At 41.3% G+C, this 551668-nt stretch overlaps 2 protein-coding genes and 1 long non-coding RNA gene across 13 annotated transcripts in view; 1 reads left to right on the top strand and 2 right to left on the bottom strand.

The window, feature by feature from the left end:
* Positions 1–25681: 25681 nt before the first annotated feature.
* Positions 25682–118334, top strand: LOC138714800 (polyamine-transporting ATPase 13A3-like). The gene is made up of 21 exons (XM_069846948.1): positions 25682–26390; positions 28567–28793; positions 30506–30710; positions 32423–32504; positions 42680–42805; positions 50283–50413; positions 55067–55252; positions 59076–59264; positions 64421–64633; positions 64862–64945; positions 68561–68611; positions 69656–69809; positions 74677–74804; positions 79120–79237; positions 82162–82325; positions 92165–92389; positions 95976–96182; positions 101140–101363; positions 103549–103700; positions 108122–108306; positions 117351–118334. Exons 1-21 carry the CDS (start codon positions 26115–26117, stop codon positions 117486–117488), a joined length of 3465 nt encoding a protein of 1154 aa, XP_069703049.1. The 5' UTR covers positions 25682–26114; the 3' UTR covers positions 117489–118334.
* Positions 118335–153938: 35604 nt separating this feature from the next.
* Positions 153939–516023, bottom strand: LOC138715629 (uncharacterized). 2 transcript variants are annotated; one of them, XR_011336519.1, is made up of 5 exons: positions 515927–516016; positions 515685–515823; positions 512327–512485; positions 494936–495175; positions 153939–154965 (listed from the first exon to the last, which is right to left on the bottom strand). It is a non-coding gene; the product is annotated as an uncharacterized lncRNA (long non-coding RNA). The 2 variants fall into 2 exon arrangements; XR_011336520.1 differs by lacking the exon at positions 515685–515823 and having other exon boundaries at positions 153941–154965; positions 515927–516023.
* Positions 516024–543074: 27051 nt separating this feature from the next.
* Positions 543075–551668, bottom strand: part of dati (datilografo) — an 811390-nt gene continuing 802796 nt past the window's right edge. For all 10 annotated transcript variants that reach the window (XM_069846946.1, XM_069846942.1, XM_069846937.1 and 7 more), the window contains one exon: positions 543075–551668. This exon is cut by the window's right edge and continues 2414 nt beyond it. The gene's annotated coding sequence lies outside the window, so the exon portion shown is untranslated.

The following is a 551668-nucleotide window of genomic DNA, read 5'->3' as shown; positions in this document are numbered from 1 at the left end:
GCCCGTATGTATATACAGTATTGAACAGTAACAAAGTTTTTTAACCCTTTCAGTCACGAATTATGTTTTTGTTTGGAAAAGTCTCATTGTTTGTTCTTGACTCCTTTTAAGTTTTTGTGAATTGTCCACAGTCTCATTTTTACAGTATGATGTCTAGATATACAGATATGAACTGTCCACCTGAGAGGACTTGCTCTCAGCAACTCATTGTCCTCTGTAGAGGACGCAGTGAATGAAAGGGTTAAAGTTAGTTACATACTGTACTGTATTTTGAATAAAAACTCATTTATTATGTACATGTAAGTAACATCTTTCTACATTACTGATCCGACCTTTGTCCCTTTAAGATTACAGGACCAAAATCACATAAGCGCTCTCATCCTCCATATTATCTGGATTGCCTTCGGCCCGTATAGTCCAGAAAATCGGGACTCTACTGTATAACAATGTTATTTTAAGAAAAATTTTTTCGATATCATGCTGAGGTGAAACGTGTTCTTCAAGATTAAAATTTTCACAGAGTCCAATGTTATATGAGGATTTTGTATTTTTTTTTACTGCATCGTAAATTATATTATAGATTTTTTTGTTTCCCGATTTTGAAGGATTTAAATAATTATTTTAGTTATTGTTTTATAAATATTAATAATTATTTCTACAGTGAAAATGTAGTGTTTTGTAAAACAAATTATTAATATAAAAGTTATTCACTTGATATTACAAACATAAGAACCAATAAAATAAATCGATTAATATTTATATCTGTTCTTCTCTATCATATTTATATTATTTAACTCTATAAATTATTTCTCTATATTCCAGTTAAATTATTAACAGAAAAAAATAATTAGTATAAAAATTGCAAGTCAGAAAAGAGTAAGAATGATTTTTTTTACTCACGAAGTACATTGGGCAGGGTCCAGATTGATATGGTCTTCTTCCAAATGGTTCCCATCAAGTTGTATGCACTTGGGTCAGTATATCTTCCAATCCTGGAAGACATGCTGGAACCTGTCTTTTGACATCTTCGGAACCGCCTCTACTAAGTAAAGTTTGGACTGTATGAAGGATGCCTCACACATTTGATGTTTTGTTGGGCCAAATATTGAACAACATTGTTGTAAATTCGAGGTCGTGCATTACCATGGTGTATACGCTAACCAGGTTAGCATGTTTTCTGTGCGTCAGTGGCTAACCATGACAATATCTTTGAAAAATATTGGAATGCAAGAGGTCAAATGACATTACTGTCAAATGCCTGGCATTAGAAAAAAAACATGTTTTCGTCAGATGTGTTTTGTCAGGGTCTTCAAAATTGTCACGTAATACTGTCCAGTAATCTTGATATGTGGGGCATTCCATGTTGGTAGACCAGTCAAAGAAGGAAATTAGCATTACCATTCGTGCTGACAGAACAACCGTGGCCTTCTTTGGTGTCAGAGAACTGGGTGTTTTCCAGAGTGCTTGCCTGTTTGCTTTCGAGATTGTAGTGGTGAAGCCAACTCTCATCACTAATAATAATTAAATTCAGATAGGCCTCACCATGCTCCACTACCAGATGCTGAAGCTTTCAACACATCTCCACTCATGGAGGCAGTTCCGAAGGCTGTGTCAAAAGATAGGTTCCAACATGTCTTCCTGGACTGGCAGACATGTATGGCTATCTACCACCAATTAGCTTTTAAAATGAACGATGAAAGAGTAATGGAACGGAGAAAAATTCTCTCCAGCGCCGGGATTTGAACCCGGGTTTTCAGCTCTACATGCTGACGCTTTATCCACTAAGCCACACCGGATTCCACCCCGGCACCGGAAGAATCATCTCACTTTTTAAGTTCCAACTCTTGGGTTCCCTCTAGTGGCTGCCCTCTGCACTACGTCATAGATATCTATGAACCTAGGACCGAAGTCCACACATGTGCTGAGGTGCACTCGTAATGAGTGACTAGTTGGCCGGGATCCGACGGAATAAGCGCCATCTTAAATCACGAAGTGATTTACGCATATCATATATATTATTATAATGTACCGAAATACATATGATATTTCCATGTGGACTTCTGTCCTAGGTTCATAGATATCTATGACGTAGTGCAGAGGGCGGCCACTAGAGGGAACCCAAGAGTTGGAACTTAAAAAGTGAGATGATTCTTCCGACGCCGGGGTGGAATCCGGTGTGGCTTAGTGGATAAAGTGTCAGCACGTAGAGCTGAAAACCCAGGTTCAAATCCCGGCGCCGGAGAGAATTTTTCTCCGTTCCATTACTCTTTCATCGTATGATGACGCAGAGTATCTACATGGAAATATCATATGTACTTCGGTACATTATAATAATATATTTTAAAATGAAGCAAAAAAAAAAGTGTTTTGTAACAATAATTTTATTCTTAAGTAAAAGAAATTAATTTACAATAAAGACTTCATGGAAGAAATAGTTTGTTGCAATTAATGATGATAAATCATGAATTTCTCCATTCACTTTTCTTTAAAAAACAAACAAAAAACACCTGGTCCACTGATTTAGTAATTTCCTTTGTGCCATAATGTGCCATCTATTACTTTTCATATAAATTCCCTAGTAAAATTTTGTTATGAAAGAGTTGTAGACTATATATTATAGATAAAGATGCTTCATAGCATGTTATTTTCATAATATACCAAGAAAATTGTTTAATTTTAGATTATAGGCAGATGTTTTATTTCCAGTAGAAAATTCTGAAATGTTTGTTTTTATAGTTTGATGTCATGATGATGAAAATTAAGATGCTTTTTATACATAATTTATCTAGTAGAAAATGGTGATGGGATGTGGAAATTTGGCTCTTAGGTAAATGTGATGTGTGGAAAATGTTTTTATGAAGTGTAAGCACATATATAAACTGCCAGTAGTTTGAATAAGAAATTAGATAAACTGAATTCTATTAGTTTTGTGGAAAATATTAGTGATGCCATTGTACCTTCTTCTGTTCCCACTTTGAGTATCTATTTTAGCCAGCACAACCAAGTAGGATGCACAACACATTTTCTGAGTATGGCTATTGCTTTATTTTTGTTGTTCTTTTTGTTATTGTTAAAGACTAACATCATTGTTTGTTATTCTTCTTCCACTTGTCTGGCTGTAATTAGAGTATGTAGATATAATATAATATCAAGATGAAGTTGCTGTTAATCTTTTATAGAGTAAACTTGGATACAGAGTGATTTGATGCTTACCCGTACATTGTAACAAATGACGTCAGTGTGGCATCTCCTCGAATAATTTATTTTTTCCTTTTAATAAAGATATAAAAAATGCTCTATAAAGGATTAATTATTCAATATTAAATTGTATTAGTAAATTATATCACTGTACAAGAATGGACAAAGTAACCAGCAGGGGTAAATATGCTGTAACAGCTATTGGGCATTCTTTCCAGTACTTTAGAGATGTTATTTATTATTATTAATTATTATTATTATTATTATTATTATTATTATTATTATTATTAACATTTTTTTTTAATTTTTAATTCATGTCTTTCCCAACTTGTGAGGTTGCCAAATGACAAAGAATAATGGACATAAGATTTAAATCTAAGAGCTAGGATTTATATGTAGTAAGAGTTAAAAATGACGCCGAGTATAGTTGAGTCGATGTGTTGCCGGTTAAGAAGGTTTTAAGCCTGGTTGACAAGACTCGAAATGCAAGAAAAGTCACAAGGACTAGACAATGCAGCTTCTAAACCCCCGCTGTTTTGTAAGTGGTGCCTAAGAGGATTAAATACCCTTAGCGCTAACTAATGGAAGTACTGAATGACAAGAATGGCAATTATGAGGGGGGGCGTGGCTTGCATGTTTCTAAACTATAACGACTAAAAATATTAGCTATTACTACATACGAATCCTAGCTCTACTAATAAAACATGATAAGAAATAATGAATTTTATAATATAGTGATCAATATAAAATTTAACTTGGTTAAAAGGTAGGCCTATGAATGTGGTACTAGAAAGGTAGCTCAGGACATGGAATAAAGATGATGTCGTAGGATGTAAATTAATAGCTTCAGTAACTCAATAGCTACTTCTTTAATGATGGTAGTTGGCATTTCAAAGCATTTGCAGAAAGAAAGAAGACTAGTGGTGATGGTTTCTCTTGCACCAACAAACATACCAATAACTTCTGTATCGCTAAGATGGTAGGAATTTTTATAGTACGGAATGGTCGGCTCATAGATTTTTTTTTTTCGTGTCCACTTCATCAGGTTGACTTCTGTGAGACTCAATCCTGATAGTTGAATCTACTATATAATCTTTGGTATTACCAGGTTCAAAGGCAATTATGTCGATTTGACGTACACTGCTGTTTTTCTGCAATCATATGTGATGTATCCACTACTCTGTAGCACTTTAGCAAGTTTTGGTCGGATGATGTGATGTCTAAGGTTGCGAAGAGCATCGCCAAAAGGACAGGATCCCAGGACATGTGCAAGTGTTTCAATCTCACTGTGGCATCGCCTGCAGCGGTTACTGTCTTGGGATCTGCCTGGTATGGTGCGTACTGGGGCCACATTAGCTGTCATCTTGATAGCATACCTCCACTCAGACTTTGAGAGACCTTTGTGATACCTAACCCAGCTGTTGGCTGGAGTGTAGTCTTCATATAGACAGACCCCTTTGCCGTTTTGTGGTAGTAAGCACCATTTCTTGTATTCTTCCTGGCATAAGATTTAAAGCTTATTTTACTAGAGACATTTTCCGCTTTCACATGTTGGAAAGGCTGCTATGAAAGATATAACAGATTCCATTGCTTTGAAATCTGAAAAATGGATTTCAGATTCTCTCTTCAGTGTTGTGAGATTATCTCCATAATCCTTTGCAGCTTCATGATCCAAATATTTTCCCTGACTTGCGAGTTCAACAGTAGTTTGAGGGAAATATTTTACATTAAATTTCTGCGCTTGTGCTAGATCGAGTTTGTGCAGAAGCCTTGCATAAAAGACAACAACCATGATAGTTTGGTTTTATCCTTGAAGTTCCTTGTTTAAGTCATTTAATTTAACTGTCACGTCAGTTAGAAATGGAAAGATTCAACAACCATCTGAAGTCATATTTCGAGAATTGAAGATCGACTTAAGAAGTAGTGGCGATCGACTGCACTCGATCACAATCGATAGGTTGAGCACCCCTGAATTGTAGACCAACTTAGAAAACGGTCAGTGTCTTCAAACCTAAATTATATTAAATGCCCATCGTCATACATCAGGTATCGCATACAAAATTTCAGCATCAACTGCTAAAATGAAAACAGGCTTTACAGTGAAATCAGTGCTATAACTAAAAGACTATTTTCCTTTAGTATAAAACAGACTCAGAGTTAATCATATTTCTCCTAATTTAATTTTAACACAGTTTCTGACAGGTCACGGTAAATTTGGTTATTACTTTGAGATATTTAAAATTGAGATTGACAATATCCTTATCTGCATATGTAAGGATTCCACACAGACTGTAAAACATATTCTGTTTGTTTGTCTCACATATAAGAGACAATGACTGAATTTTAAGATTCATATTTGTAGTTGTGGCAATTCATTTTCCGTATGCATCAATATGTTTAAGAATAATTAATGTTGTTATAGACAATTTATAACTTATATTCACAATCATATTTCATTTTTAATGATTTTGTTAAAATTTTAAGTTTATTTTGCCCTTGTTGTGAAATAGGGTTTCCATAATGCCTGGAGATTCAATAAATAGTAGTGCATTATGTTGTATTAATCATTCTCTCATCCTGTCGTTGGTCAGCAGTGATAAGCTATTAGAGACGTGGAAATATCACAATTGCGGTAAATGCGATAAAAATGAGAAGTGTGCCTTTTGCTGATTTTTTTTTACTTTTCGTTACATTTCATCAAAATTACAACCCTTTCAAGCCAGTTCAATATTGCGAATTAATGCTATAAATGGGTAATACCACGATAAATTAAATTTTCAGCAAAATACGAGCTATTTCGAAGAATGCATATTTTTTTTAATTACAATTTGAATACATTTTTCAAATTTTGTTTCATTCTTTAGGATACAGTCAGGAACTTCGGTTTTGTAGCCCTGTGTACCGTGAACCATGCATGTGCAGTATTGCTCTTTGCTTTTGTTTGCTACAGAATACATGGACCAGAGAGCATAACTCCTACTTTGACATGCATGGACATGGATATTGTTTGCAGGGAGGGGTAAAGGGAGGCACTAGCTGTTTGTAATATTTAGATTGTTGATTTTTAAATTACAACATTTGCCATTGAATTTAAACATGAACATTATATAAAATCCATGGCGCTACAGCCCATGAAGGGCCAAGACCGACCAGCCGGCTGCTGGCCTCACGTCCAGATGCCGAAGCAGAATGGAGGTATTGTGTGGTTAGCACAATGATCCCCCCAGCCATTATAGCTGGTTTGCGAAACCAGATTTTCTATACCTATTGTAGCTCCCCAAGTACATCACGATGCTGGGTGGGCACCAGTCCCATACACTGGCCGAAATTTCATGAAAAAATTTCTTTCCCCATGGGGATTCGAACCAGCACGCATTCTATAACGCGAGTCCAAAGCCTTAGACCACAACACCACGGCGTGGGACTCTACATATATATATATATATATATATATATATTGTTATAGCAAAATGTGTCAACATATAACTATGCACTTTTTTTTTTCTTTGGCAACGTAAATGAAACTATAGTTAATTAACTGAACATTGTAACATTGATCAGATATGTCCATTACCATTTAGATTACATATCTTATTTTCTACCTCTGATTGAGGTTCTGACTGATATGTACATCTATTAACTGGGAGTACATCTCACTTGACGATACATATTATGTCAGAGGAAAATCAATTGTTGCATACATCTCAAGTCTGATTAGTGAAGTATGTTACTAATCAATTAGTGATGTGTGTAATGGAGGGAGGAAAGGAACTAGTTCCAACCAGTGTTCGGACTGCTGTCTAAACATACATAATATTTTCATTTACCTCTCTCAAATGCATAAAATAGCAAAGCAGGTTTCAGCTAATAAAGCTATTTCTTCGAATAATTAATGCTATAATATATTTTTTAAAAACATTTTTGCTACAAATACAAAAATTTATTATTATAATTTCACACTTTTAGCTGTAATGCTGGGAGTGAAGTATGTGAAGCTGTTATATCGGGCTTTACTGCAGTCTTACTTCTGTTCAGATTTCATAGCAAATATTTTGTAGAATTGCCTGGAACAGTTTCGACAAAACAATGAAATTCTCTTGCAAATAAATTTTTTTCTGGAGCATTATATTTAACTGGATTAACGAATCTTCATAAAATAATAAATATTTTCACCGTCTGTGTAGCTAGAATGGAGAGGATATTAATGTATTCTGACCAATGCATGCTACTGTAGGCAACCAATATATTAACATTTGATTGTGAGCTACATAGGTATATATTGACATCTTGGCTGTAAGATACATTTTTTATAATATATTCAACTGGAAGGGATTAAAAACTGACTGAAAGTGTTGACATTTTTATAGGTTATTATTAATTATTATCTTATTGTGACTCATCTGGGAAGTTTGTCCATCTCTGTTATACATATTTATATTTTTGATGGCCCAGTTCAAAAGGGAAACTACTCAAAATTTAAAGTTTTGAGAAATCTGAATTTTAAAGCTTCATGTTGCTGTGAAAAATCCAATTAAGACACTCTAATTTGAAACTTATAATATATATAAAACATCATTAAAAGAATTTGGAGTCATTTCAACGACCCTGTTGGCCTCGGTAGTGTAGTTGATATAGCGCTGGTCTTCAATGCTTCAGGTTGTGGATTCGATCCTGGCTCAGGTCGATGGCATTTAAGTGTGTTTGAATGCTACAGCATCATGTTAGTAGATTTACTGGCATGTAAAAACTCCTGCGAGACAAAATTCCAGCACACCGGCGATGCTGATATAACCTTTTCAGTTGCAAGGGTCGTTAAATAAACCATATTTTTTTAATTTTTCAAAGCAACAAAGTTTCAAAATGCAGGTTTCTCAGGACTTTAAATTTTGAGCTGTTTTCCTTTTGAACTGAGCCATTGTTTTATCTTGCTGTTCAGACAAAATTTAAATAGAACAACTAAATACAGTTGAACCTCACCTCATCATAGGGAGATTTTTTTATTTTTTGATGATGTCATAGATGTAAAAATATCCAGCTTTTCAGAGCTATATGTCGACTCTGCCACCAACCTGTCTGTTGGTAAAATACCCAGAAACCTCGCATCACCTTCAACCACCACAAAAATTTTTAATTTTTCGAGAAAATCATTGCTATGCTACAAGCTCATGTGTAAGATATAAATTTAGAATTCAACATCCAATCTCTATAATAAGAAATATGTGTATTAGAGTGTTATGAAGTAGGAGAGGTGCTCACACGCACGCAATGTTTGACAACAAAGTCTTCTTGCACTCCAGTACTTTCGCACCAATCTCTTTTAAGATCAGCAAATGTTTGAACTACCGGTATCCAAAATTCTATTTTTAATGTGATCGCAATCAGATGGGGTTAGCTAAAATTTCTGTTAAGCCTTTCATTTTTCCCCATTTAGATTAAGCGATATTTCAGACACCTGGGTTCGGATTTGTGAGATTATACTGTAATAAAATTTTAGACAACTTAAGTAAGAGGAAGAACATGAAAAGGAAAGAAATTATACTTATATAAAATTGACCATTATAACACATAAATCTTACTCATATTGTGGTTCAGCTGTATTTACTTGCATATTATGTAATTGTTTAAAAGGGTCCAAGTGGTCTCTTCATGAATCTGTCCACGCATATTGTGTTAGAAGAAAGACATTTTTTAAAGATTAGTTTATAATAGTAGTTTAATAGGAATTACTAGTGGTATATAAGGATAAATAAATCCTTATCTTGTGCCTATTAGTTATCGGCATTTAGTCATTACCCAAGGAACTGTTTTGCTTTCTCAAGTGATTGTATGGAAAGAGATCTCTACAATATGCAGTCTACTGCTTACATTTATAGAATGTTTTCGAGTTCATGTGACTATAGAGTTTGCGTTTAGGTTCAGTATTTTAGTAATATTTGATGCATGAAATTGTTTTATATGTTTTCATGATACAGTCATTGCCAGTGCTAGATTTAAATAAGAGGAAAATGTGGCTGCTATGTATATGACAATTACTATTTTGTATAGAAGTTCCTATTATCATATTGTAATTGGGCCTGTCTTTTACCAAAGTACTAAAATGTAATAGCATAATTTACCATAATATTCACAGCTTATTATGTATTATCTCAATTAAGATTATTCCTGATGTAAACGTCATACGTCTGGTTGGAAAAGAACGTGTGTTTGTGTAGTATGAACACATCTCTAGAGTCAGGGAGAGTAACAGTAAAATTCAGGGCAGACCAGAAAAAAAGAAAAAAGTAATATTGGTATATAAATTTGTGCAGTTTCCTTGTTTCTGGTAGTGGAGTAACTACTTGCCATTAAATGCAAGTTTGGCGATTTCAAACCTTGGCGGCAAGGGTGGCGAAAAATCTTGGTTTGGCCTTATTTAGCAAAGAGATGAAGCTAGATGTCTCATGTCATATATTTAGGACAGAAAAAAAACCAGATCCCTGAATGACAACCAAATCCACAGTTTTTGGCGTGTGAAATAAGTAATGGGAACGTTTAGAGCGAGCATCTTATCTTTGCCGCAGTTTGTGGGCGAGAAAGCTGACAACTGTGATTGGCAGATTGCTGACATGACTTGTGTTTAGGAGGTAGTACCACTCTCAGCCGAAGTGGCATCTGTTGCCACTGACTGGGCACTATGCTTAAGGACACACCCAGAAACGTAAAGTGCGAGTATCTTGCCTTTGTCTCAGTCAGTGGGCAATAAGACTGACAACTGTGATCCCCAGTGACGTGTATTTGGGTGGTAACATTCTCAGCTGCACTGGCAACAAATGCTCACTGACTGGGCATTATACTCAAAGACACACGCCAAAAATGCTGGCACTGGCTGTAAACAGGCATAATACAAAATTGACCTAAAAATTAGTTTTAGGCATGTAAAGAAATAAAAAATGAGCGAGTTTATCAAAGGTAACAAAGCGAATGTAATACAAAATATGCTGCATGTATATTTTCTCACTAAAATTTTAATTAAAACTTGCCATTTCATTGCAAAAATGGTACAGTATGGTATTGACATTAGTTTTATAACAAGAAACCTCAGTAACCCTCTGCCAATAAAGAAACAACGTTGATTTTAAACTTTGGCATTATATAAACACATGCGAATAAGTCATTATTTATTTTTAATTAAGGTCGAAAGTACAATATAACATCACTGAGACAACCCAAAAAAAGCTTTGCAAAAGTAATTTTTTACAAGAAAATAATAAATGCCTATTTTCTATTAAAGTTTAAGATAGAATCCTGTAAAGGAAATATCACAAGAATCCTAGTCCCAATTTTTTTTTATAAAAGGAAACAATAAATATCAACTTCTATAAAATTGTATGAAGATGTATAGAAAAACTTGGCAAGAATCAGTCTTTAAAATATTTTTTATTAGGTTGATGCATAATTCCGTAGCGATTTTTCATAAGTTTATTAAACACATGAGAGAGAAGTTAATCATCAACAATATGAGGCTATCAAGTGTAAAACTAGCCTTATCCAAAATTAAAAAAAAAAAAAATGAGTTACATATGGGATGTTGTACTTCTTGCAGCTACTGATATAGTCGGTTTGTGCAAATCTTGTCTAATTCCTCTTCCATAGAGCTCAGAAAATTACTATCAAATGCAAAACTGTCCGTATCTATAACGGTTTTTTCTGTTTTCTGACATATCACTTTACCTGGATAAGGCAAGTTTTGCATTTGATAGCCTCATTTATTCTCCTTCACTATTTGCAACAGTCTGCCAATGCTGGAGTAATTTTTCGATTCCACACCTATAGAAATCGCGTGGTTTTGAGTTAAAGAAATCATCAAGCCATATTCAGAGCACATTTTCATCCGGAAAGGAAGTTCCTTGAAGGTTGTTCAATAGAGAGCGGAAAAGGTGAAAATCTTAGGGTGCAAGAGCATGTGAATAAGGAGGGTGCGGAATGATATCTCAACCCAACTCCTGGATAGTGTTTTGTGTCAGGTTAGCAGAGTGCGGGCCAGCATTATCATGGAGTAGCATCACTTCACGCAGTCTTGTTGATCGTTTTTCTTGGATTGCCTCGGGGAAGCAATTCATAATACAGCACACCCTCGCAGTTCCACCAGATGCATAACATTATCTTTTGTGGATGTGCGCTGGCTTTTGTACGGGGAGTTGTTTTGTTCAGGCTCAACCATTCCTTTCTTTTCCTATTTTAGCATAAAGACAGCATTTCTCGTCACGAGTAACGATACTGGATAGGAATGTTCGATGTTGTTCACGAGCCAATCGTTGACGAGCAAGCAAAGATGCACATATGGCCACCTACTGATTTTTGTGGGTTTGGCTTAGAGCATGCGGTACCCATACACCTGAAATTTTAACCCTGCCCAATTGTCACACGATGGTGGAATGGTCACAGTTCATCACATTTGCCAGTTCTTGGGTACACTGACGTGGATCATTGTAAATTAATGTGTTTAAACGGTCTTCATCAAACCCTGAAGGTCTTCCTGAACATGGAATGTCACTAATGTCAAAACGACCCTCCTTAAAACGAGAAAACCATTTTCTTGCCATGCTCTCTCCGATAGCATCGTCCCCATACATGGAGCAAATGTTTCTGGCTGCCTCCGTTGCTTTCACCCCTCTATTGAACTCAAAAAGAAGAATATGTCGGAAATGTTCCACTTTCTCCACTTGACACTTTTCTAGCGTCCACGGCTCCACTCACTATCTGCAAAAATGAAAACTTTAATATGTAAACTCAAGCACAACAATTGAACTTCAAACAAAAAATAATAATCGATAAGTAAACCCGTAGCACCAACCTGCGAAACAAAAATGCTACGAACCTATGCACCAACCCAATAATAAAAGCAATGAATATCTGTTTCTATAAAAGTAGTTCTATAATAGAACGAAAATTACATGTCTTCAAATATCCAACAATCACTTACTGAGTGCATTAATTCAGAATCTGCTATTATAAATGCATCACATGTTACTTTTTAAATACCTAAAACGTAACAAATCAACTTAGAAATTATAATATAGCTTTTTCGAGAATTTTCTTTCCTCGCAATTACCTTAAGAATAATTTTCTTCAGGTTCTCCTCATGTGTATTTGGGCCGTCCTTATTTTTCTTCTCTAGCACCCACTCTGTCATTTGTAGGTATTCAAATCATTTTCTGTTTAACAAGGCCATACCAGGTTAATTATCTGCTATCAGTTTCCTCGACAACACTGTTAAATGACCCAATGATAATACTGTCAAGGTTAGAATATTTACGGTAAATACTTAATTAGCCTGTGAACAATAGAAGGTGTTAAAGTGAACGTTTCGAGTTAGTCCCATTATCCTCTTTTTCTTAATCTGGCACTAACAATTATGAAAATGTTGAAAATCCCTTCCCAGGGACCATTACAAAGAGTTATGTAGGGAGTTAATATGCCTTCTCCTATGTTAAAAGAAATCTGATAATATAATATATATTACTATTATTATTTGTTTATAGAATGTCTATATATAATGAACGAAACTTAACTTCTGTACTGCTAGAAATAAAAATGTGATTTGTATCGAAAGTGACTGTAAGGATGAATGCACTCATAGCTAAATATAGGTAGTAAGAGATACAAATAGAAGTGCTAAAGGTAGATTATTATTATTAGGATTTGTTTGGAAGTTGTCTTAAAATGAGCAAACATGGAGAAGAAAATTATATTAAATTTTTCTGTAAGAAGGAACGTAATTTTTACAATTTCCTTCCAACTTTTACTTATAATGTTTGCACATCATTGGACAGCATCCAGATAAAACCTAATAACAGTTAGTAATCCAAGTTAAGGGGAAGTGGATATCCTGTCATATGCTTTGCTTATCAGTCTTATGAGAATCGTACATACATAAATGGGTAACTTTTAGTCAATTTTATGTGCTCAATTCGATGTTAATTTTAAGATAAAGAGAGGCTTTGTTCTATTTAGTGTCCCATGGGTTAGGCGTAGTTACAATACACGACATGTTAATCAATGGACATACAATTTTGATTTACTTATTGACCACTGGAAAGAGGAAAAAAAAATCATGGGACTCTCTGTGTTCGAACTTCAGACATACATAATGTAGTAACATCATTATAACACAACAGGAAAGTTGTTCTTGTTTTGACAGCCCAGTTCAAAAGGGAAACAACTCAGAATTTCAAGTTTTGAAAAACACCGATCAAAATACCCCTCATTTCTCGTGAAAAACAACAACTGAATAGACTACAGGGGACTATAGTGGACTTTATGTTGTCAGCAAACAGCTGGATACATTAAGAAGATTGATTGATTGATTGATTGATTGATTGATTGATTGATTGATTGATTGATTGATTGAAAAACGTGAATTTTAAACTTCATTTTGCTGTGAAAAATCCAATTAACACACTCTAATTTGAAACTTAAAGTATAGGGGAGACTGTTGTACCTTTAAACACTTTTCACATTTTATTTTTTTTTAATTTTGGGAAATGAAATTTTTTAAATGAAAAAATGGTTGAAATAATTACTGAAGATTCCTTTACAACTTCCTGTATGTATTTGCCTGTTTTACAGATCTATTAAGGATGGAAAAAATAAAATGAAGAGATATGTAATGTGTTCAAAGGTACAACAGGATCATGTACCTTGGAACATACCCTCTTGTAAGTTGGAACACATGGAATATAGGTGGGAATATAGTGTAAAAACTGACAATCATATTTAAAATGTATTTGCCATCATAAAACAGAGCAGGCTTCTCTGATTTAGATTTTATTTCCTGGAGGAGCAATAACTGCTTCAACAGCTTTCTTCAAGGCATCTGAATCAATTGTGGACCTCTTTAATTGCAAACTTACTTCGTGACATGACCTTAAAATAAAAGAAAACCAAAAACCGATAGTATCGTGTAATTTGGAACATGTTCCATGGTACAAGATGTTTTGTGTTTAAAGGTACAAGAGGGTGCACGTTTAAACAAATATGGCTCCGAAAACTAACAGAGTCAAATAAATCACGGAAATTAAAATATGTTATTACTCACCAGATGATAGGGAACACACCGTACTTGAAAGATATTAACAAATACAATCTGGTTTTGTGTTAGAAAACATACATCAATGAACGAAATGTTTACTTTTGGTACTAAAAAAACTTCTTTTGTCTACGGAACTCACACTTTGCAATAAATCAAACTGAAACTACGACCAGAGCTACTTAGCGGCTTTCTCTACAATCTACTTCATTTTGAGTCCTCTAAGTAGCAGCAAAAATTAAAAAACAAAAAATTTTCAGAGGTACACTATTCTAAAGGTACAACAGTCTCCCCTATATAAAATATCATTAACAGAATTTGGAGTAATTTCGACGATCCTTCGATTTTTCACAGCAACAAGAAGCTTCAAAACGCAGATTTCGCAAAACTTTAAATTTTGAGTTGTTTCTCTTTTGAACTGGGCTATCGATTTAGTCTTATTAATATAATATGCATTACCTTTATTTATAGCAGGTGTCATGTCTTTCTGTGATATTCTTTTTACTTATGCGTAGTGATTTTATAACGAAATTAAGTCGTATTAATTGTAACATATATTTGTACATTGTTGCTAGATACGCTAGTGGTGGAGTTGGTATCTTAGTGATACTTATGCCTTGATATTTCATATTTTGACCTTCATTGTAGCCACATTTGTCCGCAACATTGGTTTATTGTATTATATGTGAGCATTGATTCTATGCGAATGACTTCAGTGTTAGATGTAGCACATTAGACAATAACAACATTCGATGTTAGCAACATGGACTAACAACTAAGAAACTGATTTTGACGAAAATACTGTCAAATTGGTTAGGTTCGAGTTGATCTTAAGTAACATAATAATTGGACAAATTTTCATACAACTTTTCTTTGGTCAAAAAATTGCGTTCTATAACAGGAAAGAAAAGGAAATGTATATTGTAAACTATGTAAGTTAATATCTTCTTGCTTTAAAGAAATCTTGAAAAGACCTTGTACTGTGATCTCTGTAGTCTAGATTGTCAATCATGTAAAATCAAAATTAGGTTACGCGAAATAACTGGGTTGAAAGCATAGTCACTTTATCTAAGGGAGTTATTGCTTTGGAATTCACATTCATGTCCAGTAAATGAGGTCGCTGCATCTCTGTGTGTTGATGGTGGAAACAACTGAAGCTCGGTATGGTTTGACTAATGTAAGAATGTAAATAGTTCTTTATTTAATTACTCTTCTGAAATAAGTTGAATTTTAGAGAAGATGTGGAGATGTGATGTGGAGTCTCTGTTTTAGGCAAAAAGTTGGATATTTGTTGTAGTAGTGATTTTTTAAAATACAATTTAAATTTACAAAAGTTTTAATAATTCATATAATTTTGAACTAAATGATATTAAACGTTGTACGAAGGCTATTACAGCTTGATATCTGTACACATTTTTAAAGATCTAGTTAATACAGTTATGAAAATTGAAATTCGCACCTCATTGTATCTTTAAGAGGATGCGCTACTGAATTTTCTAATTTCTACATTTTAAGAGATAATGTATTGAAATTTTAACAGCATATTATGATCATGATTATGAATTAATCAGGGAAATTTCAATGATCTAAGTCAAGAAATAACTCTCTTAAAAATAAAATTTGAAAATAACTGTTTATTTTTGGAAACCGTTTTTTGGAATCTAAAACAAGAGTTTTCTATGTTTTTTATAGTGCATATTATAGCTGAAACACAGGTTGTGGTAATGGAGCATTGGAATTTAGCATATGAAGAGTAAAATAAAAAAAAACATGACATTTCTTCAAAAACTGTCATTTTTTAGTAGCGCATCCCCTTAAGCAAGAAACTGACTGAACTTTATTGGTCACCTGATAATTGAAGGGTTAGAATGAGATAGTCCAAAGTCACACTTGTAACAAAAATGGTTTTTTGTGTGTGTTCATTTCTTACATGTATGGAGAAGCTACTAGTAAAATATTGTAAAAATTACTCAGCAAATGATGTACTTGTACAAGAGCGCAGCCATTCGGCTACCCAGTCATTCACAGAATAGGAGTGGTAAGCACAATAAGCCTCAGGCTGCAGTGTAAGCCTTCGGGTCCCTCCTCTGTACAAGAGAGAAAAAATAATTATATGCCGAAGAAATTACAATACCACAACTAATAGCATTGAACTCTAAACCTTTAATACATTCTCCTGTAAATTTTGTCAGTGTGGCTTAAGATTATAATCATTCTCATCCTTTCAATTATATACTGTTATGTCAGAACTTCAGATGAAAATAATCATTCACCCAGGATATGATTTGCAGCCCATTTGTACAAAAGAGAAATTTTCGAATTCCAAAATGAACTGTTGAATGACAAAAATCGTCAGCATGGTTGGAGAAGACACTCAGAAAGTAAGAAATTGGGTAATATCAGTTGATATACCATATACCAGAATACACAATATTGAATGAAAGTGCTCATGCATTAGATAGAACAGAAACTTATTATAAGAGTCTTGACCATTTTGTTATTAATACCAAATTAATTGACATAGATAAGCTTTGAAAGTGTTTTTGTTACATTTATTTTAGTTGGTTTCAGCGAAAATTTTTTGTGCAAAAACTGTTTTCGAAACATTATTTCATTGAATAAAAGGTTCGAGTAGAGTCCCATGAGTTGGCTAGTAAGTGGTCAGAGGTATGATACTATTATTATTAAATGGCCTAAATATTTTGGTTTTGTAATTTTTTTACATGTGTGTGCCAAATATGGTAATGCTTATTTATAGTTCAATTTTGGGGAAAATTACAGTTTGTAATTTTTTTATTGAGGTGTTTCTGTGACGATAATAATACCTTACAGGAATTTAATTGTTTTTCTACCCAAAAATTCATCCCTTTCCACTCATCCATTCTACATAATTATACAATAATTCTACTTCATGAAACCATTTCGATAGTGACTTGTACAATATCCTTGTTACATATCATAACTGCTGTATGCTCGCAGCTTTTTCTCATAGGAAGGCAACTGGTTAGGATAGTTGTATGCAGAGGCGTAGCGTCAATGTAAGCTAAAAAGCTCAGCTTCCACAGTTAATAATAATTTCATAATAAACCTGCAGTCTATGGACAAAATTATTTATTAATTTTAATAGAATTTATAATTACGCGTTAAATATTGTGATGCGGCAGCTCAGGATGATTTGTGATGCAGCAGTAAACAAGAAGCCTGCACACACTAGCTTCCAAGCAGACTGGTTTCTCACACTCATTCTTCTGTGTAACCCACCCCGCAGATTTTCCATCCCTTTCTAACTAAACTATCCTGGTCGCAAGGCTATCAAGAAGCTAGCTTTAACATTGAAAGTAAGTAGTTTCCGAGTTATCCCTTTTCATCAGTTGTGTTCAGTTGAAGTGTTAGTGTGCATTGTGGCTGATATACTAAATAATGAGTGAAATATCAGTTCCTGACACCAATTTACTTGAATTTTTTAGGACAATTCTATTATCAAGACTGACTTACGAATAAAAGTGTGATCTAAAAAACAAATGACCGACTCCCTAGCTGTCAATGAAGGATACAACCAAAAGACAGATGCATACATACGTAATGATACTAATACTGTATCTATTGACCGTTCATATTGTGATTCCTCTAACTATGACAGGGAGTGAGCTAATGTTATACGTATACGTGTCTATTTGTTAGAGATATGTGTAAACCGTGAAATCATATTTTACTACGTACCATTTGAGGTCATGCCTTATTGGTGTTACTTAAGATGTTCCAACCAATCTTCGACTGCTGACTTGACATTGACTACTATTTATTTTAAGACTATATTTTTGTAATACGTTTTCTCATATTGCATGAAAGACAACTTGAATTAGCTTCCCCTGCTCAAAATTTCATGCTACGCCACTGGTTATATGAGTGTATTATTTTGTTAATTGGTGACTTTCCCTTTTCCTTACTGAACTGCCTTACAGGAAAACTGTATTGGTTGAGTTTATTACTAAGACTTTCAGGTGAAATTGATTTAGATTACGGTGAAGTGATTTGTGACTTAAGCAAATATACGATATTTAAGATGAAGTAAGAAAAGGTTGGATTGTGTAAATGGATAGGTCTACTGAGAATCTGTTGACAAATTAATTTTCCCTTGAAAACTAAAGCAAATAAACCTTCAGAGGTTATGAGAGGTTTTCTTTGTATGAGACGATAGTAATGTTTCATAATTCTAAACATTTATAATGAGGGGAGGGAGATTAGGAATAGGCCTACTCCTAAAAAAAACTTGCAAGTTCCCCTTGGCTGATAGACTTTACGAGAGCTATTGAGTGCAAAACTATCCTATTAAATACTTATATTGGCCGTTTCATTGTTTTCTATTTGTTATTACAAGTTAATAAAGATTACTATTAAATCTTAACGTAAAATTATATTTTGAAATTAGATTTTTTTTAATTGGAATCTAGAGGGAAAATAGAACGCATGTCTGGGACCTTTAGTTGAAACAGGTTGGCTACACTGGTTATTATTATTATTATTATGATTATTATCAAGGCGACTTTAGGCTACATGCAACTCCTGATCACAATATAAATGTGATCAGGGATGCAACTTGCAAATCGGCGACTATAGTGATGATCACAATTCGTGATATAAGCTGTTCCAAAGAGAGTTACACTGCTCCATTGATAACTTCAACGTTCCACATGGTTCCAACAGATAAACAGTTCAGTTTCTAAACAGTTTTCCTCTTCTTTGTTGTCTGCAAAGGCCATGTGTAGCGCTATCATTGACCTCCAAAAAGTAGATATAATATCCAAAGCTCGGAAGTTGGGGACTTGTGTCTTTGAACGTGGCTAAGCGACCGGACTTCAATGTCAACAAACTCCCGCTTCCAGCACGGAGGTACTGTCAGGTCTGCTATAAAAGTGGTTCCTGGCTGGAACAACATAATGATAATATTATGATAGGTTGAAACATCTAATTTTATAGCATATATATAAATAAACATGCAAAATACATCAAATTTACAGTTCTGCTCTGTACATTTCATTACAGTGTATGACTACATGCATTCGAAGATTTTCGAACCCATAAATTCTTCGTCTGTTAGTTAAACATGATTTGAAACGAAGGAAACTTATTTCCACGTCACATGAAGTGACGGGAGCAAACTTTAATTTTTTTATTTTATTTATTTTAACTAGCTACCTAGTGAGTACAAATTGCATTTATAAAATAAAAATGTTTCTAGCCGCTACCGTAAGAGTCAGGCTCGTGTACGGTGTGGTCTTAGTGAATAATATAACATAAAATTTACAAGGACAGTTTACTAAATACAGTAATTAACTTAATTCAAACCAATAAGTACAACACAAGAGCAAGAATAAAGAAGAAAGGGAAAACGAGAGAAAAATACACATTTAATATAAATTGACAATCCGACAGAAGCCAGTGATATTCGATAAAAACATGAATATAGTCGATAGAAATAAAAGGTAAAAAAAGTACATTTGTTACTATTATATATCATGGATAATTTTACAAAATTCTTTTTTTTAAAATTTCAATTTTAAAAAATTTCAAATTTGGAAAATGGTTTGAAATTTTATTATAAAATCTTGGGCCTAAATAAAATACTGAATATTTCACTGTCACTGTTTCCTGTTCGATTTTCAGCAGATCTCGTATCTGAGAAAGATAAGTATATCCTAAATTTTTCTCGCAAATAGTTTTCAATTAGTGTATCACTACTAGGGAAGGTCCCTCTACGACTTGATCCATGGCTACGGACAAATTCTCCATCAATTTAAAGGACTGCAATGTCTTTCAATGAATGCCCGTTTCCAGCTCTAGTTTATGTGTGGTACAACTTACAAGATATAAACTCTGCATTAGAAGAAAATAATGTATCTCCTCAGAATTCCTCCACGAAATTCTGTACCTAAAATTTAAGAAATGCATTTTCAAACTTCCATAACACCCATTCGAATAACACGTATTTTCTATTTCCTCAAACAGACCGTTTACCTCTTAATGTCATTGGCTTCGACGTGACACAGTTTATTCTTTCGTCTTCTTGCCATTCGATGTGACCACTTTCTTAGTACAAACGACTGTCCCTGAGCACTTGCAGCGTGAACTTTGTGTACGTTATGCCTGAAACCTTACTCAAGCACACGACACACAAGTCCCCAAGATCCGAGCTTTGATAATATCCATGTTCCACGTGGCCTTCGTGCAGCAGTAGCCTATGTAGGATCGCGCAATTTAATTCTGCGAATCAAATTCCCTAATAAATCTCCTAATTATTAACTGTCCATTGATGGAGAATATGTTCATGGTGCCCTGACAGTGTTAATTATTAATATACCGCGAAAAATATCATCGGCTAATGTCATTATCAAACTCTCCTAGGGTTATATGCGTTATTTTTACAAAAAATGATTTATTTTGAATTGTAGTTATTTACTGTACCCTTAATAGTAACCTACGAAAACTATCTTTCATTGTCATAATACACTGAACAGGTGATTTAAAGACGATTCAAGGGCTTTGAAACATGTTCCCGAAGCAGATGAGAGGTTGAAACAGTTGGCACTGATGTTGTAAACATATTCTTATGAAACTGTTATTTTGGAACAGTTTCGTTCATGAAACAGTTACAGTCAAAACTGTTTCTTAAAAAGAACAGTTTATCCCATCTCTAGTATGAGAACACGTGCAACAAAAGTAGTTACAGTACTCGAGGCAGTACCTTCTCATACTTCGTACTACAGTTTGCTGCAGTCTAGTATATACAGTCACGACGCTAGAAGTGATGACACTAGGAACAATAGACTGTGCCCGTACTATTTCGCATTGTCTGTGATGATGCGATAGTAGCGATCCTAGTGGTTAGCAACTATCTATGGATGCATATACCCTATGTATTGAGCTTCGTGACTATTATATAGGTCTCGCAAGCAGGGAATACCGACGGAAGGAATGCGAATGAAATAATGCGATAAGGAAGAGCGGGCGACAGGAAAGGTCACGAGATAGCTTGAATGGAATTGAAGAGTACAGTCGGAAGAGAAATGACATCGATAGAATCAGTCTTGCGTTGTGATAGTTCCACTACGACTTTAGTTTGTTCCATTGCATGTGAATACATGTCTGATATCGCACGGTATTATTTCATTCGTAAATATATGTTGCGCGTTTAATTAACTTCAAATTTTTTCTTGCTACATTCTTTACTTCCACAGTGATTCCTCATTTTTTAATCTTCTTGGAAGAGAGAGTAATTCCATAGACCCGCTCCTCTCGCCCTCTCGGCGTGCCTACATACACCTGTCAAAACAGACAGCAACGCCACCATTGCTTTTCGGTAATAGTTTCTTGCACGAGCTATACTAGATTGTGCTTCGTACAGTGCCAAAGTGTGTGCTTAATGTATAAACGACGAGATATGGAAGAAGCAATCTGGCACATTTCCTGTGAGTCATGAACTCATGACTTACGAATGTGCTGACAAACAAAGACATCGACCTGTACAGTTCTATGATATCTAAACCGTATCGCTTTCACACAAACAAGCAATTTGAATTGGGACTAGCTAAAGAAGAGTGACTGTCGTAAATGAAGTTATTTAATAAACAAATGTATGCGACTCAAAGTTTCAAGATCAGCCATGAAAACCTCTAAAAATATTAAAGAAAATAACTAATTTCACAAAAATATTTCTTCAAATATAATAAACTAGAATTTCACAGTTTCTTTCTTTTTTAGATGTAGGCCTATTCGCATTAAAATGGCAAGAAGACATTTTATTAAATTATATGCTTAAATGTTCATGAGCTGTTATACATAATTGCGTCAATTCTATATCGATGAATGAATTGTTATTGTGAGTAATGTACACACAATGCAACGGTATATACAGATCTAATTTATTTATTTATTTTTATTTTATTTATTTATTTATTCTGGTGTAGTTAAGGCCATCAGGCCTTCTCTTCCACAACACCAGGAATACAAATACAATAACAGAAATAAAAAGGAAAAAAAAAAACACTATAAACGAAGTAAAGTCACACAAAAATATACACAGGTTGCAGTCACACAAACTTTAAATGAGTGATTAAGTATAATTAATTGTATCCTAATTAACTAACATAAACAAGAAACTTGCGATTTTAATCTGGAGTAAAAAAAAAACACAAATCGACACTTCTAGCAATATCTAAAAAGCATTAAACAAGACAAAATTTTCCAATTTAATTTTGAATTGTGATAAAGTCCGGCAGTCCCTGACATCATTAGGTAGCGAATTCCAGAGACGAGGTATTTCTACAGTGTACGAGGATGAGTATAGAGACGTTCTATGATGAGGGATAGAAAGAAGTGCTTGATGTCGGTTTCGAAGAGTTGTAAGAAATTGAAAGCGCGATAAGAGATAATTCGGAGTAGAAGTATGCATGATTCTAAATAGAAGAGACAGTGAATGCATTGATCTTCGTTCCTTCAGACGCACCCATGAAAGTAACTGGAGGGAAGGTGTTATATGGTCAAATTTACGAGTATTGCAGATGAATCGTATGCACACATTATGAACACGTTGTAGTCTCTCAGCTAAGAGTGAACTTACATTAGTTAGTAAGGAATCGCAATAATCAAAATGGGGCATTACAAGCGTCTGAATAAGATTCTTTTTTAGACTAAGTGGTAGAAATTCTTTCATATGAAACAAAGAGTGAAGTTGAGAAAATATTTTTTTGCAAGTGTGTGTTACTTGGGTGTTCCAATTTAGATCGCTATCCATAAAAATGCCAAGATTTTTAACTGTTTCACTGTATTTAACAATAATCCCATTCAATGTTATATGTGGTATAGTACCACTATCAAGAGTACTTCGTAGACGATTATGTACCATTACGATTGCTTGCGATTTCTCTGGATTTAACCTTAATCCAAATTTGTGTGACCACAGTGAAATCGAATTTAAGTCTTCGTTTATTTTATTTACTGCGTCACTAGTCTCATCAGGGTGGAAATGCAAATAAATTTGCAAGTCGTCAGCATACATATGGTATTTGCAGTGTTTTATCATTTTAGTCACGTCATTAATATAAATCATGAAGAGTAAAGGTCCGAGAACTGATCCTTGTTGAATTCCAGATTTCACGACACACCATCTTGAAGAATAATCGCATGCAATGACACATTGTTGACGTTCGCGAAGGTAGGATTCAAACCAAGTAACAGAAAGATGCAGAAGTCTTAATTTACATAATAGAAGGTCCGTGTCAACTGTATCAAATGCCTTACTGAAGTCAAGTAATGTCAGTAATGTTAATTTACGTTCATCTGTGGCTTCACGTATATCCTCATTCACTTTTAGTAGTGCTGTAGTCGTACTATGTCCATTTCTGAACCCGGATTGGTATTCGTCCAGTAAGGCATGTTCGGTTAGATAGTTCATTAGTTGTTTGTGAACAATACGTTCCAGAGCTTTTGATAGGGCAGGTAGGATACTAATTGGACGGAAATCATTTGCACATAATGGGGTTTTAATTTTAGGGATCGGACGGATAAAGGCTTTCTTCCAGAGGTTCGGGTAGGTAGAAGTTATGATCTAATGTCACGATATTGAAAATTTACTTCAAACTTTAAATCGTTCTAAATATTATACCTCTTATTATTTGAGGTAGAAAAAAAAAAAAAGTAACTATTGGGCGAACAATGGGGTTTTTCATTTGTTAGGTCTACAAGTATACTTTTTGCATTTATATCATTACCATTTTGTTAAAACTGAATCATAAATGATTTTATTAGTACTGGTATTGCCATAAGAATTTTGAAGCAAAAAGTAACAAATGGAAAACCTTGCCCAATAGGATTGTTTTTTTCTACTTATATATTTTTAATTGGTTATTTTACGACGCTTTATCAACTGCTGTGGTTATCTAGCATCTGAATGAAATGAAAGTGATAATGCCAGCGAAGTCAGTCCGGGGCCCAACGCCGAAAGTTACCCAGCATTTGCTCTTAGTGGGTTAAGGGAAAACCTCAACCAGGTAACTTGTGCCAACCAGGATTTGAACCCGGGCCCGCTCGTTTCATGATCAGACAGGCGAACCGTTACTCCACAGTGGTGAACTAGTCATTTTATTGAGCCAAAAAAAAAATAGAATAAAACTGCTCACAACTTTAATAATTAGAAGCATATTATGTTATTACTAGCGAAAGATAATCTGCCAGATTAAATAAATAAATAAATAATAATAATAATAATAATAATAATAATAATAATAATAATAATTATTATTATTATTATTAATTTCTGGCCCTACACTTATGACTGAAACCTTTGTTTCGCAAAGTTCTTGAAATAGATACTTAGGTCTTTGTCGCAGTTTAAACAATAAGAAATTCGACTCACTGCCTAGCAGTGACCTATGACATTAGCTCGACATTTATGACGTCCTTTTCATTAGCGCCGCGTAATTAGAATCTCAGTGACAATGTAGATTATAGAATCAAACGCATGCTGCAAGAGTGTCATATATAGCGAGAGCTTATACGAATGCTATAATACAATAAAACATTGCCGACAGTGTCGTTGTCATTATTTTTTAACAATTTAATTGAAAATATGTATTGAAGTATATACTTAATGTCAAATTAAAATGAACGGGAACGGACAATAACCATTTCTTAGACGGAACGGAAAGGCTTCTGAAATTCATGACGTTCCGGTGTATTTCGAGTTCTGCAAGAATTGCACATCGGCAAAATTTTTAGTAATCTGAATATTGTCCTGTCGGAAAATTTAATTCTCTCGAGGCCATCTTTTGGAGTGCTCCTAGTCCAAAGTGGACTAGTGATCTATCAAGTAAAGGCTTTGCTTTATCGTGACACCACTGGTCATCCCGTTACGCCCCACCTCACATTTTTTAAATTAAATTTATCCTCCGAGGAAAACGTCTGAATTCAGTAAGCCTATTTTGCTTCAACAATGACAATATGAAAGAGGGGACGAGCAGTTGTAATTATATCCAATTAACCTTGCTCAGTCTGACTACATTTCCGTCCAAGAGGATATTAACATATATTTGTAATAAAACATACCACTGTTACCAAAACAACTTTGCAAAAGTATGCATCCATGTCTTTGACATTTAAATTAATAATTATTAAACCCTTATTGATTATTCAACTACCGAATTTTTCATTATCAATATTTCTTACTTTGGTGTTAGCTAACTAAATAGGATCCACTAAGTAACAGGCCTATTTTTATTGTATAAGATTATATTATCACATTGGTTACGGTACCAGTAGCTAGTTTGGTGCTCTTATCATAAATATAGGACACTTACGTCATGCACGGTATGCTTGATCCTTAGCGTAACACTTTCGCGCGATCAGCTGTTTCTTGATACGCCTACCCTACATAGACGTCAGTTCGAGCAGCTTTAACGACAGTGACGGGAAAGTACAAGTGAAAGAATGAGAGCAGAAGAAAGGACCGAAAAAATAAATACAACCGGTTGTATATATTGTTAGTGATATGCCGTTCCATTTCGCCATAATTTTATATAATTACTTATCATTGACCCAATGCGGAGTATTCCGTCATTCAATTTGATACAAAACTGCAGTATTTTCGTGTGTATACATTGGGATAACTCAACCAAGGACACCAACAAAGACAACATTAAACATGATTGAAAGATGACATACGTTGTTACAGAACATTTGCGTATTTTTCAGTATTAAATCAACTAAAATCATAGAGTGATTGAATTTTATTTATGCCATAAATTATTTATAGGCTAGGTTAGATAAGACAATGTCCAGTGTTGTTCAGTGCTAAATGACATTTGGAAAAATAATGCCTACTATAACAGGTTTCAGTCAATATAGTGGTTATGCGCCTATTGGATATGAAAACAGTCAAGAAATAGAATGTGAAGAAAAACTGACATGCTATGCTTACAAGTCCAGTCTCTGTAAAAAGTTTTTCTTTCATTTATTTGCAATCTTATTTGTTGGCATTCCATATCTGATATTGCGTTGGTACTGTCAATATGAAGCCTATACAAAATATAAAAAATGCGCGTTGGATGAGGCACAGATATTGCTGATAAAGGTAAGTAATTTTTGTGATGTTTCTTTTGTATATTAGTGATGTCACCTGATTGTAACATTTTGTATCTCATGCGCTAAAATGTAGGAGTAGGCCTACTGTATCACATTGGGGTAAAGGTGGAATGAGATATTTGTATATTATTGTCATTTAATTGTTAGGTAATGCTAATATTGTTGGCAAACAATTATTATTATTTATTTGTTTTTCTTTTTGCTTGCGGAGGATGATTTTGAGGAAAATTGCTGTATACAGGGTGATTCAGAACTTATGAAGTGTAGGATGCGAGATAGGACACACATTGCTTAATGAAAAATGTTTGTTTTAGTACCCTCTATCTACCATATTCTTCTGTAACATAAGTTCTGAATCACTCTGTATACTGTATTGGTAGGCCTAATGAATGTTTCAGTCCTTTCTTCCCCTATACAAGTAGGACTAATTTAATACTGTTCATACTTAAAAGCCGAAAAGTGTCAATATTCTCATTATGTTTATTTTAAAAGTATGTAGTGAAGGCCTGAAGAAGACAGGATATAGTTACCCCGGTATTATTATTATTATTATTATTATTATTATTATTATTATTATTATTATTATTATTATTATATTTCCCACCCATGAGACATTTCTAAATACGCGTCTGATTCTATTGTTTCATAATTTCAATAATTACAACTCAAATATGAAATTATTTTCGTTACAATATAGAGTGCAATGGCCACCATAAGAAACGAGACTGTAGAGCAAGTCAAACCTAAATTACTGGTATTGTTATCGAGCCACGAGGTTGGTTTTTGACGGGTAATATTGGATTTTCCCAGTTACTTGTTTCTTCTAACGCCCAGTGCACTGTGCGTGAGCTTTCCTTGTTAATTGTTTATACTAACTTAATCCAGCGATATAATTCTGCTGGTACTTTACATTGTCATTCTTCGTTAGTAAATCAGCTTAACTGTATTGAGAAAGGTACATTTTCAACCATAGTTAGATAGGCATATTCAATGCAATAACGCATTTTCCTTGCTGAAACGTATGCACTAAAGAAAAAGTACGAGTTGCGTTCACTCTTTCAACAACGTTTCAAATCAATGGATGTTAACCTGAACATATGTTTCAATTTAACTTAGTGTTTATTTGTATTTTATAACACAGTTGATGTACAACGATTTTTATGCTTCATTTTCGAAAGGTAATACAACAAATTTCGGAAACATAATATGATTTCGACTGTGACCTAACATAACCTATCAAAACCTAACCTCACCTAATCTTAACTAACCCTATCTAAGCAAAGCAAAACTAAGCTAATGTAACCTAATCTAAGCTAACATAACGTTACCAGGTTAGGTTAGTTAGCATAATTTAGCTTAGTTTTGCGTGGGTTAGTTAATGTTAAGTTAGGTTAGTTTAGGTTATCATCCAGTCTGCTGTCAAAAAATCTGAAAGTTAGAATTTATAAAACAGTTATATTACCGGTTGTTCTTTATAGTTGTGAAACTTGGACTCTCACTTTGAGAGAGGAACATAGGCTAAGGGTGTTTGAGAATAAGGGGCTTAGGAAAATATTTGGGGCTAAGAGAGATGAAGTTACAGGAGAATGGAGAAAGTTACACAACACAGAACTGGACGCATTGTATTCTTCACCTGACATAATTAGGAACATTAAATCCAGACATTTGAGATGGGCAGGGCATGTAGCACGTATGGGCGAATCCAGAAATGCATATATAGTATTAGTTGGGAGGCCGGAGGGAAAAAGACCTTTGGGGAGGCCGAGACGTAGATGGGAAGATATTAAAATGGATTTGAGGGAGGTGGGATATGATGATAGAGAATGGATTAATCTTGCTCAGGATAGGGACGAATGGTGGGCTTATGTGAGGGCAGCAATGAACCTCCGGGTTCCTTAAAAGCCAGTAAGTAAGTAAGTAGGTTAGTTTAGGTTGTGATAGATTATGTTAGGTTACAGTCGAAATCTTATGTTTCCGAAATTTTTTTTTGTATTACCGTTCGAAAATCGAGCATAAAATCGCTGTTTGTGAAAAAAAAAAAAAAAAAAAAAATGAAATAAAATAAAATTCGAAAATCGTGGAGTGGTCGTGCTACAGAATTACCCACGTAATTTGTATGATTTCTATCATTTACTCATCCTAATAAGTATATATTGGATTTGCAGGATTCTCATGGACAGTATTCAATACAACGTATTTATACGTCACTGTGTAGCTGGCCTGGATCAGGACAAGTGAGACAGATTCGATACTTTCACTATCATCTGCTGAAATTCGTTTGGGATGATGGAGCTAGAAGCTTCACAAGACTGCACGGCCTTGATAATGGAGGAACGAACCTTACTTATCTCCATGAGTCTTGTGGTTTCACAGAAAGACAGCAACAACAGATGTAAGAGCGCTTTAATTGCACATTTCCTTAAATAGAAATAATTTGATGTTACAGTGAAGTTTTTTGAAAGTGCTAGTAAAGGTTCATCATCATCATATCTGCACTACAGCCACACATGGGCCTTGGCGTCCTCAACAAATCTTTTCCATGTTTGTCTTTCCTGTGCCTTCCTCCTCCAATTTCTCATTCCCAATGCCACCAAGTCATCTGTCACGCCATCAAACCATCTGAGCTTAGGTCTTCCCTTTTTCCTTATCCCTCCAGTTTCATTAAAAAGCAGCTTTTTTGCTATTTCGTCTTCGCTCATTCTCATGAGATGACCAAGTCATCTTATCCTTTCTGCTTTTATAATTGCCTCTATATCCAGTTCTTCATATAACTCATATAATTCCCGGTTAAACCTTCTTCTCCATATTCCTCCCTCATTAATCGCTCCATATATTCTTCTTAAGATCTTTCTTTCGAAAGTTCCCAGAGAATTTCCCTCTCTTTTTGTCAGGGTCCAGTCTCCGCTCTATAAATCAACACCGGTCTTATCATTGTTTTATAAATTTTAGTTTTAATCGTACAAGGAACATTCTTTGCTTTTAATATATTTGCTAATCCAAAATAGCTCTTATTGGCTGCTATTAATCTAGCTCCTATTTCACTATCCATGGTATTGTTTTCTGTTATTACTGATCCCAAATATTTAAAAGACTTGACCCTCTCAAACGTAAATTCCTGTATCTTACGCTCATTTGGTATTGATATTCTAGAATAACTTACCCACTAAACATATATTTTGTTTTCTCTTGATTGATAGCTAATCCCATGTGTCCAGCCTTTTCATTCAGTCTCTCAAATTCATTACTCAGACTTTTGATGTTTCTACTAATGATAACTACGTCATCAGCAAATGCCAAGGTCTGGCATGTTCTATAGAAAATAGTATTAGTTGTTTGTACTCCAGCAGCCCTTATTACCTTCTCTAGGGCGACGTTAAATAACAGGCAAGCTAAAGGATCTCCTTGCCTTAATCCCTTATTTATTTCAAATGCTTCCGACAATTCTGCATTTATTTTGACTCTACATTTGTTACTCTCCATTGTTGCCATTATTAATCTTATCAATTTCTCTGGAACTTGAAATTCGAGCAATGCCTTAAACATTTCGTTTCTATTGATACTATCGTAAGATGCTTTAAAGTCCAGGAACAAAAAGTGAAAGTACTTGGTGGCTACCTACAACGAAAAATTCTTAATTGGATTTATTGCACTATTATATACCAATGATTATGTATAGAATGGTTGTATGGTGGTCCCAGACGTTTATTTCTGAGGCGAGGACCTTTGTTGAACCATACACAACTACTTGCATGTTTAGGCATTATAGGAGCGATGAAGACATATTATGTAGATGCTTTTTCAGATGGCATTGTCTGGTCAGAGCAGATGACTGTATTAGACCATTCCCATTGTGAATAGAATATCGCATTTGCCCTTCTTCTTCTTCTTCTTCTTCTTCTTCTTCTTCTTCTTCTTCTTCTTCTAAAAAAGATCATTCTTTTCTGAGGAATTGAATCTGCATACCTTAAGTTCAGGTGACATAAAATCACTAAATCACTGAAGCTGATGCTATAAAATTAAATATAGCTTGCAAAAATATTCCACTGCAGCGTACTGAATAACTTTAATTTAAAATATACTAGCTGATGATATTTAATTTTTCAGGATCCAGTTATATGGAGAAAATGTGATCTCAATTGATGTAAAATCTTACTGGTGCCTCTTTATAGAAGAGGTGTTCAATCCATTCTACATATTCCAAGTGTTCAGTGTGATATTATGGTCGCTGGATGAATATTTCTATTATGCAGGTTGCATTGTGTTCCTGTCTGCAGTTTCCATCATCACATCACTTCTGCAGACGCGAAGGGTAACTTTATGCCTTTATTCTCTATTTTTACCATAAAGAAATGTATAAGCCATACTGTCTACCATCTTAAAGAATAAACTGACGTAAAATTAGCCTGTTTCGAGATTTTAGCCATACCAGTACACAATATTTCAAACTGTTTAATCCTTTGGAACAGATGTTTAGTCACTATCACTATTTTTTATATCGTGTCTTTTAATTATCAATTGTCTGCAGGCATTTTATAGCCTATCTCTGGCTTTATTGGTTCTTTTCCTTCTACTGGTATTTAAAGTGTATCTTGTTATGTAACAGTTTTTCATATGATTATAATTTCTGGAACGTTATTCGTTGTGGATAAATATATGAGTAATAGAGAGACAAAAATGTGTAGATTAATTAAATAGAAGAAGTTTTTGTTATTGTAGCAATACATACAAATTTAATTTGCAATTTGTTGTCACTAACCTCAAATTTAAAGTTGTAGTTATACTGTCACTTTAATGCAATAAAAACTCTGATTGAACTACTCCATTGTGTGTAATTTAATTTATGTCTGTATTAAAATATTTGATACTTGTTTTCCTACCATACTGTTTTGTCAGCTGATATTTCAGCAAATCCGTAGAAGAAATGTAGTGATTTAAAACATGTGAGACTAGTGTCGTTTTTGATAACTTTGGTAGTATAGTATGGGCAAAAGATCTTTCTGCTATTAGAATATGTGTGATCCCAAAACTCGCTCAATCCATTTGGCTATTTTTAAGATTTATACATATGAAGGGGTGAGATTGAGATAGTCTAAAGCCACACTTTTAACAAAAATGTTTTTTTTTTTTTTTGTGCAAGTTCATTTCTTACACATATGATGAAGCTACTATTAAAGTATTACAAAAATTACTTAACAAATGACGTAAGTATACGTCGAAGAAATTATAATATTCCACATAATAACATTGGACCACAGTCTAGTATATACAGTCACGAAGCTCAATACGTAGTAAATATGCATCCATAGATAGTTGCTAACCACTAGGATCGCTAATATCGCCTCATTACAGACAATGTGAAATAGTACCGGCACAGTCTATTGTTTCTAGCACCCTCACAACTCAAGCTTCGTGACTGTATATACTAGACTGTGATTGGACTCTAAACCTTCAACACGCTTTCCTGTAAAATTTTGTCTGTGTGGCTTAAGACTATATCATTCTCACCCCTTCATATGTATAATTATGTTTGAGACTTCTATCATTATATTTTAAGAGTGTTTTCTTCCAAAATAACGCTAATTCCTGTCTATTTTTTAATTGTTTTTTTTTTACGATGCTATATCATCTCAGGTTATTTAGCGCCTGAATGAAATGAAGGTGATAATGCCAGTGAAATGAGTCCGGAGTCCAGCACCGAAAGTTACCCAACATTTGCTCGTATTGGGTTAAGGAAAAATCCTGGAAAAAAACTTCAATCAGGTAACTTGCCCTGACTGGGATTCGAATCCGGGCCACCTGGTTTCGCAGTCAGACGCGCTAACCGTTACTCCACAGGTGTGGACCAGTCCATGTCTAAAACTTTGTGTTATTGTGCATGTCACTTGAAAACTAGCTCAGTCCGTAGACCAGTGGATAGAAAAACTAGCCCTGTCCTTTCATAAAAATGGACTGAACGCGTTTTGGGATCACACTCTTCAATTTAATTAATTACTTCATGTGAGACACTGTGATTTGTTTCAGCAAAGTGTGGCATTGAGGGATTTAGTTGCAGCCTCCAATGTTAATACAGTTACTGTATGTCGACGAGATAAAGGTTCTTTAGGTAAGTGTTATTAATTGTAATATCAAAATAGAAGTTCTCAATCTTTATTGTCATCACAAGCCGTACCCGTGCGCTCCGCTGCACCTGTTAGAAATAAATATAAAGTAATTACATAATTAAAATAGGGCGTTTGATCCAGGGAACATTCGTGTTTGATAGAAGGATAAATCGTTTAATATGTTACTTAATTTAAATTGTATTTAAATAATTAAAATGCGGTCATTTTGGTTCAGAGAGCACTCAGAAGTTACTGTAATAACATTATAGCATTATATCCATCTAGAGAAACTACACTTTCCAATGGTGAAATAATAATTAATTATACAAATCGGTTAAGTTAGCTTTCGATATTACTTCATACAAACACAGAAACATTCTCTGTAGGCTATATTTCATAGCTTTCGATTGTTGTTGTCCAAGACCCCTTATAGACGTAGTCATTTGTTTTCATTTCATTACACCACCTTAGATGGCATTGTATTTTAATTTTAAACTCATTTATCTCATTAAATATCAGTCCTATCAAAATTTTGGAAGGAATAAAACTTATCGGAAATCATTTTTAAAGAAACTTTTGTTATGTAACATATTTAAAAAAAATCAATAATAAGCGAGATATTTCGATTTATTTAATTCAGGCCCCCTTATAACCCTCCTTTTAAATAACGTATTTTGAATGTCATATAGCCTAAAATCTAAGTTACAACGAACTTAATGTATATTCCAATTTTCATATAAATCGGTTCAGCCATTATCGCGTGAAAAGGTAACAAACATCCAGACAGATAGACAGACAGACATACAAACAAAAATTTCAAAAAAGCGATTTTCGGTTTCAGGGTGGTTATATGTTAGGACCAATTATTATTTTTGGAAAATCGAAAATTATCAGAAAAATTTCGGCTACAGATTTATTATTAGTATAGATTATCAGTCATAATGACTGTCTCCATCAGTGGCAACTAATGAGATTAGTTCTGATTCAACTCGAGATGTTCCAAGTCTATCCAACATTTTATTGAACTTAAATCTTATCCTTAATAGTTATTATCTTATGACATTATTTGTGGCAATTTTCTTACGACAATGTGCGAAGGGAAACTGAGAAGTTTCACCCCTGCACAGATGGCACTGGATTTCATGAGCACCAATATTTTCGTTATTTTAGAGTCAGGTTAAACCTGAGAACAATAAGGGTCCAGTCTGGTACACTGATGGTTCCGAAACCAAGTCAGGAACTGGTGCTGGATTATTCAGAAATGGCACCAAGCTTTCTTTTAGCTTGGGTCAATATGCCACAGTCTTTCAGGCTAAGATTTTTGCACTCGAATTCGAATTGGTTAAGTCGAATACGTAGGGAATATGCATTCATAGATAGTTGCTAACCACTAGGATCGCTACTATCGTCTCATCACATACAATGTGAAACAGTACCGGCACAGTCTATTGTTTCTAGTACGCTCATCAACTCAACCTTCGTGACTGTATATACTAGACTGTGCTACAGCTAAAATGCTGTTAATGAGAAGATGAAACAAATGAAATGTTATAAAACACAAAACACGGACCACAGTATAAAGAAGATACAGTAAGGTCAACTAGCCCATTTCGTGGGAACAAATTCTGAGTGCGCATGTCACGAAACTGGGTGTATTGTCTGGAACCTCCACCAGATGGTTCTCCATCTACGACAGGCTGGCATAATTTAATATTAACTGAAAAGATTTATTACTCCTCATCTTTTAACATTTGAAAGACATGAGGCAAAGGAATGGCAACATAATCATAATAATAATTACTTCCGTATGTAAACATCATGAAAATATTCACTAATTGATGCTAATTTTAAAGTTACTGGTAGATGCTCATGTCGGTAACGTAATATTGAATCATTAGCTACATAGATCATGACATTAGTTTCGATGAAGTTACGTCAACAATGGATATAATAAAATTTTGTTGACTAGCTAATAACATTTACTGGAAGCAAATTTAATTAATTAATTAATTTTACTGGAAGCAAGTAAAGCGATCGGTTTGGAAGTAAATCCCGAAAAGACAAAGTAGCCTATATGATTATGTCTCGTGACCAGAATATTGTACGAAATGGAAATATAAAAATTGGAGATTTATCCTTCGAAGGGGTGGAAAAATTCAAATATCTTGGAGCAACAGTAACAAATATAAATGACACTTGGGAGGAAATTAAACGCAGAATAAATATGGGAAATGCGTGTTATTATTCGGTTGAGAAGCTTTTATCATCTAGTCTGCTGTCAAAAAATCTGAAAGTTAGAATTTATAAAACAGTTATATTACCGGTTGTTCTGTATGGTTGTGAAACTTGGACTCTCACTCTGAGAGAGGAACATAGGTTAAGGGTGTTTGAGAATAAGGTGCTTATGAAAATATTTGGGGCTAAGCGGGATGAAGTTACAGGGGTAATTATAGACGAGATGTCGCTGAGTCAATGATTCAATTGAATGAACGACTCCTGTTGCTAGGCGACTCGCTCAGAATTAAATAGTTTACTTAAAGCAACGATTCTTGTTGCCAGGTGACGCTCAGAATTAAATAGTTCACTTTAGTGAACGATTCTTTGGTGACTGCTGTAATCAAAGATGATTTGCTTATTGTTTATTACACGCACATGATGTAAATAGTGGGGTATCGGGGCTGCAAGCCCCGATGATGATCCGACGTGTAGCACATGATGTAAAAAGCGGGGTATCGGGGCTGCAAGCCCCAATGATGATCCGACGTGTAGCACATGATGAAAAAAGCGGGGTATCGGGGCTGCAAGCCCCAATGATGATCCGACGTGTAGCACATGATGAAAAAAGCGGGGTATCGGGTGGAGGTTGGGGTTTTGGATGGCTCGCAAGCAACAAGTTATACTAAATATGTTTAGGATTAGTGTAAAACTGTCATATGTCTCATATAGTGGGCGGGACATAAGTAACATTCACCTAATTGAACACTTCTTTAACTGAACACTTCTCACAATCATTGTTCTCATTGTAATACGAAGCTAGGTAACACGCTCAGAATTAAACTACCAATAGTTCATATAAATGAGTGATTCCTTGGTGACCGCTGTATATTTCACTAGGTATACTATTCACTATTAACTGAAGACTTCCTACAATTATTGTTCGTATTATAATACGTAACACTGTATAGTTCGCCAAGTTTTCCTTTCAATAATTGAACACTTCCTAAAAAATACATTGTTCGTATGACACTATCACTCATTGCTGAGGAATGTAGTCTTTAGGTTTTAATCCTTCTATTCCGTACCCTGGATATGTGTCGTGGATACGCTGTAGAAACTGCGGAAACATTTCACTGGGTGTAGTCATTCCTTTCAGTTTCTGTTATTCATAATATAGGAACTCAAACACGTATAAATGATCATTTTCACTTTCCCTGCCTTCTCTTTTTAAAACCGATTTCAGCGTTTTCCACATTCGTTCCACTTTTTGGGTGTGCACAGAACGATCATCTTCACGTACAAATTCTATCGAGTGATTCACAACTTCATGGATATATCCTTCATCTTTCAAATCACTGTAAGACTTCCAACCATCCGTCATAATTTTAGTATGTGGTTTGATGAATGACTTAATTATGGGTATCAAGGTATTTTTATCTCTTTTTTCCACTTTCAATACAAACGATTCTTTCGTCTCTCTATCGATACCTCCAAAAACCCATACGCTATTTTTCTCGTTTTTGAGAAGTCTGCCCCTTTTATATTTTCTGGTGTAGACATGTGTTTCATCTAATTCCACGATGTGTCCTTCTCCTCCTATGGGTTTGGTAGTTTGTGTAATTATAACATAACATATTTCTCTGCAGAAACAGAAATAATCTAGTGCAGTACTGAAGTGAACTTCTGCCTCTGAAGCAGCTATCTGAAGAGTTGTTTGAAGCAACCACATATAAATAAGAACCAAGCTTTGACGTATAGTAATTTTTGTGTTTTCGAACCATGTGTTGTGGGTTATAGACGTTTCCTGTTTACACTTTTTACATTTCAAACAGAATGAATAGTTTGAGTATTTTGCCCTTCTCTGCCAATTAACACTATCACTTGATTTGCAACTCACACATTTCTTTGCACTTTCGTCAGGTATTAGTTTATACGACATGGCGAAATCAATCTCTTCTTCTTCACTGCTCAAATTACTGAAAAGTTTTCTCAAATTACAATTATTTTTACTTTCCATGGCTAATGCAATAAATTAGTATTACTGTCGTTACGTCGTAGTATCTTGAAAATGGCGCTTGAACCAACAATGCTTGTTTATCAGGTTGCTTTGGAAATGTGACGTCATAGATAATGTACGTCAATGTTGTCCTCTTTATGCATATTTTTCCAGCTTTTCTTTTGCTATAAACAAGTAAATTATTGTTTTTTAAACGTCAGGAATAATTTAGATTACGTAAATTTGCTTTATCTGTTTTATTTATTTTCTTTAATCCTACCCTAAACATAAGAGACCTATTTTAAACTTCATTTCACAACATAGCTATTTAGCCGAGTGTGTTAAAGCAAGGTATTATGGTGTCAAAGGTCCCAGGAACGAATCCCATCCAAACCGCCAAGGTAATTAAGAGAAAACAGAAGAAGGGGAGACGTGCAGGAAAAAGCCTTAAAATTATTTTAATTCAATTCAAAAGAATTGAAGGTTATTTCCAAGAAGTCGTCGCTGAACGATTCACATTATTTCCAGTTTAGTTGAATCAACTCCTCTAGTGAACAATATAAATCTTTAAAAATTTATTTCTCTTTTTGTCTACTAGGTGTCTCTCTCCCTTCTCCTCTTCCACTCTTTTCGCTTCTTTTATACTTCACTCTACTCTACATCGTTTTTACTCCAATTCTACCATCTAATTCTGCGTATCTCTAACTACATTACAACATCATATAAATGCAACTTTTTACTTACCTTGTTTTAGACGAGATTCGAACCTGGAACTTCCTGGTCTATAGCACCGCCCCTTAGCATTCTCGGCTAATCGGCCAAGTTAAGAAACAACAAATTCGATGAACCTTATATGTTACGATAGTGTCTTTTGAAAATTGAAATACATATTTTAGAATTTATTGTTGTATCTAAATTATTTCCGATGTGGCAGAAGGATGAATATACATATTTAGACCAAAATTTTATGTAAATTGTATCAATTATAAGCCAATATTGAATAAATAATTCTCGTGACGTCATTACTATAGCAACCTCATAAACATGCATTGTTGGTAGAGGCGCCATTTTCAAACCATGGCTTTTAATTTACGCAAGTTATATGACTCTTGTAGAGATATTGAAAGTTGCATAGATTTCTGTGTCGTCCACAAATTATTGCCCAACAAAGAAAGTAAGAAGTGTATTGATTGTGGAGCCGAAGGAAAAGTGGTGTGGCAGAAGAGAAGTAAGAATAAAAATGTGCCGTATTGCTTGAAGTGTAGTAGGCCTAGTTGTCACAAAGAAAGTGCGATAGCAGTCAAGACCTGGTTTGAACGTACTAAACTGACTCTAGCCCAGAGTTTAACGTTAATTTATCTGTGGCTACTCCATATAAAGATCTTTGACGCTGCAATCGAAGCCGAAGTGAGTGCCAATACTGTTGTGGACTACTATAGATTTTGCAGGGAAGTTTGCTATGTTATCATTACTAACAGTCAACGGAAGATTGGTGGTGTAGGGCATGTAGTTGAGGTGGACGAATCACACTTATTTGTTAGAAAATATAACAGAGGACGACTCACAAAACACGAAAAGGAACATATTTGGATTTTTGGTGGCATAGACCGAGACACCAAACAGTGTTTTGCCTTGAGGGTAAATAGAAGGGATAAAGAAACACTTTGTTCCTTAATCAAAAACTTCATTTTACCAGGGACCAAAATATGCACTGATGGCTGGAAAAGTTACAAGGATTTAGAAAAAGAAGGTTACTTGCACGGTATTGTCAACCACAGTGTCGAATTTATAAATAGTGAGGATTCCACAGTGTATACACAGACTGTAGAAAGGATGTGGGGGACTCTAAAATCAGAAGTGAAGCGTAAGGGTCGTGAAAGTGAACATGATGATCTATATATGTTTGAGTTTCTGTACAGACAAATGCAGAGAAGAAATGGACAAAGTGAAGCTGGGGCAATATTTTTACATTTCTTTGAAGATATTGGCAAAGTGTACCCTGGATATGGTTTAGAAACGCTAAGTCCAAAAAGTTATGGAGAGTTTGAAAGTGGTCCAAGGTGAACTGTTTACACAATAAAGAAGAATAAATATCAGCCGTATTGTTTTAATGTGCAGTTGTCGTAAAAAGAAAGTTCGGTAGAAGTGAAGATCCGGTTTGGACATATAAAATTAACTCTTGTCCAGAGTGAACTGTGCGCACAATTTCAGCTGCAAGGACTATTTGTGTATATAGGCTATTTCTTATAATTTTGCGTTTAGTTGCGACTATGCTGATTTGTTAGTAATGCTACACTATTATCTTCCCTACTGTCATTAGTGTACTATTTATATTAGTTTGCGTTTAGTTGCGATTGCGCTATTTTGTTATTAAGGGGGGGAACCTTCCAAACTCCTATCTCCTCTACTCCCTTGCTGCGAAAATGGGGTATTTTTGAGTAGCGAATTAACATAATTACTATATTCAACTGCAGAACGATCAATAGTGGCAGCCATCTTGGAAATGTTGTGTAACAGTAGACAATGGAATCATTCACAGAAGTGAACTATAAATGATGTGAATCGTTCAGTGCATCCATCTTGTTGTGTAACAATAGAAGTGAACTATAAACGATGTGAATCGTTCAGCGACGACTTCTTGTAAATAACCGAATTGAATCAAGAACTAATTCAATTGAATCATTGACTCAGCGACATCTCGTCCATAATTACTGTTACAGGAGAATGGAGAAAGTTACACAACGCAGAACTGCACGCATTGTATTCTTCACCTGACATAATTAGGAACATTAAATCCAGACGTTTGAGATGGGCAGGGCATGTAGCACGTATGGGCGAATCCAGAAATGCATATAGAGTGTTAGTTGGGAGACCGGAGGGAAAAAGACCTTTAGGGAGGCCGAGACGTAGATGGGAGGATAATATTAAAATGGATTTGAGGGAGGTGGGATATGATGATAGAGACTGGATTAATCTTGCTCAGGATAGGGATCAGTGGCGGGCTTATGTGAGGGCGGCAATGAACCTTCGGGTTCCTTAAAAGCCATTTGTAAGTAAGTAAGTAAGCTAATAACATTATATGGAAAGAAATGCAATGGATATGAAGAAACAGAATAAAACAGTAAGCACTTCGCTAATAGTATGTTTTACTTCAATGATAAACACTGCAATTTTATATGTATTTTGAAAAGAAAAAGTGAATTTTCATTAGACCTACATAATAAGACACAAATATCACTACAGAACAAAGGAATAATTACAACAGTTAATACAAAGTTTCATCTGAAAGTTTAGCATGTCTGAACAGCTGATCACTAAAATCAGCTGTTAGCGCTGCTGATACTAGTGACATTGTTTGATTCATTGAGAACTAGACCTCCCTAAGCTTGATTTTAATACCAACAACAACAAAGGTGCCGACAAGAGTTGTCTCCACTGTGCACGGACTACAAAAACAGAAATAAAAGACAAGAAGTGTACATAAAAATAGCAAAGATTATAATTGTTGTACAGGAGTGATGCACAATTCTGGAGAAACTGAAAATTATCCTCATCCATTCTCAAGTAATTTATATAACTTTTTAAGTTCCTGCATTGTACTTAATTTTTTTCTCAGTGAGTTTTGATGGATAGTACTTTTCTTGTCACGTCTTGCAAACCATCCTTTAACCCATATACGTTTCCTTTTCTGTTTCTTTTTTCGGCAATATGCATATTATAATATTTTGAACTAACTGAAGCTAAACATGCATAGTATACTGTTCATAATTCTTTTTTGCATATCTGTGATCAAAAAAGATTTTATTTTATTTAGGCCTAACTATAAATGGAGGCTGATGATTTTTTGTTTCTTAATTTTAGGTTATCTTTGATAAAATATTTTATCATATTTTTTTGTCAAAGAACTTTGTTAGGGTATTACCAACCTTACTATTATTATAATATATACAGTCTTCCAGCATTCTTTAGTACCTTGTTCTTATAAATCCTTTCATTCTGAAATACGTATCTTTCTTGTGCAACTTAAATTAGAGTTAGTTTTCAGCATTGGAGATAAGCATTAATATACTGTCTTTATTATTTTACGTTACGTCAAGGTTGCTATACATAATTTATATTCCACAGCGTGCCAAATTTTGGAACAAAGTGACCTTTCCGAAACAGGTTGAATTCCTAAGTTTCAAGAAGGTTGGGACTTGCTTCATGTAGATCACCGTTACACTTAAATAGTTTTGTTGGTTAGAGATAATTACTCAATCACGTTGCAAAATCTAAAACCATAAATGTTTATAGTAATTTACTCCTTATTATTCATGTGCGGGTTATCCATTTTGCAGATTAACCATATATGATTCTGGCTGAATAATTTACTTTTAAAAAATAAAAGAAAACTTATAGTCATACTTCCAGAGCTCTCCTTAGACATAAATATGTAAGACTTCAAAGCAAAGAGTGACAATTTTGTGTTGTAGAAGTGCTTTGGAGGACCACAAACTGAATCTGCTTTTAATTTTAAACATGATCTTTGCAAATATCTGCAGGAAAAGTAGGATTTTTGGATTATCTGTACCCATTCTTCCAGTCATTAGCCCAGATAATCGGGAGTAGGCTACACTATATATGTTTTAGACTGTACGTTATGTGCTACCTCTACTTGTTGAACTGATGTACCTGAATGTTGACAGGTGTTCACTATGTATAGGGGTAGTTTGCCTGCATTGATCTGTGCCTGCCTTGTTGTTGGTTTTTGTGTCCCAAGTCGAATGACTTTGGGCTAATGGGCTAACAAGCCCTTTACACTTTGGTGCTGCTCAATGACTCAGCAGTGGCGATTCCTCCATGAAGGATATGAGGATGATCCTACAGTTTAATTTCGTGCCTCTGAGGATAGAAAATATATGTTAACTCCTGCAAAAACATTTTAATTACAGATTTTGATTTTCAGTGCGTCCTGATGTATTAATTTCCTTTAAGCTTCCATTTTCTATCGTGAGTTGTCGACAATGCACAGCTCAGGAATAATTTCCGAGGAACCATCGAAATATCTTACAGCAAACGGTATTTCTAACAGTGAAGTTAGTGGACAGGGAAGGGTGCGGAGGGCAGGGTATGGCTTGAGTTTAACCTCGTTTGAGGATATGACTGCGTATCCTAATACTACAACCCTTCTTTCTGGGTGATGGAGACCCTGACAGAGACTACAATAAGAATTTTCAAGTACCTACCCTTATAGCCTCCTTAAATGTAGTTCATTGGTCATTTTAAAAGAATAGAATAAGCGAAATAATAAATAATTTAAAATAATAAACAGTAATATAAAAAATAAAATGAATAAAAACAAAATTACATAAAAATAAATAAAATAAGCTATAATAAATACAAGAATTAACAGGACTTTCAGATGACAGGACAGCCGAAAGAATATCTGAAGTTGTATTTGATCATTTAGAAGAATTTAACTGCAGCTAGAAATTAATTGCACAAACGTATGACGAACATCGGTAAATACTGGGCAGCACACTGGCTTAGGTGCCATCTTCGCAACTGAAAGGGGAGGAGAAACGAACTTCACTACTAATAAATTGTCAGTTCCAGAATGGTGAGTCAAAGACTAACATAGGTCTACTTGTAATCTTGTATTGATTTTGCATGCTCTATTATTATTATATTATTATTATTAATATTAGTTTCTGTCTTGATCATCAGTCGTCAATCTCATATCCTACATACAAAAAAATATCACGAGTCGCCACTGTGACTCAGTTTACTACTTGCAAGTCATTGTGCGAATTTGTACCATTGTTTCCAAAAATGTCTGGCGAACATGCAGAGGGCACCATTTGTATGTGTTGGCTACATTGAGAATTAGCTTTGATTAATCCAACGTGTATAAGTGGCAATAAATTGAAATAAGGTACTGTACTTATTTTATCTTATGTGGTTGCATTGTTTTGTTTGTTGCAGAAGATATAGCTGCCAGTAGTCTGGTACCTGGTGATATAATTGTGATACCCCCACATGGCTGTACAATGGCTTGTGATGCTGTGCTCCTTTCCGGGAACTGCATTGTAAACGAGAGCATGCTCACAGGTAATTACAATGTAACGAGAATTTTAGAGATAATTTACTTTTATGTTTGTCAGTGTCTGACAAAGCTATCTGACATTGATCTCAGATTTAAATGATGATAGCAACAGTGTAGCTCAGGCAGTAGCACGTTTGCTTACTGCTGCAGAGCTGCGATCAAGTATGGGTTGGGCTGAATACCTTGTTAGGTTTTCCTCAAACTTCCTGGAAAATCCTTGGTCTGATTTTGTCGATTACCAATTCACTGTCACCGATTCCATCAACACTAAATAACGTAGTATTGATATAACAGTCTTAAATAACCCATTAATATGATAGTGAAGATAATAATAATAATAATAATAATAATAATAATAATAATAATAATAATAATAACTACAATAACAATAAACTCGAGAATTGATGTGGAGCTGTTGAATCATGCTGTTAAAATGACAACCAATTACACAATATGGCCAACATGACAGAATATTACATGTAGACTTTGTAATATGATTTATGGCCGCTGCGAGTTATTTTCCCTGGACCAAAATTGCTTCTCTTTCATTTCACGTGGTCACTAGTAGCAAGCATAATTGGTGCTGCAGTACTACATGTATCCTCCAGTTGTTTCAGTACTTAGAAATAATGGCTTTTAGGGAACCCGGAAGTTCATTGCCGCCCTCACATAAGTGTGCCATTGGTCCCTATCCTGAGCAAGATTAATTCAGTCTCTACCATCACATCCCACCTCCCTTAAATCTATTTTAATATTATTCTCCCATATATGCCTTGGCCTCCCCAAGGTCTTTTCCCCTCAGGTCTTCCAACTAACACTCTATATGCATTTCTAGATTCACCCATACATGCTACATGCCCTGTCCATCTCAAATGTCTGGATTTAATGTTCCTAATGTTAGGTGAAGAATACAATGCGTGCAGTTCTGCATTGCGTAACTTTCTCCATTCTCGTGTAACTTCATCTCTCTTAGCCCGAAATATTTTCCTAAGCACCTTATTCTCGAGCACCCTTAACCTCTCTTCCTTTCTCAAAGTGAGAGTCCAAGTTTCACAATGATACAGAATAACCAGTAATATAACTGTTTTATAAATTCTAACTTTCAGCTTTTTCGAGAGTAGACTGATGATAAAAGCTTCTCAAATGAATAATAACAGACATTTCCCACATTTATTCTGCGTTTAATTTCCTCTCGAGTGTCATTTATATTTGTTACTGTTGCTTCAAGGTACTTGAATTTTCTAGCTTTTCAAAGAATAAATTTTTTTCAGTTTTTATATTTGCATTTCGTACTATGTTGTGGTCACAGGACATAATCATATACTTTGTTTTTTCGGAGTTTACTTCCAAACCTATCTCCTTACTTTCTCCTTACTTGCTGCAAGTAAAATTCCTGTTTTTTTCCCTAATCATTTGTGGATTTTCTCCTAAAATATTCACATCATCCGCATAAATAAGCAGCTGATGTGACCTGTTCAATTCCAATTTGCCTATTTTCCTGGATTTTCCTAATGGCATATTCTAGAGCAGAGTTAAAAAGTAAAGGTGTAATAACAATAGTTTTCTGTAGTGACCATAATTTTAACAGCCAAAAATGGGACGGGTTGTTATGGACCAATTGCTCTTCTCCCACCCAATTTCGAAGTACAGTAGAACCTCAAATGCTGGGTTTGCAGTGAAAGACTTGCCTTTGGGCAGGACACTAGTTGTGAATGCATATAGAACCTCACTAATTCGAATTACTGAGGGGAAAATCCAGTCTGAATTAGTGAAAGTCCGAATCATAGAGAATTTACTGGAACAGCATTATTTGTTGACGAGAATCCACTGAAACACCATAACTAGTCTCTATTTACCCAAGTATTTCAAGCAGGTGGTGAAAAACACCAACAGTATAAAGAAAAAGTCTTCACTCTTAATTTTATCAGAATTTTATAGGTAATACAGACAGAAGATTTTTTTACCTAGGTTGTAATAGATGTAACTTTCTAGTTTCTTTCGTAAAGATGAAATATAACATAGAAGTAAGGTAAACACATTATGACGATTCCAAGGAAAAAAAAAAACACTGCGGTTGTGGTGGTATGTTTATCATGATGATAACACACAGCCTTTATGCAGCATTGAGCCAATTGCACACGAAGTGATAAGAAGGCCATTCTCAATTAGCCGACAATCATATTTTATCTATCTTTTATGTTACGCATGACGATAACTAGAACATGGATTCTTAACATGTAAAGTTTACCTTCCCTTGGAAGGTACAAAGGGGAGGTGTTGATTAACATCTATGAAATATTTGCAATTGCTTTTCTTTGTTTAGAATTTAGATTTTAAAACATATAGTATAACACTTTGTTCTATTATATAAATCATTTCAATTGAAGTGGTTGCAACAGTAGATTATCTAATTACATAGTTTGAATGACTACATTATTGGATTTATTTAAGAATATGGTTGGTTGATTTCTAATGTGGATTTGCGTCTAGCAATGAAGTCATTAGCGATCTAGCTTTTCAGTATTCGCATATGATGTTTTCTTCTACTGTGAGGGCTCTACAGGATACGAGGCATTGACCATCCATGATTCCTTCTTCGTAACATACAGTAAAACCCCGATAAGACGCTGTTCAAGGGACTGGGTGTAAACCGCGTATTAACTGGGACCGCATATTAGGCGGGTATACTAATTTTGACTTACATACAGTATCTATTAGCATTAGCATTTTTATTTATTGAAATACATGATTCATGAAAGGTAATACAGTATTACTCCATTATGTAGTTACTGTATTGTACGTCAAAGACATTTACAATATATACTGTGCTTAATTCTTTCGAAAAAAAAAGTCATTTATAGTTGTTTGCCGTATGCGTGTTCTCCAAGTCCTCATGTTTACCATACTTCAGTTTCCTGCGATTATATCCTCCCGATGACATCGCAGCTGTAGTGATTGAGTCGCGATTTTTTATTATCGTTCTTAATATCGATAATGGGATTGCCTAATGAATCAGAGAGTTGTTTCTGAGTAAGAGTACTGTTCTTATCGTACTTTCGTAAGATTTCCAGTTTTTCCGACACAGAAAGCGCTTTTCGTTTAACACTCATTGCAATCACATTCACAGACACTTCAATACACTAAAGGACAACAGACTGCCCAGCAAAAATTTCCAGAATTTTATTACGGCTGAGTGAGGAATGCTGTTTGAGAGAGAGGGTTAGCAACAGGGTGAGGTATTGTAACTATGTAGGCTTTAACCACGCAGATAAGGTGTTGAATAAGAGGGTGGAGTATACTAAGGAATGAAGTATGAAGGTTTAAATGCGCAGGTAAAGGGTCGAATACCAATACTTTTCAAGTTAATGGCACCAGTGATTTCAATGACCAAGATGTTTCATTGCTGTTACAGTACATTGCTGAAAATTACATCGAAAATATTCCACATAAACAGCGTATTATGCGGGACTTGAGTGCAAAAAACGGGGTGTTTTATAAAGGCGTTATATATGGAATGTGCAGGGACCGGCCAAAAAAAGCGTTGAAGCAAGTAAAGCGATTGGGTTGGAAGTAAATCCTGAAAAGACTAAGTATATGATAATGTCTCGTGACCAGAATATAGTATGAAATGGAACTATAAAAATTGGAGATTTATCCTTCGAAGAGGTGGAAAAATTCAGATATCTTGGAGCAACAGTAACAAACATAAATGATACTCGGGAGGAAATTAAACGCAGAATAAATATGGGAAATGCCTGTTATTATTCGGTTGAGAAGCTTTTGTCATCAAGTCTTCTGTCAAAAAATCTGAAAGTTAGAATTTATAAAACAGTTATATTACCGGTTGTTCTGTAAGGTTGTGAAACTTGGACTCTCGCTTTGAGAGAGGAACAGAGATTGAGTGTTTGAGAATAAGGTTCTTAGGAAAATATTTGGGGCTAAGAGGGATGAAATTACAGGAGAATGGAGAAAGTTACACAACACAGAGCTGCATGCATTGTATACTTCACCTGACATAATTAGGACCATAAAATCCAGACGTTTGAGATGGGCAGGACATGTAGCACGTATGGGCGAATCCAGAAATGCATATGGAGTGTTAGTTGGGAGGCCGGAGGGTAAAAGACCTTTGGGGAGGCTGAGACATAGATGGGAAGATAATATTAAAGTGGATTTGAGGGAGGTGGGATATGATGGTAGAGACTGGATTAATCTTGCTCAGGATAGGAACCAATGGCGGGCTTAAGTGAGGGCGGCAATGAACCTCTGGGTTCCTAAAAAGCCAGTAAGTAAGTATTACACTGGATAGCGTAATAAGCGGGCGCATCTTATCGAGGTTTTACTGTAATACGAAGTTGATAATATGTAGTCGATATAAATGTTTCACTAGGTAATCGTGTCCGTCAACAGTCTGAAAGTGGCCACTGCAGAAGTGGTTACTGCAGATTCTGTGAATGTTCTGGTGTGAGTTTTCTACGTATTATTAATTAGGGCGTAAAATGAAACTGTATCCGTCTTTTTATAATAGAGTTTATAGGTCTGAATGTATACTTTGGTGTGGGCTTTAGAAATTTTTTTTTACTAAAAGGCCAGCAGTTTCGTTCCCTGGAAGTTACCCATCATCTGCTCTTAATGGGTTGAGGGAAAACACAGGAAAAAATCTAAACCAGGTTTTGTCCCAATCTGAATTTGAACCCAGACCTTCTTGTTTCACTGTCAGGCACGTTAACCATTACTCCACAGCGGTGGACGAATTTCTGACATGAATGTCTGTGTTCGAGCTACATGAGAGAGAAATTGTAACATTTTGACATGAAAGGTTTACTCTGACATCATTCATGGTACCATGGAAACAAGTGTAAGATGAACTTCGTGCCTCGTGGTTTTCCATACAGTCTGTCTTGCTGTATTCTCTTTATGTGTCCTGCCCGCCTTGCTCTATTATGTAATTATTGGATAGGGTGTACTCATCCTGCCTGTGGCAGGATTTATTTAATCCTTAAATCCATCCTTACCTAACCTAAAAATTACATAGGTACCAAAATAAAGATGTTTCACGCAATCCAAGGTATTTCATAAATTCCTGTCACTTTTTATTGCTGCCACAGTAATACATACGCTTTGGTAATGAGTAGCTAATCACTATAGAATGCGCAGAGGATATGTACATATCAAATTCGATATGCAGTGCAGATAATGGTGGGTGGCAGAGTAAGTGATATAGAGGCACATGATGTTGAATAGGCCGGATACTGGAAGTTGCAATATCACATTTCCTCCAGTTGCAGTCAGCTGTTTCCACTGATGATAATAATGCCGTTATCAAATTTCGAAGAAAAGTTGCTGATAAACGAAAATGTAGTACAAAAACTTGAAATGTTTCTTTCATTTAATTCAAGAAGATCTTGTCTGGTTCATGACTTAATAAAACATGAATAAACTAGACAAGGTATGTTTTGTAGGTTGTATTCTAAACCACTTATTTCACGATACATTTATTTAATATCTTTGAGTGACCTGGGAAATATTTGATTTCTTGCTTAACAAATGAGTAGGAAGGCTTACAAAATAACAACCAATTTTAAAGACCCAATTACTGTCAGAGATTGATTTATCATATTATATTGCATTAAGGATATGTTACATTCCTCCCAATGCCTACTTTCTTGTGCAATCGGTCATTCAGATCTCAGAATGCTCTTCCATAGGAATTGCTGAATCAGTTGTAACAGAATTCCAAGCCATACATGCATATTCAAGTTTCGATATCACTAGTGAGAAATAAAGTGAATCATGCACAGAAAAAGAGCAACAGATATTATTAGACCTAGATCTTAATTGCATGGCTGTAATTCAGTTATACATACATGCTTATGAAATAATAATAATAATAATAATAATAATAATAATAATAATAATAATAATAATAATAATACATTACATTTATTATCAATAGTAAAGTGATAATGAGCAGTGATTAACCAATAAAAGTTTACCACAAGGATGACTATAATAATACAATAAGCGGTCATAATAATAATAATAATAATAATAATAATAATAATAATAATAATAATAATACTTACTTACTTACTTACAAATGGCTTTTAAGGAACCCGAAGGTTCATTGCCGCCCTCACATAAGCCCGCCAGTGGTCCTATTCCGAGGCTTATCATAGGGATACGTAACAAGCTGTTTTTTACGGTGATGGGTTGTTAGCCCTTCGCCCAACCCCCAAGCTGGAGGACCACCCCTTATTGGCTGTCCACGACTGCTTATTTAATATATTCGCAGCTACCCTCCATATCTGGAGGCCGTCTCCTCTATCCGCAACCTGAGGACGCGCCATGCCGTGGTGATAGGGACCCACAATACATGGAATAATAATAATAATAATAATTTATTTATTTATTTATTTACTAGAACTTCCTCAAATTAGAGGCTGCCATTAGACAAAGCATACAAAACAATACAAGAACAAATAGATGATGAAAGATAACAGGGTAAGGAAAAAAGTAAACACGTACACAAACAAACAAACAAACAAACAATGGCAGTTTACATCTAATAAAAAAAAGTTACAAGTAAAGAAGCAATGAAAGCTAATAAGAGAAAGAAAAATGATAATGGTGCGTCAGTTTTTTCAGTACACTGAATTAGAGTCCATATAGGTGATTCCGTAAAAGTTTGACTGACTTTAATTATGAGGAGGGCCAGTTCATTCAGAAAAGATTTGTGCAGTCCTAGGGTCTTACAGAATTGAGAAGAGAAGTTAGTAACTCTGATATCGTGAAGTTGGTATTTATCTTTATAATACGGGATGGTTGGAACGTAGATTGCTCGTTTCTCCTCATGTACGTCTTCAGGCTGTCCTTTATACGTTTCAAACCTGATGGTGGGGTCGATTATCATACCCTGAGACAGGATAATAGATAATAATAGATTTATTTATTTATTTATTGATATTTATGTGCTGGACAACAGCCATTTGCCAAAAAAAAATAATAATAATGCATTATATTTATTATCAGTAGTAAAGTCATAATGAGCAGTGATTAACCAGTAATAGGATGACTATAATAATACAACAATAAGTGGTAAAAATAATAATAATAATAATAATAATAATAATAATAATAATAGTAATCATCCAAACAAGTATAATGCCCAAGGCCTGTTACTGTCTTAGTGAGTCATTCTCGGTCCACTTTTTTTTTTGGATGGCGCAAAGATCTCTTCTCCTGGGGACCGTATTGAAGCATAATAATAATAATAATAATAATAATAATAATAATAATAATAATAATAATAATAACAATAACAATAACGATAACAATAGCAGTAATGATATAGATTGTTCTAAATAGGTTAAGTGCAATATGTATGTTTTCCATTACCAGTATTTTATGAAATCACATTACTGTGTAAAAATTATAAGCTATCACTGTTAAAAAAATGTTAACAGTTTTCTTTTGCTTCAGGTGAAAGTGTTCCAGTCACGAAGACCCCTCCTCCTCATTCAGATGAGTTCTACGATCCTGTTGCACACAAGAGACACACGCTGTTCAGTGGCACCCAAGTTATACAGACACGATTCTATGAGAGCAACAGGGTAAGTGCTCTAAATGTGCGTGTGTCCAGTGCCTAGACGTCTGGCAACGAAGCCATTAGCCTTCTTGCACTCCATTACTTTTGCAACAAGGTATCTTCTTTCTCCACAGCTGCACATCTTTTAAGATGTTCCATATACATTTCTTCATTGCTGTTGCATAGAATACGGGAAGGTGTATTGAATATAATTATTCTGTGTAGTTGTTAAAACAAAACCATTAAGTGCTATTGAGCTTGTGGAATATCGTGCCCAGTGGCATCAGAGACCGTCAGAATTTAACAGTATTAAGAAACAAACTTATTAAGCATTTTCTTACTGCGTAGAGTGCAGTGCAGTAAACTGAATATTCTAACTTGCTGAAAATGTTTCGAAATTGTTACTATTTTATTTCTCTTGCTATTTGTACAATCAGTTAATTATTTTTAGATATTTATGCCCGGTTGCAGAAACACCGATCAAAATATGATTGGCAATCAAGGAGGGTTTGATTGGCCATCAGTTCTATTTCTGTTGCAGAAAGAACAATCAGTGTTTGATCGGAGATCAGTCTTCCATCAGATTTGATCAACAGATTTTTGCTGGTCAAGTCACTGATCATCGATCAAGTAGGCTATTTATGTTGTTCTGTTTGTAATGCAGTTACTGTAATTATATAGTAAATAGTTATAGCGTAACAATATTGTTTTCGACATAATGGATTCTTCTGATGAAGAAATTTTAGAATGAAAAAAAAAATATATTATTAAGAAGAAGGCGTTTCCGTGATGGACATGAATTGTCTTTATGTATAATGACAGAGAATTTGAGCAAAGATTTAGGTTAAGTAAGGATTCGTGTGTTTTGTTACTTTCAGAAATTGAAACAAATAGGCCTATATGCAGACAGACAAATCGAAACCTTTCACTTTCTCCTATGATCCAAGTTCTAATAATGCTGAGATTTCATGCTGTTGGAATTTTTCAGATGGTCTTGGGTTATCTTGTTAGGGTCCACAAATCAACTATTTGCCGAGTAGTTAGGAATGTTATGTATGAAATTGCTTTGTTATGGCAGGGTCTCATAAATCCCCAAACTTCAAACAGGGAACGATTTGAAATCCAGAGAGAATTTTCAGCCATGTCAGGATTTCCAAGAGTAGCCTAATATTGGTTGTATAGACTGCTCACATCCCCGTCCAATCACCTGGTTGAAATGATGCCGAACTTTATCGAAATAGAAAAGGTTTCTTTTCTGTGAATATACAGGCAATATGTAGTCTACACCATCATTGAAATTCTGGAATGTTGTAGCCCGTTGGCAGGGTTCTACACATGACAACACAATATTTTTAATGAGTAGGTTACGAGCTCCATTTGTAAACAGAGAGATGGGAAATGGAATTATTTTAGGTTATGGAGGCTATGCATATTCCAATTTCTTGTCGACTCTCCTAGCAAATCCCACAACAGAAGCCCCCTCACGTTTTTTTTTTCTTTTTGCTTCATTTTTTTTTTTTTTTACTATATTGTAGTCTATATACAAATAGAATCCGCCTGTTTCCTTTCTACAAAAAGCAACAAACCAGCAAAACATTCACTTGTTTTTCTAGTCACCGCCCACTTGATGCATTCGTTTCGCGACTTTTAAAGAGCATCAAATTGGCTGTGGTTGCTAAATAGCGCTGTTGTCAAATGTATTTCTTTCCCAAATCAGCAATTAGTAAATTGAGACAAGTTGATTGGAGATTCACGTTTGTGCAACGCAACGAACAATCAAATAAATCAGACATCAACTGACTGGCGATCAGGGACTGATTTGATTTGCGTTTCTGCAACCGGGCCTTAGTCATTTTCTTTAATCACTAATATATTAAGCAGTTAGTGGTATTGTATTAGTACTTTTTGTGAGCAGTGTGACTTATCTTTCTACTTGTATTTTTTTACTCTTAATTTTTTTTGCATTTGTGTTTTTTGTGTTTGTATTTGCAATTTTATTTCTGTTTCTTAATTACTTTGAACACCGATCAAAATATCCCTCACATCTCGTGAAAAACAACAACTGAATAGAATACAGTGGACTATAGTGGATTTTATGTTGTCAGCAAACAGCTGAATACATTAAGAAGATTGATTGATTTCTTAATTACTTCTCTCTGTATTTGTTTTTTTGTACAGTAGAATCCCTCTTATCTGGCACCAAAGGGACCAGGCTAGTTCCGGATACGAGATTTTGTCAGATAATTGAATAAATACCGGTATATACAAAAAAAGTTCGTATTTCATGGTGCCAAATGTTGAAACTGCAGCCATGTGAAGCTTATTTCTCCATCACTAAACTTGCTCATAACTGAATAAACACAAAAACTGTATGGATTTTCCTTATTAAAACACATCACACAACACAAATAAATAATACACTAATTTTAGGTTTGAATATTTACTGAAAACAAAAGTTCGTGTGAACTTCCGAATGTGGCAACACTGATGGCCCGAACATAATTAAATAAACATAAAGGCTGTGTGGATTTTCCTTATTAAAACACATCACACAACACAAATAAATAATACACTAATTTTAGGTTTGAATATTTACTGAAAACAAAAGTTCGTGTGAACTTCTGAATGTGGCAACACTGATGGCCCGAACATAATTAAATAAACATGAAAGCTGTGTGGATTTTCCTTATTAAAACACATCACACAACACAAATAAATAATACACTAATTTTAAGTTTGAATATTTACTGAAAACAAAAGTTCGTGTGAACTTCCGAATGTGGCAACACTGATGGCCCGAACATAATTAAATAAACATAAAAACTGTGTGGATTTTCCTTATTAAAACACATCACACAACACAAATAAATAATACACTAATTTTAGGTTTGAATATTTACTGAAAACAAAAGTTCGTGTGAACTTCCGAATGTGGCAACACTGATGGCCCGAACATAATTAAATAAACATAAAAACTGTATGGATTTTCCTTATTAAAACACATCACACAACACAAATAAATAATACACTAATTTTAGGTTTGAATATTTACTGAAAACAAAAGTTCGTGTGAACTTCCGAATGTGGCAACACTGATGGCCCGAACATAATTAAATAAACATAAAGGCTGTGTGGATTTTCCTTATTAAAACACATCACACAACACAAATAAATAATACACTAATTTTAGGTTTGAATATTTACTGAAAACAAAAGTTCGTGTGAACTTCCGAATGTGGCAACACTGATGGCCCGAACATAATTAAATAAACATAAAAGCTGTGTGGATTTTCCTTGTTAAAACACATCACACAACACAAATAAATAATACACTAATTTTAAGTTTGAATATTTACTGAAAACAAAAGTTCGTGTGAACTTCCGAATGTGGCAACACTGATGGCCCGAACATAATTAAATAAACATAAAAACTGTGTGGATTTTCCTTATTAAAACACATCACACAACACAAATAAATAATACACTAATTTTAGGTTTGAATATTTACTGAAAACAAAAGTTCGTGTGAACTTCCGAATGTGGCAACACTGATGGCCCGAACATAATTAAATAAACATAAAAACTGTGTGGATTTTCCTTATTAAAACACATCACACAACACAAATAATACACTAATTTTAGGTTCGAATATTCACTAAAAATGAAAGTTCGTGCGAACTTCCTAATGTGGCAAAACTAACATTCTAGACTGTGGCAGATTTAAACATTTTTTTTGGACCCAGCAGAAAAGTGCCGTTGTTTTGGTATTGCCGGTTATTTGGGTGCCGGTTACGAGGGATTTTACTGTATATACATATTTGTATTCTGGTGGTGTGGTAGAGAAAGCCTGATGACCTTAACTCCACTAAACTAAATAAATAAAATAAATAAATAAGTAAGTGAGTAAGTGAGAAAATAAGTAAATATCTTGCTCTCCAGTATTTATCACACACATTGGGTTTAGAGAAAAGAGCTGGACATCACTGACGATGATTCTGATCCATTTCTTCCTGAAACCTGTACAGTGGGACAAAGTGGTGAAGAAATAATTCCAATTTTGTTAAAGTGTTTTGGCAAACAGTCATGTCCTAGAGTAATCAAAAGGACGCAACTGCACATTTTCTTGAATACTCAGAAATTATGTTTTGTTGCACATTGAGACAGTCTCATCTTTTATTATTTGAAATTTCGTTTAAATGGTATGATATTACATCTTGAGTTGATTAAGTTTTTATATGTTGAAAATGATAAAGTTTTATGGGGATATGTGAAATACTGGGTTATCATTCCTTCTCTTCCTACTAATCTAGATGACATGAAAAATCGCATCAGAGCAGCTGTTGAAAGTGTTGAAGGAGATATTACTACGCATTTGGCAAGAGTTCGACTACCACCTTGAGATATATCATGTGTTGCAGGATGTATTATATATACCGAACATTTGTAAGCTAGTGAAGGAAACTTTAGGAATGTATTTCAAAAACCGTGTAAGGTGATTTTCGATATCTTAAACAATTTTGGTTCTGTAACTTGCTGAAGTTATCTCTTTCTTTTGTAGTCACCATTTCATTTTTATATGTAAAATTCGGTTTTGTCAGACTATACCATGCTTGTTGAACTTTAATGTTTAGAAGTGGAAAAGCCTGATAAATTTTATTTTCTATCTTTTCCCATTTAGGTAACTGCTGTTGTTGTGCGAACAGGATTTGCAACAGCAAAAGGGGAATTGGTTCGTTCTATTCTATTCCCAAAGCCAATGTCAGGATTTAAATTTTACCAAGACTCCGTCCGTTTCATCATCTTCCTGTTCTTCACAGCAGCAGTGGGTATGGCGTACTGTATTCATCTGTATCTGCATCGACATGTAAGCATATAATATTTCAAGGAAATTAATTGGGGTATTATATTTTGGATTTAAATTCTTAAACTCTGACTAGCTAATGCTATTCTTCAAAACCAACATTTTCAAATCTAGTAACAATCTTGGTTGTGGCTCTAAATCTCTCAAGATCATAGCGACTTAAGCCAATGATAGTTATATGTTTCACACTTATTTATGTTTTTTCAAAGGCATATTGGTTCCGTTAAGTTCAATGTTAATTGAAAAATGAGTTCTATTCAGTCAATACTTAACATATTGACTGAATAGAACTCATTTTTCAATTAATATTTATGTTTTTTTTCCGAACTCCTGGAAAAATTCCTGTACTTTCTGTGTTAATTTATTTCGGTTATGCATTTTTCGTTTATATGTTTTTACGCTTATACTACTGTATTTAAATCTCTAAGAGATACGAAACATCATTTATATGTTCTAAATCAATTTTGCTCGAAAATAGGTTTCCCGTGAAAATGTAGGAACACGAAAATACAGTACTCATTCAGTGTTAAGATGCAGCCCATTTTGAAATTCATGGAAATTCGAAGCTGTCCATGCTTTCCTCCACTGATCTTGTGTCTTTTAACATGACTATTACACTCTTACTACGTCATACTACTTTTGGCCAATAAAACGGTACGAAAGGACGTATTTCAACCAATCATGGCTGCTTATCGTACAATTTTATTGCGTCCCTAGCATTTGTTTAATTTTATCTCGTCCCTAGCATTTGTTTAATTTTATTGCGTCCCTAGCATTTGTTTCTTTGTTTGCCAACATTTGAAACTGCGCTGGTCTGGACGTCAAAAAAAATAATATATATAATTACAAACCACTCCAGTCGATGCACAGCAGTTTCAAATATGACTCGCATTGGCATTCAAGAACAAGAATTAATAAAAATCACTGATCATACGTATGCATCTTCTGAAATCCGATTTACAAATAAATGAAGAGCACTATTCGTAAATCTTGAATAAGTTGCATACACCATGTAGGCCTAAATCAACGAGTTCCACTTCTATTACACACACTTCCAATATAACATCAATTGAACCACCAACCACATTCAAATTTGAAAATTGTGCATTCAATAATTATTCCTTTTAAAATTATTCATGTTTATTTTTTATGTCATCGTCGTTAATTAAAACTTTTCTAATACTTGTGTATATTAGTTAGGTTATGTTATAGCTTCTGCTATATGATATTATGGATAGTCACGTATCAGAGATTGTTTAATATTAAGATTTATTGAAAATCATCTGTCAAGTGACGTTGATTACTGGGATTCGGATAATTGAAGTGGAATGAAACTGTCTTAATAAAAATGAAACTGAATCAACAAAGCCTTCTTGACTAGTAACATTGCCATCGTGTATAGATCTCTACGAGAAGGCATTGTTCACTACTGCCATCTAGCATGCATCTAGCGTAATATTTGTAATGTTGAGATGGTATAAAAAAACATTTAAAGACAGTTGTATTTTCGTAAGTCAATTAATATTTTATTGTATTGGAGTACTTTGTTACTTCTAATCTTTATATACTTTCTTCTAATCGTGTAATAGTCAATTAAATCCCACTCGAGTTTTGATTTTCTCTAGATAAATCAAAACGTCTAGTGAGATTACTGTTGAAAAATTTTGTGACACTCCATGATGCAACTGAACAAATTATGGAATAATTATCACAATTTGGGGGCATGGTTTATTCCTTAGGAGCAAGCAGTAAAAAATAACTAATTTTTTTTTTTGTAAAATAATAGAAATAAATGAAGATGACACTAGACTAGACGGCAATTCGGAAGGCGGGCGGCTACTAGATGCGTCGTAGCCTGTATGGCATGTGACGTCACAAGCTTGAACAGGAGAACCAATCAGAATCAGTCAGTAACAAGTGCTTCTCGAGTTACTTTGTTCACGTGTGAGTGTTTTAAAACATCGAATAAGTAAAACTAACATATACTGTGTATGTGTAAGATAAATAAATGGAAGGAGATACTATAAAAAGACAAGTACTGCACAGGCAGGCGTGGGAAATAGTGTTTAAGGTATATAATTATTTTAAAAACATTAACGAGCAGAACTCTGCTGGGCATCATGGTGCTGGCCGCAACGTTGCCAACGTGCAGGGACGACTGCAGAAGCATGTGGTGTGGGTTTGTGAACCGTGCAAAAAATTGTTAGTGAAGGAAACAAATCTTTTAATGTGAGCGGAACTGCCACGGTTTCGTTCTTCTGGAAAATATCCTCGTCGTGAAAAAACATCCTCTGAATTAGATGATTTTAATAAAAGTGTGCTGCAACGTACAGTTAGATATGTACCTTCGAGAATCCGACTCTGAAGAATCTGACGGGACTGATGAGAGAATCAGCGACTTCGATTAAAACCAGGTACTGAATATTCATTAAATCCTAATTTATATTAAATGTGACCGAAATGTGACAATATAACATGGTACTCGTACTTATTGTTTTAGGATATTTAACTAGCTAAAATAATTTGCTCCTAGAAATAGACCTAAATACAATTTCTCCTTAAATAGTGTTATCATTTTTTCTAGTAATACACCGTATACATTTCGAATTAAAACTGTGCAATAACATAATAATAATAATAATAATAATAATAATAATAATAATAATAATAATAATAATACTAATACTAATAATAATAATATAATACCGCACATAAAAATCTTAAAACTTGGTATAAGCATTATTAATAGAATGTAAGATTTGATAATGTTCTGATAAAAGGTTTGTCATGCTTGCAGTAATCAACGGCTAAGGTCATTATTGTCTTTTTAAAATTGAAATTCTCTCCTCAGCTACTTGTATTGCGCGCGCGCGTGAAGTACAATGTGGCAATGCTGTACATTGCCTTTCTCTCACTATCTGTCTCTCTCGACGCAAACGCTAGCAGCCGACCGCCTTCCCAACTGGCGTCTAGTCTAGAAGAATAAGATAAGTCAATGTCGTAAAATTTTCTGGGTTGGAGTTTGAAATGTAATACTTACATCAGTCTAAGCAGTCAAGATTTCCTACAAATAATCTTACATTCATAATCATAATCTTTATTAGCCATTAAACAATACAATTATAATAGGCTTCATCAGTATTAAATTACAGGCTATGTGCTATAAATATAAGTATATTGTATTGTAGACTCAAAGATGACTTAACTGTGAAGTTATACATTTCTCTTGTGAAAATTTTACTAAATTGACTTAACTTGTTCTCTCCATATAGTCTTCAAAGCTGTTTCACATGTTATTATTATGAAATGTCATTTCAGTTACTTATATATTTTTCTCAGTTATACATTTTCTTCTTCAGATCCCCATAAAAACGTATAGATGAAATTTTACTGTAAATTACTAACATAAGAATGTGATGAAAAAGTAATGAATAAGGACCATCCCCTCAAGTGTAAAGCCATCACAAAAATTGATGCAGATGAATATTCTAAGCTAGGGAAATATTACGGGATGCAAGATGGCAAATGGAGGGCATCAAAAAGCCAAGAACATTAGTAAACAACAACAACAGAATGTGGTGAAATTTTAGGTTATGCAGTTACATTGGTTTTGTCTAATTTTGCTACATTATTTCTCAAAACTAACACAGCTGTATACAAAAAATATTGCTTAAATACAAGAAAATGTTAGATATAAAACTCGGAGGATCCTGGCTGATCTAGGACTTTGCATATCTGTCTTGTTTATGTTATGGTGGAGTCACATGTGTGAACATTTGACCATGGAAACCATCACAGCTGAGTAATTATAACTTTGGGATTTCAGGCTTCTGTTGAAACTATTCTTCTGCGAACTTTGGATATTATAACAATTGTGGTACCTCCTGCACTACCGGCCGCTATGACTGCTGGCACAGTGTACTCGCAAAACAGACTCAAGAAGCAAGGAATTTTCTGCATTTCTCCACCACGAATCAATGTCAGTGGAAAAGTGAAACTCGTCTGCTTTGATAAGGTTTGTTAATTTTTAATTTTTTAAAGCAGTTAATAAATTCTTATAGTTTTACAAATGATTACCCCATACTTCTTCCCAAAAAATGTTTTCCAAATAACTATATTTCCCAATACACTTGTTTCCTAAACCTAATTTTCCAAAGCATTTTCTCCCACTATCCTTACTTCCCAATATATTTGGTTCCCAAAATTTCCCAATACGATTTTTATAGCAGATTTCCCAGTACAGGGTTTCAAGATTTACGAAATAAGATAGTAATTGTGGTATCCTTCTATTTACATCTTTCTGACAATTTTATAGTACAAAATTGTGTCCTAATAAAATAGTGATTGTCATATGTTTGTATTAGCATCTTTCTGACAATTTTATAGCAAAAGTGCCAGTGCAATATAGGTTTCAGATGAATTGTTTTTAAGAACGAGATTTATTAGAATACTGTACTACCTTGCAGGTAATGTGTAAGTCCACCATTTTTATACCTATTACATACTTACTGGCTTTTAAGGAACCTGGAGGTTCTTTGCCGCCCTAACATAAGCCCGCCATTGATCCCTATCCTGAGCAAGATTAATCCAGTCTCTATCATCATATCCCACCTCCCTCAAATCCATTTTAATATTGTCTTCCCATCTACGTCTCGGTCTCCCCAAAGGTCTTTTTCCCTCCGGCCTCCCAACTAACACTCTATATGCATTTCTGGATTCGCCCATACGTGCTACATGCCCTGCCCATCTCAAACGTCTGGATTTAATGTTCCTAATTAAGCCAGGTGAAGAATACAATGCGTGCAGTTCTGTGTTGTGTAACTTTCTCCATTTCCTGTAACTTCATCCCTCTTAGCCCCAAATATTTTTCTAAGCACCTTATTCTCAAACACCCTTAACCTATGTTCCTCTCTCAAAGTAAGAGTCCAAGTTTCACAACCATAAAGAACAACCGGTAATATAACTGTTTTATAAATTCTAACTTTCAAATTTTTTGACAGCAGACTGGATGATAATTCCAAGTACCAAATCTCAAAACCTTATTCCTTTGCTGTGGTCGTACCAGAGAATCAGTCTCATTCCGAGGCTTATTTGAAAGTTTCGTAACAAGCTGTTTTTTACGGTGATGGGTTGTTAGCCCTTCACCCAACCCCAAGCTGGAGGACCACCCCACGACTGCTTATTCAATATATTCACAGCTACCCTCCATATCTGGAGGCCGTCTCCTCGATCCACAACATATGGACGCACCATGCTGTGGTGATAGGGACCTTTTATTATTATTATTATTATTATTATTATTATTATTATTATTATTATTATTATTATGTTTTTATTTATTACAAGGGCATTCTTAGCATTAAATATTAAATACACGGTATTTATTTCTGTGTAACAATGAATTAGTATTTATTTCCGTGTAGCAATGAATTTATAAGTAATAAACTGACTCTAAGATTTCTGACTTGAAAGAACGAATTTCAAAGAAGCAAACGATCACGTAAAGAGATTTGTTATAGAAAGTGGACACTATGAACACTGTAAGCCTAACGACTTCTTTTGTAAAGACAATAGAATTAACGAAAGAAGTTTTTCAGGAAAGTGTTGTTATACAAATTCAAAATCAGGACAACATTGAAAGTACTTGCTTATGTTATTAAGAAGGCAATCTGTGAATCAAGCTGCATTTTTTTTTGGATAGACTCCAAAAAAACTTCATAGCATTTGGATAGCTGGAAGAAAATAAATGAAGCAATAAAATATTCATGAATCTTCAGTCGACTAGGAAGCTGGAATTCGAAGAAGTACTAGATAGGTAACTATAACTATGCCGAGGTCAAAGCAAGAAGAAACGACTTTCATTGTTATACGCACAGTAATGAAATTTGATTAGAAATAAATTCTATATAACTATTTTGTATATAAATAAAGTTATATTTAGAGCAGGGATGTCGAAACGCCTGAATTACGTGCTCATACTACAAGCAATACAAATCCAACAAGGTTCACTTATCAGCTAAATAAAGTACAGTCATCGCTCTTAAGGAAATGTTTTGCGGGTTCTTGAGAGCACGCAGTGTAGGCGTTTTGACATCCCTGATTTAGAGTTACGTATTTATAATATGCATGGTAAAGATATTATTCAAACATTATAAGACATATAAGTGTGTTATTTTTTTTAACTCAAAAATTGTGTGGGGCCCATTTTAAAACTTTTCTAGGGGCCTCAAGCCTCTAATTACGCCACTGTCCATGGAATAAAAAATTTGGTTATTGTCATTTATAGTACAAATTGGATTGCAGTACAGTGTGAAAGGTCCCTTTTTTTTTTAGTAAATATTTCATTTTTGCTATTTTCCACTATTTATTAATATAGTGATGATGATGATATTGATAATGGTTAATATATATTATTTGTTGTGTAATAACAGATTAGTAATCCTGGATATTAAAATTCCTATCTTGCTTTTATGTTAAAAATGTGTTCATTTACTCACTGTTCACGTGTAATCCTTGTTTGGAGTGCACAGATGTGTAATAATTACGCGATAGGTTACACAAACATAATTACGTTAATTCCCGCAGTTGTTTTGAATAATTATAACACTAGATCACCGCAGATGTGCATGTACCACCTCTGTAAATGATTGTCAAGGGATACACTGGAGACTGTAATCATTGGTGCATGGGTCATGCCTGTTATTTCAGAGTTTGTTATTGTTATTTCACGTGGTCTAGATAAAACACTGGCGATGTCGTCATACTTTCTGGAACTGCAGGCCATGTTATTGTGATTGCTACTCTGTTGTAGTGATTCATTGTGTGCTGCTCCCTTAAATATTATAGGGCTATGTTACTTGTTCATTATACATTATCCACTTATAGGGTGTATAGATATTCAGTATGCTACTTGCTTCAATAGTATGAAGTAGGTGGTACTTTTTCACTGCTGTATCTGGGTACATATTGTAGAGACATTTATAAAATATTGTTATAATATGACTATAATAGGGATTAAAATTCTTCGTATTTATTACTGGAGAATAAAACATTATTATCTGTAGATTTTCAGAATTTATTTAATGAAACATCTGTGAGACAGATTTTCTTTTGAACTTTCGTTCTACCATTGTTTTGGTATCATCTCGTCGCCTCTAAATGCTCTCTGTGGTTGAAGATAGACGTTAAATGTAGAATTATTAATTACTTACTTACATAATGGTTTTTAAGGAACCCGCAAGTTCATTGCTGTCCTCACATAAGCCCACCATCAGTCCCTATCCTGTGCAAGATTAATCCAGTCTCTATCATCATATCCCATCTCCCTCAAATCCATTTTAATATTATCCTCCCATTTACGTCTCGGCCTTCCTAAAGGTCTTTTTCCCTCTGGTCTCCCAACTAACACTTTATATGCATTTCTGGATTCGCCCATACGTGCTACATGCCCTCCCCATCTCAAACATCTAGATTTAATGTTCCTATTTATGTCAGGTGAAGAATACAATGCGTGCAGTTCTGCGTTGTGTAACTTTCTCCATTCTCCTGTAACTTCATCCCTCTTAGCCCCAAATATTTTCCTAAGAACCTTATTCTCAAACATTCTTAATCTCTGTTCCTCTCTCAAGTGAGAGTCCAAGTTTCACAACCATACAGAACAACCGGTAATGTAACTGTTTAATAAATTCTAACTTTCAGATTTTTTGACAGCAGACTAGATGACAAAAGCTTCTCAATCGAATAATAACACTCATTTCCCATATTTATTCTGCATTTAATTTCCTCCCGAGTGTCATTTATAATTGTTACTGTTGCTCCAAGATATTTGAATTTTTTCACCTCTTCGAAGGATAAAATCTCCAATTTTTATGTTTCCATATCATAGAATATTCTGGTCACGAGACATAATCATACACTTTGTCTTTTCGTAATTTAATACCAAACCTATCGCTTTACTTGCTTCAAGTAAAATTCCCGTGTTTTCCCTAATTGTTAGAAGTATTAATTATCTGTCAGAATTTAATAAACTTCGATTAATCCTGAGGGCAGCTTTGAAATGGAACCTCAACTTTGTTGGCACAGGAGTTACATTAAATGATTATATTGGAGGTTTTATGTATTAAATGTAACCTTCTCTGCACTGATATAATTAATATTTAACGCAAATATGTTATTCTCGTTATGTGCTGTATGTTCATTTCGTTCTTCCTTCCACCTGGTATTTAGGCGACATCAGTGGCGGCTTGTGGTTTGAAAATATGGTGGTGTACAATGGATATCGGAGAGGAGTTAAACATACTTTACTTTAAAGTTAAAACCGTGTAGGCCTATACCTGAGGGCGTATACATACAAAGCTAATTTATATGCAATTAATAAGTAAAATGACTAAATACAAGCATACCTATTTATACAGAAAGTCCAAAAGTGGAAGGGGTCGTGGATGGAGCTCTCTATATTGCGATTTACCCTCATGAAAAACATTTGAGCACAGAATCGTCATCAGAATGCTACCAAGTACCAAGTGCAACGTTTTCGTTCATAAAATTCAAATGCAGCTTTTGTAGGCTGTCGGGAGATAGCAGCACTTATTGTCAGAACGACAACTCTTAGAACTTTAAAGCAAAATACAAGCTCCTTTATGTATTGTGCCGTTTGTGTGCATGTAGATTGAGAAAGTAATATGCGAAATATGCGACTGTTCGTTGCACAAGCCGAATGAATACATTTTTCATGCTCATTACTTCGGAATAATGTCTAGTTGAAACAGATACTTTCCCAGTGAATTTAGTTTCTTCTGCACTGACGTTGGTGTCCATGTCAGGGAGTGCGACAAACCGTTCTCAATGAGGAAAGCAGTAGACCACGCCTCTAACCCCCCTGTCCCCACACTAGCCAAACATCTCTATAAACTACCTTCCCTAGGTTTTCAACATCTTTGCAAACCAAGAGGCTCGGAGGCTCCTGCAGACGTACAAAACAAGACGCCAGCTGCAGATAGTCATGAATGAAAATTGTAAAATAAAATTATATTTTTAATAGTAACAAAGCCGGGAGATTAGGAACATTACTGGGGGGGGGTGTACAAACCTGCAACCCCCTTGAGAAGCCGCCACTGGGCGACATTCATTCTTTGATGCACTGTAATATACTTAAGTAAAATATATGTGCAGACAGGAACGTTGACCGAAGAAGGATTGGACCTGTGGGGAGTGCTGCCAACACAGAATTCAAAATTCAGTCCTCAACCTCTTCAAGATCCATCAGTATTGCCTGTGACATCACCTTTCATAGCTGGCATGGCCACATGCCATTCCCTTACACGTATCAATGGAGAAATGATTGGCGACCCACTGGACATGAAGATGTTTGAAGCCACACAATGGGTAATTCAAATATGTAGATAAGTTTTCAATCTCCAAATCTCTCATAAAAGCAATTAGAAAGAAAATACTCTATGAAACAAGTTGTGCGCGTCAATCACGAATCATCCTGTACATAAAGATTATATTCTTTTTTCCTTGTTCTTCTGCCTTCATAATTATTGCAACTAGTTATACTAAAAACACAGAACGTCTTTCTGTTGTTTGAAGCAGTAATATTTGTGTACACAGGAGCTGGAAGAACCTGGGCAGGATACAAATCGATTTGATATGCTGTGTCCAACTGTAGTGATGCCGAGAACAAGAGAACTTGGCGTAAGTATCCATGGTCCCTGAATTCTCAAATTTACAACACATTTTTAATTTATCAGTAATTCTAAAATTGATATTAGTCTGGGTGATGTAAGAAAGAGTAAACTTGAATATGTTTTTCGTAATTGAGTCAAAGGACCTCGAGAGATAACTATTGGAGAGAGATCGAAATTTTCTGATATGCCATTGATGGAATTATTTTGGTAAAATACAGTAAAACCCCATTTTAACGTTCTCTTTTTAAGGAACAATCTGTTAAGTACCAGCCAATTACCATAAGAATAATGTAATTAATTCCTGCCGACTTTTCAAGTGGACTTTGTGTTAATGAAACCCGAAATATCGATTTCACTTTCAATAAATAATCAATAGTAATGAGCCACTGGCGTGGCTCAGTCAGTTAAGGCGCTTGCCTGCCGATCTGAAGTTGCACTTGGGCGCGGGTTCGATCCCCGCTTGGGCTGATTACCTGGTTGGATTTTTTCCGATGTTTTCCCCAACTGTAAGGTGAATGCCAGGTAATCTATGGCGAATCCTCGACCTCATCTCGCTGAATACCTTCTCGCTATCACCAATTTCATCGACGCTAAATAACCTCGTAGTTGATACAGCGCCGTTAAATAACCAACTAAAAAAAACGTCAATAGTACTGGCATATTCGATAGCTTATTTCAATTGATAATAATGCGGCACCACGCGGCACATTATTCTTTATTGTTCTTTGTGGTCTTCTTTTGCATTTTACAAACAGGTTGCTTTGCTTGCTTTGTTGTAGTGAATTGCGTGAATCCTGTTTTTAAGTTTTTTTGTTAGTGTATGCTGTTTATGCACCATTACAATGGCGACTAAACAGAAGAAATTAACTATCAGACAGAAAGTGAAAATAATATGGGATGTCGAGGCTAATCCTCAAATAACACTATCACATATAGCAAAAAGAAAATGCATGATTAGCCAACTACTTCATTATGGGGAATAATGAAGAGCGAAAAAAAAATTTCATTGCCTAGTTTCAGTGGTTCAGTTTCAACCAAAAGGAAAAATATTCGTGCCTCACCATTAGAAGAGTTAGAAAATATTACAATGAAATGTATTGTAAATAATAATTGTAGACCTAGGCCTAATTAAATGATTATAATGTTTGCTATACAGGCTGGGCGAGAAGTCCTTTTACATGTTATTAGTATTGTCAATTGTTGAGCAGATTCAATCTTTATTTATTATTAATATTATTATTGTTGTCAATTAATGTTTTTTTTATTGGGTTATTTTACGACGCTGTATCAACATCTAGGTTATTTAGCGTCTGAATGATATGAAGGTGATAATGCCGGTGAAATGAGTCCGGGGTCCAGCACCGAAAGTTACCTAGCATTTGCTCGTATTGGGTTGAGGGAAAACCCCGGAAAAAACCTCAACCAGGTAATTTGCCCCGACTGGGATTCGAACCTGGGCCACCTGGTTTTGCGGCCAGACGCGCTAACCGTTACTCCACAGGTGTGGACTCAATGTTACCAATACTATTGTTGAGCAGATTCACCCTTTATTTAGTATTAATATTATTATTGTTGTCAATGTTACCGGTACTATTGTTGAGCAGATTCAATCTTTATTTATTATTAATATTATTAAATTTACTACTGTTGAGCAGATTCACTCTTTATTTATTATTAATATTATTGTTATTTTACACATTATTGAGATACGCATTTCCTGGCATAAACTGAGACCTGCGCATGTCACTTCACTTCGGTAGTAGGAGAAGGAAAAACGTGATCCACTCCATTTAGTCGAGAGAGTTAAACAATGGTGGATACAAGTGTTTTCAGTGTTGAAGAGGGTTTGGTGGCTTCTGTGTGGGTTCACGAACGTCAGAACACAAAGAAGACAATGACAGACATTTTGAGGGACTTCGCTGTGCGTGTTGGAAAACTGCCGCCATCACGATCAACGTTATTTGCATGAGAGAAGAAAACATTTTGCTGTGAGTGTCCACACACGACTGAATGAACTGTTTCCAAACCACTGCATTGGACGTGGATTACGAGACCTTCCTGCACTATTGCCATGGCCTCCATGAAGTCCGGACCTCATCACACCGGGCAATGCACTCTGGGACGTAATGAAAGAAGAGGTTCGTAAACAACGATCAACTGAAAGACGGAGTTCACTTAGCATTCCATCCCCGTTATGCTGCAGCAGATAACACAAGAACATGACGATGCATCAATCTTTGCATTGAACATGGAGGAAAGCACACAGATGTTGTTGATTAATGAACTTCTGCACAATGTTATTCATAAAATTAAATATACACATGTTTTTTGTATTCATAACAATGTTTATCTACATATCTAACTGTACTATGCTAATAACATGTAAAGGTCGACGTGGTTGGCGAGTTGGTATAGCGCTGGCATTCTATGTCCAAGGTTGCGGGTTCGATCCTGGGTCAGGTCGATGGCATTTAAGTGTGCTTATTAAATGCAACAGGCTCATGTCAATAGATTTACTGGCATGTAAAAGAACTCCTGTGGGACAAAATTCTGGTACATCCGGCGACGCTGATATAACCTCTGCAGTTGCGAGCGTCGTTAAATGAAACATAACATTTGGGTTGGGGACAACTTGCCACAGAAAATTGGCCACAGAGGCAACTTGGTATCAAAGACAATTCGCCACATAATTGAAATTCGTATCAAAGACAATTAGCCACACATTAAAATTCAAGGCAATACTCAAATTCGCAACAATTTAGAATATGTTTCTATGGTAACACAAGACAAATCCAGAAGCTGTAAACTAATTCGGAACTATGGCGGAAGAAATTCGCTTCACAAAATCAGAAAGAGGCTCTAACAAATTAATATATAAAGCGCATCCTTCCTTGTATCACGTGCTGGAGCAACTGCAGTTGGAAGTGGAAGAAGTGAACAGATGCGTAGAGAGATGGAAGGTGGTCATTCTCCTACCAAAAAGAAGCGGAAGTACATCGACATGGACAGACGAATATCACGTATAGTTGAAGAATACCCGGGGTACAAGGCAGAAGGCACCGTCATCCGGTACTTGAGAGCTGTAGGCCACAACCTAGCAGGACATTTTTGAAGCCAAATTTACATGTACATAGCAATACTTAGTGGAATTTACAATTATTAATCTCTATATCCATTCGCACATTATAGAGCTTCTGGAAGTCATGGATTTATCTTTGTACCTCAGTGTGACAAATTGTCTATCTATGGCAAATTGTCTATTTGTGGCAAATTGTCTATCTGTGGCAAATTGTTTGTGGCGAATTGTCCTTATTACCAATTTTCTGTGGCCAATTGTCCCAGTTACCAATTTTCTGTGGCCATTGTCCAGAACCGATGACATTTAACATGTAAAGGGACTTCTCGCCCACCCTGTACAACACATATGTTAGTACTAATTATTTTAGACTTTCCTTCCCATTTTATGTAAACTTCCTTTTAAGAAAAACCCATATTTAAGAAAAAAAAAAGTAATGCCTCAGAGATTCGTTAAAAAGGGGTTCTACTCTAAGTGAGATGCATTGAATATTCCTCAGTTACATTGAAAATGTTTTATTTCACAAGATTCTCTTCTTATTTTCAGGTACATGAGTTAAAGAAATTTGAAAATGATTTTGAAACAGGTGATGCTAATGTAAGTAAAAATGTTATTGCCTATTCTTCTTTGATACTGTTCCAGAATACTGGATGAATGTATATTAAATTATATGTAGAAAAAAAATGTTTATCCATGACCATAACGAAAAACATGCCTTTACTAAATACTTTTGCGTTTGTAAAGTAGGCTTTTATTCAACATTACTTTATCCCACTAGTGAGATAAAGACTTTACCTCACTGTTTGAACTTTATCTCACAGTTCATTAGTATTTTCCTGGGCACACATGTATACTTTTCCATTCAACTATTATTACTCAAGAAGTTAATATATTAGTTACTAGATGTCACTACCTCTACTTCTTTATTACCATTTCTTAAATATACATACACTCAATCTCCTTCTCTTTTCTCTATCTACTACGTCGTAATTTGTGCATTGCATCCATATATAGGCCTAATATGTATTTTTTTTTTTTAAGTTTGTAATAACTTACCTTTTGGGATGCGAGGAGACTTGAACCTGCGAAGTTGGGTTTATAGGATTTTAAAACAACATGCGTTAGCCAACTGAGCTAAACAGACACGATGATTAATTACTTTTTAATATTCCTCTTAAGTTTACAGAAGTAAAATGTGAAATTATTTTAATCACATTAGTCCCGTGAACACTTCTAAATAATCCCTGAAACTTCAAAAAGATGAAAATACACGTTTAAAATGAAAATAATATATATTAAAATTTAATTAATTATAATTTGTTATTTATCCAACGCCTTAGATACCATTCTTCACTAATCATGGCCTCCTACATCATGACCTACCTAGTACACGTATCGATTCTAAAATCCATGCCATGATATGTGATTATATGAAGACTTATTTTCAACATATTTTCTTTTATAAAACATAATTTTTCGTTATGGTCATGGATAAAATTACGTATGGTACTTGTGAGCGTGATCTTTATTGCACTCGTGTAATTTAAGCACTCGGCTGTCGCCTTGTGCTTAAATCTTTCCACTTGCGCAATAAAGATGCACTTACCTCACAAGTACTATAAATAACTATTATTGTTGCAGTTTTCATACCAGATTGGAATAATTCGCCAATTTCCATTTGGTTCAGCCGCTCAGTGCATGTCTGTGATAGCTCGTACACTGGGAGCACCCTACATGTCCCTGTATACTAAAGGAGCACCAGAAAAAATCCGGAGTCTGTGTAAAAAGGAAACAGGTTAGTAATATTTTGGAATTAAGATAACTTTTTTCATTGATGTATCTTTATCTTGAATGTCTGCTTATTTGTAGCGGCAAATATCACAAGCAGTTCAGACATCTTGAGCATGTATCTTATAAGATTCTGAAAAAATTTTTTTCTTCTTTCAATCATCGACTTTGTTATAAAACTGTACCTTTGTGTTATAATCTTGCCACTGTTTCATAGGTTTTGTTATCTCGGCTTTTGTTGCTGTGTAACTAACAAGAGATAAAATACTGTTGTATTTCTTGTTTTAATTATGGATGTAGTATATAAATGCATACTATACTGCCTTCATATGAACTGTTAGTGCTTTAACAACATTAAAATCATATCTGTAAGATTTGTTTTAACTTTGAGGTCTTTAAATTCTTTGAACCTTACCCATTGATTCTATTTACCAGAGGTCTGCATCGGACATTTTCGCTCGATCGCCAAGTAGTTCATAGCATAATCCGATAGGTAGTACACATGCATGATAGGTAAAATTGTCACGAGCAATAAATCCTCGAACGGTATAAGCCGAGTGTTAGACATTCGTTCTTGTTACAGTGATGAACTGTGTAGTAACATCATAGATGTTTATCATTTCAAAACTTGGCAATGTTTAACTAACCTCTCCATAGTACAACTACAAAACTTGCTTTAAAATGTAATATAAATGTTGTAGGTAAATGGTTTTTTTTTTTTTTTTTTTTTTTTTTTTTTTTTTTTTTTTTTTTCCCACACAGGAGTGATTTTGTTTTTGTCACATCTAATAGATGTTATTGGATGTAAATGTAATTATTATAAACGGAGAACACAATCACGGTAATGCAAGAACCGTATCAAGTTTTCTAGTAATAATAATAATAGTAATAATAATAATAATAATAATAATAATAATTAGTGTATCAGTCTTTGCGTCTGTAACAGTTGTGCAGCATGATTATTCGTTCTATTATATTTTCTCTGACGTTATCTCTGTACTAATATTGTTACTAATCTACTGCTATATCAATAATATTTTGTAAAACGTTTCTACATTGTCGCAGTATATAGGCGGAACACTATATATGGACCTATCATATTATATATGTGGTAAATCAAATATTGGTAAAGGTATCTCCGTAACACGCCATAAAGGCACTTGGGGGGCATGGAGGTAGAGCCCCATGCTTTCCATGACCTCGGCACTAGAATGAGGTGGTGTGGTTGGCACCACGCTCTGACCGGCTTTTACCCCCGGGAAAGACCCGGTACTCAATTTTATAGGAGGCTGAGTGAACCTCAGGGCCGTTCTGAAAGTTTGGCAACGAGAAAAAATCCTGTCACCACCTGGGATCGAACCCCAGACCTTCCAGTCCGTAGCCAGCTGCTCTACCAACTGAGCTACCCGGCCGTAAAATCAAATATTGAATAATTATTAATTAGCAATAATAACTGTATATCGAAGTTTTTCATACTATTTTATTTATAACTTCATGTTCCTGTTTTGGTACGTTCCATTGACTGTTCCATTAAACGTTTGTCATAAACGCAGAAAATAAAGCCTTATTTTTACCGTGTGAGCAAAACATATGTGTATCTTATCTGTCACCTTCCATACAAGATAAACATGTCAGTTAGATGACCTTGTACTGTGCTTCTGTTTATTACGAGCATATCATGACCGATCGTATCTCACTCGAGGGTGCGACACTTGACCGAGTTCAAGCGAGCGATTTAACTCCAATGCAGCGCTCTGCTATTTACATATGTGGTGCAACAAACAATAGTTATTTAGCATAAAAGTGTTAAAAATAGCATTTTATTTTGTGAGAAAGGATTTTTTCTCACGTCTTCTCCATCAGTAAAGTTTGAAAGGCATTAATTAAAAAAATGTGGTTTTTTGTCCGTAAAGGTCGATGCAGGCCTGTATTTTAATGCATATTTAAATTTTAGAATCCGAATTTAGTCATTTGGTAAAGTCCAACAATTTCTTTTGTACATATTCTTTAAATTATATTGCGTCTAATTTTCATAGTGGTCAGGTTATTACCAGTATATGCACTATATCGAAAAGGAAATAAATTGGTAGAAACTTAGTTGGTTTCTAATGGCAGACACTGAAGATTTGCTTCATTCGTCTTCTGGCATCTCAATAAAGTGGCAGTTTCGTTACTCATTTTGCACTACTGAGGGGACAGGTACAGCTTAAGGTCTACTGTGGACGCAAGTAACTTTGTCATCTTTGGTAGAAAGTTTTCCCGACACAGAAATTGTACCTTAATTATCTGAACTTGTAAGTAAAATCTTGAAGAGATGACCCTTTCTTAAGTGCTCCTCATATACCTAGTGTAGAAATGTCACCAGCAACATGACGAAGACTTGCCTGACCATGAAATGAGCAGGCTCGGGTTCAAATCCTGATTGGGACAAGTTATCTGATTGAGATTTTTTTCGTTATTTTCCCTCAACCGAATAAGAGCAAATGCTGGGTAACTTTCAGCATTGGACCCTGGACTCATTTCACTGGCGTTATCACCTTCATCTCATTCAGATGCTATATAACCATAGCAGTTGAAGAAGTGTTGTAAAATAACCAATAAAAAAACATGGCGAAGGTCTTACTTCAAATTATTGTGACTTTCGACATGAGCATTACCTTTTAGTTTATTTACAGTGAGAATTATTTACATTAAGGTTACCAGATTTTTTTTTTTTACAATTTCCGGGGACAGATATCGATATATGATGAAACTACTTTTAGGATTTTAGAGAACAAGGTGCCGGTGCAGGTGTTATGTGCTGTCTCTTCTCACTTTATAGATCTCTTGGGTATGGAACAACAAGTTTTAATGGTGAAATCATTGCAATAAATGAAAGTCTCAGGAATCTTCTATGCCACATCAATAAATTTAAAAATGCAGTTATATTGTCAGACTCCAAAGCAGCTATTCTATCAATAGTCTCTAAACACACACCTTCAGCTCAAACAGCAGAAATAACTAAAATGCTCTCTCAATTAATATCACTCAATAAAAGAATTGTATTCCAATGGATACCATCCCACTGTGGATTCCTGGGAAACGAGAATGCGGATGCTTTAGCAAAGAAGGGCGGCACTGCTACTTACAGACCTGTTACTAAATCTACGTATTACTCTGTGAAAAGATTTATTAAATCTACATACTTAGACTTCAACAAACAAAATTTGATAACACAATCCCAAGGGAAAAAATGGAACTCTCTGCATCAAAATCCACAGTTAATTCCCGATTTACCACGAAAATCGTCTGTAGCTGCATTTAGATTGGCAACAGGCCATGATTGTTTGGCCAAACACCTGCATAGAATTGGAATATATCAGTCCCCTAACTGTCCATTGTGCAACTCAAACCAAGAAATGGATTCGGAACACCTCAAAATCTGTGTTTCAGTGGCTGGCCATGATAATATCTTTGAAAAATATTGGAGTGCAAGAGGTCAAATGACTTTATTGTCAAACGCCTGGCATTAGAAAGCAACAACAACTTTTAGTATTTCTGTTAACTAGAGTTTGACATTCACCTACATTATTTTTACGCACTGTAAGGAATTAAAATAATCATTCCGAAATATTTACAGAAAACCTCCATTGATTGTGGAGATTCTCCACAGGTTTAGAATTCGTGTCACTCCAAATGTGATTGTTGTGACATACAACAACAAACTAACTTCAATTATTATTTCCATGGTAACAAGAACTGCTGAAACATAAATGCAGCCATAATGTGAGTGATGAGCTCTGCCTTTTATATGTAGCATTTCTGGACACTACTTTATTAAGGAAAAAAAAAAAAAAAACGTTAATTTTCATGTCCTCTGTGACATCAGAAGATTGGGAATAATTATTCTGTTACACCTTCTATACATGTTGATTTATCTTCTTAAAAACATTAACTGAAAGAGACTGCTCACTCACTGATATTCGTCCAAACTAAACATGAAATGTTTCATACCTGCTGTGAGGTTTAGGATTTTATGCCACACCACCTCCAGGTGATAGATAATATACTACTGGGTGTTCAGTTCAAAATGTGTCTTGGCTCGCTGTATGCCGTCATGTGGCTAGCTGATGAGCCTAGAGAATTCAATCTTCCTACACTTCCGCAGCTCAGGTGTATAATCTAAGAGGCAGAGAAGTTGGCTAGCAAGTACGGCGTTCATTCTGAAGAGTACGTGCCGATACGTACGGTAACGCCGGTAGTGGCAGGAATGTGAACTGTTTGGAAATACGTACTGTCGGGATATGGGGAGAGGGTTAAGACGATTACTTACGTATTTGTTGACATTAACTTCGACGGTCAACATGGACACGGAGCATTTGATTTGTGTTGTGGAATGTTGCCGTACGCAACCGATGATAACAAATACCCTGCGTACGACTTGCCGGCGCAAAACACAGTTGGAAAGAGGTTATGGTAGCACACATACCGGACAGACCGCCATCTGTTGCTACGACGTTCAAGTTATACCGTACTCGTTCTCAAGTTCAGATTGAAGAACGCCTTAAATAGTAGGCAACTTCTCTAACATAAACTGAAACTCACTTCAAATCGGTGATCCAACAACAGTGACGTCATGACACATTTTGAAATGAACACCCAGTATACCTTTTCTTTGGTTCAGTTTTTGCAACACAATAGTTGGAGAACTGTTGAAAATGTGTGAGCTCTACTTGATTTATATCTGTCTCATGTGGCAGTAATAAGCAAATTGCAGGACGTTTGAGTAATTTTCTTGATCTAATGCATACACCTAAAAACCTTGAATGCACTCTTTAAAACTTTTAGGTATTAAATGTGCATGTGTTAATAATAGATGTTATTGACTCTTCCAGTGCCTGAAAACTTTGATTCTCTTCTTATGGATTACACACTGAATGGTTATCGTGTAATTGCTCTTGCTTATAAGAATCTGGATCCCAAATTCAGTTGGAAACAGTCACAAAGAATCAACAGAGATCAGGTATCTGAGTTGAGTGATTCTTAGAAATGTGCATGCATAATATATTCATTTCCTTGTTTTATTTCGTGGGACTTCTGGTATTTTCTTCCTTAATTTTATATATTTAAAATATCTATACAGTCATATAGTCTTACTTACTTACTTATGTACTTACTTACTGGCTTTTAAGGAACCCGGAGGTTCATTGCCGCCCTCACATAAGCCCGCCATTGGTCCCTATCCTGAGCAAGATTAATCCAGTCTCTACCATCATATCCCACCTCTCTCAAATCCATTTTAATAGTCATATATAGTCTACTTGTATAAATACAGGTTTTATCTTATATGAATCAAAGAATTGAAGCTTTTTTATCCAATTCGCCCAAAGTATTGCATTTAAGTACAGTAGTGGCAAAAAAAACCGGACCGACCCTTGTAGCTGATTTCAGAGCCTTGTCCACAGTGACAGCACGATAGACTGGTAACTAAGACTTTCGTGGTTCGAATCCTGCTTGGGAAGGAAATTTTCTTTTGTCCCTTATTCAAATTTATTACCAATACTTTCGATTGTAGCGATATTTTACTACTTACTTAACTTATTATTCCCAGAAAATGAATTTTACCAGCTTATTTTCTAATGGCTTTCGAAATGGGCTACGTCAGCAGTCGAAACTACAATAATTTCAGTAGATTACTCGCTATCTTATGAATGTGGGCGTGGCATGCACAGTGGCTCATTTCGGGGACTTTGATTATTCCGTCGGTCTGGTTTTTTATGCCACTACTGTACACATCAGACCTCTGAATTCTTTATTTAAACCATGTTCAACTGTAATAGATGTGGAATAGTGTATGAGTTAGATATAATACTTGCTGTGATTGCGTTATTGTTCTGTAAGCAAATGCCACCAAACATCGACTTGGTAGGCAGTTGTTTGTTATGAAAACAAAAGCAACTTTGTACTTTCCCCAAACTTATGTCTCGTTCAAAATCTCATGACACGTAAAACATGTATTTCCAACTACTAGTTCCGTGTCTCAAAATACCCAACTCCTCTATTATCTGGTCGATCTGGTCGGCAAGTTGGTATAGTGCTGGCCTTCTATGCCCAAGGTTGCGGGTTCGATCCCGGGACAGGTCGATGGAATTTAAGTGTGCTTAAATGCGACAGGCTCAAGTCAGTAGATTTACTGGCATGTAAAAGAACTCCTGTGGGACAAAATTCCGGCACATCCGGCGATGCTGATATAACCTCTGCAGTTGCAAGCATCGTTAAATAAAACATAACAACATCTATTATCTGTATTATTGTGATCCAAGAGGTTTCAGATACTCTATACATTAAATACTGGTATAAGTTTATATTTTTATAGTCGTCATGGTTTCTGTCATTAGTTTCCTTTGAATTTTTATAATGTGTGTTGATGATAGTGATGATGATGTAAATATTGTCATTAAAGGTTATGAAAATAGCCTCAATTTTTATATACAGTAACTTATCATATTATCTTTGACGATCACAACATTAGAAACGTTTTAGGCTGCATTATGATGCTCATTTATAACAAAATAAAGTAAGGTCAAGTAGGGGCTATTATGATACAAAAAATCAATCTTTTGCTATAATTTTTATATCAAAGCATATACAAATTGAAAAAAAATTAAGTCATGCGCTTCTTTAGACATATAGGACGGATTTGAGGTTAAATTTATTTTTTATTTGTAATTTTGGAAGCAAATAAAGAGATAGGTTTGGAAGTAGATCCCGAAAAGACAAAGTATATGATTATGTCTCGTGACGAGAATATTGTACGAAATGGAAGTATAAAAATTGGAAATTTATTTTTTGATGAGGTGGAGAAGTTCAAATATCTTGGAGCAACAGTAACAATTTAAATGATACTCAGGAGGAAATTAAACACAGAATAAATATGGGAAATGCCTGTTATTATTCGATTGAGAAGCTTTTATCATCCAGTCTGGTGTCAAAAAATCTGAAAGTTAGAATTTATAAAACAGTTATATTACCGGTTGTTCTTTATGGTTGTGAAACTTCGACTCTCACTTTGAGAGAGGAACATAGGTTAAGGGTGTCTGAGAATAAGGTGCTTAGGAAAATATTTGGGGCTAAGAGGGATGAAGTTACAGGAGAATGGAGAAAGTTACATAACACAGAACTGCACGCATTGTATTCTTCACCTGGCATAATTAGGAAAATTAAACCCAGACGTTTGAGATGGGCAGGGCATGTAGCACGTATGGGCGAATTCAGAAATGCATATAGAGTGTTAGTTGGGAGGCCGGAGGGAAAAAGACCTTTAGGGAGACCGAGACGTAGATGGGAAGATAATATTAAAATGGATTTGAGGGAGGTGGGATATGATGATAGAGTATGGATTAATCTTGCTCAGGATAGGGACCGATGGCGGGCTTATGTGAGGGCGGCAATGTACCTCTGGGTTTCTTAAAAGCCAGTAAATAAGTAAGTAATGGATAAAATTAAAACAAATCCAGTGTTTCATAATAGCCTTCTGTTTGGGTTATAGTGATACACATAGGGCTATTCTGATACAGTGCTATGAATCTGGCCATATTGTACAGAGCAATGAAGTAAGGCTATTGTGATACACTAGATGCTTAATGCATCACCTGTAAAAGTTTGGTTGAAATCACATTAAGATTGACTTAAGATTTAGCAACTTCTGTCATGACCTCTTTTTCCCATCAAAATTTAGAGAATTTACTAAACTTTAACATCTTACTGACAATGCTAGAAAATTGCTACATTTTCAAATAGTTTTTTATGTGTAAGGAAAAAGATTGAGAAAATTGTAATACAGTTTGTATTGCTAAAAGAAATTAAAATACGTCTTTGAATAATGGTGAATGTATTTTCCAAAGTGGTGTTAATTTTTAGCCGTAAGAATAATGACTATTATGCTAAAATTGTTAGGTAAATAAGTAAAAATATGTTTATGCTCGACCATGCCGAAATGTAGTAATTATACACCTGGTAGCAGTCCTTTAATGCATGTCATTAAAGTACACCTATTCAGTAAAGTTCAGGTTTTCGATTATTCTCGGATATGCAATCGAAAGACAACTAGCAAAACGTCACGGAGGCTGGAAATCAAATACTGTCGCAGAAAGTTATGTTACTATAATAATTAGCGTTAATTGTAAATAATATTCAAATAAATTCAATTTGTCATCTCGTTTTTCAATATCGAATTCAATTTCAAGGTTATATCAAGTTTAACGTTTATCTTACTAGATTATATCAAGGTCGTCGACATTCGTTGCCCGGAAAAAATCAATACTTTCGCGTCTGCGCACATCTCACAATTTACGAGATTGCACAAGGTCAGTTCGCTCCCCAGTCACATAAGAATAACATGAATACTTATGAATAATTTCAAGTTAGAAATATGGTCGAGCATAAAAAGTCGTATGAAACTTGCCTATAATGGTAATTAAGATGCTCGTATGAAAATTATGAAACTCGCTTGCGCTTGTTTCATAAACATCCTCGCATCTTAATTACTATCATTATAGACTTGTTGCATAATGTACTATTACATGTGTAATTTTTTAACTTATATTGTATTGTAGGTTCCAACATGTTAAGTCAAACATCCCTCAAGGGCTGAGAAATTATGAAATACTCCGCAAGAGGTTATGAATTATTTTAAGTTAGAAAATTGATCAATCTGGTCATTTTCTTTCATAGTAAACATAATATAACAGCCTTTCTGGCTTATCATAATAGCCCTTCTCTTTCATACTTTAATTACTGCTACACTGATAAACATTCACAGTTTTTCTTTAGAGATAAATAAAGCTGACATTGTTCTGAGTAAAAAAAAAAAAATAAAAATGATTGTATCTTTATTCATTTAAGAGCAATAACAGAAGTAAACGAGTGTCACAGTAAAGATTTTTGAAGCAACAAAACTGTCTTTTCTTTTAATACATTTATGAGGCTGATAATGATTTTTTAAAATTATGTTCAATATTGCTCCTCATTGTATTTCCATAATCGTAGTTTTAAACATGTTCAAGTTGAGCCTTTGATACATTTTAAAATCTGTATCAAATTAGCCCGACTTTTTTTTTTACTGTATCATATTAGTCCTACTTGACCTTCATTTAAAATTTTGTTTGTAAAATAGTTCAAAGCATTGGTATGGTGTAGTAGATAATTGTTGCTATGAATTTGTGCAGTAACTGAGATGTTACAAGTATAAAAAACTGTATGTAGGAAAGCTGAGTAACATATTTTCTGCTTTCTATGTACAAAACGGAATTTAAGATATTCGTAAACTTTCTTCACAGTTGGAGAACGACTTGGAGTTGTTGGGCTTACTGATAATGCAGAACACACTGAAGCCAGAGACTCTACCAGCGATTGATCAGTTACAAAAGGCCAAGATTCGATGTGTGATGGTTACAGGTTAGGTTATTTGGTATTACCACAGTCTAGTATATACAGTCATGAAGCTCAATACGTAGTAAATATGCATCCATAGATAGTTGCTAACCGCTAGGCTCGGTACTATCACCTGATTACAGACAATGCAAAATAGTACCTGCACAGTCTATTGTTCGTAGTACTCTCATAAACTCAAGCTTCGTGACTATATATACTAGACTGTGGTATTACTTTCATTCTGTGTTAATTTTTACTTTATTAAACGAGGTATAAAGAGAAAGTATTCTGATTTTGAAAAAACCGAATTTCGATATTTTCACTAAGCACACATGGTTTATGACATGATGTCTGTCTTGTACAGTAATTCCTCTTAACTATTGGATGAATATTGTTCATATTCAGTATCTACGAGTAATTTTATCTTGGAATAATGCTTATTATGTACAGTCCTTTACTAAAAAGTTGATGAATCTACAATACATAGAAAACCAACTCTAGAGATTTTTTCCTTAATAATTTCGTTCCTTATTTAAGATGAAGTGATGAATGAAATGGTAAGACAGCATTTAAAAAAAAAAAACATAATGTTAGTAAAATTATTTTAATAATTAAAGGGCAGATTACTATTAGTACCTAAAAATTAGTTTTGCAACATAATATAGTTCAAAATCAATAAATATTTCCTCTATCTCAGGTAGAAACCTCATTGTTATTGTTAAAGTCTGGTTAACATTAACTCCGAATTCTGTTCACTACTTCTTTCACAGTGAACATAAATAAAAGGAAGATTTTAGTACACTTCCCACAGGTAAAATTTTTGGCGTGTGTTTACACAAAAAACAGTCTCTTCATTTCAAATGCCATATCTTTAGCAAAGACTCTTTGAAATCCAAAGCAGTGTAAACCAAATGCTTACCTTACATATTCTTGGACACAACTAATGATACATAACTCAATTCAGTGTCATTTTTAACATTTAGATCATAAAAATCCACTCCTATTAATAATTATATTCATTCATTATTCATTCATTCATAGTTTTCTGCCCAAGAGCAGGTCTTTCACTGCAAATCCAGCGCTCTCCAATGTTTTCTATTTTCTGCCTTCCTCTTAATCTCCACATATGATTCATGTACCGGTACCTTTATGTCTATCATCTGATATCTTCTTCCACCCCCGAAGTCTTCTCCCATTCACCATTTCTTTCAGTGCATCCTTCAGTAGGCAGTTTCTTCTCAGCCATTGACCCAAGCAATTCCTTTTTTCCTTCCTGATCAGTTTCAGCATAATTCTTTCTTCACCCATTCTTTCCAACACGACTTCATTTCTTATTCTGTCTGTCCATTTCATGCGCTCCATTTTTCTGCATATCCACATTTCAAATGCTGCTATTATCTGTGGATTTCGAACTGGCCGTTCAAGGTCAAACGTACAAACCACGCAAGAGCCACTGAACTGAAAACTGTGACTGAAGCACTGGTAATCCCGGCTGTCCCAACTGACTTTGGTTGAGGAGAATGGTCCAGGATTGGGATAAGCACACGTGGCAAATGCAGTTCATTGCTTGACTTTGGTCCGCCAGTTCGAAATGCACAGATAATAGTCACTTTTCTTCACTTCGACATAATGTCCACGCTGGGGCCCCCTGGTATCTTTAAAGATGCGAAAGAGGAAGTGGTGTGCAGAAAGCAACGAGAAACTACCGCATTTATTTTTCCTAAGACTGCTAATGGCTTCATTGCCAGATGCAAGGCACTAGACAACATTTTTCCTAAGAAAAAACTGCAAATATGGCATGCTGAGTCTTTCTACGGTAAAAGATTCCAGAATAATTATATATTCAATAAAAAATTATTGCGAAAAATTTATTAAAGGACACTCACTCACTCAAATTGTGAAAAATTAACGAAATCCTTGCCTTTGTGAAAATATAAGGAAAAAGAGACTTGTTCCCATGTGACTTTCTAACAATTCTCCAAACCAGGTGGCCCGGGTTCGAATCCCGATCGGGGCAAGTTACCTGGTTGAGGTTTTTTCCGGGGTTTTCCCTCAACCCAATATGAGCAAATGCTGAGTAACTTTCGGTGCTGGACCCCGGACTCATTTCACCGGCATTATCACTTTCATATCATTCAGACGCTAAATAACCTAGATGTTGATACAGCGTCATAAAATAACCCAATAAAAAAAAACAATTCTCCATCATCGTCATCGTCGCCGTCGTCGTCATCATCGTCATCATCATCATTATCATCATCATCATCATTCATTCATTACGAGTGTAATGTAAATCCCCATCACCTATGCTGCACTCTAGATAGTCTCTGATGAACTAAGTGATCTGTGCTTCTCGGCACTAGGACATCTGTGAGTTCATTCATAGAACAGAGTGAATAACTGCAAGTTAAGGGCCCTGGCATTGGACAAAAAAAATCTGTAAAAGAATCTTATTTATGTATGCAGAATATATAGTAACATGTGGGACGCACTTTATTGATGATCAGGAGAGACAGAAACAATGCAAAAAGTTTGTATAAACATTTATGTAATAAATGTAATTGTGACAACGTATGCAAAATTGTGAGGTCCACATTACAATGAATGTAATTGCTGACATGAAATATTCATAAACATACATTATTTAATGGCTTTTAAATAAACTAAACTAAATCTTGTAACTACCATTCCGAACATGGATTCCTGTATGAAAATTGTTCATATTGGTCACTTCTATTACTCCTAAATGTTTGCAACAAGTCACAGAATCACTATTCAAGAAAATACACTATAAACAAGACATTGGTAAAGTGATATAAAACAGAATTGTTGCAAAATGCATAAAACATGTTATTAGAAAGTACAGTACTTTATGTAAAATTCTCATGATGCTGCTTTGTTTTCTCTCTTCACACTTGGACTGAATTGGAATATATATGAACTTGCAGGAGACAATATTCTGACGGCTGTAAGTGTTGCCCGTAACTGTGGCATGGTGGCTTCAAGTGAGCAAGTGATCCAGATAACTGTTGAAGATGACTCACAGCAAGGACGGATACATCGAGAACTAGTTGGCGTTCCTCACTCACAAGGAGTTATCAGTCCCAGTTCTGTAAGTTGTAATTAAATAAAATGGTTACATAATGTAGAAGATTAAGGAAAATGAAGAGTTACAAAAGAAAATAATGAAAGTAGAAGAAGCACATAGGAAGGATGTTAGAAAAATTTTAATCGGTTAATTTAAGCCCACATTATAAGCAAAAATGTCACTTGCCATCGAGCTAAAGTAGGTCACTTGCCATCGAGCGAAAGTAGGTCACTTGCCATAGAGGGAAAGTAGGTCACTTGCCATCGAGCGAAAGGCGAAAGTAGGTCACTTGCCATCGAGGGAAAGTAGGTCACTTGCCATCGAGCCAAAGTAGGTCACTTGCCATCCAGCGAAAGTAGGTCACTTGCCATCCAGCGAAAGTAGGTCACTTGCCATCGAGGGAAAGTAGGGCACTTGCCATCGAGGGAAAGTAGGTCACCTACCATCAAGCGAAAGTAGGTCACTTGCCATCAAGAGAAAGTAGGTCACTTGCCATCGAGGGAAAGTAGGTCACTTGCCATCGAGCGAAAGTAGGTCACTTGCCATCGAGCGAAAGTAGGCCACTTGTCATCGAACGAAAGTAGGTCACTTGCCGTCGAGCGAAAGTAGGTCACTTGCCATCGAGGGAAAGTAGGTCACTTGCAATCGAGGGAATGTAGGTCACTTGCCATCGAGCGAAAGTAGGTCACTTGCCATCGAGCGAAAGTAGGTCACTTGCCATCTAGGGGAAGTAGGTCATTTGCCATTCAGCGAAAGTAGGTCACTTGCCATCGAGCGAAAGTAGGTCACTTGCCATCCAGCGAAAGTAGTTCACTTGCCATCGAGCGAAAATAGGTCACTTGCAATTGAGGGAATGTAGGTCACTTGCCATCGAGCGAAAGTAGGTCAATTGCCATCGAGCGAAACTAGGCCACTTGCCATCGAGCGAAAGTAGGTTACTTGCCATCGAGCGAAAGTAGGTTACTTGCCATCGAACGAAAGTAGGTCACTTGCTATCCAGCGAAAGTAGGTCACTTGCCATCGAGCGAAAGTAGGTCACTTGCCATCCAGCGAAAGTAGGTCACTTGCCACCCAGCGAAAGTAGGTCACTTGCAATCGAGGGAATGTAGGTCACTTGCCATCGAGCGAAAGTAGGCCACTTGTCATCGAACGAAAGTAGGTCACTTGCCATCGATCGAAAGTAGGTCACTTGCCATCGAGGGGAAGTAGGTCATTTGCCATCCAGCGAAAATAGGTCACTTGCCATCGAGCTAAAGTAGGTCACTTGCCATCCAGCGAAAGTTGATCACTTGCCATCGAGCGCAAATAGGTCACTTTCCATCCAGCGAAAGTAGGTCACTTTCCACAGAGCGAAAGTAGGTCACTTGCCATCGAGCGATAGTAGGTCACTTGCAATCGAGGGAATGTAGGTCACTTGCCATCGAGCGAAAGTAGGTCACTTGCCATCGAGCGAAAGTAGGTCACTTGCCATCGAGCGAAAGTAGGTCACTTGCCATCGAGGGAAAGTAGGTCACTTGCCATCGAGCGAAACTAGGTCACTTGCCATCGAGGGAAAGTAGGTCACTTGCTATCGAGCGAAAGTAGGTCACTTGCCATCGAGGAAAAGTAGGTCACTTGCCATCGAGCGAAAATAGGTTACTTGCCTTCGAGGGAAAGTAGGTCACTTGCCATCGAACGAAACTGGGTCACTTGCCATCGAGGGAAAGTAGGTCACTTGCAATCGGGCGAAAGTGGGTCACTTGCCATCGAGCGAAAGTAGGTCACTTGCCATAGAGGGAAAGTAGGTCACTTGTCATCGAGCGAAAGTAGGTCACTTGCCATAGAGGGAAAGTAGGTCACTTGCCATCGAGCGAAAGGCGAAAGTAGGTCACTTGCCATCGAGGTAAAGTAGGTCACTTGCCATCGAGGTAAAGTAGGTCACTTGCCATCGAGCCAAAGTAGGTCACTTGCCATCCAGCGAAAGTAGGTCACTTGCCATCGAGGGAAAGTAGGGCACTTGCCATCGAGGGAAAGTAGGTCCTTTTGCCATCGAGGGAAAGTAGGTCACTTACCATCCAGCAAAAGTAGGTCACTTGCCATCGAGAGAAAGTAGGTCACTTGCCATCGAGGGAAAGTAGGTCACTTGCCATCGAGCGAAAGTAGGTCACTTGCCATCGAGCGAAAGTAGGTCACTTGCCATCGAGCGAAAGTAGGCCACTTGCCATCGAGCGAAAGTAGCTCACTTGCCATCGAGCGAAACTAGGTCACTTGCCATAGAGGGAAAGTAGGTCACTTGCCATCGAGCGAAACTAGGTCACTTGCAATCGAGCGAAAGTAGCTCACTTGCCATCGAGCGAAACATGGTCACTTGCAATCGAGCGAAAGTAGCTCACTTGCCATCGAGCGAAACTAGGTCACTTGCCATCGAGCGAAAGTAGGTTACTTGCCATCGAGCGAAAGTAGCTCACTTGCCATCGAGCGAAAGTAGCTTAGTTGCCATCGAGCGAAAGTAGCTCACTTGCCATCGAGCGAAACTAGGTCACTTGCAATCGAGCGAAAATAGGTTACTTGCCATCGAGCGAAAGTAGCTCACTTGCCATCGAGGGAAGGTAGGTCACTTGCCATCGAGCGAAAGTAGCTCACTTGCCATCGAGCGAAACTAGGTCACTTGCAATCGAGCGAAAGTAGCTCACTTGCCATCGAGCGAAACTAGGTCACTTGCCATCGAGCGAAAGTACGTTACTTGCCATCGAACGAAAGTAGGTCACTCGCCATCCAGCGAAAGTAGGTCACTTGCCATCGAGCGAAAGTAGGTCACTTGCCATCCAGCGAAAGTAGGTCACTTGCCATCCAGCGAAAGTAGATCACTTGCCATCCAGCGAAAGTAGGTCACTTGCAATCAAGGGAATTTAGGTCACGTACCATCGAGCGAAAGTAGGCCACTTGTCATCGAACGAAAGTAGGTCACTTGCCATCGAGCGAAAGTAGGTCACTTGCCATCGAGGGGAAGTAGGTCACTTGCCATCGAGGGAAAGTAGGTCACTTGCCATCGAGGGAAAGTAGATCATTTGCCATTCAGCGAAGGTAGGTCACTTGCCATCGAGCGAAAGTAGGTCACTTGCCATCCAGCGAAAGTAGATCACTTGCCATCGAGCGAAAATAGGTCACTTGCCATCCAGCGAAAGTAGGTCACTTGCCATCGAGCGAAAGTAGCTCACTTGCCATCGAGCGAAACTAGGCCACTTGCCATCGAGCGAAAGTAGGTTACTTGCCATCGAGCGAATGTAGGTTACTTGCCGTCGAACGAAAGTAGGTCACTTGCTATCCAGCGAAAGTAGGTCACTTGCCATCGAGCGAAAGTAGGTCACTTGCCATCGAGGGAATGTAGGTCACTTGCCATCGAGCGAAAGTAGGTCACTTGCCATCGAGCAAAAGTAGGTCACTTGCCATCTAGGGGAAGTAGGGCATTTGCCATTCAGCGAAGGTAGGTCACTTGCCATCGAGGGAAAGTAGGTCACTTGCCATCGAGGGAAAGTAGATCATTTGCCATTCAGCGAAGGTAGGTCACTTGCCATCGAGCGAAAGTAGGTCACTTGCCATCGAGCGAAAGTAGCTCACTTGCCATCGAGCGAAACTAGGCCACTTGCCATCGAGCGAAAGTAGGTTACTTGCCATCGAGCGAATGTAGGTTACTTGCCGTCGAACGAAAGTAGGTCACTTGCTATCCAGCGAAAGTAGGTCACTTGCCATCGAGCGAAAGTAGGTCACTTGCCATCGAGGGGAAGTAGGTCATTTGCCATCCAGCGAAAGTAGGTCACTTGCCATCGAGCGAAAGTAGGTCACTTGCCATCCAGCGAAAGTAGATCACTTGCCATCGAGCGAAAATAGGTCACTTGCCGTCCAGCGAAAGTAGGTCACTTTCCATAGAGCGAATGTAGGTCACTTGCCATCGAGAGAAAGTAGGTCACTTGCCATCCAGAGAAAGTAGGTCACTTGCAATCGAGGGAATGTAGGTCACTTGCCATCGAGCGAAAGTAGGTCACTTGCCATCGAGCGAAAGTGGGTCACTTGCCATCGAGGGAAAGTAGGTCACTTGCCATCGAGGGAAAGTAGGTCACTTGCCATCGAGGGAAAGTAGGTCACTTGCCATCGAGCGAAAGTAGGTTACTTGCCATCGAGGGAAAGTAGGTCACTTGCCATCGAGCGAAACTAGGTCACTTGCCATCGAGGGAAAGTAGGTCACTTGCCATCGAGGGAAAGTAGGTCACTTGCCATCGAGGGAAAGTAGGTCACTTGCCATCGAGGGAAAGTAGGTCACTTGCCATCGAGGGAAAGTAGGTCACTTGCCATCGAGCGAAACTAGGTCACTTGCCATCGATTGAAAGTAGGTCACTTGCCATCGAGGGAAAGTAGGTCACTTGCCATCGAGCGAAAGTAGGTTACTTGCCATCGAGGGAAAGTAGGTCACTTGCCATCGAGCGAAACTAGGTCACTTGCCATCGAGGGAAAGTAGGTCACTTGCCATCGAGGGAAAGTAGGTCACTTGCCATCGAGGGAAAGTAGGTCACTTGCCATCGAGCGAAAGTAGGTCACTTGCCATCGAGGAAAGTAGGTCACTTGCCATCGAGGAAAGTAGGTCACTTGCCATCGAGGGAAAGTAGGTCACTTGCCATCGAGCGAAACTAGGTCACTTGCCATCGAGGGAAAGTAGGTCACTTGCCATCGAGGGAAAGTAGGTCACTTGCCATCGAGCGAAAGTAGGTTACTTGCCATCGAGGGAAAGTAGGTCACTTGCCATCGAGCGAAACTAGGTCACTTGCCATCGAGGGAAAGTAGGTCACTTGCAATCGAGCGAAAGTGGGTCACTTGCCATCGAGCGTAAGTAGGTCACTTGCCATAGAGGGAAAGTAGGTCACTTGCCATCGAGGGAAAGTAGGTCACTTGCCATCGAGCGAAACTAGGTCACTTGCCACCTAGAGAAAGTAGGTCACTTGCCATCGAGGGAAGGTAGGTCACTTGCCATCGAGCGAAACTAGGTCACTTGCCATCGAGCGAAAGTAGGTCACTTGCCATCGAGGGAAAGTAGGTCACTTGCCATCGAGCGAAACTAGGTCACTTGCCATCGAGGGAAAGTAGGTCACTTGCCATCGAGCTAAAGTAGGTCACTTGCCCTAACTGACTCAAGCTATATCTTTTTAGTATTTTGACATTTTTAAAATATTCCTTTCCAGTCATAGGGATCATTATTAAGTTTACAAGTCGAACTCGGGGAAATAATGCCCTCACTGGGTTCAATCTGCGGCCTGTTGAAGTAGGTGCTTACCGTTCATTTGCCGATTGGGCTTCTGGACTCGGATGCATTGTGTCTTATCAGAAGATAGAGAGCGTTGTCGTCAAGTTACAATGCAACTCTGGTATCCACTCCAGAAACTTCGTCCTGAAATCCTTGCCTTTGAATCACATAGTACTCTGGTTGCACTGTCCGCCATGCTTTGCCATAAGGATATACATTGCAGATACAGGCTAACGGTAATTAATTTATTCCACGCTTTCTGATAAATTTCACACTCTTTACCGCATTTATAATAATTCCTATGGTTATTATCTTATTTTTGGTGCAAAAACATCTTAAACATCTGAAGCTGTTAAAATTCTGCAAGATGACTACACCACCCTTTTATTCTATAATATGGGACACAATTTGTAGGCAGATTTAATAAATTTTCGGTTTAACGAAATTTCACTATAACGAAAATAATTATAGTACCTCCACAAGTTCGTTATACTGACATTTCACTGTATTGTAAAATTCAATAAACACCGAATCACATGTTTTGATGAAGTATCTTGTTTGCCTACTGACTGCAACATTCATATTAACAGCTCACAGTCTTTTAAATGACTTCGTCACAAGGACAGTATGCCTGCAGGATGTCGTGACCACGTACAGAAACAAGAAGCTTGTAACCAAACATAGATAGACATTACAATGACTGCAAGCATTAAAGCAAATGTCCAATATGCATGATTGAAAACTGCCATTTATATGAGTAGTTATTATTCTGCTTACAATAATTCGGAAGACAGATACATATCACCCAGACGGTCAGCGCATCTGGCTGCGAAACCAGGTGGCCCAGATTCGAATCCCGGTTGGGGCAAGTTACCTGGTTGAGGTTTTTTCCGGGGTTTTCCCTCAATCCAATACGAGCAAATGCTGGGTAACTTTCTGTGTTGGACCCCCGGACTCATTTCACCGGCATTATCACCTTCATATCATTCAGATGCTAAATAACCTAGATGTTGATACAGCGTCGTAAAATAACCCAATAAAATAAAAAAAAATATCACCCAGTCTAGTATATACAGTCACGAAGCTTGAGTTGTTGAGGGTATTATTGCTGGTGACTGGTAAATCTGGCCCTGTAGCGTATTTCACCCACTCCACTTCTAACAGTCCGCACGCTGTCAACAAACACGTGACAAATAGAGGTAGAGAGTAGTGAAGAGACTGCCCTGCTACCGCTACTGTTGATAAAGAAAACATTTTACTCACCGGTGAATCATAATGGTGTTGCCTCAATTATATTAGCCTCAGAAACCGTTTTAGCTGTATTTGATAACAGCCATCCCATTAACTGAACACGTTAACCTGTTCAAATATTTTATTTACTATTACATATTACTTGCGTATTTTCTGTTACGAAAAAGGGCGCTGTTTAAAAAAAACACCCCTATACGAACAGTTGGATACACTTAGATAAATCATACGAGAAGTGCCGAAATTCAAACATTAACCAAAATGACATATTACAAGAAAGGGACGAATTCACATTGCATATTTCTGACAACAAAATCAGAAGGGAAATGAGTTTCGAAAAGATTTCTAAAACCCTTGGTAAATTACTACGTACATTAGTTTGCCGAAATTAACTATTTCATCAAACATTTGTGACGGATGGTAATTAAAACAGTATTGGAAACTTGGACTGCAGTGTCCTAAATGTAATACATCAAATACGCTCAGGGACAAAAAAAAACCGGACACTTCTATATTTGCTTGTATTTTGTTGCCAATTATTTCAAAATGAAACAAAACCCATTTAAACAAAATAATGTTTCATTTAGCACCTTATACGACAACATTTTAAAAAAAATCTCTGATGAGAAAATTTACAAAAAATTACAAAGGGTGTATAACTATGGCATCGTTTGGCCTAACTGATTTTTCATTTTATGGTGCCTTAAACATTAAAAACTCTTTTTAGTAACGGGTGTTACCCCCCTCTGCATCCATACGTCTTGGCATGCTCTCAATTTGGTTAGCAATGTCTTCTTGAGGAATAAGTTCCCATTCTTCTCCAAGTGCTCGCCTCAACTCTTGTAACGATTCTGGTCTCGGTCGTCTATTCTTAACACGCCGTCCCAGCATGTCCCATACGTGTTCAATTGGGTTCATGTCTGGACTCCTTGCTGGCCATGGAAGAACATGGATTCCCACTTCTTGGAGATAATCTCCGACCGCATGGGCAATATGCGGCCGTGCATTATCATGCATTAAAACAAAATTATCGCCTACAAATTGGCCAAATGGCACAACATGATCAGCCAAACATTCATTTATATACCTATCAGCTGTTAGTCTTCCATTTTCAACAAAAACCAACTCTGTACGAGCATCCGTACACACTCCTGCCCAAACCATCACTCCACCACCTCCATACGGCACATTTTCGGAAATGCAACACTGTGAAAATCGTTCTCCCCCCCTTCTCCAAACTCTTTCACGTCCATCAGGTGAGCACAGATTGAAACGGGACTCATCGGTGAACAGAACACAGCTCCACTGTCTATTTCTCCAATCCCTTGCATCATTTGCAAAATGCAGTCGTTCAACTCGATGCATCCTGAGAAGTCTGGGACCAGTTGCAGGTCTACTTGATATCAGTCCACTTGCTTTCAACCTCCTTCTAACTGTTTTGGCCGAAATTGGGCGTCCACGCATGTTAACAAATTGCTGGGCTACACTAGTAGCTGGCAGGTTGCGCTCCCTAAGAACTCTCAACACCATGTACCTGTCTTCATTTGGATTTGTAGCTCTTGGACGACCCGAACCTGGTCTTCTGATATATTCTAGGGTCTCTCTATACCGTTTTATGGCATCATGGGTTGTGCTTCTAGCCATATTCATAACATTTGCAATGTAACGTACACTGCATCCATCATCGTAAAGGGCTACAGCTCGAGCCACATCTTCAGGTCGCATCTTGTTTTAAGACAAATGTTACAACCCCACTTAAACTCAGAAAATGTAAAAATAAAGAAATAACGAATGATAACGATAATGAAGCACAAAATGGTTGAGACAAAATTGTTATAGCTGAGACTCCGAAAGCAAAATTGGAATATTTGGTTGTAATGGCTTGTTTATAAAACAAAAAAACAATCAACAATGTATACACGTCTCCATAACAACAGATGGCTAATATTGTATGAGAAGGTAATGTTTTGCAAAATACCAGCAAATATTAAAGTGTCCGGTTTTTTTTGTCCCTGAGTGTAGCAAATACACATTAAAGCGATCTGAGGGTATTCTGAAAATGACTATAACTACAGCTAACAATAGGAACATTAGGAACAATGGACTGTGCCTGTACTATTTCGCATTGTCTGTGATAAGGCGATAGTAGCGATCCTAGTGATTAGCAACTATCTATGGATGCATATTTCCTACGTATTGAGCTTCGTGACGGTATATACTACACTGTGTACGTATGTTGAAGAGTTTTGTATGCATAGGAAATGACAATAAGGTAACTGGAAGAGGATGCAGTTTCCTTATGGCCTTGACAAATGGAAGCCCGTGAATTAAATAATGTCTGTGTTTTTGAAGTGGATGGCTGGCATTCTGAAATAGCTGGATTACTTTGTTTCCTGAAACGACCATCAAGTCTTTATTTTATAACCTTCCTTCTTTATTTGGCACTTGACAAGATGTTAGAGATTATATTTGTATACCATACCCCAAAGATTTAAATAGAACTATAAATGATTGGAAGGACCTACCTGCAGCGGTCTTTGAGGGCTGTCCTTCCTTCAGAAGATTCTAGAATAACTTAAAAAGTTGTGTATAAAGTGCAAATTAAAATTAAGGTGACATTTAACATTTAATTTTTTAAGGTGACATGTATTTATTTAGCCTGACGAGTTACTTCCTTGGTTTGAATTGTAAATTATTTAAAAATAGCGTGTAAGAGGGCCTTAGACTAGAAATGTTTAGCTTAAATGTAGCTCTGTTTATAAGTATGCATAAGGGTGTAATTATTTGACTTATTTGAACTGTTGTATCAGTGAAGCGAGGTGAGTCAGTGAAGTTATGGTTTTACAGTGCAGTGAACAGTTCCGATCAGCGATAATTTATAGCGTCAATGAAATGTGTTCTATAGTGTCAGTGAAATGTGTTACAGAGTGTCAGTGAAATGTGTGCTAAAGTGTCAGTGAAATGCGTCATAGTGCCACTACAGTGAGTGAGATGAGAGTAAAGTGAAAGACTATTGAAACTTATGTAGGGCCTATACATAAATTATGTAGGTTGTATTGTAGAATTAGGTATTTTATTTATGTTTTATTATTATTATGTTAAATTGTATTGTGTATTCATATTGTATTGTGTATAAAATTGTACCGGTATTGTGTATTGTAATTTTATTGTGTATTGTTTATATTGTGTATACCACTGCCACCGGGTGCTTGCCCACTTGCAGTGTAAATAAATACATACTGCTGATTGTGGTAGTGGTGGTATGATTATGATGATGAAGATTATTATTATTGTTGTTGTTATTATTATTATTATTATTATTATTACTATTCCTTATTTGTAGGACTGTGTAATACCGTTACTGCCAACTGCTGGCTGGCATTTGGCTGTTGATGGGAAGACTTGGGCAGCACTGAGGAGTCACCACACCGAACTCTTGCCCCAGATCGTGACCAGAGGCACAGTTTTTGCGCGCATGGCTCCAGATCAGAAGACGCAACTTGTAGAAATGCTGCAGAGCCTGGATTACATCGTAGCCATGTGCGGTGATGGAGCCAATGATTGCGGGGTGAGTAAATCTACAGGAAATAAAATAATCCATGGTTTCCTCTTAGATTTTAGCATTCTCATATAAATATATCTGCAGTGCTTGGGAAAAGTGACATAAGTCAGTTTCCACAAACCTTTTTTGATAATTTATTGACAACTTACGGAACATATGCTCGCTTGGAAAAAAATACATAAGTATTTCTCCCATTACAATAATTCATACAGAAAAAAATCAAATCGACATAAACCAGTGTAAGTTGTCAATAAATTACCAAAAAAGGGTCCACACCTGTGGAGTAACGGTTAGCGAGTCTAGCCGCGAAACCAGGTGGCCCGGGTTCGATTCCCGGTCGGGACAAGTTACCTGGTTGAGGTTTTTCCGGGATTTTCCCTCAACCCAATATGAGCAAATGCTGGGTAACTTTTGGTGTTGGACCCCGGATTCATTTCACCGGCATTATCACCTTCATCTCATTCAGATGCTAAATAACCTAAGCTGTTGGTAAAGCGTCGTAAAATAACCTACCAAAAAAGGTTTGTGGAAACTGACTTATGTCACTTTTCCCAAGCACTGCAGATATATCCTACGGCTTATTAACTCAACCTCTCCTCTGTTGTTTTATATTTCATCTTCCAGATAAATGACAGAATGGCATGTGTGTATGTATACAATGCCTACCCACTTCACTTGCGTGATTCAGGTTCTATTTATGCAATAGATTACGTAAAACAATTTATATCTTTGTTATACGTACTTCGGTCATATTTACCAATTAATATTTTAGTCTCATTTATTTAGCTTTATTTCAATCCATTCTCCAGTATGGAATTTTAGGGTGGGGAAATGCTTGTAATTCTAATCTCACTCCACTAATACTTATTCAGAAAATAATTGTTAAAATATGCCTTAATAAACCAATTGATTACTCATCCGAGCTTTTGTTTACAGATTTTAATGTTTTGAAAATTAAACAGATTTATTATATTGCCTTATTAATCTTCATACATAAAAATCGTAATAAATTCAAATTGTATCATCATAAATATGGAACTAAAAGATCCGATTTTACACGACTAGAGGAACCAAAGTGTTTCACAAGCACAGCTCTGAGCCATGGTACCTACTTTGGTCCAAGGTTATACAATAAAATAATTGATAAATACCCAAATTTTGAAAATTTTAGTATCAGAAATTTAAAAAATAGCATTAGGAATTTAATTTTTAAAGAATATATATTGATTTAATATGTATATGTATTTGTATGACTTAAATTGTTAAAATTGAAATTGTATTTTTAAATTAAATTTATTCCTGTAAATTTTTTTTTCTTGACTTAGTTTGTGTCAAAAAATTATCTTTGTGTTTATCTTTGTGTCTAGATTTCTCCCTGAGCACGAGTTTTTTACTCTTTCAGGGAAGAACTAAGATTGTATTTCTGTCAATGTTATTTTATTAACAATAAACAACATATTGCGGATAAATGGCAGGACTGTGACCCATTTTCAAGTTGCACACTCCTTTGGTGGGCCACGCTATGCATGATGTGCATCTGTGGAGAGTTATGTCGTGTACTAGAGTGAGTGTACGAGAATCATTTCAAAAGTCATGGCAACTATATTATATCTTCCGAATAACCGAAAATGTGATTAGTTCAGTATATAGCCTACGTTTGAATACCCGTTGTACACTGTACAAGGTGATACTGCCAGATTGCGTCTGTGTTCATTGGTGGCTAGTTGACAGCACACGCAAAAGTTAGTATGCTAGAGGCTGTGCCCTAGAGTAAAGTGTAACAGCAGTCATACGTGAAAATTGCAGTTCTTTGTGGCAGAAATGCTCGTCAGTGTAATTCTGAGCTACGAGAAGCAATTGAAGAGGCTGCTGTTTGGGAAGCGGTTTGGAAACAGGGAGGACATCCTAAGAGCTTTTCGATGAGAGGTGATGCACATAAATGAATTGCACACAGTCGATAGTATTTAATACTTACATCATCATTGACAAAGATGTGTGGGAGCCTTGAGGGGGATTATTTTGAAGGGTGTTATCTGTGAGTAATGTACTTTATTTCCTTTTGTGCATAATAAAACAATGATTTCTATTTATGCATCTTTGAATTTTCCTTACCCATTGCCCCCTGTACCCGGATCCAATTTGGTACTAGCATTGCGAAGCACGTTCCAATGACCTTCTATCGCATATAGTGAATTTTTATTCCTGCAGCTTCATTGGCTGATATAATATAGTTGCCGTGACTTAAAAAATGATCCTCTCCTCGTATGTGTAAGTGTTCGTGTAAGTGTAATGTATGGAATGAGTGGTGATGGTGAAGATGAGGAAGGGAAAAGTGGAAACTCAATGCCAGCACGTAACCTACTCCTGTCGAATAGCACCAAGGAGGTCGCCATGCTTAATGTCCCCATCCGACGGACGAATCACTATTAACAGCAGGGGCGGCTCTACAATAAGAACTGCAGAGCTGCAGAACTGCCATTTAAATGCACCTGAAAAAATTAAAAATGTAAAACGTGCTTTTATGTAATCTAGTTCATTGTTTCATTTATTTTTCCAATTCATTCTCCTTCGATTCGAGATTTTACTCTCTGTAGGAGCCTGGAACTGCTCGAGAATTTTAGCTGTCGTGTACTTTTCGGATCTGTGATCGGCAGTTCCTGAAGTTCGACGTAGGATAGTCGGCAGCAGAAAACTGGTTTTCTTCACCGTCCCATAAGACTGCATTAGAGCTGCAACCGAAGCAGCTCTCTCCGAATATACAAAAGAACCGTCAACACCCTCATCTCTTTATGACCTGCGTTCTAGGCTTCCAGACTACTGTATATCATTACAGTTCCAGTGTGTTATAGTACTGTGGGTGCTGTGATGTAATTAATCAGTGTGTCTAAGGAAATATTTTATATTAAAAATGAATGAAATGAAAATCTAATCGACCAACTCTTTTCGAAATTAAAAGAGAAATTGCATGTTAACTGAAGAAATTAGGACGTCCTACACAAAATTTAAATATTGAAATTTCTGGAAAAAGTCGAGGAAATCATGTAGCCTACCAATCATTTTAATACCGAAATGTGTAATGGAAACGATTGGTTGTTTGCTGCGCTCATGAAAACGCTTTCTGTATTCTGTTTAGAGGAGAAAAGACATGGACAAACACCGGAGTGAAGGATTTAGTTAATTTGACTTAAAAAACTAGAAAAGCATGTGGGGCACATCTCCACTACGTGACTAGTTGTACCAGGTGGGAGAGGTGTAGCACACGGATGTTTGGAGTACAATTTCGGGTGCACAGTGAACTTCGAGAAGGGGCTGTAATTACACGCGTTATCCGATTTAGGTGCAATAAACAGCATGCGTTTGCTAAATACACTATTTTTCATGCAGAACTGCCAACCTTTGTAACCGTGGGCCGCTACTGATTAACAGTGACATATGCCTTCTCTTCATATGCACTGCGGTGAGATTTGGGATTTAACCCAGGCATATTGGTGCACAATCTTGTGATTAGAAAATGAGAAAATTGTCTGAAATCTCCACTGGCCAGTGATAATCTTTGTAACTTCTTGTTAATTTTCATTAACACTTTGTACAGGCTCTCAAAGCAGCTCACATTGGAATCTCGCTATCAGAAGCTGAAGCATCTGTAGCAGCCCCGTTCACATCCAGAGTTGCCAACATCACCTGTGTGCTGAAGCTGATACAGGAGGGTAGATGTGCCCTCGTTACAAGCTTCGGGGTCTTCAAATACATGGCTCTCTACAGTCTGATACAGTTCGTAACAGTCCTCATACTCTACACGGTAAGTGATGTGTTTATTAAAAATGCAATGCTGTCAGTATACAAACTAGTGGTTTCATTCCGCTATCACTTGAAGCACATTGTTATGTGCAGCCTATTTACTCTGTAGCAGTGTTTAGAGAATGTGTAATAAGTGATTTGCTGAACATGGACTGGTGTCAGTGCAATGTCACTTTTAGTGTAATACCACTTGAAGTATAGTTCAGATCAGCTTACTTAATACCCTAAGGCTGAAACCTAACCATTTTTCCCCCATTACTACATATGCTAGTGAATTATGGTGATTTTCTAGCTTGAAGGTTGAATTTTCTTTTGCCAACTTCGTTTCGAATTTCAATACTGAGAAATACTACAACTGATAGTGATTTTCTAACTATTATATTGACACCAGGAACAGCTGTTTTCGATAGTGTAAATTCTGAAAATTCAAATCGTTCTAGATTTCTGAACCAATTACTGGAAGCTAGTGAAATTCGAACATACTAATAATTAATTAATATCAGTATTATATGAATACATAACAGTTATTTTATGTGTTGTGGTTCATTCAAGATCATAATCAGATACTTACTTACAAATGGCTTTTAAGGAACCCGAAGGTTCATTGCCGCCCTCACATAAGCCCGCCATCGGTCCCTATCCTGTGCAAGATTAATCCAGTCTCTATCATCATATCCCACCTCCCTCAAATCCATTTTAATATTATCCTCCCATTTACGTCACGGCCTCCCCAAAGGTCTTTTTCCCTCCAGTCTCCCAACTAACACTCTATATGCATTTCTGGATTCGCCCATACGTGCTACATGTCCTGCCCATCTCAAACGTCTGGATTTAATGTTCCTAATTATGCCAGGTAAAGAATACAATGCGTGCAGTTCTGCGTTGTGTAGCTTTCTCCATTCTCCTGTAACTTCATCCCGCTTAGCCCCAAATATTTTCCTAAGCACCTTATTCTCAAACACCCTGAACCTATGTTCCTCTCTCAAAGTGAGAGTCCAAGTTTCACAACCATACAGAACAACTGGTAATATAACTATTTTATAAATTCTAACTTTCAGATTTTTTGACAGCAGACTAGATGATAAAAGCTTCTCAACCGAATAATAACACGCATTTCCCATATTTATTCTGCGTTTAATTTCCTCCCGAGTGTCATTTATATTTGTTATTGTTGCTCCAAGATATTTGAATTTTTCCACCCCTTCGAAAGTATTCCGAGGCTTATTGTAGGGATTCGTAACAAGCTGTTTTTTTTTTACGGTGATGGGTTGTTAGCCCTTCGCCCAACCCCCAAGCTGGAGGACCACCCCTTATCGGCTGTCCACGACTGCTTATTCAATAAATTCGCAGCTACCCTCCATATCTGGAGGCTGTCTCCTCTATCCGCATCATAATCATAATCCGATAAGTGTAAATAAATATAACATGGTGTGATAGATGTACTTGGGTGATCGATACGAAATTCGCATGGAGACAGCAATTATAACTAGAATAGCAAAGTTATTAGGAGTAAGTAAGTATTTTTAAGCATACATTTCGAAGTGGCATTCTGTTTTCGGAGTTCGTACTAATCATTTCATGTGATGAAACAAAATACATTTTGAGGTTACGTCTCGTGAATCATAAACTGTTTAGTCAAAGCAATGAATTTCATGTTGTCAGGCAAAATACATGTTAATATTAAATCGTATTAATCTACTAATTTACAACATAATGTGCGAGAGGTTCTGGAGAAAAATATAGGCCTACTTTTTCACAAATTATTGAACCATTCAGAAAATGCCTCCCAACATGGAAGATGAGATGTGGTAAATAAGTAAATAAGCTAGACGTCGTTATTGTTAATAGTATATTATTATTATTATTATTATTATTATTATTATTATTATTATTATTATTATTATTATATTCATTTCAGTGCGCAGTTATTTTAAGTGATTCAACTTTGGCTATATAAGCAATAGCAACAAGTAATTCTCCATCTCCAGTAAAGTGTTAGAAATAAAAAAAATATTATCAGATTATTGTTCAAACAAAATAAAATAAATCCATCTTGAATGGATAGCCTCTCATTGCGGCATCCACAGTAATGATAATGCTGATTTTTTTTTAGCAAAAAAGAGCACCAAAATTTTACAGAAACCAAGTCAAACTTTACCCTATCATTCTGCAAAAACTTCTAGAAAGAACTGTTAAAGCAGTTCAAAATTCAAAGTAATGACAAATCATGGGCAGCTATATTGCAAAATAAATACTTAATTCTCGACCATACAAAGACTTGATGTTGTAGCAACATTTAGATTGTTAACAGGTCACGACTACTTGGCTGCACACCCTTATAACATTGGAATCTTCAACCCTTCAAATTGTATCCTGTGTTGTGAAGACAATAAATTCCACAATGAATAAGTATCACCTTTCGAATTGTTTAGCTCTCAAGACATCACCTACAAGAACGCTGATTGGACTTCATCGGGAAGCAATTGGGCATTAGATTACTTCTTCTTCTTCTTCTTCTTCTTCTTATTATTATTATTATTATTATTATTATTATTATTATTATTATTATTATTATTAAAAAAAAGGATTTATGCCTATATGCCTATTTTAATCCTTAACCTGAAGACACAAGATTTTAGGTTACATATCCATTTTATGGCATTGTGAGTATAATATGCGAAGTCTATAGTGCCTATAATTGCCTATTTCACTAGTAAATGCCTATTTGCTTATAAATACCTAAAATTTGCCTAAATATCCGTATTATATATTATACTTGAATTTATTGATCATTCTATCGATATTTTTTATAATCTGTAATTTGTTTCTTTTTTATCCAGCATAGGGCAGTGATATAGAACTATCGATAAATCTGTGTGCTACGTTTTACTGCCACCAGAGTGCGGAGAAATCTTATAATTTAAAATCAACCAATAAGAAAAAAATATATTTCGAAAGTTGCATGAATCATTGGTGGTAGTTGACTAGAGTAGTTGTTTTAAACTGTTGGAGTTGATCTAAATGAGGAGTTGGAAAGTAATGGTGTATCATTAATGTTTAGGTGAGGGGTTTGGACTTTTTCCATTGCTGGTTATCACAATCAAAAAATTAAGACAAACGTTTCGAAGGGTGGTTCTCCCTTCGTCTTCAAGTGGAAGGAAGGAGAGAAAGGAAAAAAGCTACTGTTGGGATTGTTATGTACAGCTATTCTGTATGACTGATCGATTGATTCCTGGCTTCGGTGGAGATTCTAATTAAGAAAAACCCGAAGTCATTTGCAGTATGTTGGCACTAAACACATTTTTTTTAGTTCCCCGCCCCCTCCTTTTGTGTGTCTTTCATCAATTTTTTAGCCACTTCACGCCCATCTTTTTTATTCCGTTTGGTTTAGTGCCAACATACTGCAAATGACTTCGGGTTTTTCTTAATTAGAATCTCCACCGAAGCCAGGAATCAATCGATCAGTCATACAGAATAGCTGTATGTAACGATCCCAACAGTAGGTTTTTTCCTTTCTCTCCTTCCTTCCACCTGAAGACGAAGGGAGAATCACCCTTCGAAACGTTGTGTCTTAATTTTTTGATTGTGACAACCAGCAATGGAAAAAGTCCAAACCCCTCACCTAAACATTGTTGGAGTTGAGTTTTCTGCTGTAGTACGTGGAGATATGCCAAAGCAAAAGTCATTAGGAGCACTGATAGGAAAAGACATTGACATTACTGTGTTCCCACTGGTTTGGTCCTCAGCTGAGATTGGATCACTGAAGTATTGCCCCATCACTTGATGTGAAGTGGAAGGAAGTTTCTCCCAATTTAAGAACCTACAGACAATAAACATCAGTTCTCATTACAACATTTTGAGGAATATTTAGTTATTCACTGGCATAATGACATTGCTATAAAAACTAGTGCGTAATGCTACGCTATGATCGTGTTAGCCATTAATTGTTAGTGCCTTTTTAAATACCTGTTTTAGAATTTTGAATGCCTATTTTGCCTGCCTATTTCAACTGTTTTTAGTGCCTAAAAATCCGCAGCTTGATCATCATTATTATTATTATTATTATTATTATTATTATTATTATTATTACTAAAGTTGTATAGAAAGTAATGGCAACAGTTCGATATTTCTAACATGGCTTTATTCACAGGGGTACAACATTTATGTATCATCTATATAGTCGCCGCCCTTATTTGTTACCTTGCGCCAAAAGTTTGGAAGGCGTCGTACCTCATCAGCGTGTCCATCTTTGTTGATGTTCCATATTGACTGCCCTATAGCATGGATAAGTTCATCTCTGGTATTGTACCGGGTCCCTCGCAGTGGTTCTTTCACTTTGGTGAAAGGATCGTAATCGCATGGATCATATTGGGTGAGTACAGTGGATGTTCCAGTAGTCCGCATTTTCCGTCTGCCTTGAAGGTACAGCATGGTGCAGTATTACCCCATCAATGTCATATGCCACAATGAACATCACTTTCACATCCCTGCCTTCCTGGAACGCTTTAGCTCATCGTGCCACTGTGCGATATGGCAACGCTGCATCGGCATATGCTTCATGTAATCCCTGAAAAAATTCTTGTGTACTACGACCTCGTGTCACTTCAATTTTGATCCAGGAACGTTGCTCTAGTTTTGTAAACGTGGTCTTAGGGTGCTCGCACTATCCCTATGAAAGTCAGCGTTCTACACACTGCAGTAGATTGACGGAGTACTGTCGCCGCTGGCTGCACTAACTCATCTAACAGTCCTTGTTCATGTCCACACAGCTGGCAACTCTCGAACGCACCATCGTCACGTGACAGCAGTGTTGCCATTACTTTTTATCCAACCTATGTATTATTATTATTGTTAAAATTTAAAATCATGTATAGTTATTATGATTGTCTGTGGTTGTACTGGGTCGCATAGAACTGTAAGGTCCATCATATGGATACAGAATTTCTTTTCATTTCCAGCGTGCAAGTATTCTTGGAAATATGCAGTTCCTGTACATAGATCTCGTAATTACAACGAGTATTGCTGTGGTAATGGGACGAACTGGACCTGCTTCAAGATTGGTTTCTAAACGACCAATGGGGAGCTTGGTTTGTGCTGGCAACATCATTCCACTAATGATGCAAGTTCTGCTGACAGTGGCTGTTCAGATAGCTGCTTTGTATTTCTTAATGCGACAAGACTGGTAAGAAACAGTATCGATGTATTTTGAAGTTTTTATTTTAACTCTTTCATTTAAATCGTGGAGTTTTACATAATACACTTATGTAAATGGAGACATTCCTGTATACCTAACATTAATTAACAAATTGCATCCTTGCTCTAACAGGCTTCTGTGATTCCAAACGTAACTTTAGCTCTTTGAAAGGACCAATTGAAAAGTAAGATCCCAAAACTTGTTCAGTCCATTTGATCATTTTGAGACCTCTACCATTATACAATAACAAGAAAGAAGAAAGAAAGTTAGCTTCCCTTATGAAAAGGTTGCCAGATTTGACAAAGCGTATTACATATAATTTGGAAACAGACCTAAAAGGTAAAATGATATCCATTTGAAACGATGAGATAATCGAATATACAAAATGTCAGAAAAATTTACACCTAAGTAGCGTTTGTGCTCATTTACAGTTAAGAAAGGGGGTGGGGGGAGGAATATCATCAGATAGGTTAGAATGATTTGAATGCCATATACCGCGAGAAAAATAATAGTACGGATTTACGTATTGGCATTGATATCTAAACCAATCAACAGCCATCGGTTAAGATAACTTGAGATTTCCATTATCACTCCCATACAAGTGATTTCTCAATATCTGAACCGATCCTTTGAGGCCACTAATGGCTATTTCCTTCACAATGCTGTGTGTTAGCCCCAGGTTTTTACATTTGTTGGCAAAGAAGGAGGGTATGGTACCTCGTGCCCCCACCATCAGACCTATTACATCAATGTGGGACAGGCTATATTTATCTTTATAGAACGGGATTGTTGGTTCATAGATCCGTTTCTTTTCACTGTCCACTTCATGCGGTTGATCTGCATGTGTCTCAATTCTGATGGTGGGATCGAGAATGTATGCCGAGTTGTTCTTAATGGCAATGATATCAATTCGCCGAACACTTCCTTGTGTGGCTAGTCCCTGCACCTCTTGATGGACTGTAAACTCTACTTCCTTCAATGCCTCGGCCAGCATAGAACGGACAGCATGGTGACAGATGTTACGAAGGGCCTCACTATAGGGGCAGAAGCCAAGGATATGGGGAAGAGTTTCAATCTCGCTGAGACAGCGCCTACAGCGGGTACCATCCCGACTTCTACCTGGTACAACTCGGACCGGAGCGACATAGCCTACCATTTTAAGGGCGTCTATCCATTCCGAAAGGGTTAGACCTTTGTGATTTCTTATCCAGCTGTTTGCTGGGGGGAACTCTTTGTTAAGAATCACTCCTTTACCCTTTTGTTGCAGTGTACACCAATACAGTAACAAATATATACAATAACAAATATTACACACAAACCGAAGGCCTACCCATGGGATCACCCATTTCCAGCATACTAGCAGAAATATTCTTACACCACATAGAACAAACATACATACTAAACAAAGACAACAACAAACACGCAGACAACATCATATATTGGCACAGATACGTAGATGACATACTAATACTATACAAAGGAAACAAAAGACAGATCCAAAACCTACATCAACACATAAACAAAATACACCCAAAGCTACACTATACATTAGAAATTGAAATAAGTTTTTTTTTTTTGCTTTGTTCTACTCTTTGTGTGTGTGTGTGTGTGTGTGTGTGTGTGTGCGCGCGTGCGTGCGTATGTGTGTGTCTCCCCCCCTAAAGAAAGACAAAAAATACCGTATTTTCTCGAATACCCTGCACACTTTTTTTTTTCCGAAATATACAAGTAGAAAATACGGGTGCGCGACTTATTTGAAATGAAGTTGGCAGCATTGCCTGATTTTTCTCCCGCACAACTCCTAAGGTGGTAGAGCATGCCATTATCTTTCCGCGCAGGTATTTCAGTTGTTGACATTGTTAAATGGCATTTGGATTAGCAGTACGTGTCAGAATCAAGTTCAGGAGTTGTAAGTCCATAGTTTAAGCGTCTTACATTTTCAATTACGAGAATGAGTACCACTCTTGATCACAATAAGGATCAGCTGGTTCAGTAATTCAATTTGTTGGAGTTGTAATATTTATTTTCATCATATAATACAGTATATTAAGTAATCAACAGATATTATTTCCGACAGTATATTAACTAATCGACAAATTTTATTTCCGACAGTATAATAAACTAATTGACAAATATTATTTCCGACACAAACAAGAAATTCTCTGTATTTCAGGTTTGAACCTATTAAAGATGAGGGTAAGCATGAAGAGATAGTCGTCTGCTGGGAGAACACGTCACTCTTCTGTGTGAGTTCATTCCAGTACCTCATTCTAGCGGCTGTCTACTCTAAAGGAAGACCTCATCGCAAACCCTTCTACACTAACTGTAAGTATAAGAAAACATGAATACTTGCTTTATCTTGTTTTGCTTATTGAGCATCACCCCTAGGGATTCCCACGATTATTTTCTGTATATAGCATTCACCAAATCGATCCCTTAATTTTTTTTACGAGGAGCGTCCATAAAGTAACTTTCCCACTCGTCCCACAGCTAGCAAACCACATGTTGCGCGAAGCGACTGCGTGTACGTGATAGAGTAATGTCCTGGCATGGCACATGCGCTAGCGGAACTTCCCGAGTGCAGCTTCGTTGCATTGGTTGAAGATGGACACTCCTATTCCAGCTCAAGCCGCGTGTGAAGTGCGATCAGTGATTAAGTTTTTGAAAGAACAGGGCATAGCGCCGATTGAAATTTATCGTCAGCTGTGCCAGGTCTATGGGCCTAACATCATGAGCAAGCAGATGGTGCGTTGCTCCACAAGGTCGTCTGTGATGATGGTTGGTCTCCCACTGCGCTCCTTGTCGTGCACATTTTGGCGTCCTGCTGAAAATTGTCTACAGCAGCGACGCACAATCTGTTTGCTCATGACTGGCACAGCTGACGATAAATTTCAATCGGCGCTATGCCCTGTGCATTCAAAAACTTTATCACAGATCGCACTTCACACGCGGCAGGAGCTGGAATAGGAGCGTCCATCTTCAACCAATGAAACGAAGCTACTGAGAGCACTCGGGAAGTTCCGCTAGTGCATGCGCCATGCCAGGACATTACTCTATCATGTACATGCAGTCGCTTCGCGCAACATATGGTTTGCTAGCTGTGGGATGAGTGGGAAAGTTACTTTATGGACGCGCCTCGTATTTTATGACGCTTTATCAACATCTAAGGTTATTTAGCGTCTGAATGAGATGAAGGTGATAATGCCAGTGAAATGAGTCCGGGGTCCAGCACCGAAAGTTACCCAGCATTTGCTCATATTGGGTTGAGGGAAAATCCGGAAAAAACCTCAACCAGGTAACTTACCCCGACCGGGAATCGAACCTGGGCCACCTGGTTTCGCGGCCAGACGTGCTGACCGTTTCTCCACAGGTTTGGACTCAATCCCTTAAACTGTACTTGCGAAATTTCATCATTGCTACTGCACCATTGATTTTGGGATAGAAAATAACAATGAAATATGTCTAAAATAGAAATTACATACAGGTGATCATATAAAATACGGTAAGTAGAAGCATCTTAAGCTTAAATTACTCCAGGTTTAGTGTAAGAGTGGCCTCTATGTAACGACATCTCCTAGCAAATTACCCTTTGCTCTTGATACAGGCAGAAGTGCCAAGGTTATACCATAAGATACCAAGGGGATCACTTGAAATGTGTCATAACATGCCAGTAAATTGCATTGTTCAAGCTATATCCTGTGTTATTTTTATATTTCTAAACTTTACAGTTACTTTAGGACAGCATGCTGAAATTCGTCAGAACCAACTGCCAGACCCTGTACAACGAATTAGAAATGTTGGTACTGCTACAATCAATTGAAATTAGCACACAAGCACTATATTAGATTTTGTAGAAAATGAAAGCTGTACTATAATAATTTATTTAATATTAGGTAGGTACCTAATAGTTTGTGTTATGTTCTTAATGTGTATTTCATAGTTGAATAATATCGTTTACGTTACTTAAGTGGGTGATGGGTGAAATTTCTATTTTCTACATTTTTCAAGCTACGTTCTTCATTTATTGTACACATAATCACGGTGTGATAGATAATGTTGTGGTGAGTTTCGTTTCTGTGAGTCAATTAGTTTCTGAGTTATTAACAGAAATATTCTGAAAAATCTGCATATTTCAAAATGAAATGTGTCGCTCAGTTTTTAAGTAAAATGTTCGAAATTTTTTTAGAAAAACATCACATATCTCTTTTTCTTATCTTTACTGCAAAAGGGGGGGAAATTTTTTATAACCACTGCAAAAGTACATTCTATTATCCATGTGCTAAAAAGGATAAATGTTCATCTTCCCTCTTGCTTAAAAAAGTCCCTTGTGCAGACGCTTGTATTTCCCTATTTTGACTATGCTGACATTTTACTGACTGACCTTTCCAGCGACAACAAAACAAAACTTCGTGCTTATAATTTGTGTGTACGTTTTGTAAGCAATGTTCGTAAATATGATCATATTACTCCATCCCTGGAAACAATAGGTTGGCTTAAACTAGATAAAAATAGAAATTTACATTCACTTCTCCTTCTCTTCGAAATCTTGAACTCTTCTATTCCTTCGTACCTGTCGTCTCGCTTCACTTACCTTTCTTCCCACCACAATCTGAACACACACTCTCGCCAGGAAACAATACTAGCAATACCATCCCATCGCACCTCCTCATACTCATCCTCTTTCACAATAGCCCTGCCAAGACTCTGGAATTCGTTACCTGCTAGCATCAGGGACTGTCGAAATAAAATTCAATTCAAACGCAAACTTACTAGGCACTTGATCAAATTGAGACTCGTTCAGACATGGTTTCTTATAAATAGTTCTCTTAATCTATCACAAAATATCTCAATATATGGTAATTTCATCACTATAGAATTTTGTTATTCCAGGTTTAATTTGTAATTCAGTAAATACAAAAATATTCTTTGTTCTTAACTTCTATGATAAAATGTCTAGCTTTCATTAATCAGGTAATCTTGTCGTACTTTAATTTTTATTGTAATTGTAATTGTAAATTTAATATTAATTGTAATTTTATTCTTCATATTATAGTTGTAATCCCCTGGTAGAGGGGCAGAGAAGGCCTGATGGCCTTATCTCTACCAGGTTAAATAAATAAATACTAAATACTACTAAATAAATACCTAAAAATATAAATTTTCCATTGCCACTACAAATATTTCATTTTTTATTTAAAAAAGTATTCATTAATCATAAAACCCATGCGTTATTTTGTTAACCATAGTGTGTAGAATATGCAGTAAAAATTTCATGTTCCTAGCATTAAAATAGTAGTAGTAGTAATAGTAATTTATTTACCATAAAGATCTTTACAAATCATGGCTTCGTCAATCTTATTTCTAAGTCTTAATCTAGTTTCTGATTATACTATAGATATATTTATGAATTTCTAGCTTTGTTATTGCAAGACATCTGCTGACATGATTTAAGAAGGACTGTATCTAAGATAGTATAATAATAATAATAATAATAATAATAATAATAATAATAATAATAATAATAATAATAATACCAACAATAACAACAACAATAATAATAATAATCATAATCATAATCATAATAATGTTAACAGCAATAACGACCTATATGCCTTCACAATTACACATTAGTAGGCACTTTCATGCAAGGTCTAAAGACATAAATTCCTCTACAGTATATGGCATATGATGCAGCAGCAACCTGCTGACCATGCTTTTAAACTTCTTTTGTTTACTACTTATTATGGAGCTTGGAATTTTATTATACATATTTATGCCGCTATGTAAAATACTTTTAAGACTTGTGGTAATTCTATGAGTGGAAAGATGGATATGACTTGATGTTCTCGTTTGATACATGTGGTAGTCTGAATTCAATTTGAATTTTGCTTTGTTTTTATGAATGAAAGACACTGTTTCTAGAATGTATATACAAGGCACTGGAAGAATTTTGAGTTCCCTAAAAATTTCTTTACTTTGCGACCTTATAGGTGCTTGTTTCATTATTTTGATAATTTTCTTCTGTAGCTTAAAAAGTTCCGTTATTTTGCTTGTTGCGCCCCATAATGGTATGCCATACTGAATCTGGGAATGTATATAGCCAAAATACATAGATCTGAGAACTTCATTAGAGGTTGTTTTGTTTAAAATTCTGAAAGCATATATATAACCTGACAAAATGTGCTGAAAAGAAAATGTGAGAAAACAGTTTGTAAAATTTGCGTGGAATTGAAGTTCAAGGGTGCAGCCATTTTATATATTGCATAATTTTTATGCTGTCGAGTGCCACAGAGCATTGAAACATGCTCAGCATATAAATAAGAGCTTGCCGATTCATTTTTTTACAAGAAAACGTAAATGCTGTTTTTGACTGAAAATGACCAAAATTTCACCTTTAACCCCCTTAAGCAAAATAAAATGCCACATGTAATATCAACATAAAGATAGCCCGCCGTTGACATAAGACAGCTGATAAGCATGCAAAATGAATCATTGTTTACTCCCGCTGTAGTCCAGGAGTAAAAGGTTAGTAGAATCCACAGACTTGCATTCTGCTGTGAATTTATAATCTCTAATGATGAGGGAAACTAATACCCTGATGAAACTTGTAACAACACCAACCTCTTCGGCTGACTGGAATTTGAATTCGGTCTGTAATGTGGAAAAGATGATGTTGGTGAAGTGGTTTGGTTGATATGTATGTATTGTAGCTTACAGTTTGTGATATTTTATTGTTTTCTTTTTAGTACTGTTCCTGCTGACATTGGTTGCACTAACTGCATTCACAACTCTGCTTACGGTTTATCCTGTGGAACCTTTAGCCAAGTTCTTTGAATTGGTGCCAATTTCAAAGAAGCATGACCGCATGGACTTCAGACCGTGGCTGCTTGCATTCCCAGCTGTTCATCTAGTAATTTCTTCAATAATTGAGGTGAGTGAACTTGATATTTATAGTCCTGTCGCTCTTATTTCCGGCAGCCAATCACGTTGCAGGTCGGCTACATTTAAACGTGTTCGTCTTGCCATTCGCTATTGATGATGTAATGAATTTCCTAAGGCTCGATAAATACTTAATATAATCGTCAGCCATTTTGGCTCTTTCGTTGGCGTTCTCAGAAATCACACGAGGACGTTATTTGCCGCTCAATTATTTGCTCAATTACAGTGCGTTTGATTTATTATCATAGGAGCTACGACATGATAATGTTTAACAGTGAAGCAAATAGATTCCTCATCTGGTAGCTCGGCAACGAAGGAACAAAAATGGCGAACGATATTACCTACCTAGACTTTATAGAGCCTTCACTTCCTAAGACGTAAGCAAAGGGGAGGAGTCACACCGGAAATAACAGCGACACGACTATAGTTCATTCATCCACAGTGTTCTACCCAAGGTCAGGTCTTTCACTGCAAACCCAGCATTCTCTAATTATTCCTATTTTCTGCCTTCCTCTTAGTCTCCGCATATGATCCAATATCTTAATGTCGTATACCATCTGATATCTTCTTCTATCGCGAACTCTTCTCCCTTTCACCATTCCTTCCAGTGCATCCTTCAATAGGCAGTTTCTTCTCAGCCAGTGACCGAACCTATTCCTTTTTCTCTTCCTGATTAGTTTCAGCATCATTCTTTCTTCACCCACTCTTTCCAAGACAACTTCATTTCTTATTCTGTCTGTCCATTTCACACGTTCCATTCTTCTCCATACCCACATTTTAAATGTTTCTAGTTGCTTCTCTTCACTTCGTCGTAATGTTCATGTTTCTGTTCCATACAGTGCCACACAAAGCACGTCACTAGTCTCTTCCTTAGTTCTTCTTGCTGCAGAGGTCCGCATTTTTTCTATTAAAAGCTTCCTTTGGCATTACTGTCCTCCTTTTGACTTCCTGGCAGCAGCTCATGTTACTGCTTATAGTACAGCCCAAGTGATATTTAGTTCTAGGTTAAATGTTTCTTTAGAACACAAATGAAATCTGTATATTATCACGGTGCTGCAAACATAAAATTAAGACTGTAAATGCATTTTTAATCAGTTAATTTTGCGTGTAATTACACAAATGAAGCTTTTTTCGAAAACATGACAAAGGGATATCTTTTTTGGCTTATTCTTCGCGTTGATGTCTTACCACTCATACATCTTAATTCCCAATACTGTTACCATAAATGGGATTCAAACTTCAGACACAAATTATTATTTTTTTTCAGCTAAACTGTTATTCGAATACCAAAATGACATTCTACTTTTTAGTTACTTACAACCTAAAGATTCTGTTCTTAAAATCAATGTAGTCATACTCCTTTCACTCTGTATAAAGACAGTAGAATCAATGGCTACTTATTACTTATGGCTTTTAAGGAACCTGCAGGTTCATTGCTGCCCTCACATAAGCCCGCCATCGATCCTTATCCTGAACAAGATTAATCCAGTCCCTACCATCATATCCCACTCCCTCAAATCCATTTTAATATTGTCCTCCCATCTACGTCTCGACCTCTCCAAAGGTGTTTTTCCCTCAGGCCTTCCATCTAACACTCTTTATGCATTTGTGGATTCATCCATACGCACTGTGTGTAATTTAGAGAGTCTAGCTGGCCAAAAACCATTTTTCGAAAACTAATCACTCAGTTTTCATAAAATTTGGTATGTACCTTCAATTATCGGAGTGAATAAGTTTTCAGTAACGAAAATGAAAATAGCAACTAATTTTGAAAATAAAATTAGCAGTATTGTAAAAAAAATTTAAATTTGAATTAAAAAAATAAATTAAAGTTCATAACGTGGAATGCGCTTAAAATTGAAAGAGTAAGAAGGAATATTGCTACATGTCATACTCGTTCAGAAGTCAGATGCATCCCCATCAGAATCTTTATCCATGCTGCTAGTGTCTCCTTCAGCAGCACCAAGTAATGGAGGCTCGGAGAGTAACTGCAGCACTTCTCTTGAAATTGACCGCGATTTTCTCTCCTTAATTTCCTTAAGCTGATGATATAAGGGTCGAAAGAAATAAGTAGCCTGAGCAAAAGATACTGTAGATATTTGTTTCTTTTCTTGATTTCTTCTTGTGAAGACTTCTCTGAAAAGTCTATTATTATCTTTGTTCCTCGTTTCCTGGGCTTCCTCAGATAGTTTACCAGTAGGTATAATAGTGTCCTGTGACCTTCTGTCCATGAACCAAGAATTTGTGAAGGGTTGTACTGTTATTGCAAGTTATCTTGAACCTTACATCCCCTAAGTCTGTCTTTCGACCTGCTAGGTACGGCATGTACTTATCAATGTAACGGCACGGCAAGGATGCCCCTCCCTCGGGTAATGTGACTCTTTTCAGAAAACGTTGGTTCTTTCTCTTTATGGCTCTCTACTGTAAAAGAACTTGGTTCACTACAGACATCATCATCATCTCACGACACTCCAGTTTTGAGAGGAGAACATGGCTTCATAGCAGGATATAATTAACCTGTAATGAGTAAGTATTTAAATATAATCGTGTGTACACTCCTCTCTCATCCGGGCTGGGGACTGGCAATGGCGGAGTTACTACAGCTACTTCTATACATTATATAGGCCTGCATGACTTACACCTTCAGCTAATATGTACATATTATATAACAATATTTTACAGGCTTATTATTTGAATTTACATTAATTTACAATTATACACAATCTATATCCCTATCATTACTACCATCGTCTTCAACGCTTGGTCCAAAATTAATTATTATTTCGTCAATGGCATCATCCATTCGGAATTATCTTCTTAATCGTAGGTACTACTTTCTGAACAAGAGAGAATTCTTCGATTGTATCCCAAATGACATGTTGATCGAAGTTGTCCATTTCAACTTTACACAAGTCCTAATTCTGAAATGAAATAATATGTTTTGCAGAACTATAACAAAATAATAACTTACAACAGTAATTCATTATGTCGCTCACAGTACACAACTATTATAACAATAATTTCTAAACATTACATACCTATTCTTTCTCGGAGTAGTGTGAGGTTCATTTGGTTGTAATTCAATATTCTTCTTAATTCTCGTCACGGAATTAATACTTTTTCTAGAGTATTTAGCCGCTCTCTCATATTTCTTATCAAGAGGTTCCAGCAAACATTTGTTTAATTTTTCTTCTTCGCAACACTTAATTATATTTGCGATAATTTCTCTTTCTCCGCTGTGGATAACAGCATTAGTTTTTCTCTGCGATGGTGTGATTTCACCACAATTACTACCCTGTGGTTGCTGCTCCATGTTAACACTACTGGTACGCAGTGAAGGAAACAGTTCTATGTTTCTTGACAAGAGATTATGATGCGGAGCATGCGCAAACAACTTAGTTGGCTCCACCCACGTCACGTGCTTCCTTCCCTCTGCCCCTCTGTCCCCGCTCAGGAAGTTCAAGATAACTTGCATTAACAATAGGCATATAATACAATTTGTGCAAGAATAAATACCGGGTGGACGAGACGAAATGCCATCGAAGCTACAGAAAACTAGTTGCTGGAGTGTCACTACCTGCTCCCAGGTTTATGGACCTGTTATTCTCCGTCTAGATCCCGTGCAAAGTACATATGAATTAGTTCATAAGGTCTAATTGAATGATTAACAAAAATCTAGCAATAATTCATAATTTTTTAATCATTCTTGTATGCAGTAATAATGAGTCCACCAATTTACTCAGATGTATGCCACAATCAAGACAATATTTTCGGACTACCAGATCCCGTGCAACAAAATATTGCAGAAAGCAGTTTTCAGTTTTGTGCTGAGTGCCGAGTGTGTAAGTTGTGTCATGAGGTACAGTACAGAACGCACTTTTTTTGTAATACTTTCGCAAAAAAGTCTTCGTGGAGAAGTAAATGTTCCATCCTCAATTTCTGGATTCCCCTGTACTGGATAAAACAACAAAATACCAGCTAGTAAAGAAGTTCAAAGAGACAAGATCTGTACAAAATAAGAAGCTTCGTGTGAATAAACGTATATTAACAGAGGACAAATTGAATGAAATAGGTTTTCGGTTAGAGCAAAGCCCTCACAAATCTTTGCGCCGTTTAGCACAACAAGTAGGGATAACTAAAACATCTGTTCAACTCGTCACTAAACTATTAATGTTAAAACCATACAACACCCGCGTAGTGCACAAGCTTTTGGCTCCTGGAGACGCAGCTAGGATTCATTTTTGTAATTGGTACCGTCCTAGAATGAGGTAAACTTTTACGTTTTTATCGTACCGCATGTTACTTTCACTATGGCGGTAAGGTTTTCTTGTTTTCATTGTACCGCATATTACTATTGCGCTTTGACAGTAGGAAGGCCACTCCTATAGCATGTGGAGGACGCTAGACTTTCGGTTAAGCGGTGGTGTTTCTTCTTGTCCACTTGATATAATTTCCTTGTCTCCCTTGCATACATGCCAAATGTCCGTTTATCAATATTGCAAACCTGCAAGAAAAGGTTTTCAATATTACATATGTAGACGACTTATTAGATTTTCATCTATTCCTGTAAGATATGCGAAAGCGGAAACCTCCTTGAAAAATCTTTTGCTGTATTTCCATCATTTTATTGCGACTGCTTTGCAAAGTAGATCACTTGCCATCGAGCGAAAGAGGTCACTTGCCATCTGGCGAAAGTAGGTCACGTGCCACCGAGCGAAATTAGGTCACTTGCCACTGAGGGAAAATAGGTCACTTGCCACCGAGCGAACGTAGGTCACTTGCCATCTGGCGAAAGCAGGTCACTTGCCATCGAGCGAAAGTAGGTCACTTGCCATCTGGCGAAAGTAGGTCACTTGCCATCTGGCGAAAGAAGGTCACTTGCCACCGAGCGAAAGTAGGTCATTTGCCACCGAGGGAAAGTAGGTCACTTGCCACCGAGCGAAAGTAGGTCACTTGCAATCTGGCGAAAGTAGGTCACTTGTCACCGAGCGAAAGTAGGTCACTTGCCATCGAGCGAAAGTAGGTCACCTGCCATCGAGCGAAAGTAGGTCACTTGCCATCGAGCTAAAGTAGGTCACTTGGCATCGATCCAAAGTAGGTCACTTGCCGTCGAGGGAAAGTAGGTCACTTGCCATCGAGGGAAAGTAGGTCACTTGCCAACTGGCGAAAGTAGGTCACTTGCCACCGAGCGACAGTAGGTCATTTGCCACCGAGGGAAAGTAGGTCACTTGCCACCGAGCGAAAGTAGGTCACTTGCGATCTGGCGAAAGTAGGTCACTTACCATCGAGTGAAAGTAGGTCACTTGCCATCGAGTGAAAGTAGGTCACTTGCCTTCGAGCTAAAGTAGGTCACTTGCCATCGAGGGAAAGTAGGTCACTTGCCACCGAGGGAAATTAGGTCACTTGCCATTGAGGGAAAGTAGGTCACCTGCCATCGAGGGAAAGTTGGTCATCGAGGGAAAGTAGGTCACTTGTCTTTGAGGGAAAGTAGGTCACTTGCCATCGAGGGAAAGTAGGTCACTTGCCACCGGACGAAATTAGGTCACTTGCCACCGAGGGAAAGTAGGTCACTTAAAGTCGAAGGAAAGTAGGTTACTTGCCACCTAGCGAAAGTAGGTCACTTGCCACCGAGGAAAAGTAGGTCACTTGCCACCGAGCGAAAGTAGGTCACTTGCCATCGAGCGAAAGTAGGTCACTTGCCACCGGACGAAATTAGGTCACTTGCCACCGAGGGAAAGTAGGTCACTTAAAGTCGAAGGAAAGTAGGTCACTTGCCACCTAGCGAAAGTAGGTCACTTGCCATCGAGGGAAAGTAGGTCACTTGCCACCGAGGGAAAGTAGGTCACTTGCCATCGAGGGAAAGTAGGTCACCTGCCATCGAGGGAAAGTTGGTCATCGAGGGAAAGTAGGTCACTTGTCTTTGAGGGAAAGTAGGTCACTTGCCATCGAGGGAAAGTAGGTCACTTGCAATCGAGCCAAAGTAGGTCACTTGCCACCGAGCGAAAGTAGGTTACTTGCCATCGAGGGAAAGTAGGTCACTTGCCACCGAGCCAAAGTAGGTCACTTGCCACCGAGGGAAAGTAGGTCACTTGCCATCCATCCAAAGTAGGTCACTCGTCATCGAGAGAAAGTAGGTCACTTACCACCGAGCGAAAGTAGGTCACTTGCCACCGAGGGAAAGTAGGTCACTTGCCACCGAGCGAAAGTAGGTCACTCGTAATCTGGCGAAAGTAGGTCACTTGCCACCGAGCGAAAGTAGGTCACTTGCCACCGAGGGAAAGTAGGTCACTTGCCACCGAGAGAAAGTAGGTCACTTGCCATCTGGCGAAAGTAGGTCACTTGCCACCGAGCGAAAGTAGGTCACTTGCCATCTGGCGAAAGTAGGTCACTTGCCACCGAGCGAAAATAGGTCACTCGCCATCGAGCGAAATTAGGTCACTTGCCATCGAGCTAAAGTAGGTCACTTGCCATCGATCCAAAGTAGGTCACTTGCCACCGAGGGAAAGTAAGTCACTTGCCACCGAGGGAAAGTAAGTCACTTGCCACCGGACGAAATTAGGTCACTTGCTACCGAACGAAATTAGGTTACTTGCCACCGAGGGAAAGTAGGTCACTTACCATCGAAGGAAAGTAGGTCACTTACCATCGAGGGAAAGTAGGTCACTTGCCACCGAGCGAAAGTAGGTCACTTGCCACCGAGAGAAAGTAGGTCACTTGCCATCTGGCGAAAGTAGGTCACTTCCCATCGATCGAAAGTAGGTCACTTGCCATCTGGCGAAAGTAGGTCACTTGCCACCGAACGAAATTAGGTTACTTGCTACCGAACGAAATTAGGTTACTTGCCACCGAGGGAAAGTAGGTCACTTACCATCGAAGGAAAGTAGGTCACTTACCATCGAGGGAAAGTAGGTCACTTACCACCGAGGGAAAGTAGGTCACTTGCCACCGAGAGAAAGTAGGTCACTTGCCATCTGGCGAAAGTAGGTCACTTCCCATCGATCGAAAGTAGGTCACTTGCCATCTGGCGAAAGTAGGTCACTTGCCACCGAGGGAAAGTAGGTCACTTGCCAACGAGCGAAAGTAGGTCACTTGCCACCGAGTGAAAGTAGGTCACTTGCCACCGAGCGAAAGTAGGTCACTTGCCATCGAGCGAAAGTAGGTCACTTGCCATCGAGCGAAAGTAGGTCACTTGCCATCGAGCGAAATTAGGTCACTTGCCATCGAGCTAAAGTAGGTCACTTGCCATCGATCCAAAGTAGGTCACTTGCCACCGAGGGAAAGTAAGTCACTTGCCACCGAGGGAAAGTAAGTCACTTGCCACCGGACGAAATTAGGTCACTTGCTACCGAACGAAATTAGGTTACTTGCCACCGAGGGAAAGTAGGTCACTTGCCACCGAGCTAAAGTAGGTCACTTGCCACCGAGGGAAAGTAGGTCACTTGCCACCGAGCTAAAGTAGGTCACTTGCGACCTAGCGAAAGTAGGTCACTTGCCATCGAGGGAAAGTAGGTCACTTGCCACCGAGGGAAAGTAGGTCACTTGCCATCGAGGGAAAGTAGGTCACTTGCCATCTGGCGAAAGTAGGTCACTTGCCACCGAGCGACAGTAGGTCATTTGCCACCGAGGGAAAGTAAGTCACTTGCCACCGAGCGAAAGTAGGTCACTTGCGATCTGGCGAAAGTAGGTCGCTTGCCATCGAGTGAAAGTAGGTCACTTGCCATCCATCCAAAGTAGGTCACTCGCCATCGAGGGAAAGTAGGTCACTTGCCACCGAGGGAAAGTAGGTCACTTGCCACCGAGCGAAAGTAGGTCACTTGCCACCGAGCTAAAGTAGGTCACTTGCGACCTAGCGAAAGTAGGTCACTTGCCATCGAGGGAAAGTAGGTCACTTGCCACCGAGGGAAAGTTGGTCACTTGCCATCTGGCGAAAGTAGGTCACTTGCCACCGAGCGACAGTAGGTCATTTGCCACCGAGGGAAAGTAAGTCACTTGCCACCGAGCGAAAGTAGGTCACTTGCGATCTGGCGAAAGTAGGTCACTTACCATCGAGTGAAAGTAGGTCACTTGCCATCGAGTGAAAGTAGGTCACTTGCCTTCGAGCTAAAGTAGGTCACTTGGCATCGATCCAAAGTAGGTCACTTGCCACCGGGGGAAAGTAGGTCACTTGCCACCGAGGGAAAGTAGGTCACTTGCCATCGAGCGAAAGTAGGTCACTTGCCACCGGACGAAATTAGGTCACTTTCCATCGAGGGAAAGTAGGTCACTTGCCACCGAGGGAAAGTAGGTCACTTACACACCGAGCGAAAGTAGGTCACTTGCGATCTGGCGAAAATTTTTAATGGTAATAATGTCACCAAACATTCTTAAGTTTTGTAGTTCTTAATATTGAATACACAGCTGTACTCGGAAAACTATACATCAGAGAATCAGACCTGTAAATTATTTTTATACGTTATCAAAAAATTACACAAATGAAGATCGACATATTGGCATTATGATGTGAAAGAATCTGACCCATCTGAAATCTAAGTATGTCAGCAATCCTGTAGGTCATGGCCTCCGTGTAATAGGTTATTGTTTATTGTAGTGTGTGTTTTGTTTTATTCTGAAATGCAATTAATTAGTTCTCAAAACTGACGAAAGCTGGATTTTGGAAAATAGGAAACTGATGTAGGAAAATTGACATTTCACTGAAAACTACTATTTTTCTGAAAAACTTTGGGTTCCAAGCTTCAAAATGAGAGGTCATTTATTAAAATCCGTTCAGCCGTTTTCCCGTAATCTTCATTACCAGTTCAAATTATATATATATAGATATTCTCAGGTGAACCTGTTTGTAAGGAGCACATTTTTAATACGTTTCATTCACTTTATTATTAATTAGCCTGCTTTATATTCAATAATAGTATTAAATTTGATTTAATTGTATTATTTTAAACATGATGGCAAATATACGCGAACACTTAATTTAAAAAATCAGTGCTGAGTGTTGCATATTTTTTTAGGATGTGCCTGAGGACCGTATGTATGTTTCAGACATGTGTTGCAGACACGAGGTGGTTGAAAGGGTTTCTTCATTGTTTGACAAGAAAGAAAAGCCCCAAGAACAGGTACAAAAGAATTGATCTGGATTTGTCTGCCAACAACTCTTGGTTGTTTGAAGTGAATTCCTGAAGGTGCCATTATTTCAGTTTTGTTAATATTTCTTTCTTGGATATGTGTGTGCCGAGGTATGTATATTTAAATTTCCCAGTCTTTGGTATTTGAACTACATTTGGGAGCTACTATTAATAAGCTTTTGTGATACTGGGAAGTTTTTATGTACCTGATGAAATGTATTTGTTTGTTGAAATGTAGCTTGGAAATTTCATTTATTTACATGAAATGATGTGTTTCAATCAGAAATAGGAAGGAAGATGTTCGTGTGGTACTAGATAAGCTACCTCACTAAGCTCATGATATGCTTTGATCTTTTCAAATCGTTTAAATGTGGATGTTTAAATGAATAAATGCGATTTGTTTTTGTTAATAAAAAATATGTGCAGCCTACAAATGTTAGTCATTACGTTTTAGTTTCTTACTTTATGTACAACAGATAGAGATCTTATGGTGCTACAAAAAATACATTTTGAGATTTTGACGGAATAAATGTTTCCAGCATCTTTGATATTGGAAAGTGGTTTCATTCTTTGTAAACTGTTGCTTCTTCTTTTCATATTTATGTCTTCTTTAGCATAAACTTGGCCCCTACTTCCCATTTCTAGATTACAAGAAAGAAATTACTCTCATAAACTTTTCTATAGGTGTCCTAACTTTGAATTCTTTTTGACATTCACTGCACATGTTCCCATCATGCTTCTTATTGGTTTTATATCTTCTCGTATACTATGTTCAAAGAGAAAGAAAGAATTTTATTGTATTTAAAATCTCTGACTTGTTCTACAGGAGTGTGTGCTATTAAGATTTATGCCTGTGTTGGTCATTTTCCTGTAAATGCTCGTATTTTAGTTTTTTTTTTTTATATTTCAAGTTTATAATTTTTTGTTATTAAATATAATATTTGTGATCTTGTAAGGAGTAGGCTGCATCCGATTGTAGTAGATTCTTCTTAACAATCTCTGTTCTTTGGTTTGCCTTTGTTGTCAAAATTCATATTATAGAGTAACACGAACATTGCATTTTTATTTGTGTTGTTAAAGAGCATTCTGTTGATTTTATTAATCAAATGGAAACATTTCTGGTTCATGAAATATAACAACATAAATCGTCAAATACTGTAACTAATTTTTTACAATATTTGTTATTTGTTTGTGACTGTATTGATTGCCGCTGTCATTAACTCTACAAAGAAACACATCTTTCATGATATTGCAGTTAATTACTATAAAAATAATGTTGTTATTTATGTTAGATTTTTCCAAGTTAAATTCCAGTGATATGTGCCTTGAATTTAAACTTGTATCCTTATAAATTCGGGCACTGTTGTTTTTATAATGCGACTGCATTTGTCTCTGAAGCATGCAGATGAGAAAAATAAGGCTACAAATAGACTGATGTTGGATTAAGGTTGTTCAAGATCATGAAATCATGAAGTCTTGAAATTATCCATCGAATTCTTTCATAATAGTTGTAAATAGCCACTCCCCTTTGAAGTCTTCCTTAATCATTTCGAAGTCTTGTGACTAATGCAATAGTTAATGCTAAATCAGTGTCTTTTAACTTCTTCAATCTCTATTCTTAAAAACTGTAAGCAATGCATACATTGCTTAGAATTTAGATAACAACTGTGAAAGATTTTAGGGGAATCTGTTGATAAAAGTACATGCCATATTTACTCGCGTAACAGACGCACTTTTCTCCATAATTTTTGGATTAAAAATCCAGGGTGCGTATTATATGCGAGAAAAAATTTTAGGGGGAAAAAATCATAACCAGTGGCGTAGCATGAAATTTTGAGCAGGGGAAGCTAACTCAAGTTGTTTTTCTTGTACATATGAGGAAACGTATTACAAAAATATAGTCTTAAAATAAATAGTAGTCAATGTCAAGTCAGCAGTCCGAAGATTGGTTGGAACCTCGTAAGTAACACCAATAAGGCATAACCTCAAATGGTACATAGTAAAATATGATTTCATATCTCCAACAAATAGACACGGTCATTTGTTTTTTAAATCGCACTTTTGTTCGTAAGTCAGTCTTGATAATAGAATAATTGTCCTAAAAATTCAAGTAAATCGGTGTCAGGAACTGTTATTTCACTCATTATTTATTATATCAGCCACAGTGCACACTAACACTTCAACTGAACACAACTCACGAAAGGGATAACTCGGAAACTACATTATTTTCAATGTAAAAGCTAGCTTCTTGCGAGCCTTGCGACCAGGGTAGTTCAGTTAGAAAGGGATGGAAAATCTGCGGGGTGGGTTACACAGAAGGAGTGAAAGAAACCAGTTTGCTTGGAAGCTGGTGTGCGCAGGCTTCTTGTTTACTGCTGCATCACAAATCATCCTGAGCTGCCGCATCACAATATTTAACGCATTAAATATAAATTCTATTAAAATTAATAAATAATTTTGTTCATAAAATGCAGGTTTATTATGAAATTATTATTAATTGGGGAAGCTTAGCTTTTTAGCTTACATTGATGCTATGCCACTATCATAATTACATGACATTCCACGTGAGAATCACAGCTATTTTCTACATCGGACATTCAAATAATATTGAAAATGATCGATTGTACAGCTTCAAGAGCAGTAATTGAAGTGAGTAACATACGATATGAATAAAATATGTAGCACAGTGTAACCTAAAACTAAATACAAATAAAGCAAAAACTAGGTATACGTTTTGAGGGTAGCACTACCACTATTCTTATCTTACAGTCAAAACTGTTATGCATACATTATGTGGGAATTTTTTTTCCCTACATGTTACTGTCAAAAATTATTCGATGGCGTCTATTACGCGAGTATATACAGTAGTTACAAAGATTTTAACACACTTTTATGTGATTCTGATATAGGTTATGCTGTAAATGTAGGTCTAGAGGTTATAAAATACCAGTAGTTAAAAAAAAATTGTCAGAACATGAAGATAAACATAATTGATTTTCAGATTTGTCTACTCTTTACCAGAATACTTATTACTTATCTAAGATTATATTAGTTATAAAATATTATGCTTTCTTTCTTCCACAAAATATTATTTCTTCAGTATTTTACGATAAAAAGTTTTGCATGATATAAATAATGTTTTAACATTTTTAAGACAAAAGACTTTTTAGAAAGGTTTATATCCTTTTAACTACAATTGCTCTATTGTGATAATCGCTAAAAAGATTAAATATAATTATATACATTGTACCTAGATTAGTACATGGTTCTGTTGTTGAATTCAAGGATTTCCAACTTGTATACAGAATGTTCTGGATTTAAGGCAATGTATCTATGAAATTCTAAAAGCTACAATTTTCATCTGATCAACTTGAAATTTTGACCGTGCCAGCACATTATTATATTGATATTACTCACCAAATGTTGTTTAGCTGCGTCAAATAGTTTTTGAGATATTAATTTCTTTATTTAAGATTTATCGTTTTTTATATATTATTAAAATGCTCCTTATACCAAATGGAATATCACATAATACTTAAAAATTTATTTTCGACTCAAGAGACTAATATAAACAAAATGATGAGTGGGCTTTCTTTAATTTAAATTAGTTTCGTAAAGAAAAAAATATTTTCTGTTATTTAATTTTTAATTTTGATGCGTATGAAATATAAACAATATTTTATAACAGCGGAACCAATGACTATTTCTCAAGAATTTCGCATAAGTTCTTTACTCATATATGTCTAAAGTTTTCCTGAAAATTTGAAGCGGATCGTTAAAAAATTGTTGTATGCAGAGTATTTTGAAAAGTTCAAAATACTGAAAAAATAAAAGCTGAGAAAAATAAAATTTAAAATTATACTAAGAATATCTGTACAATACCTCAATCCAGTAGATTTAAAAGTCCCTAGTACCATATGTGGGATATCATATCATATTTTGCTAGAAGTAAAAATATTAACTATGTGCTGTCATAGGCCTACTTGTTGAATATTTTACTTTCCTGTTATTTAGTTATCATTGATGAGAATAATTTTTACTTAAACATAAAAAAGCTAGCCTCACTTTTTAAAACTGTTTTTAAAGTGTATGGGCCCTATTCATAGACACTCTTAGTGCGGGCTTCTGGTGGATGATCAGCGAACAAACGTTTTTCGTATTCATAAAACAGTGTTAGCGATATATGATATGTATCCATAACAAAACTTGCAACACTTGTGCAACTTCTATCGCTTGTGCATACTACGCATATACATACACATTCTGCGCATAATGGAAGATAGGGCCGTTTAACGGTAAGCATGACTAGCCGCTCCTGGAGCGAACTACGATCGAGATGGGACCGGCCCTATGGATTAGAACAGAGTTCGTCTGTATAGCCATACTCGTATCGAGCAAATCGTCCTTGGCAAATCTCCGATCGAGAAACTTGAATCGAGCACTAACTACTCCCCATACTCGGACCGAGCACATAATGCTCGAAAAACTGGAATCGAGCAAATTCTCGGCAAATTCGGATGGAGCACATCCTGCTCGAGAAACTAGAATCGAGCACTACCTGCTCGCCATACTCGGATCGAGACCATGCTTGCCATACTCGTATTTAGCACACCATGCTCGAGAAACTCGAATGCCATGCGCGAGGGGTTCGGATCGAGTGCGCCATGCTCGAGGGACTCGGATCGAGTACGCCATGCTCGAAGAACCCGGACCGAGCACACCATGTTCGAGAAACTCGAATCGAGTATGCCACGCTCGAGTAACTGGGATCGAGTACACCATGCTCGAGGAACTCGGACCGAGCGCATCGTGCTCGATAAACTCGAATCGATGTTGCCATGCTCGAGGGCCTCGGATCGAGTACGCCATGCTCGAGTGACTCGGATCGAGTATGCCATGCTCGAGGAACTCGGACCGAAGCGCATTAAGTTCGAGAGACTCGAATCGAGTATGCCATGCTCGAGGGACTCGGATCGAGTATGCCATGCTCGAGAAACTCGAATCGAGTGCGCCATGCTCGATGGACTCGGGTCGAGCATATCGTGCATGAGACTAGAATCGAGCACAGCCTGCTCGAAATACTCTGCTCGAGCGCATGCTCGAGAGACGTGGATTGAGCACATCATGCTCGAGAAACTCGAATAGAGCACACCATGCTCGAGAAACTCCCCAATACCAAATGTGGGATCCTCTGTTGCTTTCTGCATATTTTGATAGTTTATGCTGATGTAAAAATAATAACTGTGCTGTCATACTCGTTGAATATTTTACTTCAACATAAAAAAGCTAGCCCCTCTTTTTGAAATTATTTTTGAAGAGTATGTGTTCCAAATTTGGAGACAGATGAGCGTTTTGAAGTTATAAAAACGTTCTTTTGAAATTTGGGTTATACTGCACTTCGTTATAACTGTCCAGCACACTGAAATGAAAATTATGAAACATAAAAACAAAAAAAAAGTACTTTTCTTAATTTTTCACCATTATTTCACCGGTACAGACATTATCTGTTCTGGGGCTCGCATGGACTAACTCCATTATCATGATGCAGCGATATTTTCGTACTAGACATCACAATGGTGTGTAGCTGATTACTTATTACGTATTACAGATTCACCTAATTCGATCATGGTAGTGAGAAAAATACTATAATTCTTGGATCAGTGAAAGCTCTAACTTGCTCATGCAATTAACTTCGTAACTATTAAACTTTTAATATAGGCATGCTGAATTTATAGATGCCGAATGAACCCTTGCAATTGAGCAACACAGATTGTAACACACACGAACTTTACTGCGTATTCCAGGCATATTCGTAAATATAAACTGAAACCAGACAGTTGCTTCATTTTCTTAGAACTAAGAGGTATAGAAAGGCTGATGTTTGAAATGCGATAACAAGGGCTAGCAAGGCCAGCACACTGAGTTACAAAGCAAAGAACAAATATCAAAATCAGTGGCTATTTACTTTACTAACGGTTTGTCTTGGAGTACACACAGTAAAGCTGTTAATATATTTGTCTGCTTCTAATGCGTGATTACGAAATTATATTGTATACAGGTTGGAAATCTTTAAGTTGGAGTGAGTGTAGCTTGAATCTGTTAAGGATATCAGAGTTATTCTGGCAGTATACAATAGCTAGCATTATAGTATTAACTTTGGCAATAATTGTGCACATTTTAAAACTATTACACCTGTATCAGTGTAGTGATGGGCACTATTCAATGCATATCAGCAGCTAAAATTTACTATTGAATGAATTCATTCAATAGTTTCATTCATTTTCGGTGAAATTATTTACGTAAATAAGGTACATATTATGCAGAATCATAGCATGCATTTGTCTTTTATTTTATCACTATTAAAGTTAAAGAATTTCACTATATGATAACATGATCACTAATTTCTGTTAATTTAATAGTACTTTGTAGATTACAGGTTCTTCTGGATTTATAATTTCAATAGTTGCTTCTACTACAGAATGATTGAATTATTTTCAAGTGGTCACGTAAATTTGATGTATTTGTATTATACATATTTAAAGCCTCTTTTGCAAAGCAGGCATAATTCTGAATTTTCTTGCCTTTTTCTAGAAGTCTCGCCAAACGGGTTATCTACTTCTTTTATTCATGCTAATAACACGATATGCAGATGAATCACTTGCATCTATAATGAGGATATGCTTTTGGGTAACCGAATGATTTCTTAAATTGTAGTTCATGAAAAAATTACTTTCTAATAATTCGATGGTCCCCATCACTATATTAGATTATTAAATTGTAAAATATATGTGATATTCTATTTATTATCAGAAGTTACCACTGCATTGTATTATTGCCATATGCCTAGTCAAAGATATATTTATTTTTATTACAATATTTAAAATATATTCTTCCCATAAATAAGAAAACTTTTCATCTACGTGTGCATAATACCAGGACAATAGATTTGATATTTTCACGGTAGATGAATTATTGTGGTGTAGTTTTTGGTGATTTTATAGTTGGTAGTTTCAGAAGTGGAACATTCCCAGTGTTTTGAAACTACCGCTTTTCGACGTATTTTTAAATGTCCAAAAACTGTGCCCCCCACTTCACCCCTCCCAAGAAATCTGTTGTTACAGCAGACTATAATCTGTCATTTTTTTTCTTTTAATATTGAATAATCTCGACTGGGATATTTGTCTTTACCTTTCTGTTAAATTTCCTTTCTTAGCTTTCCCACTCCATAAATTAATGAAATACCTATATGCTGTGCCTGTTCTTCATTCCATTATTATTATTATTATTATTATTATTATTATTATTATTATTATTATGTTTTGATTAACGTACCTTCAGTCTTGTGTGTTGTGGAGACCTTCCATTGTTATTTGTCCAGATTTTAACTTCTTTTATTCATTTCTTACATAGTTGAAATAAGGCATTTCTATGTTTAACCTTTCTTTTAGTTCGTCTTAGTCAAGGTTAGGAATTTTTTTGTATCTAAACTCTGCCTCTGAAGCTATATTTCTTCCTGCCTCCATTGCACTTTGAGTACGTTTGTAAATTACCGAACCAACGATCCAGCAAAAATGTTTTCAACGAATGAAAAACTATGATTGTTATAAGATGCATTAATTCTATTTTTGTCCTGTCTCCATTATAATGGTTTTCTTCTTATAGTTTAGTGCAGTGTTATGTTAATCACAGATAAGGTTCATCTTGAATACTTCGAAGTTATACTACATGTTATGTAACGAATAAAATAATACTATTAAGATAGAGATTAATAAATTCACTGTCATAATAATTGTAAGCCAAGGGAATTTCATAGTATTTTTAGGTTATGTAGAAGGAATTTATGTACAAATTTAATGTTACCTGAGATTTTATTTGGATTCAGAGATTTCTGTATTCATTTCATACATAAGTCCAATCAGTCGCTCATTTATTGTTGTCTGAGTCATTATCATTATACGAGGCTGAAGAATGGCGAAGATTATGTCTACATTGCTACTAGGATCTTATCTACACAGTAGTTAAGTCTATCAGAGTCCTGCATGTTTTGTTTGCGCAATTGTTTTACAGTGAAGTCAGGTCACTTTATTGTTACCCTTGCAACAGAACTAAACTGAAACAAAAACAAAATTATTTTTTCATGCTAATAATGTAGTGTCAGCAGCAAATATGGCACATTTCAGATACATGGACCTCAAACATGGAGGTGATTCTTGTGATGTGATGTTGAAAAAATTGTCTCGCTGTCTTTCAGCCTTGTTAATAACTTAGATTATGTTATTAAGTCATTTTGTTATTAGAAGAGTTGGGATTTTTAGGGATAATTGTCTTAGGAAAAAGGAGGGGAAAAGGTGCTAAAATAAGATGAAAAAGTGCAGCTTCACTCAACTGTTTTGGCAAAAAATGCTCTTTCTCCTATTTTATCTAATTGAAATTAATTTCGGAATATGTATTATATGTCTTTCTCTTGTTGGTGACCATATTGAGGTCTTGAATTCAAGTTACATAGGCCACCTTTATATGACAGTCCTCAGGTTTTTCCACTGCATTCTGCGTACTGCTACAGAAATGTGTTAGTGTAGTGGCACTGATGTGTGATTAGAATAGACAGTTGGAAATAATAATGAATATGTTAGGTTAGGTTTGATGAGTGCAAGTTAGAGTAGTGCTTAGTGCGAATAGTGCCAGAGAGGGGAAGATAGTAACCATCCAAATTTAACTTGTACCATTCTTTTGCCCTCTCTTACCTACTCCACATAAATGTATTAACCTGGAAGTGATCACTAGAGCTGAAGTGACACCAGGGGTTGTGGGTCAGCATTTCTCTCTCACTCACTAGCTTCTACGAATTTATGGTTATAACTTCTGAAGCTTCAATTTGAAGGCAGTGAAAGAGCAGTCATTGTTAGACCTCGGAGTTTTAGACACTTTTTTTATGTAGTAAACTTTATTGTACATAAATAAATACATTATAGTTGAGAATAACAAGAACAGAGAAAGGAAAAACAAAAATAAAATAAAATAACTTGACACTTGGCAATCCCAAAAGTACTGTATAGCCTCATATCACTATGACGTTTTCTTAAGAGACTTAAAAACTAACTTTTAGGCATCTAAAATAGGTCCTGAATTCATCAAAATAGGCGCTAAAAACGTAGATTTAGGCACCTAAAAATACAATTTCAAGCATCTAAAAATACCATTTTATGCAGCTAAAATGTAATTTCTATCCACACAGACTACAGTAACTATAAAAATGCAATTAAATAGCGAGTATTAAGCATTACAGTAGCTATACAGTGACAAAAACAGAAAAAAAAATATTGCTGTTAGAAACTTTATTTCTGTTAAGTCTTAAATTATAATTATCAATACTGGTACGTAATTTTTAATGAATTCAACGGCCTAATTGCTCTAAGACTGCTAATACATATGTGCTCAAATTACAATTAAATTAATTAGTTTATCAGTGAGTTTGCAATTAACACATTCATAATTGACATTGCAGTACATAACAATGTTTTTCTCTAATTGCCTTTTCTTAGGATTATTTTATAAGCGAAAAAAATTCTTCTCGATGATACCGAAGCAGTGGATGCATATTTAAATCTAGCAATATTTGTCATGTTGATTTCTTTAGGGAGAACTACATCCTCCCGGTTCGTCACATTCCTACTGTCTGTTCAAGTGCTCAACAAAACCAGACACCTTCCAGGAATTTCTTTATTCCTACAACCAAACTACAGAGTGATTTATATAGAACTGACACATTTTTTTCTTTAATTATTCCGTTGGAAATTCATTCAGTGACCCAATTTTAGCACCAAATTAAGCAGAATGTTCTGGAGTTTCGATTCCTTGTCACTAGATGCGCAGATGTTTATGTTTTATTCCTATTGTTGGCAGCCTAAAGCCATATAGGGTTACGGTTGTTCATCAGCTACAGGAACCGGATAAGGATAAAAGATTGAATTATTGTCGTTGGTTTCAGACGTTCATTGTGCAAAATCCTGCCATATTGTCCATCACATGGTTCACAGATGAAGCATGGTTCCATTTACCCGGTTATGTGAACTATCCACATGTCATCCATGAAGCACCTATGCACCTGGTTAAAATCGGAGTTTGGTGCGCAATATCTGCACAGAGAATATTGGGGCCAATTTTTTTAACCAGACTGTGAACACTGCAGAGTACCGACTGATTTTCATGGAGTTTGTTGAGCAACTGGACGATGTAGAGCTGAGTCAAGGATATTTTCAGCAAGATGGCGCTACATGCCATACATCAAATGAATCCATGGAACTAATTGCAAGTTTCTTTGACGACCGAATAATTTCCAGGAACCTGTGGCCACCGAGATCTCCGGATTTGACAACGCCGGGCTTCTTTCTATGGGGTTACTTAAAAGACAGGGTTTACGCCACACGTCCCCGGACATTGGACGATCTGAAGCACAACATCACACAGGAGATTCAAGCTATTGACAACAGAGTCCTCCAACGAGTGGCCAGATAACATGGAACGTGTTGAGTTGTCCGTTATGCAGGATGGAGGACATTTTCAACATTTGCTATAGAGGTAAATAATCTCCCAAAATTCCTCTACATTTTAGGTATAATAAGTTGTCGCTAGCACAATTAGTTTTGAAACAATTAATGAAAGAAATGTGTCAGTTCTATATAAATCACTCTGTATTACAGGATATTTGGACTAAACCCATCTCATGACATTCAAAACTTTCTCTTGAAATTATGTTTTCATAATTTCCGTCTTTTTTTTTTTCAGTACACATTTTGTCAACAAATAAATGCAACTATGACTCATTTGTAGACCTATTAAAAAAAATATAAGTGTAAATTATTGTAGAAACTAAAAATTGACGCTGAAAATACTACATTTACCATTAACATCACAAGCCATGATTACAAAACGTGCATATATAAAATTTTAAAATAACACCACCGCCAAATTGACACTAACATCGAAATCTTGGAAATTTTAAAACTAATCTCCTTAAAAATAAAACCACTTTGACGGAACTGTAACTGTATTTCACGCCTGTTGATCTGGAATTGCGCACTGGTGTGAATTCGATTTCTGCTTGGGTTTTTTCTGAGATTTTTACTAACTGTAAGGCGAATGTTAGGTAATCATCGACCTCATTTCGCCAAATACCATCTCGCTATCACCAATTTCATCTATGCTAAATAACCTAATAGTTGATACAGCGTCTTTAACTAAACAATATAAAAAAACAATTTCAATGATGATGGGAGGTGTAAGAAAAAAGGCTTTTCCATTCTGGTCAAGTCAGACCTATCCAAACTCTCTCTCTCTCCTCTCCTAATTGAATAATGTTGTGGCTGCCATATTGCTTAACATCATCACAATCTGCAGTACACAAATACTTACATTTTATGCTGAAATATGTTGCTTGAATGTTGATGTTCTCTTACTTCGATTGCTATGTTGCTTGGCACTAATTCTGAGCGTAGTTAACATTTCTTTTCTGTGTTAGTAACTGTCATATGAAGGTGTTCTAGTTTCATTAAGAATTATTTGCAGTTTGAGTCCAAAAGAACTCAATTTGATTTTGTGCGAGATCGTGCGTATTTGCTTGGTTTCTGCACAAAACCAATCCACGGAAAGTGTAAAATTCCACATTCAGTATTCCCAACCTAACACACATAACAATTTCCCTCTTCTTACCGCTTAAGTGACATATTGATTTTACTGCTTTAGGCTTTTAACATATTATTTTTAGAGACGTTCAGTATAGTAATAATTATAAATTGGAAACTTACCACTGCAATTTCACCTAAATTGCACTGTTAATTATTGTTTTTAAATGTTTGCAAAAATTAAGTAATCTCTACAACTCCACTAAAGTTACTGCATTCGTGATGCAAGTAACATTAAGGAAGCCATGAAAAAATCAACAAGATTCCAGATGCCGATGTTATTACTGCAATATGTTATATAAATAATATTGTTAAAATATTAAAATGAAAAATAAATCATTACATAACCTTACCGTTTGTTTTTAGTTCGCATTTATAGAATGGGGGAAAAAAAAGACAGACGTATATCACTGCCTGCTGGAGTATAGTAATCACAGAAAACATTTTAAAGCAACAATGTTGAAGGTAGATAGTTTTGTTTTGCAAATTTGTCGTCATTGAACAGAAACCAAGATGGAGATTTCATTGCAACTAATTAGAAATTCGTCTTTCAGGTATGTAATAAACGATCGTCGCACAAAATAATGTACGATACAAGAGTGGAATGTTTTCTTTCAATTCTCGGAAATTAAAAAAGCTCAACTACGTTTCGCTTTTTCAAACTTTTCCTCGAACGTGAAAACTTCAACATACCGCTCTTGTAATGCATATTACTATTCCATGTTGTTGTTTCGTTCCGCATGACCTGATTTTTCCTGAAGCCAGTACTGCAGCCCTGTATTTAGTGCTATGCCCATGGGCCTGAAAAAAGTGTGCTCCCCCTATAACTAACTTATGCAGATCTTAGACATTTAGCAGTCAAACAGTAGGCCCTGGGTCTACGCATAAATACAGGCCTGTTTGTAACATTTACGTATATAAATAATTGTTCGTTATTTAAGTTGTAATAATCATAAATGTACATTTGCGTTCATGTTACCACTTCCTGTTGATGATGTTTTATCTTATGTCTTTCATTTATGAAGTATTTTTAGCTCTGAATTTTATGTTCACTAACAACCAGTAATGAAATAAATGACAGTAGTTCATAGTTGTAAGAATTACGGATTATTTTATTGTGTGCTTTTCCTTCCAGTAGTTAATATCATCTTGTTTCATATAGATATGGAAATTTTTTACTGCTTTTTCAGTTAATGAGAAATTAGTGAAGTTATTATTTTTATGCTCGACCATGCCCAAATGTAGTAATTATACACCTGATAGCAGTCCTTTAATGCATGTCATTAAAGTACACCTATTCATTAAAGTTCAGCTTTTCGATTATTCCCGGATGTGCAATCGAAAGACAACTAGGGAAATGTCACGGAGGCTGGAAATCCAATACTGTCGCAGAAGGTTATGTTCTGTTACTATAATAATTAGCGTTAATTGTAAATAATATTCAAATAAATTCAATTTGTCATCTCGGTTTTCAATTCTAAATCAATTTCCAGGTTATATCAAGACTAATGTTCTCTAGGTTATATCAAGGTCAATGATATTCGTGCCTCGGAAAAAATCAATACTTTCGCGTCTGCGCACATCTCACAATTCAGGTCAATTCCGTTCGTTACTTAGGCCTACAGAACCATAACATGAAACTTATGAATAATTTCAAGTTATAAATATGGTCGAGCATAAAAAGTCGTATGAAACTTGCCTATAATGGTAATTAAGACGCTCGTATGAAAATTATGCGCTCATTTCATAAACAAACATACTTGCGTCTTAATTACTACCATTATAGACTCGTTGCATAATGTACTATTCTGAAACTTTTTTTTATTTTAATATACTAATCATAATATAAAGATTTATTTTACAAAAATTTTAAGTCAGTTTTGATTGTGCTGCAAATTGTATTTTTTTTTTTGTACGGAGGAGGGACCCAAAGGCTTACACTGCAGCCTGAGGCTTATTGTGCTTATCACTCGTATTCTTGTGAATGATTGGGTAACCAAACGGCCGCACTCTTGTACAAGTACAGCACGCCGCACTGTGAACTTAACCCAGGCTATTGTATGGATGATGATATGTGAATTAATGATGGCGAAATGAGTCCGAAGTCCAACGCCGAAAATTACCCAGCAATTCTGCTTCGAGTGGTTGAGGGAAAACACTGGAAGAAATCCCAACCGGGATTTAAACCTTGGCCCGCTCAAAATGAATGCACAGAATAAAATTAGCGCACATCCGTCTGAGAAAGCTCGTGTTCGGGCCGGTTCCTTTAAATAACACTTTTGTACAGTTTATAACAGAAATTCAATAAAATTACACAATTTAATCCAGTAACTACAGAACAAGAGTTACTGTGATAACAAGAGATGCTGGATAACTTTCGGTGTTTGACAATCACCATCTGATATGGAAAACAACGAGAAAGTAACTTATCTATAATCCATTTCCCATAAGAAGATGCTTCTTCATCATCATCATCATCATCATCATCATCATCATCATCTTCCTAACAGAAAATAGTCCTAGAAGGACTGTTTTGGTCTAATAAATTAGATTAAAATAAATTAAAATAAAATAAATTATATTAAATTGAATAAAATTAAAATAAATTAATATGAAGTGAATTAAATTTAAAAAAATTAAAAAAAATATCAGAAAAGGAGTTAAAGACAAAAATTAATTAAAGAAAAAATATCGAAAAATTGAAAGGAAATAAAACCCCCTCCCCCCCCCAAAAAAACAAAAAATTATCAAAACATTTTTTTCAAAAATTTTTAAAACTTTCAAAAACTAAAAAAAAATTGAAAGGCAGAATTTAAAAGAAATACAAAAAACTAAAAAAATTAATAATGAAATTGAAAAAAAAAGAATTGAATTCAAATAAAATAAATTAAATTAAAATAATTTAAAATAAAGTAATATAAATTACATTAACATGAAGTAAATTAAATTTTATTAAATTAGATAAATTAAATTATAATAATATGAATTAATATAAAATAACAAATTAAATTCAGTTGAATTAAAATAAAATAAATGAACACAAATTAAAATAAAAAATTGAAAAAAAAAATTACATTTAATAATAATATATTTATTAAACACACTGTGTATATTAGTACAATTAAGTACATTTGAGTAAAGTTAGCATCGTTTGCATAGTGGGATAGTGTCAATGTTCTTTCTTTGCATTCGATGATATGGTATGTATCGCAGGGTCCTCCACATATGGTGCACTGACATCCGTCGGTGGGGCTGTGATATCCCTTGGTTAGGCATATTCGGTGATGTAGTCCATGGGCTGCTACTCTCGTGTATAGATGGCGAAGGTGGTAGTTGGCTTCCTTCCATTTGCTGTTTGTCATCGCTGGGGTGCTGAAGAGTCTATGGTTAATGTCCTTTTTGTCGCCTGTCTTCCAGGAATCTGATGCTTTGTGGTGTTGGTACCAGGCTGTGAGTTGCCATCAGGTCCTCTATGAAGTAGGTTGTGTCTGCTGAGATATATGCTATTCTGCTTTGCGTGTATTTTGAGATGCAGAGCATTCTTTTCAGGTAGGCTGCTTTGACTCTCTCCAGCCGTTTGAGGTTGGAGTACGTGAGGTGGTTCTATATGAGTTGTATTCCGTATGTGGCAATGGGTGCAATCTTTATGTTGAAAAGCCTCAGAGCTGTCGTGACGGATAGTAGGCTCAGTTTCTTTATCTCGAAGGTCGCTTTCATTGCCCTTACTGCTCTGTCTTCGATATGCTTGGAAAAGGCGTGGCCTGTCACTTGTAGTGTAAGTCCTAGGTACTTGTAGCTTTTGACTATTTCCAGTTCTTGTCCTCCGCAAGTGAATCTATCGGTGTTTGCCAAGGGTCCTCCTCTTCTGAATTTCATGACTTTCGTCTTGTCCCTGTTTATGACTAGGTCATTTTCCTGAGACCACTCTTCCAGTTTGTTGATGGCTTCTTGCCATATAGCCACATCCTCACTTCTTCTGTTTGTATCCTTTGTATCACATTGTGGGTAAGTACGTTAAACATAATGGGGCTTATAGGGTCTCCCTGCAGTACTCCGTTCGTTTGCTGGATTCCTTTGGATTGCGTTAGTCCATCGTGAATTCTGATTGTGTTCTCACGGAGGATGCTTGCTATGAGCTTGAAGATGTGACTTTCTGCGCTGAGTACTGGTTGCAGTTTTGCCAGGATTTTACTTCTGTTTACTCCGTCGAAAGCTTGATTATAGTGAACAAAAGCTGCAAATAAATAAAATTAAATAAAAAGAAATAAAATTGAATAAAATTATATATAAATAAATAAATATATTAAATAAAATTAAATACAAATAAATAAATAAATAAATAAAATTAAATAAAAATGAATACATAAATAATATTAAATATTAATAAATAAATCAATTAATTAAATGAAATGAAATTAAATTAAATATTAATAAATCAATAAAATTAAATAAAATTAAATATAAATAAATAAATAAATTAGATATTAATAAACTAAAGAAATTAAATAAAATTAAATAAAGATAAATAAATTAAATTAAATATAAATAAATAGATAAATAAAATTAAATATAAATAAATAAAACATCAAATTAAATATAAATAAATAAATTAAATTACATAAAATTAAATATAAATAAATTATGTAACTATTTAAATAAATGAAATATAAATAAATAAAATTAATTACATACATATAAATATAAATATATATATATATATATATATATATATATATATATATAAAATTAAAAAATTTAATATAAATAAATGGAATAAAATTAAATATAAATAAATAAATAAATGAAATAAAATTAAATATAATTAAATAAATAAATAAAATTAATAAAATTAAACTCAAAGTCCGGGTTCCAAACTCCGGGCTCCAGCTCCAAAACTAGGGGTCCCAAACTCCGGGTTCATGTCCCAAACTCCTGGTTCCGGGTACCAAACTTCGGGTTCCGGGAACCAAACTTCGGGTTCCGGGAACCAAACTTCGGGTTCCGGGTCCCAAACTCCGGGTTACAAATTCCGGGCTCCGGCTCCAAAACTACGGGTCTCAATCGCCGTATCCCAAATTCCAGACCCGAACAATGGGTCACAAACTCCGGGTTCCGGTTTCCAAACACGTATGTATTCCATCCATAATTGGATCACATTTAATCCACGTATTTGGATCACATATGTAATCCATTCATAATTGGATTACGTATGTTTCCACACAGATTTGGATTACACATGTAATCCATCCATAGTTGGATTACACATGTAATCCATCCATAGTTGGATTACACATGTAATCCATCCATAGTTGGATTACACATGTAATCCATCCATAATTGGATTACATATGTAATTCACACATTAGGATTACGTATGTAATCCATCTATACTTGGATTACACATGTAATCCATCCATAATTGGATTACATATGTAATCCACTCAGATTTGGATTACGTATGTAATCCATCCATAATGGGATCACATATGTAATCCATCCATATTTGGATTACATATGTAATCCACACAGATTTGAATGTCATATGTAATCCATCCATAATTGGATTACACATGTTTTCCACAGATTTGGATTACATACGTAATCCATCAATAATTGGATCACATTTAATCCACGTATTTGGATCACATATGTAATCCATCCATAATTGGATTACGTATGTAATCCACTCAGATTTGGATTACGTATGTAATCCATCCATAATGGGATCACATATGTAATCCATCCATATTTGGATTACATATGTAATCCACACAGATTTGAATGTCATATGTAATCCATCCATAATTGGATTACACATGTATTCCATACAGATTTGAATTACATACGTAATCCATCCATAATTGGATCACATTTAATCCACGTATTTGGATCACATATGTAATCCATCCATAATTGGATTACGTATGTTTCCACACAGATTTGGATTACACATGTAATCCATCCATAGTTGGATTACACATGTAATCCATCCATAATTGGATTACATATGTAATTCACACAGATTAAGATTACGTATGTAATCCATCTATAATTGGATTACATATGTAATCCACTCAGATTTGGATTACGTATGTAATCCATCCATAATGGGATCACATATGTAATCCATCCATATTTGGATTACATATGTAATCCACACAGATTTGGATGTCATGTAATCCATCCATAATTGGATTACACATGTTTTCCACACAGATTTGGATTACATACGTAATCCATCTATAATTGGATTACATATGTAATCCATCCATAATTGGATTACACATGTATTCCATACAGATTTTAATTACATACGTAATCCATCCATAATTGGATCACATATGTAATCCATGTATTTGGATCACATATGTAATCCATCCATAATTGGATTACGTATATAATCCACATAGATTTGGATTACGTATGTAATCCTAAACTCCGGGTAGGGATCCAAACTACGGGTTCCGGTTCCGATACACCGGGCAGGGTTCCAAAACTCCGGGTTCCGTTCCAAAACTTCGGGTTCCGGATCCCCAACTCCGGGTTTTGGGTTCAAAAACACCGTGTTCCCGTTCCTAAACTCCAGGTAGGGTTCTAAAATTCCGGGTTCCGGTTCCCAAACTCCGGGATCCAGTCCCCAAACTTCGGGTACGGTTCCCAAACTCCGGGCAGGATTCCAAAATTCCGGGGTCGCTGGCCCCAAACTCCGGGTTCCGGCTCCCATACTCCGGTAGGGTTCCAAACTCCAAGTTCCAATTCCCAAACTCCGGGTAAGGTTTTCAAAACTCCGGGTCCCAAACAACGGCCCGAAACTGGGTTCCGGTTCCCAAACTCCGGGTTGCGGTCCCCAAACTCCTGGTTCCGGTTCCCAAGCTCCGGGTTCCGGATTCCAAACTCCGGGTTCCGATTCCCTAACTCCGGGTTCCGGGTCCCAAGCTACGGGTTCCAGGTCCAGGTAGGTTTCCAAACTCCTGACAGGGTTCCAAAACTCCGGGTTCCGGGTCCCAAACTCCGGGCTCTAGGTCCCAAACTCAGGATTCCAGTTCCCAAACTCCGGGATCCGGTTGAATATAAATAAATAAATAAATTAGATATTAATAAACTAAACAGATTAAGTAAAATTAAATAAAGATAAATAAATCAATAAAATTAAAGTATAAATAAATAGATAAATAAAATTAAATACAAATAAATAGATAAATAAAATTAAATATAAATAAATAAAAAATAAAATAAAATATAAATAAATTATGTAACTAAATAATTAAATAAAATGAAATATAATTAAATAAAATTAATTACATACACATAAATAAGTATATATATAAAATTAATATAAAGAAATAAATAGAATAAAATTACATATATAAATAAATAAGTAAATGAATAAAATTAAATATAAATAAATCAATAAATAACATAACATTAAATATAAATAAATAAATAAATAAAATAAAAATTAAATATAAAAATAAAATTAAATGTAAATAAATAAATAAATGAAATAAAATTAAATATACATAAATAAATAAATTAAATAAATAACATTAAATCAAATATAATAAATATATAACTAAATCAATTAAATAAAATTAAATATAAGTAAATAAAGAAATATAATAAAATGTAAATAAATAAATAAAATATAATTAAATGTAAATAAATAAAGAAATAAATGAAATTAAATGTAAATTTATAAATAAATAACTCAATAAAGTGAAATAATATAATAATACAAATAAATAAATTAATTAAATACAATATAGGCCTAAATAAATAAATCAATCAATAATTAAAATTAAATAGAATTAAATTTAAATAAATAAACTCCGTGTTCCGGTTCAAAACTCCGGGTTCCTGATACAAAACTCGGCTTCTGGGACCAAAACTCCGGGTTCCGTGTCCCAAACTCCGGGTTCCGGGTCAGAAACTCAAGGTTCCTGGTTCCAAACTCCGGTTCCCAAACTCCCTGTTCCGAGTCCCAAAATCCGGGTTCCAATACCAAAATCCGGATTGCAAATTCAAAACTCCGGGTTCCGGTCAAATTCCGGGGTCCTTGTCCCAAATTACGGGTTCCGGTCCCAAACTCCGGGTTCCGGGTCCTAAACTCCGGTTTCCGGCTTCCAATATCCGGTCTCCTAGTTCCGGTTCCCAAACTCCGGGTTCCGGTTCCCAAACTCCGGGTTCAAAACTCCGAGCTCCGGGTCCCAAATTCCGGTTTAAAAACTAAGGGTTTCTGGTTCCAAACTCCGGGTCCCTATTCCGGGTACCGGATTCCAAACTCCGGCTTCAGTGTCCCAAACTCCGGGTAAAAACTTCGGGTTGCGGGCTTCCAAACTCTGGGTTCGGGTCATAAACTCAGAGATCCGAACTCCCGAATCCGGGTCATAATGTCCGGGTTCCGGTTCCAAAAACTCAGGGGTTCCGGGTCCCAAACTCGGGTTCCGGGATCCAAACTCCGGGTTCGGGATCCCAAACTCCGGGGAAAAATTCCGAGCTCCGGGTCCCAAATTCCGGGTTAAAATTAAATGAATTTAAAAAAATTAATTAAGCAAATGAAGGAAATATACAATAAAGTTTTTATATCGTAAGTTTAAAAATATTCGAAAAAATAAAATAAATTAAAATAACAAAATAAAGTGAATCAAATTAATGTAAATCAATTAAATTGAATATAAATAAATAATATTACATATAAATAAATAAATTAGTTAAATAAATAAAATCAAGTATAAATAAATAAATAAATAAATTAATTAAATAAAATTAAATATAAATAAGTGTATAAATAAATAAAATTAAATATAAAGAAATAAATAAAATTACATAAAATTAAATATGAATAAATAACGAAATAAGTAAAGAAAATAATAGTAAATATAAATAAATTAAGTAATAAAATAAAAATTAAATATAAATAAATAAAATAAGATTAAATATAAATAAATTAATTAAATAAAATTAAATATAAATTATTAAATAAAATAAAATAAAATATAAATAAATAAATAAATAACTGAAATTAAAAATAAATAAATTATTTGATAAATTATTTAAATAAAATTAAATACAAATAAAAAATACATAGAATAAAATATAAATAAATAAATAAATATAATTAAATAAAATTAATTGCAAATAAATAAATTAATTAAATAAAAATAAATATAAATAAATGAATAAAATTAAACAGAAACAATAAAATGAAATAAAATATAAATAAATAAAATTAAATATTACTTAATGAATTAAATAATAAATAAATTAGATATAAATAAATAAAATTAAATATAAATAAATGATTAAATAAATTCAATTAAATTGAATATAAATAAATAAATGAAATTAAATATAAATAAATAAATTAATTAAATAAAATTAAATATATAAATAAATTAATTATTTAAATAAAATGAAATATAAATAAATAAATATATAAATTAAGAAAATTAATATAAATAAATAAATAAAATTAAATTATATATAAATAAATAACTAAATGAACAAAATAATATTCAATATATTATTGAATTAAAATTTTTAATATAAATAAATAGATAAAATTAAGTAAAATTAAATATAAATAAATAAAATAAAATAAAATATAAATAAATGAAATTAAATATAAATAAATAAATTAACTAATTTATTAAGTAAAATTAAAGATAAAATTAAATATAAATAAATAAATAAAATTAAATATATAAAATAAAATAAAATATAAATAAATCCATAAATAAAATGAAAATTAAATATAAATAAATAAAATTAAATATAAATAAATAAATAAAATTAAATATAAATAACTTAAATAAAATTAAATATAAAAAATTAATTTTCACCGGTCAGGTTATTATAATTCATCCATTACATCGCCGCGACCGGAAGTGGACTATGAAAATATTCCCGTCGTCGACTTCGTCTGTTCGTTGTCATCGAATTCATCTCGTCGACTTCATTTCTTCGTCGTTGTCCATTTCGTCTAGTCGTTGCCGTCCACATTGTCTCTTTGTCGACTTCGTCTCGTCGCCGTAGTCGACATCGTCCCGTACTTGCCGTCGATTTTGTCCCGTCTTCGTCGACTTCTCGTTGTCATTGTCGTCGTCGTCGACTTCGTCTCGTCTAATTTCGTCTAGGTGGCATTATCGACTTCGTCTCTTCGTAGTTGAAAGGTCATCTAGGTCACGTCGTCTTCCACTTCATCTCGTCATCGTCGTCTACTTCGTCTCGTCGTCGAAACCTTCTCGTCTCCGCCGTCGTCATGTACTTTTTTCGTCGTCGAATTCGGCCAGGTGCCCCGTCCAGGACGTCGGGATCAGGATTCCGGGTCAAAGACTCGCGGACCTGGATAAAGAACAACCGGTTCCGGTTAGGGTTCTGGGACAACACTGTCTTCCGGGTCCAGGACAGCGAGTCTCGGGTTCAGGACTCAGGTTACGGGTGGACACCCAAACTCCCGCTTGCGGTTCCCAAACTCAGTTACGCTTCCCAAACGCCGGGTCCCAAACTTCGGGTTACACTTCCCAAACTGCTGGTTCCGTCTCCCAAACTCCGTGCTCCGGTTCCCAAACTCCGGGTTCCAAAGTACGGGTTCCGTTTCACAAACTCCGGGTTCCGGTTTCCAAACTCCGGTATCCGATCCCAAACTCCGGGTTTTGGTTTCCTAATTCCGGGTTCTTGTTCCAAAACTCCGGGTTCCGGGTCTCAAACTCCGGGTTCCCGGTCCATAACTGCGAGTGCCGATTCCAAAACTCCGGGTTCCGGTTTCAAAACCCCGGATTCCGTTATCCTAAATCCGGGTTCCGGGTCCCAAACTCCGGGTTCCGGGTCCAAACCTCCGGGTGCCGGCTCCAAAACTCCGGGTTATGGTTTAAAAACTCCGGGTTCCGTTCCGAAACTTCGGGTTCCGGTCTCATACTTAGAGTTCCGGGTCCGAAACTCCGCGTTCCCGGTCCAAAACTCCAGATGCCGGTTCCAAAACTCCGGTATACGTTCCCAAACTCCGGATTCCGTTCCCTAACTCCGGTTTCAAAACTCCGGGTTCCGATTTAATAAATCCGGGTTCTTGTTCCAAAACTCCGGGTTCCCATCTCATACTTCGCGTTCCGGTTCCGAAACTCCGGTGTTACGGTTTTAAAACTCCGTGTTCCGTTCCCAAACTCCGGGTTCCGGTTTCATAAAACTGGTTTCTTGTTCCAAAACTTCAAGTTCCCGACCCAAACTTCGGGTTCCGGGTCCAAAACTCCGGGAGCCGGTTCCAAACTCCGGTTCCGGTTTCAAAACTCCGCGTTGCGTTCCCAAACTCCGGGTTCCGGTTTCCTAAATGCGGGTTCTTGTTCCAAAACTCCGGGTTCCGGTCCCATAGTTCGGGTTCCGGGTACAAAACTCCGGGTTCCGGGTCCAAAACTCCCGGTTCCGTTCCCAAACTCAGGGATCCGGTTTCCTAAATCCGGGTTCTTGTTCCAAAACTCCGGGTACCATTCCCAAACTCCGGGTTCCGGTTCCCAAATTCCGGATTCCAGTTCCCAAACGCCGGGTTCCGGTTTCAAAACTCGGGGTTTTGGTTTCAAAACTCCGGGTTCCGTTCGCAAACTCCGGGTTCCGGTTCCAAAACTACGGGTTCCGGTTCCCAAACTCCGGACAGGGTTCAAAACTCCCGGTTCCAGTTCCGAAACTCCGGGTTCCGTCCCACAAACTCCGGGTTCCAGTTCCCAAACTCCGGGTTTTGGGTTCCAAAATTCCGGGTTCCGCTTCCCAAACTCCGGACAGGATTCCAAACTGCGGGTTCAAGTTTCCAAACTCCGGGCAGGATTGTAAAACTCCAGGTTCCGGGGTCCCAACCTCCGGGATCGGGTCCTAAACTCCGGGTTCCGGATACCATACTCCGGTAAGGTACCAAACTGCGGGTTCCTGTTCCCAAACTCCGGGTATGGTTCCAAAACTCCGGGTTCCCAAAATAGGGGCCCCAAACTCCGAATTCCGGTTCCCAAACTCCGGGTAGGTTTCCAAACTTTCGGGTTCCGGTTCACAAACTCCGGGTTCCTGGTCCCATACTCCGGGTAGAGTTCCAAAGTCCAGGTTCCGGTTCCAAAACTCCGGGTTCCGGTTCCCAAACTCCGGGTTCCTTGTCCAAAACTCCGGGTTCCTTGTCCAAAACTCCGGGTTCCGGGTATGAAAATCCGGGTTCAGGGTCCAAAACTCCGGGTTCCGGGTATAAAACTACGGGTAGTGTTTCCAAAACTCCGGGTTCAGGTCCCCAAACTCCGGGTTACTAGTCCCAAACGCCGGGTAGAGTTTCTAAATTCCAGGTTCCGGGTAAAAACTCCGGGTTCCGGGTATAAACTTAGGGTTCCGGGTCCACATACCGGGTAGGGTTTCAAAACTACGGGGTCCTCGTCCCAAACTCCGGTTTCCGGTTCCCAAACTCAGGGTTCCGGGTCCAAAACTCCGGGTTCCGGGTATAAACTCCAGGTTCCGGGTACCCAACTCCGGGTTCCGGGTTAACGCTCCGGGCAGAGTTCCAAAAATTCGGGTTCCGGGTCCCAAACTCCGAGTTCCTGTATCCAAACTCCGGGTAGTTTCCAAAACTCCGGGTTCCGGGTACCCAACTACGGGTTACTGGTCCCATTCTCCGGGTAGTTTCTAAACTCCGGGTTCCGGTTCCCAAACTCCGGGTTCCGGTCCATAATTCCGGGATCTGGTTCCAAAACTCCGGGTTCCGGGTCAAAACTCCGGGTTCCGGGTCCAAAACTCCAGGTTTCGGGTACCCAACCCGGGTTCCGTGTGCACAATCCGAGTAGGGTTTCAAAACTACGGGGTCCTCGACCCAAACTCCGGTTTCCGGTTCCAAAACTTCGGTTTCCTGTTCCAAAACTCCGGGTTCCGGGCCCAAAACTCCGGGTTACGGGTCCAAATTTCCGGGTTCCGGGTACCCAACTCCGGGTTACAGGTACCCAAATCCGGGTTCCGGGTACGCAACTCCGGGATCCGGGTCAACGCTCCGGGCAGAGTTCCAAAAATTCGGGTTCCGGGTCCCAATCTCAGAGTTCCTGTTCCCAAACACCGGGTAGTTTCCAAAACTCCGGGTTCCGGTTCCCCAACTACGTGTTACTGGTCCCATACTCCTGGTAGTTTCTAAACTCCAGGTTCCGGTTCCCAAACACCGGGTTCCGGGTCCAAAATTCCGTGTTCCGGGTCCAAAACTCTGGGTTATGGGTTCAAAACTCCGGGTACCGGGTATCGACTTTGGGTTCCAGGTAAGCAAATCGGGCTCCGGGTCCACACTCCGGGTAGGGTTCCAAAAATACGGGTTCCGTTCCAAACTCCGGGTTCAGGTTCCCAAACTCCCGATTCCGCTTTTCAAACACCGGGTTCGGCTTCCAAAACTCCGGGCTCCGAGTCCCAATCTCCGGGTAGGGTTCCAAAACTCCGGGTTGCAGGTCACTAACTACGGGTCCTAAACAAACAAAAATAAAAAAACACATTGAAAATTATCCAAAAGATTTCCAAAAAGGCAATTTTTAAATAAACTTTAAAACAACGCATTTAAAAAATATTTTCAAAAAACGTTTTTAAATTATTTTTCAAAAAAATTTTTACAAAAAAAAAGGTATTAAAAAACTGTTAAAAATTATTTCAAAAAATTTTTAATAAAAAAATTACGAAAACAAACTCAAAGAAATAATTTTTCAAAAAAACTTTATATTAAAACAAAAAAATTAAAAATTAAAAAAAATTTGAAAATTTAAAAATAAATATGTTTTTCCAGAAAATTTTACAAAAAAAGAGTAAATAGAAAAATTGTCAAATTATCAAAACTAAAAAAAAAGGAAATTTTCAAAATATTTTATTTTAAAAATAAATTTGGCAAAATGATTTTTAAAAAAATTAATAGCAATTTTAAAGATTTTTTAAAAATAAAAAAAATTTCCAAAACAAATAAAAAAAAATACTTCCGAAAAAGTTTTCAAAAAAGAATTTTAAGTTTGAAAATTTTTTCTGAATTTTTTTTCTTTTTTTTTTTGAAAGGATTTTTTTTTCAATTTAAAAAAAAAATCAAAAAATTTTAAAAATTAATGAAAAGAAATTTAACAAAAAATGAGTTACAAAAATTAAAAAAAAAAAATGTTTTCAAAAACAAAAAAAAAAGAAAAAAGTTTTCAGAAAAATTTTTAAAATCAAAATTCCATTTTGAAAACTTTTCAAAGTATTTTTATTTGTTTTCGAAATTTTTTTCTTAATTTAAAAAAAATTTAATTTGTTAAATTTTTTTAACTAATTCTACCAAATCCATTTTTAAAATAAAATATTTTGAAAATGTTATTTTTTTTAATTTTTTGAAAATGTTTGAATTTTTTTTAAATATCTTAAAAAAAAATTGTCAAATTTTCAAAAAATCTCAATAATTAAATTTTCAAAAAAATATATAAAAAAATTTCAAGAAAATTTCAAAAGAAATTTAAAAAAAATTTAAGAACAATTTCAATTTTGAAAATTTGTTTTCTGAAAAATTATTTTTTTTTCTTTTTTCAAATTGATTTTTGAATTTTTTTTCATAATTTTTTTGGATATTTTTTTTAAATTTTCTTGAAACTGTATTTTTCAATTTGTCCAAAATTTTTCTCTTTAATTTTTTGAAAATTTTAAAAGATTTATTTTGGTTTTTTGAAAAATAATTTTGTTTTCTTTTCGAAATTTTTTTAAATTTTTTGAAAATTTTTGACAATTCTTTTTTGAAAAATAATTAAAAAAATATTGTCAAAGTTTGAAAAAATCTTAACCAAAACTTTCAAAAAGATTATTTTCAAAAAAAAAATTAAAAAAAAAAATTACAAAAAAAAATTTGAAACAAATTTTAAAAAACAATTTCATTCTTGAAAATTTTTTTCTCAAAATATATTTTTTTTTACTTTTTTTTCACATCATTCTTGAACTATTTTAATTTTTTTCATATTTCCTTTGACAAATTTTTTTCTAAAATTTTCTTGAAAATGCATTTTTTTTTCAATTTTCCAATTTTTTTTTTATTTTTCTTTTATTTTTTTAATTTATATTTTGTTTCTTTGAAAAAATATTTTTTTGTTTTCCAATTTTTTGAAATTTTTTAACTTTTTTTTTTGTAAAAATTTTTTTAAAACTTTTTTAACATATTTTTTAGTGTTTTAAATTAATTTTTTTAAATTGCATTTTTGGAAATCGTTTTGATTTTTTCAATTTGGTTTTGGATTTTTTTAGTATAGGACCCGCTAGCCTTAGTTTATGACAGAAACCCGCATTTTGGGTTACGAACCCGACGTTAGGGACCCGAAACCACATGTTTGGAACCCTGATTTTGGGAACAGGACCCGGAGTTTTGAAACCGGATACAGGAGTATACGAAGCGGAAACCGTAATTTAGAAATCGGAAGAGGGAGTTTGGAACCCCAAGCCTGAGTTAGTGACCCGCAAAACGGAGTTTTGGAATCCTACCCGTAATTTGGAACACGGAGTTTGGGAACCTGAACCCGGAGTTTGTGACCAGGAACCCGGATTTTTGAAACCCTACTTTGAGTTTGGTAACCGGAACCCGGAGTTTGGGAACAGTAACCCCGGAGTTTTGGACCAGGCACTATGAATTTTGTTCCCGGAACCCGGAGTTTTGGAACCGGAACAGATATTTTGGGATCCAGAGTCCGGAGTTTGGGGCCCGGAACCCGGAGTTTTCGAAACCTGCCCGGACTGTGGGACACGGAACCCGGAGTTTGGAACTGTACCCGGATTATGGGAACCGGAACCCGGAGTCTGGGAACCGGAACCCGGAGTTTGGGTACCAGAACTCGGAGTTAGGGGCCCGGGACACGGAGTTTTTTAACCTGCCCAGAGTTTGGGAACCGGAACCCGGAGTTTGGGAAAGTAACCCGGAGTTTAGAACCGCAACCCGGGATTTGGAACCGGAACCCGGAGTTTGGGACGGAACCCGGATTTTGGGAACCGGTACCCGGAGTTTGGGGCTTGGAACCCGGAGTTTTTTTTACCTGCCCGGAGTTTGGGAACCGGAACTCGAGTTTTGTGAAAAGCAACCCGGAGTTTGGGTCACGGAACCCGGAGTTTTCGAAACCTGTCCCCGAGTTTGGCAACCGGAACCCGGAGTTTGGTAACTGGAATCCGGAGTTTGAGGACCGGAACACGGAGTTTGGAACTTTACCCGGATTATGGGAATCGGAACCCGGAGTTTGGGAACTGCAAACCGGAGTTTGAGTACCGGAACCCGGAGTTTTGATACCAAAGCCCGGAGTTTCGGCCCGGAACCCGGAGTTTTCTATACCGGCCCGGAGTTTGGGAACCGGAACTCGGGTTTTGCGAAAAGCAACCAGGAGTTTTGGGGCCGGTACCCGGAGTTTGGGAACTGGAACCCGGAGTTTCCAAACCTGCCCCGGAGTTTGGGAACCGGTACCCGGAGTTTGGTAAATGGAACCCGGAGTTTGAGGACCGGAACCCGGAGTTTGGAACTCTACCCGGATTAGTGGACCCGGAACCCGGAGTTTGGGACTCCGCCCGGATTATGGGAACCGGAACCCGGAGTTTGGGGCCAGAACCCGGAGTTTTGGAAACCTGTATGGAGTTTGGGAACCGGAACCCGGAGTTTGGAACCTTACCCGGAATGTGAGACCCGGAACCCGGAGTTTGGATCTTTACCCGGATTATGGGAATCGGATCCCGGCGATTGGGAACTGGAACCCGGAGTTTTGGTACCGGAATCCGGAGTTTTGGTAAAAAAGCCCGGAGTTTGGGCCCGGAACCCTGAGTTTTCTACACCTGCCCGGTGTTTGGGAATAGGAACTGGGGTTTTGCGAAATCTACCCGGAGTTTGGGGGCCGGTCCCCGGAGTTTGGGAACTGGAACCCGGAGTTTGGATAACGGAACCCGGAGTTTTCCAAACCTGCCCCGGATTTTGGTAACTGGAACCCGGATTTTGAGGACCGGAACCCGGAGTTTTGAACTCTACGCGGATTAGTGGACCCGGAACCCGGAGTTTGTGACTCTACCCGGATTATGGGAAACGGATCCCGGAGTTTGGGTACTGGAACCCGGAGTTTGGGGCCGGAACACGGAGTTTTGGAAACCGGAACCCGAAGTTTGGAACCCTACCCGGATTGTGGGACCCGGAACCCGGAGTTTGGAACTTTACCCGGATTATGGGAATCGGATCCCGGCGATTGGGAACTGGAACCCGGAGTTTGGGTACCGGAATCCGGAGTTTTGGTACCAAAGCCCGGAGTTTGGGCCTGGAACCCGGAGTTTTCTACACCTGCCCGGAGTTTGGGAACCGGAACTTGGGTTTTGCTAAATCTACCCGGAGTTTGGGGGCCGGTACCCGGAGTTTGGGAACTGGAACCCGGAGTTTCGGTAACGGAACCAGGAGTTTTCGAAACCTGCCCCGGAGTTTGGTAACTGGAATCCGGAGTTTGGAACCCTACCCGGATTAGTGGACCAGGAGTTTGGGACTACCCGGAATATGGGAACCGCAACCCCGAGTTTGGGAAGCGGAAACCCGGAGTTTGGGAACCGGAACCCGGAGTTTGGGGCCGGAACCCGGAGTTTTGGAAACCTGCATCGAGTTTGGGAACCGGAACCCGGAGTTTGGAACCCTACCCGGATTGTGGGACACGGAACCCGGAGTTTGGAACTTTACCTGGATTATGGGAATCGGAACCCGGAGTTTGGGGACTGGAACCCGGAGTATGGGTACCGGAACCCGGAGTTTTAGTACCAAAGCCCGGAGTTTGGGCCCGGAACGCGGAGTTTTCGAAACCTGCCCTGGAGTTTGGGAACCGGAACCCGGAGTTTGGTAACTGTAACCCGGAGTTTGAGGACCGGAACCCGGAGTTTGGAACTCTACCCGGATTAGTGGACCCGGAACCCGGAGTTTGAGACTACCCGGATTATGGGAACCGGAACCCGGAGTTTGGGGCCGGAACCCGGAGTTTTGGAAACCTGCATGGAGTTTGGGAACCGGAAGCCGGAGTTTGGAACTCTACCCGGATTATGGGACCGGGAACCAGTAGTTTGGAACTCTACCCGCATTATGGGACCCCGAACCCGGAGTTTGGAAACTGGAACCCTGAGTTTGGGGACCGGAACCCGGAGTTTGGGGACCCGGAACCATGAGTTTTGGAAACCCTACCCGGAGTTTGGGAACCGGAACTGTGAGTTTGGGGCCCGTTTGTGACCCGGAACCCGGAGTTTGGTAATTGGAACCTGGAGTTTGGAATTGTGCCCGGAGTATGGGACCCGGAACCCGGAGTTTAGGACCAAAACCCAAAGGTTGGGATCCCGGAACCCGGAGTTTTGGAATCCTGCCCGGTATTTGGGAAATGGAACCCGGAGTTTGGAATTCTGCCCGGAGTTTGGGAACCGGAACCTGGAGTTTTAGAACCCTACCCAAAGTTTAGGAACCGAAAACCCAAAACCCGGAGCTTGGGAACTGGAAGCCGGCGTTTGGGAACCGGAACCCGGAGTTTGGATCCCTACCCGGAGTTTAGGATTACATACGTGATCCTATTATGGATGGATTAAATATGTGATCCAAATACGTGGATTGCATATGTGATCCAATTATGGATGGATTACGTATGTAATTCAAATCTGTACGGAATACATGTATAATCCAATTATGGATGGATTACATATGTGATCAAATTATGGATGGATTACGTATGTAATCCAAATGTGTGGAAAACATGTGTAATACAATTATGGATGCATTACATGACATCCAAGTCTGTGTGGATTACATATGTAATCTAAATATGGAAGCTTACTTAAGTGATCTAAATACGTGGATTACATATGTGATCCATTTATGGATGGATTACACACGTAATCCAAATATGAGTGGATTACATATGTAATCCAATTATGGATGGATTTCATGTGCAATCCAAGTATAGATGGATTACATACGTAATCCTAATCTGTGTGGATTACATATGTAATCCAATTATGTATTACATGACATCCAAATCTCTGTGGATTACATGTGTAATCCAATTATGGATGGGTTACATGCGTAATCCTATTATGGATGGATTACACGTGTAATCCAAATATGAGTGGATTGCATATGTAATCCAATTATGGATGGATTTCATGTGCAATCCAAGTATAGATGGATTACATACGTAATCCTAATCTGTGTGGATTACATATGTAATCCAATTATGTATTACATGACATCCAAATCTGTGTGGATTACATATGTAATCCAAATATGGATGGGTTACATATGTGATCCTAATACGTGGATTACATATGTGATCCAATTATGGATGGATTACGTACGTAATCCAAATCTGAGTGGATTACATATGTAATCCAATTATGGATGGATTCCATGTGCGATCCAAGTATAGATGGATTACACGCGTAATCCAAATCTCTGTGGATTACATACGTAATCCAATTATGGATGGATTACATATATGATCCAAATACGTGGATTACATATGTGATCCAATTATGGAAGGAATACATACGAGTTTGGAAAGCGGAACCCGGAGTTTGAAACCGGAACCCGGAATTTAGTAACCGGAACCCGGAGTTTGTTGCTCGTTGTTTGGTTCTGGAGTTTGGAACCCGGAACCCGGGGTTTGGGACCCGTAACTCGGGGTTTGGGATACGGAGATTGGGACCCGTAGTTTTGGACTCGGAGCCCGGAGTTTGGGAACCGAACCCGGAGTTTGAAAAGCGGAATCGGGAGTTTGGGAACCTGAACCCGGAGTTTGGAACGGAACCCGTATTTTTGGAACCCTACCCGGAGTGTGGACCCGGAGCCCGATTTGCTAATCTTGAACCCAAAGTCGATACCCGGTACCCGGAATTTTGAACCCATAACCCAGAGTTTTGGACCCGGAACACGGAATTTTGGACCCGGAACCCGGTGTTTGGGAACCGGAACCTGGAGTTTAGAAACTACCAGGAGTATGGGACCAGTAACACGTAGTTGGGGAACCGGAACCCGGAGTTTTGGAAACTACCCGGTGTTTGGGAACAGGAACTCTGAGATTGGGACCCGGAACCCTTATTTTTGGAACTCTGCCCGGAGCGTTGACCCGGATCCCGGAGTTGGGTACCCGGAACCCGGATTTGGGTACCTGTAACCCGGAGTTGGGTACCCGGAACCCGGAAATTTGGACCCGTAATCCGGAGTTTTGGGCCCGGAACCCGGAGTTTTGGAACAGGAAACCGAAGTTTTGGAACCGGAAACCGGAGTTTGGGTCGAGGACCCCGTAGTTTTGAAACCCTACTCGGATTGTGGACACGGAACCCGGGTTGGGGACCCGGAACCCGGAGTTTTGACCCGGAACCCGGAGTTTTGGACCCAGAACCCGGAGTTTGGGAACCGGAACCCGGAGTTTAGAAACAACCCGGAGAATGGGACCAGTAACCCGTAGTTGGGTACCCGGAACCCGGAGTTTTGGAAACTACCCGGAGTTTGGATACAGGAACTCGGAGTTTGGGACCCGGAACCCGAATTTTTGGAACTCTGCCCGGAGCGTTAACCCGGAACCCGGAGTTGGGTACCCGGAACCTGGAGTTTATACCCGGAACCCGGAGTTTTGGACCCGGAACCCTGAGTTTGGGAACCGGAAACCGGAGTTTGGGACGAGGACCCCGTAGTTTTGAAACCCTACCCGGTATGTGGACCCGGAACCCTAAGTTTATACCCGGAACCCGGAGTTTTTACCCGGAACCTGGAATTTAGAAACTCTACCCGGCGTTTGGGACTAGTAACCCGGAGTTTGGGGACCTGAACCCGGAGTTTTGGAAACACTACCCGTAGTTTTATACCCGGAACCCGGAGTTTTGGACCCTGAACCCGGATTTTCATACCCGGAACCCGGAGTTTTGGACAAGGAACCCGGAGTTTTGGACAAGGAACCCGGAGTTTGGGAACCGGAACCCGGAGTTTTGGAACCGGAACCTGGACTTTGGAACTCTACCCGGAGTATGGGACCAGGAACCCGGAGTTTGTGAACCGGAACCCGAAAGTTTGGAAACCTACCCGGAGTTTGGGAACCGGAATTCGGAGTTTGGGGCCCCTATTTTGGGAACCCGGAGTTTTGGAACCATACCCGGAGTTTGGGAACAGGAACCCGCAGTTTGGTACCTTACCGGAGTATGGTACCCGGAACCCGGAGTTTAGGACCCGATCCCGGAGGTTGGGACCCCGGAACCTGGAGTTTTACAATCCTGCCCGGAGTTTGGAAACTTGAACCCGGAGTTTGGAATCCTGTCCGGAGTTTGGGAAGCGGAACCTGGAATTTTGGAACCCAAAACCCGGAGTTTGGGAACTGGAACCCGGAGTTTGTGGGACGGAACCCGGAGTTTCGGAACTGGAACCGGGAGTTTTGAAGCCTGTCCGGAGTTTGGGAACCGGAACCCGTAGTTTTGGAACCGGAACCCGGAGTTTGGATCGCTACCCGGAGTTTAGGATTACATATGACATCAAAATCTGTGTGAATTACATATGTAATCCAAATATGGATGGATTACATGTGATCCAAGTACGTGGATTACATATGTGATCCAATTATGGGTGGATTACATACGTAATCCTAATCTGTGTGGATTACATATGTAATCCAATTATGGATGGATTACATGTGTAGTCCGATTATGGATGGATTACATACGTAATCCAATTATGGATAGGTTACATGTGTAATCCAATTGTGGATGGATTACATACGTAATCCAATTATGGATGGATTACATACGTAATCAAAAATTTGTGTGGATTACATAGGTAATCCAATTATGGATAGATTACATGTGTAATCCAATTATGGATGGATTACATACGTAATCCAATTATGGATGGATTGCATGTATAATCCAAATTATAGGGGATTACATACGTAATCCAATTATGAATGGGTTACATACGCAATCCAAATCTGTATGGATTACGTACGTAATCCAATTATGGATGGATTACATGTGTAATCCAATTATGGATGGATTACATGTGTAATCCAATTATGGATGGATTACATACGTAATCCAAAACTGTGTGGATTACATAAGTAATCCAATTATGTATGGATTACATATGTGATCCAAATACGTGGATTACATGTGTGATCCAATTATGGATATAATGCATACGAGTTTGGAAACAGGAACCTGGAGTTTGGGAACCGAAACCCGGACTTTGGAATCCGGAACCCGTAGTTTGTGGCCCGGAGTTTGGAACCCGGAACCCGGAGTTTGGGAAACGGAAATTGGCACCCGTAGTTTTGGAGCCGGATCCCGGAGTTTGGGACCCAGAACGCAGAGTTTGGTACCAGGAACCAGGAGTTTGTTACCGGCACCCGGATTTTGGGACCCCTAGGTTTGGAGCCAGAGCCCGGAGTTTGGAACCCGGACTTTGGGAACCGGAACCAGGAGTTTGGGACACGGTGTTTGGGAACCGGAATCCGGAGTTTGGTAACCAGAACCCGGAGTTTGGGAAGCGGAACCCGGAGTTGTGGAGCCAGAGTTTGCAAACCAAAATCCGGAGTTTTGGAACCCCTACCCGGAGTTAGGGACCCGCAACCCGGAGTTTTGGAACCCCTACCTGTAGTTTGGGTCCCGGAACCCAGAGTTTTGGAACCGGAACCCGAAGTTTGGGAACCGGAACCCGGAGTTTGGGGACTGGAACCCGTAGTTTGGTCCAGAAACCCGGAATTTGGGACCCGGAGTTTGGGACCCGTACCCGGAGCATCGGGCTTGGAACCCGGAGTTTGGGATTCGGAGATTGAGACCCGTAGTTTTGGATCCAGAGCCCGGAGTTTGGGACCCGGAACCCGCTATCTGGGACCCGGAATTTGGTTACCGGAGCTCGGAGTTTGGGAGACGGAACGAGCAGTTTGGGAAGTGTAACCCGGAGTTTGGGACCCGGCGTTTCTGAAGCGGAACCCGTAGTTTGGGAAGCGGAAACCGGAGTTTTACCCGGAAACCATAGTTTGGGATGTTAGAACCCGGATTTTCGAACCGTAACCCGGAGTTTGGGAACCGGAACCGGGAGTTTGGGTGTCCACGCGTAACCTGAGTCCTGAACCCGGAACTCGCTGTCCTGGATCCGGAAGACAGTATTGTCCCAGAATCCTAACCGGAACCGATTGTTCTTTATCCAGGTCCGCGAGTCTTGGACCCGGAACGCAAAATAGTTTTCTCGGAACCCGGAATCCTGAAAGCGGAGGCCTGTATATAGATCCCGGCGTCCTGGACAGGGAACCTGGCCGAAGTCGACGAGGAATAGGAAGTACATGACGACGGCGGAGAAGAGACGATTTCGACGACGAGACGAAGTAGACGACGATGACGAGATGAAGTGGAAGACGACGAGACCAAGATGACTTTTCAACTACGAAGAGACGCAGTCGATAATGCCACCTAGACGAAATTAGACGGTACGAAGTCGACGACGACGAGGCAGACAATGACAACGAGAAGTCGGCGGCAAGTACGGGACGATGTCGACGTCGGCGAAGAGGCAAAGTGGACGGCAACGACTAGACGAAATCGACAACGACGAAGAAATGAAGTCGACGACGAGATGAATTCGATGACGACGAGCCAAAGACGACGACCAGACGAAATCGACGACGACGGGAATATTTTCATAGTCCACTTCGGGTAGATGTCATGGATGAATTATAATAAGTAGTATTTGTCAAAGATAATCTAATGTGAATTACTCTCTTTCAAACAAGGTTCGATGATGTAATTTTTCTGTAGCTTAAAAACTTCATTTCGAATATTTTCAAGCAAGACAGTAAGATGCAATGTTCATTCAAGGTTACTTAAGTTCATTAAATGTTGTACTCGTAGTGATATGCATCTTATTTTTAGATTTATGATTCTACTAGTTGTACCCGTGCGCTCCGCTGCACTTGTTACAAATAAATATAAAGTAATTACATAATTAAAATAGGACATCTGGTCCAGGGAACATTCGTGTTTCGTAAAAGGATAAATCGTTTAATATGTTACTTAATTTAAAATTGTATTTAAATAATTAAAATGCGATGATTTTGGTCCTGAGATCACTCATTTAGTGCAATGATAATTCCTTTACCATGTTTCTTAATTGTTATTACATGCAAATAATTAAAATATGATCATTTGATTCAGAGAACATCCGTTTTTGGTGCAATTTGGTCCCATCAAAATTTTGCTTGGAATGAAACGTATCGGAAATAATTTTTAAAGAAACTTTTGTGATGTAATATTTTTCACAAAAATCAATAATAAGCGAGATATTTCGGTTTATTTAATTCAGGCCCCCTTATAACCCCCCTTTGAAATAAAGTATTTTGAATGCGATATAGCCTAAAATGTAAGTTACAACGAACTTAATTTATATTCCAATTTTCATCGAAATCCGTTCAGCCATTATCACGTGTAAAGGTAAAAAACATCCAGACAGACAGACAGACAGACATACAAACAAAAATTTCAAAAAAGCAATTTTCGTTTTCAGGGTGGTTAATTATATATGTTAGGACCAATTATTTTTGGAAAATCGAAAATTACCAGAAAAATTTCGGCTACAGATTTGTTATTACTATAGATAATAAACACCATGCAAACCCCATAGCAGTCGGATTCATATTCAATACAGCAGCGGTCAGGTGGCCTGTAGTGGGATGCTGGCAGCCTTCACGCACAAGAAAATATAGATAGCAGACCCCCAGGGTCCACCCAGGCGCTCGACGTGTTAAGTCCTATTCAGCTGTGCACCCTGTTCACACCAGACTCAACTCTAGTCATACACATGTGTAGTTAGCCTCAATTGCAATGTAAGGTATGAACTCAATGACGTAAATACATGTTATGTTAGCTCACTAGTTAAGTACAAAGTGCTGATCGCTTCCAAGCAAAGAGTCCACAGGAAGCATTCCTCCTCCATGTCATTTTGTTTATATTCATATTACTTTATTGTCATAAAATACAAAGTATACAGGCATAGTCAAACATTTTTATTCAAATGTATATTTAAAAAATTATCATCAACATTATACAAACATTCCTTTCTTAAAATAGACTTAACCCTTTCTAACCCAAATTAAATTTACAAGCAATCCATGTTGAAACAAATAGCTGTATTAGGACCAAGTTACGGGAGTGGCAACATTTGAAACAAAACTATATTCATGAAAATGTATTGAAATAGAAATTATCCAGTAAAATTTACCTTCATATGTAACACACAAGTATATAAATGCTATAAAGTTAATTATTGCCATATGGTATCTATACGTAAGAAAGGGTTAATAAATATATCCTGTTCCTACATGCCTTAATAAACTTATAACACCGCTCATTAATGCTATAGTCACTATACTGAAGGTTATTCATTACACATTGCATCTCTATCATCTACAGTACCTATTCCTTTAACACTTTCTCTTTACGAAATACTAGGCCTAATGACGTCAACATTTTATACTGTGAGCCTCCTATTAACACTAATTGTAACATATTGGATACTGAAAATCATTGACAATGAAATTAGCTTTTATGCAGTTTACAGTATGTCTCTTATTGTTAAGAATTATTTTTCCTCTATTCCTTTATACATATTACACACAAACACACACACGCGCGTATCTATAGTCCAATTAAGGTGTTCTTGAAATAAATTTGTATTATTTAACTAAACCACTCATTCTTTCAACTTTCTCTTCTCATCACATTGCAACTCTTTACGCGTCCAGCTGTATCATGTCACGAGGACAGTGCTGCCACACCAGTCTACGACATGAACGAAACATCACTGCCAGGCAATCCAGCGACATACTGCCATCTACCCGAGGAACCAGTCTGCAAACATAAGCAGTGTTATAGCTGCAATATCTCTATGTTTGAAATCAACAATGCAACGAAGACATGAAATACATAAACAAGAAGAAGCAAATGAAGAATGCCAAAGGAAAAATATTCATAACTGGAAAATCAAACATTGTAAACATATCCCACATTAGAATATATCACTATAATCATGGAATTAAATAATTACATTCAATTCAAAATAACGGTTTCAGTTTGCAACATAGCCACAATTTTGAACTAGGACTTGGTACCTCAATGAAGTCTTTTGCCCAATTTCAAATCTACATTTTGACCATTGCAAGGATAATAATTGTCAGAAAATGTGAAATAGGAGAAAGAGAACTGCAGATGGTGTAAGGTATACAAAGTACAATGCGCTTACTACTACAATAAATGTCCAAATAATTATCAAACTATTAAAATAATGAGTAAACATATATTTTTTAAAAAGTACAACAAAGGGGCTTAGAGATGAGACAAAAACAACATTAATTGCCAAAATTTTGAAGAAATCTAACATTTCTAAAGTCGATGAGTACAGTACATAACAGCAAACAACAATCAGAGTCAGCAGGAATACCCTCACTGCAAGGGATGAAAAATGCACAGCTCAAGAGAACAACCCTAAAAAAAAGTGCAACGGATTAGATCGATTTTATTCGTGAATATTAGTAAACATGCGGGGATGTTACAGTGCAAAGATAGGGTCTCTGAGCTCCTTCGTTCTACCTGTGTCGAGAAAATTCTGTTTTGGAACGCCAAAATGACGAGGTTTTTTAAATATCACGGACTCTACCGTCCATATGCCTGGGGACAGAGAGTTGTCTTTTACACTACAGAAAGAGTTCGACGAGATCTATTCGAAAAATTTATCAACTTTGTTGTAATTACACATATGGCGGAGATATGGCGGCGAGAATATTTGAGGATTAGAAGTTGGTATTTTTTCTCGATAATCAGTTTGTATTCGAGATTCCCATTTTGATGATATTGTGTTCGAAGTAAGTAAAGGGGGAATAAAAGAACGCAAACCGTTCCACGATATGACCAATATTTCCGGAAATAATGACCCTACCGAGGAACGGGATACGGTCCTGTATTCCCCCTTGACTTACTTGTTACACGATAGCCTCACACCGGGAATCGCGAACACAAGTTGATTTTCGACATTCTAGCCGCCATAATTCCTCAGTGCTTGAAGTGACAATAAAGCCGAAGAGTGCGTTGAATTCAGCTCCTCAAACTCTATCTCTGGTGTAAAGGACAACTTTCTATCCCCGTGCGTTTGGACAGGAGAGACCGGCAAAATTTCAAAAATCGGGCATTTTGACCTTCCAAAAAAGAAATTTTTCTACACAAGGAGAACGAAGCGAACCAGGGGCCCGCCCTTTTAGCTGTAGCATCCAGGTATCCTCAGTAATAACCACCGTGAAAATCCAGCAAATCCGCCGCACTTTTTTCTACACTTTTTTTTCCGGTACCTATGGTATTTCGGTCTCTAATTCCGGGAATAATGACCCTACCGAGGAACGGGATACGGTCCTGTATTCCCCCTTGACTTACTTGTTACACGATAGCCTCAAACCGGGAATCGCGAACACAAGTTGATTTTCGAAAAAAAAATGGGAAGGGTTTAAACCTCTATTCTGCCGACATTCTAGCCGACATAATTCCTCAGTGCTTGAAGTGACAATAAAGACGAAGAGTGCGTTGAATTCAGCTCCTCAAACTCTATCTCTGGTGTAAAGGACAACTTTCTATCCCCGTGCGTTTGGACAGGAGAGACCGGCAAAATTTCAAAAATCGGGCATTTTGACCTTCCAAAAAAGAAATTTTTCTACACAAGGAGAACGAAGCGAACCAGGGGCCCGCCCTTTTAGCTGTAGCATCCAGGTATCCTCAGTAATAACCACCGTGAAAATCCAGCTAATCCGCCGCACTTTTTTCTACACTTTTTTTTCCGGTACCTAAGGTATTTCGGTCTCTAATTCCGGGAATAACGACCCTACCGAGGAACGGGATACGGTCCTGTATTCCCCCTTGACTTACTTGTTACACGATAGCCTCAAACCGGGAATCGCGAACACAAGTTGATTTTCGAAAAAAAAAATGGGAAGGGTTTAAACCACTATTCTGCCGACATTCTAGCCGCCATAATTCCTCAGTGCTTGAAGTGACAATAAAGCCGAAGAGTGCGTTGAATTCAGCTCCTCAAACTCTATCTCTGGTGTAAAGGACAACTTTCTATCCCCGTGCGTTTGGACAGGAGAGACCGGCAAAATTTCAAAAATCGGGCATTTTGACCTTCCAAAAAAGAAATTTTTCTACACAAGGAGAACGAAGCGAACCAGGGGCCCGCCCTTTTAGCTGTAGCATCCAGGTATCCTCAGTAATAACCACCGTGAAAATCCAGCAAATCCGCCGCACTTTTTTCTACACTTTTTTTTCCGGTACCTATGGTATTTTGGTCTCTAATTCCGGGAATAATGACCCTACCGAGGAACGGGATACGGTCCTGTATTCCCCCTTGACTTACTTGTTACACGATAGCCTCAAACCGGGAATCGCGAACACAAGTTGACATTCTAGCCGACATAATTCCTCAGTGCTTGAAGTGACAATAAAGCCGAAGAGTGCGTTGAATTCAGCTCCTCAAACTCTATCTCTGGTGTAAAGGACAACTTTCTATCCCCGTGCGTTTGGACAGGAGAGACCGGCAAAATTTCAAAAATCGGGCATTTTGACCTTCCAAAAAAGAAATTTTTCTACACAAGGAGACCGAAGCGAACCAGGGGCCCGCCCTTTTAGCTGTAGCATCCAGGTATCCTCAGTAATAACCACCGTGAAAATCCAGCAAATCCGCCGCACTTTTTTCTACACTTTTTTTTCCGGTACCTATGGTATTTCGGTCTCTAATTCCGGGAATAATGACCCTACCGAGGAACGGGATACGGTCCTGTATTCCCCCTTGACTTACTTGTTACACGATAGCCTCAAACCGGGAATCGCGAACACAAGTTGATTTTCGAAAAAAAAATGGGAAGGGTTTAAACCTCTATTCTGCCGACATTCTAGCCGACATAATTCCTCAGTGCTTGAAGTGACAATAAAGCCGAAGAGTGCGTTGAATTCAGCTCCTCAAACTCTATCTCTGGTGTAAAGGACAACTTTCTATCCCCGTGCGTTTGGACAGGAGAGACCGGCAAAATTTCAAAAATCGGGCATTTTGACCTTCCAAAAAAGAAATTTTTCTACACAAGGAGAACGAAGCGAACCAGGGGCCCGCCCTTTTAGCTGTAGCATCCAGGTATCCTCAGTAATAACCACCGTGAAAATCCAGCTAATCCGCCGCACTTTTTTCTACACTTTTTTTTCCGGTACCTAAGGTATTTCGGTCTCTAATTCCGGGAATAACGACCCTACCGAGGAACGGGATACGGTCCTGTATTCCCCCTTGACTTACTTGTTACACGATAGCCTCAAACCGGGAATCGCGAACACAAGTTGATTTTCGAAAAAAAAAATGGGAAGGGTTTAAACCACTATTCTGCCGACATTCTAGCCGCCATAATTCCTCAGTGCTTGAAGTGACAATAAAGCCGAAGAGTGCGTTGAATTCAGCTCCTCAAACTCTATCTCTGGTGTAAAGGACAACTTTCTATCCCCGTGCGTTTGGACAGGAGAGACCGGCAAAATTTCAAAAATCGGGCATTTTGACCTTCCAAAAAAGAAATTTTTCTACACAAGGAGAACGAAGCGAACCAGGGGCCCGCCCTTTTAGCTGTAGCATCCAGGTATCCTCAGTAATAACCACCGTGAAAATCCAGCAAATCCGCAGCACTTTTTTCTACACTTTTTTTTCCGGTACCTAAGGTATTTCGGTCTCTAATTCCGGGAATAACGACCCTACCGAGGAACGGGATACGGTCCTGTATTCCCCCTTGACTTACTTGTTACACGATAGCCTCAAACCGGGATTCGCGAACACAAGTTGATTTTCGAAAAAAAAATGGGAAGGGTTTAAACCTCTATTCTGCCGACATTCTAGCCGCCATAATTCCTCAGTGCTTGAAGTGACAATAAAGCCGAAGAGTGCGTTGAATTCAGCTCCTCAAACTCTATCTCTGGTGTAAAGGACAACTTTCTATCCCCGTGCGTTTGGACAGGAGAGACCGGCAAAATTAAAAAAATCGGGCATTTTGACCTTCCAAAAAAGAAATTTTTCTACACAAGGAGAACGAAGCGAACCAGGGGCCCGCCCTTTTAGCTGTAGCATCCAGGTATCCTCAGGAATAACCACCGTGAAAATCCAGCTAATCCGCCGCACTTTTTTCTACACTTTTTTTTTCCGGTACCTAAGGTATTTCGGTCTCTAATTCCGGGAATAACGACCCTACCGAGGAACGGGATACGGTCCTGTATTCCCCCTTGACTTACTTGTTACACGATAGCCTCAAACCGGGAATCGCGAACACAAGTTGATTTTCGAAAAAAAAATGGGAAGGGTTTAAACCACTATTCTGCCGACATTCTAGCCGCCATAATTCCTCAGTGCTTGAAGTGACAATAAAGCCGAAGAGTGCGTTGAATTCAGCTCCTCAAACTCTATCTCTGGTGTAAAGGACAACTTTCTATCCCCGTGCGTTTGGACAGGAGAGACCGGCAAAATTTCAAAAATCGGGCATTTTGACCTTCCAAAAAAGAAATTTTTCTACACAAGGAGAACGAAGCGAACCAGGGGCCCGCCCTTTTAGCTGTAGCATCCAGGTATCCTCAGTAATAACCACCGTGAAAATCCAGCAAATCCGCCGCACTTTTTTCTACACTTTTTTTTCCGGCACCTAAGGTATTTCGGTCTCCAATTCCGGGAATAACGACCCTACCGAGGAACGGGATACGGTCCTGTATTCCCCCTTGACTTACTTGTTACACGATAGCCTCAAACCGGGAATCGCGAACACAAGTTGATTTTCGAAAAAAAAATGGGAAGGGTTTAAACCTCTATTCTGCCGACATTCTAGCCGACATAATTCCTCAGTGCTTGAAGTGACAATAAAGCCGAAGAGTGCGTTGAATTCAGCTCCTCAAACTCTATCTCTGGTGTAAAGGACAACTTTCTATCCCCATGCGTTTGGACAGGAGAGACCGGCAAAATTAAAAAAATCGGGCATTTTGACCTTCCAAAAAAGAAATTTTTCTACACAAGGAGAACGAAGCGAACCAGGGGCCCGCCCTTTTAGCTGTAGCATCCAGGTATCCTCAGGAATAACCACCGTGAAAATCCAGCAAATCCGCCGCACTTTTTTCTACACTTTTTTTTCCGGTACCTATGGTATTTCGGTCTCTAATTCCGGGAATAATGACCCTACCGAGGAACGGGATACGGTCCTGTATTCCCCCTTGACTTACTTGTTACACGATAGCCTCAAACCGGGAATCGCGAACACAAGTTGATTTTCGAAAAAAAAATGGGAAGGGTTTAAACCTCTATTCTGCCGACATTCTAGCCGACATAATTCCTCAGTGCTTGAAGTGACAATAAAGCCGAAGAGTGCGTTGAATTCAGCTCCTCAAACTCTATCTCTGGTGTAAAGGACAACTTTCTATCCCCGTGCGTTTGGACAGGAGAGACCGGCAAAATTTCAAAAATCGGGCATTTTGACCTTCCAAAAAAGAAATTTTTCTACACAAGGAGAACGAAGCGAACCAGGGGCCCGCCCTTTTAGCTGTAGCATCCAGGTATCCTCAGTAATAACCACCGTGAAAATCCAGCTAATCCGCCGCACTTTTTTCTACACTTTTTTTTCCGGTACCTAAGGTATTTCGGTCTCTAATTCCGGGAATAACGACCCTACCGAGGAACGGGATACGGTCCTGTATTCCCCCTTGACTTACTTGTTACACGATAGCCTCAAACCGGGAATCGCGAACACAAGTTGATTTTCGAAAAAAAATTGGGAAGGGTTTAAACCACTATTCTGCCGACATTCTAGCCGCCATAATTCCTCAGTGCTTGAAGTGACAATAAAGCCGAAGAGTGCGTTGAATTCAGCTCCTCAAACTCTATCTCTGGTGTAAAGGACAACTTTCTATCCCCGTGCGTTTGGACAGGAGAGACCGGCAAAATTTCAAAAATCGGGCATTTTGACCTTCCAAAAAAGAAATTTTTCTACACAAGGAGAACGAAGCGAACCAGGGGCCCGCCCTTTTAGCTGTAGCATCCAGGTATCCTCAGTAATAACCACCGTGAAAATCCAGCTAATCCGCCGCACTTTTTTCTACACTTTTTTTTCCGGTACCTAAGGTATTTCGGTCTCTAATTCCGGGAATAACGACCCTACCGAGGAACGGGATACGGTCCTGTATTCCCCCTTGACTTACTTGTTACACGATAGCCTCAAACCGGGAATCGCGAACACAAGTTGATTTTCGAAAAAAAAAATGGGAAGGGTTTAAACCACTATTCTGCCGACATTCTAGCCGCCATAATTCCTCAGTGCTTGAAGTGACAATAAAGCCGAAGAGTGCGTTGAATTCAGCTCCTCAAACTCTATCTCTGGTGTAAAGGACAACTTTCTATCCCCGTGCGTTTGGACAGGAGAGACCGGCAAAATTTCAAAAATCGGGCATTTTGACCTTCCAAAAAAGAAATTTTTCTACACAAGGAGAACGAAGCGAACCAGGGGCCCGCCCTTTTAGCTGTAGCATCCAGGTATCCTCAGTAATAACCACCGTGAAAATCCAGCAAATCCGCAGCACTTTTTTCTACACTTTTTTTTCCGGTACCTAAGGTATTTCGGTCTCTAATTCCGGGAATAACGACCCTACCGAGGAACGGGATACGGTCCTGTATTCCCCCTTGACTTACTTGTTACACGATAGCCTCAAACCGGGATTCGCGAACACAAGTTGATTTTCGAAAAAAAAATGGGAAGGGTTTAAACCTCTATTCTGCCGACATTCTAGCCGCCATAATTCCTCAGTGCTTGAAGTGACAATAAAGCCGAAGAGTGCGTTGAATTCAGCTCCTCAAACTCTATCTCTGGTGTAAAGGACAACTTTCTATCCCCGTGCGTTTGGACAGGAGAGACCGGCAAAATTAAAAAAATCGGGCATTTTGACCTTCCAAAAAAGAAATTTTTCTACACAAGGAGAACGAAGCGAACCAGGGGCCCGCCCTTTTAGCTGTAGCATCCAGGTATCCTCAGGAATAACCACCGTGAAAATCCAGCTAATCCGCCGCACTTTTTTCTACACTTTTTTTTTCCGGTACCTAAGGTATTTCGGTCTCTAATTCCGGGAATAACGACCCTACCGAGGAACGGGATACGGTCCTGTATTCCCCCTTGACTTACTTGTTACACGATAGCCTCAAACCGGGAATCGCGAACACAAGTTGATTTTCGAAAAAAAAATGGGAAGGGTTTAAACCACTATTCTGCCGACATTCTAGCCGCCATAATTCCTCAGTGCTTGAAGTGACAATAAAGCCGAAGAGTGCGTTGAATTCAGCTCCTCAAACTCTATCTCTGGTGTAAAGGACAACTTTCTATCCCCGTGCGTTTGGACAGGAGAGACCGGCAAAATTTCAAAAATCGGGCATTTTGACCTTCCAAAAAAGAAATTTTTCTACACAAGGAGAACGAAGCGAACCAGGGGCCCGCCCTTTTAGCTGTAGCATCCAGGTATCCTCAGTAATAACCACCGTGAAAATCCAGCAAATCCGCCGCACTTTTTTCTACACTTTTTTTTCCGGCACCTAAGGTATTTCGGTCTCTAATTCCGGGAATAACGACCCTACCGAGGAACGGGATACGGTCCTGTATTCCCCCTTGACTTACTTGTTACACGATAGCCTCAAACCGGGAATCGCGAACACAAGTTGATTTTCGAAAAAAAAATGGGAAGGGTTTAAACCACTATTCTGCCGACATTCTAGCCGCCATAATTCCTCAGTGCTTGAAGTGACAATAAAGCCGAAGAGTGCGTTGAATTCAGCTCCTCAAACTCTATCTCTGGTGTAAAGGACAACTTTCTATCCCCGTGCGTTTGGACAGGAGAGACCGGCAAAATTTCAAAAAATCGGGCATTTTGACCTTCCAAAAAAGAAATTTTTCTACACAAGGAGAACGAAGCGAACCAGGGGCCCGCCCTTTTAGCTGTAGCATCCAGGTATCCTCAGTAATAACCACCGTGAAAATCCAGCTAATCCGCCGCACTTTTTTCTACACTTTTTTTTCCGGTACCTAAGGTATTTCGGTCTCTAATTCCGGGAATAACGACCCTACCGAGGAACGGGATACGGTCCTGTATTCCCCCTTGACTTACTTGTTACACGATAGCCTCAAACCGGGAATCGCGAACACAAGTTGATTTTCGAAACAAAAATGGGAAGGGTTTAAACCACTATTCTGCCGACATTCTAGCCGCCATAATTCCTCAGTGCTTGAAGTGACAATAAAGCCGAAGAGTGCGTTGAATTCAGCTCCTCAAACTCTATCTCTGGTGTAAAGGACAACTTTCTATCCCCGTGCGTTTGGACAGGAGAGACCGGCAAAATTTCAAAAATCGGGCATTTTGACCTTCCAAAAAAGAAATTTTTCTACACAAGGAGAACGAAGCGAACCAGGGGCCCGCCCTTTTAGCTGTAGCATCCAGGTATCCTCAGTAATAACCACCGTGAAAATCCAGCTAATCCGCCGCACTTTTTTCTACACTTTTTTTTCCGGTACCTAAGGTATTTCGGTCTCTAATTCCGGGAATAACGACCCTACCGAGGAACGGGATACGGTCCTGTATTCCCCCTTGACTTACTTGTTACACGATAGCCTCAAACCGGGAATCGCGAACACAAGTTGATTTTCGAAAAAAAAAATGGGAAGGGTTTAAACCACTATTCTGCCGACATTCTAGCCGCCATAATTCCTCAGTGCTTGAAGTGACAATAAAGCCGAAGAGTGCGTTGAATTCAGCTCCTCAAACTCTATCTCTGGTGTAAAGGACAACTTTCTATCCCCGTGCGTTTGGACAGGAGAGACCGGCAAAATTTCAAAAATCGGGCATTTTGACCTTCCAAAAAAGAAATTTTTCTACACAAGGAGAACGAAGCGAACCAGGGGCCCGCCCTTTTAGCTGTAGCATCCAGGTATCCTCAGTAATAACCACCGTGAAAATCCAGCTAATCCGCCGCACTTTTTTCTACACTTTTTTTTCCGGTACCTAAGGTATTTCGGTCTCTAATTCCGGGAATAACGACCCTACCGAGGAACGGGATACGGTCCTGTATTCCCCCTTGACTTACTTGTTACACGATAGCCTCAAACCGGGAATCGCGAACACAAGTTGATTTTCGAAAAAAAAATGGGAAGGGTTTAAACCACTATTCTGCCGACATTCTAGCCGCCATAATTCCTCAGTGCTTGAAGTGATAATAAAGCCGAATAGTGCGTTGAATTCAGCTCCTCAAACTCTATCTCTGGTGTAAAGGACAACTTTCTATCCCCGTGCGTTTGGACAGGAGAGACCGGCAAAATTTCAAAAATCGGGCATTTTGACCTTCCAAAAAAGAAATTTTTCTACACAAGGAGAACGAAGCGAACCAGGGGCCCGCCCTTTTAGCTGTAGCATCCAGGTATCCTCAGTAATAACCACCGTGAAAATCCAGCAAATCCGCCGCACTTTTTTCTACACTTTTTTTTCCGGTACCTATGGTATTTCGGTCTCTAATTCCGGGAATAATGACCCTACCGAGGAACGGGATACGGTCCTGTATTCCCCCTTGACTTACTTGTTACACGATAGCCTCAAACCGGGAATCGCGAACACAAGTTGATTTCTGCCGACATTCTAGCCGACATAATTCCTCAGTGCTTGAAGTGACAATAAAGCCGAAGAGTGCGTTGAATTCAGCTCCTCAAACTCTATCTCTGGTGTAAAGGACAACTTTCTATCCCCGTGCGTTTGGACAGGAGAGACCGGCAAAATTAAAAAAATCGGGCATTTTGACCTTCCAAAAAAGAAATTTTTCTACACAAGGAGAACGAAGCGAACCAGGGGCCCGCCCTTTTAGCTGTAGCATCCAGGTATCCTCAGGAATAACCACCGTGAAAATCCAGCTAATCCGCCGCACTTTTTTCTACACTTTTTTTTCCGGTACCTAAGGTATTTCGGTCTCTAATTCCGGGAATAACGACCCTACCGAGGAACGGGATACGGTCCTGTATTCCCCCTTGACTTACTTGTTACACGATAGCCTCAAACCGGGAATCGCGAACACAAGTTGATTTTCGAAAAAAAAATGGGAAGGGTTTAAACCACTATTCTGCCGACATTCTAGCCGCCATAATTCCTCAGTGCTTGAAGTGACAATAAAGCCGAAGAGTGCGTTGAATTCAGCTCCTCAAACTCTATCTCTGGTGTAAAGGACAACTTTCTATCCCCGTGCGTTTGGACAGGAGAGACCGGCAAAATTTCAAAAATCGGGCATTTTGACCTTCCAAAAAAGAAATTTTTCTACACAAGGAGAACGAAGCGAACCAGGGGCCCGCCCTTTTAGCTGTAGCATCCAGGTATCCTCAGTAATAACCACCGTGAAAATCCAGCTAATCCGCCGCACTTTTTTCTACACTTTTTTTTTCCGGTACCTAAGGTATTTCGGTCTCTAATTCCGGGAATAACGACCCTACCGAGGAACGGGATACGGTCCTGTATTCCCCCTTGACTTACTTGTTACACGATAGCCTCAAACCGGGAATCGCGAACACAAGTTGATTTTCGAAAAAAAATTGGGAAGGGTTTAAACCACTATTCTGCCGACATTCTAGCCGCCATAATTCCTCAGTGCTTGAAGTGACAATAAAGCCGAAGAGTGCGTTGAATTCAGCTCCTCAAACTCTATCTCTGGTGTAAAGGACAACTTTCTATCCCCGTGCGTTTGGACAGGAGAGACCGGCAAAATTTCAAAAATCGGGCATTTTGACCTTCCAAAAAAGAAATTTTTCTACACAAGGAGAACGAAGCGAACCAGGGGCCCGCCCTTTTAGCTGTAGCATCCAGGTATCCTCAGTAATATCCACCGTGAAAATCCAGCTAATCCGCCGCACTTTTTTCTACACTTTTTTTTCCGGTACCTAAGGTATTTCGGTCTCTAATTCCGGGAATAACGACCCTACCGAGGAACGGGATACGGTCCTGTATTCCCCCTTGACTTACTTGTTACACGATAGCCTCAAACCGGGAATCGCGAACACAAGTTGATTTTCGAAAAAAAAATGGGAAGGGTTTAAACCACTATTCTGCCGACATTCTAGCCGCCATAATTCCTCAGTGCTTGAAGTGACAATAAAGCCGAAGAGTGCGTTGAATTCAGCTCCTCAAACTCTATCTCTGGTGTAAAGGACAACTTTCTATCCCCGTGCGTTTGGACAGGAGAGACCGGCAAAATTTCAAAAATCGGGCATTTTGACCTTCCAAAAAAGAAATTTTTCTACACAAGGAGAACGAAGCGAACCAGGGGCCCGCCCTTTTAGCTGTAGCATCCAGGTATCCTCAGTAATAACCACCGTGAAAATCCAGCAAATCCGCCGCACTTTTTTCTACACTTTTTTTTCCGGTACCTATGGTATTTCGGTCTCTAATTCCGGGAATAATGACCCTACCGAGGAACGGGATACGGTCCTGTATTCCCCCTTGACTTACTTGTTACACGATAGCCTCAAACCGGGAATCGCGAACACAAGTTGATTTCTGCCGACATTCTAGCCGACATAATTCCTCAGTGCTTGAAGTGACAATAAAGCCGAAGAGTGCGTTGAATTCAGCTCCTCAAACTCTATCTCTGGTGTAAAGGACAACTTTCTATCCCCGTGCGTTTGGACAGGAGAGACCGGCAAAATTAAAAAAATCGGGCATTTTGACCTTCCAAAAAAGAAATTTTTCTACACAAGGAGAACGAAGCGAACCAGGGGCCCGCCCTTTTAGCTGTAGCATCCAGGTATCCTCAGGAATAACCACCGTGAAAATCCAGCTAATCCGCCGCACTTTTTTCTACACTTTTTTTTCCGGTACCTAAGGTACTTCGGTCTCTAATTCCGGGAATAACGACCTTACCGAGGAACGGGATACGGTCCTGTATTCCCCCTTGACTTACTTGTTACACGATAGCCTCAAACCGGGAATCGCGAACACAAGTTGATTTTCGAAAAAAAAATGGGAAGGGTTTAAACCACTATTCTGCCGACATTCTAGCCGCCATAATTCCTCAGTGCTTGAAGTGACAATAAAGCCGAAGAGTGCGTTGAATTCAGCTCCTCAAACTCTATCTCTGGTGTAAAGGACAACTTTCTATCCCCGTGCGTTTGGACAGGAGAGACCGGCAAAATTTCAAAAATCGGGCATTTTGACCTTCCAAAAAAGAAATTTTTCTACACAAGGAGAACGAAGCGAACCAGGGGCCCGCCCTTTTAGCTGTAGCATCCAGGTATCCTCAGTAATAACCACCGTGAAAATCCAGCTAATCCGCCGCACTTTTTTCTACACTTTTTTTTCCGGTACCTAAGGTATTTCGGTCTCTAATTCCGGGAATAACGACCCTACCGAGGAACGGGATACGGTCCTGTATTCCCCCTTGACTTACTTGTTACACGATAGCCTCAAACCGGGAATCGCGAACACAAGTTGATTTTCGAAAAAAAAATGGGAAGGGTTTAAACCTCTATTCTGCCGACATTCTAGCCGACATAATTCCTCAGTGCTTGAAGTGACAATAAAGCCGAAGAGTGCGTTGAATTCAGCTCCTCAAACTCTATCTCTGGTGTAAAGGACAACTTTCTATCCCCGTGCGTTTGGACAGGAGAGACCGGCAAAATTTCAAAAATCGGGCATTTTGACCTTCCAAAAAAGAAATTTTTCTACACAAGGAGAACGAAGCGAACCAGGGGCCCGCCCTTTTAGCTGTAGCATCCAGGTATCCTCAGTAATAACCACCGTGAAAATCCAGCAAATCCGCCGCACTTTTTTCTACACTTTTTTTTCCGGTACCTATGGTATTTCGGTCTCTAATTCCGGGAATAATGACCCTACCGAGGAACGGGATACGGTCCTGTATTCCCCCTTGACTTACTTGTTACACGATAGCCTCAAACCGGGAATCGCGAACACAAGTTGATTTCTGCCGACATTCTAGCCGACATAATTCCTCAGTGCTTGAAGTGACAATAAAGCCGAAGAGTGCGTTGAATTCAGCTCCTCAAACTCTATCTCTGGTGTAAAGGACAACTTTCTATCCCCGTGCGTTTGGACAGGAGAGACCGGCAAAATTAAAAAAATCGGGCATTTTGACCTTCCAAAAAAGAAATTTTTCTACACAAGGAGAACGAAGCGAACCAGGGGCCCGCCCTTTTAGCTGTAGCATCCAGGTATCCTCAGGAATAACCACCGTGAAAATCCAGCTAATCCGCCGCACTTTTTTCTACACTTTTTTTTCCGGTACCTAAGGTACTTCGGTCTCTAATTCCGGGAATAACGACCTTACCGAGGAACGGGATACGGTCCTGTATTCCCCCTTGACTTACTTGTTACACGATAGCCTCAAACCGGGAATCGCGAACACAAGTTGATTTTCGAAAAAAAAATGGGAAGGGTTTAAACCACTATTCTGCCGACATTCTAGCCGCCATAATTCGTCAGTGCTTGAAGTGACAATAAAGCCGAAGAGTGCGTTGAATTCAGCTCCTCAAACTCTATCTCTGGTGTAAAGGACAACTTTCTATCCCCGTGCGTTTGGACAGGAGAGACCGGCAAAATTTCAAAAATCGGGCATTTTGACCTTCCAAAAAAGAAATTTTTCTACACAAGGAGAACGAAGCGAACCAGGGGCCCGCCCTTTTAGCTGTAGCATCCAGGTATCCTCAGTAATAACCACCGTGAAAATCCAGCTAATCCGCCGCACTTTTTTCTACACTTTTTTTTCCGGTACCTAAGGTATTTCGGTCTCTAATTCCGGGAATAACGACCCTACCGAGGAACGGGATACGGTCCTGTATTCCCCCTTGACTTACTTGTTACACGATAGCCTCAAACCGGGAATCGCGAACACAAGTTGATTTTCGAAAAAAAAATGGGAAGGGTTTAAACCTCTATTCTGCCGACATTCTAGCCGACATAATTCCTCAGTGCTTGAAGTGACAATAAAGCCGAAGAGTGCGTTGAATTCAGCTCCTCAAACTCTATCTCTGGTGTAAAGGACAACTTTCTATCCCCGTGCGTTTGGACAGGAGAGACCTGCAAAATTAAAAAAATCGGGCATTTTGACCTTCCAAAAAAGAAATTTTTCTACACAAGGAGAACGAAGCGAACCAGGGGCCCGCCCTTTTAGCTGTAGCATCCAGGTATCCTCAGGAATAACCACCGTGAAAATCCAGCTAATCCGCCGCATTTTTTCTACACTTTTTTTTCCGGTACCTAAGGTATTTCGGTCTCTAATTCCGGGAATAACGACCCTACCGAGGAACGGGATACGGTCCTGTATTCCCCCTTGACTTACTTGTTACACGATAGCCTCAAACCGGGAATCGCGAACACAAGTTGATTTTCGAAAAAAAAATGGGAAGGGTTTAAACCACTATTCTGCCGACATTCTAGCCGCCATAATTCCTCAGTGCTTGAAGTGACAATAAAGCCGAAGAGTGCGTTGAATTCAGCTCCTCAAACTCTATCTCTGGTGTAAAGGACAACTTTCTATCCCCGTGCGTTTGGACAGGAGAGACCGGCAAAATTTCAAAAATCGGGCATTTTGACCTTCCAAAAAAGAAATTTTTCTACACAAGGAGAACGAAGCGAACCAGGGGCCCGCCCTTTTAGCTGTAGCATCCAGGTATCCTCAGTAATAACCACCGTGAAAATCCAGCTAATCCGCCGCACTTTTTTCTACACTTTTTTTTCCGGTACCTAAGGTATTTCGGTCTCTAATTCCGGGAATAACGACCCTACCGAGGAACGGGATACGGTCCTGTATTCCCCCTTGACTTACTTGTTACACGATAGCCTCAAACCGGGAATCGCGAACACAAGTTGATTTTCGAAAAAAAAATGGGGGTTTAAACCACTATTCTGCCGACATTCTAGCCGCCATAATTCCTCAGTGCTTGAAGTGACAATAAAGCCGAAGAGTGCGTTGAATTCAGCTCCTCAAACTCTATCTCTGGTGTAAAGGACAACTTTCTATCCCCGTGCGTTTGGACAGGAGAGACCGGCAAAATTTCAAAAATCGGGCATTTTAACCTTCCAAAAAAGAAATTTTTCTACACAAGGAGAACGAAGCGAACCAGGGGCCCGCCCTTTTAGCTGTAGCATCCAGGTATCCTCAGTAATAACCACCGTGAAAATCCAGCTAATCCGCCGCACTTTTTTCTACACTTTTTTTTCCGGTACCTATGGTATTTCGGTCTCTAATTCCGGGAATAACGACCCTACCGAGGAACGGGATACGGTCCTGTATTCCCCCTTGACTTACTTGTTACACGATAGCCTCAAACCGGGAATCGCGAACACAAGTTGATTTTCGAAAAAAAAATGGGAAGGGTTTAAACCACTATTCTGCCGACATTCTAGCCGCCATAATTCCTCAGTGCTTGAAGTGACAATAAAGCCGAAGAGTGCGTTGAATTCAGCTCCTCAAACTCTATCTCTGGTGTAAAGGACAACTTTCTATCCCCGTGCGTTTGGACAGGAGAGACCGGCAAAATTTCAAAAATCGGGCATTTTGACCTTCCAAAAAAGAAATTTTTCTACACAAGGAGAACGAAGCGAACCAGGGGCCCGCCCTTTTAGCTGTAGCATCCAGGTATCCTCAGTAATAACCACCGTGAAAATCCAGCAAATCCGCCGCACTTTTTTCTACACTTTTTTTTCCGGTACCTATGGTATTTCGGTCTCTAATTCCGGGAATAATGACCCTACCGAGGAACGGGATACGGTCCTGTATTCCCCCTTGACTTACTTGTTACACGATAGCCTCAAACCGGGAATCGCGAACACAAGTTGATTTTCGAAACAAAAATGGGAAGGGTTTAAACCTCTATTCTGCCGACATTCTAGCCGACATAATTCCTCAGTGCTTGAAGTGACAATAAAGCCGAAGAGTGCGTTGAATTCAGCTCCTCAAACTCTATCTCTGGTGTAAAGGACAACTTTCTATCCCTGTGCGTTTGGACAGGAGAGACCGGCAAAATTAAAAAAATCGGGCATTTTGACCTTCCAAAAAAGAAATTTTTCTACACAAGGAGAACGAAGCGAACCAGGGGCCCGCCCTTTTAGCTGTAGCATCCAGGTATCCTCAGGAATAACCACCGTGAAAATCCAGCTAATCCGCCGCACTTTTTTCTACACTTTTTTTTCCGGTACCTAAGGTATTTCGGTCTCTAATTCCGGGAATAACGACCCTACCGAGGAACGGGATACGGTCCTGTATTCCCCCTTGACTTACTTGTTACACGATAGCCTCAAACCGGGAATCGCGAACACAAGTTGATTTTCGAAAAAAAAATGGGAAGGGTTTAAACCACTATTCTGCCGACATTCTAGCCGCCATAATTCCTCAGTGCTTGAAGTGACAATAAAGCCGAAGAGTGCGTTGAATTCAGCTCCTCAAACTCTATCTCTGGTGTAAAGGACAACTTTCTATCCCCGTGCGTTTGGACAGGAGAGACCGGCAAAATTTCAAAAATCGGGCATTTTGACCTTCCAAAAAAGAAATTTTTCTACACAAGGAGAACGAAGCGAACCAGGGGCCCGCCCTTTTAGCTGTAGCATCCAGGTATCCTCAGTAATAACCACCGTGAAAATCCAGCTAATCCGCCGCACTTTTTTCTACACTTTTTTTTCCGGTACCTAAGGTATTTCGGTCTCTAATTCCGGGAATAACGACCCTACCGAGGAACGGGATACGGTCCTGTATTCCCCCTTGACTTACTTGTTACACGATAGCCTCAAACCGGGAATCGCGAACACAAGTTGATTTTCGAAAAAAAAATGGGAATGGTTTAAACCTCTATTCTGCCGACATTCTAGCCGACATAATTCCTCAGTGCTTGAAGTGACAATAAAGCCGAAGAGTGCGTTGAATTCAGCTCCTCAAACTCTATCTCTGGTGTAAAGGACAATTTTCTATCCCCGTGCGTTTGGACAGGAGAGACCGGCAAAATTAAAAAAATCGGGCATTTTGACCTTCCAAAAAAGAAATTTTTCTACACAAGGAGAACGAAGCGAACCAGGGGCCCGCCCTTTTAGCTGTAGCATCCAGGTATCCTCAGGAATAACCACCGTGAAAATCCAGCTAATCCGCCGCATTTTTTCTACACTTTTTTTTCCGGTACCTAAGGTATTTCGGTCTCTAATTCCGGGAATAACGACCCTACCGAGGAACGGGATACGGTCCTGTATTCCCCCTTGACTTACTTGTTACACGATAGCCTCAAACCGGGAATCGCGAACACAAGTTGATTTTCGAAAAAAAAATGGGAAGGGTTTAAACCACTATTCTGCCGACATTCTAGCCGCCATAATTCCTCAGTGCTTGAAGTGACAATAAAGCCGAAGAGTGCGTTGAATTCAGCTCCTCAAACTCTATCTCTGGTGTAAAGGACAACTTTCTATCCCCGTGCGTTTGGACAGGAGAGACCGGCAAAATTTCAAAAATCGGGCATTTTGACCTTCCAAAAAAGAAATTTTTCTACACAAGGAGAACGAAGCGAACCAGGGGCCCGCCCTTTTAGCTGTAGCATCCAGGTATCCTCAGTAATAACCACCGTGAAAATCCAGCTAATCCGCCGCACTTTTTTCTACACTTTTTTTTCCGGTACCTAAGGTATTTCGGTCTCTAATTCCGGGAATAACGACCCTACCGAGGAACGGGATACGGTCCTGTATTCCCCCTTGACTTACTTGTTACACGATAGCCTCAAACCGGGAATCGCGAACACAAGTTGATTTTCGAAAAAAAAATGGGAAGGGTTTAAACCACTATTCTGCCGACATTCTAGCCGCCATAATTCCTCAGTGCTTGAAGTGACAATAAAGCCGAAGAGTGCGTTGAATTCAGCTCCTCAAACTCTATCTCTGGTGTAAAGGACAACTTTCTATCCCCGTGCGTTTGGACAGGAGAGACCGGCAAAATTTCAAAAATCGGGCATTTTGACCTTCCAAAAAAGAAATTTTTCTACACAAGGAGAACGAAGCGAACCAGGGGCCCGCCCTTTTAGCTGTAGCATCCAGGTATCCTCAGTAATAACCACCGTGAAAATCCAGAAAATCCGCCGCACTTTTTTCTACACTTTTTTTTCCGGTACCTATGGTATTTCGGTCTCTAATTCCGGGAATAATGACCCTACCGAGGAACGGGATACGGTCCTGTATTCCCCCTTGACTTACTTGTTACACGATAGCCTCAAACCGGGAATCGCGAACACAAGTTGATTTTCGAAACAAAAATGGGAAGGGTTTAAACCTCTATTCTGCCGACATTCTAGCCGACATAATTCCTCAGTGCTTGAAGTGACAATAAAGCCGAAGAGTGCGTTGAATTCAGCTCCTCAAACTCTATCCCTGGTGTAAAGGACAACTTTCTATCCCCGTGCGTTTGGACAGGAGAGACCGGCAAAATTAAAAAAATCGGGCATTTTGACCTTCCAAAAAAGAAATTTTTCTACACAAGGAGAACGAAGCGAACCAGGGGCCCGCCCTTTTAGCTGTAGCATCCAGGTATCCTCAGGAATAACCACCGTGAAAATCCAGCTAATCCGCCGCACTTTTTTCTACACTTTTTTTTCCGGTACCTAAGGTATTTCGGTCTCTAATTCCGGGAATAACGACCCTACCGAGGAACGGGATACGGTCCTGTATTCCCCCTTGACTTACTTGTTACACGATAGCCTCAAACCGGGAATCGCGAACACAAGTTGATTTTCGAAAAAAAAATGGGAAGGGTTTAAACCACTATTCTGCCGACATTCTAGCCGCCATAATTCCTCAGTGCTTGAAGTGACAATAAAGCCGAAGAGTGCGTTGAATTCAGCTCCTCAAACTCTATCTCTGGTGTAAAGGACAACTTTCTATCCCCGTGCGTTTGGACAGGAGAGACCGGCAAAATTTCAAAAATCGGGCATTTTGACCTTCCAAAAAAGAAATTTTTCTACACAAGGAGAACGAAGCGAACCAGGGGCCCGCCCTTTTAGCTGTAGCATCCAGGTATCCTCAGTAATAACCACCGTGAAAATCCAGCAAATCCGCCGCACTTTTTTCTACACTTTTTTTTCCGGTACCTATGGTATTTCGGTCTCTAATTCCGGGAATAATGACCCTACCGAGGAACGGGATACGGTCCTGTATTCCCCCTTGACTTACTTGTTACACGATAGCCTCAAACCGGGAATCGCGAACACAAGTCGATTTTCGAAACAAAAATGGGAAGGGTTTAAACCTCTATTCTGCCGACATTCTAGCCGACATAATTCCTCAGTGCTTGAAGTGACAATAAAGCCGAAGAGTGCGTTGAATTCAGCTCCTCAAACTCTATCCCTGGTGTAAAGGACAACTTTCTATCCCCGTGCGTTTGGACAGGAGAGACCGGCAAAATTAAAAAAATCGGGCATTTTGACCTTCCAAAAAAGAAATTTTTCTACACAAGGAGAACGAAGCGAACCAGGGGCCCGCCCTTTTAGCTGTAGCATCCAGGTATCCTCAGGAATAACCACCGTGAAAATCCAGCTAATCCGCCGCACTTTTTTCTACACTTTTTTTTCCGGTACCTAAGGTATTTCGGTCTCTAATTCCGGGAATAACGACCCTACCGAGGAACGGGATACGGTCCTGTATTCCCCCTTGACTTACTTGTTACACGATAGCCTCAAACCGGGAATCGCGAACACAAGTTGATTTTCGAAAAAAAAATGGGAAGGGTTTAAACCACTATTCTGCCGACATTCTAGCCGCCATAATTCCTCAGTGCTTGAAGTGACAATAAAGCCGAAGAGTGCGTTGAATTCAGCTCCTCAAACTCTATCTCTGGTGTAAAGGACAACTTTCTATCCCCGTGCGTTTGGACAGGAGAGACCGGCAAAATTTCAAAAATCGGGCATTTTGACCTTCCAAAAAAGAAATTTTTCTACACAAGGAGAACGAAGCGAACCAGGGGCCCGCCCTTTTAGCTGTAGCATCCAGGTATCCTCAGTAATAACCACCGTGAAAATCCAGCAAATCCGCCGCACTTTTTTCTACACTTTTTTTTCCGGTACCTAAGGTATTTCGGTCTCTAATTCCGGGAATAACGACCCTACCGAGGAACGGGATACGGTCCTGTATTCCCCCTTGACTTACTTGTTACACGATAGCCTCAAACCGGGAATCGCGAACACAAGTTGATTTTCGAAAAAAAAATGGGAAGGGTTTAAACCACTATTCTGCCGACATTCTAGCCGCCATAATTCCTCAGTGCTTGAAGTGACAATAAAACCGAAGAGTGCGTTGAATTCAGCTCCTCAAACTCTATCTCTGGTGTAAAGGACAACTTTCTATCCCCGTGCGTTTGGACAGGAGAGACCGGCAAAATTTCAAAAATCGGGCATTTTGACCTTCCAAAAAAGAAATTTTTCTACACAAGGAGAACGAAGCGAACCAGGGGCCCGCCCTTTTAGCTGTAGCATCCAGGTATCCTCAGTAATAACCACCGTGAAAATCCAGCAAATCCGCCGCACTTTTTTCTACACTTTTTTTTTTCCGGTACCTATGGTATTTTCGTCTCTAATTCCGGGAATAATGACCCTACCGAGGAACGGGATACGGTCCTGTATTCCCCCTTGACTTACTTGTTACACGATAGCCTCAAACCGGGAATCGCGAACACAAGTTGATTTTCGAAAAAAAAAAATGGGAAGGGTTTAAACCTCTATTCTGCCGACATTCTAGCCGACATAATTCCTCAGTGCTTGAAGTGACAATAAAGCCGAAGAGTGCGTTGAATTCAGCTCCTCAAACTCTATCTCTGGTGTAAAGGACAACTTTCTATCCCCGTGCGTTTGGACAGGAGAGACCGGCAAAATTAAAAAAATCGGGCATTTTGACCTTCCAAAAAAGAAATTTTTCTACACAAGGAGAACGAAGCGAACCAGGGGCCCGCCCTTTTAGCTGTAGCATCCAGGTATCCTCAGGAATAACCACCGTGAAAATCCAGCTAATCCGCCGCACTTTTTTCTACACTTTTTTTTCCGGTACCTAAGGTATTTCGGTCTCTAATTCCGGGAATAACGACCCTACCGAGGAACGGGATACGGTCCTGTATTCCCCCTTGACTTACTTGTTACACGATAGCCTCAAACCGGGAATCGCGAACACAAGTTGATTTTCGAAAAAAAAATGGGAAGGGTTTAAACCACTATTCTGCCGACATTCTAGCCGCCATAATTCCTCAGTGCTTGAAGTGACAATAAAGCCGAAGAGTGCGTTGAATTCAGCTCCTCAAACTCTATCTCTGGTGTAAAGGACAACTTTCTATCCCCGTGCGTTTGGACAGGAGAGACCGGCAAAATTTCAAAAATCGGGCATTTTGACCTTCCAAAAAAGAAATTTTTCTACACAAGGAGAACGAAGCGAACCAGGGGCCCGCCCTTTTAGCTGTAGCATCCAGGTATCCTCAGTAATAACCACCGTGAAAATCCAGCAAATCCGCCGCACTTTTTTCTACACTTTTTTTTCCGGTACCTAAGGTATTTCGGTCTCTAATTCCGGGAATAACGACCCTACCGAGGAACGGGATACGGTCCTGTATTCCCCCTTGACTTACTTGTTACACGATAGCCTCAAACCGGGAATCGCGAACACAAGTTGATTTTCGAAAAAAAAATGGGAAGGGTTTAAACCACTATTCTGCCGACATTCTAGCCGCCATAATTCCTCAGTGCTTGAAGTGACAATAAAGCCGAAGAGTGCGTTGAATTCAGCTCCTCAAACTCTATCTCTGGTGTAAAGGACAACTTTCTATCCCCGTGCGTTTGGACAGGAGAGACCGGCAAAATTTCAAAAATCGGGCATTTTGACCTTCCAAAAAAGAAATTTTTCTACACAAGGAGAACGAAGCGAACCAGGGGCCCGCCCTTTTAGCTGTAGCATCCAGGTATCCTCAGTAATAACCACCGTGAAAATCCAGCTAATCCGCCGCACTTTTTTCTACACTTTTTTTTCCGGTACCTAAGGTATTTCGGTCTCTAATTCCGGGAATAACGACCCTACCGAGGAACGGGATACGGTCCTGTATTCCCCCTTGACTTACTTGTTACACGATAGCCTCAAACCGGGAATCGCGAACACAAGTTGATTTTCGAAAAAAAAAATGGGAAGGGTTTAAACCACTATTCTGCCGACATTCTAGCCGCCATAATTCCTCAGTGCTTGAAGTGACAATAAAGCCGAAGAGTGCGTTGAATTCAGCTCCTCAAACTCTATCTCTGGTGTAAAGGACAACTTTCTATCCCCGTGCGTTTGGACAGGAGAGACCGGCAAAATTAAAAAAATCGGGCATTTTGACCTTCCAAAAAAGAAATTTTTCTACACAAGGAGAACGAAGCGAACCAGGGGCCCGCCCCTTTAGCTGTAGCATCCAGGTATCCTCAGGAATAACCACCGTGAAAATCCAGCTAATCCGCCGCACTTTTTTCTACACTTTTTTTTCCGGTACCTAAGGTATTTCGGTCTCTAATTCCGGGAATAACGACCCTACCGAGGAACGGGATACGGTCCTGTATTCCCCCTTGACTTACTTGTTACACGATAGCCTCAAACCGGGAATCGCGAACACAAGTTGATTTTCGAAAAAAAAATGGGAAGGGTTTAAACCTCTATTCTGCCGACATTCTAGCCGACATAATTCCTCAGTGCTTGAAGTGACAATAAAGCCGAAGAGTGCGTTGAATTCAGCTCCTCAAACTCTATCTCTGGTGTAAAGGACAACTTTCTATCCCCGTGCGTTTGGACAGGAGAGACCGGCAAAATTAAAAAAATCGGGCATTTTGACCTTCCAAAAAAGAAATTTTTCTACACAAGGAGAACGAAGCGAACCAGGGGCCCGCCCTTTTAGCTGTAGCATCCAGGTATCCTCAGGAATAACCACCGTGAAAATCCAGCTAATCCGCCGCATTTTTTCTACACTTTTTTTTCCGGTACCTAAGGTATTTCGGTCTCTAATTCCGGGAATAACGACCCTACCGAGGAACGGGATACGGTCCTGTATTCCCCCTTGACTTACTTGTTACACGATAGCCTCAAACCGGGAATCGCGAACACAAGTTGATTTTCGAAAAAAAAATGGGAAGGGTTTAAACCACTATTCTGCCGACATTCTAGCCGCCATAATTCCTCAGTGCTTGAAGTGACAATAAAGCCGAAGAGTGCGTTGAATTCAGCTCCTCAAACTCTATCTCTGGTGTAAAGGACAACTTTCTATCCCCGTGCGTTTGGACAGGAGAGACCGGCAAAATTTCAAAAATCGGGCATTTTGACCTTCCAAAAAAGAAATTTTTCTACACAAGGAGAACGAAGCGAACCAGGGGCCCGCCCTTTTAGCTGTAGCATCCAGGTATCCTCAGTAATAACCACCGTGAAAATCCAGCTAATCCGCCGCACTTTTTTCTACACTTTTTTTTCCGGTACCTAAGGTATTTCGGTCTCTAATTCCGGGAATAACGACCCTACCGAGGAACGGGATACGGTCCTGTATTCCCCCTTGACTTACTTGTTACACGATAGCCTCAAACCGGGAATCGCGAACACAAGTTGATTTTCGAAAAAAAAAATGGGAAGGGTTTAAACCACTATTCTGCCGACATTCTAGCCGCCATAATTCCTCAGTGCTTGAAGTGACAATAAAGCCGAAGAGTGCGTTGAATTCAGCTCCTCAAACTCTATCTCTGGTGTAAAGGACAACTTTCTATCCCCGTGCGTTTGGACAGGAGAGACCGGCAAAATTTCAAAAATCGGGCATTTTGACCTTCCAAAAAAGAAATTTTTCTACACAAGGAGAACGAAGCGAACCAGGGGCCCGCCCTTTTAGCTGTAGCATCCAGGTATCCTCAGTAATAACCACCGTGAAAATCCAGCAAATCCGCCGCACTTTTTTCTACACTTTTTTTTCCGGTACCTATGGTATTTCGGTCTCTAATTCCGGGAATAATGACCCTACCGAGGAACGGGATACGGTCCTGTATTCCCCCTTGACTTACTTGTTACACGATAGCCTCAAACCGGGAATCGCGAACACAAGTTGATTTTCGAAACAAAAATGGGAAGGGTTTAAACCTCTATTCTGCCGACATTCTAGCCGACATAATTCCTCAGTGCTTGAAGTGACAATAAAGCCGAAGAGTGCGTTGAATTCAGCTCCTCAAACTCTATCCCTGGTGTAAAGGACAACTTTCTATCCCCGTGCGTTTGGACAGGAGAGACCGGCAAAATTTCAAAAATCGGGCATTTTGACCTTCCAAAAAAGAAATTTTTCTACACAAGGAGAACGAAGCGAACCAGGGGCCCGCCCTTTTAGCTGTAGCATCCAGGTATCCTCAGTAATAACCACCGTGAAAATCCAGCAAATCCGCCGCACTTTTTTCTACACTTTTTTTTCCGGTACCTATGGTATTTCGGTCTCTAATTCCGGGAATAATGACCCTACCGAGGAACGGGATACGGTCCTGTATTCCCCCTTGACTTACTTGTTACACGATAGCCTCAAACCGGGAATCGCGAACACAAGTCGATTTTCGAAACAAAAATGGGAAGGGTTTAAACCTCTATTCTGCCGACATTCTAGCCGACATAATTCCTCAGTGCTTGAAGTGACAATAAAGCCGAAGAGTGCGTTGAATTCAGCTCCTCAAACTCTATCCCTGGTGTAAAGGACAACTTTCTATCCCCGTGCGTTTGGACAGGAGAGACCGGCAAAATTAAAAAAATCGGGCATTTTGACCTTCCAAAAAAGAAATTTTTCTACACAAGGAGAACGAAGCGAACCAGGGGCCCGCCCTTTTAGCTGTAGCATCCAGGTATCCTCAGGAATAACCACCGTGAAAATCCAGCTAATCCGCCGCACTTTTTTCTACACTTTTTTTTCCGGTACCTAAGGTATTTCGGTCTCTAATTCCGGGAATAACGACCCTACCGAGGAACGGGATACGGTCCTGTATTCCCCCTTGACTTACTTGTTACACGATAGCCTCAAACCGGGAATCGCGAACACAAGTTGATTTTCGAAAAAAAAAAATGGGAAGGGTTTAAACCTCTATTCTGCCGACATTCTAGCCGACATAATTCCTCAGTGCTTGAAGTGACAATAAAGCCGAAGAGTGCGTTGAATTCAGCTCCTCAAACTCTATCTCTGGTGTAAAGGACAACTTTCTATCCCCGTGCGTTTGGACAGGAGAGACCGGCAAAATTAAAAAAATCGGGCATTTTGACCTTCCAAAAAAGAAATTTTTCTACACAAGGAGAACGAAGCGAACCAGGGGCCCGCCCTTTTAGCTGTAGCATCCAGGTATCCTCAGGAATAACCACCGTGAAAATCCAGCTAATCCGCCGCACTTTTTTCTACACTTTTTTTTCCGGTACCTAAGGTATTTCGGTCTCTAATTCCGGGAATAACGACCCTACCGAGGAACGGGATACGGTCCTGTATTCCCCCTTGACTTACTTGTTACACGATAGCCTCAAACCGGGAATCGCGAACACAAGTTGATTTTCGAAAAAAAAAATGGGAAGGGTTTAAACCACTATTCTGCCGACATTCTAGCCGCCATAATTCCTCAGTGCTTGAAGTGACAATAAAGCCGAAGAGTGCGTTGAATTCAGCTCCTCAAACTCTATCTCTGGTGTAAAGGACAACTTTCTATCCCCGTGCGTTTGGACAGGAGAGACCGGCAAAATTAAAAAAATCGGGCATTTTGACCTTCCAAAAAAGAAATTTTTCTACACAAGGAGAACGAAGCGAACCAGGGGCCCGCCCTTTTAGCTGTAGCATCCAGGTATCCTCAGGAATAACCACCGTGAAAATCCAGCTAATCCGCCGCACTTTTTTCTACACTTTTTTTTCCGGTACCTAAGGTATTTCGGTCTCTAATTCCGGGAATAACGACCCTACCGAGGAACGGGATACGGTCCTGTATTCCCCCTTGACTTACTTGTTACACGATAGCCTCAAACCGGGAATCGCGAACACAAGTTGATTTTCGAAAAAAAAATGGGAAGGGTTTAAACCACTATTCTGCCGACATTCTAGCCGCCATAATTCCTCAGTGCTTGAAGTGACAATAAAGCCGAAGAGTGCGTTGAATTCAGCTCCTCAAACTCTATCTCTGGTGTAAAGGACAACTTTCTATCCCCGTGCGTTTGGACAGGAGAGACCGGCAAAATTTCAAAAATCGGGCATTTTGACCTTCCAAAAAAGAAATTTTTCTACACAAGGAGAACGAAGCGAACCAGGGGCCCGCCCTTTTAGCTGTAGCATCCAGGTATCCTCAGTAATAACCACCGTGAAAATCCAGCAAATCCGCCGCACTTTTTTCTACACTTTTTTTTCCGGTACCTAAGGTATTTCGGTCTCTAATTCCGGGAATAACGACCCTACCGAGGAACGGGATACGGTCCTGTATTCCCCCTTGACTTACTTGTTACACGATAGCCTCAAACCGGGAATCGCGAACACAAGTTGATTTTCGAAAAAAAAATGGGAAGGGTTTAAACCACTATTCTGCCGACATTCTAGCCGCCATAATTCCTCAGTGCTTGAAGTGACAATAAAGCCGAAGAGTGCGTTGAATTCAGCTCCTCAAACTCTATCTCTGGTGTAAAGGACAACTTTCTATCCCCGTGCGTTTGGACAGGAGAGACCGGCAAAATTTCAAAAATCGGGCATTTTGACCTTCCAAAAAAGAAATTTTTCTACACAAGGAGAACGAAACGAACCAGGGGCCCGCCCTTTTAGCTGTAGCATCCAGGTATCCTCAGTAATAACCACCGTGAAAATCCAGCAAATCCGCCGCACTTTTTTCTACACTTTTTTTTTTCCGGTACCTATGGTATTTCGGTCTCTAATTCCGGAATAACGACCCTACCGAGGAACGGGATACGGTCCTGTATTCCCCCTTGACTTACTTGTTACACGATAGCCTCAAACCGGGAATCGCGAACACAAGTTGATTTTCGAAAAAAAAATGGGAAGGGTTTAAACCACTATTCTGCCGACATTCTAGCCGCCATAATTCCTCAGTGCTTGAAGTGACAATAAAGCCGAAGAGTGCGTTGAATTCAGCTCCTCAAACTCTATCTCTGGTGTAAAGGACAACTTTCTATCCCCGTGCGTTTGGACAGGAGAGACCGGCAAAATTTCAAAAATCGGGCATTTTGACCTTCCAAAAAAGAAATTTTTCTACACAAGGAGAACGAAGCGAACCAGGGGCCCGCCCTTTTAGCTGTAGCATCCAGGTATCCTCAGTAACAACTACCGTGAAAATCCAGCAAATCCGCCGCACTTTTTTCTACACTTTTTTTTCCGGTACCTATGGTATTTCGGTCTCTAATTCCGGGAATAACGACCCTACCGAGGAACGGGATACGGTCCTGTATTCCCCCTTGACTTACTTGTTACACGATAGCCTCAAACCGGGAATCGCGAACACAAGTTGATTTTCGAAAAAAAAATGGGAAGGGTTTAAACCACTATTCTGCCGACATTCTAGCCGCCATAATTCCTCAGTGCTTGAAGTGACAATAAAGCCGAAGAGTGCGTTGAATTCAGCTCCTCAAACTCTATCTCTGGTGTAAAGGACAACTTTCTATCCCCGTGCGTTTGGACAGGAGAGACCGGCAAAATTTCAAAAATCGGGCATTTTGACCTTCCAAAAAAGAAATTTTTCTACACAAGGAGAACGAAGCGAACCAGGGGCCCGCCCTTTTAGCTGTAGCATCCAGGTATCCTCAGTAATAACCACCGTGAAAATCCAGCAAATCCGCCGCACTTTTTTCTACACTTTTTTTTCCGGTACCTATGGTATTTTCGTCTCTAATTCCGGGAATAATGACCCTACCGAGGAACGGGATACGGTCCTGTATTCCCCCTTGACTTACTTGTTACACGATAGCCTCAAACCGGGAATCGCGAACACAAGTTGATTTTCGAAAAAAAAAATGGGAAGGGTTTAAACCTCTATTCTGCCGACATTCTAGCCGACATAATTCCTCAGTGCTTGAAGTGACAATAAAGCCGAAGAGTGCGTTGAATTCAGCTCCTCAAACTCTATCTCTGGTGTAAAGGACAACTTTCTATCCCCGTGCGTTTGGACAGGAGAGACCGGCAAAATTAAAAAAATCGGGCATTTTGACCTTCCAAAAAAGAAATTTTTCTACACAAGGAGAACGAAGCGAACCAGGGGCCCGCCCTTTTAGCTGTAGCATCCAGGTATCCTCAGGAATAACCACCGTGAAAATCGAGCTAATCCGCCGCACTTTTTTCTACATTTTTTTTCCGGTACCTAAGGTATTTCGGTCTCTAATTCCGGGAATAACGACCCTACCGAGGAACGGGATACGGTCCTGTATTCCCCCTTGACTTACTTGTTACACGATAGCCTCAAACCGGGAATCGCGAACACAAGTTGATTTTCGAAAAAAAAATGGGAAGGGTTTAAACCACTATTCTGCCGACATTCTAGCCGCCATAATTCCTCAGTGCTTGAAGTGACAATAAAGCCGAAGAGTGCGTTGAATTCAGCTCCTCAAACTCTATCTCTGGTGTAAAGGACAACTTTCTATCCCCGTGCGTTTGGACAGGAGAGACCGGCAAAATTTCAAAAATCGGGCATTTTGACCTTCCAAAAAAGAAATTTTTCTACACAAGGAGAACGAAGCGAACCAGGGGCCCGCCCTTTTAGCTGTAGCATCCAGGTATCCTCAGTAATAACCACCGTGAAAATCCAGCTAATCCGCCGCACTTTTTTCTACACTTTTTTTTCCGGTACCTAAGGTATTTCGGTCTCTAATTCCGGGAATAACGACCCTACCGAGGAACGGGATACGGTCCTGTATTCCCCCTTGACTTACTTGTTACACGATAGCCTCAAACCGGGAATCGCGAACACAAGTTGATTTTCGAAAAAAAAATGGGAAGGGTTTAAACCTCTATTCTGCCGACATTCTAGCCGACATAATTCCACAGTGCTTGAAGTGACAATAAAGCCGAAGAGTGCGTTGAATTCAGCTCCTCAAACTCTATCTCTGGTGTAAAGGACAACTTTCTATCCCCGTGCGTTTGGACAGGAGAGACCGGCAAAATTAAAAAAATCGGGCATTTTGACCTTCCAAAAAAGAAATTTTTCTACACAAGGAGAACGAAGCGAACCAGGGGCCCGCCCTTTTAGCTGTAGCATCCAGGTATCCTCAGGAATAACCACCGTGAAAATCCAGCTAATCCGCCGCACTTTTTTCTACACTTTTTTTTCCGGTACCTAAGGTATTTCGGTCTCTAATTCCGGGAATAACGACCCTACCGAGGAACGGGATACGGTCCTGTATTCCCCCTTGACTTACTTGTTACACGATAGCCTCAAACCGGGAATCGCGAACACAAGTTGATTTTCGAAAAAAAAATGGGAAGGGTTTAAACCACTATTCTGCCGACATTCTAGCCGCCATAATTCCTCAGTGCTTGAAGTGACAATAAAGCCGAAGAGTGCGTTGAATTCAGCTCCTCAAACTCTATCTCTGGTGTAAAGGACAACTTTCTATCCCCGTGCGTTTGGACAGGAGAGACCGGCAAAATTTCAAAAATCGGGCATTTTGACCTTCCAAAAAAGAAATTTTTCTACACAAGGAGAACGAAGCGAACCAGGGGCCCGCCCTTTTAGCTGTAGCATCCAGGTATCCTCAGTAATAACCACCGTGAAAATCCAGCTAATCCGCCGCACTTTTTTCTACACTTTTTTTTCCGGTACCTAAGGTATTTCGGTCTCTAATTCCGGGAATAACGACCCTACCGAGGAACGGGATACGGTCCTGTATTCCCCCTTGACTTACTTGTTACACGATAGCCTCAAACCGGGAATCGCGAACACAAGTTGATTTTCGAAAAAAAAATGGGAAGGGTTTAAACCTCTATTCTGCCGACATTCTAGCCGACATAATTCCACAGTGCTTGAAGTGACAATAAAGCCGAAGAGTGCGTTGAATTCAGCTCCTCAAACTCTATCTCTGGTGTAAAGGACAACTTTCTATCCCCGTGCGTTTGGACAGGAGAGACCGGCAAAATTAAAAAAATCGGGCATTTTGACCTTCCAAAAAAGAAATTTTTCTACACAAGGAGAACGAAGCGAACCAGGGGCCCGCCCTTTTAGCTGTAGCATCCAGGTATCCTCACGAATAACCACCGTGAAAATCCAGCTAATCCGCCGCACTTTTTTCTACACTTTTTTTTCCGGTACCTAAGGTATTTCGGTCTCTAATTCCGGGAATAACGACCCTACCGAGGAACGGGATACGGTCCTGTATTCCCCCTTGACTTACTTGTTACACGATAGCCTCAACCCGGGAATCGCGAACACAAGTTGATTTTCGAAAAAAAAATGGGAAGGGTTTAAACCACTATTCTGCCGACATTCTAGCCGCCATAATTCCTCAGTGCTTGAAGTGACAATAAAGCCGAAGAGTGCGTTGAATTCAGCTCCTCAAACTCTATCTCTGGTGTAAAGGACAACTTTCTATCCCCGTGCGTTTGGACAGGAGAGACCGGCAAAATTTCAAAAATCGGGCATTTTGACCTTCCAAAAAAGAAATTTTTCTACACAAGGAGAACGAAGCGAACCAGGGGCCCGCCCTTTTAGCTGTAGCATCCAGGTATCCTCAGTAATAACCACCGTGAAAATCCAGCTAATCCGCCGCACTTTTTTCTACACTTTTTTTTCCGGTACCTAAGGTATTTCGGTCTCTAATTCCGGGAATAACGACCCTACCGAGGAACGGGATACGGTCCTGTATTCCCCCTTGACTTACTTGTTACACGATAGCCTCAAACCGGGAATCGCGAACACAAGTTGATTTTCGAAAAAAAAATGGGAAGGGTTTAAACCACTATTCTGCCGACATTCTAGCCGCCATAATTCCTCAGTGCTTGAAGTGACAATAAAGCCGAAGAGTGCGTTGAATTCAGCTCCTCAAACTCTATCTCTGGTGTAAAGGACAACTTTCTATCCCCGTGCGTTTGGACAGGAGAGACCGGCAAAATTTCAAAAATCGGGCATTTTGACCTTCCAAAAAAGAAATTTTTCTACACAAGGAGAACGAAGCGAACCAGGGGCCCGCCCTTTTAGCTGTAGCATCCAGGTATCCTCAGTAATAACCACCGTGAAAATCCAGCAAATCCGCCGCACTTTTTTCTACACTTTTTTTTCCGGTACCTATGGTATTTTCGTCTCTAATTCCGGGAATAATGACCCTACCGAGGAACGGGATACGGTCCTGTATTCCCCCTTGACTTACTTTTTACACGATAGCCTCAAACCGGGAATCGCGAACACAAGTTGATTTTCGAAAAAAAAAATGGGAAGGGTTTAAACCTCTATTCTGCCGACATTCTAGCCGACATAATTCCTCAGTGCTTGAAGTGACAATAAAGCCGAAGAGTGCGTTGAATTCAGCTCCTCAAACTCTATCTCTGGTGTAAAGGACAACTTTCTATCCCCGTGCGTTTGGACAGGAGAGACCGGCAAAATTAAAAAAATCGGGCATTTTGACCTTCCAAAAAAGAAATTTTTCTACACAAGGAGAACGAAGCGAACCAGGGGCCCGCCCTTTTAGCTGTAGCATCCAGGTATCCTCAGGAATAACCACCGTGAAAATCCAGCTAATCCGCCGCACTTTTTTCTACACTTTTTTTTCCGGTACCTAAGGTATTTCGGTCTCTAATTCCGGGAATAACGACCCTACCGAGGAACGGGATACGGTCCTGTATTCCCCCTTGACTTACTTGTTACACGATAGCCTCAAACCGGGAATCGCGAACACAAGTTGATTTTCGAAAAAAAAATGGGAAGGGTTTAAACCACTATTCTGCCGACATTCTAGCCGCCATAATTCCTCAGTGCTTGAAGTGACAATAAAGCCGAAGAGTGCGTTGAATTCAGCTCCTCAAACTCTATCTCTGGTGTAAAGGACAACTTTCTATCCCCGTGCGTTTGGACAGGAGAGACCGGCAAAATTTCAAAAATCGGGCATTTTGACCTTCCAAAAAAGAAATTTTTCTACACAAGGAGAACGAAGCGAACCAGGTGCCCGCACTTTTAGCTGTAGCATCCAGGTATCCTCAGTAATAACCACCGTGAAAATCCAGCAAATCCGCCGCACTTTTTTCTACACTTTTTTTTCCGGTACCTATGGTATTTCGGTCTCTAATTCCGGGAATAATGACCCTACCGAGGAACGGGATACGGTCCTGTATTCCCCCTTGACTTACTTGTTACACGATAGCCTCAAACCGGGAATCGCGAACACAAGTTGATTTTCGAAAAAAAAATGCCGACATTCTAGCCGACATAATTCCACAGTGCTTGAAGTGACAATAAAGCCGAAGAGTGCGTTGAATTCAGCTCCTCAAACTCTATCTCTGGTGTAAAGGACAACTTTCTATCCCCGTGCGTTTGGACAGGAGAGACCGGCAAAATTAAAAAAATCGGGCATTTTGACCTTCCAAAAAAGAAATTTTTCTACACAAGGAGAACGAAGCGAACCAGGGGCCCGCCCTTTTAGCTGTAGCATCCAGGTATCCTCACGAATAACCACCGTGAAAATCCAGCTAATCCGCCGCACTTTTTTCTACACTTTTTTTTCCGGTACCTAAGGTATTTCGGTCTCTAATTCCGGGAATAACGACCCTACCGAGGAACGGGATACGGTCCTGTATTCCCCCTTGACTTACTTGTTACACGATAGCCTCAACCCGGGAATCGCGAACACAAGTTGATTTTCGAAAAAAAAATGGGAAGGGTTTAAACCACTATTCTGCCGACATTCTAGCCGCCATAATTCCTCAGTGCTTGAAGTGACAATAAAGCCGAAGAGTGCGTTGAATTCAGCTCCTCAAACTCTATCTCTGGTGTAAAGGACAACTTTCTATCCCCGTGCGTTTGGACAGGAGAGACCGGCAAAATTTCAAAAATCGGGCATTTTGACCTTCCAAAAAAGAAATTTTTCTACACAAGGAGAACGAAGCGAACCAGGGGCCCGCCCTTTTAGCTGTAGCATCCAGGTATCCTCAGTAATAACCACCGTGAAAATCCAGCTAATCCGCCGCACTTTTTTCTACACTTTTTTTTCCGGTACCTAAGGTATTTCGGTCTCTAATTCCGGGAATAACGACCCTACCGAGGAACGGGATACGGTCCTGTATTCCCCCTTGACTTACTTGTTACACGATAGCCTCAAACCGGGAATCGCGAACACAAGTTGATTTTCGAAAAAAAAATGGGAAGGGTTTAAACCACTATTCTGCCGACATTCTAGCCGCCATAATTCCTCAGTGCTTGAAGTGACAATAAAGCCGAAGAGTGCGTTGAATTCAGCTCCTCAAACTCTATCTCTGGTGTAAAGGACAACTTTCTATCCCCGTGCGTTTGGACAGGAGAGACCGGCAAAATTTCAAAAATCGGGCATTTTGACCTTCCAAAAAAGAAATTTTTCTACACAAGGAGAACGAAGCGAACCAGGGGCCCGCCCTTTTAGCTGTAGCATCCAGGTATCCTCAGTAATAACCACCGTGAAAATCCAGCAAATCCGCCGCACTTTTTTCTACACTTTTTTTTCCGGTACCTATGGTATTTTCGTCTCTAATTCCGGGAATAATGACCCTACCGAGGAACGGGATACGGTCCTGTATTCCCCCTTGACTTACTTTTTACACGATAGCCTCAAACCGGGAATCGCGAACACAAGTTGATTTTCGAAAAAAAAAATGGGAAGGGTTTAAACCTCTATTCTGCCGACATTCTAGCCGACATAATTCCTCAGTGCTTGAAGTGACAATAAAGCCGAAGAGTGCGTTGAATTCAGCTCCTCAAACTCTATCTCTGGTGTAAAGGACAACTTTCTATCCCCGTGCGTTTGGACAGGAGAGACCGGCAAAATTAAAAAAATCGGGCATTTTGACCTTCCAAAAAAGAAATTTTTCTACACAAGGAGAACGAAGCGAACCAGGGGCCCGCCCTTTTATCTGTAGCATCCAGGTATCCTCAGGAATAACCACCGTGAAAATCCAGCTAATCCGCCGCACTTTTTTCTACACTTTTTTTTCCGGTACCTAAGGTATTTCGGTCTCTAATTCCGGGAATAACGACCCTACCGAGGAACGGGATACGGTCCTGTATTCCCCCTTGACTTACTTGTTACACGATAGCCTCAAACCGGGAATCGCGAACACAAGTTGATTTTCGAAAAAAAAATGGGAAGGGTTTAAACCACTATTCTGCCGACATTCTAGCCGCCATAATTCCTCAGTGCTTGAAGTGACAATAAAGCCGAAGAGTGCGTTGAATTCAGCTCCTCAAACTCTATCTCTGGTGTAAAGGACAACTTTCTATCCCCGTGCGTTTGGACAGGAGAGACCGGCAAAATTTCAAAAATCGGGCATTTTGACCTTCCAAAAAATAAATTTTTCTACACAAGGAGAACGAAGCGAACCAGGGGCCCGCACTTTTAGCTGTAGCATCCAGGTATCCTCAGTAATAACCACCGTGAAAATCCAGCAAATCCGCCGCACTTTTTTCTACACTTTTTTTTCCGGTACCTATGGTATTTCGGTCTCTAATTCCGGGAATAATGACCCTACCGAGGAACGGGATACGGTCCTGTATTCCCCCTTGACTTACTTGTTACACGATAGCCTCAAACCGGGAATCGCGAACACAAGTTGACTTTCGAAAAAAAAATGGGAAGGGTTTAAACCTCTATTCTGCCGACATTCTAGCCGACATAATTCCACAGTGCTTGAAGTGACAATAAAGCCGAAGAGTGCGTTGAATTCAGCTCCTCAAACTCTATCTCTGGTGTAAAGGACAACTTTCTATCCCCGTGCGTTTGGACAGGAGAGACCGGCAAAATTAAAAAAATCGGGCATTTTGACCTTCCAAAAAAGAAATTTTTCTACACAAGGAGAACGAAGCGAACCAGGGGCCCGCCCTTTTAGCTGTAGCATCCAGGTATCCTCAGGAATAACCACCGTGAAAATCCAGCTAATCCGCCGCACTTTTTTCTACACTTTTTTTTCCGGTACCTAAGGTATTTCGGTCTCTAATTCCGGGAATAACGACCCTACCGAGGAACGGGATACGGTCCTGTATTCCCCCTTGACTTACTTGTTACACGATAGCCTCAAACCGGGAATCGCGAACACAAGTTGATTTTCGAAAAAAAAATGGGAAGGGTTTAAACCTCTATTCTGCCGACATTCTAGCCGACATAATTCCACAGTGCTTGAAGTGACAATAAAGCCGAAGAGTGCGTTGAATTCAGCTCCTCAAACTCTATCTCTGGTGTAAAGGACAACTTTCTATCCCCGTGCGTTTGGACAGGAGAGACCGGCAAAATTAAAAAAATCGGGCATTTTGACCTTCCAAAAAAGAAATTTTTCTACACAAGGAGAACGAAGCGAACCAGGGGCCCGCCCTTTTAGCTGTAGCATCCAGGTATCCTCACGAATAACCACTGTGAAAATCCAGCTAATCCGCCGCACTTTTTTCTACACTTTTTTTTCCGGTACCTAAGGTATTTCGGTCTCTAATTCCGGGAATAACGACCCTACCGAGGAACAGGATACGGTCCTGTATTCCCCCTTGACTTACTTGTTACACGATAGCCTCAACCCGGGAATCGCGAACACAAGTTGATTTTCGAAAAAAAAATGGGAAGGGTTTAAACCACTATTCTGCCGACATTCTAGCCGCCATAATTCCTCAGTGCTTGAAGTGACAATAAAGCCGAAGAGTGCGTTGAATTCAGCTCCTCAAACTCTATCTCTGGTGTAAAGGACAACTTTCTATCCCCGTGCGTTTGGACAGGAGAGACCGGCAAAATTTCAAAAATCGGGCATTTTGACCTTCCAAAAAAGAAATTTTTCTACACAAGGAGAACGAAGCGAACCAGGGGCCCGCCCTTTTAGCTGTAGCATCCAGGTATCCTCAGTAATAACCACCGTGAAAATCCAGCTAATCCGCCGCACTTTTTTCTACACTTTTTTTTCCGGTACCTAAGGTATTTCGGTCTCTAATTCCGGGAATAACGACCCTACCGAGGAACGGGATACGGTCCTGTATTCCCCCTTGACTTACTTGTTACACGATAGCCTCAAACCGGGAATCGCGAACACAAGTTGATTTTCGAAAAAAAAATGGGAAGGGTTTAAACCTCTATTCTGCCGACATTCTAGCCGACATAATTCCACAGTGCTTGAAGTGACAATAAAGCCGAAGAGTGCGTTGAATTCAGCTCCTCAAACTCTATCTCTGGTGTAAAGGACAACTTTCTATCCCCGTGCGTTTGGACAGGAGAGACCGGCAAAATTAAAAAAATCGGGCATTTTGACCTTCCAAAAAAGAAATTTTTCTACACAAGGAGAACGAAGCGAACCAGGGGCCCGCCCTTTTAGCTGTAGCATCCAGGTATCCTCACGAATAACCACCGTGAAAATCCAGCTAATCCGCCGCACTTTTTTCTACACTTTTTTTTCCGGTACCTAAGGTATTTCGGTCTCTAATTCCGGGAATAACGACCCTACCGAGGAACGGGATACGGTCCTGTATTCCCCCTTGACTTACTTGTTACACGATAGCCTCAAACCGGGAATCGCGAACACAAGTTGATTTTCGAAAAAAAAATGGGAAGGGTTTAAACCACTATTCTGCCGACATTCTAGCCGCCATAATTCCTCAGTGCTTGAAGTGACAATAAAGCCGAAGAGTGCGTTGAATTCAGCTCCTCAAACTCTATCTCTGGTGTAAAGGACAACTTTCTATCCCCGTGCGTTTGGACAGGAGAGACCGGCAAAATTTCAAAAATCGGGCATTTTGACCTTCCAAAAAAGAAATTTTTCTACACAAGGAGAACGAAGCGAACCAGGGGCCCGCCCTTTTAGCTGTAGCATCCAGGTATCCTCAGTAATAACCACCGTGAAAATCCAGCTAATCCGCCGCACTTTTTTCTACACTTTTTTTTCCGGTACCTAAGGTATTTCGGTCTCTAATTCCGGGAATAACGACCCTACCGAGGAACGGGATACGGTCCTGTATTACCCCTTGACTTACTTGTTACACGATAGCCTCAAACCGGGAATCGCGAACACAAGTTGATTTTCGAAAAAAAAAATGGGAAGGGTTTAAACCACTATTCTGCCGACATTCTAGCCGCCATAATTCCTCAGTGCTTGAAGTGACAATAAAGCCGAAGAGTGCGTTGAATTCAGCTCCTCAAACTCTATCTCTGGTGTAAAGGACAACTTTCTATCCCCGTGCGTTTGGACAGGAGAGACCGGCAAAATTTCAAAAATCGGGCATTTTGACCTTCCAAAAAAGAAATTTTTCTACACAAGGAGAACGAAGCGAACCAGGGGCCCGCCCTTTTAGCTGTAGCATCCAGGTATCCTCAGTAATAACCACCGTGAAAATCCAGCAAATCCGCCGCACTTTTTTCTACACTTTTTTTTCCGGTACCTATGGTATTTTCGTCTCTAATTCCGGGAATAATGACCCTACCGAGGAACGGGATACGGTCCTGTATTCCCCCTTGACTTACTTGTTACACGATAGCCTCAAACCGGGAATCGCGAACACAAGTTGATTTTCGAAAAAAAAAATGGGAAGGGTTTAAACCTCTATTCTGCCGACATTCTAGCCGACATAATTCCTCAGTGCTTGAAGTGACAATAAAGCCGAAGAGTGCGTTGAATTCAGCTCCTCAAACTCTATCTCTGGTGTAAAGGACAACTTTCTATCCCCGTGCGTTTGGACAGGAGAGACCGGCAAAATTAAAAAAATCGGGCATTTTGACCTTCCAAAAAAGAAATTTTTCTACACAAGGAGAACGAAGCGAACCAGGGGCCCGCACTTTTAGCTGTAGCATCCAGGTATCCTCAGTAATAACCACCGTGAAAATCCAGCAAATCCGCCGCACTTTTTTCTACACTTTTTTTTCCGGTACCTATGGTATTTCGGTCTCTAATTCCGGGAATAACGACCCTACCGAGGAACGGGATACGGTCCTGTATTCCCCCTTGACTTACTTGTTACACGATAGCCTCAAACCGGGAATCGCGAACACAAGTTGATTTTCGAAACAAAAATGGAAAGGGTTTAAACCACTATTCTGCCGACATTCTAGCCGCCATAATTCCTCAGTGCTTGAAGTGACAATAAAGCCGAAGAGTGCGTTGAATTCAGCTCCTCAAACTCTATCTCTGGTGTAAAGGACAACTTTCTATCCCCGTGCGTTTGGACAGGAGAGACCGGCAAAATTTAAAAAATCGGGCATTTTGACCTTCCAAAAAAGAAATTTTTCTACACAAGGAGAACGAAGCGAACCAGGGGCCCGCCCTTTTAGCTGTAGCATCCAGGTATCCTCAGTAATAACCACCGTGAAAATCCAGCTAATCCGCCGCACTTTTTTCTACACTTTTTTTTCCGGTACCTAAGGTATTTCGGTCTCTAATTCCGGGAATAACGACCCTACCGAGGAACGGGATACGGTCCTGTATTCCCCCTTGACTTACTTGTTACACGATAGCCTCAAACCGGGAATCGCGAACACAAGTTGATTTTCGAAAAAAAAATGGGAAGGGTTTAAACCACTATTCTGCCGACATTCTAGCCGCCATAATTCCTCAGTGCTTGAAGTGACAATAAAGCCGAAGAGTGCGTTGAATTCAGCTCCTCAAACTCTATCTCTGGTGTAAAGGACAACTTTCTATCCCCGTGCGTTTGGACAGGAGAGACCGGCAAAATTTCAAAAATCGGGCATTTTGACCTTCCAAAAAAGAAATTTTTCTACACAAGGAGAACGAAGCGAACCAGGGGCCCGCCCTTTTAGCTGTAGCATCCAGGTATCCTCAGTAATAACCACCGTGAAAATCCAGCAAATCCGCCGCACTTTTTTCTACACTTTTTTTTCCGGTACCTAAGGTATTTCGGTCTCTAATTCCGGGAATAACGACCCTACCGAGGAACGGGATACGGTCCTGTATTCCCCCTTGACTTACTTGTTACACGATAGCCTCAAACCGGGAATCGCGAACACAAGTTGATTTTCGAAACAAAAATGGAAAGGGTTTAAACCACTATTCTGCCGACATTCTAGCCGCCATAATTCCTCAGTGCTTGAAGTGACAATAAAGCCGAAGAGTGCGTTGAATTCAGCTCCTCAAACTCTATCTCTGGTGTAAAGGACAACTTTCTATCCCCGTGCGTTTGGACAGGAGAGACCGGCAAAATTTAAAAAATCGGGCATTTTGACCTTCCAAAAAAGAAATTTTTCTACACAAGGAGAACGAAGCGAACCAGGGGCCCGCCCTTTTAGCTGTAGCATCCAGGTATCCTCAGTAATAACCACCGTGAAAATCCAGCTAATCCGCCGCACTTTTTTCTACACTTTTTTTTCCGGTACCTAAGGTATTTCGGTCTCTAATTCCGGGAATAACGACCCTACCGAGGAACGGGATACGGTCCTGTATTCCCCCTTGACTTACTTGTTACACGATAGCCTCAAACCGGGAATCGCGAACACAAGTTGATTTTCGAAAAAAAATGGGAAGGGTTTAAACCACTATTCTGCCGACATTCTAGCCGCCATAATTCCTCAGTGCTTGAAGTGACAATAAAGCCGAAGAGTGCGTTGAATTCAGCTCCTCAAACTCTATCTCTGGTGTAAAGGACAACTTTCTATCCCCGTGCGTTTGGACAGGAGAGACCGGCAAAATTTCAAAAATCGGGCATTTTGACCTTCCAAAAAAGAAATTTTTCTACACAAGGAGAACGAAGCGAACCAGGGGCCCGCACTTTTAGCTGTAGCATCCAGGTATCCTCAGGAATAACCACCGTGAAAATCCAGCAAATCCGCCGCACTTTTTTCTACACTTTTTTTTTCCGGTACCTAAGGTATTTCGGTCTCTAATTCCGGGAATAACGACCCTACCGAGGAACGGGATACGGTCCTGTATTCCCCCTTGACTTAATTGTTACACGATAGCCTCAAACCGGGAATCGCGAACACAAGTTGATTTTCGAAAAAAAAATGGGAAGGGTAATTTAAACCACTATTCTGCCGACATTCTAGCAGCCATAATTCCTCAGTGCTTGAAGTGACAATAAAGCCGAAGAGTGCGTTGAATTCAGCTCCTCAAACTCTATCTCTGGTGTAAAGGACAACTTTCTATCCCCTTGCGTTTGGACAGGAGAGACCGGCAAAATTTCAAAAATCGGGCATTTTGACCTTCCAAAAAAGAAATTTTTCTACACAAGGAGAACGAAGCGAAACAGGGGCCCGCCCTTTTAGCTGTAGCATCCAGGTATCCTCAGTAATAACCACCGTGAAAATCCAGCTAATCCGCCGCACTTTTTTCTACACTTTTTTTTTCCGGTACCTAAGGTATTTCGGTCTCTAATTCCGGGAATAACGACCCTACCGAGGAACGGGATACGGTCCTGTATTCCCCCTTGACTTACTTGTTACACGATAGCCTCAAACCGGGAATCGCGAACACAAGTTGATTTTCGAAACAAAAATGGGAAGGGTTTAAACCTCTATTCTGCCGACATTCTAGCCGACATAATTCCACAGTGCTTGAAGTGACAATAAAGCCGAAGAGTGCGTTGAATTCAGCTCCTCAAACTCTATCTCTGGTGTAAAGGACAACTTTCTATCCCCGTGCGTTTGGACAGGAGAGACCGGCAAAATTTCAAAAATCGGGCATTTTGACCTTCCAAAAAAGAAATTTTTCTACACAAGGAGAACGAAGCGAACCAGGGGCCCGCCCTTTTAGCTGTAGCATCCAGGTATCCTCAGTAATAACCACCGTGAAAATCCAGCAAATCCGCCGCACTTTTTTCTACACTTTTTTTTCCGGTACCTATGCTATTTCGGTCTCTAATTCCGGGAATAATGACCCTACCGAGGAACGGGATACGGTCCTGTATTCCCCCTTGACTTACTTGATACACGATAGCCTCAAACCGGGAATCGCGAACACAAGTTGATTTTCGAAAAAAAAATGGGAAGGGTTTAAACCTCTATTCTGCCGACATTCTAGCCGACATAATTCCTCAGTGCTTGAAGTGACAATAAAGCCGAAGAGTGCGTTGAATTCAGCTCCTCAAACTCTATCTCTGGTGTAAAGGACAACTTTCTATCCCCGTGCGTTTGGACAGGAGAGACCGGCAAAATTAAAAAAATCGGGCATTTTGACCTTCCAAAAAAGAAATTTTTCTACACAAGGAGAACGAAGCGAACCAGGGGCCCGCCCTTTTAGCTGTAGCATCCAGGTATCCTCAGGAATAACCACCGTGAAAATCCAGCTAATCCGCCGCACTTTTTTCTACACTTTTTTTTCCGGTACCTAAGGTATTTCGGTCTCTAATTCCGGGAATAACGACCCTACCGAGGAACGGGATACGGTCCTGTATTCCCCCTTGACTTACTTGTTACACGATAGCCTCAAACCGGGAATCGCGAACACAAGTCGATTTTCGAAAAAAAAAAATGGGAAGGGTTTAAACCACTATTCTGCCGACATTCTAGCCGCCATAATTCCTCAGTGCTTGAAGTGACAATAAAGCCGAAGAGTGCGTTGAATTCAGCTCCTCAAACTCTATCTCTGGTGTAAAGGACAACTTTCTATCCCCGTGCGTTTGGACAGGAGAGACCGGCAAAATTTCAAAAATCGGGCATTTTGACCTTCCAAAAAAGAAATTTTTCTACACAAGGAGAACGAAGCGAACCAGGGGCCCGCCCTTTTAGCTGTAGCATCCAGGTATCCTCAGTAATAACCACCGTGAAAATCCAGCTAATCCGCCGCACTTTTTTCTACACTTTTTTTTCCGGTACCTAAGGTATTTCGGTCTCTAATTCCGGGAATAACGACCCTACCGAGGAACGGGATACGGTCCTGTATTCCCCCTTGACTTACTTGTTACACGATAGCCTCAAACCGGGAATCGCGAACACAAGTTGATTTTCGAAAAAAAAAATGCCGACATTCTAGCCGCCATAATTCCTCAGTGCTTGAAGTGACAATAAAGCCGAAGAGTGCGTTGAATTCAGCTCTTCAAACTGTATCTCTGGTGTAAAGGACAACTTTCTATCCCCGTGCGTTTGGACAGGAGAGACCGGCAAAATTTAAAAAAATCGGGCATTTTGACCTTCCAAAAAAGAAATTTTTCTACACAAGGAGAACGAAGCGAACCAGGGGCCCGCCCTTTTAGCTGTAGCATCCAGGTATCCTCAGTAATAACAACCGTGAAAATCCAGCTAATCCGCCGCACTTTTTTCTACACTTTTTTTTCCGGTACCTAAGGTATTTCGGTCTCTAATTCCGGGAATAACGACCCTACCGAGGAACGGGATACGGTCCTGTATTCCCCCTTGACTTACTTGTTACACGATAGCCTCAAACCGGGAATCGCGAACACAAGTTGATTTTCGAAAAAAAAATGGGAAGGGTTTAAACCACTATTCTGCCGACATTCTAGCCGCCATAATTCCTCAGTGCTTGAAGTGACAATAAAGCCGAAGAGTGCGTTGAATTCAGCTCCTCAAACTCTATCTCTGGTGTAAAGGACAACTTTCTATCCCCGTGCGTTTGGACAGGAGAGACCGGCAAAATTTCAAAAATCGGGCATTTTGACCTTCCAAAAAAGAAATTTTTCTACACAAGGAGAACGAAGCGAACCAGGGGCCCGCCCTTTTAGCTGTAGCATCAAGGTATCCTCAGTAATAACCACCGTGAAAATCCAGCAAATCCGCCGCACTTTTTTCTACACTTTTTTTTCCGGTACCTATGGTATTTCGGTCTCTAATTCCGGGAATAACGACCCTACCGAGGAACGGGATTCGGTCCTGTATTCCCCCTTGACTTACTTGTTACACGATAGCCTCAAACCGGGAATCGCGAACACAAGTTGATTTTCGAAAAAAAAATGGGAAGGGTTTAAACCACTATTCTGCCGACATTCTAGCCGCCATAATTCCTCAGTGCTTGAAGTGACAATAAAGCCGAAGAGTGCGTTGAATTCAGCTCCTCAAACTCTATCTCTGGTGTAAAGGACAACTTTCTATCCCCGTGCGTTTGGACAGGAGAGACCGGCAAAATTTCAAAAATCGGGCATTTTGACCTTCCAAAAAAGAAATTTTTCTACACAAGGAGAACGAAGCGAACCAGGGGCCCGCCCTTTTAGCTGTAGCATCCAGGTATCCTCAGTAATAACCACCGTGAAAATCCAGCTAATCCGCCGCACTTTTTTCTACACTTTTTTTTCCGGTACCTAAGGTATTTCGGTCTCTAATTCCGGGAATAACGACCCTACCGAGGAACGGGATACGGTCCTGTATTCCCCCTTGACTTACTTGTTACACGATAGCCTCAAACCGGGAATCGCGAACACAAGTCGATTTTCGAAAAAAAAAAAATGGGAAGGGTTTAAACCACTATTCTGCCGACATTCTAGCCGCCATAATTCCTCAGTGCTTGAAGTGACAATAAAGCCGAAGAGTGCGTTGAATTCAGCTCCTCAAACTCTATCTCTGGTGTAAAGGACAACTTTCTATCCCCGTGCGTTTGGACAGGAGAGACCGGCAAAATTTCAAAAATCGGGCATTTTGACCTTCCAAAAAAGAAATTTTTCTACACAAGGAGAACGAAGCGAACCAGGGGCCCGCCCTTTTAGCTGTAGCATCCAGGTATCCTCAGTAATAACCACCGTGAAAATCCAGCAAATCCGCCGCACTTTTTTCTACACTTTTTTTTCCGGTACCTATGGTATTTCGGTCTCTAATTCCGGGAATAACGACCCTACCGAGGAACGGGATACGGTCCTGTATTCCCCCTTGACTTACTTGTTACACGATAGCCTCAAACCGGGAATCGCGAACACAAGTTGATTTTCGAAACAAAAATGGGAAGGGTTTAAACCACTATTCTGCCGACATTCTAGCCGCCATAATTCCTCAGTGCTTGAAGTGACAATAAAGCCGAAGAGTGCGTTGAATTCAGCTCCTCAAACTCTATCTCTGGTGTAAAGGACAACTTTCTATCCCCGTGCGTTTGGACAGGAGAGACCGGCAAAATTTCAAAAATCGGGCATTTTGACCTTCCAAAAAAGAAATTTTTCTACACAAGGAGAACGAATCGAACCAGGGGCCCGCCCTTTTAGCTGTAGCATCCAGGTATCCTCAGTAATAACCACCGTGAAAATCCAGCTAATCCGCCGCACTTTTTTCTACACTTTTTTTTCCGGTACCTAAGGTATTTCGGTCTCTAATTCCGGGAATAACGACCCTACCGAGGAACGGGATACGGTCCTGTATTCCCCCTTGACTTACTTGTTACACGATAGCCTCAAACCGGGAATCGCGAACACAAGTTGATTTTCGAAAAAAAAAATGGGAAGGGTTTAAACCACTATTCTGCCGACATTCTAGCCGACATAATTCCTCAGTGCTTGAAGTGACAATAAAGCCGAAGAGTGCGTTGAATTCAGCTCCTCAAACTCTATCTCTGGTGTAAAGGACAACTTTCTATCCCCGTGCGTTTGGACAGGAGAGACCGGCAAAATTAAAAAAATCGGGCATTTTGACCTTCCAAAAAAGAAATTTTTCTACACAAGGAGAACGAAGCGAACCAGGGGCCCGCCCTTTTAGCTGTAGCATCCAGGTATCCTCAGGAATAACCACCGTGAAAATCCAGCTAATCCGCCGCACTTTTTTCTACACTTTTTTTTCCGGTACCTAAGGTATTTCGGTCTCTAATTCCGGGAATAACGACCCTACCGAGGAACGGGATACGGTCCTGTATTCCCCCTTGACTTACTTGTTACACGATAGCCTCAAACCGGGAATCGCGAACACAAGTTGATTTTCGAAACAAAAATGGGAAGGGTTTAAACCTCTATTCTGCCGACATTCTAGCCGACATAATTCCACAGTGCTTGAAGTGACAATAAAGCCGAAGAGTGCGTTGAATTCAGCTCCTCAAACTCTATCTCTGGTGTAAAGGACAACTTTCTATCCCCGTGCGTTTGGACAGGAGAGACCGGCAAAATTTCAAAAATCGGGCATTTTGACCTTCCAAAAAAGAAATTTTTCTACACAAGGAGAACGAAGCGAACCAGGGGCCCGCCCTTTTAGCTGTAGCATCCAGGTATCCTCAGTAATAACCACCGTGAAAATCCAGCAAATCCGCCGCACTTTTTTCTACACTTTTTTTTCCGGTACCTATGCTATTTCGGTCTCTAATTCCGGGAATAATGACCCTACCGAGGAACGGGATACGGTCCTGTATTCCCCCTTGACTTACTTGATACACGATAGCCTCAAACCGGGAATCGCGAACACAAGTTGATTTTCGAAAAAAAAATGGGAAGGGTTTAAACCTCTATTCTGCCGACATTCTAGCCGACATAATTCCTCAGTGCTTGAAGTGACAATAAAGCCGAAGAGTGCGTTGAATTCAGCTCCTCAAACTCTATCTCTGGTGTAAAGGACAACTTTCTATCCCCGTGCGTTTGGACAGGAGAGACCGGCAAAATTAAAAAAATCGGGCATTTTGACCTTCCAAAAAAGAAATTTTTCTACACAAGGAGAACGAAGCGAACCAGGGGCCCGCCCTTTTAGCTGTAGCATCCAGGTATCCTCACGAATAACCACCGTGAAAATCCAGCTAATCCGCCGCACTTTTTTCTACACTTTTTTTTCCGGTACCTAAGGTATTTCGGTCTCTAATTCCGGGAATAACGACCCTACCGAGGAACGGGATACGGTCCTGTATTCCCCCTTGACTTACTTGTTACACGATAGCCTCAAACCGGGAATCGCGAACACAAGTCGATTTTCGAAAAAAAAAAATGGGAAGGGTTTAAACCACTATTCTGCCGACATTCTAGCCGCCATAATTCCTCAGTGCTTGAAGTGACAATAAAGCCGAAGAGTGCGTTGAATTCAGCTCCTCAAACTCTATCTCTGGTGTAAAGGACAACTTTCTATCCCCGTGCGTTTGGACAGGAGAGACCGGCAAAATTTCAAAAATCGGGCATTTTGACCTTCCAAAAAAGAAATTTTTCTACACAAGGAGAACGAAGCGAACCAGGGGCCCGCCCTTTTAGCTGTAGCATCCAGGTATCCTCAGTAATAACCACCGTGAAAATCCAGCTAATCCGCCGCACTTTTTTCTACACTTTTTTTTCCGGTACCTAAGGTATTTCGGTCTCTAATTCCGGGAATAACGACCCTACCGAGGAACGGGATACGGTCCTGTATTCCCCCTTGACTTACTTGTTACACGATAGCCTCAAACCGGGAATCGCGAACACAAGTTGATTTTCGAAAAAAAAAATGCCGACATTCTAGCCGCCATAATTCCTCAGTGCTTGAAGTGACAATAAAGCCGAAGAGTGCGTTGAATTCAGCTCTTCAAACTGTATCTCTGGTGTAAAGGACAACTTTCTATCCCCGTGCGTTTGGACAGGAGAGACCGGCAAAATTTAAAAAAATCGGGCATTTTGACCTTCCAAAAAAGAAATTTTTCTACACAAGGAGAACGAAGCGAACCAGGGGCCCGCCCTTTTAGCTGTAGCATCCAGGTATCCTCAGTAATAACAACCGTGAAAATCCAGCTAATCCGCCGCACTTTTTTCTATACTTTTTTTTCCGGTACCTAAGGTATTTCGGTCTCTAATTCCGGGAATAACGACCCTACCGAGGAACGGGATACGGTCCTGTATTCCCCCTTGACTTACTTGTTACACGATAGCCTCAAACCGGGAATCGCGAACACAAGTTGATTTTCGAAAAAAAAATGGGAAGGGTTTAAACCACTATTCTGCCGACATTCTAGCCGCCATAATTCCTCAGTGCTTGAAGTGACAATAAAGCCGAAGAGTGCGTTGAATTCAGCTCCTCAAACTCTATCTCTGGTGTAAAGGACAACTTTCTATCCCCGTGCGTTTGGACAGGAGAGACCGGCAAAATTTCAAAAATCGGGCATTTTGACCTTCCAAAAAAGAAATTTTTCTACACAAGGAGAACGAAGCGAACCAGGGGCCCGCCCTTTTAGCTGTAGCATCAAGGTATCCTCAGTAATAACCACCGTGAAAATCCAGCAAATCCGCCGCACTTTTTTCTACACTTTTTTTTCCGGTACCTATGGTATTTCGGTCTCTAATTCCGGGAATAACGACCCTACCGAGGAACGGGATACGGTCCTGTATTCCCCCTTGACTTACTTGTTACACGATAGCCTCAAACCGGGAATCGCGAACACAAGTTGATTTTCGAAAAAAAAATGGGAAGGGTTTAAACCACTATTCTGCCGACATTCTAGCCGCCATAATTCCTCAGTGCTTGAAGTGACAATAAAGCCGAAGAGTGCGTTGAATTCAGCTCCTCAAACTCTATCTCTGGTGTAAAGGACAACTTTCTATCCCCGTGCGTTTGGACAGGAGAGACCGGCAAAATTTCAAAAATCGGGCATTTTGACCTTCCAAAAAAGAAATTTTTCTACACAAGGAGAACGAAGCGAACCAGGGGCCCGCCCTTTTAGCTGTAGCATCCAGGTATCCTCAGTAATAACCACCGTGAAAATCCAGCTAATCCGCCGCACTTTTTTCTACACTTTTTTTTCCGGTACCTAAGGTATTTCGGTCTCTAATTCCGGGAATAACGACCCTACCGAGGAACGGGATACGGTCCTGTATTCCCCCTTGACTTACTTGTTACACGATAGCCTCAAACCGGGAATCGCGAACACAAGTCGATTTTCGAAAAAAAAAAATGGGAAGGGTTTAAACCACTATTCTGCCGACATTCTAGCCGCCATAATTCCTCAGTGCTTGAAGTGACAATAAAGCCGAAGAGTGCGTTGAATTCAGCTCCTCAAACTCTATCTCTGGTGTAAAGGACAACTTTCTATCCCCGTGCGTTTGGACAGGAGAGACCGGCAAAATTTCAAAAATCGGGCATTTTGACCTTCCAAAAAAGAAATTTTTCTACACAAGGAGAACGAAGCGAACCAGGGGCCCGCCCTTTTAGCTGTAGCATCCAGGTATCCTCAGTAATAACCACCGTGAAAATCCAGCAAATCCGCCGCACTTTTTTCTACACTTTTTTTTCCGGTACCTATGGTATTTCGGTCTCTAATTCCGGGAATAACGACCCTACCGAGGAACGGGATACGGTCCTGTATTCCCCCTTGACTTACTTGTTACACGATAGCCTCAAACCGGGAATCGCGAACACAAGTGCTTGAAGTGACAATAAAGCCGAAGAGTGCGTTGAATTCAGCTCCTCAAACTCTATCTCTGGTGTAAAGGACAACTTTCTATCCCCGTGCGTTTGGACAGGAGAGACCGGCAAAATTTCAAAAATCGGGCATTTTGACCTTCCAAAAAAGAAATTTTTCTACACAAGGAGAACGAATCGAACCAGGGGCCCGCCCTTTTAGCTGTAGCATCCAGGTATCCTCAGTAATAACCACCGTGAAAATCCAGCTAATTTCAAAAATCGGGCATTTTGACCTTCCAAAAAAGAAATTTTTCTACACAAGGAGAACGAATCGAACCAGGGGCCCGCCCTTTTAGCTGTAGCATCCAGGTATCCTCAGTAATAACCACCGTGAAAATCCAGCTAATCCGCCGCACTTTTTTCTACACTTTTTTTTCCGGTACCTAAGGTATTTCGGTCTCTAATTCCGGGAATAACGACCCTACCGAGGAACGGGATACGGTCCTGTATTCCCCCTTGACTTACTTGTTACACGATAGCCTCAAACCGGGAATCGCGAACACAAGTTGATTTTCGAAAAAAAAAATGGGAAGGGTTTAAACCACTATTCTGCCGACATTCTAGCCGACATAATTCCTCAGTGCTTGAAGTGACAATAAAGCCGAAGAGTGCGTTGAATTCAGCTCCTCAAACTCTATCTCTGGTGTAAAGGACAACTTTCTATCCCCGTGCGTTTGGACAGGAGAGACCGGCAAAATTAAAAAAATCGGGCATTTTGACCTTCCAAAAAAGAAATTTTTCTACACAAGGAGAACGAAGCGAACCAGGGGCCCGCCCTTTTAGCTGTAGCATCCAGGTATCCTCAGGAATAACCACCGTGAAAATCCAGCTAATCCGCCGCACTTTTTTCTACACTTTTTTTTCCGGTACCTAAGGTATTTCGGTCTCTAATTCCGGGAATAACGACCCTACCGAGGAACGGGATACGGTCCTCTATTCCCCCTTGACTTACTTGTTACACGATAGCTTCAAGCCGGGAATCGCGAACACAAGTTGATTTTCGAAAAAAAAATGGGAAGGGTTTAAACCTCTATTCTGCCGACATTCTAGCCGACATAATTCCTCAGTGCTTGAAGTGACAATAAAGCCGAAGAGTGCGTTGAATTCAGCTCCTCAAACTCTATCTCTGGTGTAAAGGACAACTTTCTATCCCCGTGCGTTTGGACAGGAGAGACCGGCAAAATTAAAAAAATCGGGCATTTTGACCTTCCAAAAAAGAAATTTTTCTACACAAGGAGAACGAAGCGAACCAGGGGCCCGCCCTTTTAGCTGTAGCATCCAGGTATCCTCAGGAATAACCACCGTGAAAATCCAGCTAAACCGCCGCACTTTTTTCTACACTTTTTTTTCCGGTACCTAAGGTATTTCGGTCTCTAATTCCGGGAATAACGACCCTACCGAGGAACGGGATACGGTCCTGTATTCCCCCTTGACTTACTTGTTACACGATAGCCTCAAACCGGGAATCGCGAACACAAGTTGATTTTCGAAAAAAAAATGGGAAGGGTTTAAACCACTATTCTGCCGACATTCTAGCCGCCATAATTCCTCAGTGCTTGAAGTGACAATAAAGCCGAAGAGTGCGTTGAATTCAGCTCCTCAAACTCTATCTCTGGTGTAAAGGACAACTTTCTATCCCCGTGCGTTTGGACAGGAGAGTCCGGCAAAATTTCAAAAATCGGGCATTTTGACCTTCCAAAAAAGAAATTTTTCTACACAAGGAGAACGAAGCGAACCTGGGGCCCGCCCTTTTAGCTGTAGCATCCAGGTATCCTCAGTAATAACCACCGTGAAAATCCAGCTAATCCGCCGCACTTTTTTCTACACTTTTTTTTCCGGTACCTAAGGTATTTCGGTCTCTAATTCCGGGAATAACGACCCTACCGAGGAACGGGATACGGTCCTGTATTCCCCCTTGACTTACTTGTTACACGATAGCCTCAACCCGGGAATCGCGAACACAAGTTGATTTTCGAAAAAAAAATGGGAAGGGTTTAAACCACTATTCTGCCGACATTCTACCCGCCATAATTCCTCAGTGCTTGAAGTGACAATAAAGCCGAAGAGTGCGTTGAATTCAGCTCCTCAAACTCTATCTCTGGTGTAAAGGACAACTTTCTATCCCCGTGCGTTTGGACAGGAGAGACCGGCAAAATTTCAAAAATCGGGCATTTTGACCTTCCAAAAAAGAAATTTTTCTACACAAGGAGAACGAAGCGAACCAGGGGCCCGCCCTTTTAGCTGTAGCATCCAGGTATCCTCAGTAATAACCACCGTGAAAATCCAGCAAATCCGCCGCACTTTTTTCTACACTTTTTTTTCCGGTACCTAAGGTATTTCGGTCTCTAATTCCGGGAATAACGACCCTACCGAGGAACGGGATACGGTCCTGTATTCCCCCTTGACTTACTTGTTACACGATAGCCTCAAACCGGGAATCGCGAACACAAGTCGATTTTCGAAAAAAAAATGGGAAGGGTTTAAACCACTATTCTGCCGACATTCTAGCCGCCATAATTCCTCAGTGCTTGAAGTGACAATAAAGCCGAAGAGTGCGTTGAATTCAGCTCCTCAAACTCTATCTCTGGTGTAAAGGACAACTTTCTATCCCCGTGCGTTTGGACAGGAGAGACCGGCAAAATTTCAAAAATCGGGCATTTTGACCTTCCAAAAAAGAAATTTTTCTACACAAGGAGAACGAAGCGAACCAGGGGCCCGCCCTTTTAGCTGTAGCATCCAGGTATCCTCAGTAATAACCACCGTGAAAATCCAGCAAATCCGCCGCACTTTTTTCTACACTTTTTTTTCCGGTACCTATGGTATTTCGGTCTCTAATTCCGGGAATAACGACCCTACCGAGGAACGGGATACGGTCCTGTATTCCCCCTTGACTTACTTGTTACACGATAGCCTCAAACCGGGAATCGCGAACACAAGTTGATTTTCGAAACAAAAATGGGACTATTCTGCCGACATTCTAGCCGCCATAATTCCTCAGTGCTTGAAGTGACAATAAAGCCGAAGAGTGCGTTGAATTCAGCTCCTCAAACTCTATCTCTGGTGTAAAGGACAACTTTCTATCCCCGTGCGTTTGGACAGGAGAGACCGGCAAAATTTCAAAAATCGGGCATTTTGACCTTCCAAAAAAGAAATTTTTCTACACAAGGAGAACGAAGCGAACCAGGGGCCCGCCCTTTTAGCTGTAGCATCCAGGTATCCTCAGTAATAACCACCGTGAAAATCCAGCTAATCCGCCGCACTTTTTTCTACACTTTTTTTTCCGGTACCTAAGGTATTTCGGTCTCTAATTCCGGGAATAACGACCCTACCGAGGAACGGGATACGGTCCTGTATTCCCCCTTGACTTACTTGTTACACGATAGCCTCAACCCGGGAATCGCGAACACAAGTTGATTTTCGAAAAAAAAATGGGAAGGGTTTAAACCACTATTCTGCCGACATTCTAGCCGCCATAATTCCTCAGTGCTTGAAGTGACAATAAAGCCGAAGAGTGCGTTGAATTCAGCTCCTCAAACTCTATCTCTGGTGTAAAGGACAACTTTCTATCCCCGTGCGTTTGGACAGGAGAGACCGGCAAAATTTCAAAAATCGGGCATTTTGACCTTCCAAAAAAGAAATTTTTCTACACAAGGAGAACGAAGCGAACCAGGGGCCCGCCCTTTTAGCTGTAGCATCCAGGTATCCTCAGTAATAACCACCGTGAAAATCCAGCAAATCCGCCGCACTTTTTTCTACACTTTTTTTTCCGGTACCTAAGGTATTTCGGTCTCTAATTCCGGGAATAACGACCCTACCGAGGAACGGGATACGGTCCTGTATTCCCCCTTGACTTACTTGTTACACGATAGCCTCAAACCGGGAATCGCGAACACAAGTTGATTTTCGAAAAAAAAATGGGAAGGGTTTAAACCACTATTCTGCCGACATTCTAGCCGCCATAATTCCTCAGTGCTTGAAGTGACAATAAAGCCGAAGAGTGCGTTGAATTCAGCTCCTCAAACTCTATCTCTGGTGTAAAGGACAACTTTCTATCCCCGTGCGTTTGGACAGGAGAGACCGGCAAAATTTCAAAAATCGGGCATTTTGACCTTCCAAAAAAGAAATTTTTCTACACAAGGAGAACGAAGCGAACCAGGGGCCCGCCCTTTTAGTTGTAGCATCCAGGTATCCTCAGTAATAACCACCGTGAAAATCCAGCAAATCCGCCGCACTTTTTTCTACACTTTTTTTTCCGGTACCTATGGTATTTTGGTCTCTAATTCCGGGAATAATGACCCTACCGAGGAACGGGATACGGTCCTCTATTCCCCCTTGACTTACTTGTTACACGATAGCTTCAAACCGGGAATCGCGAAAACAAGTTGATTTTCGAAAAAAAAATGGGAAGTGTTTAAACCTCTATTCTGCCGACATTCTAGCCGACATAATTCCTCAGTGCTTGAAGTGACAATAAAGCCGAAGAGTGCGTTGAATTCAGCTCCTCAAACTCTATCTCTGGTGTAAAGGACAACTTTCTATCCCCGTGCGTTTGGACAGGAGAGACCGGCAAAATTAAAAAAATCGGGCATTTTGACCTTCCAAAAAAGAAATTTTTCTACACAAGGAGAACGAAGCGAACCAGGGGCCCGCCCTTTTAGCTGTAGCATCCAGGTATCCTCAGGAATAACCACCGTGAAAATCCAGCTAATCCGCCGCACTTTTTTCTACACTTTTTTTTCCGGTACCTAAGGTATTTCGGTCTCTAATTCCGGGAATAACGACCCTACCGAGGAACGGGATACGGTCCTGTATTCCCCCTTAACTTACTTGTTACACGATAGCCTCAAACCGGGAATCGCGAACACAAGTTGATTTTCGAAAAAAAAAATGGGAAGGGTTTAAACCACTATTCTGCCGACATTCTAGCCGCCATAATTCCTCAGTGCTTGAAGTGACAATAAAGCCGAAGAGTGCGTTGAATTCAGCTCCTCAAACTCTATCTCTGGTGTAAAGGACAACTTTCTATCCCCGTGCGTTTGGACAGGAGAGACCGGCAAAATTTCAAAAATCGGGCATTTTGACCTTCCAAAAAAGAAATTTTTCTACACAAGGAGAACGAAGCGAACCAGGGGCCCGCCCTTTTAGTTGTAGCATCCAGGTATCCTCAGTAATAACCACCGTGAAAATCCAGCAAATCCGCCGCACTTTTTTCTACACTTTTTTTTCCGGTACCTATGGTATTTCGGTCTCTAATTCCGGGAATAACGACCCTACCGAGGAACGGGATACGGTCCTGTATTCCCCCTTGACTTACTTGTTACACGATAGCCTCAAACCGGGAATCGCGAACACAAGTTGATTTTCGAAACAAAAATGGGAAGGGTTTAAACCACTATTCTGCCGACATTCTAGCCGCCATAATTCCTCAGTGCTTGAAGTGACAATAAAGCCGAAGAGTGCGTTGAATTCAGCTCCTCAAACTCTATCTCTGGTGTAAAGGACAACTTTCTATCCCCGTGCGTTTGGACAGGAGAGACCGGCAAAATTTCAAAAATCGGGCATTTTGACCTTCCAAAAAAGAAATTTTTCTACACAAGGAGAACGAAGCGAACCAGGGGCCCGCCCTTTTAGCTGTAGCATCCAGGTATCCTCAGTAATAACCACCGTGAAAATCCAGCTAATCCGCCGCACTTTTTTCTACACTTTTTTTTCCGGTACCTAAGGTATTTCGGTCTCTAATTCCGGGAATAACGACCCTACCGAGGAACGGGATACGGTCCTGTATTCCCCCTTGACTTACTTGTTACACGATAGCCTCAAACCGGGAATCGCGAACACAAGTTGATTTTCGAAAAAAAAATGGGAAGGGTTTAAACCACTATTCTGCCGACATTCTAGCCGCCATAATTCCTCAGTGCTTGAAGTGACAATAAAACCGAAGAGTGCGTTGAATTCAGCTCCTCAAACTCTATCTCTGGTGTAAAGGACAACTTTCTATCCCCGTGCGTTTGGACAGGAGAGACCGGCAAAATTTCAAAAATCGGGCATTTTGACCTTCCAAAAAAGAAATTTTTCTACACAAGGAGAACGAAGCGAACCAGGGGCCCGCCCTTTTAGCTGTAGCATCCAGGTATCCTCAGTAATAACCACCGTGAAAATCCAGCAAATCCGCCGCACTTTTTTCTACACTTTTTTTTCCGGTACCTATGGTATTTCGGTCTCTAATTCCGGGAATAATGACCCTACCGAGGAACGGGATACGGTCCTGTATTCCCCCTTGACTTACTTGTTACACGATAGCCTCAAACCGGGAATCGCGAACACAAGTTGATTTTCGAAAAAAAAATGGGAAGCCGACATAATTCCTCAGTGCTTGAAGTGACAATAAAGCCGAAGAGTGCGTTGAATTCAGCTCCTCAAACTCTATCTCTGGTGTAAAGGACAACTTTCTATCCCCGTGCGTTTGGACAGGAGAGACCGGCAAAATTAAAAAAATCGGGCATTTTGACCTTCCAAAAAAGAAATTTTTCTACACAAGGAGAACGAAGCGAACCAGGGGCCCGCCCTTTTAGCTGTAGCATCCAGGTATCCTCAGGAATAACCACCGTGAAAATCCAGCTAATCCGCCGCACTTTTTTCTACACTTTTTTTTCCGGTACCTAAGGTATTTCGGTCTCTAATTCCGGGAATAACGACCCTACCGAGGAACGGGATACGGTCCTGTATTCCCCCTTGACTTACTTGTTACACGATAGCCTCAAACCGGGAATCGCGAACACAAGTTGATTTTCGAAAAAAAAATGGGAAGGGTTTAAACCACTATTCTGCCGACATTCTAGCCGCCATAATTCCTCAGTGCTTGAAGTGACAATAAAGCCGAAGAGTGCGTTGAATTCAGCTCCTCAAACTCTATCTCTGGTGTAAAGGACAACTTTCTATCCCCGTGCGTTTGGACAGGAGAGACCGGCAAAATTTCAAAAATCGGGCATTTTGACCTTCCAAAAAAGAAATTTTTCTACACAAGGAGAACGAAGCGAACCAGGGGCCCGCCGTTTTAGCTGTAGCATCCAGGTATCCTCAGTAATAACCACCGTGAAAATCCAGCTAATCCGCCGCACTTTTTTCTACACTTTTTTTTCCGGTACCTAAGGTATTTCGGTCTCTAATTCCGGGAATAACGACCCTACCGAGGAACGGGATACGGTCCTGTATTCCCCCTTGACTTACTTGTTACACGATAGCCTCAACCCGGGAATCGCGAACACAAGTTGATTTTCGAAAAAAAAATGGGAAGGGTTTAAACCACTATTCTGCCGACATTCTAGCCGCCATAATTCCTCAGTGCTTGAAGTGACAATAAAGCCGAAGAGTGCGTTGAATTCAGCTCCTCAAACTCTATCTCTGGTGTAAAGGACAACTTTCTATCCCCGTGCGTTTGGACAGGAGAGACCGGCAAAATTTCAAAAATCGGGCATTTTGACCTTCCAAAAAAGAAATTTTTCTACACAAGGAGAACGAAGCGAACCAGGGGCCCGCCCTTTTAGCTGTAGCATCCAGGTATCCTCAGTAATAACCACCGTGAAAATCCAGCAAATCCGCCGCACTTTTTTCTACACTTTTTTTTTCCGGTACCTATGGTATTTTGGTCTCTAATTCCGGGAATAATGACCCTACCGAGGAACGGGATACGGTCCTCTATTCCCCCTTGACTTACTTGTTACACGATAGCCTCAAACCGGGAATCGCGAACACAAGTTGATTTTCGAAAAAAAAATGGGAAGGGTTTAAACCTCTATTCTGCCGACATTCTAGCCGACATAATTCCTCAGTGCTTGAAGTGACAATAAAGCCGAAGAGTGCGTTGAATTCAGCTCCTCAAACTCTATCTCTGGTGTAAAGGACAACTTTCTATCCCCGTGCGTTTGGACAGGAGAGACCGGCAAAATTAAAAAAATCGGGCATTTTGACCTTCCAAAAAAGAAATTTTTCTACACAAGGAGAACGAAGCGAACCAGGGGCCCGCCCTTTTAGCTGTAGCATCCAGGTATCCTCAGGAATAACCACCGTGAAAATCCAGCTAAACCGCCGCACTTTTTTCTACACTTTTTTTCCGGTACCTAAGGTATTTCGGTCTCTAATTCCGGGAATAACGACCCTACCGAGGAACGGGATACGGTCCTGTATTCCCCCTTGACTTACTTGTTACACGATAGCCTCAAACCGGGAATCGCGAACACAAGTTGATTTTCGAAAAAAAAATGGGAAGGGTTTAAACCACTATTCTGCCGACATTCTAGCCGCCATAATTCCTCAGTGCTTGAAGTGACAATAAAGCCGAAGAGTGCGTTGAATTCAGCTCCTAAAACTCTATCTCTGGTGTAAAGGACAACTTTCTATCCCCGTGCGTTTGGACAGGAGAGACCGGCAAAATTTCAAAAATCGGGCATTTTGACCTTCCAAAAAAGAAATTTTTCTACACAAGGAGAACGAAGCGAACCAGGGGCCCGCCCTTTTAGCTGTAGCATCCAGGTATCCTCAGTAATAACCACCGTGAAAATCCAGCTAATCCGCCGCACTTTTTTCTACACTTTTTTTTCCGGTACCTAAGGTATTTCGGTCTCTAATTCCGGGAATAACGACCCTACCGAGGAACGGGATACGGTCCTGTATTCCCCCTTGACTTACTTGTTACACGATAGCCTCAAACCGGGAATCGCGAACACAAGTTGATTTTCGAAAAAAAAATGGGACTATTCTGCCGACATTCTAGCCGCCATAATTCCTCAGTGCTTGAAGTGACAATAAAGCCGAAGAGTGCGTTGAATTCAGCTCCTCAAACTCTATCTCTGGTGTAAAGGACAACTTTCTATCCCCTTGCGTTTGGACAGGAGAGACCGGCAAAATTTCAAAAATCGGGCATTTTGACCTTCCAAAAAAGAAATTTTTCTACACAAGGAGAACGAAGCGAACCAGCGGCCCGCCCTTTTAGCTGTAGCATCCAGGTATCCTCAGGAATAACCACCGTGAAAATCCAGCAAATCCGCCGCACTTTTTTCTACACTTTTTTTTCCGGTACCTAAGGTATTTCGGACTCTAATTCCGGGAATAACGACCCTACCGAGGAACGGGATACGGTCCTGTATTCCCCCTTGACTTACTTGTTACACGATAGCCTCAACCCGGGAATCGCGAACACAAGTTGATTTTCGAAAAAAAAATGGGAAGGGTTTAAACCACTATTCTGCCGGCATTCTAGCCGCCATAATTCCTCAGTGCTTGAAGTGACAATAAAGCCGAAGAGTGCGTTGAATTCAGCTCCTCAAACTCTATCTCTGGTGTAAAGGACAACTTTCTATCCCCGTGCGTTTGGACAGGAGAGACCGGCAAAATTTCAAAAATCGGGCATTTTGACCTTCCAAAAAAGAAATTTTTCTACACAAGGAGAACGAAGCGAACCAGGGGCCCGCCCTTTTAGCTGTAGCATCCAGGTATCCTCAGTAATAACCACCGTGAAAATCCAGCTAATCCGCCGCACTTTTTTCTACACTTTTTTTTCCGGTACCTAAGGTATTTCGGTCTCTAATTCCGGGAATAACGACCCTACCGAGGAACGGGATACGGTCCTGTATTCCCCCTTGACTTACTTGTTACACGATAGCCTCAAACCGGGAATCGCGAACACAAGTTGATTTTCGAAACAAAAATGGGAAGGGTTTAAACCACTATTCTGCCGACATTCTAGCCGCCATAATTCCTCAGTGCTTGAAGTGACAATAAAACCGAAGAGTGCGTTGAATTCAGCTCCTCAAACTCTATCTCTGGTGTAAAGGACAACTTTCTATCCCCGTGCGTTTGGACAGGAGAGACCGGCAAAATTTCAAAAATCGGGCATTTTGACCTTCCAAAAAAGAAATTTTTCTACACAAGGAGAACGAAGCGAACCAGGGGCCCGCCCTTTTAGCTGTAGCATCCAGGTATCCTCAGTAATAACCACCGTGAAAATCCAGCAAATCCGCCGCACTTTTTTCTACACTTTTTTTTTCCGGTACCTATGGTATTTCGGTCTCTAATTCCGGGAATAACGACCCTACCGAGGAACGGGATACGGTCCTGTATTCCCCCTTGACTTACTTGTTACACGATAGCCTCAAACCGGGAATCGCGAACACAAGTTGATTTTCGAAAAAAAAATGGGAAGGGTTTAAACCACTATTCTGCCGACATTCTAGCCGCCATAATTCCTCAGTGCTTGAAGTGACAATAAAGCCGAAGAGTGCGTTGAATGCAGCTCCTCAAACCCTATCTCTGGTGTAAAGGACAACTTTCTATCCCCGTGCGTTTGGACAGGAGAGACCGGCAAAATTTCAAAAATCGGGCATTTTGACCTTCCAAAAAAGAAATTTTTCTACACAAGGAGAACGAAGCGAACCAGGGGCCCGCCCTTTTAGCTGTAGCATCCAGGTATCCTCAGTAATAACCACCGTGAAAATCCAGCTAATCCGCCGCACTTTTTTCTACACTTTTTTTTCCGGTACCTAAGGTATTTCGGTCTCTAATTCCGGGAATAACGACCCTACCGAGGAACGGGATACGATCCTGTATTCCCCCTTGACTTACTTGTTACACGATAGCCTCAAACCGGGAATCGCGAACACAAGTTGATTTTCGAAACAAAAATGGGAAGGGTTTAAACCACTATTCTGCCGACATTCTAGCCGCCATAATTCCTCAGTGCTTGAAGTGACAATAAAGCCGAAGAGTGCGTTGAATTCAGCTCCTCAAACTCTATCTCTGGTGTAAAGGACAACTTTCTATCCCCGTGCGTTTGGACAGGAGAGACCGGCAAAATTAAAAAAATCGGGCATTTTGACCTTCCAAAAAAGAAATTTTTCTACACAAGGAGAACGAAGCGAACCAGGGGCCCGCCCTTTTAGCTGTAGCATCCAGGTATCCTCAGGAATAACCACCGTGAAAATCCAGCTAATCCGCCGCACTTTTTTCTACACTTTTTTTTCCGGTACCTAAGGTATTTCGGTCTCTAATTCCGGGAATAACGACCCTACCGAGGAACGGGATACGGTCCTGTATTCCCCCTTGACTTACTTGTTACACGATAGCCTCAAACCGGGAATCGCGAACACAAGTTGATTTTCGAAAAAAAAAATGGGAAGGGTTTAAACCACTATTCTGCCGACATTCTAGCCGCCATAATTCCTCAGTGCTTGAAGTGACAATAAAGCCGAAGAGTGCGTTGAATTCAGCTCCTCAAACTCTATCTCTGGTGTAAAGGACAACTTTCTATCCCCGTGCGTTTGGACAGGAGAGACCGGCAAAATTTCAAAAATCGGGCATTTTGACCTTCCAAAAAAGAAATTTTTCTACACAAGGAGAACGAAGCGAACCAGGGGCCCGCCCTTTTAGCTGTAGCATCCAGGTATCCTCAGTAATAACCACCGTGAAAATCCAGCAAATCCGCCGCACTTTTTTCTACACTTTTTTTTCCGGTACCTATGGTATTTCGGTCTCTAATTCCGGGAATAATGACCCTACCGAGGAACGGGATACGGTCCTGTATTCCCCCTTGACTTACTTGTTACACGATAGCCTCAAACCGGGAATCGCACACACAAGTTGATTTTCGAAAAAAAAATGGGACATTCTGCCGACATTCTAGCCGACATAATTCCACAGTGCTTGAAGTGACAATAAAGCCGAAGAGTGCGTTGAATTCAGCTCCTCAAACTCTATCTCTGGTGTAAAGGACAACTTTCTATCCCCGTGCGTTTGGACAGGAGAGACCGGCAAAATTAAAAAAATCGGGCATTTTGACCTTCCAAAAAAGAAATTTTTCTACACAAGGAGAACGAAGCGAACCAGGGACCCGCCCTTTTAGCTGTAGCATCCAGGTATCCTCAGTAATAACCACCGTGAAAATCCAGCTAATCCGCCGCACTTTTTTCTACACTTTTTTTTCCGGTACCTAAGGTATTTCGGTCTCTAATTCCGGGAATAACGACCCTACCGAGGAACGGGATACGGTCCTGTATTCCCCCTTGACTTACTTGTTACACGATAGCCTCAAACCGGGAATCGCGAACACAAGTTGATTTTCGAAAAAAAAATGGGAAGGGTTTAAACCACTATTCTGCCGACATTCTAGCCGCCATAATTCCTCAGTGCTTGAAGTGACAATAAAACCGAAGAGTGCGTTGAATTCAGCTCCTCAAACTCTATCTCTGGTGTAAAGGACAACTTTCTATCCCCGTGCGTTTGGACAGGAGAGACCGGCAAAATTTCAAAAATCGGGCATTTTGACCTTCCAAAAAAGAAATTTTTCTACACAAGGAGAACGAAGCGAACCAGGGGCCCGCCCTTTTAGCTGTAGCATCCAGGTATCCTCAGTAATAACCACCGTGAAAATCCAGCAAATCCGCCGCACTTTTTTCTACACTTTTTTTTCCGGTACCTATGGTATTTCGGTCTCTAATTCCGGGAATAATGACCCTACCGAGGAACGGGATACGGTCCTGTATTCCCCCTTGACTTACTTGTTACACGATAGCCTCAAACCGGGAATCGCGAACACAAGTTGATTTTCGAAAAAAAAATGGGAAGGGTTTAAACCTCTATTCTGCCGACATTCTAGCCGACATAATTCCTCAGTGCTTGAAGTGACAATAAAGCCGAAGAGTGCGTTGAATTCAGCTCCTCAAACTCTATCTCTGGTGTAAAGGACAACTTTCTATCCCAGTGCGTTTGGACAGGAGAGACCGGCAAAATTAAAAAAATCGGGCATTTTGACCTTCCAAAAAAGAAATTTTTCTACACAAGGAGAACGAAGCGAACCAGGGGCCCGCCCTTTTAGCTGTAGCATCCAGGTATCCTCAGTAATAACCACCGTGAAAATCCAGCAAATCCGCCGCACTTTTTTCTACACTTTTTTTTTCCGGTACCTATGGTATTTCGGTCTCTAATTCCGGGAATAACGACCCTACCGAGGAACGGGATACGGTCCTGTATTCCCCCTTGACTTACTTGTTACACGATAGCCTCAAACCGGGAATCGCGAACACAAGTTGATTTTCGAAAAAAAAATGGGAAGGGTTTAAACCACTATTCTGCCGACATTCTAGCCGCCATAATTCCTCAGTGCTTGAAGTGACAATAAAGCCGAAGAGTGCGTTGAATTCAGCTCCTCAAACTCTATCTCTGGTGTAAAGGACAACTTTCTATCCCCGTGCGTTTGGACAGGAGAGACCGGCAAAATTTCAAAAATCGGGCATTTTGACCTTCCAAAAAAGAAATTTTTCTACACAAGGAGAACGAAGCGAACCAGCGGCCCGCCCTTTTAGCTGTAGCATCCAGGTATCCTCAGTAATAACCACCGTGAAAATCCAGCAAATCCGCCGCACTTTTTTCTACACTTTTTTTTCCGGTACCTATGGTATTTCGGTCTCTAATTCCGGGAATAATGACCCTACCGAGGAACGGGATACGGTCCTGTATTCCCCCTTGACTTACTTGTTACACGATAGCCTCAAACCGGGAATCGCGAACACAAGTTGATTTTCGAAAAAAAAAATGGGAAGGGTTTAAACCTCTATTCTGCCGACATTCTAGCCGACATAATTCCTCAGTGCTTGAAGTGACAATAAAGCCGAAGAGTGCGTTGAATTCAGCTCCTCAAACTCTATCTCTGGTGTAATGGACAACTTTCTATCCCCGTGCGTTTGGACAGGAGAGACCGGCAAAATTAAAAAAATCGGGCATTTTGACCTTCCAAAAAAGAAATTTTTCTACACAAGGAGAACGAAGCGAACCAGGGGCCCGCCCTTTTAGCTGTAGCATCCAGGTATCCTCAGGAATAACCACCGTGAAAATCCAGCTAAACCGCCGCACTTTTTTCTACACTTTTTTTTCCGGTACCTAAGGTATTTCGGTCTCTAATTCCGGGAATAACGACCCTACCGAGGAACGGGATACGGTCCTGTATTCCCCCTTGACTTACTTGTTACACGATAGCCTCAAACCGGGAATCGCGAACACAAGTTGATTTTCGAAAAAAAATGGGAAGGGTTTAAACCACTATTCTGCCGACATTCTAGCCGCCATAATTCCTCAGTGCTTGAAGTGACAATAAAGCCGAAGAGTGCGTTGAATTCAGCTCCTCAAACTCTATCTCTGGTGTAAAGGACAACTTTCTATCCCCGTGCGTTTGGACAGGAGAGACCGGCAAAATTAAAAAAATCGGGCATTTTGACCTTCCAAAAAAGAAATTTTTCTACACAAGGAGAACGAAGCGAACCAGGGGCCCGCCCTTTTAGCTGTAGCATCCAGGTATCCTCAGTAATAACCACCGTGAAAATCCAGGAAATCCGCCGCACTTTTTTCTACACTTTTTTTTCCGGTACCTATGGTATTTCGGTCTCTAATTCCGGGAATAACGACCCTACCGAGGAACGGGATACGGTCCTGTATTCCCCCTTGACTTACTTGTTACACGATAGCCTCAAACCGGGAATCGCGAACACAAGTTGATTTTCGAAAAAAAAATGGGAAGGGTTTAAACCACTATTCTGCCGACATTCTAGCCGCCATAATTCCTCAGTGCTTGAAGTGACAATAAAGCCGAAGAGTGCGTTGAATTCAGCTCCTCAAACTCTATCTCTGGTGTAAAGGACAACTTTCTATCCCCTTGCGTTTGGACAGGAGAGACCGGCAAAATTTCAAAAATCGGGCATTTTGACCTTCCAAAAAAGAAATTTTTCTACACAAGGAGAACGAAGCGAACCAGGGGCCCGCCCTTTTAGCTGTAGCATCCAGGTATCCTCAGTAATAACCACCGTGAAAATCCAGCTAATCCGCCGCACTTTTTTCTACACTTTTTTTTCCGGTACCTAAGGTATTTCGGTCTCTAATTCCGGGAATAACGACCCTACCGAGGAACGGGATACGGTCCTGTATTCCCCCTTGACTTACTTGTTACACGATAGCCTCAAACCGGGAATCGCGAACACAAGTTGATTTTCGAAACAAAAATGGGAAGGGTTTTAAACCACTATTCTGCCGACATTCTAGCCGCCATAATTCCTCAGTGCTTGAAGTGACAATAAAGCCGAAGAGTGCGTTGAATTCAGCTCCTCAAACTCTATCTCTGGTGTAAAGGACAACTTTCTATCCCCGTGCGTTTGGACAGGAGAGACCGGCAAAATTAAAAAAATCGGGCATTTTGACCTTCCAAAAAAGAAATTTTTCTACACAAGGAGAACGAAGCGAACCAGGGGCCCGCCCTTTTAGCTGTAGCATCCAGGTATCCTCAGGAATATCCACCGTGAAAATCCAGCTAATCCGCCGCACTTTTTTCTACACTTTTTTTTCCGGTACCTAAGGTATTTCGGTCTCTAATTCCGGGAATAACGACCCTACCGAGGAACGTGATACGGTCCTGTATTCCCCCTTGACTTACTTGTTACACGATAGCCTCAAACCGGGAATCGCGAACACAAGTTGATTTTCGAAAAAAAAATGGGACATTCTGCCGACATTCTAGCCGACATAATTCCACAGTGCTTGAAGTGACAATAAAGCCGAAGAGTGCGTTGAATTCAGCTCCTCAAACTCTATCTCTGGTGTAAAGGACAACTTTCTATCCCCGTGCGTTTGGACAGGAGAGACCGGCAAAATTAAAAAAATCGGGCATTTTGACCTTCCAAAAAAGAAATTTTTCTACACAAGGAGAACGAAGCGAACCAGGGGCCCGCCCTTTTAGCTGTAGCATCCAGGTATCCTCAGTAATAACCACCGTGAAAATCCAGCTAATCCGCCGCACTTTTTTCTACACTTTTTTTTCCGGTACCTAAGGTATTTCGGTCTCTAATTCCGGGAATAACGACCCTACCGAGGAACGGGATACGGTCCTGTATTCCCCCTTGACTTACTTGTTACACGATAGCCTCAAACCGGGAATCGCGAACACAAGATGATTTTCGAAAAAAAAATGGGAAGGGTTTAAACCACTATTCTGCCGACATTCTAGCCGCCATAATTCCTCAGTGCTTGAAGTGACAATAAAACCGAAGAATGCGTTGAATTCAGCTCCTCAAACTCTATCTCTGGTGTAAAGGACAACTTTCTATCCCCGTGCGTTTGGACAGGAGAGACCGGCAAAATTAAAAAAATCGGGCATTTTGACCTTCCAAAAAAGAAATTTTTCTACACAAGGAGAACGAAGCGAACCAGGGGCCCGCCCTTTTAGCTGTAGCATCCAGGTATCCTCAGTAATAACCACCGTGAAAATCCAGCAAATCCGCCGCACTTTTTTCTACACTTTTTTTTCCGGTACCTATGGTATTTCGTCTCTAATTCCGGGAATAATGACCCTACCGAGGAACGGGATACGGTCCTGTATTCCCCCTTGACTTACTTGTTACACGATAGCCTCAAACCGGGAATCGAGAACACAAGTTGATTTTCGAAAAAAAAATGGGAAGGGTTTAAACCTCTATTCTGCCGACATTCTAGCCGCCATAATTCCTCAGTGCTTGAAGTGACAATAAAGCCGAAGAGTGCGTTGAATTCAGCTCCTCAAACTCTATCTCTGGTGTAAAGGACAACTTTCTATCCCCGTGCGTTTGGACAGGAGAGACCGGCAAAATTTCAAAAATCGGGCATTTTGACCTTCCAAAAAAGAAATTTTTCTACACAAGGAGAACGAAGCGAACCAGGGGCCCGCCCTTTTAGCTGTAGCATCCAGGTATCCTCAGTAATAACCACCGTGAAAATCCAGCTAATCCGCCGCACTTTTTTCTACACTTTTTTTTCCGGTACCTAAGGTATTTCGGTCTCTAATTCCGGGAATAACGACCCTACCGAGGAACGGGATACGGTCCTGTATTCCCCCTTGACTTACTTGTTACACGATAGCCTCAAACCGGGAATCGCGAACATAAGTTGATTTTCTAAACAAAAATGGGAAGGGTTTAAACCACTATTCTGCCGACATTCTAGCCGCCATAATTCCTCAGTGCTTGAAGTGACAATAAAGCCGAAGAGTGCGTTGAATTCAGCTCCTCAAACTCTATCTCTGGTGTAAAGGACAACTTTCTATCCCCGTGCGTTTGGACAGGAGAGACCGGCAAAATTAAAAAAATCGGGCATTTTGACCTTCCAAAAAAGAAATTTTTCTACACAAGGAGAACGAAGCGAACCAGGGGCCCGCCCTTTTAGCTGTAGCATCCAGGTATCCTCAGGAATAACCACCGTGAAAATCCAGCTAATCCGCCGCACTTTTTTCTACACTTTTTTTTCCGGTACCTAAGGTATTTCGGTCTCTAATTCCGGGAATAACGACCCTACCGAGGAACGGGATACGGTCCTGTATTCCCCCCTGGACTTACTTGTTACACGATAGCCTCAAACCGGGAATCGCGAACACAAGTTGATTTTCGAAAAAAAAATGGGAAGGGTTTAAACCACTATTCTGCCGACATTCTAGCCGCCATAATTCCTCAGTGCTTGAAGTGACAATAAAGCCGAAGAGTGCGTTGAATTCAGCTCCTCAAACTCTATCTCTGGTGTAAAGGACAACTTTCTATCCCCGTGCGTTTGGACAGGAGAGACCGGCAAAATTTCAAGAATCGGGCATTTTGACCTTCCAAAAAAGAAATTTTTCTACACAAGGAGAACGAAGCGAACCAGGGGCCCGCCCTTTTAGCTGTAGCATCCAGGTATCCTCAGTAATAACCACCGTGAAAATCCAGCAAATCCGCCGCACTTTTTTCTACACTTTTTTTTCCGGTACCTAAGGTATTTCGGTCTCTAATTCCGGGAATAACGACCCTACCGAGGAACGGGATACGGTCCTGTATTCCCCCTTGACTTACTTGTTACACGATAGCCTCAAACCGGGAATCGCGAACACAAGTTGATTTTCGAAAAAAAAATGGGAAGGGAAAAAACTACTATTCTGCCGACATTCTAGCCGCCATAATTCCTCAGTGCTTGAAGTGACAATAAAGCCGAAGAGTGCGTTGAATTCAGCTCCTCAAACTCTATCTCTGGTGTAAAGGACAACTTTCTATCCCCGTGCGTTTGGACAGGAGAGACCGGCAAAATTTCAAAAATCGGGCATTTTGACCTTCCAAAAAAAGGATAAATTTTTCTACACAAGGAGAACGAAGCGAACCAGGGGCCCGCCCTTTTAGCTGTAGCATCCAGGTATCCTCAGTAATAACCACCGTGAAAATCCAGCAAATCCGCCGCACTTTTTTCTACACTTTTTTTTCCGGTACCTATGGTATTTCGGTCTCTAATTCCGGGAATAACGACCCTACCGAGGAACGGGATACGGTCCTGTATTCCCCCTTGACTTACTTGTTACACGATAGCCTCAAACCGGGAATCGCGAACACAAGTTGATTTTCGAAAAAAAAAATGGGAAGGGTTTAAACCACTATTCTGCCGACATTCTAGCCGCCATAATTCCTCAGTGCTTGAAGTGACAATAAAGCCGAAGAGTGCGTTGAATTCAGCTCCTCAAACTCTATCTCTGGTGTAAAGGACAACTTTCTATCCCCGTGCGTTTGGACAGGAGAGACCGGCAAAATTTCAAAAATCGGGCATTTTGACCTTCCAAAAAAGAAATTTTTCTACACAAGGAGAACGAAGCGAACCAGGGGCCCGCCCTTTTAGCTGTATCATCCAGGTATCCTCAGTAATAACCACCGTGAAAATCCAGCAAATCCGCCGCACTTTTTTCTACACTTTTTTTTTCCGGTATCTAAGGTATTTCGGTCTCTAATTCCGGGAATAACGACCCTACCGAGGAACGGGATACGGTCCTCTATTCCCCCTTGACTTACTTGTTACACGATAGCCTCAAACCGGGAATCGCGAACACAAGTTGATTTTCGAAAAAAAAATGGGAAGGGTTTAAACCACTATTCTGCCGACATTCTAGCCGCCATAATTCCTCACTGCTTGAAGTGACAATAAAGCCGAAGAGTGCGTTGAATTCAGCTCCTCAAACTCTATCTCTGGTGTAAAGGACAACTTTCTATCCCCGTGCGTTTGGACAGGAGAGACCGGCAAAATTTCAAAAATCGGGCATTTTGACCTTCCAAAAAAGAAATTTTTCTACACAAGGAGAACGAAGCGAACCAGGGGCCCGCCCTTTTAGCTGTAGCATCCAGGTATCCTCAGTAATAACCACCGTGAAAATCCAGCAAATCCGCCGCACTTTTTTCTACACTTTTTTTTCCGGTACCTAAGGTATTTCGGTCTCTAATTCCGGGAATAACGACCCTACCGAGGAACGGGATACGGTCCTGTATTCCCCCTTGACTTACTTGTTACACGATAGCCTCAAACCGGGAATCGCGAACACAAGTTGATTTTCGAAAAAAAAAAATGGGAAGGGTTTAAACCACTATTCTGCCGACATTCTAGCCGCCATAATTCCTCAGTGCTTGAAGTGACAATAAAGCCGAAGAGTGCGTTGAATTCAGCTCCTCAAACTCTATCTCTGGTGTAAAGGACAACTTTCTATCCCCGTGCGTTTGGACAGGAGAGACCGGCAAAATTTCAAAAATCGGGCATTTTGATCTTCCAAAAAAGAAATTTTTCTACACAAGGAGAACGAAGCGAACCAGGGGCCCGCCCTTTTAGCTGTAGCATCCAGGTATCCTCAGTAATAACCACCGTGAAAATCCAGCTAATCCGCCGCACTTTTTTCTACACTTTTTTTTCCGGTACCTAAGGTATTTCGGTCTCTAATTCCGGGAATAATGACCCTACCGAGGAACGGGATACGGTCCTGTATTCCCCCTTGACTTACTTGTTACACGATAGCCTCAAACCGGGAATCGCGAACACAAGTTGATTTTCGAAAAAAAAAATGCCGACATTCTAGCCGCCATAATTCCTCAGTGCTTGAAGTGACAATAAAGCCGAAGAGTGCGTTGAATTCAGCTCTTCAAACTCTATCTCTGGTGTAAAGGACAACTTTCTATCCCCTTGCGTTTGGACAGGAGAGACCGGCAAAATTTCAAAAATCGGGCATTTTGACCTTCCAAAAAAGAAATTTTTCTACACAAGGAGAACGAAGCGAACCAGGGGCCCGCCCTTTTAGCTGTAGCATCCAGGTATCCTCAGTAATAACCACCGTGAAAATCCAGCTAATCCGCCGCACTTTTTTCTACACTTTTTTCTCCGGTACCTAAGGTATTTCGGTCTCTAATTCCGGGAATAACGACCCTACCGAGGAACGGGATACGGTCCTGTATTCCCCCTTGACTTACTTGTTACACGATAGCCTCAAACCGGGAATCGCGAACACAAGTTGATTTTCGAAACAAAAATGGGAAGGGTTTTAAACCACTATTCTGCCGACATTCTAGCCGCCATAATTCCTCAGTGCTTGAAGTGACAATAAAGCCGAAGAGTGCGTTGAATTCAGCTCCTCAAACTCTATCTCTGGTGTAAAGGACAACTTTCTATCCCCGTGCGTTTGGACAGGAGAGACCGGCAAAATTAAAAAAATCGGGCATTTTGACCTTCCAAAAAAGAAATTTTTCTACACAAGGAGAACGAAGCGAACCAGGGGCCCGCCCTTTTAGCTGTAGCATCCAGGTATCCTCAGGAATATCCACCGTGAAAATCCAGCTAATCCGCCGCACTTTTTTCTACACTTTTTTTTCCGGTACCTAAGGTATTTCGGTCTCTAATTCCGGGAATAACGACCCTACCGAGGAACGTGATACGGTCCTGTATTCCCCCTTGACTTACTTGTTACACGATAGCCTCAAACCGGGAATCGCGAACACAAGTTGATTTTCGAAAAAAAAATGGGACATTCTGCCGACATTCTAGCCGACATAATTCCACAGTGCTTGAAGTGACAATAAAGCCGAAGAGTGCGTTGAATTCAGCTCCTCAAACTCTATCTCTGGTGTAAAGGACAACTTTCTATCCCCGTGCGTTTGGACAGGAGAGACCGGCAAAATTAAAAAAATCGGGCATTTTGACCTTCCAAAAAAGAAATTTTTCTACACAAGGAGAACGAAGGGAACCAGGGGCCCGCCCTTTTAGCTGTAGCATCCAGGTATCCTCAGTAATAACCACCGTGAAAATCCAGCTAATCCGCCGCACTTTTTTCTACACTTTTTTTTCCGGTACCTAAGGTATTTCGGTCTCTAATTCCGGGAATAACGACCCTACCGAGGAACGGGATACGGTCCTGTATTCCCCCTTGACTTACTTGTTACACGATAGCCTCAAACCGGGAATCGCGAACACAAGATGATTTTCGAAAAAAAAATGGGAAGGGTTTAAACCACTATTCTGCCGACATTCTAGCCGCCATAATTCCTCAGTGCTTGAAGTGACAATAAAACCGAAGAATGCGTTGAATTCAGCTCCTCAAACTCTATCTCTGGTGTAAAGGACAACTTTCTATCCCCGTGCGTTTGGACAGGAGAGACCGGCAAAATTAAAAAAATCGGGCATTTTGACCTTCCAAAAAAGAAATTTTTCTACACAAGGAGAACGAAGCGAACCAGGGGCCCGCCCTTTTAGCTGTAGCATCCAGGTATCCTCAGTAATAACCACCGTGAAAATCCAGCAAATCCGCCGCACTTTTTTCTACACTTTTTTTTCCGGTACCTATGGTATTTCGTCTCTAATTCCGGGAATAATGACCCTACCGAGGAACGGGATACGGTCCTGTATTCCCCCTTGACTTACTTGTTACACGATAGCCTCAAACCGGGAATCGCGAACACAAGTTGATTTTCGAAAAAAAAATGGGAAGGGTTTAAACCTCTATTCTGCCGACATTCTAGCCGCCATAATTCCTCAGTGCTTGAAGTGACAATAAAGCCGAAGAGTGCGTTGAATTCAGCTCCTCAAACTCTATCTCTGGTGTAAAGGACAACTTTCTATCCCCGTGCGTTTGGACAGGAGAGACCGGCAAAATTTCAAAAATCGGGCATTTTGACCTTCCAAAAAAGAAATTTTTCTACACAAGGAGAACGAAGCGAACCAGGGGCCCGCCCTTTTAGCTGTAGCATCCAGGTATCCTCAGTAATAACCACCGTGAAAATCCAGCTAATCCGCCGCACTTTTTTCTACACTTTTTTTTCCGGTACCTAAGGTATTTCGGTCTCTAATTCCGGGAATAACGACCCTACCGAGGAACGGGATACGGTCCTGTATTCCCCCTTGACTTACTTGTTACACGATAGCCTCAAACCGGGAATCGCGAACACAAGTTGATTTTCTAAACAAAAATGGGAAGGGTTTAAACCACTATTCTGCCGACATTCTAGCCGCCATAATTCCTCAGTGCTTGAAGTGACAATAAAGCCGAAGAGTGCGTTGAATTCAGCTCCTCAAACTCTATCTCTGGTGTAAAGGACAACTTTCTATCCCCTTGCGTTTGGACAGGAGAGACCGGCAAAATTTCAAAAATCGGGCATTTTGACCTTCCAAAAAAGAAATTTTTCTACACAAGGAGAACGAAGCGAACCAGGGGCCCGCCCTTTTAGCTGTAGCATCCAGGTATCCTCAGTAATAACCACCGTGAAAATCCAGCTAATCCGCCGCACTTTTTTCTACACTTTTTTTTCCGGTACCTAAGGTATTTCGGTCTCTAATTCCGGGAATAACGACCCTACCGAGGAACGGGATACGGTCCTGTATTCCCCCTTGACTTACTTGTTACACGATAGCCTCAAACCGGGAATCGCGAACATAAGTTGATTTTCTAAACAAAAATGGGAAGGGTTTAAACCACTATTCTGCCGACATTCTAGCCGCCATAATTCCTCAGTGCTTGAAGTGACAATAAAGCCGAAGAGTGCGTTGAATTCAGCTCCTCAAACTCTATCTCTGGTGTAAAGGACAACTTTCTATCCCCGTGCGTTTGGACAGGAGAGACCGGCAAAATTAAAAAAATCGGGCATTTTGACCTTCCAAAAAAGAAATTTTTCTACACAAGGAGAACGAAGCGAACCAGGGGCCCGCCCTTTTAGCTGTAGCATCCAGGTATCCTCAGGAATAACCACCGTGAAAATCCAGCTAATCCGCCGCACTTTTTTCTACACTTTTTTTTTCCGGTACCTAAGGTATTTCGGTCTCTAATTCCGGGAATAACGACCCTACCGAGGAACGGGATACGGTCCTGTATTCCCCCCTGGACTTACTTGTTACACGATAGCCTCAAACCGGGAATCGCGAACACAAGTTGATTTTCGAAAAAAAAATGGGAAGGGTTTAAACCACTATTCTGCCGACATTCTAGCCGCCATAATTCCTCAGTGCTTGAAGTGACAATAAAGCCGAAGAGTGCGTTGAATTCAGCTCCTCAAACTCTATCTCTGGTGTAAAGGACAACTTTCTATCCCCGTGCGTTTGGACAGGAGAGACCGGCAAAATTTCAAGAATCGGGCATTTTGACCTTCCAAAAAAGAAATTTTTCTACACAAGGAGAACGAAGCGAACCAGGGGCCCGCCCTTTTAGCTGTAGCATCCAGGTATCCTCAGTAATAACCACCGTGAAAATCCAGCAAATCCGCCGCACTTTTTTCTACACTTTTTTTTCCGGTACCTAAGGTATTTCGGTCTCTAATTCCGGGAATAACGACCCTACCGAGGAACGGGATACGGTCCTGTATTCCCCCTTGACTTACTTGTTACACGATAGCCTCAAACCGGGAATCGCGAACACAAGTTGATTTTCGAAAAAAAAATGGGAAGGGAAAAAACTACTATTCTGCCGACATTCTAGCCGCCATAATTCCTCAGTGCTTGAAGTGACAATAAAGCCGAAGAGTGCGTTGAATTCAGCTCCTCAAACTCTATCTCTGGTGTAAAGGACAACTTTCTATCCCCGTGCGTTTGGACAGGAGAGACCGGCAAAATTTCAAAAATCGGGCATTTTGACCTTCCAAAAAAAGGATAAATTTTTCTACACAAGGAGAACGAAGCGAACCAGGGGCCCGCCCTTTTAGCTGTAGCATCCAGGTATCCTCAGTAATAACCACCGTGAAAATCCAGCAAATCCGCCGCACTTTTTTCTACACTTTTTTTTCCGGTACCTATGGTATTTCGGTCTCTAATTCCGGGAATAACGACCCTACCGAGGAACGGGATACGGTCCTGTATTCCCCCTTGACTTACTTGTTACACGATAGCCTCAAACCGGGAATCGCGAACACAAGTTGATTTTCGAAAAAAAAAATGGGAAGGGTTTAAACCACTATTCTGCCGACATTCTAGCCGCCATAATTCCTCAGTGCTTGAAGTGACAATAAAGCCGAAGAGTGCGTTGAATTCAGCTCCTCAAACTCTATCTCTGGTGTAAAGGACAACTTTCTATCCCCGTGCGTTTGGACAGGAGAGACCGGCAAAATTTCAAAAATCGGGCATTTTGACCTTCCAAAAAAGAAATTTTTCTACACAAGGAGAACGAAGCGAACCAGGGGCCCGCCCTTTTAGCTGTATCATCCAGGTATCCTCAGTAATAACCACCGTGAAAATCCAGCAAATCCGCCGCACTTTTTTCTACACTTTTTTTTTCCGGTATCTAAGGTATTTCGGTCTCTAATTCCGGGAATAACGACCCTACCGAGGAACGGGATACGGTCCTCTATTCCCCCTTGACTTACTTGTTACACGATAGCCTCAAACCGGGAATCGCGAACACAAGTTGATTTTCGAAAAAAAAATGGGAAGGGTTTAAACCACTATTCTGCCGACATTCTAGCCGCCATAATTCCTCACTGCTTGAAGTGACAATAAAGCCGAAGAGTGCGTTGAATTCAGCTCCTCAAACTCTATCTCTGGTGTAAAGGACAACTTTCTATCCCCGTGCGTTTGGACAGGAGAGACCGGCAAAATTTCAAAAATCGGGCATTTTGACCTTCCAAAAAAGAAATTTTTCTACACAAGGAGAACGAAGCGAACCAGGGGCCCGCCCTTTTAGCTGTAGCATCCAGGTATCCTCAGTAATAACCACCGTGAAAATCCAGCAAATCCGCCGCACTTTTTTCTACACTTTTTTTTCCGGTACCTAAGGTATTTCGGTCTCTAATTCCGGGAATAACGACCCTACCGAGGAACGGGATACGGTCCTGTATTCCCCCTTGACTTACTTGTTACACGATAGCCTCAAACCGGGAATCGCGAACACAAGTTGATTTTCGAAAAAAAAAAATGGGAAGGGTTTAAACCACTATTCTGCCGACATTCTAGCCGCCATAATTCCTCAGTGCTTGAAGTGACAATAAAGCCGAAGAGTGCGTTGAATTCAGCTCCTCAAACTCTATCTCTGGTGTAAAGGACAACTTTCTATCCCCGTGCGTTTGGACAGGAGAGACCGGCAAAATTTCAAAAATCGGGCATTTTGATCTTCCAAAAAAGAAATTTTTCTACACAAGGAGAACGAAGCGAACCAGGGGCCCGCCCTTTTAGCTGTAGCATCCAGGTATCCTCAGTAATAACCACCGTGAAAATCCAGCTAATCCGCCGCACTTTTTTCTACACTTTTTTTTCCGGTACCTAAGGTATTTCGGTCTCTAATTCCGGGAATAATGACCCTACCGAGGAACGGGATACGGTCCTGTATTCCCCCTTGACTTACTTGTTACACGATAGCCTCAAACCGGGAATCGCGAACACAAGCTGATTTTCGAAAAAAAAAATGCCGACATTCTAGCCGCCATAATTCCTCAGTGCTTGAAGTGACAATAAAGCCGAAGAGTGCGTTGAATTCAGCTCTTCAAACTCTATCTCTGGTGTAAAGGACAACTTTCTATCCCCGTGCGTTTGGACAGGAGAGACCGGCAAAATTTCAAAAAATCGGGCATTTTGACCTTCCAAAAAAGAAATTTTTCTACACAAGGAGAACGAAGCGAACCAGGGGCCCGCCCTTTTAGCTGTAGCATCCAGGTATCCTCAGTAATAACAACCGTGAAAATCCAGCTAATCCGCCGCACTTTTTTCTACACTTTTTTTTCCGGTACCTAAGGTATTTCGGTCTCTAATTCCGGGAATAACGACCCTACCGAGGAACGGGATACGGTCCTGTATTCCCCCTTGACTTACTTGTTACACGATAGCCTCAAACCGGGAATCGCGAACACAAGTTGATTTTCGAAAAAAAAATGGGAAGGGTTTAAACCTCTATTCTGCCGACATTCTAGCCGACATAATTCCTCAGTGCTTGAAGTGACAATAAAGCCGAAGAGTGCGTTGAATTCAGCTCCTCAAACTCTATCTCTGGTGTAAAGGACAACTTTCTATCCCCGTGCGTTTGGACAGGAGAGACCGGCAAAATTAAAAAAATCGGGTATTTTGACCTTCCAAAAAAGAAATTTTTCTACACAAGGAGAACGAAGCGAACCAGGGGCCCGCCCTTTTAGCTGTAGCATCCAGGTATCCTCAGGAATAACCACCGTGATAATCCAGCTAATCCGCCGCACTTTTTTCTACACTTTTTTTTCCGGTACCTAAGGTATTTCGGTCTCTAATTCCGGGAATAACGACCCTACCGAGGAACGGGATACGGTCCTGTATTCTCCCTTGACTTACTTGTTACACGATAGCCTCAAACCGGGAATCGCGAACACAAGTTGATTTTCGAAAAAAAAAATGGGAAGGGTTTAAACCACTATTCTGCCGACATTCTAGCCGCCATAATTCCTCAGTGCTTGAAGTGACAAAGCCGAAGAGTGCGTTGAATTCAGCTCCTCAAACTCTATCTCTGGTGTAAAGGACAACTTTCTATCCCCGTGCGTTTGGACAGGAGAGACCGGCAAAATTTCAAAAATCGGGCATTTTGACCTTCCAAAAAAGAAATTTTTCTACACAAGGAGAACGAAGCGAACCAGGGGCCCGCCCTTTTAGCTGTAGCATCCAGGTATCCTCAGTAATAACCACCGTGAAAATCCAGCAAATCCGCCGCACTTTTTTCTACACTTTTTTTTCCGGTACCTAAGGTATTTCGGTCTCTAATTCCGGGAATAACGACCCTACCGAGGAACGGGATACGGTCCTGTATTCCCCCTTGACTTACTTGTTACACGATAGCCTCAAACCGGGAATCGCGAACACAAGTTGATTTTCGAAAAAAAAATGGGAAGGGTTTAAACCACTATTCTGCCGACATTCTAGCCGCCATAATTCCTCAGTGCTTGAAGTGACAATAAAGCCGAAGAGTGCGTTGAATTCAGCTCTTCAAACTCTATCTCTGGTGTAAAGGACAACTTTCTATCCCCGTGCGTTTGGACAGGAAAGACCGGCAAAATTTCAAAAATCGGGCATTTTGACCTTCCAAAAAAGAAATTTTTCTACACAAGGAGAACGAAGCGAACCAGGGACCCGCCCTTTTAGCTGTAGCATCCAGGTATCCTCAGTAATAACCACCGTGAAAATCCAGCAAATCCGCCGCACTTTTTTCTACACTTTTTTTTCCGGTACCTAAGGTATTTCGGTCTCTAATTCCGGGAATAACGACCCTACCGAGGAACGGGATACGGTCCTGTATTCCCCCTTGACTTACTTGTTACACGATAGCCTCAAACCGGGAATCGCGAACACAAGTTGATTTTCGAAAAAAAAATGGGAAGGGTTTAAACCTCTATTCTGCCGACATTCTAGCCGACATAATTCCTCAGTGCTTGAAGTGACAATAAAGCCGAAGAGTGCGTTGAATTCAGCTCCTCAAACTCTATCTCTGGTGTAAAGGACAACTTTCTATCCCCGTGCGTTTGGACAGGAGAGACCGGCAAAATTAAAAAAATCGGGCATTTTGACCTTCCAAAAAAGAAATTTTTCTACACAAGGAGAACGAAGCGAACCAGGGGCCCGCCATTTTAGCTGTAGCATCCAGGTATCCTCAGGAATAACCACCGTGAAAATCCAGCTAATCCGCCGCACTTTTTTCTACACTTTTTTTTCCGGTACCTAAGGTATTTCGGTCTCTAATTCCGGGAATAACGACCCTACCGAGGAACGGGATACGGTCCTGTATTCCCCCTTGACTTACTTGTTACACGATAGCCTCAACCCGGGAATCGCGAACACAAGTTGATATTCGAAAAAAAAATGGGAAGGGTTTAAACCACTATTCTGCCGACATTCTAGCCGCCATAATTCCTCTGTGCTTGAAGTGACAATAAAGCCGAAGAGTGCGTTGAATTCAGCTCCTCAAACTCTATCTCTGGTGTAAAGGACAACTTTCTATCCCCGTGCGTTTGGACAGGAGAGACCGGCAAAATTTCAAAAATCGGGCATTTTGACCTTCCAAAAAAGAAATTTTTCTACACAAGGAGAACGAAGCGAACCAGGGGCCCGCCCTTTTAGCTGTAGCATCCAGGTATCCTCAGTAATAACCACCGTGAAAATCCAGCAAATCCGCCGCACTTTTTTCTACACTTTTTTTTCCGGTACCTAAGGTATTTCGGTCTCTAATTCCGGGAATAACGACCCTACCGAGGAACGGGATACGGTCCTGTATTCCCCCTTGACTTACTTGTTACACGATAGCCTCAAACCGGGAATCGCGAACACAAGTTGATCTTCGAAAAAAAAAATGGGAAGGGTTTAAACCACTATTCTGCCGACATTCTAGCCGCCATAATTCCTCAGTGCTTGAAGTGACAATAAAGCCGAAGAGTGCGTTGAATTCAGCTCCTCAAACTCTATCTCTGGTGTAAAGGACAACTTTCTATCCCCGTGCGTTTGGACAGGAGAGACCGGCAAAATTTCAAAAATCGGGCATTTTGACCTTCCAAAAAAGAAATTTTTCTACACAAGGAGAACGAAGCGAACCAGGGGCCCGCCCTTTTAGCTGTAGCATCCAGGTATCCTCAGTAATAACCACCGTGAAAATCCAGCAAATCCGCCGCACTTTTTTCTACACTTTTTTTTCCGGTACCTATGGTATTTCGTCTCTAATTCCGGGAATAATGACCCTACCGAGGAACGGGATACGGTCCTGTATTCCCCCTTGACGTACTTGTTACACGATAGCCTCAAACCGGGAATCGCGAACACAAGTTGATTTTCGAAAAAAAAATGGGAAGGGTTTAAACCTCTATTCTGCCGACATTCTAGCCGCCATAATTCCTCAGTGCTTGAAGTGACAATAAAGCCGAAGAGTGCGTTGAATTCAGCTCCTCAAACTCTATCTCTGGTGTAAAGGACAACTTTCTATCCCCGTGCGTTTGGACAGGAGAGACCGGCAAAATTTCAAAAATCGGGCATTTTGACCTTCCAAAAAAGAAATTTTTCTACACAAGGAGAACGAAGCGAACCAGGGGCCCGCCCTTTTAGCTGTAGCATCCAGGTATCCTCAGTAATAACCACCGTGAAAATCCAGCTAATCCGCCGCACTTTTTTCTACACTTTTTTTTTCCGGTACCTAAGGTATTTCGGTCTCTAATTCCGGGAATAACGACCCTACCGAGGAACGGGATACGGTCCTGTATTCCCCCTTGACTTACTTGTTACACGATAGCCTCAAACCGGGAATCGCGAACACAAGTTGATTTTCTAAACAAAAATGGGAAGGGTTTAAACCACTATTCTGCCGACATTCTAGCCGCCATAATTCCTCAGTGCTTGAAGTGACAATAAAGCCGAAGAGTGCGTTGAATTCAGCTCCTCAAACTCTATCTCTGGTGTAAAGGACAACTTTCTATCCCCTTGCGTTTGGACAGGAGAGACCGGCAAAATTTCAAAAATCGGGCATTTTGACCTTCCAAAAAAGAAATTTTTCTACACAAGGAGAACGAAGCGAACCAGGGGCCCGCCCTTTTAGCTGTAGCATCCAGGTATCCTCAGTAATAACCACCGTGAAAATCCAGCTAATCCGCCGCACTTTTTTCTACACTTTTTTTTCCGGTACCTAAGGTATTTCGGTCTCTAATTCCGGGAATAACGACCCTACCGAGGAACGGGATACGGTCCTGTATTCCCCCTTGACTTACTTGTTACACGATAGCCTCAAACCGGGAATCGCGAACACAAGTTGATTTTCTAAACAAAAATGGGAAGGGTTTAAACCACTATTCTGCCGACATTCTAGCCGCCATAATTCCTCAGTGCTTGAAGTGACAATAAAGCCGAAGAGTGCGTTGAATTCAGCTCCTCAAACTCTATCTCTGGTGTAAAGGACAACTTTCTATCCCCGTGCGTTTGGACAGGAGAGACCGGCAAAATTAAAAAAATCGGGCATTTTGACCTTCCAAAAAAGAAATTTTTCTACACAAGGAGAACGAAGCGAACCAGGGGCCCGCCCTTTTAGCTGTAGCATCCAGGTATCCTCAGGAATAACCACCGTGAAAATCCAGCTAATCCGCCGCACTTTTTTCTACACTTTTTTTTTCCGGTACCTAAGGTATTTCGGTCTCTAATTCCGGGAATAACGACCCTACCGAGGAACGGGATACGGTCCTGTATTCCCCCTTGACTTACTTGTTACACGATAGCCTCAAACCGGGAATCGCGAACACAAGTTGATTTTCGAAAAAAAAATGGGAAGGGTTTAAACCACTATTCTGCCGACATTCTAGCCGCCATAATTCCTCAGTGCTTGAAGTGACAATAAAGCCGAAGAGTGCGTTGAATTCAGCTCCTCAAACTCTATCTCTGGTGTAAAGGACAACTTTCTATCCCCGTGCGTTTGGACAGGAGAGACCGGCAAAATTTCAAGAATCGGGCATTTTGACCTTCCAAAAAAGAAATTTTTCTACACAAGGAGAACGAAGCGAACCAGGGGCCCGCCCTTTTAGCTGTAGCATCCAGGTATCCTCAGTAATAACAACCGTGAAAATCCAGCAAATCCGCCGCACTTTTTTCTACACTTTTTTTTCCGGTACCTAAGGTATTTCGGTCTCTAATTCCGGGAATAACGACCCTACCGAGGAACGGGATACGGTCCTGTATTCCCCCTTGACTTACTTGTTACACGATAGCCTCAAACCGGGAATCGCGAACACAAGTTGATTTTCGAAAAAAAAATGGGAAGGGAAAAAACTACTATTCTGCCGACATTCTAGCCGCCATAATTCCTCAGTGCTTGAAGTGACAATAAAGCCGAAGAGTGCGTTGAATTCAGCTCCTCAAACTCTATCTCTGGTGTAAAGGACAACTTTCTATCCCCGTGCGTTTGGACAGGAGAGACCGGCAAAATTTCAAAAATCGGGCATTTTGACCTTCCAAAAAAAGGATAAATTTTTCTACACAAGGAGAACGAAGCGAACCAGGGGCCCGCCCTTTTAGCTGTAGCATCCAGGTATCCTCAGTAATAACCACCGTGAAAATCCAGCAAATCCGCCGCACTTTTTTCTACACTTTTTTTTCCGGTACCTATGGTATTTCGGTCTCTAATTCCGGGAATAACGACCCTACCGAGGAACGGGATACGGTCCTGTATTCCCCCTTGACTTACTTGTTACACGATAGCCTCAAACCGGGAATCGCGAACACAAGTTGATTTTCGAAAAAAAAAATTCTGCCGACATTCTGCCGACATTCTAGCCGCCATAATTCCTCAGTGCTTGAAGTGACAATAAAGCCGAAGAGTGCGTTGAATTCAGCTCTTCAAACTCTATCTCTGGTGTAAAGGACAACTTTCTATCCCCGTGCGTTTGGACAGGAGAGACCGGCAAAATTTCAAAAATCGGGCATTTTGACCTTCCAAAAAAGAAATTTTTCTACACAAGGAGAACGAAGCGAACCAGGGGCCCGCCCTTTTAGCTGTAGCATCCAGGTATCCTCAGTAATAACCACCGTGAAAATCCAGCTAATCCGCCGCACTTTTTTCTACACTTTTTTTTCCGGTACCTAAGGTATTTCGGTCTCTAATTCCGGGAATAACGACCCTACCGAGGAACGGGATACGGTCCTGTATTCCCCCTTGACTTACTTGTTACACGATAGCCTCAAACCGGGAATCGCGAACACAAGTTGATTTTCGAAAAAAAAAAAATGGGAAGGGTTTAAACCACTATTCTGCCGACATTCTAGCCGCCATAATTCCTCAGTGCTTGAAGTGACAATAAAGCCGAAGAGTGCGTTGAATTCAGCTCTTCAAACTCTATCTCTGGTGTAAAGGACAACTTTCTATCCCCGTGCGTTTGGACAGGAGAGACCGGCAAAATTTCAAAAATCGGGCATTTTGACCTTCCAAAAAAGAAATTTTTCTACACAAGGAGAACGAAGCGAACCAGGGGCCCGCCCTTTTAGCTGTAGCATCCAGGTATCCTCAGTAATAACCACCGTGAAAATCCAGCTAATCCGCCGCACTTTTTTCTACACTTTTTTTTCCGGTACCTAAGGTATTTCGGTCTCTAATTCCGGGAATAATGACCCTACCGAGGAACGGGATACGGTCCTGTATTCCCCCTTGACTTACTTGTTACACGATAGCCTCAAACCGGGAATCGCGAACACAAGTTGATTTTCGAAAAAAAAATGCCGACATTCTAGCCGCCATAATTCCTCAGTGCTTGAAGTGACAATAAAGCCGAAGAGTGCGTTGAATTCAGCTCTTCAAACTCTATCTCTGGTGTAAAGGACAACTTTCTATCCCCGTGCGTTTGGACAGGAGAGACCGGCAAAATTTCAAAAAATCGGGCATTTTGACCTTCCAAAAAAGAAATTTTTCTACACAAGGAGAACGAAGCGAACCAGGGGCCCGCCCTTTTAGCTGTAGCATCCAGGTATCCTCAGTAATAACAACCGTGAAAATCCAGCTAATCCGCCGCACTTTTTTCTACACTTTTTTTTCCGGTACCTAAGGTATTTCGGTCTCTAATTCCGGGAATAACGACCCTACCGAGGAACGGGATACGGTCCTGTATTCCCCCTTGACTTACTTGTTACACGATAGCCTCAAACCGGGAATCGCGAACACAAGTTGATTTATGAAAAAAAAATGGGAAGGGTTTAAACCTCTATTCTGCCGACATTCTAGCCGACATAATTCCTCACTGCTTGAAGTGACAATAAAGCCGAAGAGTGCGTTGAATTCAGCTCCTCAAACTCTATCTCTGGTGTAAAGGACAACTTTCTATCCCCGTGCGTTTGGACAGGAGAGACCGGCAAAATTAAAAAAATCGGGTATTTTGACCTTCCAAAAAAGAAATTTTTCTACACAAGGAGAACGAAGCGAACCAGGGGCCCGCCCTTTTAGCTGTAGCATCCAGGTATCCTCAGGAATAACCACCGTGATAATCCAGCTAATCCGCCGCACTTTTTTCTACACTTTTTTTTCCGGTACCTAAGGTATTTCGGTCTCTAATTCCGGGAATAACGACCCTACCGAGGAACGGGATACGGTCCTGTATTCCCCCTTGACTTACTTGTTACACGATAGCCTCAAACCGGGAATCGCGAACACAAGTTGATTTTCGAAAAAAAAATGGGAAGGGTTTAAACCACTATTCTGCCGACATTCTAGCCGCCATAATTCCTCAGTGCTTGAAGTGACAATAAAGCCGAAGAGTGCGTTGAATTCAGCTCTTCAAACTCTATCTCTGGTGTAAAGGACAACTTTCTATCCCCGTGCGTTTGGACAGGAGAGACCGGCAAAATTTCAAAAATCGGGCATTTTGACCTTCCAAAAAAGAAATTTTTCTACACAAGGAGAACGAAGCGAACCAGGGACCCGCCCTTTTAGCTGTAGCATCCAGGTATCCTCAGTAATAACCACCGTGAAAATCCAGCAAATCCGCCGCACTTTTTTCTACACTTTTTTTTCCGGTACCTAAGGTATTTCGGTCTCTAATTCCGGGAATAACGACCCTACCGAGGAACGGGATACGGTCCTGTATTCCCCCTTGACTTACTTGTTACACGATAGCCTCAAACCGGGAATCGCGAACACAAGTTGATTTTCGATATTCTGCCGACATTCTAGCCGACATAATTCCTCAGTGCTTGAAGTGACAATAAAGCCGAAGAGTGCGTTGAATTCAGCTCCTCAAACTCTATCTCTGGTGTAAAGGACAACTTTCTATCCCCGTGCGTTTGGACAGGAGAGACCGGCAAAATTAAAAAAATCGGGCATTTTGACCTTCCAAAAAAGAAATTTTTCTACACAAGGAGAACGAAGCGAACCAGGGGCCCGCCATTTTAGCTGTAGCATCCAGGTATCCTCAGGAATAACCACCGTGAAAATCCAGCTAATCCGCCGCACTTTTTTCTACACTTTTTTTTCCGGTACCTAAGGTATTTCGGTCTCTAATTCCGGGAATAACGACCCTACCGAGGAACGGGATACGGTCCTGTATTCCCCCTTGACTTACTTGTTACACGATAGCCTCAACCCGGGAATCGCGAACACAAGTTGATATTCGAAAAAAAACTGGGAAGGGTTTAAACCACTATTCTGCCGACATTCTAGCCGCCATAATTCCTCTGTGCTTGAAGTGACAATAAAGCCGAAGAGTGCGTTGAATTCAGCTCCTCAAACTCTATCTCTGGTGTAAAGGACAACTTTCTATCCCCGTGCGTTTGGACAGGAGAGACCGGCAAAATTTCAAAAATCGGGCATTTTGACCTTCCAAAAAAGAAATTTTTCTACACAAGGAGAACGAAGCGAACCAGGGGCCCGCCCTTTTAGCTGTAGCATCCAGGTATCCTCAGTAATAACCACCGTGAAAATCCAGCAAATCCGCCGCACTTTTTTCTACACTTTTTTTTCCGGTACCTAAGGTATTTCGGTCTCTAATTCCGGGAATAACGACCCTACCGAGGAACGGGATACGGTCCTGTATTCCCCCTTGACTTACTTGTTACACGATAGCCTCAAACCGGGAATCGCGAACACAAGTTGATCTTCGAAAAAAAAAATGGGAAGGGTTTAAACCACTATTCTGCCGACATTCTAGCCGCCATAATTCCTCAGTGCTTGAAGTGACAATAAAGCCGAAGAGTGCGTTGAATTCAGCTCCTCAAACTCTATCTCTGGTGTAAAGGACAACTTTCTATCCCCGTGCGTTTGGACAGGAGAGACCGGCAAAATTTCAAAAATCGGGCATTTAGACCTTCCAAAAAAGAAATTTTTCTACACAAGGAGAACGAAGCGAACCAGGGGCCCGCCCTTTTAGCTGTAGCATCCAGGTATCCTCAGTAATAACCACCGTGAAAATCCAGCTAATCCGCCGCACTTTTTTCTACACTTTTTTTTCCGGTACCTAAGGTATTTCGGTCTCTAATTCCGGGAATAATGACCCTACCGAGGAACGGGATACGGTCCTGTATTCCCCCTTGACTTACTTGTTACACGATAGCCTCAAACCGGGAATCGCGAACACAAGTTGATTTTCGAAAAAAAAATGCCGACATTCTAGCCGCCATAATTCCTCAGTGCTTGAAGTGACAATAAAGCCGAAGAGTGCGTTGAATTCAGCTCCTCAAACTCTATCTCTGGTGTAAAGGACAACTTTCTATCCCCGTGCGTTTGGACAGGAGAGACCGGCAAAATTTCAAAAAATCGGGCATTTTGACCTTCCAAAAAAGAAATTTTTCTACACAAGGAGAACGAAGCGAACCAGGGGCCCGCCCTTTTAGCTGTAGCATCCAGGTATCCTCAGTAATAACAACCGTGAAAATCCAGCTAATCCGCCGCACTTTTTTCTACACTTTTTTTTCCGGTACCTAAGGTATTTCGGTCTCTAATTCCGGGAATAACGACCCTACCGAGGAACGGGATACGGTCCTGTATTCCCCCTTGACTTACTTGTTACACGATAGCCTCAAACCGGGAATCGCGAACACAAGTTGATTTTCGAAAAAAAAATGGGAAGGGTTTAAACCTCTATTCTGCCGACATTCTAGCCGACATAATTCCTCAGTGCTTGAAGTGACAATAAAGCCGAAGAGTGCGTTGAATTCAGCTCCTCAAACTCTATCTCTGGTGTAAAGGACAACTTTCTATCCCCGTGCGTTTGGACAGGAGAGACCGGCAAAATTAAAAAAATCGGGTATTTTGACCTTCCAAAAAAGAAATTTTTCTACACAAGGAGAACGAAGCGAACCAGGGGCCCGCCCTTTTAGCTGTAGCATCCAGGTATCCTCAGGAATAACCACCGTGATAATCCAGCTAATCCGCCGCACTTTTTTCTACACTTTTTTTTCCGGTACCTAAGGTATTTCGGTCTCTAATTCCGGGAATAACGACCCTACCGAGGAACGGGATACGGTCCTGTATTCCCCCTTGACTTACTTGTTACACGATAGCCTCAAACCGGGAATCGCGAACACAAGTTGATTTTCGAAAAAAAAATGGGAAGGGTTTAAACCACTATTCTGCCGACATTCTAGCCGCCATAATTCCTCAGTGCTTGAAGTGACAATAAAGCCGAAGAGTGCGTTGAATTCAGCTCTTCAAACTCTATCTCTGGTGTAAAGGACAACTTTCTATCCCCGTGCGTTTGGACAGGAGAGACCGGCAAAATTTCAAAAATCGGGCATTTTGACCTTCCAAAAAAGAAATTTTTCTACACAAGGAGAACGAAGCGAACCAGGGACCCGCCCTTTTAGCTGTAGCATCCAGGTATCCTCAGTAATAACCACCGTGAAAATCCAGCAAATCCGCCGCACTTTTTTCTACACTTTTTTTTCCGGTACCTAAGGTATTTCGGTCTCTAATTCCGGGAATAACGACCCTACCGAGGAACGGGATACGGTCCTGTATTCCCCCTTGACTTACTTGTTACACGATAGCCTCAAACCGGGAATCGCGAACACAAGTTGATTTTCGAAAAAAAAATGGGAAGGGTTTAAACCTCTATTCTGCCGACATTCTAGCCGACATAATTCCTCAGTGCTTGAAGTGACAATAAAGCCGAAGAGTGCGTTGAATTCAGCTCCTCAAACTCTATCTCTGGTGTAAAGGACAACTTTCTATCCCCGTGCGTTTGGACAGGAGAGACCGGCAAAATTAAAAAAATCGGGCATTTTGACCTTCCAAAAAAGAAATTTTTCTACACAAGGAGAACGAAGCGAACCAGGGGCCCGCCATTTTAGCTGTAGCATCCAGGTATCCTCAGGAATAACCACCGTGAAAATCCAGCTAATCCGCCGCACTTTTTTCTACACTTTTTTTTCCGGTACCTAAGGTATTTCGGTCTCTAATTCCGGGAATAACGACCCTACCGAGGAACGGGATACGGTCCTGTATTCCCCCTTGACTTACTTGTTACACGATAGCCTCAACCCGGGAATCGCGAACACAAGTTGATATTCGAAAAAAAAATTCTATTCTGCCGACATTCTAGCCGCCATAATTCCTCTGTGCTTGAAGTGACAATAAAGCCGAAGAGTGCGTTGAATTCAGCTCCTCAAACTCTATCTCTGGTGTAAAGGACAACTTTCTATCCCCGTGCGTTTGGACAGGAGAGACCGGCAAAATTTCAAAAATCGGGCATTTTGACCTTCCAAAAAAGAAATTTTTCTACACAAGGAGAACGAAGCGAACCAGGGGCCCGCCCTTTTAGCTGTAGCATCCAGGTATCCTCAGTAATAACCACCGTGAAAATCCAGCAAATCCGCCGCACTTTTTTCTACACTTTTTTTTCCGGTACCTATGGTATTTCGGTCTCTAATTCCGGGAATAATGACCCTACCGAGGAACGGGATACGGTCCTGTATTCCCCCTTGACTTACTTGTTACACGATAGCCTCAAACCGGGACTCGCGAACACAAGTTGATTTTCGAAAAAAAAATGGGAAGGGTTTAAACCTCTATTCTGCCGACATTCTAGCCGACATAATTCCTCAGTGCTTGAAGTGACAATAAAGCCGAAGAGTGTGTTGAATTCAGCTCCTCAAACTCTATCTCTGGTGTAAAGGACAACTTTCTATCCCCGTGCGTTTGGACAGGAGAGACCGGCAAAATTAAAAAAATCGGGCATTTTGACCTTCCAAAAAAGAAATTTTTCTACACAAGGAGAACGAAGCGAACCAGGGGCCCGCCCTTTTAGCTGTAGCATCCAGGTATCCTCAGTAATAACCACCGTGAAAATCCAGCAAATCCGCCGCACTTTTTTCTACACTTTTTTTTCCGGTACCTATGGTATTTCGGTCTCTAATTCCGGGAATAATGACCCTACCGAGGAACGGGATACGGTCCTGTATTCCCCCTTGACTTACTTGTTACACGATAGCCTCAAACCGGGACTCGCGAACACAAGTTGATTTTCGAAAAAAAAATGGGAAGGGTTTAAACCTCTGTTCTGCCGACATTCTAGCCGACATAATTCCTCAGTGCTTGAAGTGACAATAAAGCCGAAGAGTGTGTTGAATTCAGCTCCTCAAACTCTATCTCTGGTGTAAAGGACAACTTTCTATCCCCGTGCGTTTGGACAGGAGAGACCGGCAAAATTAAAAAAATCGGGCATTTTGACCTTCCAAAAAAGAAATTTTTCTACACAAGGAGAACGAAGCGAACCAGGGGCCCGCCCTTTCAGCTGTAGCATCCAGGTATCCTCAGTAATAACCACCGTGAAAATCCAGCTAATCCGCCGCACTTTTTTCTACACTTTTTTTTTCCGGTACCTAAGGTATTTCGGTCTCTAATTCCGGGAATAACGACCCTACCGAGGAACGGGATACGGTCCTGTATTCCCCCTTGACTTACTTGTTACACGATAGCCTCAAACCGGGAATCGCGAACAAAAGTTGATTTTCGAAAAAAAAAATGCCGACATTCTAGCCGCCATAATTCCTCAGTGCTTGAAGTGACAATAAAGCCGAAGAGTGCGTTGAATTCAGCTCTTCAAACTCTATCTCTGGTGTAAAGGACAACTTTCTATCCCCGTGCGTTTGGACAGGAGAGACCGGCAAAATTTAAAAAAATCGGGCTTTTTGACCTTCCAAAAAAGAAATTTTTCTACACAAGGAGAACGAAGCGAACCAGGGGCCCGCCCTTTTAGCTGTAGCATCCAGGTATCCTCAGTAATAACCACCGTGAAAATCCAGCTAATCCGCCGCACTTTTTTCTACACTTTTTTTTCCGGTACCTAAGGTATTTCGGTCTCTAATTCCGGGAATAACGACCCTACCGAGGAACGGGATACGGTCCTGTATTCCCCCTTGACTTACTTGTTACACGATAGCCTCAAACCGGGAATCGCGAACACAAGTTGATTTTCGAAAAAAAATTGGGAAGGGTTTAAACCACTATTCTGCCGACATTCTAGCCGCCATAATTCCTCAGTGCTTGAAGTGACAATAAAGCCGAAGAGTGCGTTGAATTCAGCTCCTCAAACTCTATCTCTGGTGTAAAGGACAACTTTCTATCCCCGTGCGTTTGGACAGGAGAGACCGGCAAAATTTCAAAAATCGGGCATTTTGACCTTCCAAAAAAGAAATTTTTCTACACAAGGAGAACGAAGCGAACCAGGGGCCCGCCCTTTTAGCTGTAGCATCCAGGTATCCTCAGTAATAACCACCGTGAAAATCCAGAAAATCCGCCGCACTTTTTTCTACATTTTTTTTCCGGTACCTATGGTAATTTGGTCTCTAATTCCGGGAATAATGACCCTACCGAGGAACGGGATACGGTCCTGTATTCCCCCTTGACTTACTTGTTACACGATAGCCTCAAACCGGGAATCGCGAACACAAGTTGATTTTCGAAAAAAAAATGGGAAGGGTTTAAACCTCTATTCTGCCGACATTCTAGCCGACATAATTCCTCAGTGCTTGAAGTGACAATAAAGCCGAAGAGTGCGTTGAATTCAGCTCCTCAAACTCTATCTCTGGTGTAAAGGACAACTTTCTATCCCCGTGCGTTTGGACAGGAGAGACCGGCAAAATTTCAAAAATCGGGCATTTTGACCTTCCAAAAAAGAAATTTTTCTACACAAGGAGAACGAAGCGAACCAGGGGCCCGCCCTTTTAGCTGTAGCATCCAGGTATCCTCAGTAATAACCACCGTGAAAATCCAGCTAATCCGCCGCACTTTTTTCTACACTTTTTTTTCCGGTACCTAAGGTATTTCGGTCTCTAATTCCGGGAATAACGACCCTACCGAGGAACGGGATACGGTCCTGTATTCCCCCTTGACTTACTTGTTACACGATAGCCTCAAACCGGGAATCGCGAACACAAGTTGATTTTCGAAAAAAAATTGGGAAGGGTTTAAACCACTATTCTGCCGACATTCTAGCCGCCATAATTCTTCCGTGCTTGAAGTGACAATAAAGCCGAAGAGTGCGTTGAATTCAGCTCCTCAAACTCTATCTCTGGTGTAAAGGACAACTTTCTATCCCCGTGCGTTTGGACAGGAGAGACCGGCAAAATTTAAAAAATCGGGCATTTTGACCTTCCAAAAAAGAAATTTTTCTACACAAGGAGAACGAAGCGAACCAGGGGCCCGCCCTTTTAGCTGTAGCATCCAGGTATCCTCAGTAATAACCACCGTGAAAATCCAGCAAATCCGCCGCACTTTTTTCTACACTTTTTTTTCCGGTACCTATGGTATTTCGGTCTCTAATTCCGGGAATAATGACCCTACCGAGGAACGGGATACGGTCCTGTATTCCCCCTTGACTTACTTGTTACACGATAGCCTCAAACCGGGACTCGCGAACACAAGTTGATTTTCGAAAAAAAAATGGGAAGGGTTTAAACCTCTATTCTGCCGACATTCTAGCCGACATAATTCCTCAGTGCTTGAAGTGACAATAAAGCCGAAGAGTGTGTTGAATTCAGCTCCTCAAACTCTATCTCTGGTGTAAAGGACAACTTTCTATCCCCGTGCGTTTGGACAGGAGAGACCGGCAAAATTAAAAAAATCGGGCATTTTGACCTTCCAAAAAAGAAATTTTTCTACACAAGGAGAACGAAGCGAACCAGGGGCCCGCCCTTTCAGCTGTAGCATCCAGGTATCCTCAGTAATAACCACCGTGAAAATCCAGCTAATCCGCCGCACTTTTTTCTACACTTTTTTTTTCCGGTACCTAAGGTATTTCGGTCTCTAATTCCGGGAATAACGACCCTACCGAGGAACGGGATACGGTCCTGTATTCCCCCTTGACTTACTTGTTACACGATAGCCTCAAACCGGGAATCGCGAACAAAAGTTGATTTTCGAAAAAAAAAATGCCGACATTCTAGCCGCCATAATTCCTCAGTGCTTGAAGTGACAATAAAGCCGAAGAGTGCGTTGAATTCAGCTCTTCAAACTCTATCTCTGGTGTAAAGGACAACTTTCTATCCCCGTGCGTTTGGACAGGAGAGACCGGCAAAATTTAAAAAAATCGGGCTTTTTGACCTTCCAAAAAAGAAATTTTTCTACACAAGGAGAACGAAGCGAACCAGGGGCCCGCCCTTTTAGCTGTAGCATCCAGGTATCCTCAGTAATAACCACCGTGAAAATCCAGCTAATCCGCCGCACTTTTTTCTACACTTTTTTTTCCGGTACCTAAGGTATTTCGGTCTCTAATTCCGGGAATAACGACCCTACCGAGGAACGGGATACGGTCCTGTATTCCCCCTTGACTTACTTGTTACACGATAGCCTCAAACCGGGAATCGCGAACACAAGTTGATTTTCGAAAAAAATTGGGAAGGGTTTAAACCACTATTCTGCCGACATTCTAGCCGCCATAATTCCTCAGTGCTTGAAGTGACAATAAAGCCGAAGAGTGCGTTGAATTCAGCTCCTCAAACTCTATCTCTGGTGTAAAGGACAACTTTCTATCCCCGTGCGTTTGGACAGGAGAGACCGGCAAAATTTCAAAAATCGGGCATTTTGACCTTCCAAAAAAGAAATTTTTCTACACAAGGAGAACGAAGCGAACCAGGGGCCCGCCCTTTTAGCTGTAGCATCCAGGTATCCTCAGTAATAACCACCGTGAAAATCCAGAAAATCCGCCGCACTTTTTTCTACACTTTTTTTTCCGGTACCTATGGTAATTTGGTCTCTAATTCCGGGAATAATGACCCTACCGAGGAACGGGATACGGTCCTGTATTCCCCCTTGACTTACTTGTTACACGATAGCCTCAAACCGGGAATCGCGAACACAAGTTGATTTTCGAAAAAAAAATGGGAAGGGTTTAAACCTCTATTCTGCCGACATTCTAGCCGACATAATTCCTCAGTGCTTGAAGTGACAATAAAGCCGAAGAGTGCGTTGAATTCAGCTCCTCAAACTCTATCTCTGGTGTAAAGGACAACTTTCTATCCCCGTGCGTTTGGACAGGAGAGACCGGCAAAATTAAAAAAATCGGGCATTTTGACCTTCCAAAAAAGAAATTTTTCTACACAAGGAGAACGAAGCGAACCAGGGGCCCGCCATTTTAGCTGTAGCATCCAGGTATCCTCAGGAATAACCACCGTGAAAATCCAGCTAATCCGCCGCACTTTTTTCTACACTATTTTTTCGGTACCTAAGGTATTTCGGTCTCTAATTCCGGGAATAACGACCCTACCGAGGAACGGGATACGGTCCTGTATTCCCCCTTGACTTACTTGTTACACGATAGCCTCAACCCGGGAATCGCGAACACAAGTTGATATTCGAAAAAAAAATGGGAAGGGTTTAAACCACTATTCTGCCGACATTCTAGCCGCCATAATTCCTCTGTGCTTGAAGTGACAATAAAGCCGAAGAGTGCGTTGAATTCAGCTCCTAAAACTCTATCTCTGGTGTAAAGGACAACTTTCTATCCCCGTGCGTTTGGACAGGAGAGACCGGCAAAATTTCAAAAATCGGGCATTTGGACCTTCCAAAAAAGAAATTTTTCTACACAAGGAGAACGAAGCGAACCAGGGGCCCGCCCTTTTAGCTGTAGCATCCAGGTATCCTCAGTAATAACCACCGTGAAAATCCAGCAAATCCGCCGCACTTTTTTCTACACTTTTTTTTCCGGTACCTAAGGTATTTCGGTCTCTAATTCCGGGAATAACGACCCTACCGAGGAACGGGATACGGTCCTGTATTCCCCCTTGACTTACTTGTTACACGATAGCCTCAAACCGGGAATCGCGAACACAAGTTGATCTTCGAAAAAAAAAATGGGAAGGGTTTAAACCACTATTCTGCCGACATTCTAGCCGCCATAATTCCTCAGTGCTTGAAGTGACAATAAAGCCGAAGAGTGCGTTGAATTCAGCTCCTCAAACTCTATCTCTGGTGTAAAGGACAACTTTCTATCCCCGTGCGTTTGGACAGGAGAGACCGGCAAAATTTCAAAAATCGGGCATTTTGACCTTCCAAAAAAGAAATTTTTCTACACAAGGAGAACGAAGCGAACCAGGGGCCCGCCCTTTTAGCTGTAGCATCCAGGTATCCTCAGTAATAACCACCGTGAAAATCCAGCTAATCCGCCGCACTTTTTTCTACACTTTTTTTTCCGGTACCTAAGGTATTTCGGTCTCTAATTCCGGGAATAACGACCCTACCGAGGAACGGGATACGGTCCTGTATTCCCCCTTGACTTACTTGTTACACGATAGCCTCAAACCGGGAATCGCGAACACAAGTTGATTTTCGAAAAAAAATTGGGAAGGGTTTAAACCACTATTCTGCCGACATTCTAGCCGCCATAATTCTTCCGTGCTTGAAGTGACAATAAAGCCGAAGAGTGCGTTGAATTCAGCTCCTCAAACTCTATCTCTGGTGTAAAGGACAACTTTCTATCCCCGTGCGTTTGGACAGGAGAGACCGGCAAAATTTAAAAAATCGGGCATTTTGACCTTCCAAAAAAGAAATTTTTCTACACAAGGAGAACGAAGCGAACCAGGGGCCCGCCCTTTTAGCTGTAGCATCCAGGTATCCTCAGTAATAACCACCGTGAAAATCCAGAAAATCCGCCGCACTTTTTTCTACACTTTTTTTTCCGGTACCTATGGTAATTTGGTCTCTAATTCCGGGAATAATGACCCTACCGAGGAACGGGATACGGTCCTGTATTCCCCCTTGACTTACTTGTTACACGATAGCCTCAAACCGGGAATCGCGAACACAAGTTGATTTTCGAAAAAAAAATGGGAAGGGTTTAAACCTCTATTCTGCCGACATTCTAGCCGACATAATTCCTCAGTGCTTGAAGTGACAATAAAGCCGAAGAGTGCGTTGAATTCAGCTCCTCAAACTCTATCTCTGGTGTAAAGGACAACTTTCTATCCCCGTGCGTTTGGACAGGAGAGACCGGCAAAATTAAAAAAATCGGGCATTTTGACCTTCCAAAAAAGAAATTTTTCTACACAAGGAGAACGAAGCGAACCAGGGGCCCGCCATTTTAGCTGTAGCATCCAGGTATCCTCAGGAATAACCACCGTGAAAATCCAGCTAATCCGCCGCACTTTTTTCTACACTATTTTTTCGGTACCTAAGGTATTTCGGTCTCTAATTCCGGGAATAACGACCCTACCGAGGAACGGGATACGGTCCTGTATTCCCCCTTGACTTACTTGTTACACGATAGCCTCAACCCGGGAATCGCGAACACAAGTTGATATTCGAAAAAAAAATGGGAAGGGTTTAAACCACTATTCTGCCGACATTCTAGCCGCCATAATTCCTCTGTGCTTGAAGTGACAATAAAGCCGAAGAGTGCGTTGAATTCAGCTCCTAAAACTCTATCTCTGGTGTAAAGGACAACTTTCTATCCCCGTGCGTTTGGACAGGAGAGACCGGCAAAATTTCAAAAATCGGGCATTTGGACCTTCCAAAAAAGAAATTTTTCTACACAAGGAGAACGAAGCGAACCAGGGGCCCGCCCTTTTAGCTGTAGCATCCAGGTATCCTCAGTAATAACCACCGTGAAAATCCAGCAAATCCGCCGCACTTTTTTCTACACTTTTTTTTCCGGTACCTAAGGTATTTCGGTCTCTAATTCCGGGAATAACGACCCTACCGAGGAACGGGATACGGTCCTGTATTCCCCCTTGACTTACTTGTTACACGATAGCCTCAAACCGGGAATCGCGAACACAAGTTGATCTTCGAAAAAAAAAATGGGAAGGGTTTAAACCACTATTCTGCCGACATTCTAGCCGCCATAATTCCTCAGTGCTTGAAGTGACAATAAAGCCGAAGAGTGCGTTGAATTCAGCTCCTCAAACTCTATCTCTGGTGTAAAGGACAACTTTCTATCCCCGTGCGTTTGGACAGGAGAGACCGGCAAAATTTCAAAAATCGGGCATTTTGACCTTCCAAAAAAGAAATTTTTCTACACAAGGAGAACGAAGCGAACCAGGGGCCCGCCCTTTTAGCTGTAGCATCCAGGTATCCTCAGTAATAACCACCGTGAAAATCCAGCTAATCCGCCGCACTTTTTTCTACACTTTTTTTTCCGGTACCTAAGGTATTTCGGTCTCTAATTCCGGGAATAACGACCCTACCGAGGAACGGGATACGGTCCTGTATTCCCCCTTGACTTACTTGTTACACGATAGCCTCAAACCGGGAATCGCGAACACAAGTTGATTTTCGAAAAAAAATTGGGAAGGGTTTAAACCACTATTCTGCCGACATTCTAGCCGCCATAATTCTTCCGTGCTTGAAGTGACAATAAAGCCGAAGAGTGCGTTGAATTCAGCTCCTCAAACTCTATCTCTGGTGTAAAGGACAACTTTCTATCCCCGTGCGTTTGGACAGGAGAGACCGGCAAAATTTAAAAAATCGGGCATTTTGACCTTCCAAAAAAGAAATTTTTCTACACAAGGAGAACGAAGCGAACCAGGGGCCCGCCCTTTTAGCTGTAGCATCCAGGTATCCTCAGTAATAACCACCGTGAAAATCCAGCAAATCCGCCGCACTTTATTCTACACTTTTTTTTCCGGTACCTATGGTATTTCGGTCTCTAATTCCGGGAATAATGACCCTACCGAGGAACGGGATACGGTCCTGTATTCCCCCTTGACTTACTTGTTACACGATAGCCTCAAACCGGGACTCGCGAACACAAGTTGATTTTCGAAAAAAAAATGGGAAGGGTTTAAACCTCTATTCTGCCGACATTCTAGCCGACATAATTCCTCAGTGCTTGAAGTGACAATAAAGCCGAAGAGTGCGTTGAATTCAGCTCCTCAAACTCTATCTCTGGTGTAAAGGACAACTTTCTATCCCCGTGCGTTTGGACAGGAGAGACCGGCAAAATTAAAAAAATCGGGCATTTTGACCTTCCAAAAAAGAAATTTTTCTACACAAGGAGAACGAAGCGAACCAGGGGCCCGCCCTTTCAGCTGTAGCATCCAGGTATCCTCAGTAATAACCACCGTGAAAATCCAGCTAATCCGCCGCACTTTTTTCTACACTTTTTTTTTCCGGTACCTAAGGTATTTCGGTCTCTAATTCCGGGAATAACGACCCTACCGAGGAACGGGATACGGTCCTGTATTCCCCCTTGACTTACTTGTTACACGATAGCCTCAAACCGGGAATCGCGAACAAAAGTTGATTTTCGAAAAAAAAAATGCCGACATTCTAGCCGACATAATTCCTCAGTGCTTGAAGTGACAATAAAGCCGAAGAGTGCGTTGAATTCAGCTCCTCAAACTCTATCTCTGGTGTAAAGGACAACTTTCTATCCCCGTGCGTTTGGACAGGAGAGACCGGCAAAATTAAAAAAATCGGGCATTTTGACCTTCCAAAAAAGAAATTTTTCTACACAAGGAGAACGAAGCGAACCAGGGGCCAGCCATTTTAGCTCTAGCATCCAGGTATCCTCAGGAATAACCACCGTGAAAATCCAGCTAATCCGCCGCACTTTTTTCTACACTTTATTTTCCGGTACCTAAGGTATTTCGGTCTCTAATTCCGGGAATAACGACCCTACCGAGGAACGGGATACGGTCCTGTATTCCCCCTTGACTTACTTGTTACACGATAGCCTCAACCCGGGAATCGCGAACACAAGTTGATATTCGAAAAAAAAATGGGAAGGGTTTAAACCACTATTCTGCCGACATTCTAGCCGCCATAATTCCTCAGTGCTTGAAGTGACAATAAAGCCGAAGAGTGCGTTGAATTCAGCTCCTCAAACTCTATCTCTGGTGTAAAGGACAACTTTCTATCCCCGTGCGTTTGGACAGGAGAGACCGGCAAAATTTCAAAAATCGGGCATTTTGACCTTCCAAAAAAGAAATTTTTCTACACAAGGAGAACGAAGCGAATCAGGGGCCCGCCCTTTTAGCTGTAGCATCCAGGTATCCTCAGTAATAACCACCGTGAAAATCCAGCAAATCCGCCGCACTTTTTTCTACACTTTTTTTTCCGGTACCTAAGGTATTTCGGTCTCTAATTCCGGGAATAACGACCCTACCGAGGAACGGGATACGGTCCTGTATTCCCCCTTGACTTACTTGTTACACGATAGCCTCAAACCGGGAATCGCGAACACAAGTTGATCTTCGAAAAAAAAAATGGGAAGGGTAATTTAAACCACTATTCTGCCGACATTCTAGCCGCCATAATTCCTCAGTGCTTGAAGTGACAATAAAGCCGAAGAGTGCGTTGAATTCAGCTCCTCAAACTCTATCTCTGGTGTAAAGGACAACTTTCTATCCCCGTGCGTTTGGACAGGAGAGACCGGCAAATTTCAAAAATCGGGCATTTTGACCTTCCAAAAAAGAAATTTTTCTACACAAGGAGAACGAAGCGAACCAGGGGCCCGCCCTTTTAGCTGTAGCATCCAGGTATCCTCAGTAATAACCACCGTGAAAATCCAGCAAATCCGCCGCACTTTTTTCTACACTTTTTTTTCCGGTACCTAAGGTATTTCGGTCTCTAATTCCGGGAATAATGACCCTACCGAGGAACGGGATACGGTCCTGTATTCCCCCTTGACGTACTTGTTACACGATAGCCTCAAACCGGGAATCGCGAACACAAGTTGATTTTCGAAAAAAAATTGGGAAGGGTTTAAACCACTATTCTGCCGACATTCTAGCCGCCATAATTCTTCCGTGCTTGAAGTGACAATAAAGCCGAAGAGTGCGTTGAATTCAGCTCCTCAAACTCTATCTCTGGTGTAAAGGACAACTTTCTATCCCCGTGCGTTTGGACAGGAGAGACCGGCAAAATTTAAAAAATCGGGCATTTTGACCTTCCAAAAAAGAAATTTTTCTACACAAGGAGAACGAAGCGAACCAGGGGCCCGCCCTTTTAGCTGTAGCATCCAGGTATCCTCAGTAATAACCACCGTGAAAATCCAGCAAATCCGCCGCACTTTTTTCTACACTTTTTTTTCCGGTACCTATGGTATTTCGGTCTCTAATTCCGGGAATAATGACCCTACCGAGGAACGGGATACGGTCCTGTATTCCCCCTTGACTTACTTGTTACACGATAGCCTCAAACCGGGAATCGCGAACACAAGTTGATTTTCGAAAAAAAAATGGGAAGGGTTTAAACCTCTATTCTGCCGACATTCTAGCCGACATAATTCCTCAGTGCTTGAAGTGACAATAAAGCCGAAGAGTGTGTTGAATTCAGCTCCTCAAACTCTATCTCTGGTGTAAAGGACAACTTTCTATCCCCGTGCGTTTGGACAGGAGAGACCGGCAAAATTAAAAAAATCGGGCATTTTGACCTTCCAAAAAAGAAATTTTTCTACACAAGGAGAACGAAGCGAACTAGGGGCCCGCCCATTCAGCTGTAGCATCCAGGTATCCTCAATAATAACCACCGTGAAAATCCAGCTAATCCGCCGCACTTTTTTCTACACTTTTTTTTTTCCGGTACCTAAGGTATTTCGGTCTCTAATTCCGGGAATAACGACCCTACCGAGGAACGGGATACGGTCCTGTATTCCCCCTTGACTTACTTGTTACACGATAGCCTCAAACCGGGAATCGCGAACACAAGTTGATTTTCGAAAAAAAAAATGCCGACATTCTAGCCGCCATAATTCCTCAGTGCTTGAAGTGACAATAAAGCCGAAGAGTGCGTTGAATTCAGCTCTTCAAACTCTATCTCTGGTGTAAAGGACAACTTTCTATCCCCGTGCGTTTGGACAGGAGAGACCGGCAAAATTTCAAAAATCGGGCATTTTGACCTTCCAAAAAAGAAATTTTTCTACACAAGGAGAACGAAGCGAACCAGGGGCCCGCCCTTTTAGCTGTAGCATCCAGGTATCCTCAGTAATAACCACCGTGAAAATCCAGCTAATCCGCCGCACTTTTTTCTACACTTTTTTTTCCGGTACCTAAGGTATTTCGGTCTCTAATTCCGGGAATAACGACCCTACCGAGGAACGGGATACGGTCCTGTATTCCCCCTTGACTTACTTGTTACACGATAGCCTCAAACCGGGAATCGCGAACACAAGTTGATTTTCGAAAAAAAATTCTGCCGACATTCTAGCCGCCATAATTCCTCAGTGCTTGAAGTGACAATAAAGCCGAAGAGTGCGTTGAATTCAGCTCCTCAAACTCTATCTCTGGTGTAAAGGACAACTTTCTATCCCCGTGCGTTTGGACAGGAGAGACCGGCAAAATTTCAAAAATCGGGCATTTTGACCTTCCAAAAAAGAAATTTTTCTACACAAGGAGAACGAAGCGAACCAGGGGCTCGCCCTTTTAGCTGTAGCATCGAGGTATCCTCAGTAATAACCACCGTGAAAATCCAGCAAATCCGCCGCATTTTTTCTACACTTTTTTTTCCGGTACCTATGGTATTTCGGTCTCTAATTCCGGGAATAATGACCCTACCGAGGAACGGGATACGGTCCTGTATTCCCCCTTGACTTACTTGTTACACGATAGCCTCAAACCGGGAATCGCGAACACAAGTTGATTTTCGAAAAAAAAATGGGAAGGGTTTAAACCTCTATTCTGCCGACATTCTAGCCGACATAATTCCTCAGTGCTTGAAGTGACAATAAAGCCGAAGAGTGCGTTGAATTCAGCTCCTCAAACTCTATCTCTGGTGTAAAGGACAACTTTCTATCCCCGTGCGTTTGGACAGGAGAGACCGGCAAAATTAAAAAAATCGGGCATTTTGACCTTCCAAAAAAGAAATTTTTCTACACAAGGAGAACGAAGCGAACCAGGGGCCCGCCCTTTTAGCTGTAGCATCCAGGTATCCTCAGTAATAACCACCGTGAAAATCCAGCTAACCCGCCGCACTTTTTTCTACACTTTTTTTTCCGGTACATAAGGTATTTCGGTCTCTAATTCCGGGAATAACGACCCTACCGAGGAACGGGATACGGTCCTGTATTCCCCCTTGACTTACTTGTTACACGATAGCCTCAAACCGGGAATCGCGAACACAAGTTGATTTTCTGCCGACATTCTAGCCGCCATAATTCCTCAGTGCTTGAAGTGACAATAAAGCCGAAGAGTGCGTTGAATTCAGCTCCTCAAACTCTATCTCTGGTGTAAAGGACAACTTTCTATCCCCGTGCGTTTGGACAGGAGAGACCGGCAAAATTTCAAAAATCGGGCATTTTGACCTTCCAAAAAAGAAATTTTTCTACACAAGGAGAACGAAGCGAACCAGGGGCCCGCCCTTTTAGCTGTAGCATCCAGGTATCCTCAGTAATAACCACCGTGAAAATCCAGCTAATCCGCCGCACTTTTTTCTACACTTTTTTTTTCCGGTACCTAAGGTATTTCGGTCTCTAATTCCGGGAATAACGACCCTACCGAGGAACGGGATACGGTCCTGTATTCCCCCTTGACTTACTTGTTACACGATAGCCTCAAACCGGGAATCGCGAACACAAGTTGATTTTCGAAAAAAAAAAATGGGAAGGGTTTAAACCACTATTCTGCCGACATTCTAGCCGCCATAATTCCTCAGTGCTTGAAGTGACAATAAAGCCGAAGAGTGCGTTGAATTCAGCTCCTCACACTCTATCTCTGGTGTAAAGGACAACTTTCTATCCCCGTGCGTTTGGACAGGAGAGACCGGCAAAATTTGAAAAATCGGGCATTTTGACCTTCCAAAAAAGAAATTTTTCTACACAAGGAGAACGAAGCGAACCAGGGGCCCGCCCTTTTAGCTGTAGCATCCAGGTATCCTCAGTAATAACCACCGTGAAAATCCAGCAAATCCGCCGCACTTTTTTCTACACTTTTTTTTCCGGTACCTATGGTATTTCGGTCTCTAATTCCGGGAATAATGACCCTACCGAGGAACGGGATACGGTCCTGTATTCCCCCTTGACTTACTTGTTACACGATAGCCTCAAACCGGGAATCGCGAACACAAGTTGATTTTCGAAAAAAAAATGGGAAGGGTTTAAACCACTATTCTGCCGACATTCTAGCCGCCATAATTCCTCAGTGCTTGAAGTGACAATAAAGCCGAAGAGTGCGTTGAATTCAGCTCTTCAAACTCTATCTCTGGTGTAAAGGACAACTTTCTATCCCCGTGCGTTTGGACAGGAGAGACCGGCAAAATTTCAAAAATCGGGCATTTTGACCTTCCAAAAAAGAAATTTTTCTACACAAGGAGAACGAAGCGAACCAGGGGCCCGCCCTTTTAGCTGTAGCATCCAGGTATCCTCAGTAATAACCACCGTGAAAATCCAGCTAATCCGCCGCACTTTTTTCTACACTTTTTTTTCCGGTACCTAAGGTATTTCGGTCTCTAATTCCGGGAATAACGACCCTACCGAGGAACGGGATACGGTCCTGTATTCCCCCTTGACTTACTTGTTACACGATAGCCTCAAACCGGGAATCGCGAACACAAGTTGATTTTCGAAAAAAAATTGGGAAGGGTTTAAACCACTATTCTGCCGACATTCTAGCCGCCATAATTCCTCAGTGCTTGAAGTGACAATAAAGCCGAAGAGTGCGTTGAATTCAGCTCCTCAAACTCTATCTCTGGTGTAAAGGACAACTTTCTATCCCCGTGCGTTTGGACAGGAGAGACCGGCAAAATTTCAAAAATCGGGCATTTTGACCTTCCAAAAAAGAAATTTTTCTACACAAGGAGAACGAAGCGAACCAGGGGCCCGCACTTTTAGCTGTAGCATCCAGGTATCCTCAGTAATAACCACCGTGAAAATCCAGCAAATCCGCCGCACTTTTTTCTACACTTTTTTTTCCGGTACCTATGGTATTTCGGTCTCTAATTCCGGGAATAATGACCCTACCGAGGAACGGGATACGGTCCTGTATTCCCCCTTGACTTACTTGTTACACGATAGCCTCAAACCGGGAATCGCGAACACAAGTTGATTTTCTGCCGACATTCTAGCCGCCATAATTCCTCAGTGCTTGAAGTGACAATAAAGCCGAAGAGTGCGTTGAATTCAGCTCCTCAAACTCTATCTCTGGTGTAAAGGACAACTTTCTATGCCCGTGCGTTTGGACAGGAGAGACCGGCAAAATTTCAAAAATCGGGCATTTTGACCTTCCAAAAAAGAAATTTTTCTACACAAGGAGAACGAAGCGAACCAGGGGCCCGCCCTTTTAGCTGTAGCATCCAGGTATCCTCAGTAATAACCACCGTGAAAATCCAGCTAACCCGCCGCACTTTTTTCTACACTTTTTTTTCCGGTACCTAAGGTATTTCGGTCTCTAATTCCGGGAATAACGACCCTACCGAGGAACGGGATACGGTCCTGTATTCCCCCTTGACTTACTTGTTACACGATAGCCTCAAACCGGGAATCGCGAACACAAGTTGATTTTCGAAAAAAAAATGGGAAGGGTTTAAACCACTATTCTGCCGACATTCTAGCCGCCATAATTCCTCAGTGCTTTAAGTGACAATAAAGCCGAAGAGTGCGTTGAATTCAGCTCCTCAAACTCTATCTCTGGTGTAAAGGACAACTTTCTATCCCCGTGCGTTTGGACAGGAGAGACCGGCAAAATTTCAAAAATCGGGCATTTTGACCTTCCAAAAAAGAAATTTTTCTACACAAGGAGAACGAAGCGAACCAGGGGCCCGCCCTTTTAGCTGTAGCATCCAGGTATCCTCAGTAATAACCACCGTGAAAATCCAGCAAATCCGCCGCACTTTTTTCTACACTTTTTTTTCCGGTACCTATGGTATTTCGGTCTCTAATTCCGGGAATAATGACCCTACCGAGGAACGGGATACGGTCCTGTATTCCCCCTTGACTTACTTGTTACACGATAGCCTCAAACCGGGAATCGCGAACACAAGTTGATTTTCGAAAAAAAAATGGGAAGGGTTTAAACCACTATTCTGCCGACATTCTAGCCGCCATAATTCCTCAGTGCTTGAAGTGACAATAAAGCCGAAGAGTGCGTTGAATTCAGCTCCTCAAACTCTATCTCTGGTGTAAAGGACAACTTTCTATCCCCGTGCGTTTGGACAGGAGAGACCGGCAAAATTTCAAAAATCGGGCATTTTGACCTTCCAAAAAAGAAATTTTTCTACACAAGGAGAACGAAGCGAACCAGGGGCCCGCCCTTTTAGCTGTAGCATCCAGGTATCCTCAGTAATAACCACCGTGAAAATCCAGCAAATCCGCCGCACTTTTTTCTACACTTTTTTTTTCCTGTACCTATGGTATTTCGGTCTCTAATTCCGGGAATAATGACCCTACCGAGGAACGGGATACGGTCCTGTATTCCCCCTTGACTTACTTGTTACACGATAGCCTCAAACCGGGAATCGCGAACACAAGTTGATTTTCGAAAAAAAAATGGGAAGGGTTTAAACATCTATTCTGCCGACATTCTAGCCGACATAATTCCTCAGTGCTTGAAGTGACAATAAAGCCGAACAGTGCGTTGAATTCAGCTCCTCAAACTCTATCTCTGGTGTAAAGGACAACTTTCTATCCCCGTGCGTTTGGACAGGAGAGACCGGCAAAATTAAAAAAATCGGGCATTTTGACCTTCCAAAAAAGAAATTTTTCTACACAAGGAGAACGAAGCGAACCAGGGGCCCGCCATTTTAGCTGTAGCATCCAGGTATCCTCAGGAATAACCACCGTGAAAATCCAGCTAATCCGCCGCACTTTTTTCTACACTTTTTTTTCTGGTACCTAAGGTATTTCGGTCTCTAATTCCGGGAATAACGACCCTACCGAGGAACGGGATACGGTCCTGTATTCCCCCTTGACTTACTTGTTACACGATAGCCTCAAACCGGGAATCGCGAACACAAGTTGATTTTCGAAAAAAAAATGGGAAGGGTTTAAACCACTATTCTGCCGACATTCTAGCCGCCATAATTCCTCAGTGCTTGAAGTGACAATAAAGCCGAAGAGTGCGTTGAATTCAGCTCCTCAAACTCTATCTCTGGTGTAAAGGACAACTTTCTATCCCCGTGCGTTTGGACAGGAGAGACCGGCAAAATTTCAAAAATCGGGCATTTTGACCTTCCAAAAAAGAAATTTTTCTACACAAGGAGAACGAAGCGAACCAGGGGCCCGCCCTTTCAGCTGTAGCATCCAGGTATCCTCAGTAATAACCACCGTGAAAATCCAGCTAATCCGCCGCACTTTTTTCTACACTTTTTTTTCCGGTACCTAAGGTATTTCGGTCTCTAATTCCGGGAATAACGACCCTACCGAGGAACGGGATACGGTCCTGTATTCCCCCTTGACTTACTTGTTACACGATAGCCTCAAACCGGGAATCGCGAACACAAGTTGATTTTCGAAAAAAAAATGGGTATTCTGCCGACATTCTAGCCGCCATAATTCCTCAGTGCTTGAAGTGACAATAAAGCCGAAGAGTGCGTTGAATTCAGCTCCTCAAACGCTATCTCTGGTGTAAAGGACAACTTTCTATCCCCGTGCGTTTGGACAGGAGAGACCGGCAAAATTTCAAAAATCGGGCATTTTGACCTTCCAAAAAAGAAATTTTTCTACACAAGGAGAACGAAGCGAACCAGGGGCCCGCCCTTTTAGCTGTAGCATCCAGGTATCCTCAGTAATAACCACCGTGAAAATCCAGCAAATCCGCCGCACTTTTTTCTACACTTTTTTTTCCGGTACCTAAGGTATTTCGGTCTCTAATTCCGGGAATAACGTCCCTACCGAGGAACGGGATACGGTCCTGTATTCCCCCTTGACTTACTTGTTACACGATAGCCTCAAACCGGGAATCGCGAACACAAGTTGATTTTCGAAAAAAAATTGCCGACATTCTAGCCGCCATAATTCCTCAGTGCTTGAAGTGACAATAAAGCCGAAGAGTGCGTTGAATTCAGCTCCTCAAACTCTATCTCTGGTGTAAAGGACAACTTTCTATCCCCGTGCGTTTGGACAGAAGAGACCGGCAAAATTTCAAAAATCGGGCATTTTGACCTTCCAAAAAAGAAATTTTTCTACACAAGGAGAACGAAGCGAACCAGGGGCCCGCCCTTTTAGCTGTAGCATCCAGGTATCCTCAGTAATAACCACCGTGAAAATCCAGCAAATCCGCCGCACTTTTTTCTACACTTTTTTTTCCGGTACCTATGGTATTTCGGTCTCTAATTGCGGGAATAATGACCCTACCGAGGAACGGGATACGGTCCTGTATTCCCCTTTGACTTACTTGTTACACAATAGCCTCAAACCGGGAATCGCGAACACAAGTTGATTTTCGAAAAAAAAATGGGAAGGGTTTAAACCTCTATTCTGCCGACATTCTAGCCGACATAATTCCTCAGTGCTTGAAGTGACAATAAAGCCGAAGAGTGCGTTGAATTCAGCTCCTCAAACTCTATCTCTGGTGTAAAGGACAACTTTCTATCCCCGTGCGTTGGGACAGGAGAGACCGGCAAAATTAAAAAAAATCGGGCATTTTGACCTTCCAAAAAAGAAATTTTTCTACACAAGGAGAACGAAGCGAACCAGGGGCCCGCCCTTTTAGCTGTAGCATCCAGGTATCCTCAGGAATAACCACCGTGAAAATCCAGCTAATCCGCCGCACTTTTTTCTACACTTTTTTATTTCCGGTACCTAAGGTATTTCGGTCTCTAATTCCGGGAATAACGACCCTACCGAGGAACGGGATACGGTCCTGTATTCCCCCTTGACTTACTTGTTACACGATAGCCTCAAACCGGGAATCGCGAACACAAGTTGATTATCGAAAAAAAAAAATGGGAAGGGTTTAAACCACTATTCTGCCGACATTCTAGCCGCCATAATTCCTCAGTGCTTGAAGTGACAATAAAGCCGAAGAGTGCGTTGAATTCAGCTCCTCAAACTCTATCTCTGGTGTAAAGGACAACTTTCTATCCCCGTGCGTTTGGACAGGAGAGACCGGCAAAATTTCAAAAATCGGGCATTTTGACCTTCCAAAAAAGAAATTTTTCTACACAAGGAGAACGAAGCGAACCAGGGGCCCGCCCTTTTAGCTGTAGCATCCAGGTATCCTCAGTAATAACCACCGTGAAAATCCAGCTAACCCGCCGCACTTTTTTCTACACTTTTTTTTCCGGTACCTATGGTATTTCGGTCTCTAATTCCGGGAATAATGACCCTACCGAGGAACGGGATACGGTCCTGTATTCCCCCTTGACTTACTTGTTACACGATAGCCTCAAACCGGGAATCGCGAACACAAGTTGATTTTCGAAAAAAAAATGGGAAGGGTTTAAACCACTATTCTGCCGACATTCTAGCCGCCATAATTCCTCAGTGCTGGAAGTGACAATAAAGCCGAAGAGTGCGTTGAATTCAGCTCCTCAAACTCTATCTCTGGTGTAAAGGACAACTTTCTATCCCCGTGCGTTTGGACAGGAGAGACCGGCAAAATTTCAAAAATCGGGCATTTTGACCTTCCAAAAAAGAAATTTTTCTACACAAGGAGAACGAAGCGAACCAGGGGCCCGCCCTTTTAGCTGTAGCATCCAGGTATCCTCAGTAATAACCACCGTGAAAATCCAGCAAATCCGCCGCACTTTTTTCTACACTTTTTTTTCCGGTACCTATGGTATTTCGGTCTCTAATTCCGGGAATAATGACCCTACCGAGGAACGGGATACGGTCCTGTATTCCCCCTTGACTTACTTGTTACACGATAGTCTCAAACCGGGAATCGCGAACACAAGTTGATTTTCGAAAAAAAAAAATGGGAAGGGTTTAAACCTCTATTCTGCCGACATTCTAGCCGACATAATTCCTCAGTGCTTGAAGTGACAATAAAGCCGAAGAGTGCGTTGAATTCAGCTCCTCAAACTCTATCTCTGGTGTAAAGGACAACTTTCTATCCCCGTGCGTTTGGACAGGAGAGACCGGCAAAATTTCAAAAATCGGGCATTTTGACCTTCCAAAAAAGAAATTTTTCTACACAAGGAGAACGAAGCGAACCAGGGGCCCGCCCTTTCAGCTGTAGCATCCAGGTATCCTCAGTAATAACCACCGTGAAAATCCAGCTAATCCGCCGCACTTTTTTCTACACTTTTTTTTCCGGTAAGGTAAAAAAAAAGGTAAAGGTATCCCCGTGACATGCCATGAAGGCACTTGGGGGGCATGGAGGTAGAGCCCCATGCTTTCCATGACCTCGGCACTAGAATGAGGTGGTGTGGTCGGCACCACGCTCTTTTTTTCCGGTACCTAAGGTATTTCGGTCTCTAATTCCGGGAATAACGACCGTTCCGAGGAACGGGATACGGTCCTGTATTCCCCCTTGACTTACTTGTTACACGATAGCCTCAAACCGGGAATCGCGAACACAAGTTGATTTTCGAAAAAAAAATGGGAAGGGTTTAAACCACTATTCTGCCGACATTCTAGCCGCCATAATTCCTCAGTGCTTGAAGTGACAATAAAGCCGAAGAGAGCGTTGAATTCAGCTCCTCAAACTCTATCTCTGGTGTAAAGGACAACTTTCTATGCCCGTGCGGTTGGACAGGAGAGACCGGCAAAATTTCAAAAATCGGGCATTTTGACCTTCCAAAAAAGAAATTTTTCTACACAAGGAGAACGAAGCGAACCAGGGGCCCGCCCTTTTAGCTGTAGCATCCAGGTATCCTCAGTAATAACCACCGTGAAAATCCTGCTAATCCGCCGCACTTTTTTCTACACTTTTTTTTCCGGTACCTAAGGTATTTCGGTCTCTAATTCCGGGAATAACGACCCTACCGAGGAACGGGATACGGTCCTGTATTCCCCCTTGACTTACTTGTTACACGATAGCCTCAAACCGGGAATCGCGAACACAAGTTGATTTTCGAAAAAAAAATGGGAAGGGTTTAAACCACTATTCTGCCGACATTCTAGCCGCCATAATTCCTCAGTGCTTGAAGTGACAATAAAGCCGAAGAGTGCGTTGAATTCAGCTCCTCAAACTCTATCTCTGGTGTAAAGGACAACTTTCTATGCCCGTGCGTTTGGACAGGAGAGACCGGCAAAATTAAAAAAATCGGGCATTTTGACCTTCCAAAAAAGAAATTTTTCTACACAAGGAGAACGAAGCGAACCAGGGGCCGGCCCTTTTAGCTGTAGCAACCAGGTATCCTCAGTAATAACCACCGTGAAAATCCAGCAAATCCGCCGCACTTTTTTCTACACTTTTTTTTCCGGTACCTATGGTATTTCGGTCTCTAATTCCGGGAATAATGACCCTACCGAGGAACGGGATACGGTCCTGTATTCCCCCTTGACTTACTTGTTACACGATAGCCTCAAACCGGGAATCGCGAACACAAGTTGATTTTCGAAAAAAAAATGGGTATTCTGCCGACATTCTAGCCGCCATAATTCCTCAGTGCTTGAAGTGACAATAAAGCCGAAGAGTGCGTTGAATTCAGCTCCTCAAACTCTATCTCTGGTGTAAAGGACAACTTTCTATGCCCGTGCGTTTGGGCAGGAGAGACCGGCAAATTTAAAAAAATCGGGCATTTTGACCTTCCAAAAAAGAAATTTTTCTACACAAGGAGAACGAAGCGAACCAGGGGCCCGCCCTTTTAGCTGTAGCATCCAGGTATCCTCAGTAATAACCACCGTGAAAATCCAGCTAATCCGCCGCACTTTTTTCTACACTTTTTTTTCCGGTACCTAAGGTATTTCGGTCTCTAATTCCGGGAATAACGTCCCTACCGAGGAACGGGATACGGTCCTGTATTCCCCCTTGACTTACTTGTTACACGATAGCCTCAAACCGGGAATCGCGAACACAAGTTGATTTTCGAAAAAAAATTGGGAAGGGTTTAAACCACTATTCTGCCGACATTCTAGCCGCCATAATTCCTCAGTGCTTGAAGTGACAATAAAGCCGAAGAGTGCGTTGAATTCAGCTCCTCAAACTCTATCTCTGGTGTAAAGGACAACTTTCTATCCCCGTGCGTTTGGACAGAAGAGACCGGCAAAATTTCAAAAATCGGGCATTTTGACCTTCCAAAAAAGAAATTTTTCTACACAAGGAGAACGAAGCGAACCAGGGGCCCGCCCTTTTAGCTGTAGCATCCAGGTATCCTCAGTAATAACCACCGTGAAAATCCAGCAAATCCGCCGCACTTTTTTCTACACTTTTTTTTCCGGTACCTATGGTATTTCGGTCTCTAATTGCGGGAATAATGACCCTACCGAGGAACGGGATACGGTCCTGTATTCCCCTTTGACTTACTTGTTACACGATAGCCTCAAACCGGGAATCGCGAACACAAGTTGATTTTCGAAAAAAAAATGGGAAGGGTTTAAACCTCTATTCTGCCGACATTCTAGCCGACATAATTCCTCAGTGCTTGAAGTGACAATAAAGCCGAAGAGTGCGTTGAATTCAGCTCCTCAAACTCTATCTCTGGTGTAAAGGACAACTTTCTATCCCCGTGCGTTGGGACAGGAGAGACCGGCAAAATTAAAAAAAATCGGGCATTTTGACCTTCCAAAAAAGAAATTTTTCTACACAAGGAGAACGAAGCGAACCAGGGGCCCGCCCTTTTAGCTGTAGCATCCAGGTATCCTCAGGAATAACCACCGTGAAAATCCAGCTAATCCGCCGCACTTTTTTCTACACTTTTTTTTTTCCGGTACCTAAGGTATTTCGGTCTCTAATTCCGGGAATAACGACCCTACCGAGGAACGGGATACGGTCCTGTATTCCCCCTTGACTTACTTGTTACACGATAGCCTCAAACCGGGAATCGCGAACACAAGTTGATTTTCGAAAAAAAAATGGGAAGGGTTTAAACCACTATTCTGCCGACATTCTAGCCGCCATAATTCCTCAGTGCTTGAAGTGACAATAAAGCCGAAGAGTGCGTTGAATTCAGCTCCTCAAACTCTATCTCTGGTGTAAAGGACAACTTTCTATCCCCGTGCGTTTGGACAGGAGAGACCGGCAAAATTTCAAAAATCGGGCATTTTGACCTTCCAAAAAAGAAATTTTTCTACACAAGGAGAACGAAGCGAACCAGGGGCCCGCCCTTTTAGCTGTAGCATCCAGGTATCCTCAGTAATAACCACCGTGAAAATCCAGCAAATCCGCCGCACTTTTTTCTACACTTTTTTTTCCGGTACCTATGGTATTTCGGTCTCTAATTCCGGGAATAATGTCCCTACCGAGGAACGGGATACGGTCCTGTATTCCCCCTTGACTTACTTGTTACACGATAGTCTCAAACCGGGAATCGCGAACACAAGTTGATTTTCGAAAAAAAAAAAATGGGAAGGGTTTAAACCTCTATTCTGCCGACATTCTAGCCGACATAATTCCTCAGTGCTTGAAGTGACAATAAAGCCGAAGAGTGCGTTGAATTCAGCTCCTCAAACTCTATCTCTGGTGTAAAGGACAACTTTCTATCCCCGTGCGTTTGGACAGGAGAGACCGGCAAAATTTCAAAAATCGGGCATTTTGACCTTCCAAAAAAGAAATTTTTCTACACAAGGAGAACGAAGCGAACCAGGGGCCCGCCCTTTCAGCTGTAGCATCCAGGTATCCTCAGTAATAACCACCGTGAAAATCCAGCTAATCCGCCGCACTTTTTTTCTACACTTTTTTTTCCGGTAAGGTAAAAAAAAAGGTAAAGGTATCCCCGTGACATGCCATGAAGGCACTTGGGGGGCATGGAGGTAGAGCCCCATGCTTTCCATGACCTCGGCACTAGAATGAGGTGGTGTGGTCGGCACCACGCTCTTTTTTTCCGGTACCTAAGGTATTTCGGTCTCTAATTCCGGGAATAACGACCGTTCCGAGGAACGGGATACGGTCCTGTATTCCCCCTTGACTTACTTGTTACACGATAGCCTCAAACCGGGAATCGCGAACACAAGTTGATTTTCGAAAAAAAAATGGGAAGGGTTTAAACCACTATTCTGCCGACATTCTAGCCGCCATAATTCCTCAGTGCTTGAAGTGACAATAAAGCCGAAGAGTGCGTTGAATTCAGCTCCTCAAACTCTATCTCTGGTGTAAAGGACAACTTTCTATGCCCGTGCGGTTGGACAGGAGAGACCGGCAAAATTTCAAAAATCGGGCATTTTGACCTTCCAAAAAAGAAATTTTTCTACACAAGGAGAACGAAGCGAACCAGGGGCCCGCCCTTTTAGCTGTAGCATCCAGGTATCCTCAGTAATAACCACCGTGAAAATCCTGCTAATCCGCCGCACTTTTTTCTACACTTTTTTTTCCGGTACCTAAGGTATTTCGGTCTCTAATTCCGGGAATAACGACCCTACCGAGGAACGGGATACGGTCCTGTATTCCCCCTTGACTTACTTGTTACACGATAGCCTCAAACCGGGAATCGCGAACACAAGTTGATTTTCGAAAAAAAAATGGGAAGGGTTTAAACCACTATTCTGCCGACATTCTAGCCGCCATAATTCCTCAGTGCTTGAAGTGACAATAAAGCCGAAGAGTGCGTTGAATTCAGCTCCTCAAACTCTATCTCTGGTGTAAAGGACAACTTTCTATGCCCGTGCGTTTGGACAGGAGAGACCGGCAAAATTAAAAAAATCGGGCATTTTGACCTTCCAAAAAAGAAATTTTTCTACACAAGGAGAACGAAGCGAACCAGGGGCCGGCCCTTTTAGCTGTAGCAACCAGGTATCCTCAGTAATAACCACCGTGAAAATCCAGCAAATCCGCCGCACTTTTTTCTACACTTTTTTTTCCGGTACCTATGGTATTTCGGTCTCTAATTCCGGGAATAATGACCCTACCGAGGAACGGGATACGGTCCTGTATTCCCCCTTGACTTACTTGTTACACGATAGCCTCAAACCGGGAATCGCGAACACAAGTTGATTTTCGAAAAAAAAATGGGTATTCTGCCGACATTCTAGCCGCCATAATTCCTCAGTGCTTGAAGTGACAATAAAGCCGAAGAGTGCGTTGAATTCAGCTCCTCAAACTCTATCTCTGGTGTAAAGGACAACTTTCTATGCCCGTGCGTTTGGGCAGGAGAGACCGGCAAAATTAAAAAAATCGGGCATTTTGACCTTCCAAAAAAGAAATTTTTCTACACAAGGAGAACGAAGCGAACCAGGGGCCCGCCCTTTTAGCTGTAGCATCCAGGTATCCTCAGTAATAACCACCGTGAAAATCCAGCTAATCCGCCGCACTTTTTTCTACACTTTTTTTTCCGGTACCTAAGGTATTTCGGTCTCTAATTCCGGGAATAACGTCCCTACCGAGGAACGGGATACGGTCCTGTATTCCCCCTTGACTTACTTGTTACACGATAGCCTCAAACCGGGAATCGCGAACACAAGTTGATTTTCGAAAAAAAATTGGGAAGGGTTTAAACCACTATTCTGCCGACATTCTAGCCGCCATAATTCCTCAGTGCTTGAAGTGACAATAAAGCCGAAGAGTGCGTTGAATTCAGCTCCTCAAACTCTATCTCTGGTGTAAAGGACAACTTTCTATCCCCGTGCGTTTGGACAGAAGAGACCGGCAAAATTTCAAAAATCGGGCATTTTGACCTTCCAAAAAAGAAATTTTTCTACACAAGGAGAACGAAGCGAACCAGGGGCCCGCCCTTTTAGCTGTAGCATCCAGGTATCCTCAGTAATAACCACCGTGAAAATCCAGCAAATCCGCCGCACTTTTTTCTACACTTTTTTTTCCGGTACCTATGGTATTTCGGTCTCTAATTGCGGGAATAATGACCCTACCGAGGAACGGGATACGGTCCTGTATTCCCCTTTGACTTACTTGTTACACGATAGCCTCAAACCGGGAATCGCGAACACAAGTTGATTTTCGAAAAAAAAATGGGAAGGGTTTAAACCTCTATTCTGCCGACATTCTAGCCGACATAATTCCTCAGTGCTTGAAGTGACAATAAAGCCGAAGAGTGCGTTGAATTCAGCTCCTCAAACTCTATCTCTGGTGTAAAGGACAACTTTCTATCCCCGTGCGTTGGGACAGGAGAGACCGGCAAAATTAAAAAAAATCGGGCATTTTGACCTTCCAAAAAAGAAATTTTTCTACACAAGGAGAACGAAGCGAACCAGGGGCCCGCCCTTTTAGCTGTAGCATCCAGGTATCCTCAGGAATAACCACCGTGAAAATCCAGCTAATCCGCCGCACTTTTTTCTACACTTTTTTTTTTTCCGGTACCTAAGGTATTTCGGTCTCTAATTCCGGGAATAACGACCCTACCGAGGAACGGGATACGGTCCTGTATTCCCCCTTGACTTACTTGTTACACGATAGCCTCAAACCGGGAATCGCGAACACAAGTTGATTTTCGAAAAAAAAATGGGAAGGGTTTAAACCACTATTCTGCCGACATTCTAGCCGCCATAATTCCTCAGTGCTTGAAGTGACAATAAAGCCGAAGAGTGCGTTGAATTCAGCTCCTCAAACTCTATCTCTGTTGTAAAGGACAACTTTCTATCCCCGTGCGTTTGGACAGGAGAGACCGGCAAAATTTCAAAAATCGGGCATTTTGACCTTCCAAAAAAGAAATTTTTCTACACAAGGAGAACGAAGCGAACCAGGGGCCCGCCCTTTTAGCTGTAGCATCCAGGTATCCTCAGTAATAACCACCGTGAAAATCCAGCTAACCCGCCGCACTTTTTTCTACACTTTTATTTTCCGGTACCTATGGTATTTCGGTCTCTAATTCCGGGAATAATGACCCTACCGAGGAACGGGATACGGTCCTGTATTCCCCCTTGACTTACTTGTTACACGATAGCCTCAAACCGGGAATCGCGAACACAAGTTGATTTTCGAAAAAAAAATGGGAAGGGTTTAAACCACTATTCTGCCGACATTCTAGCCGCCATAATTCCTCAGTGCTTGAAGTGACAATAAAGCCGAAGAGTGCGTTGAATTCAGCTCCTCAAACTCTATCTCTGGTGTAAAGGACAACTTTCTATCCCCGTGCGTTTGGACAGGAGAGACCGGCAAAATTTCAAAAATCGGGCATTTTGACCTTCCAAAAAAGAAATTTTTCTACACAAGGAGAACGAAGCGAACCAGGGGCCCGCCCTTTTAGCTGTAGCATCCAGGTATCCTCAGTAATAACCACCGTGAAAATCCAGCAAATCCGCCGCACTTTTTTCTACACTTTTTTTTCCGGTACCTATGGTATTTCGGTCTCTAATTCCGGGAATAATGACCCTACCGAGGAACGGGATACGGTCCTGTATTCCCCCTTGACTTACTTGTTACACGATAGCCTCAAACCGGGAATCGCGAACATAAGTTGATTTTCGAAAAAAAAATGGGAAGGGTTTAAACCACTATTCTGCCGACATTCTAGCCGCCATAATTCCTCAGTGCTTGAAGTGACAATAAAGCCGAAGAGTGCGTTGAATTCAGCTCCTCAAACTCTATCTCTGATGTAAAGGACAACTTTCTATCCCCGTGCGTTTGGACAGGAGAGACCGGCAAAATTAAAAAAATCGGGCATTTTGACCTACCAAAAAAGAAATTTTTCTACACAAGGAGAACGAAGCGAACCAGGGGCCCGCCCTTTTAGCTGTAGCATCCAGGTATCCTCAGGAATAACCACCGTGAAAATCCAGCTAATCCGCCGCACTTTTTTCTACACTTTTTTTTCCGGTACCTAAGGTATTTCGGTCTCTAATTCCGGGAATAACGACCCTACCGAGGAACGGGATACGGTCCTGTATTCCCCCTTGACGTACTTGCTACACGATAGCCTCAAACCGGGAATCGCGAACACAAGTTGATTTTCGAAAAAAAAATGGGAAGGGTTTAAACCACTATTCTGCCGACATTCTAGCCGCCATAATTCCTCAGTGCTTGAAGTGACAATAAAGCCGAAGAGTGCGTTGAATTCAGCTCCTCAAACTCTATCTCTGATGTAAAGGACAACTTTCTATACCCGTGCGTTTGGACAGGAGAGACCGGCAAAATTAAAAAAATCGGGCATTTTGACCTTCCAAAAAAGAAATTTTTCTACACAAGGAGAACGAAGCGAACCAGGGGCCCGCCCTTTTAGCTGTAGCATCCAGGTATCCTCAGGAATAACCACCGTGAAAATCCAGCTAATCCGCCGCACTTTTTTCTACACTTTTTTTTCCGGTACCTAAGGTATTTCGGTCTCTAATTCCGGGAATAACGACCCTACCGAGGAACGGGATACGGTCCTGTATTCCCCCTTGACTTACTTGCTACACGATAGCCTCAAACCGGGAATCGCGAACACAAGTTGATTTTCGAAAAAAAAATGGGAAGGGTTTAAACCACTATTCTGCCGACATTCTAGCCGCCATAATTCCTCAGTGCTTGAAGTGACAATAAAGCCGAAGAGTGCGTTGAATTCAGCTCCTCAAGCTCTATCTCTGGTGTAAAGGACAACTTTCTATCCCCGTGCGTTTGGACAGGAGAGACCGGCAAAATTTAAAAAATCGGGCATTTTGACCTTCCAAAAAAGAAATTTTTCTACACAAGGAGAACGAAGCGAACCAGGGGCCCGCCCTTTTAGCTGTAGCATCCAGGTATCCTCAGTAATAACCACCGTGAAAATCCAGCAAATCCGCCGCACTTTTTTCTACACTTTTTTTTCCGGTACCTATGGTATTTCGGTCTCTAATTCCGGGAATAATGACCCTACCGAGGAACGGGATACGGTCCTGTATTCCCCCTTGACTTACTTGTTACACGATAGCCTCAAACCGGGAATCGCGAACATAAGTTGATTTTCGAAAAAAAAATGGGAAGGGTAAGAGCATGTAAGATTTTAAAGGTCGAACAGACCTAAACAAATTGAAATTCTACACCCAAATTAAATCTTAATCCAACATCGAGGTCGCAAACCCATTTATCAATAAGAACTCTCAAAAAAGATTACGCTGTTATACCTAAGGTAATTTAATCTTATAATCAACAAAATTGGATCAAGTATTCATAAATCAATGTATATTAAACAAAAAGAGTTAATTAATTCTTCCAATCACCCAAATAAAATATATTAAATACTAGATAAAATAAACAAACAAAATAAATAAAATAATATATATAAACTCTATAGGGTCTTCTCGTCCTATAAATAAATTTAAGCTTTTTAACTTAAAAATTAAATTCAATAAAATAATAAGAAACAGTATATTCCTCGTCCAACCATTCATTCCAGTCCACAATTAAAAGACTAAACCACTATTCTGCCGACATTCTAGCCGCCATAATTCCTCAGTGCTTGAAGTGACAATAAAGCCGAAGAGTGCGTTGAATTCAGCTCTTCAAACTCTATCTCTGGTGTAAAGGACAACTTTCTATCCCCGTGCGTTTGGACAGGAGAGACCGGCAAAATTTCAAAAATCGGGCATTTTGACCTCCCAAAAAAGAAATTTTTCTACACAAGGAGAACGAAGCGAACCAGGGGCCCGCCCTTTTAGCTGTAGCATCCAGGTATCCTCAGTAATAACCACCTTGAAAATCCAGCTAACCCGCCGCACTTTTTTCTACACTTTTTTTTTCCGGTACCTAAGGTATTTCGGTGTCTAATTCCGGGAATAACGACCCTACCGAGGAACGGGATACGATCCTGTATTCCCCATTGACTTACTTGTTACACGATAGCCTCAAACCGGGAATCGCGAACACAAGTTGATTTTCGAAAAAAAAATGGGAAGGGTTTAAACCACTATTCTGCCGACATTCTAGCCGCCATAATTCCTCAGTGCTTGAAGTGACAATAAAGCCGAAGAGTGCGTTGAATTCAGCTCTTCAAACTCTATCTCTGGTGTAAAGGACAACTTTCTATCCCCGTGCGTTTGGACAGGAGAGACCGGCAAAATTTCAAAAATCGGGCATTTTGACCTTCCAAAAAAGAAATTTTTCTACACAAGGAGAACGAAGCGAACCAGGGGCCCGCCCTTTTAGCTGTAGCATCCAGGTATCCTCAGGAATAACCACCGTGAAAATCCAGGTAATCCGCCGCACTTTTTTCTACACTTTTTTTTTTCCGGTACCTAAGGTATTTCGGTCTCTAATTCCGGGAATAACGACCCTACCGAGGAACGGGATACGGTCCTGTATTCCCCCTTGACTTACTTGTTACACGATAGCCTCAAACCGGGAATCGCGAACACAAGTTGATTTTCGAAAAAAAAATGGGAAGGGTTTAAACCACTATTCTGCCGACATTCTAGCCGCCATAATTCCTCAGTGCTTGAAGTGACAATAAAGCCGAAGAGTGCGTTGAATTCAGCTCCTCAAACTCTATCTCTGGTGTAAAGGACAACTTTCTATCCCCGTGCGTTTGGACAGGAGAGACCGGCAAAATTTCAAAAATCGGGCATTTTGACCTTCCAAAAAAGAAATTTTTCTACACAAGGAGAACGAAGCGAACCAGGGGCCCGCCCTTTTAGCTGTAGCATCCAGGTATCCTCAGTAATAACCACCGTGAAAATCCAGCTAACCCGCCGCACTTTTTTCTACACTTTTTTTTCCGGTACCTATGGTATTTCGGTCTCTAATTCCGGGAATAACGACCCTACCGAGGAACGGGATACGGTCCTGTATTCCCCCTTGACTTACTTGCTACACAATAGCCTCAAACAGGGAATCGCGAACACAAGTTGATTTTCGAAAAAAAAATGGGAAGGGTTTAAACCACTATTCTGCCGACATTCTAGCCGCCATAATTCCTCAGTGCTTGAAGTGACAATAAAGCCGAAGAGTGCGTTGAATTCAGCTCCTCAAACTCTATCTCTGGTGTAAAGGACAACTTTCTATCCCCGTGCGTTTGGACAGGAGAGACCGGCAAAATTTCAAAAATCGGGCATTTTGACCTTCCAAAAAAGAAATTTTTCTACACAAGGAGAACGAAGCGAACCAGGGGCCCGCCCTTTTAGCTGTAGCATCCAGGTATCCTCAGTAATAACCACCGTGAAAATCCAGCAAATCCGCCGCACTTTTTTCTACACTTTTTTTTCCGGTACCTATGGTATTTCGGTCTCTAATTCCGGGAATAATGACCCTACCGAGGAACGGGATACGGTCCTGTATTCCCCCTTGACTTACTTGTTACACGATAGCCTCAAACCGGGAATCGCGAACATAAGTTGATTTTCGAAAAAAAAATGGGAAGGGACTATTCTGCCGACATTCTAGCCGCCATAATTCCTCAGTGCTTGAAGTGACAATAAAGCCGAAGAGTGCGTTGAATTCAGCTCTTCAAACTCTATCTCTGGTGTAAAGGACAACTTTCTATCCCCGTGCGTTTGGACAGGAGAGACCGGCAAAATTTCAAAAATCGGGCATTTTGACCTCCCAAAAAAGAAATTTTTCTACACAAGGAGAACGAAGCGAACCAGGGGCCCGCCCTTTTAGCTGTAGCATCCAGGTATCCTCAGGAATAACCACCGTGAAAATCCAGCTAATCCGCCGCACTTTTTTCTACACTTTTTTTTCCGGTACCTAAGGTATTTCGGTCTCTAATTCCGGGAATAACGACCCTACCGAGGAACGGGATACGGTCCTGTATTCCCCCTTGACTTACTTGCTACACGATAGCCTCAAACCGGGAATCGCGAACACAAGTTGATTTTCGAAAAAAAAATGGGAAGGGTTTAAACCACTATTCTGCCGACATTCTAGCCGCCATAATTCCTCAGTGCTTGAAGTGGCAATAAAGCCGAAGAGTGCGTTGAATTCAGCTCCTCAAACTCTATCTCTGATGTAAAGGACAACTTTCTATACCCGTGCGTTTGGACAGGAGAGACCGGCAAAATTAAAAAAATCGGGCATTTTGACCTTCCAAAAAAGAAATTTTTCTACACAAGGAGAACGAAGCGAACCAGGGGCCCGCCCTTTTAGCTGTAGCATCCAGGTATCCTCAGGAATAACCACCGTGAAAATCCAGGTAATCCGCCGCACTTTTTTCTACACTTTTTTTTTTCCGGTCTCTAATTCCGGGAATAACGACCCTACCGAGGAACGGGATACGGTCCTGTATTCCCCCTTGACTTACTTGCTACACGATAGCCTCAAACCGGGAATCGCGAACACAAGTTGATTTTCGAAAAAAAAATGGGAAGGGTTTAAACCACTATTCTGCCGACATTCTAGCCGCCATAATTCCTCAGTGCTTGAAGTGACAATAAAGCCGAAGAGTGCGTTGAATTCAGCTCCTCAAACTCTATCTCTGATGTAAAGGACAACTTTCTATACCCGTGCGTTTGGACAGGAGAGACCGGCAAAATTAAAAAAATCGGGCATTTTGACCTTCCAAAAAAGAAATTTTTCTACACAAGGAGAACGAAGCGAACCAGGGGCCCGCCCTTTTAGCTGTAGCATCCAGGTATCCTCAGGAATAACCACCGTGAAAATCCAGCTAATCCGCCGCACTTTTTTCTACACTTTTTTTTCCGGTACCTAAGGTATTTCGGTCTCTAATTCCGGGAATAACGACCCTACCGAGGAACGGGATACGGTCCTGTATTCCCCCTTGACTTACTTGCTACACGATAGCCTCAAACCGGGAATCGCGAACACAAGTTGATTTTCGAAAAAAAAATGGGAAGGGTTTAAACCACTATTCTGCCGACATTCTAGCCGCCATAATTCCTCAGTGCTTGAAGTGACAATAAAGCCGAAGAGTGCGTTGAATTCAGCTCCTCAAGCTCTATCTCTGGTGTAAAGGACAACTTTCTATCCCCGTGCGTTTGGACAGGAGAGACCGGCAAAATTTAAAAAATCGGGCATTTTGACCTTCCAAAAAAGAAATTTTTCTACACAAGGAGAACGAAGCGAACCAGGGGCCCGCCCTTTTAGCTGTAGCATCCAGGTATCCTCAGTAATAACCACCGTGAAAATCCAGCAAATCCGCCGCACTTTTTTCTACACTTTTTTTTCCGGTACCTATGGTATTTCGGTCTCTAATTCCGGGAATAATGACCCTACCGAGGAACGGGATACGGTCCTGTATTCCCCCTTGACTTACTTGTTACACGATAGCCTCAAACCGGGAATCGCGAACATAAGTTGATTTTCGAAAAAAAAATGGGAAGGGTAAGAGCATGTAAGATTTTAAAGGTCGAACAGACCTAAACAAATTGAAAATCTACACCCAAATTAAATCTTAATCCAACATCGAGGTCGCAAACCCATTTATCAATAAGAACTCTCAAAAAAGATTACGCTGTTATCCCTAAGGTAATTTAATCTTATAATCAACAAAATTGGATCAAGTATTCATAAATCAATGTATATTAAACAAAAAGAGTTAATTAATTCTTCCAATCACCCCAATAAAATATATTAAATACTAGATAAAATAAACAAACAAAATAAATAAAATAATATATATAAACTCTATAGGGTCTTCTCGTCCTATAAATAAATTTAAGCTTTTTAACTTAAAAATTAAATTCAATAAAATAATAAGAAACAGTATATTCCTCGTCCAACCATTCATTCCAGTCCACAATTAAAAGACTAAACCACTATTCTGCCGACATTCTAGCCGCCATAATTCCTCAGTGCTTGAAGTGACAATAAAGCCGAAGAGTGCGTTGAATTCAGCTCTTCAAACTCTATCTCTGGTGTAAAGGACAACTTTCTATCCCCGTGCGTTTGGACAGGAGAGACCGGCAAAATTTCAAAAATCGGGCATTTTGACCTACCAAAAAAGAAATTTTTCTACACAAGGAGAACGAAGCGAACCAGGGGCCCGCCCTTTTAGCTGTAGCATCCAGGTATCCTCAGTAATAACCACCTTGAAAATCCAGCTAACCCGCCGCACTTTTTTCTACACTTTTTTTTTCCGGTACCTAAGGTATTTCGGTCTCTAATTCCGGGAATAACGACCCTACCGAGGAACGGGATACGGTCCTGTATTCCCCATTGACTTACTTGTTACACGATAGCCTCAAACCGGGAATCGCGAACACAAGTTGATTTTCGAAAAAAAAATGGGAAGGGTTTAAACCACTATTCTGCCGACATTCTAGCCGCCATAATTCCTCAGTGCTTGAAGTGACAATAAAGCCGAAGAGTGCGTTGAATTCAGCTCTTCAAACTCTATCTCTGGTGTAAAGGACAACTTTCTATCCCCGTGCGTTTGGACAGGAGAGACCGGCAAAATTTCAAAAATCGGGCATTTTGACCTTCCAAAAAAGAAATTTTTCTACACAAGGAGAACGAAGCGAACCAGGGGCCCGCCCTTTTAGCTGTAGCATCCAGGTATCCTCAGTAATAACCACCGTGAAAATCCAGCTAACCCGCCGCACTTTTTTCTACACTTTTTTTTCCGGTACCTATGGTATTTCGGTCTCTAATTCCGGGAATAACGACCCTACCGAGGAACGGGATACGGTCCTGTATTCCCCCTTGACTTACTTGCTACACAATAGCCTCAAACAGGGAATCGCGAACACAAGTTGATTTTCGAAAAAAAAATGGGAAGGGTTTAAACCACTATTCTGCCGACATTCTAGCCGCCATAATTCCTCAGTGCTTGAAGTGACAATAAAGCCGAAGAGTGCGTTGAATTCAGCTCCTCAAACTCTATCTCTGGTGTAAAGGACAACTTTCTATCCCCGTGCGTTTGGACAGGAGAGACCGGCAAAATTTCAAAAATCGGGCATTTTGACCTTCCAAAAAAGAAATTTTTCTACACAAGGAGAACGAAGCGAACCAGGGGCCCGCCCTTTTAGCTGTAGCATCCAGGTATCCTCAGTAATAACCACCGTGAAAATCCAGCAAATCCGCCGCACTTTTTTCTACACTTTTTTTTCCGGTACCTATGGTATTTCGGTCTCTAATTCCGGGAATAATGACCCTACCGAGGAACGGGATACGGTCCTGTATTCCCCCTTGACTTACTTGTTACACGATAGCCTCAAACCGGGAATCGCGAACATAAGTTGATTTTCGAAAAAAAAATGGGAAGGGTTTAAACCACTATTCTGCCGACATTCTAGCCGCCATAATTCCTCAGTGCTTGAAGTGACAATAAAGCCGAAGAGTGCGTTGAATTCAGCTCTTCAAACTCTATCTCTGGTGTAAAGGACAACTTTCTATCCCCGTGCGTTTGGACAGGAGAGACCGGCAAAATTTCAAAAATCGGGCATTTTGACCTCCCAAAAAAGAAATTTTTCTACACAAGGAGAACGAAGCGAACCAGGGGCCCGCCCTTTTAGCTGTAGCATCCAGGTATCCTCAGTAATAACCACCTTGAAAATCCAGCTAACCCGCCGCACTTTTTTCTACACTTTTTTTTCCGGTACCTAAGGTATTTCGGTCTCTAATTCCGGGAATAACGACCCTACCGAGGAACGGGATACGGTCCTGTATTCCCCATTGACTTACTTGTTACACGATAGCCTCAAACCGGGAATCGCGAACACAAGTTGATTTTCGAAAAAAAAATGGGAAGGGTTTAAACCACTATTCTGCCGACATTCTAGCCGCCATAATTCCTCAGTGCTTGAAGTGACAATAAAGCCGAAGAGTGCGTTGAATTCAGCTCTTCAAACTCTATCTCTGGTGTAAAGGACAACTTTCTATCCCCGTGCGTTTGGACAGGAGAGACCGGCAAAATTTCAAAAATCGGGCATTTTGACCTTCCAAAAAAGAAATTTTTCTACACAAGGAGAACGAAGCGAACCAGGGGCCCGCCCTTTTAGCTGTAGCATCCAGGTATCCTCAGTAATAACCACCTTGAAAATCCAGCTAACCCGCCGCACTTTTTTCTACACTTTTTTTTCCGGTACCTAAGGTATTTCGGTCTCTAATTCCGGGAATAACGACCCTACCGAGGAACGGGATACGGTCCTATATTCCCCCTTGACTTACTTGTTACACGATAGCCTCAAACCGGGAATCGCGAACACAAGTTGATTTTCGAAAACAAAATGGGAAGGGTTTAAACCTCTATTCCGCCGACATTCTAGCCGACATAATTCCTCAGTGCTTGAAGTGACAATAAAGCCGAAGAGTGCGTTGAATTCAGCTCCTCAAACTCTATCTCTGATGTAAAGGACAACTTTCTATCCCCGTGCGTTTGGACAGGAGAGACCGGCAAAATTAAAAAAATCGGGCATTTTGACCTTCCAAAAAAGAAATTTTTCTACACAAGGAGAACGAAGCGAACCAAGGGCCCGCCCTTTTAGCTGTAGCATCCAGGTATCCTCTGGAATAACCACCGTGAAAATCCAGCTAATCCGCCGCACTTTTTTCTACACTTTTTTTTCCGGTACCTAAGGTATTTCGGTCTCTAATTCCGGGAATAACGACCCTACCGAGGAACGGGATACGGTCCTGTATTCCCCCTTGACTTACTTGCTACACGATAGCCTCAAACCGGGAATCGCGAACACAAGTTGATTTTCGAAAAAAAAAATTCTGCCGACATTCTAGCCGCCATAATTCCTCAGTGCTTGAAGTGACAATAAAGCCGAAGAGTGCGTTGAATTCAGCTCCTCAAACTCTATCTCTGGTGTAAAGGACAACTTTCTATCCCCGTGCGTTTGGACAGGAGAGACCGGCAAAATTTCAAAAATCGGGCATTTTGACCTTCCAAAAAAGAAATTTTTCTACACAAGGAGAACGAAGCGAACCAGGGGCCCGCCCTTTTAGCTGTAGCATCCAGGTATCCTCAGTAATAACCACCGTGAAAATCCAGCAAATCCGCCGCACTTTTTTCTACACTTTTTTTTCCGGTACCTATGGTATTTCGGTCTCTAATTCCGGGAATGATGACCCTACCGAGGAACGGGATACGGTCCTGTATTCCCCCTTGACTTACTTGCTACACGATAGCCTCAAACCGGGAATCGCGAACACAAGTTGATTTTCGAAAAAAAAATGGGAAGGGTTTAAACCACTATTCTGCCGACATTCTAGCCGCCATAATTCCTCAGTGCTTGAAGTGACAATAAAGCCGAAGAGTGCGTTGAATTCAGCTCCTCAAGCTCTATCTCTGGTGTAAAGGACAACTTTCTATCCCCGTGCGTTTGGACAGGAGAGACCGGCAAAATTTAAAAAATCGGGCATTTTGACCTCCCAAAAAAGAAATTTTTCTACACAAGGAGAACGAAGCGAACCAGGGGCCCGCCCTTTTAGCTGTAGCATCCAGGTATCCTCAGTAATAACCACCTTGAAAATCCAGCTAACCCGCCGCACTTTTTTCTACACTTTTTTTTTCCGGTACCTAAGGTATTTCGGTCTCTAATTCCGGGAATAATGACCCTACCGAGGAACGGGATACGGTCCTGTATTCCCCCTTGACTTACTTGTTACACGATAGCCTCAAACCGGGAATCGCGAACACAAGTTGATTTTCGAAAAAAAAAATGGGAAGGGTAAGATCATGTAAGATTTTAAAGGTCGAACAGACCTAAACAAATTGAAATTCTACACCCAAATTAAATCTTAATCCAACATCGAGGTCGCAAACCCATTTATCAATAAGAACTCTCAAAAAAGATTACGCTGTTATCCCTAAGGTAATTTAATCTTATAATCAACAAAATTGGATCAAGTATTCATAAATCAATGTATATTAAACAAAAAGAGTTAATTAATTCTTCCAATCACCCCAATAAAATATATTAAATACTAGATAAAATAAACAAACAAAATAAATAAAATAATATATATAAACTCTATAGGGTCTTCTCGTCCTATAAATAAATTTAAGCTTTTTAACTTAAAAATTAAATTCAATAAAATAATAAGAAACAGTATATTCCTCGTCCAACCATTCATTCCAGTCCACAATTAAAAGACTAAACCACTATTCTGCCGACATTCTAGCCGCCATAATTCCTCAGTGCTTGAAGTGACAATAAAGCCGAAGAGTGCGTTGAATTCAGCTCTTCAAACTCTATCTCTGGTGTAAAGGACAACTTTCTATCCCCGTGCGTTTGGACAGGAGAGACCGGCAAAATTTCAAAAATCGGGCATTTTGACCTCCCAAAAAAGAAATTTTTCTACACAAGTAGAACGAAGCGAACCAGGGGCCCGCCCTTTTAGCTGTAGCATCCAGGTATCCTCAGTAATAACCACCTTGAAAATCCAGCTAACCCGCCGCACTTTTTTCTACACTTTTTTTTTCCGGTACCTAAGGTATTTCGGTCTCTAATTCCGGGAATAACGACCCTACCGAGGAACGGGATACGGTCCTGTATTCCCCCTTGACTTACTTGTTACACGATAGCCTCAAACCGGGAATCGCGAACACAAGTTGATTTTCGAAAAAAAAATGGGAAGGGTTTAAACCACTATTCTGCCGACATTCTAGCCGCCATAATTCCTCAGTGCTTGAAGTGACAATAAAGCCGAAGAGTGCGTTGAATTCAGCTCCTCAAACTCTATCTCTGGTGTAAAGGACAACTTTCTATCCCCGTGCGTTTGGACAGGAGAGACCGGCAAAATTTCAAAAATCGGGCATTTTGACCTTCCAAAAAAGAAATTTTTCTACACAAGGAGAACGAAGCGAACCAGGGGCCCGCCCTTTTAGCTGTAGCATCCAGGTATCCTCAGTAATAACCACCGTGAAAATCCAGCTAACCCGCCGCACTTTTTTCTACACTTTTTTTTCCGGTACCTATGGTATTTCGGTCTCTAATTCCGGGAATAATGACCCTACCGAGGAACGGGATACGGTCCTGTATTCCCCCTTGACTTACTTGCTACACGATAGCCTCAAACCGGGAATCGCGGATCACAAGTTGATTTTCGAAAAAAAAATGGGAAGGGTTTAAACCACTATTCTGCCGACATTCTAGCCGCCATAATTCCTCAGTGCTTGAAGTGACAATAAAGCCGAAGAGTGCGTTGAATTCAGCTCCTCAAACTCTATCTCTGATGTAAAGGACAACTTTCTATCCCCGTGCGTTTGGACAGGAGAGACCGGCAAAATTAAAAAAATCGGGCATTTTGACCTTCCAAAAAAGAAATTTTTCTACACAAGGAGAACGAAGCGAACCAGGGGCCCGCCCTTTTAGCTGTAGCATCCAGGTATCCTCAGGAATAACCACCGTGAAAATCCAGCTAATCCGCCGCACTTTTTTCTACACTTTTTTTTTTCCGGTACCTAAGGTATTTCGGTCTCTAATTCCGGGAATAACGACCCTACCGAGGAACGGGATACGGTCCTGTATTCCCCCTTGACTTACTTGCTACACGATAGCCTCAAACCGGGAATCGCGAACACAAGTTGATTTTCGAAAAAAAAATGGGAAGGGTTTAAACCACTATTCTGCCGACATTCTAGCCGCCATAATTCCTCAGTGCTTGAAGTGACAATAAAGCCGAAGAGTGCGTTGAATTCAGCTCCTCAAACTCTATCTCTGGTGTAAAGGACAACTTTCTATCCCCGTGCGTTTGGACAGGAGAGACCGGCAAAATTTAAAAAATCGGGCATTTTGACCTTCCAAAAAAGAAATTTTTCTACACAAGGAGAACGAAGCGAACCAGGGGCCCGCCATTTAGCTGTAGCATCCAGGTATCCTCAGTAATAACCACCGTGAAAATCCAGCAAATCCGCCGCACTTTTTTCTACACTTTTTTTTCCGGTACCTATGGTATTTCGGTCTCTAATTCCGGGAATAATGACCCTACCGAGGAACGGGATACGGTCCTGTATTCCCCCTTGACTTACTTGTTACACGATAGCCTCAAACCGGGAATCGCGAACACAAGTTGATTTTCGAAAAAAAAATGGGAAGGGTTTAAACCACTATTCTGCCGACATTCTAGCCGCCATAATTCCTCAGTGCTTGAAGTGACAATAAAGCCGAAGAGTGCGTTGAATTCAGCTCCTCAAACTCTATCTCTGGTGTAAAGGACAACTTTCTATCCCCGTGCGTTTGGACAGGAGAGACCGGCAAAATTTCAAAAATCGGGCATTTTGACCTTCCAAAAAAGAAATTTTTCTACACAAGGAGAACGAAGCGAACCAGGGGCCCGCCCTTTTAGCTGTAGCATCCAGGTATCCTCAGTAATAACCACCGTGAAAATCCAGCAAATCCGCCGCACTTTTTTCTACACTTTTTTTTCCGGTACCTATGGTATTTCGGTCTCTAATTCCGGGAATAATGACCCTACCGAGGAACGGGATACGGTCCTGTATTCCCCCTTGACTTACTTGTTACACGATAGCCTCAAACCGGGAATCGCGAACATAAGTTGATTTTCGAAAAAAAAAATGGGAAGGGTTTAAACCACTATTCTGCCGACATTCTAGCCGCCATAATTCCTCAGTGCTTGAAGTGACAATAAAGCCGAAGAGTGCGTTGAATTCAGCTCTTCAAACTCTATCTCTGGTGTAAAGGACAACTTTCTATCCCCGTGCGTTTGGACAGGAGAGACCGGCAAAATTTCAAAAATCGGGCATTTTGACCTCCCAAAAAAGAAATTTTTCTACACAAGGAGAACGAAGCGAACCAGGGGCCCGCCCTTTTAGCTGTAGCATCCAGGTATCCTCAGTAATAACCACCTTGAAAATCCAGCTAACCCGCCGCACTTTTTTCTACACTTTTTTTTCCGGTACCTAAGGTATTTCGGTCTCTAATTCCGGGAATAACGACCCTACCGAGGAACGGGATACGGTCCTGTATTCCCCATTGACTTACTTGTTACACGATAGCCTCAAACCGGGAATCGCGAACACAAGTTGATTTTCGAAAAAAAAATGGGAAGGGTTTAAACCACTATTCTGCCGACATTCTAGCCGCCATAATTCCTCAGTGCTTGAAGTGACAATAAAGCCGAAGAGTGCGTTGAATTCAGCTCTTCAAACTCTATCTCTGGTGTAAAGGACAACTTTCTATCCCCGTGCGTTTGGACAGGAGAGACCGGCAAAATTTCAAAAATCGGGCATTTTGACCTTCCAAAAAAGAAATTTTTCTACACAAGGAGAACGAAGCGAACCAGGGGCCCGCCCTTTTAGCTGTAGCATCCAGGTATCCTCAGTAATAACCACCTTGAAAATCCAGCTAACCCGCCGCACTTTTTTCTACACTTTTTTTTTCCGGTACCTAAGGTATTTCGGTCTCTAATTCCGGGAATAACGACCCTACCGAGGAACGGGATACGGTCCTGTATTCCCCCTTGACTTACTTGTTACACGATAGCCTCAAACCGGGAATCGCGAACACAAGTTGATTTTCGAAAAAAAAATGGGAAGGGTTTAAACCACTATTCTGCCGACATTCTAGCCGCCATAATTCCTCAGTGCTTGAAGTGACAATAAAGCCGAAGAGTGCGTTGAATTCAGCTCCTCAAACTCTATCTCTGGTGTAAAGGACAACTTTCTATCCCCGTGCGTTTGGACAGGAGAGACCGGCAAAATTTCAAAAATCGGGCATTTTGACCTTCCAAAAAAGAAATTTTTCTACACAAGGAGAACGAAGCGAACCAGGGGCCCGCCCTTTTAGCTGTAGCATCCAGGTATCCTCAGTAATAACCACCGTGAAAATCCAGCTAACCCGCCGCACTTTTTTCTACACTTTTTTTTCCGGTACCTATGGTATTTCGGTCTCTAATTCCGGGAATAACGACCCTACCGAGGAACGGGATACGGTCCTGTATTCCCCCTTGACTTACTTGCTACACAATAGCCTCAAACAGGGAATCGCGAACACAAGTTGATTTTCGAAAAAAAAATGGGAAGGGTTTAAACCACTATTCTGCCGACATTCTAGCCGCCATAATTCCTCAGTGCTTGAAGTGACAATAAAGCCGAAGAGTGCGTTGAATTCAGCTCCTCAAACTCTATCTCTGGTGTAAAGGACAACTTTCAATCCCCGTGCGTTTGGACAGGAGAGACCGGCAAAATTTCAAAAATCGGGCATTTTGACCTTCCAAAAAAGAAATTTTTCTACACAAGGAGAACGAAGCGAACCAGGGGCCCGCCCTTTTAGCTGTAGCATCCAGGTATCCTCAGTAATAACCACCGTGAAAATCCAGCAAATCCGCCGCACTTTTTTCTACACTTTTTTTTCCGGTACCTATGGTATTTCGGTCTCTAATTCCGGGAATAATGACCCTACCGAGGAACGGGATACGGTCCTGTATTCCCCCTTGACTTACTTGTTACACGATAGCCTCAAACCGGGAATCGCGAACATAAGTTGATTTTCGAAAAAAAAATGGGAAGGGTTTAAACCACTATTCTGCCGACATTCTAGCCGCCATAATTCCTCAGTGCTTGAAGTGACAATAAAGCCGAAGAGTGCGTTGAATTCAGCTCTTCAAACTCTATCTCTGGTGTAAAGGACAACTTTCTATCCCCGTGCGTTTGGACAGGAGAGACCGGCAAAATTTCAAAAATCGGGCATTTTGACCTCCCAAAAAAGAAATTTTTCTACACAAGGAGAACGAAGCGAACCAGGGGCCCGCCCTTGTAGCTGTAGCATCCAGGTATCCTCAGGAATAACCACCGTGAAAATCCAGCTAATCCGCCGCACTTTTTTGTACACTTTTTTTTCCGGTACCTAAGGTATTTCGGTCTCTAATTCCGGGAATAACGACCCTACCGAGGAACGGGATACGGTCCTGTATTCCCCCTTGACTTACTTGCTACACGATAGCCTCAAACCGGGAATCGCGAACACAAGTTGATTTTCGAAAAAAAAATGGGAAGGGTTTAAACCACTATTCTGCCGACATTCTAGCCGCCATAATTCCTCAGTGCTTGAAGTGACAATAAAGCCGAAGAGTGCGTTGAATTCAGCTCCTCAAACTCTATCTCTGATGTAAAGGACAACTTTCTATACCCGTGCGTTTGGACAGGAGAGACCGGCAAAATTAAAAAAATCGGGCATTTTGACCTTCCAAAAAAGAAATTTTTCTACACAAGGAGAACGAAGCGAACCAGGGGCCCGCCCTTTTAGCTGTAGCATCCAGGTATCCTCAGGAATAACCACCGTGAAAATCCAGCTAATCCGCCGCACTTTTTTCTACACTTTTTTTTCCGGTACCTAAGGTATTTCGGTCTCTAATTCCGGGAATAACGACCCTACCGAGGAACGGGATACGGTCCTGTATTCCCCCTTGACTTACTTGCTACACGATAGCCTCAAACCGGGAATCGCGAACACAAGTTGATTTTCGAAAAAAAAATGGGAAGGGTTTAAACCACTATTCTGCCGACATTCTAGCCGCCATAATTCCTCAGTGCTTGAAGTGACAATAAAGCCGAAGAGTGCGTTGAATTCAGCTCCTCAAACTCTATCTCTGATGTAAAGGACAACTTTCTATACCCGTGCGTTTGGACAGGAGAGACCGGCAAAATTAAAAAAATCGGGCATTTTGACCTTCCAAAAAAGAAATTTTTCTACACAAGGAGAACGAAGCGAACCAGGGGCCCGCCCTTTTAGCTGTAGCATCCAGGTATCCTCAGGAATAACCACCGTGAAAATCCAGCTAATCCGCCGCACTTTTTTCTACACTTTTTTTTCCGGTACCTAAGGTATTTCGGTCTCTAATTCCGGGAATAACGACCCTACCGAGGAACGGGATACGGTCCTGTATTCCCCCTTGACTTACTTGCTACACGATAGCCTCAAACCGGGAATCGCGAACACAAGTTGATTTTCGAAAAAAAAATGGGAAGGGTTTAAACCACTATTCTGCCGACATTCTAGCCGCCATAATTCCTCAGTGCTTGAAGTGACAATAAAGCCGAAGAGTGCGTTGAATTCAGCTCCTCAAACTCTATCTCTGATGTAAAGGACAACTTTCTATACCCGTGCGTTTGGACAGGAGAGACCGGCAAAATTAAAAAAATCGGGCATTTTGACCTTCCAAAAAAGAAATTTTTCTACACAAGGAGAACGAAGCGAACCAGGGGCCCGCCCTTTTAGCTGTAGCATCCAGGTATCCTCAGGAATAACCACCGTGAAAATCCAGCTAATCCGCCGCACTTTTTTCTACACTTTTTTTTCCGGTACCTAAGGTATTTCGGTCTCTAATTCCGGGAATAACGACCCTACCGAGGAACGGGATACGGTCCTGTATTCCCCCTTGACTTACTTGCTACACGATAGCCTCAAACCGGGAATCGCGAACACAAGTTGATTTTCGAAAAAAAAATGGGAAGGGTTTAAACCACTATTCTGCCGACATTCTAGCCGCCATAATTCCTCAGTGCTTGAAGTGACAATAAAGCCGAAGAGTGCGTTGAATTCAGCTCCTCAAGCTCTATCTCTGGTGTAAAGGACAACTTTCTATCCCCGTGCGTTTGGACAGGAGAGACCGGCAAAATTTAAAAAATCGGGCATTTTGACCTTCCAAAAAAGAAATTTTTCTACACAAGGAGAACGAAGCGAACCAGGGGCCCGCCCTTTTAGCTGTAGCATCCAGGTATCCTCAGTAATAACCACCGTGAAAATCCAGCAAATCCGCCGCACTTTTTTCTACACTTTTTTTTCCGGTACCTCTGGTATTTCGGTCTCTAATTCCGGGAATAATGACCCTACCGAGGAACGGGATACGGTCCTGTATTCCCCCTTGACTTACTTGTTACACGATAGCCTCAAACCGGGAATCGCGAACATAAGTTGATTTTCGAAAAAAAAATGGGAAGGGTAAGAGCATGTAAGATTTTAAAGGTCGAACAGACCTAAACAAATTGAAATTCTACACCCAAATTAAATCTTAATCCAACATCGAGGTCGCAAACCCATTTATCAATAAGAACTCTCAAAAAAGATTACGCTGTTATCCCTAAGGTAATTTAATCTTATAATCAACAAAATTGGATCAAGTATTCATAAATCAATGTATATTAAACAAAAAGAGTTAATTAATTCTTCCAATCACCCCAATAAAATATATTAAATACTAGATAAAATAAACAAACAAAATAAATAAAATAATATATATAAACTCTATAGGGTCTTCTCGTCCTATAAATAAATTTAAGCTTTTTAACTTAAAAATTAAATTCAATAAAATAATAAGAAACAGTATATTCCTCGTCCAACCATTCATTCCAGTCCACAATTAAAAGACTAAACCACTATTCTGCCGACATTCTAGCCGCCATAATTCCTCAGTGCTTGAAGTGACAATAAAGCCGAAGAGTGCGTTGAATTCAGCTCTTCAAACTCTATCTCTGGTGTAAAGGACAACTTTCTATCCCCGTGCGTTTGGACAGGAGAGACCGGCAAAATTTCAAAAATCGGGCATTTTGACCTACCAAAAAAGAAATTTTTCTACACAAGGAGAACGAAGCGAACCAGGGGCCCGCCCTTTTAGCTGTAGCATCCAGGTATCCTCAGTAATAACCACCTTGAAAATCCAGCTAACCCGCCGCACTTTTTTCTACACTTTTTTTTTCCGGTACCTAAGGTATTTCGGTCTCTAATTCCGGGAATAACGACCCTACCGAGGAACGGGATACGGTCCTGTATTCCCCATTGACTTACTTGTTACACGATAGCCTCAAACCGGGAATCGCGAACACAAGTTGATTTTCGAAAAAAAAATGGGAAGGGTTTAAACCACTATTCTGCCGACATTCTAGCCGCCATAATTCCTCAGTGCTTGAAGTGACAATAAAGCCGAAGAGTGCGTTGAATTCAGCTCTTCAAACTCTATCTCTGGTGTAAAGGACAACTTTCTATCCCCGTGCGTTTGGACAGGAGAGACCGGCAAAATTTCAAAAATCGGGCATTTTGACCTTCCAAAAAAGAAATTTTTCTACACAAGGAGAACGAAGCGAACCAGGGGCCCGCCCTTTTAGCTGTAGCATCCAGATATCCTCAGGAATAACCACCGTGAAAATCCAGGTAATCCGCCGCACTTTTTTCTACACTTTTTTTTTTCCGGTACCTAAGGTATTTCGGTCTCTAATTCCGGGAATAACGACCCTACCGAGGAACGGGATACGGTCCTGTATTCCCCCTTGACTTACTTGTTACACGATAGCCTCAAACCGGGAATCGCGAACACAAGTTGATTTTCGAAAAAAAAATGGGAAGGGTTTAAACCACTATTCTGCCGACATTCTAGCCGCCATAATTCCTCAGTGCTTGAAGTGACAATAAAGCCGAAGAGTGCGTTGAATTCAGCTCCTCAAACTCTATCTCTGGTGTAAAGGACAACTTTCTATCCCCGTGCGTTTGGACAGGAGAGACCGGCAAAATTTCAAAAATCGGGCATTTTGACCTTCCAAAAAAGAAATTTTTCTACACAAGGAGAACGAAGCGAACCAGGGGCCCGCCCTTTTAGCTGTAGCATCCAGGTATCCTCAGTAATAACCACCGTGAAAATCCAGCTAACCCGCCGCACTTTTTTCTACACTTTTTTTTCCGGTACCTATGGTATTTCGGTCTCTAATTCCGGGAATAACGACCCTACCGAGGAACGGGATACGGTCCTGTATTCCCCCTTGACTTACTTGCTACACAATAGCCTCAAACAGGGAATCGCGAACACAAGTTGATTTTCGAAAAAAAAATGGGAAGGGTTTAAACCACTATTCTGCCGACATTCTAGCCGCCATAATTCCTCAGTGCTTGAAGTGACAATAAAGCCGAAGAGTGCGTTGAATTCAGCTCCTCAAACTCTATCTCTGGTGTAAAGGACAACTTTCTATCCCCGTGCGTTTGGACAGGAGAGACCGGCAAAATTTCAAAAATCGGGCATTTTGACCTTCCAAAAAAGAAATTTTTCTACACAAGGAGAACGAAGCGAACCAGGGGCCCGCCCTTTTAGCTGTAGCATCCAGGTATCCTCAGTAATAACCACCGTGAAAATCCAGCAAATCCGCCGCACTTTTTTCTACACTTTTTTTTCCGGTACCTATGGTATTTCGGTCTCTAATTCCGGGAATAATGACCCTACCGAGGAACGGGATACGGTCCTGTATTCCCCCTTGACTTACTTGTTACACGATAGCCTCAAACCGGGAATCGCGAACATAAGTTGATTTTCGAAAAAAAAATGGGAAGGGTTTAAACCACTATTCTGCCGACATTCTAGCCGCCATAATTCCTCAGTGCTTGAAGTGACAATAAAGCCGAAGAGTGCGTTGAATTCAGCTCTTCAAACTCTATCTCTGGTGTAAAGGACAACTTTCTATCCCCGTGCGTTTGGACAGGAGAGACCGGCAAAATTTCAAAAATCGGGCATTTTGACCTCCCAAAAAAGAAATTTTTCTACACAAGGAGAACGAAGCGAACCAGGGGCCCGCCCTTTTAGCTGTAGCATCCAGGTATCCTCAGTAATAACCACCTTGAAAATCCAGCTAACCCGCCGCACTTTTTTCTACACTTTTTTTTCCGGTACCTAAGGTATTTCGGTCTCTAATTCCGGGAATAACGACCCTACCGAGGAACGGGATACGGTCCTGTATTCCCCATTGACTTACTTGTTACACGATAGCCTCAAACCGGGAATCGCGAACACAAGTTGATTTTCGAAAAAAAAATGGGAAGGGTTTAAACCACTATTCTGCCGACATTCTAGCCGCCATAATTCCTCAGTGCTTGAAGTGACAATAAAGCCGAAGAGTGCGTTGAATTCAGCTCTTCAAACTCTATCTCTGGTGTAAAGGACAACTTTCTATCCCCGTGCGTTTGGACAGGAGAGACCGGCAAAATTTCAAAAATCGGGCATTTTGACCTTCCAAAAAAGAAATTTTTCTACACAAGGAGAACGAAGCGAACCAGGGGCCCGCCCTTTTAGCTGTAGCATCCAGGTATCCTCAGTAATAACCACCTTGAAAATCCAGCTAACCCGCCGCACTTTTTTCTACACTTTTTTTTCCGGTACCTAAGGTATTTCGGTCTCTAATTCCGGGAATAACGACCCTACCGAGGAACGGGATACGGTCCTATATTCCCCCTTGACTTACTTGTTACACGATAGCCTCAAACCGGGAATCGCGAACACAAGTTGATTTTCGAAAACAAAATGGGAAGGGTTTAAACCTCTATTCCGCCGACATTCTAGCCGACATAATTCCTCAGTGCTTGAAGTGACAATAAAGCCGAAGAGTGCGTTGAATTCAGCTCCTCAAACTCTATCTCTGATGTAAAGGACAACTTTCTATCCCCGTGCGTTTGGACAGGAGAGACCGGCAAAATTAAAAAAATCGGGCATTTTGACCTTCCAAAAAGAAATTTTTCTACACAAGGAGAACGAAGCGAACCAAGGGCCCGCCCTTTTAGCTGTAGCATCCAGGTATCCTCTGGAATAACCACCGTGAAAATCCAGCTAATCCGCCGCACTTTTTTCTACACTTTTTTTTCCGGTACCTAAGGTATTTCGGTCTCTAATTCCGGGAATAACGACCCTACCGAGGAACGGGATACGGTCCTGTATTCCCCCTTGACTTACTTGCTACACGATAGCCTCAAACCGGGAATCGCGAACACAAGTTGATTTTCGAAAAAAAAAATTCTGCCGACATTCTAGCCGCCATAATTCCTCAGTGCTTGAAGTGACAATAAAGCCGAAGAGTGCGTTGAATTCAGCTCCTCAAGCTCTATCTCTGGTGTAAAGGACAACTTTCTATCCCCGTGCGTTTGGACAGGAGAGACCGGCAAAATTTAAAAAATCGGGCATTTTGACCTCCCAAAAAAGAAATTTTTCTACACAAGGAGAACGAAGCGAACCAGGGGCCCGCCCTTTTAGCTGTAGCATCCAGGTATCCTCAGTAATAACCACCTTGAAAATCCAGCTAACCCGCCGCACTTTTTTCTACACTTTTTTTTTCCGGTACCTAAGGTATTTCGGTCTCTAATTCCGGGAATAATGACCCTACCGAGGAACGGGATACGGTCCTGTATTCCCCCTTGACTTACTTGTTACACGATAGCCTCAAACCGGGAATCGCGAACACAAGTTGATTTTCGAAAAAAAAATGGGAAGGGTAAGATCATGTAAGATTTTAAAGGTCGAACAGACCTAAACAAATTGAAATTCTACACCCAAATTAAATCTTAATCCAACATCGAGGTCGCAAACCCATTTATCAATAAGAACTCTCAAAAAAGATTACGCTGTTATCCCTAAGGTAATTTAATCTTATAATCAACAAAATTGGATCAAGTATTCATAAATCAATGTATATTAAACAAAAAGAGTTAATTAATTCTTCCAATCACCCCAATAAAATATATTAAATACTAGATAAAATAAACAAACAAAATAAATAAAATAATATATATAAACTCTATAGGGTCTTCTCGTCCTATAAATAAATTTAAGCTTTTTAACTTAAAAATTAAATTCAATAAAATAATAAGAAACAGTATATTCCTCGTCCAACCATTCATTCCAGTCCACAATTAAAAGACTAAACCACTATTCTGCCGACATTCTAGCCGCCATAATTCCTCAGTGCTTGAAGTGACAATAAAGCCGAAGAGTGCGTTGAATTCAGCTCTTCAAACTCTATCTCTGGTGTAAAGGACAACTTTCTATCCCCGTGCGTTTGGACAGGAGAGACCGGCAAAATTTCAAAAATCGGGCATTTTGACCTCCCAAAAAAGAAATTTTTCTACACAAGGAGAACGAAGCGAACCAGGGGCCCGCCCTTTTAGCTGTAGCATCCAGGTATCCTCAGTAATAACCACCTTGAAAATCCAGCTAACCCGCCGCACTTTTTTCTACACTTTTTTTTTCCGGTACCTAAGGTATTTCGGTCTCTAATTCCGGGAATAACGACCCTACCGAGGAACGGGATACGGTCCTGTATTCCCCCTTGACTTACTTGTTACACGATAGCCTCAAACCGGGAATCGCGAACACAAGTTGATTTTCGAAAAAAAAATGGGAAGGGTTTAAACCACTATTCTGCCGACATTCTAGCCGCCATAATTCCTCAGTGCTTGAAGTGACAATAAAGCCGAAGAGTGCGTTGAATTCAGCTCCTCAAACTCTATCTCTGGTGTAAAGGACAACTTTCTATCCCCGTGCGTTTGGACAGGAGAGACCGGCAAAATTTCAAAAATCGGGCATTTTGACCTTCCAAAAAAGAAATTTTTCTACACAAGGAGAACGAAGCGAACCAGGGGCCCGCCCTTTTAGCTGTAGCATCCAGGTATCCTCAGTAATAACCACCGTGAAAATCCAGCTAACCCGCCGCACTTTTTTCTACACTTTTTTTTCCGGTACCTATGGTATTTCGGTCTCTAATTCCGGGAATAATGACCCTACCGAGGAACGGGATACGGTCCTGTATTCCCCCTTGACTTACTTGTTACACGATAGCCTCAAACCGGGAATCGCGAACACAAGTTGATTTTCGAAAAAAAAATGGGAAGGGTTTAAACCACTATTCTGCCGACATTCTAGCCGCCATAATTCCTCAGTGCTTGAAGTGACAATAAAGCCGAAGAGTGCGTTGAATTCAGCTCCTCAAACTCTATCTCTGGTGTAAAGGACAACTTTCTATCCCCGTGCGTTTGGACAGGAGAGACCGGCAAAATTTCAAAAATCGGGCATTTTGACCTTCCAAAAAAGAAATTTTTCTACACAAGGAGAACGAAGCGAACCAGGGGCCCGCCCTTTTAGCTGTAGCATCCAGGTATCCTCAGTAATAACCACCGTGAAAATCCAGCTAACCCGCCGCACTTTTTTCTACACTTTTTTTTCCGGTACCTATGGTATTTCGGTCTCTAATTCCGGGAATAATGACCCTACCGAGGAACGGGATACGGTCCTGTATTCCCCCTTGACTTACTTGTTACACGATAGCCTCAAACCGGGAATCGCGAACACAAGTTGATTTTCGAAAAAAAAATGGGAAGGGTTTAAACCACTATTCTGCCGACATTCTAGCCGCCATAATTCCTCAGTGCTTGAAGTGACAATAAAGCCGAAGAGTGCGTTGAATTCAGCTCCTCAAACTCTATCTCTGGTGTAAAGGACAACTTTCTATCCCCGTGCGTTTGGACAGGAGAGACCGGCAAAATTTCAAAAATCGGGCATTTTGACCTTCCAAAAAAGAAATTTTTCTACACAAGGAGAACGAAGCGAACCAGGGGCCCGCCCTTTTAGCTGTAGCATCCAGGTATCCTCAGTAATAACCACCGTGAAAATCCAGCAAATCCGCCGCACTTTTTTCTACACTTTTTTTTCCGGTACCTATGGTATTTCGGTCTCTAATTCCGGGAATAATGACCCTACCGAGGAACGGGATACGGTCCTGTATTCCCCCTTGACTTACTTGTTACACGATAGCCTCAAACCGGGAATCGCGAACATAAGTTGATTTTCGAAAAAAAAATGGGAAGGGTTTAAACCACTATTCTGCCGACATTCTAGCCGCCATAATTCCTCAGTGCTTGAAGTGACAATAAAGCCGAAGAGTGCGTTGAATTCAGCTCCTCAAACTCTATCTCTGATGTAAAGGACAACTTTCTATCCCCGTGCGTTTGGACAGGAGAGACCGGCAAAATTAAAAAAATCGGGCATTTTTACCTTCCAAAAAAGAAATTTTTCTACACAAGGAGAACGAAGCGAACCAGGGGCCCGCCCTTTTAGCTGTAGCATCCAGGTATCCTCAGGAATAACCACCGTGAAAATCCAGCTAATCCGCCGCACTTTTTTCTACACTTTTTTTTCCGGTACCTAAGGTATTTCGGTCTCTAATTCCGGGAATAACGACCCTACCGAGGAACGGGATACGGTCCTGTATTCCCCCTTGACTTACTTGCTACACGATAGCCTCAAACCGGGAATCGCGAACACAAGTTGATTTTCGAAAAAAAAATGGGAAGGGTTTAAACCACTATTCTGCCGACATTCTAGCCGCCATAATTCCTCAGTGCTTGAAGTGACAATAAAGCCGAAGAGTGCGTTGAATTCAGCTCCTCAAACTCTATCTCTGATGTAAAGGACAACTTTCTATCCCCGTGCGTTTGGACAGGAGAGACCGGCAAAATTAAAAAAATCGGGCATTTTGACCTTCCAAAAAAGAAATTTTTCTACACAAGGAGAACGAAGCGAACCAGGGGCCCGCCCTTTTAGCTGTAGCATCCAGGTATCCTCAGGAATAACCACCGTGAAAATCCAGCTAATCCGCCGCACTTTTTTCTACACTTTTTTTTTTTTCCGGTACCTAAGGTATTTCGGTCTCTAATTCCGGGAATAACGACCCTACCGAGGAACGGGATACGGTCCTGTATTCCCCCTTGACTTACTTGCTACACGATAGCCTCAAACCGGGAATCGCGAACACAAGTTGATTTTCGAAAAAAAAATGGGAAGGGTTTAAACCACTATTCTGCCGACATTCTAGCCGCCATAATTCCTCAGTGCTTGAAGTGACAATAAAGCCGAAGAGTGCGTTGAATTCAGCTCCTCAAACTCTATCTCTGGTGTAAAGGACAACTTTCTATCCCCGTGCGTTTGGACAGGAGAGACCGGCAAAATTTAAAAAATCGGGCATTTTGACCTTCCAAAAAAGAAATTTTTCTACACAAGGAGAACGAAGCGAACCAGGGGCCCGCCCTTTTAGCTGTAGCATCCAGGTATCCTCAGTAATAACCACCGTGAAAATCCAGCAAATCCGCCGCACTTTTTTCTACACTTTTTTTTCCGGTACCTATGGTATTTCGGTCTCTAATTCCGGGAATAATGACCCTACCGAGGAACGGGATACGGTCCTGTATTCCCCCTTGACTTACTTGTTACACGATAGCCTCAAACCGGGAATCGCGAACACAAGTTGATTTTCGAAAAAAAAATGGGAAGGGTTTAAACCACTATTCTGCCGACATTCTAGCCGCCATAATTCCTCAGTGCTTGAAGTGACAATAAAGCCGAAGAGTGCGTTGAATTCAGCTCCTCAAACTCTATCTCTGGTGTAAAGGACAACTTTCTATCCCCGTGCGTTTGGACAGGAGAGACCGGCAAAATTTCAAAAATCGGGCATTTTGACCTTCCAAAAAAGAAATTTTTCTACACAAGGAGAACGAAGCGAACCAGGGGCCCGCCCTTTTAGCTGTAGCATCCAGGTATCCTCAGTAATAACCACCGTGAAAATCCAGCAAATCCGCCGCACTTTTTTCTACACTTTTTTTTCCGGTACCTATGGTATTTCGGTCTCTAATTCCGGGAATAATGACCCTACCGAGGAACGGGATACGGTCCTGTATTCCCCCTTGACTTACTTGTTACACGATAGCCTCAAACCGGGAATCGCGAACATAAGTTGATTTTCGAAAAAAAAAATGGGAAGGGTTTAAACCACTATTCTGCCGACATTCTAGCCGCCATAATTCCTCAGTGCTTGAAGTGACAATAAAGCCGAAGAGTGCGTTGAATTCAGCTCTTCAAACTCTATCTCTGGTGTAAAGGACAACTTTCTATCCCCGTGCGTTTGGACAGGAGAGACCGGCAAAATTTCAAAAATCGGGCATTTTGACCTCCCAAAAAAGAAATTTTTCTACACAAGGAGAACGAAGCGAACCAGGGGCCCGCCCTTTTAGCTGTAGCATCCAGGTATCCTCAGTAATAACCACCTTGAAAATCCAGCTAACCCGCCGCACTTTTTTCTACACTTTTTTTTCCGGTACCTAAGGTATTTCGGTCTCTAATTCCGGGAATAACGACCCTACCGAGGAACGGGATACGGTCCTGTATTCCCCATTGACTTACTTGTTACACGATAGCCTCAAACCGGGAATCGCGAACACAAGTTGATTTTCGAAAAAAAAATGGGAAGGGTTTAAACCACTATTCTGCCGACATTCTAGCCGCCATAATTCCTCAGTGCTTGAAGTGACAATAAAGCCGAAGAGTGCGTTGAATTCAGCTCTTCAAACTCTATCTCTGGTGTAAAGGACAACTTTCTATCCCCGTGCGTTTGGACAGGAGAGACCGGCAAAATTTCAAAAATCGGGCATTTTGACCTTCCAAAAAAGAAATTTTTCTACACAAGGAGAACGAAGCGAACCAGGGGCCCGCCCTTTTAGCTGTAGCATCCAGGTATCCTCAGTAATAACCACCTTGAAAATCCAGCTAACCCGCCGCACTTTTTTCTACACTTTTTTTTTCCGGTACCTAAGGTATTTCGGTCTCTAATTCCGGGAATAACGACCCTACCGAGGAACGGGATACGGTCCTGTATTCCCCCTTGACTTACTTGTTACACGATAGCCTCAAACCGGGAATCGCGAACACAAGTTGATTTTCGAAAAAAAAATGGGAAGGGTTTAAACCACTATTCTGCCGACATTCTAGCCGCCATAATTCCTCAGTGCTTGAAGTGACAATAAAGCCGAAGAGTGCGTTGAATTCAGCTCCTCAAACTCTATCTCTGGTGTAAAGGACAACTTTCTATCCTCTGTGCGTTTGGACAGGAGAGACCGGCAAAATTTCAAAAATCGGGCATTTTGACCTCCCAAAAAAGAAATTTTTCTACACAAGGAGAACGAAGCGAACCAGGGGCCCGCCCTTTTAGCTGTAGCATCCAGGTATCCTCAGTAATAACCACCGTGAAAATCCAGCAAATCCGCCGCACTTTTTTCTACACTTTTTTTTCCGGTACCTAAGGTATTTCGGTCTCTAATTCCGGGAATAACGACCCTACCGAGGAACGGGATACGGTCCTATATTCCCCCTTGACTTACTTGTTACACGATAGCCTCAAACCGGGAATCGCGAACACAAGTTGATTTTCGAAAAAAAAATGGGAAGGGTTTAAACCACTATTCTGCCGACATTCTAGCCGCCATAATTCCTCAGTGCTTGAAGTGACAATAAAGCCGAAGAGTGCGTTGAATTCAGCTCCTCAAACTCTATCTCTGGTGTAAAGGACAACTTTCTATCCCCGTGCGTTTGGACAGGAGAGACCGGCAAAATTTCAAAAATCGGGCATTTTGACCTTCCAAAAAAGAAATTTTTCTACACAAGGAGAACGAAGCGAACCAGGGGCCCGCCCTTTTAGCTGTAGCATCCAGGTATCCTCAGTAATAACCACCGTGAAAATCCAGCAAATCCGCCGCACTTTTTTCTACACTTTTTTTTCCGGTACCTATGGTATTTCGGTCTCTAATTCCGGGAATAATGACCCTACCGAGGAACGGGATACGGTCCTGTATTCCCCCTTGACTTACTTGTTACACGATAGCCTCAAACCGGGAATCGCGAACACAAGTTGATTTTCGAAAAAAAAATGGGAAGGGTTTAAACCTCTATTCTGCCGACATTCTAGCCGACATAATTCCTCAGTGCTTGAAGTGACAATAAAGCCGAAGAGTGCGTTGAATTCAGCTCCTCAAACTCTATCTCTGGTGTAAAGGACAACTTTCTATCCCCGTGCGTTGGGACAGGAGAGACCGGCAAAATTAAAAAAATCGGGCATTTTGACCTTCCAAAAAAGAAATTTTTCTACACAAGGAGAACGAAGCGAACCAGGGGCCCGCCCTTTTAGCTGTAGCATCCAGGTATCCTCAGGAATAACCACCGTGAAAATCCAGCTAATCCGCCGCACTTTTTTCTACACTTTTTTTTTCCGGTACCTAAGGTATTTCGGTCTCTAATTCCGGGAATAACGACCCTACCGAGGAACGGGATACGGTCCTGTATTCCCCCTTGACTTACTTGTTACACGATAGCCTCAAACCGGGAATCGCGAACACAAGTTGATTTTCGAAAAAAAAATGGTAAGGGTTTAAACCACTATTCTGCCGACATTCTAGCCGCCATAATTCCTCAGTGCTTGAAGTGAGAATAAAGCCGAAGAGTGCGTTGAATTCAGCTCCTCAAACTCTATCTCTGGTGTAAAGGACAACTTTCTATCCCCGTGCGTTTGAACAGGAGAGACCGGCAAAATTTCAAAAATCGGGCATTTTGACCTTCCAAAAAAGAAATTTTTCTACACAAGGAGAACGAAGCGAACCAGGGGCCCGCCCATTTAGCTGTAGCATCCAGGTATCCTCAGTAATAACCACCGTGAAAATCCAGCTAACCCGCCGCACTTTTTTCTACACTTTTTTTTCCGGTACCTAAGGTATTTCGGTCTCTAATTATGGGAATAACGACCCTACCGAGGAACGGGATACGGTCCTGTATTCCCCCTTGACTTACTTGTTACACGATAGCCTCAAACCGGGAATCGCGAACACAAGTTGATTTTCGAAAAAAAAATGGGAAGGGTTTAAACCACTATTCTGCCGACATTCTAGCCGCCATAATTCCTCAGTGCTTGAAGTGACAATAAAGACGAAGAGTGCGTTGAATTCAGCTCCTCAAACTCTATCTCTGGTGTAAAGGACAACTTTCTATCCCCGTGCGTTTGGACAGGAGAGACCGGCAAAATTTCAAAAATCGGGCATTTTGACCTTCCAAAAAAGAAATTTTTCTACACAAGGAGAACGAAGCGAACCAGGGGCCCGCCCTTTTAGCTGTAGCATCCAGGTATCCTCAGTAATAACCACCGTGAAAATCCAGCAAATCCGCCGCACTTTTTTCTACACTTTTTTTTCCGGTACCTAAGGTATTTCGGTCTCTAATTCCGGGAATAACGACCCTACCGAGGAACGGGATACGGTCCTATATTATCCCTTGACTTACTTGTTACACGATAGCCTCAAACCGGGAATCGCGAACACAAGTTGATTTTCGAAAAAAAAATGGGAAGGGTTTAAACCTCTATTCCGCCGACATTCTAGCCGACATAATTCCTCAGTGCTTGAAGTGAGAATAAAGCCGAAGAGTGCGTTGAATTCAGCTCCTCAAACTCTATCTCTGGTGTAAAGGACAACTTTCTATCCCCGTGCGTTTGGACAGGAGAGACCGGCAAAATTAAAAAAATCGGGCATTTTGACCTTCCAAAAAAGAAATTTTTCTACACAAGGAGAACGAAGCGAACCAGGGGCCCGCCCTTTTAGCTGTAGCATCCAGGTATCCTCAGGAATAACCACCGTGAAAATCCAGCTAATCCGCCGCACTTTTTTCTACACTTTTTTTTTTCCGGTACCTAAGGTATTTCGGTCTCTAATTCCGGGAATAACGACCCTACCGAGGAACGGGATACGGTCCTGTATTCCCCCTTGACTTACTTGCTACACGATAGCCTCAAACCGGGAATCGCGAACACAAGTTGATTTTCGAAAAAAAAATGGGAAGGGTTTAAACCACTATTGTGCCGACATTCTAGCCGCCATAATTCCTCAGTGCTTGAAGTGACAATAAAGCCGAAGAGTGCGTTGAATTCAGCTCCTCAAACTCTATCTCTGGTGTAAAGGACAACTTTCTATCCCCGTGCGTTTGGACAGGAGAGACCGGCAAAATTTAAAAAATCGGGCATTTTGACCTTCCAAAAAAGAAATTTTTCTACACAAGGAGAACGAAGCGAACCAGGGGCCCGCCCTTTTAGCTGTAGCATCCAGGTATCCTCAGTAATAACCACCGTGAAAATCCAGCAAATCCGCCGCACTTTTTTCTACACTTTTTTTTCCGGTACCTATGGTATTTCGGTCTCTAATTCCGGGAATAATGACCCTACCGAGGAACGGGATACGGTCCTGTATTCCCCCTTGACTTACTTGTTACACGATAGCCTCAAACCGGGAATCGCGAACACAAGTTGATTTTCGAAAAAAAAATGGGAAGGGTTTAAACCACTATTCTGCCGACATTCTAGCCGCCATAATTCCTCAGTGCTTGAAGTGACAATAAAGCCGAAGAGTGCGTTGAATTCAGCTCCTCAAACTCTATCTCTGGTGTAAAGGACAACTTTCTATCCCCGTGCGTTTGGACAGGAGAGACCGGCAAAATTTCAAAAATCGGGCATTTTGACCTCCCAAAAAAGAAATTTTTCTACACAAGGAGAACGAAGCGAACCAGGGGCCCGCCCTTTTAGCTGTAGCATCCAGGTATCCTCAGTAATAACCACCGTGAAAATCCAGCAAATCCGCCGCACTTTTTTCTACACTTTTTTTTCCGGTACCTAAGGTATTTCGGTCTCTAATTCCGGGAATAACGACCCTACCGAGGAACGGGATACGGTCCTATATTCCCCCTTGACTTACTTGTTACACGATAGCCTCAAACCGGGAATCGCGAACACAAGTTGATTTTCGAAAAAAAAATGGGAAGGGTTTAAACCACTATTCTGCCGACATTCTAGCCGCCATAATTCCTCAGTGCTTGAAGTGACAATAAAGCCGAAGAGTGCGTTGAATTCAGCTCCTCAAACTCTATCTCTGGTGTAAAGGACAACTTTCTATCCCCGTGCGTTTGGACAGGAGAGACCGGCAAAATTTCAAAAATCGGGCATTTTGACCTTCCAAAAAAGAAATTTTTCTACACAAGGAGAACGAAGCGAACCAGGGGCCCGCCCTTTTAGCTGTAGCATCCAGGTATCCTCAGTAATAACCACCGTGAAAATCCAGCAAATCCGCCGCACTTTTTTCTACACTTTTTTTTCCGGTACCTATGGTATTTCGGTCTCTAATTCCGGGAATAATGACCCTACCGAGGAACGGGATACGGTCCTGTATTCCCCCTTGACTTACTTGTTACACGATAGCCTCAAACCGGGAATCGCGAACACAAGTTGATTTTCGAAAAAAAAATGGGAAGGGTTTAAACCTCTATTCTGCCGACATTCTAGCCGACATAATTCCTCAGTGCTTGAAGTGACAATAAAGCCGAAGAGTGCGTTGAATTCAGCTCCTCAAACTCTATCTCTGGTGTAAAGGACAACTTTCTATCCCCGTGCGTTGGGACAGGAGAGACCGGCAAAATTAAAAAAATCGGGCATTTTGACCTTCCAAAAAAGAAATTTTTCTACACAAGGAGAACGAAGCGAACCAGGGGCCCGCCCTTTTAGCTGTAGCATCCAGGTATCCTCAGGAATAACCACCGTGAAAATCCAGCTAATCCGCCGCACTTTTTTCTACACTTTTTTTTTCCGGTACCTAAGGTATTTCGGTCTCTAATTCCGGGAATAACGACCCTACCGAGGAACGGGATACGGTCCTGTATTCCCCCTTGACTTACTTGTTACACGATAGCCTCAAACCGGGAATCGCGAACACAAGTTGATTTTCGAAAAAAAAATGGTAAGGGTTTAAACCACAATTCTGCCGACATTCTAGCCGCCATAATTCCTCAGTGCTTGAAGTGAGAATAAAGCCGAAGAGTGCGTTGAATTCAGCTCCTCAAACTCTATCTCTGGTGTAAAGGACAACTTTCTATCCCCGTGCGTTTGAACAGGAGAGACCGGCAAAATTTCAAAAATCGGGCATTTTGACCTTCCAAAAAAGAAATTTTTCTACACAAGGAGAACGAAGCGAACCAGGGGCCCGCCCTTTTAGCTGTAGCATCCAGGTATCCTCAGTAATAACCACCGTGAAAATCCAGCTAACCCGCCGCACTTTTTTCTACACTTTTTTTTCCGGTACCTAAGGTATTTCGGTCTCTAATTATGGGAATAACGACCCTACCGAGGAACGGGATACGGTCCTGTATTCCCCCTTGACTTACTTGTTACACGATAGCCTCAAACCGGGAATCGCGAACACAAGTTGATTTTCGAAAAAAAAATGGGAAGGGTTTAAACCACTATTCTGCCGACATTCTAGCCGCCATAATTCCTCAGTGCTTGAAGTGACAATAAAGCCGAAGAGTGCGTTGAATTCAGCTCCTCAAACTCTATCTCTGGTGTAAAGGACAACTTTCTATCCCCGTGCGTTTGGACAGGAGAGACCGGCAAAATTTCAAAAATCGGGCATTTTGACCTTCCAAAAAAGAAATTTTTCTACACAAGGAGAACGAAGCGAACCAGGGGCCCGCCCTTTTAGCTGTAGCATCCAGGTATCCTCAGTAATAACCACCGTGAAAATCCAGCAAATCCGCCGCACTTTTTTCTACACTTTTTTTTCCGGTACCTAAGGTATTTCGGTCTCTAATTCCGGGAATAACGACCCTACCGAGGAACGGGATACGGTCCTATATTCCCCCTTGACTTACTTGTTACACGATAGCCTCAAACCGGGAATCGCGAACACAAGTTGATTTTCGAAAAAAAAATGGGAAGGGTTTAAACCTCTATTCCGCCGACATTCTAGCCGACATAATTCCTCAGTGCTTGAAGTGAGAATAAAGCCGAAGAGTGCGTTGAATTCAGCTCCTCAAACTCTATCTCTGGTGTAAAGGACAACTTTCTATCCCCGTGCGTTTGAACAGGAGAGACCGGCAAAATTTCAAAAATCGGGCATTTTGACCTTCCAAAAAAGAAATTTTTCTACACAAGGAGAACGAAGCGAACCAGGGGCCCGCCCTTTTAGCTGTAGCATCCAGGTATCCTCAGTAATAACCACCGTGAAAATCCAGCTAACCCGCCGCACTTTTTTCTACACTTTTTTTTCCGGTACCTAAGGTATTTCGGTCTCTAATTATGGGAATAACGACCCTACCGAGGAACGGGATACGGTCCTGTATTCCCCCTTGACTTACTTGTTACACGATAGCCTCAAACCGGGAATCGCGAACACAAGTTGATTTTCGAAAAAAAAATGGGAAGGGTTTAAACCACTATTCTGCCGACATTCTAGCCGCCATAATTCCTCAGTGCTTGAAGTGACAATAAAGCCGAAGAGTGCGTTGAATTCAGCTCCTCAAACTCTATCTCTGGTGTAAAGGACAACTTTCTATCCCCGTGCGTTTGGACAGGAGAGACCGGCAAAATTTCAAAAATCGGGCATTTTGACCTTCCAAAAAAGAAATTTTTCTACACAAGGAGAACGAAGCGAACCAGGGGCCCGCCCTTTTAGCTGTAGCATCCAGGTATCCTCAGTAATAACCACCGTGAAAATCCAGCAAATCCGCCGCACTTTTTTCTACACTTTTTTTTCCGGTACCTAAGGTATTTCGGTCTCTAATTCCGGGAATAACGACCCTACCGAGGAACGGGATACGGTCCTATATTCCCCCTTGACTTACTTGTTACACGATAGCCTCAAACCGGGAATCGCGAACACAAGTTGATTTTCGAAAAAAAAATGGGAAGGGTTTAAACCTCTATTCCGCCGACATTCTAGCCGACATAATTCCTCAGTGCTTGAAGTGACAATAAAGCCGAAGAGTGCGTTGAATTCAGCTCCTCAAACTCTATCTCTGATGTAAAGGACAACTTTCTATCCCCGTGCGTTTGGACAGGAGAGACCGGCAAAATTAAAAAAATCGGGCATTTTGACCTTCCAAAAAAGAAATTTTTCTACACAAGGAGAACGAAGCGAACCAGGGGCCCGCCCTTTTAGCTGTAGCATCCAGGTATCCTCAGGAATAACCACCGTGAAAATCCAGCTAATCCGCCGCACTTTTTTCTACACTTTTTTTCCGGTACCTAAGGTATTTCGGTCTCTAATTCCGGGAATAACGACCCTACCGAGGAACGGGATACGGTCCTGTATTCCCCCTTGACTTACTTGCTACACGATAGCCTCAAACCGGGAATCGCGAACACAAGTTGATTTTTGAAAAAAAAATGGGAAGGGTTTAAACCACTATTCTGCCGACATTCTAGCCGCCATAATTCCTCAGTGCTTGAAGTGACAATAAAGCCGAAGAGTGCGTTGAATTCAGCTCCTCAAACTCTATCTCTGGTGTAAAGGACAACTTTCTATCCCCGTGCGTTTGGACAGGAGAGACCGGCAAAATTTCAAAAATCGGGCATTTTGACCTTCCAAAAAAGAAATTTTTCTACACAAGGAGAACGAAGCGAACCAGGGGCCCGCCCTTTTAGCTGTAGCATCCAGGTATCCTCAGTAATAACCACCGTGAAAATCCAGCAAATCCGCCGCACTTTTTTCTACACTTTTTTTTCCGGTACCTATGGTATTTCGGTCTCTACTTCCGGGAATAATGACCCTACCGAGGAACGGGATACGGTCCTGTATTCCCCCTTGACTTACTTGTTACACGATAGCCTCAAACCGGGAATCGCGAACATAAGTTGATTTTCGAAAAAAAAATGGGAACCACTGTTCTGCCGACATTCTAGCCGCCATAATTCCTCAGTGCTTGAAGTGACAATAAAGCCGAAGAGTGCGTTGAATTCAGCTCCTCAAACTCTATCTCTGGTGTAAAGGACAACTTTCTATCCCCGTGCGTTTGAACAGGAGAGACCGGCAAAATTTCAAAAATCGGGCATTTTGACCTTCCAAAAAAGAAATTTTTCTACACAAGGAGAACGAAGCGAACCAGGGGCCCGCCCTTTTAGCTGTAGCATCCAGGTATCCTCAGTAATAACCACCGTGAAAATCCAGCTAACCCGCCGCACTTTTTTCTACACTTTTTTTTCCGGTACCTAAGGTATTTCGGTCTCTAATTCCGGGAATAACGACCCTACCGAGGAACGGGATACGGTCCTGTATTCCCCCTTGACTTACTTGTTACACGATAGCCTCAAACCGGGAATCGCGAACACAAGTTGATTTTCGAAAAAAAAATGGGAAGGGTTTAAACCACTATTCTGCCGACATTCTAGCCGCCATAATTCCTCAGTGCTTGAAGTGACAATAAAGCCGAAGAGTGCGTTGAATGCAGCTCCTCAAACTCTATCTCTGGTGTAAAGGACAACTTTCTATCCCCGTGCGTTTGGACAGGAGAGACCGGCAAAATTTCAAAAATCGGGCATTTTGACCTCCCAAAAAAGAAATTTTTCTACACAAGGAGAACGAAGCGAACCAGGGGCCCGCCCTTTTAGCTGTAGCATCCAGGTATCCTCAGTAATAACCACCGTGAAAATCCAGCAAATCCGCCGCACTTTTTTCTACACTTTTTTTTCCGGTACCTAAGGTATTTCGGTCTCTAATTCCGGGAATAACGACCCTACCGAGGAACGGGATACGGTCCTATATTCCCCCTTGACTTACTTGTTACACGATAGCCTCAAACCGGGAATCGCGAACACAAGTTGATTTTCGAAAAAAAAATGGGAAGGGTTTAAACCACTATTCTGCCGACATTCTAGCCGCCATAATTCCTCAGTGCTTGAAGTGACAATAAAGCCGAAGAGTGCGTTGAATTCAGCTCCTCAAACTCTATCTCTGGTGTAAAGGACAACTTTCTATCCCCGTGCGTTTGGACAGGAGAGACCGGCAAAATTTCAAAAATCGGGCATTTTGACCTTCCAAAAAAGAAATTTTTCTACACAAGGAGAACGAAGCGAACCAGGGGCCCGCCCTTTTAGCTGTAGCATCCAGGTATCCTCAGTAATAACCACCGTGAAAATCCAGCAAATCCGCCGCACTTTTTTCTACACTTTTTTTTCCGGTACCTATGGTATTTCGGTCTCTAATTCCGGGAATAATGACCCTACCGAGGAACGGGATACGGTCCTGTATTCCCCCTTGACTTACTTGTTACACGATAGCCTCAAACCGGGAATCGCGAACACAAGTTGATTTTCGAAAAAAAAATGGGAAGGGTTTAAACCTCTATTCTGCCGACATTCTAGCCGACATAATTCCTCAGTGCTTGAAGTGACAATAAAGCCGAAGAGTGCGTTGAATTCAGCTCCTCAAACTCTATCTCTGGTGTAAAGGACAACTTTCTATCCCCGTGCGTTGGGACAGGAGAGACCGGCAAAATTAAAAAAATCGGGCATTTTGACCTTCCAAAAAAGAAATTTTTCTACACAAGGAGAACGAAGCGAACCAGGGGCCCGCCCTTTTAGCTGTAGCATCCAGGTATCCTCAGGAATAACCACCGTGAAAATCCAGCTAATCCGCCGCACTTTTTTCTACACTTTTTTTTTCCGGTACCTAAGGTATTTCGGTCTCTAATTCCGGGAATAACGACCCTACCGAGGAACGGGATACGGTCCTGTATTCCCCCTTGACTTACTTGTTACACGATAGCCTCAAACCGGGAATCGCGAACACAAGTTGATTTTCGAAAAAAAAATGGTAAGGGTTTAAACCACAATTCTGCCGACATTCTAGCCGCCATAATTCCTCAGTGCTTGAAGTGAGAATAAAGCCGAAGAGTGCGTTGAATTCAGCTCCTCAAACTCTATCTCTGGTGTAAAGGACAACTTTCTATCCCCGTGCGTTTGAACAGGAGAGACCGGCAAAATTTCAAAAATCGGGCATTTTGACCTTCCAAAAAAGAAATTTTTCTACACAAGGAGAACGAAGCGAACCAGGGGCCCGCCCTTTTAGCTGTAGCATCCAGGTATCCTCAGTAATAACCACCGTGAAAATCCAGCTAACCCGCCGCACTTTTTTCTACACTTTTTTTTCCGGTACCTAAGGTATTTCGGTCTCTAATTATGGGAATAACGACCCTACCGAGGAACGGGATACGGTCCTGTATTCCCCCTTGACTTACTTGTTACACGATAGCCTCAAACCGGGAATCGCGAACACAAGTTGATTTTCGAAAAAAAAATGGGAAGGGTTTAAACCACTATTCTGCCGACATTCTAGCCGCCATAATTCCTCAGTGCTTGAAGTGACAATAAAGCCGAAGAGTGCGTTGAATTCAGCTCCTCAAACTCTATCTCTGGTGTAAAGGACAACTTTCTATCCCCGTGCGTTTGGACAGGAGAGACCGGCAAAATTTCAAAAATCGGGCATTTTGACCTTCCAAAAAAGAAATTTTTCTACACAAGGAGAACGAAGCGAACCAGGGGCCCGCCCTTTTAGCTGTAGCATCCAGGTATCCTCAGTAATAACCACCGTGAAAATCCAGCAAATCCGCCGCACTTTTTTCTACACTTTTTTTTCCGGTACCTAAGGTATTTCGGTCTCTAATTCCGGGAATAACGACCCTACCGAGGAACGGGATACGGTCCTATATTCCCCCTTGACTTACTTGTTACACGATAGCCTCAAACCGGGAATCGCGAACACAAGTTGATTTTCGAAAAAAAAATGGGAAGGGTTTAAACCTCTATTCCGCCGACATTCTAGCCGACATAATTCCTCAGTGCTTGAAGTGAGAATAAAGCCGAAGAGTGCGTTGAATTCAGCTCCTCAAACTCTATCTCTGGTGTAAAGGACAACTTTCTATCCCCGTGCGTTTGAACAGGAGAGACCGGCAAAATTTCAAAAATCGGGCATTTTGACCTTCCAAAAAAGAAATTTTTCTACACAAGGAGAACGAAGCGAACCAGGGGCCCGCCCTTTTAGCTGTAGCATCCAGGTATCCTCAGTAATAACCACCGTGAAAATCCAGCTAACCCGCCGCACTTTTTTCTACACTTTTTTTTCCGGTACCTAAGGTATTTCGGTCTCTAATTATGGGAATAACGACCCTACCGAGGAACGGGATACGGTCCTGTATTCCCCCTTGACTTACTTGTTACACGATAGCCTCAAACCGGGAATCGCGAACACAAGTTGATTTTCGAAAAAAAAATGGGAAGGGTTTAAACCACTATTCTGCCGACATTCTAGCCGCCATAATTCCTCAGTGCTTGAAGTGACAATAAAGCCGAAGAGTGCGTTGAATTCAGCTCCTCAAACTCTATCTCTGGTGTAAAGGACAACTTTCTATCCCCGTGCGTTTGGACAGGAGAGACCGGCAAAATTTCAAAAATCGGGCATTTTGACCTTCCAAAAAAGAAATTTTTCTACACAAGGAGAACGAAGCGAACCAGGGGCCCGCCCTTTTAGCTGTAGCATCCAGGTATCCTCAGTAATAACCACCGTGAAAATCCAGCAAATCCGCCGCACTTTTTTCTACACTTTTTTTTCCGGTACCTAAGGTATTTCGGTCTCTAATTCCGGGAATAACGACCCTACCGAGGAACGGGATACGGTCCTATATTCCCCCTTGACTTACTTGTTACACGATAGCCTCAAACCGGGAATCGCGAACACAAGTTGATTTTCGAAAAAAAAATGGGAAGGGTTTAAACCTCTATTCCGCCGACATTCTAGCCGACATAATTCCTCAGTGCTTGAAGTGACAATAAAGCCGAAGAGTGCGTTGAATTCAGCTCCTCAAACTCTATCTCTGATGTAAAGGACAACTTTCTATCCCCGTGCGTTTGGACAGGAGAGACCGGCAAAATTAAAAAAATCGGGCATTTTGACCTTCCAAAAAAGAAATTTTTCTACACAAGGAGAACGAAGCGAACCAGGGGCCCGCCCTTTTAGCTGTAGCATCCAGGTATCCTCAGGAATAACCACCGTGAAAATCCAGCTAATCCGCCGCACTTTTTTCTACACTTTTTTTCCGGTACCTAAGGTATTTCGGTCTCTAATTCCGGGAATAACGACCCTACCGAGGAACGGGATACGGTCCTGTATTCCCCCTTGACTTACTTGCTACACGATAGCCTCAAACCGGGAATCGCGAACACAAGTTGATTTTGAAAAAAAAATGGGAAGGGTTTAAACCACTATTCTGCCGACATTCTAGCCGCCATAATTCCTCAGTGCTTGAAGTGACAATAAAGCCGAAGAGTGCGTTGAATTCAGCTCCTCAAACTCTATCTCTGGTGTAAAGGACAACTTTCTATCCCCGTGCGTTTGGACAGGAGAGACCGGCAAAATTTCAAAAATCGGGCATTTTGACCTTCCAAAAAAGAAATTTTTCTACACAAGGAGAACGAAGCGAACCAGGGGCCCGCCCTTTTAGCTGTAGCATCCAGGTATCCTCAGTAATAACCACCGTGAAAATCCAGCAAATCCGCCGCACTTTTTTCTACACTTTTTTTTCCGGTACCTATGGTATTTCGGTCTCTACTTCCGGGAATAATGACCCTACCGAGGAACGGGATACGGTCCTGTATTCCCCCTTGACTTACTTGTTACACGATAGCCTCAAACCGGGAATCGCGAACATAAGTTGATTTTCGAAAAAAAAATGGGAACCACTGTTCTGCCGACATTCTAGCCGCCATAATTCCTCAGTGCTTGAAGTGACAATAAAGCCGAAGAGTGCGTTGAATTCAGCTCCTCAAACTCTATCTCTGGTGTAAAGGACAACTTTCTATCCCCGTGCGTTTGAACAGGAGAGACCGGCAAAATTTCAAAAATCGGGCATTTTGACCTTCCAAAAAAGAAATTTTTCTACACAAGGAGAACGAAGCGAACCAGGGGCCCGCCCTTTTAGCTGTAGCATCCAGGTATCCTCAGTAATAACCACCGTGAAAATCCAGCTAACCCGCCGCACTTTTTTCTACACTTTTTTTTCCGGTACCTAAGGTATTTCGGTCTCTAATTCCGGGAATAACGACCCTACCGAGGAACGGGATACGGTCCTGTATTCCCCCTTGACTTACTTGTTACACGATAGCCTCAAACCGGGAATCGCGAACACAAGTTGATTTTCGAAAAAAAAATGGGAAGGGTTTAAACCACTATTCTGCCGACATTCTAGCCGCCATAATTCCTCAGTGCTTGAAGTGACAATAAAGCCGAAGAGTGCGTTGAATGCAGCTCCTCAAACTCTATCTCTGGTGTAAAGGACAACTTTCTATCCCCGTGCGTTTGGACAGGAGAGACCGGCAAAATTTCAAAAATCGGGAATTTTGACCTTCCAAAAAAGAAATTTTTCTACACAAGGAGAACGAAGCGAACCAGGGGCCCGCCCTTTTAGCTGTAGCATCCAGGTATCCTCAGTAATAACCACCGTGAAAATCCAGCAAATCCGCCGCACTTTTTTCTACACTTTTTTTTCCGGTACCTATGGTATTTCGGTCTCTAATTCCGGGAATAATGACCCTACCGAGGAACGGGATACGGTCCTGTATTCCCCCTTGACTTACTTGTTACACGATAGCCTCAAACCGGGAATCGCGAACACAAGTTGATTTTCGAAAAAAAAATGGGAAGGGTTTAAACCACTATTCTGCCGACATTCTAGCCGCCATAATTCCTCAGTGCTTGAAGTGACAATAAAGCCGAAGAGTGCGTTGAATTCAGCTCTTCAAACTCTATCTCTGGTGTAAAGGACAACTTTCTATCCCCGTGCGTTTGGACAGGAGAGACCGGCAAAATTTCAAAAATCGGGCATTTTGACCTTCCAAAAAAGAAATTTTTCTACACAAGGAGAACGAAGCGAACCAGGGGCCCGCCCTTTTAGCTGTAGCATCCAGGTATCCTCAGTAATAACCACCGTGAAAATCCAGCAAATCCGCCGCACTTTTTTCTACACTTTTTTTTCCGGTACCTAAGGTATTTCGGTCTCTAATTCCGGGAATAACGACCCTACCGAGGAACGGGATACGGTCCTGTATTCCCCCTTGACTTACTTGTTACACGATAGCCTCAAACCGGAATCGCGAACACAAGTTGATTTTCGAAAAAAAAATGGGAAGGGTTTAAACCACTATTCTGCCGACATTCTAGCCGCCATAATTCCTCAGTGCTTGAAGTGACAATAAAGCCGAAGAGTGCGTTGAATGCAGCTCCTCAAACTCTATCTCTGGTGTAAAGGACAACTTTCTATCCCCGTGCGTTTGGACAGGAGAGACCGGCAAAATTTCAAAAATCGGGAATTTTGACCTTCCAAAAAAGAAATTTTTCTACACAAGGAGAACGAAGCGAACCAGGGGCCCGCCCTTTTAGCTGTAGCATCCAGGTATCCTCAGTAATAACCACCGTGAAAATCCAGCAAATCCGCCGCACTTTTTTCTACACTTTTTTTTCCGGTACCTATGGTATTTCGGTCTCTAATTCCGGGAATAATGACCCTACCGAGGAACGGGATACGGTCCTGTATTCCCCCTTGACTTACTTGTTACACGATAGCCTCAAACCGGGAATCGCGAACACAAGTTGATTTTCGAAAAAAAAATGGGAAGGGTTTAAACCACTATTCTGCCGACATTCTAGCCGCCATAATTCCTCAGTGCTTGAAGTGACAATAAAGCCGAAGAGTGCGTTGAATTCAGCTCTTCAAACTCTATCTCTGGTGTAAAGGACAACTTTCTATCCCCGTGCGTTTGGACAGGAGAGACCGGCAAAATTTCAAAAATCGGGCATTTTGACCTTCCAAAAAAGAAATTTTTCTACACAAGGAGAACGAAGCGAACCAGGGGCCCGCCCTTTTAGCTGTAGCATCCAGGTATCCTCAGTAATAACCACCGTGAAAATCCAGCAAATCCGCCGCACTTTTTTCTACACTTTTTTTTCCGGTACCTAAGGTATTTCGGTCTCTAATTCCGGGAATAACGACCCTACCGAGGAACGGGATACGGTCCTATATTCCCCCTTGACTTACTTGTTACACGATAGCCTCAAACCGGGAATCGCGAACACAAGTTGATTTTCGAAAAAAAAATGGGAAGGGTTTAAACCTCTATTCCGCCGACATTCTAGCCGACATAATTCCTCAGTGCTTGAAGTGAGAATAAAGCCGAAGAGTGCGTTGAATTCAGCTCCTCAAACTCTATCTCTGGTGTAAAGGACAACTTTCTATCCCCGTGCGTTTGAACAGGAGAGACCGGCAAAATTTCAAAAATCGGGCATTTTGACCTTCCAAAAAAGAAATTTTTCTACACAAGGAGAACGAAGCGAACCAGGGGCCCGCCCTTTTAGCTGTAGCATCCAGGTATCCTCAGTAATAACCACCGTGAAAATCCAGCTAACCCGCCGCACTTTTTTCTACACTTTTTTTTCCGGTACCTAAGGTATTTCGGTCTCTAATTATGGGAATAACGACCCTACCGAGGAACGGGATACGGTCCTGTATTCCCCCTTGACTTACTTGTTACACGATAGCCTCAAACCGGGAATCGCGAACACAAGTTGATTTTCGAAAAAAAAATGGGAAGGGTTTAAACCACTATTCTGCCGACATTCTAGCCGCCATAATTCCTCAGTGCTTGAAGTGACAATAAAGCCGAAGAGTGCGTTGAATTCAGCTCCTCAAACTCTATCTCTGGTGTAAAGGACAACTTTCTATCCCCGTGCGTTTGGACAGGAGAGACCGGCAAAATTTCAAAAATCGGGCATTTTGACCTTCCAAAAAAGAAATTTTTCTACACAAGGAGAACGAAGCGAACCAGGGGCCCGCCCTTTTAGCTGTAGCATCCAGGTATCCTCAGTAATAACCACCGTGAAAATCCAGCAAATCCGCCGCACTTTTTTCTACACTTTTTTTTCCGGTACCTATGGTATTTCGGTCTCTACTTCCGGGAATAATGACCCTACCGAGGAACGGGATACGGTCCTGTATTCCCCCTTGACTTACTTGTTACACGATAGCCTCAAACCGGGAATCGCGAACATAAGTTGATTTTCGAAAAAAAAATGGGAACCACTGTTCTGCCGACATTCTAGCCGCCATAATTCCTCAGTGCTTGAAGTGACAATAAAGCCGAAGAGTGCGTTGAATTCAGCTCCTCAAACTCTATCTCTGGTGTAAAGGACAACTTTCTATCCCCGTGCGTTTGAACAGGAGAGACCGGCAAAATTTCAAAAATCGGGCATTTTGACCTTCCAAAAAAGAAATTTTTCTACACAAGGAGAACGAAGCGAACCAGGGGCCCGCCCTTTTAGCTGTAGCATCCAGGTATCCTCAGTAATAACCACCGTGAAAATCCAGCTAACCCGCCGCACTTTTTTCTACACTTTTTTTTCCGGTACCTAAGGTATTTCGGTCTCTAATTCCGGGAATAACGACCCTACCGAGGAACGGGATACGGTCCTGTATTCCCCCTTGACTTACTTGTTACACGATAGCCTCAAACCGGGAATCGCGAACACAAGTTGATTTTCGAAAAAAAAATGGGAAGGGTTTAAACCACTATTCTGCCGACATTCTAGCCGCCATAATTCCTCAGTGCTTGAAGTGACAATAAAGCCGAAGAGTGCGTTGAATGCAGCTCCTCAAACTCTATCTCTGGTGTAAAGGACAACTTTCTATCCCCGTGCGTTTGGACAGGAGAGACCGGCAAAATTTCAAAAATCGGGAATTTTGACCTTCCAAAAAAGAAATTTTTCTACACAAGGAGAACGAAGCGAACCAGGGGCCCGCCCTTTTAGCTGTAGCATCCAGGTATCCTCAGTAATAACCACCGTGAAAATCCAGCAAATCCGCCGCACTTTTTTCTACACTTTTTTTTCCGGTACCTATGGTATTTCGGTCTCTAATTCCGGGAATAATGACCCTACCGAGGAACGGGATACGGTCCTGTATTCCCCCTTGACTTACTTGTTACACGATAGCCTCAAACCGGGAATCGCGAACACAAGTTGATTTTCGAAAAAAAAATGGGAAGGGTTTAAACCACTATTCTGCCGACATTCTAGCCGCCATAATTCCTCAGTGCTTGAAGTGACAATAAAGCCGAAGAGTGCGTTGAATTCAGCTCTTCAAACTCTATCTCTGGTGTAAAGGACAACTTTCTATCCCCGTGCGTTTGGACAGGAGAGACCGGCAAAATTTCAAAAATCGGGCATTTTGACCTTCCAAAAAAGAAATTTTTCTACACAAGGAGAACGAAGCGAACCAGGGGCCCGCCCTTTTAGCTGTAGCATCCAGGTATCCTCAGTAATAACCACCGTGAAAATCCAGCAAATCCGCCGCACTTTTTTTTACACTTTTTTTTCCGGTACCTAAGGTATTTCGGTCTCTAATTCCGGGAATAACGACCCTACCGAGGAACGGGATACGGTCCTATATTCCCCCTTGACTTACTTGTTACACGATAGCCTCAAACCGGGAATCGCGAACACAAGTTGATTTTCGAAAAAAAAATGGGAAGGGTTTAAACCTCTATTCCGCCGACATTCTAGCCGACATAATTCCTCAGTGCTTGAAGTGAGAATAAAGCCGAAGAGTGCGTTGAATTCAGCTCCTCAAACTCTATCTCTGGTGTAAAGGACAACTTTCTATCCCCGTGCGTTTGAACAGGAGAGACCGGCAAAATTTCAAAAATCGGGCATTTTGACCTTCCAAAAAAGAAATTTTTCTACACAAGGAGAACGAAGCGAACCAGGGGCCCGCCCTTTTAGCTGTAGCATCCAGGTATCCTCAGTAATAACCACCGTGAAAATCCAGCTAACCCGCCGCACTTTTTTCTACACTTTTTTTTCCGGTACCTAAGGTATTTCGGTCTCTAATTATGGGAATAACGACCCTACCGAGGAACGGGATACGGTCCTGTATTCCCCCTTGACTTACTTGTTACACGATAGCCTCAAACCGGGAATCGCGAACACAAGTTGATTTTCGAAAAAAAAATGGGAAGGGTTTAAACCACTATTCTGCCGACATTCTAGCCGCCATAATTCCTCAGTGCTTGAAGTGACAATAAAGCCGAAGAGTGCGTTGAATTCAGCTCCTCAAACTCTATCTCTGGTGTAAAGGACAACTTTCTATCCCCGTGCGTTTGGACAGGAGAGACCGGCAAAATTTCAAAAATCGGGCATTTTGACCTTCCAAAAAAGAAATTTTTCTACACAAGGAGAACGAAGCGAACCAGGGGCCCGCCCTTTTAGCTGTAGCATCCAGGTATCCTCAGTAATAACCACCGTGAAAATCCAGCAAATCCGCCGCACTTTTTTCTACACTTTTTTTCCGGTACCTATGGTATTTCGGTCTCTACTTCCGGGAATAATGACCCTACCGAGGAACGGGATACGGTCCTGTATTCCCCCTTGACTTACTTGTTACACGATAGCCTCAAACCGGGAATCGCGAACATAAGTTGATTTTCGAAAAAAAAATGGGAACCACTGTTCTGCCGACATTCTAGCCGCCATAATTCCTCAGTGCTTGAAGTGACAATAAAGCCGAAGAGTGCGTTGAATTCAGCTCCTCAAACTCTATCTCTGGTGTAAAGGACAACTTTCTATCCCCGTGCGTTTGAACAGGAGAGACCGGCAAAATTTCAAAAATCGGGCATTTTGACCTTCCAAAAAAGAAATTTTTCTACACAAGGAGAACGAAGCGAACCAGGGGCCCGCCCTTTTAGCTGTAGCATCCAGGTATCCTCAGGAATAACCACCGTGAAAATCCAGCTAATCCGCCGCACTTTTTTCTACACTTTTTTTCCGGTACCTAAGGTATTTCGGTCTCTAATTCCGGGAATAACGACCCTACCGAGGAACGGGATACGGTCCTGTATTCCCCCTTGACTTACTTGCTACACGATAGCCTCAAACCGGGAATCGCGAACACAAGTTGATTTTCGAAAAAAAAATGGGAAGGGTTTAAACCACTATTCTGCTGACATTCTAGCCGCCATAATTCCTCAGTGCTTGAAGTGACAATAAAGCCGAAGAGTGCGTTGAATTCAGCTCCTCAAACTCTATCTCTGGTGTAAAGGACAACTTTCTATCCCCGTGCGTTTGGACAGGAGAGACCGGCAAAATTTCAAAAATCGGGCATTTTGACCTTCCAAAAAAGAAATTTTTCTACACAAGGAGAACGAAGCGAACCAGGGGCCCGCCCTTTTAGCTGTAGCATCCAGGTATCCTCAGTAATAACCACCGTGAAAATCCAGCAAATCCGCCGCACTTTTTTCTACACTTTTTTTTCCGGTACCTATGGTATTTCGGTCTCTACTTCCGGGAATAATGACCCTACCGAGGAACGGGATACGGTCCTGTATTCCCCATTGACTTACTTGTTACACGATAGCCTCAAACCGGGAATCGCGAACATAAGTTGATTTTCGAAAAAAAAATGGGAACCACTGTTCTGCCGACATTCTAGCCGCCATAATTCCTCAGTGCTTGAAGTGACAATAAAGCCGAAGAGTGCGTTGAATTCAGCTCCTCAAACTCTATCTCTGGTGTAAAGGACAACTTTCTATCCCCGTGCGTTTGAACAGGAGAGACCGGCAAAATTTCAAAAATCGGGCATTTTGACCTTCCAAAAAAGAAATTTTTCTACACAAGGAGAACGAAGCGAACCAGGGGCCCGCCCTTTTAGCTGTAGCATCCAGGTATCCTCAGTAATAACCACCGTGAAAATCCAGCTAACCCGCCGCACTTTTTTCTACACTTTTTTTTCCGGTACCTAAGGTATTTCGGTCTCTAATTCCGGGAATAACGACCCTACCGAGGAACGGGATACGGTCCTGTATTCCCCCTTGACTTACTTGTTACACGATAGCCTCAAACCGGGAATCGCGAACACAAGTTGATTTTCGAAAAAAAAATGGGAAGGGTTTAAACCACTATTCTGCCGACATTCTAGCCGCCATAATTCCTCAGTGCTTGAAGTGACAATAAAGCCGAAGAGTGCGTTGAATGCAGCTCCTCAAACTCTATCTCTGGTGTAAAGGACAACTTTCTATCCCCGTGCGTTTGGACAGGAGAGACCGGCAAAATTTCAAAAATCGGGAATTTTGACCTTCCAAAAAAGAAATTTTTCTACACAAGGAGAACGAAGCGAACCAGGGGCCCGCCCTTTTAGCTGTAGCATCCAGGTATCCTCAGTAATAACCACCGTGAAAATCCAGCAAATCCGCCGCACTTTTTTCTACACTTTTTTTTCCGGTACCTATGGTATTTCGGTCTCTAATTCCGGGAATAATGACCCTACCGAGGAACGGGATACGGTCCTGTATTCCCCCTTGACTTACTTGTTACACGATAGCCTCAAACCGGGAATCGCGAACACAAGTTGATTTTCGAAAAAAAAATGGGAAGGGTTTAAACCACTATTCTGCCGAGATTCTAGCCGCCATAATTCCTCAGTGCTTGAAGTGACAATAAAGCCGAAGAGTGCGTTGAATTCAGCTCTTCAAACTCTATCTCTGGTGTAAAGGACAACTTTCTATCCCCGTGCGTTTGGACAGGAGAGACCGGCAAAATTTCAAAAATCGGGCATTTTGACCTTCCAAAAAAGAAATTTTTCTACACAAGGAGAACGAAGCGAACCAGGGGCCCGCCCTTTTAGCTGTAGCATCCAGGTATCCTCAGTAATAACCACCTAGAAAATCCAGCTAACCCGCCGCACTTTTTTCTACACTTTTTTTTCCGGTACCTAAGGTATTTCGGTCTCTAATTCCGGGAATAACGACCCTACCGAGGAACGGGATACGGTCCTGTATTCCCCCTTGACTTACTTGTTACACGATAGCCTCAAACCGGGAATCGCGAACACAAGTTGATTTTCGAAAAAAAAATGGGAAGGGTTTAAACCACTATTCTGCCGACATTCTAGCCGCCATAATTCCTCAGTGCTTGAAGTGACAATAAAGCCGAAGAGTGCGTTGAATTCAGCTCTTCAAACTCTATCTCTGGTGTAAAGGACAACTTTCTATCCCCGTGCGTTTGGACAGGAGAGACCGGCAAAATTTCAAAAATCGGGCATTTTGACCTTCCAAAAAATAAATTTTTCTACACAAGGAGAACGAAGCGAACCAGGGGCCCGCCCTTTTAGCTGTAGCATCCAGGTATCCTCAGTAATAACCACCGTGAAAATCCAGCAAATCCGCCGCACTTTTTTCTACACTTTTTTTTCCGGTACCTAAGGTATTTCGGTCTCTAATTCCGGGAATAACGACCCTACCGAGGAACGGGATACGGTCCTATATTCCCCCTTGACTTACTTGTTACACGATAGCCTCAAACCGGGAATCGCGAACACAAGTTGATTTTCGAAAAAAAAATGGGAAGGGTTTAAACCTCTATTCCGCCGACATTCTAGCCGACATAATTCCTCAGTGCTTGAAGTGACAATAAAGCCGAAGAGTGCGTTGAATTCAGCTCCTCAAACTCTATCTCTGATGTAAAGGACAACTTTCTATCCCCGTGCGTTTGGACAGGAGAGACCGGCAAAATTTAAAAAATCGGGCATTTTGACCTTCCAAAAAAGAAATTTTTCTACACAAGGAGAACGAAGCGAACCAGGGGCCCGCCCTTTTAGCTGTAGCATCCAGGTATCCTCAGGAATAACCACCGGGAAAATCCAGCTAATCCGCCGCACTTTTTTCTACACTTTTTTTTCCGGTACCTAAGGTATTTCGGTCTCTAATTCCGGGAATAACGACCCTACCGAGGAACGGGATACGGTCCTGTATTCCCCCTTGACTTACTTGCTACACGATAGCCTCAAACCGGGAATCGCGAACACAAGTTGATTTTCGATACGGTACCGAGGAACGGGATACGGTCCTGTATTCCCCCTTGACTTACTTGTTACACGATAGCCTCAAACCGGGAATCGCGAACATAAGTTGATTTTCGAAAAAAAAATGGGAAGGGTTTAAACCACTATTCTGCCGACATTCTAGCCGCCATAATTCCTCAGTGCTTGAAGTGACAATAAAGCCGAAGAGTGCGTTGAATTCAGCTCTTCAAACTCTATCTCTGGTGTAAAGGACAACTTTCTATCCCCGTGCGTTTGGACAGGAGAGACCGGCAAAATTTCAAAAATCGGGCATTTTGACCTTCCAAAAAAGAAATCTTTCTACACAAGGAGAACGAAGCGAACCAGGGGCCCGCCCTTTTAGCTGTAGCATCCAGGTATCCTCAGTAATAACCACCGTGAAAATCCAGCAAATCCGCCGCACTTTTTTCTACACTTTTTTTTCCGGTACCTATGGTATTTCGGTCTCTAATTCCGGGAATAACGACCCTACCGAGGAACGGGATACGGTCCTGTATTCCCCCTTGAATTACTTGTTACACGATAGCCTCAAACCGGGAATCGCGAACACAAGTTGATTTTCGAAAAAAAATTGGGAAGGGTTTAAACCACTATTCTGCCGACATTCTAGCCGCCATAATTCCTCAGTGCTTGAAGTGACAATAAAGCCGAAGAGTGCGTTGAATTCAGCTCCTCAAACTCTATCTCTGGTGTAAAGGACAACTTTCTATCCCCGTGCGTTTGGACAGGAGAGACCGGCAAAATTTAAAAAATCGGGCATTTTGACCTTCCAAAAAAGAAATTTTTCTACACAAGGAGAACGAAGCGAACCAGGGACCCGCCCTTTTAGCTGTAGCATCCAGGTATCCTCAGTAATAACCACCGTGAAAATCCAGCAAATCCGCCGCACTTTTTTCTACACTTTTTTTTCCGGTACCTATGGTATTTCGGTCTCTAATTCCGGGAATAATGACCCTACCGAGGAACGGGATACGGTCCTGTATTCCCCCTTGACTTACTTGTTACACGATAGCCTCAAACCGGGAATCGCGAACACAAGTTGATTTTCGAAAAAAAAATGGGAAGGGTTTAAACCACTATTCTGCCGACATTCTAGCCGCCATAATTCCTCAGTGCTTGAAGTGACAATAAAGCCGAAGAGTGCGTTGAATTCAGCTCCTCAAACTCTATCTCTGGTGTAAAGGACAACTTTCTATCCCCGTGCGTTTGGACAGGAGAGACCGGCAAAATTTCAAAAATCGGGCATTTTGACCTTCCAAAAAAGAAATTTTTCTACACAAGGAGAACGAAGCGAACCAGGGGCCCGCCCTTTTAGCTGTAGCATCCAGGTATCCTCAGTAATAACCACCGTGAAAATCCAGCAAATCCGCCGCACTTTTTTCTACACTTTTTTTTCCGGTACCTATGGTATTTCGGTCTCTAATTCCGGGAATAATGACCCTACCGAGGAACGGGATACGGTCCTGTATTCCCCCTTGACTTACTTGTTACACGATAGCCTCAAACCGGGAATCGCGAACATAAGTTGATTTTCGAAAAAAAAATGGGAAGGGTTTAAACCACTATTCTGCCGACATTCTAGCCGCCATAATTCCTCAGTGCTTGAAGTGACAATAAAGCCGAAGAGTGCGTTGAATTCAGCTCTTCAAACTCTATCTCTGGTGTAAAGGACAACTTTCTATCCCCGTGCGTTTGGACAGGAGAGACCGGCAAAATTTCAAAAATCGGGCATTTTGACCTTCCAAAAAAGAAATTTTTCTACACAAGGAGAACGAAGCGAACCAGGGGCCCGCCCTTTTAGCTGTAGCATCCAGGTATCCTCAGTAATAACCACCGTTAAAATCCAGCTAATCCGCCGCACTTTTTTCTACACTTTTTTTCCGGTACCTAAGGTATTTCGGTCTCTAATTCCGGGAATAACGACCCTACCGAGGAACGGGATACGGTCCTGTATTCCCCCTTGACTTACTTGTTACACGATAGCCTCAAACCGGGAATCGCGAACACAAGTTGATTTTCGAAAAAAAAATGGGAAGGGTTTAAACCACTATTCTGCCGACATTCTAGCCGCCATAATTCCTCAGTGCTTGAAGTGACAATAAAGCCGAAGAGTGCGTTGAATTCAGCTCCTCAAACTCTATCTCTGGTGTAAAGGACAACTTTCTATCCCCGTGCGTTTGGACAGGAGAGACCGGCAAAATTTCAAAAATCGGGCATTTTGACCTTCCAAAAAAGAAATTTTTCTACACAAGGAGAACGAAGCGAACCAGGGGCCCGCCCTTTTAGCTGTAGCATCCAGGTATCCTCAGTAATAACCACCGTGAAAATCCAGCAAATCCGCCGCACTTTTTTCTACACTTTTTTTTCCGGTACCTATGGTATTTCGGTCTCTAATTCCGGGAATAATGACCCTACCGAGGAACGGGATACGGTCCTGTATTCCCCCTTGACTTACTTGTTACACGATAGCCTCAAACCGGGAATCGCGAACACAAGTTGATTTTCGAAAAAAAAATGGGAAGGGTTTAAACCACTATTCCGCCGACATTCTAGCCGCCATAATTCCTCAGTGCTTGAAGTGACAATAAAGCCGAAGAGTGCGTTGAATTCAGCTCCTCAAACTCTATCTCTGGTGTAAAGGACAACTTTCTATCCCCGTGCGTTCGGACAGGAGAGACCGGCAAAATTTCAAAAATCTGGCATTTTGACCTTCCAAAAAAGAAATTTTTCTACACAAGGAGAACGAAGCGAACCAGGGGCCCGCCCTTTTAGCTGTAGCATCCAGGTATCCTCAGTAATAACCACCGTTAAAATCCAGCTAATCCGCCGCACTTTTTTCTACACTTTTTTTCCGGTACCTAAGGTATTTCGGTCTCTAATTCCGGGAATAACGACCCTACCGAGGAACGGGATACGGTCCTGTATTCCCCCTTGACTTACTTGTTACACGATAGCCTCAAACCGGCAATCGCGAACACAAGTTGATTTTCGACATTCTAGCCGCCATAATTCCTCAGTGCTTGAAGTGACAACAGCTAATCCGCCGCACTTTTTTCTACACTTTTTTTCCGGTACCTAAGGTATTTCGGTCTCTAATTCCGGGAATAACGACCCTACCGAGGAACGGGATACGGTCCTGTATTCCCCCTTGACTTACTTGTTACACGATAGCCTCAAACCGGGAATCGCGAACACAAGTTGATTTTCGAAAAAAAAATGGGAAGGGTTTAAACCACTATTCTGCCGACATTCTAGCCGCCATAATTCCTCAGTGCTTGAAGTGACAATAAAGCCGAAGAGTGCGTTGAATTCAGCTCTTCAAACTCTATCTCTGGTGTAAAGGACAACTTTCTATCCCCGTGCGTTTGGACAGGAAAGACCGGCAAATATCAAAAATCGGGCATTTTGACCTTCCAAAAAAGAAATTTTTCTACACAAGGAGAACGAAGCGAACCAGGGGCCCGCCCTTTTAGCTGTAGCATCCAGGTATCCTCAGTAATAACCACCGTGAAAATCCAGCAAATCCGCCGCACTTTTTTCTACACTTTTTTTTCCGGTACCTATGGTATTTCGGTCTCTAATTCCGGGAATAATGACCCTACCGAGGAACGGGATACGGTCCTGTATTCCCCCTTGACTTACTTGTTACACGATAGCCTCAAACCGGGAATCGCGAACATAAGTTGATTTTCGAAAAAAAAATGGGAAGGGTTTAAACCACTATTCTGCCGACATTCTAGCCGCCATAATTCCTCAGTGCTTGAAGTGACAATAAAGCCGAAGAGTGCGTTGAATTCAGCTCCTCAAACTCTATCTCTGGTGTAAAGGACAACTTTCTATCCCCGTGCGTTTGGACAGGAGAGACCGGCAAAATTTCAAAAATCGGGCATTTTGACCTTCCAAAAAAGAAATTTTTCTACACAAGGAGAACGAAGCGAACCAGGGGCCCGCCCTTTTAGCTGTAGCATCCAGGTATCCTCAGTAATAACCACCGTGAAAATCCAGCATATCCGCCGCACTTTTTTCTACACTTTTTTTTCCGGTACCTAAGGTATTTCGGTCTCTAATTCCGGGAATAACGACCCTACCGAGGAACGGGATACGGTCCTATATTCCCCCTTGACTTACTTGTTACACGATAGCCTCAAACCGGGAATCGCGAACACAAGTTGATTTTCGAAAAAAAAATGGGAAGGGTTTAAACCTCTATTCCGCCGACATTCTAGCCGACATAATTCCTCAGTGCTTGAAGTGACAATAAAGCCGAAGAGTGCGTTGAATTCAGCTCCTCAAACTCTATCTCTGATGTAAAGGACAACTTTCTATCCCCGTGCGTTTGGACAGGAGAGATCGGCAAAATTAAAAAAATCGGGCATTTTGACCTTCCAAAAAAGAAATTTTTCTACACAAGGAGAACGAAGCGAACCAGGGGCCCGCCCTTTTAGCTGTAGCATCCAGGTATCCTCAGGAATAACCACCGTGAAAATCCAGCTAATCCGCCGCACTTTTTTCTACACTTTTTTTTCCGGTACCTAAGGTATTTCGGTCTCTAAATCCGGGAATAACGACCCTACCGAGGAACGGGATACGGTCCTGTATTCCCCCTTGACTTACTTGCTACACGATAGCCTCAAACCGGGAATCGCGAACACAAGTTGATTTTCGAAAAAAAAATGGGAAGGGTTTAAACCACTATTCTGCCGACATTCTAGCCGCCATAATTCCTCAGTGCTTGAAGTGACAATAAAGCCGAAGAGTGCGTTGAATTCAGCTCCTCAAACTCTATCTCTGGTGTAAAGGACAACTTTCTATCCTCGTGCGTTTGGACAGGAGAGACCGGCAAAATTTCAAAAATCGGGCATTTTGACCTTCCAAAATAGAAATTTTTCTACACAAGGAGAACGAAGCGAACCAGGGGCCCGCCCTTTTAGCTGTAGCATCCAGGTATCCTCAGTAATAACCACCGTGAAAATCCAGCAAATCCGCCGCACTTTTTTCTACACTTTTTTTTCCGGTACCTATGGTATTTCGGTCTCTAATTCCGGGAATAATGACCCTACCGAGGAACGGGATACGGTCCTGTATTCCCCCTTGACTTACTTGTTACACGATAGCCTCAAACCGGGAATCGCGAACATAAGTTGATTTTCGAAAAAAAAATGGGAAGGGTTTAAACCACTATTCTGCCGACATTCTAGCCGCCATAATTCCTCAGTGCTTGAAGTGACAATAAAGCCGAAGAGTGCGTTGAATTCAGCTCTTCAAACTCTATCTCTGGTGTAAAGGACAACTTTCTATCCCCGTGCGTTTGGACAGGAGAGACCGGCAAAATTTCAAAAATCGGGCATTTTGACCTTCCAAAAAAGAAATTTTTCTACACAAGGAGAACGAAGCGAACCAGGGGCCCGCCCTTTTAGCTGTAGCATCCAGGTATCCTCAGTAATAACCACCTTGAAAATCCAGCTAACCCGCCGCACTTTTTTCTACACTTTTTTTTCCGGTACCTAAGGTATTTCGGTCTCTAATTCCGGGAATAACGACCCTACCGAGGAACGGGATACGGTCCTGTATTCCCCCTTGACTTACTTGTTACACGATAGCCTCAAACCGGGAATCGCGAACACAAGTTGATTTTCGAAAAAAAATTGGGAAGGGTTTAAACCACTATTCTGCCGACATTCTAGCCGCCATAATTCCTCAGTGCTTGAAGTGACAATAAAGCCGAATAGTGCGTTGAATTCAGCTCCTCAAACTCTATCTCTGGTGTAAAGGACAACTTTCTATCCCCGTGCGTTTGGACAGGAGAGACCGGCAAAATTAAAAAAATCGGGCATTTTGACCTTCCAAAAAAAAATTTTTCTACACAAGGAGAACGAAGCGAACCAGGGGCCCGCCCTTTTAGCTGTAGCATCCAGGTATCCTCAGTAATAACCACCGTGAAAATCCAGCTAACCCGCCGCACTTTTGTCTACACTTTTTTTTCCGGTACCTAAGGTATTTCGGTCTCTAATTCCGGGAATAACGACCCTACCGAGGAACGGGATACGGTCCTGTATTCCCCCTTGACTTACTTGTTACACGATAGCCTCAAACCGGGAATTGCGAACACAAGTTGATTTTCGAAAAAAAAATGGGAAGGGTTTAAACCACTATTCTGCCGACATTCTAGCCGCCATAATTCCTCAGTGCTTGAAGTGACAATAAAGCCGAAGAGTGCGTTGAATTCAGCTCCTCAAACTCTATCTCTGGTGTAAAGGACAACTTTCTATCCCCGTGCGTTTGGACAGGAGAGACCGGCAAAATTTCAAAAATCGGGCATTTTGACCTTCCAAAAAAGAAATTTTTCTACACAAGGAGAACGAAGCGAACCAGGGGCCCGCCCTTTTAGCTGTAGCATCCAGGTATCCTCAGTAATAACCACCGTGAAAATCCAGCAAATCCGCCGCACTTTTTTCTACACTTTTTTTTCCGGTACCTATGGTATTTCGGTCTCTAATTCCGGGAATAATGACCCTACCGAGGAACGGGATACGGTCCTGTATTCCCCCTTGACTTACTTGTTACACGATAGCCTCAAACCGGGAATCGCGAACACAAGTTGATTTTCGAAAAAAAAAATGGGAAGGGTTTAAACCACTATTCTGCCGACATTCTAGCCGCCATAATTCCTCAGTGCTTGAAGTGACAATAAAGCCGAAGAGTGCGTTGAATTCAGCTCCTCAAACTCTATCTCTGGTGTAAAGGACAACTTTCTATCCCCGTGCGTTTGGACAGGAGAGACCGGCAAAATTTAAAAAATCGGGCATTTTGACCTTCCAAAAAAGACATTTTTCTACACAAGGAGAACGAAGCGAACCAGGGGCCCGCCCTTTTAGCTGTAGCATCCAGGTATCCTCAGTAATAACCACCGTGAAAATCCAGCAAATCCGCCGCACTTTTTTCTTCACTTTTTTTTCCGGTACCTAAGGTATTTCGGTCTCTAATTCCGGGAATAACGACCCTACCGAGGAACGGGATACGGTCCTGTATTCCCCCTTGACTTACTTGTTACACGATAGCCTCAAACCGGGAATCGCGAACACAAGTTGATTTTCGAAAAAAAAATGGGAAGGGTTTAAACCACTATTCTGCCGACATTCTAGCCGCCATGATTCCTCAGTGCTTGAAGTGACAATAAAGCCGAAGAGTGCGTTGAATTTTCAGCTCTTCAAACTCTATCTCTGGTGTAAAGGACAACTTTCTATCCCCGTGCGTTTGGACAGGAGAGACTGGCAAAATTTCAAAAATCGGGCATTTTGACCTTCCAAAAAAGAAATTTTTCTACACAAGGAGAACGAAGCGAACCAGGGGCCCGCCCTTTTAGCTGTAGCATCCAGGTATCCTCAGTAATAACCACCGTGAAAATCCAGCAAATCCGCCGCACTTTTTTCTACACTTTTTTTTCCGGTACCTATGGTATTTCGGTCTCTAATTCCGGGAATAATGACCCTACCGAGGAACGGGATACGGTCCTGTATTCCCCCTTGACTTACTTGTTACACGATAGCCTCAAACCGGGAATCGCGAACATAAGTTGATTTTCGAAAAAAAAATGGGAAGGGTTTAAACCACTATTCTGCCGACATTCTAGCCGCCATAATTCCTCAGTGCTTGAAGTGACAACAAAGCCGAAGAGTGCGTTGAATTCAGCTCTTCAAACTCTATCTCTGGTGTAAAGGACAACTTTCTATCCCCGTGCGTTTGGACAGGAGAGACCGGCAAAATTTCAAAAATCGGGCATTTTGACCTTTCAAAAAAGAAATTTTTCTACACAAGGAGAACGAAGCGAACCAGGGGCCCGCCCTTTTAGCTGTAGCATCCAGGTATCCTCAGTAATAACCACCGTGAAAATCCAGCTAACCCGCCGCACATTTTTCTACAATTTTTTTTCCGGTACCTAAGGTATTTCGGTCTCTAATTCCGGGAATAACGACCCTACCGAGGAACGGGATACGGTCCTGTATTCCCCCTTGACTTACTTGTTACACGATAGCCTCAAACCGGGAATCGCGAACACAAGTTGATTTTCGAAAAAAAAATTCTGCCGACATTCTAGCTGCCATAATTCCTCAGAGCTTGAAGTGACAATAAAGCCGAAGAGTGCGTTGAATTCAGCTCTTCAAACTCTATCTCTGGTGTAAAGGACAACTTTCTATCCCCGTGCGTTTGGACAGGAGAGACCGGCAAAATTTCAAAAATCGGGCATTTTGACCTTTCAAAAAAGAAATTTTTCTACACAAGGAGAACGAAGCGAACCAGGGGCCCGCCCTTTTAGCTGTAGCATCCAGGTATCCTCAGTAATAACCACCGTGAAAATCCAGCATATCCGCCGCACTTATTACTACACTTTTTTCCGGTACCAATGGTATTTCGGTCTCTAATTCCGGGAATAATGACCCTACCGAGGAACGGGATACGGTACTGTATTGCTTACTGGTTACACGATAGCCTCAAACCGGGAATCGCGAACACAAGTTGATTTTCGAAAAAAAAAATGGGAAGGGTTTAAACCACTATTCTGCCGACATTCTAGCCGCCATAATTCCTCAGTGCTTGAAGTGACAATAAAGCCGAAGAGTGCGTTGAATTCAGCTCCTCAAACTCTATCTCTGGTGTAAAGGACAACTTTCTATCCCCGTGCGTTTGGACAGGAGAGACCGGCAAAATTTCAAAAATCGGTCATTTTGACCTTTCAAAAAAGAAATTTTTCTACACAAGGAGAACGAAGCGAACCAGGGGCCCGCCCTTTTAGCTGTAGATTCCAGGTATCCTCAGTAATAACCACCGTGAAAATCCAGCAAATCCGCCGCACTTTTTTCTACACTTTTTTTTCCGGTACCAATGGTATTTCGGTCTCTAATTCCGGGAATAATGACCCTACCGAGGAACGGGATACGGTCCTGTATTCCCCCTTGACTTACTTGTTACACGATAGCCTCAAACCGGGAATCGCGAACACAAGTTGATTTTCGAAAAAAAAAATGGGAAGGGTTTAAACCACTATTCTGCCGACATTCTAGCCGCCATAATTCCTCAGTGCTTGAAGTGACAATAAAGCCGAAGAGTGCGTTGAATTCAGCTCCTCAAACTCTATCTCTGGTGTAAAGGACAACGTTCTATCCCCGTGCGTTTGGACAGGAGAGACCGGCAAAATTTCAGAAATCGGGCAATTTGACCTTCCAAAAAAGAAATTTTTCTACACAAGGAGAACGAAGCGAACCAGGGGCCCGCCCTCTTAGCTGTAGCATCCAGGTATCCTCAGTAATAACCACCGTGAAAATCCAGCAAATCCGCCGCACTTTTTTCTACACTTTTTTTTCCGGTACCTATGGTATTTCGGTCTCTAATTCCGGGAATAATGACCCTACCGAGGAACGGGATACGGTCCTGTATTCCCCCTTGACTTACTTGTTACACGATAGCCTCAAACCGGGAATCGCGAACACAAGTTGATTTTCGAAAAAAAAATGGGAAGGGTTTAAACCACTATTCTGCCGATATTCTAGCCGCCATAATTCCTCAGTGCTTGAAGTGACAATAAAGCCGAAGAGTGCGTTGAATTCAGCTCCTCAAACTCTATCTCTGGTGTAAAGGACAACTTTCTATCCCCGTGCGTTTGGACAGGAGAGACCGGAAAAATTTCAAAAATCGGGCATTTTGACCTTCCAAAAAAGAAATTTTTCTACACAAGGAGAACGAAGCGAAGGGCCCGCCCTTTTAGCTGTAGCATCCAGGTATCCTCAGTAATAACCACCGTGAAAATCCAGCAAATCCGCCGCACTTTTTTCTACACTTTTTTTTTCCGGTACCTATGGTATTTCGGTCTCTAATTCCGGGAATAATGACCCTACCAAGGAACGGGATACGGTCCTGTATTCCCCCTTGACTTGTTACACGATAGCCTCAAACCGGGAATCGCGAACACAAGTTGATTTTCGAAAAAAAATTGGGAAGGGTTTAAACCACTATTCTGCCGACATTCTAGCCGCCATAATTCCTCAGTGCTTGAAGTGACAATAAAGCCGAAGAGTGCGTTGAATTCAGCTCCTCAAACTCTATCTCTGGTGTAAAGGACAACTTTCTATCCCCGTGCGTTTGGACAGGAGAGACCGGCAAAATTAAAAAAATCGGGCATTTTGACCTTCCAAATAAGAAATATTTCTACACAAGGAGAACGAAGCGAAGGCCCGCCCTTTTAGCTGTAGCATCCAGGTATCCTCAGTAATAACCACCGTGAAAATCCAGCAAATCCGCCGCACTTTTTTCTACACTTTTTTTTCCGGTACCTATGGTATTTCGGTCTCTAATTCCGGGAATAATGACCCTACCGAGGAACGGGATACGGTCCTGTATTCCCCCTTGACTTACTTGTTACACGATAGCCTCAAACCGGGAATCGCGAACACAAGTTGATTTTCGAAAAAAAAATGGGAAGGCCGACATTCTAGCCGCCATAATTCCTCAGTGCTTGAAGTGACAATAAAGCCGAAGAGTGCGTTGAATTCAGCTCCTCAAACTCTATCTCTGGTGTAAAGGACAACTTTCTATCCCCGTGCGTTTGGACAGGAGAGACCGGCAAAATTTAAAAAATCGGGCATTTTGACCTTCCAAAAAAGAAATTTTTCTACACAAGGAGAACGAAGCGAACCAGGGGCACGCCCTTTTAGCTGTAGCATCCAGGTATCCTCAGTAATAACCACCGTGAAAATCCAGCAAATCCGCCGCACTTTTTTCTACACTTTTTTTTCCGGTACCTATGGTATTTCGGTCTCTAATTCCGGGAATAATGACCCTACCGAGGAACGGGATACGCTCCTGTATTCCCCCTTGACTTACTTGTTACACGATAGCCTCAAACCGGGAATCGCGAACACAAGTTTATTTTCGAAAAAAAAAAATGGGACATTCTAGCCGCCATAATTCCTCAGTGCTTGAAGTGACAATAAAGCCGAAGAGTGCGTTGAATTCAGCTCCTCAAACTCTATCTCTGGTGTAAAGGACAACTTTCTATCCCCGTGCGTTTGGACAGGAGAGACCGGCAAAATTAAAAAAATCGGGCATTTTGACCTTCCAAAAAAGAAATTTTTCTACACAAGGAGAACGAAGCGAACCAGGGGCCCGCCCTTTTAGCTGTAGCATCCAGGTATCCTCAGTAATAACCACCGTGAAAATCCAGCAAATCCGCCGCACTTTTTTCTACACTTTTTTTTCCGGTACGTATGGTATTTCGGTCTCTAATTCCGGGAATAATGACCCTACCGAGGAACGGGATACGGTCCTGTATTCCCCCTTGACTTACTTGTTACACGATAGCCTCAAACCGGGAATCGCGAACACAAGTTGATTTTCGAAAAAAAAATGGGAAGGGTTTAAACCACTATTCTGCCGACATTCTAGCCGACATAATTCCTCAGTGCTTGAAGTGACAATAAAGCCGAAGAGTGCGTTGAATTCAGCTCCTCAAACTCTATCTCTGGTGTAAAGGACAACTTTCTATCCCCGTGCGTTTGGACAGGAGAGACCGGCAAAATTTCAAAAATCGGGCATTTTGACCTTCCAAAAAAGAAATTTTTCTACACAAGGAGAACGAAGCGAAGGGCCCGCCCTTTTAGCTGTAGCATCCAGGTATCCTCAGTAATAACCACCGTGAAAATCCAGCAAATCCGCCGCACTTTTTTCTACACTTTTTTTTCCGGTACCTATGGTATTTCGGTCTCTAATTCCGGGAATAACGACCCTACCGAGGAACGGGATACGTTCCTGTATTCCCCCTTGACTTGTTACACGATAGCCTCAAACCGGGAATCGCGAACACAAGTTGATTTTCGAAAAAAAAAATGGGAAGGCCGACATTCTAGCCGCCATAATTCCTCAGTGCTTGAAGTGACAATAAAGCCGAAGAGTGCGTTGAATTCAGCTCCTCAAACTCTATCTCTGGTGTAAAGGACAACTTTCTATCCCCGTGCGTTTGGACAGGAGAGACCGGCAAAATTAAAAAAATCGGGCATTTTGACCTTCCAAAAAAGAAATTTTTCTACACAAGGAGAACGAAGCGAAGGGCCCGCCCTTTTAGCTGTAGCATCCAGGTATCCTCAGTAATAACCACCGTGAAAATCCAGCAAATCCGCCGCACTTTTTTCTACACTTTTTTTTCCGGTACCTATGGTATTTCGGTCTCTAATTCCGGGAATAATGACCCTACCGAGGAACGGGATACGGTCCTGTATTCCCCCTTGACTTACTTGTAACACGATAGCCTCAAACCGGGAATCGCGAACACAAGTTGATTTTCGAAAAAAAAAAATGGGACATTCTAGCCGCCATAATTCCTCAGTGCTTGAAGTGACAATAAAGCCGAAGAGTGCGTTGAATTCAGCTCCTCAAACTCTATCTCTGGTGTAAAGGACAACTTTCTATCCCCGTGCGTTTGGACAGGAGAGACCGGCAAAATTAAAAAAATCGGGCATTTTGACCTTCCAAAAAAGAAATTTTTCTACACAAGGAGAACGAAGCGAACCAGGGGCCCGCCCTTTTAGCTGTAGCATCCAGGTATCCTCAGTAATAACCACCGTGAAAATCCAGCAAATCCGCCGCACTTTTTTCTACACTTTTTTTTCCGGTACCTATGGTATTTCGGTCTCTAATTCCGGGAATAATGACCCTACCGAGGAACGGGATACGGTCCTGTATTCCCCCTTGACTTACTTGTTACACGATAGCCTCAAACCGGGAATCGCGAACACAAGTTGATTTTCGAAAAAAAAATGGGAAGGCCGACATTCTAGCCGCCATAATTCCTCAGTGCTTGAAGTGACAATAAAGCCGAAGAGTGCGTTGAATTCAGCTCCTCAAACTCTATCTCTGGTGTAAAGGACAACGTTCTATCCCCGTGCGTTTGGACAGGAGAGACCGGCAAAATTTAAAAAATCGGGCATTTTGACCTTCCAAAAAAGAAATTTTTCTACGCAAGGAGAACGAAGCGAACCAGGGGCCCGCCCTTTTAGCTGTAGCATCCAGATATCCTCAGTAATAACCACCGTGAAAATCCTGCAAATCCGCCGCACTTTTTTCTACACTTTTTTTTCCGGTACCTATGGTATTTCGGTCTCTAATTCCGGGAATAATGACCCTACCGAGGAACGGGATACGGTCCTGTATTCCCCCTTGACTTACTTGTTACACGATAGCCTCAAACCGGGAATCGCGAACACAAGTTGATTTTCGAAAAAAAAATGGGAAGGGTTTAAACCTCTATTCTGCCGACATTCTAGCCGCCATAATTCCTCAGTGCTTGAAGTGACAATAAAGCCGAAGAGTGCGTTGAATTCAGCTCCTCAAACTCTATCTCTGGTGTAAAGGACAACTTTCTATCCCTGTGCGTTTGGACAGGAGAGACCGGCAAAATTTCAAAAATCGGGCATTTTGACCTTCCAAAAAAGAAATTTTTCTACACAAGGAGAACGAAGCGAACCAGGGGCCCGCCCTTTTAGCTGTAGCATCCAGGTATCCTCAGTAATAACCACCGTGAAAATCCAGCAAATCCGCCGCACTTTTTTCTACACTTTTTTTTCCGGTACCAATGGTATTTCGGTCTCTAATTCCGGGAATAATGACCCTACCGAGGAACGGGATACGGTCCTGTATTCCCCCTTGACTTGTTACACGATAGCCTCAAACCGGGAATCGCGAACACAAGTTGATTTTCGAAAAAAAAATGGGAAGGGTTTAAACCACTATTCTGCCGACATTCTAGCCGCCATAATTCCTCAGTGCTTGAAGTGACAATAAAGCCGAAGAGTGCGTTGAATTCAGCTCCTCAAACTCTATCTCTGGTGTAAAGGACAACTTTCTATCCCCGTGCGTTTGGACAGGAGAGACCGGCAAAATTTCAAAAATCGGGCATTTTGACCTTCCAAAAAAGAAATTTTTCTACACAAGGAGAACGAAGCGAACCAGGGGCCCGCCCTTTTAGCTATAGCATCCAGGTATCCTCAGTAATAACCACCGTGAAAATCCAGCAAATCCGCCGCACTTTTTTCTACACTTTTTTTCCGGTACCTATGGTATTTCGGTCTCTAATTCCGGGAATAATGACCCTACCGAGGAACGGGATACGGTCCTGTATTCCCCCTTGACTTAATTGTTACACGATAGCCTCAAACCGGGAATCGCGAACACAAGTTGATTTTCGAAAAAAAAAAAATGGGAAGGCCGACATTCTAGCCGCCATAATTCCTCAGTGCTTGAAGTGACAATAAAGCCGAAGAGTGCGTTGAATTCAGCTCCTCAAACTCTATCTCTGGTGTAAAGGACAACTTTCTATCCCTGTGCGTTTGGACAGGAGAGACCGGCAAAATTTCAAAAATCGGGCATTTTGACCTTCCAAAAAATAAATTTTTCTACACAAGGAGAACGAAGCGAACCAGGGGCCCGCCCTTTTAGCTGTAGCATCCAGGTATCCTCAGTAATAACCACCGTGAAAATCCAGCAAATCCGCCGCACTTTTTTCTACACTTTTTTTTCCGGTACCAATGGTATTTCGGTCTCTAATTCCGGGAATAATGACCCTACCGAGGAACGGGATACGGTCGTGTATTCCCCCTTGACTTGTTACACGATAGCCTCAAACCGGGAATCGCGAACACAAGTTGATTTTCGAAAAAAAAATGGGAAGGGTTTAAACCACTATTCTGCCGACATTCTAGCCGCCATAATTCCTCAGTGCTTGAAGTGACAATAAAGCCGAAGAGTGCGTTGAATTCAGCTCCTCAAACTCTATCTCTGGTGTAAAGGACAACTTTCTATCGCCGTGCGTTTGGACAGGAGAGACCGGCAAAATTTAAAAAATCGGGCATTTTGACCTTCCAAAAAAGAAATTTTTCTACACAAGGAGAACGAAGCGAACCAGGGGCCCGCCCTTTTAGCTGTAGCATCCAGGTAACCTCAGTAATAACCACCGTGAAAATCCAGCAAATCCGCCGCACTTTTTTCTACATTTTTTTTTCCGGTACCTATGGTATTTCGGTCTCTAATTCCGGGAATAATGACCCTACCGAGGAACGGGATACGGTCCTGTATTCCCCCTTGACTTACTTGTAACACGATAGCCTCAAACCGGGAATCGCGAACACAAGTTGATTTTCGAAAAAAAAAAATGGGACATTCTAGCCGCCATAATTCCTCAGTGCTTGAAGTGACAATAAAGCCGAAGAGTGCGTTGAATTCAGCTCCTCAAACTCTATCTCTGGTGTAAAGGACAACTTTCTATCCCCGTGCGTTTGGACAGGAGAGACCGGCAAAATTTCAAAAATCGGGCATTTTGACCTTCCAAAAAAGAAATTTTTCTACACAAGGAGAACGAAGCGAACCAGGGGCCCGCCCTTTTAGCTGTAGCATCCAGGTATCCTCAGTAATAACCACCGTGAAAATCCAGCAAATCCGCCGCACTTTTTTCTACACTTTTTTTTCCGGTACCTATGGTATTTCGGTCTCTAATTCCGGGAATAATGACCCTACCGAGGAACGGGATACGGTCCTGTATTCCCTCTTGACTTACTTGTTACACGATAGCCTCAAACCGGGAATCGCGAACACAAGTTGATTTTCGAAAAAAAAATCCACTATTCTGCCGACATTCTAGCCGACATAATTCCTCAGTGCTTGAAGTGACAATAAAGCCGAAGAGTGCGTTGAATTGAGCTCCTCAAATTCTATCTCTGGTGTAAAGGACAACTTTCTATCCCCGTGCGTTTGGACAGGAGAGACCGGCAAAATTTAAAAAATCGGGCATTTTGACCTTCCAAAAAAATTTTTCTACACAAGGAGAACGAAGCGAACCAGGGGCCCGCCCTTTTACCTGTAGCATCCAGGTATGCTCAGTAATAACCACCGTGAAAATCCAGCAAATCCGCCGCACTTTTTTCTACACTTTTTTTTCCGGTACCAATGGTATTTCGGTCTCGAATTCCGGGAATAACGACCCTACCGAGGAACGGGATACGGTCCTGTATTCCCCCTTGACTTACTTGTTACACGATAGCCTCAAACCGGGAATCGCGAACACAAGTTGATTTTCGAAAAAAAAATGGGAAGGGTTTAAACCTCTATTCTGCCGACATTCTAGCCGCCATAATTCCTCAGTGCTTGAAGTGACAATAAAGCCGAAGAGTGCGTTGAATTCAGCTCCTCAAACTCTATCTCTGGTGCAAAGGACAACTTTCTATCCCCGTGCGTTTGGACAGGAGAGACCGGCAAAATTTCAAAAATCGGGCATTTTGACCTTCCAAAAAAGAAATTTTTCTACACAAGGAGAACGAAGCGAACCAGGGGCCCGCCCTTTTAGCTGTAGCATCCAGGTATCCTCAGTAATAACCACCGTGAAAATCCAGCAAATCCGCCGCACTTTTTTCTACACTTTTTTTTCCGGTACCTATGGTATTTCGGTCTCTAATTCCGGGAATAATGACCCTACCGAGGAACGGGATACGGTCCTGTATTCCCCCTTGACTTACTTGTTACACGATAGCCTCAAACCGGGAATCGCGAACACAAGTTGATTTTCGAAAAAAAAATGGGAAGGGTTGAAACCCCTATTCTGCCGACATTCTAGCCGCCATAATTCCTCAGTGCTTGAAGTGACAATAAAGCCGAAGAGTGCGTTGAATTCAGCTCCTCAAACTCTATCTCTGGTGTAAAGGACAACTTTCTATCCCCGTGCGTTTGGACAGGAGAGACCGGCAAAATTAAGAAAAAACGGCATTTTGACCTTCCAAAAAAGAAATTTTTCTACACAAGGAGAACGAAGCGAACCAGGGGCCCGCCCTTTTAGCTGTAGCATCCAGGTATCCTCAGTAATAACCACCGTGAAAATCCAGCAAATCTGCCGCACTTTTTTCTACACTTTTTTTTCCGGTACCTATGGTATTTCGGTCTCTAATTCCGGGAATAATGACCCTACCGAGGAACGGGATACGGTCCTGTATTCCCCCTTGACTTACTTCTTACGCGATAGCCTCAAACCGGGAATCGCGAACACAAGTTGATTTTCGAAAAAAAAATGGGAAGGGTTTAAACCACTATTCTGCCGACATTCTAGCCGCCATAATTCCTCAGTGCTTGAAGTGACAATAAAGCCGAAGAGTGCGTTGAATTAAGCTCCTCAAACTCTATCTCTGGTGTAAAGGACAACTTTCTATCCCCGTGCGTTTGGACAGGAGAGACCGGCAAAATTTCAAAAATCGGGCATTTTGACCTTCCAAAAAAGAAATTTTTTTACACAAGGAGAACGAAGCGAACCAGGGGCCCGCCCTTTTAGCTGTATCATCCAGGTATCCTCAGTAATAACCACCGTGAAAATCCTGCATATCCGCAGCACTTTTTTCTACACTTTTTTTTTCCGGTACGTATGGTATTTCGGTCTCTAATTCCGGGTATAATGACCCTACCGAGGAACGGGATACGGTCCTGCATTCCCTCTTGACTTACTTGTTACACGATAGCCTCAAACCGGGAATCGCGAACACAAGTTGATTTTCGAAAAAAAAATGGGAAGGGTTTAAACCACTATTCTGCCGACATTCTAGCCGCCATAATTCCTCAGTGCTTGAAGTGACAATAAAGCCGAAGAGTGCGTTGAATTAAGCTCCTCAAACTCTATCTCTGGTGTAAAGGACAACTTTCTATCCCCGTGCGTTTGGACAGGAGAGACCGGCAAAATTTCAAAAATCGGGCATTTTGACCTTCCAAAAAAGAAATTTTTTTACACAAGGAGAACGAAGCGAACCAGGGGCCCGCCCTTTTAGCTGTATCATCCAGGTATCCTCAGTAATAACCACCGTGAAAATCCTGCATATCCGCAGCACTTTTTTCTACACTTTTTTTTTCCGGTACGTATGGTATTTCGGTCTCTAATTCCGGGTATAATGACCCTACCGAGGAACGGGATACGGTCCTGCATTCCCTCTTGACTTACTTGTTACACGATAGCCTCAAACCGGGAATCGCGAACACAAGTTGATTTTCGAAAAAAAAATGGGAACCACTATTCTGCCGACATTCTAGCCGCCATAATTCCTCAGTGCTTGAAGTGACAATAAAGCCGAAGAGTGCGTTGAATTCAGCTCCTCAAACTCTATCTCTGGTGTAAAGGACAACTTTCTATCTCCGTGCGTTTAGACAGGAGAGACCGGCAAAATTTCAAAAATCGTGCATTTTGACCTTCCAAAAAAGAAATTTTTCTACACAAGGAGAACGAAGCGAACCAGGGGCCCGCCCTTTTAGCTGTAGCATCCAGGTATCCTCAGTAATAACCACCGTGAAAATCCAGCAAATCCGCCGCACTTTTTTCTACACTTTTTTTTCCGGTACCAATGGTATTTCGGTCTCTAATTCCGGGAATAATGACACTACCGAGGAACGGGATACGGTCCTGTATTCCCCCTTGACTTACTTGTTACACGATAGCCTCAAACCGGGAATCGCGAACACAAGTTGATTTTCGAAAAAAAAATCCACTATTCTGCCGACATTCTAGCCGACATAATTCCTCAGTGCTTGAAGTGACAATAAAGCCGAAGAGTGCGTTGAATTCAGCTCCTCAAATTCTATCTCTGGTGTAAAGGACAACTTTCTATCCCAGTGCGCTTGGACAGGAGAGACCGGCAAAATTAAAAAAAAACGGCATTTTGACCTTCCAAAAAAGAAATTTTTCTACACAAGGAGAACGAAGCGAACCAGGGGCCCGCCCTTTTAGCTGTAGCATCCAGGTGTCCTCAGTAATAACCACCGTGAAAATCCAGCAAATCCGCCGCACTTTTTTCTACACTTTTTTTTCCGGTACCTATGGTATTTCGGTCTCTAATTCCGGGAATAATGACCCTACCGAGGAACGGGATACGGTCCTGTATCCCCCTTGACTTACTTGTTACACGATAGCCTCAAACCGGGAATCGCGAACACAAGTTGATTTTCGAAAAAAAAATGGGAAGGGTTTAAACCTCTATTCTGCCGACATTCTAGCCGCCATAATTCCTCAGTGCTTGAAGTGACAATAAAGCCGAAGAGTGCGTTGAATTCAGCTCCTCAAACTCTATCTCTGGTGCAAAGGACAACTTTCTATCCCCGTGCGTTTGGACAGGAGAGACCGGCAAAATTTCAAAAATCGGGCATTTTGACCTTCCAAAAAAGAAATTTTTCTACACAAGGAGAACGAAGCGAACCAGGGGCCCGCCCTTTTAGCTGTAGCATCCAGGTATCCTCAGTAATAACCACCGTGAAAATCCAGCAAATCCGCCGCACTTTTTTCTACACTTTTTTTTCCGGTACCTATGGTATTTCGGTCTCTAATTCCGGGAATAATGACCCTACCGAGGAACGGGATACGGTCCTGTATTCCCCCTTGACTTACTTGTTACACGATAGCCTCAAACCGGGAATCGCGAACACAAGTTGATTTTCGAAAAAAAAATGGGAAGGGTTGAAACCCCTATTCTGCCGACATTCTAGCCGCCATAATTCCTCAGTGCTTGAAGTGACAATAAAGCCGAAGAGTGCGTTGAATTCAGCTCCTCAAACTCTATCTCTGGTGTAAAGGACAACTTTCTATCCCCGTGCGTTTGGACAGGAGAGACCGGCAAAATTAAGAAAAAACGGCATTTTGACCTTCCAAAAAAGAAATTTTTCTACACAAGGAGAACGAAGCGAACCAGGGGCCCGCCCTTTTAGCTGTAGCATCCAGGTATCCTCAGTAATAACCACCGTGAAAATCCAGCAAATCTGCCGCACTTTTTTCTACACTTTTTTTTCCGGTACCTATGGTATTTCGGTCTCTAATTCCGGGAATAATGACCCTACCGAGGAACGGGATACGGTCCTGTATTCCCCCTTGACTTACTTCTTACGCGATAGCCTCAAACCGGGAATCGCGAACACAAGTTGATTTTCGAAAAAAAAATGGGAAGGGTTTAAACCACTATTCTGCCGACATTCTAGCCGCCATAATTCCTCAGTGCTTGAAGTGACAATAAAGCCGAAGAGTGCGTTGAATTAAGCTCCTCAAACTCTATCTCTGGTGTAAAGGACAACTTTCTATCCCCGTGCGTTTGGACAGGAGAGACCGGCAAAATTTCAAAAATCGGGCATTTTGACCTTCCAAAAAAGAAATTTTTTTACACAAGGAGAACGAAGCGAACCAGGGGCCCGCCCTTTTAGCTGTATCATCCAGGTATCCTCAGTAATAACCACCGTGAAAATCCTGCATATCCGCAGCACTTTTTTCTACACTTTTTTTTTCCGGTACGTATGGTATTTCGGTCTCTAATTCCGGGTATAATGACCCTACCGAGGAACGGGATACGGTCCTGCATTCCCTCTTGACTTACTTGTTACACGATAGCCTCAAACCGGGAATCGCGAACACAAGTTGATTTTCGAAAAAAAAATGGGAACCACTATTCTGCCGACATTCTAGCCGCCATAATTCCTCAGTGCTTGAAGTGACAATAAAGCCGAAGAGTGCGTTGAATTCAGCTCCTCAAACTCTATCTCTGGTGTAAAGGACAACTTTCTATCTCCGTGCGTTTAGACAGGAGAGACCGGCAAAATTTCAAAAATCGTGCATTTTGACCTTCCAAAAAAGAAATTTTTCTACACAAGGAGAACGAAGCGAACCAGGGGCCCGCCCTTTTAGCTGTAGCATCCAGGTATCCTCAGTAATAACCACCGTGAAAATCCAGCAAATCCGCCGCACTTTTTTCTACACTTTTTTTTCCGGTACCAATGGTATTTCGGTCTCTAATTCCGGGAATAATGACACTACCGAGGAACGGGATACGGTCCTGTATTCCCCCTTGACTTACTTGTTACACGATAGCCTCAAACCGGGAATCGCGAACACAAGTTGATTTTCGAAAAAAAAATCCACTATTCTGCCGACATTCTAGCCGACATAATTCCTCAGTGCTTGAAGTGACAATAAAGCCGAAGAGTGCGTTGAATTCAGCTCCTCAAATTCTATCTCTGGTGTAAAGGACAACTTTCTATCCCAGTGCGCTTGGACAGGAGAGACCGGCAAAATTAAAAAAAAACGGCATTTTGACCTTCCAAAAAAGAAATTTTTCTACACAAGGAGAACGAAGCGAACCAGGGGCCCGCCCTTTTAGCTGTAGCATCCAGGTGTCCTCAGTAATAACCACCGTGAAAATCCAGCAAATCCGCCGCACTTTTTTCTACACTTTTTTTTCCGGTACCTATGGTATTTCGGTCTCTAATTCCGGGAATAATGACCCTACCGAGGAACGGGATACGGTCCTGTATCCCCCTTGACTTACTTGTTACACGATAGCCTCAAACCGGGAATCGCGAACACAAGTTGATTTTCGAAAAAAAAATGGGAAGGGTTTTAAACCACTATTCTGCCGACATTCTAGCCGCCATAATTCCTCAGTGCTTGAAGTGACAATAAAGCCGAAGAGTGCGTTGAATTCAGCTCCTCAAACTCTATCTCTGGTGTAAAGGACAACTTTCTATCCCCGTGCGTTTGGACAGGAGAGACCGGCAAAATTTCAAAAATCGGGCATTTTGACCTTCCAAAAAAGAAATTTTTCTACACAAGGAGAACGAAGCGAACCAGGGGCCCGCCCTTTTAGCTGTAGCATCCAGGTATCCTCAGTAATAACCACCGTGAAAATCCAGCAAATCCGCCGCACTTTTTTCTACACTTTTTTTTCCGGTACCAATGGTATTTCGGTCTCTAATTCCGGGAATAATGACCCTACCGAGGAACGGGATACGGTCCTGTATTCCCTCTTGACTTACTTGTTACACGATAGCCTCAAACCGGGAATCGCGAACACAAGTTGATTTTCGAAAAAAAAAATGGGAAGGGTTTAAACCACTATTCTGCCGACATTCTAGCCGCCATAATTCCTCAGTGCTTGAAGTGACAATAAAGCCGAAGAGTGCGTTGATTTCAGCTCCTCAAACTCTAACTCTGGTGTATAGGACAACTTTCTATCACCCGTGGGTTTGGACAGGAGAGACCGGCAAAATTTCAAAAATCGGGCATTTTGACCTTCCAAATAGAAATTTTTCTACACAAGGAGAACGAAGCGAACCAGGGGCCCGCTCTTTTAGTTGTAGCACCCAGGTATCCTCAGTAATAACCACCGTGAAAATCTAGCAAATCCGCCGCACTTTTTTCTACACTTTTTTTTCCGGTACCAATGGTATTTCGGTCTCGAATTCCGGGAATAACGACCCTACCGAGGAACGGGATACGGTCCTGTATTCCCCCTTGACTTACTTGTTACACGATAGCCTCAAACCGGGAATCGCGAACACAAGTTGATTTTCGAAAAAAAAAATGAGAAGGCCGACATTCTAGCCGCCATAATTCCTCAGTGCTTGAAGTGACAATAAAGCCGAAGAGTGCGTTGAATTCAGCTCCTCAAACTCTATCTCTGGCGTAAAGGACAACTTTCTATCCCCGTGCGTTTGGACAGGAGAGACCGGCAAAATTTCAAAAATCGGGCATTTTGACCTTCCAAAAAAGAAATTTTTCTACACAAGGAGAACGAAGCGAACCAGGGGCCCGCCCTTTTAGCTGTAGCATCCAGGTATCCTCAGTAATAACCACCGTGAAAATCCAGCAAATCCGCCGCACTTTTTTCTACACTTTTTTTTCCGGTACCTATGGTATTTCGGTCTCTAATTCCGGGAATAATGACCCTACCGAGGAACGGGATACGGTCCTGTATTCCCCCTTGACTTACTTGTTACACGATAGCCTCAAACCGGGAATCGCGAACACAAGTTGATTTTCGAAAAAAAAAAATGGGAAGGGTTTAAACCACTATTCTGCCGACATTCTAGCCGCCATAATTCCTCAGTGCTTGAAGTGACAATAAAGCCGAAGAGTGCGTTGAATTCAGCTCCTCAAACTCTAACCCTGGTGTATAGGACAACTTTCTATCACCCGTGGGTTTGGACAGGAGAGACCGGCAAAATTTCAAAAATCGGGCATTTTGACCTTCCAAATAGAAATTTTTCTACACAAGGAGAACGAAGCGAACCAGGGGCCCGCTCTTTTAGTTGTAGCACCCAGGTATCCTCAGTAATAACCACCGTGAAAATCTAGCAAATCCGCCGCACTTTTTTCTACACTTTTTTTTCCGGTACCTATGGTATTTCGGTCTCTAATTCCGGGAATAATGACCCTACCGAGGAACGGGATACGGTCCTGTATTCCCCCTTGACTTACTTGTTACACGATAGCCTCAAACCGGGAATCGCGGACACAAGTTTATTTTCGAAAAAAAAAAATGGGAAGGGTTTAAACCACTATTCTGCCGACATTCTAGCCGACATAATTCCTCAGTGCTTGAAGTGACAATAAAGCCGAAGAGTGCGTTGAATTCAGCTCCTCAAATTCTATCTCTGGTGTAAAGGACAACTTTCTATCCCCGTGCGTTTGGACAGGAGAGACCGGCAAAATTTAAAAAATCGGGCATTTTGACCTTCCAAAAAAGAAATTTTTCTACACAATGAGAACGAAGCGAACCAGGGGCCCGCCCTTTTAGCTGTAGCATCCAGGTATGCTCAGTAATAACCACCGTGAAAATCCAGCAAATCCGCCGCACTTTTTTCTACACTTTTTTTTCCGGTACCAATGGTATTTCGGTCTCGAATTCCGGGAATAACGACCCTACCGAGGAACGGGATACGGTCCTGTATTCCCCCTTGACTTACTTGTTACACGATAGCCTCAAACCGGGAATCGCGAACACAAGTTGATTTTCGAAAAAAAAAATGGGAAGGGTTTAAACCTCTATTCTGCCGACATTCTAGCCGCCATAATTCCTCAGTGCTTGAAGTGACAATAAAGCCGAAGAGTGCGTTGAATTCAGCTCCTCAAACTCTATCCTTGGCGTAAAGGACAACTTTCTATCCCCGTGCGTTTGGACAGGAGAGACCGGCAAAATTTAAAAAATCGGGCATTTTGACCTTCCAAAAAAGAAATTTTTCTACACAAGGAGAACGAAGCGAACCAGGGGCCCGCCCTTTTAGCTGTAGCATCCAGGTATCCTCAGTAATAACCACCGTGAAAATCCAGCAAATCCGCCGCACTTTTTTCTACACTTTTTTTTCCGGTACCAATGGTATTTCGGTCTCTAATTCCGGGAATAATGACCCTACCGAGGAACGGGATACGGTCCTGTATTCCCTCTTGACTTACTTGTTACACGATAGCCTCAAACCGGGAATCGCGAACACAAGTTGATTTTCGAAAAAAAAATGGGAAGGGTTTAAACCACTATTCTGCCGACATTCTAGCCGCCATAATTCCTCAGTGCTTGAAGTGACAATAAAGCCGAAGAGTGCGTTGATTTCAGCTCCTCAAACTCTAACACTGGTGTATAGGACAACTTTCTATCACCCGTGGGTTTGGACAGGAGAGACCGGCAAAATTTCAAAAATCGGGCATTTTGACCTTCCAAATAGAAATTTTTCTACACAAGGAGAAGGAAGCGAACCAGGGCCCGCTCTTTTAGTTGTAGCACCCAGGTATCCTCAGTAATAACCACCGTGAAAATCTAGCAAATCCGCCGCACTTTTTTCTACACTTTTTTTTCCGGTACCAATGGTATTTCGGTCTCGAATTCCGGGAATAACGACCCTACCGAGGAACGGGATACGGTCCTGTATTCCCCCTTGACTTACTTGTTACACGATAGCCTCAAACCGGGAATCGCGAACACAAGTTGATTTTCGAAAAAAAAAATGAGAAGGCCGACATTCTAGCCGCCATAATTCCTCAGTGCTTGAAGTGACAATAAAGCCGAAGAGTGCGTTGAATTCAGCTCCTCAAACTCTATCTCTGGCGTAAAGGACAACTTTCTATCCCCGTGCGTTTGGACAGGAGAGACCGGCAAAATTAAAAAATCGGGCATTTTGACCTTCCAAAAAAGAAATTTTTCTACACAAGGAGAACGAAGCGAACCAGGGGCCCGCCCTTTTAGCTGTAGCATCCAGGTATCCTCAGTAATAACCACCGTGAAAATCCAGCAAATCCGCCGCACTTTTTTCTACACTTATTTTTCCGGTACCTATGGTATTTCGGTCTCTAATTCCGGGAATAATGACCCTACCGAGGAACGGGATACGGTCCTGTATTCCCCCTTGACTTACAGGTTACACGATAGCCTCAAACCGGGAATCGCGAACACAAGTTGATTTTCGAAAAAAAAATGGGAAGGGTTTAAACCACTATTCTGCCGACATTCTAGCCGCCATGATTCCTCAGTGCTTGAAGTGACAATAAAGCCGAAGAGTGCGTTGAATTTTCAGCTCTTCAAACTCTATCTCTGGTGTAAAGGACAACTTTCTATCCCCGTGCGTTTGGACAGGAGAGACTGGCAAAATTTCAAAAATCGGGCATTTTGACCTTCCAAAAAAGAAATTTTTCTACACAAGGAGAACGAAGCGAACCAGGGGCCCGCCCTTTTAGCTGTAGCATCCAGGTATCCTCAGTAATAACCACCGTGAAAATCCAGCAAATCCGCCGCACTTTTTTCTACACTTTTTTTTCCGGTACCTATGGTATTTCGGTCTCTAATTCCGGGAATAATGACCCTACCGAGGAACGGGATACGGTCCTGTATTCCCCCTTGACTTACTTGTTACACGATAGCCTCAAACCGGGAATCGCGAACACAAGTTGATTTTCGAAAAAAAAAAATGGGAAGGGTTTAAACCACTATTCTGCCGACATTCTAGCCGCCATAATTCCTCAGTGCTTGAAGTGACAATAAAGCCGAAGAGTGCGTTGAATTCAGCTCCTCAAACTCTAACTCTGGTGTATAGGACAACTTTCTATCACCCGTGGGTTTGGACAGGAGAGACCGGCAAAATTTCAAAAATCGGGCATTTTGACCTTCCAAATAGAAATTTTTCCACACAAGGAGAACGAAGCGAACCAGGGGCCCGCTCTTTTAGTTGTAGCACCCAGGTATCCTCAGTAATAACCACCGTGAAAATCTAGCAAATCCGCCGCACTTTTTTCTACACTTTTTTTTCCGGTACCTATGGTATTTCGGTCTCTAATTCCGGGAATAATGACCCTACCGAGGAACGGGATACGGTCCTGTATTCCCCCTTGACTTACTTGTTACACGATAGCCTCAAACCGGGAATCGCGAACACAAGTTGATTTTCGAAAAAAAAATGGGAAGGGTTTAAACCACTATTCTGCCGACATTCTAGCCGCCATAATTCCTCAGTGCTTGAAGTGACAATAAAGCCGAAGAGTGCGTTGAATTCAGCTCCTCAAACTCTACCTCTGGTGTAAAGGACAACGTTCTATCCCCGTGCGTTTGGACAGGAGAGACCGGCAAAATTTCAAAAATCGGGCAATTTGACCTTCCAAAAAAGAAATTTTTCTACACAAGGAGAACGAAGCGAACCAGGGGCCCGCCCTTTTAGCTGTAGCATCCAGGTATCCTCAGTAATAACCACCGTGAAAATCCAGCAAATCCGCCGCACTTATTACTACACTTTTTTTTCCGGTACCAATGGTATTTCGGTCTCTAATTCCGGGAATAATGACCCTACCGAGGAACGGGATACGGTCCTGTATTCCCCCTTGACTTACTTGTTACACGATAGCCTCAAACCGGGAATCGCGAACACAAGTTGATTTTCGAAAAAAAAATGGGAAGGGTTTAAACCTCTATTCTGCCGACATTCTAGCCGCCATAATTCCTCAGTGCTTGAAGTGACAATAAAGCCGAAGAGTGCGTTGAATTCAGCTCCTCAAACTCTATCTCTGGTGTAAAGGACAACTTTCTATCCCCGTGCGTTTGGACAGGAGAGACCGGCAAAATTAAAAAAATCGGGCATTTTGACCTTCCAAAAAAGAAATTTTTCTACACAAGGAGAACGAAGCGAACCAGGGGCCCGCCCTTTTAGCTGTAGCATCCAGGTATCCTCAGTAATAACCACCGTGAAAATCCAGCAAATCCGTCGCACTTTTTTCTACACTTTTTTTTCCGGTACCTATGGTATTTCGGTCTCTAATTCCGGGAATAATGACCCTACCGAGGAACGGGATACGGTCCTGTATTCCCCCTTGACTTACTTGTTACACGATAGCCTCAAACCGGGAATCGCGAACACAAGTTGATTTTCGAAAAAAAAAATGGGAAGGGTTTAAACCTCTATTCTGCCGACATTCTAGCCGCCATAATTCCTCAGTGCATGAAGTGACAATAAAGCCGAAGAGTGCGTTGAATTCAGCTCCTCAAACTCTATCTCTGGTGTAAAGGACAACTTTCTATCCCCGTGCGTTTGGACAGGAGAGACCGGCAAAATTTCAAAAATCGGGCATTTTGACCTTCCAAAAAAGAAATTTTTCTACACAAGGAGAACGAAGCGAACCAGGGGCCTGCCCTTTTAGCTGTAGCATCCAGGTATCCTCAGTAATAACCACCGTGAAAATCCAGCAAATCCGCCGCACTTTTTTCTACACTTTTTTTTCCGGTACCTATGGTATTTCGGTCTCTAATTCCGGGAATAATGACCCTACCGAGGAACGGGATACGGTCCTGTATTCCCCCTTGACTCACTTGTTACACGATAGCCTCAAACCGGGAATCGCGAACACAAGTTGATTTTCGAAAAAAAAAATGGGAAGGCCGACATTCTAGCCGCCATATTTCCTCAGTGCTTGAAGTGACAATAAAGCCGAAGAGTGCGTTGAATTCAGCTCCTCAAACTCTATCCTTGGCGTAAAGGACAACTTTCTATCCCCGTGCGTTTGGACAGGAGAGACCGGCAAAATTTAAAAAATCGGGCATTTTGACCTTCCAAAAAAGAAATTTTTCTACACAAGGAGAACGAAGCGAACCAGGGGCCCGCCCTTTTAGCTGTAGCATCCAGGTATCCTCAGTAATAACCACCGTGAAAATCCAGCAAATCCGCCGCACTTTTTTCTACACTTTTTTTTCCGGTACCTATGGTATTTCGGTCTCTAATTCCGGGAATAATGACCCTACCGAGGAACGGGAAACGGTCCTGTTTTCCCCCTTGACTTACTTGTTACACGATAGCCTCAAACCGGGAATCGCGAACACAAGTTGATTTTCGAAAAAAAAAATGGGAAGGGTTTAAACCACTATTCTGCCGACATTCTAGCCGCCATAATTCCTCAGTGCTTGAAGTGAGAATAAAGCTGAAGAGTGCGTTGAATTCAGCTCCTCAAACTCTATATCTGGTGTAAAGGACAACTTTCTATCCCCGTGCGTTTGGACAGGAGAGACCGGCAAAATTTCAAAAATCGGGCATTTTGACCTTCCAAAAAAGAAATTTTTCTACACAAGGAGAACGAAGCGAACCAGGGGCCCGCCCTTTTAGCTGTAGCATCCAGGTATCCTCAGTAATAACCACCGTGAAAATCCAGCAAATCCGCCGCACTTTTTTCTACACTTTTTTTCCGGTACCAATGGTATTTCGGTCTCTAATTCCGGGAATAATGACCCTACCGAGGAACGGGATACGGTCCTGTATTCCCCCTTGACTTACTTGTTACACGATAGCCTCAAACCGGGAATCGCGAACACAAGTTGATTTTCGAAAAAAAAAAAATGGGAAGAAACCCTCTGCCGACATTCTAGCCGCCATAATTCCTCAGTGCTTGAAGTGACAATAAAGCCGAAGAGTGCGTTGAATTCAGCTCGTCAAACTCTATCTCTGGTGTAAAGGACAACGTTCTATCCCCGTGCGTTTGGACAGGAGAGACCGGCAAAATTTCAAAAATCGGGCAATTTGACCTTCCAAAAAAGAAATTTTTCTACACAAGGAGAACGAAGCGAACCAGGGGCCCGCCCTTTTAGCTGTAGCATCCAGGTATCCTCAGTAATAACCACCGTGAAAATCCAGCAAATCCGCCGCACTTATTACTACACTTTTTTTTCCGGTACCAATGGTATTTCGGTCTCTAATTCCGGGAATAATGACCCTACCGAGGAACGGGATACGGTCCTGTATTCCCCCTTGACTTACTTGTTACACGATAGCCTCAAACCGGGAATCGCGAACACAAGTTGATTTTCGAAAAAAAAATGGGAAGGGTTTAAACCTCTATTCTGCCGACATTCTAGCCGCCATAATTCCTCAGTGCTTGAAGTGACAATAAAGCCGAAGAGTGCGTTGAATTCAGCTCCTCAAACTCTATCTCTGGTGTAAAGGACAACTTTCTATCCCCGTGCGTTTGGACAGGAGAGACCGGCAAAATTAAAAAAATCGGGCATTTTGACCTTCCAAAAAAGAAATTTTTCTACACAAGGAGAACGAAGCGAACCAGGGGCCCGCCCTTTTAGCTGTAGCATCCAGGTATCCTCAGTAATAACCACCGTGAAAATCCAGCAAATCCGTCGCACTTTTTTCTACACTTTTTTTTCCGGTACCTATGGTATTTCGGTCTCTAATTCCGGGAATAATGACCCTACCGAGGAACGGGATACGGTCCTGTATTCCCCCTTGACTTACTTGTTACACGATAGCCTCAAACCGGGAATCGCGAACACAAGTTGATTTTCGAAAAAAAAAATGGGAAGGGTTTAAACCTCTATTCTGCCGACATTCTAGCCGCCATAATTCCTCAGTGCATGAAGTGACAATAAAGCCGAAGAGTGCGTTGAATTCAGCTCCTCAAACTCTATCTCTGGTGTAAAGGACAACTTTCTATCCCCGTGCGTTTGGACAGGAGAGACCGGCAAAATTTCAAAAATCGGGCATTTTGACCTTCCAAAAAAGAAATTTTTCTACACAAGGAGAACGAAGCGAACCAGGGGCCTGCCCTTTTAGCTGTAGCATCCAGGTATCCTCAGTAATAACCACCGTGAAAATCCAGCAAATCCGCCGCACTTTTTTCTACACTTTTTTTTCCGGTACCTATGGTATTTCGGTCTCTAATTCCGGGAATAATGACCCTACCGAGGAACGGGATACGGTCCTGTATTCCCCCTTGACTCACTTGTTACACGATAGCCTCAAACCGGGAATCGCGAACACAAGTTGATTTTCGAAAAAAAAAATGGGAAGGCCGACATTCTAGCCGCCATATTTCCTCAGTGCTTGAAGTGACAATAAAGCCGAAGAGTGCGTTGAATTCAGCTCCTCAAACTCTATCCTTGGCGTAAAGGACAACTTTCTATCCCCGTGCGTTTGGACAGGAGAGACCGGCAAAATTTAAAAAATCGGGCATTTTGACCTTCCAAAAAATAAATTTTTCTACACAAGGAGAACGAAGCGAACCAGGGGCCCGCCCTTTTAGCTGTAGCATCCAGGTATCCTCAGTAATAACCACCGTGAAAATCCAGCAAATCCGCCGCACTTTTTTCTACACTTTTTTTTCCGGTACCTATGGTATTTCGGTCTCTAATTCCGGGAATAATGACCCTACCGAGGAACGGGAAACGGTCCTGTTTTCCCCCTTGACTTACTTGTTACACGATAGCCTCAAACCGGGAATCGCGAACACAAGTTGATTTTCGAAAAAAAAAATGGGAAGGGTTTAAACCACTATTCTGCCGACATTCTAGCCGCCATAATTCCTCAGTGCTTGAAGTGAGAATAAAGCTGAAGAGTGCGTTGAATTCAGCTCCTCAAACTCTATCTCTGGTGTAAAGGACAACTTTCTATCCCCGTGCGTTTGGACAGGAGAGACCGGCAAAATTTCAAAAATCGGGCATTTTGACCTTCCAAAAAAGAAATTTTTCTACACAAGGAGAACGAAGCGAACCAGGGGCCCGCCCTTTTAGCTGTAGCATCCAGGTATCCTCAGTAATAACCACCGTGAAAATCCAGCAAATCCGCCGCACTTTTTTCTACACTTTTTTTCCGGTACCAATGGTATTTCGGTCTCTAATTCCGGGAATAATGACCCTACCGAGGAACAGGATACGGTCCTGTATTCCCCCTTGACTTACTTGTTACACGATAGCCTCAAACCGGGAATCGCGAACACAAGTTGATTTTCGAAAAAAAAAAAATGGGAAGAAACCCTCTGCCGACATTCTAGCCGCCATAATTCCTCAGTGCTTGAAGTGACAATAAAGCCGAAGAGTGCGTTGAATTCAGCTCGTCAAACTCTATCTCTGGTGTAAAGGACAACGTTCTATCCCCGTGCGTTTGGACAGGAGAGACCGGCAAAATTTCAAAAATCGGGCAATTTGACCTTCCAAAAAAGAAATTTTTCTACACATGGAGAACGAAGCGAACCAGGGGCCCGCCCTTTTAGCTGTAGCATCCAGGTATCCTCAGTAATAACCACCGTGAAAATCCAGCAAATCCGCCGCACTTTTTTCTACACTTTTTTTTCCGGTACCTATGGTATTTCGGTCTCTAATTCCGGGAATAATGACCCTACCGAGGAACGGGATACGGTCCTGTATTCCCCCTTGACTTGTTACACGATAGCCTCAAACCGGGAATCGCGAACACAAGTTGATTTTCGAAAAAAAAATGGGAAGGGTTTAAACCACTATTCTGCCGACATTCTAGCCGCCATAATTCCTCAGTGCTTGAAGTGACAATAAAGCCGAAGAGTGCGTTGAATTCAGCTCCTCAAACTCTATCTCTGGTGTAAAGGACAACTTTCTATCCCCGTGCGTTTGGACAGGAGAGACCGGCAAAATTAAAAAAATCGGACATTTTGACCTTCCAAAAAAGAAATTTTTCTACACAAGGAGAACGAAGCGAACCAGGGGCCCGCCCTTTCAGCTGTAGCACCCAGGTATCCTCAGTAATAACCACCGTGAAAATCCAGCAAATCCGCCGCACTTTTTTCTACACTTTTTTTTCCGGTACCTATGGTATTTCGGTCTCTAATTCCGGGAATAATGACCCTACCGAGGAACGGGATACGGTCCTGTATTCCCCCTTGACTTACTTGTTACACGATAGCCTCAAACCGGGAATCGCGAACACAAGTTGATTTTCGAAAAAAATCTGCCGACATTCTAGCCGCCCTAATTCCTCAGTGCTTGAAGTGACAATAAAGCCGAAGAGTGCGTTGAATTCAGCTCCTCAAACTCTATCTCTGGTGTAAAGGACAACTTTCTATCCCCGTGCGTTTGGACAGGAGAGACCGGCAAAATTTCAAAAATCGGGCATTTTGACCTTCCAAAAAAGAAATTTTTCTACACAAGGAGAACGAAGCGAACCAGGGGCCCGCCCTTTTAGCTATAGCATCCAGGTATCCTCAGTAATAACCACCGTGAAAATCCAGCAAATCCGCCGCACTTTTTTCTACACTTTTTTTCCGGTACCTATGGTATTTCGGTCTCTAATTCCGGGAATAATGACCCTACCGAGGAACGGGATACGGTCCTGTATTCCCCCTTGACTTACTTGTTACACGATAGCCTCAAACCGGGAATCGCGAACACAAGTTGATTTTCGAAAAAAAAATGGGAAGGCCGACATTCTAGCCGACATAATTCCTCAGTGCTTGAAGTGACAATAAAGCCGAAGAGTGCGTTGAATTCAGCTCCTCAAACTCTATCTCTGGTGTAAAGGACAACTTTCTATCCCTGTGCGTTTGGACAGGAGAGACCGGCAAAATTTAAAAAATCGGGCATTTTGACCTTCCAAAAAAGACATTTTTCTACACAAGGAGAACGAAGCGAACCAGGGGCCCGCCCTTTTAGCTGTAGCATCCAGGTATCCTCAGTAATAACCACCGTGAAAATCCAGCAAATCCGCCGCACTTTTTTCTACACTTTTTTTTCCGGTACCAATGGTATTTCGGTCTCTAATTCCGGGAATAATGACCCTACCGCGGAACGGGATACGGTCCTGTATTCCCCCTTGACTTACTTGTTACACGATAGCCTCAAACCGGGAATCGCGAACACAAGTTGATTTTCGAAAAAAAAAATGGGAAGAAACCCTCTGCCGACATTCTAGCCGCCATAATTCCTCAGTGCTTGAAGTGACAATAAAGCCGAAGAGTGCGTTGAATTCAGCTCGTCAAACTCTATCTCTGGTGTAAAGGACAACGTTCTATCCCCGTGCGTTTGGACAGGAGAGACCGGCAAAATTTCAAAAATCGGGCAATTTGACCTTCCAAAAAAGAAATTTTTCTACACATGGAGAACAAAGCGAACCAGGGGCCCGCCCTTTTAGCTGTAGCATCCAGGTATCCTCAGTAATAACCACCGTGAAAATCCAGCAAATCCGCCGCACTTTTTTCTACACTTTTTTTTCCGGTACCTATGGTATTTCGGTCTCTAATTCCGGGAATAATGACCCTACCGAGGAACGGGATACGGTCCTGTATTCCCCCTTGACTTGTTACACGATAGCCTCAAACCGGGAATCGCGAACACAAGTTGATTTTCGAAAAAAAAATGGGAAGGGTTTAAACCACTATTCTGCCGACATTCTAGCCGCCATAATTCCTCAGTGCTTGAAGTGACAATAAAGCCGAAGAGTGCGTTGAATTAAGCTCCTCAAACTCTATCTCTGGTGTAAAGGACAACTTTCTATCCCCGTGCGTTTGGACAGGAGAGACCGGCAAAATTTCAAAAATCGGGCATTTTGACCTTCCAAAAAAGAAATTTTTTTACACAAGGAGAACGAAGCGAACCAGGGGCCCGCCCTTTTAGCTGTATCATCCAGGTATCCTCAGTAATAACCACCGTGAAAATCCTGCATATCCGCAGCACTTTTTTCTACACTTTTTTTTTCCGGTACGTATGGTATTTCGGTCTCTAATTCCGGGAATAATGACCCTACCGAGGAACGGGATACGGTGCTGTATTCCCCCTTGACTTACTTGTTACACGATAGCCTCAAACCGGGAATCGCGAACACAAGTTGATTTTCGAAAAAAAAAATGGCCGACATTCTAGCCGCCATAATTCCTCAGTGCTTCAAGTGACAATAAAGCCGAAGAGTGCGTTGAATTCAGCTCCTCAAACTCTATCTCTGGCGTAAAGGACAACTTTCTATCCCCGTGCGTTTGGACAGGAGAGACCGGCAAAATTTAAAAAATCGGGCATTTTGACCTTCCAAATAAGAAACTTTTCTACACAAGGAGAACGAAGCGAACCAGGGGCCCGCCCTTTTAGCTGTAGCATCCAGGTATCCACAGTAATAACCACCGTGAAAATCCAGCAAATCCGCCGCACTTTTTTCTACACTTCTTTTTCCGGTACCTATGGTATTTCGGTCTCTAATTCCGGGTATAATGACCCTACCGAGGAACGGGATACGGTCCTGCATTCCCTCTTGACTTACTTGTTACACGATAGCCTCAAACCGGGAATCGCGAACACAAGTTGATTTTCGAAAAAAAAATGGGAACCACTATTCTGCCGACATTCTAGCCGCCATAATTCCTCAGTGCTTGAAGTGACAATAAAGCCGAAGAGTGCGTTGAATTCAGCTCCTCAAACTCTATCTCTGGTGTAAAGGACAACTTTCTATCCCAGTGCGCTTGGACAGGAGAGACCGGCAAAATTAAAAAAAAACGGCATTTTGACCTTCCAAAAAAGAAATTTTTCTACACAAGGAGAACGAAGCGAACCAGGGGCCCGCCCTTTTAGCTGTAGCATCCAGGTGTCCTCAGTAATAACCACCGTGAAAATCCAGCAAATCCGCCGCACTTTTTTCTACACTTTTTTTTCCGGTACCTATGGTATTTCGGTCTCTAATTCCGGGAATAATGACCCTACCGAGGAACGGGATACGGTCCTGTATCCCCCTTGACTTACTTGTTACACGATAGCCTCAAACCGGGAATCGCGAACACAAGTTGATTTTCGAAAAAAAAATGGGAAGGGTTTTAAACCACTATTCTGCCGACATTCTAGCCGCCATAATTCCTCAGTGCTTGAAGTGACAATAAAGCCGAAGAGTGCGTTGAATTCAGCTCCTCAAACTCTATCTCTGGTGTAAAGGACAACTTTCTATCCCCGTGCGTTTGGACAGGAGAGACCGGCAAAATTTCAAAAATCGGGCATTTTGACCTTCCAAAAAAGAAATTTTTCTACACAAGGAGAACGAAGCGAACCAGGGGCCCGCCCTTTTAGCTGTAGCATCCAGGTATCCTCAGTAATAACCACCGTGAAAATCCAGCAAATCCGCCGCACTTTTTTCTACACTTTTTTTTCCGGTACCAATGGTATTTCGGTCTCTAATTCCGGGAATAATGACCCTACCGAGGAACGGGATACGGTCCTGTATTCCCTCTTGACTTACTTGTTACACGATAGCCTCAAACCGGGAATCGCGAACACAAGTTGATTTTCGAAAAAAAAAATGGGAAGGGTTTAAACCACTATTCTGCCGACATTCTAGCCGCCATAATTCCTCAGTGCTTGAAGTGACAATAAAGCCGAAGAGTGCGTTGATTTCAGCTCCTCAAACTCTAACTCTGGTGTATAGGACAACTTTCTATCACCCGTGGGTTTGGACAGGAGAGACCGGCAAAATTTCAAAAATCGGGCATTTTGACCTTCCAAATAGAAATTTTTCTACACAAGGAGAACGAAGCGAACCAGGGGCCCGCTCTTTTAGTTGTAGCACCCAGGTATCCTCAGTAATAACCACCGTGAAAATCTAGCAAATCCGCCGCACTTTTTTCTACACTTTTTTTTCCGGTACCAATGGTATTTCGGTCTCGAATTCCGGGAATAACGACCCTACCGAGGAACGGGATACGGTCCTGTATTCCCCCTTGACTTACTTGTTACACGATAGCCTCAAACCGGGAATCGCGAACACAAGTTGATTTTCGAAAAAAAAAATGAGAAGGCCGACATTCTAGCCGCCATAATTCCTCAGTGCTTGAAGTGACAATAAAGCCGAAGAGTGCGTTGAATTCAGCTCCTCAAACTCTATCTCTGGCGTAAAGGACAACTTTCTATCCCCGTGCGTTTGGACAGGAGAGACCGGCAAAATTTCAAAAATCGGGCATTTTGACCTTCCAAAAAAGAAATTTTTCTACACAAGGAGAACGAAGCGAACCAGGGGCCCGCCCTTTTAGCTGTAGCATCCAGGTATCCTCAGTAATAACCACCGTGAAAATCCAGCAAATCCGCCGCACTTTTTTCTACACTTTTTTTTCCGGTACCTATGGTATTTCGGTCTCTAATTCCGGGAATAATGACCCTACCGAGGAACGGGATACGGTCCTGTATTCCCCCTTGACTTACAGGTTACACGATAGCCTCAAACCGGGAATCGCGAACACAAGTTGATTTTCGAAAAAAAAATGGGAAGGGTTTAAACCACTATTCTGCCGACATTCTAGCCGCCATGATTCCTCAGTGCTTGAAGTGACAATAAAGCCGAAGAGTGCGTTGAATTCAGCTCTTCAAACTCTATCTCTGGTGTAAAGGACAACTTTCTATCCCCGTGCGTTTGGACAGGAGAGACTGGCAAAATTTCAAAAATCGGGCATTTTGACCTTCCAAAAAAGAAATTTTTCTACACAAGGAGAACGAAGCGAACCAGGGGCCCGCCCTTTTAGCTGTAGCATCCAGGTATCCTCAGTAATAACCACCGTGAAAATCCAGCAAATCCGCCGCACTTTTTTCTACACTTTTTTTTCCGGTACCTATGGTATTTCGGTCTCTAATTCCGGGAATAATGACCCTACCGAGGAACGGGATACGGTCCTGTATTCCCCCTTGACTTACTTGTTACACGATAGCCTCAAACCGGGAATCGCGAACACAAGTTGATTTTCGAAAAAAAAAAATGGGAAGGGTTTAAACCACTATTCTGCCGACATTCTAGCCGCCATAATTCCTCAGTGCTTGAAGTGACAATAAAGCCGAAGAGTGCGTTGAATTCAGCTCCTCAAACTCTAACTCTGGTGTATAGGACAACTTTCTATCACCCGTGGGTTTGGACAGGAGAGACCGGCAAAATTTCAAAAATCGGGCATTTTGACCTTCCAAATAGAAATTTTTCTACACAAGGAGAACGAAGCGAACCAGGGGCCCGCTCTTTTAGTTGTAGCACCCAGGTATCCTCAGTAATAACCACCGTGAAAATCTAGCAAATCCGCCGCACTTTTTTCTACACTTTTTTTTCCGGTACCTATGGTATTTCGGTCTCTAATTCCGGGAATAATGACCCTACCGAGGAACGGGATACGGTCCTGTATTCCCCCTTGACTTACTTGTTACACGATAGCCTCAAACCGGGAATCGCGAACACAAGTTGATTTTCGAAAAAAAAAATGGGAAGGGTTTAAACCACTATTCTGCCGACATTCTAGCCGCCATAATTCCTCAGTGCTTGAAGTGACAATAAAGCCGAAGAGTGCGTTGAATTCAGCTCCTCAAACTCTACCTCTGGTGTAAAGGACAACGTTCTATCCCCGAGCGTTTGGACAGGAGAGACCGGCAAAATTTCAAAAATCGGGCAATTTGACCTTCCAAAAAAGACATTTTTCTACACAAGGAGAACGAAGCGAACCAGGGGCCCGCCCTTTTAGCTGTAGCATCCAGGTATCCTCAGTAATAACCACCGTGAAAATCCAGCAAATCCGCCGCACTTATTACTACACTTTTTTTTCCGGTACCAATGGTATTTCGGTCTCTAATTCCGGGAATAATGACCCTACCGAGGAACGGGATACGGTCCTGTATTCCCCCTTGACTTACTTGTTACACGATAGCCTCAAACCGGGAATCGCGAACACAAGTTGATTTTCGAAAAAAAAATGGGAAGGGTTTAAACCTCTATTCTGCCGACATTCTAGCCGCCATAATTCCTCAGTGCTTGAAGTGACAATAAAGCCGAAGAGTGCGTTGAATTCAGCTCCTCAAACTCTATCTCTGGTGTAAAGGACAACTTTCTATCCCCGTGCGTTTGGACAGGAGAGACCGGCAAAATTAAAAAAATCGGGCATTTTGACCTTCCAAAAAAGAAATTTTTCTACACAAGGAGAACGAAGCGAACCAGGGGCCCGCCCTTTTAGCTGTAGCATCCAGGTATCCTCAGTAATAACCACCGTGAAAATCCAGCAAATCCGTCGCACTTTTTTCTACACTTTTTTTTCCGGTACCTATGGTATTTCGGTCTCTAATTCCGGGAATAATGACCCTACCGAGGAACGGGATACGGTCCTGTATTCCCCCTTGACTTACTTGTTACACGATAGCCTCAAACCGGGAATCGCGGACACAAGTTTATTTTCGAAAAAAAAAAAATGGGAAGGGTTTAAACCACTATTCTGCCGACATTCTAGCCGACATAATTCCTCAGTGCTTGTAGTGACAATAAAGCCGAAGAGTGCGTTGAATTCAGCTCCTCAAATTCTATCTCTGGTGTAAAGGACAACTTTCTATCCCCGTGCGTTTGGACAGGAGAGACCGGCAAAATTTAAAAAATCGGGCATTTTGACCTTCCAAAAAAGAAATTTTTCTACACAATGAGAACGAAGCGAACCAGGGGCCCGCCCTTTTAGCTGTAGCATCCAGGTATGCTCAGTAATAACCACCGTGAAAATCCAGCATTTCCGCCGCACTTTTTTCTACACTTTTTTTTCCGGTACCAATGGTATTTCGGTCTCGAATTCCGGGAATAACGACCCTATCGAGGAACGGGATACGGTCCTGTATTCCCCCTTGACTTACTTGTTACACGATAGCCTCAAACCGGGAATCGCGAACACAAGTTGATTTTCGAAAAAAAAAATGGGAAGGGTTTAAACCTCTATTCTGCCGACATTCTAGCCGCCATAATTCCTCAGTGCTTGAAGTGACAATAAAGCCGAAGAGTGCGTTGAATTCAGCTCCTCAAACTCTATCCTTGGCGTAAAGGACAACTTTCTATCCCCGTGCGTTTGGACAGGAGAGACCGGCAAAATTTAAAAAATCGGGCATTTTGACCTTCCAAAAAAGAAATTTTTCTACACAAGGAGAACGAAGCGAACCAGGGGCCCGCCCTTTTAGCTGTAGCATCCAGGTATCCTCAGTAATAACCACCGTGAAAATCCAGCAAATCCGCCGCACTTTTTTCTACACTTTTTTTTCCGGTACCAATGGTATTTCGGTCTCTAATTCCGGGAATAATGACCCTACCGAGGAACGGGATACGGTCCTGTATTCCCTCTTGACTTACTTGTTACACGATAGCCTCAAACCGGGAATCGCGAACACAAGTTGATTTTCGAAAAAAAAATGGGAAGGGTTTAAACCACTATTCTGCCGACATTCTAGCCGCCATAATTCCTCAGTGCTTGAAGTGACAATAAAGCCGAAGAGTGCGTTGATTTCAGCTCCTCAAACTCTAACTCTGGTGTATAGGACAACTTTCTATCACCCGTGGGTTTGGACAGGAGAGACCGGCAAAATTTCAAAAATCGGGCATTTTGACCTTCCAAATAGAAATTTTTCTACACAAGGAGAAGGAAGCGAACCAGGGGCCCGCTCTTTTAGTTGTAGCACCCAGGTATCCTCAGTAATAACCACCGTGAAAATCTAGCAAATCCGCCGCACTTTTTTCTACACTTTTTTTTCCGGTACCAATGGTATTTCGGTCTCGAATTCCGGGAATAACGACCCTACCGAGGAACGGGATAAGGTCCTGTATTCCCCCTTGACTTACTTGTTACACGATAGCCTCAAACCGGGAATCGCGAACACAAGTTGATTTTCGAAAAAAAAAATGAGAAGGCCGACATTCTAGCCGCCATAATTCCTCAGTGCTTGAAGTGACAATAAAGCCGAAGAGTGCGTTGAATTCAGCTCCTCAAACTCTATCTCTGGCGTAAAGGACAACTTTCTATCCCCGTGCGTTTGGACAGGAGAGACCGGCAAAATTTAAAAAATCGGGCATTTTGACCTTCCAAAAAAGAAATTTTTCTACACAAGGAGAACGAAGCGAACCAGGGGCCCGCCCTTTTAGCTGTAGCATCCAGGTATCCTCAGTAATAACCACCGTGAAAATCCAGCAAATCCGCCGCACTTTTTTCTACACTTATTTTTCCGGTACCTATGGTATTTCGGTCTCTAATTCCGGGAATAATGACCCTACCGAGGAACGGGATACGGTCCTGTATTCCCCCTTGACTTACAGGTTACACGATAGCCTCAAACCGGGAATCGCGAACACAAGTTGATTTTCGAAAAAAAAATGGGAAGGGTTTAAACCACTATTCTGCCGACATTCTAGCCGCTATGATTCCTCAGTGCTTGAAGTGACAATAAAGCCGAAGAGTGCGTTGAATTTTCAGCTCTTCAAACTCTATCTCTGGTGTAAAGGACAACTTTCTATCCCCGTGCGTTTGGACAGGAGAGACTGGCAAAATTTCAAAAATCGGGCATTTTGACCTTCCAAAAAAGAAATTTTTCTACACAAGGAGAACGAAGCGAACCAGGGGCCCGCCCTTTTAGCTGTAGCATCCAGGTATCCTCAGTAATAACCACCGTGAAAATCCAGCAAATCCGCCGCACTTTTTTCTACACTTTTTTTTCCGGTACCTATGGTATTTCGGTCTCTAATTCCGGGAATAATGACCCTACCGAGGAACGGGATACGGTCCTGTATTCCCCCTTGACTTACTTGTTACACGATAGCCTCAAACCGGGAATCGCGAACACAAGTTGATTTTCGAAAAAAAAAATGGGAAGGGTTTAAACCACTATTCTGCCGACATTCTAGCCGCCATAATTCCTCAGTGCTTGAAGTGACAATAAAGCCGAAGAGTGCGTTGAATTCAGCTCCTCAAACTCTAACTCTGGTGTATAGGACAACTTTCTATCACCCGTGGGTTTGGACAGGAGAGACCGTCAAAATTTCAAAAATCGGGCATTTTGACCTTCCAAATAGAAATTTTTCCACACAAGGAGAACGAAGCGAACCAGGGGCCCGCTCTTTTAGTTGTAGCACCCAGGTATCCTCAGTAATAACCACCGTGAAAATCTAGCAAATCCGCCGCACTTTTTTCTACACTTTTTTTTCCGGTACCTATGGTATTTCGGTCTCTAATTCCGGGAATAATGACCCTACCGAGGAACGGGATACGGTCCTGTATTCCCCCTTGACTTACTTGTTACACGATAGCCTCAAACCGGGAATCGCGAACACAAGTTGATTTTCGAAAAAAAAATGGGAAGGGTTTAAACCACTATTCTGCCGACATTCTAGCCGCCATAATTCCTCAGTGCTTGAAGTGACAATAAAGCCGAAGAGTGCGTTGAATTCAGCTCCTCAAACTCTACCTCTGGTGTAAAGGACAACGTTCTATCCCCGTGCGTTTGGACAGGAGAGACCGGCAAAATTTCAAAAATCGGGCAATTTGACCTTCCAAAAAAGAAATTTTTCTACACAAGGAGAACGAAGCGAACCAGGGGCCCGCCCTTTTAGCTGTAGCATCCAGGTATCCTCAGTAATAACCACCGTGAAAATCCAGCAAATCCGCCGCACTTATTACTACACTTTTTTTTCCGGTACCAATGGTATTTCGGTCTCTAATTCCGGGAATAATGACCCTACCGAGGAACGGGATACGGTCCTGTATTCCCCCTTGACTTACTTGTTACACGATAGCCTCAAACCGGGAATCGCGAACACAAGTTGATTTTCGAAAAAAAAATGGGAAGGGTTTAAACCTCTATTCTGCCGACATTCTAGCCGCCATAATTCCTCAGTGCTTGAAGTGACAATAAAGCCGAAGAGTGCGTTGAATTCAGCTCCTCAAACTCTATCTCTGGTGTAAAGGACAACTTTCTATCCCCGTGCGTTTGGACAGGAGAGACCGGCAAAATTTAAAAAATCGGGCATTTTGACCTTCCAAAAAAGAAATTTTTCTACACAAGGAGAACGAAGCGAACCAGGGGCCCGCCCTTTTAGCTGTAGCATCCAGGTATCCTCAGTAATAACCACCGTGAAAATCCAGCAAATCCGCCGCACTTTTTTCTACACTTATTTTTCCGGTACCTATGGTATTTCGGTCTCTAATTCCGGGAATAATGACCCTACCGAGGAACGGGATACGGTCCTGTATTCCCCCTTGACTTACAGGTTACACGATAGCCTCAAACCGGGAATCGCGAACACAAGTTGATTTTCGAAAAAAAAATGGGAAGGGTTTAAACCACTATTCTGCCGACATTCTAGCCGCCATGATTCCTCAGTGCTTGAAGTGACAATAAAGCCGAAGAGTGCGTTGAATTTTCAGCTCTTCAAACTCTATCTCTGGTGTAAAGGACAACTTTCTATCCCCGTGCGTTTGGACAGGAGAGACTGGCAAAATTTCAAAAATCGGGCATTTTGACCTTCCAAAAAAGAAATTTTTCTACACAAGGAGAACGAAGCGAACCAGGGGCCCGCCCTTTTAGCTGTAGCATCCAGGTATCCTCAGTAATAACCACCGTGAAAATCCAGCAAATCCGCCGCACTTTTTTCTACACTTTTTTTTCCGGTACCTATGGTATTTCGGTCTCTAATTCCGGGAATAATGACCCTACCGAGGAACGGGATACGGTCCTGTATTCCCCCTTGACTTACTTGTTACACGATAGCCTCAAACCGGGAATCGCGAACACAAGTTGATTTTCGAAAAAAAAAATGGGAAGGGTTTAAACCACTATTCTGCCGACATTCTAGCCGCCATAATTCCTCAGTGCTTGAAGTGACAATAAAGCCGAAGAGTGCGTTGAATTCAGCTCCTCAAACTCTAACTCTGGTGTATAGGACAACTTTCTATCACCCGTGGGTTTGGACAGGAGAGACCGGCAAAATTTCAAAAATCGGGCATTTTGACCTTCCAAATAGAAATTTTTCCACACAAGGAGAACGAAGCGAACCAGGGGCCCGCTCTTTTAGTTGTAGCACCCAGGTATCCTCAGTAATAACCACCGTGAAAATCTAGCAAATCCGCCGCACTTTTTTCTACACTTTTTTTTCCGGTACCTATGGTATTTCGGTCTCTAATTCCGGGAATAATGACCCTACCGAGGAACGGGATACGGTCCTGTATTCCCCCTTGACTTACTTGTTACACGATAGCCTCAAACCGGGAATCGCGAACACAAGTTGATTTTCGAAAAAAAATGGGAAGGGTTTAAAACACTATTCTGCCGACATTCTAGCCGCCATAATTCCTCAGTGCTTGAAGTGACAATAAAGCCGAAGAGTGCGTTGAATTCAGCTCCTCAAACTCTACCTCTGGTGTAAAGGACAACGTTCTATCCCCGTGCGTTTGGACAGGAGAGACCGGCAAAATTTCAAAAATCGGGCAATTTGACCTTCCAAAAAAGAAATTTTTCTACACAAGGAGAACGAAGCGAACCAGGGGCCCGCCCTTTTAGCTGTAGCATCCAGGTATCCTCAGTAATAACCACCGTGAAAATCCAGCAAATCCGCCGCACTTATTACTACACTTTTTTTTCCGGTACCAATGGTATTTCGGTCTCTAATTCCGGGAATAATGACCCTACCGAGGAACGGGATACGGTCCTGTATTCCCCCTTGACTAACTTGTTACACGATAGCCTCAAACCGGGAATCGCGAACACAAGTTGATTTTCGAAAAAAAAATGGGAAGGGTTTAAACCTCTATTCTGCCGACATTCTAGCCGCCATAATTCCTCAGTGCTTGAAGTGACAATAAAGCCGAAGAGTGCGTTGAATTCAGCTCCTCAAACTCTATCTCTGGTGTAAAGGACAACTTTCTATCCCCGTGCGTTTGGACAGGAGAGACCGGCAAAATTAAAAAAATCGGGCATTTTGACCTTCCAAAAAAGAAATTTTTCTACACAAGGAGAACGAAGCGAACCAGGGGCCCGCCCTTTTAGCTGTAGCATCCAGGTATCCTCAGTAATAACCACCGTGAAAATCCAGCAAATCCGTCGCACTTTTTTCTACACTTTTTTTTCCGGTACCTATGGTATTTCGGTCTCTAATTCCGGGAATAATGACCCTACCGAGGAACGGGATACGGTCCTGTATTCCCCCTTGACTTACTTGTTACACGATAGCCTCAAACCGGGAATCGCGAACACAAGTTGATTTTCGAAAAAAAAAATGGGAAGGGTTTAAACCTCTATTCTGCCGACATTCTAGCCGCCATAATTCCTCAGTGCATGAAGTGACAATAAAGCCGAAGAGTGCGTTGAATTCAGCTCCTCAAACTCTATCTCTGGTGTAAAGGACAACTTTCTATCCCCGTGCGTTTGGACAGGAGAGACCGGCAAAATTTCAAAAATCGGGCATTTTGACCTTCCAAAAAAGAAATTTTTCTACACAAGGAGAACGAAGCGAACCAGGGGCCTGCCCTTTTAGCTGTAGCATCCAGGTATCCTCAGTAATAACCACCGTGAAAATCCAGCAAATCCGCCGCACTTTTTTTCTACACTTCTTTTTCCGGTACCTATGGTATTTCGGTCTCTAATTCCGGGAATAATGACCCTACCGAGGAACGGGATACGGTCCTGTATTCCCCCTTGACTCACTTGTTACACGATAGCCTCAAACCGGGAATCGCGAACACAAGTTGATTTTCGAAAAAAAAAATGGGAAGGCCGACATTCTAGCCGCCATATTTCCTCAGTGCTTGAAGTGACAATAAAGCCGAAGAGTGCGTTGAATTCAGCTCCTCAAACTCTATCCTTGGCGTAAAGGACAACTTTCTATCCCCGTGCGTTTGGACAGGAGAGACCGGCAAAATTTAAAAAATCGGGCATTTTGACCTTCCAAAAAAGAAATTTTTCTACACAAGGAGAACGAAGCGAACCAGGGGCCCGCCCTTTTAGCTGTAGCATCCAGGTATCCTCAGTAATAACCACCGTGAAAATCCAGCAAATCCGCCGCACTTTTTTCTACACTTTTTTTTCCGGTACCTATGGTATTTCGGTCTCTAATTCCGGGAATAATGACCCTACCGAGGAACGGGAAACGGTCCTGTTTTCCCCCTTGACTTACTTGTTACACGATAGCCTCAAACCGGGAATCGCGAACACAAGTTGATTTTCGAAAAAAAAAATGGGAAGGGTTTAAACCACTATTCTGCCGACATTCTAGCCGCCATAATTCCTCAGTGCTTGAAGTGAGAATAAAGCTGAAGAGTGCGTTGAATTCAGCTCCTCAAACTCTATCTCTGGTGTAAAGGACAACTTTCTATCCCCGTGCGTTTGGACAGGAGAGACCGGCAAAATTTCAAAAATCGGGCATTTTGACCTTCCAAAAAAGAAATTTTTCTACACAAGGAGAACGAAGCGAACCAGGGGCCCGCCCTTTTAGCTGTAGCATCCAGGTATCCTCAGTAATAACCACCGTGAAAATCCAGCAAATCCGCCGCACTTTTTTCTACACTTTTTTTCCGGTACCAATGGTATTTCGGTCTCTAATTCCGGGAATAATGACCCTACCGAGGAACGGGATACGGTCCTGTATTCCCCCTTGACTTACTTGTTACACGATAGCCTCAAACCGGGAATCGCGAACACAAGTTGATTTTCGAAAAAAAAAAAATGGGAAGAAACCCTCTGCCGACATTCTAGCCGCCATAATTCCTCAGTGCTTGAAGTGACAATAAAGCCGAAGAGTGCGTTGAATTCAGCTCGTCAAACTCTATCTCTGGTGTAAAGGACAACGTTCTATCCCCGTGCGTTTGGACAGGAGAGACCGGCAAAATTTCAAAAATCGGGCAATTTGACCTTCCAAAAAAGAAATTTTTCTACACATGGAGAACGAAGCGAACCAGGGGCCCGCCCTTTTAGCTGTAGCATCCAGGTATCCTCAGTAATAACCACCGTGAAAATCCAGCAAATCCGCCGCACTTTTTTCTACACTTTTTTTTCCGGTACCTATGGTATTTCGGTCTCTAATTCCGGGAATAATGACCCTACCGAGGAACGGGATACGGTCCTGTATTCCCCCTTGACTTGTTACACGATAGCCTCAAACCGGGAATCGCGAACACAAGTTGATTTTCGAAAAAAAAATGGGAAGGGTTTAAACCACTATTCTGCCGACATTCTAGCCGCCATAATTCCTCAGTGCTTGAAGTGACAATAAAGCCGAAGAGTGCGTTGAATTCAGCTCCTCAAACTCTATCTCTGGTGTAAAGGACAACTTTCTATCCCCGTGCGTTTGGACAGGAGAGACCGGCAAAATTAAAAAAATCGGACATTTTGACCTTCCAAAAAAGAAATTTTTCTACACAAGGAGAACGAAGCGAACCAGGGGCCCGCCCTTTTAGCTGTAGCACCCAGGTATCCTCAGTAATAACCACCGTGAAAATCCAGCAAATCCGCCGCACTTTTTTCTACACTTTTTTTTCCGGTACCTATGGTATTTCGGTCTCTAATTCCGGGAATAATGACCCTACCGAGGAACGGGATACGGTCCTGTATTCCCCCTTGACTTACTTGTTACACGATAGCCTCAAACCGGGAATCGCGAACACAAGTTGATTTTCGAAAAAAATCTGCCGACATTCTAGCCGCCCTAATTCCTCAGTGCTTGAAGTGACAATAAAGCCGAAGAGTGCGTTGAATTCAGCTCCTCAAACTCTATCTCTGGTGTAAAGGACAACTTTCTATCCCCGTGCGTTTGGACAGGAGAGACCGGCAAAATTTCAAAAATCGGGCATTTTGACCTTCCAAAAAAGAAATTTTTCTACACAAGGAGAACGAAGCGAACCAGGGGCCCGCCCTTTTAGCTATAGCATCCAGGTATCCTCAGTAATAACCACCGTGAAAATCCAGCAAATCCGCCGCACTTTTTTCTACACTTTTTTTCCGGTACCTATGGTATTTCGGTCTCTAATTCCGGGAATAATGACCCTACCGAGGAACGGGATACGGTCCTGTATTCCCCCTTGACTTACTTGTTACACGATAGCCTCAAACCGGGAATCGCGAACACAAGTTGATTTTCGAAAAAAAAATGGGAAGGCCGACATTCTAGCCGACATAATTCCTCAGTGCTTGAAGTGACAATAAAGCCGAAGAGTGCGTTGAATTCAGCTCCTCAAACTCTATCTCTGGTGTAAAGGACAACTTTCTATCCCTGTGCGTTTGGACAGGAGAGACCGGCAAAATTTAAAAAATCGGGCATTTTGACCTTCCAAAAAAGAAATTTTTCTACACAAGGAGAACGAAGCGAACCAGGGGCCCGCCCTTTTAGCTGTAGCATCCAGGTATCCTCAGTAATAACCACCGTGAAAATCCAGCAAATCCGCCGCACTTTTTTCTACACTTTTTTTTCCGGTACCAATGGTATTTCGGTCTCTAATTCCGGGAATAATGACCCTACCGCGGAACGGGATACGGTCCTGTATTCCCCCTTGACTTACTTGTTACACGATAGCCTCAAACCGGGAATCGCGAACACAAGTTGATTTTCGAAAAAAAAAATGGGAAGAAACCCTCTGCCGACATTCTAGCCGCCATAATTCCTCAGTGCTTGAAGTGACAATAAAGCCGAAGAGTGCGTTGAATTCAGCTCGTCAAACTCTATCTCTGGTGTAAAGGACAACGTTCTATCCCCGTGCGTTTGGACAGGAGAGACCGGCAAAATTTCAAAAATCGGGCAATTTGACCTTCCAAAAAAGAAATTTTTCTACACATGGAGAACGAAGCGAACCAGGGGCCCGCCCTTTTAGCTGTAGCATCCAGGTATCCTCAGTAATAACCACCGTGAAAATCCAGCAAATCCGCCGCACTTTTTTCTACACTTTTTTTTCCGGTACCTATGGTATTTCGGTCTCTAATTCCGGGAATAATGACCCTACCGAGGAACGGGATACGGTCCTGTATTCCCCCTTGACTTGTTACACGATAGCCTCAAACCGGGAATCGCGAACACAAGTTGATTTTCGAAAAAAAAATGGGAAGGGTTTAAACCACTATTCTGCCGACATTCTAGCCGCCATAATTCCTCAGTGCTTGAAGTGACAATAAAGCCGAAGAGTGCGTTGAATTCAGCTCCTCAAACTCTACCTCTGGTGTAAAGGACAACGTTCTATCCCCGTGCGTTTGGACAGGAGAGACCGGCAAAATTTCAAAAATCGGGCAATTTGACCTTCCAAAAAAGAAATTTTTCTACACAAGGAGAACGAAGCGAACCAGGGGCCCGCCCTTATAGCTGTAGCATCCAGGTATCCTCAGTAATAACCACCGTGAAAATCCAGCAAATCCGCCGCACTTTTTTCTACACTTTTTTTTCCGGTACCTACGGTATTTCGGTCTCTAATTCCGGGAATAATTACCCTACCGAGGAACGGGATACGGTCCTGTATTCCCTCTTGACTTACTTGTTACACGATAGCCTCAAACCGGGAATCGCGAACACAAGTTGATTTTCGAAAAAAAAATCCACTATTCTGCCGACATTCTAGCCGACATAATTCCTCAGTGCTTGAAGTGACAATAAAGCCGAAGAGTGCGTTGAATTGAGCTCCTCAAATTCTATCTCTGGTGTAAAGGACAACTTTCTATCCCCGTGCGTTTGGACAGGAGAGACCGGCAAAATTTAAAAAATCGGGCATTTTGACCTTCCAAAAAAATTTTTCTACACAAGGAGAACGAAGCGAACCAGGGGCCCGCCCTTTTAGCTGTAGCATCCAGGTATGCTCTGTAATAACCAACGTGAAAATCCAGCAAATCCGCCGCACTTTTTTCTACACTTTTTTTTCCGGTACCAATGGTATTTCGGTCTCGAATTCCGGGAATAACGACCCTACCGAGGAACGGGATACGGTCCTGTATTCCCCCTTGACTTACTTGTTACACGATAGCCTCAAACCGGGAATCGCGAACACAAGTTGATTTTCGAAAAAAAAATGGGAAGGGTTTAAACCTCTATTCTGCCGACATTCTAGCCCCCATAATTCCTCAGTGCTTGAAGTGACAATAAAGCCGAAGAGTGCGTTGAATTCAGCTCCTCAAACTCTATCTCTGGTGCAAAGGACAACTTTCTATCCCCGTGCGTTTGGACAGGAGAGACCGGCAAAATTTGAAAAATCGGGCATTTTGACCTTCCAAAAAAGAAATTTTTCTACACAAGGAGAACGAAGCGAACCAGGGGCCCGCCCTTTTAGCTGTAGCATCCAGGTATCCTCAGTAATAACCACCGTGAAAATCCAGCAAATCCGCCGCACTTTTTTCTACACTTTTTTTTCCGGTACCTATGGTATTTCGGTCTCTAATTCCGGGAATAATGACACTACCGAGGAACGGGATACGGTCCTGTATTCCCCCTTGACTTACTGGTTACACGATAGCCTCAAACCGGGAATCGCGAACACAAGTTGATTTTCGAAAAAAAAATGGGAAGGGTTTAAACCACTATTCTGCCGACATTCTAGCCGCCATGATTCCTCAGTGCTTGAAGTGACAATAAAGCCGAAGAGTGCGTTGAATTCAGCTCTTGAAACTCTATCTCTGGTGTAAAGGACAACTTTCTATCCCCGTGCGTTTGGACAGGAGAGACTGGCAAAATTTCAAAAATCGGGCATTTTGACCTTCCAAAAAAGAAATTTTTCTACACAAGGAGAACGAAGCGAATAAGGGGCCCGCCCTTTTAGCTGTAGCATCCAGGTATCCTCAGTAATAACCACCGTGAAAATCCAGCAAATCCGCCTCACTTTGTTCTACACTTTTTTTTCCGGTACCTATGGTATTTCGGTCTCTAATTCCGGGAATAATGACCCTACCGAGGAACGGGATACGGTCCTGTATTCCCTCTTCACTTACTTGTTACACGATAGCCTCAAACCGGGAATCGCGAACACAAGTTGATTTTCGAAAAAAAAATGGGAAGGGTTTAAACCACTATTCTGCCGACATTCTAGCCGCCATAATTCCTCAGTGCTTGAAGTGACAATAAAGCCGAAGAGTGCGTTGAATTCAGCTCCTCAAACTCTATCTCTGGTGTAAAGGACAACGTTCTATCCCCGTGCGTTTGGACAGGAGAGACCGGCAAAATTTAAAAAATCGGGCATTTTGACCTTCCAAAAAAGAAATTTTTCTACACAAGGAGAACGAAGCGAACCAGGGGCCCGCCCTTTTAGCTGTAGCATCCAGGTATCCTCAGTAATAACCACCGTGAAAATCCAGCAAATCCGCCGCACTTTTTTCTACACTTTTTTTTCCGGTACCTATGGTATTTCGGTCTCTAATTCCGGGAATAACGACCCTACCGAGGAACGGGATACGGTCCTGTATTCCACCTTGACTTACTTGTTACACGATAGCCTCAAACCGGGAATCGCGAACACAAGTTGATTTTCGAAAAAAAAAAAATGGGAAGAAACCCTCTGCCGACATTCTAGCCGCCATAATTCCTCAGTGCTTGAAGTGACAATAAAGCCGAAGAGTGCGTTGAATTCAGCTCGTCAAACTCTATCTCTGGTGTAAAGGACAACGTTCTATCCCCGTGCGTTTGGACAGGAGAGACCGGCAAAATTTCAAAAATCGGGCAATTTGACCTTCCAAAAAAGAAATTTTTCTACACATGGAGAACGAAGCGAACCAGGGGCCCGCCCTTTTAGCTGTAGCATCCAGGTATCCTCAGTAATAACCACCGTGAAAATCCAGCAAATCCGCCGCACTTTTTTCTACACTTTTTTTTCCGGTACCTATGGTATTTCGGTCTCTAATTCCGGGAATAATGACCCTACCGAGGAACGGGATACGGTCCTGTATTCCCCCTTGACTTACTTGTTACACGATAGCCTCAAACCGGGAATCGCGAACACAAGTTGATTTTCGAAAAAAAAATGGGAAGGGTTTAAACCACTATTCTGCCGACATTCTAGCCGCCATAATTCCTCAGTGCTTGAAGTGACAATAAAGCCGAAGAGTGCGTTGAATTCAGCTCCTCAAACTCTATCTCTGGTGTAAAGGACAACTTTCTATCCCCGTGCGTTTGGACAGGAGAGACCGGCAAAATTAAAAAAATCGGACATTTTGACCTTCCAAAAAAGAAATTTTTCTACACAAGGAGAACGAAGCGAACCAGGGGCCCGCCCTTTTAGCTGTAGCACCCAGGTATCCTCAGTAATAACCACCGTGAAAATCCAGCAAATCCGCCGCACTTTTTTCTACACTTTTTTTTCCGGTACCTATGGTATTTCGGTCTCTAATTCCGGGAATAATGACCCTACCGAGGAACGGGATACGGTCCTGTATTCCCCCTTGACTTACTTGTTACACGATAGCCTCAAACCGGGAATCGCGAACACAAGTTGATTTTCGAAAAAAATCTGCCGACATTCTAGCCGCCCTAATTCCTCAGTGCTTGAAGTGACAATAAAGCCGAAGAGTGCGTTGAATTCAGCTCCTCAAACTCTATCTCTGGTGTAAAGGACAACTTTCTATCCCCGTGCGTTTGGACAGGAGAGACCGGCAAAATTTCAAAAATCGGGCATTTTGACCTTCCAAAAAAGAAATTTTTCTACACAAGGAGAACGAAGCGAACCAGGGGCCCGCCCTTTTAGCTATAGCATCCAGGTATCCTCAGTAATAACCACCGTGAAAATCCAGCAAATCCGCCGCACTTTTTTCTACACTTTTTTTCCGGTACCTATGGTATTTCGGTCTCTAATTCCGGGAATAATGACCCTACCGAGGAACGGGATACGGTCCTGTATTCCCCCTTGACTTACTTGTTACACGATAGCCTCAAACCGGGAATCGCGAACACAAGTTGATTTTCGAAAAAAAAATGGGAAGGCCGACATTCTAGCCGACATAATTCCTCAGTGCTTGAAGTGACAATAAAGCCGAAGAGTGCGTTGAATTCAGCTCCTCAAACTCTATCTCTGGTGTAAAGGACAACTTTCTATCCCTGTGCGTTTGGACAGGAGAGACCGGCAAAATTTAAAAAATCGGGCATTTTGACCTTCCAAAAAAGAAATTTTTCTACACAAGGAGAACGAAGCGAACCAGGGGCCCGCCCTTTTAGCTGTAGCATCCAGGTATCCTCAGTAATAACCACCGTGAAAATCCAGCAAATCCGCCGCACTTTTTTCTACACTTTTTTTTCCGGTACCAATGGTATTTCGGTCTCTAATTCCGGGAATAATGACCCTACCGCGGAACGGGATACGGTCCTGTATTCCCCCTTGACTTACTTGTTACACGATAGCCTCAAACCGGGAATCGCGAACACAAGTTGATTTTCGAAAAAAAAAATGGGAAGAAACCCTCTGCCGACATTCTAGCCGCCATAATTCCTCAGTGCTTGAAGTGACAATAAAGCCGAAGAGTGCGTTGAATTCAGCTCGTCAAACTCTATCTCTGGTGTAAAGGACAACGTTCTATCCCCGTGCGTTTGGACAGGAGAGACCGGCAAAATTTCAAAAATCGGGCAATTTGACCTTCCAAAAAAGAAATTTTTCTACACATGGAGAACGAAGCGAACCAGGGGCCCGCCCTTTTAGCTGTAGCATCCAGGTATCCTCAGTAATAACCACCGTGAAAATCCAGCAAATCCGCCGCACTTTTTTCTACACTTTTTTTTCCGGTACCTATGGTATTTCGGTCTCTAATTCCGGGAATAATGACCCTACCGAGGAACGGGATACGGTCCTGTATTCCCCCTTGACTTGTTACACGATAGCCTCAAACCGGGAATCGCGAACACAAGTTGATTTTCGAAAAAAAAATGGGAAGGGTTTAAACCACTATTCTGCCGACATTCTAGCCGCCATAATTCCTCAGTGCTTGAAGTGACAATAAAGCCGAAGAGTGCGTTGAATTCAGCTCCTCAAACTCTACCTCTGGTGTAAAGGACAACGTTCTATCCCCGTGCGTTTGGACAGGAGAGACCGGCAAAATTTCAAAAATCGGGCAATTTGACCTTCCAAAAAAGAAATTTTTCTACACAAGGAGAACGAAGCGAACCAGGGGCCCGCCCTTATAGCTGTAGCATCCAGGTATCCTCAGTAATAACCACCGTGAAAATCCAGCAAATCCGCCGCACTTTTTTCTACACTTTTTTTTCCGGTACCTACGGTATTTCGGTCTCTAATTCCGGGAATAATTACCCTACCGAGGAACGGGATACGGTCCTGTATTCCCTCTTGACTTACTTGTTACACGATAGCCTCAAACCGGGAATCGCGAACACAAGTTGATTTTCGAAAAAAAAAATCCACTATTCTGCCGACATTCTAGCCGACATAATTCCTCAGTGCTTGAAGTGACAATAAAGCCGAAGAGTGCGTTGAATTGAGCTCCTCAAATTCTATCTCTGGTGTAAAGGACAACTTTCTATCCCCGTGCGTTTGGACAGGAGAGACCGGCAAAATTTAAAAAATCGGGCATTTTGACCTTCCAAAAAAATTTTTCTACACAAGGAGAACGAAGCGAACCAGGGGCCCGCCCTTTTAGCTGTAGCATCCAGGTATGCTCTGTAATAACCAACGTAAAAATCCAGCAAATCCGCCGCACTTTTTTCTACACTTTTTTTTCCGGTACCAATGGTATTTCGGTCTCGAATTCCGGGAATAACGACCCTACCGAGGAACGGGATACGGTCCTGTATTCCCCCTTGACTTACTTGTTACACGATAGCCTCAAACCGGGAATCGCGAACACAAGTTGATTTTCGAAAAAAAAATGGGAAGGGTTTAAACCTCTATTCTGCCGACATTCTAGCCGCCATAATTCCTCAGTGCTTGAAGTGACAATAAAGCCGAAGAGTGCGTTGAATTCAGCTCCTCAAACTCTATCTCTGGTGCAAAGGACAACTTTCTATCCCCGTGCGTTTGGACAGGAGAGACCGGCAAAATTTGAAAAATCGGGCATTTTGACCTTCCAAAAAAGAAATTTTTCTACACAAAGAGAACGAAGCGAACCAGGGGCCCGCCCTTTTAGCTGTAGCATCCAGGTATCCTCAGTAATAACCACCGTGAAAATCCAGCAAATCCGCCGCACTTTTTTCTACACTTTTTTTTCCGGTACCTATGGTATTTCGGTCTCTAATTCCGGGAATAATGACCCTACCGAGGAACGGGATACGGTCCTGTATTCCCCCTTGACTTACTTGTTACACGATAGCCTCAAACCGGGAATCGCGAACACAAGTTGATTTTCGAAAAAAAAAAAAAATGGCAAGGCCGACATTCTAGCCGCCATAATTCCTCAGTGCTTGAAGTGACAATAAAGCCGAAGAGTGCGTTCAATTCAGCTCCTCAAACTCTATCTCTGGCGTAAAGGACAACTTTCTATCCCCGTGCGTTTGGACAGGAGAGAGCGGCAAAATTTCAAAAATCGGGCATTTTGACCTTCCAAAAAAGAAATTTTTCTACACAAGGAGAACGAAGCGAACCAGGGGACCGCCCTTTTAGCTGTAGCATCCAGGTATCCTCAGTAATAACCACCGTGAAAATCCAGCAAATCCGCCGCACTTATTCCTACACTTTTTTCCGGTACCAATGGTATTTCGGTCTCTAATTCCGGGAATAATGACCCTACCGAGGAACGGGATACGGTCCTGTATTCCCCCTTGACTTACTGGTTACACGATAGCCTCAAACCGGGAATCGCGAACACAAGTTGATTTTCGAAAAAAAAAATGGGAAGGGTTTAAAACCACTATTCTGCCGACATTCTAGCCGCCATGATTCCTCAGTGCTTGAAGTGACAATAAAGCCGAAGAGTGCGTTGAATTCAGCTCTTCAAACTCTATCTCTGGTGTAAAGGACAACTTTCTATCCCCGTGCGTTTGGACAGGAGAGACTGGCAAAATTTCAAAAATCGGGCATTTTGACCTTCCAAAAAAGAAATTTTTCTACACAAGGAGAACGAAGCGAACCAGGGGCCCGCCCTTTTAGCTGTAGCATCCAGGTATCCTCAGTAATAACCACCGTGAAAATCCAGCAAATCCGCCGCACTTTGTTCTACACTTTTTTTTCCGGTACCTATGGTATTTCGGTCTCTAATTCCGGGAATAATGACACTACCGAGGAACGGGATACGGTCCTGTATTCCCCCTTGACTTACTGGTTACACGATAGCCTCAAACCGGGAATCGCGAACACAAGTTGATTTTCGAAAAAAAAATGGGAAGGGTTCGTGCGTTTGGACAGGAGAGACTGGCAAAATTTCAAAAATCGGGCATTTTGACCTTCCAAAAAAGAAATTTTTCTACACAAGGAGAACGAAGCGAATAAGGGGCCCGCCCTTTTAGCTGTAGCATCCAGGTATCCTCAGTAATAACCACCGTGAAAATCCAGCAAATCCGCCTCACTTTGTTCTACACTTTTTTTTCCGGTACCTATGGTATTTCGGTCTCTAATTCCGGGAATAATGACCCTACCGAGGAACGGGATACGGTCCTGTATTCCCTCTTGACTTACTTGTTACACGATAGCCTCAAACCGGGAATCGCGAACACAAGTTGATTTTCGAAAAAAAAATGGGAAGGGTTTAAACCACTATTCTGCCGACATTCTAGCCGCCATAATTCCTCAGTGCTTGAAGTGACAATAAAGCCGAAGAGTGCGTTGAATTCAGCTCCTCAAACTCTATCTCTGGTGTAAAGGACAACGTTCTATCCCCGTGCGTTTGGACAGGAGAGACCGGCAAAATTTAAAAAATCGGGCATTTTGACCTTCCAAAAAAGAAATTTTTCTACACAAGGAGAACGAAGCGAACCAGGGGCCCGCCCTTTTAGCTGTAGCATCCAGGTATCCTCAGTAATAACCACCGTGAAAATCCAGCAAATCCGCCGCACTTTTTTCTACACTTTTTTTTCCGGTACCTATGGTATTTCGGTCTCTAATTCCGGGAATAACGACCCTACCGAGGAACGGGATACGGTCCTGTATTCCACCTTGACTTACTTGTTACACGATAGCCTCAAACCGGGAATCGCGAACACAAGTTGATTTTCGAAAAAAAAATGGGAAGGGTTGAAACCCCTATTCTGCCGACATTCTAGCCGCCATAATTCCTCAGTGCTTGAAGTGACAATAAAGCCGAAGAGTGCGTTGAATTCAGCTCCTCAAACTCTATCTCTGGTGTAAAGGACAACTTTCTATCCCCGTGCGTTTGGACAGGAGAGACCGGCAAAATTAAAAAAAAACGGCATTTTGACCTTCCAAAAAAGAAATTTTTCTACACAAGGAGAACGAAGCGAACCAGGGGCCCGCCCTTTTAGCTGTAGCATCCAGGTATCCTCAGTAATAACCACCGTGAAAATCCAGCAAATCTGCCGCACTTTTTTCTACACTTTTTTTTCCGGTACCTATGGTATTTCGGTCTCTAATTCCGGGAATAATGACCCTACCGAGGAACGGGATACGGTCCTGTATTCCCCCTTGACTTACTTCTTACGCGATAGCCTCAAACCGGGAATCGCGAACACAAGTTGATTTTCGAAAAAAAAATGGGAAGGGTTTAAACCACTATTCTGCCGACATTCTAGCCGCCATAATTCCTCAGTGCTTGAAGTGACAATAAAGCCGAAGAGTGCGTTGAATTCAGCTCCTCAAACTCTATCTCTGGTGTAAAGGACAACTTTCTATCCCCGTGCGTTTGGACAGGAGAGACCGGCAAAATTAAAAAAAAACGGCATTTTGACCTTCCAAAAAAGAAATTTTTCTACACAAGGAGAACGAAGCGAACCAGGGGCCCGCCCTTTTAGCTGTAGCATCCAGGTATCCTCAGTAATAACCACCGTGAAAATCCAGCAAATCCGCCGCTCTTATTACTACACTTTTTTTTCCGGTACCAATGGTATTTCGGTCTCTAATTCCGGGAATAATGACCCTACCGAGGAACGGGATACGGTCCTGTATTCCCCCTTGACTTACTTGTTACACGATAGCCTCAAACCGGGAATCGCGAACACAAGTTGATTTTCGAAAAAAAAATGGGAACCACTATTCTGCCGACATTCTAGCCGCCATAATTCCTCAGTGCTTGAAGTGACAATAAAGCCGAAGAGTGCGTTGAATTCAGCTCCTCAAACTCTAACTCTGGTGTATAGGACAACTTTCTATCACCCGTGGGTTTGGACAGGAGAGACCGGCAAAATTTCAAAAATCGGGCATTTTGACCTTCCAAAAAAGAAATTTTTCAACACAAGGAGAACGAAGCGAACCAGGGGCCCGCCCTTTTAGTTGTAGCACCCAGGTATCCTCAGTAATAACCACCGTGAAAATCTAGCAAATCCGCCGCACTTTTTTCTACACTTTTTTTTCCGGTACCTATGGTATTTCGGTCTCTAATTCCGGGAATAATGACCCTACCGAGGAACGGGATACGGTCCTGTATTCCCCCTTGACTTACTTGTTACACGATAGCCTCAAACCGGGAATCGCGAACACAAGTTGATTTTCGAAAAAAAAATGGGAAGGGTTTAAACCACTATTCTGCCGACATTCTAGCCGCCATAATTCCTCAGTGCTTGAAGTGACAATAAAGCCGAAGAGTGCGTTGAATTCAGCTCCTCAAACTCTACCTCTGGTGTAAAGGACAACGTTCTATCCCCGTGCGTTTGGACAGGAGAGACCGGCAAAATTTCAAAAATCGGGCAATTTGACCTTCCAAAAAAGAAATTTTTCTACACAAGGAGAACGAAGCGAACCAGGGGCCCGCCCTTATAGCTGTAGCATCCAGGTATCCTCAGTAATAACCACCGTGAAAATCCAGCAAATCCGCCGCACTTTTTTCTACACTTTTTTTTCCGGTACCTATGGTATTTCGGTCTCTAATTCCGGGAATAATTACCCTACCGAGGAACGGGATACGGTCCTGTATTCCCTCTTGACTTACTTGTTACACGATAGCCTCAAACCGGGAATCGCGAACACAAGTTGATTTTCGAAAAAAAAATCCACTATTCTGCCGACATTCTAGCCGACATAATTCCTCAGTGCTTGAAGTGACAATAAAGCCGAAGAGTGCGTTGAATTGAGCTCCTCAAATTCTATCTCTGGTGTAAAGGACAACTTTCTATCCCCGTGCGTTTGGACAGGAGAGACCGGCAAAATTTAAAAAATCGGGCATTTTGACCTTCCAAAAAAATTTTTCTACACAAGGAGAACGAAGCGAACCAGGGGCCCGCCCTTTTACCTGTAGCATCCAGGTATGCTCAGTAATAACCACCGTGAAAATCCAGCAAATCCGCCGCACTTTTTTCTACACTTTTTTTTCCGGTACCAATGGTATTTCGGTCTCGAATTCCGGGAATAACGACCCTACCGAGGAACGGGATACGGTCCTGTATTCCCCCTTGACTTACTTGTTACATGATAGCCTCAAACCGGGAATCGCGAACACAAGTTGATTTTCGAAAAAAAAATGGGAAGGGTTTAAACCTCTATTCTGCCGACATTCTAGCCGCCATAATTCCTCAGTGCTTGAAGTGACAATAAAGCCGAAGAGTGCGTTGAATTCAGCTCCTCAAACTCTATCTCTGGTGCAAAGGACAACTTTCTATCCCCGTGCGTTTGGACAGGAGAGACCGGCAAAATTTAAAAAATCGGGCATTTTGACCTTCCAAAAAAGAAATTTTTCTACACAAGGAGAACGAAGCGAACCAGGGGCCCGCCCTTTTAGCTGTAGCATCCAGGTATCCTCAGTAATAACCACCGTGAAAATCCAGCAAATCCGCCGCACTTTTTTCTACACTTTTTTTTCCGGTACCTATGGTATTTCGGTCTCTAATTCCGGGAATAATGACACTACCGAGGAACGGGATACGGTCCTGTATTCCCCCTTGACTTACTTGTTACACGATAGCCTCAAACCGGGAATAGCGAACACAAGTTGATTTTCGAAAAAAAAATGGGAAGGGTTGAAACCCCTATTCTGCCGACATTCTAGCCGCCATAATTCCTCAGTGCTTGAAGTGACAATAAAGCCGAAGAGTGCGTTGAATTCAGCTCCTCAAACTCTATCTCTGGTGTAAAGGACAACTTTCTATCCCCGTGCGTTTGGACAGGAGAGACCGGCAAAATTAAAAAAAAACGGCATTTTGACCTTCCAAAAAAGAAATTTTTCTACACAAGGAGAACGAAGCGAACCAGGGGCCCGCCCTTTTAGCTGTAGCATCCAGGTATCCTCAGTAATAACCACCGTGAAAATCCAGCAAATCTGCCGCACTTTTTTCTACACTTTTTTTTCCGGTACCTATGGTATTTCGGTCTCTAATTCCGGGAATAATGACCCTACCGAGGAACGGGATACGGTCCTGTATTCCCCCTTGACTTACTTCTTACGCGATAGCCTCAAACCGGGAATCGCGAACACAAGTTGATTTTCGAAAAAAAAATGGGAAGGGTTTAAACCACTATTCTGCCGACATTCTAGCCGCCATAATTCCTCAGTGCTTGAAGTGACAATAAAGCCGAAGAGTGCGTTGAATTAAGCTCCTCAAACTCTATCTCTGGTGTAAAGGACAACTTTCTATCCCCGTGCGTTTGGACAGGAGAGACCGGCAAAATTTCAAAAATCGGGCATTTTGACCTTCCACAAAAGAAATTTTTTTACACAAGGAGAACGAAGCGAACCAGGGGCCCGCCCTTTTAGCTGTAGCATCCAGGTATCCTCAGTAATAACCACCGTGAAAATCCTGCAAATCCGCAGCACTTTTTTCTACACTTTCTTTTTCCGGTACGTATGGTATTTCGGTCTCTAATTCCGGGAATAATGACCCTACCGAGGAACGGGATACGGTGCTGTATTCCCCCTTGACTTACTTGTTACACGATAGCCTCAAACCGGGAATCGCGAACACAAGTTGATTTTCGAAAAAAAAAATGGCCGACATTCTAGCCGCTATAATTCCTCAGTGCTTCAAGTGACAATAAAGCCGAAGAGTGCGTTGAATTCAGCTCCTCAAACTCTATCTCTGGCGTAAAGGACAACTTTCTATCCCCGTGCGTTTGGACAGGAGAGACCGGCAAAATTTAAAAAATCGGGCATTTTGACCTTCCAAATAAGAAACTTTTCTACACAAGGAGAACGAAGCGAACCAGGGGCCCGCCCTTTTAGCTGTAGCATCCAGGTATCCTCAGTAATAACCACCGTGAAAATCCAGCAAATCCGCCGCACTTTTTTCTACACTTCTTTTTCCGGTACCTATGGTATTTCGGTCTCTAATTCCGGGTATAATGACCCTACCGAGGAACGGGATACGGTCCTGCATTCCCTCTTGACTTACTTGTTACACGATAGCCTCAAACCGGAAATCGCGAACACAAGTTGATTTTCGAAAAAAAAATGGGAACCACTATTCTGCCGACATTCTAGCCGCCATAATTCCTCAGTGCTTGAAGTGACAATAAAGCCGAAGAGTGCGTTGAATTCAGCTCCTCAAACTCTATCTCTGGTGTAAAGGACAACTTTCTATCCCCGTGCGTTTGGACAGGAGAGACCGGCAAAATTTCAAAAATCGGGCATTTTGACCTTCCAAAAAAGAAATTTTTCTACACAAGGAGAACGAAGCGAACCAGGGGCCCGCCCTTTTAGCTGTAGCATCCAGGTATCCTCAGTAATAACCACCGTGAAAATCCAGCAAATCCGCCGCACTTTTTTCTACACTTTTTTTTCCGGTACCAATGGTATTTCGGTCTCTAATTCCGGGAATAATGACCCTACCGAGGAACGGGATACGGTCCTGTATTCCCTCTTGACTTACTTGTTACACGATAGCCTCAAACCGGGAATCGCGAACACAAGTTGATTTTCGAAAAAAAAAATGGGAAGGGTTTAAACCACTATTCTGCCGACATTCTAGCCGCCATAATTCCTCAGTGCTTGAAGTGACAATAAAGCCGAAGAGTGCGTTGATTTCAGCTCCTCAAACTCTAACTCTGGTGTATAGGACAACTTTCTATCACCCGTGGGTTTGGACAGGAGAGACCGGCAAAATTTCAAAAATCGGGCATTTTGACCTTCCAAATAGAAATTTTTCTACACAAGGAGAACGAAGCGAACCAGGGGCCCGCTCTTTTAGTTGTAGCACCCAGGTATCCTCAGTAATAACCACCGTGAAAATCTAGCAAATCCGCCGCACTTTTTTCTACACTTTTTTTTCCGGTACCAATGGTATTTCGGTCTCGAATTCCGGGAATAACGACCCTACCGAGGAACGGGATACGGTCCTGTATTCCCCCTTGACTTACTTGTTACACGATAGCCTCAAACCGGGAATCGCGAACACAAGTTGATTTTCGAAAAAAAAAATGAGAAGGCCGACATTCTAGCCGCCATAATTCCTCAGTGCTTGAAGTGACAATAAAGCCGAAGAGTGCGTTGAATTCAGCTCCTCAAACTCTATCTCTGGCGTAAAGGACAACTTTCTATCCCCGTGCGTTTGGACAGGAGAGACCGGCAAAATTTCAAAAATCGGGCATTTTGACCTTCCAAAAAAGAAATTTTTCTACACAAGGAGAACGAAGCGAACCAGGGGCCCGCCCTTTTAGCTGTAGCATCCAGGTATCCTCAGTAATAACCACCGTGAAAATCCAGCAAATCCGCCGCACTTTTTTCTACACTTTTTTTTCCGGTACCTATGGTATTTCGGTCTCTAATTAAGGGAATAATGACCCTACCGAGGAACGGGATACGGTCCTGTATTCCCCCTTGACTTACAGGTTACACGATAGCCTCAAACCGGGAATCGCGAACACAAGTTGATTTTCGAAAAAAAAATTCTGCCGACATTCTAGCCGCCATGATTCCTCAGTGCTTGAAGTGACAATAAAGCCGAAGAGTGCGTTGAATTCAGCTCTTCAAACTCTATCTCTGGTGTAAAGGACAACTTTCTATCCCCGTGCGTTTGGACAGGAGAGACTGGCAAAATTTCAAAAATCGGGCATTTTGACCTTCCAAAAAAGAAATTTTTCTACACAAGGAGAACGAAGCGAACCAGGGGCCCGCCCTTTTAGCTGTAGCATCCAGGTATCCTCAGTAATAACCACCGTGAAAATCCAGCAAATCCGCCGCACTTTTTTCTACACTTTTTTTTTCGGTACCTATGGTATTTCGGTCTCTAATTCCGGGAATAATGACCCTACCGAGGAACGGGATACGGTCCTGTATTCCCCCTTGACCTACTTGTTACACGATAGCCTCAAACCGGGAATCGCGAACACAAGTTGATTTTCGAAAAAAAAAATGGGAAGGGTTTAAACCACTATTCTGCCGACATTCTAGCCGCCATAATTCCTCAGTGCTTGAAGTGACAATAAAGCCGAAGAGTGCGTTGAATTCAGCTCCTCAAACTCTAACTCTGGTGTATAGGACAACTTTCTATCACCCGTGGGTTTGGACAGGAGAGACCGGCAAAATTTCAAAAATCGGGCATTTTGACCTTCCAAATAGAAATTTTTCCACACAAGGAGAACGAAGCGAACCAGGGGCCCGCTCTTTTAGTTGTAGCACCCAGGTATCCTCAGTAATAACCACCGTGAAAATCTAGCAAATCCGCCGCACTTTTTTCTACACTTTTTTTTCCGGTACCTATGGTATTTCGGTCTCTAATTCCGGGAATAATGACCCTACCGAGGAACGGGATACGGTCCTGTATTCCCCCTTGACTTACTTGTTACACGATAGCCTCAAACCGGGAATCGCGAACACAAGTTGATTTTCGAAAAAAAAATGGGAAGGGTTTAAACCTCTATTCTGCCGACATTCTAGCCGCCATAATTCCTCAGTGCTTGAAGTGACAATAAAGCCGAAGAGTGCGTTGAATTCAGCTCCTGAAACTCTATCTCTGGTGTAAAGGACAACTTTCTATCCCCGTGCGTTTGGACAGGAGAGACCGGCAAAATTAAAAAAATCGGGCATTTTGACCTTCCAAAAAAGAAATTTTTCTACACAAGGAGAACGAAGCGAACCAGGGGCCCGCCCTTTTAGCTGTAGCATCCAGGTATCCTCAGTAATAACCACCGTGAAAATCCAGCAAATCCGTCGCACTTTTTTCTACACTTTTTTTTCCGGTACCTATGGTATTTCGGTCTCTAATTCCGGGAATAATGACCCTACCGAGGAACGGGATACGGTCCTGTATTCCCCCTTGACTTACTTGTTACACGATAGCCTCAAACCGGGAATCGCGGACACAAGTTTATTTTCGAAAAAAAAAAATGGGAAGGGTTTAAACCACTATTCTGCCGACATTCTAGCCGACATAATTCCTCAGTGCTTGAAGTGACAATAAAGCCGAAGAGTGCGTTGAATTCAGCTCCTCAAATTCTATCTCTGGTGTAAAGGACAACTTTCTATCCCCGTGCGTTTGGACAGGAGAGACCGGCAAAATTTAAAAAATCGGGCATTTTGACCTTCCAAAAAAGAAATTTTTCTACACAAGGAGAACGAAGCGAACCAGGGGCCCGCCCTTTTAGCTGTAGCATCCAGGTATGCTCAGTAATAACCACCGTGAAAATCCAGCAAATCCGCCGCACTTTTTTCTACACTTTTTTTTCCGGTACCAATGGTATTTCGGTCTCGAATTCCGGGAATAACGACCCTACCGAGGAACGGGATACGGTCCTGTATTCCCCCTTGACTTACTTGTTACACGATAGCCTCAAACCGGGAATCGCGAACACAAGTTGATTTTCGAAAAAAAAAAAATGGGAAGGGTTTAAACCTCTATTCTGCCGACATTCTAGCCGCCATAATTCCTCAGTGCTTGAAGTGACAATAAAGCCGAAGAGTGCGTTGAATTCAGCTCCTCAAACTCTATCTCTGGTGTAAAGGACAACTTTCTATCCCCGTGCGTTTGGACAGGAGAGACCGGCAAAATTTCAAAAATCGGGCATTTTGACCTTCCAAAAAAGAAATTTTTCTACACAAGGAGAACGAAGCGAACCAGGGGCCTGCCCTTTTAGCTGTAGCATCCAGGTATCCTCAGTAATAACCACCGTGAAAATCCAGCAAATCCGCCGCACTTTTTTCTACACTTTTTTTTCCGGTACCTATGGTATTTCGGTCTCTAATTCCGGGAATAATGACCCTACCGAGGAACGGGATACGGTCCTGTATTCCCCCTTGACTCACTTGTTACACGATAGCCTCAAACCGGGAATCGCGAACACAAGTTGATTTTCGAAAAAAAAAATGGGAAGGCCGACATTCTAGCCGCCATAATTCCTCAGTGCTTGAAGTGACAATAAAGCCGAAGAGTGCGTTTAATTCAGCTCCTCAAACTCTATCCTTGGCGTAAAGGACAACTTTCTATCCCCGTGCGTTTGGACAGGAGAGACCGGCAAAATTTAAAAAATCGGGCATTTTGACCTTCCAAAAAAGAAATTTTTCTACACAAGGAGAACGAAGCGAACCAGGGGCCCGCCCTTTTAGCTGTAGCATCCAGGTATCCTCAGTAATAACCACCGTGAAAATCCAGCAAATCCGCCGCACTTTTTTCTACACTTTTTTTTCCGGTACCTATGGTATTTCGGTCTCTAATTCCGGGAATAATGACCCTACCGAGGAACGGGAAACGGTCCTGTTTTCCCCCTTGACTTACTTGTTACACGATAGCCTCAAACCGGGAATCGCGAACACAAGTTGATTTTCGAAAAAAAAAATGGGAAGAGTTTAAATCACTATTCTGCCGACATTCTAGCCGCCATAATTCCTCAGTGCTTGAAGTGAGAATAAAGCCGAAGAGTGAGTTGAATTCAGCTCCTCAAACTCTATCTCTGGTGTAAAGGACAACTTTCTATCCCCGTGCGTTTGGACAGGAGAGACCGGCAAAATTTCAAAAATCGGGCATTTTGACCTTCCAAAAAAGAAATTTTTCTACACAAGGAGAACGAAGCGAACCAGGGGCCCGCCCTCTTAGCTGTAGCATCCAGGTATCCTCAGTAATAACCACCGTGAAAATCCAGCAAATCCGCCGCACTTTTTTCTACACTTTTTTTTCCGGTACCAATGGTATTTCGGTCTCTAATTCCGGGAATAATGACCCTACCGAGGAACGGGATACGGTCCTGTATTCCCCCTTGACTTACTTGTTACACGATAGCCTCAAACCGGGAATCGCGAACACAAGTTGATTTTCGAAAAAAAAAAATGGGAAGAAACCCTCTGCCGACATTCTAGCCGCCATAATTCCTCAGTGCTTGAAGTGACAATAAAGCCGAAGAGTGCGTTGAATTCAGCTCGTCAAACTCTATCTCTGGTGTAAAGGACAACGTTCTATCCCCGTGCGTTTGGACAGGAGAGACCGGCAAAATTTCAAAAATCGGGCAATTTGACCTTCCAAAAAAGAAATTTTTCTACACATGGAGAACGAAGCGAACCAGGGGCCCGCCCTTTTAGCTGTAGCATCCAGGTATCCTCAGTAATAACCACCGTGAAAATCCAGCAAATCCGCCGCACTTTTTTCTACACTTTTTTTTCCGGTACCTATGGTATTTCGGTCTCTAATTCCGGGAATAATGACCCTACCGAGGAACGGGATACGGTCCTGTATTCCCCCTTGACTTGTTACACGATAGCCTCAAACCGGGAATCGCGAACACAAGTTGATTTTCGAAAAAAAAATGGGAAGGGTTTAAACCACTATTCTGCCGACATTCTAGCCGCCATAATTCCTCAGTGCTTGAAGTGACAATAAAGCCGAAGAGTGCGTTGAATTCAGCTCCTCAAACTCTATCTCTGGTGAAAAAGGACAACTTTCTATCCCCGTGCGTTTGGACAGGAGAGACCGGCAAAATTAAAAAAATCGGACATTTTGACCTTCCAAAAAAGAAATTTTTCTACACAAGGAGAACGAAGCGAACCAGGGGCCCGCCCTTTTAGCTGTAGCACCCAGGTATCCTCAGTAATAACCACCGTGAAAATCCAGCAAATCCGCCGCACTTTTTTCTACACTTTTTTTTCCGGTACCTATGGTATTTCGGTCTCTAATTCCGGGAATAATGACCCTACCGAGGAACGGGATACGGTCCTGTATTCCCCCTTGACTTGTTACACGATAGCCTCAAACCGGGAATCGCGAACACAAGTTGATTTTCGAAAAAAAAATGGGAAGGGTTTAAACCACTATTCTGCCGACATTCTAGCCGCCATAATTCCTCAGTGCTTGAAGTGACAATAAAGCCGAAGAGTGCGTTGAATTCAGCTCCTCAAACTCTATCTCTGGTGTAAAGGACAACTTTCTATCCCCGTGCGTTTGGACAGGAGAGACCGGCAAAATTTCAAAAATCGGGCATTTTGACCTTCCAAAAAAGAAATTTTTCTACACAAGGAGAACGAAGCGAACCAGGGGCCCGCCCTTTTAGCTATAGCATCCAGGTATCCTCAGTAATAACCACCGTGAAAATCCAGCAAATCCGCCGCACTTTTTTCTACACTTTTTTTCCGGTACCTATGGTATTTCGGTCTCTAATTCCGGGAATAATGACCCTACCGAGGAACGGGATACGGTCCTGTATTCCCCCTTGACTTACTTGTTACACGATAGCCTCAAACCGGGAATCGCGAACACAAGTTGATTTTCGAAAAAAAAATGGGAAGGCCGACATTCTAGCCGACATAATTCCTCAGTGCTTGAAGTGACAATAAAGCCGAAGAGTGCGTTGAATTCAGCTCCTCAAACTCTATCTCTGGTGTAAAGGACAACTTTCTATCCCTGTGCGTTTGGACAGGAGAGACCGGCAAAATTTAAAAAATCGGGCATTTTGACCTTCCAAAAAAGAAATTTTTCTACACAAGGAGAACGAAGCGAACCAGGGGCCCGCCCTTTTAGCTGTAGCATCCAGGTATCCTCAGTAATAACCACCGTGAAAATCCAGCAAATCCTCCGCACTTTTTTCTACACTTTTTTTTCCGGTACCAGTGGTATTTCGGTCTCTAATTCCGGGAATAATGACCCTACCGAGTAACGGGATACGGTCCTGTATTCCCCCTTGACTTACTTGTTACACGATAGCCTCAAACCGGGAATCGCGAACACAAGTTGATTTTCGAAAAAAAAATGGGAAGGGTTTAAACCACTATTCTGCCGACATTCTAGCCGCCATAATTCCTCAGTGCTTGAAGTGACAATAAAGCCGAAGAGTGCGTTGAATTCAGCTCCTCAAACTCTATCTCTGGTGTAAAGGACAACTTTCTATCCCCGTGCGTTTGGACAGGAGAGACCGGCAAAATTTCAAAAATCGGGCATTTTGACCTTCCAAAAAAGAAATTTTTCTACACAAGGAGAACGAAGCGAACCAGGGGCCCGCCCTTTTAGCTGTAGCATCCAGGTATCCTCAGTAATAACCACCGTGAAAATCCAGCAAATCCGCCGCACTTTTTTCTACACTTTTTTTTCCGGTACCAATGGTATTTCGGTCTCTAATTCCGGGAATAATGACCCTACCGCGGAACGGGATACGGTCCTGTATTCCCCCTTGACTTACTTGTTACACGATAGCCTCAAACCGGGAATCGCGAACACAAGTTGATTTTCGAAAAAAAAAAATGGGAAGAAACCCTCTGCCGACATTCTAGCCGCCATAATTCCTCAGTGCTTGAAGTGACAATAAAGCCGAAGAGTGCGTTGAATTCAGCTCGTCAAACTCTATCTCTGGTGTAAAGGACAACGTTATATCCCCGTGCGTTTGGACAGGAGAGACCGGCAAATTTTCAAAAATCGGGCAATTTGACCTTCCAAAAAAGAAATTTTTCTACACATGGAGAACGAAGCGAACCAGGGGCCCGCCCTTTTAGCTGTAGCATCCAGGTATCCTCAGTAATAACCACCGTGAAAATCCAGCAAATCCGCCGCACTTTTTTCTACACTTTTTTTTCCGGTACCAATGGTATTTCGGTCTCTAATTCCGGGAATAATGACCCTACCGAGGAACGGGATACGGTCCTGTATTCCCTCTTGACTTACTTGTTACACGATAGCCTCAAACCGGGAATCGCGAACACAAGTTGATTTTCGAAAAAAAAAATGGGAAGGGTTTAAACCACTATTCTGCCGACATTCTAGCCGCCATAATTCCTCAGTGCTTGAAGTGACAATAAAGCCGAAGAGTGCGTTGATTTCAGCTCCTCAAACTCTAACTCTGGTGTATAGGACAACTTTCTATCACCCGTGGGTTTGGACAGGAGAGACCGGCAAAATTTCAAAAATCGGGCATTTTGACCTTCCAAATAGAAATTTTTCTACACAAGGAGAACGAAGCGAACCAGGGGCCCGCTCTTTTAGTTGTAGCACCCAGGTATCCTCAGTAATAACCACCGTGAAAATCTAGCAAATCCGCCGCACTTTTTTCTACACTTTTTTTTCCGGTACCAATGGTATTTCGGTCTCGAATTCCGGGAATAACGACCCTACCGAGGAACGGGATACGGTCCTGTATTCCCCCTTGACTTACTTGTTACACGATAGCCTCAAACCGGGAATCGCGAACACAAGTTGATTTTCGAAAAAAAAAATGAGAAGGCCGACATTCTAGCCGCCATAATTCCTCAGTGCTTGAAGTGACAATAAAGCCGAAGAGTGCGTTGAATTCAGCTCCTCAAACTCTATCTCTGGCGTAAAGGACAACTTTCTATCCCCGTGCGTTTGGACAGGAGAGACCGGCAAAATTTAAAAAATCGGGCATTTTGACCTTCCAAAAAAGAAATTTTTCTACACAAGGAGAACGAAGCGAACCAGGGGCCCGCCCTTTTAGCTGTAGCATCCAGGTATCCTCAGTAATAACCACCGTGAAAATCCAGCAAATCCGCCGCACTTTTTTCTACACTTTTTTTTCCGGTACCTATGGTATTTCGGTCTCTAATTCCGGGAATAATGACCCTACCGAGGAACGGGATACGGTCCTGTATTCCCCCTTGACTTACAGGTTACACGATAGCCTCAAACCGGGAATCGCGAACACAAGTTGATTTTCGAAAAAAAAATGGGAAGGGTTTAAAACCACTATTCTGCCGACATTCTAGCCGCCATGATTCCTCAGTGCTTGAAGTGACAATAAAGCCGAAGAGTGCGTTGAATTTTCAGCTCTTCAAACTCTATCTCTGGTGTAAAGGACAACTTTCTATCCCCGTGCGTTTGGACAAGAGAGACTGGCAAAATTTCAAAAATCGGGCATTTTGACCTTCCAAAAAAGAAATTTTTCTACACAAGGAGAACGAAGCGAACCAGGGGCCCGCCCTTTTAGCTGTAGCATCCAGGTATCCTCAGTAATAACCACCGTGAAAATCCAGCAAATCCGCCGCACTTTTTTCTACACTTTTTTTTTCGGTACCTATGGTATTTCGGTCTCTAATTCCGGGAATAATGACCCTACCGAGGAACGGGATACGGTCCTGTATTCCCCCTTGACTTACTTGTTACACGATAGCCTCAAACCGGGAATCGCGAACACAAGTTGATTTTCGAAAAAAAAAATGGGAAGGGTTTAAACCACTATTCTGCCGACATTCTAGCCGCCATAATTCCTCAGTGCTTGAAGTGACAATAAAGCCGAAGAGTGCGTTGAATTCAGCTCCTCAAACTCTAACTCTGGTGTATAGGACAACTTTCTATCACCCGTGGGTTTGGACAGGAGAGACCGGCAAAATTTCAAAAATCGGGCATTTTGACCTTCCAAATAGAAATTTTTCCACACAAGGAGAACGAAGCGAACCAGGGGCCCGCTCTTTTAGTTGTAGCACCCAGGTATCCTCAGTAATAACCACCGTGAAAATCTAGCAAATCCGCCGCACTTTTTTCTACACTTTTTTTTCCGGTACCTATGGTATTTCGGTCTCTAATTCCGGGAATAATGACCCTACCGAGGAACGGGATACGGTCCTGTATTCCCCCTTGACTTACTTGTTACACGATAGCCTCAAACCGGGAATCGCGAACACAAGTTGATTTTCGAAAAAAAAATGGGAAGGGTTTAAACCTCTATTCTGCCGACATTCTAGCCGCCATAATTCCTCAGTGCTTGAAGTGACAATAAAGCCGAAGAGTGCGTTGAATTCAGCTCCTCAAACTCTATCTCTGGTGTAAAGGACAACTTTCTATCCCCGTGCGTTTGGACAGGAGAGACCGGCAAAATTAAAAAAATCGGGCATTTTGACCTTCCAAAAAAGAAATTTTTCTACACAAGGAGAACGAAGCGAACCAGGGGCCCGCCCTTTTAGCTGTAGCATCCAGGTATCCTCAGTAATAACCACCGTGAAAATCCAGCAAATCCGTCGCACTTTTTTCTACACTTTTTTTTCCGGTACCTATGGTATTTCGGTCTCTAATTCCGGGAATAATGACCCTACCGAGGAACGGGATACGGTCCTGTATTCCCCCTTGACTTACTTGTTACACGATAGCCTCAAACCGGGAATCGCGGACACAAGTTTATTTTCGAAAAAAAAAAAATGGGAAGGGTTTAAACCACTATTCTGCCGACATTCTAGCCGACATAATTCCTCAGTGCTTGAAGTGACAATAAAGCCGAAGAGTGCGTTGAATTCAGCTCCTCAAATTCTATCTCTGGTGTAAAGGACAACTTTCTATCCCCGTGCGTTTGGACAGGAGAGACCGGCAAAATTTAAAAAATCGGGCATTTTGACCTTCCAAAAAAGAAATTTTTCTACACAAGGAGAACGAAGCGAACCAGGGGCCCGCCCTTTTAGCTGTAGCATCCAGGTATGCTCAGTAATAACCACCGTGAAAATCCAGCAAATCCGCCGCACTTTTTTCTACACTTTTTTTTCCGGTACCAATGGTATTTCGGTCTCGAATTCCGGGAATAACGACCCTACCGAGGAACGGGATACGGTCCTGTATTCCCCCTTGACTTACTTGTTACACGATAGCCTCAAACCGGGAATCGCGAACACAAGTTGATTTTCGAAAAACAAATGGGAAGGGTTTAAACCTCTATTCTGCCGACATTCTAGCCGCCATAATTCCTCAGTGCTTGAAGTGACAATAAAGCCGAAGAGTGCGTTGAATTCAGCTCCTCAAACTCTATCTCTGGTGTAAAGGACAACTTTCTATCCCCGTGCGTTTGGACAGGAGAGACCGGCAAAATTTCAAAAATCGGGCATTTTGACCTTCCAAAAAAGAAATTTTTCTACACAAGGAGAACGAAGCGAACCAGGGGCCTGCCCTTTTAGCTGTAGCATCCAGGTATCCTCAGTAATAACCACCGTGAAAATCCAGCACATCCGCCGCACTTTTTTCTACACTTTTTTTTCCGGTACCTATGGTATTTCGGTCTCTAATTCCGGGAATAATGACCCTACCGAGGAACGGGATACGGTCCTGTATTCCCCCTTGACTCACTTGTTACACGATAGCCTCAAACCGGGAATCGCGAACACAAGTTGATTTTCGAAAAAAAAAATGGGAAGGCCGACATTCTAGCCGCCATAATTCCTCAGTGCTTGAAGTGACAATAAAGCCGAAGAGTGCGTTGAATTCAGCTCCTCAAACTCTATCCTTGGCGTAAAGGACAACTTTCTATCCCCGTGCGTTTGGACAGGAGAGACCGGCAAAATTTAAAAAATCGGGCATTTTGACCTTCCAAAAAAGAAATTTTTCTACACAAGGAGAACGAAGCGAACCAGGGGCCCGCCCTTTTAGCTGTAGCATCCAGGTATCCTCAGTAATAACCACCGTGAAAATCCAGCAAATCCGCCGCACTTTTTTCTACACTTTTTTTTCCGGTACCTATGGTATTTCGGTCTCTAATTCCGGGAATAATGACCCTACCGAGGAACGGGAAACGGTCCTGTTTTCCCCCTTGACTTACTTGTTACACGATAGCCTCAAACCGGGAATCGCGAACACAAGTTGATTTTCGAAAAAAATCTGCCGACATTCTAGCCGCCCTAATTCCTCAGTGCTTGAAGTGACAATAAAGCCGAAGAGTGCGTTGAATTCAGCTCCTCAAACTCTATCTCTGGTGTAAAGGACAACTTTCTATCCCCGTGCGTTTGGACAGGAGAGACCGGCAAAATTTCAAAAATCGGGCATTTTGACCTTCCAAAAAAGAAATTTTTCTACACAAGGAGAACGAAGCGAACCAGGGGCCCGCCCTTTTAGCTATAGCATCCAGGTATCCTCAGTAATAACCACCGTGAAAATCCAGCAAATCCGCCGCAATTTTTTCTACACTTTTTTTCCGGTACCTATGGTATTTCGGTCTCTAATTCCGGGAATAATGACCCTACCGAGGAACGGGATACGGTCCTGTATTCCCCCTTGACTTACTTGTTACACGATAGCCTCAAACCGGGAATCGCGAACACAAGTTGATTTTCGAAAAAAAAATGGGAAGGCCGACATTCTAGCCGACATAATTCCTCAGTGCTTGAAGTGACAATAAAGCCGAAGAGTTCGTTGAATTCAGCTCCTCAAACTCTATCTCTGGTGTAAAGGACAACTTTCTATCCCTGTGCGTTTGGACAGGAGAGACCGGCAAAATTTAAAAAATCGGGCATTTTGACCTTCCAAAAAAGAAATTTTTCTACACAAGGAGAACGAAGCGAACCAGGGGCCCGCCCTTTTAGCTGTAGCATCCAGGTATCCTCAGTAATAACCACCGTGAAAATCCAGCAAATCCTCCGCACTTTTTTCTACACTTTTTTTTCCGGTACCAATGGTATTTCGGTCTCTAATTCCGGGAATAATGACCCTACCGAGTAACGGGATACGGTCCTGTATTCCCCCTTGACTTACTTGTTACACGATAGCCTCAAACCGGGAATCGCGAACACAAGTTGATTTTCGAAAAAAAAATGGGAAGGGTTTAAACCACTATTCTGCCGACATTCTAGCCGCCATAATTCCTCAGTGCTTGAAGTGACAATAAAGCCGAAGAGTGCGTTGAATTCAGCTCCTCAAACTCTATCTCTGGTGTAAAGGACAACTTTCTATCCCCGTGCGTTTGGACAGGAGAGACCGGCAAAATTTCAAAAATCGGGCATTTTGACCTTCCAAAAAAGAAATTTTTCTACACAAGGAGAACGAAGCGAACCAGGGGCCCGCCCTTTTAGCTGTAGCATCCAGGTATCCTCAGTAATAACCACCGTGAAAATCCAGCAAATCCGCCGCACTTTTTTCTACACTTTTTTTTCCGGTACCAATGGTATTTCGGTCTCTAATTCCGGGAATAATGACCCTACCGCGGAACGGGATACGGTCCTGTATTCCCCCTTGACTTACTTGTTACACGATAGCCTCAAACCGGGAATCGCGAACACAAGTTGATTTTCGAAAAAAAAAATGGGAAGAAACCCTCTGCCGACATTCTAGCCGCCATAATTCCTCAGTGCTTGAAGTGACAATAAAGCCGAAGAGTGCGTTGAATTCAGCTCGTCAAACTCTATCTCTGGTGTAAAGGACAACGTTCTATCCCCGTGCGTTTGGACAGGAGAGACCGGCAAAATTTCAAAAATCGGGCAATTTGACCTTCCAAAAAAGAAATTTTTCTACACATGGAGAACGAAGCGAACCAGGGGCCCGCCGTTTTAGCTGTAGCATCCAGGTATCCTCAGTAATAACCACCGTGAAAATCCAGCAAATCCGCCGCACTTTTTTCTACACTTTTTTTTCCGGTACCTATGGTATTTCGGTCTCTAATTCCGGGAATAATGACCCTACCGAGGAACGGGATACGGTCCTGTATTCCCCCTTGACTTGTTACACGATAGCCTCAAACCGGGAATCGCGAACACAAGTTGATTTTCGAAAAAAAAATGGGAAGGGTTTAAACCACTATTCTGCCGACATTCTAGCCGCCATAATTCCTCAGTGCTTGAAGTGACAATAAAGCCGAAGAGTGCGTTGAATTCAGCTCCTCAAACTCAATCTCTGGTGTAAAGGACATCTTTCTATCCCCGTGCGTTTGGACAGGAGAGACCGGCAAAATTAAAAAAATCGGACATTTTGACCTTCCAAAAAAGAAATTTTTCTACACAAGGAGAACGAAGCGAACCAGGGGCCCGCCCTTTTAGCTGTAGCACCCAGGTATCCTCAGTAATAACCACCGTGAAAATCCAGCAAATCCGCCGCACTTTTTTCTACACTTTTTTTTCCGGTACCTATGGTATTTCGGTCTCTAATTCCGGGAATAATGACCCTACCGAGGAACGGGATACGGTCCTGTATTCCCCCTTGACTTACTTGTTACACCATAGCCTCAAACCGGGAATCGCGAACACAAGTTGATTTTCGAAAAAAATCTGCCGACATTCTAGCCGCCATAATTCCTCAGTGCTTGAAGTGACAATAAAGCCGAAGAGTGCGTTGAATTCAGCTCCTCAAACTCTATCTCTGGTGTAAAGGACAACTTTCTATCCCCGTGCGTTTGGACAGGAGAGACCGGCAAAATTAAAAAAATCGGGCATTTTGACCTTCCAAAAAAGAAATTTCTCTACACAAGGAGAACGAAGTGAACCAGGGGCCCGCCCTTTTAGCTGTAGCATCCAGGTATCCTCAGTAATAACCACCGTGAAAATCCAGCAAATCCGCCGAACTTTTTTCTACACTTTTTTTTCCGGTACCTATGGTATTTCGGTCTCTAATTCCAGGAATAATGATCCTACCGAGGAACGGGATACGGTCCTGTATTCCCCCTTGACTTACTTGTTACACGATAGCCTCAAACCGGGAATCGCGAACACAAGTTGATTTTCGAAAAAAAAATGGGAAGGGTTTAAACCACTATTCTGCCGACATTCTAGCCGCCATAATTCCTCAGTGCTTGAAGTGACAATAAAGCCGAAGAGTGCGTTGAATTCAGCTCCTCAAACTCTATCTCTGGTGTAAAGGACAACTTTCTATCCCCGTGCGTTTGGACAGGAGAGACCGGCAAAATTTCAAAAATCGGGCATTTTGACCTTCCAAAAAAGAAATTTTTCTACACAAGGAGAACGAAGCGAACCAGGGGCCCGCCCTTTTAGCTGTAGCATCCAGGTATCCTCAGTAATAACCACCGTGAAAATCCAGCAAATCCGCCGCACTTTTTTCTACACTTTTTTTTCCGGTACCAATGGTATTTCGGTCTCTAATTCCGGGAATAATGACCCTACCGCGGAACGGGATACGGTCCTGTATTCCCCCTTGACTTACTTGTTACACGATAGCCTCAAACCGGGAATCGCGAACACAAGTTGATTTTCGAAAAAAAAAATGGGAAGAAACCCTCTGCCGACATTCTAGCCGCCATAATTCCTCAGTGCTTGAAGTGACAATAAAGCCGAAGAGTGCGTTGAATTCAGCTCGTCAAACTCTATCTCTGGTGTAAAGGACAACGTTATATCCCCGTGCGTTTGGACAGGAGAGACCGGCAAAATTTCAAAAATCGGGCAATTTGACCTTCCAAAAAAGAAATTTTTCTACACATGGAGAACGAAGCGAACCAGGGGCCCGCCCTTTTAGCTGTAGCATCCAGGTATCCTCAGTAATAACCACCGTGAAAATCCAGCAAATCCGCCGCACTTTTTTCTACACTTTTTTTTCCGGTACCAATGGTATTTCGGTCTCTAATTCCGGGAATAATGACCCTACCGAGGAACGGGATACGGTCCTGTATTCCCTCTTGACTTACTTGTTACACGATAGCCTCAAACCGGGAATCGCGAACACAAGTTGATTTTCGAAAAAAAAAATGGGAAGGGTTTAAACCACTATTCTGCCGACATTCTAGCCGCCATAATTCCTCAGTGCTTGAAGTGACAATAAAGCCGAAGAGTGCGTTGATTTCAGCTCCTCAAACTCTAACTCTGGTGTATAGGACAACTTTCTATCACCCGTGGGTTTGGACAGGAGAGACCGGCAAAATTTCAAAAATCGGGCATTTTGACCTTCCAAATAGAAATTTTTCTACACAAGGAGAACGAAGCGAACCAGGGGCCCGCTCTTTTAGTTGTAGCACCCAGGTATCCTCAGTAATAACCACCGTGAAAATCTAGCAAATCCGCCGCACTTTTTTCTACACTTTTTTTTCCGGTACCAATGGTATTTCGGTCTCGAATTCCGGGAATAACGACCCTACCGAGGAACGGGATACGGTCCTGTATTCCCCCTTGACTTACTTGTTACACGATAGCCTCAAACCGGGAATCGCGAACACAAGTTGATTTTCGAAAAAAAAAATGAGAAGGCCGACATTCTAGCCGCCATAATTCCTCAGTGCTTGAAGTGACAATAAAGCCGAAGAGTGCGTTGAATTCAGCTCCTCAAACTCTATCTCTGGCGTAAAGGACAACTTTCTATCCCCGTGCGTTTGGACAGGAGAGACCGGCAAAATTTAAAAAATCGGGCATTTTGACCTTCCAAAAAAGAAATTTTTCTACACAAGGAGAACGAAGCGAACCAGGGGCCCGCCCTTTTAGCTGTAGCATCCAGGTATCCTCAGTAATAACCACCGTGAAAATCCAGCAACTCCGCCGCACTTTTTTCTACACTTTTTTTTCCGGTACCTATGGTATTTCGGTCTCTAATTCCGGGAATAATGACCCTACCGAGGAACGGGATACGGTCCTGTATTCCCCCTTGACTTACAGGTTACACGATAGCCTCAAACCGGGAATCGCGAACACAAGTTGATTTTCGAAAAAAAAATGGGAAGGGTTTAAACCACTATTCTGCCGACATTCTAGCCGCCATGATTCCTCAGTGCTTGAAGTGACAATAAAGCCGAAGAGTGCGTTGAATTTTCAGCTCTTCAAACTCTATCTCTGGTGTAAAGGACAACTTTCTATCCCCGTGCGTTTGGACAGGAGAGACTGGCAAAATTTCAAAAATCGGGCATTTTGACCTTCCAAAAAAGAAATTTTTCTACACAAGGAGAACGAAGCGAACCAGGGGCCCGCCCTTTTAGCTGTAGCATCCAGGTATCCTCAGTAATAACCACCGTGAAAATCCAGCAAATCCGCCGCACTTTTTTCTACACTTTTTTTTTCGGTACCTATGGTATTTCGGTCTCTAATTCCGGGAATAATGACCCTACCGAGGAACGGGATACGGTCCTGTATTCCCCCTTGACTTACTTGTTACACGATAGCCTCAAACCGGGAATCGCGAACACAAGTTGATTTTCGAAAAAAAAAATGGGAAGGGTTTAAACCACTATTCTGCCGACATTCTAGCCGCCATAATTCCTCAGTGCTTGAAGTGACAATAAAGCCGAAGAGTGCGTTGAATTCAGCTCCTCAAACTCTAACTCTGGTGTATAGGACAACTTTCTATCACCCGTGGGTTTGGACAGGAGAGACCGGCAAAATTTCAAAAATCGGGCATTTTGACCTTCCAAATAGAAATTTTTCCACACAAGGAGAACGAAGCGAACCAGGGGCCCGCTCTTTTAGTTGTAGCACCCAGGTATCCTCAGTAATAACCACCGTGAAAATCTAGCAAATCCGCCGCACTTTTTTCTACACTTTTTTTTCCGGTACCTATGGTATTTCGGTCTCTAATTCCGGGAATAATGACCCTACCGAGGAACGGGATACGGTCCTGTATTCCCCCTTGACTTACTTGTTACACGATAGCCTCAAACCGGGAATCGCGAACACAAGTTGATTTTCGAAAAAAAAATGGGAAGGGTTTAAACCTCTATTCTGCCGACATTCTAGCCGCCATAATTCCTCAGTGCTTGAAGTGACAATAAAGCCGAAGAGTGCGTTGAATTCAGCTCCTCAAACTCTATCTCTGGTGTAAAGGACAACTTTCTATCCCCGTGCGTTTGGACAGGAGAGACCGGCAAAATTAAAAAAATCGGGCATTTTGACCTTCCAAAAAAGAAATTTTTCTACACAAGGAGAACGAAGCGAACCAGGGGCCCGCCCTTTTAGCTGTAGCATCCAGGTATCCTCAGTAATAACCACCGTGAAAATCCAGCAAATCCGTCGCACTTTTTTCTACACTTTTTTTTCCGGTACCTATGGTATTTCGGTCTCTAATTCCGGGAATAATGACCCTACCGAGGAACGGGATACGGTCCTGTATTCCCCCTTGACTTACTTGTTACACGATAGCCTCAAACCGGGAATCGCGGACACAAGTTTATTTTCGAAAAAAAAAAATGGGAAGGGTTTAAACCACTATTCTGCCGACATTCTAGCCGACATAATTCCTCAGTGCTTGAAGTGACAATAAAGCCGAAGAGTGCGTTGAATTCAGCTCCTCAAATTCTATCTCTGGTGTAAAGGACAACTTTCTATCCCCGTGCGTTTGGACAGGAGAGACCGGCAAAATTTAAAAAATCGGGCATTTTGACCTTCCAAAAAAGAAATTTTTCTACACAAGGAGAACGAAGCGAACCAGGGGCCCGCCCTTTTAGCTGTAGCATCCAGGTATGCTCAGTAATAACCACCGTGAAAATCCAGCAAATCCGCCGCACTTTTTTCTACACTTTTTTTTCCGGTACCAATGGTATTTCGGTCTCGAATTCCGGGAATAACGACCCTACCGAGGAACGGGATACGGTCCTGTATTCCCCCTTGACTTACTTGTTACACGATAGCCTCAAACCGGGAATCGCGAACACAAGTTGATTTTCGAAAAAAAAAATGGGAAGGGTTTAAACCTCTATTCTGCCGACATTCTAGCCGCCATAATTCCTCAGTGCTTGAAGTGACAATAAAGCCGAAGAGTGCGTTGAATTCAGCTCCTCAAACTCTATCTCTGGTGTAAAGGACAACTTTCTATCCCCGTGCGTTTGGACAGGAGAGACCGGCAAAATTTCAAAAATCGGGCATTTTGACCTTCCAAAAAAGAAATTTTTCTACACAAGGAGAACGAAGCGAACCAGGGGCCTGCCCTTTTAGCTGTAGCATCCAGGTATCCTCAGTAATAACCACCGTGAAAATCCAGCAAATCCGCCGCACTTTTTTCTACACTTTTTTTTCCGGTACCTATGGTATTTCGGTCTCTAATTCCGGGAATAATGACCCTACCGAGGAACGGGATACGGTCCTGTATTCCCCCTTGACTCACTTGTTACACGATAGCCTCAAACCGGGAATCGCGAACACAAGTTGATTTTCGAAAAAAAAAATGGGAAGGCCGACATTCTAGCCGCCATAATTCCTCAGTGCTTGAAGTGACAATAAAGCCGAAGAGTGCGTTGAATTCAGCTCCTCAAACTCTATCCTTGGCGTAAAGGACAACTTTCTATCCCCGTGCGTTTGGACAGGAGAGACCGGCAAAATTTAAAAAATCGGGCATTTTGACCTTCCAAAAAAGAAATTTTTCTACACAAGGAGAACGAAGCGAACCAGGGGCCCGCCCTTTTAGCTGTAGCATCCAGGTATCCTCAGTAATAACCACCGTGAAAATCCAGCAAATCCGCCGCACTTTTTTCTACACTTTTTTTTCCGGTACCTATGGTATTTCGGTCTCTAATTCCGGGAATAATGACCCTACCGAGGAACGGGAAACGGTCCTGTTTTCCCCCTTGACTTACTTGTTACACGATAGCCTCAAACCGGGAATCGCGAACACAAGTTGATTTTCGAAAAAAATCTGCCGACATTCTATCCGCCCTAATTCCTCAGTGCTTGAAGTGACAATAAAGCCGAAGAGTGCGTTGAATTCAGCTCCTCAAACTCTATCTCTGGTGTAAAGGACAACTTTCTATCCCCGTGCGTTTGGACAGGAGAGACCGGCAAAATTTCAAAAATCGGGCATTTTGACCTTCCAAAAAAGAAATTTTTCTACACAAGGAGAACGAAGCGAACCAGGGGCCCGCCCTTTTAGCTATAGCATCCAGGTATCCTCAGTAATAACCACCGTGAAAATCCAGCAAATCCGCCGCACTTTTTTCTACACTTTTTTTCCGGTACCTATGGTATTTCGGTCTCTAATTCCGGGAATAATGACCCTACCGAGGAACGGGATACGGTCCTGTATTCCCCCTTGACTTACTTGTTACACGATAGCCTCAAACCGGGAATCGCGAACACAAGTTGATTTTCGAAAAAAAAATGGGAAGGCCGACATTCTAGCCGACATAATTCCTCAGTGCTTGAAGTGACAATAAAGCCGAAGAGTGCGTTGAATTCAGCTCCTCAAACTCTATCTCTGGTGTAAAGGACAACTTTCTATCCCTGTGCGTTTGGACAGGAGAGACCGGCAAAATTTAAAAAATCGGGCATTTTGACCTTCCAAAAAAGAAATTTTTCTACACAAGGAGAACGAAGCGAACCAGGGGCCCGCCCTTTTAGCTGTAGCATCCAGGTATCCTCAGTAATAACCACCGTGAAAATCCAGCAAATCCTCCGCACTTTTTTCTACACTTTTTTTTCCGGTACCAATGGTATTTCGGTCTCTAATTCCGGGAATAATGACCCTACCGAGTAACGGGATACGGTCCTGTATTCCCCCTTGACTTACTTGTTACACGATAGCCTCAAACCGGGAATCGCGAACACAAGTTGATTTTCGAAAAAAAAATGGGAAGGGTTTAAACCACTATTCTGCCGACATTCTAGCCGCCATAATTCCTCAGTGCTTGAAGTGACAATAAAGCCGAAGAGTGCGTTGAATTCAGCTCCTCAAACTCTATCTCTGGTGTAAAGGACAACTTTCTATCCCCGTGCGTTTGGACAGGAGAGACCGGCAAAATTTCAAAAATCGGGCATTTTGACCTTCCAAAAAAGAAATTTTTCTACACAAGGAGAACGAAGCGAACCAGGGGCCCGCCCTTTTAGCTGTAGCATCCAGGTATCCTCAGTAATAACCACCGTGAAAATCCAGCAAATCCGCCGCACTTTTTTCTACACTTTTTTTTCCGGTACCAATGGTATTTCGGTCTCTAATTCCGGGAATAATGACCCTACCGCGGAACGGGATACGGTCCTGTATTCCCCCTTGACTTACTTGTTACACGATAGCCTCAAACAGGGAATCGCGAACAAAAGTTGATTTTCGAAAAAAAAAATGGGAAGAAACCCTCTGCCGACATTCTAGCCGCCATAATTCCTCAGTGCTTGAAGTGACAATAAAGCCGAAGAGTGCGTTGAATTCAGCTCGTCAAACTCTATCTCTGGTGTAAAGGACAACGTTCTATCCCCGTGCGTTTGGACAGGAGAGACCGGCAAAATTTCAAAAATCGGGCAATTTGACCTTCCAAAAAAGAAATTTTTCTACACATGGAGAACGAAGCGAACCAGGGGCCCGCCGTTTTAGCTGTAGCATCCAGGTATCCTCAGTAATAACCACCGTGAAAATCCAGCAAATCCGCCGCACTTTTTTCTACACTTTTTTTTCCGGTACCTATGGTATTTCGGTCTCTAATTCCGGGAATAATGACCCTACCGAGGAACGGGATACGGTCCTGTATTCCCCCTTGACTTGTTACACGATAGCCTCAAACCGGGAATCGCGAACACAAGTTGATTTTCGAAAAAAAAATGGGAAGGGTTTAAACCACTATTCTGCCGACATTCTAGCCGCCATAATTCCTCAGTGCTTGAAGTGACAATAAAGCCGAAGAGTGCGTTGAATTCAGCTCCTCAAACTCAATCTCTGGTGTAAAGGACATCTTTCTATCCCCGTGCGTTTGGACAGGAGAGACCGGCAAAATTAAAAAAATCGGACATTTTGACCTTCCAAAAAAGAAATTTTTCTACACAAGGAGAACGAAGCGAACCAGGGGCCCGCCCTTTTAGCTGTAGCACCCAGGTATCCTCAGTAATAACCACCGTGAAAATCCAGCAAATCCGCCGCACTTTTTTCTACACTTTTTTTTCCGGTACCTATGGTATTTCGGTCTCTAATTCCGGGAATAATGACCCTACCGAGGAACGGGATACGGTCCTGTATTCCCCCTTGACTTACTTGTTACACGATAGCCTCAAACCGGGAATCGCGAACACAAGTTGATTTTCGAAAAAAATCTGCCGACATTCTAGCCGCCATAATTCCTCAGTGCTTGAAGTGACAATAAAGCCGAAGAGTGCGTTGAATTCAGCTCCTCAAACTCTATCTCTGGTGTAAAGGACAACTTTCTATCCCCGTGCGTTTGGACAGGAGAGACCGGCAAAATTAAAAAAATCGGGCATTTTGACCTTCCAAAAAAGAAATTTCTCTACACAAGGAGAACGAAGTGAACCAGGGGCCCGCCCTTTTAGCTGTAGCATCCAGGTATCCTCAGTAATAACCACCGTGAAAATCCAGCAAATCCGCCGAACTTTTTTCTACACTTTTTTTTCCGGTACCTATGGTATTTCGGTCTCTAATTCCAGGAATAATGATCCTACCGAGGAACGGGATACGGTCCTGTATTCCCCCTTGACTTACTTGTTACACGATAGCCTCAAACCGGGAATCGCGAACACAAGTTGATTTTCGAAAAAAAAATGGGAAGGGTTTAAACCACTATTCTGCCGACATTCTAGCCGCCATAATTCCTCAGTGCTTGAAGTGACAATAAAGCCGAAGAGTGCGTTGAATTCAGCTCCTCAAACTCTATCTCTGGTGTAAAGGACAACTTTCTATCCCCGTGCGTTTGGACAGGAGAGACCGGCAAAATTTCAAAAATCGGGCATTTTGACCTTCCAAAAAAGAAATTTTTCTACACAAGGAGAACGAAGCGAACCAGGGGCCCGCCCTTTTAGCTGTAGCATCCAGGTATCCTCAGTAATAACCACCGTGAAAATCCAGCAAATCCGCCGCACTTTTTTCTACACTTTTTTTTCCGGTACCAATGGTATTTCGGTCTCTAATTCCGGGAATAATGACCCTACCGAGGAACGGGATACGGTCCTGTATTCCCCCTTGACTTACTTGTTACACGATAGCCTCAAACCGGGAATCGCGAACACAAGTTGATTTTCGAAAAAATTCTGCCGACATTCTAGCCGCCATAATTCCTCAGTGCTTGAAGTGACAATAAAGCCGAAGAGTGCGTTGAATTCAGCTCCTCAAACTCTAACTCTGGTGTATAGGACAACTTTCTATCACCCGTGGGTTTGGACAGGAGAGACCGGCAAAATTTCAAAAATCGGGCATTTTGACCTTCCAAAAAAGAAATTTTTCTACACAAGGAGAACGAAGCGAACCAGGGGCCCGCCCTTTTAGTTGTAGCACCCAGGTATCCTCAGTAATAACCACCGTGAAAATCTAGCAAATCCGCCGCACTTTTTTCTACACTTTTTTTTTCGGTACATATGGTATTTCGGTCTCTAATTCCGGGAATAACGACCCTACCGAGGAACGGGATACGGTCCTGTATTCCCCCTTGACTTACTTGTTACACGATAGCCTCAAACCGGGAATCGCGAACACAAGTTGATTTTCGAAAAAAAAATTCTGCCGACATTCTAGCCGACATAATTCCTCAGTGCTTGAAGTGACAATAAAGCCGAAGAGTGCGTTGAATTCAGCTCCTCAAACTCTATCTCTGGTGTAAAGGACAACTTTCTATCCCCGTGCGTTTGGACAGGAGAGACCGGCAAAATTTCAAAAATCGGGCATTTTGACCTTCCAAATAAGAAACTTTTCTACACAAGGAGAACGAAGCGAACCAGGGGCCCGCCCTTTTAGCTGTAGCATCCAGGTATCCTCAGTAATAACCACCGTGAAAATCCAGCAAATCCGCCGCACTTTTTTCTACACTTCTTTTTCCGGTACCTATGGTATTTCGGTCTCTAATTCCGGGTATAATGACCTTACCGAGGAACGGGATACGGTCCTGTATTCCCTCTTGACTTACTTGTTACACGATAGCCTCAAACCGGGAATCGCGAACACAAGTTGATTTTCGAAAAAAAAAATGGGAAGGGTTTTAAACCACTATTCTGCCGACATTCTAGCCGCCATAATTCCTCAGTGCTTGAAGTGACAATAAAGCCGAAGAGTGCGTTGAATTCAGCTCCTCAAACTCTATCTCTGGTGTAAAGGACAACTTTCTATCCCCGTGCGTTTGGACAGGAGAGACCGGCAAAATTTCAAAAATCGGGCATTTTGACCTTCCAAAAAAGAAATTTTTCTACACAAGGAGAACGAAGCGAACCAGGGGCCCGCCCTTTTAGCTGTAGCATCCAGGTATCCTCAGTAATAACCACCGTGAAAATCCAGCAAATCCGCCGCACTTTTTTCTACACTTTTTTTTCCGGTACCAATGGTATTTCGGTCTCTAATTCCGGGAATAATGACCCTACCGAGGAACGGGATACGGTCCTGTATTCCCTCTTGACTTACCTGTTACACGATAGCCTCAAACCGGGAATGGCGAACACAAGTTGATTTTCGAAAAAAAAAAATGGGAAGGGTTTAAACCACTATTCTGCCGACATTCTAGCCGCCATAATTCCTCAGTGCTTGAAGTGACAATAAAGCCGAAGAGTGCGTTGAATTCAGCTCCTCAAACTCTACCTCTGGTGTAAAGGACAACGTTCTATCCCAGTGCGTTTGGACAGGAGAGACCGGCAAAATTTCAAAAATCGGGCAATTTGACCTTCCAAAAAAGAAATTTTTCTACACAAGGAGAACGAAGCGAACCAGGGGCCCGCCCTTTTAGCTGTAGCATCCAGGTATCCTCAGTAATAACCACCGTGAAAATTCAGCAAATCCGCCGCACTTATTACTACACTTTTTTTTCCGGTACCAATGGTATTTCGGTCTCTAATTCCGGGAATAATGACCCTACCGAGGAACGGGATACGGTCCTGTATTCCCCCTTGACTTACTTGTTACACGATAGCCTCAAACTGGGAATCGCGAACACAAGTTGATTTTCGAAAAAAGAATGGGAAGGGTTTAAACCTCTATTCTGCCGACATTCTAGCCGCCATAATTCCTCAGTGCTTGAAGTGACAATAAAGCCGAAGAGTGCGTTGAATTCAGCTCTTCAAACTCTATCTCTGGTGTAAAGGACAACTTTCTATCCCCGTGCGTTTGGACAGGAGAGACGGCAAAATTAAAAAAATCGGGCATTTTGACCTTCCAAAAAAGAAATTTTTCTACACAAGGAGAACGAAGCGAACCAGGGGCCCGCCCTTTTAGCTGTAGCATCCAGGTATCCTCAGTAATAACCACCGTGAAAATCCAGCAAATCCGCCGCACTTTGTTCTACACTTTTTTTTCCGGTACCTATGGTATTTCGGTCTCTAATTCCGGGAATAATGACCCTACCGAGGAACGGGATACGGTCCTGTATTCCCCCTTGACTTACTGGTTACACGATAGCCTCAAACCGGGAATCACGAACACAAGTTGATTTTCGAAAAAAAAATGGGAAGGGTTTAAACCACTATTCTGCCGACATTCTAGCCGCCATGATTCCTCAGTGCTTGAAGTGACAATAAAGCCGAAGAGTGCGTTGAATTCAGCTCTTCAAACTCTATCTCTGGTGTAAAGGACAACTTTCTATCCCCGTGCGTTTGGACAGGAGAGACTGGCAAAAATTTCAAAAATCGGGCATTTTGACCTTCCAAAAAAGAAATTTTTCTACACAAGGAGAACGAAGCGAACCAGGGGCCCGCCCTTTTAGCTGTAGCATCCAGGTATCCTCAGTAATAACCACCGTGAAAATCCAGCAAATCCGCCGCACTTTGTTCTACACTTTTTTTTCCGGTACCTATGGTATTTCGGTCTCTAATTCCGGGAATAATGACCCTACCGAGGAACGGGATACGGTCCTGTATTCCCTCTTGACTTACTTGTTACACGATAGCCTCAAACCGGGAATCGCGAACACAAGTTGATTTTCGAAAAAAAAAAATGGGAAGGGTTTAAACCACTATTCTGCCGACATTCTAGCCGCCATAATTCCTCAGTGCTTGAAGTGACAATAAAGCCGAAGAGTGCGTTGAATTCAGCTCCTCAAACTCTACCTCTGGTGTAAAGGACAACGTTCTATCCCCGTGCGTTTGGACAGGAGAGACCGGCAAAATTTCAAAAATCGGGCAATTTGACCTTCCAAAACAGAAATTTTTCTACACAAGGAGAACGAAGCGAACCAGGGGCCCGCCCTTTTAGCTGTAGCATCCAGGTATCCTCAGTAATAACCACCGTGAAAATCCAGCAAATCCGCCGCACTTATTACTACACTTTTTTTTCCGGTACCAATGGTATTTCGGTCTCTAATTCCGGGAATAATGACCCTACCGAGGAACGGGATACGGTCCTGTATTCCCCCTTGACTTACTTGTTACACGATAGCCTCAAACTGGGAATCGCGAACACAAGTTGATTTTCGAAAAAGAAATGGGAAGGGTTTAAACCTCTATTCTGCCGACATTCTAGCCGCCATAATTCCTCAGTGCTTGAAGTGACAATAAAGCCGAAGAGTGCGTTGAATTCAGCTCCTCAAACTCTATCTCTGGTGTAAAGGACAACTTTCTATCCCCGTGCGTTTGGACAGGAGAGACCGGCAAAATTAAAAAAATCAGGCATTTTGACCTTCCAAAAAAGAAATTTTTCTACACAAGGAGAACGAAGCGAACCAGGGGCCCGCCCTTTTAGCTGTAGCATCCAGGTATCCTCAGTAATAACCACCGTGAAAATCCAGCAAATCCGCCGCACTTTGTTCTACACTTTTTTTTCCGGTACCTATGGTATTTCGGTCTCTAATTCCGGGAATAACGACCCTACCGAGGAACGGGATACGGTCCTGTATTCCACCTTGACTTACTTGTTACACGATAGCCTCAAACCGGGAATCGCGAACACAAGTTGATTTTCGAAAAAAAATGGGAAGGGTTGAAACCCCTATTCTGCCGACATTCTAGCCGCCATAATTCCTCAGTGCTTGAAGTGAGAATAAAGCCGAAGAGTGCGTTGAATTCAGCTCCTCAAACTCTATCTCTGGTGTAAAGGACAACTTTCTATCCCCGTGCGTTTGGACAGGAGAGACCGGCAAAATTAAAAAAAAACGGCATTTTGACCTTCCAAAAAAGAAATTTTTCTACACAAGGAGAACGAAGCGAACCAGGGGCCCGCCCTTTTACCTGTAGCATCCAGGTATCCTCAGTAATAACCACCGTGAAAATCCAGCAAATCCGCCGCACTTTTTTCTACACTTTTTTTTCCGGTACCTATGGTATTTCGGTCTCTAATTCCGGGAATAATGACCCTAAAGAGGAACGGGATACGGTCCTGTATTCCCCCTTGACTTACTTCTTACGCGATAGCCTCAAACCGGGAATCGCGAACACAAATTGATTTTCGAAAAAAAAAATGGCCGACATTCTAGCCGCATTAATTCCTCAGTGCTTGAAGTGACAATAAAGCCGAAGAGTGCGTTGAATTCAGCTCCTCAAACTCTATCTCTGGTGTAAAGGACAACTTTCTATCCCCGTGCGTTTGGACAGGAGAGACCGGCAAAATTTCAAAAATCGGGCATTTTGACCTTCCAAATAAGAAACTTTTCTACACAAGGAGAACGAAGCGAACCAGGGGCCCGCCCTTTTAGCTGTAGCATCCAGGTATCCTCAGTAATAACCACCGTGAAAATCCAGCAAATCCGCCGCACTTTTTTCTACACTTCTTTTTCCGGTACCTATGGTATTTCGGTCTCTAATTCCGGGAATAATGACCCTACCGAGGAACGGGATACGGTCCTGCATTCCCTCTTGACTTACTTGTTACACGATAGCCTCAAACCGGGAATCGCGAACACAAGTTGATTTTCGAAAAAAAAATGGGAACCACTATTCTGCCGACATTCTAGCCGCCATAATTCCTCAGTGCTTGAAGTGACAATAAAGCCGAAGAGTGCGTTGAATTCAGCTCCTCAAACTCTATCTCTGGTGTAAAGGACAACTTTCTATACCCGTGCGTTTGGACAGGAGAGACCGGCAAAATTTCAAAAATCGTGCATTTTGACCTTCCAAAAAAGAAATTTTTCTACACAAGGAGAACGAAGCGAACCAGGGGCCCGCCCTTTTAGCTGTAGCATCCAGGTATCCTCAGTAATAACCACCGTGAAAATCCAGCAAATCCGCCGCACTTATTACTACACTTTTTTTTCCGGTACCAATGGTATTTCGGTCTCTAATTCCGGGAATAATGACCCTACCGAGGAACGGGATACGGTCCTGTATTCCCCCTTGACTTACTTGTTACACGATAGCCTCAAACCGGGAATCGCGAACACAAGTTGATTTTCGAAAAAAAAATGGGAACCACTATTCTGCCGACATTCTAGCCGCCATAATTCCTCAGTGCTTGAAGTGACAATAAAGCCGAAGAGTGCGTTGAATTCAGCTCCTCAAACTCTAACTCTGGTGTATAGGACAACTTTCTATCACCCGTGGGTTTGGACAGGAGAGACCGGCAAAATTTCAAAAATCGGGCATTTTGACCTTCCAAAAAAGAAATTTTTCAACACAAGGAGAACGAAGCGAACCAGGGGCCCGCCCTTTTAGTTGTAGCACCCAGGTATCCTCAGTAATAACCACCGTGAAAATCTAGCAAATCCGCCGCACTTTTTTCTACACTTTTTTTTCCGGTACCTATGGTATTTCGGTCTCTAATTCCGGGAATAATGACCCTACCGAGGAACGGGATACGGTCCTGTATTCCCCCTTGACTTACTTGTTACACGATAGCCTCAAACCGGGAATCGCGAACACAAGTTGATTTTCGAAAAAAAAAATCCACTATTCTGCCGACATTCTAGCCGACATAATTCCTCAGTGCTTGAAGTGACAATAAAGCCGAAGAGTGCGTTGAATTGAGCTCCTCAAATTCTATCTCTGGTGTAAAGGACAACTTTCTATCCCCGTGCGTTTGGACAGGAGAGACCGGCAAAATTTAAAAAATCGGGCATTTTGACCTTCCAAAAAAATTTTTCTACACAAGGAGAACGAAGCGAACCAGGGGCCCGCCCTTTTAGCTGTAGCATCCAGGTATGCTCAGTAATAACCACCGTGAAAATCCAGCAAATCCGCCGCACTTTTTTCAACACTTTTTTTTCCGGTACCAATGGTATTTCGGTCTCGAATTCCGGGAATAACGACCCTACCGAGGAACGGGATACGGTCCTGTATTCCCCCTTGACTTACTTGTTACACGATAGCCTCAAACCGGGAATTTTCGAAAAAAAAAATGGGAAGGGTTTAAACCACTATTCTGCCGACATTCTAGCCGCCATAATTCCTCAGTGCTTGAAGTGACAATAAAGCCGAAGAGTGCGTTGAATTCAGCTCCTCAAACTCTATCTCTGGTGTAAAGGACAACGTTCTATCCCCGTGCGTTTGGACAGGAGAGACCGGCAAAATTTAAAAAATTGGGCATTTTGACCTTCCAAAAAAGAAATTTTTCTACACAAGGAGAACGAAGCGAACCAGGGGCCCGCCCTTTTAGCTGTAGCATCCAGGTATCCTCAGTAATAACCACCGTGAAAATCCAGCAAATCCGCCGCACTTTTTTCTACACTTTTTTTTCCGGTACCTATGGTATTTCGGTCTCTAATTGCGGGAATAACGACCCTACCGAGGAACGGGATACGGTCCTGTATTCCCTCTTGACTTACTTGTTACACGATAGCCTCAAACCGGGAATCGCGAACACAAGTTGATTTTCGAAAAAAAAATGGGAAGGGTTTTAAACCACTATTCTGCCGACATTCTAGCCGCCATAATTCCTCAGTGCTTGAAGTGACAATAAAGCCGAAGAGTGCGTTGAATTCAGCTCCTCAAACTCTATCTCTGGTGTAAAGGACAACTTTCTATCCCCGTGCGTTTGGACAGGAGAGACCGGCAAAATTTCAAAAATCGGGCATTTTGACCTTCCAAAAAAGAAATTTTTCTACACAAGGAGAACGAAGCGAACCAGGGGCCCGCCCTTTTAGCTGTAGCATCCAGGTATCCTCAGTAATAACCACCGTGAAAATCCAGCAAATCCGCCGCACTTTTTTCTACACTTTTTTTTCCGGTACCAATGGTATTTCGGTCTCTAATTCCGGGAATAATGACCCTACCGAGGAACGGGATACGGTCCTGTATTCCCTCTTGACTTACCTGTTACACGATAGCCTCAAACCGGGAATGGCGAACACAAGTTGATTTTCGAAAAAAAAAAATGGGAAGGGTTTAAACCACTATTCTGCCGACATTCTAGCCGCCATAATTCCTCAGTGCTTGAAGTGACAATAAAGCCGAAGAGTGCGTTGAATTCAGCTCCTCAAACTCTACCTCTGGTGTAAAGGACAACGTTCTATCCCAGTGCGTTTGGACAGGAGAGACCGGCAAAATTTCAAAAATCGGGCAATTTGACCTTCCAAAAAAGAAATTTTTCTACACAAGGAGAACGAAGCGAACCAGGGGCCCGCCCTTTTAGCTGTAGCATCCAGGTATCCTCAGTAATAACCACCGTGAAAATTCAGCAAATCCGCCGCACTTATTACTACACTTTTTTTTCCGGTACCAATGGTATTTCGGTCTCTAATTCCGGGAATAATGACCCTACCGTGGAACGGGATACGGTCCTGTATTCCCCCTTGACTTACTTGTTACACGATAGCCTCAAACTGGGAATCGCGAACACAAGTTGATTTTCGAAAAAAGAATGGGAAGGGTTTAAACCTCTATTCTGCCGACATTCTAGCCGCCATAATTCCTCAGTGCTTGAAGTGACAATAAAGCCGAAGAGTGCGTTGAATTCAGCTCTTCAAACTCTATCTCTGGTGTAAAGGACAACTTTCTATCCCCGTGCGTTTGGACAGGAGAGACGGCAAAATTAAAAAAATCGGGCATTTTGACCTTCCAAAAAAGAAATTTTTCTACACAAGGAGAACGAAGCGAACCAGGGGCCCGCCCTTTTAGCTGTAGCATCCAGGTATCCTCAGTAATAACCACCGTGAAAATCCAGCAAATCCGCCGCACTTTGTTCTACACTTTTTTTTCCGGTACCTATGGTATTTCGGTCTCTAATTCCGGGAATAATGACCCTACCGAGGAACGGGATACGGTCCTGTATTCCCCCTTGACTTACTGGTTACACGATAGCCTCAAACCGGGAATCACGAACACAAGTTGATTTTCGAAAAAAAAATGGGAAGGGTTTAAACCACTATTCTGCCGACATTCTAGCCGCCATGATTCCTCAGTGCTTGAAGTGACAATAAAGCCGAAGAGTGCGTTGAATTCAGCTCTTCAAACTCTATCTCTGGTGTAAAGGACAACTTTCTATCCCCGTGCGTTTGGACAGGAGAGACTGGCAAAAATTTCAAAAATCGGGCATTTTGACCTTCCAAAAAAGAAATTTTTCTACACAAGGAGAACGAAGCGAACCAGGGGCCCGCCCTTTTAGCTGTAGCATCCAGGTATCCTCAGTAATAACCACCGTGAAAATCCAGCAAATCCGCCGCACTTTGTTCTACACTTTTTTTTCCGGTACCTATGGTATTTCGGTCTCTAATTCCGGGAATAATGACCCTACCGAGGAACGGGATACGGTCCTGTATTCCCTCTTGACTTACTTGTTACACGATAGCCTCAAACCGGGAATCGCGAACACAAGTTGATTTTCGAAAAAAAAAAATGGGAAGGGTTTAAACCACTATTCTGCCGACATTCTAGCCGCCATAATTCCTCAGTGCTTGAAGTGACAATAAAGCCGAAGAGTGCGTTGAATTCAGCTCCTCAAACTCTATCTCTGGTGTAAAGGACAACTTTCTATCCCCGTGCGTTTGGACAGGAGAGACCGGCAAAATTAAAAAAATCAGGCATTTTGACCTTCCAAAAAAGAAATTTTTCTACACAAGGAGAACGAAGCGAACCAGGGGCCCGCCCTTTTAGCTGTAGCATCCAGGTATCCTCAGTAATAACCACCGTGAAAATCCAGCAAATCCGCCGCACTTTGTTCTACACTTTTTTTTCCGGTACCTATGGTATTTCGGTCTCTAATTCCGGGAATAACGACCCTACCGAGGAACGGGATACGGTCCTGTATTCCACCTTGACTTACTTGTTACACGATAGCCTCAAACCGGGAATCGCGAACACAAGTTGATTTTCGAAAAAAAATGGGAAGGGTTGAAACCCCTATTCTGCCGACATTCTAGCCGCCATAATTCCTCAGTGCTTGAAGTGAGAATAAAGCCGAAGAGTGCGTTGAATTCAGCTCCTCAAACTCTATCTCTGGTGTAAAGGACAACTTTCTATCCCCGTGCGTTTGGACAGGAGAGACCGGCAAAATTAAAAAAAAACGGCATTTTGACCTTCCAAAAAAGAAATTTTTCTACACAAGGAGAACGAAGCGAACCAGGGGCCCGCCCTTTTACCTGTAGCATCCAGGTATCCTCAGTAATAACCACCGTGAAAATCCAGCAAATCCGCCGCACTTTTTTCTACACTTTTTTTTCCGGTACCTATGGTATTTCGGTCTCTAATTCCGGGAATAATGACCCTACCGAGGAACGGGATACGGTCCTGTATTCCCCCTTGACTTACTTCTTACGCGATAGCCTCAAACCGGGAATAGCGAACACAAATTGATTTTCGAAAAAAAAAATGGCCGACATTCTAGCCGCATTAATTCCTCAGTGCTTGAAGTGACAATAAAGCCGAAGAGTGCGTTGAATTCAGCTCCTCAAACTCTATCTCTGGTGTAAAGGACAACTTTCTATCCCCGTGCGTTTGGACAGGAGAGACCGGCAAAATTTCAAAAATCGGGCATTTTGACCTTCCAAATAAGAAACTTTTCTACACAAGGAGAACGAAGCGAACCAGGGGCCCGCCCTTTTAGCTGTAGCATCCAGGTATCCTCAGTAATAACCACCGTGAAAATCCAGCATATCCGCCGCACTTTTTTCTACACTTCTTTTTCCGGTACCTATGGTATTTCGGTCTCTAATTCCGGGTATAATGACCCTACCGAGGAACGGGATACGGTCCTGCATTCCCTCTTTACTTACTTGTTACACGATAGCCTCAAACCGGGAATCGCGAACACAAGTTGATTTTCGAAAAAAAAATGGGAACCACTATTCTGCCGACATTCTAGCCGCCATAATTCCTCAGTGCTTGAAGTGACAATAAAGCCGAAGAGTGCGTTGAATTCAGCTCCTCAAACTCTATCTCTGGTGTAAAGGACAACTTTCTATACCCGTGCGTTTGGACAGGAGAGACCGGCAAAATTTCAAAAATCGTGCATTTTGACCTTCCAAAAAAGAAATTTTTCTACACAAGGAGAACGAAGCGAACCAGGGGCCCGCCCTTTTAGCTGTAGCATCCAGGTATCCTCAGTAATAACCACCGTGAAAATCCAGCAAATCCGCCGCACTTATTACTACACTTTTTTTTCCGGTACCAATGGTATTTCGGTCTCTAATTCCGGGAATAATGACCCTACCGAGGAACGGGATACGGTCCTGTATTCCCCCTTGACTTACTTGTTACACGATAGCCTCAAACCGGGAATCGCGAACACAAGTTGATTTTCGAAAAAAAAATGGGAACCACTATTCTGCCGAAATTCTAGCCGCCATAATTCCTCAGTGCTTGAAGTGACAATAAAGCCGAAGAGTGCGTTGAATTCAGCTCCTCAAACTCTAACTCTGGTGTATAGGACAACTTTCTATCACCCGTGGGTTTGGACAGGAGAGACCGGCAAAATTTCAAAAATCGGGCATTTTGACCTTCCAAAAAAGAAATTTTTCAACACAAGGAGAACGAAGCGAACCAGGGGCCCGCCCTTTTAGTTGTAGCACCCAGGTATCCTCAGTAATAACCACCGTGAAAATCTAGCAAATCCGCCGCACTTTTTTCTACACTTTTTTTTCCGGTACCTATGGTATTTCGGTCTCTAATTCCGGGAATAATGACCCTACCGAGGAACGGGATACGGTCCTGTATTCCCCCTTGACTTACTTGTTACACGATAGCCTCAAACCGGGAATCGCGAACACAAGTTGATTTTCGAAAAAAAAAATCCACTATTCTGCCGACATTCTAGCCGACATAATTCCTCAGTGCTTGAAGTGACAATAAAGCCGAAGAGTGCGTTGAATTGAGCTCCTCAAATTCTATCTCTGGTGTAAAGGACAACTTTCTATCCCCGTGCGTTTGGACAGGAGAGACCGGCAAAATTTAAAAAATCGGGCATTTTGACCTTCCAAAAAAATTTTTCTACACAAGGAGAACGAAGCGAACCAGGGGCCCGCCCTTTTAGCTGTAGCATCCAGGTATGCTCAGTAATAACCACCGTGAAAATCCAGCAAATCCGCCGCACTTTTTTCAACACTTTTTTTTCCGGTACCAATGGTATTTCGGTCTCGAATTCCGGGAATAACGACCCTACCGAGGAACGGGATACGGTCCTGTATTCCCCCTTGACTTACTTGTTACACGATAGCCTCAAACCGGGAATTTTCGAAAAAAAAAATGGGAAGGGTTTAAACCACTATTCTGCCGACATTCTAGCCGCCATAATTCCTCAGTGCTTGAAGTGACAATAAAGCCGAAGAGTGCGTTGAATTCAGCTCCTCAAACTCTATCTCTGGTGTAAAGGACAACGTTCTATCCCCGTGCGTTTGGACAGGAGAGACCGGCAAAATTTAAAAAATTGGGCATTTTGACCTTCCAAAAAAGAAATTTTTCTACACAAGGAGAACGAAGCGAACCAGGGGCCCGCCCTTTTAGCTGTAGCATCCAGGTATCCTCAGTAATAACCACCGTGAAAATCCAGCAAATCCGCCGCACTTTTTTCTACACTTTTTTTTCCGGTACCTATGGTATTTCGGTCTCTAATTCCGGGAATAACGACCCTACCGAGGAACGGGATACGGTCCTGTATTCCCTCTTGACTTACTTGTTACACGATAGCCTCAAACCGGGAATCGCGAACACAAGTTGATTTTCGAAAAAAAAATGGGAAGGGTTGAAACCCCTATTCTGCCGACATTCTAGCCGCCATAATTCCTCAGTGCTTGAAGTGACAATAAAGCCGAAGAGTGCGTTGAATTAAGCTCCTCAAACTCTATCTCTGGTGTAAAGGACAACTTTCTATCCCCGTGCGTTTGGACAGGAGAGACCGGCAAAATTTAAAAAATCGGGCATTTTGACCTTCCAAAAAAGAAATTTTTTTACACAAGGAGAACGAAGCGAACCAGGGGCCCGCCCTTTTAGCTGTAGCATCCAGGTATCCTCAGTAATAACCACCGTGAAAATCCTGCAAATCCGCAGCACTTTTTTCTACACTTTTTTTTTCCGGTACGTATGGTATTTCGGTCTCTAATTCCGGGAATAATGACCCTACCGAGGAACGGGATACGGTGCTGTATTCCCCCTTGACTTACTTGTTACACGATAGCCTCAAACCGGGAATCGCGAACACAAGTTGATTTTCGAAAAAAAAATTGGCCGACATTCTAGCCGCCATAATTCCTCAGTGCTTCAAGTGACAATAAAGCCGAAGAGTGCGTTGAATTCAGCTCCTCAAACTCTATCTCTGGTGTAAAGGACAACTTTCTATCCCCGTGCGTTTGGACAGGAGAGACCGGCAAAATTTAAAAAATCGGGCATTTTGACCTTCCAAATAAGAAACTTTTCTACACAAGGAGAACGAAGCGAACCATGGGCCCGCCCTTTTAGCTGTAGCATCCAGGTATCCTCAGTAATAACCACCGTGAAAATCCAGCAAATCCGCCGCACTTTTTTCTACACTTCTTTTTCCGGTACCTATGGTATTTCGGTCTCTAATTCCGGGTATAATGACCCTACCGAGGAACGGGATACGGTCCTGCATTCCCTCTTGACTTACTTGTTACACGATAGCCTCAAACCGGGAATCGCGAACACAAGTTGATTTTCGAAAAAAAAAATGGGAAGGGTTTAAACCACTATTCTGCCGACATTCTAGCCGCCATAATTCCTCAGTGCTTGAAGTGACAATAAAGCCGAAGAGTGCGTTGAATTCAGCTCCTCAAACTCTATCTCTGGTGTAAAGGACAACTTTCTATCACCGTGCGTTTGGACAGGAGAGACCGGCAAAATTTCAAAAATCGTGCATTTTGACCTTCCAAAAAAGAAATTTTTCTACACAAGGAGAACGAAGCGAACCAGGGGCCCGCCCTTTTAGCTGTAGCATCCAGGTATCCTCAGTAATAACCACCGTGAAAATCCAGCAAATCCGCCGCACTTTTTTCTACACTTTTTTTTCCGGTACCAATGGTATTTCGGTCTCTAATTCCGGGAATAATGACACTACCGAGGAACGGGATACGGTCCTGTATTCCCCCTTGACTTACTTGTTACACGATAGCCTCAAACCGGGAATCGCGAATACAAGTTGATTTTCGAAAAAAAAAATGGGAACCACTATTCTGCCGACATTCTAGCCGCCATAATTCCTCAGTGCTTGAAGTGACAATAAAGCCGAAGAGTGCGTTGAATTCAGCTCCTCAAACTCTAACACTGGTGTATAGGACAACTTTCTATCACCCGTGGGTTTGGACAGGAGAGACCGGCAAAATTTCAAAAATCGGGCATTTTGACCTTCCAAAAAAGAAATTTTTCTACACAAGGAGAACGAAGCGAACCAGGGGCCCGCCCTTTTAGTTGTAGCACCCAGGTATCCTCAGTAATAACCACCGTGAAAATCTAGCAAATCCGCCGGACTTTTTTCTACACTTTTTTTTCCGGTACCTATGGTATTTCGGTCTCTAATTCCGGGAATAATGACCCTACCGAGGAACGGGATACGGTCCTGTATTCCCCCTTGACTTACTTGTTACACGATAGCCTCAAACCGGGAATCGCGAACACAAGTTGATTTTCGAAAAAAAAAATGGGAAGGGTTTAAACCACTATTCTGCCGACATTCTAGCCGCCATAATTCCTCAGTGCTTGAAGTGACAATAAAGCCGAAGAGTGCGTTGAATTCAGCTCCTCAAACTCTACCTCTGGTGTAAAGGACAACGTTCTATCCCCGTGCGTTTGGACAGGAGAGACCGGCAAAATTTCAAAAATCGGGCAATTTGACCTTCCAAAAAAGAAATTTTTCTACACAAGGAGAACGAAGCGAACCAGGGGCCCGCCCTTTTAGCTGTAGCATCCAGGTATCCTCAGTAATAACCACCGTGAAAATCCAGCAAATCCGCCGCACTTTTTTCTACACTTTTTTTTCCGGTACCTAAGGTATTTCGGTCTCTAATTCCGGGAATAACGACCCTACCGAGGAACGGGATACGGTCCTGTATTTCCCCTTGACTTACTTGTTACACGATAGCCTCAAACCGGGAATCGCGAACACAAGTTGATTTTCGAAAAAAAAAATTCTGCCGACATTCTAGCCGACATAATTCCTCAGTGCTTGAAGTGACAATAAAGCCGAAGAGTGCGTTGAATTCAGCTCCTCAAACTCTATCTCTGGTGTAAAGGACAACTTTCTATCCCAGTGCGTTTGGACAGGAGAGACCGGCAAAATTAAAAAAAAACGGCATTTTGTCCTTCCAAAAAAGAAATTTTTCTACACAAGGAGAACGAAGCGAACCAGGGGCCCGCCCTTTTAGCTGTAGCATCCAGGTGTCCTCAGAAATAACCACCGTGAAAATCCAGCAAATCCGCCGCACTTTTTTCTACACTTTTTTTTCCGGTACCTATGGTATTTCGGTCTCTAATTCCGGGAATAATGACCCTACCGAGGAACGGGATACGGTCCTGTATTCCCCCTTGACTTACTTGTTACACGATAGCCTCAAACCGGGAATCGCGAACACAAGTTGATTTTCGAAAAAAAAATGGGAAGGGTTTAAACCACTATTCTGCCGACATTCTAGCCGCCATAATTCCTCAGTGCTTGAAGTGACAATAAAGCCGAAGAGTGCGTTGATTTCAGCTCCTCAAACTCTAACTCTGGTGTATAGGACAACTTTCTATCACCCGTGGGTTTGGACAGGAGAGACCGGCAAAATTTCAAAAATCGGTCATTTTGACCTTCCAAATAGAAATTTTTCTACACAAGGAGAACGAAGCGAACCAGGGGCCCGCTCTTTTAGTTGTAGCACCCAGGTATCCTCAGTAATAACCACCGTGAAAATCTAGCAAATCCGCCGCACTTTTTTCTACACTTTTTTTTCCGGTACCAATGGTATTTCGGTCTCGAATTCCGGGAATAACGACCCTACCGAGGAACGGGATACGGTCCTGTATTCCCCCTTGACTTACTTGTTACACGATAGCCTCAAACCGGGAATCGCGAACACAAGTTGATTTTCGAAAAAAAAAAAATGAGAAGGCCGACATTCTAGCCGCCATAATTCCTCAGTGCTTGAAGTGACAATAAAGCCGAAGAGTGCGTTGAATTCAGCTCCTCAAACTCTATCTCTGGCGTAAAGGACAACTTTCTATCCCCGTGCGTTTGGACAGGAGAGACCGGCAAAATTTAAAAAATCGGGCATTTTGACCTTCCAAAAAAGAAATTTTTCTACACAAGGAGAACGAAGCGAACCAGGGGCCCGCCCTTTTAGCTGTAGCATCCAGGTATCGTCAGTAATAACCACCGTGAAAATCCAGCAAATCCGCCGCACTTTTTTCTACACTTTTTTTTCCGGTACCTATGGTATTTCGGTCTCTAATTCCGGGAATAATGACCCTACCGAGGAACGGGATACGGTCCTGTATTCCCCCTTGACTTACTGGTTACACGATAGCCTCAAACCGGGAATCGCGAACACAAGTTGATTTTCGAAAAAAAAATGGGAACCACTATTCTGCCGACATTCTAGCCGCCATGATTCCTCAGTGCTTGAAGTGACAATAAAGCCGAAGAGTGCGTTGAATTCAGCTCTTCAAACTCTATGTCTGGTGTAAAGGACAACTTTCTATCCCCGTGCGTTTGGACAGGAGAGACTGGCAAAATTTCAAAAATCGGGCATTTTGACCTTCCAAAAAAGAAATTTTTCTACACAAGGAGAACGAAGCGAACCAGGGGCCCGCCCTTTTAGCTGTAGCATCCAGGTATCCTCAGTAATAACCACCGTGAAAATCCAGCAAATCCGCCGCACTTTTTTCTACACTTTTTTTTCCGGTACCTATGGTATTTCGGTCTCTAATTCCGGGAATAATGACCCTACCGAGGAACGGGATACGGTCCTGTATTCCCCCTTGACTTACTTGTTACACGATAGCCTCAAACCGGGAATCGCGAACACAAGTTGATTTTCGAAAAAAAAATGGGAAGGGTTTAAACCACTATTCTGCCGACATTCTAGCCGCCATAATTCCTCAGTGCTTGAAGTGAGAATAAAGCCGAAGAGTGCGTTGAATTCAGCTCCTCAAACTCTATCTCTGGTGTAAAGGACAACTTTCTATCCCCGTGCGTTTGGACAGGAGAGACCGGCAAAATTAAAAAAATCGGGCATTTTGACCTTCCAAAAAAGAAATTTTTCTACACAAGGAGAACGAAGCGAACCAGGGGCCCACCCTTTTAGCTGTAGCATCCAGGTATCCTCAGTAATAACCACCGTGAAAATCCAGCAAATCCGCCGCACTTTTTTCTACACTTTTTTTTCCGGTACCTAAGGTATTTCGGTCTCTAATTCCGGGAATAACGACCCTACCGAGGAACGGGATACGGTCCTGTATTTCCCCTTGACTTACTTGTTACACGATAGCCTCAAACCGGGAATCGCGAACACAAGTTGATTTTCGAAAAAAAAAATGGGAAGGGTTTAAACCACTATTCTGCCGACATTCTAGCCGACATAATTCCTCAGTGCTTGAAGTGACAATAAAGCCGAAGAGTGCGTTGAATTCAGCTCCTCAAACTCTATCTCTGGTGTAAAGGACAACTTTCTATCCCCGTGCGTTTGGACAGGAGAGACCGGCAAAATTAAAAACATCGGGCATTTTGACCTTCCAAAAAAGAAATTTTTCTACACAAGGAGAACGAAGCGAACCAGGGGCCCGCCCTTTTAGCTGTAGCATCCAGGCATCCTCAGTAATAACCACCGTGAAAATCCAGCAAATCCGCCGCACTTTTTTCTACACTTTTTTTTCCGGTACCTATGGTATTTCGGTCTCTAATTCCGGGAATAATTACCCTACCGAGGAACGGGATACGGTCCTGTATTCCCCCTTGACTTACTTGTTACACGATAGCCTCAAACCGGGAATCGCGAACACAAGTTGATTTTCGAAAAAAAAATCCACTATTCTGCCGACATTCTAGCCGACATAATTACTCAGTGCTTGAAGTGACAATAAAGCCGAAGAGTGCGTTGAATTCAGCTCCTCAAATTCTATCTCTGGTGTAAAGGACAACTTTCTATCCCCGTGCGTTTGGACAGGAGAGACCGGCAAAATTTAAAAAATCGGGCATTTTGATCTTCCAAAAAAGAAATTTTTCTACACAAGGAGAACGAAGCGAACCAGGGGCCCGCCCTTTTAGCTGTAGCATCCAGGTATGCTCAGTAATAACCACCGTGAAAATCCAGCAAATCCGCCGCACTTTTCTCTACACTTTTTTTTCCGGTACCAATGGTATTTCGGTCTCGAATTCCGGGAATAACGACCCTACCGAGGAACGGGATACGGTCCTGTATTCCCCCTTGACTTACTTGTTACACGATAGCCTCAAACCGGGAATCGCGAACACAAGTTGATTTTCGAAAAAAAAATGGGAAGGGTTTAAACCTCTATTCTGCCGACATTCTAGCCGCCATAATTCCTCAGTGCTTGAAGTGACAATAAAGCCGAAGAGTGCGTTGAATTCAGCTCCTCAAACTCTATCTCTGGTGTAAAGGACAACTTTCTATCCCAGTGCGTTTGGACAGGAGAGACCGGCAAAATTAAAAAAAAACGGCATTTTGTCCTTCCAAAAAAGAAATTTTTCTACACAAGGAGAACGAAGCGAACCAGGGGCCCGCCCTTTTAGCTGTAGCATCCAGGTGTCCTCAGTAATAACCACCGTGAAAATCCAGCAAATCCGCCGCACTTTTTTCTACACTTTTTTTTCCGGTACCTATGGTATTTCGGTCTCTAATTCCGGGAATAATGACCCTACCGAGGAACGGGATACGGTCCTGTATTCCCCCTTGACTTACTTGTTACACGATAGCCTCAAACCGGGAATCGCGAACACAAGTTGATTTTCGAAAAAAAAAATGGGAAGGGTTTAAACCACTATTCTGCCGACATTCTAGCCGCCATAATTCCTCAGTGCTTGAAGTGAGAATAAAGCCGAAGAGTGCGTTGAATTCAGCTCCTCAAACTCTATCTCTGGTGTAAAGGACAACTTTCTATCCCCGTGCGTTTGGACAGGAGAGACCGGCAAAATTAAAAAAATCGGGCATTTTGACCTTCCAAAAAAGAAATTTTTCTACACAAGGAGAACGAAGCGAACCAGGGGCCCACCCATTTAGCTGTAGCATCCAGGTATCCTCAGTAATAACCACAGTGAAAATCCAGCAAATCCGCCGCACTTTTTTCTACACTTTTTTTTCCGGTACCTAAGGTATTTCGGTCTCTAATTCAGGGAATAACGACCCTACCGAGGAATGGGATACGGTCCTGTATTCCCCCTTGACTTACTTGTTACACGATAGCCTCAAACCGGGAATCGTGATCACAAGTTGATTTTCGAAAAAAAAAAAATGGGAAGGGTTTAAACCACTATTCTGCCGACATTCTAGCCGCCATAATTCCTCAGTGCTTGAAGTGACAATAAAGCCGAAGAGTGCGTTGAATTCAGCTCCTCAAACTCTATCTCTGGTGTAAAGGACAACTTTCTATCCCCGTGCGTTTGGACAGGAGAGACCGGCAAAATTAAAAAAATCGGGCATTTTGAACTTCCAAAAAAGAAATTTTTCTACACAAGGAGAACGAAGCGAACCAGGGGCCCGCCCTTTTAGCTGTAGCATCCAGGTATGCTCAGTAATAACCACCGTGAAAATCCAGCAAATCCGCCGCACTTTTTTCTACACTTTTTTTTCCGGTACCTATGGTATTTCGGTCTCTAATTCCGGGAATAATGACCCTACCGAGGAACGGGATACGGTCCTGTATTCCCCCTTGACTCACTTGTTACACGATAGCCTCAAACCGGGAATCGCGAACACAAGTTGATTTTCGAAAAAAAAAATGGGAAGGCCGACATTCTAGCCGCCATAATTCCTCAGTGCTTGAAGTGACAATAAAGCCGAAGAGTGCGTTGAATTCAGCTCCTCAAACTCTATCTCTGGCGTAAAGGACAACTTTCTATCCCCGTGCGTTTGGACAGGAGAGACCAGCAAAATTTAAAAAATCGGGCATTTTGACCTTCCAAAAAAGAAATTTTTCTACACAAGGAGAACGAAGCGAACCAGGGGCCCGCCCTTTTAGCTGTAGCATCCAGGTATCCTCAGTAATAACCACCGTGAAAATCCAGCAAATCCGCCGCACTTTTTTCTACACTTTTTTTTCCGGTACCTATGGTATTTCGGTCTCTAATTCCGGGAATAATGACCCTACCGAGGAACGGGATACGGTCCTGTATTCCCCCTTGACTTACTTGTTACACGATAGCCTCAAACCGGGAATCGCGAACACAAGTTGATTTTCGAAAAAAAAATGCGCGACATTCTAGCCGCCATAATTCCTCAGTGCTTGAAGTGACAATAAAGCCGAAGAGTGCGTTGAATTCAGCTCCTCAAACTCTATCTCTGGTGTAAAGGACAACTTTCTATCCCCCTGCGTTTGGACAGGAGAGACCGGCAAAATTAAAAAAATCGGGCATTTTGACCTTCCAAAAAAGAAATTTTTCTACAAAAGGAGAACGAAGCGAACCAGGGGCCCACCCTTTTAGCTGTAGCATCCAGGTATCCTCAGTAATAACCACAGTAAAAATCCAGCAAATCCGCCGCACTTTTTTCTACACTCTTTTTTCCGGTACCTAAGGTATTTCGGTCTCTATTTCAGGGAATAACGACCCTACCGAGGAATGGGATACGGTCCTGTATTCCCCCTTGACTTACTTGTTACACGATAGCCTCAAACCGGGAATCGTGAACACAAGTTGATTTTCGAAAAAAAAATGGGAAGGGTTTAAACCACTATTCTGCCGACATTCTAGCCGCCATAATTCCTCAGTGCTTGAAGTGAGAATAAAGCCGAAGAGTGCGTTGAATTCAGCTCCTCAAACTCTATCTCTGGTGTAAAGGACAACTTTCTATCCCCGTGCGTTTGGACAGGAGAGACCGGCAAAATTAAAAAAATCGGGCATTTTGACCTTCCAAAAAAGAAATTTTTCTACACAAGGAGAACGAAGCGAACCAGGGGCCCACCCATTTAGCTGTAGCATCCAGGTATCCTCAGTAATAACCACAGTGAAAATCCAGCAAATCCGCCGCACTTTTTTCTACACTTTTTTTTCCGGTACCTAAGGTATTTCGGTCTCTAATTCAGGGAATAACGACCCTACCGAGGAATGGGATACGGTCCTGTATTCCCCCTTGACTTACTTGTTACACGATAGCCTCAAACCGGGAATCGTGATCACAAGTTGATTTTCGAAAAAAAAAAAATGGGAAGGGTTTAAACCACTATTCTGCCGACATTCTAGCCGCCATAATTCCTCAGTGCTTGAAGTGACAATAAAGCCGAAGAGTGCGTTGAATTCAGCTCCTCAAACTCTATCTCTGGTGTAAAGGACAACTTTCTATCCCCGTGCGTTTAGACAGGAGAGACCGGCAAAATTAAAAAAATCGGGCATTTTGAACTTCCAAAAAAGAAATTTTTCTACACAAGGAGAACGAAGCGAACCAGGGGCCCGCCCTTTTAGCTGTAGCATCCAGGTATGCTCAGTAATAACCACCGTGAAAATCCAGCAAATCCGCCGCACTTTTTTCTACACTTTTTTTTCCGGTACCTATAGTATTTCGGTCTCTAATTCCGGGAATAATGACCCTACCGAGGAACGGGATACGGTCCTGTATTCCCCCTTGACTCACTTGTTACACGATAGCCTCAAACCGGGAATCGCGAACACAAGTTGATTTTCGAAAAAAAAAATGGGAAGGCCGACATTCTAGCCGCCATAATTCCTCAGTGCTTGAAGTGACAATAAAGCCGAAGAGTGCGTTGAATTCAGCTCCTCAAACTCTATCTCTGGCGTAAAGGACAACTTTCTATCCCCGTGCGTTTGGACAGGAGAGACCAGCAAAATTTAAAAAATCGGGCATTTTGACCTTCCAAAAAAGAAATTTTTCTACACAAGGAGAACGAAGCGAACCAGGGGCCCGCCCTTTTAGCTGTAGCATCCAGGTATCCTCAGTAATAACCACCGTGAAAATCCAGCAAATCCGCCGCACTTTTTTCTACACTTTTTTTTCCGGTACCTATGGTATTTCGGTCTCTAATTCCGGGAATAATGACCCTACCGAGGAACGGGATACGGTCCTGTATTCCCCCTTGACTTACTTGTTACACGATAGCCTCAAACCGGGAATCGCGAACACAAGTTGATTTTCGAAAAAAAAATGGGAAGGGTTTAAACCTCTATTCTGCGCGACATTCTAGCCGCCATAATTCCTCAGTGCTTGAAGTGACAATAAAGCCGAAGAGTGCGTTGAATTCAGCTCCTCAAACTCTATCTCTGGTGTAAAGGACAACTTTCTATCCCCCTGCGTTTGGACAGGAGAGACCGGCAAAATTAAAAAAATCGGGCATTTTGACCTTCCAAAAAAGAAATTTTTCTACAAAAGGAGAACGAAGCGAACCAGGAGCCCACCCTTTTAGCTGTAGCATCCAGGTATCCTCAGTAATAACCACAGTAAAAATCCAGCAAATCCGCCGCACTTTTTTCTACACTTTTTTTTCCGGTACCTAAGGTATTTCGGTCTCTATTTCAGGGAATAACGACCCTACCGAGGAATGGGATACGGTCCTGTATTCCCCCTTGACTTACTTGTTACACGATAGCCTCAAACCGGGAATCGTGAACACAAGTTGATTTTCGAAAAAAAAATGGGAAGGGTTTAAACCACTATTCTGCCGACATTCTAGCCGCCATAATTCCTCAGTGCTTGAAGTGAGAATAAAGCCGAAGAGTGCGTTGAATTCAGCTCCTCAAACTCTATCTCTGGTGTAAAGGACAACTTTCTATCCCCGTGCGTTTGGACAGGAGAGACCGGCAAAATTAAAAAAATCGGGCATTTTGACCTTCCAAAAAAGAAATTTTTCTACACAAGGAGAACGAAGCGAACCAGGGGCCCACCCTTTTAGCTGTAGCATCCAGGTATCCTCAGTAATAACCACCGTGAAAATCCAGCAAATCCGCCGCACTTTTTTCTACACTTTTTTTTCCGGTACCTAAGGTATTTCGGTCTCTAATTCCGGGAATAACGACCCTACCGAGGAACGGGATACGGTCCTGTATTTCCCCTTGACTTACTTGTTACACGATAGCCTCAAACCGGGAATCGCGAACACAAGTTGATTTTCGAAAAAAAAAATGGGAAGGGTTTAAACCACTATTCTGCCGACATTCTAGCCGACATAATTCCTCAGTGCTTGAAGTGACAATAAAGCCGAAGAGTGCGTTGAATTCAGCTCCTCAAACTCTATCTCTGGTGTAAAGGACAACTTTCTATCCCCGTGCGTTTGGACAGGAGAGACCGGCAAAATTAAAAACATCGGGCATTTTGACCTTCCAAAAAAGAAATTTTTCTACACAAGGAGAACGAAGCGAACCAGGGGCCCGCCCTTTTAGCTGTAGCATCCAGGCATCCTCAGTAATAACCACCGTGAAAATCCAGCAAATCCGCCGCACTTTTTTCTACACTTTTTTTTCCGGTACCTATGGTATTTCGGTCTCTAATTCCGGGAATAATTACCCTACCGAGGAACGGGATACGGTCCTGTATTCCCCCTTGACTTACTTGTTACACGATAGCCTCAAACCGGGAATCGCGAACACAAGTTGATTTTCGAAAAAAAAATCCACTATTCTGCCGACATTCTAGCCGACATAATTACTCAGTGCTTGAAGTGACAATAAAGCCGAAGAGTGCGTTGAATTCAGCTCCTCAAATTCTATCTCTGGTGTAAAGGACAACTTTCTATCCCCGTGCGTTTGGACAGGAGAGACCGGCAAAATTTAAAAAATCGGGCATTTTGATCTTCCAAAAAAGAAATTTTTCTACACAAGGAGAACGAAGCGAACCAGGGGCCCGCCCTTTTAGCTGTAGCATCCAGGTATGCTCAGTAATAACCACCGTGAAAATCCAGCAAATCCGCCGCACTTTTCTCTACACTTTTTTTTCCGGTACCAATGGTATTTCGGTCTCGAATTCCGGGAATAACGACCCTACCGAGGAACGGGATACGGTCCTGTATTCCCCCTTGACTTACTTGTTACACGATAGCCTCAAACCGGGAATCGCGAACACAAGTTGATTTTCGAAAAAAAAATGGGAAGGGTTTAAACCTCTATTCTGCCGACATTCTAGCCGCCATAATTCCTCAGTGCTTGAAGTGACAATAAAGCCGAAGAGTGCGTTGAATTCAGCTCCTCAAACTCTATCTCTGGTGTAAAGGACAACTTTCTATCCCAGTGCGTTTGGACAGGAGAGACCGGCAAAATTAAAAAAAAACGGCATTTTGTCCTTCCAAAAAAGAAATTTTTCTACACAAGGAGAACGAAGCGAACCAGGGGCCCGCCCTTTTAGCTGTAGCATCCAGGTGTCCTCAGTAATAACCACCGTGAAAATCCAGCAAATCCGCCGCACTTTTTTCTACACTTTTTTTTCCGGTACCTATGGTATTTCGGTCTCTAATTCCGGGAATAATGACCCTACCGAGGAACGGGATACGGTCCTGTATTCCCCCTTGACTTACTTGTTACACGATAGCCTCAAACCGGGAATCGCGAACACAAGTTGATTTTCGAAAAAAAAAATGGGAAGGGTTTAAACCACTATTCTGCCGACATTCTAGCCGCCATAATTCCTCAGTGCTTGAAGTGACAATAAAGCCGAAGAGTGCGTTGATTTCAGCTCCTCAAACTCTAACTCTGGTGTATAGGACAACTTTCTATCACCCGTGGGTTTGGACAGGAGAGACCGGCAAAATTAAAAAAATCGGGCATTTTGACCTTCCAAAAAAGAAATTTTTCTACACAAGGAGAACGAAGCGAACCAGGGGCCCACCCTTTTAGCTGTAGCATCCAGGTATCCTCAGTAATAACCACCGTGAAAATCCAGCAAATCCGCCGCACTTTTTTCTACACTTTTTTTTCCGGTACCTAAGGTATTTCGGTCTCTAATTCCGGGAATAACGACCCTACCGAGGAACGGGATACGGTCCTGTATTTCCCCTTGACTTACTTGTTACACGATAGCCTCAAACCGGGAATCGCGAACACAAGTTGATTTTCGAAAAAAAAAATGGGAAGGGTTTAAACCACTATTCTGCCGACATTCTAGCCCACATAATTCCTCAGTGCTTGAAGTGACAATAAAGCCGAAGAGTGCGTTGAATTCAGCTCCTCAAACTCTATCTCTGGTGTAAAGGACAACTTTCTATCCCCGTGCGTTTGGACAGGAGAGACCGGCAAAATTAAAAACATCGGGCATTTTGACCTTCCAAAAAAGAAATTTTTCTACACAAGGAGAACGAAGCGAACCAGGGGCCCGCCCTTTTAGCTGTAGCATCCAGGCATCCTCAGTAATAACCACCGTGAAAATCCAGCAAATCCGCCGCACTTTTTTCTACACTTTTTTTTCCGGTACCTATGGTATTTCGGTCTCTAATTCCGGGAATAATTACCCTACCGAGGAACGGGATACGGTCCTGTATTCCCCCTTGACTTACTTGTTACACGATAGCCTCAAACCGGGAATCGCGAACACAAGTTGATTTTCGAAAAAAAAATCCACTATTCTGCCGACATTCTAGCCGACATAATTACTCAGTGCTTGAAGTGACAATAAAGCCGAAGAGTGCGTTGAATTCAGCTCCTCAAATTCTATCTCTGGTGTAAAGGACAACTTTCTATCCCCGTGCGTTTGGACAGGAGAGACCGGCAAAATTTAAAAAATCGGGCATTTTGATCTTCCAAAAAAGAAATTTTTCTACACAAGGAGAACGAAGCGAACCAGGGGCCCGCCCTTTTAGCTGTAGCATCCAGGTATGCTCAGTAATAACCACCGTGAAAATCCAGCAAATCCGCCGCACTTTTCTCTACACTTTTTTTTCCGGTACCAATGGTATTTCGGTCTCGAATTCCGGGAATAACGACCCTACCGAGGAACGGGATACGGTCCTGTATTCCCCCTTGACTTACTTGTTACACGATAGCCTCAAACCGGGAATCGCGAACACAAGTTGATTTTCGAAAAAAAAATGGGAAGGGTTTAAACCTCTATTCTGCCGACATTCTAGCCGCCATAATTCCTCAGTGCTTGAAGTGACAATAAAGCCGAAGAGTGCGTTGAATTCAGCTCCTCAAACTCTATCTCTGGTGTAAAGGACAACTTTCTATCCCAGTGCGTTTGGACAGGAGAGACCGGCAAAATTAAAAAAAAACGGCATTTTGTCCTTCCAAAAAAGAAATTTTTCTACACAAGGAGAACGAAGCGAACCAGGGGCCCGCCCTTTTAGCTGTAGCATCCAGGTGTCCTCAGTAATAACCACCGTGAAAATCCAGCAAATCCGCCGCACTTTTTTCTACACTTTTTTTTCCGGTACCTATGGTATTTCGGTCTCTAATTCCGGGAATAATGACCCTACCGAGGAACGGGATACGGTCCTGTATTCCCCCTTGACTTACTTGTTACACGATAGCCTCAAACCGGGAATCGCGAACACAAGTTGATTTTCGAAAAAAAAAATGGGAAGGGTTTAAACCACTATTCTGCCGACATTCTAGCCGCCATAATTCCTCAGTGCTTGAAGTGACAATAAAGCCGAAGAGTGCGTTGATTTCAGCTCCTCAAACTCTAACTCTGGTGTATAGGACAACTTTCTATCACCCGTGGGTTTGGACAGGAGAGACCGGCAAAATTTCAAAAATCGGGCATTTTGACCTTCCAAATAGAAATTTTTCTACACAAGGAGAACGAAGCGAACCAGGGGCCCGCTCTTTTAGTTGTAGCACCCAGGTATCCTCAGTAATAACCACCGTGAAAATCTAGCAAATCCGCCGCACTTTTTTCTACAATTTTTTTTCCGGTACCAATGGTATTTCGGTCTCGAATTCCGGGAATAACGACCCTACCGAGGAACGGGATACGGTCCTGTATTCCCCCTTGACTTACTTGTTACACGATAGCCTCAAACCGGGAATCGCGAACACAAGTTGATTTTCGAAAAAAAAAAATGAGAAGGCCGACATTCTAGCCGCCATAATTCCTCAGTGCTTGAAGTGACAATAAAGCCGAAGAGTGCGTTGAATTCAGCTCCTCAAACTCTATCTCTGGCGTAAAGGACAACTTTCTATCCCCGTGCGTTTGGACAGGAGAGACTGGCAAAATTTCAAAAATCGGGCATTTTGACCTTCCAAAAAAGAAATTTTTCTACACAAGGAGAACGAAGCGAACCAGGGGCCCGCCCTTTTAGCTGTAGCATCCAGGTATCCTCAGTAATAACCACCGTGAAAATCCAGCAAATCCGCCGCACTTTTTTCTACACTTTTTTTTCCGGTACCTATGGTATTTCGGTCTCTAATTCCGGGAATAATGACCCTACCGAGGAACGGGATACGGTCCTGTATTCCCCCTTGACTTACTTGTTACACGATAGCCTCAAACCGGGAATCGCGAACACAAGTTGATTTTCGAAAAAAAAATGGGAAGGGTTTAAACCTCTATTCTGCCGACATTCTAGCCGCCATAATTCCTCAGTGCTTGAAGTGACAATAAAGCCGAAGAGTGCGTTGAATTCAGCTCCTCAAACTCTATCTCTGGTGTAAAGGACAACTTTCTATCTCCGTGCGTTTGGACAGGAGAGACCGGCAAAATTAAAAAAATCGGGCATTTTGACCTTCCAAAAAAGAAATTTTTCTACACAAGGAGAACGAAGCGAACCAGGGGCCCGCCCTTTTAGCTGTAGCATCCAGGTATCCTCAGTAATAACCACCGTGAAAATCCAGCAAATCCGCCGCACTTTTTTCTACACTTTTTTTTCCGGTACCTATGGTATTTCGGTCTCTAATTCCGGGAATAATGACCCTACCGAGGAACGGGATACGGTCCTGTATTCCCCCTTGACTTACTTGTTACACGATAGCCTCAAACCGGGAATCGCGAACACAAGTTGATTTTCGAAAAAAAAATGCGCGACATTCTAGCCGCCATAATTCCTCAGTGCTTGAAGTGACAATAAAGCCGAAGAGTGCGTTGAATTCAGCTCCTCAAACTCTATCTCTGGTGTAAAGGACAACTTTCTATCCCCCTGCGTTTGGACAGGAGAGACCGGCAAAATTAAAAAAATCGGGCATTTTGACCTTCCAAAAAAGAAATTTTTCTACAAAAGGAGAACGAAGCGAACCAGGGGCCCACCCTTTTAGCTGTAGCATCCAGGTATCCTCAGTAATAACCACAGTAAAAATCCAGCAAATCCGCCGCACTTTTTTCTACACTCTTTTTTCCGGTACCTAAGGTATTTCGGTCTCTATTTCAGGGAATAACGACCCTACCGAGGAATGGGATACGGTCCTGTATTCCCCCTTGACTTACTTGTTACACGATAGCCTCAAACCGGGAATCGTGAACACAAGTTGATTTTCGAAAAAAAAATGGGAAGGGTTTAAACCACTATTCTGCCGACATTCTAGCCGCCATAATTCCTCAGTGCTTGAAGTGAGAATAAAGCCGAAGAGTGCGTTGAATTCAGCTCCTCAAACTCTATCTCTGGTGTAAAGGACAACTTTCTATCCCCGTGCGTTTGGACAGGAGAGACCGGCAAAATTAAAAAAATCGGGCATTTTGACCTTCCAAAAAAGAAATTTTTCTACACAAGGAGAACGAAGCGAACCAGGGGCCCACCCATTTAGCTGTAGCATCCAGGTATCCTCAGTAATAACCACAGTGAAAATCCAGCAAATCCGCCGCACTTTTTTCTACACTTTTTTTTCCGGTACCTAAGGTATTTCGGTCTCTAATTCAGGGAATAACGACCCTACCGAGGAATGGGATACGGTCCTGTATTCCCCCTTGACTTACTTGTTACACGATAGCCTCAAACCGGGAATCGTGATCACAAGTTGATTTTCGAAAAAAAAAAAATGGGAAGGGTTTAAACCACTATTCTGCCGACATTCTAGCCGCCATAATTCCTCAGTGCTTGAAGTGACAATAAAGCCGAAGAGTGCGTTGAATTCAGCTCCTCAAACTCTATCTCTGGTGTAAAGGACAACTTTCTATCCCCGTGCGTTTAGACAGGAGAGACCGGCAAAATTAAAAAAATCGGGCATTTTGAACTTCCAAAAAAGAAATTTTTCTACACAAGGAGAACGAAGCGAACCAGGGGCCCGCCCTTTTAGCTGTAGCATCCAGGTATGCTCAGTAATAACCACCGTGAAAATCCAGCAAATCCGCCGCACTTTTTTCTACACTTTTTTTTCCGGTACCTATGGTATTTCGGTCTCTAATTCCGGGAATAATGACCCTACCGAGGAACGGGATACGGTCCTGTATTCCCCCTTGACTCACTTGTTACACGATAGCCTCAAACCGGGAATCGCGAACACAAGTTGATTTTCGAAAAAAAAAATGGGAAGGCCGACATTCTAGCCGCCATAATTCCTCAGTGCTTGAAGTGACAATAAAGCCGAAGAGTGCGTTGAATTCAGCTCCTCAAACTCTATCTCTGGCGTAAAGGACAACTTTCTATCCCCGTGCGTTTGGACAGGAGAGACCAGCAAAATTTAAAAAATCGGGCATTTTGACCTTCCAAAAAAGAAATTTTTCTACACAAGGAGAACGAAGCGAACCAGGGGCCCGCCCTTTTAGCTGTAGCATCCAGGTATCCTCAGTAATAACCACCGTGAAAATCCAGCAAATCCGCCGCACTTTTTTCTACACTTTTTTTTCCGGTACCTATGGTATTTCGGTCTCTAATTCCGGGAATAATGACCCTACCGAGGAACGGGATACGGTCCTGTATTCCCCCTTGACTTACTTGTTACACGATAGCCTCAAACCGGGAATCGCGAACACAAGTTGATTTTCGAAAAAAAAATGGGAAGGGTTTAAACCTCTATTCTGCGCGACATTCTAGCCGCCATAATTCCTCAGTGCTTGAAGTGACAATAAAGCCGAAGAGTGCGTTGAATTCAGCTCCTCAAACTCTATCTCTGGTGTAAAGGACAACTTTCTATCCCCCTGCGTTTGGACAGGAGAGACCGGCAAAATTAAAAAAATCGGGCATTTTGACCTTCCAAAAAAGAAATTTTTCTACAAAAGGAGAACGAAGCGAACCAGGAGCCCACCCTTTTAGCTGTAGCATCCAGGTATCCTCAGTAATAACCACAGTAAAAATCCAGCAAATCCGCCGCACTTTTTTCTACACTTTTTTTTCCGGTACCTAAGGTATTTCGGTCTCTATTTCAGGGAATAACGACCCTACCGAGGAATGGGATACGGTCCTGTATTCCCCCTTGACTTACTTGTTACACGATAGCCTCAAACCGGGAATCGTGAACACAAGTTGATTTTCGAAAAAAAAATGGGAAGGGTTTAAACCACTATTCTGCCGACATTCTAGCCGCCATAATTCCTCAGTGCTTGAAGTGAGAATAAAGCCGAAGAGTGCGTTGAATTCAGCTCCTCAAACTCTATCTCTGGTGTAAAGGACAACTTTCTATCCCCGTGCGTTTGGACAGGAGAGACCGGCAAAATTAAAAAAATCGGGCATTTTGACCTTCCAAAAAAGAAATTTTTCTACACAAGGAGAACGAAGCGAACCAGGGGCCCACCCTTTTAGCTGTAGCATCCAGGTATCCTCAGTAATAACCACCGTGAAAATCCAGCAAATCCGCCGCACTTTTTTCTACACTTTTTTTTCCGGTACCTAAGGTATTTCGGTCTCTAATTCCGGGAATAACGACCCTACCGAGGAACGGGATACGGTCCTGTATTTCCCCTTGACTTACTTGTTACACGATAGCCTCAAACCGGGAATCGCGAACACAAGTTGATTTTCGAAAAAAAAAATGGGAAGGGTTTAAACCACTATTCTGCCGACATTCTAGCCGACATAATTCCTCAGTGCTTGAAGTGACAATAAAGCCGAAGAGTGCGTTGAATTCAGCTCCTCAAACTCTATCTCTGGTGTAAAGGACAACTTTCTATCCCCGTGCGTTTGGACAGGAGAGACCGGCAAAATTAAAAACATCGGGCATTTTGACCTTCCAAAAAAGAAATTTTTCTACACAAGGAGAACGAAGCGAACCAGGGGCCCGCCCTTTTAGCTGTAGCATCCAGGCATCCTCAGTAATAACCACCGTGAAAATCCAGCAAATCCGCCGCACTTTTTTCTACACTTTTTTTTCCGGTACCTATGGTATTTCGGTCTCTAATTCCGGGAATAATTACCCTACCGAGGAACGGGATACGGTCCTGTATTCCCCCTTGACTTACTTGTTACACGATAGCCTCAAACCGGGAATCGCGAACACAAGTTGATTTTCGAAAAAAAAATCCACTATTCTGCCGACATTCTAGCCGACATAATTACTCAGTGCTTGAAGTGACAATAAAGCCGAAGAGTGCGTTGAATTCAGCTCCTCAAATTCTATCTCTGGTGTAAAGGACAACTTTCTATCCCCGTGCGTTTGGACAGGAGAGACCGGCAAAATTTAAAAAATCGGGCATTTTGATCTTCCAAAAAAGAAATTTTTCTACACAAGGAGAACGAAGCGAACCAGGGGCCCGCCCTTTTAGCTGTAGCATCCAGGTATGCTCAGTAATAACCACCGTGAAAATCCAGCAAATCCGCCGCACTTTTCTCTACACTTTTTTTTCCGGTACCAATGGTATTTCGGTCTCGAATTCCGGGAATAACGACCCTACCGAGGAACGGGATACGGTCCTGTATTCCCCCTTGACTTACTTGTTACACGATAGCCTCAAACCGGGAATCGCGAACACAAGTTGATTTTCGAAAAAAAAATGGGAAGGGTTTAAACCTCTATTCTGCCGACATTCTAGCCGCCATAATTCCTCAGTGCTTGAAGTGACAATAAAGCCGAAGAGTGCGTTGAATTCAGCTCCTCAAACTCTATCTCTGGTGTAAAGGACAACTTTCTATCCCAGTGCGTTTGGACAGGAGAGACCGGCAAAATTAAAAAAAAACGGCATTTTGTCCTTCCAAAAAAGAAATTTTTCTACACAAGGAGAACGAAGCGAACCAGGGGCCCGCCCTTTTAGCTGTAGCATCCAGGTGTCCTCAGTAATAACCACCGTGAAAATCCAGCAAATCCGCCGCACTTTTTTCTACACTTTTTTTTCCGGTACCTATGGTATTTCGGTCTCTAATTCCGGGAATAATGACCCTACCGAGGAACGGGATACGGTCCTGTATTCCCCCTTGACTTACTTGTTACACGATAGCCTCAAACCGGGAATCGCGAACACAAGTTGATTTTCGAAAAAAAAAATGGGAAGGGTTTAAACCACTATTCTGCCGACATTCTAGCCGCCATAATTCCTCAGTGCTTGAAGTGACAATAAAGCCGAAGAGTGCGTTGATTTCAGCTCCTCAAACTCTAACTCTGGTGTATAGGACAACTTTCTATCACCCGTGGGTTTGGACAGGAGAGACCGGCAAAATTAAAAAAATCGGGCATTTTGACCTTCCAAAAAAGAAATTTTTCTACACAAGGAGAACGAAGCGAACCAGGGGCCCACCCTTTTAGCTGTAGCATCCAGGTATCCTCAGTAATAACCACCGTGAAAATCCAGCAAATCCGCCGCACTTTTTTCTACACTTTTTTTTCCGGTACCTAAGGTATTTCGGTCTCTAATTCCGGGAATAACGACCCTACCGAGGAACGGGATACGGTCCTGTATTTCCCCTTGACTTACTTGTTACACGATAGCCTCAAACCGGGAATCGCGAACACAAGTTGATTTTCGAAAAAAAAAATGGGAAGGGTTTAAACCACTATTCTGCCGACATTCTAGCCCACATAATTCCTCAGTGCTTGAAGTGACAATAAAGCCGAAGAGTGCGTTGAATTCAGCTCCTCAAACTCTATCTCTGGTGTAAAGGACAACTTTCTATCCCCGTGCGTTTGGACAGGAGAGACCGGCAAAATTAAAAACATCGGGCATTTTGACCTTCCAAAAAAGAAATTTTTCTACACAAGGAGAACGAAGCGAACCAGGGGCCCGCCCTTTTAGCTGTAGCATCCAGGCATCCTCAGTAATAACCACCGTGAAAATCCAGCAAATCCGCCGCACTTTTTTCTACACTTTTTTTTCCGGTACCTATGGTATTTCGGTCTCTAATTCCGGGAATAATTACCCTACCGAGGAACGGGATACGGTCCTGTATTCCCCCTTGACTTACTTGTTACACGATAGCCTCAAACCGGGAATCGCGAACACAAGTTGATTTTCGAAAAAAAAATCCACTATTCTGCCGACATTCTAGCCGACATAATTACTCAGTGCTTGAAGTGACAATAAAGCCGAAGAGTGCGTTGAATTCAGCTCCTCAAATTCTATCTCTGGTGTAAAGGACAACTTTCTATCCCCGTGCGTTTGGACAGGAGAGACCGGCAAAATTTAAAAAATCGGGCATTTTGATCTTCCAAAAAAGAAATTTTTCTACACAAGGAGAACGAAGCGAACCAGGGGCCCGCCCTTTTAGCTGTAGCATCCAGGTATGCTCAGTAATAACCACCGTGAAAATCCAGCAAATCCGCCGCACTTTTCTCTACACTTTTTTTTCCGGTACCAATGGTATTTCGGTCTCGAATTCCGGGAATAACGACCCTACCGAGGAACGGGATACGGTCCTGTATTCCCCCTTGACTTACTTGTTACACGATAGCCTCAAACCGGGAATCGCGAACACAAGTTGATTTTCGAAAAAAAAATGGGAAGGGTTTAAACCTCTATTCTGCCGACATTCTAGCCGCCATAATTCCTCAGTGCTTGAAGTGACAATAAAGCCGAAGAGTGCGTTGAATTCAGCTCCTCAAACTCTATCTCTGGTGTAAAGGACAACTTTCTATCCCAGTGCGTTTGGACAGGAGAGACCGGCAAAATTAAAAAAAAACGGCATTTTGTCCTTCCAAAAAAGAAATTTTTCTACACAAGGAGAACGAAGCGAACCAGGGGCCCGCCCTTTTAGCTGTAGCATCCAGGTGTCCTCAGTAATAACCACCGTGAAAATCCAGCAAATCCGCCGCACTTTTTTCTACACTTTTTTTTCCGGTACCTATGGTATTTCGGTCTCTAATTCCGGGAATAATGACCCTACCGAGGAACGGGATACGGTCCTGTATTCCCCCTTGACTTACTTGTTACACGATAGCCTCAAACCGGGAATCGCGAACACAAGTTGATTTTCGAAAAAAAAAATGGGAAGGGTTTAAACCACTATTCTGCCGACATTCTAGCCGCCATAATTCCTCAGTGCTTGAAGTGACAATAAAGCCGAAGAGTGCGTTGATTTCAGCTCCTCAAACTCTAACTCTGGTGTATAGGACAACTTTCTATCACCCGTGGGTTTGGACAGGAGAGACCGGCAAAATTTCAAAAATCGGGCATTTTGACCTTCCAAATAGAAATTTTTCTACACAAGGAGAACGAAGCGAACCAGGGGCCCGCTCTTTTAGTTGTAGCACCCAGGTATCCTCAGTAATAACCACCGTGAAAATCTAGCAAATCCGCCGCACTTTTTTCTACAATTTTTTTTCCGGTACCAATGGTATTTCGGTCTCGAATTCCGGGAATAACGACCCTACCGAGGAACGGGATACGGTCCTGTATTCCCCCTTGACTTACTTGTTACACGATAGCCTCAAACCGGGAATCGCGAACACAAGTTGATTTTCGAAAAAAAAAAATGAGAAGGCCGACATTCTAGCCGCCATAATTCCTCAGTGCTTGAAGTGACAATAAAGCCGAAGAGTGCGTTGAATTCAGCTCCTCAAACTCTATCTCTGGCGTAAAGGACAACTTTCTATCCCCGTGCGTTTGGACAGGAGAGACTGGCAAAATTTCAAAAATCGGGCATTTTGACCTTCCAAAAAAGAAATTTTTCTACACAAGGAGAACGAAGCGAACCAGGGGCCCGCCCTTTTAGCTGTAGCATCCAGGTATCCTCAGTAATAACCACCGTGAAAATCCAGCAAATCCGCCGCACTTTTTTCTACACTTTTTTTTCCGGTACCTATGGTATTTCGGTCTCTAATTCCGGGAATAATGACCCTACCGAGGAACGGGATACGGTCCTGTATTCCCCCTTGACTTACTTGTTACACGATAGCCTCAAACCGGGAATCGCGAACACAAGTTGATTTTCGAAAAAAAAATGGGAAGGGTTTAAACCTCTATTCTGCCGACATTCTAGCCGCCATAATTCCTCAGTGCTTGAAGTGACAATAAAGCCGAAGAGTGCGTTGAATTCAGCTCCTCAAACTCTATCTCTGGTGTAAAGGACAACTTTCTATCCCCGTGCGTTTGGACAGGAGAGACCGGCAAAATTAAAAAAATCGGGCATTTTGACCTTCCAAAAAAGAAATTTTTCTACAAAAGGAGAACGAAGCGAACCAGGGGCCCGCCCTTTTAGCTGTAGCATCCAGGTATCCTCAGTAATAACCACCGTGAAAATCCAGCAAATCCGCCGCACTTTTTTCTACACTTTTTTTTCCGGTACCTGTGGTATTTCGGTCTCTAATTCCGGGAATAATGACCCTACCGAGGAACGGGATACGGTCCTGTATTCCCCCTTGACTTACTTGTTACACGATAGCCTCAAACCGGGAATCGCGAACACAAGTTGATTTTCGAAAAAAAAAATTCCCCCTTGACCACTATTCTGCCGACATTCTAGCCGCCATAATTCCTCAGTGCTTGAAGTGAGAATAAAGCCGAAGAGTGCGTTGAATTCAGCTCCTCAAACTCTATCTCTGGTGTAAAGGACAACTTTCTATCCCCGTGCGTTTGGACAGGAGAGACCGGCAAAATTAAAAAAATCGGGCATTTTGACCTTCCAAAAAAGAAATTTTTCTACACAAGGAGAACGAAGCGAACCAGGGGCCCACCCATTTAGCTGTAGCATCCAGGTATCCTCAGTAATAACCACAGTGAAAATTCAGCAAATCCGCCGCACTTTTTTCTACACTTTTTTTTCCGGTACCTAAGGTATTTCGGTCTCTAATTCAGGGAATAACGACCCTACCGAGGAATGGGATACGGTCCTGTATTCCCCCTTGACTTACTTGTTACACGATAGCCTCAAACCGGGAATCGTGATCACAAGTTGATTTTCGAAAAAAAAAAAATGGGAAGGGTTTAAACCACTATTCTGCCGACATTCTAGCCGCCATAATTCCTCAGTGCTTGAAGTGACAATAAAGCCGAAGAGTGCGTTGAATTCAGCTCCTCAAACTCTATCTCTGGTGTAAAGGACAACTTTCTATCCCCGTGCGTTTGGACAGGAGAGACCGGCAAAATTAAAAAAATCGGGCATTTTGAACTTCCAAAAAAGAAATTTTTCTACACAAGGAGAACGAAGCGAACCAGGGGCCCGCCCTTTTAGCTGTAGCATCCAGGTATGCTCAGTAATAACCACCGTGAAAATCCAGCAAATCCGCCGCACTTTTTTCTACACTTTTTTTTCCGGTACCTATGGTATTTCGGTCTCTAATTCCGGGAATAATGACCCTACCGAGGAACGGGATACGGTCCTGTATTCCCCCTTGACTCACTTGTTACACGATAGCCTCAAACCGGGAATCGCGAACACAAGTTGATTTTCGAAAAAAAAAATGGGAAGGGTTTAAACCACTATTCTGCCGACATTCTAGCCGCCATAATTCCTCAGTGCTTGAAGTGACAATAAAGCCGAAGAGTGCGTTGAATTCAGCTCCTCAAACTCTATCTCTGGTGTAAAGGACAACTTTCTATCTCCGTGCGTTTGGACAGGAGAGACCGGCAAAATTAAAAAAATCGGGCATTTTGACCTTCCAAAAAAGAAATTTTTCTACACAAGGAGAACGAAGCGAACCAGGGGCCCGCCCTTTTAGCTGTAGCATCCAGGTATCCTCAGTAATAACCACCGTGAAAATCCAGCAAATCCGCCGCACTTTTTTCTACACTTTTTTTTCCGGTACCTATGGTATTTCGGTCTCTAATTCCGGGAATAATGACCCTACCGAGGAACGGGATACGGTCCTGTATTCCCCCTTGACTTACTTGTTACACGATAGCCTCAAACCGGGAATCGCGAACACAAGTTGATTTTCGAAAAAAAAATGGGAAGGGTTTAAACCTCTATTCTGCCGACATTCTAGCCGCCATAATTCCTCAGTGCTTGAAGTGACAATAAAGCCGAAGAGTGCGTTGAATTCAGCTCCTCAAACTCTATCTCTGGTGTAAAGGACAACTTTCTATCCCCCTGCGTTTGGACAGGAGAGACCGGCAAAATTAAAAAAATCGGGCATTTTGACCTTCCAAAAAAGAAATTTTTCTACAAAAGGAGAACGAAGCGAACCAGGGGCCCACCCTTTTAGCTGTAGCATCCAGGTATCCTCAGTAATAACCACAGTAAAAATCCAGCAAATCCGCCGCACTTTTTTCTACACTTTTTTTTCCGGTACCTAAGGTATTTCGGTCTCTATTTCAGGGAATAACGACCCTACCGAGGAATGGGATACGGTCCTGTATTCCCCCTTGACTTACTTGTTACACGATAGCCTCAAACCGGGAATCGTGAACACAAGTTGATTTTCGAAATAAAAATGGGAAGGGTTTAAACCACAATTCTGCCGACATTCTAGCCGCCATAATTCCTCAGTGCTTGAAGTGACAATAAAGCCGAAGAGTGCGTTGAATTCAGCTCCTCAAACTCTATCTCTGGTGTAAAGGACAACTTTCTATCCCCGTGCGTTTGGACAGGAGAGACCGGCAAAATTTCAAAAATCGGGCATTTTGACCTTCCAAAAAAGAAATTTTTCTACACAAGGAGAACGAAGCGAACCAGGGAACCGGGAGGTATTTCGGTCTCTAATTCCGGGAATAATGACCCTACCGAGGAACGGGATACGGTCCTGTATTCCCCCTTGACTTACTTGTTACACGATAGCCTCAAACCGGGAATCGCGAACACAAGTTGATTTTCGAAAAAAAAATGGGAAGGGTTTAAACCTCTATTCTGCCGACATTCTAGCCGCCATAATTCCTCAGTGCTTGAAGTGACAATAAAGCCGAAGAGTGCGTTGAATTCAGCTCCTCAAACTCTATCTCTGGTGTAAAGGACAACTTTCTATCCCAGTGCGTTTGGACAGGAGAGACCGGCAAAATTAAAAAAAAACGGCATTTTGTCCTTCCAAAAAAGAAATTTTTCTACACAAGGAGAACGAAGCGAACCAGGGGCCCGCCCTTTTAGCTGTAGCATCCAGGTGTCCTCAGTAATAACCACCGTGAAAATCCAGCAAATCCGCCGCACTTTTTTCTACACTTTTTTTTCCGGTACCTATGGTATTTCGGTCTCTAATTCCGGGAATAATGACCCTACCGAGGAACGGGATACGGTCCTGTATTCCCCCTTGACTTACTTGTTACACGATAGCCTCAAACCGGGAATCGCGAACACAAGTTGATTTTCGAAAAAAAAATGGGAAGGGTTTAAACCACTATTCTGCCGACATTCTAGCCGCCATAATTCCTCAGTGCTTGAAGTGACAATAAAGCCGAAGAGTGCGTTGATTTCAGCTCCTCAAACTCTAACTCTGGTGTATAGGACAACTTTCTATCACCCGTGGGTTTGGACAGGAGAGACCGGCAAAATTTCAAAAATCGGGCATTTTGACCTTCCAAATAGAAATTTTTCTACACAAGGAGAACGAAGCGAACCAGGGGCCCGCTCTTTTAGTTGTAGCACCCAGGTATCCTCAGTAATAACCACCGTGAAAATCTAGCAAATCCGCCGCACTTTTTTCTACAATTTTTTTTCCGGTACCAATGGTATTTCGGTCTCTAATTCCGGGAATAATGACCCTACCGAGGAACGGGATACGGTCCTGTATTCCCCCTTGACTTACTTGTTACACGATAGCCTCAAACCGGGAATCGCGAACACAAGTTGATTTTCGAAAAAAAAATGGGAAGGGTTTAAACCACTATTCTGCCGACATTCTAGCCGCCATAATTCCTCAGTGCTTGAAGTGACAATAAAGCCGAAGAGTGTGTTGATTTCAGCTCCTCAAACTCTAACTCTGGTGTATAGGACAACTTTCTATCACCCGTGGGTTTGGACAGGAGAGACCGGCAAAATTTCAAAAATCGGGCATTTTGACCTTCCAAATAGAAATTTTTCTACACAAGGAGAACGAAGCGAAACAGGGGCCCGCTCTTTTAGTTGTAGCACCCAGGTATCCTCAGTAATAACCACCGTGAAAATCTAGCAAATCCGCCGCACTTTTTTCTACAATTTTTTTTCCGGTACCAATGGTATTTCGGTCTCTAATTCCGGGAATAATGACCCTACCGAGGAACGGGATACGGTCCTGTATTCCCCCTTGACTTACTTGTTACACGATAGCCTCAAACCGGGAATCGCGAACACAAGTTGATTTTCGAAAAAAAAATGGGAAGGGTTTAAACCACTATTCTGCCGACATTCTAGCCGCCATAATTCCTCAGTGCTTGAAGTGACAATAAAGCCGAAGAGTGCGTTGATTTCAGCTCCTCAAACTCTAACTCTGGTGTATAGGACAACTTTCTATCACCCGTGGGTTTGGACAGGAGAGACCGGCAAAATTTCAAAAATCGGGCATTTTGACCTTCCAAATAGAAATTTTTCTACACAAGGAGAACGAAGCGAACCAGGGGCCCGCTCTTTTAGTTGTAGCACCCAGGTATCCTCAGTAATAACCACCGTGAAAATCTAGCAAATCCGCCGCACTTTTTTCTACAATTTTTTTTCCGGTACCAATGGTATTTCGGTCTCGAATTCCGGGAATAACGACCCTACCGAGGAACGGGATACGGTCCTGTATTCCCCCTTGACTTACTTGTTACACGATAGCCTCAAACCGGGAATCGCGAACACAAGTTGATTTTCGAAAAAAAAAAAATGAGAAGGCCGACATTCTAGCCGCCATAATTCCTCAGTGCTTGAAGTGACAATAAAGCCGAAGAGTGCGTTGAATTCAGCTCCTCAAACTCTATCTCTGGCGTAAAGGACAACTTTCTATCCCCGTGCGTTTGGACAGGAGAGACTGGCAAAATTTCAAAAATCGGGCATTTTGACCTTCCAAAAAAGAAATTTTTCTACACAAGGAGAACGAAGCGAACCAGGGGCCCGCCCTTTTAGCTGTAGCATCCAGGTATCCTCAGTAATAACCACCGTGAAAATCCAGCAAATCCGCCGCACTTTTTTCTACACTTTTTTTTCCGGTACCTATGGTATTTCGGTCTCTAATTCCGGGAATAATGACCCTACCGAGGAACGGGATACGGTCCTGTATTCCCCCTTGACTTACTTGTTACACGATAGCCTCAAACCGGGAATCGCGAACACAAGTTGATTTTCGAAAAAAAAATGGGAAGGGTTTAAACCACTATTCTGCCGATATTCTAGCCGCCATAATTCCTCAGTGCTTGAAGTGACAATAAAGCCGAAGAGTGCGTTGAATTCAGCTCCTCAAACTCTATCTCTGGTGTAAAGGACAACTTTCTATCTCCGTGCGTTTGGACAGGAGAGACCGGCAAAATTAAAAAAATCGGGCATTTTGACCTTCCAAAAAAGAAATTTTTCTACACAAGGAGAACGAAGCGAACCAGGGGCCCGCCCTTTTAGCTGTAGCATCCAGGTATCCTCAGTAATAACCACCGTGAAAATCCAGCAAATCCGCCGCACTTTTTTCTACACTTTTTTTTCCGGTACCTAAGGTATTTCGGTCTCTATTTCAGGGAATAACGACCCTACCGAGGAATGGGATACGGTCCTGTATTCCCCCTTGACTTACTTGTTACACGATAGCCTCAAACCGGGAATCGTGAACACAAGTTGATTTTCGAAATAAAAATGGGAAGGGTTTAAACCACTATTCTGCCGACATTCTAGCCGCCATAATTCCTCAGAGCTTGAAGTGACAATAAAGCCGAAGAGTGCGTTGAATTCAGCTCCTCAAACTCTATCTCTGGTGTAAAGGACAACTTTCTATCCCCGTGCGTTTGGACAGGAGAGACCGGCAAAATTAAAAAAATCGGGCATTTTGACCTTCCAAAAAAGAAATTTTTCTACACAAGGAGAACGAAGCGAACCAGGGGCCCGCCCTTTTAGCTGTAGCATCCAGGTATCCTCAGTAATAACCACCGTGAAAATCCAGCAAATCCGCCGCACTTTTTTCTACACTTTTTTTTCCGGTACCTATGGTATTTCGGTCTCTAATTCCGGGAATAATGACCCTACCGAGGAACGGGATACGGTCCTGTATTCCCCCTTGACTTAGTTGTTACACGATAGCCTCAAACCGGGAATCGCGAACACAAGTTGATTTTCGAAAAAAAATGGGAAGGCCGACATTCTAGCCGCCATAATTCCTCAGTGCTTGAAGTGACAATAAAGCCGAAGAGTGCGTTGAATTCAGCTCCTCAAACTCTATCTCTGGCGTAAAGGACAACTTTCTATCCCCGTGCGTTTGGACAGGAGAGACCGGCAAAATTTAAAAAATCGGGCATTTTGACCTTCCAAAAAAGAAATTTTTCTACACAAGGAGAACGAAGCGAACCAGGGGCCCGCCCTTTTAGCTGTAGCATCCAGGTATCCTCAGTAATAACCACCGTGAAAATCCAGCAAATCCGCCGCACTTTTTTCTACACTTTTTTTTCCGGTACCTATGGTATTTCGGCCTCTAATTCCGGGAATAATGACCCTACCGAGGAACGGGATACGGTCCTGTTTTCCCCCTTGACTTACTTGTTACACGATAGCCTCAAACCGGGAATCGCGAACACAAGTTGATTTTCGAAAAAAAAATGGGAAGGGTTTAAACCACTATTCTGCCGATATTCTAGCCGCCATAATTCCTCAGTGCTTGAAGTGACAATAAAGCCGAAGAGTGCGTTGAATTCAGCTCCTCAAACTCTATCTCTGGTGTAAAGGACAACTTTCTATCTCCGTGCGTTTGGACAGGAGAGACCGGCGAAATTAAAAAAATCGGGCATTTTGACCTTCCAAAAAAGAAATTTTTCTACACAAGGAGAACGAAGCGAACCAGGGGCCCGCCCTTTTAGCTGTAGCATCCAGGTATCCTCAGTAATAACCACCGTGAAAATCCAGCAAATCCGCCGCACTTTTTTCTACACTTTTTTTTCCGGTACCTATGGTATTTCGGTCTCTAATTCCGGGAATAATGACCCTACCGAGGAACGGGATACGGTCCTGTATTCCCCCTTGACTTACTTGTTACACGATAGCCTCAAACCGGGAATCGCGAACACAAGTTGATTTTCGAAAAAAAAATGGGAAGGGTTTAAACCTCTATTCTGCCGACATTCTAGCCGCCATAATTCCTCAGTGCTTGAAGTGACAATAAAGCCGAAGAGTGCGTTGAATTCAGCTCCTCAAACTCTATCTCTGGTGTAAAGGACAACTTTCTATCCCAGTGCGTTTGGACAGGAGAGACCGGCAAAATTAAAAAAAAACGGCATTTTGTCCTTCCAAAAAAGAAATTTTTCTACACAAGGAGAACGAAGCGAACCAGGGGCCCGCCCTTTTAGCTGTAGCATCCAGGTGTCCTCAGTAATAACCACCGTGAAAATCCAGCAAATCCGCCGCACTTTTTTCTACACTTTTTTTTCCGGTACCTATGGTATTTCGGTCTCTAATTCCGGGAATAATGACCCTACCGAGGAACGGGATACGGTCCTGTATTCCCCCTTGACTTACTTGTTACACGATAGCCTCAAACCGGGAATCGCGAACACAAGTTGATTTTCGAAAAAAAAATGGGAAGGGTTTAAACCACTATTCTGCCGACATTCTAGCCGCCATAATTCCTCAGTGCTTGAAGTGACAATAAAGCCGAAGAGTGCGTTGATTTCAGCTCCTCAAACTCTAACTCTGGTGTATAGGACAACTTTCTATCACCCGTGGGTTTGGACAGGAGAGACCGGCAAAATTTCAAAAATCGGGCATTTTGACCTTCCAAATAGAAATTTTTCTACACAAGGAGAACGAAGCGAACCAGGGGCCCGCTCTTTTAGTTGTAGCACCCAGGTATCCTCAGTAATAACCACCGTGAAAATCTAGCAAATCCGCCGCACTTTTTTCTACAATTTTTTTTCCGGTACCAATGGTATTTCGGTCTCTAATTCCGGGAATAATGACCCTACCGAGGAACGGGATACGGTCCTGTATTCCCCCTTGACTTACTTGTTACACGATAGCCTCAAACCGGGAATCGCGAACACAAGTTGATTTTCGAAAAAAAAATGGGAAGGGTTTAAACCACTATTCTGCCGACATTCTAGCCGCCATAATTCCTCAGTGCTTGAAGTGACAATAAAGCCGAAGAGTGTGTTGATTTCAGCTCCTCAAACTCTAACTCTGGTGTATAGGACAACTTTCTATCACCCGTGGGTTTGGACAGGAGAGACCGGCAAAATTTCAAAAATCGGGCATTTTGACCTTCCAAATAGAAATTTTTCTACACAAGGAGAACGAAGCGAAACAGGGGCCCGCTCTTTTAGTTGTAGCACCCAGGTATCCTCAGTAATAACCACCGTGAAAATCTAGCAAATCCGCCGCACTTTTTTCTACAATTTTTTTTCCGGTACCAATGGTATTTCGGTCTCTAAGTCCGGGAATAATGACCCTACCGAGGAACGGGATACGGTCCTGTATTCCCCCTTGACTTACTTGTTACACGATAGCCTCAAACCGGGAATCGCGAACACAAGTTGATTTTCGAAAAAAAAAAATGAGAAGGCCGACATTCTAGCCGCCATAATTCCTCAGTGCTTGAAGTGACAATAAAGCCGAAGAGTGCGTTGAATTCAGCTCCTCAAACTCTATCTCTGGCGTAAAGGACAACTTTCTATCCCCGTGCGTTTGGACAGGAGAGACTGGCAAAATTTCAAAAATCGGGCATTTTGACCTTCCAAAAAAGAAATTTTTCTACACAAGGAGAACGAAGCGAACCAGGGGCCCGCCCTTTTAGCTGTAGCATCCAGGTATCCTCAGTAATAACCACCGTGAAAATCCAGCAAATCCGCCGCACTTTTTTCTACACTTTTTTTTCCGGTACCTATGGTATTTCGGTCTCTAATTCCGGGAATAATGACCCTACCGAGGAACGGGATACGGTCCTGTATTCCCCCTTGACTTACTTGTTACACGATAGCCTCAAACCGGGAATAGCGAACACAAGTTGATTTTCGAAAAAAAAATGGGAAGGGTTTAAACCTCTATTCTGCCGACATTCTAGCCGCCATAATTCCTCAGTGCTTGAAGTGACAATAAAGCCGAAGAGTGCGTTGAATTCAGCTCCTCAAACTCTATCTCTGGTGTAAAGGACAACTTTCTATCCCCGTGCGTTTGGACAGGAGAGACCGGCAAAATTAAAAAAATCGGTCATTTTGACCTTCCAAAAAAGAAATTTTTCTACAAAAGGAGAACGAAGCGAACCAGGGGCCCGCCCTTTTAGCTGTAGCATCCAGGTATCCTCAGTAATAACCACCGTGAAAATCCAGCAAATCCGCCGCACTTTTTTCTACACTTTTTTTTCCGGTATCTGTGGTATTTCGGTCTCTAATTCCGGGAATAATGACCCTACCGAGGAACGGGATACGGTCCTGTATTCCCCCTTGACTTACTTGTTACACGATAGCCTCAAACCGGGAATCGCGAACACAAGTTGATTTTCGAAAAAAAAAATGGGAAGGGTTTAAACCACTATTCTGCCGACATTCTAGCCGCCATAATTCCTCAGTGCTTGAAGTGAGAATAAAGCAGAAGAGTGCGTTGAATTCAGCTCCTCAAACTCTATCTCTGGTGTAAAGGACAACTTTCTATCCCCGTGCGTTTGGACAGGAGAGACCGGCAAAATTAAAAAAATCGGGCATTTTGACCTTCCAAAAAAGAAATTTTTCTACACAAGGAGAACGAAGCGAACCAGGGGCCCACCCATTTAGCTGTAGCATCCAGGTATCCTCAGTAATAACCACAGTGAAAATCCAGCAAATCCGCCGCACTTTTTTCTACACTTTTTTTTCCGGTACCTAAGGTATTTCGGTCTCTAATTCAGGGAATAACGACCCTACCGAGGAATGGATACGGTCCTGTATTCCCCCTTGACTTACTTGTTACACGATAGCCTCAAACCGGGAATCGTGATCACAAGTTGATTTTCGAAAAAAAAAAAATGGGAAGGGTTTAAACCACTATTCTGCCGACATTCTAGCCGCCATAATTCCTCAGTGCTTGAAGTGACAATAAAGCCGAAGAGTGCGTTGAATTCAGCTCCTCAAACTCTATCTCTGGTGTAAAGGACAACTTTCTATCCCCGTGCGTTTGGACAGGAGAGACCGGCAAAATTAAAAAAATCGGGCATTTTGAACTTCCAAAAAAGAAATTTTTCTACACAAGGAGAACGAAGCGAACCAGGGGCCCGCCCTTTTAGCTGTAGCATCCAGGTATGCTCAGTAATAACCACCGTGAAAATCCAGCAAATCCGCCGCACTTTTTTCTACACTTTTTTTTCCGGTACCTATGGTATTTCGGTCTCTAATTCCGGGAATAATGACCCTACCGAGGAACGGGATACGGTCCTGTATTCCCCCTTGACTCACTTGTTACACGATAGCCTCAAACCGGGAATCGCGAACACAAGTTGATTTTCGAAAAAAAAAATGGGAAGGGTTTAAACCACTATTCTGCCGACATTCTAGCCGCCATAATTCCTCAGTGCTTGAAGTGACAATAAAGCCGAAGAGTGCGTTGAATTCAGCTCCTCAAACTCTATCTCTGGTGTAAAGGACAACTTTCTATCTCCGTGCGTTTGGACAGGAGAGACCGGCAAAATTAAAAAAATCGGGCATTTTGACCTTCCAAAAAAGAAATTTTTCTACACAAGGAGAACGAAGCGAATCAGGGGCCCGCCCTTTTAGCTGTAGCATCCAGGTATCCTCAGTAATAACCACCGTGAAAATCCAGCAAATCCGCCGCACTTTTTTCTACACTTTTTTTTCCGGTACCTATGGTATTTCGGTCTCTAATTCCGGGAATAATGACCCTACCGAGGAACGGGATACGGTCCTGTATTCCCCCTTGACTTACTTGTTACACGATAGCCTCAAAAAGGGAATCGCGAACACAAGTTGATTTTCGAAAAAAAAATGGGAAGGGTTTAAACCTCTATTCTGCCGACATTCTAGCCGCCATAATTCCTCAGTGCTTGAAGTGACAATAAAGCCGAAGACTGCGTTGAATTCAGCTCCTCAAACTCTATCTCTGGTGTAAAGGACAACTTTCTATCCCCCTGCGTTTGGACAGGAGAGACCGGCAAAATTAAAAAAATCGGGCATTTTGACCTTCCAAAAAAGAAATTTTTCTACAAAAGGAGAACGAAGCGAACCAGGGGCCCACCCTTTTAGCTGTAGCATCCAGGTATCCTCAGTAATAACCACAGTAAAAATCCAGTAAATCCGCCGCACTTTTTTCTACACTTTTTTTTCCGGTACCTAAGGTATTTCGGTCTCTATTTCAGGGAATAACGACCCTACCGAGGAATGGGATACGGTCCTGTATTCCCCCTTGACTTACTTGTTACACGATAGCCTCAAACCGGGAATCGTGAACACAAGTTGATTTTCGAAATAAAAATGGGAAGGGTTTAAACCACTATTCTGCCGACATTCTAGCCGCCATAATTCCTCAGTGCTTGAAGTGACAATAAAGCCGAAGAGTGCGTTGAATTCAGCTCCTCAAACTCTATCTCTGGTGTAAAGGACAACTTTCTATCCCCCTGCGTTTGGACAGGAGAGACCGGCAAAATTAAAAAAATCGGGCATTTTGACCTTCCAAAAAATAAATTTTTCTACACAAGGAGAACGAAGCGAACCAGGGGCCCGCCCTTTTAGCTGTAGCATCCAGGTATCCTCAGTAATAACCACCGTGAAAATCCAGCAAATCCGCCGCACTTTTTTCTACACTTTTTTTTCCGGTACCTATGGTATTTCGGTCTCTAATTCCGGGAATAATGACCCTACCGAGGAACGGGATACGGTCCTGTATTCCCCCTTGACCTACTTGTTACACGATAGCCTCAAACCGGGATACGCGAACACAAGTTGATTTTCGAAAAAAAAATGGGAAGGGTTTAAACCTCTATTCTGCCGACATTCTAGCCGCCATAATTCCTCAGTGCTTGAAGTGACAATAAAGCCGAAGAGTGCGTTGAATTCAGCTCCTCAAACTCTATCTCTGGTGTAAAGGACAACTTTCTATCCCCGTGCGTTTGGACAGGAGAGACCGGCAAAATTTCAAAAATCGGGCATTTTGACCTTCCAAAAAAGAAATTTTTCTACACAAGGAGAACGAAGCGAACCAGGGGCCCGCCCTTTTAGCTGTAGCATCCAGGTATCCTCAGTAATAACCACCGTGAAAATCCAGCAAATCCGCCGCACTTTTTTCTACACTTTTTTTTCCGGTACCTATGGTATTTCGGTCTCTAATTCCGGGAATAATGACCCTACCGAGGAACGGGATACGGTCCTGTATTCCCCCTTGACTTAGTTGTTACACGATAGCCTCAAACCGGGAATCGCGAACACAAGTTGATTTTCGAAAAAAAATGGGAAGGCCGACATTCTAGCCGCCATAATTCCTCAGTGCTTGAAGTGACAATAAAGCCGAAGAGTGCGTTGAATTCAGCTCCTCAAACTCTATCTCTGGTGTAAAGGACAACTTTCTATCTCCGTGCGTTTGGACAGGAGAGACCGGCAAAATTAAAAAAATCGGGCATTTTGACCTTCCAAAAAAGAAATTTTTCTACACAAGGAGAACGAAGCGAACCAGGGGCCCGCCCTTTTAGCTGTAGCATCCAGGTATCCTCAGTAATAACCACCGTGAAAATCCAGCAAATCCGCCGCACTTTTTTCTACACTTTTTTTTCCGGTACCTATGGTATTTCGGTCTCTAATTCCGGGAATAATGACCCTACCGAGGAACGGGATACGGTCCTGTATTCCCCCTTGACTTACTTGTTACACGATAGCCTCAAACCGGGAATCGCGAACACAAGTTGATTTTCGAAAAAAAAATGGGAAGGGTTTAAACCTCTATTCTGCCGACATTCTAGCCGCCATAATTCCTCAGTGCTTGAAGTGACAATAAAGCCGAAGAGTGCGTTGAATTCAGCTCCTCAAACTCTATCTCTGGTGTAAAGGACAACTTTCTATCCCCCTGCGTTTGGACAGGAGAGACCGGCAAAATTAAAAAAATCGGGCATTTTGACCTTCCAAAAAATAAATTTTTCTACACAAGGAGAACGAAGCGAACCAGGGGCCCGCCCTTTTAGCTGTAGCATCCAGGTATCCTCAGTAATAACCACCGTGAAAATCCAGCAAATCCGCCGCACTTTTTTCTACACTTTTTTTTCCGGTACCTATGGTATTTCGGTCTCTAATTCCGGGAATAATGACCCTACCGAGGAACGGGATACGGTCCTGTATTCCCCCTTGACCTACTTGTTACACGATAGCCTCAAACCGGGATACGCGAACACAAGTTGATTTTCGAAAAAAAAATGGGAAGGGTTTAAACCTCTATTCTGCCGACATTCTAGCCGCCATAATTCCTCAGTGCTTGAAGTGACAATAAAGCCGAAGAGTGCGTTGAATTCAGCTCCTCAAACTCTATCTCTGGTGTAAAGGACAACTTTCTATCCCCGTGCGTTTGGACAGGAGAGACCGGCAAAATTTCAAAAATCGGGCATTTTGACCTTCCAAAAAAGAAATTTTTCTACACAAGGAGAACGAAGCGAACCAGGGGCCCGCCCTTTTAGCTGTAGCATCCAGGTATCCTCAGTAATAACCACCGTGAAAATCCAGCAAATCCGCCGCACTTTTTTCTACACTTTTTTTTTCCGGTACCTATGGTATTTCGGTCTCTAATTCCGGGAATAATGACCCTACCGAGGAACGGGATACGGTCCTGTATTCCCCCTTGACTTAGTTGTTACACGATAGCCTCAAACCGGGAATCGCGAACACAAGTTGATTTTCGAAAAAAAATGGGAAGGCCGACATTCTAGCCGCCATAATTCCTCAGTGCTTGAAGTGACAATAAAGCCGAAGAGTGCGTTGAATTCAGCTCCTCAAACTCTATCTCTGGCGTAAAGGACAACTTTCTATCCCCGTGCGTTTGGACAGGAGAGACCGGCAAAATTTAAAAAATCGGGCATTTTGACCTTCCAAAAAAGAAATTTTTCTACACAAGGAGAACGAAGCGAACCAGGGGCCCGCCCTTTTAGCTGTAGCATCCAGTTATCCTCAGTAATAACCACCGTGAAAATCCAGCAAATCCGCCGCACTTTTTTCTACACTTTTTTTTCCGGTACCTATGGTATTTCGGCCTCTAATTCCGGGAATAATGACCCTACCGAGGAACGGGATACGGTCCTGTTTTCCCCCTTGACTTACTTGTTACACGATAGCCTCAAACCGGGAATCGCGAACACAAGTTGATTTTCGAAAAAAAAATGGGAAGGGTTTAAACCACTATTCTGCCGATATTCTAGCCGCCATAATTCCTCAGTGCTTGAAGTGACAATAAAGCCGAAGAGTGCGTTGAATTCAGCTCCTCAAACTCTATCTCTGGTGTAAAGGACAACTTTCTATCTCCGTGCGTTTGGACAGGAGAGACCGGCAAAATTAAAAAAATCGGGCATTTTGACCTTCCAAAAAAGAAATTTTTCTACACAAGGAGAACGAAGCGAACCAGGGGCCCGCCCTTTTAGCTGTAGCATCCAGGTATCCTCAGTAATAACCACCGTGAAAATCCAGCAAATCCGCCGCACTTTTTTCTACACTTTTTTTTCCGGTACCTAAGGTATTTCGGTCTCTATTTCAGGGAATAACGACCCTACCGAGGAATGGGATACGGTCCTGTATTCCCCCTTGACTTACTTGTTACACGATAGCCTCAAACCGGGAATCGTGAACACAAGTTGATTTTCGAAATAAAAATGGGAAGGGTTTAAACCACTATTCTGCCGACATTCTAGCCGCCATAATTCCTCAGAGCTTGAAGTGACAATAAAGCCGAAGAGTGCGTTGAATTCAGCTCCTCAAACTCTATCTCTGGTGTAAAGGACAACTTTCTATCCCCGTGCGTTTGGACAGGAGAGACCGGCAAAATTTCAAAAATCGGGCATTTTGACCTTCCAAAAGAGAAATTTTTCTACACAAGGAGAACGAAGCGAACCAGGGGCCCGCCCTTTTAGCTGTAGCATCCAGGTATCCTCAGTAATAACCACCGTGAAAATCCAGCAAATCCGCCGCACTTTTTTCTACACTTTTTTTTCCGGTACCTATGGTATTTCGGTCTCTAATTCCGGGAATAATGACCCTACCGAGGAACGGGATACGGTCCTGTATTCCCCCTTGACTTAGTTGTTACACGATAGCCTCAAACCGGGAATCGCGAACACAAGTTGATTTTCGAAAAAAAATGGGAAGGCCGACATTCTAGCCGCCATAATTCCTCAGTGCTTGAAGTGACAATAAAGCCGAAGAGTGCGTTGAATTCAGCTCCTCAAACTCTATCTCTGGCGTAAAGGACAACTTTCTATCCCCGTGCGTTTGGACAGGAGAGACCGGCAAAATTTAAAAAATCGGGCATTTTGACCTTCCAAAAAAGAAATTTTTCTACACAAGGAGAACGAAGCGAACCAGGGGCCCGCCCTTTTAGCTGTAGCATCCAGGTATCCTCAGTAATAACCACCGTGAAAATCCAGCAAATCCGCCGCACTTTTTTCTACACTTTTTTTTCCGGTACCTATGGTATTTCGGCCTCTAATTCCGGGAATAATGACCCTACCGAGGAACGGGATACGGTCCTGTTTTCCCCCTTGACTTACTTGTTACACGATAGCCTCAAACCGGGAATCGCGAACACAAGTTGATTTTCGAAAAAAAAATGGGAAGGGTTTAAACCACTATTCTGCCGATATTCTAGCCGCCATAATTCCTCAGTGCTTGAAGTGACAATAAAGCCGAAGAGTGCGTTGAATTCAGCTCCTCAAACTCTATCTCTGGTGTAAAGGACAACTTTCTATCTCCGTGCGTTTGGACAGGAGAGACCGGCAAAATTAAAAAAATCGGGCATTTTGACCTTCCAAAAAAGAAATTTTTCTACACAAGGAGAACGAAGCGAACCAGGGGCCCGCCCTTTTAGCTGTAGCATCCAGGTATCCTCAGTAATAACCACCGTGAAAATCCAGCAAATCCGCCGCACTTTTTTCTACACTTTTTTTTCCGGTACCTATGGTATTTCGGTCTCTAATTCCGGGAATAATGACCCTACCGAGGAACGGGATACGGTCCTGTATTCCCCCTTGACTTACTTGTTACACGATAGCCTCAAACCGGGAATCGCGAACACAAGTTGATTTTCGAAAAAAAAATGGGAAGGGTTTAAACCTCTATTCTGCCGACATTCTAGCCGCCATAATTCCTCAGTGCTTGAAGTGACAATAAAGCCGAAGAGTGCGTTGAATTCAGCTCCTCAAACTCTATCTCTGGTGTAAAGGACAACTTTCTATCCCCCTGCGTTTGGACAGGAGAGACCGGCAAAATTAAAAAAATCGGGCATTTTGACCTTCCAAAAAAGAAATTTTTCTACAAAAGGAGAACGAAGCGAACCAGGGGCCCACCCTTTTAGCTGTAGCATCCAGGTATCCTCAGTAATAACCACAGTAAAAATCCAGCAAATCCGCCGCACTTTTTTCTACACTTTTTTTTCCGGTACCTAAGGTATTTCGGTCTCTATTTCAGGGAATAACGACCCTACCGAGGAATGGGATACGGTCCTGTATTCCCCCTTGACTTACTTGTTACACGATAGCCTCAAACCGGGAATCGTGAACACAAGTTGATTTTCGAAATAAAAATGGGAAGGGTTTAAACCACTATTCCGCCGACATTCTAGCCGACATAATTCCTCAGTGCTTGAAGTGACAATAAAGCCGAAGAGTGCGTTGAATTCAGCTCCTCAAACTCTATCTCTGGTGTAAAGGACAACTTTCTATCTCCGTGCGTTTGGACAGGAGAGACCGGCAAAATTAAAAAAATCGGGCATTTTGACCTTCCAAAAAATAAATTTTTCTACACAAGGAGAACGAAGCGAACCAGGGGCCCGCCCTTTTAGCTGTAGCATCCAGGTATCCTCAGTAATAACCATCGTGAAAATCCAGCAAATCCGCCGCACTTTTTTCTACACTTTTTTTTCCGGTACCTATGGTATTTCGGTCTCTAATTCCGGGAATAATGACCCTACCGAGGAACGGGATACGGTCCTGTATTCCCCCTTGACCTACTTGTTACACGATAGCCTCAAACCGGGATACGCGAACACAAGTTGATTTTCGAAAAAAAAATGGGAAGGGTTTAAACCTCTATTCTGCCGACATTCTAGCCGCCATAATTCCTCAGTGCTTGAAGTGACAATAAAGCCGAAGAGTGCGTTGAATTCAGCTCCTCAAACTCTATCTCTGGTGTAAAGGACAACTTTCTATCCCAGTGCGTTTGGACAGGAGAGACCGGCAAAATTAAAAAAAAAACGGCATTTTGTCCTTCCAAAAAAGAAATTTTTCTACACAAGGAGAACGAAGCGAACCAGGGGCCCGCCCTTTTAGCTGTAGCATCCAGGTGTCCTCAGTAATAACCACCGTGAAAATCCAGCAAATCCGCCGCACTTTTTTCTACACTTTTTTTTCCGGTACCTATGGTATTTCGGTCTCTAATTCCGGGAATAATGACCCTACCGAGGAACGGGATACGGTCCTGTATTCCCCCTTGACTTACTTGTTACACGATAGCCTCAAACCGGGAATCGCGAACACAAGTTGATTTTCGAAAAAAAAATGGGAAGGGTTTAAACCACTATTCTGCCGACATTCTAGCCGCCATAATTCCTCAGTGCTTGAAGTGACAATAAAGCCGAAGAGTGCGTTGATTTCAGCTCCTCAAACTCTAACTCTGGTGTATAGGACAACTTTCTATCACCCGTGGGTTTGGACAGGAGAGACCGGCAAAATTTCAAAAATCGGGCATTTTGACCTTCCAAATAGAAATTTTTCTACACAAGGAGAACGAAGCGAACCAGGGGCCCGCTCTTTTAGTTGTAGCACCCAGGTATCCTCAGTAATAACCACCGTGAAAATCTAGCAAATCCGCCGCACTTTTTTCTACACTTTTTTTTCCGGTACCAATGGTATTTCGGTCTCGAATTCCGGGAATAACGACCCTACCGAGGAACGGGATACGGTCCTGTATTCCCCCTTGACTTACTTGTTACACGATAGCCTCAAACCGGGAATCGCGAACACAAGTTGATTTTCGAAAAAAAAAAATGAGAAGGCCGACATTCTAGCCGCCATAATTCCTCAGTGCTTGAAGTGACAATAAAGCCGAAGAGTGCGTTGAATTCAGCTCCTCAAACTCTATCTCTGGCGTAAAGGACAACTTTCTATCCCCGTGCGTTTGGACAGGAGAGACCGGCAAAATTTAAAAAATCGGGCATTTTGACCTTCCAAAAAAGAAATTTTTCTACACAAGGAGAACGAAGCGAACCAGGGGCCCGCCCTTTTAGCTGTAGCATCCAGGTATCCTCAGTAATAACCACCGTGAAAATCCAGCAAATCCGCCGCACTTTTTTCTACACTTTTTTTTCCGGTACCTATGGTATTTCGGTCTCTAATTCCGGGAATAATGACCCTACCGAGGAACGGGATACGGTCCTGTATTCCCCCTTGACCTACTTGTTACACGATAGCCTCAAACCGGGATACGCGAACACAAGTTGATTTTCGAAAAAAAAATGGGAAGGGTTTAAACCTCTATTCTGCCGACATTCTAGCCGCCATAATTCCTCAGTGCTTGAAGTGACAATAAAGCCGAAGAGTGCGTTGAATTCAGCTCCTCAAACTCTATCTCTGGTGTAAAGGACAACTTTCTATCCCAGTGCGTTTGGACAGGAGAGACCGGCAAAATTAAAAAAAAACGGCATTTTGTCCTTCCAAAAAAGAAATTTTTCTACACAAGGAGAACGAAGCGAACCAGGGGCCCGCCCTTTTAGCTGTAGCATCCAGGTGTCCTCAGTAATAACCACCGTGAAAATCCAGCAAATCCGCCGCACTTTTTTCTACACTTTTTTTTCCGGTACCTATGGTATTTCGGTCTCTAATTCCGGGAATAATGACCCTACCGAGGAACGGGATACGGTCCTGTATTCCCCCTTGACTTACTTGTTACACGATAGCCTCAAACCGGGAATCGCGAACACAAGTTGATTTTCGAAAAAAAAATGGGAAGGGTTTAAACCACTATTCTGCCGACATTCTAGCCGCCATAATTCCTCAGTGCTTGAAGTGACAATAAAGCCGAAGAGTGCGTTGATTTCAGCTCCTCAAACTCTAACTCTGGTGTATAGGACAACTTTCTATCACCCGTGGGTTTGGACAGGAGAGACCGGCAAAATTTCAAAAATCGGGCATTTTGACCTTCCAAATAGAAATTTTTCTACACAAGGAGAACGAAGCGAACCAGGGGCCCGCTCTTTTAGTTGTAGCACCCAGGTATCCTCAGTAATAACCACCGTGAAAATCTAGCAAATCCGCCGCACTTTTTTCTACACTTTTTTTTCCGGTACCAATGGTATTTCGGTCTCGAATTCCGGGAATAACGACCCTACCGAGGAACGGGATACGGTCCTGTATTCCCCCTTGACTTACTTGTTACACGATAGCCTCAAACCGGGAATCGCGAACACAAGTTGATTTTCGAAAAAAAAAAATGAGAAGGCCGACATTCTAGCCGCCATAATTCCTCAGTGCTTGAAGTGACAATAAAGCCGAAGAGTGCGTTGAATTCAGCTCCTCAAACTCTATCTCTGGCGTAAAGGACAACTTTCTATCCCCGTGCGTTTGGACAGGAGAGACCGGCAAAATTTAAAAAATCGGGCATTTTGACCTTCCAAAAAAGAAATTTTTCTACACAAGGAGAACGAAGCGAACCAGGGGCCCGCCCTTTTAGCTGTAGCATCCAGGTATCCTCAGTAATAACCACCGTGAAAATCCAGCAAATCCGCCGCACTTTTTTCTACACTTTTTTTTCCGGTACCTATGGTATTTCGGTCTCTAATTCCGGGAATAATGACCCTACCGAGGAACGGGATACGGTCCTGTATTCCCCCTTGACTTACTGGTTACACGATAGCCTCAAACCGGGAATCGCGAACACAAGTTGATTTTCGAAAAAAAAATGGGAAGGGTTTAAACCTCTATTCTGCCGACATTCTAGCCGCCATAATTCCTCAGTGCTTGAAGTGACAATAAAGCCGAAGAGTGCGTTGAATTCAGCTCCTCAAACTCTATCTCTGGTGTAAAGGACAACTTTCTATCCCCGTGCGTTTGGACAGGAGAGACCGGCAAAATTAAAAAAATCGGGCATTTTGACCTTCCAAAAAAGAAATTTTTCTACAAAAGGAGAACGAAGCGAACCAGGGGCCCGCCCTTTTAGCTGTAGCATCCAGGTATCCTCAGTAATAACCACCGTGAAAATCCAGCAAATCCGCCGCACTTTTTTCTACACTTTTTTTTCCGGTACCTGTGGTATTTCGGTCTCTAATTCCGGGAATAATGACCCTACCGAGGAACGGGATACGGTCCTGTATTCCCCCTTGACTTACTTGTTACACGATAGCCTCAAACCGGGAATCGCGAACACAAGTTGATTTTCGAAAAAAAAAAATGGGAAGGGTTTAAACCACTATTCTGCCGACATTCTAGCCGCCATAATTCCTCAGTGCTTGAAGTGAGAATAAAGCCGAAGAGTGCGTTGAATTCAGCTCCTCAAACTCTATCTCTGGTGTAAAGGACAACTTTCTATCCCCGTGCGTTTGGACAGGAGAGACCGGCAAAATTAAAAAAATCGGGCATTTTGACCTTCCAAAAAAGAAATTTTTCTACACAAGGAGAACGAAGCGAACCAGGGGCCCACCCTTTTAGCTGTAGCATCCAGGTATCCTCAGTAATAACCACAGTGAAAATCCAGCAAATCCGCCGCACTTTTTTCTACACTTTTTTTTCCGGTACCTAAGGTATTTCGGTCTCTAATTCAGGGAATAACGACCCTACCGAGGAATGGGATACGGTCCTGTATTCCCCCTTGACTTACTTGTTACACGATAGCCTCAAACCGGGAATCGTGATCACAAGTTGATTTTCGAAAAAAAAAAAATGGGAAGGGTTTAAACCACTATTCTGCCGACATTCTAGCCGCCATAATTCCTCAGTGCTTGAAGTGACAATAAAGCCGAAGAGTGCGTTGAATTCAGCTCCTCAAACTCTATCTCTGGTGTAAAGGACAACTTTCTATCCCCGTGCGTTTGGACAGGAGAGACCGGCAAAATTAAAAAAATCGGGCATTTTGAACTTCCAAAAAAGAAATTTTTCTACACAAGGAGAACGAAGCGAACCAGGGGCCCGCCCTTTTAGCTGTAGCATCCAGGTATGCTCAGTAATAACCACCGTGAAAATCCAGCAAATCCGCCGCACTTTTTTCTACACTTTTTTTTCCGGTACCTATGGTATTTCGGTCTCTAATTCCGGGAATAATGACCCTACCGAGGAACGGGATACGGTCCTGTATTCCCCCTTGACTCACTTGTTACACGATAGCCTCAAACCGGGAATCGCGAACACAAGTTGATTTTCGAAAAAAAAAAATGGGAAGGCCGACATTCTAGCCGCCATAATTCCTCAGTGCTTGAAGTGACAATAAAGCCGAAGAGTGCGTTGAATTCAGCTCCTCAAACTCTATCTCTGGCGTAAAGGACAACTTTCTATCCCCGTGCGTTTGGACAGGAGAGACCAGCAAAATTTAAAAAATCGGGCATTTTGACCTTCCAAAAAAGAAATTTTTCTACACAAGGAGAACGAAGCGAACCAGGGGCCCGCCATTTTAGCTGTAGCATCCAGGTATCCTCAGTAATAACCACCGTGAAAATCCAGCAAATCCGCCGCACTTTTTTCTACACTTTTTTTTCCGGTACCTATGGTATTTCGGTCTCTAATTCCGGGAATAATGACCCTACCGAGGAACGGGATACGGTCCTGTATTCCCCCTTGACTTACTTGTTACACGATAGCCTCAAACCGGGAATCGCGAACACAAGTTGATTTTCGAAAAAAAAATGGGAAGGGTTTAAACCTCTATTCTGCCGACATTCTAGCCGCCATAATTCCTCAGTGCTTGAAGTGACAATAAAGCCGAAGAGTGCGTTGAATTCAGCTCCTCAAACTCTATCTCTGGTGTAAAGGACAACTTTCTATCCCCCTGCGTTTGGACAGGAGAGACCGGCAAAATTAAAAAAATCGGGCATTTTGACCTTCCAAAAAAGAAATTTTTCTACAAAAGGAGAACGAAGCGAACCAGGGGCCCACCCTTTTAGCTGTAGCATCCAGGTATCCTCAGTAATAACCACAGTAAAAATCCAGCAAATCCGCCGCACTTTTTTCTACACTTTTTTTTCCGGTACCTAAGGTATTTCGGTCTCTATTTCAGGGAATAACGACCCTACCGAGGAATGGGATACGGTCCTGTATTCCCCCTTGACTTACTTGTTACACGATAGCCTCAAACCGGGAATCGTGAACACAAGTTGATTTTCGAAATAAAAATGGGAAGGGTTTAAACCACTATTCTGCCGACATTCTAGCCGACATAATTCCTCAGTGCTTGAAGTGACAATAAAGCCGAAGAGTGCGTTGAATTCAGCTCCTCAAACTCTATCTCTGGTGTAAAGGACAACTTTCTATCTCCGTGCGTTTGGACAGGAGAGACCGGCAAAATTAAAAAAATCGGGCATTTTGACCTTCCAAAAAATAAATTTTTCTACACAAGGAGAACGAAGCGAACCAGGGGCCCGCCCTTTTAGCTGTAGCATCCAGGTATCCTCAGTAATAACCACCGTGAAAATCCAGCAAATCCGCCGCACTTTTTTCTACACTTTTTTTTCCGGTACCTATGGTATTTCGGTCTCTAATTCCGGGAATAATGACCCTACCGAGGAACGGGATACGGTCCTGTATTCCCCCTTGACCTACTTGTTACACGATAGCCTCAAACCGGGATACGCGAACACAAGTTGATTTTCGAAAAAAAAATGGGAAGGGTTTAAACCTCTATTCTGCCGACATTCTAGCCGCCATAATTCCTCAGTGCTTGAAGTGACAATAAAGCCGAAGAGTGCGTTGAATTCAGCTCCTCAAACTCTATCTCTGGTGTAAAGGACAACTTTCTATCCCCGTGCGTTTGGACAGGAGAGACCGGCAAAATTTCAAAAATCGGGCATTTTGACCTTCCAAAAAAGAAATTTTTCTACACAAGGAGAACGAAGCGAACCAGGGGCCCGCCCTTTTAGCTGTAGCATCCAGGTATCCTCAGTAATAACCACCGTGAAAATCCAGCAAATCCGCCGCACTTTTTTCTACACTTTTTTTTCCGGTACCTATGGTATTTCGGTCTCTAATTCCGGGAATAATGACCCTACCGAGGAACGGGATACGGTCCTGTATTCCCCCTTGACTTAGTTGTTACACGATAGCCTCAAACCGGGAATCGCGAACACAAGTTGATTTTCGAAAAAAAATGGGAAGGCCGACATTCTAGCCGCCATAATTCCTCAGTGCTTGAAGTGACAATAAAGCCGAAGAGTGCGTTGAATTCAGCTCCTCAAACTCTATCTCTGGCGTAAAGGACAACTTTCTATCCCCGTGCGTTTGGACAGGAGAGACCGGCAAAATTTAAAAAATCGGGCATTTTGACCTTCCAAAAAAGAAATTTTTCTACAAAAGGAGAACGAAGCGAACCAGGGGCCCGCCCTTTTAGCTGTAGCATCCAGGTATCCTCAGTAATAACCACCGTGAAAATCCAGCAAATCCGCCGCACTTTTTTCTACACTTTTTTTTCCGGTACCTATGGTATTTCGGCCTCTAATTCCGGGAATAATGACCCTACCGAGGAACGGGATACGGTCCTGTTTTCCCCCTTGACTTACTTGTTACACGATAGCCTCAAACCGGGAATCGCGAACACAAGTTGATTTTCGAAAAAAAAATGGGAAGGGTTTAAACCACTATTCTGCCGATATTCTAGCCGCCATAATTCCTCAGTGCTTGAAGTGACAATAAAGCCGAAGAGTGCGTTGAATTCAGCTCCTCAAACTCTATCTCTGGTGTAAAGGACAACTTTCTATCTCCGTGCGTTTGGACAGGAGAGACCGGCAAAATTAAAAAAATCGGGCATTTTGACCTTCCAAAAAAGAAATTTTTCTACACAAGGAGAACGAAGCGAACCAGGGGCCCGCCCTTTTAGCTGTAGCATCCAGGTATCCTCAGTAATAACCACCGTGAAAATCCAGCAAATCCGCCGCACTTTTTTCTACACTTTTTTTTCCGGTACCTATGGTATTTCGGTCTCTAATTCCGGGAATAATGACCCTACCGAGGAACGGGATACGGTCCTGTATTCCCCCTTGACTTACTTGTTACACGATAGCCTCAAACCGGGAATCGCGAACACAAGTTGATTTTCGAAAAAAAAATGGGAAGGGTTTAAACCTCTATTCTGCCGACATTCTAGCCGCCATAATTCCTCAGTGCTTGAAGTGACAATAAAGCCGAAGAGTGCGTTGAATTCAGCTCCTCAAACTCTATCTCTGGTGTAAAGGACAACTTTCTATCCCCCTGCGTTTGGACAGGAGAGACCGGCAAAATTAAAAAAATCGGGCATTTTGACCTTCCAAAAAAGAAATTTTTCTACAAAAGGAGAACGAAGCGAACCAGGGGCCCACCCTTTTAGCTGTAGCATCCAGGTATCCTCAGTAATAACCACAGTAAAAATCCAGCAAATCCGCCGCACTTTTTTCTACACTTTTTTTTCCGGTACCTAAGGTATTTCGGTCTCTATTTCAGGGAATAACGACCCTACCGAGGAATGGGATACGGTCCTGTATTCCCCCTTGACTTACTTGTTACACGATAGCCTCAAACCGGGAATCGTGAACACAAGTTGATTTTCGAAATAAAAATGGGAAGGGTTTAAACCACTATTCCGCCGACATTCTAGCCGACATAATTCCTCAGTGCTTGAAGTGACAATAAAGCCGAAGAGTGCGTTGAATTCAGCTCCTCAAACTCTATCTCTGGTGTAAAGGACAACTTTCTATCTCCGTGCGTTTGGACAGGAGAGACCGGCAAAATTAAAAAAATCGGGCATTTTGACCTTCCAAAAAATAAATTTTTCTACACAAGGAGAACGAAGCGAACCAGGGGCCCGCCCTTTTAGCTGTAGCATCCAGGTATCCTCAGTAATAACCATCGTGAAAATCCAGCAAATCCGCCGCACTTTTTTCTACACTTTTTTTTCCGGTACCTATGGTATTTCGGTCTCTAATTCCGGGAATAATGACCCTACCGAGGAACGGGATACGGTCCTGTATTCCCCCTTGACCTACTTGTTACACGATAGCCTCAAACCGGGATACGCGAACACAAGTTGATTTTCGAAAAAAAAATGGGAAGGGTTTAAACCTCTATTCTGCCGACATTCTAGCCGCCATAATTCCTCAGTGCTTGAAGTGACAATAAAGCCGAAGAGTGCGTTGAATTCAGCTCCTCAAACTCTATCTCTGGTGTAAAGGACAACTTTCTATCCCAGTGCGTTTGGACAGGAGAGACCGGCAAAATTAAAAAAAAACGGCATTTTGTCCTTCCAAAAAAGAAATTTTTCTACACAAGGAGAACGAAGCGAACCAGGGGCCCGCCCTTTTAGCTGTAGCATCCAGGTGTCCTCAGTAATAACCACCGTGAAAATCCAGCAAATCCGCCGCACTTTTTTCTACACTTTTTTTTCCGGTACCTATGGTATTTCGGTCTCTAATTCCGGGAATAATGACCCTACCGAGGAACGGGATACGGTCCTGTATTCCCCCTTGACTTACTTGTTACACGATAGCCTCAAACCGGGAATCGCGAACACAAGTTGATTTTCGAAAAAAAAATGGGAAGGGTTTAAACCACTATTCTGCCGACATTCTAGCCGCCATAATTCCTCAGTGCTTGAAGTGACAATAAAGCCGAAGAGTGCGTTGATTTCAGCTCCTCAAACTCTAACTCTGGTGTATAGGACAACTTTCTATCACCCGTGGGTTTGGACAGGAGAGACCGGCAAAATTTCAAAAATCGGGCATTTTGACCTTCCAAATAGAAATTTTTCTACACAAGGAGAACGAAGCGAACCAGGGGCCCGCTCTTTTAGTTGTAGCACCCAGGTATCCTCAGTAATAACCACCGTGAAAATCTAGCAAATCCGCCGCACTTTTTTCTACACTTTTTTTTCCGGTACCAATGGTATTTCGGTCTCGAATTCCGGGAATAACGACCCTACCGAGGAACGGGATACGGTCCTGTATTCCCCCTTGACTTACTTGTTACACGATAGCCTCAAACCGGGAATCGCGAACACAAGTTGATTTTCGAAAAAAAAAAATGAGAAGGCCGACATTCTAGCCGCCATAATTCCTCAGTGCTTGAAGTGACAATAAAGCCGAAGAGTGCGTTGAATTCAGCTCCTCAAACTCTATCTCTGGCGTAAAGGACAACTTTCTATCCCCGTGCGTTTGGACAGGAGAGACCGGCAAAATTTAAAAAATCGGGCATTTTGACCTTCCAAAAAAGAAATTTTTCTACACAAGGAGAACGAAGCGAACCAGGGGCCCGCCCTTTTAGCTGTAGCATCCAGGTATCCTCAGTAATAACCACCGTGAAAATCCAGCAAATCCGCCGCACTTTTTTCTACACTTTTTTTTCCGGTACCTATGGTATTTCGGTCTCTAATTCCGGGAATAATGACCCTACCGAGGAACGGGATACGGTCCTGTATTCCCCCTTGACTTACTGGTTACACGATAGCCTCAAACCGGGAATCGCGAACACAAGTTGATTTTCGAAAAAAAAATGGGAAGGGTTTAAACCACTATTCTGCCGACATTCTAGCCGCCATGATTCCTCAGTGCTTGAAGTGACAATAAAGCCGAAGAGTGCGTTGAATTCAGCTCTTCAAACTCTATCTCTGGTGTAAAGGACAACTTTCTATCCCCGTGCGTTTGGACAGGAGAGACTGGCAAAATTTCAAAAATCGGGCATTTTGACCTTCCAAAAAAGAAATTTTTCTACACAAGGAGAACGAAGCGAACCAGGGGCCCGCCCTTTTAGCTGTAGCATCCAGGTATCCTCAGTAATAACCACCGTGAAAATCCAGCAAATCCGCCGCACTTTTTTCTACACTTTTTTTTCCGGTACCTATGGTATTTCGGTCTCTAATTCCGGGAATAATGACCCTACCGAGGAACGGGATATGGTCCTGTATTCCCCCTTGACTTACTTGTTACACGATAGCCTCAAACCGGGAATCGCGAACACAAGTTGATTTTCGAAAAAAAAATGGGAAGGGTTTAAACCTCTATTCTGCCGACATTCTAGCCGCCATAATTCCTCAGTGCTTGAAGTGACAATAAAGCCGAAGAGTGCGTTGAATTCAGCTCCTCAAACTCTATCTCTGGTGTAAAGGACAACTTTCTATCCCCGTGCGTTTGGACAGGAGAGACCGGCAAAATTAAAAAAATCGGGCATTTTGACCTTCCAAAAAAGAAATTTTTCTACAAAAGGAGAACGAAGCGAACCAGGGGCCCGCCCTTTTAGCTGTAGCATCCAGGTATCCTCAGTAATAACCACCGTGAAAATCCAGCAAATCCGCCGCACTTTTTTCTACACTTTTTTTTCCGGTACCTGTGGTATTTCGGTCTCTAATTCCGGGAATAATGACCCTACCGAGGAACGGGATACGGTCCTGTATTCCCCCTTGACTTACTTGTTACACGATAGCCTCAAACCGGGAATCGCGAACACAAGTTGATTTTCGAAAAAAAAAAATGGGAAGGGTTTAAACCACTATTCTGCCGACATTCTAGCCGCCATAATTCCTCAGTGCTTGAAGTGAGAATAAAGCCGAAGAGTGCGTTGAATTCAGCTCCTCAAACTCTATCTCTGGTGTAAAGGACAACTTTCTATCTCCGTGCGTTTGGACAGGAGAGACCGGCAAAATTAAAAAAATCGGGCATTTTGACCTTCCAAAAAAGAAATTTTTCTACACAAGGAGAACGAAGCGAACCAGGGGCCCACCCTTTTAGCTGTAGCATCCAGGTATCCTCAGTAATAACCACAGTGAAAATCCAGCAAATCCGCCGCACTTTTTTCTACACTTTTTTTTCCGGTACCTAAGGTATTTCGGTCTCTAATTCAGGGAATAACGACCCTACCGAGGAATGGGATACGGTCCTGTATTCCCCCTTGACTTACTTGTTACACGATAGCCTCAAACCGGGAATCGTGATCACAAGTTGATTTTCGAAAAAAAAAAAATGGGAAGGGTTTAAACCACTATTCTGCCGACATTCTAGCCGCCATAATTCCTCAGTGCTTGAAGTGACAATAAAGCCGAAGAGTGCGTTGAATTCAGCTCCTCAAACTCTATCTCTGGTGTAAAGGACAACTTTCTATCCCCGTGCGTTTGGACAGGAGAGACCGGCAAAATTAAAAAAATCGGGCATTTTGAACTTCCAAAAAAGAAATTTTTCTACACAAGGAGAACGAAGCGAACCAGGGGCCCGCCCTTTTAGCTGTAGCATCCAGGTATGCTCAGTAATAACCACCGTGAAAATCCAGCAAATCCGCCGCACTTTTTTCTACACTTTTTTTTCCGGTACCTATGGTATTTCGGTCTCTAATTCCGGGAATAATGACCCTACCGAGGAACGGGATACGGTCCTGTATTCCCCCTTGACTCACTTGTTACACGATAGCCTCAAACCGGGAATCGCGAACACAAGTTGATTTTCGAAAAAAAAAAATGGGAAGGCCGACATTCTAGCCGCCATAATTCCTCAGTGCTTGAAGTGACAATAAAGCCGAAGAGTGCGTTGAATTCAGCTCCTCAAACTCTATCTCTGGCGTAAAGGACAACTTTCTATCCCCGTGCGTTTGGACAGGAGAGACCAGCAAAATTTAAAAAATCGGGCATTTTGACCTTCCAAAAAAGAAATTTTTCTACACAAGGAGAACGAAGCGAACCAGGGGCCCGCCATTTTAGCTGTAGCATCCAGGTATCCTCAGTAATAACCACCGTGAAAATCCAGCAAATCCGCCGCACTTTTTTCTACACTTTTTTTTCCGGTACCTATGGTATTTCGGTCTCTAATTCCGGGAATAATGACCCTACCGAGGAACGGGATACGGTCCTGTATTCCCCCTTGACTTACTTGTTACACGATAGCCTCAAACCGGGAATCGCGAACACAAGTTGATTTTCGAAAAAAAAATGGGAAGGGTTTAAACCTCTATTCTGCCGACATTCTAGCCGCCATAATTCCTCAGTGCTTGAAGTGACAATAAAGCCGAAGAGTGCGTTGAATTCAGCTCCTCAAACTCTATCTCTGGTGTAAAGGACAACTTTCTATCCCCCTGCGTTTGGACAGGAGAGACCGGCAAAATTAAAAAAATCGGGCATTTTGACCTTCCAAAAAAGAAATTTTTCTACAAAAGGAGAACGAAGCGAACCAGGGGCCCACCCTTTTAGCTGTAGCATCCAGGTATCCTCAGTAATAACCACAGTAAAAATCCAGCAAATCCGCCGCACTTTTTTCTACACTTTTTTTTCCGGTACCTAAGGTATTTCGGTCTCTATTTCAGGGAATAACGACCCTACCGAGGAATGGGATACGGTCCTGTATTCCCCCTTGACTTACTTGTTACACGATAGCCTCAAACCGGGAATCGTGAACACAAGTTGATTTTCGAAATAAAAATGGGAAGGGTTTAAACCACTATTCTGCCGACATTCTAGCCGACATAATTCCTCAGTGCTTGAAGTGACAATAAAGCCGAAGAGTGCGTTGAATTCAGCTCCTCAAACTCTATCTCTGGTGTAAAGGACAACTTTCTATCTCCGTGCGTTTGGACAGGAGAGACCGGCAAAATTAAAAAAATCGGGCATTTTGACCTTCCAAAAAATAAATTTTTCTACACAAGGAGAACGAAGCGAACCAGGGGCCCGCCCTTTTAGCTGTAGCATCCAGGTATCCTCAGTAATAACCACCGTGAAAATCCAGCAAATCCGCCGCACTTTTTTCTACACTTTTTTTTCCGGTACCTATGGTATTTCGGTCTCTAATTCCGGGAATAATGACCCTACCGAGGAACGGGATACGGTCCTGTATTCCCCCTTGACCTACTTGTTACACGATAGCCTCAAACCGGGATACGCGAACACAAGTTGATTTTCGAAAAAAAAATGGGAAGGGTTTAAACCTCTATTCTGCCGACATTCTAGCCGCCATAATTCCTCAGTGCTTGAAGTGACAATAAAGCCGAAGAGTGCGTTGAATTCAGCTCCTCAAACTCTATCTCTGGTGTAAAGGACAACTTTCTATCCCCGTGCGTTTGGACAGGAGAGACCGGCAAAATTTCAAAAATCGGGCATTTTGACCTTCCAAAAAAGAAATTTTTCTACACAAGGAGAACGAAGCGAACCAGGGGCCCGCCCTTTTAGCTGTAGCATCCAGGTATCCTCAGTAATAACCACCGTGAAAATCCAGCAAATCCGCCGCACTTTTTTCTACACTTTTTTTTCCGGTACCTATGGTATTTCGGTCTCTAATTCCGGGAATAATGACCCTACCGAGGAACGGGATACGGTCCTGTATTCCCCCTTGACTTAGTTGTTACACGATAGCCTCAAACCGGGAATCGCGAACACAAGTTGATTTTCGAAAAAAAATGGGAAGGCCGACATTCTAGCCGCCATAATTCCTCAGTGCTTGAAGTGACAATAAAGCCGAAGAGTGCGTTGAATTCAGCTCCTCAAACTCTATCTCTGGTGTAAAGGACAACTTTCTATCCCCGTGCGTTTGGACAGGAGAGACCGGCAAAATTTCAAAAATCGGGCATTTTGACCTTCCAAAAAAGAAATTTTTCTACACAAGGAGAACGAAGCGAACCAGGGGCCCGCCCTTTTAGCTGTAGCATCCAGGTATCCTCAGTAATAACCACCGTGAAAATCCAGCAAATCCGCCGCACTTTTTTCTACACTTTTTTTTCCGGTACCTATGGTATTTCGGTCTCTAATTCCGGGAATAATGACCCTACCGAGGAACGGGATACGGTCCTGTATTCCCCCTTGACTTAGTTGTTACACGATAGCCTCAAACCGGGAATCGCGAACACAAGTTGATTTTCGAAAAAAAATGGGAAGGCCGACATTCTAGCCGCCATAATTCCTCAGTGCTTGAAGTGACAATAAAGCCGAAGAGTGCGTTGAATTCAGCTCCTCAAACTCTATCTCTGGCGTAAAGGACAACTTTCTATCCCCGTGCGTTTGGACAGGAGAGACCGGCAAAATTTAAAAAATCGGGCATTTTGACCTTCCAAAAAAGAAATTTTTCTACAAAAGGAGAACGAAGCGAACCAGGGGCCCGCCCTTTTAGCTGTAGCATCCAGGTATCCTCAGTAATAACCACCGTGAAAATCCAGCAAATCCGCCGCACTTTTTTCTACACTTTTTTTTCCGGTACCTATGGTATTTCGGCCTCTAATTCCGGGAATAATGACCCTACCGAGGAACGGGATACGGTCCTGTTTTCCCCCTTGACTTACTTGTTACACGATAGCCTCAAACCGGGAATCGCGAACACAAGTTGATTTTCGAAAAAAAAATGGGAAGGGTTTAAACCACTATTCTGCCGATATTCTAGCCGCCATAATTCCTCAGTGCTTGAAGTGACAATAAAGCCGAAGAGTGCGTTGAATTCAGCTCCTCAAACTCTATCTCTGGTGTAAAGGACAACTTTCTATCTCCGTGCGTTTGGACAGGAGAGACCGGCAAAATTAAAAAAATCGGGCATTTTGACCTTCCAAAAAAGAAATTTTTCTACACAAGGAGAACGAAGCGAACCAGGGGCCCGCCCTTTTAGCTGTAGCATCCAGGTATCCTCAGTAATAACCACCGTGAAAATCCAGCAAATCCGCCGCACTTTTTTCTACACTTTTTTTTCCGGTACCTATGGTATTTCGGTCTCTAATTCCGGGAATAATGACCCTACCGAGGAACGGGATACGGTCCTGTATTCCCCCTTGACTTACTTGTTACACGATAGCCTCAAACCGGGAATCGCGAACACAAGTTGATTTTCGAAAAAAAAATGGGAAGGGTTTAAACCTCTATTCTGCCGACATTCTAGCCGCCATAATTCCTCAGTGCTTGAAGTGACAATAAAGCCGAAGAGTGCGTTGAATTCAGCTCCTCAAACTCTATCTCTGGTGTAAAGGACAACTTTCTATCCCCGTGCGTTTGGACAGGAGAGACCGGCAAAATTTCAAAAATCGGGCATTTTGACCTTCCAAAAAAGAAATTTTTCTACACAAGGAGAACGAAGCGAACCAGGGGCCCGCCCTTTTAGCTGTAGCATCCAGGTATCCTCAGTAATAACCACCGTGAAAATCCAGCAAATCCGCCGCACTTTTTTCTACACTTTTTTTTCCGGTACCTATGGTATTTCGGTCTCTAATTCCGGGAATAATGACCCTACCGAGGAACGGGATACGGTCCTGTATTCCCCCTTGACTTAGTTGTTACACGATAGCCTCAAACCGGGAATCGCGAACACAAGTTGATTTTCGAAAAAAAATGGGAAGGCCGACATTCTAGCCGCCATAATTCCTCAGTGCTTGAAGTGACAATAAAGCCGAAGAGTGCGTTGAATTCAGCTCCTCAAACTCTATCTCTGGCGTAAAGGACAACTTTCTATCCCCGTGCGTTTGGACAGGAGAGACCGGCAAAATTTAAAAAATCGGGCATTTTGACCTTCCAAAAAAGAAATTTTTCTACACAAGGAGAACGAAGCGAACCAGGGGCCCGCCCTTTTAGCTGTAGCATCCAGGTATCCTCAGTAATAACCACCGTGAAAATCCAGCAAATCCGCCGCACTTTTTTCTACACTTTTTTTTCCGGTACCTATGGTATTTCGGTCTCTAATTCCGGGAATAATGACCCTACCGAGGAACGGGATACGGTCCTGTTTTCCCCCTTGACTTACTTGTTACACGATAGCCTCAAACCGGGAATCGCGAACACAAGTTGATTTTCGAAAAAAAAAATGGGAAGGGTTTAAACCACTATTCTGCCGATATTCTAGCCGCCATAATTCCTCAGTGCTTGAAGTGACAATAAAGCCGAAGAGTGCGTTGAATTCAGCTCCTCAAACTCTATCTCTGGTGTAAAGGACAACTTTCTATCTCCGTGCGTTTGGACAGGAGAGACCGGCAAAATTAAAAAAATCGGGCATTTTGACCTTCCAAAAAAGAAATTTTTCTACACAAGGAGAACGAAGCGAACCAGGGGCCCGCCCTTTTAGCTGTAGCATCCAGGTATCCTCAGTAATAACCACCGTGAAAATCCAGCAAATCCGCCGCACTTTTTTCTACACTTTTTTTTCCGGTACCTGTGGTATTTCGGTCTCTAATTCCGGGAATAATGACCCTACCGAGGAACGGGATACGGTCCTGTATTCCCCCTTGACTTACTTGTTACACGATAGCCTCAAACCGGGAATCGCGAACACAAGTTGATTTTCGAAAAAAAAATGGGAAGGGTTTAAACCACTATTCTGCCGACATTCTAGCCGCCATAATTCCTCAGTGCTTGAAGTGACAATAAAGCCGAAGAGTGCGTTGAATTCAGCTCCTCAAACTCTATCTCTGGTGTAAAGGACAACTTTCTATCCCCGTGCGTTTGGACAGGAGAGACCGGCAAAATTAAAAAAATCGGGCATTTTGACCTTCCAAAAAAGAAATTTTTCTACACAAGGAGAACGAAGCGAACCAGGGGCCCACCCTTTTAGCTGTAGCATCCAGGTATCCTCAGTAATAACCACAGTGAAAATCCAGCAAATCCGCCGCACTTTTTTCTACACTTTTTTTTCCGGTACCTAAGGTATTTCGGTCTCTAATTCAGGGAATAACGACCCTACCGAGGAATGGGATACGGTCCTGTATTCCCCCTTGACTTACTTGTTACACGATAGCCTCAAACCGGGAATCGTGATCACAAGTTGATTTTCGAAAAAAAAAAAATGGGAAGGGTTTAAACCACTATTCTGCCGACATTCTAGCCGCCATAATTCCTCAGTGCTTGAAGTGACAATAAAGCCGAAGAGTGCGTTGAATTCAGCTCCTCAAACTCTATCTCTGGTGTAAAGGACAACTTTCTATCCCCGTGCGTTTGGACAGGAGAGACCGGCAAAATTAAAAAAATCGGGCATTTTGAACTTCCAAAAAAGAAATTTTTCTACACAAGGAGAACGAAGCGAACCAGGGGCCCGCCCTTTTAGCAGTAGCATCCAGGTATGCTCAGTAATAACCACCGTGAAAATCCAGCAAATCCGCCGCACTTTTTTCTACACTTTTTTTTCCGGTACCTATGGTATTTCGGTCTCTAATTCCGGGAATAATGACCCTACCGAGGAACGGGATACGGTCCTGTATTCCCCCTTGACTCACTTGTTACACGATAGCCTCAAACCGGGAATCGCGAACACAAGTTGATTTTCGAAAAAAAAAATGGGAAGGCCGACATTCTAGCCGCCATAATTCCTCAGTGCTTGAAGTGACAATAAAGCCGAAGAGTGCGTTGAATTCAGCTCCTCAAACTCTATCTCTGGTGTAAAGGACAACTTTCTATCCCCGTGCGTTTGGACAGGAGAGACCGGCAAAATTTCAAAAATCGGGCATTTTGACCTTCCAAAAAAGAAATTTTTCTACACAAGGAGAACGAAGCGAACCAGGGGCCCGCCCTTTTAGCTGTAGCATCCAGGTATCCTCAGTAATAACCACCGTGAAAATCCAGCAAATCCGCCGCACTTTTTTCTACACTTTTTTTTCCGGTACCTATGGTATTTCGGTCTCTAATTCCGGGAATAATGACCCTACCGAGGAACGGGATACGGTCCTGTATTCCCCCTTGACCTACTTGTTACACGATAGCCTCAAACCGGGATACGCGAACACAAGTTGATTTTCGAAAAAAAAATGGGAAGGGTTTAAACCTCTATTCTGCCGACATTCTAGCCGCCATAATTCCTCAGTGCTTGAAGTGACAATAAAGCCGAAGAGTGCGTTGAATTCAGCTCCTCAAACTCTATCTCTGGTGTAAAGGACAACTTTCTATCCCCGTGCGTTTGGACAGGAGAGACCGGCAAAATTTCAAAAATCGGGCATTTTGACCTTCCAAAAAAGAAATTTTTCTACACAAGGAGAACGAAGCGAACCAGGGGCCCGCCCTTTTAGCTGTAGCATCCAGGTATCCTCAGTAATAACCACCGTGAAAATCCAGCAAATCCGCCGCACTTTTTTCTACACTTTTTTTTCCGGTACCTATGGTATTTCGGTCTCTAATTCCGGGAATAATGACCCTACCGAGGAACGGGATACGGTCCTGTATTCCCCCTTGACTTAGTTGTTACACGATAGCCTCAAACCGGGAATCGCGAACACAAGTTGATTTTCGAAAAAAAATGGGAAGGCCGACATTCTAGCCGCCATAATTCCTCAGTGCTTGAAGTGACAATAAAGCCGAAGAGTGCGTTGAATTCAGCTCCTCAAACTCTATCTCTGGCGTAAAGGACAACTTTCTATCCCCGTGCGTTTGGACAGGAGAGACCGGCAAAATTTAAAAAATCGGGCATTTTGACCTTCCAAAAAAGAAATTTTTCTACACAAGGAGAACGAAGCGAACCAGGGGCCCGCCCTTTTAGCTGTAGCATCCAGGTATCCTCAGTAATAACCACCGTGAAAATCCAGCAAATCCGCCGCACTTTTTTCTACACTTTTTTTTCCGGTACCTATGGTATTTCGGTCTCTAATTCCGGGAATAATGACCCTACCGAGGAACGGGATACGGTCCTGTATTCCCCCTTGACTTAGTTGTTACACGATAGCCTCAAACCGGGAATCGCGAACACAAGTTGATTTTCGAAAAAAAATGGGAAGGCCGACATTCTAGCCGCCATAATTCCTCAGTGCTTGAAGTGACAATAAAGCCGAAGAGTGCGTTGAATTCAGCTCCTCAAACTCTATCTCTGGCGTAAAGGACAACTTTCTATCCCCGTGCGTTTGGACAGGAGAGACCGGCAAAATTTAAAAAATCGGGCATTTTGACCTTCCAAAAAAGAAATTTTTCTACACAAGGAGAACGAAGCGAACCAGGGGCCCGCCCTTTTAGCTGTAGCATCCAGGTATCCTCAGTAATAACCACCGTGAAAATCCAGCAAATCCGCCGCACTTTTTTCTACACTTTTTTTTCCGGTACCTGTGGTATTTCGGTCTCTAATTCCGGGAATAATGACCCTACCGAGGAACGGGATACGGTCCTGTATTCCCCCTTGACTTACTTGTTACACGATAGCCTCAAACCGGGAATCGCGAACACAAGTTGATTTTCGAAAAAAAAATGGGAAGGGTTTAAACCACTATTCTGCCGATATTCTAGCCGCCATAATTCCTCAGTGCTTGAAGTGACAATAAAGCCGAAGAGTGCGTTGAATTCAGCTCCTCAAACTCTATCTCTGGTGTAAAGGACAACTTTCTATCTCCGTGCGTTTGGACAGGAGAGACCGGCAAAATTAAAAAAATCGGGCATTTTGACCTTCCAAAAAAGAAATTTTTCTACACAAGGAGAACGAAGCGAACCAGGGGCCCGCCCTTTTAGCTGTAGCATCCAGGTATCCTCAGTAATAACCACCGTGAAAATCCAGCAAATCCGCCGCACTTTTTTCTACACTTTTTTTTCCGGTACCTGTGGTATTTCGGTCTCTAATTCCGGGAATAATGACCCTACCGAGGAATGGGATACGGTCCTGTATTCCCCCTTGACTTACTTGTTACACGATAGCCTCAAACCGGGAATCGTGATCACAAGTTGATTTTCGAAAAAAAAAAAATGGGAAGGGTTTAAACCACTATTCTGCCGACATTCTAGCCGCCATAATTCCTCAGTGCTTGAAGTGACAATAAAGCCGAAGAGTGCGTTGAATTCAGCTCCTCAAACTCTATCTCTGGTGTAAAGGACAACTTTCTATCCCCGTGCGTTTGGACAGGAGAGACCGGCAAAATTAAAAAAATCGGGCATTTTGAACTTCCAAAAAAGAAATTTTTCTACACAAGGAGAACGAAGCGAACCAGGGGCCCGCCCTTTTAGCTGTAGCATCCAGGTATGCTCAGTAATAACCACCGTGAAAATCCAGCAAATCCGCCGCACTTTTTTCTACACTTTTTTTTCCGGTACCTATGGTATTTCGGTCTCTAATTCCGGGAATAATGACCCTACCGAGGAACGGGATACGGTCCTGTATTCCCCCTTGACTCACTTGTTACACGATAGCCTCAAACCGGGAATCGCGAACACAAGTTGATTTTCGAAAAAAAAAATGGGAAGGCCGACATTCTAGCCGCCATAATTCCTCAGTGCTTGAAGTGACAATAAAGCCGAAGAGTGCGTTGAATTCAGCTCCTCAAACTCTATCTCTGGCGTAAAGGACAACTTTCTATCCCCGTGCGTTTGGACAGGAGAGACCAGCAAAATTTAAAAAATCGGGCATTTTGACCTTCCAAAAAAGAAATTTTTCTACACAAGGAGAACGAAGCGAACCAGGGGCCCGCCCTTTTAGCTGTAGCATCCAGGTATCCTCAGTAATAACCACCGTGAAAATCCAGCAAATCCGCCGCACTTTTTTCTACACTTTTTTTTCCGGTACCTATGGTATTTCGGTCTCTAATTCCGGGAATAATGACCCTACCGAGGAACGGGATACGGTCCTGTATTCCCCCTTGACTTACTTGTTACACGATAGCCTCAAACCGGGAATCGCGAACACAAGTTGATTTTCGAAAAAAAAATGGGAAGGGTTTAAACCTCTATTCTGCCGACATTCTAGCCGCCATAATTCCTCAGTGCTTGAAGTGACAATAAAGCCGAAGAGTGCGTTGAATTCAGCTCCTCAAACTCTATCTCTGGTGTAAAGGACAACTTTCTATCCCCCTGCGTTTGGACAGGAGAGACCGGCAAAATTAAAAAAATCGGGCATTTTGACCTTCCAAAAAAGAAATTTTTCTACAAAAGGAGAACGAAGCGAACCAGGGGCCCACCCTTTTAGCTGTAGCATCCAGGTATCCTCAGTAATAACCACAGTAAAAATCCAGCAAATCCGCCGCACTTTTTTCTACACTTTTTTTTCCGGTACCTAAGGTATTTCGGTCTCTATTTCAGGGAATAACGACCCTACCGAGGAATGGGATACGGTCCTGTATTCCCCCTTGACTTACTTGTTACACGATAGCCTCAAACCGGGAATCGTGAACACAAGTTGATTTTCGAAATAAAAATGGGAAGGGTTTAAACCACTATTCTGCCGACATTCTAGCCGACATAATTCCTCAGTGCTTGAAGTGACAATAAAGCCGAAGAGTGCGTTGAATTCAGCTCCTCAAACTCTATCTCTGGTGTAAAGGACAACTTTCTATCTCCGTGCGTTTGGACAGGAGAGACCGGCAAAATTAAAAAAATCGGGCATTTTGACCTTCCAAAAAAGAAATTTTTCTACACAAGGAGAACGAAGCGAACCAGGGGCCCGCCCTTTTAGCTGTAGCATCCAGGTATCCTCAGTAATAACCACCGTGAAAATCCAGCAAATCCGCCGCACTTTTTTCTACACTTTTTTTTCCGGTACCTATGGTATTTCGGTCTCTAATTCCGGGAATAATGACCCTACCGAGGAACGGGATACGGTCCTGTATTCCCCCTTGACCTACTTGTTACACGATAGCCTCAAACCGGGATACGCGAACACAAGTTGATTTTCGAAAAAAAAATGGGAAGGGTTTAAACCTCTATTCTGCCGACATTCTAGCCGCCATAATTCCTCAGTGCTTGAAGTGACAATAAAGCCGAAGAGTGCGTTGAATTCAGCTCCTCAAACTCTATCTCTGGTGTAAAGGACAACTTTCTATCCCCGTGCGTTTGGACAGGAGAGACCGGCAAAATTTCAAAAATCGGGCATTTTGACCTTCCAAAAAAGAAATTTTTCTACACAAGGAGAACGAAGCGAACCAGGGGCCCGCCCTTTTAGCTGTAGCATCCAGGTATACTCAGTAATAACCACCGTGAAAATCCAGCAAATCCGCCGCACTTTTTTCTACACTTTTTTTTCCGGTACCTATGGTATTTCGGTCTCTAATTCCGGGAATAATGACCCTACCGAGGAACGGGATACGGTCCTGTATTCCCCCTTGACTTAGTTGTTACACGATAGCCTCAAACCGGGAATCGCGAACACAAGTTGATTTTCGAAAAAAAATGGGAAGGCTGACATTCTAGCCGCCATAATTCCTCAGTGCTTGAAGTGACAATAAAGCCGAAGAGTGCGTTGAATTCAGCTCCTCAAACTCTATCTCTGGCGTAAAGGACAACTTTCTATCCCCGTGCGTTTGGACAGGAGAGACCGGCAAAATTTAAAAAATCGGGCATTTTGACCTTCCAAAAAAGAAATTTTTCTACACAAGGAGAACGAAGCGAACCAGGGGCCCGCCCTTTTAGCTGTAGCATCCAGGTATCCTCAGTAATAACCACCGTGAAAATCCAGCAAATCCGCCGCACTTTTTTCTACACTTTTTTTTCCGGTACCTATGGTATTTCGGTCTCTAATTCCGGGAATAATGACCCTACCGAGGAACGGGATACGGTCCTGTTTTCCCCCTTGACTTACTTGTTACACGATAGCCTCAAACCGGGAATCGCGAACACAAGTTGATTTTCGAAAAAAAAATGGGAAGGGTTTAAACCACTATTCTGCCGATATTCTAGCCGCCATAATTCCTCAGTGCTTGAAGTGACAATAAAGCCGAAGAGTGCGTTGAATTCAGCTCCTCAAACTCTATCTCTGGTGTAAAGGACAACTTTCTATCCCCGTGCGTTTGGACAGGAGAGACCGGCAAAATTAAAAAAATCGGGCATTTTGACCTTCCAAAAAAGAAATTTTTCTACACAAGGAGAACGAAGCGAACCAGGGGCCCACCCTTTTAGCTGTAGCATCCAGGTATCCTCAGTAATAACCACAGTGAAAATCCAGCAAATCCGCCGCACTTTTTTCTACACTTTTTTTTCCGGTACCTAAGGTATTTCGGTCTCTAATTCAGGGAATAACGACCCTACCGAGGAATGGGATACGGTCCTGTATTCCCCCTTGACTTACTTGTTACACGATAGCCTCAAACCGGGAATCGTGATCACAAGTTGATTTTCGAAAAAAAAAAAATGGGAAGGGTTTAAACCACTATTCTGCCGACATTCTAGCCGCCATAATTCCTCAGTGCTTGAAGTGACAATAAAGCCGAAGAGTGCGTTGAATTCAGCTCCTCAAACTCTATCTCTGGTGTAAAGGACAACTTTCTATCCCCGTGCGTTTGGACAGGAGAGACCGGCAAAATTAAAAAAATCGGGCATTTTGAACTTCCAAAAAAGAAATTTTTCTACACAAAGAGAACGAAGCGAACCAGGGGCCCGCCCTTTTAGCTGTAGCATCCAGGTATGCTCAGTAATAACCACCGTGAAAATCCAGCAAATCCGCCGCACTTTTTTCTACACTTTTTTTTCCGGTACCTATGGTATTTCGGTCTCTAATTCCGGGAATAATGACCCTACCGAGGAACGGGATACGGTCCTGTATTCCCCCTTGACTCACTTGTTACACGATAGCCTCAAACCGGGAATCGCGAACACAAGTTGATTTTCGAAAAAAAAAATGGGAAGGCCGACATTCTAGCCGCCATAATTCCTCAGTGCTTGAAGTGACAATAAAGCCGAAGAGTGCGTTGAATTCAGCTCCTCAAACTCTATCTCTGGCGTAAAGGACAACTTTCTATCCCCGTGCGTTTGGACAGGAGAGACCAGCAAAATTTAAAAAATCGGGCATTTTGACCTTCCAAAAAAGAAATTTTTCTACACAAGGAGAACGAAGCGAACCAGGGGCCCGCCCTTTTAGCTGTAGCATCCAGGTATCCTCAGTAATAACCACCGTGAAAATCCAGCAAATCCGCCGCACTTTTTTCTACACTTTTTTTTCCGGTACCTATGGTATTTCGGTCTCTAATTCCGGGAATAATGACCCTACCGAGGAACGGGATACGGTCCTGTATTCCCCCTTGACTTACTTGTTACACGATAGCCTCAAACCGGGAATCGCGAACACAAGTTGATATTCGAAAAAAAAATGGGAAGGGTTTAAACCTCTATTCTGCCGACATTCTAGCCGCCATAATTCCTCAGTGCTTGAACTGACAATAAAGCCGAAGAGTGCGTTGAATTCAGCTCCTCAAACTCTATCTCTGGTGTAAAGGACAACTTTCTATCCCCCTGCGTTTGGACAGGAGAGACCGGCAAAATTAAAAAAATCGGGCATTTTGACCTTCCAAAAAAGAAATTTTTCTACAAAAGGAGAACGAAGCGAACCAGGGGCCCACCCTTTTAGCTGTAGCATCCAGGTATCCTCAGTAATAACCACAGTAAAAATCCAGCAAATCCGCCGCACTTTTTTCTACACTTTTTTTTCCGGTACCTAAGGTATTTCGGTCTCTATTTCAGGGAATAACGACCCTACCGAGGAATTGGATACGGTCCTGTATTCCCCCTTGACTTACTTGTTACACGATAGCCTCAAACCGGGAATCGTGAACACAAGTTGATTTTCGAAATAAAAATGGGAAGGGTTTAAACCACTATTCTGCCGACATTCTAGCCGACATAATTCCTCAGTGCTTGAAGTGACAATAAAGCCGAAGAGTGCGTTGAATTCAGCTCCTCAAACTCTATCTCTGGTGTAAAGGACAACTTTCTATCTCCGTGCGTTTGGACAGGAGAGACCGGCAAAATTAAAAAAATCGGGCATTTTGACCTTCCAAAAAAGAAATTTTTCTACACAAGGAGAACGAAGCGAACCAGGGGCCCGCCCTTTTAGCTGTAGCATCCAGGTATCCTCAGTAATAACCACCGTGAAAATCCAGCAAATCCGCCGCACTTTTTTCTACACTTTTTTTTCCGGTACCTATGGTATTTCGGTCTCTAATTCCGGGAATAATGACCCTACCGAGGAACGGGATACGGTCCTGTATTCCCCCTTGACCTACTTGTTACACGATAGCCTCAAACCGGGATACGCGAACACAAGTTGATTTTCGAAAAAAAAATGGGAAGGGTTTAAACCTCTATTCTGCCGACATTCTAGCCGCCATAATTCCTCAGTGCTTGAAGTGACAATAAAGCCGAAGAGTGCGTTGAATTCAGCTCCTCAAACTCTATCTCTGGTGTAAAGGACAACTTTCTATCCCCCTGCGTTTGGACAGGAGAGACCGGCAAAATTTCAAAAATCGGGCATTTTGACCTTCCAAAAAAGAAATTTTTCTACACAAGGAGAACGAAGCGAACCAGGGGCCCGCCCTTTTAGCTGTAGCATCCAGGTATGCTCAGTAATAACCACCGTGAAAATCCAGCAAATCCGCCGCACTTTTTTCTACACTTTTTTTTCCGGTACCTATGGTATTTCGGTCTCTAATTCCGGGAATAATGACCCTACCGAGGAACGGGATACGGTCCTGTATTCCCCCTTGACTCACTTGTTACACGATAGCCTCAAACCGGGAATCGCGAACACAAGTTGATTTTCGAAAAAAAAAAATGGGAAGGCCGACATTCTAGCCGCCATAATTCCTCAGTGCTTGAAGTGACAATAAAGCCGAAGAGTGCGTTGAATTCAGCTCCTCAAACTCTATCTCTGGCGTAAAGGACAACTTTCTATCCCCGTGCGTTTGGACAGGAGAGACCAGCAAAATTTAAAAAATCGGGCATTTTGACCTTCCAAAAAAGAAATTTTTCTACACAAGGAGAACGAAGCGAACCAGGGGCCCGCCCTTTTAGCTGTAGCATCCAGGTATCCTCAGTAATAACCACCGTGAAAATCCAGCAAATCCGCCGCACTTTTTTCTACACTTTTTTTTCCGGTACCTATGGTATTTCGGTCTCTAATTCCGGGAATAATGACCCTACCGAGGAACGGGATACGGTCCTGTATTCCCCCTTGACTTACTTGTTACACGATAGCCTCAAACCGGGAATCGCGAACACAAGTTGATTTTCGAAAAAAAAATGGGAAGGGTTTAAACCTCTATTCTGCCGACATTCTAGCCGCCATAATTCCTCAGTGCTTGAAGTGACAATAAAGCCGAAGAGTGCGTTGAATTCAGCTCCTCAAACTCTATCTCTGGTGTAAAGGACAACTTTCTATCCCCCTGCGTTTGGACAGGAGAGACCGGCAAAATTAAAAAAATCGGGCATTTTGACCTTCCAAAAAAGAAATTTTTCTACAAAAGGAGAACGAAGCGAACCAGGGGCCCACCCTTTTAGCTGTAGCATCCAGGTATCCTCAGTAATAACCACAGTAAAAATCCAGCAAATCCGCCGCACTTTTTTCTACACTTTTTTTTCCGGTACCTAAGGTATTTCGGTCTCTATTTCAGGGAATAACGACCCTACCGAGGAATGGGATACGGTCCTGTATTCCCCCTTGACTTACTTGTTACACGATAGCCTCAAACCGGGAATCGTGAACACAAGTTGATTTTCGAAATAAAAATGGGAAGGGTTTAAACCACTATTCTGCCGACATTCTAGCCGACATAATTCCTCAGTGCTTGAAGTGACAATAAAGCCGAAGAGTGCGTTGAATTCAGCTCCTCAAACTCTATCTCTGGTGTAAAGGACAACTTTCTATCTCCGTGCGTTTGGACAGGAGAGACCGGCAAAATTAAAAAAATCGGGCATTTTGACCTTCCAAAAAAGAAATTTTTCTACACAAGGAGAACGAAGCGAACCAGGGGCCCGCCCTTTTAGCTGTAGCATCCAGGTATCCTCAATAATAACCACCGTGAAAATCCAGCAAATCCGCCGCACTTTTTTCTACACTTTTTTTTCCGGTACCTATGGTATTTCGGTCTCTAATTCCGGGAATAATGACCCTACCGAGGAACGGGATACGGTCCTGTATTCCCCCTTGACCTACTTGTTACACGATAGCCTCAAACCGGGATACGCGAACACAAGTTGATTTTCGAAAAAAAAATGGGAAGGGTTTAAACCTCTATTCTGCCGACATTCTAGCCGCCATAATTCCTCAGTGCTTGAAGTGACAATAAAGCCGAAGAGTGCGTTGAATTCAGCTCCTCAAACTCTATCTCTGGTGTAAAGGACAACTTTCTATCCCCGTGCGTTTGGACAGGAGAGACCGGCAAAATTTCAAATATCGGGCATTTTGACCTTCCAAAAAAGAAATTTTTCTACACAAGGAGAACGAAGCGAATCAGGGGCCCGCCCTTTTAGCTGTAGCATCCAGGTATACTCAGTAATAACCACCGTGAAAATCCAGCAAATCCGCCGCACTTTTTTCTACACTTTTTTTTCCGGTACCTATGGTATTTCGGTCTCTAATTCCGGGAATAATGACCCTACCGAGGAACGGGATACGGTCCTGTATTCCCCCTTGACTTTGTTGTTACACGATAGCCTCAAACCGGGAATCGCGAACACAAGTTGATTTTCGAAAAAAAATGGGAAGGCTGACATTCTAGCCGCCATAATTCCTCAGTGCTTGAAGTGACAATAAAGCCGAAGAGTGCGTTGAATTCAGCTCCTCAAACTCTATCTCTGGCGTAAAGGACAACTTTCTATCCCCGTGCGTTTGGACAGGAGAGACCGGCAAAATTTAAAAAATCGGGCATTTTGACCTTCCAAAAAAGAAATTTTTCTACACAAGGAGAACGAAGCGAACCAGGGGCCCGCCCTTTTAGCTGTAGCATCCAGGTATCCTCAGTAATAACCACCGTGAAAATCCAGCAAATCCGCCGCACTTTTTTCTACACTTTTTTTTCCGGTACCTATGGTATTTCGGTCTCTAATTCCGGGAATAATGACCCTACCGAGGAACGGGATACGGTCCTGTTTTCCCCCTTGACTTACTTGTTACACGATAGCCTCAAACCGGGAATCGCGAACACAAGTTGATTTTCGAAAAAAAAATGGGAAGGGTTTAAACCACTATTCTGCCGATATTCTAGCCGCCATAATTCCTCAGTGCTTGAAGTGACAATAAAGCCGAAGAGTGCGTTGAATTCAGCTCCTCAAACTCTATCTCTGGTGTAAAGGACAACTTTCTATCTCCGTGCGTTTGGACATGAGAGACCGGCAAAATTAAAAAAATCGGGCATTTTGACCTTCCAAAAAAGAAATTTTTCTACACAAGGAGAACGAAGCGAACCAGGGGCCCGCCCTTTTAGCTGTAGCATCCAGGTATCCTCAGTAATAACCACCGTGAAAATCCAGCAAATCCGCCGCACTTTTTTCTACACTTTTTTTTCCGGTACCTATGGTATTTCGGTCTCTAATTCCGGGAATAATGACCCTACCGAGGAACGGGATACGGTCCTGTATTCCCCCTTGACTCACTTGTTACACGATAGCCTCAAACCGGGAATCGCGAACACAAGTTGATTTTCGAAAAAAAAAATGGGAAGGCCGACATTCTAGCCGCCATAATACCTCAGTGCTTGAAGTGACAATAAAGCCGAAGAGTGCGTTGAATTCAGCTCCTCAAACTCTATCTCTGGCGTAAAGGACAACTTTCTATCCCCGTGCGTTTGGACAGGAGAGACCAGCAAAATTTAAAAAATCGGGCATTTTGACCTTCCAAAAAAGAAATTTTTCTACACAAGGAGAACGAAGCGAACCAGGGGCCCGCCCTTTTAGCTGTAGCATCCAGGTATCCTCAGTAATAACCACCGTGAAAATCCAGCAAATCCGCCGCACTTTTTTCTACACTTTTTTTTCCGGTACCTATGGTATTTCGGTCTCTAATTCCGGGAATAATGACCCTACCGAGGAACGGGATACGGTCCTGTATTCCCCCTTGACTTACTTGTTACACGATAGCCTCAAACCGGGAATCGCGAACACAAGTTGATTTTCGAAAAAAAAATGGGAAGGGTTTAAACCTCTATTCTGCCGACATTCTAGCCGCCATAATTCCTCAGTGCTTGAACTGACAATAAAGCCGAAGAGTGCGTTGAATTCAGCTCCTCAAACTCTATCTCTGGTGTAAAGGACAACTTTCTATCCCCCTGCGTTTGGACAGGAGAGACCGGCAAAATTAAAAAAATCGGGCATTTTGACCTTCCAAAAAAGAAATTTTTCTACAAAAGGAGAACGAAGCGAACCAGGGGCCCACCCTTTTAGCTGTAGCATCCAGGTATCCTCAGTAATAACCACAGTAAAAATCCAGCAAATCCGCCGCACTTTTTTCTACACTTTTTTTTCCGGTACCTATGGTATTTCGGTCTCTATTTCAGGGAATAACGACCCTACCGAGGAACGGGATACGGTCCTGTATTCCCCCTTGACCTACTTGTTACACGATAGCCTCAAACCGGGATACGCGAACACAAGTTGATTTTCGAAAAAAAAATGGGAAGGGTTTAAACCTCTATTCTGCCGACATTCTAGCCGCCATAATTCCTCAGTGCTTGAAGTGACAATAAAGCCGAAGAGTGCGTTGAATTCAGCTGCTCAAACTCTATCTCTGGTGTAAAGGACAACTTTCTATCCCCGTGCGTTTGGACAGGAGAGACCGGCAAAATTTCAAAAATCGGGCATTTTGACCTTCCAAAAAAGAAATTTTTCTACACAAGGAGAACGAAGCGAACCAGGGGCCCGCCCTTTTAGCTGTAGCATCCAGGTATCCTCAGTAATAACCACCGTGAAAATCCAGCAAATCCGCCGCACTTTTTTCTACACTTTTTTTTCCGGTACCTATGGTATTTCGGTCTCTAATTCCGGGAATAATGACCCTACCGAGGAACGGGATACGGTCCTGTATTCCCCCTTGACTTAGTTGTTACACGATAGCCTCAAACCGGGAATCGCGAACACAAGTTGATTTTCGAAAAAAAATGGGAAGGCCGACATTCTAGCCGCCATAATTCCTCAGTGCTTGAAGTGACAATAAAGCCGAAGAGTGCGTTGAATTCAGCTCCTCAAACTCTATCTCTGGCGTAAAGGACAACTTTCTATCCCCGTGCGTTTGGACAGGAGAGACCGGCAAAATTTAAAAAATCGGGCATTTTGACCTTCCAAAAAAGAAATTTTTCTACACAAGGAGAACGAAGCGAACCAGGGGCCCGCCCTTTTAGCTGTAGCATCCAGGTATCCTCAGTAATAACCACCGTGAAAATCCAGCAAATCCGCCGCACTTTTTTCTACACTTTTTTTTCCGGTACCTATGGTATTTCGGTCTCTAATTCCGGGAATAATGACCCTACCGAGGAACGGGATACGGTCCTGTTTTCCCCCTTGACTTACTTGTTACACGATAGCCTCAAACCGGGAATCGCGAACACAAGTTGATTTTCGAAAAAAAAATGGGAAGGGTTTAAACCACTATTCTGCCGATATTCTAGCCGCCATAATTCCTCAGTGCTTGAAGTGACAATAAAGCCGAAGAGTGCGTTGAATTCAGCTCCTCAAACTCTATCTCTGGTGTAAAGGACAACTTTCTATCTCCGTGCGTTTGGACAGGAGAGACCGGCAAAATTAAAAAAATCGGGCATTTTGACCTTCCAAAAAAGAAATTTTTCTACACAAGGAGAACGAAGCGAACCAGGGGCCCGCCCTTTTAGCTGTAGCATCCAGGTATCCTCAGTAATAACCACCGTGAAAATCCAGCAAATCCGCCGCACTTTTTTCTACTTTTTTTTCCGGTACCTGTGGTATTTCGGTCTCTAATTCCCGGAATAATGACCCTACCGAGGAACGGGATACGGTCCTGTATTCCCCCTTGACTTACTTGTTACACGATAGCCTCAAACCGGGAATCGCGAACACAAGTTGATTTTCGAAAAAAAAATGGGAAGGGTTTAAACCACTATTCTGCCGACATTCTAGCCGCCATAATTCCTCAGTGCTTGAAGTGACAATAAAGCCGAAGAGTGCGTTGAATTCAGCTCCTCAAACTCTATCTCTGGTGTAAAGGACAACTTTCTATCCCCGTGCGTTTGGACAGGAGAGACCGGCAAAATTAAAAAAATCGGGCATTTTGACCTTCCAAAAAAGAAATTTTTCTACACAAGGAGAACGAAGCGAACCAGGGGCCCACCCTTTTAGCTGTAGCATCCAGGTATCCTCAGTAATAACCACAGTGAAAATCCAGCAAATCCGCCGCACTTTTTTCTACACTTTTTTTTCCGGTACCTAAGGTATTTCGGTCTCTAATTCAGGGAATAACGACCCTACCGAGGAATGGGATACGGTCCTGTATTCCCCCTTGACTTACTTGTTACACGATAGCCTCAAACCGGGAATCGTGATCACAAGTTGATTTTCGAAAAAAAAAAATGGGAAGGGTTTAAACCACTATTCTGCCGACATTCTAGCCGCCATAATTCCTCAGTGCTTGAAGTGACAATAAAGCCGAAGAGTGCGTTGAATTCAGCTCCTCAAACTCTATCTCTGGTGTAAAGGACAACTTTCTATCCCCCTGCGTTTGGACAGGAGAGACCGGCAAAATTAAAAAAATCGGGCATTTTGACCTTCCAAAAAAGAAATTTTTCTACAAAAGGAGAACGAAGCGAACCAGGGGCCCACCCTTTTAGCTGTAGCATCCAGGTATCCTCAGTAATAACCACAGTAAAAATCCAGCAAATCCGCCGCACTTTTTTCTACACTTTTTTTTCCGGTACCTATGGTATTTCGGTCTCTATTTCAGGGAATAACGACCCTACCGAGGAACGGGATACGGTCCTGTATTCCCCCTTGACCTACTTGTTACACGATAGCCTCAAACCGGGATACGCGAACACAAGTTGATTTTCGAAAAAAAAATGGGAAGGGTTTAAACCTCTATTCTGCCGACATTCTAGCCGCCATAATTCCTCAGTGCTTGAAGTGACAATAAAGCCGAAGAGTGCGTTGAATTCAGCTGCTCAAACTCTATCTCTGGTGTAAAGGACAACTTTCTATCCCCGTGCGTTTGGACAGGAGAGACCGGCAAAATTTCAAAAATCGGGCATTTTGACCTTCCAAAAAAGAAATTTTTCTACACAAGGAGAACGAAGCGAACCAGGGGCCCGCCCTTTTAGCTGTAGCATCCAGGTATCCTCAGTAATAACCACCGTGAAAATCCAGCAAATCCGCCGCACTTTTTTCTACACTTTTTTTTCCGGTACCTATGGTATTTCGGTCTCTAATTCCGGGAATAATGACCCTACCGAGGAACGGGATACGGTCCTGTATTCCCCCTTGACTTAGTTGTTACACGATAGCCTCAAACCGGGAATCGCGAACACAAGTTGATTTTCGAAAAAAAATGGGAAGGCCGACATTCTAGCCGCCATAATTCCTCAGTGCTTGAAGTGACAATAAAGCCGAAGAGTGCGTTGAATTCAGCTCCTCAAACTCTATCTCTGGCGTAAAGGACAACTTTCTATCCCCGTGCGTTTGGACAGGAGAGACCGGCAAAATTTAAAAAATCGGGCATTTTGACCTTCCAAAAAAGAAATTTTTCTACACAAGGAGAACGAAGCGAACCAGGGGCCCGCCCTTTTAGCTGTAGCATCCAGGTATCCTCAGTAATAACCACCGTGAAAATCCAGCAAATCCGCCGCACTTTTTTCTACACTTTTTTTTCCGGTACCTATGGTATTTCGGTCTCTAATTCCGGGAATAATGACCCTACCGAGGAACGGGATACGGTCCTGTTTTCCCCCTTGACTTACTTGTTACACGATAGCCTCAAACCGGGAATCGCGAACACAAGTTGATTTTCGAAAAAAAAATGGGAAGGGTTTAAACCACTATTCTGCCGATATTCTAGCCGCCATAATTCCTCAGTGCTTGAAGTGACAATAAAGCCGAAGAGTGCGTTGAATTCAGCTCCTCAAACTCTATCTCTGGTGTAAAGGACAACTTTCTATCTCCGTGCGTTTGGACAGGAGAGACCGGCAAAATTAAAAAAATCGGGCATTTTGACCTTCCAAAAAAGAAATTTTTCTACACAAGGAGAACGAAGCGAACCAGGGGCCCGCCCTTTTAGCTGTAGCATCCAGGTATCCTCAGTAATAACCACCGTGAAAATCCAGCAAATCCGCCGCACTTTTTTCTACTTTTTTTTCCGGTACCTGTGGTATTTCGGTCTCTAATTCCCGGAATAATGACCCTACCGAGGAACGGGATACGGTCCTGTATTCCCCCTTGACTTACTTGTTACACGATAGCCTCAAACCGGGAATCGTGATCACAAGTTGATTTTCGAAAAAAAAAATGGGAAGGGTTTAAACCACTATTCTGCCGACATTCTAGCCGCCATAATTCCTCAGTGCTTGAAGTGACAATAAAGCCGAAGAGTGCGTTGAATTCAGCTCCTCAAACTCTATCTCTGGTGTAAAGGACAACTTTCTATCCCCGTGCGTTTGGACAGGAGAGACCGGCAAAATTAAAAAAATCGGGCATTTTGAACTTCCAAAAAAGAAATTTTTCTACACAAGGAGAACGAAGCGAACCAGGGGCCCGCCCTTTTAGCTGTAGCATCCAGGTATGCTCAGTAATAACCACCGTGAAAATCCAGCAAATCCGCCGCACTTTTTTCTACACTTTTTTTTCCGGTACCTATGGTATTTCGGTCTCTAATTCCGGGAATAATGACCCTACCGAGGAACGGGATACGGTCCTGTATTCCCCCTTGACTTACTTGTTACACGATAGCCTCAAACCGGGAATCGCGAACACAAGTTGATTTTCGAAAAAAAAATGGCAAGGCCGACATTCTAGCCGCCATAATTCCTCAGTGCTTGAAGTGACAATAAAGCCGAAGAGTGCGTTGAATTCAGCTCCTCAAACTCTATCTCTGGTGTAAAGGACAACTTTCTATCCCCGTGCGTTTGGACAGGAGAGACCGGCAAAATTTAAAAAGCGGGCATTTTGACCTTCCAAAAAAGAAATTTTTCTACACAAGGAGAACGAAGCGAACCAGGGGCCCGCCCTTTTAGCTGTAGCATCCAGGTATTCTCAGTAATAACCACCGTGAAAATCCAGCAAATCCGCCGCACTTTTTTCTACACTTTTTTTTCCGGTACCTATGGTATTTCGGTCTCTAATTCCGGGAATAATGACCCTACCGAGGAACGGGATACGGTCCTGTATTCCCCCTTGACTTACTTGTTACACGATAGCCTCAAACCGGGAATCGCGAACACAAGTTGATTTTCGAAAAAAAAATGGGACCGACATTCTAGCCGCCATAATTCCTCAGTGCTTGAAGTGACAATAAAGCCCAAGAGTGCGTTGAATTCAGCTCCTCAAACTCTATCTCTGGGGTAAAGGACAAATTTCTATCCCCGTGCGTTTGGACAGGAGAGATCGGCAAAATTTCAAAAATCGGGCATTTTGACCTTCAAAAACAGAAATTTTTCTACGCAAGGAGAACGAAGCGAACCAGGGTCCCGCCCTTTTAGCTGTAGCATCCAGGTATACACTTTTTTTTCCGGTACCTATGGTATTTCCGTCTCTAATTCCGGGAATAATGACCCTACCGAGGAACGGGATACGGTCCTGTATTCCCACTTGACTTACTTGTTACACGATAGTATCAAACCGGGAATAGCGAACACAAGTTGATTCTGCCGACATTCTAGCCGCCATAATTCCTCAGTGCTTGAAGTGACAATAAGCCGAAGAGTGCGTTGAATTCAGCTCCTAAAACTCTATCCCTGGTGTAAAGGACAACTTTCTATGCCCGTGCGTTTGGATAGGAGAGACCGGCAAAATTTAAAAAATCGGGCATTTTGACCTTAAAAAGGAATTTTTCTACACAAGGAGAACGAAGCGAACCAGGGGCCCGCCCTTTTAGCTGTAGCATCGAGGTATCCTCAGTATAACCACCGTGAAATTCCAGCAAATCCGCCGCACTTTTTTCTACACTTTTTTTCCGGTACCTATGGCATTTCGGTCCCTAATTCCGGGAATAATGACCCTACCGAGGAACGGGATACGGTCCTGTATTCCCCCTTTACTTACTTGTTACACGATAGCCTCAAACCGGGAATCGCGAACACAAGTTGTTTTTCGAAAAAAAAAAAATGGGAAGGGTTTAAACCACTATTCTGCCGACATTCTAGCCGCCATAATTCCTCAGTGCTTGAAGTGACAATAAAGCAGAAGAGTGCGTTGAATTCAGCTCCTCAAACTCTATCTCTGGTGTAAAGGACAACTTTCTATCCCCGTGCGTTTGGACAGGAGAGACCGGCAAAATTTAAAAAAATCGGGCATTTTGACCTTCCAAAAAAAGAAATTTTTCTACACAAGGAGAACGAAGCGAACCAGGGGCCCGCCCTTTTAGCTGTAGCATCCAGGTATCCTCAGTAATAACCACCGTGAAATTCCAGCAAATCGGCCGCACTTTTTTCTACACTTTTTTTCCGGTACCTATGGTATTTCGGTCCCTAATTCCGGGAATAATGACCCTACCGAGGAACGGGATACGGTCCTGTATTCCCCCTTGACTTACTTGTTACACGATAGCCTCAAACCGGGAATCGCGAACACAAGTTGATTTTCGAAAAAAAAATGGCAAGGCCGACATTCTAGCCGCCATAATTCCTCAGTGCTTGAAGTGACAATAAAGCCGAAGAGTGTGTTGAATTCAGCTCCTCAAACTCTATCTCTGGTGTAAAGGACAACTTTCTGTCTCCGTGCGTTTGGACAGGAGAGACCGGCAAAATTAAAAAAATCGGGCATTTTGACCTTCCAAAAAAGAAATTTTTCTACACAAGGAGAACGAAGCGAAGCCCTTTTAGCTGTAGCATCCAGGTATCCTCAGTAATAACCGCCGTGAAAATCCAGCAAATCCGCCGCACTTTTTTCTACACTTTTTTTTCCGGTACCTGTGGTATTTCGGTCTCTAATTCCGGGAATAATGACCCTACCGAGGAACGGGATACGGTCCTGTATTCCCCCTTGACTTACTTGTTACACGATAGCCTCAAACCGGGAATCGCGAACACAAGTTGATTTTCGAAAAAAAAATGGGAAGGGTTTAAACCACTATTCTGCCGACATTCTAGCCGCCATAATTCCTCAGTGCTTGAAGTGAGAATAAAGCCGAAGAGTGCGTTGAATTCAGCTCCTCAAACTCTATCTCTGGTGTATAGGACAACTTTCTATCACCCGTGCGTTTGGACAGGAGAGACCGGCAAAATTTCAAAAATCGGGCATTTTGACCTTCCAAAAAAGAAATTTTTCTACACAAGGAGAACGAAGCGAACCAGGGGCCCGCCCTTTTAGCTGTAGCATCCAGGTATCCTCAGTAATAACCACCGTGAAAATCCAGCAAATCCGCCGCACTTTTTTCTACACTTTTTTTTCCGGTACCTATGGTATTTCGGTCTCTAATTCCGGGAATAATGACCCTACCGAGGAACGAGATACGGTCCTGTATTCCCCCTTGACTTACTTGTTACACGATAGCCTCAAACCGGGAATCGCGAACACAAGTTGATTTTCGAAAAAAAAATGGGAAGGGTTTAAACCTCTATTCTGCCGACATTCTAGCCGCCATAATTCCTCAGTGCTTGAAGTGACAATAAAGCCGAAGAGTGCGTTGAATTCAGCTCCTCAAACTCTATCTCTGGTGTAAAGGACAACTTTCTATCCCCGTGCGTTTGGACAGGAGAGACCGGCAAAATTAAAAAAATCGGGCATTTTGACCTTCCAAAAAAGAAATTTTTCTACACAAGGAGAACGAAGCGAACCAGGGGCCCACCCTTTTAGCTGTAGCATCCAGGTATCCTCAGTAATAACCACAGTGAAAATCCAGCAAATCCGCCGCACTTTTTTCTACAATTTTTTTTCCGGTACCTAAGGTATTTCGGTCTCTAATTCAGGGAATAACGACCCTACCGAGGAATGGGATACGGTCCTGTATTCCCCCTTGACTTACTTGTTACACGATAGCCTCAAACCGGGAATCGTGATCACAAGTTGATTTTCGAAAAAAAAAAATGGGAAGGGTTTAAACCACTATTCTGCCGACATTCTAGCCGCCATAATTCCTCAGTGCTTGAAGTGACAATAAAGCCGAAGAGTGCGTTGAATTCAGCTCCTCAAACTCTATCTCTGGTGTAAAGGACAACTTTCTATCCCCGTGCGTTTGGACAGGAGAGACCGGCAAAATTAAAAAAATCGGGCATTTTGAACTTCCAAAAAAGAAATTTTTCTACACAAGGAGAACGAAGCGAACCAGGGGCCCGCCCTTTTAGCTGTAGCATCCAGGTATGCTCAGTAATAACCACCGTGAAAATCCAGCAAATCCGCCGCACTTTTTTCTACACTTTTTTTTCCGGTACCTATGGTATTTCGGTCTCTAATTCCGGGAATAATGACCCTACCGAGGAACGGGATACGGTCCTGTATTCCCCCTTGACTTACTTGTTACACGATAGCCTCAAACCGGGAATCGCGAACACAAGTTGATTTTCGAAAAAAAAATGGCAAGGCCGACATTCTAGCCGCCATAATTCCTCAGTGCTTGAAGTGACAATAAAGCCGAAGAGTGCGTTGAATTCAGCTCCTCAAACTCTATCTCTGGTGTAAAGGACAACTTTCTATCCCCGTGCGTTTGGACAGGAGAGACCGGCAAAATTTAAAAAGCGGGCATTTTGACCTTCCAAAAAAGAAATTTTTCTACACAAGGAGAACGAAGCGAACCAGGGGCCCGCCCTTTTAGCTGTAGCATCCAGGTATTCTCAGTAATAACCACCGTGAAAATCCAGCAAATCCGCCGCACTTTTTTCTACACTTTTTTTTCCGGTACCTATGGTATTTCGGTCTCTAATTCCGGGAATAATGACCCTACCGAGGAACGGGATACGGTCCTGTATTCCCCCTTGACTTACTTGTTACACGATAGCCTCAAACCGGGAATCGCGAACACAAGTTGATTTTCGAAAAAAAAATGGGACCGACATTCTAGCCGCCATAATTCCTCAGTGCTTGAAGTGACAATAAAGCCCAAGAGTGCGTTGAATTCAGCTCCTCAAACTCTATCTCTGGGGTAAAGGACAAATTTCTATCCCCGTGCGTTTGGACAGGAGAGATCGGCAAAATTTCAAAAATCGGGCATTTTGACCTTCAAAAACAGAAATTTTTCTACGCAAGGAGAACGAAGCGAACCAGGGGCCCGCCCTTTCAGCTGTAGCATCCAGGTATACACTTTTTTTTCCGGTACCTATGGTATTTCCGTCTCTAATTCCGGGAATAATGACCCTACCGAGGAACGGGATACGGTCCTGTATTCCCACTTGACTTACTTGTTACACGATAGTATCAAACCGGGAATAGCGAACACAAGTTGATTCTGCCGACATTCTAGCCGCCATAATTCCTCAGTGCTTGAAGTGACAATAAGCCGAAGAGTGCGTTGAATTCAGCTCCTAAAACTCTATCCGTGGTGTAAAGGACAACTTTCTATGCCCGTGCGTTTGGATAGGAGAGACCGGCAAAATTTAAAAAATCGGGCATTTTGACCTTAAAAAGGAATTTTCCTACACAAGGAGAACGAAGCGAACCAGGGGCCCGCCCTTTTAGCTGTAGCATCGAGGTATCCTCAGTATAACCACCGTGAAATTCCAGCAAATCCGCCGCACTTTTTTCTACACTTTTTTTCCGGTACCTATGGCATTTCGGTCCCTAATTCCGGGAATAATGACCCTACCGAGGAACGGGATACGGTCCTGTATTCCCCCTTTACTTACTTGTTACACGATAGCCTCAAACCGGGAATCGCGAACACAAGTTGTTTTTCGAAAAAAAAAAAATGGGAAGGGTTTAAACCACTATTCTGCCGACATTCTAGCCGCCATAATTCCTCAGTGCTTGAAGTGACAATAAAGCAGAAGAGTGCGTTGAATTCAGCTCCTCAAACTCTATCTCTGGTGTAAAGGACAACTTTCTATCCCCGTGCGTTTGGACAGGAGAGACCGGCAAAATTTAAAAAAATCGGGCATTTTGACCTTCCAAAAAAAGAAATTTTTCTACACAAGGAGAACGAAGCGAACCAGGGGCCCGCCCTTTTAGCTGTAGCATCCAGGTATCCTCAGTAATAACCACAGTGAAATTCCAGCAAATCGGCCGCACTTTTTTCTACACTTTTTTTCCTGTACCTATGGTATTTCGGTCCCTAATTCCGGGAATAATGACCCTACCGAGGAACGGGATACGGTCCTGTATTCCCCCTTGACTTACTTGTTACACGATAGCCTCAAACCGGGAATCGCGAACACAAGTTGATTTTCGAAAAAAAAAATTCTGCCGACATTCTAGCCGCCATATTTCCTCAGTGCTTGAAGTGACAATAAAGCCGAAGAGTGTGTTGAATTCAGCTCCTCAAACTCTATCTCTGGTGTAAAGGACAACTTTCTATCTCCGTGCGTTTGGACAGGAGAGACCGGCAAAATTAAAAAAATCGGGCATTTTGACCTTCCTAAATACAAATTTTTCTACACAAGGAGAACGAAGCGAACCAGGGGCCCGCCCTTTTAGCTGTAGCATCCAGGTATCGTCAGTAATAACCACCGTGAAAATCCAGCTAATCCGCCGCACTTTTTTCTACACTTTTTTTTTCCGGTACCAATGGTATTTCGGTCTCTAATTCCGGGAATAATGACCCTACCGAGGAACGGGATACGGTCCTGTATTAACCCTTGATTTACTTGTTCCACGATAGCCTCAAAACGGGAATCCGAACACAAGTTGATTTTCGAAGAAAAAAATGCTGACATTCTAGCCGCCATAATTCCTCAGTGCTTGAAGTGAGAATAAAGCCGAAGAGTGCGTTGAATTCAGCTCCTCATACTCTATCTCTGGTGTAAAGGACACCTTTCTATCCCCGTGCGTTTGGACAGGAGAGACCGGCAAAATTTAAAAAATCGGGCATTATGACCTTCCAAAAAAGAAATTTTTCTACACGAGAACGAAGCGAACTAGGGGCCCGCACTTTTAACTATAGCTTCCAGGTATCCTCAGTAATAACCACCGTGAAAATCCAGCAAATCCGGCGCACCTTTTTCTACATTTTTTTTTCCGGTACCTATGGTATTTCGGTCTCTAATTCCGGGAATAATGAACCTACCGAGGAATGGGATGCGGTCCTGTATTCCCCATTGACTTACTTCTTACACGATAGCCTCAAACCGGGAATCGCGAACACAAGTTGATTTTCGAAAAAAAAAATGCTATTCTGCCGACATTCTAGCCGCTATAACTGCGCAGTGCTTGAAGGGAGAACAAAGCCGAAGAGTACGTTGAATTCAGTTGCTCGAAATCTATCTTTGGTGCAAAGGAGAACTCTCTATCCCCGTGCGTTTGGACGGGAGAGCCCGGGAAATTTAAAAAAAAAAAATCGGTCATTTTGACCTTCCAAAAAATAAATATCTCTACACAAGGAGAACGAAGCGACCCAGCGGCCCGGCCTTTTAACTGTAGCATCTCAGGATGCTCACTAATAATCACCGTGAAAATCCAGCAAATCCGACGCACTTTTTTCAGCACTTATTTTTTCGGTACCTAAAGTATTTCGGTGTCTAATTCGGGAAATAATGACCCTATGGAGGAACGGGATGCGGTCCTGTATTCCCCCTTGACTTACTTCTTACATGATAGCCTGAAAACGGGAATCGAGAACACAAGTTGATTTTCGAAAAAAAAATGGGAATGGTTCAAACCACTATTCTGCCGACATTCTGGCCGCGATACCTCCGCAGTACGTAAAGTGTGAACAAAGCCGAAGAGTGCGTTGATTTCAGCTCCTCGAACTCTAGCTTTGGTGTAAAGGACAACTCTCTATCCCCGTGCGTTTGGGCAGGAGAGGCCGGCAACATTTCAAAAATTGGTCATATTCACCTTCCAAAAAAGACATTTCTCTACACAAGGAGAACGAAGCGACCCGGAGGCCCGCCCTTTTAACTGTAGCATCCCTGCATCCTCACTAATAATCACCGTGAAAATGCAGCAAATCCGTCACATTTTCTACATCTAATTTTTCGGTACCTAAATTGTTTCGGTCTGTAACTGCGGAAATAATGATCCTATCGTGGAACGGGATGCACTCCTGTATTCCCCCTTGACTTACTTCTTACACGGTAGCATCAAAACGGGAATCGCGAGCACGAGTTGATTTTCGAAAAAAAAAATGGGAAGGGTTTAAACCACTATTCTGCCCACATTCTAGCCGCCATAACTCTGCAGTTCGTGAAGGGCGAACAAAGCCGAAGAATGCGTTGAATTCAGCTCCTCGAACTCTATCTTTGGTGTAAAGGACAATTCTCTATCCCCGTGCGTTTGGACGGGAGAGGTCGGGAAAATAAAAAAAAAATCGGTCATTTGGCCTTCCAAAAAAGAAATTTCTCTACACAAGGAGAACGAAGCGACCCAGGGCCCCTGCTTTTTAACTGTAGCATCCCCACATCCTCACTAATAATCACCGTGAAAATCCAGCAAATCCGACGCACTTTTTCAGCACTTATTTTTTCGGTACCTAAAGTATTTCGGTCTCTAATTCCGGAAATAATGGCGCTACCGAGGAACGGGATACGGTCCTGTATTTCCCCTTGACTTACTTCTTACACGATAGCCTCGAAACGGGAATCGCGAACACAAGCTGATTTTCGCAACAACATTATTGCCGCCATAACTCCATAGTGTGCGTAGTGAGAACAATGCTAATAAGTGGGTTGAATTCAGCTCCTCGAACTCTGTCTCTGGTGTAAAAGACAGCTCTCTATCCCCGTGTATTTGGACGGTAGCGGCCGGCAAAATTAAAAAAAATGGTCATTTTGCCCTTCCAAAACGGAATTTTCTCTACACAACGACGAGCAAATGCTCCGTAACTTTCGGTGCTAGACCCCGGACTCATTTCACCGGCATTATCACCTTCATTTGATTCAGATGCTAAATAACCTAGATGTTGATACAGCGTCGTAAAATAATCCAATAAAATAAAAAAATAAAAATGCACACAATGAGAACGAAGCGGCTCAGAGTCCTGTCCTTTTAACTGTAGCATTCCCGCATATTCACTAACTATCACCACTAAAATCCAGCAAATCCGCCGCACTTTTTTGTACACTTATTTTTTTGGTACCTACCTTTTACAGTCTCTAATCCCGGAAATAATGGCCATACTGTGGAACGGGATGCTGTCCTGTATTCCCTCTTGACTTACTTCTTACACGATAGCATCAAAATGGGAATCGCGAACACAAGTTGATTTTCGAGAAAAAACATTCGCCAACATTCTTGTCGCCATAACACCGTAGTACGTGTAGTGAGAATAAAGCTGATAAGTGCGTTGAATTGAGCTGCTTGAACTCTTATCCTTGATGTCCCTTTTCACTGTAGTATCCCCGCATGTTTACTAATAATCACCAATAAAATCGAGCAAATCCATTTCACTTTTGTGTAGACTTATTTTTTTCCCTACCTAAAATATTTCAGTCTCTAATCTCCGGAAATAATGGCCATATCAAGGAACGGGATGCGGTGTTGTATTCTCCGTTGACTTACTTCGGACACGGTATCATCAAAATGAGAATCCCGAAAACAAGATGATTTTCCAGAAAAAAATACCAATACCCTATTCCGCTAACATTCTCGCCGCCATAACTCCGCCATATGTGGAGTGAGAACAAAACTGGTAAGTGCGGCAAATAGAGCTCCTCGAACACTATCTGTAGCGTAAAGGACAATCCCCTGCCCTCAGGCATATGGACGGTAGAGGCCGGCAAATTTTCAAAAATGGTTATTTTGCTTTTCCAAAACAGGCTTTTCTCTACACAAGGACAACGAAGGGGTTCCGAGATCCGCCCTTTTCACTGTAGCATCCCCTAATGTTTACTAATAATTACCATTAAAATCGAGGAAATCCTTTGCACTTTTTTGCAGACTTATTTTTTTCCCTACCTCAAATATTTCAGTCTCTAATCTCCGGAAATAATGACCTTATCGAGGAACGGGATGCAGTGTTGTGTTCCTCTTGACTACTTCGGACACGATAGCATCAAAATGGGAATCCCAAACTCTAGCTGATTTTCGAGAAAAAAATACCAGTTTTGTATAAATTCGGCTACTGACAGCAACGCTATAGCAGTTTATAAGCCCGGAATATCTCCGCGGACACTATATTATGAGTACTTCTTAAATATGACGTATGAATGAAAACATGCATTTGCATACAAATCTGATGTCTAGTTATTATGTTATGAGTTCTCCAAGCAAAGTTCTAAGGGGACTAGGTAATGCAAGCTAAATGTTGGATTTGAAATTTTCAGATTTCAAAACATGGCCAAGGGCAATAGATTTGTTGTCAAGATTCTTCCTTCAGGAAAGCAAAGCTACAAGGCCCATGTCCTAGATTCATGGCTACAGACAAATTATGTCACCTATTTGTGGCACACACAATTTCGACACTGAATAACTTCTGCACTTAAAAGTGACCATTACCAATATTACCATCACCACCATTACCATCACCAATCGTAATTAAAATATAAAATTACTTACTTTATTTTTGAAGACATTTCCACTTTGAGCAGTTTCCTATAATTCCGCTTTTCCACTGGATATAGGCGTCATCTTCCAGACTCTTGCTCGTACATCCACGACGATTCCTCACCTCCATGTAAGCTAATGATGTCCTCTCTCGCTGCACATGCCCAAACCAATGATGTGCTCGACGCTCCAGATGACCAACCATATTCTCTTGGAGATTAACTTTTCCTTTATTGTATCATTCTGTGCCTTCTGGAATTAAAAACAATAATAACAATAAAAAAAATAATAATAATAAAAATAAAAAAGTTAATTGTGAAAATTATAGAATGGAAATAGAACATTACAATTGCAATTAATAATGAAAAGAAACCAAAGGAGATACTAAACAATTTATCACACAAATAACAAAACTTCACTTGTTCACCGCTGTGGAGCAATGCTTAGTGTGTCTGACTGTGAAACAAGCGGGCCCAGGTTGAAATCCTACTTGGGACAAGTTACCTAGTTGAGATTTTTTCCGAGGTTTTCCCTCAACCAAGTGAAGCAGAATTGCTGGGTAACCTTCGGCATTGGACCTCGGACTCATTTCGCTATCATAATTACACATCCCCTCTCTCATCATCTGCGTTTCTTTCCCATATTTCAGGCTTGCTCTGATATAGAATCAACTGCGGGTCACCAGTGAACTTGAAGCTCGTGGTATGTGGTCATTAGTTGCTGATGGTAATGCTATGTATTGTAGGCTCTCCTCTGGGCTAATGGTAGTTCATGGAACCAGGGCTGAGAAACCAAGGTGATGCCTATGCAGGAAGGTAAAAAGAATTCTGTAGGCTGTAGGGGAGTTCGGAGGTGGCCCATGGGGAAATCTGTAGCATGAGAGGCCTTAGGGCATGCACACTATTCCATTCTGGGTAGTATAATACATAGGTTGGATAAAAAGTAACGGCAACACTGCTGTCACGTGACGATGGTGCATTCGAGAGTTGCCAGCTGTGTGGACATGAACAAGGACTGTTAGATGAGTTAGTGCAGCCAGCAGCGACAGTACTCTGTCAATCTACTGCAGTGTGTAGAACGTTGACTTTCATAGGGATAGTGCGAGCACCCTAAGACCACGTTTACAAAACTAGAGTAATGTTCCTGGATCAAAATTGAAGTGACACGAGGTCGTAGTGCACAAGAATGTTTTCAGGGACTGCATGAAGCATATGCCGATGCAGCGTTGCCATATCGCACAGTGGCACGATGGGTTAAAGCGTTCCGGGAAGGCAGGGATGCCATTCAGGACAACCTACGTACAGGACGACCCCCCGTGGAGGACAACACAGTTCAACTCCTTGCTTCCCTGTTGGATACTGATCGCCGATGGACTGCGCGTGAGTTAGCAGCAGAAGTCTGAGTATGCCACAAAACTGTGCTCCACATTCTGCAAGACATTCTGGGTTACCGAGGTTTAACAAAATGGCACCGCTATTCAGTCGCACAGGCCTTGTTGGACTGGTACCAAAGAAAAGATGACGACTTTCTTGCACGAATCGTCGCTATGGACGAAACCTGGGCTCGCTCATATGAACCAACCAAACTTGAAACGTCAATCAAATGAATGGAAGCATCCAGGTTCTTCTAGTCCGAAGAAAGTGCGCCCTACACAAAGTGCTGTGAAAGTGATGTTCATTGTGGCATGTGACATTGATGGGGTAATACTGCACCAGCTGTACCTCCAAGGCAGATGGAAAACGCGGATTACTGGAACATCCACCGTACTCACCCGATATGATCCATGCGATTACGATCTTTTTACCAAAGTGAAAGAACCACTGCGAGGGACCCGGTACAATACCAGAGATGAACTTATCCGTGCTTTAGGGCGGTCAGTACGGAACATCAACAAACATGGACACGCTGATGGTGTACGACGCCTTCCAAACATTTGGCAAAAGGTAATAAATAAGGGGGGCGACTATATAGAAGGTACGTAAATGTTGTAACCCTGCGAATAAAGCCATGTCAGAAATATCGAACTGTTGCCATTACTTTTTATCCAACCTTAGTAGGTTCACCCAAGAGGCCTACATGTAAGGGCAGTTCCAATCCATGTCCCTCCCCTCAAGGGGGAATAGAATAAGAAGAAAAATACTTCACTTCTTTACTTCTTTGTTTTCATATCCAATAATATTATTCTCATATTGATGGATCTCACACACATGGGCAACTGTAGTAATTCTAGTAATAATTATTATTATTCTATTTTCCCTGGCAGAGTTAAGGCCATCAGGCCTTGCCTTCCGTCTTCCACTCAATCAGGATCAAAGCACATACAGGAAAATACATACACATGTATTAACTAAAGAAAACATTGAATTATTAGTCAATTGGTTTTCAGAATTTATACACTGTATTTTAGATTTACCAATTTTATTTGGGAAAGTGCCATTTGTATTTCAGATTTGTCAGTTTTATTTGAAAAAGTATCAATTAACATAATCAAATTCAAATCCTGTTCAAATTCAACTTCACAAATTTTAAGCGCAATAATTAACAACAGGTTCCTAATAGAAACAGCAACAACTAAATTTACTGACTTACAAATCGAAAGTATATTACATTGGAAAAATCATATTAAAGAAATTACTCCGAAACTAAATTCAGCATGTTTTATTATTAGATCTATGCAAGAGATAGTAAATATCAATACCTAAAAAGCAATATACTTTGTTTACTTCCACTCGATAATGAGTTTTGGAATAATATTCTGGGGAAATTCTACAGATAGTAACAGTATATTCCTACTACAAAAAAAAAAAAAAGTAATTAGAATAATAGTAAGTGCCAAATCTAGGGAATCGTGTAGGACGTTGTTCTTTTTTTAATTTAAGAAAACTTTATTATACAGTTATGTACAATAGAATTGTGCTGAATTTATCAATACTGTGCTATAAAAGCACACAAGAAACATGTATGGAGGTTACAGACCTATGACTGTCCTCTGGCAATATGTGAAATAAAACAAAAATGTTAATCTTTAAACAACAGATCTGAATGTCTTTATCTTTTTAATCTTCTTATTTGGCGAGGCGGTGGAAGTTGTTCTGGAATGATATTAAGCAGGTCATTTTGATGGTTAACCACTGAGCGATGAAGTAGTATGTAGAAGCTGCGCAGGGTGGATTCAACTGTAGGCAAGTTCAAGTCTTTGTGTAGGTTGTCATTGCAGATGTACCAGGATGCATTAACGATTAGTCGAAGGACCCGGCTCTGTATTGTCTGAATTCGTCTGATTTGAGAATTGGATGCAGATCCCCATATACCATAGCCACACATCCATATAGGTCTCATCAATGAGAAATATATGTCTTTTTTAAGTAGCTGCAGTGTGATGAACCCTTCAACAGATGTTTAACTTGATATAATTTATGTCGGAGTCTTTTCACTAGGTTGCTTATATGTGTATTCCAAGTCAATTTTCTGTCCAAGTACAGACCTAGGTACCGCACTGACTCAGCATATGATACTTCTTCCCCTTATAGAGTGATCAATTGATTTTCAGTTTTATAGGTGAACTGAATAACATTGGATTTTCTAGGGTTCATTTTAACTTTCCATTTGTTACACCATACTGCAACGGGACCCTTTCGGCTCTCCCCGCCTTAAATCGTTTCAATAAGGCTTATCATCTGAGTGGGTGAGAAGGACATGAAATAACAACTTATATTTTAAATATTTACCTGACAAATTTATTGTTAAAACAGGTAATAACAAATAAACTATTTGAAAAAACAACAAGAAATGTAAATATATGTTATATATAAATATTCTACAAATATAAGAACCTGATTTAAATATAAGTAAATAAGGGAGCAGAAAAGAGCGCCCAAAAAGAAAAGATAATAGACTAATATAGTCGAAAACGGGAGGTACGAATAGATCTTCTAACATACCAGAAACTGACTTGCCAAACTAATACTAAATACACTGATATTCGCCATTACCTCAATCCTGCTGTCAGCTAACACACACTTAATACAAGCAGGACCAAATAGAATCAAATAGGGTACTTCTGATCTGAGACTAGCGAATGTCAGCGGAGACTTCTAAAGAAACAAAGCTTAGAAAACAAAGGGAATTAAATTTAGAAGGTATATAAACAAAATCGAAAAGTCTCACAATTCCTGCATCCAAGGTGTTCCCACAAGCATGACAGTTTCCGGATCCGTCTCAGCTGGTATTTGCTGGCCATGCCGCCATGGAAGTTCTTCCCTCGTATAATCGCTCAGCCACGGCCAGATCAAATCCCCTTGTATACCCCAGTCAACTTCCAATTCTCTGGACCAGCCCCCGCCTGCCCATATTGAAGTTACTGCTCCGGGTCATTGAACCAGACAGGCCACGCTGTCTCTAAACATCAACTGCCTACTTCGATTACCTCCCGCGGAGACACTCACTGCGTCAAATGCCCATAGCTGACTCACTGCGACTTGCTCCCCCAAGCGCCCATCGCAGACTACTTCCGAGTTGCTCCCTCAAGTCCCCATGGCTGACTCCCTGCACACTCTCATTCATCCGGTCAGCCAGAAATCGCGACGTAACAGAAAAATGTCAAATCAAATACACTAATGACAAGTAATGAAACAAAACCCACCAATCAAAAAGCGAATCGCTAATCAAATGATCTCACTCTTGATAACGAGAAAGAAGTTAGACAGAAAATGGCGTATAAAAGAACGCCATCTATGAAAGAAGTTAGAAAATAAAACAAGGTAGTCAAGGAAATAAGGAAAAGGAAAAAATCAATACTGGAAAGACAGGGTGCCGGAAAACAAACGGCACAATACATCCACTAAATGTAAAAACTGCTGCAATTTATTAGCTGCCATTTCACATGAACCTTTGCACAGAACAGCAACATCATCTGCAAACTGAGCTGTTGTTAAATTGGCGTCTCTGGGGAAATCAGACACATAAAACAAATAAAGGTAAGGTCCAAGTACACTACCCTGAGGTACACCTGCTTGAATACTTCTGACCTGGGATACTACATTTTCATACTTCACTGAAAATGTTCTGTTGCAGAGATAGGACTGTAGTATTCTAAATAATGTGTCTGAAACTATTGGTTTTAATTTACACAAGAGTCGCTCATACCACACTTTATCGAAGGCTTTTTCGGTATCTAAAATCAGACCAAGACAAACAGATTTTTCTTCAAAGTGTCCAAGATAGTGTCCACTACTCGATGTAGCTGCTGCGGGCAAGAATGTGAAGATCTAAATCCAAATTGAGTGATAGGAATAGTGGGGTTTATTGAATCTAGAAGCCGAGGAAGCAGAAGGCGTTAAAAAATCTTGGAAAAAATGGAAAGAAGACTAATAGGGCGATAACTATTGGGATTATTTTTAGGGTTCTCAGGTTTTGTAATCATCACAATGATAGCATGTTTCCAGTTCTTTGGAAAGTAGGTCAAACACAGAATGGCATTGTATATTTGAGTTAAAAATACAAGTCTTTTTCGGAAATGACATAAGCAATGGTTGAACGATTAAATCTTGACCAGGAGCCTTTTTTGTTGGGGTATGTGTTATTGCATTTAAAACTTGAGCGGGGGTGAAGAATGTAGTAAAGGGTGATAGTTGCAATGGAGTCTTCACTTCATCCAGGATTTTTTGTTTAAATTCGGGATTAACAGTAGCATTATATTGAAATTGTTTTATTAATATATCACACAAAACTGTTACCGTCTCCTCAGACGTACACTTCCTAGAGTCTCCCAATTTTAGCGGTGGTATTCTCTCAAAACTTTTTGTTATAACTTAAGTTTTTTTCCACAATGAACCAACAGCGGTATTTAGAGATAGCAGCTGATTTTTTTACAGCATCACTTCTTTCTTCTTTCAACATATCTTTTAGTTTCCTGGTAGCTCTATTATAATTAGTTTTATGGGGAGGATATCTAGTCTGTTCCCATAATTTACGACAGTATATCTTTTCTCGTAGCAGTTGCGCAATTTTCCCTGTAGGTCTCAGTCTATTACATTTTTATAGGATTTTTTACTACTGGCCAGATTTGCTGCATGGTGAACGTATCTGGTTAGTTTGCTAACAGCCACATTTATATCTTGAGTAGCTTTTAAAGGAAGTCTTAAATCTGTAATTTCATTGAGAAGGGCTGAATAGTAGTTCCAATCAAAAGGATAGTTTATTAATGCATAATTTTTATTCATACTAATTTCATTTGAATAAACAGTAACCACTACTGGGTAATGGTCTGAACTAAGTTCATAAGTATGGACTGATGGCATCGAGCATAAGTGACATATATTTTTATCAATGAAAAAATCCAGTACATCAGGCATCTGTCCTCTATCTGGATAGTGTGTGGGTTCAATTGGATGTATGAATTCTCAGGAGAGTTGTGTTGCCGCATCTAGAAGTATTAGCCCTCTTGGATTGGCTAAATTTGATCCCCATCTGGGATGTTTACAATTGAAATCTCCACCTAGTAGAAATTGATTATCCATGACATTAACGATGTCCCAAAAGTTGCAAAGAATTATTTTATTAGCAGGTGCAGAATAGAAAAAACCAATCTGATACTTCATTCCATTTGATATACGTGAAATTTGAAATTTGTCTTCAATAACTGGTAGTAATTCATCATGAGCTATGTGATTTTTGACAAGAATGGCAGATCCCTCTCTCCTGGTATTACTAGGATGATGAGCTCGAAAAGTTATAAAACCAGGTACATAAAAGTTCAAGTGGGGTGTGACTTTCGTCTCAGTTATTAATAAGATATCGATATTATATGAATCTAAAAATAACTTTAGTTCAAAATACTTGTTATTGACACATCTGCAATTCCATGTGCAAATTAATGAATTGTTGTCAGAATTCATTTTTTGTTAATAAGAGCAGGAAGAACTTGTTGCAATGTACTTACAAGAGGCAACAATATAGACATAAGAGTATCAATCTTATCCATCAGCTTATTTATCAATTCTTCACTATGACTAATAGCTGGGGAACCAATATTCTATTTTACAGTTTCAGCATATGAACGATCTGGTGTATATTAAGAGTAAGTTTTTGGTTCAGACTGCTTAAGAGTTCTAGACGCAACAGAGCACAGTTTCTTGGTTCTCCTCTTATCTCAGCGAACGTCAGCAGTGTGTTTCCATTGGAAATCGAACTTCCTCATGGTGTATCGTTGATTCTGGAATCCCACAGGGATCTGTTCTATCGCCACTACTATTCACTATTTACGTAAATGACATCCCTTCGACTCTACTGCACTGTAAGCATCACCTTTACGCAGACGATTTACAAATCTATATCCATACAACCCCTGACTCACTCAATGACGCAATACACAATCTTAACGAGGACCTTCAATCCATATCTGCATGGGCCAGAAAGTTTGGTTTGACTTTCAATGCAAGAAAATCACAAGCAATCCTAGTGGGACACCAACGTCTATTATGCAACATTACTCCTGCTCTTCCAGTCAAGTTAAACGACACAATAATCCCTTTTGCTTCCTGTGTTAAAAACCTTGGAGTTTACTTTGACACGCATTTAAACTGGAATTATCAAGTAACCCATATTATCAAAAAAGTGCTTTCCATACTACATTCCTTAAACAGCATTCGAAAATTCCTCCTGCTATCACTCAAGAAAATACTAGTGGAAACACTAGTAATGCCCCACTTCAATAATTGTGATTCTCTACTGACCGACCTCAATGTCAACCAGTCGCTTCGTATGCGATGTCCGTCGCGCTGACCACATTACCCCATCCTTCCAAACTCTAAACTGGCTACGGCTTAACGAACGTAGAAATTTTCATTCCCTTGTTCTCCTTTTCCAAGTCCTTCACACCTCTACACCTACCTAAATTAAACAATAACAAAAATAGATAGCAATATTACTTTAAATCGACTGTCTTCAATATTTTAAAAAGAAAATTTTATAATCAATATAAGAAATGTCGAAATCTAAATCCCATATTTTACATAATTCAGTGAATTTAGAACACATTCTTAACAGTGGTGAATTTTTATGTGATGAAGTGTTGGTTTCTCGTAGTGTAATAATAGGCGATTTCTTAAATTTGATGTTCAAGCAGTAAGCTGGATTTCAGCTTAACGCTGGATGTAACTAAATGTATTTAAATAATTAAAATACGATCATTTTGGTCCAGGGAGCACACATTTTGGTTCAAGGATAATTCGTTTAACATGTTTCTAAATTAATCTTGACTACATTCTTTAATAAATCACTCCAAACCAGTGTGAATATATCATGTATTTTGTACGAAGATAATTTTTTTGTGTTGACCCCACTATGCATGAAAAATAACATGGCATAAACATTTTTAAAGAATTACACGAAACAAATAATATGTATCTTACAGAATAATTAATACTTAATATTTGCCGCGTGTACATTTGTAAAGTTATGATAACGCAACGCAAACCAGATATCAGTCCCGTATTTGGAGTGAGAGAATATAGAAGTTTCAGTGAAATGAGTTTCTTTCTCTTGGCTGCTTTCTCACATTCTGAATTTCTATTCTATTTCAGATACATTGCTGAAAATTTAAATTATTTTGCAATATCACAAAGTTTTCCATCATACTTTGTGTAGCGAGGAAGTTAAATGGGAGAGGATATTGGGAAGAAATTAAAAGCTATTTTATAAATCGAAATACGTACCCGCTGAACACTCTTTGCTTGCTTACAGTGTGCCGGGCCGAAGGCTCTGTACGAACACTACGCCTGTATAAACGCAGACAAGGTTTTGGTTGTAACTCCTGATCTCATTCCTACGGGTAAGTAGCGAGAGACACAGATTTATATAACCATGGTTACGAATGTATCATTGTTTACTGCATACTTCGTTTGTTTTGTTCACAAACTCTCGTATTCAAGGAAATATCATTTGAAAGGAATTTCAGAACGAGATTGATGAGATTGTCAGAAAGAAAGAAAGAAAGAAAGAAAGAAAGAAAGGAAGAGAGAGAAAAAGAAAGGAAAAAAGAAATAAAGGAAGAAAGATAATATGTGCAAAATAACTGACCGTACTTTTTCATATAGCAGAAAGTTTACACGTTTTCAACTGGCAGTATTGTAGCCCTATGATTATTTTCAGATTTCAATGCAAAGCCTATAGACGCAAAGAAATATCATTTCTATGTACGTAGAAATTTTAACATTTAACTGTCTTTCACGCTGTAAAATTTATATTATAAACATGTTATGCGAAGAAGAATTACCTCTGTATTGCAGTAAGACTAAATACAGTTATTATTATTATTATTATTATTATTTTATTATTATTATTATTATTTTATTATTGTTAAGTGATCGTTTCATTTAATTTAGTATATTCCCTGTTGTTATTATTATTATTATTATTATTATTATTATTATTAGTATTATTATTAATTGTATTTTTATTTAATAAGTATATTATTGCTATTATTGAGTGTAATTAGCACTGCCACCGGGCATATATACTGTGTTTCTCTGGAAAAATAACTAAGGAAGAGACTTGCTTACAAATGGCTTTTAAGGAATCCGCAGGTTCATTGCCGCTCTCACATAATCCTGCCATCGGTCCCTATCCTGTGCAAGATTAATCCACTCTCTATCATCATATCACACCTCCCTCAAATCCACTTTAATATTATCCTCCCATCTACGTCTCGGCCTCACCAAAGATCTTTTTCCCTCTGGTCTCCCAACTAACACTCTATATGCATTTCTGGATTCGCACATACATACTACATGCCCTGCCCATCTCAAACATCTGGATTTAATGTTCCTAATTATGTCAGGTGAAGAATACAATGTATGCAGTTCTGCGTTGTGTAACTTTCTCCATTCTCCTGTAACTTCATCCCTCTTAGCCCCAAATATTTTCCTAAGAACCTTATTCTCTGTTCCTCTCTCAAAGTGAGAAAGAGACTAGTGAAGTGTTTGTGTGGAATGTGGCATTGTATGGGGGCAAAAAGATGGACATTACGACGAAGTGAAGAGAAACGACTAGAAGCATTTGAAATGTGGATATGGAGAAGGATGGAACGTGTGAAATGGACAGACAGAATAAGAAACGAAGCTATGTTGGAAAGAGTGGGTGAAGAAAGAATGATGCTGAAACTGATCAGGAAGAGGAAAAGGAATTGGCTGGGTCACTGGTTGAGAAGAAACTGCCTTCTGAAGGATCCACTGGAAGGAATGGTGAACAGGAGAAGAGTTCGGAGCAGAAGAAGATATCGGATGATAGACGACATTAAGATATACAGATCATATGAGGAGACAAAGAGGGAGACAGAAAATAGGAAAGACTGGAGAATGCTGGGATTGCAGTGAAAGATCTGATCTTGGGCAGAACACTATGAATGAATGAATACACATCAAATAATTTCATTGGATCTATAATTTCGATTCACGTGAAAATGTAACATGACTCACATTAAAATGTAACATGTCACATACTGGTACTCTAAAATATGTAGACTATTTTGTAGATGAGATAAAGTATTTTTTTCTTCTCTGATTTATTGTTCAATAGAGTACTAATTTAAAAATAATTGAACAGGAAAATGAGTATAGTATTCTAATAGTACTGTAATATAACTGTATATGTATAAGAGTGAATGTAAATTGATGTAACATGAGTCACATACGTTTAATAAATCTGACTTGAAAATAAACTACAATCTGATTTATGTCCAAAGTTACAAAAATGATTTCTTTGAATAATTTTCTTTACAAAAAATTTTGAAACCCTTGCAAGGTGTTCTCAGTGTAATGTGAGTGTGAGTCACATGAACTGACCAAGTTACACATATTCACAGAAAAATCTACTGCCACCTAATACTGGATATGTTTGTTTTTTTGTATTTTCTAATAAGTATAGGTGTTTCCGTATACAAGTGTTGCTGTAATCATAATATTATGTTAAGAGTAATTTTGAATTTACAGTCTTAGATATAGGGTAACACACCCCTGGAGGTGACATTTTGCATTATTTTAACATTTAAGACCCCAATAACACAAAGCCATTTAATAACAAATGTTTTTCTATTTAGTAGTGATATATTTTTATTTTTACTCCATGATTATTCCGCGTAAAGAGTAAGTTTGCCAAATCTGCACTTAATTTTAGAATGACCCATTCTTTCCTCTTTAAGATCGTCAGTAATTTTAATGTCACCTCAAAATCTGAGACAAAAACGAAGAAGAAGAAGAAGAAGAAGAAGAAGAAGAAGAAGAAGAAGAAGAAGAAGAAGAAGAAGAAGAAGTTCATCTCCTCACTGACTCTTTATTGTACATAATATAAATAATCAGGAAGACAATTTTTTTTTTTTTAATTTGGCATGGACTAAATTGCCACTGTACTTATCATTTGTAATAAAAACCCAATAAATTGTTACTATAAAATATTACCTATATTTTGTGTATACCTGTTACGAAATCCCAACATAAGATACTTCACCTGCCATAATTACGAACATTAAATCCAAACGTGTGAGATGGGCAGGGCATGTAGCACATATGGGCGAATCCAGAAATGCATAGAGTGTTATGAGTAGTTGGAAGGCCAGAGGCGAAAAGACCTTTGGGAAGACCGAGACATAGATGGGAGAATAATATTAAAATGGATTTGAGGAAGGTGGGATATGATGCTATGGATTGGATTAATCTTGCTCAGGATAGGGACCGATGGCGGGTTTATGTGAGGGCAGCAATGAACTTCTGGGTTCTTTAAAAGCCATTTGTAAAGTAAGTAAGTATGTGCAATAATAATTCAAGGGGTCAGACGCAAAGAGGTACAAGTGACATTTCTGAAAAAACGAGTTAAGTGCATCCAGAGTAAACTAAAGCATATAAAATTTTAGTGGCAAAGGGATATTTTATCTTTTAACCACATCACATTACCATTTATATTTTGGCCACTGATGACTCTCTTGGGTTTGTATTTCTCTGAATTTTTTACTAAACACTTCCTGTCTTTCTAAATTATTCTGTAGTGCTTTTATTCTGGATCTTTATGGTCACCCTCATTGAGGGCAGATTATTTTCTTTAAATATTTATATATAAAATTAAATTTAAAACTAAAACTTCACGGAATTTACGAAAGCTTTATACGTAGTTGTCAATCACATTTTCCCAAAATTAATTAAAGTGCACTTCTAATCCCTTGCTTCTAACCCTTTCAATTCATTATTGGTGATATGGATGAACAATAATGTTATTGAAAGAGTAAGGTGGTTCTGGAGAAGAATATTTTGAAAGATTTGAGGCTCTCTGTATAATTAACAGCATTAATAAGGAGCTAAAAAAACACTACACTTATTTCTTCGGTTTGAGCTTCAATTTAAAAATTAAATCGTGAGCCGCTCCAAAAAATATTCAAGACATCAATTATGAGGAATTAACAAAAATGATTAAGAAAAGCTTTGTTCAAGGAAAATTCTTGACTTTACCATAAGGAAATCAAGAATTTTATTAGATACATTTAGACCAGAAGAAGTTAAGGGAAAAAGTGCACAGCTAATAGTGAGGAAGGAGACGAATGTGAATGTCAAGGAATGTCATTATTGGGGAAAGAATATTTTATAGGAATTGTCGCAGTCAAAAGAAATGATTACAAGGAGTGTTTCAAAAGGTTGTGGAAGATCAAGAAACTACTTGATAAAATCTTCTAGTGGAATAATGTTTCAGAAACATACTGATCATTTGAAAGAGAGAAGAATTTGAAAGCTAAGGAGGGAAGATATACGTATTGAAGCCCATGTTTTTCGGGTTGTGTTGATTTTATTGTTCTAATAGCCAAAATCAGATTTAATAAATTCTTTATTATTTTCTGTATTCATTCACTTGACAGACATTTGAAAGATATATCAGTGGTATCGAAACCATGTGATTGCTACAGTTTATTCAGAATTAACAAGGAAACCGGCCACGAAGACCGATTCGTTTTGATCAAATAAGAGTTCCCTCCCATCTTTGGACTGAGTTGCATGTACTAGCTTTACACTTCTTCCAGTTGTATTTCAGAAAAAAATAATTAGTGCCAGCAATAATTGTATTTCAGATTAATAATTTTTATTTCTGAAAATATAATTTATATTTCAGATTAATAAGTTTTACTTCAGAAAATATTGTTTGTATTTGAGATTAATAAGGTTTATCTCAGAAAATATAATTTATATTTCAGAATAGTAACTTTAATTTGAGAAAACATCAATTATATTTTAGATAAATTATTTGTATTTCAGAAAATATCAATTGCGTTTCAGATTATTGTTTTGAGACTAGTAACTTTAATTTGAGAAAATATCAATTATATTTCAGAAAATATCATTTTTATTTGAGACTAATAACTTTAATTTGAGAAAATATCAATTGTATTTCAGAAAATATCGTTTGTATTTGAGACTAGTCAATTATATTTCAGAAAACATCATTTGTATTTGAGACTAGTAACTTTAATTTGAGAAAATATTAATTGTATTTCAGAAAATATATGTATTTGAGACTAGAAACTTTAATTTGAGAAAATATCAATTATATTTCAGAAAATAGCATTTGTATTTGAGACTAGTAACTTTAATTTGAGAAAATATCAATTGTGTTTCAGAAAAGATCATTTGTATTTGAGACTAGTAACTTTAATTTGAGAAATTATCAATTGTGTTTCAGAAAATATCATTTGTATTTTAGACTAGTAACTTTAATTTGAGAAAATATGAACTTTGTTCCAGAAAATATCATTTGTATTTGAGATTAGTAATTTTAATTTGAGAAAACATCAATTGTATTTCAGAAAATATAGCAAATATAAACCAAAAGAATTAAATATGTCAGCAACATAAACAAATCCATTCCTTGGTAATGAAATGAGTTATTATTAAGTTATGCTTTCTAAAATAGAAACGTTATACTCCATCAGCTTATAGAACGTCTCTGACAGTTGTGAGTGGCATTGTCAACATGTATCGGCCAAAGTTACAGAGCAGCAGAACAACCAAAAGTTTTTTTTTTTTTTTTTTTTTTTTACTGGACGATGCCATTAGGTTAATCATACACTCTGTAGAAATGTCACACTAAAGCTAATAGGTTTGTAATAAATATTTACACTAATCTGATTCATATTAACTACATATACACACATCCCTAAAATAAACTTAATGCACATTATTCGGCACCTGGTAACTGATCACATTGTTCTGTTCCAATAGACACGGCAACTCCAAGTTGTTAACCATGGAGACGTTTACAAATCCCTGTAATGGGATAGGCCAGTTCAAGGTCCTCCATCGCTTTCGTTTCTTCTCTCCCTTCTACACAAGAACTGTCAAGAGTCATTCTCTGAGCAGAGGGACTTTAATTTCTGAAATACAGACGACACTTTCTCAAATGAAATTGATAAATCTGAAATACAAATTGTATTGTATTTATTTACGTTCCATGATATTCGTACATTGCTTCACAGCTAGAATGTGAAACATGTCACGAAAATCTTAATAGTACTACAAAGTCTTAATTCCTAGTCACAGTCTAGTTGAAATATATACAGAAGAGTTTTAGAATATACTCATACAACACAAGGGGTTAGTATTGATACATAATACAAGACAGAAATATTCATGCAGTGTCGTTGAATGTCATAAATTCACCTACAAATAAAAGGTGTGAGAAATTAGGTACAATAGAACCTCTATTATTTGTAGTAATGAACGAGGTGTGCTGAGCATTTTCGTAAATTTAGTGAATAATGCTTACACTTTCGTAATTTTCTCTATGGTCTTGTATTCAACATGCTAGGTAGTGTACCAGAAATTCACTGATTTATGTGTGGTTGTTAACGAGTTTTTAGGGGGCGAGAAAACTCTTTTTAATGACTTCTGTGGCAAGATAGGAATAGTGGAAGTCTCAAGTTGTATATTTACTTACTTTATACACTCTAGCCTCGATTTTTATTAAATTGCACACGGTTGTGATGCCAGACTTGTATTCTGTGATGAACCACAGTTTCTCGTTCCCTAAACCACTCAATTATTTGTACTTTTTTATACTTAGCGCCAGTGGCGGCCGGTGAGGCAGTCTGGTGGTGGTGCCAAAAATGAAAAAAAAGATTGTACGCAAATTACCCTAGTGAAATTCATAATCGCAGCTCACGTTTACATTATGTTAAATAAAAACATTAATCAAACCAGCTATTTTACCAGGTGTACAGTTAATAATGCATCTAGTAACAGTTACAATAACATTTCCGAAACTAATAACGAAATTTACAGATAGAGATAATGCAAAACTTTCACAGTATTGTTAGTCAAATACAAATAAATTTTATAACTAGTAAAATTACTGACAAAAACATACGAGAGAAACAGTGATATAGATAATAAACGAACACATTTGCACTTTATTTAACAGGCCGATGAATCCAAGACAGCGGCCTGAATAACACATGTTCATGTCCTGCACAGATCTCATGTATCGTTAACAGAAGCATCAATACTATAGCAACAGTGTAGCGATATTTATTTGCCGCAAAATAAAACAAATATTACACAACATTAAAAAACAGTTTTACATAATATGAAAAAATATTTATCTTTCTAAAAAGAACCATGACTATCTCTGCATTTAATATAGTTAAATGGATAATACTTTACACATTCAAATCCAAGTTATGTGCTTTAGTTTTGAAATGGCAACATTACGTTAACATTTGGCGCGGAACTTTAACTTGTGTTTTCGTGCAAGTCTGCGGTTGATGGTTCCTGCCTAACGTCTCCAACAATCCTGCCATCTAGCGAAAATTCTGCATTACTGTGCTCTAGCGGGTGGAATATTAACAACTAAGTCAAATCGAATTCGGCTCAGTGTCTGCCATAAGAAACGTATATAAACTAGAATCAGTAGCCTTTTGTACAGTGTTATATGGACGTAAGCAGTGCCACGCTGAAGTGGCTCCAACGTTTGGAGAAATGCTGCAAGAGTGCGTCCCGATCTGTGCGCGCGCTCATTAAGATGAAATACGAATAAAATGTGTAGAAATAAACTATTACAACTGCTTTTTACGATATTATTTTTTGTTTCTTTCATTGGCGGTGCCATGGCACACTGGCACTACCCCAAAAGCCGCCCCTGCTTAGCGCAACACGATTTCTTTCGATACCTGTGGAAGACATTTAATATAGAAGTTATACAGTACGACAACTCAAACAGTAGATCGTATTGTGTACGAATTAAAGTTTTGTAATAACCATCTCCAGAAAAAATAACGTGCTAATGTAATGTACAGTACTTCATATATTTCTGTAACAAAAAAATCCGAAAGGAAGGCAGTCAGATAATCCGCCAATCGGTTAATAGAGTGACAGATAATCGGGGTTCTACTGTACTTACTTCTTTAATTTGACCCTAAATAATCTTATGTTTTGAGTTTGATTTTTTATATCCATAGGGAGGCTATTAAAATTTTTTACTGCCATATAGAGCGCTCCTTTTTGATAGCACGATAGACTTGCCAATGGAGTATGAAACTCATTTTTTGACAGTAATTATACCATGAACTCTTCAGTTAGTGACAAAGTTTTTCACAATTACATAGGAGGAAGTTTATTAATGAAAAAATATACTGACAAGCCATGGGCATTATTTGTATTTTTTTTAATAGTTCTACACAATTCCCTAGATTTGGCACCTACTGTTATTCGAACAAATATGACACTTAAGTGCACATACTGTAAAGAGACTTGCAGGAAAAAATTGGAAAAGTTCAGGAGATAGCTTGAACAAAACACACCAAGTGTACAGTAGTGGCAAAAAAAAAACTGGACGGACCCTTGTAGCTGATTTCAGAGCCTTGTTCACTCCAGAGCACGATAGACTGGTAACTAAGACTTTCGTGGTTCGAATCCTGCCTGGGAAGGAAACTTTTTTTTTTGTTCCTTATTCAAATTTATTCCCAATACTTTTCGATTGCTGGTAAAATTCATGTTCTGGGAATAAGTTAATTAAGTAGTAAAATATCGCTGCAATCGAAAAGTATTGGGAATTAATTTGAATAAGGAACAAAAACAAGTTTTCTTCCCAGGTAGGATTCGAACCACGAAAGTCTTAGTTACCAGTCTATCGTGTTCTGGAGTGAACAAGGCTCTGAAATCAGCTACAAGGGTCGGTCCAGTTTTTTTTGCCACTACTGTACATGAAGTCTAAGGAACGGAAATTCTACTAATAGCCAAAGAAAAAAATGATGAACAAATTAGAAACAACGTAAAACAAAATACAGCCACCAGCGTAGCTCAGGCGGTAGTGCAACTGCCTGCTTATCTGGAGCTGCACTTGGGTGTGAGTTTCAATTTCACTTGGGCTAACTACCTGGTTGGGTCTCTTCCGAGGTTTTCTTCAACTCTAAGACGAATGGCAGGTAATCCTATGGCGAATCCTCAACCCCATATTACCAAATACCATCTTGTTAGCACAAATTCCATTGCCACTAAATAACTAGAAGCCGATACAGCGTCGTTAAATAACAGACTGAAAATAAAAAGAGCCTCAGATTAGTCACAGAAGCAGTGAAAATCTATCACACAACAATAAGAATGCTTTTGAGTACACAGAGAGATAGGATGAAAAGAAATCATATGTAATGTGCATGAAACTAGACTTACTTACTTACAAATGGCTTTTAAGGAACCCGAAGGTTCATTGCCGCCCTCACATAAGCCCGCCAGCGGTCCCTATCCTGTGCAAGATTAATCCAGTCTCTATCATCATACCCCACCTCCCTCAAATCCATTTTAATATTATCCTCCCATCTACGTCTCGGCCTCCCTAAAGGTCTTTTTCCCTCCGGTCTCCCAACTAACACCCTATATACATTTCTGGATTCGCCCATACGTGCTACATGCCCTGCCCATCTCAAACGTCTGGATTTAATGTTCCTAATTATGTCAGGTGAAGAATACAATGCGTGCAGTTCTGTGTTGTGTAACTTTCTCCATTCTCCTGTAACTTCATCCCGCTTAGCCCCAAATATTTTCCTAAGCACCTTATTCTCAAACACCCTGAACCTATGTTCCTCTCTCAGAGTGAGAGTCCAAGTTTCACAACCATACAGAAGAACCGGTAATATAACTGTTTTATAAATTCTAACTTTCAGATTTTTGGACAGCAGACTGGATGATAAGAGCTTCTCAACCAAATAATAACACGCATTTCCCATATTTATTCTGCGTTTAATTTCCTCCCGAGTGTCATTTATATTTGTTACTGTTGCTCCAAGATATTTATGAAACTAGACTAGACTGATTAATTACGTACAGCACCATTTCACAAAACATAACGATCCAACCCAAACAATACCCATACATGAAACATATTCTTCGGGGGGGAGGGGGGGGGGAACTGTCTGGATGATAAAGCCAAGCAATAGTTCTTAATGATAAATGATGCACCAAACTGTCAGCAAATACAACATATCATTTAAAATTATGAAAATTGAAAAGAAGAAAAAAGTGACACAACCTTCTCAAGATAAACAATTCTGTCCAGAAACAAAGTGGCTAAGGGCTAGTGCATACATAACAAACAGTCAGATGACTGTATCATTGTTTGCACAAGGCCCTTAAGAACATATCGTTGCCTTGGAAGAAAACCGTCACAACTCAAAGGTCACCACATTTTTATTTTTCCGTAAATTTTAATTGCCAAAAATGTAAACTTTTATGTGGAAAACCGTCACAAATTAAACTCTTTACTTTCTCTAAAAAATAAAATAATTACACTCTAATAATGAAAGCTTTGCCTTTAATTAACCTAAAATGATCTCCCAATTATTGGGGGAATACAGTCATAATACAAAAGGGATTTATTATTATCATAATAATATGTAATCCCCATTTCAGTTTGGTTGATAGGCTTTCCTCTCTACTCACACTCTTTACCATCCGTGAAGGGGAAGATGCTACTGACTATCTTACTAACGTTCGACTAATTGACTTTGAACATAGTGAAGATTCTTACTATTGAAAATGTATGGAACAACAAGTTTTGATGGAGAAATCATTGCAATAAGTGAAAGTCTCAGGAATCTTCTATGCCACATCAATAAATTTAAAAATGCAATTATATTGTCAGACTCCAAAGCAGCTATTCTATCAATAGTCTCTAGACACATACCTTCATCTCAAACAGCAGAAATAACTAAAATGCTCTCTCAATTAATATCACTCAATAAAAGAATTGTATTCCAATGGATACCATCCCATTGTGGAATCCTGGGAAACGAGAATGCGGATGCTTTAGCAAAGAAGGGCAGCACTGCTACTTACAGATCTGTTACTAAATCTACGTATTACTCTGTGAAAAGATTTATTACATCTACATACTTAGAATTCAACAAACAAAATTTGATAACACAATCTAAAAGGAAAAAATGGAACTCTCTGCATCAAAATCCACAGTTAATTCCCGATTTACCACGAAAATCGTCTGTAGCTGCATTTAGATTGGCAACAGGCCATGATTGTTTGGCCAAACACCTGCATAGAATTGGAATATATCAGTCCCCTAACTGCCCATTGTGCAACTCAAACCAAGAAATGGATTCGGAACACCTCAAAATCTGTGCTTCAGTGGCTGGCCATGATAATATCTTTGAAAAATATTGGAGTGTAAGAGGTCAAATGACTTTATTGTCAAACGCCTGGCATTAGAAAACAACAACAACATATTTCAAAAATCTATACTAAGTGTTTGTATTTCATTTTATCATTGTTTATATCAACTGGCACATTAAAAAGCTACTGACAGCAGAAGATAAATGTTTTCCTCACCGCTAGTTGCTACTCTACAGCATACACAACGAGACAATCTGTACTGTGTCACTCCCCCCTGACTTCATAATACAAACTAATATCCCTTAATTTAATTACCGGTAATTATTAGTTGAAAATATTGTAAGAACGACACTAAAATATACTGAAACATGTAATTGTCAAACATCTGTGTCACTGTATTTTATATCCACTTATGTACTTTATTTAATATTTTATTTTCTTGTGTGTACAACTTGGGGGGTGCAGGTATAAGAGGTAACAGCTATCGGTTTGTTGCTGGCGGACACAGGGCAAGCAGAAGGGGAAAGAAATGCCTTCGCATCCTCTCAACATGTATGAAATGTCGTTTAGTAAATTGTATCTTCATTTTCCACATAAATAGGGTGCTTATTAAGATTTTTGATGAGGGAGGGATAGAATCCTAAGATAGAGAATATCTCGTTGGCATTGGATCTCTGACTCATTTTGTCATCATTAATTTACAACATCATCAATTTATCATCATGTATACAATAGCCTGGATTAAGTTCATGGTGCGGTGTGCGGAACAGTATAAGCATCCAACCATATCGGAATTTCTCTGAACTAAACGTATTTACGTATTGCATCACTCTTATCTTAATACACACAAACTGATGACAACAGAGCGACACAGACGACCTCAACCTGATTCGATACGGCTAACGCTTGGTCACACTGAGTTGCTTGTCTTGCATCTTGATCATAATAATAATAATAATAATAATAATAATAATAATAATAATAATTATTATATCCATGAGCAGGCTTAAGTGATCACATCAATTTCTACTAATCAATACTATAGCCTAAATCCAAGATATTTTCAAGGTGTTTTATCAAGTTCCTACAGTGGCTGGGACATAAGTAATATTCACCCTTTCGAATGTTGGAATTTCGTATTTGCAGCAACACTCGTTAAATCATATTTTTCCACTTCTATACTCTTCTAGAGTACTGGACATGCTTTTTAGATTCCATTTTTCATATTCTCTCTTCGACATGTTTGATATTATTCTGCAAAACAGAATGATATTACACCATTAAAACAAACTACAGGCCTATAAACACTAATATACATATTATATACACAAACTATTGACTAAATTAATACACTTACTCCCAACACATTCAATAATATTGAAAACCTTCTATGTAATTTTAAATCACACGGGATCGTAATGTAAACATGTATTACTTAATCTCAAGGTGGAGACGCGCGAAAGTGTTTAATTTTTGGCCAGTGTTGCCAACACATAAATTGTACCCCCGTCAATATAACACTTGGAAGTCCGTCAAAAAAAAAAAACAATAATAAGATCAAATATATATATATATATATATATATATATATATATATATATATATATATATATAGCAAATTTTAACACAACTTACCAATCCTGATTAAAATAATAATTCGTCAACATAACTTCATTACCAGGAAATCTGAAATAGGGAATTCTTAAACATAGTATGGAAGAGGCAGGGCTGTTCAAATAAAAAGCAAAATCTCTCAAAAATTAAACAATTAAAAATGTCAAAAGACGATTGTAGTTGTAATCCCCTGGTAGAGGGGAAGAGAAGGCCTAATGGCCTTATCTCTACCAGGTTAAATAAATAAATAAATTGTAATTACCGCCAGAAAATCCGTCACCCGTCAAAGCCATTTTTTCCGTCCAGTTGGCAACACTGTTTTTGATTGAGGAACAGCGCTCGTAGTGAGTATAGGCCACAGAAGTTCTCTATAGCTGTGGTATAGACGCCAGATCACTTATAACAGATTGCTCATCCCTATGTTAAAATCCGTAGCACTTTAAAGAGAACGTAAACGAACACGAGAAGGCAGTACAGTCGCAGTACAGGGAGTTATGACATGACTCCTTATGTAACAATTAGATGACAGCATAGTAAACCTGACAAAAGTTGTTACCGTCAAAGCCTATAAGGCCGAGCAATCTGGATATATATGATCTAGGGTATAGGTTAAAGCATAAAACTATATTAAGCCCGGTTCAGACGGTGCTTGTTTTCTTGCGTATTTCCTTGCTGGCTAGCAAGCTGGCTCCCGTGTTGGCTACAGTGATGGTTGTTGTTCTCTTTTCACAGGTCATAATGCTGTTTCATCTGTTGCCAACATTCATGGTCAAAAAGAAACTAAACTGCGAGTAGAAAACAACTAAAATCCTACATTAACAATAGTAAATATCGTAATAAGCCATAAGTGCAAAACAGCTAAAGTCCGATATTTAATTGCTGTTTCTTAGAAACTAAAAAATATAGAAAAACACAGGTTTAGTTGGAAAATAACGAAATGGCTACATGGTTTCAGTGGTGATACTATATTATCATTGTTGGTTCCAGCCTGCAAACCTTCACGAAAAATAGCAAGGAACGTACCCTGGAAATGCAGCAAGCTAGCCACCAAAGCAGCCACCAGAGCGCATTACTGCCAGCAAATGAGCATGCAGGCTAGCCATCAGCCCAGCCACCTGGAAATCCATCATGGAAACAAGCACCGTCTGAACCGGGCTTTAGTTGCGCTGGTTCGCGATAATTGGTACACTGGCGTTCAAAGATATCTGATCTACGATTTTATAATTGTGTAAGCGAACTTACCATCCACGAATAAGTCAGAACCAAAGAGATAAAAAGTGATAAATTTCGAAGGAGTTCTACTAGTTCTCATTACATAACACCATTATTGGGGCCGTTAAAAATGACAGGGAAAATGATTATGTAGTTTAAGCATAAATTATTGTCATAATTGACAATATCAGCGGTTTCCAGCTACACCCAGTGTTGTTTTATAATCAGTATAGTGGGATGAAAAATTGAATTCTATAATGCGGGTATATTTATGTACGATTGGCAATACTGACCATTATCTTCGCCATCTATTCATAGAAGTAATAACTAAGGAAGTCACACTTACACCAAAAAATTATCGATCACTATCGATAAATAGTACAAAGAGCTTATATTTTAAACAATATTTAGTCATAGTTAGTGCTTTTTTTCTTGCGGAACTCGCTAGAATGGCGTTCCTGCACCTTTTTGTTATGTTTTCATAATGGTACCAAGAAATGTGTTAATAATTGTTTTTAACATGATTTTTCTTTGAACTACGCCCACGTCTTGAAAGTCTTAAAGTTGAACGAAAAGGGGGTTAAAAACGACAAAATTCCCGTGTATTGGACAGAAATTATCTCCCACTCCGCTATAATGTATTCTACACAGAGTTCCACCACCTTTTTCTCAGAAGAAAAGAACTAATTATAACATTTAAATGTATTTATGTTAGTAATTGATTAACTAGCGGACTTACTCGTGTTAATTATGTAAGTCTGTGCGGCTTACAGCTGTTTCGGTGCTTCATCACACCATCCTCAGAGCCTACTAGATCTCGGCGTCGTCTCGAACTCCTCTGCCTGTTATGTGGGCGCGTTTGATTGTTGAAAGGTGTTGAAAAGAGGAGTCAAATAGTGTGAGGCAGAGAAGTTCGAGATGACGCCGATATCTAGTAGGCTCTGAGGATGGTGTGATGAAACACCGAAACAGCTGTAAGCCGCACAGACTTACATAATTAACACGAGTAAGTCCGCTAGTTCATCAATTACTTATATTCAAGTGTTAAAAGTAGTGTATGCAAGATTCAAAATGGAGTATTTATGTTATTATTTTTATATACGTTAGAAAATACGTGAGCGCCTACCTTTAAATACCCGTATAGAGTAATGATGACAAAGTCTTTGATCTTGTTTCTATTTAATCCAAATTAATCTGGCGGTAAAGAAGCACAGAAGGATGGCACAATGAGCTTTCACCAATAAACAGATTAGCCTACTTGGACGTTTTTACGGTTATAGTCTACTTATCTTTAAATTATAGTACGTATACTTAAATTATCCTTTTTTTTTCTTTATGCACGTCCTCATGCTGATCATTTTTCGAATCTAACATTAGGAACGATTATATGAGGATGTTTGTTTCAAAACCACGTAAGTCCATTTTAGATAATGTTTGAAAAAAATGCGTAAAACTATAACACCTAAACAAACGTCCCTAATTTCTCTAATTATATCCTGGAAAGTTCCGAGGTTGTTGCACATCGCTCTACCAATATAATAGACAACTCGAGACAGAAATAGCTCTTCAGAAGATTTTAGTCTCTGTTCACGCTATTTAAAATTTATATACCAACTCATCACGGAATGTGGTTTGGTGCGTTGATCTACGTTCTATGGTTTGAACCAGAGACGTTGTAAAATGTAAAGAGAGCATTTGAACCAACGCGCACAGAAGACTCATTGATTTGAACCTACATCATTCTAGGATTTGAACGAACAATCTGTATTACGTCATTCACTGAAATCGACTGTAGTACAATCGATACGATGCGATATTCGTCCTGTCGATGATCAAATATCGTAAAACTCGACTCATTGCAATTATAGTGCCATCTATAGAGAGTTTCACAAACTACAAATTAAAACGCACCCCCATAGATTGCAGCACGATATGTTACTGCATCACTCTTCCATCTGTGGCCACTATACCGAAGTTTTGGTTCTTTTTCTGCATTATAAGGATAATGTAGAAACTTACATGCACTTTTAAAATATTCCTTGGCGTGTTTCCTTCCAGAATTTTGCCATCTAAATTCTATAACAACTTTTATATCTCCTTACATACTGATTCATTTCACAAGACATTATTCATTCGTCTACACTCTAGAATATAGATGTAACAGTACGATTTTATTTTCCCAGCCATTTTACATCCAGGATGCGAATTGGCGAAGGGGGGAATGTCGAAGATCGTCCCTTCTGGAGAATCTGACGCTTCCTGCTGAAAGGTATTAATTTCTTTCAGCCAGGACAACATTTATAGAGTGCACATAGTTTCTGTATTTTATATTTTATTATTTTTAATTGGTTATTTTACGACGCTTTATCAACTGCTATGGTAATCTAACGTCTGATTGACATGGAGAGTCCAGGAAATGAGTCCAGGGTCCAGCGCCGAAAGTTTTCCAGAATTTTCCCTTGATGGGCTGAGAGAAAATTCAGGAATAAACCTCAACCAGGTAACTTGTCCCAATAAGGATTTGAACCCGGGTTCGCTCGTTTCACGGTCAGACATTTATATATTATTAATGCATTATGTAACAGTTTTTCTCATTTCTACTTTAACGTGAGTTGAGCCCGACAACATTATGCTAACTGCTAGTTATTGTGGACAGTATGTTTATCGGCAATCAACATTTTATTGTGCCCCCCCCCCCCGGAAGAAATATTAAACGCACACTCTTATTACACCATTGTTCTTTAAACACAGTTAGTTCAACGTCTGTCACTAATTTCTTATCTCGTCTTGGTTTGCAGGTTCTGTGTGATACTAAGGATACATTGAAAATTTTACACGTTTGAAAAAATCTGAACTTTGCATAATCCGGTAATGTCCTAGCGTTTTTTAAACATAATATAATCAAATATGGTAACACTTCAACTCTAGTTGCGTTGCTTTTTATGTTTTATTAAATATGTTACCTCATCTTAAGTTTAGATATAATTATCTTGACGAAATTGTTGACCAAACAATTAACCAGGCCAACATAACAACACATTGATACGATATGACATACATAACACCATAACGCAATATGACATGCTGGTGGCATAATAATAGCAGCAATCTACAGTATATGTAATAATGGGATTGAAACTATAATAACCATATCTATTATTTTAGTTTATGTCTTCTTTCCTTTCTGAAAACAAAAGAAAAATATATAGAATTACGGTCTTACTAATAAAAACCCTATATACAGACGTTTAACTGTCTTATACAATGAGCAGCTCGTTTATAAGTCGTGTGTAAATTCCTTACTAATAATCACTACGTACGTCGTGTATAACAGTACAACTGTTACACAGCTACGTCATAGTTTCATCATTACTTCATTACGAAAGGTAATAGAATATCTGAGGCTCTCGATTGTATCCGGTAGAGCGCTCTAGTGTGCCGCGTTAAGTATCGATAGTACAACTGGCTCTGATCGATTACCACTTTACATTTTGGTTAAAGAGTACGAGCTGCAGCAATATTATTATATTTATTCTGTGCTCTTTGGTTTGTTCTCCTGTGGTTACAAGGCAACAATCATGAAATGGCAGTCGATGCGAACAGCTGTTAGATGGGCGGCCATTTTTTCTCTATATGCAACGCTTAAACAAGGGGTTTCATGTATATAACTACTGCAAAGCAATTCCCATTGTATAGTTACAGACTGTTTATATATCCATCGTTTATGCATGGTTTATTAGTGATGTGTTCTGTCCAGAGCCTTCTTAAGTTACAAGCCGGAGCCATACGTCGGCAACACTGTAATTAACTGTCACCCGGAAGCCTACTATCCAGAACACGTGTTTGTGCTAATGTCGATTTTCAGTGTAAATTAATGTTACAATATAAGTGTGTGTCCATGAATTACGTTCGCGGTCGTACCAAACGTTAATTGTTGATGTATTATAAACTAAGTGCGTGTTGGAGATGAAAACAAGACAATAAATGAAAATATGGCTGCAGTCTTTGGCAATTTTTACGGTTATTATTAATGACGAAATGATTGACATTTCTTCTAAATATTAAATATTGCGTAAACTACATTTTTACAGTCTTACTTGTGGTTTGTGGTGTATCAGAATTCTAGCCAAATTGTTGGGTCTCGCCTGCTATATCAGTAAAGTTACGCCGTTGATTTTCAAGTTCATTGTAAACAGCTGTTTTGTGATCCCATAAATGTTGCAGTTTTGTTGAAGATTCGGAATGCCTGCTATACGTCAGAACTTATGTATTTGTCTATGGTCAGAACTGTCTATATTTGTAGATGCATACGCTCACTTTGTTGGTTTTCAAGGTTTGTTCATTAATATTATTTCTTTTGTAATAAATTAGTTATAAACATGTTTCTTTTCACTTCGTATTTACAGGATTTAAAGTTCACTAAGCTTACGCTAATTGGCACATACTTAATAGATAATGATGTGTTTTGTTACGTATTATGTTGAAGGTATGTTTCTTATTTTTTTCATAGATCTTTATACTTGGCCTTGGCCTATTTAAAATTATATTTTAGAAAATTTGTAACAAATAATTTAGGATAACAGTATTGTTATGGTGACTGGAGAGATTCAAACTAAAAGTGGCTTCCTGTGCATCTGAAACAGTTATAGAAAAAAACGACAGATAATCACATGAAATTAAAATGTATATGATATCCTAGATCTTTCACGTCAGAGGTGAAACAACATAAAGCGGCAAAACATTGTCAATTTACTACCCACATAATGGTTAATTGATTGGAATAGGGTATTGCGAAAGTACGTCGTTATTTTATTTATTTTTGGTACAAGTAACATTTCTTTAAGTATTTATTTATTTTCCGTTGTACCATCAATAAAAAACAAGTATGCTTTTAATTTTTTTAAAGTTATAAGTGGCTGTATGCAAGTACTTAAGGGATATTCTGAAACTCAAATAAAATACAATTTCGGATTCCGGAATAAATACGTAGGCCTACATGAATACATTGAATCTTGATCATATGCACTTAGTTTTGTATCAATTAATGTCGAAAATGTACATGTGACAACGAAATCAAAGCGCTAAAACGTCAAACGCCATGCCTTTATTTCGCCTCCGCCCGCCTCCACTCAGCGTTGCCAAGCCTACCTATGCTCCGGCTTGTAACTGAAGATGGCTCTGGTTCTGCCCAAATCTGCATAAGTCTCGTATAAAACTATACACGGTTATTAGTAAGACTGGTAGCCTGTAACAGACATAAAAGCCTAAACTTACACATTTATTCGTATATTATTAGTGTTATATCCTGTAATATAAGTATGACATTTGTTGTAATTTACTGTTCTTTTTTTTTTTCCGGAGGTGGGAACTGAAGGTTTGCTCCGCACCCTGAGGCTTATTGTCCTTACCACTCCTGTTCTGCGCAAAGACGTTATAATAGTATACTAGACTCACACAGAGCGCTGGTGTGCTGTCCAAAATTGAAACCAGTCTGCGCATGTTTACGCCGCCATGCTACTGGTAGAAATAGAGCGGTAAACACGATTGTCATACTTGTCCTTTGTTTTGTCTCGGGTGTTTTTAGTGAATAGTGTGAAAGTAATGGCAATATAATTTTGAAAGATGATATATTATCGCCGCGGACTCATGGTTAACATGTCGGCATCATACAATAACGTGCGGTGTGGTTTAAAAAAATAATTTTGCCGACCGATTGTTGCTCTGTAGGTTTCACTCTAAGCGTCACGTTGTCACGTCTACTTTCTCGATAAGAATAAGCACTAGTTTGTTATATTGTTAAATGGCTATTATTATTATTATTATTATTATTATTATTATTATTATTATTATTATTATTATTATTATTATTATTATTATTATTTCATATACGAGTACGTTGGATTTCTTAAGTCTTAATAATAACTCTATAATAATAATTTTTAATCACATACCTTAATGTTCGTCCTCAGCACAAGACATTGCAACCTCGGGTTTAGTCTACGTGGATTAGACAAGTAAGTGTCATTTAATAATAATTGAAGCAGCTTATTGGTTGCATTATTGAAATTGAGGCGAGTGATTGGAGCGGCGACACAAGAAATTGAAAACAATAATACAATTAAATTTCAAAGACCTGCCGAACGCATGAGGCCGCTCAAAGACCTGCCGAATGTTAACCATGAGAGCGCGGCGATAATACCATCCCTGTTTAATTTTCCAAGCTATTTGCAAAAGGTACGATATAATATTATCTCTGTTGTTACAATATCAATATCATTAAAAATCAATCAGTAGTTTACGACAATAAATAATACTTAATTGTTAGTACAGGTATATCAGACTGTAGAGAAATCCCACTGAGTGAATTATTTAAACTTACACATCAGATGTTAAAACATTAGTGGAAAGATAACTTTTTGTTTTTATTATGTAAATGAATTTATCTGCAAGATAATAAACTTTCATTCAAGATCCATATATGGATAAATAAATATACAGATAATAAATAAATAAATAGCTATAATAGCTAAGCCTCCTTTGTGAATTTATGATTCAGAGTGCACCTATAAATAACTCTTTTACGTTTTGCCGGATATATTTTATTAACAAAAGCAAGGAATGACATCTTATTGATATTGCATATGTGCATAAAAATTATGTACCATCACTCCGCAAGCAATGATAATATATCTATTTTATTTATTTAAAATAAAAATACAATATGTAAAAAATCCACACATAAAAAGTATGTGGTTTTTTTATCTTGCATAAAGTGATTGTTTAGTTTTTAGGTCTTCACGTTACCTACTGTTTGCAGTGTATTAGGTACCGATACTTTTTATAATTGATAGCATTCCCTTTATTAATTGAAGAATGAATTCAATGTAATTTGGCTACCTTCGCATATTATATTTTACCAGATTACCTATGTCCTGTGGTCTAAAAGTACCGGTAATATAATTTATTTTTGATTCTCTAAAACTTAACAACAAGTCTATACTGATTATCGTATATTTATTTTACTTAGGAATTTGATTATAACAAGAACTTGTGTAATCAAGGTGCATATATTTATGTCTTGTGATCTAAGAGTTAATATGTTAATATAATTTTAGATTCTCTGAAACCTAACAATTTGCTGATTATCGTAAAATTATACAATCTATAATGTGTATTGTGTAGGCCTATTTAGGGATGTAACAGTATGTTTTCTATAAATTGCTGCATACGTATTTTCTTTTCTTTAATGTTCTAACACATATCAATGAAACTTTGAATATGTTTATTTCGTCCTAATTTTACGTTAAACGTCGAAAATGGCCATAATATGTCAATTTTAGATCATCACAGCGTTAAATTGCGTGATTTACGCACTGCTACTATTTGTCTGCTCTCCAACAATATGGCGGCTAGCGCAGCGTTCAATTTGCCCCGGTTTCCTCGTTTCGCGCAGCCGAGACTGTAGGGGCTTGGTTCTGTGAATGATATTTGTCGATGAACGGTCGCGCTCTCACACGACTACAGCACGCTACACCGTGAACTTAACCCGTGCTATGGTAATGATGACAATGATATGTGAACAAATGATGGTGAAATGAGTTCGAGATACAACGCCGAAAGTTAGCCAGAAATTCTGCTTCATTTGGTTGAGGGAAAACCTCGGAAAAACCCCAATTAGGATTTGAATCCGGGTCCGCCTCTTTCACGGTCAAACATCCTAACCGTTACTCCACAGCGGCGGACTTTTTTGAGGTTACTCTTACAATTGGCCGCCAATTACCTATATGTACTGTACAGTATGTGTAGTAGGTACTATGATGAGAAACATTATTTTCATAGTAGAATCCATACCCACCTCAGTCCTGAGACATTTTTTGTTTGTATTTTTTAATTTAAATAAAATTCTACACTTCAAAAAAGTCACTAAGGGTCGAATTCATAGTCGTCACTTATAAAATGAGGAAACACTTAAGTAATGAGCATCTCCTTAGCACTTATTTCAGATCGTATTGGAGAGACGCTACTCATTCATATGCCCTGAGCATTCCCTTGACATCGAAATAAATATGGCAACATGGCTACACGTGAGCGCTTTCCTAAATTCAATTGTTTTCCAGCGCCTTCAAATTGTTAAGTCGGCATTATTGTCATACACAAATACAGAAATAAATATTATAGAGCTAAAAATTATACAAGATGTCCAGAAAGCATTTTACAGAAAAGAAATAAGTGAGCTAAGATAACTAGTTATGAAATATGGAGATATCGTCGAAAGTAAAAAAAAATTGATAATTGTTCTCTCCAAAAGAAGAAATTGACATGGAATAAAACTGCAGTTGAGTTTAATGCAAACTCCGGAAATATTCCTGTAAGTAAATCATTTTAATTTATTTTTCAGTTATTTTTATGGTAAACAAAATGGAAGTGCTATAATTACGCAAATTTTAACAGCTTGTTCCTTGGGTAGAATACAAACAAAAATGCTGGGACGTGAATACTTTGAAAAAAAAAAAAAAAAAGCCGCTTAAATCTACCTGAAATGCTGCTGTATCATAAGATCTCAAAGCAACCAGTACTTTCAGCAGTGGCGAAATCGGTAAGCCTCATGGTTGTATTGTGAATTGGAATGAGAGACACCAGAATATTCACAACAGTGTTCTTGTCGAAACGGTATCTCCTCTTAAATTGTTGATCATTATACATCTCTAAAGGGTTTTCCATATCTCTGATATATCTTTTGCTGGCCGAAACTCATTTTCATTTTAATTACAGAACTCAATAAATTAAATTAAATCATAATCATCATCTATTGTATACCGAATCAGCTGATTACAATGCATATGAGGAAACACTTGAGTAAACTGACAAGCTACCTTATTTCAATAAGTGTTCACTTCAGTGGGATTTATGAATTGGAAATTATTATAAGCAACTGCTTAAGTGTTTCCTTACGATAAGTGTTGACTATGAATTCGGCCCTAAATGAAGAAAAATGCTGAAAAAATTCTGCAGAACTTTGAACACGAGCGCTGCTTATACGGGGATAAATTCATTTAATTGAATGTATTTAATAAGTTTATTATTGGTTAATGTATATAATAGTTTTCAATGTAATATTTAATATGTATTTTTATAAATAAATGTAATTAGAAAAAAAAATATACCGTACTTACTTACAAATGGCTTTTAAAGAGCCCGGAGGTTCATTACCACCCTCACATAAGCCCGCCATCGGTCCCTATCCTCAGCAAGATTAATCAAGTCCCATCTCCGTCAAATAAATTTTAATATTATCCTCCTACCAAAGATCTTTTTCCATCAGGTTTTCCAACTAACATTCTATGTCTTGCTTTAGTCCGCAGTGAATTTGGAAAAGCGTCAGATAGAAACAGGCCTATACGGACTCTGCTGTACGTTTTAGTGAAACACATTTTAATTAATCGAACTAGTTTCTTGGGAATACCAAATTCAATAAGAATATTATATAAAATTTCTCTTAACCGAGTCATATGTCTTTGTGAAATCTATGAATGCCTTTATACTCCAACTTTTTCTCTAATATCTGTCGAATAAAAAATCTTATCAATAGTTAATCTATTACTCCTAAAACCATATTGATGGTTCCCAATAATTTCATCTACATATGAAGTTAATCTTCTCAAAAGAACATAGGACAAAAAGGATACAACGAAGAATAATTATACAATCTGTATACTTCGCCTCATACAGTTACTTCACTCAAAATAGCCAGGATGAGATGGGCTGGACATATTCAGAGGATGAACAAAGACGACACTGTTAAAATAACTTACTTACTTACTTACTTACTGGCTATTAAGGAACCCGGAGGTTCATTGACGCCCTCACATAAGCCCGCCATTGGTCCCTATCCTGAGCAAAATTAATCCATTCTCTATCATCATATCCCACCTCCCTCAAATTCATTTTAATATTATCTTCCCACCTACGTCTCGGCCTCCCTAAAGGTGTTAAAATAACAACAAAATATAAATTATAAGGGGAGAGGGTAGGATGACCCAATTCTAGGTGGACGGTTGGAGTGTTGAAAGATGTAAAGAAATTGAGTATAGGCCCTAAAGGATTGCTGGGATGAGGCTAAAGAGAAAACTGTTAAGGCGATGCGTTACTCAAAATAGTCGAATTTTGTTCAATTTTATCACTTTTTTTATTTTCGCGCTAAAAATTGTACGGTTTCATGAGAAATATTTTCGTAAAAATTTTATCTCAATATCTTAATTATAAGTAAAATTTTATAAAATCTGGTAGAAGTTGTATTAATGCACGAGTTATGTGTAACAAAACCTTTAATAGCATATTATGCAACGAGCCAATAATTAAGACGCTTGTATGTTTATGAAACAAGCGTAAGCGAGTTTCATAATTTTCATACGAGCATCTTAAAATTACCATTATAGGCAAGATGCATACGATTGTTTTTGTTCGACCATAATTAAATGCCTAAGTTTTGTGTTTTTACAATATCTTACCTTGTTACTTCAGTGATAATGAAATGATCAACATGCGTGTATTTTCAGCGTGTTCTCGATTATTGCAATAGATGGCACGAGTGTGAGTGTTTTTTCAGCGTGTTTCCGAATAGTGCAACAGATTCAAAGTTCAAAGTTCACTGTGCAGTGATGAAGCGCTTCCCTCATAACTCATAAACTTGTTAACTTTTTTATGTTCTCTCTCTTTTATTTTATTTTTTTATTTTGTGTTAGATATTTGACCAATTTTTAAAATTAATTTATTTTTTATCAGACAATCTATCAAAGGTAGAGAAATGAAATGATTTCGATCATATTTTAGATATGACATGCATAGATACACACACAAAATTTCATCACAATATGTTGGATACTTTTTGAGTTATGAGGGAAACGCTTCATCACTGCACAGTGAACTTTGAATTTTGAAAAAAAAAAAAAAAAAATATATATATATATATATATATATAAATAATTTTTTTTTAAATCGTAAAAATATGTTTATCATATAGCAGAAGGACAGTGTTTTACACATACTAATTTTCATTATCGTACAAGATAGAGTAATGGAGGGGGGAAAAATTTAAATATTTCCAAAAATTTTACTCCTTTAACGATGAAAGAGTAATGGAACGGAGAAAAATTCTCTCCGGCGCCGGGATTTGAACCCGGAGCTCTACGTGCTGATGCTTTATCCAGTAAGCCACACCGGATACCCACCCCGGCGTCGGACAGAATCGTCTCAGATTAAGTTCCAACTCTTGGGTTCCCTCTAGTGGCCGCCCTCTGCACTACGTCATAGATGTCTATGAAAGTAGGACTTAAGTCCACACATGTGCTGAGGTGCACTCGTTATGAGTGACTAGTTGGCCGGGATCCGACGGAATAAGCGCCGTCTTAAATCACGAAGTGATTTACGCATATCATATATATTATTTAATGTACCGAAGTACATATGATATTTCCATGCAGATATTCTGCGTCATCATACGATGAAAGAGTAATGGAACGGAGAAAAATTCTCTCCGGCTTACTGGATAAAGCATCAGCACGTAGAGCTGAAAACCCGGGTTCAAATCCCGGAGCCGGAGAGAATTTTTCTCCTTTCCATTACTCTTTCATCGTATGATGACGCAGAATATCTGCATGGAAATATCATACGTACTTCGGTACATTAAATAATATATATTACTCCTTTAAGCTGTACCTAACCCCTTAAGGAAGCTGAGGCCCACACTATGCTGTAATTCTATTGATGATTATGAAGATGATGGTGATTTTATCTACTTATTGCAAGCGCTCATCTGGAAGAATAAACCCAAATATTTATTTAAAGTAACTGTAAAAACGATTTCAACTCTTACTGCTTAAACATGAATTGACATTCAACTACAAAACGTGAACTTAATTTCTTTTAAGAAAAGGAACTAAATTACATAGAAATTAAAAATAATACCGAACGAACGAGTAAGCAAGAAGACAGGCCAGTATGTTTCCTGCAGCCGCTGGTACAATAAATGATTAAATTCATTAATTTTGCAAGAGCAACCCAGTATAATCCCCCTTCCTGTCTCTCTCTTTCACTTCGGGATATGGTCAAATTAATTGATTGATTGGTTTGACGCGCTATCTAGAAACTAATTAGAGAAGAGAAACTGGAATTGATGAAAACATGATGATGAATACGTGGAGTGGTGCGGGATGCATACCTCCGATACAAATTGATTTGATTTTGTATTGTTCAACATCGGACTCTTTTGTTGAGGCTTGTGTGGGGCTATGTCGACTGTGTTATTTACGTAGCGCACACAGAATTCTATCAAGCAATACAATCAGGACTACAAAAGAAAGGACTGGTCTAGTCTGCAAAAACACGTGTTGTTACTTCACGAAGATATTGCTGGTAATGTGAGACTTCATAAACTGGCAGTACAGTAATTGCAACGTATTTCGTACAATGATCAGACCATTCTTGATGCTTTGTTTATTTACCTATAAATTGTCCCGTAGTGATAGGAGTGTCAGGGTAATTTGGGTATAGTGGGGTAATTTGGGTTTAAGTTACAATTTATTGAATAATACTTTACCTAATCTTCAAACACATGCCACTCTATATATACTAGTGGCTTGTGCAGCAAATGCTGCTTCAAACTAAGCTCGTTAGACGTTCAAATAAAAATTTTTCAGATTTATTTTCAATGAAGAATACTTGTCTTTTTGATAGTTATTTACTTTCATGATAATGAAACATACTCCCTCTGAATGGATTTTTTTAGGCCAAATACTTTTTCTTGAACCTGTCCAACTTCAATTTTTGAGTTTCAACGCGAAAACGCAAGTATCAATGTCAGAACGATAGCAGTAGCTATTTCAGGTCATTGTGGATTGTAGGCAAAAGTTAAAAAAATGTCAGGTTTGCTAGCATTTTCGTATAGCTGCTGCATGTAGAACTTGAAATGTAGAGCGTAAAATCATTTTATACTGCTAAGAAATCTTGCTGAAATGACCTGGAGACTACAAAATTTTCTAGGCCTCTTATTTTATCAGTAAATAATACCTTTCGATCTTTCCTTAGGAACTGTAATTTTTGCGCTCTCTCGAGCCAATACTGAAGACAGTGACAAATATCAATATCTACACTACACCGCCATTAAGTATATGAAAAAGACCCAACCCCACTGGGTTAATAAGTATAAAAATATTTGATTTTTAATAACAATATTATCATCTTACTTAAGTTTTGTAGTTATATATAGCAGTCACTCAGTAAATTATAGAAATGAAGATCTAAATTAAGATATTCTCTACATTTACTTACATAACCTCAAAACGTTTCACTTTCATGTCATCAATATAGCATCAATATTATGTACAATTAATGAAAAATAGACGCATCACGATGTTAACTATAATAATATTTAATTTCTAATGGTAATAATGTCATCAAACCATCTCAAGTTTCGTAGATTTGAATATCCAATACACAGCTGTACTCAGAAAATTATACACTGCAGAATCAGTTTTTAATAACAAATTGAATTTAGCTCTAAATATGTCGGCAATCCTGCAGGTCATGGCCTTCGTGTAATAGCCTATTGTTTATTGTAGTGTGTGTTTTGTTCTGAAATTCAATCAAGTCAGCCGTGATTGAATAAAATTAGTTCTCAAAACTGACAACAGATGGATTTTGGAAAATAGGAAAATTATGTAGGAAAATTGACATTTCACTGAAAACTACTACTTTTCCGAAAAACTTTGGCATGAAAATGAGGGGTCACTCATTAAAATCCGTTCAGCCGTTTTCCCGTAATTTCCATTACCAGTTCAAATTATATATATAGATAATTTGAACTGGTAATGGAAATTACGGGAAAATGGCTGAATGGATTTTAATAAATGACCCCTCATTCTGAAGCTTGGAACCCAAAGTTTTCCAGAAAAGTAGCACTTTTCAGTAACATGTCAATTTTCCTACATCATTTTGCTATTTTCCAAAATCCATCTTTCGTCAGTTTTGAGAACTAATTAATTGCATTTCAGAATAAAACAAAACACACACTACAATAAAGAATAGACTATTACACGAAGGCCATGACCTAAAGAATTGCTGACATAGAGTTCAGATGGCTCAGATTCTTTCACATCATAATGCTAATATGTCGATCTTCATTTGTGTAATTTTTTGATAACGTATAAAAAATAATTTACATGTCTGATTCTCTGGTCTGTAGTTTTCCGAGTACAGCTGTGTATTGGATATTAAGAACTACAAAACTTAAGAATGTTTGATGACATTATTACCATTAAAATAAAATATTATTATATTTAATGCAACAGATAATGATATACTGATGATATGAAAGTGAAACCTTTTGGGGCTTTAAGTAAGTAGACGCAGAGAAAGAATATTTTACATTAGATCTTCATTTCTATAATTTACTGAGTAACGGCTATATACAGCAAGATCTCTTAGTGGGAAAAAGTGATTCTGCCCTCTACATTTCAGGGTAGTTCATGAAACATGTAGCAGCTATACCAAAATGCTAAGTCTTTTGTTCAAAGCATGACAAACCTCACATTTTCTTAACTTTCATCTACAATCCGCAATGATCTGAAATAGCTACTGCATTACTCCCACATGAGAAACTCGCTGATCGTCCTGACATTGTTACTTGCGATTTCGCACTGAAACTCAAGAACTGAAGATGGATAGGTGTTTCACTATTATGAAAGCAAATAACTTTCAAAATGTCTCGTATTCTCTATTGAAAATAAATCTGAACCATTTTTATTTGAACTTCTTATGGACTTAGTTTGCAGCATTTGCTGCACAAGCCACTAGTTTAATATATATGTCTGTTCCGCATTTTCCTATCATGGAGTGTTAAAGATTTGTTGATCACACTGCCTGGTAAAAAACTCATTCTTGTCTACCAATCTATGAAATGACCCATCACAGTCAAAGCAATATTTTTTGGAAATCAGCTAAGATACAGTAAAAGTAGATCCATGTATGTGTACATCACACATGTTTAGAACATGTTTTTAATAAATATATCATTAATAGTTTATTAGTAAATTACAATTTAAAACTTGGGGTAATGTGAACATTATGATGAAATGAAGAGAAACGAACAGAAACACTTTAAATATGGAAGAATGGAGCGTGCGAAATGGACAGAAAGAATAACAAAATGATGATGTTCTAGAAAGAGTGGGTGAAGAAAGAATAATGCTGAAACTGATCAGGAAGAGAAAAAGAAATTGACTGGGCCACTGTCTAATTAGAAATCGCCTAGTGAAGGAAGCACTGGAAGGAATGGAAAACGGAGGATAAGTTTGGGGCAGAAGATCTCAGATGATAGACAACATTAAGATATATGGATCATACCCTAGATCATATATGTAACAGATAACTCATCGCTATGTTAAAATCGGCAGCACTTTGAAGAGAACAACCGCCAGGATCGCCACCCGTTCGCCGTAAACGAACACGAGATGGCAGTACATTCGCTAATGCAATTCAAATGGGAATTATGACGTGGCTCCTTATGTAGCAACTAGATGGCAGCGTAGTAAACCTGACAAATGTTGTTAACCTCAAAGCCTATAAGGCCGACCTATCTGGGTATATATAATCTAGGATCATACGCAGAAAGAAAGAGGAAGACAGAAAATAGGAAAGACTGGAGAATGCTGGGTTTGCAATGAAAGACCTGCCCTAGGGCAAAACACTATGAATGAATGAATGAATGAATGAATGAATGAATGAATGAATGAATTAATTAATTAATGACGAACAAAGCATGAAATGTGTTCCTAATCAGAGGAAAGCAATAAGAACTAGGGGGATATAAGGAGGAACGAGGGGAATGCAAAGAGAAACAATTGAAAGACGAGGAGAACACGGGGAATACAAGGAAAACAAATGAAATATAAGGAGAAAAGGGGAATACAAAGAAAACAAGGGGAAGACAAGGAGATCAATGGGAATACAAAGAAAACGATGGGAATACGAGGGAAAACAAAGCTAATGTAAGACAAAAGAAATGCATGAAGAACTAAGGGAAAACAAATAAAACAAGTGAAATGCAAGGAGAACAATGGAGATACAAATAGCATAAGGGAAAGACAAGGAGAACAAGGGTAATACAAGAAAAATAAGAGAAAGATAAGAATAAGAGGAATACAAAAAGAACAAAGAAAGACAAGGAGAACAAGGGAAATACAAGCTGAGCATGGGAAATACAATGAGAACAAAGGAGGGGTTGCATTATTATATGACGATAATTTATTTCAGTTATTCCCTCAATACCTAGTGAGAAGAAATACATAGTTCTACGTAAAAAAAACATTACAGATATTTGTTTCAATACTAACTTGGAGGGACGAGATAGTGAAGTCGTGAAATATCAAGCATTGAAAAAGAAAATTCTGAAAATTTGGAAGCAGAAAGAAGTCACAGTGATTTTAATTATTTTATTTGCTACAAGAGTACTACCAAAGTCGCTTTAAATTACTCACTCCAAATGTCTTACTCGAAATACAAAAAGCAGTAATATAGGATTTCAGCATGAAACGTATGTCAAATAAAAGGAACATATTTCCTATAACCCTCAGTTTGTTAGCGAACAGAATGTTCTTTCTTGTTGCAGATTCACCTCCTATTACATCCTAAATCCTGAACAGTCATATTAGTCTTTATTTTGGCTTACCATAATACGGATGCAACTTTCTCCTGCGGTATCCACACGATTACCGAGTTACAGCAAGGTCACCTGCTGACGCATGCGCTTGAGCGGACTATGGAAAATGCTTCAAGAAATTTTCTTTGCAATAGCGCAAGCTGGAAGCGTGTATAATAAATACTTTTCGAGATATAACTATACATTCTATTTTGTAGGATACACTTTATCTGGATGGCCTATTCAGTATTAGACCTACAGAAGAGCCACATTATAAGAAAGGTTCCGGGTAGACATACTATGATGATGCACAATGAAGCCAACACAAAAAATTTTCGTACACAATCCACTCTATATTCACATTGGTTTCGAGTGATTTTTTAAAGACTGTATTCGAAACTAACATAAATATATTAAGCTGATTATCCTTGCACCAGAAACGGATGATTCCTAGTCGAATAATAGGATTTTAATTATTTGGATACAATAGCAGTTAAGAAACATATTGAAGGAATTAACTTTGTATCAAAATGTACGCCCACTGGACTAAAATGGTTATATTTTAATTGCAATTAAGAAAAATGTTAAATTAGTTAATTATCCTTGCACCAAAAACGGAAGTTCTCTGGTTCAAATGATAGTATTTTAATTATTTAGGCCTAATAGTTTCATTTGATATTTTATGAGGTTGTTATGACTGAGATTCCTATTGTCAATTGTTTTTACTTATTACAGTAGGCCATGACTAACTGAGTATATTAGGACTCGTGCTCAAAGGGGTGACGTCGGGATTTGGAATGGCCCACAAACCAAAAGTGATGATAAAGATGTTGTTTTGCTAGTTATTATCCAATATGGAGTGTTGCGTACTATACGGAATTGTTGTATATAACTTTCGCAGTGATCACATCTTGCCTCTCGGATGATATGTTACAATTTTGAATTTCCTACATTGTTCGTATAATTTTCTAGATTTCTTGGGCAACAATTCAAAAAACTGTTTCTTCCGCAGCATTGCATATATATATATATATATATATATATATATATATATATATATATATATATATATATGTACATACTAGGTTCAAAAAGTTCCCGGAATTTGCTAGCATCATAGAAACAACGTACCTTAAACACTATTCTACAGCATTCCCTTCAAAATAGTTGCCTTCCGCAACAACACACTTTTGCCAACGCGTGTAGAGTTCCTGGAAGCAGGCCTGGAAGCCATTTTGTGAAACCCGTCTTAGTGCTCTCGTCGCGTTTGCGATAACCTCTTCAGCATTGAATCTCCGTCCTTTCAGATGACTTTTCAGACGGGGAAACAGAAAGTAATCAGGTGGTGAGAGATCAGGAGAGTATGGTGGGTGATCCAAAGCAGTTATGTTGTGCCTGGCAAGAAAATTCTTTACAATAATTGCGCGATGAGCAGGTGCATTGTCATGCATAAGGAACCAGTTGTTTTCTACCCACTTTTCTGGACGTTTCCTTCTCACTGCGTCCCAGAGGCGACGGAGGGTTTCTACGTACAATTCTTTCGTTACAGTACGACCTTCTGGAATGAACTCATGGTGCATGAGACCCTGACAGTCGAAGAAAACTTCCAACATAACTTTGCTTTAAGTGTGCTTAAATGCGACAGGCTCATGTCAGTAGATTTACTGGCATGTGAAAGAACTCCTGCGGGACAAAATTCCGGCACATCCGGCGATGCTGATATAACCTCTGCAGTTGCGAGCGTCGTTAAATAAAACATAACATTTAAAATAACTTTGCCTTTGGAAGTGTCCCTAGGAAATTTTTGCTTCCGAGGAGATGTTTTCTATTTCCACTCAGATGACTGTCGTTTAGGGACTGGGTCGTACAAGTAGCACCAGTTTCATTTTGTTTAAGAAATCACCATCTTCATCAGCCATACTGATCATGTCCCCAGCAAAACACAGAACTTGATGTTTGTACTTTGCTCTGTGGACATAATTACAAAATGCGACGAACAAACAAAACACTATGATAAACAATTGCCTACAACTCAAAACCAATAATTGCCATTATCAGCAAACTTTAAGGAAATGACATCATGAATGTTACCAACAAAACAAATGTATAATATCCCTTGTTATATATTAATACGAAAAATGGTAGTAAAATTCCGGGAACTTTTTGAACCTAGTAGTATATATACGATCAGAAATACAACTTTCGTTACCCGTAAATAACTCAGACTTCACTTTTACAAATATGTTTATTTTCGTAACATGGAACTATTTTTCTGTATATATATATTTTTTTTGTTCCTTCAATATTTCATATGATTTTAATCAGAAAATTAAGCTTCTCTTCAACGGGGAATTAAGGTAAAAAATACATTTTTATTAGGCCTACTGTTTCATTTTCACAGGTCTATGACTCGTTCCTCAAAATTCCATATTCGAACAAAAAGCGTTACTTCTCGATCTAGTATCATAAATAACTATATCAGACAAGTTTATCTAAGAATGGATTACGATAAACGAAAGGCTTACAAAAATTTATAGGTAGTGGAAAATATGAGGACAAAATTTATTATCATTTGAAAAGAGCAATATAGCAAAACGAGGAGTCTGTAGGGATGAATTTGTATTATTTTTAGACAATGGCGTAACATGTCCCCAATGGCGTAACATGTTAATAATGAAAGTAAAGATACTGTATGACTTAACACAATATCCTAAGATTTATGATTAAAATATTATCAAGATTTATGAAGCCGAAATACATCTCCTTTCATTGTGCAGTACTCATAAAATTTAGACGTGGAACATATTTTGTGCGAGATCGTGCGTATTTGCTTGGTTTCCGCACAAAACCAATCCGCGGAAAGTCTAAAATTCCACATTCAGTATTCACAACCTAACACACATAACAATTTCCCTCTTCTTACCGCTTAAGGGGAGTTGGTCATTATCGCATGCAAAATAATGGTAAAAATAGCCTATCTTCTAGCAGTGATAAATATAATAGTCTACTATTTATCAGTGGTCTTACATTTTTGTTAGCTATGTGTGTATACATATTAAGCTTTAAAATGAAAAAGAATGGTGACTCTAGAGTAAATCTGTATCCTTAAATTATTTTTTTTTAATTAAGCACAATTTTTTTTTATAAATTCACTACATGTCTGTGATTAGGTACACTCTATTCACTTACTATAATACATATTAAATTGAAAATTTGACCACTTACTACTAATACATACTAAAACATACCCTACTAAAATTATTCATATATCTGTAATATTATGGGCATAGGGCTTATAGTAATCATCACCGTCAATAAATTAAAAAAAAATTGAAGATTAGTATAAGCCCTATGGCCATAATATTAAAGATATTTTAATAATTTTAGTAGGGTATGTTTTAGTATCTGTTAGCAGTAAGTGGCCAAAATTTTAGTTCAATGTGTGCTATGATAAGTGAATAGAGTGTACCTAATCACAGGTATGTAGTGAATTTATATAAAACATATGTTTAAATTCAGAAATTAATTTAAGGGTAAGATTTACACTAGATTAACCATTCTTTTTTCATTTTAAAGTTTAATGTGTATACATATATCACTAAAAAAATGAAATAGCTGTGATAAATAGTATTACATTTATGACTGCTTGAAGATAGGCTATTTTTACCATTACTTTGCATGCGATAACGTCCAATTCCCCTTAAGTGATATATTGATTTTACTGCTTTAGGCTTTTAACATATTATTTTTAGAGACGTTCAATATAGTAATAATTATAAATTAGAAACTTACCACTGCAATTTCACCTAAATTGCACTGTTAATTATTGTTTTTAAATATTTGCAAAAATTAAGTAAACTCTACAACACCACTAAAGTTACTGCATTCGTGATGCAAGTAACATTAAGGAAGCCGTGAAAAAGTAAACAAGATTGCAGACTCATTACATAACCTTACCGTTTGTTTTAAGTTCGCATTTATAGACTGGGGGTAAAAGAAGACAGACGTATATCACGGCCTGCTGCAGTATAGTAAACACAGAAAACATTTTAAAGCAACAATGTTGAAGATAGATATTTTTGTTTTGCAAATTTGCCGTCATTGAACTGAAACCAAGATGGAGATTTCATAGCAACTAATTAGAAATTCCTCTTTCAGGTATGTAATAAACGATCTTCGCACAAAATAATGTACGATACAAGAGCGGTATGTTTTCTTTCAATTCTCGGAAATTAAAAAAGCTCAACTAAGTTTCGTGTTTTCTAACTTTTCCTCGAACATGAAAACTTCAACATACCGCTCTTGTAACGCATATTACTATTATTAGGTCAACTGATTTCAATACTTACAAACTAAGGGTAATAAGAGGCCAAGAGAAGATAGTATCAATATGGAACTGTTAAAAAATTTAAGCTAGCCACTTTTGCACTGATTTTGCAATATTTAAAATTTGATTTACAGTAATTTCTCCTAAATTCGGGGGGGGGGGGGGGGAAACATGGCGACAATACTGAAGTCATGGACTACATCATAATTTTAGATCAAAATGTGAAATTCTATATCTAAAATAAATGTTCTAAATTTTAGACTTCCAGCTCCAACTGTTGTTGATAAAAATAAGCATTTATGCGTAAAAATTGTTTATGGGAAAGACTTCTTAAAGATAAAACTTGGTACAGGGAATTGTTAAAAAATTTAGACCAGCCTCTTTTGCACTGATTTTGCAATTTTTTAATTTGATTTAATTTCTCCTAAATTCGAAAACAAAATATGGCGACAATACTGAAGTCACGGACTACATCATAATTTTAGATCAAAATGTGAAATTCTATATCTAAAATAAATGTTCTAAATTTTAGACTTCCAACTCCAACTGTTGTTGATAAAAATAAGCATTTATGCGTAAAAATTGTTTATGGGAAAGACTTCTTAAAGATAAAACTTGGTACAGGGAATTGTTAAAAAATTTAGACCAGCCTCTTTTGCACTGATTTTGCAATTTTTTAATTTGATTTAATTTCTCCTAAATTCGGAAACAAAATATGGCGACAATACTGAAGTCACGGACTACATCATAATTTTAGATCAAAATGTGTAATTCTATATCTAAAATAAATGTTCCAAATTTTAGACTTCCAACTCCAACTGTTGTTGATAAAAATAAGCATTTATGCGTAAAAATTGTTTATGGGAAAGACTTCTTAAAGATAAAACTTGGTACAGGGAATTGTTAAAAAATTTAGACCAGCCTCTTTTGCACTGATTTTGCAATTTTTTAATTTGATTTAATTTCTCCTAAATTCGGAAACAAAATATGGCGACAATACTGAAGTCACGGATTACATCATAATTTTAGATCAAAATGTGTAATTCTATATCTAAAATAAATGTTCCAAATTTTAGACTTCCAACTCCAACTGTTGTTGATAAAAATAAGCATTTATGCGTAAAAATTGTTTATGGGAAAGACTTCTTAAAGATAAAACTTGGTACAGGGAATTGTTAAAAAATTTAGACCAGCCTCTTTTGCACTGATTTTGCAATTTTTTAATTTGATTTAATTTCTCCTAAATTCGGAAACAAAATATGGCGACAATACTGAAGTCACGGACTACATCATAATTTTAGATCAAAATGTGTAATTCTATATCTAAAATAAATGTTCTAAAATTTAGACTTCCAACTCCAACTGTTGTTGATAAAAATAAGCATTTATGCGTAAAAATTGTTCTTGGGGAAAGACTACTTAAAGATAAAACTTGGTAGAGTATGAATTACTTACATCAATACATCCAGGTCCATAATCAACTCATTGCTCTGTTGGCCAGTCTTTTGCTTCTGATGAAGTCTTCTTTTCGTCTCTGATGCAGATCCTGCAGTTCTTTCAGGATAGAAGACGCAGTACTTGTCAGTGTCTTGCTGAGCTTTCTTTGTGTTAGTGTTTATTTTGACTCCGATTTCACTCACACCTCCAGTCTACAAACACCCCATTATTAGAACACAACACTGCATAAAAAATCTCCAGAAAATTGTAATCTATACACAAGAAAAAAACATTCACAATCTGAGTATATGTCCATGAAAGATTCTTTTAAATTCTCTTCACTAAGATCTCTATAAACAGACTTCATTATTTTAACAATAATAATATTACCACCACTCTTTAATTCTACTACTTCATCTTCTAAGTAAACAAGTTTCCTCTTTGAAGTACTAGGACCTGTTTGTCTTGCACTTTAAATTTTAATCAGGCCGCATGGGGTTTCTAGGTTAGAAGATTCTAAAGAAGAAGCATACTTCCTTTCAATTGTGTAACGACTGTCAACTTCTTATGTTAAATCTAGCCATTGTCCAAGACTTCAGTACTTACAACTCCAACAACGATAAGAAATGAAAAATCTTCACATAAAGCTAGCAGAAACTAGATTCTTTGTTAAAGGACACAACGTAGCCTATCACGCACGAATTAAGAAAAAAATGAAGATCATAACGCACTGTGATAGTCATATTTTTGTCTATAATACTGCATCAGTCAGACAAGATCTCTGACAAAAGAAAAATTTCCCCGTTAAATTATTTCATAACTACCAAAGTTGGTGGAAGGAGATGTGACACTTGTAAGTTAAATGGAATGCACCCATTCCTTGAAGCCAATATTTAAGTAAAGGAACGATGTACATTATACCTTATTATTTTTTTTTTAGGAAATATCAGATAAATTATTTTTGATGTAAAAGAAAAATGTCTGTGAATATATTGAATAAGCAGTCGCGGACAGCCGATGAGGGGTGGTCCTCCAGCTTGGGGGTTGGGCGAAGGGCTAACAACCCTTCACCGTAAAAAACAGCTTGTTACGAATCCTTCAAATAAGTTGAGGGAGGTGGGATATGATGATAGAGAGTGGAATAATTTTGCTCAGGATAGGGACCAATGGCGGGCTTACGTGAGGGCGGCAATGAACTTCCGGGTTCCTTAAAAGTAAGTAAGTAAGTAAGTAAGTAAGTAAGTAAGTAAGTAAGTAAGTAAGTAAGTAGGTGTAAGTAAGTAAGTAAGTAAGTAAGTAAGTAAGTAAGTAAGTAAGTAAGTAAGTAAGTAAGCAAGCAAAGAAAAATGTAATTTTTGACCACGTAACACTTCCTGGTTCCTTTAAACACCGTCCCACGGAACAGAGAGCAGTACTGCAGCTTAATTTCTGGAGTGACATTGTGCACTGTTTCTGCTTACATTCAGATTTATAGTCTCATGCCTTTCTCTGTTTATTTTCAGTACCGGTAGGTTATTTAACGACGTTGTATCAACTACTAGGTTGTTATTTTGCGTCCATGGACTTCGTGATAGCGAGATGAGGGCCGAGGATTCGCAATGCGATTACCTGATATTCGCCTTAGAGTTGGGGAAAAACTTATGAAAAAATGAATCATGTAGGCCTAATCATCCCAAGCGGGAATAGAACTGACTCCCGAGTGCAACTCGTATTAGTTAGCAAAAGGTGGCAACTCTGATGGTATTATTTGTTAATGATGACCGGTCATAAATGTTTCAGAAGAATAAAATCTGATATACGATTCGTTCGTTTAAATACGATCTGCAAGAGAATTGGGCTCCTTAACTAAGTAGGTACCGAGATGCTCGTACTCAACATAGACTAAAACCTGTAAAAGAGCAAGTTAAAAAACCTCGGTCTATATTGAACAAGAACAAAACTGGAGAGGAAAATATGCTCAGCGAGAAGAAACTGAATAAAATTATGCATCTTGATTACACAACTTTTAACACTATATCACTTCGGAATATGTATGATAAGACTTTCTTGTGTTAAATTTTAACGTACCTTGTTTACATGTTTCGACCTATTTATGGGTCATCTTCAGAACTGGTCGTTGTTGGTCTTGGCGCCTCTTGTTGTTTCTGTGAAGGTGCGTTCGTTGTGTAGAGTCAAAGAGTGTATGTGTTTTAAAACTGAATTGTGTGTTGAGAATAATATCGTTGGGGTGTGTTTTCGTGTGTCTGTACATTTCATATTGTTCTAGTGTGTTGAGTTTCTGGCTTTTTAGTTGGATGTGTAGTATTTCCATGTCTGTGTTGATGTCTCTGTAGGTGTGGTTGGCATTTGTGATGTGTTCTGCATATGTGGAGGTGTTTTGTAATTTTGTTATGGCCAGAAACTCAACACACTAGAACAATATGAAATATACAGACACACGAAAACACTCCCCAACGATATTCTCAACACACAACTCAATTTCAAAACACATACATTCTTTGACTCTACACTACGAACGCACCCTCACAGGAAACAAGAGGCGCCAAGACCAACAACGACCAGTTCTGAAGCTGACCCATAAATAGGTCGAAACATTTAAACAAGGTACGTTAAAATTCAACACAAGAAAGTCTTATCATACATATTCTGAAGTGAATAAAATTGATGTTAAACTATAAAATTCGCCCGAAATGTTTCGCAGAATTTTCGTACAACATATGAATTGAAACACTAAACAATATAAATTATAAAGATTTATATAGAATAAATTAGGATGGTTAATGACAATATTCTTGAACTGGCAACATTTAAATATATTGTCATCAAGGTTAGAATCTATGTTATGATTTGTGGGTCCAATAATGCTAGTATTTATTTTGGTTTCGATATTAGGGATTTTATGGTGAGAATTACAAGTTAAAGTTGATGTGGAAACAAACTTCATACAGAACAGAGCTTTAATTTTCTTAATGACGTCGATGTACCAAGATGATCACGGGACAGGATTTGGAAACCAAGAGATCATAGAGGCTCTAAGACAGGCACGTCAAGCGCGGGCATTTCTAGCCTTTAAACGAGGTGTAACAGTGACGTAGAATCTCTTTTAAGCCTAAGCCTTCATGCAATTCTGTAAGCGGAAGGTCTCTAGATCCTTGTCAGAAGTTACAATATGCCCGCACTTGACATTGCTCTGAAGGGATTCAGCAAGGAATTATAGACACATTTTGCTTCAAAGTTTCTATTAAACTTTATTACATTTAAAGACACCCACACACAACAGCACAAGATAAAACATATTTCTTACTTTTTTCAATGCTGCAAATATTATTTGCAAGCTCCAGTAATCAACTTTTTTTCTTAAAAAAACTTTCCTTAGAAAAAATGAAACAAATCACTCTTCGTTACCGATAGTTAATATTCACACCCACCAGCATTGGCAGAATGTTACATTTTGTTTTTCTTAGGCTAAAGATTTGTTTCTGTATAATAATGCATTAGTCAGACCAAGACAGAAATAAATGCAGTGGTTTGAAGAAATGCGATGCCTCTCGAATCATTTCCAGCCGTTCAAAATGAGGAATCTAATAGGAACATCCTCACAGCTCTACATGCCATTTTGCACTCAATCAATTATTAATTGGACTTTAAAGACTGCCTAATATATATTATCTATGTATTTCGTTTCACCAAGACTTTTAGTTATGCACATAACTTTGGACTAAAAACTTCTTTCACTCAATTTTCAAGTATTAACGTTAACTAACAATGAAACAGGAAACTGATAATTAAACAGTTGAACGTTGTCAAGGAGCGTCTTGTTTTGTTTTATGTCAAGATTTACGTAGCGCTGTTGGCACCAGTGTCATCTCATTGTTAAAATATTGTGGAATGAGGTTATTACATGTATAATTCAGCAGCAAAAGACACAGATCTCTTCAGAACATACAAAAGCTGTGAGTAAAATCCCTTTAAAATCGTTAAACAATCATGTATTCAGAAAAAAAGTAATACTTTTATGAGAATAGTATTTTTTAAGTTTGTTTTTTGCTGATATCTAGTCCAGAATTTTTGGGGTGGCTTCGTGTGTAATTTTTAATTACGAAACCAAATTCCACAAAATCGTTACAAATGAGTTAACTGATGTTAGCAGATCAATTTCTATTTCGTAATAGTTATAAACTTACGTAATACAGTTGGCTTCAAAGAAGAGAAAATACTTTCCGACTAACTGTGAAATTCGAGGTTATGTAGGACTGGACTTCAAGTATTTTCCCCATATGAGCATACAACTAAAACGTTTTCCGCTGCAAAATGGCAGACCGCTCGTACCAAAATGTTACTGAATTGTCCGAAAGAATGCACGATCTTTTAAACAAAACACTCCCAACATCCGTTAGCAACCGACGATTTAAAAATAGAATAATATTGCTAGATTTAAGCAAAACTGACATAAAATTAACAAAATATGCCCCATTCTGAATATACCTCTCATCCATTCATCTACAACTTTGACATAAATTAAAGACAGCACCAAAATAATCTTATAGTACTATGAAAAAACAAGGTAAGTACTGCATCTAGTGTTACTATAGCTTTGTAGGTACTTGTATTGCTTTGAGATAGTGAAAGCACTACACGTACAACAGTACATAATAACAATAAAAAATACAATTTGAAAGACAAAAATAAATCAGACTTTCCTGAAATATTCATGTTTTGTGCACAACATACACACACTCACATACAAACAGACATACTTACATTACTTATAACCTAAAACAAAAAAATTCTATTTTGTAAACAACATTATGTGTAACATAATGAGTATAATAATATGATGGGTGTTATAGTACAGTGATAATTATTATAATAGGAACTTAAAATAGAAAACACAAACAAGCTTCAATGATTGCATAAATGTACTGAAAGAAACAGAATGAAAGAAGTCGATTATATTGTGATTGTAAAAGTGATATAAGTATTTGATGTTTGTTTTTTGTGTCATTTAACGACACTGTTTCTTAAAAGAATCGTCGGTGAGACGATAAGGTGATCATATTATGGAGAAGAAAACGGTCGTAGTTAATGTTATGAGAGTAGCATCCTGGCGCATGACGCAAATAACTGAAACTACAGCCAGTTAGGAATTGAACCCTAGTACTCTCGAATATTAAGATGGTACAGGACACCGTGGCCAGTAGAACTTATACATCAATAACTTATACACATTTCTGCAAATGTACAGCGTGTTTTCAAATACCCGTGGCAGAATATGGTCGACTTCCCCAAATAGATACGCTGGTGCCGAGTTATGATTAAGTGAGAAATCTTCTAGCTTTATTTCAGTTGTTAATTCCCTTTCAGTGATACCAAATTTGTGCTTTTGATGCACGCTAACATTGTTGTGTTATACTACGTTTTTCAACAGAATGGTTATGCGTAACTATATTGCGAATCAATCATTGCTGAGAAATTTTTAATCAAAGCAATAAATTTCTCTTTGCCTGTGGTTTTCCAGCACGGATCACAGATAACAGTATCTATGGCAGAAAGACCAATAACTTTGCCAAGATAATAAAAAAAAGACTTACATTCCACAACAAGACATTACTCCCTGAACTGACCCAGGCTGAGGAGAGGTATGGTGGTCTCTTACGTGCAAAAATCACAGATACGGTTCTGCTTAAAACAACGGCAGGTTAATCCACTTCTTTCATTCCAGCTTCTCACTACATCAGCAAAAAAAAAAAGTACGGGACAAACTTAACCTATATCTGCTGCGAGAACAGCAGAAAACATCTGTAAAACAAGAAATTATGTGGTTTAAAATTTGGTAATAATCAAGTTACCAGAACACAACGGCTTGGGAAATGTCGAATAATTATCTGACAAACATAACCCTACAATCTTAGGAGTGTAGAGGACTAAAGCACCAGCACATATGCTATTATATTTACCAGTTTCTGAGACATAAATTTGTTCATTAGAAAATATATATAATCTTGCAATTAGCATTGTAAATCAATAGTTAGCAATTACTGAGGTAATGTCTATTTTACATGTTCCCAGAATATACATATGTTTAGGATATAAATTGTGTAAGGCAAGAATTCTAACAAATCTTTTTACAAGTTTTTTTTTTCTCTAACGTCACATTCAATTTGTATTTTTCATTAAAAAGGGAGCTCAGCATAAATGTATTAACTTTATACACACGAAATTCAAAACAAAATAGTAAATTACAGTTGTTGTATCTATATTTAGGAAACATGTGTTGGCATTTTATTCCAAAACACTATTTGTAATTAATAATAGTTAAATTATTAACGGCAATAATAGTGGTGATAATCATAATAATAATAAATAATAGATAATAGTTATTGTAAACAATAATAATAATGATAACTGAACACCATACAGTGGGTTACAACTGTTCGGGTTTTTATTAATGTGATGTATCTATAACGCAGAACAATTAACTAACGGTATACGGTTATCTTATTCTGTTCAGAAACATTTCAACTGTATATTGTGTGTAATGAGCTGTAATATTATGTATTAATTAAAAACTATTTCACTACAACATCCTGTAAACTATATGTTAATAATCATTGGAAGCAAAAAATTATTTGTTAATTAACCTTGGACTGAAATGGTATGGCGGATGTGCATATGAACATAGGAACATTGAGAAGTGCTGCATCATGCATTCTAATCATTTCCGTATACGTTGTACGAATTCCTTCAGGTTTGCTCGAAAACGTCAATCCAAATAAAAGATTCCTTCATTTTTTTACAATAAATTATATTTCGAAATAAATTATTAGTTTCAACGTAAGTCTCAATGTGATCTGGAAAACGTTTGTTCAAGATTAAAAAATAAGGACACCCTCTTTCTGTAACTGAACCATTCAGATTATTTCCTTTGTATTTTGGGCACAGTTTGAAAACTTGATTTCGAACTAGTATTCGCCCACAAAACTCGCATATAAATCTGATCCTCGGGTTAGAAAGTTTCTGTAAATGAAAGCGCAAACCATTTCAAAACTGCATGAGCACATATACACCTTAAAACTGTACTACATATGTTTGTAAGTAACTACTTTGATATAACATGCATGTTAAAACTACTCTATTATGTATATTGTTAGTGGCGATATTGTAATAAACTGTGTTGAATGATACACATGTACTATTGAACTATTGTTGGAGCCGGCTTGTGCAGCTCTTTACGGACAGTTAATATTATTATTATTATGTAACAAGTAAGAACTGAAATCTGGTGTTAAAGAGAAATGATTGGTTATGTACGCTTGGGTACATAGCCAGCTTATGTACACTTCAAACAGGACACTGTAAAGACATTCATGTTTGCTTGTGTGTTGTATATGTGCTCACACCAGTAGATTAGAATGTACAACAAAATACGGACATGCATTCAATGGTAATTTTTTACGGTATATTATGCCCAATTGTATTAAGGCAATTTATAAAAAAAAAAATATATTTAAAAGTGTTGAGAAATACTTAAACCAAAAACATAATCTGATATTTCCATTAAAATTTGTAATACAAATTCGAAATAAAAATTTTGGAAAGCATTGCTATGAATAAATATACTTTAAATTTCGTATTGCGAATTATATATTCTTAGGCCTACTACATTATTTTTAAATTGTAAATTACAATTCACGTCTACGTTCTATATTCAACGTATTCTGTTCACGAAACGTTTCTTTACAATAGAAAAGCTTACAACGATTGCAAATTCAAAAATATAAACTTCAACAACACTTGTTACATAATTACAAGGATTTGCGTTGTTTTTATACTTTTGTAGCTTACGTATTAAAAACTGTAAATCCTCAATGGGGTTTATTCACTCAAGACATTTACAAGCCTCAACATTTCTAGTTACCTCCACTTTCTAAAGAATAGAGACGTGCTCTCTATCAACACACGTTACCCCACCAAAGGAGCAGCACTTTCAATTCAAAACCTTTTCACCTACTCTTTCACAGGCTCGGCAAACGACAGCTTTGTGACTCTAGAGAAAACACTCTCAATATTCCAGTGTTCCAATGCAACATTTACTGTAAATGCATGAACCAACTTTTCATGGTTGCAAGTTCACAAACTTTTAAGAGACGCATTGAAGGAATGAAATCTTGACAATAGAGTGAGAATAGGGCATTATTACATCTCAAACCGAAATAGTTAACCGATTTTAATGTATTTTTATTCCCCCAAAAAGTCATGTTATCAAATTGGTGACACTCGAACACCAAATTATGTATTTATATTAGGAACATGAGCTTCATTTTTAATATCTGCCAGCGATCATATCTGAAAACATATTTCATTGTGTACGACAAAATAATAAAATAAAATAAAATAAAATTACTACCGTAAAATTTTCGTAAATGTATAAACTTTTTTTTTCCTTTTTCTCATCATTTGCTACGAACAAATTCGTAACGATGGATATAGTATTGTTTTTTACCTTCAATTCTTTGAGTAATAACTTGTAAGGAAAACAAAATATTTTCAGAAATTAAATTGGTTAATAATTTGTATGTTCGAGACAATTCTTTTTCTTTAAAAACAAATATAATCTCACTAGTTTACTACATTCCGTTACCTTCCCATACAAACCTGAGATGGAATGCCTGAGAGAAGAAAGACTTGAGAAAAATTTCATAACCCCCCCAAAAAAGTAGCCCATAAAAAAAATCCCCACTCTACGCCCCTGAAATATTACCTTTGTCATTCCTTCATGCTATCTATATATTTGGGACACACAAAACTTATCTGTTACATATTTTTTCATGGATTTTTTTTTGGTTTGCAAGTTTGAAAACGGACACATTAGTAGCGGTTGGAAAAACTGGTATAAGACAAACATATTCCATGTTGTACAATGGAGGAGAAACAAACAATATCATTAAAAACGAGTCCGCGCAACGAATCCACGAATTAAACAGAAAAACTGACGTACAGTGTGTACGTTGCACTATTGTAAACAAAAATTTACATGTTAATAATAATTTCGATACACATATGTAGGCCTGTTATTTAAAATTTAGAATTTTGAAATTCCTTATAATTTATTTTAATAATACAAGTGAAATAATGCTTAAAACTGGAAAGAGAAAAACTCGATATGGTGTGTATCTATATTCCAATAACTTACAATCCTAAACATGTTACCAAATTACGGCGCCAAAACGTTTGAGTAACTGTACCGGTAACAGAATTTATACGAATTGTAGGCCTATTTTTAAAATTCAAATGTAGTACATACAATTTTGAAGTGGTGTATACACACTTCTCATGTATGTATAATTTTTGTAGAGGTTTACATAACAAGTTTCCGACTCTATGTATTTTGTGGTAATTATTTAAACCTTTTTAAAATCTATAATGAAAAAATGTTATTTTAAAATAAAAACATGTTGATATTAAAATGAACCCGGAGAGAGGTTCATTTTAAGCTATTACAATAAAATACTACATAACTGCAGCATTTTGTAAAAGTGTAATTGTGGACATGTTACAATGTGTTGTAACATGCATACTATTGTAAACTGTGGCACATCTCTGTGTCTGTGTATGACGGAAGGATATTCTGGCCGTAAACCAAGGCATACTGTTAGCGTCTCGTCTGTTTTCTTCTGTGTCAGATATGCGCTACATGATTTACGGACATGATACCCCCTTAGTATTATTGTAGTACATAAGAGTGTTGTACTCGTTATGTATTTGGGCTATTGTAAATTATTGACAGCATATATTCTGATAGACTGCAGCATGTAGATTTTCTTCTGTTTGATACATAAAGTAGCAGACTTATTATGTACTGGTATTTTCCTATTGGCTTTTGTGTGTTTGCAAGGCACACGCGGTGTGTCTGTACGACCGCGTGTGTTCGGGCTATTGCGTTACGTCACACATACATTTAGAGTGTCACACTCTATATTATATATTACTGTGGCTAAGAGTTGTATTGTATATTGTAGTGCGTAATAGTGTCATACATATTACGTATTCGGGCTATTGCAGGAAAAATTGTCGCATAAACGGTTGTGTATGTGGTACACCCCGAGTGTCGGACTCAAGGGTGTATTGGGCTATTGTAAATTATTGTAGTTTTTGTTTCCATATATGGTTTGTGAATGTGGTACATCCTGAGTATCAAAGGATGTATTTGGGCTATTGCAAATCAATATAATATATAAAATACATAACATGAGTGTAGGACTCAGAATGTATTTGTTTTGCTATTGTACAAGTGTGTGTTTTTAGAACGATCCAAAATGTGTGTATGTACCAGGCGGTTACATAAGATGCCTATTGCAAAAAAAATAGTTTATTTTTGTACTGCAGCATTTTTTAGGCCTTTTATGTGGGAACAAAACTGTTGTGTTTACATTGTTGCGTTTTCTCACGTGATCCAAACAATTAAATCTTCTAGCTTTTCAGTTTTCATTTGTTTCTAATTTGCTTCTTTCCGAATACCAACTCTATGAACGTAAATATCTTTAACTGTCATTAGCTTAGCTTTAAGCGGACTCCTTAAATATATTCGAATGTTCCAAACAGTTTGGAAAAGTAAATAATTCCGGACAAATGTTTCAAAGAAGTAATTCATAAAATAAAATTTTTGGAACTTATATTCTGAAGAATATGAAGTGCAATCGAATACATCGGAAAATTGCTGCTTAAATACTTTGGAAATTTTAATAATATAATTGATGTTCGGAAAACCTATAATTTTTGTGACGGTCTTTTGAAATTAAAATGTTCTTAATGTGATTTTGGGAAACGTATTGTCGAAATGTTTTCTATGCTTGTGCGTGGAAACTTAAAATCTACTGAGTAAGGTATGTTCGTTTCATTACAATCTTGTTCCCACATGGAAATAAAAAATAACATGTTGTACTTACATATGAGTATTATCATTATGTGTATCGGCTGTACTGTGTAAACTATTCCGCCATGTTGATCACTTGACAATAGCTTCACTTCCATGTCTGTCGCAAGAAAAAATATAATAAATTAGGCCGGTAACTCTAGCACCACTTACGGATAGTCTAATGAAAATTAGGTTTATTTGTTTTACAACCGACTTGCATCTTATCCATTTATATAGGCCTTTCGGTATACCGTCGCATTTAATTTGAGAAAAGATACAAAAAAATAAATTCTATATTGCTCTAAAAAATAGAGAAATGACGTAATATTATTTCTCTGCGTAGAGATTATTTAATTTTAATAAAGGAAATAGGTTTCAAACTTGAAAGTGAAGTGGGTTTCAAATGCCAACATGGCAGCACAATTTTATGAAAAATGTTTATTGCATGTTGGTTCCGGTCCTATTGTTTGATTGATACTGTAATCTTTGTGTTCTATTTTTATATATAAATTGGTTTTGTGTATCGTCCAACTAAATGCTCATGCAACCCATGACTCAATACTGTATTTAGCAAAGCCCCCAGAAACCACGCGTGATGTCCGTCCGACAAACAGGAACCGGTTCCCAGGAGGCGTTGTTCGTAGTGGTACTGTGTACTGTAGCATTGGACATATAAAAAGTGACATTAACGGTTACGTTATGTGAACTATTAACATATCGCCCCAAGTTGGAGACCAAAGAAATTAAAATTACGGAACTATTGTTGTAGTTATTGTTTTGTTTGTACAAAAAATCAAACGCGACCGCCGAAGGGCCGCGCCGGTGTGTTATCCAATACGGACAGCTGAGAATATTTGTTGTAGTTTTTAGGCAATTTGTACAAGAGATTCTAACCATTATG

The sequence above is a fragment of the Periplaneta americana genome, chromosome 15 (assembly GCF_040183065.1).
Source record: "Periplaneta americana isolate PAMFEO1 chromosome 15, P.americana_PAMFEO1_priV1, whole genome shotgun sequence".
Lineage (NCBI taxonomy): Eukaryota > Metazoa > Arthropoda > Insecta > Blattodea > Blattidae > Periplaneta > Periplaneta americana.
The sequence above is the reverse complement of the archived record's forward strand: the minus strand, read 5'-3'. Positions and strand labels throughout refer to the sequence as shown.

Excerpts from the sequence above, each read along its gene's own strand:
- LOC138714800 (XM_069846948.1), top strand. The coding sequence starts at position 26,115 with ATGACATTTGGAAAAATAATGCCTACTATAACAGGTTTCAGTCAATAT. Across the intron at positions 55,253-59,075 it reads ATCTGTATCTGCATCGACAT|GCTTCTGTTGAAACTATTCT; the intron begins GTAAGCATATAA and ends TTGGGATTTCAG. Across the intron at positions 79,238-82,161 it reads TCGATGTGTGATGGTTACAG|GAGACAATATTCTGACGGCT; the intron begins GTTAGGTTATTT and ends ATGAACTTGCAG.